General features: G+C 41.4%; 11 protein-coding genes, 3 long non-coding RNA genes and 1 other non-coding gene across 29 annotated transcripts; 7 read left to right on the top strand and 8 right to left on the bottom strand.

Moving 5' to 3' along the window:
* Positions 1-50,340: 50,340 nt before the first annotated feature.
* On the bottom strand, positions 50,341-56,773 carry RHBDD2 (rhomboid domain containing 2). The gene is made up of 4 exons (XM_034420929.3): positions 56,483-56,773; positions 54,072-54,473; positions 53,403-53,553; positions 50,341-51,565 (listed from the first exon to the last, which is right to left on the bottom strand). The coding sequence occupies exons 1-4, from the start codon at positions 56,634-56,636 to the stop codon at positions 51,223-51,225; spliced, it is 1,050 nt and encodes a 349-aa protein (XP_034276820.1). The 5' UTR covers positions 56,637-56,773; the 3' UTR covers positions 50,341-51,222.
* A 2,712-nt stretch (positions 56,774-59,485) lies between these two features.
* Positions 59,486-64,177, bottom strand: LOC117667745 (uncharacterized). Its single transcript, XR_004592126.3, has 2 exons — positions 63,449-64,177; positions 59,486-62,472 (listed from the first exon to the last, which is right to left on the bottom strand). It is a non-coding gene; the product is annotated as an uncharacterized LOC117667745 (long non-coding RNA).
* Positions 64,178-68,728: 4,551 nt separating this feature from the next.
* On the top strand, positions 68,729-98,385 carry TAF15 (TATA-box binding protein associated factor 15). Of its 2 annotated transcripts, XM_034420930.3 has the most exons (16): positions 68,729-69,054; positions 74,076-74,112; positions 75,393-75,444; positions 76,557-76,659; positions 76,745-76,856; positions 81,455-81,795; positions 82,436-82,544; positions 88,506-88,540; positions 89,149-89,181; positions 91,704-91,813; positions 93,328-93,457; positions 93,927-94,025; positions 94,283-94,370; positions 95,767-95,855; positions 95,943-96,033; positions 97,960-98,385. In XM_034420930.3, the coding sequence occupies exons 1-16, from the start codon at positions 69,045-69,047 to the stop codon at positions 97,997-97,999; spliced, it is 1,479 nt and encodes a 492-aa protein (XP_034276821.1). In that variant the 5' UTR covers positions 68,729-69,044; the 3' UTR covers positions 98,000-98,385. The 2 variants fall into 2 exon arrangements, with proteins under 2 accessions (XP_034276821.1, XP_087739541.1); XM_087883415.1 differs by lacking the exons at positions 68,729-69,054; positions 74,076-74,112 and having other exon boundaries at positions 75,404-75,444; positions 76,557-76,856.
* A 15,863-nt stretch (positions 98,386-114,248) lies between these two features.
* MMP28 (matrix metallopeptidase 28) lies at positions 114,249-150,371 on the top strand. Of its 3 annotated transcripts, none has more exons than XM_034420931.3 (8): positions 114,249-116,626; positions 126,486-126,562; positions 127,421-127,608; positions 136,209-136,430; positions 138,055-138,300; positions 141,461-141,613; positions 143,442-143,609; positions 148,018-150,371. In XM_034420931.3, the coding sequence occupies exons 1-8, from the start codon at positions 116,519-116,521 to the stop codon at positions 148,413-148,415; spliced, it is 1,560 nt and encodes a 519-aa protein (XP_034276822.1). In that variant the 5' UTR covers positions 114,249-116,518; the 3' UTR covers positions 148,416-150,371. The 3 variants fall into 3 exon arrangements, with proteins under 3 accessions (XP_034276822.1, XP_034276823.1, XP_034276825.1); XM_034420934.3 differs by lacking the exon at positions 114,249-116,626 and adding an exon at positions 122,322-122,530; XM_034420932.3 differs by lacking the exon at positions 138,055-138,300.
* An 11,383-nt stretch (positions 150,372-161,754) lies between these two features.
* Positions 161,755-164,920, top strand: LOC117667747 (uncharacterized). The gene is made up of 2 exons (XR_004592127.2): positions 161,755-162,028; positions 164,675-164,920. It is a non-coding gene; the product is annotated as an uncharacterized LOC117667747 (long non-coding RNA).
* A 9,158-nt stretch (positions 164,921-174,078) lies between these two features.
* GAS2L2 (growth arrest specific 2 like 2) lies at positions 174,079-196,142 on the top strand. Its single transcript, XM_034420936.3, has 6 exons — positions 174,079-174,907; positions 179,740-179,978; positions 181,853-181,960; positions 185,728-185,824; positions 189,940-190,240; positions 192,823-196,142. Exons 1-6 carry the CDS (start codon positions 174,550-174,552, stop codon positions 194,678-194,680), a joined length of 2,961 nt encoding a protein of 986 aa, XP_034276827.1. The 5' UTR covers positions 174,079-174,549; the 3' UTR covers positions 194,681-196,142.
* Positions 196,143-205,282: 9,140 nt separating this feature from the next.
* Positions 205,283-254,525, bottom strand: RASL10B (RAS like family 10 member B). Of its 6 annotated transcripts, none has more exons than XM_034420937.3 (5): positions 251,976-254,525; positions 251,732-251,829; positions 239,436-239,807; positions 211,101-211,225; positions 205,283-207,825 (listed from the first exon to the last, which is right to left on the bottom strand). In XM_034420937.3, exons 3-5 carry the CDS (start codon positions 239,649-239,651, stop codon positions 207,555-207,557), a joined length of 612 nt encoding a protein of 203 aa, XP_034276828.1. In that variant the 5' UTR covers positions 239,652-239,807; positions 251,732-251,829; positions 251,976-254,525; the 3' UTR covers positions 205,283-207,554. The 6 variants fall into 6 exon arrangements, with proteins under 6 accessions (XP_034276828.1, XP_034276830.1, XP_087739538.1 ...); XM_034420939.3 differs by having other exon boundaries at positions 251,997-254,525; XM_087883412.1 differs by having other exon boundaries at positions 251,732-254,525.
* Positions 254,526-265,863: 11,338 nt separating this feature from the next.
* On the bottom strand, positions 265,864-350,458 carry AP2B1 (adaptor related protein complex 2 subunit beta 1). Of its 2 annotated transcripts, XM_034420943.3 has the most exons (22): positions 350,125-350,458; positions 343,230-343,287; positions 339,672-339,777; positions 338,686-338,821; positions 337,394-337,639; positions 326,122-326,312; positions 322,919-323,140; positions 322,277-322,397; positions 321,618-321,713; positions 318,072-318,187; positions 311,568-311,733; positions 310,203-310,301; positions 306,522-306,781; positions 303,678-303,870; positions 293,918-293,959; positions 292,485-292,631; positions 291,702-291,847; positions 291,455-291,584; positions 280,774-280,858; positions 279,216-279,302; positions 267,719-267,873; positions 265,864-266,518 (listed from the first exon to the last, which is right to left on the bottom strand). In XM_034420943.3, exons 2-22 carry the CDS (start codon positions 343,264-343,266, stop codon positions 266,444-266,446), a joined length of 2,856 nt encoding a protein of 951 aa, XP_034276834.1. In that variant the 5' UTR covers positions 343,267-343,287; positions 350,125-350,458; the 3' UTR covers positions 265,864-266,443. The 2 variants fall into 2 exon arrangements, with proteins under 2 accessions (XP_034276834.1, XP_034276835.1); XM_034420944.3 differs by lacking the exon at positions 293,918-293,959.
* Positions 350,459-350,704: 246 nt separating this feature from the next.
* Positions 350,705-357,575, top strand: PEX12 (peroxisomal biogenesis factor 12). The gene is made up of 5 exons (XM_034420947.3): positions 350,705-350,834; positions 352,956-353,089; positions 353,842-354,398; positions 355,609-356,011; positions 356,813-357,575. The coding sequence occupies exons 2-4, from the start codon at positions 352,964-352,966 to the stop codon at positions 356,006-356,008; spliced, it is 1,083 nt and encodes a 360-aa protein (XP_034276838.1). The 5' UTR covers positions 350,705-350,834; positions 352,956-352,963; the 3' UTR covers positions 356,009-356,011; positions 356,813-357,575.
* LOC117667520 (uncharacterized) lies at positions 355,599-360,892 on the bottom strand. Its single transcript, XR_004592058.3, has 2 exons — positions 360,780-360,892; positions 355,599-358,529 (listed from the first exon to the last, which is right to left on the bottom strand). It is a non-coding gene; the product is annotated as an uncharacterized LOC117667520 (long non-coding RNA).
* Positions 359,840-359,936, bottom strand: LOC117667798 (Z30 small nucleolar RNA). Its single transcript, XR_004592151.1, has one exon. It is a non-coding gene; the product is annotated as a Z30 small nucleolar RNA (small nucleolar RNA).
* A 1,693-nt stretch (positions 360,893-362,585) lies between the features above and the next one.
* Positions 362,586-396,183, bottom strand: UNC45B (unc-45 myosin chaperone B). Of its 2 annotated transcripts, none has more exons than XM_060693156.2 (21): positions 396,124-396,183; positions 394,884-395,006; positions 388,905-389,066; positions 386,744-386,780; positions 385,316-385,491; positions 384,812-384,901; positions 383,600-383,767; positions 381,613-381,781; positions 379,849-380,019; positions 377,712-377,883; positions 374,933-375,233; positions 372,328-372,422; positions 370,871-371,012; positions 370,326-370,466; positions 370,096-370,223; positions 369,544-369,610; positions 367,719-367,832; positions 366,971-367,086; positions 364,651-364,768; positions 364,367-364,522; positions 362,586-363,008 (listed from the first exon to the last, which is right to left on the bottom strand). In XM_060693156.2, the coding sequence occupies exons 3-21, from the start codon at positions 389,064-389,066 to the stop codon at positions 362,742-362,744; spliced, it is 2,790 nt and encodes a 929-aa protein (XP_060549139.1). In that variant the 5' UTR covers positions 394,884-395,006; positions 396,124-396,183; the 3' UTR covers positions 362,586-362,741. The 2 variants fall into 2 exon arrangements, with proteins under 2 accessions (XP_060549139.1, XP_034276839.1); XM_034420948.2 differs by lacking the exon at positions 396,124-396,183 and adding an exon at positions 395,172-395,254.
* On the top strand, positions 394,414-417,730 carry RAD51D (RAD51 paralog D). 3 transcript variants are annotated; one of them, XM_087883411.1, is made up of 11 exons: positions 394,414-394,434; positions 397,945-398,036; positions 398,828-398,889; positions 400,571-400,689; positions 403,696-403,777; positions 406,322-406,456; positions 409,221-409,316; positions 412,355-412,445; positions 413,214-413,284; positions 413,578-413,736; positions 414,591-417,730. In XM_087883411.1, the coding sequence occupies exons 2-11, from the start codon at positions 397,958-397,960 to the stop codon at positions 414,696-414,698; spliced, it is 1,002 nt and encodes a 333-aa protein (XP_087739537.1). In that variant the 5' UTR covers positions 394,414-394,434; positions 397,945-397,957; the 3' UTR covers positions 414,699-417,730. The 3 variants fall into 3 exon arrangements, with proteins under 3 accessions (XP_087739537.1, XP_034276841.1, XP_034276840.1); XM_034420950.3 differs by lacking the exon at positions 394,414-394,434 and adding an exon at positions 396,202-396,292; XM_034420949.3 differs by lacking the exon at positions 394,414-394,434 and adding an exon at positions 396,238-396,360.
* A 12,756-nt stretch (positions 417,731-430,486) lies between these two features.
* On the top strand, positions 430,487-477,765 carry RFFL (ring finger and FYVE like domain containing E3 ubiquitin protein ligase). 2 transcript variants are annotated; one of them, XM_034420952.3, is made up of 8 exons: positions 430,591-430,677; positions 436,462-436,530; positions 457,091-457,275; positions 467,534-467,920; positions 469,828-469,911; positions 471,563-471,770; positions 472,442-472,465; positions 474,199-477,765. In XM_034420952.3, the coding sequence occupies exons 3-8, from the start codon at positions 457,096-457,098 to the stop codon at positions 474,387-474,389; spliced, it is 1,074 nt and encodes a 357-aa protein (XP_034276843.1). In that variant the 5' UTR covers positions 430,591-430,677; positions 436,462-436,530; positions 457,091-457,095; the 3' UTR covers positions 474,390-477,765. The 2 variants fall into 2 exon arrangements, with proteins under 2 accessions (XP_034276842.1, XP_034276843.1); XM_034420951.3 differs by lacking the exon at positions 436,462-436,530 and having other exon boundaries at positions 430,487-430,677.
* Positions 477,766-480,596: 2,831 nt separating this feature from the next.
* LIG3 (DNA ligase 3) lies at positions 480,597-512,418 on the bottom strand. 2 transcript variants are annotated; one of them, XM_034420953.3, is made up of 20 exons: positions 512,104-512,418; positions 510,477-511,021; positions 508,125-508,268; positions 505,645-505,845; positions 505,131-505,282; positions 503,845-504,011; positions 503,538-503,615; positions 501,962-502,124; positions 499,805-499,960; positions 498,755-498,886; positions 497,850-497,929; positions 497,174-497,261; positions 494,954-495,031; positions 492,861-492,984; positions 491,549-491,691; positions 489,390-489,464; positions 487,979-488,125; positions 486,205-486,379; positions 484,928-485,022; positions 480,597-481,225 (listed from the first exon to the last, which is right to left on the bottom strand). In XM_034420953.3, exons 2-20 carry the CDS (start codon positions 510,994-510,996, stop codon positions 480,989-480,991), a joined length of 2,955 nt encoding a protein of 984 aa, XP_034276844.1. In that variant the 5' UTR covers positions 510,997-511,021; positions 512,104-512,418; the 3' UTR covers positions 480,597-480,988. The 2 variants fall into 2 exon arrangements, with proteins under 2 accessions (XP_034276844.1, XP_034276845.1); XM_034420954.3 differs by having other exon boundaries at positions 480,597-481,222.
* Between the last annotated feature and the right edge of the window lie 1,295 nt (positions 512,419-513,713).

Raw genomic sequence — 513,713 nt, 5'->3', positions numbered from 1 at the left:
CCATACATTTTAGTAACTTTCTCATATTGAGATTGTATCTGCATTTGTGGCCATCATGCGATGTCCTTCCCTTGACTACTAAGTTCCTACTTGGTTTTTAATTCCCCTTTTCATTCAAAATATCTTTATATCTTACAATTTTTTCCATATTAATAACATTAGGATGTATCAATGCTTCCATTGTGGAAAGTGAGACTGGTATTTTCAAGTAGTGTTCTTTAATTTTAAGCCATACTGATAACAGTGCATTTCTAACATAATGAACCATTGCCTTTTCTGTAGACCAGAACTTCATTATAGATTATTATGGTTGATCTCAAAAAGTTGCAGCAATCAACCAAGTGCACGAGGAAGCCCACCAGTCTCCTGGCATAGGGGCTTCAGAGATAGTTGACACTGTCCCCAAAATTAATAGCCCTTGATTCCCATGACCTTCATAAGTTGGTCCAACTCTTTTTTGAAGCCACCCAAGGTGGTAACCATTACAACATCAAATGGTAATGAATTCAATAGAGATATTGTGTATTTTGTATATATTTGTCTGTTCTGATTTTTCCAGGATTCAATTTCTTTGGGACTTCTGGTTCTAGTATTTGGTGAAGGGTAAAGGATATTTCTAGTATTTGGTTCTAGTATTTGGTGAATGGATAAAGGATATTTCCTTTATCCATGGAAAAAACTAATTCCATTTATACTGATAGGCAGCAGATTACCCTAGTGGAATATCATCCAATGATAAGAAATAAAGGAATGTTATAAAATATAGAGGATTATTTCATTGGATGAGCGAAACAACACAAAGTTACAGTAATAAAGTCATTTGAGGTTGTTGTTTTCTTTTTTAAAAAATTATTTTTGATTTTTCTTTCCAAGAAAAAATGATTGGAGGGAAGTAAATACCCCACAATCTTAGCCATTTTTATTAGAACTGCTATCAAAACACCTAATTTGAATATCATTGGATATTAACAAGATGACTAAGGGGGGAGGGCCTGGGAGAAGGGAAAATTACTGGGTTTACATAGGTATATACAGATCTGGCTTTGCTTACGCTGTAACCACTTGGCTTAAAGTGGTTAAAATTTCATTACAAATGGAGTCGAGGGTCTTTCTTTCTTAAATGTCTAAGCCGAGACAAGCCTGACACCTACAGGGTTTCCTGAGGGAAAGGCTCTCCAGGAACAATGAGAATTCAGTGGGGAACCAAATGTTTTCTTGATCTAACTCAAGCTGCCCCTGAAGCTTTATCCTATGGATTCTAAAAGATGTTGTCCAGTTCTGATTTTTAATAGAATTGAAGGTGAAAATTCTTAAACATATGACTGGCAAATAGCTATATATTGATTAATGATGATTCACATTATTGAATCTTGTCTTGACTACACTCACTACCTTATTGAGTATGGCCCTAAGTACTCATTAAAAGTGAGCATGACACTCAGTTTGGATGCACATGTGAAATTTTTACCCCTCCCCAAGTTTTTGTTAGCTCTGACTTTCACCTTTTCTTTCACAATGACAGGAAAATCAGCATATTACCCCTAACAATCTGGGTCTTCATTTTATCAACCTTGGAAAGACAGAAGACTGAGTCAACCTTGACCCGGTGAGGATCGAACTCCTGGCAGTGGGCAGTGTTAGCCTGCAATATTGCATTCTAATCCTATACAAGTCATGTATTCATACAACATTGAAGCTTCTATAGACCAACTGTATTACGAGAGTGCATCATTTGAAACCTGTTAAAATAGGACACCATCACAGGTGTCCACAGCTAGTCATAGTGTTGGTAAAATAATAAAATGTGCAGTATGACACATTTTATGATACTTATGTCACAAACTATTTTATTTTATTTTATTATTTTATTATTTATTTTGTCGAGTACATATCAGATAATTCACGTTTAATGACCAAATATACGAACAAACCAAGGGCACACCGATGGGATCACCAATCTCGGGGGTGATTGCAGAGGCAGTCCTCCAGCAGTTAGAGCAGGAAGCGATGAAAATATACAAACCCAAGTTTTGGGCACGCTATGTCGATGACACTTTCGCCATCATTAAACAAAAGGATAGCACCAGGTTTATGGGAACCCTCAATTCCATATACCCGGATATCCAGTTCACGATGGAAGAAGAGGCCAATAATAAACTAGCCTTCCTGGATGTGCAAATCAGCCACAACCCAGATGGGAGCATCGACACAGAAGTATACCGAAAAACCACAAGCACAGATTGCATTTTACACAACGAGAGCAATCACCCTAATGCGCACAAAGTTAGCAGCATTTGGGCATTATTTAGCAGGATAGATACCCATTGCAGCACACGGGCAGCCAAAGCAAAAGAACGTGCACATCTTCACCAGGTCTGCACCCTCAATGGCTATTCGAGAGATTTTATCCATCGATGTATTACACCCAGGGCCCGGCAGCCCATGTAGGGCGCATGCGGAACATCAACGTGGAGGGTGCTCCCATACATACAAGGGGTGTCCGAAACTGCGGCACGCATCCTTGCACCACATGGGGTTAAAGTGGCACACAGACCTGACCAAACACTGAGGAAGAGAGTAATGCACCCGAAAGAAGCTTTGCCGAAGGAAGAGACTTCCTCAATAATCTATCGTATTAACTGCAGCAATTGCGCAGGTCATTACGTAGGAGAAACATCAAAATGACTGAAAACGAGGGTGCATGAGCACAAACTAGCGGTCAGACGTAAGGAACAGCGCTCCCAGATTTGAATGCATATGGAGGAGCATGGTCACGAGTTCAACTTCCAAGAGACCGAAGTTGTTGCCCACGATGAAACAAAAGGAGGGCGCCTCTTGAATAAGGTGACCAGATTTTAACATTGGTAAAGAGGGACATTGTGGGCGTGGCTTATTTTGTGGGCGTGGCTAGTTGGTCATGTGACTGGGTGGGCGTGGCTAGCTGGTCATGTGACCGGGTGGCCATGGCTATGTGTATAGGGTAAGGTGAACAGATTTTAACATTGGTAAGAAGGATGCCATTGTGGGCGTGGCTTATTGTGTGGGCGTGGCTTGGAGGCCATGTGACTGGGTGGGCGTGGCTAGCTGGTCATGTGACCGGGTGGCCATGGCTATGTGTATAGGGACTACTCAGAGGGCTGAAAAGTCATTTCTGACAGGTCCTCACACTTTTGACTGGTCCTCACACTTATGACCATCCTCACATTTATGCCCGTGCAGCATTCTTAACAACCATGTCACTCATTTCACAACTGCTTCTCTTCACCATGGTGACAAGATAGGGCAAAAACGTAAAATTTGAGGACAGTCGTAAGTTCGAGGAATGGTCAAAAGTGCGAGGACCAGTCAAAAATAACTTTTTCAGCCCTCCGAGTAGTCCATATGCACAAAAGGACTAACCAGAGGGCTGAAAAAAGTCATTTCTGACAGGTCCTCACACTTTTGACTGGTCCTCACACTTATGACCATCCTCATATTTATGCCTGTGCAGCATTCTTAACAACCATGTCACTCATTTCACAACTGCTTCTCTTCACCATGATGACAAGATAGGGCAAAAATGTAAAATATGAGGACAGTCGTAAGTTTGAGGACTGGTCAAAAGTACGAGGACCAGTCAAAAATAACTTTTTCAGCCCTCTGAGTAGTCCATATGCACAAAAGGACTAACCAGAGGGCTGAAAAAACTCATTTCTGACAGGTCCTCGCACTTTTGACTGGTCCTCACACTTATGACCATCCTCACATTTATGCCCGTGCAGCATTCTTAACAACCATGTCACTCATTTCACAACTGCTTCTCTTCACCATGATGACAAGATAGGGCAAAAATGTAAAATGTGAGGACAGTCGTAAGTTCGAGGACTGATCAAAAGTGTGAGGACCAGTCAAAAATAACTTTTTCAGCCCTCTGAGTAGTCCATATGCATTAAAGGATACAGCAATAGAGAGGGATGAAGGAAGGGAAATTAGAGTAGGAGTGAGGGTAAGAGAGGGAGGAAGAGAGGAGGAGGAGGAGGAGGAGAAAGGAAGAGGAAGTAGGGAGGAGAAAAAGAGGGTGGGGGGAAGAGAAAGTCAGAAGGAAAGAAAAGAGAGAGGTGGTAGGTTTGAGGAGAAAGATTGCTGTACAATAAAAAAGATGAAAGGGAAGAAAGCCAACCCCAAGCAAATATAAAGATATTAAGATAAAGAATGAATTGTTAAACTTTAAAGAATAAAAGAGAACAAATATGAATAAATAGCAGTAATTAGAAACACACATACAAACATACAATGTATTTTCTTTGAACAGAATATTTGGCTGGTTCACAAATTTAAACAGCGTTTAGTCATTTCAATTAAATTTACAATTTCTATATTTCCTTTTTGCCATATTTATTCCTCATCTATTTTTTAAAAAAACCAATATTACCCTTCATCCTCATCTCTAATCTTAATCAAATTCAATTTTTCCCTTCTATTCTATATTATACCCCTTCCCATTGTCATCTATTTTTATATCCATCCTTACATTGGTTAATTATGTAATTATGTAATACAGTTGTTTAATACAAATTCAACATTTTAATATAAATCAATTAGTTATATAACTATCTTTTTTGTATATTAATCAATATGAACATGAATATTCCAATTATTTCCATGCAATCCAATTTCTTACAAATCAATTAATTATATTTATCAATAATAATAAACCAAATAATTTCCCCCATATATACTTCCAAACCAGAACTTAATTGCTGGGTCGCTCGCCCCTCCTCCCATCCGCGCGGCGTCAGCCTACCCTAGCCCAGGGCTGGGCAATTGTGGCTCTTTTACAACGTTTGGACTTCAACTCCCGCCGAGCCCATTCTGGGGAATTGTGGAGAATTCTGGGAGTTGAAGTCCACAAGTCTTAAAGCTGCCAAGGTGAGAGACATCAAGCATGAAGCTGGCCAAGTATCCTCCTTGAGAGACAACAGTTGAACATCAGGAGAGCTGTAAGAGGGCAGGGCTACATTTGGAAATTTTCGCATTTTTGCAGGTGGTGCATTACGATCTGGTGTCTGCAATGGAGAGCAAAATCCGGCTTCTTCTCTCCGCTGTAAGGGCGGCATCAGGATTCCACCTTGGTATATTTGCAGCACAAGGCAGCCCTCCTCTCCTGTCGCTTGGGACTCGGAGCGGTAAACAGCGTCTGGTTCGGGGAGCAGCCGGATTTTGCTCTCCATTGCTCTCTCGGCCCCCTGCAAGCTCTCGTCTCTCGAGGAACGCTCCCTGAAATGGCGCGGGAAACTTTGGTTGGGCTTCTCGAGAGATGAGAGCTTGCAGGGGACCGAGAGAGCAATGGAGAGCAAAATCCGGCTGCTCCCTGAACCAGACGCTGTTTACCGCTCCGAGTCGGCAGGAAACGAGGGCTGCCTTGCGCCGCAAATATACCAAGGTGTTTTTTTTTTAACACTGATCAGCTGTAGGTCGGTCCTTTGAAGCCCCGCGGCAAGAGTTCAAACAGTTTTTTTTCCCTCTAGCCATCAGCGGGGACTCAGGAGGCAGAATGAAAAATCGGGACTTTTTTAAAACGCCACGGGACGCGGGACAAATTGCTCAAAAGCGGGACTGTCCCGCCAAAAGCGGGACGTCTGGTCACCTTACTCTTGAAAGAAGCCTGGTTCTCTAACAACAACTCCCTCAATAGACATATTGACATACCACCGGCATACCAGGCTTTACGGCACCAGGAAAGACTTAAGGAGGACCGATCACTAAGACTGAATGGAGATCGGGGACAAATCTCCTCCTCTAGGCATAGAGATTGGCCCAATGAAGGTGTGACAAATCCTGACAGAGGGCAGGAGAGTAGGTTAGGGAAACAGCAGAATGAGGGAGATAAGGGGGGTAAGGAAGAACAACGCAGACCCATCACAAGATCATGGGTAAAACAAATGGGTTTAGAGGAAGCAACATGTGCGCCTAAAAGGGAAAGGCATAACAATGAGGGAGAGGGAGCCGGGAGAAATACTTTCAAAGCAATGCCTGATAACCCTGCGTTACCCCCCAGGGAGAGAAAGAGGCAACACACAATGGGGCAGGAGGCAGGGGAAAGTGCATCGTCATCTGTCAGCATGACTAAGGCAGAAAATAAGATAATTACAGGGGGGAAGGCAAGGGTGTGGGCCTGTTACACGCGCAATGACCAAACTGATCAGCATTACATAAAAGCAAGCAGCTCTTCAATGGTGATTTTATACTCTGACGAAGTCGGTAGGGGCCGACGAAAGCTTAGCACAAGTTTTAAAATATTTTTTTTTTAAACTTTTAAACGTTCCGGAGATCATGATGTCTATCACTTCTTCTACAACTATACCTGGAACTCACATCTTTAGGACAATTCTTAATATCAGATAATATATATAAGTATAAGCATGAATTGAATACATAAAATGAATACAATTAAACTAAATACATTAGGACAGGGACAGTAGGCACGCTGGTGCTCTTATGCACGCCCCTTACAGACCTCTTAGGAATGAGGTGAGGTCAACAGTAGACGGTTTTAGGTTAAAGTTTTGGGGATTTTGGGATGAGACCACAGAGTCTGGTAGTGCATTCCACAGTCTACATAGTCACAGTCTACATAGAAGTATACAAGGGGCAGAATTTGTATCACAATGCACTTTCACATACCTCTTTAAGGATATTCATGGGTAGTATTAGTCCTACTATAGGCCTAATCACACAAAAACATTTCTTTAAACAACACACTAAGCCATGAATCCTAGTTCACCAGCCATTTATTTATTTATTTATTTTGTATCCCACTTTCATTATTTTTACAAATAATTCAAGGCAGTGATTACATTCCACGCACCTATCTCCTCCTATTTTCCCCACAACAACAACTTTGTGAGGTGGGTTGGGCTGACAGAGAATGACTGGCCCAAAATCGCCCAGCTGGCTTCCGTGGCTAAGGCGGGACTTTGACTCACAGTCTCCTGCTTTCTAGCCTGGTGCTTTAACCACTAGACCAAACTGGCCCTCAATAATAGCTAGATAATAATAGCTGGAGTTACACAATATACAAAATCAAAACAAACCATACTTTGATTTCTCAAAGTATGTGCAAGCCAAATCTTATTGTGCAAACCAAGTCTTATTCTCGGTAATTCTGAATGTTGCTGGAATTCCATGCATAGTAATAGCAATAGCAATAGTAATAGCACTTAGACTTATTTTCTGAGTTTACAGCAGGGAGGTCAAACTGGATTTCTTAGAGGGCCGAATCAGCATTGTAGTTCGTGGGCCGGGGGGGGGGACTGCGGAGTGAGCGCAGTGGTGGGTTTCAAAAATTTTTACTACCGGTTCTATGGGTGTGGCTTGGTGGGCATGGCATGGCTTGGTGGGCGTGGCTTGGTGGGCATGGCAGGGGAAGGATACTGTAAAATCTCCATTCCCACCCCACTCCAGGGGAAGGATACTGTAAAATCTCCATTCCTTCCCCAATTCAGGGGAAGGTTACTGCAAAATCTCCATTTTCTCCCAATCCGCTGGGAGTTGGGAAACAGAATAGATGGGGGTGGGGCCTGTCAGAATTTTTACTACCAGTTCTCCGAACTACTCAAAATTTTCACTACTGGTTCTCCAGAACTGGTCAGAACCTGCTGAAACCCACCTCTGGAGTGAGAAGAAGATGGGATGGACGCGTCCTGCAGCACCCTGCTGGCCAAAAGGGGCCATGGGGGGGGGCCGCACGCGGCCCGTTTTGGCCAGCAGATGTACCACAAGTCAATCCTTTGATATTTCCAGGCCAGCCCCGCAGGCCAGATTTAAGAACCCCGCAGGCCAAATCCAGGCTGCAGGCCTTGAGTTTGACAACCCTGGTTAACAGAGTCAGCATATTGCTCCAAACAACTTGGGTCTTCATTTTACTGACCTCAGAAGGATGGAAGGTTGAGTCAACCCTGAGCCTGGTGAGATTCGAATCCCTGGCAGTCAGCAGAATTAATCTGCAATACTGCATTCTATGTTCTGCAATACTGCATTCAATACTTCTGTGCTGGAGAAGACTCCTGCGAGTCCCTTGGAATGCAAGGCGATCAAACCGGTCAGCCCTAGAGGAGATCAACCCTGACTGCTCTTTAGAAGGCCAGATCCTGAAGAAGAAACTCAAATACTTTGACCATCTAATGAGAAGGAAGGACTCCCTGGAGAAGAGCCTAATGCTGGGAAAGACTGAGGGTAAAAGAAGAAGGGGACGACAGAGAACGAGGTGGCTGGATGGAGTCACTGAAGCAGTTGGTGTGACCTTAAATGGACTCCCGAGGATGGTAGAGGACAGGAAGGCCTGGAGGAATGTTGTCCATTCTAACCACTGCACCACTATGGCTCCTGTAGAGATAATATCAATCCATACCCGCTTAACGACAAATGAAAGATGCACGCTTACATAATTAACAGGTTTTTTCTCACTTATCTGTTCACATATGGGAGGAGAGGATCAAAAAGACTTTGTGCTGCTCATGCATGTTTTGAGTCACAGAAGAAAACTTCAGATGTCTGAAATCCCAGATTCAGATTTTTTAAAATTAACTTGCTAATGGGAGAAGCCTGCATAATCAGTCACTGCATCCTACATTTCTAATGTGATCGTAAAACAAGCGCCTTCTGATACCTTATTCAAGCAAGCGAACTAAGCTGTACTCTTTGGAGGATGTACGCTAAAGATGATATGCCTCATTTCCCTTTCCTGCGGGGAAAGTTGGTGATGCACTGAAAACAAGTTTGCCTTCACCTTTGAATCTGAGTGATATCAATCCCACCGATAGGAATCTTATGACTTGTAAACCTCACTCTCCCAGAATTGGCAGTCTGAGAACTGGGGATAGATGTATTGTTTGTTTTAATCATTTTGCATAGCCCAACTCACCAAGAAGACTCTAGGACAGTGATGGCAAACCTTTTAGACACTGAGTGCCCAAACTGCACATGCATGCATGCCCAAACTGAATGATGCGCAGACACACAGCAGAGACCCAAAGGCCAGTTGGTCGGTGTGAGGCGGGGCTTCCCAACATCAGCAGCACGCAAGAGATGAGATCTTTTTCTTTTGTGAGCTTCTGTTTCGTCGTTTGCAGGGAAACAGAAGTTCATGAAAGAAACACCATAGAGATCTGACTTGGGGCAATGGCGGGCAGGCCAGCAGAGAGGGCTCTGCGTGCCACCTCTGACACGTGTGCAGGGATGGGTCCTACCAGGGGTGGGTTCTAAATTTTTTTACTACTGGTTCTGTGGGTGTGGCTTATTTTGTGGGTGTGGCTCGGAGGTCATGTGACTAGGTGGGCGTGGCTAGCTGGTCAGAGTCATTTCTGGAAGGTCCTCGCACTTACGATCAGTCCTCGCACTTACGACCCGACTCATTTGTTTGCTTTTAACACTGATCAGCTGTAGGACGGCCCTTTGAAGCTCTGCGGCAAGAGTTTAAACATTTTTTTCCACTCTAGTAATCAGCTGGGACTCAGGAGGCAGCAATAGATTGGGGGTGGGACCAAATAAAAGGTAAGAATAACATGGGGGAGTGGGGGGGTGGGACGGCAGGGGGGTTCGTTGACGTCATATCGTCACCGCTACCGGCTCGGCCAAACCGGACCGAACCGGGAGGAACCCACCACTGGGTCCTACTTACCTTTACTATTGGTTTGCACGCGCAAAAAGTGACTTACAATTTGTAACAGGTAGTCCTCGACTTACAACCACAATTCAGCATAAAATTTCTGTTGTTAACTGAAACATTTGTTAAGTGAGTTTTGCCCCATTGTACGACCTTTCTTACCACGGTTGTTAGGTGAAGCACTGCAGTTGTTAAGTTAGTAACAACACGGTTGTTAAATGAATCTGGCTTCCCCATTGACTTTGCTTGTCAGATGGTCACAAAAGGTGATTGCATGATCCCGGCACACTGCAACCGTCATTCATATGAATAAGTTGCCAACCCTATGAATTTTGATCACGTGATCATGGGAATGATCCAATGGCCCTATGAAAAATGGTCATGGGTCACTTTTTTCAGTGCCATGATAACTTCAGCAGTAACTAAACAAATTGTTGTACATCAAGGACTACCTGTATATTACAAGAAAAATCACAAATGGCCTCTCTCTCCCCTTCCCCTCCCTTTCCTAACACACTTTCTGTATCTCAAGCCATTCGGTGATACATCCATCAAAATAAGACATTTATTACTAAACCCTATCCAGATAATGAGCTAACTGTGGCAGTCTGCTATCACCAAATTCATATCTGTCTGGACAAGGAAGTCTGAAGTAAGGCAAGGGCAGGAAGAGGCTGGCTATAAAGTTATTTTAAGCTGAAAATATCAGTCACCAGCACTGATGGAAGAAGGAAGTACTTATTCTCAGCCACAATTTACAGACCTTGATTCATTGACACTCTACATTGAGTCACTGCTCTTTTATGGTCTTATCACCCTGAGTAGGAGAAAGTGTTTGTGACAGGAAGTGATTCCTGGCTAATATCCATGAATGGTGCATAGGTTGGCAGGCTGCTGTACTTTGGGTGCCGACACTATATCTCAACTATATCATAATCATAAGTTTATTTGTCAAGCATATATAAGATAACAGGTAAAAGTACAAACATAATTTGATAACAATGCCGACTGGCGGCCCCCAGGGGGAGAGCCCTCTCTGTGGGGGCACCTACTATCTGGAACGAGCTCCCCCCAGAGATACGGAGGATCCCGGATCTGCGCACCTTCCGCCGCGCCTTAAAGACCTTACTATTTCACCAGGCCGGCCTGGCCTAATTTTCCCCCTCTTTTATAAAAGATTTTTAAAATTTTAAACATCTTTTAGTATTTATATATTCAATTTTAAATTGGTTTTAAAAGTTTGGGGTTTTAAATTTGTCGGGACCAAAATTATTTAATTTGATTTTATTCTATTTTTTAAATTTTGTATTGTATGTGTTTTTATTGTTTGGCTGTGCACCGCCCTGAGTCCTTCGGGAGTAGGGCGGTATAGAAATCTAATAAATGAAATGAAATGAAATGAAATGAATACATGAAAAGAGTAAGTAAAAAGGAATATTAGGATAGGAACGGTAGGCACACTGGTGTGCTTATGCACGCCCCTTACAGACCTCTTAGGAATGGGGTGAAGTCAACAGTAGACAGTCTAAGGTTGAAGTTTTGGGGGTTTGGGGAAGAAACTACAGAGTCAGGTAGTGCATTCCAGGCATTGACCACTCTTACTGAAGTCATATTTTCTGCAATCGAGTTTGGAATGGTTTACCTTGAGTGTATCTATTATTTGCTCATGTATTGTTGTGGTTGAAGCTGAAGTAGTCGTTGACAGGAAGGACATTGTGGCAGATAATTTTGGACAGACATATAACACATATATGGACAGACATATAACACAGAGCTTTGATGAATGCTTGGAGAGGACCAAAGGGGACAAAAGATGAAATGGGCATTGCAATATTGTGGCGCTGTCCACTTCAACGATGTCCTTGCATCTGACATCTGGATGCAAATGCAAAAGGCCATCGGCTGCAGCATGACATCTCACGTTCTAGCATCGTTTTATCTTTGTGATTTGTTTTAGACACTTACTAGCAGCCAGCCCTACTAAATGGCTCTTTGCTGTTATTTTGCCATTGGATTAAGGCCTGCCAGAAGGCCAGATGTCTTTAAATGCCAAATGGCTGTTCAAAAACTCAGGCCTATAAAGAGAAATTGTTGGATGAGTCCAGGAACAACAAAAAAAAAAACCATATACATAAAACTCCCCGGGAGTGAACTTCCTAATTATACCAACCTAGATCTGGGAGAGTGAATTCTATTGTCCTCATGTTAGATAGCAGATTTTTTTTAAAAAAAAAAAATTAAATGAGGGAGCAGGGGAAAGAAAGAAAAAGGACCAACTTCCTGCTCTGACCAATATGGCTTGCACTTAAAGCACTTAAACACAGTTGGTGAACTGAACTATAGTTAGCATTAAATTTTGGGGTTCGTCCAAAACATAAACCACTAATTAACCACACAGACTATTTGTGGGATTCAGGTGGATTGACAGTTCTATCCGACATTCCCTTGTGGGTTTGTTTGATCTATCAGAGTTTCTGACGCATCTGTGGGATGAGTGAGCAGGCAAGAGGTAGGTAATGAAAAATATACATTGTTAGAAACCCCATACCTTATATATTTTATTTTATTTATTTTATTTATTTATTTTTATATGCCGCCCTTCTCCGGAGACTCAGGGCGGCTTACAGTGTGTTAAGCAATAGCCTTCATACTTTTGTATATTTTATACAAAGTCAGCTTATTGCCCCTACAAACTGGGTCCTCATTTTACCCACCTTATATATATATTTGTGTCAGAGCTTGGATACAACAAGGAGGGATGCAATTTGCATCATGATAACATTATCAAAATATTTTGAAATAACCCCAACTTTGCTATGTTTTTTAAAAGCCTATGCTTTTAAAATACCAGAATTTGCTTCCATTACTACAACTATCTGTAATGAATTGTGTACTTTTTTTTAGTAATAAAAGTATTTCTTTCAGCCAATCCTATGTCTACCTGCATATCAATTTTTAAATTTATTTTTTATCCTATCTTTATTATTTTTAAATAACTCAAGACAACAAACATAACTAACTAATATAGATAAACTTCAACTTATGACCATTTGTTTAACAACAATTAAAAATGACAGTGGCTTCCGAAAAAGTGACTTATAATTTGTACAGGTAGTCCTTGGCTTACGACCACAATCGAGCCCAAAATTTCTGTTGTTAAGTGAAACATTTGTTAAGTGGGTTTTGCCCCATTTCATGACCTTTCTTGACATAGCTGTTAAATGAATTACTGCAGTTGATAAGTCACTAACCTGGTTGTTAAGTGAATCTGGCTTCCCCATTGACTTTGCTTGTCAGAAAGTCACAGAAGGTGATCACATGAATCTGGGACATAGCAACGGTTATAAATATGAATCAGTTGCCAAGCATCTGAATTTTGATCACATGCTCATGGGGATGCTGCAAAGGTCATAACTGTGAAAAATGGTCATTAGTCACGTTTTACAGTGCCATTGTAACTTTGAACAGTTACTAAATGAAGTGTTGTAAGTCGAGGGCTACCTGTATAGAGATTCTTTGTTATCATCTATTTGATTTCATTTTTGTATTGTATAATTTCAAATTTTTACTTTTTTCACCATTGAATTTCAACGATGCCCTTGAAGTGATGTCCCAGTGCCTGGAGGCCGTGCGGGCCTGGATGGGGAGAAACAGGCTCCGACTCAACCCCTCCAAGACCAAGTGGCTGTGGCTTCCGGCGTCCCGATATAGCCAGCTGACGCCATCGCTGGCTATTGGGGGCGAATCAGTCGCCCCCACGGAGAGGGCTCGTAACTTGGGCGTCCTCCTGGACACACGGCTGTTTTTAGAAGATCATTTGATGGCCGTGGCCAGGGGGGCTTTTTATCAGGTTCGCCTGATACGCCAGTTATGCCCCTTTCTAGATCGGGACTCCCTACACACAGTCACTCAGGCACTCGTCACTTCCCGCCTGGACTACTGCAATGCTCTCTACATGGGGCTCCCCCTGGGGTGCACCCGGAGGCTCCAGCTGGTCCAGAACGCGGCCACGCGGGGGATTATGGGGGCGACGAGGCGCTCCCATGTGATACCTCTCCTGCGCGAGCTGCACTGGCTCCCGGTGGTCTTCCGGGTGCGCTTCAAGGTGTTGGTGACCACCTTTAATGCGCTCCATGGCTTAGGGCCAGGGTATCTACAAGACCGCCTTCTGCCACCAATAGCCTCCCATCGGCCAGTACGCTCGCACAGAGTGGGCCTCCTCAGGGTGCCATCCGCCAGACAATGTCGGCTGGCGACCCCCAGGGGGAGAGCCTTCTCTGTGGCGGCGCCCACCCTCTGGAACAACCCCCCCCCAGAGATACGTACAATAACAGACCTCCAGATTTTTCGTCGGGCCCTGAAAACCTATTTATTTCAACTAGCTGGGCTGGCTTGAGTTAAATTTTAAATTGATTTTAAATTGGGTTGTTTTAATTTACGGCCAAAATATTTAATTATTTTAAACTGCTTTTAAATTTTGTATGTTCTGTTTTTTACTTTGGCTGTTCACCACCCTGAGTCCTATTGGAGAAGGGCGGTATAGAAATGGAAACAAATAAATAAATAAATAAATTTTGTTATTCATCTCCAAAGAAGCCTGTGGTCATTTTTACTAGAATAACCACATTTTAGAAGTCAAAAAGGCAGTTATGGCTGGCCTTTACATGGAGAGTTTAAAATGTGTCCTCAGTTCCTATTCAATTCTCCCCACACCATCACCATTGTAGGGTCACTTAGAATGAAATAAACTAACTAACTAAAATCACCCAATAAACTTTCAATGGGAAGTTAAACCTGTTCCAAGCCAGCCTTTTAAAAATTAGTGTGTTAAGCCTTTTGCAAGCAGAAAGTGCCTAGAGGGGAAAAAAGGCAAGAATATGGCTGAACGTCTCCATGCCGTTTCTTCCAGTTTCTTCTTCTAGCTGCCTTCTGGGATAAAATCATGTTTTTGTTTCTTTAAATACAGATCTCTCTTCCGAACAGGAAAGGACTGGGGAAAGAGCAGTTGAAACACTACAGATAGTCCTCAATTTACAACAATTCATTTATTGACTGTTCAAACTTACAATGTTTAAGTTTAAGTTTTAAGTTTTATTAAATTTCTATACCGCCCTTCTCCCGAGGGACTCAGGGCGGTGTACAGCCATATTAAAACACATGAATTTATAAAATTTAAAACCAATTAAAATCAGATATATAAAATTTGGCCCTCAATTTAAAACATACATACACCCATTTAAAATTCATATTAGGCCAGTCTGGCTTGCTGAAACAGAAGGGTCTTAAGGGCGCGGCGAAAAGTGCGCAGGTCAGAGCTAAGACGAAGCTCTAGGGACAGCTCATTCCAGAGGGCTGGTGCCCCCACAGAGAAGGCTCTCCCCCTGGGTGTCGCCAGTCGCCATTGTTTGGCCGACGGCACCCTGAGGAGCCCCTCTCTGTGGGAGCATATTGGCCGGTGGGAGGTTGTTGCTGGCAGAAGGCGGTCTCGTATATAACCCGGTCCTAAGCCATGGAGCGCTTCAATGGCACTGAAAAAAGTGACTTATGACCATTTTTCACACTTATGACCATTGCAGCATCCCCATGGACAACTGGTTCATATTTGCGACCATTGCAGTGTCTCTGGGTCACATGATCCCCTTTTGCGACCTTCTGACAAGCAAAGACAAGGGGGAATCCAGATTCACTTAACAACCGTGTTACTAATTTAAGAACTCCAGTGATTCACTTAACAAATATGGAAAAGTTGTAAAAGTCATAAAGTTATAATGATCTTGCTTAAAGATCTCATTATAATGATCTTGCGAGACCCGGCCACGAATAGGAGTGCATGTGTTTTAACGTTTTTAAAGTTTTTAATGTTTTTCTTTTTAACATTTTTTATGGGATTGTTCACATTGTTTTATTCTTTGTTGTAAGCCGCCCAGAGTCCCTTGGGAGTTGGGCGGCATAGAAATGCGACATAAATTTTGGGCTCAATTGTGATCGTAAATTGAGGACCTGTATTATGTACCTGTATTACAAAAGAAAACAAGCCAGCTAGGAATGACATTCATAAACAATTTTGAAATAAATAAATGGATAATAGGATTGTTTGGCTGTGCCATCAAGAGAGTAAATTTTCCATCAGGCTATATAAAGAGAGAGACGGTAGATACTAAATTTCTAATGAGAGACAATTCCAAAAGATGGGGATTCTGTCTGAAATGCTCTGTTCCCTTTGTAAACGGCTAGGATCGTATCAGAAATAAGGATTCGTGGCTTTGCCAATATACAAATAAAAGAAAAGACCATCTCCATTGGGTCCTTGAAGCTACGTTGGAAAGACTGTGCTGGACTTCCCTTCTGGTCTTGCATTATTTTGATTATATGTCATCACACTGTCAAGGTTCCTACTGATGAACCCAACCAAGCAAGCACTGTTGAGACGATCCAATCTCTTAATATTGAGTACATCATTTCAGTACAGAAAGAAAGCAAAACCAGCTCTGGCTAATTTCTGGGCGATTCAATATAGTTAAAGCAGGGGTGTCAAACTGGCGGCCCACGGGCCGGATGCGTCACAGAGGCCACGCCCACCCCAGGTCCACGAAAGGAAAAAACGTCACAATATGTCCCATGACGGCAACGTGACGCCACATGTTTGACACTCATGAGTTAAAGTATAGAATCCTCCCTTCCCCCATTAGTGCCGGTCACATTGTCCAATTCGGTGTCCAAGTATTGTTATGGGAAAATATCCATGACTCTGGCAAACACCTGCTGAAACGTCCTTGGTTCACACAGGACAGTTTCTTCTTGTTGTCTGGAACGAACATTCCAATCTCTCCTTCCTCTCCCCCCTTGTTCATTGGCAAGCTGAGATGCTGTAAAACTGAAATTAGCCTGAATATACTTTGAAGCTTGATATACACTTTCTATGACCATTAGAATCTGCCCAGAATTTGAAGTACCAAACAAAAAACAGTCTTTTTTTGGGAGGGGGGAGGCTTTAAGGTACTGATTTCACCCCTAAAATTCCCCCCACCCTGCAATCCACCAACAATATCAGGCTTACTTTAAAAGTTCCACCCCCAACATGCCGAGTAAAAACCTTGTGAGGTCCTTGAACTGACAGAAATTGTAAACTCTGATAACGAATAGGGTGATGCCGGAAAAAGAACTTAACAGCTCTTCCTCCCCCAGTTTTCATTGTCTGCTGATAGTGGTAAGGAAGTTCTTTAGTTCTTCTGTAGGAAGTTAGCACCCCCCCGCCCTCTCCTAGAAGAATGAAATATTCTGGGAAATATTAAAAAGGCACAATATTATATTTCCCTGAGAAAAGGAGAAACATATTTTTAAAGACAAAGCAGCTTCCTGCAGCTCCCTGCCCCCCACCCCCCTTCAGCTCCAGGGTGATGGGATTAAAACATGGCCCTCAGGACATGATAGGATTAGCCTTCTACCATCTCACCACATGGCACCTGGGAAGATTACATCACCCAGCAAGGCTCAACCAAGCCTGGGACACAGGCAGCCTACAAAGTTAGCTAAGACCCCTGCCCCCTGGGAGTCTGACAACCAATCAGAATACAAGCTCAAATTCAAAGCTGAACAGAGGGTATAAAATATAAATATATATCTCTCTCTATCAATTATATGCTTTTTGCCCAGGATCTCAAACCATGTGGTCCTGCCCATCATTAAAAAACATCTTTTCAAACAGCCACCATGTTTCCAGTGTCTTTCTCCCCATTTGGAACTGAACCCAGAAGGACATTTCTTCCAACACTTCTTTGGCAAAGTTTTCATGGAGTGGAGACCATTCTCAAGCGAGGAGTGTAATTAGTAGCCAAGCTGTCAAAACATTTCCATTTGGGCTTCGCAGGGAACACTTTTTAATTGAACAGTTCAAAGATCATCTTCACGGATTCTTTGATGAGTTGAATTTCTAATATCTTTTACAACAATAGAACTCTTTCCATTTTCAAGTTCTTTCAGTCTTGCAAGTGTTTTTTTAAAGATAGAATCGCCAAAATGACATATTTTCTAGTCTGAGCCCAGCTGTTATCAGCACCAGGAAGCACATTATTTCTTCTACTTTTCTTCACATCTCAAATTTAATAATATGGCAGTGATGACATAGTGTTCTTGATTAGCCTGTTTCCATACCTCCCACAATAGTTGGGTAATGGGGAAATGGCATGATATGATTTACCTTAGATTCACTGTTAGGTATTACAGGATGAAGAGGAAGTCTGTCCTTTTCCTCCTAAAAAAAAAAGAATTGGGACCAGGATATAGCCCCAACTACTATAAATAGTTGCTTTGCATATACAGTTAGTCCTCAGCTTAGGACCACAATTGTGACAAAAATCTCCGTTCCTAAGTGAGGAAGATTGTTATGTGAGTTGCCTCGATTGTACAACTTCTTTTGCCATAATTGTCAGGGCATTTATTAATCCCATGTTTGGCTCTGGGACTAATTACCCTGGTTTAGAGGAGATGGATCGTGGCTTATTCCAAGTTGCAATATTCTGAAAAGAAACGCGAGGAAAAGTTTCTAATAAAACTCATTTATTTGTTATAAAGAAAATAAAACACCTCACTAACTAAGAAAAGTAATTGCTACATTTTTGGAAGTAATTTGGGCCAGCTGCCTTTCAGCAACCAGCACCCGTGGCAAGAGAACAAAGGAAAGAGTGTGGGAAGCAAGTGAAAGAATGTGGGTGGATGGACATGCGTAGTAGCTTACTGATAAGAAGTTGGCAAGCTACAGAGAGTCTGACAGTCCAGAAATGATGAGTTCAGCTGGCAAATAAAATAACGCAGTGACATTGTTAAGCATATCACTGCAGTTGTTAAGTGAATCACACAGTTGTTAAGCAAACCCAGCTTGCCCTATTGCCTTTGCCAGGGGTGGGCTTCAAAAATTTTAGCAAGGGGTTCTTTGCCCGGTGCTGGGTGGGCGTGGCCATGGTGGGTGTGGCCTAGTCGGCCTCCTGCACCACAGCGGGGGAAGGGCGTTTTTGCCCTCCCCCAGCTCCAGAGGCTTTCCTCGAGCCTCCAAGAGGTCAAAAATGGCCTCCCCAGGCTCCAGAGGCCCTCTGGAGGCTGGAAATTAACTTCTGGTGGGCCTGTTTTTTACCCTGAGCATCCACATGCGCCTGCACTGATCTGCATCCAAAACAAGCCGTGTGGGGACTCCTGGGGGGGCAGGGGGGGCAGGGCCAGCCAGGAGTGGGATTTGGAGGTTCTCCAAACTGCACAGAATCTTACCTAGAGGTTCTCCCGAACCCCTGCAAACCCCCAGCAACCCACCCCTGGCCTTTGCTCATCAGAAGCCAGCAGGGAAGGGTACAAATGGTGACCACATGACTACAGGATGCTGCAACCATCAGAAATACAGACTGGTTACCAGCAACCAAATTTTAATAATGTGATTGTGGGGATGCTGAGACAGACGTAAGTGCGAGGATTGGTCGTAAGTCCCTTTTTTATATGCTATTGTAACTTTGAACAGTCGCTAAACAAATGATTGTAAATCCCAAATTTATTTAATCCCTGAGTGAGCAAATAGGAGGAGATAACTAGAGTCTGCTTGCAGAACCAGGAGGGATGAAAATATTTTCTAATATCTGGGAGAGAAGCAACTTAGAACTAAGGAGAAATTTCCTGACAGAACAATTAATCAGTGGAACAACTTGCCTCCAGAAGTTGTGAATGCTCCAACACTGGAAGTTTTTAAGAAGATATTGGATAACCCTTTGTCTGAAGTGGTGTAGGGTTTCCTGCTTAAGTAGAGGGTTGGACTTGAAGACCTCCAGGATTCCTTCCAACTCTGTTATTCTGTTTTCTGTACATATATATAATATCTCAGTATCATATTGAGGAAGACCCAGCTTAGTATAGTCACCTACATAGAAGTGATTGAAGACATGTTTTCGAGAAGATTAAATGTCATTTTTAATATTTTTTAAATAATTGCTTATATATATATATATATATATATATATATATATATATATATATATATATTGAAAAAGAGTCTTATACTAGATTAAAAACTACCAAACTGTAAAGAAAAAAATAGAAGAAAGAAAAGGATATGAAAAAGAGAGAAATAGTAAAAGTAAAAAAAAGAAAAAAAGAAAAATATCTAAAGAAGTGACTCCTTTGTAGTAGTTACAGAAAAAATTATTACCCTTTCTGCCCTCCCATGGTTTGCTTCTTCCCATAAAGAACCTTTTCGATCAGTAAATCCCAATATTTATTTATTTATTTATTTATTTATTTATTTATTTATTTATTTATTTATTTATTTATTGGTTCGATTTATATGCCGCCCTTCTCCGGAGACTCAGGGCGGCTTACAATGTGTTAAGCAATAGCCTTCATACTTTTGTATATACCTGCTTAGTAGGGCTTCCACCCCCCCCCAAGCGGTGTTCTTTTTTATACAAAGTCAGTTTATTTCCCCCACAATCCGGGTCCTCATTTTACCTACCTCGAAAGGATGGAAGGCTGAGTCAACCTTGAGCCTGGTGAGATTTGAACTTGCAGTAATTGCAGGCAGCTGGTGCTACTTTAACAGCACTTAGTCAGCTGCACCACCAAAGGCTCAAAGATCATCAATTTATTTTTGTCAATTTTCAGCAAAAATTCCATTTATGGTTTCCAGTGTTTTATAGTACAATACTTATTGCTTCTTCCCAACCAGATCAATTTAGCCATTTCAGCAAACACTGAATCAACTTCACAATCAACTCTTCCATTGTGGGTATTTCTGTACTTTTCCATTTTCGTGCATATAATAGCCTTGTTGAATTTACGCATATAAAACCAATAATCCAAGAGCTTTTTCTAGTTGATAATCCATAAATTCTATTTTTTTAAAAAAGCGATGGTTTTAACTGATAACACGCTGAGTTGGTGGGTTGAGTAAATACACGTACTCAGCTTATACAATTTCTTTGAGGAGCTAATTTATTTTTTTCAAACTCAGGCAATCTAAGAATATATGACCGAGAGAATCTGAATTAAATCAGACTATGTATGAAATTTCTTCTTTTAAGTCTCTTTCGCTTCAAAACTCTTAAGGAAATACATTTAGATTAGATTAACAGACTTGGAAGGGACCTTGTAGGTCATCTAGTCCAACCCCCTGCTCAAGCAGGAGATTCTACACCATTTCTGACAAATGGCAGTCCAATCTCTTCGTGAAAGCCTCCAGTGATGAAGGCCCCACAACCTCCAAAGGCAAGCTGTTCCATTGATTGATTGTTCTCACTTTCAGGAAATTTCTTCTTATTTCTAGGTTGAATCTCTCATTGATCAGTTTCCATCCATTATTCCTTGTCTGGGCTTCAGGTGCTTTGGAAAATAGCTTGACCCCCCTCCTCTCTGTGGCAGCCCCTCAAATATTGGAACACTGCTATCCTGTTTCTCCTGGTCCTTCTCTTCACTAGACTAGCCATGCCCAGTTCCTGTAACCGTTCTTCATAAGTTTTAGTCTCCAAGCCCCTAATCATCCTGGTTGCTCTTCTCTGCACTCTTTCTAGAGTCTCAACATCTTTTTTATAGTGTGGTGACCAAAACTGGATGCAGTACTCTAGGTGTGGTCTTACTAAGGCTTTATAGAGTGGTATTAGCATTTCCTACAATGCTTTCTGTGTGGCTCTGTTTACTAAACATGGCTGACCTAGTTAGTCTCTGCCCTATTTAATAGACTTGTCTACAAACCTTGGCAGCATGTAATAATCTCATGTAACTCAAGTCAATTGGGAGGCAACTGGTTTCTAAATTCAACCACTGCAAAGGAGTGTGGAAAGTTACCACAACTGCATTGCCTCTTGCCAGAGCAAAAAAGAACCCAAACAAACAAACACCAAAATACAGATAGTCCTTGACTTACAACCGCAATTGGGACCAGAATTTCCATTGCTAAGCAAGGCAGTTGTTAAGGAGTTGTGTTTGATTTTATGACCCTTTTTCCACGGTTGTTAAGTGAATCACTGAAGTTGTTAAGAGAATCATGTGGATGTTAAATGAATCTGGTTTCCCCCATTATCCTTGCTTGTCAGAAACAATCTGGGAAGGATGCAAATGGAAATCACATGACCCCAAATTGCTGCAACTGTCATAAATACATTGCCAAGCCCCAAATTCTGATCACTTGAGTGTGGGGATGCTGCAAAAGTTATAAATGCAAGGACGGTTGTAAATCCTTTTTTTCTGTGCCATTGTCACTTTGGTTGCTAAATGAATGGTGGTAAGTCAAGGACTCACTGGAGAAGAGCCGAATGCTGGAAAAGATTGAGGGCAAAAGAAGAAGGGGATGACAGAGAATGAGGTGGTTGGATGGAATCACTGAAGCAGACGGCGTGAGCTTAAATGGACTCCAGAGGATGGTAGAGGACAGGAACAGGAAGGCCTGGAGGAACATTGTCCATGCGGTTGCGATGGGTCGGACACGACTTCTCAACTAACAACAAGTCAAGAACTACCTGTATTATGGTAGCTCAAACAGGATTTCTACTATAAACCAAGATTCCACCCACCCCTTTCTAGTTCCACCTCACGGAGGGGGGGGCGGGATATATGCTGAAAATTAAGTAGGGCAGAGATACCATTGTTGAAAATTATTTTTTAAGGAACTTCTTAGGATATTTTGTCAAAAAGGAGATGGCACATATGTCCCTTCCTTGGTCATCTATTTCTACAACATGTCAACAGATGAGTTACTTTTTAGACCAATCTAGGATGAAATTTACCACTTTCAATTTAGATGTCTCAGAAAGAGTGTTTGCATAATCTATTTGATGATGTTGGGTAAAAAATAGTTTTGTACTTGAGCAGCAGCAGCAAAATCAATAGGAATGGAGGGAAAGGAAGGTCTAAGTTTTAGTCTCAGTTAAAATGTAAGAAATGGTTAGTATGGAAATGAAACAAACAAAATGTTAAAAAGTTGTGATATTTATGTAGTTACTTACCAAGCACATCTAAATTAAAGTAACCAAAATATTTTTACAATCTGCAAGGCATGTCACAGCTTTTGAGGCACCCCTACTGTTTGGAAATTGAAAGTTGAAAAATTTGACACACCCTAAATATCGTAATAAACAATTCCTATTTTAGGTGAGCATGCTAATCAAGTTTATAGTATTAGTGTTGGGCACTATTAAAAAGACAACAATGTCCTTATTTCCACCTATAAGGGGAAGGCACGATGGCTCAGCAGTTAAAGACAAGCCCAGGTTCGAGACTCAAGCACCGCACAACGGGGTGAGCTCCCGTTACTTGTCCCAGCTCCTGCCCACCTAACAGTTCAAAAGCATGCAAATGCGAGTAGATAAATAGGTACCACTTCAGTGGAAAGGTACCGTATTCTCCGACATATAAAATGACTTTTTAACACATGAAAATCTTCTCAAAAGTCGGGGGTTGTCTTATACGCCGGGTGTCGTTCTCCTGTAACCAGGCAGACCAGCCCGAAAGGCTCTGACGAGCCTTAAATGGCTCTGGCGATCCAAGCTCTGATGATCCCAGCTTTGCCTGCTAATCAGGCAACACAGCTGGGATCGCCAGAGCCATGAAAAAACTTTTTTTCTTTTACATGGCTCTGGCGATCCAAGCTCTGACGATCCCAGCTGAGTTGCCTGCTAATTAGGCAACGCAGCTGGGATCGCCAGAGCCATGTAAAAAGAAAAAAGTTTTCCCCTTCCAGCTTGCTTACCTTAGCTGCTAGTTGCAATGCTTGCCTTGCTTCGCTTGCCTGAATCCATTGCATCAGCAAGCCACTCCCTACCTGCAATCAAGCAGGCAGGGAGTTGTGGACTTCAACTCCCAGAATTCCTCAGCCAGCAAAACAAAGCTGGCTGAGGAATTCTGGGAGTTGAAGTCTACTAGTCTTAAAGTTGCCAAGGTTGGAGACACCTGTTCTACTGGGTAAGTTTTTTTCCCCTTTGGGAGCTTTAAAAAAAATAGTTAATTGGGTTTTTTTTTAGTTGTTCTTTTTTAGACCTAGCCATTTAAAGTTTAGGAAGTTTTAAATTTAGTTTTCATATAAAAATAAAATAATATTTGTGCAGCTTTCTGAGATTTAGTGTGTTTCTGTAGTGTTTCACTCTAACTACACAAACATACAAAATCTCACAAAGCTGTATGTGGAATTTTGTGTGTGTAAAGTGTGAAAGTTGTTTTTTTGGGCTTTTTGTGGCTGTGTGAGGTTCCTGCTTGTTGCAGGGGCCATTTTGGGTCTAGCACAGCTGCTTTTGCATTGTGGGTGAGCCAATTGATGTTTTTTTAATTTTTATTTGGTGTGCGTTGGAAAAGGGGTAGTCTTATACGGTGAGTATAGCCTAAACCCTATATTTTAACAGGAAAAGTCAGGGGTCATCTTATACGCCCAGTCGTCTTATACGCCGGAAAATACGGTAAGCACATTCCATGTGCCTCGGCATAAAGTCATGCATAGTCTCAAACACACCCTTTATCTTTACTTTTTTCTACCTGTAAAATATCAGAATGTATGGGACTACCCAGTTATCCCTTTTTAAAAGTTTCAAATTACATAATATCCAGCCTTAGCACAGCAAAGACTGAGATCAAAAGACTGTGATTAGGAAATCGATTGTTAAGAGTCCCCTACAATTAAGGTGAACTTGATGATATCGCTGGATTATGTTCATTGCTGAAAACAAGTCCGCCTAATAGATATCAATATCTCTTGTTTTTCCAGACCCGCCTTTTTGGTTTTGGAGCAGGATGATCCAAATTGGTATAATTATGTATTACACGCACACACGTGCTTTTCTGCTTGAATAAGTAGCTTTTTCATAACACTTTCATCCATATGAAATCAAAGGAGTGAGCAATTGAAGTTATTTCATGCTTGCAATTATGCCACAGAAAATAAATAAACAAGCTCTCCCTATTCATTTTGGCATATGAAAAAGCAGTCCTTTATTGTCTTCCTTCCAACCATGAAATGCAACTGAAAGTATTTTCTCGATCACAGGAAGTACTGACCCCCGTTCTCCATCAACATCTGGGATGTTGCCAAATAGCTAACTCTGCTGGACTAGGGAAATCCTACCTATTCCAACCATAAAGAAGCTTGCCACCATATTTTTGTTAAAATAACAATGGAAAACAAGTATTTGAGGTGAAGGAATACTGGGGGTAGGGGGGAGGCATTTTAAAGCCCAATTTTCACATGGAGTTTCTATGTGCTATGAAATTCATGCAGTGCCTCAATAATTTTGCACGAATGAATATGATCATCCTTATACCCTATTTTTTGAATTCTAATACACTGAGATGCACAGAGAGACAGATACTTTTAATGCTTGTAAGGAAAGAAGGAAAGTCAAGGTTCAGAATTGCTATTAATTATTAGTGCATTTAAAAATTACCAACTTACTACAACTGAATGCAAACTTTCTGTTGCCAAGCAAGACAGTTTGAATTTTGCCCCATTTTACAACCTTTCTTGACCCAGTTGTTAAGTGAATCACTGCAGTTGTTAAGTTAGTAACACGGTTATTAAGTGAATCTGGCTTCCCTATTGATTCTGTTAGAAGGTCGCAGAAGTTAATCACCTGACCCGGGACATTGGAACTTCATCATAAATACATGCCAGTCATCAATTTGTCTGAATTTTGATCAAATGACCGTGGGGATCAGTGGTGGGTTTCAAATTTTTTTACTACTGGTTCTGTGGGTGTGGCTTGGTGGGCATGGCTTGGTGGGTGTGGCAGGGGAAGGATACTGTAAAATCTCCATTCCCACCCCACTCCAGGGGAAGGATACGGTAAAATCTCTATTCCCTCCCCAATCCTGGGGAGTGTTACTGCAAAATTCTCATTTCCTCCCAATCAGCTGGGACTCGGGAGGCAGAGAATAGATGGGGGCGGGGCCAGTCAGAATTTCTCTGAACTACTCAAAATTTCCACTACCGGTTCTCTTGCCATAGTTGTTAAGTGAATCACTGCATTTTTTTAAATTAGTAACATGGTTATTAAGTGAATCAGAAGGTTGCAAAAAGTGATTACATGACCCTGGGATATTGCAACCATCATAAATATGAGTCAGTTGCCAAGCATCTGAATTTTGATCACATGACTATAGGGATGCTGCAATGGTCATATGTGTGAAAAACAGTCATAAGTCACTTTTTTTCAGTGCCATTCTAACTTTGAATGGTCACTAAATGAACTGTTGTAAATTGAGGACTACCTGTATAATCCCAAAATTATTTGATTTCTGAACTCTCAGGTACTTAGCTAGTAGGAATTTAAGGTCTATGATTAATGCTACATTAAGTACAATTTATATTATATTTACGTTAAGTACAATGTCATAAATGTCAGGACAATCTGGAGGTAAAATCAGGGTAACCAGTATAACGAGGTTTTATTTTACTGAATGAAATGACATTGATTTCCAAACATTACTATTACTCTTTTCAGCTCTTGTGGCCTCAGGCCTGACTTTCCATTGAAAATGTTACTGTTAATGTCAGAGCCTAATATGACACCAGCCCTAAAGGGATACAAATCCTAAAATTTGCTTCTAGTTTCCTTAGAACTGGTCATTCAAAAGAAGTCAAATATTACAAAATGGACCTGGCCCACAAGCAACAGAGATATGACAACAGGTAGCCCTCGATTTATAATTCAGCCCAAAGTTTCTGTTGCTAAGCAAGACAGTTGCTAAGTGAGTTTTGGCCCATTTTATGACCTTTCTTGTCACAGTGGTTAAGTGAATTTGGGTTCCCCATTGACTTATGTATAAAAAACAGTCATAAGTCCCTTTTTTCAGTGCTGTTGTAACTTCAAACAGTACTAAACAAATGGTTATAAGCAGTGGTGGGATTCAAATAATTTAACAACCGGTTCTCTTCCCTAATGATTTCTTCCAACAACCAGTTCACCAAATTCCTCATAAAGTTAACAACCAGTTCTCCCGAAGTGGTGAGAACTGGCTGAATCCCACCACTGGTTATAAGTCGAGGACTATTTATATTTTACAGCCATTCAGTTAGAATCTTCTCAATCACAAGAAAAATAGAAATAGAAATAGGAATAGGAATAGGAATAGGAATAGGAATAGGAATAGGAATAGGAATAGAAATAGAAATAGAAATAGAAATAGGAATAGGAATAGGAATAGGAATAGGAATAGGAATAGGAATAGGAATAGAATAGAATAGAATAGAATAGAATAGGGATAGGGATAGGGATAGGGATAGGGATAGAATAGAATAGAATAGAATAGAATAGAATAGAATAGAATAGAATAGAATAGAATAGAATAGAATAGAATAGAATAGAATAGGTTGGAAAGGACTTTGGAGATCTTCTAGTCCAACCCCTCGCTTAGTCAGGAAACTCCATACCATTTCAGACAAATGGTTGTCCAATCTCTTCTTACAAACTTCCAGTGTTGGAGAATTCACAACTTCTGGAGCAGTGGTGGGTTCCAACCGGTGTTATCACCAGTTCTCTTCACGCACACGTTTTGTGTGCAATCGCTGCACGCATGCTCATTTCGCTCACGCGCCAAACTTGCGCTCCGCATAAGCGCATTAAATTTCTGCCGAGCTGAGGCACAGCAATCCACTCTGCCATGCCTATCAGATAGGCTAAAAAACAACAAATAAAGGTAGGTATAACGCGGGGGCCGGCGGGAGGGGCCCAGCTCACAGTCGTAGAGAACCGGTTCGCTGATGTCACATCATCACCCACTACCGGGCTGAACCGGGAGCAACCCACCACTGTTCTGGAGGCAAGTTGTTCCATTGATTAATTGTTCTCACTGTCAGGAAGTTTCTCCTTAGTTCTAGGTTGCTTCTCTCCTTGATTAGTTTCCACCCATTCTTGTCCTGCCTTCAGGTGCTTTGGAGAATAGCCTGACTCCCTCTTCTTTGTGGCAGCCCCTGAGATATTGGAACACTGCTGTCATGTCACCCCTAGTCCTTCTTTTCATTAAACTAGACATAAAAGCTATCACGCTTGGGCCCAGAATATGGAAAGACATTATAATTAATTTATATATAAGAATTAATGTTGGTAACATATTGGCCAAAATGACTCAATGAAAACCTCTAAGTTCAGAAACGATACTGGAAATGTACATCCTATTGCCTTTGTACCTTTGACTACAAAGAATCACCAGGTTGCACTTGTTTGAAATTGGATGTTGAGTTGGAGGGATTTTCACCAGATTGACATTCTCATTAATAATACTGCCCAAGGGAATCGGAAAGGCAACCAACAGTTTCTGAACAAAAAACATGGGAATGGAATCTAAAATCCAGAATGATTCTACCTAGGAATGAGGAAGGAACCTGCATTTAATCTTCACAGCAGAGATTGCATTCAGAGCAGCTCCTGCTGCTTAATCCATAACTCCCAAAGCACAGCCTTTCTCTGAATGTGAGCAGCTCATGTAATTAAACTGGATCATTTTGTGTCTTGCTATGAAATGCCATACATGTGTGGTACATTACATAAAGACTAACAAAAGATGCTTTCATTCCATTATGAATGGAAAGAGACCTAAGAACAGTAAGAAAATAATGTGCCATTTTATTTCTAGGCTCTTGTTCCTAATTTGGGTCCAGAAGGGTAATTCAGTGGGTAAACACCTACTCTAACAGACGATCCCTGATTCTACCCTAACCATTTACTAGACTAGAGAGATTTGGTAGCATAAGAGAGTTATTGTCACACAAATATACCAAATCTCATTAGAAACGTGACAACTTCCAGATGTATGTAGACTTCAATTCCCACCACTCTCCAACAAGCATGACTATTGTTGAGAATTCTGATTAGTGAACTGTACATGTAGAGAACCACTTCATATGCAAAGGGAGAATCAGATCCCCATTGAGATTTGAAGTTCACAGAATGGTTTCTCTGCAGGAAGTTCCTTAGCGTCTCCTGTTAAGGATCTGCGCCATCAAAAACTCAGAGAATACCGGTAGCTACTGCAGGAGTTGAAATAAACAGCCATGGCTTGGAGCTTCATCAAGCCATCTTCATGTTTTCAGAGAAGCAGTCTTTGCATTCACAGTAACATTAAGCTTTGGTTTAGCCCTGGTTTGTGGCATAAATCACAGTGGCTGGGTTCACACATCAGGTGATTTACGGTGGCTTGTTTACCATGCTAACCAACAAGTCATATTAATAATTTAGTACTACATATGAAGCCAGCCACAGAACTGATTATGCTGAATAGGCCTGCTTGATCGATGAAAGAAATGGCTTACCTTAACACAGACTTTTGAATTATTTAATTCAAAACTCCTGATTATTATTTTTTTTCTTACAATTTTTACAAAGCATCCAGCTGATAAAAAGGTAAAGGTTCCCCTGCACATGCGTGCTAGTCATTTCCGGCTCTAGGGGTGGTGCTCATCTCCGTTTCAAAGCCAAAGAGCCAGCGCTGTCCGAAGACATCTCCGTGGTCGTGTGGCCAGCATGACTAAATGCCAAAGGCGCATGGAGTGCTGTTACCTTCCCACTAAAGGTGGTCCCTATTTTTCTACTTGCATTTTTTACGTGCTTTCAAACTGCTAGGTTGGCAGAAGCTGGAACAAGTAACTGGAGCTCACTCCGTTACGTGGCGCTAGGGATTCGAACCACTAAACTGCCAACCTTCTGATCAACAAGCTCAGTGTCTTAGCCACTGAGCCACCGCGTCCCTGAATCACCGCATCCCAGCTGATAGAGAGATCCAATTAATTCTCCTAACCCTATTTTTAAACATGAATCATTGTAAGTGCCACTCAGCTGGTCAACGAAAAAAATCTAATCTTTGCTGGCCCAAGTTCAAGATAATATTAAAGTTGTTTTGACTCTCTATTAATTAATGTATGATAAATAATAATACATTAATTATTCAAGTACAGGTTAAATTTGTATCTCAGCCTTCCTCAAAGGAGATGAGTATAGGATATCTTAATGGGCAGTACTCAATTCCCATTTTCCTTACACATCTTAAGAGACTGATGAAGTGAGTGAGAAGAACCAAGCAAGGGAATCTCTGAGTTTGATTTGGGTCATCTGAACAGATCTGAGACTTCAAAGAGCATCATGTAGTGTTTCCATTAGGCTGCCTAGAATTCATGGAAGAGGCAAAAACTAGAAGTTTCATTTTTTCCGTGATAGATATTAGGTGTAGTTCTCAACTTATGGCCTATGACCGACTATGGTGTAGGTGTAGTTCTCAACGTATGGCCTCAACTTATGACCTATGACCGACTATGCCATCTAGCCTGCAGTCCTGTGACCACAGGACTAAAAACATGTTCTTCAAAAGCTCCTTGTACTATTAGGAAAAAGATAGTCTTTGAAATGGTCATAATGGAGCCGATCCATTGTGGTCATAAGTTGAAACCGTTGTAAAAAAAGGTCACGTGACTAGCCTGGTTTTACAACCTTTTTTGGTGGCCATTAAGCAAACAAGTGACTTTATCTTTTTTCCTAATAGTACAAGGAGCTTTTGAAGAACATGTTTCTATTCCTGTGAATTTTTTACTTTGTCATACATGTCATAACCTGTTTCTTTCATTAGTGCCATCTCTTTCACAGTTGATCTTAGCCAAATTTCAGTATTTTTCCCTTTTACTTCCTTGATTAGAAGAGTGCTGATCAGCGCAAAAAGATTCTTTGCTGTTAAGTACAACAGGAGTACAGATCAGAGGTGGGTTTCAGCAGGTTCTGACCAGTTCTGGAGAACCAGTAGCAGAAATTTTGAGTAGTTTGGAGAACCAGTAGTAAAAATTCTGATTGGCCCTGCCCCCATCTATTCTCTGCCTCCTAAGTCCCAGCTGATCAGGAAGGAATGGCGATTTTACAGTATCCTTCCCCTGCCATGCCCACCAAGCCATGCCCACCAAGCCACACCCACAGAACCAGTACTAAAAAATTTTTGAAACCTACCACTGGTACAGATATGCAGCAATATAAGTCTGGTTTGGGAAGATGAAGCTAGAAGATCTATGCAAATATCCCTAAATTAGGAAAAGGAAGTTAGTGCCCATGCCACTCTGTGTTACACTTTCATAAAATCCTTATCTTTAAAATAAAAAGACCACAACTTCTTATTTCATCCATGATATATGTAATTTGATTCTTTGAAATGAAGTTACAGTGTAATAGCTCTAAAACAAGGCTATAATCAAATGAATATAATTTCCATAGTATCTCCTTGGCCTATATTAATAAGAACCTTTAGTTAATAATATTTTGACCTGTGGAGTGACTTTGTTAATATTATCTCGGCAGAACATCTGCAATCAAATGCTGCTATTTAAAATATGTGCTTGATGCAAGCACTCAATAGATATGATTGAGCAAGCAGTGGATAAGTGTAGGTGTTCTAGAACTTACATCAAGAGTGCTAAATAGGCAGTTGGGCTCAGGGCTTAAGAGAGTTCCACATTGGAAAATATCTAACGATCAGTTAAACATAAGGTGGTACCCTGATACTCAACTGCTTCAAGACTTGTCGAATTTGGTATTCGACGCATTTTGATGTGAAAAAGTTGTCCCAGTACTCGTTGTTTGTCTGGTTCTTGAAACATTGTGATAGGAAATGGGGGATGGCCACAGAGAACGGACAGGTATCAACCATGCCAGGAAGTTTGCTGCAAAAGGAAAAGGGGGACGGCTGCAGAAAGTGGACAGGAAGTTGGCTATGCTGGGAAGGTCACTAATATAGGAAAAGGGACAGATAGGAAGTCATTCCCGGCTGAAACAAGGTCACACGGTAAGTCACATGGTTTGTTTGCCACTTGTTTTTAATACTTATTTCACCTCCCGGAACCAATTAACGATGAGGTACCACTGTACAATATTTTGAAACAAAATTTATTGTACATTTGTAGATTCAGAGAAAATGAATAATAAAGTGAATAGGCTGAAATTATAGAATTTACATGAATATGGAATTAAAGGTTGTTTGCTGAATGCAACAATAGTAATAGACTAATATACTAATCTATAGTGCTTTATAGCATATTGCCCTCAACAATTTGGATCCTCATTTTACCAACCTTGGAAGGATGGAAGGCCAAGTCAACCTTGAGCTGGTCAGGACCGAACTCCTGGCTATAGGCAGAGTTAGCCTGCAATACTGCATTCTAACCACTGTGCCACCATAGCATTTAAGAGATGTATATGATAGAAGCAAAGGATGCATGAGACTATATGGAATGCTTAGTACATGGTTTAATGCTGAATAGGGAGTAGATAAAGAAATGTGATTCCTCCAGATCCCCTATTACTTAATAGATATCACTCATGCCTTCGTCATCTCTCAGATGGATTATTGCAATGTGCTTTACATGAGGCCCTTGAAGAATATTTGGAAGTTACAATTGATATGGAATGCAATGGCATGGACAGTTCTAGAGGCTCTTAGGGTGGCATATGTAAAACTGCTGCCAGTTTTAATGAAAGATGGTTTAATGAAGTAGAATTACATGGGTTCTGACCACATGGAGTTGAGAGTGAGGGGGTTTTATACCTTCTCTTGGACTTTGAACTTGAGCTTCCTGTTCCTGTGCAAGAACATGTATTCTATTGGCTGTTGTAGGGGTCATAGCTGGCTCTGTAGGTTATCTGAGCTAAATTTGGTTGAAGTTTGGAGGGTGATGCAATGTCCTTAGGAGATTGTTCAATGTGGTGAGCTCTGCTGCTAGATGGTAGTGGGCTAATCCTACCTTTGTTCAGACCTTGCTGCAGGCAGTAATGGATTACCAAATCTGCATTTCTAAAAGCTGGGCTCAGTTTAGTATCTGCTTGGGGGCAGGGAGAATTTCTGTCTCCCTTAGGATTTTTATTTCTTTTAGAGGAAATATTTTATCCTGCCTTTTTAAATATTTCTCAAAATATTTCATTCTTCTAGGAGGGGGGTGGATACCTTAATTAAATCTTACCTGTTTGGAGTTTCAAGATAAGGATTCTCTTTCACCCCCTCCTTTCCCTAAAAGAAACAGTTGTCAGTAATACGAGTTAGGCATTTTCTGGAAGGACCAAACCCCTTACAATTGTTATTTTATGCGTCTTATTTGGAAATACATCTACATCTTCTTCCTGGTGAGTGATAATAGACACCAACAACAGCACTGCTTTTATTTGTCCCTCTTCCACTTATTTTAACAATCTTTTCTCTACAGAATCACCATATCCAGTCATTTGGACTTCCAAGTAGATTTAAGTAATTTTAACTCACGGTGTAGCTTCTCCTTTTTTTACTGCTTCTATTGCCCTTAAATAAATGACACCTTTCAATCACTACATTTCAGCCATAAGGGAATTCTGCTATATCTGTTTGTGGGCTTCTGAGATACGTTTCTTGGGCCACTGAGGAAAATAATATAATCTGATTATATAGTAATCTGATCCAGGACTGGGAATGAAATCATAAAGTTTTTAAATTCAGTTAGGCCTGCCTTGGCATATACTTTTCCCCAATAGCCAGGGGCCTATGTGAACCCCTCAAACAAGACATGAAGGAAATTAAAGGCCATTTTTTTGTTATTACATAGTACAGGAGTGTCAAACTCGATTCCATTTGAGGGCCGCATCAGGGTTGTGTTTGACCTTCAAGGGCTGGGGAGGGCATGACACAGGACTCATGTCGGGGTCACCTGTGGTGGCCAAGTGCTAAGGCAGGACTTTTCTGAGACTCTCCCTCACTCTCTTTATAATCTCCTTCCTCCTTCTTTCCTTCTTTCTTTCTTTCCTTCCTTCCTTTTCTTCTTTTTCCTTCCCTCTTCATTCTCCTTTCTGTTCTCTTTCCCTCTTTCCTTATTTTTCCTTCCTTGCTCTCTGCCAATCTTCCCTTCTTTTGCTTTTCCTTTGTCTTTCCTCTTTCCGTTTCTCCTTTCCTGTCCCTTCTTGCATGCTCAAATGCAATAGGGGAAACATTATTCCTTTTGTTTTGTTTTAGTTTGTTTTGATAGCCCTCTGCCAGCGAAAACGGAGCTGGGGGGGATGCATGTGTCCCTCCAACCTGTTTTTGCTGGCAGAGGCACCGCGTGCCGGTCCTTTATTGTTTCCAGATCAGCCCTGCGGGCCAGATCTAAGCACCCCCAGGGCCGGATCTGGCATGTGGGCCTTAAGATTTGACACCCCTGACATAGTACATGCTAATCAATGTCATACTGACCCAGATTAGTATTTTGAATTCTGTACAGAACATAGAAGGCCAGTGTAACTATCTATATTACTAGCCATTAGCAATTTTATTCTCCCTTAACTTGTCAAAACCATCCTAGTCATTAGCACATTGTTTAACATCTCTTTGCCTTTTAGATGCAAAGTAGGTATACATAACTCTAGAAAATGAATAAAAATTACTTGGTTTTATTCACATGTCACGTTGTAGTGGACACACTGCATTATCTTTATATCTCTACCTCAAGTTGATATCTGAATTTCAAAGTCACATGAATCATCTTTAAGCTAACACATTAAAACTACAGGACATAATAATTGGATGTGAGAATAATTATGAAATCCCTTAATTAGTTAGCAAGGCATACCTGTGAGCAAGACATGTGTACGCCTTAGATGATCCAACATTCTTTAAATTACTCCATTGTTCAAAGTTGAGGAAACCATCTACTTCATTGAATTTTCAAGTAGCAACTTGTAAATTCGATAATTAACATGAAAATGACTCAGTTTTCTCAGAAGGGTATATTTGAACAGATGTATCCATGCATATATACTCTGTGTGTGTGTTTCTATGTGTGCATATGTATATGCATATGTGTATGTATATGTTTGTGTTTATGAGACAATGTAGACTCCTGCCAACCACCTAAATTAGTCCCTGCAATTTCCTTGGCAAAGTTTTTGGGAGTGGTTCGATAGATAGATAGATAGATAGATAGATAGATAGATAGATAGATAGATAGATAGACAGACAGACGTCTTTTAATTTGATTTCCAGTTTTGATGATGACTGGATTTAATGGCTGCATCTACCAGTGTTAATATTTATCTATTTGGATTGTGTTTACAGAACACACCTTAGTCTGGTTAAATATCTAGCAGTTGCATTTTCACAGGATGTTAAGCTTGGTTAGCTGCTTTATATTATAACACGTTGGATGAACCAACGTATAGATCAAAAGTATTGTGTAAACCAGGGGTGGGTTCTACTTACCTTTACTACTGGTTCGCAACGGGGCCGCGCACACATGCTTGCTTCGCTCGTGCATGCGTGTACTCTTCTCCCCATGTGCAGAAGCGTTCTGATGAAGTCGGGGTTGGTGAGCGGGGCCTCCTGCCGGTTTTACTACCGGTTCTATAGAACTGGTCCAAACTGGGGGCAACCCACCACTGGTGTAAACCCAGGAAATGTGTGAATTCAGTAAACCAGTTAAGTAAGTTTGTGTGAATTCAGCTATAATATAAACTGCCCAATGAGCATTTATTGAATAAATTAAAAAGAAATAAATCCCAAAGTTTTCTATTGGATCACAGAAACCTAATGCAGTAGAAACATGTACGTTATACAGTTTACATAAGTGAGGGAGAATAGACTTAATTTTCTTCCCAACTTTGCTAATGATTTGGCTTTATGGCCTCTCTGTTTATTATTCTTCAGTTAATCAACCATAATCTAATTTCAAAAACAAAAGAGTATTTATTTCAAAATAGTGGTAATATTTATGAAAAAGTCAGCTGGTTCCCACTTCCAGATCATGTCTTCCTTAGAAGACAGCTAGTTGCACCTTAGCAACGTTGGCTGATTTTGAAAATGTAGGAGGATTTTTTTAAAAATCATAATGGACTGAATTTGCCAAACACCATTAATAAATCATGCTTTATTAATTACAGCGGCTGGTTTCTTTTTTTTTTTTTTAATTTGATTTTTATTATAACATATAGTGATACATTCGGTACATTTTCGATTCATTGGTGCAATTATATACATATATACATCTACATGCATTATTACTTGTCTTTTATTTGATATTGTTTCTTAAAGCTAGATTTAATTTCAAAACACTTAAAGATAATAGTGCTCAACTCTCTAAGACTAAATATAATACTATTCATATAGATTTTGTTAATTAATTAATATTTAATCTCTATTTCCTTCTTTATTTCTTTTCCCCATCCATTCGTACCACATGTCCCACACGCTATAAAATTCCGAATCTTCTCTGTCATTAATTTCTGAAGTCAATTTGTTCATTTCGGCGCACTCCAATATTTTTCCAATAACATGTTCTTGAGGTGGTATTTGTTTTTCTTTCCAATACTGGGCAAAGGAAATTCTAGCAACTGTCAAAATATGTATAATTAAATACTTTTTCTTTTTTGCATATTCAGTTTTCAAAATTCCCAGGAGAAAGGCTTTTGGGTCGAAATCAAAATTTTCTTTTATTATTTCTCTAATCCACATCCATATCATCCTCCAGAATTTTTGTGCCTGATTACATGTCCACCAGCAATGATAAAAAGTACCCTGCTGATGGTCACATTTCCAACATTTAGGGCTCGAATTGGGGTAGATCTTCGCTATCCTAGCTGGGGCCATATGCCATCTATAAAACAGCTTGTATTGGTTTTCCTTGTAAGCCGTCGCCTTTGTCATTTTAAGATTATTATTCCATATTGAATCCCATTCGTTCAAATTTATATTCTGTCCTATATTTTTGGCCCATGCTAACATCGGTTCTTTAACCACTTCCTCTACCATATCGTACTCCAATAAGTAATTATATAATTTAGCTAGAATTTTGTCATCCGTACCCATCCATATCTTGTCAAATCCATACTCTGGTTTCTCTTCAGATCGTGTAAATCTTTCGCCTTTTACAGCGGCTGGTTTCATGCATTACTTACAGCCAAAGTTTGATTGGGAGTTGGTTAGAAGATGGGTAGCTATACAAATGTAACAAACAAACAAGGAAATGAAATGAAATAAACCAAATTAACCATTTTTCCATGAGCAAAAAGTCACCAGAATAAAAAGATCCTGGCCGTATTCCTAAGGAAGATTGTCACGCAAGAGAATCTTACAGTTGTTTCGTTAGGAAAAATGTGATTAATGCATCTCAACGTGTACAGAATGCTATTCTTTCAGAACTTTATATTAGAACCAGTCCCACCAATTCTTAATTGAGATTTGAATCCCAGCTTTGTTCTGCTCCTAAATCGAATGATGCAAGACAGAGAAGACCTTCTGAAAGTAACGGCTGTATAGTAAAAGTGTTTCCAAAATGCATCTTGTTAGAAGGATATGTAGGAAGGTAGCACCCTCCCCTCTCCTAGGAAAATAAGATATTTTAGGAAATATTAAAAGGGCAGGATATATCCCCTAAAAGAGAAGCAGAAACTCAGCCCTTACACCTTTGTCAATGGGCCATTAAGGCCTATGTCAGTCTATTCTACATAACAAAGATCTACCTGATTCAGGCAGAACCATGGTAGGAATTGCCCAAAGCCCTTTCATTACATCATCACCCAGCAAGGCTCAACCAAGCTTGGGACTCAAAATACAACCTACAAAGTTGCATGGCCCCATGGGAGTCTGACAACCAATCAGAATACAAGCTCAAATTCAAAAGCCCAAAGAAGGCATAAAATCCAGGCACTCTCAGCATCTCTTCCCTTTTTTCTTTGCCCAAGATCTTCAAGGCATGTGATCCTGTTCATTAATAAACCTTTCCAAGCAACTTCCATGAATCCAGTGTCTTTTTCTCCACTTGGAACTGAACCCAGATGGACATTTCTTCCAGCAGATAAAAAAAGCTCCATCTGTTGGGATTCCTTCATTCCCTCTCTAATCATTTTATCCTGCTGATTGTGGGCCTGCCCAGGTTAAACTAAGCCTTTTTAAATTTTTGGATTCCAGCCTACATATTCTTTTGCTTCTCTCCAACTGTGAAACCTCAGCCCCAAGGCTAAAGTAAAAACTCCTGTATTTTTCTCCCTAGTGTATTAACTCATTTGACATTTGCAGCAGAATTACATCAGTTGGGGATAAAGTTCTCTGTACAAAACAAGTTAGACAAGTGCATGCGTTTGTGCCAAAGGTTCATCGGAGTTTATAGGGCCCAGGAGCAAATTTATTGGAAACAAATTTATTTATTTATTTGTTTGAAAAATGTATATAGCTGCCTATGTTATGTAAAGCAGGCAACAAAATGCTTACAACAAACAGACAAATAATAAAAACACAAAATAAAAACTCGGCCACACCACCACTGTCCTTGGTTTACGACCACAATTGAGCCCAAAATTTCTGTTGCTAAGTGAAACAGTTGTTAAGTGAATTTTGCCCCTTTCTTGACAGTTGTTAAGCGAATCATTGCAGTGGTTAAGTTAGTAACACAGTTTTTAAGTACTGAACTATTGTAAATTGAGGACTACTTGTATTAGCTGGAAATGGTATTATCTCACCAAGTGCATGTGTTTGTGCTTTTGTAGGGCCCAACAAAAACTTCCTGGAAATCAATTTATTTGTTTATTTGTTTGTTTTTTTGAAAAATCTACCTACATTATGTAAAGCAAACAATAAAACCAGGGATAAAATGCACTTATCTTCGCCATCGGATTGGAAATGTGAGCAGGCGTGCTTGCTACGCACGCACACGCCACTTCTGCGCATGTGCAGAGGGTCAAAAACGGGATGTGATGATGTCCCGGTGAGTGGGTAGAGCCTCTTGCTGCCGGCCCTACCAGTTCACATGAGCCAGATAGATCTGGCCGGATTTCACATACATTTATGAACTATATATTGTACTGCAAACAAATCAAATCAATATTATTTTAAGACAATATTGCCTTACAGGACTCAACAAAATACAGAATAGAATAGAATAGAATAGAATAGAATAGAATAGAATAGAATAGAATAGAATAGAATAGAATAGAATAGAATAGAATAGAATAGAACAGAATTCTTTATTGGCCAAGTGTGATTGGACACACGAGGAATTTGTCTTTGGTGCATATGCTCTCAGTGTACATAAGAAGAATAAAATACATTCATCAAGAATAAAAATATACAACACTTGGTAATAGTCAAGGTTACTAATAAGCTATCAAATCGTACTAGGAAACAAATAAAAACAATATAATTGAAAGATATATCTTAGTAAATTATTTCACAGTGTTTTGGAAATTAGTAAGTAAAAACTGTCCTTGTGTCTAGTTGTTCTGGTGTGCAGTGCTCTATAGCATTGTTTTGAGGGTAGAAGTTGAAGCAATTTATGTCCAGGGTGTGAGGGGTCTGTAGATATTTTCTCAGCTCTCTTTTTGACTCGAGCAGTATACAGGTCCGCAATGGAAGGCAGGTTGGTAGCAATTGTTTTTCCTGCAGTTCTAATTATCCGTTGAAGTCTGTGTCTGTCTTGTTGGGTTGCAAAGCCAAACCAGACAGTTATGGAGGTGCAGATGACAGACTCAATAATTCCTCTGTAGAACTGAATCAGCAGCTCCTTGGGCTTTAATTTAACTACTTTAATTTAATTAATTAATTAAATTAAATTTATTATAAATTTATTACTACTGTAATGAGGATGCTTTTCCTTAACTTTGTTAGGACAAATATTATTCTAACTCTCTCATTCTTCATGGCTCTTCCTTGCAGTAATGAATATTATATTAACTTGGCATGTGGCAGGGAGCATTATGGTTATACATATACATTATATTTCCTTGAATTCAATGGGACTGATTTCCAGGTAGTGTTTATCATATTGCAACATGAACCAATAAAACATTTGTTAACCAAATTGCTACTGAATTTCTGTTCTTACGGCACAGTGTCTTTGCAAAAAGTGCCTTAAGACAGCAACATTATATTGTCACTTGGATAGGTATAGCAACCAACATTGAAAAAAGAAAAAGGAACTCTATATTTTCCCTTTCTCTCCTATTTACATTCCTTAGAATTTTTCCACTCCAGTCCATTAAAACATAATTGAATTACACTTATTTTTTAAAAAAATCATGATAAAGACACGGCATTCGCAATAGAGGAGATGCTGTAAGGTTTCCTTCCAGCCTAGCTTAATTACTGGCCATTTCATGGACTCATCCATGTAGTTTTTGGCCACAGAATCAGATGTGCTTAATCACTGTCTTTCTCTCTCTATTTTTTCTCTGCTTCCTAATCTGATCTACAGCCTTGGTATTTCTTGGAGCAATCTTATGTGGTTAGACTTGATGCTGTTCAGCTGCTCTGAGCAAACATACAGACAGCGAGATGTTGCCACCTGCTGTAAAATCACCAAGATAGACAGAAACAGAGAGAAACCCACAAACTGCATCGAAGGGAAGGCAAAACCAGAAGTCTATTGTAGGTAGCAAAAGTTCATTAGATGATTAAAAGAGTCACAACAGACATGGTCACGCAATCTATTCATCCTTGGTTAATTGTACTATATTTTACTCCATTGAACCAATTTTCTTGCTTCATGGAAATCAAATATTAACTGTGAAAGTTCAAGGTACTTCAAGGTAGTTCTAACTTTGTACCTACTGTATGCTTGGTGGAGGGATAGAGGACCCATGAAGCACTAGGGATGAGTGCATGCCAATCATTAAAGGTAGGACTAGGGCAGGGGTCAGCAACCTGTGGCTCTGGAGCCGAACGTGGCTCTTTCACCCCTCTGCTGCGGCTCCCTGTCACTCAAAATATGTGTCACAACCACCAAAGTGTGACACCCGCCGGCACGCAATTATTGAGTTTTTCAAACCCCAGTAGGCCAACCATGGATAAATCCAAGAAAAGAAAAGTTTCAGAAGAAAACAGAACATTTAATTCAACTTCATATGCTAGTTGAATCAGATCACTTGAGATTCAGATGCTTGACAACTGGATCATATTTATGACGGATTCAGTATCCCGGGGTCACGTGATCACCTTTTGCGACCTTCTGACAAGCAAAGTCAATGGGGAAGCCAGGTTCACTTAACCAGGTTACAGCTTATCAAGTACAGTGAGATTCACTTAACAATTGAGGCAAGAAAAGTTGCAAAATGGTGCAAAACTCACTGAACTGTTTCACTTAACAACAGAAATTTTGGGCTCAATTGTGGCCATAAGTCAATGACTGTATTGCGCGAACTCAGTCTTCTTGGTAATGGCAATATTTTATGTACCCATCAAATTTATATGGCCACCCATCTCCTGAAAAGTGAATGGTGTACAGCAATCAGATAAAACACATAAATACAACTATCATATAAAAATATAAGTATCAGTATTAAATATTATTAAAAGCAAAATATGCAAACCCCAGGCAAAGAGAGGATGGAAATATGCATCTCATTTGCGATCTTCTGCCAAGCAAAGTCAATGGGAAAACTAGATTTACTTTAACAACCGTGTTACTGATTTAAGAACTGCAGTGATTCATTTAACAAATGTGGCACAAAAAGTCGCAAAATGAGGCAAAACTCACTTCACAAATTTCTCACTTAGTAATATAAAATTTGGCCGTAAGTGGAGGACTACCTGTAGATGGAAAGTTGATAAAGAAAGAAACAAAGATAATGAAAGAAGTTTTTCAAGTTTGGTAAAAGTCAGAAATTCTAGTCAACTGTAAGCATTAATATTATGTCCTCGACTTTGAAATTTTTGAGGAGTTAGGATTATATCAGTTTTGGAGTGTTGCTACAAGAATTATTTTGAAAAGTTGGAAAAGTAGTATTATTCCTTATGTTAAGGAGTGGACTTAAAAGAAATGTAATTCCCATGTTCTGAAAAAGACAACTGAAAAGAACATTGAACAAAAAAACTTGACACAACATGTTTCCTTCTGGCACAGATTTAATGACTTTTGATAATAATTACCATGTATTATTCTCATATATTTAGACATGAAAACTTTCCTTTTTTTTTGTTCCTAGCACTTTCCCATAAGGGTGGAATCCACTTTTTTCAGATCAACTGAGTGTTGATCCATAGGTTGGGGCAGCAATTGATCAACCAGCTTGTCACATGAATATGATGTCATGAGCTGAGAGATAGCAACTGGCCCAAAGTCTCCCAGCCAGTTTCATACCTAAGGCAGGAGTAGAACTCAGTGTCCTGACACTGAGTCATGCCTAGCTTTCATGCCTAAAACAGGACTAGAACTCACTGTTTCTTGATAATTGGCACAAAGTCAATTTTCATGACTAGGGTGGGACTAGAACTCCTGGTCTCCTGGTTTCTAGCCTGTGTCTTAACCACTAAATCAAACCGGTTGTTTTGTTTAATATTTGATGAATATGTGATAAGGGCAGATAATTTACAATCCCATTTTGTTGGTTGCGTTCAGTTTGTTAATAATTTCTTTTCTTTTTTATATGTTTTCTTTCATTTTTTGTATTTTCTTTTATTTTGTTTCTTTATTTTATTTTATTTTTGGTTGTTTTTTCTTTAATTAAAGAGTTTTACAAAAAAAAATTTTTTTTACAAATATTTCCCCATCCCCCCCTCCCTTCCTTACCCCCCCTCCCCCCCGAACTTCCCAGAACAAAATACAGGGTATAACAATTGACAATCATATACTAAACTATCTATGGATTCCTATCCCCCCCTTCACACTTTAACCCCCCTTTTACTTAACTAAATATGAATACTCTTAATTTTTCTATTCATTCATAAGCTATTTGATACTTTTTAGTCCAATATTTGTTTTGAATATAATCGATCCATCTTCTCCATTCCGATATATATCTTTCTTGTGAATGATCTTTCAAATAAGCTGAAATTTTCGCCATTTCTGCTAAATTCGCTACTTTTAATGTCCATTCTTCAATAGTAGGCAAATCTTCCTTCTTCCAATATTGCGCCAAGTCTAGCTGCAGTTATTAAATTTAAGATCAATTTAGTCTCTAAAACCGTACAATCTGTGATTATACCCAACAGAAACAACTGTGGAGTAAACTTTATCTTCTTTTTAAGGATATTTTGGATAATCCACCATATTTTAATCCAGAATGCTTTAACTTTTTTACAAGTCCACCATATATGATAATAAGTGGCATCATCACAATCACATCTCCAACACTTAGATTGCAAATTCGGATACATATAAGCTAACTTTTTAGGATCTAAATGCCATCTATAAAACATTTTATAAAAATTTTCTCTTAAATTTTGTGCTTGCGTAAATTTCACATTTCTAACCCATATTTTTTCCCAAGTTTCCATCATTATTGGTTCCTGAATATTTTGTGCCCATTTTATCATGCAATCCTTAACTAATTCCGTTTCTGAATCTATTTCTATCAACATATTATATAATCTTTTTATATGCATTTGGCCTTGATCTCTAATTTGTTTTACCAAATTTTCCTCATTCTGCATGATACTGTATTTTCTTGTTAGGTGTTAAAATAAAGGTTAAAATAAATAAATGGGGAAAAACAGATGGTTGCAGAACAAATACCCATCCTTTCTACTCATGCTTTTACAGGCGTCATTTAATTGAGGACTTTTATGTCCTTGCTTCTCATTAGCAACTGCTTTCTAAATAAAAGCTCTTCTTTCCTAAAAAGCATAAATGGCATCTGATCATGCATTTCTTCCATGCTGGTAAAGGCAAAAGGATCTGTGAGTGAGATGGGTGGCCTCTAAATCTGAAATATAAATAAAATAAAACAAGGCTGGGCAGGAAGGCAGCCTAACTAAAGAAGAGATTTCAGAATTAAACACTAAAATAGACTGTAGTGAGTAATTGTTGTACTGTTGCCCTAAAACATATGCATATGAATAAATGTTTAGACAAGTGCCGAATGATAAGAACTCATAGATCAGAAGACATTCCAGAACATTCCACTTTCACAAAATGTTATTGCCAGGCTACTACCAATCCTGCCAGTACTAAAAGAAGAATTCCTTATTTTACAAGGACACATGCAACTGGAGAATGGAATGTAAAGAACGTGAATCACAGAGAAATTTATGCTGAATTTTGATTAGAAATAAAAATAGGAGTTGGAAGGGACCTTGGAGGTCTTCTAGTCCAACCCCCTGCTCAAGCAGGAAACTCTATACCATTTCAGACAAATGGTTGTCCAATCTCTTCTTAAAAACTTCGGGTTGGAGCATTCCCAACTTCTGGAGGCAAGTTGTTCCACTGGTTAATTGTTCTGTCAGGAAATTTCTTCTTAGTTCTAGGTTGCTTCTCTCCTTGATTAGTTTCCACCTTTTGCTTCGTTTTCCTGCTTTCAGGTGCTTTGGAGAATAGCTTGACTCCCTCTTCTTTGTGGCAGTCCCTGAGATATCGGAACACTGCTATCATTTTTATTACCCAAAAAATCAAAACAGAGCAATACATCCAACAACAGTACAATAAAAGCTTTCATTACAGGGATTTTACAGAAGGATGAAAAGAAACTCAAAAATGAGGGGGGAAAGGATACAATTAATATTGATATAAAAGTAACTTATACATTTATAATAGATAACATATTGAAAATAGGAAGATGTGTTAGATATGTTCACTGCCTTGAGTTATTTGTATAAATAATAAAGGCAGGATAACAAACAATAAATAAATTTGAAATGTAAAAGTATAGACAGAGACAAAGGTTGAAAGCCATGGCAAAAAAAAGGACATGATTTGATTTGATTCAAATGATTTAATCTAACAAGCAAGAATAAGGAAAAAGCCCAACAAACTGAGAAAACAAATGTTTTTAAGAGCAGAATGATCACAAGAAATTTTAACTGAGACAGGGATACTCAGCCAAGGGTACTTATAGTCACTTGGTGTCAAGATATTCTGATTTCTTTCAAACCCAAAACAAACGATCACGTTCTGGAACATCTGCTGAACAAGTTTGAATTGGCTGTGGCCCAACAGAAACAAAGCCAGAAACATTTTGGTTCCTCCAGATTTCTGATGAAATAAAGGTGTTTGATATAAAAGTGTAATTGATTTTATAGTCTGGTTTGCAAAACTTCTTCTCTACAACAACAACTCCTGGGATGCCCAGTCCCAGGAGATATTGATAAGAGGAAAAAGAGGTTTGTTGTGCGCCATCCAGTTTCACTTCTGGTGTGATGGGCCATTAAATCCATTTGATAAATAAATAAAATATCCCACCAGCTTAATATTTACCCCCCCACACCAAGCCACACCCACAGAACCGGTAGTAACAAAATTTACATTTCACCACTTCTAGAGACTATAAATATTTGCTTTCTTTCTTAAAGGAAGGCCTTTGATTATGTAGGTCATGCCATAATGCGAGTATATTAAGGTTAACGGGTGTGCCGAAACTTCTGATTTTGATCTTGAACCTGAAGAACTTTTCAGAAGGCATGACAAACTATTTAAAGACTTGGAGAACTGATATGGTTCAGAAGGGAGGAAGACACGTGGATGCATATTATTTCCCTGTTTAACTTATCTAGTAAATAAGGAGGTTGGTACGGAGTTCCCCCACCCCCCCAAATCATGTTGTTCTGGAAGAACCATGCTTTGCGTTCCATTTTCATTCCCAGTGCATTTGGTTGGGAATATCCTGGCCAGAAGGATACATTACTGTTGTAACTTCAAACACTCACTAAAAGAACTGTTTAGAAGGACTACCTGTACTTAAGGATTGGAGGGCACCTTATGTGGTCAACCCTCAGATCACATAGCTCTGTTTGGGATCACAAAATATTATTGGCCTCTACAGTATTGGCCAATGTCTGTGGAGATTCTCAATCATCCAGGTCATGGATGTCTCAAAGATGCTTTTCCTGGTTTTTTTCTTGGTTTTTACCTTGAAAACATTTCAATTCTCTTTTGAAAATGGAGATAAAAATGAAACCAAAATTTTTCCTTTCGAGACTAATGCAAAAAGAACTGGAGAAAAAATTTGGAACTTTGTCATTATATATGTTGATAGTAGCAAGACCATTGCATGCGCAAAAATGGAAGGACACTTCAATTCCTACTGTGGACGAATGGTTGCAGAAGTTGATGGAGTTGGCTGAAATGGCAAAATTGACTACTTTGATTAAAGAAAAGAACATAAGTACTTTTGTTTTCACATGGAGACCGATTCTGAACTTCATGCTTGAAGTGGAAAAGAATGAAACTTTGATTTTGGGTTTTACCGAGTAGATAGATAGATCTTTACAGAAATGGCTTGTTCATATTATTATGAAAAAGCAAAAAGTTGTGATTTGATGTTAATGATTATTTTATTGCAAGAGTTGGAAATCAATGCTTCTTTTTCTTTTCTTTTTTTCTTATCCTTCCTCACTTCTCTTCTCCCTTTTCCTCCCAACTGCTTTTCTATTTACTTTTCTATTTTGTATTTTACAATATTTTATAACTCAATAAAAATATTTAAACTGCAAAAACATTTTGCTTCTCATCCGAGAACTGAAGAAGCTTCTTGGATGAAAAGCAAAACATTTCAAGGAAAAAACAACAACAAAATTCAGTTGCCTTTTGGAAAAGAATTATATTTAAAACAATATTCAGGAGACAGTGGCCATTATCTGAAGAAAGAAATGGGCATTTCTAACTCTCTGGCTCCTACAAGTGGATTGTTAATGCAGTGTGCCTTTTTGTTTCAGAATGCACTTGTGGATAGCATTAAAAGAATTCTGTGGGGCTTGAAAGGAAATTATAGGTCAAAGAGCAGTGAAGGAGAAAGTAAGTCTAGTGTAAAACAGTAGAAAGTCCTTATGGTTTTGAGGAGGTGATTCCAAGCGTAAACCACCTGTGTGAAATTTTGTTAAGGTGCTGGATTAGAACAGGAAGTGTTAGGAAACCCAGATTTAAATCCACTGTCAGCCATAGAAACTCACTGAGTAATTTTGGGCCACTCTCAGCCCAACTATTTCACAGAACAGTTGCTGTTCATTTAAAAAAAAGATCTCCAAATCAGATCCTTTGAAGAAAAGCAAGATGTAGACTATAAAGCAGGGGACAAAACTGAAAGAATATTTTGGCAGGGGGTGGGTGGGATGGAGACCCTCAAGGGGAAATCTACAAGTAAAAATAGACCATTAAGGAGCTGATTTATAATCTGGGGTTCTTGGACTCACAGCTGCTGCTAGATCAGTAGGTAGAAGCAGGGACCGTTCTAGGAACAGGAAACATTGTGCATTGTGTTTATTTGTTTAAATCAATGTACAGAGTACCTAATCACCAAGATATTGTCATTTGTCCCTCTTTCGCTCTTTGGTTGAACTACTGCATCTTGCTCCATAAGGGACTACCCTTGAAGACCATTCAGAAATTTCAGTGAAAATTTAGCTGGGTGTGTGCTGCTCGGACTGCCTGATATTGTCATATAAATATCAGTATCACAAAAACAGCAGTGGCTGTCATTTTACTTTCAAGCACAGCTCAAGGTGCTAGTAATAAAAGTTTCACAAGACTTGGGACTTGGGTATCTATGAGATTGCGCATTCCAAGTCAAATCTACTGCCAAAAATGTTTTCGGAGAGTTCCTAATTACCAGATATTGTGGTAGAAAATCCAAAAGCAAACATTTCTGCTGGAGCAACCCTCCTGTGACATTTATTATCTAAGACAGGGCTGTCAAACTCACAGCCTGCGGCCCGAATGCATCACGTGCTGGCCACACCCACACCCGGTTTAGTGAAGGAGGGGGAAGTCGTGATACGTCATGTGATGATACCGTGACAACACAAGTTTGACACCCCTGATCTAAGAGATAAGAACAGCATACTTGTTAATATTCAGAAAGTTAAAGACATGGTTGTTTAAGTAGGTTTTCAGGAACTGAAGAATTAATGAATTGTTTTATCTAAGGATGTGTAATGAGTGATGATTGATTGGACTTATATTTCTACCTCACCACAATCAAGATTATAGTGTTTTACAGTCTATATACTTATTGCTATCATTGATGTTGAATCTGTTTGAGATAAAAGTAGAGAAAGATATATAATACACCTTTTGTAAAACATTTAGATCTGTTTGATTGAAGTAGCATAAAAGCTCTAGCACTAAATCAGAGTCACGGAAAGCACAAACTTTCTGGTAGCTGTGCAAACAATTTTTTATGGCAAACTTCGCTACAAAATTATTGGTAAGGTATTTCTTCTTAGCATCTAACCTCAAAATCAGGGGTGTCAAACTCGATTTCATTGAGGGTTGTTTTTGACCTTGGGGGGCTGGGGTGGGCGTGTCCCATGTGGGCATGGCCAGGTCAACATCATTCATGCTGGGGGCGCCTGTAGTGGTCCGAGGACTCTGCCAGCGAAAATGAGCTTCTGAGCTCCGTTTTCGGCTGTGACGGTCTCCTGCACCCCTCTGCCAGCGAAAAAGGAGCTTGCAAGGGCTGCCTCCCGAGCTTCATTTTCCCTGACAGAGGCACCGTGGGCCAATCCTTTGCTGTTTCCAGAGCAACCCCGCGGGTCGGATCTGGCCCCCAAGCCTTGAGTTTGACACCCCTGCTCAATATCCTTCAAAGGTATCATGCCTTATCTCTTCTTCTACATTACCCTGGGCTAGACATCTGACCTCCAAGAACTGATTGCTCGATTGAATAATTGACTGCCATCAAGTTGTACTCAACTCAAGGAAAATAGAGAAATTCATCTTCAGCAATTAATTCTTTTTGCTATTCTTTGCCATGGGCTTCCATAGCCATGCCTGGATATCCTTTTTAAAATCTCAGGTTAACAAAACAAAGCTATTTCAGTCTCCTGAAAAAAATACAGTTCTATTAATTTGCAGTGTATTTCCATAGTTGTAGAATGGATGGCTTTCTGGCTGTGCAGTGCACCATCTATGACTTGCCAGCACATACTTGCCAAGGAAGATGTAAGCAGGATCCAAAGCATCTCACTATGAAGAGGAAACAAATGTAGGTGAAACAGTTGCAATTTCAGCAGTGGTGGGATTCAAATAATTTAACCACCGGTTCTCTGCCCTAACGATTTCTTCCAACAACCAGTTCACCAAACTGTTCAGAAAGTTAACAACCAGTTCTCCTGAAGTGGTTCTAACTGGCTGAATCCCACCACTGAATTTCAGGGTATTTAGGGAAATATATTTCTAGATATATGTTTACAACACTGTTCATATTTTACGAGACTTCCTGGAGCCATCCAGAAATAGTATTACACTAGAAAAAGCAATGTTCTAAGACGGGGTCTCCAACCTTGGCAACTTTAAGGCTTGTGGACTTCAACTCCCAAAGCTGGCTGAGGAATTCTGGGAGTTGAAGTCCACAAGTCTTAAAGTTGCCAAGGTTGGAGACCCCTGTTCTAAGAGGAAGACTTTGGAAGAGAGAAACTAGGCTCTGTAGTTTGAGAAACAGGGACCTTTCTTCTTCCTAGGGGACAGCTGGTCGAAGTTGTTAAATGGGGCACTGACACTAAGGAGACCAGGTGCCTGCACTGCTATAAGTTTTTTTTTTTTAAATGAGCAAACCTGATGTGGAATTTTGAAATGGTAAAACGTATTTCAGAATTAAATTACAAATATGTGTTAGATGCCTCACATCATTATGAAGAGGAGGACAGTTCCTTTGAACTAAAGTCTCTGGACTTTAGAACTAAAGGAGCTCTGGTGGCTCAGCAGACTAAAGCACTGTTATTAACATCCACTTATATCTGCTGCCTGCAATTACTGCAAGTTCAAATCTCACCAGGCTCAAGGTTGACTCAGCCTTCCATCCTTTAAGGTAGGTAAAATGAGGACCCAGATTATGGAGGCAACAAGCTGATTTTGTATAAATATACAAAAGTATGAAGGCTATTGCTTAACATATTGTAAGCCCCCCTGAGTCTCTGGAGAAGGGTGGCATATAAATCAAATTTTAAAAAAAAAGTCCCAGAAAATTACACTTTGGGCCAAAGAGACTTCCCATCTGAGAATTAACTTTTAACTTTTAAAGATTGCACTGAAAGGTGACATTAGCAATTCAAAGTAGCAAAAATTAGCTATGGCTTCCCAAAAGGCAAACTGGAGAAAATGCAAAATCAAAACCAAGTCATTGAAACTGTTCCTCATAAACCACAAATGACAGAGATTTTGGGGTAATAATAGCCAGCTCTTTCAGTGCACACAATTATTAAATCACCTTCTGTAAGAAAAGAGATGACAGAACTTGGGGGTGGGGTTAAAAGAGGAATCAGCCTAGAATCTCTCTGGCGACACAAGAGAACTAAGTCCAACCCCCCTTGAGCGATGTTGACCCTTATCTAAGCAGGTCCCAAAGTTAGTTGAGAAAATTTCTGTACCTAAGCTTTTAGACATTAATGAAATTGACCACTTTCTTATGCACAATGACAAATGGATCCCCCTGTAACTTTCATAGTCAGCATTGCTTCTTTGTACAGTGGTACCTTGGTACTCAACTGCTTTGAAACTCATCAAATTACCATATTTTTTGGAATATAAGACACACATTAGTTTTGGAGAGGAAAACAAGAAAAAAAATCTGCCTCTGCCTACCAGCATGCATTGGTATTCATCTGGCTAGCGTCCTTGCAGCAAGCAGCAAACAGTCTGATCAGCTTCAGCACATTATTGCAGCCTGATTTAGCATGAACAGCTGGTTGGCGATTGGATCGGCCTCCCGGAATACCGCCAATCAGCTGTTCCAGGCTGCCAGGATTGCCAGAGCCCATTGCTGCTTCCACGCGTCATTTTTTAGCATCAATCTTAGTCAGTATTAATATGTTCTTCATTGCATTCTGCAGCATATCTCTCTCATTTCCATACAAATACAATGATACACTCCTCACAAAATTATTCTTTTATTCAAAATAGATTTTTTCTTATCACAGTTGCAGCTTATCCCACTTTCCTGTAATACCATACATTTGTCAAGTTTATGCTATTCAAGAGAACATGGTAGAAAGATGCCAGATCTGTTAAACAAAATAATACCCATGACCGTGACTGGGAGAAAATTCTCAAGGTTTCACAAGAAACCTTTCATAGTTCATGCTGTTTAGCTTTTTTTGAACTAGAAATATCATAGATTATAACTGGGATCTTCTGTATGTAGAGCACGACTTTCATGAATATAGTCCTTATCAGAACCAGCTGGTTACACTCCCTTATGTGTGATCTATATCAAATTTATCTAAAGTAGATTTTTAAAATTAATAAGTTATTTTATAAAATAACCAGAGGTTTAAGGCAAGGTGCTCAGCTGACAAGAAATATCTCAGTTGAATAGACACATCCCATCCATGGGTAATAATCTTTTCAAAAAATTATCCTAAACAGCTTTCCTGCCAGTAAAATATTAAGGAAACAACAGCTTTATCAGAAGCACAATAAAACCTGTCCACTGCCTCCATCAATCAATCAGTGGAAAATTTTCCATCACCTTTTATAAAATTAATCAAATGCAGAAAGGAAGCTGCAACCTGAAGCTGTGAAGGCCATACTGTCATCACCCAAAATTAACGCATAAATTAAGTTTCAGCATTAAACAGCCCAGATTGTTGTCACTTGATCCCACCAGGTTGCCACAAGAAAATGGTCCCTTTCTTCAATTAGATCCAAGCTTCTCAGGATCTCCAATTTTTTTTTATCACTTGGAAGAGACTCCCTTTTCAGGGAAACCACTGTTACTGTAGCATAGTCCAACATTTGCAGTTACCTACTAGACTCAATCTACATGAACTTGACAAACGTCTTCTGATTTTGGGGCAGCTCCCACAGTCAGAAATCCTGGTGCTTGGTGGGGACCCAAATCACCTGTCTTTTCAGGTACCCATGAATTGGCACCAACAAGATGAGAAGCAGATGGCAGTCCTGCTGATGAGTGGGAATGGTTCTGGATGCACAATTCTCCCATAGCACCAGCAGTGTGATGCAGTGTGGGACTCTGAAAGCATGGTGGTCCAGGTGCTGGAATTTGTACGTTAGGATGCTGCATGTGCATGGCAAGCAACGGAGGAGGGGGGCTGTGATAGTTCTGAGTGGGATAAGAACCTGGCACTGGATTTAACCTGAAAGAAACAGAAGAGAGATGTGTTAATAGACTAAATGCATGAGAAATACATGCAAAGTGACCCACTCAGCTAATTATTATGAAGGCAGAAATTACACAGATCCCATGGGAATTATATCTTTTTGTTATTTTTTATCCTGTCTTTTAATAAATAACTAAAGATGGCAAAGATATCTAATAATCCTACCTCTTATTTTCCCACCAACAATCCTGTGAGATTAATTTCAGCAATTTCACTCTTTCTAATATGTAAAGAACAAATGTTGCATTAACCAGGCTAAGTTCATGTGTTCCTATTCTGGGAACAAACTGAGAAGTGAATACTCATCTGGACCTGGAGACCTGAAGGAAAGTATATCTACTTTATTTATCCTCCAGGGAAAAGGAAATCATCAACTGCTCTTCACAGAAGAAAGCTATCAAAGTCCACCTAACTACTTAAGTGCCAATTTATGGTTTACATAATTCCTGTACTTGAAGACTTTGTCTCCTTCTTTGCCCCTAATAATATTAACAGGTATTAATAAATTAATGACATGATAGAAGCAGACAGGGAACAAGCCTCCATGATAAAGGCACAGGCATAAATCAAGCTACTTTCTGAAATTCAGATAACTTGTTACATAGCTTTTTTTTTCTTTCCAAAGCTTTTAACATTATTAGTGTGTTCTTGCATAGCAGTGCCTTTTATGATTTTACTTCATTTGGGCAAAAAAAGCTTGCTATTCAAAATAATACATCCTTGTAATCTTTGTAAATAATTCTACATTCCTGTTCTGTATCTTCACTATATAAAGCAATCACCCTAAACTAAAAGACTTATTATAGTTGACCTCTATTTTTCCTAGTCCCATATGTTATTGACTAAAGATAATCACAAATCACATTTCGTCAATAACATTCCTAGCCTGAATTTCCATAGGTAATATTTCCACTACAGGTAGTCCTCGACTTACAACAGTGACCATTTGAAGTTGTAACGACACTGAAAAAAGAGACTTATGACCAGTTTTCACACTTATGACCGTTGTAGCATCCCCATGGTCATATGATTTACATTTGGATGCTTGACAACTGGCTCACATTTATGATGGTTGTAGTGTCCCCGGGTCATGTGATCACCTTTTGCAACCTTCTGACAAGCAAAGTCAATGGAGAAACCAGATTCACTTAACAATCGTGTTACTAATTTAACAACTGCAGTGATTCACTTAATAAATGTGGCAAGAAAAGTCATAAAATGAGGCAAAATTCACTTAACAAATTTCTCACATAGCAACATAAAAGTTTGGGCTCAATTGTGGTTGTGAGTTGAGGACTACATGCATCTAGTTTAGCTACAGAAAAACTAAACTCAGAGCTACTACTAGCCTTGATACGTTTCCTTAAAGATGATTAACGTTCAATGGAGCTACGCCTTTTTTCCACCTTTCTGAAATTTTATGCACTATCTGGACCCATACCTTTAGTAGAACTTATTTCTTTGTAATTCTTAGACACATAACACAAATTTACAGAACAAAGCTTTATATCTAAGAGGAAAACATATGTCAAACTATGTGGTAAGATAATATTTAACATTAACACCTTCAACAGAATGTATCTTTAGTGCAGATATACATCTTTTAAATAATGAGGCTATAACTCTTATTTACAAGCTCGTATGAAAGATAATACTGATTTAAATGTAGGATTAAAAACAGAATTATTTTTGAGGTGCATCAATTAACCAAGTCATCAAATTTTGAATTCTGTGAAGATACGGAAACTTTGAGAAATACTATTATCAGCAGAAAATTAAACAACAAACATTATGAAGTGGCTAGCAGACTTACTTTCTGTACTGGAAAGCCCTTCTTTCTACCAGGGATCCTGGAACATATTTTACCCCAGGAATCCTTTTCAATAGCCGGAAAGGGAACTTCTGATCTAAACAAGAGGCTGTTGATTCAGAGAAATCCAAAGCAAAGCAGTAACCATAACCATCTAAAATTCAGAAGTTAAGGAGAGCCAGAAAAAGGATGTGAAAGAAAGCATTTTTAAGCCTGGTCTTCTGAATATATTTTTCCCAGATGTGTTCAGAAACCTCAATAGAAACTCTGAGAGTTCTAATAAGCACAGAACAACAATATTATATTTTCTTCGCTTCCCTGCATATTTTTGAACTGCACTAACAAGAAAGGAAAGACTCAAGAATGCAAAGTGGATGATTTCCCACTTACTCTTAATGTTAATTTGCTACCTTTGCAATTTTGGGTAGCGGGCAATCTATTTAGTCCATTCAAGCAATAATTAAAACAGTCTTGCTATATCTGGAAAACCCCAAAATGGAAAAGATTGTTGATGGGCTAATATAATAAATCATTAAAAAAAATAAGCTTCAAGTTTATCTGTAATGCAGACGCTAATCTAGCCTAAAACATGTTACAACTATTCTTTAGATATGGAAGATGCAACTTGATAAGTTAAAGGGCTAGGTTATGCAATTCATTATAAAAAGATACATATATTCCCAATTAAGAGACCACAGAGGTTTGCTAGGAAAGAGGAACTTGGGATAATCCAGGCCATGCAAAGCAACAACCAGGGCACAAATGTCATGTGGAAGGTCACTCCAAAGAGCACTGTTCTCCTCATCCGAGAGCGAGCAATTGATGCAGCCAGCATCGCAAAAGCCACAGGAGTGAATCCTTCAGCATCTGTCATCCTCAACAGGCCGGATGCCATAGTCCTGAGTACAAGGTAGAGTAGAGCTAAGGAAACTGCAAATGCCAGAGTGAGGAACGAGTGCTTCACAGTCCCCACCATCTTCTCAAAGCTGCCAGCAAAGTACCAGATGATAACAGCACTGCATACCAAGGAGATCACATCCTCATAAACAAAGATGTAGGTCACCAACCTATAAACTGTGCAAAAAGAGCCAAGTTGGCAAATAAATGACAGACAAGTATCTGACACTATGAAATCATTCCAAACCTATTCATCATTTTGGGAGAATGGGTGCCAACTCCAAAGACAAGCTGAATTGAAAGGCTGGGATAGGGTTAAAGCAGGGTGGAGAGCTGTATTAAATCAAAAGACCAGAATCAGAAGAGTGTTGGGCTTAGTAAGACATTTAAGTGAAGTATTTTTTTATCTAATTTACATAGCCACCTATCTCACCAAAAACTGTGGGCAGCTTACATCAAAAACTAAAACAGTTTATAAATAAATAAAACTATTTACCAGTTAATTATAAACACATTTTTAAAACTCTAAAAATAAACCAAACAAGAAATAACAGATCGAGGGATGTTAATAATAGAACTCTAATAATAATAAGAGTTCACTTAGCTCCTGGGGCCCCCAGGTTTTCTGACATTACCAGATTTTAAGGGATTCTCAGAAGCTCATAAGTCAGACCAAACTCACCTCAGGTGGGAGAAGATTCCACAGTGTGGGTGTCACCAGAAAAGGCCCATTACGTAGGATCTCCGTAGCACGTATAAAGTATACCTTACAAGGCTTGTGATCTGGCTGTTTTCTAACAAACTGAACATGCCTGGTTTTGCAAGATTGGAGAGGAGACGCAGGCAAATTAGTTTGGTCAGCCTGAAGAAACAGATACTTTTTTTTGTTCTTCTGGAATTTTTAATATTTCTCAAAATTAGCCATGATAGTCTTTTGAATTGGCTAGATAGAATAGATGGGGGGGGCAGTATTTACTCTGTGATATTTCTAATTCTTCCTAAAATTGTATATTCAGTAGTTTGCCTATTGCTTACAACAGCATTCCAATTTATTTAGCAAATGTATACACTGCCTATTCTTTTAACAATTTAAGGTGTTGCAAAGATGCATGCAGTTGTAATCTATAACTATAATAGAAAAAAGCAACAAAAATCAGTAAATGTGCTTTAATATTGTCTCTTGCATTTCAGCAGGTACGACAAATCACTGGGAAAAATAATCTGAAGTGTGTTTTCGTCCATCAATAACATGCAGCTTTATCTGGTAAGTTCCTTAGGTTTAAAACCAATGTACGAATAGGGGAGATAAGAGATAAAAAAACCCTGAAAACTTCTGTTCTGTTTCTGAATAGAAGAGATCCTGAAATTATTATGAAAATATTAAAGGACCTAGAAAAATGAGGTTTCAGCACTGCTTTTGGCAAATCTAAGCAAATATCAATAGCATGTTTTTTTGCATGGGTGGGTGGGGAAGCTTTCTGTCACATCCTTCAAAATATTGGGAGCCTAACAGATTGCCTTCAAATAATTCAGACCTGCCTTCCATTCGCTCCTGCTTTGCCAATCGTCAAGAAGCCTAAACTCAAAATGTAACAGAGAAGGAAGAACTCTGCTATGTAAGTTTCCTCAGGGAGGGAGCTGCCTAGATGCATTGTATCAGCCCCAGGAAGAAGCAAGAAATGACTGGAAATTAAAGATGAGGACAGTCTAGCAGGGGTTAAGAGAAAGGGCCAGATTGTCTTCTATTGGAAGCCTTGAAGAAATCAGTCTTTGCTAGGAAATAACTTTATTTTATTTATAAAACTTATAGGCCGCCTATCTTACCTCAAGGAAACTCTGGGCAGTTTAAATGCTTAAATTAAATAAGCACTGAAAAAACAATAGAATGAGTCCTGTAAGGGCCTTCAAGACCTCCTTAAGTCCTTCCAATAGAAACCAGCCAGATGTCCTCCATGAAGCATGAAGAACAGAGCTTTCTCATCTTTATCGTAACTGCTATGGTAGCCTGCTCCTTCCCATGGAAGATCCATTTCCATCTCTCTTGGCTTTTATCCTCCCCTTCGGTTTCTGAAAAGCAAAAGAGTCCAAGGGGAGGGAGGGAGGGAGGGAGGGAGGGAGGGAAGGAAGGAAGGAAGGAAGGAAGGAAGGAAGGAAGGAAAAAAAGAGGGATCATCCCTCGAGCTCACCTTGCCCTTCCCGCACTGCCGCCGGCCGCAGCAAAAACGCCGACAGAGAGTCATCGGGCAGGCCATTACTCCTGCTCCGCTGCAGCAGGCCTGGCCCGGAGACCAGCAACGAAAGCAAAATCGTGAGGCAAGTTGCCACCGGAAACTTTTCCATGCTTTCCCGCCTTCACTTTTACACACCCGACTTCCAGATCGCCCGGGTTACCAAGCTTCCCCGTATTCTACTTCCGGGTTAGGTCACAATATTTTTTATATATATATATATGTAATATAGCTAAGAACTCTGACAGACAGGAAGTCCCGCCTTCCCGCTGAAGGAACTCTTGCGGGGCTTGGGCGGGTGAGGTTGTATTCCCCCCTCCCTCCTGTCCCGAAAAGCAAAGCCGTCCTCCGTTGCCGTGGTAACCGAACACCATGGATTACCCCAGCCCTTGAAACGTGCTTTCAAATAACAACAGCTGCAGAAAGGAGGCGGAGCCAACTAAGGCTCCGAAGCACTGATAGGGCGGCTGCAGTGGTCCCGCCCATTTGTGCTGCCTTCAACCGGAGAGCGGGGTTCCTTACAGGGAGTCCTCGACTTACAACAGTTCATTTTGCCACAAGGAAGAGGGAGTCAAGTTATTTTTCCAAAGTACCTGAAGGCAGGATAAGAAGCAATGGATGGAAACTAATCAAGGAGAGAAGCAACCTAACACCAAGGAGAAATTTCCTGATAGAACAATTAATCAGTGGAACAGCTTGCCTCCAGAAATTGGGGGTGCTCCATTACTGGAGATTTTTAAGAAGAGATTGGATAACCATTTGTCTGAAGTGGTGTAGGGTTTCCTGCCTGAGCTGGGGGTTGGACTAGAAGACCTCCCTTCTAACTCTGTTATTATGTTATTCATTTAATGACTGTTCAAAGTTACAACGGCACTGAAAAAAGTGACATGATCATTTTTCACAGTTGCAACTGTGATCAAAATTCAGATGCTTGGCAAATGGTTCATACTTGTAACCACTGCTGTGCCCCAAGGTCACGTGATCACTTTTTGCAACCTTTTGATGAGCAAAGTCAATGAAGAAGCCAGATTCGCTTAACAACCGGGTTACTAACTTATCAACTGCAGTGATTCACTTAACAACTGTGGCAAGAAAGATTGTAAAATGGTGCAAATCTCGCATAACAAATGTCTCACTTAGCAACAGAAATTTTGGGGTCAATTGTCATAGATCAAGGACTACCTGTATTGTAGCATTGTAGTACGGGCAAATAGCTGACAATTTCAGAAGCTAAAGGGAAGAGGCAAGTTCCTTGAGAATGGCATGGCTATCTTACGCAATATGTACTGTATAAAAATAAAGTTTGTTAACTGTAGCCTTTTTTGTCATGACACCAATATGGAAACGGTTTTACTATTGACTTTTCTTGGATTTTGGTTTTTAATTTCTGAGATTGGTCTGAGATGTTCTGGATGTCTTCTGTTAAAGTGTTCACACACTACATCCAGAGTTGCTTAGATGGAAATTAGGCTAAAAGGCACAACTGCTTATATTCCTATATGTTGCTTTGAGATTATAACAATGATAATATTTTAAACCCGTTTCCATTGCTTAATTGAGATTTGTTTGCTTATGTGCCTTCAAGTCTTAATTCCAGGCAACTACTGAGGTCACTGCAATTTTATTGGCATGGTTTTTCAAAAGTTGTTTGCCATTCCTTCATTCCTGGGGCAGAGAGGTGGTGACTGGCCCAAGATCACTCAACTGGCTTTGGGCCTAAAGCAAGATTAGAACTCTGTCTCCTGGTTTCTAGTCTAGTGCCATAAGTACTACACCAGTGATGGCTAACCTTTTTTTCCTCGGGTGCCAAAAGCGTGTGCATGCCCACACCCAAAATGCAATGCCCCCCATGCATGCCCCCCTGCGCAGGCGCGTGCAATCCTCCCACGCTCCCCCACCCCCTGTGCATGCATGTGCGACACCCCCCACGCCCCATTTTGGGCCTAGAAGGGCTCCCTGAAGCCTCCGGGGGCCAGAAATGGCCCATTTTCGGACTTCTGGTAGGCCCATTTTTTACTCTCCACAGGCTCCGGAGGCTTTCCTGGAGCCTCCAGGAGGGCGAAAACGGTCTCCCCTGGCCCTTCGGAGGCTGGAAATAGCCTGTTCCAGACTTCTGGTAGGCCCATTTTTCGGTCCTCCCAGAGCCTCCGCACGAGCCCTGTACTTACCTGGCATCCAAAACGGGCTGCATGGAGACTCCTGGGAGGGGAGGGGCAGCATGGGCATGTGTGCGTGTCTCCCACATGCATGACAGAGACCCAAAAATCAGTTGGCCGGCAGAAGGCACACACACATGCGGTGGAGGTGATCTAGGGTGGCAGCTCATGTGCCTGCAGAAATGGCTCCGTGTGCCACCTGTGGCACGTGTACCATAGGTTCGCCATCATGGTACTACACCAAACTGGCTCTCTTAATCTGTTTGCCAAGTGTACTTTGAATCTGAAGCTTCTATTTGAGTGGCCCTTTTGAAAGACAGAAATTCTAACTGAATTAAAACTTTATAATTCTGTGATTCGTATTTTAGCTGGCTGGGCTTTTGAGAACTGACTGACCAGAGCTGAAAAGAAGTATCAGATACTGTAGATTCACAAACTGGTCAAGCCATGCTGAGATTTGCTTAACTCTGACTTAGTGTATTGGTGAATAAATCTGGTGTACAAATAATTAAATGTCATGATTTAATGTTATAAGTGAACAAATTATATCTCAAACCTTGGGCTGTTGCTTAAAATAATTGATTGGTTGTGTATAAGGCAGGCAGGTTGTAGCTGCATATACATCTAAGCAGAGCCAAAGCTTCCCAGTGATTTTCAGCTTTTCTAAGACCCATTGGATATAAAGATATGTTCTGTTTCTCCAGAAGTGGCATCAACTATGGCTATTCATTTTCTTGAACTGTGTCAAATATGTTGGAAATGTTAAATTTTTAAAAATGTTCAAGAACAGAAATAGACACAAAAATTGTTTAGAGAATGACATGTAGACATTTATATTGCTAAGCTGTGCAACAGTTATACTTACAAATTATGTTTTAACAATTTTCTACATGATATGAAAACTGCAACAATAGCTTTGATAGACTAAATATTGCAAATTAGGAAACGCATTCACAAAAGAAGACTTTAGGGAGCGGTGCTCATCTCCATTTCTTAGCGAGAGATCCAGTATTGTCCAAAGATATTTCCATGGTCATGTGGCCAGCATGATTATACGCCGAGGTGCACAGAACACTGTTACCAAAATGGTACCTATTTATCTACTCGCATTTGCGTGCACTCGAACTGTTAGGTGGTCAGCTGAGCAAAGATGGGAGCTCACTCCATTGTGCAGCACTTGGGTCTGAGTATAGAAACTGTGGGTTGATTTGCAAGGTAATTAGAAATGTCTAATTGGATTCTGCCCTTGCACAAGAATTAGTTTCAGACAGGGAACAAAACCAGCACAAACTCAGAGACTATCTGGGAAGCCATTTCATTTCCCCAAATTACTAGAATTACTAGAAAAGAATCATCCATGCAGTTGATTTATATTTCTCAGGTTCTCCTTCAGAGTGTTGAAGGACAATTTTACACTGTTGGAAGAAACATCCTTCTAGGTTCTGCTCCAAGTGGGGAAACAGACACTGGAAACATGGAGGCTGCTTGGAAAGATGGTTTAATGGTGGACAGGATCACATGGCTTGAGTTTCTGAACAGAAAAGGGCAGATACAGTAAATCCTCGGGTTTTTATGCTCTCTCTGGCTCTGCATTTCTTGGGACCCTGAAAGAGTATCCTGATTGGTTGTCAGACTTCCAGGGGGTGGGGGTCTTAGCTAGCTTTGCTGGCTGATGGTCACATGTGCTTCCCAGGTCACATGTGGTGAGTTTCTGCTGCTATTGTGTAGAGGGCTAATCCTATCTTTGTTGGATCTTTGGCAATTCCTACTATGGCTCTGCCTGAAGGAGGTAGATCTTTGTTATGTAGAATAGACTGGCCCAAGCCTTAATGGCCCATTGACAAAGGGTGGGGGCAGGAAGATGGGAGCTGCTTCAAAACATGCTTATCCCAGGGAAATATAATATTCTGCCTTTTTCATATTTCCTAAAATATTTCACTCTTCCAGCTAACTTCCTACAACACCCCAGCTGTTTATAAGGGATGGAGATCACTTCTATAGGACAGCAAAATAGGCCCTGGCCATATCTTTTTCAGCATCTGCTTCAGTGGTGGCATTCACTTACCTTCGCTATCAGTTTGCAAATGTGAGCGTGGGAGCGCACTCGCTTCATTTGCATGCACCACCTCCATGCATGTGCAAGACCTATGCATGTGCAGATCATCAAAAACAGGACATGATGATGTCTGGACGGGTGGGCGGAGCCTCCCGCTACCGGTATGCCGAACTGGTTAGAACCGGCAGAATACCACCACTGATCTGCTTGATATGTAGAATTTCAGAAAAAAAATCAACCTAGTTTTGTTGGAAGTTAAAACCCACCCCTCTCCTAGAAAAATGAAATATTTTAGGACAGTGGTGGCTAACCTTTTTGCCATTGTGTGCCAAAAGTGCAGGGGAGCTGGGGGTGTCGAGCGTGCGTGTGCCAATACCCATAATTGTGCCCTGCCCCCCATGCATGCACGTGTGAACCCCCCGCACTCCCCCTGCTTTTGGCACGCGATGGCACAGTGGGCCCGGTAGGCCTGTTTTTTGCCCTCCCCAGGCTCCAGAGGCTTGCTAGGAGCCTGGAGAGAGTGAAAATGGTCTTCCCCACCCGAGGCCAAAAACAGCCCGTTTCCCAATTTCTGGTGGGCCCAAAAGGCCCGAAAATCAGCTGGCTGGCGTACACATGCACACTGGATCTAAGCTAGGGCAACTCTTGCGTGCCCACAGATATGGCCACGCATGCCATCTGTGGCACGCGTGCCATAGGTTCGCCATCATGGTTTTAGGATACGCTAAAAAGGCAGAATATTTCCCGCAAAAAGGGAGGCAGAAACTCATTCCCCCCACCTTTGTCAATGGGCCATTAAGGCCTCAGCATCCCATCTGCAACACAAAGGATCAATCTAGCAACAGAAACTCCCCACATGGCACCTGGGAAGATTACATCAGCCAGCAAGGTTAGCTATGACCTCTGACAACCAATCAGGATACTTTTCCTGTGCCCCAAGAAGTTTAAAGTCCAGAGAGGGCATAAAACCCAGGAACTCTCAGCATCTCACCCCCACTTTTCTGTTCAGGAACTCAAGCCATGTGATTCCTGTCCACCATTAAACCATCTTTCCAAGCAGTCTCCATGTTTCCAGTGTCTTTTTCCCCACTTGGAACTGAACCCAGAAAGACATTTCTTCCAACACTTTCAAGGCACCAAAACTAAATCAGAGGGTTTAAAAAAGATATTGGCACAACAGAATAAGCTTTTCTCCCTAGAATCTACAGGGAAAAAAATGCATTACTGAACTCATAAAATAAAGCAACTACTTGAGAAACAAATTTGTTCATCTTCTTGCTTTACCAGGTAAGTATCCCTGCCAGATGGACTGGACGGTCATTTTGGTTGCACGAAACCACAATATATTTCCATCTGCTCTCTTCTGCCTTGTACTTGCAATCTTTTCCATATTCCTGAGAAAGTCTGCAACTTGTCACACGAAATTTCATGCTACTCTTCTTATATTCCAAATTTTGGATCACGTATGGTTTCCCTGACACACAGGTTTGGTCAATAAGCTTCTCAGGGGCATGGATGAATGTGTTGAGCCGTTTGCATCCACTTCTAGTCAAAGAAATCCTTCTATTTTGCATCTCACTGTTGCATCTGTTGTGGTCTATGTTATCCAGAAATGTCATATGTTTCCTTTGAAAGGCTTGTGGGTTTTGAGACTGAGAAATATTGATAACAGAGATGGAGATAAAGAACAGAAGCATCATAGATACTCCGTTTGAAGCCATTTTCTTTGGTTGGACCTAAAGTTTTAAAAAACACTGATTACCTATTTTCCTATTTTCCAGAGAGTTATCATTTAGAGTTCCATAAATTTGCAGGAAAAGTCACAGGAAGGAATTACATTTCATACTAAGCTTTACTGAAGTTCACACAATACATTAAATTACTATGATTACACACACCACATATAATTCTTTAACTTCAGAAGTGGCTCCTTAGTTCTGCATAAACTCTTGTTTAAATTTAGAACTTACCACTATTCAACATTTGAATTAATTTTACATTAAATTGAATTTACATTGAAAAAATAAGAATACACAAAAGAAATCTGAAAAAAGGACATCTAACTAAACATACTTTACACTACTTCCATTCATTATACTTCTTCATATCTTCAAACCTTGTTTCTGCCGTGCCTTATTCCAAGACTCAAACTTCTATCACTTACAGGTGGAATCCTGATCTTGTACTTTCTTGACCACCCTGAACGAACCAAGTGAATAATTTTGTCTTGGACAAAAGAATTTAATTATGCCCTCAAATAGCTAATTAGGGCAGCCTTAACTTTATAGTACAGTAGTATCATCAAAAGAATACAACAGTGTAGTATTGTAATTGTGCCTCCACCAATAAATAAAATCCTTCTAGCATTTGAAAGGGTTCAGTAGTCATGGCATGTTGAACATCAGAAAATAAAAACATATTGGCAAGAAGATCCAGATTGAGGTTGGGATACACATCAGCATTTGTATTGCAGGATCTTCTAGTTCTGATAGAATGTGTGTTGCCATAGCTTTCAGGACTTTATTTGAAGAAAAGAAAGAAGAAAATGCCACTCACAGAAAAAGAAAAACAGGTCCCACTGCATTTTGAGAAAACATTTTACTGTTTTATCCTTTGCTGATTGGTTGCTCTGTCTTGTAGATAAGATTAATTCATCCTATTTTGACTCTTATCAGCTTTTTGCCATTTAATTTTGAATAAAATTGTACTTACAATTTTACCTTCTCCGGTGGCTGATCCTGAGTTAGCACCAACTTTCACTGTCTCTTGGACTGCTGATCCAGAATAGTCTGCTGACAAAAGAGAGGATAGCTACGCCCTAGGTTAGATTTGTTTTTCTCCCAACTGGCATTTTTTCTTTGTTGGAACATGCCTTCTTTTCAAACTTGAACATTTTAGGCTGTTCTGTAATTTCTGGAGCACTCCTGATTGGACCTTCTTTAGAGAGACAGCAGCCATCCCCTTTGCTTTTGGGGAAATAAATCTCATGGATTAAAAAAGAAGTTTATTTCTGGGAAGCATGTGTGCCAAGAACATTAGATTGTTTTTGGCAGGGATGGATAGATTTTCAGGTTGATGGGATTTGATTCGTTTCTAAGATCCATCAAATCTGGGACTGTACAAAACATGTAAGCTTAAAACTGATCTCTGAATCAGAGGATTTGTTTCATCTTGGGGGGGGAAAGCACTTCTTAATAGAATAACATTTTTATTGAGTTATAAAGTATTGTAAAATACAAAAGTAAATAGAAAAGCAGTGGGGGAGGGGGAGAGGAAAGAGAAGTGAAGAAAGATTGCCTGACTAGGTGGCTCAGTGGCTAAGACACTGAGTTTGTCGATCAGAAAGGTCGGCAGTTTGCTGGTTCGAATCCCTAGTACAGGTCTCCTGCGTGAGCAGGGGGTTGGACTAGATGACCGCCAAGGTCCCTTCCAACTCTGTTACTGTTGGGGAAAAAAAGAAAAGAAAAAGAAGCATTAACTTCCGACTCTCTCTGTTACAGTAAAATAAGCCATTAACATCAAATCACAACTTTTTTGCTTTTCCATAATAGTATGAACAAGTCATTTCTATAAAGATCTATCAGTCTAATCTGTAAAACCCAAAGTCAGAGTTTCATTCTTTTCCACATCAAGCACAAAGTTCAGAAGTGGTCTTCGTGTGGAAACAAAAGTACTTATGTTCTTTTCTTTAATCAAAGTAGTCAATTTTGCTGCTAAACTGGCTAAAAAAAAGGAACTTCTTAAACTCTGATATCCCCAAGAAGAGGCATATTGGGAATCCTGGAAGTTTATTGTGACCTCTCTCACAAGAGGGAATAAAAAGAGTGCTGATTGGTAGCAGCAGAGGAGGGATCTCTTTGATTAGATCTGAGGTGGTGCAGTGGTTAGAGTGCAGGACTGCAGGCTACTTCAGATGACTGCTAGCTGCAGTTCAGCAGTTCAAATCTCACTGACTCAAGGTTGACTTAGCCTTCCATCCTTCCGAGGTGGGTAAAATGAGGACCCAGATTGTTGGGGGCTAAATGCTGACTCTGTAAACCGCTTAGAGAGGGCTGTGAGTAGACAGTAAGTCTAAGTGCTATTGCTATTGCTATTAATGGTTTCAGTTTTGATGTTTACGGCCCACAGTCCCAGTTCAGAAAATGGCTGCCACATGGGTATAGCCAATGTCAGGTGCAAAAAGTCAGGAGCCAGCATAGAGTTCAAAAGTACAGGTAATCCTCAATTTACAACAGTTCATTTAGTGACCATTCAAAGTTACAACAACACTGGAAAAAGTTACTTTTGACCATTTTTCATATTTATGACCGTTGCAGCATCCCCGTGGTCACGTGATCAAAATTCAGATTGTTGGCAACTGTCACACATTTATGACAGCTGCAGTGTCCCAAGGTCATGTGATCACATTTTGTGACCTTCTGACAAAGCAAAGTCAATGGATAAACCAGATTCACTTAACAGCCGTGTTATTACCTTAACAACTGCAGTGATTTGTTTAACAACTGTGGCAAGAAGGGTCGTAAAATGGGACAAAGCTCACTTAACAAATTATGTTGCTTATCGACATAAATTATGGGCTCAATTGGGGCCGTAAGTCGAGGATTACCTGTACTACAAGTTTATTTCATTCTATCTATACATAAAAATCTGAACTACTAATGATCAAGGCAAATTAGTGCCAGATAAGAGTCAACGGACTTCAAGGGGTGGGGTTGGTCTCTTACCGGGACGTAAATACTCCAAACTGATGTGTTTGACCCCGGCCTCGGGCTCCGCTTGTTCATCTACATTCAGTAACAAAATAATGATTTAAGATACCTAGTCAAATTCCCTTCCACAATTCTATTGATTACTGTTATTTTTTTCAGGGCATTATTTTTTTTTTATATTCTAAGATTGTCCATGGATCCCATATGATGCATTTTTATAAAAGTGGTAGAGGATGGGGGTTTCAATTATAATTTTGTATTATTGTATTGTATTGTATTTTAATATGACATGTTCCCCCCGCTCTCTCTTTCTTTCCCCCATATACCAACTAGTCCTCAATCTATGACTTAATGACCATTCAAAATTACAACGATCCCCCCCTAATTCTATTTACAACCTGTTTTTGAAGTTACAGTGGCTGCCCCCTCCATCCCATCATGTGAGTACATGTTGGGTGCTTGGTAACTAACCTTTATAGCCGTTTGTAGCATCTTGCAGTCTTGGGGTAGATTGCAGGAGTGACACCGAAATATAATTTTATCATATTTTATCTGTATCTTAAATTATTGTATTCTATTCCGATTTCATTTTAGACTGTATTCTATTCTGATTTCATTTTAAATCATATCTTATTCCAATTTCATTTTAAATTGCTTTTATCAAACTTTAGTAATAATTTGTTTCTGGAACTTTGTACTTTGATATGGCCCAAGGGCTAATCAATAAAATAAAGTAAAGTAAAGCATCTTGCAGTCAAAAGACTGTGATTTTTGCCTGTTTCTGTCATTTATTTTCCGTTTCCAGCAAAAAATGCTAATTGGAGGAAATTGATTTGCTTAATGACCGCAGAGGTCACTTAATGACCACCACAAAAAATGATGAAAAATCAGGTCTGGTTAGATGATGCTCCAACTTATGACCACAATAACTTAACAATTATAATTCTGGGCTCAGTTATGATTTTAAATTGAGAGCCACCTGTACTAGTGTTTAAATCTCTCATGTCGGAAAACCTTTTGTCCACTATGGATATAATCAATAAGCCTAATATCCTTTTTCTGATTACAGAATAAATTAGAGGTTACTGTCAACCATCGAGCCACAACTCTAAGCCATTTAAAGGTAAAAAATGCAAAACATAGGTTAATTGATTGGTATCCAAAACCAGACCATTTTTTAACTATCAGAAATGTTGGAAAGTTTTAATATGTGGGACTAATTGATTAAAATTAGCATTGAATTATAATTTGAAAGAAAAAAATTATAATGTCTCATAGGCATTGTCAAAAATATATAAAGGGGTTTTAAATGTATGTTGGAAATGCAACGGCAATTCCGAGGTTTTTTTTGGGTTTTTTTTAACATTTATCTCTGGTGGACTTATAATAAAGAAATACTGGGATGAGATATTTACTTTAATCAGAAGATTCTTAAAAGAAATACAAAATTGAAACCGAAAGTTTTTCTTTTAGATTTGAGGGACCAAAAATTTGAAAGAAATTTTAGGGCTTTGTTATCATATAGGTCAGGGGTGTCAAACTCGATTTCATTGATGGCTGCATCAGGGTTGTATTTGACCTTGGGGAGCATGGGGGGGCATGGATAGGGTGGGCATGGCCAGGTCGACGTCACTCCTGTCTGAGGCGCCTGTGGTGGTCTGAGCGCTCTGCCAGTGAAAACGGGCTGCCACGGCCTCCTGCAACAGGGTTGGGTACTACTTACCTTTACTACCAGTTCGCAGCGGGAGCGAACACAGAAGCTTCTGCGCATGCGCAGATCACCCATGATGATGTCATGGCGGGTGAGCGGAGCCTCCCGCTGGTTTTACTACTGGTTCTATAGAACTGGACCAAACCGGGAGCAACCCACCACTGTCCTGCAACCCCCTGCAAGTGAAAACGGAGCTTGGGAGGGCTGCGTGGGGCTGGTCCTTCGCTGTTTCCAGGGCAGTCCTGCAGGCCAGATCTAAGTACCCCATGGGTTGGATCCAGCCCCTGGGCCTTGAGTTTGACACCCCTGATATAGGTTGACAGTAGTGAGAATATTGTATGCACAAAGATGAAAAGACACACTGGAACAGTGGATGATAGAGATTGCGAAATTGTTTTAACCAAAGAGAATTATCTTTGTTTCTATTTGGAAATTGCAATTGAATTGGACTTTTTCCTCAAAACTCATGAAAATGAAACTTTGATTTTAGATTTTGTTAATTAGACTGGTTTTGTTATTATAGAAATAGCTTGAAATGTTGCAAAATGTAAAGGAAAAGATTGAGGTTGTAATTCTTTTGTACTTTACCGCACTGAAAAAAATTGGAAGTCATTACTTTTTTTCCTTTTCTTTGTACTTTTCTTTTTTTTCTTACTTCTCCACTTTTTTCTGTGTTTTCATTTCATAATTAAGGTTAATAAAATCTATATTAAAGAAATGTTGTAAAGTATGGCAAGAATCAAAGAGCTGTAATCACACTAGGCAACTTCTTATTGAACCCTGCCCTGGGCAGATACTCATATCATAATTCACCGTCTTTATTTCTTAATCTTTATCTGTCTTATTTATGGGTCCAGGCACTGATTCACAACCCACTACGTTTTCCTGAAATTGGATGAAAAGAAAAAAAAATACAATCTCATAACTAAATGTCTTATATTTTTATGGTGTTTTGCTGTGGTTAGATGCCCAGAATTACCAGGTGAAGTCATATAAATTGCATAAATTTATTGCATCAAAGCTTGCATCAAGCTTTCACCTTGAACCTTGAGTTCCTTACATACTAAAATCTTGGACTTTGTAACTAAAGTTTCTGGATAGGAATCCCATGAATTTCCCTGCAAAATCTAAAAAAGGATATCATCTCCACTTCTCCCCTGAAATTACTATTATTTATTAAATTATTTGCAACTCTGGGCGGCTTACAAAAGTTAAAACGGATAAAACGATACAACTATATATATAGCAATAAAATTATAAATTATGGTTAAAAGATGTGGAGGGGAGGGAACAAAGTGAGCCTGCTGCTAGGGAATTCTGGGATTTGAAGTCCACACATGTTAAGGCTCTGCGACTGAGCAGTGACCTAAGCGATCCCGTAGTTATTGTGAGGATCAATATTTGGCGGACAGAGCCTTGTTTATTATATTAAATTCCTTGGATGAAAGACATGATATAAATCTAATAAATAAATTCATCTTGCCTGAAAGCACATTATTCATTATTTAGGCTACGATGGGACATTCCTTCGTAACCTGTCGTCCTCCCCCTCCTTAATAGCCACGGTGGTACAGTCCATTTGGGAACAGAGTCTACTTATTATTTCTCTCTTCCCCCCCACATCCCGCAAATTAGTCGGATTATTCCAATTTCCTCCTTTAGCTTCCCCCCCCTTTTTTTTTTGCTGCAGGCGTCGTTCAAGTTGGTATCTTCCGCCTGCTCTGATTGGCTGCGTCGCCCCGCAGTCGAAGCGACGGCGGCGTCGACTACGTTACCGCCGCCAGAGTCACTCAGCCTGCTGGCGGAGGAGGCGGCAGATACAGTGTGTCTCTCGGGGGGCTTTTTGCTTTCCCCGCCGCTGGTTTGCCCGTTGGGGTTGGTGACCGGGATGGCGTCGGGTAGGTTTATTTCCTCCCCCTTCTCCCCTTGTTGGGCGAAAGAGGAAAAGTGAGGCCTGTCACTAGAGGGGCTGAAAAGAGGCGGGAGAGGGCGTGGTGTATGCAGGAGGCGGGAGAGCCCTTAGCGGGACCGTTCTGGCCGTCGCCATCTTAGAGGCTAGTGCGCCTGCGCTCTCGGTCCACCACTCGACCCTCCCTCAACCTCGAAATCTCCGCCCGGGATTTAATCGGTCTTAATTCAAATTAGGCTCGACCAGTCTGGGCGTGGCCGACTCTCTCTTTCTCTCTCTCTCTCTCTCTCTTTTTTTTTTTGGTATTATTCTTTCCCCCCACCCCCGAACTTGAACCCGTGCCCGTGTATTAAATTTACAAAAGAATGCTGTGTACTCTTTTATTTTTTCAAGTAAATTAACACAAGTAGTAAGATAACTTAGTTTTTAAGAATCCGAAAAAAGCTTCTTCTGGGCCAGACCAAAATCTTACCACCTCCAATAACCTGTTTCATACAGAGCCCTGTCTGACATGGCTGGGAAGCTCGGCAGGCAGGACATATGACTGAAATAAGTCTTCAGTTCTGTGTGTCTCTTCATCCTCACCGGACCTTGCAAATATACTGTTAATAACGAAGACTTTTATTTGTTTAGTGATTGTAACTTTCTCTTTAAAAAAAAAAGTGCTATAGTTAATGTAGGATGGAAGGAACTAATTCAATAAGTTTATTCAAGTCCTCAGGCATTCTTGGGCCAGTTATTTTCTTAGCTTAATATACCTTATTAGAGTTGATGTGAAGGTACTTCTCTAGATTCCTTTATTACATAGCTAATAAAAATGTAAGAACATTTTTATTAGCTATGTATATCTAATAAACAGCTATACATAGCTAACAGGTTCTGTAGAAAGTGTGAGTTTGTAGGATATGAATAATCATATTCATGATTATGGGGGGGGGGGAAATCTGTCCTTAACATAGTGTTTTGGGGGGTGGGTGGGCTGGTAAGAAAAACGGTGGAAGCAAGTAAAAAAATACTTTGATGTCAGGGTATAGTATGGGAAAATGCAGAGGGTGTAAGCATGTGAAGCTCAGAAATCACATTAAGTTTGCCAGGCTATTTTTTTATTTTTGTTTCTTTTTAATAAAAAAAATTATAAATGGGAAATAGATATAATTCCCAAAGAAATGCCGACATTTTAAATGAAAAGGGTAGTTCTCAGCCCAACATAGGCCCTATAAACATTTATAGAAAATGAATTATATACAAGTGCAGCATATTCTTTAAGATGACATCTATCCCCCATTCCCAGATACTTAAGCTAAAGTAGTAAGGAAAATTCTGAGGTTAGCAAGGGGTTGTTTTGTAACAAATAGCAGGCTTCCTGTGTTAGCTATTCTATAAGGTTATCCACAGTTTGCCAGTGACACAAAGAGATTGTAACAAATAGGGAGGAGATTACTTACTAGATCAATTTATTAGGGGGACTGTCTCATCTTCCCTCCTGCAACAAGTGTGAATATTACATCCTGCAGTTTTGTTCAATAACAGTCTTGCTCTTGTGGACTGACAGATAAAACGAGCTCCAAATTGTCCTGTGAGCTTTCATAACCCAGTGGAACTTGAACCTGAATCTCCTGTTCCCAGTTCAGTATGTTACGCACAACACTACTTGAATAAAAAGCTTTCCAATATTTGAGAATAAGGCCTGTTTCATCATATCTGAAAAATAGAGTCCTCAAAAAGGATTACTAGGCAGATTTTAATGACTGGAGGGCAAATTTTTAACAAGACAATTTTCATTGCAGTGTTTTAAAAAGCATAGTACTTTAATTGTTAGTATAAAGTTATTAAAAGAGACCCTTCCCTTCCATGTGTATTTTAAGGAATAGTATGAACCTCTTTCTGATAACAAAAGGATTAGCATAATAAAGATGAGAAGGCATGTTAACTAAAGTTTAAAGTTAAGTTTATCTGATAAAAGCTCCACTTTTATGGAGTTAAATGGATTAGGAAAAACCTCTGAGGCACCTTTTTTAAAGAAATTCTGCAATCAGGCTTTTTTTTTTTTTTTTTTGCCCATTCTTTTCTTTCTCTTTGCTTTGACTTCAGTTACATTTCATTTAAAGAATTCTTAGCTTACCTGTTTTTTTTTTAACTGTAATTGAGATCACCAGCTAAAGCTAAAGTGTCCTTCAAGTTTATCTCAGGTTTTGATGGCTAATGAACTACATTTCCCATAATGGCTGTGTTGCTCATTTTATGCTTTGTGAGCTTAAGTAGTGGCTTTCAAATGTGAGTAAAGCTACCATTGCAAATCTTACTGTTCTACAGTTATGTCAGTGCTCTGTGATTCGGGCACATTTAAAACTTATTACCGTATAAATTTATTATAAGAATGTACATAATGTTTTTAAAAATGCTTTCAATACTAGTTGCAGAAGAGGTTAAGGAATGAAAGGAAGCATCTGCAGCATGCATATGTGTATGTAGTAGAAAGCCGACCCCTTCCACATGATCATAGCATGTTTTATAGTCAGGCTTTGAAATGAAATAAATTTATCGTGGGAGGGAGGTAAAAACTAACATTGGTCTTAGAAACAAAGTACAGGTTTCCACATACCCAGATCCCATTACACAGGATTCACTAGTGTGATATATACGTTTGATTGTGTTGTTGGTGATGACTGACTAGTATTAAGTAACAAGTAGTATCTCAGACGAACTATTTATAGTAATAGAATGCAGCATATCTCATTCACTGTGTCTAAAAATCACACTTGATCCAAGCACCAATCCCATCTCCAGTTACTGACTGGAAAATAAAAACGTATTTTATCTTCAGTCAATGAATTATCAAATATTTTGAACTTTGGTCTTCTATCTGAATTGTTACGTTGTGTTCTTCCTGTCATTACTATAATGTGTTTGTATTTGATTACACTTAAATTCTTATGTGCATCGTGTTGGATTACCTGGATGTTAATCCAAATTGATTTTAGAGGAAGTCTTAAAGATCTTTAGAATATGTTCTAAAAAAAATCACATACAAAAATTATTTTTATTATATGAGAGCAACACCTTTGCATTGTCCCATTTCTTATGGTACAAAAATAGTTGCCTGCTCTCAAACCCCAGGATCATCTAGTTCAGCATTCTGTTCACACAATGGCCAACTAACTGCACAGGGAAGCTGACAAGTCTCCCAGCAGATTTTCTTCAGAGGCAGTTACATTGCCATCAAAGCTAATAGTCATTGATCCCCATTACTTTCATGAATTTTTCAATAATGTTAAGGACAAGCTGGTAGCTAGCACATCTCATGATAAAAGTTGAATTCTGTATTGTGTTAAAAATTATTTTTTAAAAATAATTCCTTTTATCCTGATTCTTCCAGGATTCAATTTTATTAGATAACCTTTGTTTAAAATATTTTGGTACAAGTTAAATAGCATTCCCTTATTCACTTTATTGATACCTGTGCATATATGTAGTCCTTGACTTACAACCGCAACGGGACCAGAATTTCCATCGTTAAGCAAGGTGGTTATTAAAGTGAGTCATGCCTGATTTTACAACATTTTTGCCACCCTTGTTAAGTGAATCATGAGTTAAGTGAATATGGTTTCCCCTATAGACTTCACTTGTAGGAAGCTATCTAGGAAGATGTCAGATGGCAATCGCATGACCCTGGGATGCTGCAACTTTGATAAATACATGCTGGTTGCCAAGAGCCCAAATTTGGGTCACGTGACCATGAGGATGCTATGGTGGTTAAAAGTGCAAGAACTGGATGTAAGTCCCTTTTTAATCAGTAATTTTCAATGGTTGTTAAATGAATGGTTGTAAGTCAAGGACTACCTATAATTTTATACATCTTAGTCTCCTCTCACTGATCTCCTTTCTAGACTAAAATACCCCAAATGTCACATGCTTTTCTCATAGGTAAACTGTTCCAGCCTCTTTATCATCTTAATTTGCCTCCATTGAACTTTCTCTAGCTCTGCTCTTTTTTTTTTTTTTTTTTTAGGCATGGCAACCAGGACTGCATACAATATTTCAGATGAGGTCGCACCATCGGTCATTATGATATTGGCACCTCTATTTTCAGTGCCATTTCTAATTATCCCTAATCTGCTCTAGGTCTTTTTTATAATGGATGCATACTTAGAAGTTTGTCTGTTAGTTTTCCATTTTATCTCAAACTCTTATTTCAAACCTCTAATTTATGTTTAACATCATTTAATAGTTTGCATAATAAAACAAATTTACATATACACTTCTTTCCCACAGTATAGAACCAGAAACTGATAAGATAAGTCTTGTGTTTTTAGTACTGATTATTGTAATGCTTGCCATGTTGAAACTATTAAACTTGTCAATTTTGGTGTACCAATGTCCCTGATTCTTGTCTTCGGGACCTTCAAACATCATTTGCTGTATTTATAATCAGCATATATCCTGGTTAATTTTAGCCAAGCGTATGCTGTATTTTCTTTGCTGTTCTTAACCAGTCTTATTTAATTATCAAACAAATGTATATGGTTGCCCAACTCACATACAGTACAACTCCGGGAGGGTTACAACATTACAAATCCACAACATAGAATCTGATCCCACCCCTGTTGCAGTAGCAACACAATCAAATCAACCACTTGATCAACTTCATCTCCATTTGTGATCCCCAGGCCTACTGACAAAGTTACATCTTCAAGGCTTTTGGGATAGTCCTCTGTACCCCTCTGTAGAAATGAAGATCTACTTTCCAAGCAAGATTAGCCTTTTCTATTTATTTTCATTTGCATAGATTTCAAGTAAAAGTCCCTTCTTGTAAAATGTTAACAGAAGAAATTGAACATAATATTCTGCACAACAGAATGTGGAAATTCGTCTGAATAAAGAGTTTCCTAAGAGATGCAGGGGCTTCATCACAACTTACAATTATAGTAGTTCAAAATTCTTAGATGTAAATTTGTTCTTTAACTACATGCTTGGTTGCAGTTTATTTACATATATTTATTTATTTTTAAGATTCTGGAAGTTTCAGCCAATCGGGGGATCAGCAAAGGTATGTGTCCTTACGTTGTATACAAAGATGTTATGATCAAATGGGAATGAGGTATGTTCAGTGTCCCCAGTCTATGATATATGTTCTTTTGGCTTTTTACTACAAAGTGCTTATTTCCTTTGACAACCTTTTTACTTTAGATCCCACATGTAAAACACTATGAACGGCACATGACATTCTAGTTTCTTTGCTTTGTCTTCTCTGATGCAATTCAAAGCACTTTCATACCATCACCAGCTTTACGTTCCAATTCTTTGAAGCAGTTTTGGTCTGTCTCTGAATGTTTTCAGTGATACCATTCCTCTGGGTAGCTACTGTGCCACAAGTTAATTGACTGAGCTGCCAAAATGCTCCCAAAGGCTGTGCTATCAGAATGTATGCCAATTGGCACAAATACCAATAGTGCCAATTCAGGATTGCCTCTTATGTGTAGAAGAGGACTCAAAATCTTCTACTTTTCCTAGAAGACAATTCTCCAAGGGGGAAGTACCTTTCTCTTGGATCTTTCCCAATGGAGGATATATTTTGGGGGGTGTATTTGGCCACAATGGCTAGGCAACTAGCAAAATTTTAAAAAATACTCTACAGATAGTCCTCGAGTTAACAACTGTAAGAGAGCCTGTCCATTATGGTCATAAGTCGTAATGGTGACATCCCAATTTTACAATACCTTTACGGCAGTCATTTAGTGGATGCAGGAGTCATAAATCAAATTCTATGGTCCTTAAGTAAACGCACGGTTGTTAAGTGAACCAATGGTTCACTATGGGTGCGGTTTTGTCAAAAAATGGAAGTAACTGCCGGTTTTTGGCAAATTTGCGGTAAAACATCACATGATTGTAGGACGCTGCAAAATGGCTGTAAATGTGGCTAAGTGTTCTAAGTGTGGTCATGTGACCCAGGGGCGACCATTGAAATTTTGGATATAGGTCATAACTTCAAATGGTCTCTAAGCAGTAGTCAGTATAAGTTATATACAGGTTATATATATAACCTGTATATAGCACCAGCAGGACCATGACATAGTAAAAAAATGACTGACATTCTGGGTTGAATTTTTTGGATACAGAATGGGTTCTGATCTTTTTTCATGTGTACATTCTCTTTGTCTCCTCTCTCTTTGTATTTATGTATGTGGGTGGGTATCAACCAACTGAAGATAATACTTATTTTGTTTTAAAGATGTCATATAAGGTTTTATTTTATCTAAATATTCATTTTGACCCAATAGTGGGTGATAATTGCACTTCTTTTAAACGTCCTAACCTTTTTTCCCCCAGCTATGCAGGGTATGGCAATCAAGGAAATCAAAATTATGCACATATGCCACAGGTAGGCTGAGCAGTTGCCTCGTTGCTTCTTTACATGCAAAATGTTTTTCTTTATGATCAAAATAAAAATTGCATCCCCCTCCCCAACTTGCTTCTGTGATTGTGGCATAGTAAATAATATCTTACTCTCCTGTAGAGGAGGAGTGAGACAACATTTGGGGAGAAAGGTTAAAAAAATTATCTCTGAGATGACAGAACATAGTCATACTAAAATTCCTGATCAGTAGATTCCTATTGCCTTGATTGTATGTATCTTAATTTGTTGAAGCCATTAATTTATAAAGTGAAAGCTGGCTATGATTTTGGGCCAGTCGCTTTCTCTCTGCCCAATTCATCTCACAGGATTGTTGTTGTGGGGAAAATAGGTAGCAGAAGAACAGGCTTTTAGTATAGGACCACCTCGTTGCTGATGTGCTAGTTGGGCTCTCACCTGACTGTTCATCCCAAATTTTATAAATTCCTCCCCTTCTTTTTACCTATTACTAGTGTCCCAACACAGCATCCCATCTTCCTCCACAACTTTCCCAACACATTCATTGATTCACAATGATCCATCCTTTCTCAGTATACGCAGAGATACATAGCTGGAGCACTTTATGTGTTTAGTGCACTCTCCCTTAACTTTCCATCCTCCAGTTATCTTGAGACAATATACCTGAGGTATACTGGGAGATCTAGTCCGTACATACCTGGAGTATGCCACATAGCAGAGGGCTAATTTTGTAGTATTCAAACCTTGAGTAAAAGAAACAAAGAAGTAGGCAGTTCAGAAAAATAAAGGTATTGGCTTCCTCAGTAATCTTCACAATAACCCTCTAAGGTGCAATTGTAATAAAATATCATTTAATGAACTGTTGTGTAAAACTTTGTGTATATACATGCGTATAATGAGAAGCTCTCACTTGTGTAATTTTGTTGATTTGCTTTTCTTTTTACAAAACAAAGATTAATTAAAGGCAAAAAAGAAAAACATTTTCCCAGAAACACATTGGACTAAGAGATGTCGGTTTATCTAATTGCCATTTACAACCTAAGTGTAATGCTTTTCGAATTTAAGTAACTAGATTCAATAAACGGAGCCTTATTTCTTTTTTACTTGCTTATTCATTGCAGGGATATCCCGGCTATGACCAGAGTGGAGACACTTCATCATATGGGCAAAGCTATGGAAGCTATCAAGGGAACTATCAAGGGAACTATGCACAGACCCCGACAGGTTTGGTTGAGCATGCTGACAATTTTGTACATATATACCGTTCAAGGGCACAGTTTACCTAAAGCATTCCCTATTGGATCTTCAGGTTATGGGCAAGGTAGCCAGCAAGGATATGGCGGATATGAAAATCAGAACCAGAGCCCGTATAACCAGGAATCTTACAGCAATCCTGGGCAACAGAAAGATTTGTCAGGCAGGTAAGCAATCTTGTTTTCCTCTTTTGCATTAATGAGGAAAAAGGAAGGAAAATGAGGGCATTACTGATGTTGCCATGTACATGAAGGCTATAAAACCAGTGCTTTGTAAAAGTTCTTTGTAAAACTTTTAATAAAAATGTAACAATTAATTGGTTTATGTGGGTTGGGTTGGAGATAATAGTGGCTAGAGCAGACATAATCCAATATATCTTTTACCTCTGGTTGGTATGACTGTTACATTTAATTTTTGTCTGGGAAATCAGTGGGGAAAACACTCAGGAAAATAAGAGCTCATAAATGATTCAGGACTTCAGTACCATGTTTCCACAAAAATAAACCCTAGCCTGATTTTTAAGCATGCACCTAATATAAGCCCTACCCCAAAAATAAGCCCTAGTGAAGGGGGTTGGGCGTGGCTAGCACAGGAGGTGGCGAGCATGGGCTGGCAGTGTCCGATAGAAGCCGCAGCCCATGCAGTACAGGTGAGTTGATTACCTGTCCAGCGGGCAGAGGCAGAGGGGAGGCAGGTAATCCGGAAGTACTGTACAGGCTGCAGGAAAGCTGAGAGTCGGGCTGGAGCAGGTGGCCGACTGCAGGAGCCTCATCTTTGTGTGGCAGCACCAGCAGCAGACGGAGGCAGAGGTGCGGGGTGGAAGGCAGGCGATCCAGACGTGCTGCGTGGGCTGCGGAAAGCCGAGAGTCAGGGCTGAGCAGGCGGCCGGCTGCGGGAGGCTCCTCTTTGTGTCTCTTGGTTTGTCTGTGGCCCATGCAGCACATCTGGATTGCCTGCCTTCCGCCCTGCTCCTCTGCCTGCGCGAAGATAAGCCTCTTGCAGCTGGCCGCCTACTCTGGCCCACTGACTCTTGGCTTTCCCCGCAGCCTGCGTGGCACATCCAGATCACCTGCCTCTCCACCCCCCCCAGACCTGCGCCTCTGCTGCTTGGACGGAATCAACCCACCTGCGCTGTGGGCTGCGCAGCCCCAGAGTGTGCCGACTAAGGGAGCGGCAGGCTGCAGCTGCTGCCGGATACCATCGGTCCCCCTGTGCTTGCCGCCTCTTATGTGTGTGCCCGGGCGGGGGGTACCCGAACGGGCTGATCACCTTGAATTTCCCCAAAATATTTCCGCCGAAAATAAACCCTAGTGATTATTTTGGAGCCCAAAAATATTTTGACTGGGTTTTATTTTTGGGGAAACACGGTAGCCTTTTATTTGATTTATTGTTAGCAGCTGTCCGGATTAGCTAGAAGACACTGTATATGATGCATGTTTAGTTGAGGTCATGAATCCATCTGGAAGAGTGATACAACATTTAATATAAATACTAGCTAAATCAGGATGGCAGTATATGTGTTTTAAAGAAACCACATACAGGTAATCCTCGGCCTTTCATCATTCTTTTAGTGATTGTTCAGTGTTATGATGGCACTGAATGAATGGTGATGCCAGGGTTCCAAGTAACACCCCCAACTAAATAAGACTCCAAGGCAAGCAATTCCTCAGCATTCCATTTTATTAGAGATGTCATATTGGTACATCTGGCAAAACCCGAATCTGAAAGCTTCCTGGTTTTCCCCACCCAGAAGAAAGTCCAAGCCCCAGCATTCACATGTCCATCACATGGTCCAATCAATCCACCATCCCAACTGGAGATGCCTCCCAGTCACGCCACTCCAGTTACAGGCTGGATGTCCTTGACTCTCAGAGAAATGTTGTTATGGCTAGATATCTGTACAACTCCATGCAATTCCCCCTCCCACTTTTCCACAGCACTAAATTTGGCAGCCCTGAAGATCCAAAGTAAAAGATGGCTTCCAGGACTGAAAGGTGGTTACAACCAATCCTCAGAGTTCTGGCTGTCCCTGCAACCCCCAGGGTCACACGATTACAATGTTGGTCCATAGCAGCTGGCTCACATTTATTAATGGTTTCAGTGCCCTGCAATCACATGGTTGCCATTTGCAACCTTCCCTGCCAGCTTCTCCAAGAAGTCAATGGGGAAGCTGGTAAGGAAACTGGCAAGTTGTTGGGATAAGTCTCCTCCATTTGTGCAAACTCCCAAACCCACTCCCCACCACCACCCCCACTCCTCCCACACACACTTGTGCCGTGCTTGGCATGTATCTATGCCATGCCTCACATGACTCTTCCCCAACCTACACTTCTTGCACACTTTCATGCACTCTCCCTGACCCACGCCACATCTGTCATGCAGCCTCCCACACCCAGCAGCAGCCACTTGCAAGAAAGCCAGCCAACTTGGGGCTTACAGCTTCCTGCTAGTTTCCCACTTGAACTGGCTGCAGGAAGTTGCCTTGCTTAATGATGGGATTTGGTTAATCACAACAATTAGAACTGCAGGGATTGCCATTGCTAAGTGAAATGGTCATGCTTTACAATCACATTGCTTAGCAACAGAAATTCTCATGTAAATTACCATCATAAATTGAGGACCTCTTGTAAAATTTAGCTTTTATCGTCTCATTATTGAATTTAATAATAGCCTTGCAACTGAGACTTGGCCTTTTCAATCTTCATGTTGACCAGAATTTGCTGATGATTCTGATTGAAAAACTAGACTTACTGAACTTTCTTTGTCAGTAGCTCATAATCATAGCTTTCTTAACACTGTATGAACAAACTGATTTGTCTGCAGTGAATTTTCTAGACCGTATGAATGAATATTTGATACATTCTCCTTCCTAAAACACTTTGACAAGGTAAGACTCTGTGTTCTCTTCTATTGGCACCCTGTGTTATCTGAACAACATGGGACCAGAATAGGTGATAAATTGCTTTCAATGTTACAAACATTTTTTATATTTTCTAAATTGGTTTTATATAGGAAGTAGTCTAAACCAGGGGTCCCCAACCTCTGGGCCGCGGCCTGTTGGGAACTGGGTTGTGCAAGCAGCGGGTGATCATGCAAAGCTTTATTTGTGCATTTGCAGTAAAGGAAGAATTGGGAAAATATATAGAATATTAACTGAATTAGAAGAGCAGGCAAAAGGTTTAAAATTAATTTGGGAATCAGATTTAGGAGAACTAAATGACAATGATTGGAAAAATATTTCGAATAGAAGAGTATATAAGTACATGGAGATGGTACTTAACACCATGTAAACTAAATCAAATAGATGGTAAATATACAAATATATGTTGGAGGTGCAAGAAAGAGGTCGGAACATATAAACATGTGGTGAGATTGTGATAGTGCACAAAAAATACGGGACATGGTGTTTAGAGAAATTAGAGCACTTTTGAATGTAAATTTAGATATGTCACCGAGAAATGCATTATTGTTGCTGAACAACGGAATATAAATGAAACAAAATAAGAAATGATTGTAAATTTGATAATGGCAGCTGGATTAGTGATGGCTAAATATTGGGGACGAAATTGTGTTATTCAAAGAAATGAATGGTATAATGAAATTTGAAGCATGGCAACAAACGATAAATTAACAAATTAAATTTTAAAAAGGGATGATTAAAAAAAACAATTATAATGAAATATGGGGGAATTTTATAAAATCAGTGTTGGTAGAAGGCAAAGAGAATAATCCTACTCAAGAATATACGCTGTTTTGGAGGTGATAAGGGCACAATTAGAATATATTGTATATTTTTTAGCTGTTACAGAAGAAGAAATATAAGGGGGGGGGGGAATGGTCTCCGGGGTGGGGGTGCACTGTATTATTTGTATTATTATTTTTTTTTTGTATTTAGATGTGTATGTATATGTTCGTATTGTTTGCATTACTTGTATTCAAAATAAATTAAAAAATTAAATATATTAAAAAATTGCGCATTTGCAGGATTATATTTCTTGCGTATAACCACCACCATTGCCGTTGCCAGTCGGCAGATCCAAAAAGGTTGGGAACCACTGGTCTAAACAAAAGAAATAGCATTTGTTTTGTTTTTATTTGAGCCTAATTGTATTAATTCTTCCTACTTCCTACTTGATTGGATTATCAGTTGTTACCATATATTCCTTTTGTCTTTAACCAATAATTTTCAAAACTTGATTAGGGAGGAGAGAAAATGTCTGGGGGAACTGTGTGCTCTCCCTTTGTTGTGTTTTCTATCCAAATTACAACCTCAGTATTTTGAAAGGGAACTTTGGTTAATCTAACTGAAAGGATGCAGTCATTCCTTCAAGGAACTTTGGAGGGAAGAAAAGGTAGACATGACTATAACTTCGTAGTTATAATCTTCACATTCTTAAGTCTGACTTAGTGCACAGATCCAGTTCACTGAATTTCATAGACATCAGCAACACATGTAAACTTAGTTATGAGCAAAGATTCTTACAAAGTCAGCTGTGAAATATTTACCTCCCCTTTGGCGGGTCTCCAAGCAGAAGTTGAACGTTGATTTGTTAAGGATGTTTTAGTTCAGGTTCCTGTACTGAGAAGAAAATTGGACTTGATGTCATACACTTTTTCTTTATTATTCTATTTGATTGTATCTGGAGGTTTTGACATTCTTTATTGCTTTGAATGGATAAGACCAGGAAAGTTGTCTCTGTATCTTTGTATGCACTTCTGAATAAAAAAGAGAGTGCAGTTAATTTCTTGTTTGCTTCAATATAAGGTCTTCCTATGACCAGAAACCCACCTATGGGCAACCAGGTTCATACAACCAGTCTTCAAGCTATAGCCAACAGCCAGGATCCTATGACCAACAACAAGGTTACAGTCAACCACAAAGATCATTTGATCAACAGTCAACTTATAACCAGCAGGGACAGCAAAGCTCATATGACCAGCCGTCAGGATACAGCCAAAATCAGCAACCTCAGCAGAGCTTTGGGCAGCAGCAACAAAGCTCATTCAACCAGAAGCCAAACTACAGCCCGCAACAAGGCTCATATGGTCAGAACCAGCAGTCATACCAGACACAACAGAAGGAAAGCTATGGACCCAACGTGCAAGGTAGGCACTGCATGGAGTCCAGACAGAAACATATTACAGAGCAAAGCATTGTGGTAAACTTTATAGAAACTGGAGGATTTTAGTACCCAAGAGGTTGCAAAGAGCTGAAATCGCTAAGAGTATAACCACAAATAGTTGTATGTCAACTGCATCTTGTCTGCATTTTTTCTCTGATTTGGGCATGACATGAAGAAATAATATTGGCAGTTCTACTGAGTTGCTTCCTTCCAATTGATTTTTAAAGCAGATAATAAACTGATAAGAGTTTATTTATTATATTAGTTCCTGTTCTTGCTGGATTATTTTTTTTTTATGTTAGAGGTACAGTAGCATGCCTTTTTATTCTCATGTAGGCCAAAATTCCTATTCTATGATCTCGCCTGCTGTGGCACATACATAACATCCAAAGCCAAATAAGTTTGCTTATTTATAAGCAACTATAAGTATTTCAGTATTTACCAATGTAATTGATTGAAAGACATTCATTTAAAGTATTAAGAAATTTTGACTGGGAGTTCTAATCTTTTTTCATCTTCAGGTCCTAATAGTGTGTATTAGTGTATTCAGTGTGTGTATAATTCTAAACTAATTAGTCACTTACTTTAATCTACTCAAGAATAATTGCTTTGAAATTACTTAGATGATCGCCGTGAAAAAAATAGATATGGAGACGATAACCGAGGCTATGGGGGCCCACGAGGTGGAAGCAGATTTGATTCTGACAACAGAAATACTATGTCTGGCATGAGGTAAAAGATTTAACCTAGAAGCTAGAGATGGATTATGATACCTGTTTAGTCCATTGTTTTCCTTGCTTGCTTGGATGAACGCTCTTAAAAACTACTTGAAGGAGTACTTTTTCTTCCTGAAATGCTAATATTAATAATCTGCATTAAAAATTCAAGTCCCCAAATACTAACCTAGATTACTTTCTGGCTGATTGATTCATGAACCTATTAAGCCATTCATGTTTTGTTTTGTTTAGTTTTGGCTTAACATGGTATCTAAAACTAATCATGACTAGAATTTATTCAATGGCATATAATGTTCAGGTATGGATCCAGACATTGTAACCTCTATTTAGTAAACTATTACCAAAAACTAAAAACTTACTACTTAAAAGTCATTGCTTAGTATAACATATAATCCAGCCTATACTTACCTCATACAAAGAACTGATCAGAAATGCAGAAAACACTAATTTTGTAACTTAACACTAAAATGTATTTTTATAAAAGATAAAAGATACTTGAGATTCTATTCTATGCCAGGCTTGGCCAATTTTATTCTTTTATGCCAATATCCATGATATATATGTAAGAGAGGCAACTGCTCTTCCTCATTAGCATCTGAGAAGTAGGATTGCTGAAGATTTTGTTGTCCACTATTCCTGAGCCTTTTACGATACTTTGATATAAAATTTGTTCATGCCATGAAAAATTTAATCTGACTTTTCCAGATTGTGCAGCTGTTACAGGCCAAGGAATAAGACAGACAAGAAATTATGACTCATTCACAGATCTTCTCCTGTTAAACTATAAGATTGGCTTTGTAATGATTGCTCTATTAGCAGGTACAGCTAACATATTTCTGAATCTTGATAAGACAAGTTAGATTCAGGCTTTGTCCACCTACAAGTAAACGAACAATATCATGTTTTACTTTTAACTTGGTTCTCTAAGTTTTTTTTCCATGTGGATGAAGCAGTCTCTTATTGGAATATCACACTAAGCTTAAATTATCAAGTTACACACTATTTGTCAGCTGCACTTAAGGATGAGGCAACAAGTGTGTACAGTTGTATTTACGCCTAAGTTTGGAAAGAGGTGTGAAGGCAGTGGATATGACTTACTTTGAATTTACAGCTCTGTTTCAGCATTGTTTTTAATAGATATCTGAAAATAGAATGTTTTCTATATTCTATTTGGGTAGCATCATTGCATTGTACTTGATTTTGTGTTGAAAGGGTAGATTCTCAGTGTGCAGTTACAGTTAATTGACATCTAAGGTGACTTAACTTGACTCATTGCTTTTGAACCTGATGGAACAAAGTTAGAAATGGAATGAGTTAGGAAGAGAGGTGTATATAGCCAAATGAGTTTAGAATTTTTTGCACTGACCAGGAGAAAGTCTGCTTTTATCAACTGCCCTGTTTTTTGCTCTCTGCTGTATGTTTGTGTTTGTTTGCAATGTTTGTAGCCTGCCCCAATCTGTAGCTTGGGTACTATATAACATAAAAAAGGAAATACAAATATAGAAAAAAAGGAAAACTAAAACTATGATAATAAAAAAGGAAGTATTCAGAGTATAAGATGCTCCAGACTATAAGATGCACCTACTTTTTTGGGGAGGAAAACAAGATATAGACTAGTGCATGGTTATGGGAAATAATATGAAATTTTACCAGTTTGGAACTCTTTTAAGTTTTTTTCTTTGCATAGATTGGTATTGTAATCAGAATCAGTAACTTATTCAGCACACAATCTGTTAGATGTAAAGCTCCCCCCCCCCTTTATCTTCCTGCAGGTAACTTTTTAATTTAAGTTAGTGAAATGCTTTTTAAATTCCAGCTAATTGTTGATTCTGGACAGAAATTTTACAACAAAAGGACACAAAGAAGAAAATAAACCATAAAACACTCACAATAACTCTGCCTCTGCCTCCTGGTTTGCCCCGGTGCAGCAAACAGCCTGCAGCGGAGGCCTACGTGGCAATAGGCAGTGGCAACCCCTGCAGCCTGAAACAGCTGAGGGTCAATCAACTGCTTGTGCTAATCAGGCTGTGCTGAAGCTGAAATGGGCTGTTTTGCTGTTTGTTGCTTGCTGCAAGGAAGTAAATTGCTGAGAGGCAGAGGCCAAAGGGTGGGGGCCGGTGGGTCGGCAGGGCTACATTCGGAGTATAAGATGCACCCAAATTTTCACCCTCTTATAGGGGGGAAAAGTGTGTCTTATAGTCTGAAAAATATGGTACTACTTAATATGTACAAAGCAAAACAAAACAAAAAAATATGTACAAAACAAAGCAGTCAACCCTCATCGATAGCATGCTGGAACTATTTTCTGAAATGCTGAAAGGAAAATACAAATCTCCAAGAATAAAGATGCCGTAGCACATGGGTCACTGCCAGAAAGGCCACGTCTCCCTAAACCACCTGTATGTGGAAGGAACCAGAGGAGGCCTTTATCAGACTTGAATTTAAGACTGCCGTCTCTATAAAGTAAAAAATAAATTATTTAATCTGAAACGGATGTTAATACCTATTCTAACCAATGTCTGATTTGATTTAAATTGTACCTCAGGGTTTTGGCTGGGGGATTTCAAAGCAGAACGTAGCATATGCAGCCTTGTTGTTTGGCATTCTGGGTATAACAGATCTCATCCAAGTTTTGAGAATGCCTCAGAAGTAAAACAATGGATATAAAAATGGTATGGAAAATTTGCATTTAAAAATGTTAGATCATCTGTATTGGCAAAGAGAAATGGATGAGAGCTGTTTCTCAAAATAAATTAGAAGATTGAACCTGGGCAGGCCATGCTCAACATACATGTTGATATAGAATAGATAAGTGCTGAATCAGTCTATTGATACCTCTGTATATGGAACGAACAAGGTGGCAGAAACTGAAGCACTTGTTCTGTATTTTGATGAGGTGTAAAGATAATACACTTGTTGGACCTACAATGGATGCAAAAACATATCTTTTTGATTGTTAACAAGTCCTTCTCACCCTCAATCTGTTGATCTCTTGCTTTTATCCAACCACTGATTACTCTTTACCAAAATAAAAACTAAAACTAAAAACGGCACATGTCTTACAGAATGTTGCAAAAAAGGAAACAACTCTTAATCTCTGATTTATTAAATTGGATTCGGGGAAACAGCATTATATCTAGATGGTTTTGGGAGGATGTTTAGTTCCTTCATCTATTTTTTTCCTCCCTTAAGTATTCTGCCATTCAAATTCTTTTCTTGACTGTTTAACTGGTTCGCTTAATATAGTTGACATTATGATGCCTCTTAAAATTAATGTGAGGTCATAGCTCAGTGATGAAAGTGCATGTTTTGTGTGCTGACACTCCCCAGCTTCTGGCACTGCTGTCTAAAGAAGTCAGGAGCTTCAACTAAACAGTACCAGCTGTATTAGGGATATAATTTTGATACAAGCCAGATGTTTTATATAGAAATGTCAAAAAAACCTACATTTTCTTTGCCTTGTCTTGTTACTTTGAACCAGAGAAACTTGAGCCACATTCACGTGCTTGATGGCAATTATTACTAATTTATTTTTTTAAGTTGCATTTTCCTCATCAGCAGTTTTTAAAATATCTTGACTAAATAATAATTAATGAGAGACCACCAAGTCTAGTGACTTGATATATTTTTTTTGGCTTGAAAATGTGCAAGCTTTATCTAAATGTGGGTGGTAATATCCTAGGGAACAAAATAAATCAAACTGAGAATCAGATAACAGAGGGCAAGAAGGTATAACCTGAGAATATGTAGAAACCAAAAGGGAATGCTAGCTTTGGTTTGCCATCAATATCAGCCAGTCATTGAAGCGCTAAATCATTAGTGTATAGTAATAGTAAATAAGACAGGAATCCCATGTTTCAAATTAAGCGACAAAAAACATTCTTGTATGTATATAACTAAAAAACACAGTTCACCTCCATTGTGAAACTTAATTTTATGTAATGAATATTTTAAAATAATAGAGACAATTAACATAGCATTTGGATGCTTGGTTCTTTAACTACTTTAACTGGCACTGTATTCTTACCCATCTCCAACTCTGGCCCAAAATGAGAATGAATAAGACTTCACAGAAATTATTTTACAGAAGGTACAAGCTACCCCTAAATATGCAGAATTAAATGTTTTAAAATTGGCAAAAGCAAATGGACTTGGACATGAAGAGGTAGCTAAAGCAGGAGTGAAATGGAGTATTATTTTTTTGGCCTAAAAGATATGCATCCTACAGTTGCTGTGGTTCTGGCTACTGATGCCATGATACCACTTGAAAGACAGAACTAATATTTTAAGATCTGGGGATAGGTGGAATGACAGGACCAAATGTTCCCAGAAATGTTGTAGAGTTAACTCATGCATTTTGCCCTTTAACTACCCCTATCTGGGGGTGGGGTGGGGTGGTGGTGTCTGAAATATTTAGCTTACCCAATCTTGAGGCTTCAAATTAAGTGCCTGCAGATTTGTCAGTTGCTCAATTCTCATGTAAAGGTTTCTGCTATATGAAAATCCACGTCCTTCTTGACATGATGTCATCTGTTCACATATGTGCTCTAAGCATATGCTAATATCCAGGATAAGCATCTTTCTCTAAACTATTTAAATGTGAAGTGTTTATGGCATTCATTTATTCAGCTATAGAATTAACACTTCTAAAACTGTTTGGTGGAGTTCCAGCAATGTCTTACCAGTACAAAGCACAGCTAAAGAAAAGGAATAGCTATTGTTTGAGATAAAGAAGAACATGTTGCCAGATCAGGAGGTGGAGAATAATAGCAGCCCAAGGGGAGAAGAACATTTAACTATAATTTGGATGCAAAGCAGAGGAGATAAGCAAATAGAGGGATAGAAACATAGTAGGCCATGAGTGTTAAAATAGCAGTTTATAACAGTATATAATTTTATGTTTTGTATCACTAACTAAATTGAACCATTCTGTAATATTGAATGAACAATACTGCCTTTTTAGAAACCTTATTTTGCCTTTGAGAATAGTTTTTATATATAAAATTTTATTTATATAAAAAATAATTGGAACTCATTGTATCCAGACTTACCTCCTTTTTTTTCTGACAGCCTTAATCCTATTCTTAATACTGTAGAACTTCATTGTATTCTTAATACCGCAGAACCAAAGATTCATGCCTAAAATTCCCAGACTAAAATAGCTTTACTGTACCCGATTCTGTCCATATTACTCAGTTTATTTGATGCAGCCATGCTATGTAATAGTACTGTAATGCAAGGATGCCAGATTTGACCTTGAGGTATTTTTGCCTTGTTCTCTGGGAATTTACTGTCAAGTAAGTAATGAAATAAATCGATTAGTGATTGCACATTATCTGATAATCTTTCACATGTTTTTATTAATACATAAAGATAATAAAGGGGCCTGGGTAGAATTTTTTTCTCCTTAAAATTTAGATATTTTTGCCTTTTTTACTGGCCTTCAAATAACTAAGGATGGCTTATCTCCTCCCCTTGCTTAAAGCAGTGCATATTGTTTTAAATCTAATCCTCTCAACAGATTTTTGAGATAGGTAAGGCTGAAAAAGAGCACTCTGGTTCTTAACTGAAGATAAGTGGGATTTGAATCCATGTATATAATTTCACTTAAAGCAAGCATTCAGTTTTTATTTTAATTGACTATTTGTTGTCTCACCACATTGTTGGGAAGCTTGACACTAAGAGGAATTCTGCAGTTAAATACTCAGTAGGATGTTGGGGTTTTTGTAAAAAAAAATATGAGCCATCTACAGTCGTGTCAAACTACAGTATAGTCATGAACAGAACGTTATTTTCCTTGTTTAATCTGTGTGGTGCAAAAAAGTATATACTACAAATTAGACTATTTTTATAGAACATGCAGTAAATAAACTTTCAGTAAGTGCAGCTTTTGAGCCTTGGGCTCAGCATGTCAAGACTTAAAGAAGAAATCATTTCTTCAATTTTTCCTCTGCAGTGGTGGTGACCGAGGTGGCTTCAAAAATTATGGTGGTAAGTGCTGAGCGTCAAAAAAATATTAAAGTGGAAACCTCTATATTAAAAGGTGCCAAAATATCCCAACCCCTAACGAGCCACCGAATACTTGTATTTTCATGTTTCTATCTATTAGAAGCATTTGATTTTTCTCCCCTGTTTGAGCTGAGGCTGGTGTGTGTGTGTGCTTAGCTTTTTTTTTTTTTTTAAGTTTCTATAATACGTTTTTTAAAATGAGATTCCTGGTTTCATTTCTTTATTTCCCAATTGCATGAAATGATTTTTTTTGGCAACTCATAGTTGGCTTCCGATGGCATCTACAAAAGAACCTTCTAAGCACATTGTCTTAGTGAGAACATTTTTGTGGCAAAGAGATTAGTTATGTGGACCAACAGCAACTACAAGACAACCAACCGCCAGCATAAACCTGTGTGGCACTCTTCATCTTAGAGACCATAATTGGTTTTCTTCTTGGGCAAAATCTTGTGTCATTCTTAATTGCAATTTCTTGGTTTCACATATCTTATTGCTAATATTAATTAAATCAAGACTGAATAGTTTATTCTCCTTTGTGTGCGGTGCTGCTTAGATGCCCATTGCTTTTTTTTTCTTCTCCCGTTTCACAGGTCAGAGGGATTTTGGGCCAAAGCCAGATACAGGTAAATGTAGAAGCCATATACCGGTATGATACACAGTTTTATGATTGTCTCTTTTAGTTTTATATAAGGTAGTTTTTCCCAGTCTGTTGCCATCAAGATGCCTTGGGCCAGTTCCCAAAAATTGTGGCAGAGTTGGGCAAGCTTGTTCATAGTATTTTGGAAAGGATAAAATTGCAGTTAACTCAGCCATCTCCTTCATGATGTCACTCTGTTTTCTTGGCACCATTAGTAATCCTTTAATTATACCGGAATAAAACTAGGGCAAATTGGAATAATCATTGAACATATGCTGCTAGGAATTCCTTTCCCAGCCCTATCAGGAAATGCCAGCAACGAAGCTTTCCTGAAATTCTGGAGGACTAATACTGGAGTATCTACCCTGTTTCCTCTAAAATAAGACATCCCCCGAAAATAAGCCCTCCCCGAAAATATTTAACTGCATGCACAGCCAGTCCCCGACATTTCCTCTGGTTGGGGTTTAGGGAGACAGAGCTAGAAATCAGGTAAGACGGCAAGAGGAGCCCTATCTTGCTCCACGTGCCCCAAAATAATAAGACCTCCCTGAAAATAAGGCCAAGCGCTTATTTCGGGGTTCAAAAAAATATAAGGATCTTATTTTAGGGAAAACATGGTAGATTCACTAAAGCAAATTCAAATAAACCTACTGTTTAAACTTGATAGTTGTAGTTTGTAAATCATGGTTTATTAAATCATTTCTTAGCACAGTCTGCAATCTCAGTCAACAAAGACAATTCTGAGTTAGTTGGACTGGTGGTTTCCTTTGGTACAAAACAACTTGTACTATTACTAAATATCCTGAATGATAGGAAGGGAATGGGTAAAAAAAATATTTGTTCCCTGTTGAATACTGTAGATAGGTAACAAAATCAGTTAAAATGAAAGAGATGAGTTTACGTTTGATAAAATGCATCTGCTTAGATGGCTTTAAGACAAAAAGAGGGCAGACTAGATTCAAGGTGCACACATAATGGCTGCTATGCTTTAGCCCTCCTTGCAACCTTTTTAGAGCCATTTGGTTTATCACTGTTGGAGAAAAGGGATGCTAGATTTTATGTAGCTCCTCAGCCCAGCAAGGGTGTTTTGGGGTTATTTGATGAGAGCAGGATGCCTTTTGTTTTCTAATCTTAATGAATATGATCTTTTGGTAAAATGTAGGTTTCCTAAATGCTGTACAGAATCCAAAGAAGTACATTACAATGGCCTTAGTTGGTCTTTTACTGTTGAGTAGCAGGATTACATACTAAACCATTTTTTAATTTTTTAATTCCAGTAAAGGGGGTTAAAGGGATGGGGTGGCTCAGTGGCTAAGTCTCTGAGCTTGTTGATTGAAAGGTTGGCAGTTCAATGGTTAGAATCCCTAGTGCCACGTAACCGGGTGAGCTCCCGTTACTTGTCCCAGCTTCTGCCAATCTAGCAGTTCGAAAGCATGTAAAAAAATGCAAGTAGAAAAATAGGGACCACCTTTGGTGGGAAGATAATAGTGGTTCCGTGCGCCTTTGGCATTTAGTCATGCCGGCCACATGACCACAGAGTGTCTTCGGACAGCACTGGCTCTTTGGCTTTGAGCACCGCCCCCTAGAGTCGGGAACGACTAACACATATCTGCGAGGGGAACCTTTACCTTTTACCTTAAAGGGGGTTATTTGGAAAGATCCCTTAGCCACATAATAGCAAATGATTCTTTGTTCAGGGTGAATGGTGACTTTTCATCTAACTATTTGTTTGGTATTTTAAACTAAACAGCAAAATGCTTAACAAGAAAAAGTCTCCAAAGCAGAATATATGTTAAAATTCATAAAAACAAACTACAAGTAAAGATCAAATATAGTGGCAAGAACATAAATAAATTAAAATTCTTTGCAAATGACTTGTCTAGCTGACTTCTGAATTAATAATCGCAATACAGTATATGCATGCTATAGTGGAAAGGAATTTTAGTGACAGGATGTTTTTCATGGTGGTGTTTTTCCAGAATTAATGTACATTGCCTCTGAAGTAGACAATTAATCAGGCTCATATAGGAGACGATAGCCTTTACATGCCTTGGTCCAAATTTAAAATTGTGATCAGAAACAAATTCTTGCAAAAAGCATTTATCCATTTAACAGTTAACAACTGTTAGTTGTTCACTGTCATTAGTAGCATTGGGTGAATAATACCTTTGTGTAATTGTACACCTTTTTAGCAAATGTTAATATTTCTGATTAAAAATTGCATTGAGAGTGGATTGTTCATAATGGTTTTCCTTAAGATAAACATGGGTAGTTCTTTCCTTTTGGTTTCTCTGCATCTATAGTGTATATGCATTTCCTCAACTTGATGGAGTTTAAACGTCTTGATTTAATTCCCTTGAGTGCACGGGGGGGGGGATTATAAACACTCCCTGGTTGACATAGGAAATGAAGTTTTTTGGATATTTTGCGAAAAAAGGCTGTGATATTTTGCACAGCTTCTACTACACACTTTGGCTAAAAAATAACCCCAGGCTCTTTTCAATGTAGATTCGGAGTCTGACAATTCTGATAACAACACCATCTTTGTACAAGGACTTGGAGAAGACGTTTCACCAGAACAAGTGGCTGATTATTTCAAACAAATAGGTGTAATTAAGGTATTTAAGGTGGTAAAAAAAGGGGGCATATCAGCTAAGAATATAAGCTAATAGAAGAACAAGGAGGAATACATGTTTAAAAAAAGAACGTATCAGCGCAGAACCAAAATATTTAAATAGATAAAAACAGTATTAAGATACATTCAAATTATCAGAATGTGAGCTTAAATTAAAAGGCAGTATTTCTAACAAAAGATGCTTAATTGGATTTAGGTTTGGCAGATCTCCAGTACTGTGAAGCAGCCATTATCCATGTTCTCCATCTTGATGAGTATAAAGTATAAGTGGTTTCTTCCGTTGGGTCTGGGTTAGTAAAAATATTCTGGTAGTCCTTGGCTTTTGAAACAATTGGGACCAGGATTTCCCATCACTGAGCAATATGATCATAAAGCACGATTGCATAGCTTAGCAGTGGCAATCCCTATAGTCCTAGTTGCCGTTGTTAACCTAATTCCTCCATCATTAGCTGAGGCAACCTCCAACTGGCTTTTGGCAACTAAAGTCTGGAGAAGATGGCAAGAAGTTGAAAGTCCTAAGCCAGCAGCCAGTTAAGTAGCTGCTTCCAGGTGGGGGAGGGAGCTATGGATGTGTGAGAGTGGAGAGAGGCATGAGTTAGGTGCTAAGGGGTGTGGAAGAGGTGTGTGGGTCAGGGAAAGTGTATGAGCAATATGGATCAGGGAAGGTTGCAAGGGAGTGCTAGAGGCCTGGTCAGAGAGGGTATGTAGGGTGCGCCAGTGTGGTATGAGCACAGAGGGACTGGGGAGGGTATATGGGGGAGATTTAGTGATAGATATTCCATTCCCAATGGCCGTTGTAACCGGAGGACTACCTATACATCACAATCCTTCCCAAATGGAGAACTGCAAAGTATATTGACTTATTGGATCTCTGCCATACTTTTATAAGCTATTTTCTAGGTTGTTTCCTTTCTGTATTGTTACAGTTGTTGATGACCCAGGAAATTTGAGGGCTGAGGCTTGAAAATAGGCCACAATGTTCTGTTTGTTTATACATTCCATCAGCACATCTGGAAGTAAGGATAGTGTCAGGTTTCGCTGTCGTCAGGTTTCGGTATCTGTCAGCACTGGAACGAATGTAGTTTGGAGTGCTGACATCTAGATCTTTACTTCAAGGAGCATGAAGTCTAAAATTGGTTATGAGCTACCACTGAATAAGGAGAATAAGGAGAGGCAAGTGGAGACAATGTAAAAAGGAAAGCTGTTTCATCTGAGCTACAGTGGGCATTCATGTTAACTTTCATAGGAAAGGTGGGCTTTGAGGAAAGATTTAAATGAAGGAAGAGATAGCATTGCATATGTGTTCTAGTAGGCTGTGCTAAGCAATACAGTTCAGCAGGAAAGAGGGGATGATCTTTTGAAGGAACAGATTTTGGACAGCAAAGGGTGGTGGAATTGGAGAAGTGATCTTCCTGTTCATGACAGAATTCACCATTATTAGGTTGTTAGGCCCTTACATGAATGGTAAAAATATTTTTTTCTCTCTGTTTTTCCCAGACAAACAAAAAGACAGGTAAACTTATGATAAATCTATATACAGACAAGGATACTGGCAAGCCAAAGGGAGAAGCAACAGTGTCTTTTGATGATCCTCCATCTGCTAAGGCCGCCATTGATTGGTTTGATGGTAAGGTTGTCCCATTAGGGCTTGCCAACCAATTAAATCATGAACACCGAAATGTCTCATTGTAGGCAAAGATCATAAAATTGTTAAGGCAAATTTATTTTTGCATTTATTTATCTGTCATCTTTGGAAATCGCTCATCTCTTTCACCAAGGGACTCTGGGTGGTGTACAAATAAAATGTTAAAAACATAATAATGAAGACTCTTGCTGCTACAGCAAGGGTGGATTCTATGGAAATGGAATGCATGGGTGGGAAAGTTTCCCTGGCCAGCACTGAAGTTCAATCGATTAGATGGACCAGCAGGTTAGGGAAGATCGCCTTATAAAATGTGACTTAAGCAGAAGCAAACTCTGCATTGTTATCAGTTTTGTATGAAGTGTAGTTTTGGGGATTTATTGTTTAAATATTGCATTTCCTTGTTGTGATTGGCCACTAGATTTATTCTTGATCGCTATTCTTCCCTCTACAGGAAAAGAATTCAATGGCAGTGTTATCAGGGTTTCCTTCGCAACCAGGCGGCCAGAATTCCTGCGAGGAGGTGGTGGTGGAAGTGGTGGTGGACGCCGAGGTAGTAACACATCCAGATCCGTTGTACCTGGTAGTCCAGTGGTACCGTTCCTTTTTGGGTTGTTCGTCTGAGTTTCTCCCTGAGAACGGGAGCGACACTTCAGCCCAGCCTGCTTTCATGATTACCCTGACCAAATAGCTGGTACATATTGGCCAGTTTTGATGTCAGAGGCTATTCATACTGCATATTGTGAGTCTTTGCCATAAGGGCCACATACCCATTTCCTTGCTTTAATTGTAATATCATTGTGCTTGCAGGTTCACGTGGAGGGGGCTTTGGAAGAGGAGGAGGTTTCCAGGGCCGAGGTGGAGAACCCAAAAGTGGTGATTGGGTTTGTCCTAACCCGTAAGTTATTTTCAGTCTTATATCGAGATAGCCTAGAACTGCCTAGTTTAGTCTAAAAGTAGATTATTTGGGGCAATAAGTAGAGCTGGAATTTTGGAAAAGTAGCATGGAAATTCCAGCAAAATGGCTGCCACAAAAGGCTTCTCAGTTCACAAAATGGCTGCTATGGGTATGGGGGTTGATCACCCATAAGAATATTAAGTAATGAGGTTGCTTAAACCATCTGGTTTATCTACATCTTTATTCCGTGCAAGATTTCAAACAAAGCACTTGGCTGCAACTACCCATCATTTTTATTTTCTAAGGATCTTTATTTCCAAGTTCATTCTTGGAAATAAAATGATGCTAGATGTTTTGCAGCATTCTAATTTTATTTTTCCAGTGAAAAGAATTTTTTAAATAATTTAAATGAAACAGGGAATCTGACAGTAGCCGAGGAAAGTGTTTGCACTACCAAAGGAACATCAAATTGCCATTTCATAGACAGTAGTTTTTCAGGATCTTTAACTAGAAGGGTTTGACCTTTCACTCGGAGGTTGCTAGTCTCTATCTGTTTGAGCTCCTCTCCTGCTGATCTCATGGACCAGTCCATGCCATTTTTGAGACAACACCATAGAAGTAGTTTGCCGTTGCCCTCTTTAAATATTTTTTCCCTCCAAATTTTCTGTTGTGCAGTCCTGCGGTTCCCTAGTGATTTTTCAATCAAGCATTAAACAGATCTGACCCTGGGCGAATCTTTCAATAATAGACTGGTTAGCAAGATTCTGCCAGATGTTGTAGATTTCACTCAAAGAACCATTTGGCAACTCAAATACCTTGCTATTGGGCAATGGCACTTCCCCCCCACCTTATTTTGTTTATGTTCATTATCAGGACTCAATAGTTATACCAATACTATTATAGCTTAATGAGAATTGGAGTCTAATAAGATGAGGCAAAAATCAATGTTTCTAAATAAGGGCTATACAGGTAGTCCTATAGAGTTAATTCAGTGACTGTTTGAAGTTATAGCGGCACTGAAAAAAGTGACTTATCACCATTTTTTACACTTACAACCATTGCAGCATCTCCATGGTCACGTGATCGAAATTCAAATGTTTGGCAACTGACATATTTATGATAGTTGCAGTGTTCACAACCTTCTGACTTTAGCAAGGTGAATGGAGAAGCCAGGTTCACTTATCAACCACATTACTAATTTATCTACTACAGTGATTTCTGCGGCAAGAAAGGTCATAAAATGGAGCAAAATTCACTTAACTGTATCACTTAGCAACAGAAATGTTGGGCTCAATGGTGGTCTTAAGTCGAGGACTACCTGTATAAAATGTATTGATTATATAGCCCTTACCTTCAATCTTAGCAATTACTGAGAGATGTTTCCTGTCTTTTTCAGGAGCTGTGGAAATATGAACTTTGCTCGCCGGAATTCCTGCAATCAGTGTAATGAGCCCAGACCGGATGATGGGCGTCCCTCTGGAGGAGGTGTGTGAAAACTCCACCATTCAAAAATGGAATGCTGTTGGCTGGAGTGACATTCGGAATTTCTTGTTTTATCTTCCTTCTTTGCAGATTTCCGTGGCAGAGGTGGTTTTGGAGGTGATCGGGGGTTCAGAGGCCGTGGTGGCCGGGGCGGTGGCTTTGGTGGCAAAATGGGAGGAAGGTTGGTACTGAATCTTTACTACAGAAGTGTGTTTTGTCTCCAAATGATGCAGAGAATTGGCAGATATATTAAAAGTTCAGTAATAAGAGAGAAAGTTTGGAGGCCTCCAGAGACCCACCCGCAGTGAAAGCTGCCTGGTCCATTCTAGAATGCCAAGCTACCTATCGGGAGACAGTCTCAAAAAAGTGATTGATAAGGAAACCAGGGCCCAGATTTTCTGGGAGAAGTTGATTGCATTTTTGGTTTTAGCCACACCAGAAACATTTGGGATAAAATATGCTTCTGTCATAAGACAGAATGGGGTAGTGGTAGAAGCGAGCTGGTTTCCCAAAATTCATTGGGCAGTTTGTTCACTTGGGATAATCTGCTGCATAGGATAGTCATGAGGATAAAAAGTGGGGATTTGTGTTGGCTGATTTAGCTTCTAGGAATAATGGATGAGTTTCTCCTGGACCATTAATGGCCAGTTGCACGTTTGTCTGAAGCCTTCAGTCCTCAAGGTAGATAAGCACTAGTTGTCTGGGTTTATTGTAAATTCCTCAAAGACTTATTTTTAGTTCATGGTTTTATTTTATTTACTTCCTGCTGTTCTTCAATATACGTTCCCATCCAGGCACAGCTAAGCTTTGACAAAGTGAAAGTATCAAGCCACATGGTCTATCCCATTAATAAACCATCTTTGCATTCTAACAAATCCAGCTGTTAGCAGTTTGTTAATGAAGTTCCATACCTTTCTATTTAGCTATTGCTAATGATTTCCTATTTGATTCAGCATTGTGCATTTTAGTCACTGTTCAAAGTTACAATGGCACCGAAAAAAGTGACTTAGGACCATTTTTCATACTTGTGACTGTTACAGCATCCCCATGGTCACATGATTTACACTTGGATGCTTGATAACTGGTTCATATTTATGACGGTTGCAGTGTCCCATGGTCACATGACATCTTTTGCGACCTTCTGGCAAGCAGTCAATGGGGATGTCACATTCACTTAACAACCATATTACTAAATTAACAACTGTAGAGAGTCACTTGAAAAATGTGGCAAGCAAAGTCGTAAAATGGGACAAAACTCACTTAACAAATGGCTCAGTAACATAAATTCTTGACTCAATTGTGGTCAGGACTACTTGTAAAACCTAATAAAACTCATAGCATCTAATCCTATCATTGAAGTAATCCGTATGGACATTATACCTGCTATACCACATCTCCATGCCTTTTGGCAAAACCATGTCTTTGGTCCTGGCAAAAAGCCAGCAGTTGGGGACAATCCGATTTTTAGGGATAATATTCCACAGGGTGGGTGCCACCACAGAAAAGACTCTCTTCCTAGGTCCTGCCACATGGCTGAAGGGTCCCACAATATGCCCCTCTGTATTGCTTAAGAAGTCATGACTATTAAGCTACATTGGAATTTGTTGGTGGAACAGATAGATGTAAGTGCAGCTCTGTTTACGGATCTTCCTTTGCAGATAATCCAAAACTTGAGAGAGCTTTTGAGATATGCTAAAGCATTTAATTAGGATGACATTCAGTTATGAAGCCTGGATCTGTTGGGTAATCCTAAAAAATTACAACAATGGCTGCTTTAAATAGGAGGGGAAGAATTAAGAGCCGATTTAAACTTCTGACAATATCTTATTGGCATTCCTGGTTGTTGTAATTCTTCCAGGTATGATATTCTGAGTTTATTTAAGGGCAAAGTTGAAAACCAGAAAGCTCTTTGGAAGAACAGGACTTTCAACTAGACCAGGTTTCTCTCTTCCCTTTATCTCTTGATGGTTTGACTCCATGTCTGGTTCCTTGTGACTGATACTGACATCCTTATTAGGAATCACTTGCAGCAACTAACTTTATGGACTTTGTATATGCTACAAGGAAGTTAAGGCTGAGAATTGAATATTGTTTTTCTCTTTTCCAGAAACGACTTCAGAAGTGATCAACGTAACAGACCCTACTAAAAAAAAAAAGCAGAGAATGTCCCCTTCCTCTTTCTGATGGCTTTTCACAGCAGCATTGCTGAGTTTCGCCTGCTGCTTTATCCCATGGTCTCTTGGATAGTGGAATTAAATGTAAAAACTGGATTTTTAATTTGGTGGGAGGGACTGGGATACTCTTTCCCCTGGGTTATTTTTCCCCTTTCCTTTCCTTTCCTTTTTTTTTTTTTTAGCAAGTCCATTAAAATTTCATCTTTCTATTTCCAACATTCCCCCATTTTCCCCCAGCTACCAACTACACTTGTTCACAGGCTCTTAAAATAAGGATGGAGTAAAATTGTAAAATATTTGCCAAAAATCTGACATGTTTTATAATACAAAAAAAATAAAAGCTGATTGTTTATTTGTGACATGCTTGACTGCTTTTAGCCACTGTTATTTCAAGAATTTATTTTTCTGTATTTCAGCTCGGAGGTACCCTTGTGTACAGAGTGCTTAAATGGTGATCTGGATTGTTCTAAAATGTGAACATTTTTGGAATGAAACCATTTGTGTTCTGTAGATCTAAATTATGCAAATTGGCATATACTAACAAATTTGTTAGCTGAGAAGAGGAATTCAGCTATGCATAGCCAAGATTTATTGGAAATCTTTTTGAGCTTGAGAATTTTAATCAGTATTGTCCACATCCACACAAACTAATCTTATCTGTCTGTTGGTCTAATCTTACGTTTTTTATATGGCCACCCATCTACCAAAAGGAATCTTGTGTATTTTTGTAGAAATAAATATATTTTTGAGAGAGAGAAAAAACTGCACTGAATTGCAAATTGAGATTATTGAGAAATAAACAGAAACACAATGCTTTGGTATTTTTAAAAACATGATTGTATACACTCATGGCAGTAATCATATAATTGGATTTTCGGTCTTATATTTTCATGTTGCTCTTAACACTAAAAATTGAAGGGAAAACAGTCTTGAAGGCTCCCAGGGTTTACAGTTTAGGTGTCTCCATCTATACCTGTGCAAGCAGAGAATTGATGCATTCAGCAGGTCTCCATCTGGATGAGATTGCAACATTAGTGGGTTTATTTTGGTTAAGGCTCAAATGGAGCACCATACGCTAATGAATGGAAGCAGCTCTCTGAGCATACTTCCCATCATTGAATACCCTTATCCACTTGCATCTAGAATGAAAAGTGGTGTGGCCATCGAACTTGAACTGATGCCATCCGCTATCAAACTGTTCATGCCACCCAATTGGCAGATTCTTCTAAATCTGTATTTGAAGGGGAGTCCTTGTTGGTATCTATTCCAATTGTTCGTAGTTTTTAATCCCATCCTGAGAGGCAATGCAAAGTTAACATTTTTTTTTCATTCTTTCACAAAAACGAAACTGCCGAGTTTTGAAAAGTCCTGATTTATGATCATTTGCAAGCTGCAGCATTCAGGATGCTGGAAATTGTCCATAGATTTCAACACCTATTGGATGTTCCATATGGGTGGTTCATGACAAGTAGTTGGGATTGCCCTGTAGGAAACTGAGCTGTAGGTGGTGCTCTTTGCTTCCATCAAAAAATCAAATGAATGAGGGTTGCTCATTTCTGTGAAGGATTCTCAATAACGTGGAATTGAGAAGGAAAAGGAGACGAATTGCAGATTTGGAATTGTGTAAAAGAGAGTGAGAATAAACCATTGTGCTACACCAGGGGTGTGAGACTGGCAGCATGTGGGCCGGATGCGGGCCACGCCCACCACAGCTCCATAAAGGGGGAAAATGTCACAAAATGTCACGTGATGGCATTGTGACGCCGTGAGTTTGATACCCGTGTGCTGCACAGATTAGGGTCTGATACCATATTTGAAACACTACCGTTATTTTAAAGAGGCTATATAGAAAAGACAGTTGAGATTATTGGAAAGGGGTACATAGGAAGGATCATATGCAGGGGTGAAATGCACCTGGTTCGGACCGGATCGGGCGATCTGGTAGCGATCGTGGTGGGTGGTTTGGTGATCCGGTAGCGATGGCAGAGCAAATCTCTGCCCACCCGCCTGGGTGTCGTTACTTCCTGGTTTTAACCAGGAAGTAATGTGTTCTTTACCTTCTGTGCATGCACAGAAGGCCGTGTGCATGTGACGCGCGTGCGCTTCCAAACCAGTAAGGAAGGTAAGTAGATTTCACCCCTGATCATATGTATAAGGAAAACCTGCATTAAGGGAATATTGGTTTACGAGAGGAATGATGGATGAATAAAATAAAAAGTTGTAAAATCATAGTAAGTGTGGAGTACTGGGAGAGACTGAAAATTTTCTTCTTTTAGGAGAATTTGATCATCCTTCAATAAAGGTTATTGGCAGTAGATTCAGGGCAAACTAAAGGTTTTTTTTAATAATGATTGATGCGTGGTCTCCTGGTTGGTTCCTTCAGAGTGTACATTTGGCCACTCAAGGCTGCCTTGTCTAGACAGTAGTGGTCATGATCAGGAAAATAGCTTGCCTCCTAATTGGAGTGATGGTCCATCCTTTTAAAAGCTTCACAGTGCCTTGTCAAGTGTGATTCATGCCTCTGGCTTGCTGAGTATGGCACTTTCATCTGGCTCCAGACAGTATATCAGCTGCTGTTGGGTGCTACTCAGTTGCCACTCCTCATTCTTTAAATAACTGATGCCAGAATCTGCATTCCTTGTATTTTTATGACCAGGAAGATTTTTTCTTCTTCTTTTCCCATTAGTCTAAACATTGTACCGAATGAAATTGATTGATAGCAGAAAAGACTAAAGAAAAAGCCTTGGTAGTACAGGGGTTTAAGGCACCCTGTTATTAAGCTGGTTATTAAGACCAGCTGCCTGCAATTACTGCAGGGTTCGAATCTCGCCAAGGCTCAAGGTTGACTCAGCCTTCCATCCTTTCTAAGGTAGGTAAATTGAGGACCCAGTTGTGGGGGCAATAAGCTGACTTTGTATAAATATACAAAAAGATGAAGGCTATTGCTGAGCACATTGTAAGCCGCCCTGAGTCTTCGGAGAAGGGTGGCATATAAATCAAATTAAAAAAAAAAAAAGACTACATCACTAACTACTCTCACTGATGTCTAGCCTCCGTTGCTGCCTAATAACGTAGACCAGTGATGGCTAACCTTTTTGCTGTCGCGTCCCAAAAGCGGGATGAGCATGAGAGGTTGTGCATGCCCACACCCATAATTCAATGTGCCCTGCCTCCCGCACTCCCCTCGCTTTTGGCACGTGATGGCATGCTGGGCCCGGTAGGCCTGTTTTTCGCCCTCCTCAGGCTCCAGAGGCTTTCTTGGAGCCTGGGAGGGCGAAAATGGCCTTCCCCACCACCCCGGAGGCCCTCCGGAGGCTAGAAACGGCCCATTTCCCCACTTCTGGTGAGCCCGGAAGGCCCAAAAATCAGCTGGTGCACGCATGCATACTGGAGCTGAGATAGGGCAACACTCGCATGCCCACAGATATGGCTCCACGTGTTGTGGCTCCGTTACCTGAGCCTGTGTCATCGGCAGGAGAGGACTCCGAGAGTAAAGGAGAGGAGTTGGCAAGGCCTCCCTCTCCAGGACCCTCCTCTCTGGCAATGCCTTCGGTGTCCGCCGAAGGGCAAGAGATAGGGCCGGGGCCAAGCACGTCCACGCAGCCACAGGTGGACAGTGATGAGGGTAATGAGTCTTGGCTGGATCCTCGGCAGCGTCGCAGAGATAACGTGCGCAACAGAAGAAAAGGCGTGCCAGAGATTAAGCTGAGTCACTGGACCACACCCCACAGGGTATAAAAGGGGGTGAGGTGGCTATTCAGACTCTGACGGACAAAACTAACTACTATCGAGTCACATTGCATCTTTGGAAACAACATTATCGGCCTTGGATTTTATTTTACGAACGACACTTCTTGACTGTGTATTTTGTTTATGAGTAAAGTTCTTGGCAAGCAACTACTGGGTTGCTGCCAAGCTTCTTATCGGAAGAATTGGTTGTCTGCCAGTTTATTTAACCCCCGGCTGTCTGTATGCGTGTGTGAGACAGGGACAGAACACCACGTGCCACCTGTGGCACGCGTGCCATAGGTTCGCCATCACAGACATAGACCATCCAGATGCTAAAAAATACTATGTATGTATCATGATGTGCCAATCGCAAGGACATCCAGTGTGCTTCAAAAGCTAATTCAAAGTGGACTTAATCTTTAAAAGCTCTGAACAGTTTTGAAATGCTCCCGGTTGGTAGCGTTGGAGGCGGGTGGTTCAGAGAACCGGTAGCAAAAATCCCTGCTCCCCCCCCATGCCCAGCTGAGCCGCACAATCATCAGAGGCTTTTTTTTTACTTTTAAAAGCATTTTTTCTACAACCTCTTCGGCCGAAAAAATGCTTTTAAAAGTAAAAAAAAAACCTCTAATGATCGCGCAGCTCAGCTGGGATCATCAAAGGCTTTTAAAAGAAAAATCCCTGCATATCTAAAAATCACTGTATTCCTTTGACAGGCAATGTGGTATAATATTTAAGGTGCTAGATATGTTCCTAGTCCTCAGGCAGTTAAGCCAACTGAGTGATCTTTAGCCTGTCCCTTCCCCTTGACCCCTAAAACAATAAGCTGTGCAGCAAGCCAGTTCAAGAGCGAGAGCAAGTACTTTGCCACACTGCATCCATGGCTTTGATGTGGGAATGCAGTGCAAACTAGTGGACCTTGCAACAAAGCAAGATAAACACTCAGACAAATTACTTCGATTTCTGCATCACAAATCTTGGTGATGTGATAAAATAGATAAGTTCTTTATTGGAAGCTCAAAGTTATGGAATGCCATCTACTTAAAATCGCAACCTTTAAACATACAGGTAGTCCTTGACTTACAACAGTTCACTTAATGGCTGCTTGAAGTTACAACGGCACTGAAAAATGTGACTACCATTTCTCACACAACCATCGCAGCTTCCCCATGGTCACGTGATTTACATTTGGATGCTCAATAACAGATTCACATTTACAATGGTTGCAGTGTCCCAGGATCATGTGATCCCCTTTTGCAACCCTTCTGACAAGCAAAGTCATCGGGTGTTGCGAGGAGGCTGGTGTGGTGCTGCGCCAGCAGCCTGTGCAGTTGGCATTCGAGTCAGACAATGTGGAGGCTGGAGAAGATGTGGTGCCAGAGGCAGGGATTCAGCCAGAGCCTTCAGAACCTCCAGAAGCTCCCATAAGTGAAGATGAAGAAGAGGAGGAGCCTCTTCTTGATGCACGAGCGCGCAGAGCTGCGAAAAGGCAGGAATGGCTTCTCAGGAGGAGGTCTCCTTGAGAGTAAGGCTTGGGGCTAATTGGCCACTCCCCTAGCCTATTTAAGGAAGGCCGCCGACTGATGCAATTTGCAGAAAACAACTTCGTTCACATTCCTTCGCATCTTTATTCAGCTCTTGTTTCTCTCTTATCAGTTTTCCTGCAAATTGCTTCTGGGCATTCTGCCAACCACAATAAGATTACAGTTATCTGAAATATTGTGCCTCAGAATTGATTTATTATTCTTTGGATTCTTGTCAGCTGTTAATAAAGTTAAATTAACAGCCTTTGTTCAGAAAAGACTGATTTAAATTAGTAAACTAAGGTTTGTACGGACTTTGTGTGTGCTGTGTTTTTTGGGATCCGTAGCTGGGGCAGAAACACCAGATTCACTTAACAACTGTGTTACTAATTTAAGAACTGTGTTGATTCACTTAACAAATGTGGCAAGAAAAATTGTAAAATGGGGCAAACTCACTTAACAAATGTTTCAGTTAGCAACATAAATTTTGGGCTCAGTTGTGGTCATAACTCTAGGACTAGCTGTAATGCAAGAAGTATAATGGATACCCATGAAACTTCATCAAAAAGGACCTGACCTGGGACACTCACATTGCAGCACTGGTCAAAAGGGCCCAGCAAAGATTATACTACCTGAGACTTCTCAGGAAATAACAACTGAATGAAAAAATGCTGGTGGCCTTTTACTGCTGCCCAACAGAGAGTATTTTAACTTGCTGCACCTGTGTATGGTTTTGCACAGTGGCAGATAGGACAGCACTCCAAAGGATCAACATCATTGCCGAGAGGATCATTGGTTGCCCTCTCCCCTCTTTGGAAGAGCTTTATAGCTCCCGCTGCCTTAAGAAAGTTCAAAACATTCTTAAAGATTCAGCTCATCCTGGGCACCCCTTTTTTTGAAACTATTATCATCTGGCATACGGTACAGGACAATAAAACCAAGGACAAATAGGCTGAAAAATAGTTTCTATCCCAGGGCAATAACCATATTGAATTCTATGGTATAGTGCAATATCGGGTTTTCAGTTTCAATTATATAGAATGTAAAGGATGTATGTTTGTGTTTTTATTTTTATACTTATAATGTACACTGAAGACGACCATTTAATGCCCTTGTACCATGTGCAATGACAATAAAGTAAACTAAACTAAACTAAAAGTGCCTGACTACTCAGCCCACTGCAGCATAGCCAACAAGAGCTATGAAAAGGATGACACTACCCTATTCAAAAATATTTCAGAAATAACCAGCAGACTATTACAGCTGCATGACATCAGTACAGCAAACCATCTAAAACAGAGGTGTCAAACTCAATTTACTTGAGGGCCGTATCAGGGTTGTGTTTGACAGCCAGGGGTGTGTGGCCAGAATGTGTGGCCAGGGGGTCGGGTGTGGCCAGTTTGACCTCACTCATTGAGGCTCTGTTTTCAGCCGTGATGGCTTCCTGCAGCCCTCTGCCAGCAAAAACGGAGCTCCCCAAGCTCCCTTGTTGCTGGCAGAGGGCTGCAGAAGACATTCCCAACTTAAAACGGAGCCTGGGAGGGCCACACACGGCCCTCCCAAGCTCTGTTTTTGATGGCAGAGGCACTCCGAGCCAGTCCTTCATTGTTTCCAGGGCAGCCCTGAGGGCCAGATCTAAGCACCCTGCAGGCCAAATCAGGCCCATGGGCCCTGAGTTTGACACCACTGATCTAAAACATCTTAAAATAAACCCAAGACACAGTAACCCAAAAAGCAAAAAACAGGAATCATCAACATACAGTGTAAGGATTGTAACAGCCATTGTGTAAGACAGACAAGCAGAAGACTAGCAAAACACATCCATGTATACCAACTAGCAATCGAGACAGATAAAATGTGTGTCTCAGAAATCTCACAACACGTGGACAGACTCTACCATAGTTTTTAACTGGAAACTGGGCATCCTAGACCAAGCTAAATTTAAAAAGGCTAGGGAATTCCTGGAAACTTGACATTCAGACAAGTCAGTCATCAATACCCTATAGAAATAAACCATATTTAAACACCATTCAAAAGTGACAATAAAAAAAGCTAAAAAGGAAACAAAATTCAGAACACATCCTCTCTAGCAGCCAATACCCAGATAAGTAGGAATTAACATTAAATAAACAATCAAACAGAAAACAATATCCTAATCAAAGTACTATTAACTAGAAAAATCACAGCCCTGTAAATTGGTGTGCAATTTACAGCAAATAAACAGTGAGCAAACCCCATCCTCCCTTGCATTAATGATGTTACCTAACATGGATAACAAAACCTCTATAAACAAATAACCAAACTCAGAAAACACCAAGAACTCCAGATTTTAAATATATTTTTGAGACCGTTCTACTAAACATGCTAGTAGCTGTGGCATGCTATAGGCAAGGCCTTCCTATGACTAGGCCTTTCCCTTGCTCTATCCCAAGGCTGTCAAACTCCCGGCCCGCGGGCCAAATGTGTCACACGATGGCCACGCCCACATCCGATTTAGCAAAAGGGAAAAAACTCCTAATACATCACGTGATTATTTATTCTTTCTTTATTTTTTTATTGGCCAAATGTGATTGGACACACAAGGAATTTGTCTTAGGTGTGTATCAGGGGTGGGTTCTACTTACCTTTACTACCGGTTCGCAGCGGGGCCGCGCACGCTCTTCCGCGCAAGCACAGAAGCATTTTGATGACGTCGGGGTCGGTGGGCGGAGCTTCCCGCTGGTTTTACTACCGGTTCTATAGAACCGGTGCAAACCGGGGGCAACCCACCACTGGTGTATATGCTCTCAGTGTACATAAGGAGAATAAAATACATTCATCAAGAATAAAAAGATACAACACTTAGTGATAGTCAAGGTTACTAATAAGCTATCAAATAGTACTAGGAAACAAACAAAAACAATATAATTGAAAGATACAAGCAACATGGTTATAGTAATAAGTGGGAAGAAATAGATACTAGTAAGGAAGAGAATAATAAGAGTAATACAATCTTGGTAAATTATTTGACAGTGTTGAGTGAATTAGTTGTTAAGCAGAATGATGGCAGTCCTTGTGTCTTTTTGAGGGTAGAAGTTGAAACAATTTATGTCCAGGATGTGGGGGGTCTGTAGATATTTTCACAGCCCTCTTTTTGATTCGTGCAGTATACAGGTCTTCAATGGAAGGCAGGTTGGTAGTAACTGTTTTCTTCTGCAGTTCTAATTATCCTTTGAAGTCTGTGTCTGTCTTGTTGGGTTGCAGAGCCAAACCAGACAGTTATGGAGGTGCAGATGACAGACACAATAATTCCTCTGCAGAACTGAATCAACACCTCTTTGGGCAGTTTGAGCTTTCTGACTTTGCGCAGAAAGAACATTCTTTTTTGAGCTTTTTTGATGATGTTTTTGATGTTAGGTGTCCATTTTAAGTCTTGAGATACGATACCCCTGCTCTACCCCCTTTCCCTAACTACTTTTTATCATCCCAGCTTAAACTGACTTTGCCCTGGGCAGGTAAGCATACTTTCAAACAAAGGACTGGGCTGCAAAAAGTGCTAAGGGACCCATTGATACTGATTACTGCTCATCTGAGCTTTGATCAATCAAGATTTTTACATAATACAGGTAGTCCTTGACTTTCAACAGTTTGTTTAGTGACCATTCAAACTTACAACGGCACTGAAAAATGTGACTTATGACTGTTTTTCACATTTACGACCGTTGCAGCATCCCCATGGTCATCTGTTCCAAATTCAGACACTTGGCAGCTGACTTATATTTATGATGGTTGCAGTGCCCCAGGGTCATGTAAATCACCTTTTACGACCTGACAAGCAAAGTCAATAAGGAAGCCAGGTTCACTTAACAACCATATTATTAACAATTGCAATGATTCACTTAACAACTGTGGCAAGGAAGGTTGTAAAATGAGATAAAATTCACTTAACAAATGTCTCACTTAGCGATAGAAATTTTGGGCTCAATTGTGGTCATAAGTTGAAGACTACCTGCACTCTTTGATAAGACAGGACTTTAAACTAGGTTACGAGCCTTTGTCACAACTTTGCTATGTGCAGAATTTTCTCCTGACAGGACAGTTCTTGGTCAGTCTGGGCATATTTTGGCTAGTGCAGCCAAAGTCCAAATCAATTTCAAACAGGGTCACACTGTTGTGTGTGCACTTAAGGTGTCTCATCTGGTGGTCACTTTGCAAACCAACTTACTGCTGTACACATCCTCTCCCACTCTAGCTAGCTGTGGATCTCAAAAGTGCCCAAAACCTAGAAAGAAACCATAAAATCGACATGATTCCTCTGGAGTCAGGGGTGAAATGCTCCCGGTTCGGACCGGATCGCCTGATCCAGTAGCGATGGAGGCAGGTGGTTCGGAGAACCGGTAGCAAAAATCCCTGCCTCCCCACCCCCATGTCCAGCTGAGCCCCGCGATCATCAGAGTTTTTTTTTATTTTTAAAAACATTTTTTCTACAACCTCTTCAGCCGAAAAAATGCTTTTAAAAGTAAAAAAAAAAAAGCCTCTGATGATTGCGTGGCTCAGCTGGGATCATCAGAGGCTTTTAAAAGCATTTTGTTTACAACCTCTTCACCGAAGAGGTTGTAGAAAAAATGGTTTTAAAAGTTAAAAAAAAAAGTTGGCCACACTCACCCAGTCACATTACCTCCCCCTACCAAGCCACGCCCACAGAACCAGTAGTAACAAATTTTAGATTTCACCACTGTCTGGAGTATATATATATATATTTAAACAATCAGAAATGGTAGGTGCCAGTCCTGGCCTGATTATTTACTTATACAGTCCGAATAATGAAAGACTGAGGTTTGGCCATAATCGTATCATTTTCAAGAAGGGAAAGGAAAATTTCCCTGAAAGTTTTCACCTACAATTACTAATTTACTTAGTACAGTAACGAAGATACACACAAAATATTTATGCTAGAAATTCCCAGACTGGATGGAGACAGAAAATGTTCTTTCTTTGGAACAGAAAGTTTTCATGAGAAACAAAAGTCTACATCACTGTTTCCCAAACTTGATAATATTATGTGGACTTCAACTTCCAGAATACCCCAGCCATGAATTCCCCAGCCAGTATTCCTCAGCCAGTCATGAATTCCCCAGCCAGCCATGAATTCCCCAGCGAGTCATTCTGGAAGCCATCCCAGGAGTTGAAGTCCACATATCTTAAAAGTTGTCATGGTTGACAAACTATATGACTATCTGAACTTCTTTAAGGAGTGGAATTGGGACGCCATCATTCCTGCCTGGGTGAGTCTATCTGATCCAGGTTTTTAAGGAAAATCAAGTGGTATCTTGTACTTAATACAGCATTCTCTCCAAGTCTGTTACCAGTCTGGGTGAGAATATGTAATGTCTCGCTAAGTAGAATTTCCTCCCACAAGACCTGGCCCCACTGATATTGGTGAACTCCTTCCATGCAGTCTGGAAAGATAAGGTAGGGCAGAAGATAATGTGCAATGGGACTTTCCCCCAGGATTTGGGGAATGCCAAATACATCCTGTATATATAGGGCCATGCCAAATACATCCTGGAATGGAGACTAAGAAATGGGCAGGTACAAAGATTAAGCAGAATTAAGTGTGTAGTTAGTCACTTTATATATATTCCATAAGCAACATAATGTCTTAACTCATTTCCCCAAAATATTGGAGAGTTTTCAACTTCCCTTGCTTTGATATTCTCCCATCATCAAATCTTGAAGGGAGATACATGTGAAGTTTCTTAGAATGTTGAATGCATTTTAATGTATTTTAAAGATTGGTATTATTCCCTTAAAATTTAGAGAGGGTTTTTTTGTAATGTTATTATCTCTGTTCTAAAAAAGTTGGAGATCATTTTGTTATAGATTTGTTTGATATATTTTTGTCATTTTTAAAATCTGTCCTGTTGCTTTTTATTTTAGTTTGTACTTTAATGTTTGATTTTGAAATTGAATACAGATATTTTGAAAAGAAAAAAAAGAAGAGCTGATGCCTCTTCCATCCTTGCATTTGAGCCTGTTACGATATTTTCAGGATCAGACTCAATAAATAAGTTGAGAGTTATAAATTCAAATAAATCACTATTTATTTACATAAGGCATTCTATATTCACTGAATATTCACAGATAGAAGCACAAAATGGACGTATGCGGCTCCTTATATATACAATGGGTGGAGCTAGATATGGGAGTGGTGAAATATGAATACATTAAGAGGTGAAGAATAAGTTAACCCCTGATACCCTGTTCATGTACTATTTACATAATGGAGAATAAGGCATTTACTTGTGACAAATCCCCCTCTAAATGCCGATTCGACATAATACAACAATTACAATCAGATTCAGAACAATATAAGACATGTAATTTAGAGGTCAAGTATTTATGTTGCTTAGACGGCAAAGGCTTTGTTAATATGTCAGCTATTTGCTCTGATGTTTCACAATGAACTGCTTTGATAAATCCATCTTGAGATAATTGTCTCACATGTTTAAACTTTATATCTATATGTCTGGACCTTTGTCCAATAGCATCAGATCTAGATATTTCGATAGCAGCTTTATTGTCTTCATGCATAATAAAAGGCAAAGTGGGTTTCTTCCAAATATCAGAAAGCAAATCATTAAACCATACAAGGTTATTTGCTGCCTTAGATAGACAAACATATTCTGCCTCTGTTGTTGAAGTGGCTACTAGATCTTGTTTGCCAGTATACCAGTAAACTGGACAACTGTTAAGGAAAAATAAATAACCAGATGTGCTTTTTCTACATGAGGTATCGCCAGCCCAATCCGCATCGGCATAACATGTGAGGATGGGCTCTTTGACAGTATTAGGTTCCAATAACAAACAGAAGTCTAAATTATTCTTCAAGTATCTTAATATCCTTTTGACAGCTTCCCAATGGTATAGCGATGGTTTGCTAACATGTCTGGACAATAAGTTGAGAGGCAAGGCAATATCAGGTCTAGTCCAATTGGAGATATAAAGAAGTGAACCTATGACTGACCTGTAAAATGTATTGTCTTTGAATTCAGGGGATGATTCATCTGTATTTTTCAAAAAATCAATTTGCATTGGAGTATCGCAAGGCTTAGCATTACTTAAATTACATTTATTCAACAGCTCTATGATTTTGTCCTTTTGAGAAAGCTTAAATCCTCTTCTGGTTTTACTGATTTGAACACCAAGATACTTATTTACTTTACCCAAAGATTTCAATGAAAAATGTTCATTCAGTTTTGTTACAAATGCTTCTCTCCTTTCATTATGTTTACCTATGTACAAAATATCATCCACATAGATCAATATAAATTCTAGTGAATCATCCTCTTTTTTGGCAAAGAAACAATTATCAGCAGTAGTGGCATTGAAATTCATAGTTTTGAGTACTTTTACTAAACAATCATACCATTGTTTACCAGATTGTTTCAACCCGTATAAACTATTATTTAGTAACCAAGTTTCATTTTTGTTTGTGTATTGACTGTGGGGTGCCCTCACATATATTTCTTTATCTAATTTTGCATGTAAATATGCAGTCTGTATGTCGTATTGGAATACATCGAGGTTGAGTGCTGATGCTATAACCAGAGCTGTTTTGACACTCTCTGTTCTTACTGTGGGGGAGTATGTATCTGTATAATCCTCGGGATATTTCTGTGCATAACCTTGTGCAACTAATCTAGCTTTGTATAGAGTATTGCCTCCCTCTAAATTTTTAATTTTATATATCCACCTAGTGCCAATGATGGTTTTGTCCTTTGGTGCAATTGTAGGTGTGAATACATTTAGCTCTCGTAAACTATCCATCTCTTTACTCATGGCTGATTCCCATTTTTTCTTTTCTTCAGAGGGAAGTTTTAACACTTCCTCATATGTGTTAGGTGTTGGTGATTCTCTATCCATATGCATTACATAATCTTTGTATTTGTTTGGCACTTGGTTTCTGCTACTTCTGATTGCTCTTTCTGGTTTAGTATCATTGTCATGCATATACCTTGCTTCCTTTTTTGTTAATGAATCTGTTCTTATTTTATATTGACTATTTGTCCATGTTTTGACTTTATTTTTATGCGTGTCGTTATTATGTTCTTCTCTATTCTCTCTTTCTTGGAGTTTAGTGCCTGAGTTGGTGTTTGGGAATATTTCGTTAAGATGTATTCTAGACCAGTTGGCCTGTTCATGGAACACAGCTGTTCTGGAAACTATAAATTTGTTATTACTATCGATAAATCTGTATCCTTTTGTACCTGTCTCGTATCCCATAAATCTAAGTCTTCTGGATACGTTTTCACCTTTGCGCCTCAATTGTTTAGGTATGTGTACATCTGCAGTGACTCCAAATATGTGCATGTGTGCTAGTTTTGGTTTTCTGTTATACATTGCTTCATATGGTGTCTTATTTATAATACTGGACCAGGTTCTGTTTTGTGTGTAATTAGAGTATTGTAGGGCTTCTGACCAGAATTGTTTACCTAAGCCAGCATCCTCTAATGTGCATCTAATCATGGTTTGTAATGTTGAGTTCTTTCTCTCTACCACTCCGTTTTGGAATGCAGAAAATGGGCTAGATGTGTAATGTAACATTCCTTTGTCTTTTAGCCATTGGGAGAATTCCTTAGACATGAATTCACATCCCCTATCTGTCATGATTTGTTTTATTTTAATATTGTGTTGTGTTTCTATACGTTTGTAAAACTCCTTAAATTTCTGAAAGGTTTCATCTTTATGTTTTAATGTGTAAACAAATCCATAACGACTATAATCATCCACAATGGTTAGAAAGTAACGTTTTTTATAAGTAATTGATGGTGTTAATGGACCAACTAGATCCATGTGTACCAAATCAAAAATTTTGTTAGTTGATCTTGTTGACTTCCTAGGTCTGGGACTAGTTTTGAGTTTTGTAGATTTACATACTGAGCATTCCAAATAGTTTTCACAATTTTTTATTTTAACACCTTCTGCATGTTCAGTCATCTTTTGCACCACAGGAAAACTGGCATGTCCTAGTTTCCTATGTAAAACATGAGCACACTCATCGTGAATTGGTTTACCTATTTTAGGTTTTTTTTTATTGTGTGTATCTTTATGGTTATGAGTTACTTCATGTTCCTCATTGTCACTGTTACTATTGTCTTCATTATCTATTTCATTGTCATCTTCCATATTTGAATCAATGTTGTTTAACCATTTCTCCTTTGTCATTAAATAAGGTAGACCTCCTTTGATTATTACTGTGCCTATGTTTGTTCTGTTTTTCTCTAATGTTGCCTTTCCTTTTGAGAACACAATGTTAATGTCAGAATCTCTGCTTAGTTTTATCGCACTAAGTATGTTATGAGGTATCTCAGGTATTAATAATACCCCCTCTACTTTTCCTAGACCTGGTAAGATTACATTCCCTCTACCTATTACTTGAACCTTTTCTTGATTAGCTACTTTGATTACAAATTTATCTTCTACAAAAGAAGATAATATATTTTTATTATTTGTAGTGTGATTGGTTGCTCCAGAATCAATAAGCCAATTGTTGTTCTCTGGTTGTTGTATGTTAATGTTGTCATGTTTGTCTAGTCCATTCAGTGAACCAGACTTTCTATCCTTTGAATTGTCTCTGCCCCCTCTACGTTCTCTATAGTTGGGTGGACTTCTATACCTATGTCTATCAATGGAAGATTGTCTGTTGTTGTACTTGTTTCTATATTCTGGCCTGTGTCTTTCTCTTAGAATTTTAGGACAATCCCTTCTATTATGTTCTCTGGACCCACAATCGTGGCATCTAAATGGTTCATAATATCTTTCTTGAAATGCTTCCTTTTTATGTTGTTTGTGTTCTATGTGGTTGTTATAACGACTCCTCCTTGAATTGTCTTCAGCTATTAACTTGTTAGATAGATTTTCTATGGATAAGTATCCTAGATTGATTGTGTCTAAATGTGACATATAATTATCCCATGATGGGTCAAGTGAGTTGATGATAACACTTTTCATTGTTTGATCTGAAATTACCTCCCCCCTTAAGTGCAGTTCTGCTCTAATTTTGTTTAAAGATATTAAATGTTCACTTATGGAAACCCCTGGCTTTATCCTAGAAGAGAAGAAATCTTTAGACATTCTTGTGGTAGTGGCTACACTTTCACTGTGGAATAAATTAAACATGCATTGAATAATTTCTGAGACAGTCAGATTTTGCTTAATACTGTGATACATGGCTGGGGATACACTGGAAATCAATAAGAAGAATGCTCTATGGTGTAGGCAATCTAACTTTAGAGTCCAAGGTCTTTTTGGGGGGTTAGTAATAAAGAAGAGTAAATTTTCTTTCATAAAGACAACTTGGAGCTGCTGATACCATTCTTGCAAATTAATGCCATCTATTCTCAGCTTTGGAAAGTCATTGGGTAAATTCCCAACATTGTTGGGTCCATTACTTACAACCGGAGGTAGTCCGTGGTCTTGCAAATGACGAAAGTTGCAAAACGGCGTGGGGATGCTTGTGACGAGTTTGCATGATTCTCTCCGCATCTCGTGTCTCCCGAAGTTGTCTGCGTAGTCTTGCGCATGCGCGTTGCTCATTTCGTTTCTGTAGTCAACGTGAGAGGTTCTCGCTGCAGCAGCTCTCTCGCTCTGTTCTTCTCCCGATGAATCAGTCTCCGGCTCGATTTTTGGAGTCCTGGTGATAGCGGGCGCTCGTTTTCTTTCGCTGAAGGTGCTGGTCCTTGGATTAGTCTGCGGCGAGGGGCAGTATCTGCAGGGCTCTCTGGGCTCAGGCGTCGGTGCTCTCGCCATCTGGATAGGAGCGGGTAGATTTTGAGGCGTTAGCTCGCTCGCTTGTTTTTTTGTTGATCTTTTAGTGATCTTCAGTTTCGGTCCAAATGCTGCAAAAAGCGTTTTCATTGCTGATTTTACTTGCATGTCTATTGAATCTTCTTCGTTTTCTGTGTCTGATTCTTCTGAGGTATATATTTTTTTCTCTTTCATTTTTGCATCGGGTAAGGCTTTTCGCGCCAGATATTTTGAATCCTGCTTTCCGATTGGCTCTGCTTCGCTCATCTTAGGGGTCTGTTGAAACCAAGATGGCTGCCATTCGAAAATTTGCGCGGGATTGTTGGTTTTCTTCTTCGTTGCGTTTTCATCTGCAATCATATTACTCACTATTTTTGAGTCTTTTGATTTTTCAGTAGCGATGTGCTTCTCTTTCGCTGCTCCGTTGTTTTTTAGTGTATCTTGGAGATTTGCGACGAGACTTTCATCGCTCTTTTGGCTTTTTAAAAGTTTCAGTATCTCTGACCTGAGTTCGTTGTTTTCTATTTCGTTTTCTTCTTGGTCATCATCTTCATTTATTATTTCTTCGTCGTCTGTGGTGTATTCTTCGGATTCTCTCGAAATTGCATTCGTGGACTCATCGATTATTTCTTGATCCGCTTCCATTTCTTTGCTGTATGCCCTGGTGTTGGGCCTATCTCTTTTAGACATGTTTAAGTTTTTTATTGAGTCAATTCAACCATCCTCTGCTACCAGATTGTTACGATATTTTCAGGATCAGACTCAATAAATAAGTTGAGAGTTATAAATTCAAATAAATCACTATTTATTTACATAAGGCATTCTATATTCACTGAATATTCACAGATAGAAGCACAAAATGGACGTATGCGGCTCCTTATATATACAATGGGTGGAGCTAGATATGGGAGTGGTGAAATATGAATACATTAAGAGGTGAAGAATAAGTTAACCCCTGATACCCTGTTCATGTACTATTTACATAATGGAGAATAAGGCATTTACTTGTGACAGAGCCTTTATCTTAAAACAATACATTAGTGCAATAAATGACAAATTTCAAATATCTGCCTCCAATATACATGACTAGTTTAGATTTGCAAAGCAGTCTCTGGATTAGAGGTCTTAGTTTGACTAGCTGGCACATTGTCAGCAAGAGAATGGTAAAATGGGGCTTTGGTGGCCTTTATAGCAAACCAGGGGTGAAATTCAGCAGGTTCTGACAGGTTCTGGAGAACCGGTAGCGGAAATTTTGAGTAGTTCAGAGAACCAGCAAACCGTCTGGCCCCAGAGTGGAGTGGGAATGGAGATTTTGCAATATCCTTCCCCCAGGAGTGGGGTGGGAATGGAGATTTTGCAGTATCCTTCCCCTGCCACGCCCACCACACCACGCCCACCACACCACGCCCACAGAACCGGTAGTAAAAAAAAATTGGATTTCACCACTGTAGCAAACTGCCCAAAATGTGCCAAAGCCGACTTTGCTGAGACTTTATCTTGCCAAAACCACTATTGAGAAAGTCTCAACTCAAACCAAAGCCATGTGGAATACCAGAAGCGCATTTCCATGGGCCGATCAGTGATAATTAACTACCGGTATTGGACAAATGCCCGTTCTATTTCCTTTGGTTTAGCATGCGTCTATTCTGGAGATGGGTAAGCCACGCACGATCTGAAATCCACGGGGAGCACTAGCTAAAATCTCCCTGGGATCCTGTTCGGGGGGAGGCGGGGCAAGAGCGCCGAATGACGTCATCGGCCAGCTCGATCGGGGAATCTTGTTTTTTGCTCTGGCACGTGAGCGGTTTACTATAACCGAGGCTGACTTTTCTGACTGCTGTTTGCAACACGTTAGTTTAGCGGATGCAACCCGTCAACCTGATCTAGTTACTAATTCCCCAGGCTTGCATTTCTTTCTTTCCTTCCTCGCAATTCCCATTTCCACGTAGCGTTTCTCCTTTCCTGCTGGAGAACACCGGCGGCTCCCATAGAAAGTATCAGGAAGGGGATCCTCCTGTTCGGAAGCAGCGGGGACTGCAAACTAAGGGTTGGGGGCGGGGGGGAACCCCCAAAAACCATCGCCAGTGCTGGCGTGCAAGTTTTCCCCCCAAGAAAAGAAGGGATCGGGACCTTCGGGAACCGGATCCAGCGATTCCCACGTTCAGAGGCGCTCAGGAGGTTCCGGGCGAGAAAATCCCTCCACTCCCTTCCCGAGGTTGTACTTTAGTTCTTTGCCTTCCCCGGTTGGGCTTCTGCCCACCCCGAAGCCCCAGGAGGCGCGGCCGAGTTACGCGGCGGGGCGAGGCGAAGCTACCTTCTCGATTGAGGGCGGGCGGGCGGAGGGCTTTTCAACCGGCGCCGTACCGGATGGGAGGAGAGACCGAAGGCGAAGGGGGCTGAGCGTGGCTAAGCTTCCCGGCTCCATCGATCGGCTCCTTCGGCGGGACGGGAGGCGATGGCCGCCGCGGCTGCTGCTGCTGCCCTGATCGCGGCGCTGCTCGGGCTCCTGCCCGCCCAGACGAGCACCGGCGCCGCAGGGAGAAGCCAACCCGGAGAGGCTCAGGTGAGGCAGGCAGGGATGCCGGAGTTCGGGACCTAGCAGAGTTTAGTCAGCCGGAAAGGAAGAGAGAGAGAAAGAGAGCGCTCTGTACATGCCCAGAGACACGATCCGCATTAGATCTCGGCCTACCGTCCCTTAAGGACTAGATGAAGAGGTAACTTTCATCATAAAAAGTGAAAGAAGTGACTTGAACGAGGCTGTGGTTCTAACCGCAACAATGCCCTTCATGCTATATTGAGGTTTTCCTGATGTGTGGGTCTAAAATTCCTTCCTAGAGAAAATGGAAATCAAGCTAGTTGGAGAGCCCCAGACTGGCTCCTGTGTTCCTGATCTCTGACAATGCTTCCTTTGTGTAGAGAGGCTCTATTAACTCTCTACCTTAATAACTGTTTTTTTTTGTTGTTGTTGTTAGTTGCGAAATTCCGCCAGGCTTTCCTGTCCTCTACCATCCTCTGGAGTCCATTTAAGCTCACACCAACTGCTTCGGTGACTCCATCCAGCCACCTCGTTCTCTGTCATCCCTTTCTTCTTTTGCCCTCAATCGTTCCCAGCATTGGGCTCTTCTCCAGTGAGTCCTTCCTTCTCATTAGGTGGCCAAAGTATTTGGGTTTCATCTTCAGGATCTGGCCTTCTAAAGAGCAGTCAGGGTTGATCTCCTCTAGGACTGACCGGTTTGATCACCTTGCAGTCCAAGGGACTGCAGGAGTCTTCTCCAGCACCATATTAACTGTTAGTAGAATTGAATGTCCATAGAGATTCTCAGTCATCCAGGTCATAGTTGTCCCAACTATGTGCTTTTTTTCAAGAGGCAACTGGACTTTCTGGTTTTTCTTTGAAGACATTTTGCTTCTTATCCAAGATGCTTCTTCAGCTCTGACTGTTAGTACTGTCCTTGGTCACTCCTTTCTTTTAAAGCCATTTAAACTGATACCCATGCTGCAAGCCACTTTGATTAACCAGGCTCCAGGCTAGAAAGTGGGAGACTGAGAGTTCTAGTCCCACCTTAAACACAGCTGGGTGACCTTGGGCCGATCACGCTCAGCCCTGGAAGAAGACAATGGCAAACCATTTCCAAAAAACCTGGCAGAGAAAACTGCTGGGTCTTGTCCAGCCAATTGCCAGGAGTCAATGCTGACTCAAAGGCACCCCCCTCTACTGTGGTCAAAGCCAGAACTGCAAAGAGACATCCCTGGAAAGGGGCGTGTCAAAAAAAATGAAGAAGGCAGCCACAACCATGCAACTGAAGCCCCATTCCCTTTTTATGTGGGCCACATGTGCGTTGTAGTCTCAGCACTCTTCCAGGGGAGAAGTTGCAGTTGGCTGCTCAACTCTCGCCATTTACACCTCAGCTATTTGTAAAAATAATAAAGGTGGGATACAAATAAAAAAACAGAAGAAATAAATAAAGACAGCATTGCTGGCTGAGAATGATGGGCATTGTAATAGAACACATTTGGAGAGCGCCAATTTAGAGAAGGCTGACTTAATATTGGCTTCCACTGACACGGATTCTATTTGTGTCATGTTGTTGCTATGTCATTTCAAGTATTCCCCCCTCCATGTCTATGTTCTATCATGGAACTTCGATAAAAATATACCCCTTTAAGATGTCTCACCTACAATAGTGGCCAAAATTGTGGAAACCTTTTGGGGAAAGTGTATTTTCTAAAACTAGCTAATAACACCACTTTTTTTGGGAGTAGTGCCATAAAATTATATATCAATGGAAAGATAATTTAATCAAGAATGTAATGCAATAACTTTTATGAAGGGTTTGCTATTAGAATAGCAGTTACAGTATAAAGAAGAAAAGTGAAACACGTAGAAAAAAACGAGATATACAATTTTTTTTAAAAAAAATCTTTATTTACAAAACATTAAAAACAAAAGAAGAACAACACATCATATAAATAACAAACAAGACAATACAATACCAACCAACAAACAAAAAAACAAAAAACAAAAAAGCAAGCATACCTATAAACAGTACCTTAATAAACTAGTATTCGGTACTGTATATCTATATTATAATCTGGAGAAGACAAAACCTTTATAAAACAATTAGGTCTATCCGACCTCACTTTACTTGTATAATATAAGTTTCTCAATAGATATAATTCCTCATCTAATCTGGGTTATATTTTCCTCTTCTCTAGCCACCTATAGAATTTTTCCCAAGATAAACATATTTGTGTTTGGTCTCTGTCTTTTAATTTTTTGGTCAATTTATCTGCTTCTGCACAATCTAAAATCTTCTTTATAATAGCTTCCTCTGATGGGATATTTCGATTTTTCCAAAGTTGAGCGTACGTCAATCTCGCTGCTGCGATGATGTGTAATGCAAGATACCATAAGTCTCTTTTAATACTTTCCGGCTTGGAGCCGAGCAGGCATGTCTCTGGATGCCATTCGATCTTTTGATTTAAAATCTCATTCAGCCATTTTTTTATTTTCCCCCAGAATTCTACTGCTTTTGGGCACGTCCACCACTGATGGTAATAGGTGCCACGCTCAAACCCACATTTCCAGCATTCCGCAGATTGTCCAGCGAACATTTTAGCTTTAGGGGGAAGATGCCACCTGGAGATATACAAAAATTATCCCCATGCCAGTTAATACTTAGTTGGGTAACCTTTAGCATGAATTATGGCCTTACAATATCTTCCAATGGAGTGAACCAAGTCTTTTAGTTCTGCAGCTGTTATAATGTGAAACCAGGATTGAATGATTGGTTCTATTAACTGGGTGTTTGCACTTGTGGCCATCACAGTGTCCCCATGGTCACGTGATAAAAATTGGGGCACTTGGCAACCAGCATACACGTTTCCAACCGTTGCAGTGTCCTGGGGTCCCTAATCACCATTTGTGACCTTCCCAGCTGACCTCCAACAAGCAAAGCCAATGGAGGAATCTGGGTTTGCTTAATGACTGTGAGATTTGCTTAATGACTGCAGCAAAAAAGATCATAAAAGTGGATGTGACTCCACTTAACAACTGCTTCACTCAGCAATAAAAGTTCCAATCCCAGTTGTGGTTGTAGGTTGAGAACAACTTATACTGGGTGGTCCACAACCCCCAGGTCGCAGCCCATTCCCCGTTCAAAACTGGGCCGTGTAAGTGGCGGGCGAGTGAAAATGTGCAGGTCCACTTGCATGAATGGCATGCAAGTGTGTGCAAAGCTCCATGTGGACAAGCAGTGGTATTCGCACACTCGAAGCTCCATTTGCACAATGGAACTTGTGCAAAGGGAGCTATGCACACTTGTGCACATGCCTGCCATTCACAGAGAACCATCCCCTCTTTCCCCCACTCTCGTCTGCCAATCCAGAAAGATTGGGGACAGCTGTGACAATTTATACAATTTTGTAAACAGGAACTGGCTCCTGAGATATTCCCCCAAGATACACTGTTGAAAGATTCATTCAGTCGGAACATGTACTCCAAAGAAGTCTGGGTCTTCATAAATAAAGATATGTGTCAGCCCAGACCATAAAATCGGTTCCACAGGAAGGCTAAAACTTCCTTTATTGAGTTTGGCTCTAATACCAAAATCTTGCAAGCCTAATTGTGCTAGATTTCCTCCCACTCCTTATAGTTCAGTAAATTAGGTGGCATCCAGCTGAGCTGATTCTGAATGTTATCTGGCTGCCCTGGATTTAAAAAAAAAATCAGCCCTTTTGCCTCCTATAAGGTAATCTTCCTTACTCTCTACACTACTGGTACATGAATTATGGACCCGAGAAAGGGCTTTGTGGCTAAATCCAGATTAAAATGAAGGCATTCATTGGGCAGAAGGTATAAGCATCTGGATTATGAGGTTAAGCATCAGCGCTGAAATCACTTGCCATATCTGTCTGGCTAGACCAGTCAGTGGCTATGAAAGTCATTGTATGGGCTAGCGCTAGCAAATAGGATTCAGCTAGAAAAGAACCTGGATAACCAGTGAAAATAGGACCGTTTAGGGCAGTGACGGCTAACCTTTTTTTCCTCGATGTGTGCTCACACCCATAATGTAATGCCCCTCACGCATGCTCCATCCCCCTGCACATGCGCACGCAACTCCCCCTGTGCTACCCTGCCCCCTGCACAGGCACATGTAACCCCCCCTGCACTCCCCCACCCCCTGCGTATGCACACATGACCCTCCTGCCCCCCATTTTGGGCCTAGCAGGCCTCCCTGAAGCCTCTGGAAGCTGAAAATGGCCCGTTTCCAGACTTCCGGTACTTCCGGTAGGCCCATTTTTTGCCCTCCCCAGGCTCTGGAGGCTTTCCTGGAGTCTCCCAGGAAGGCGAAAATGGCCTCCCCCGGCCCTCCGGAGGGCATCTGGAGGCCAGAAATGGCCTGTCTCCATGCTTCTGGTACTTCCGGGATGCCCGTTCTTCACCCTCCCAGAGCCTCTGCGCAAGCTCTGTACTTACCTGACATCTGAAACAGGCCATGTGTAGATTCCTGGGAGGGGCGGGGTGGGCCAGCATGGGCATGCGCGGCAGAGACCCGAAAATCAGCTGGCCGGCGGGAGGCACGCATGCATGCGTGGTGGAGCTGATCTAGAGTAACGGCTTGCGTGCCTGCAGAAATGGCTCCGCATGCCATTTGTGGCATGCGTGCCATAGGTTCACCATCACGGGTTTATGGGTTGCAAGATACGTTGTGTTACACAAACTGCTCCATGTTCCCACTTGTTGCCAGTCTTCTCTTCTGTTCAGCATCAGTGTCACACTGTATTCAGGGGTGTCAAACTCAAGTCATCACAGTGGTGTCACATGACGTATCGGGACTTCCCCCCCCCTTCACTAAACCCCCTTCGTTAAGCCAGCACATGACGCATCCGGCCTGAGGGCCGGGAGTTCGACAGCACTGCTGTAGTTGGTTCCCAGACTGATAAGGATTTAGAAGACCATTATATAAACAACCAGCTGCCAGATTTCCTGTTACCAGTGAAGACACCTGCTGTAGAAAAACTGTTTGAAAGAAAATCAGAAAGTCTCCAGCCTGTAACCACATGGGGAAGTACTGGCTGTAAAAGGCAGTTGCTGTCATTCTTGCAGCTCCATCCAAAAGAAACTCTGAGGAAATTGTGCTCGAAAAAGATGTGGCCCTTGGCTTTAAGACAGTTGCCAAAGAACCTGACAATCTGCCACTTGCAGCAGCTCATCTACCAGTGGGATAGATCCTGTGAAAGTGTCCGCAGGACCTGAGGCGTTTGTTGAAATGATAAAACTAGCAACGTGCCAGTACGATGCAGACTTCCTTTTTTCTGTGTATGTTTGCAACATTACTTATGCTTTCAAAGAGCTGTGGTGGCACAGTGGTTAGAATGCAGTACTGCAGGCTACTTCTGCCGCCTGCCTGCAATTTGGCAGTTCGAATCTCACCAGGCTCAAGGTTGACTCAGCCTTCCATCCTTCCGAGGTGGGTAAAATGAGAACCCAGATTGTTGGGGGCCATAGGCTGACTCTGTAAACCACTTAGAGAGAGCTGTAAAGCACTGTGAAGCGGTATATAAGTCTAAGTGCTATTGCTATTATGACACAGGTGAAAAAGGAGTGGACCTTGTATCATAATGGTGCAATGTTAGATTTGTCATTTGTCAACCCTTTGACCCCCTTTCCCACTTCTTAAAATCTCTGGAGCAACCTTCCTTAATTTGCAGAAATCATCTGCTTAGAAATGCATTTCCCAGCCTGTTTCTTTGGCATGACTACTTCATGTCCTAACAAGAACATGCAGTTTAATTTTTGCTTCTCAGCTGCCTTGTAGGAACAAAGAGCTTCTCTCCCACCCTCTCTAAAATTCTGGTCCTTGTGGAGCTACTTGTCATCCAAGCAGCAGTCAGTCTTGACAGGCCTTGATTTGTGGTTTCTGGGGGCAGCCTCTGGTCTTAAGCCCGGAGAGAAATTAATGAGGTGAGTGGGTTGTCTGCATCTGTGTGTCTTTCCTTTTTTCGCCTCCCCAGTTGCACAGAACAAATGGGAGAGAGATCTCTTCAGTTTAGGGCACGTTTTTTGCAGGGTGTTTTCCCATGATGCTCACTTCTTATTTCCTGCTGCTTCAGAATATCCTATAGAAAATGGAATTTCCTCCTTGTGGAAATTTGGACGGGGGGAAGAGACCCAGATTTACTTATGACTCCAGGGGTCAAGAATAGAGCTCAGGGGTGGGTTCTAACTGGCTTTACTACCGGTTCTCTTTGTGCGTGCACTTTGTGCGTGATCGCCTCTTCGGTCTTGCTTTGCGCAATCTTGCTTTGCGCAAGTGCATTGCGAATCTGCCTAACTGAGGTGCGGCAATCCGCTCTGCTCCCGAAGAAAGAGAACCGGTTCGGTGACGTAATAGCAATAGCAACGGGAGTAACCCACCACTGATAGAGCTGTTAAAAAGCTGTTTTGAAGGAGAGTTGATAGCCCTGATTTGAGTTGACTCATGAAGCCGCTTTTAATCCTGATGTGATCTGGCCAGTTTATAGCATTATGTTTTTTCTGCCAAGTGTCATGAATGTTCCAATTTGGAGCTGATGTGCAGAGAACTCAATGTTTATTTTTTATAAACACATTTTATCTCTTTCTCAGCCTTACAAAACTTACCAAATAAGACATTTCTCCCCAATTAAAACTGGGATCAATTTCACTCCTTGAAATGTTAACTGTACAGGCTAAATATCACACTTTTTAAAAAAAAATTTGATTTATATGCCGCCCTTCTCCGGAGACTCAGGGCGGCTTACAATGTGTTAAGCAATAGCCTTCATACTTTGTATATTTATACAAAGTCAGCTTATTGCCCCCACAATCTGGGTCCTCATTTTACCTACCTTAGAAAGGATGGAAGGCTGAGTCAACCTTGAGCCTGGTGAGATTTGAACTTGCAGTAATTGCAGGCAGCTGATTTAAATTCCTTTCATGATTGCTTTGAACTCCTCTGCTGACTTCTGTTAAATATGATTCCTTATAGGTTGTCTGAAGAGGAACAACACCACATTCTTTCTACTGTGACTTTGACATTTGTCTGTTGCTCAATTTCGGTCTAAACAGCTGAATTTCCTCCTGCCCCCAATTAAACTCATTACTGCGGCCACATATTGCAGTTATTTTATTTGTATTTCTGTCAAGATGCAGATATAGCCTTTCACCTCTGCTTCCAAGGCACTTAACAAAAAGTTACAATAACAGAAATTTTGTACTGTGGGAAAGTGAGGGAAGCGATAAAAATAAGAGAGTAATTAATATATAATACCATAGGTATATATAATTACATATTAGGGGTGGGCTTCAAAAATTTTACCAAGAGGTTCTCTGCCTGGTTGCTGGGTGGGCATGGCCATGGTGGGTGTGGCCTAATCGGCCTCCTGCACCATAGCGGAGGGCCATTTTTGCCCTCCCCAGGCTACAAAGGCTTTTCTCGAGCCTCTGGGAGGTTGAAATTGGCCTCCCCAGGCTCCAGAGGCCCTCTGGAGGCCAGAAACGGGCCTTCCTGAACTTCAGATAGGTCTGTTTTTTGCCCTCCCCGAGCCTCCGCGTGCACCCTGAACTTACTTGCATCCAAAACAGGCCACATGGGGACTCCTGGGAGGGGCGGGGTGGAGTGGGTGGGGCTAGCCAGGAGTGGGATTTGGGGGTTCTCTGAACTGCACAGAATCTTAGCTAGAGGTTCTCCCGAACCCCTGTGAACCCCTGTGAACCCCTGTCCACCCCTGCATATTATCCACACACATGCACAAATATATAAAAAAATAATCATCAGCCAAATCCATTGCATGGGTTTTTATGGAAAGATCTTACTAAGCTAGTCCAATGCAGTTGGCCTAATAGATCTTTTTTGACTATTAAGGCCAGAAGTCACCCAGTCAGTTTCTGTGTCTAAGGGAGGATTGGAATCAGTGTCTCCCTGTCAGCAATACTTTAACTATTACATTACATTGTCTCTTGCATATGTGTGCATGATTCCCAAAAAACAATACTTTGATTTTCTACAAGGTCTTTTCCTCCCAATTACAACTGAAGGTATGGAAGCCTGCTAATTACCGGTCAGGAAAATGGCTTCCTTGCACTGTTTATAGTTTCCCATAATGATACAAATCTGCTAGTGGTCACCCATTGTTATAAGGGCATTTCTCAACATCATTACAATTGTATCCATGGTGATCTTGTCACAGCAATTTCCTGAAATGCAGATGAATATGTATACGCAGTTTTCCTGGCAGAAGGTATTGTTTTCACATGGTAAAGGTTAAGGAACTCCTCTGGTTTATGCATTTGTTGTTGCACAACAATCTGAGTGATCCCCAGGGTCAGCATTAACTCAAAGGCACACATACCCGTCCACCCACAACTCCATACACAAACACAACTTTTGACAAACTGTACAAGCCTATATCAGTTGTCTGGCCTTTTATGATCCATCTGTCCCATCCATCCATCCATCCATCCATCCGCCAGTAAACCATCCATTTTGTCTCTTGTAACATGCCAGAAGGGAAACATAATTGTATGTGTGTTATTTGCCTCTGATCTCCTCCCATTGTCCAGGGATATAGACAAAGTGGTAAAAAGCCTTGTCAATTTCACTTTAAAACTGATAGGAATAAAGTGTCAGTAACACTAATTTGTCTCCCCATTTCAGGATTGATGAAAATGGCATCCCTTCCCCCCAGTGTTTTTCGGGCCCATACATTTTGCTATTGTTTCCATATGTTTTAGAAGTATTCGATGCTGGTTTTTATAGTTTTCGTTTTGTTTCTAAAAAAACCCACAACACCCTCTGAAAAAATATGGAACAAATGTTGCTTCCTTCCCAAACTTTCCATTTCTGCATCAGTAAAAATTCACCTTCATTCCACCTAAGAGAATTAAAAGAGAGTCTAATGGGGGAATCACCTGTAATTTGACACTTTCTGCTGCGCTAAAGCATAAACAAAAACAATTAAGGGTTTTTTTCCCCCTCTCTATTAATCTCTTTCAGATTTCCTCCTTTTTCAGGCTTATCCTTTATTTTTTCAAAGAAAACTGTAGTCATAGTACATATCCCAGATATTGCATTATCAGGTCTTCTGTTGTGGGGGATCTCTGTTGATTATCTGGTCTTTGGAAAAATAATAGGGCTGGAAAAGGAAGTTCTCTCCCTTTTGCTCTGCTCAGTCTGGAATGAATTTGTTTTAGGAATCAAAAGCTGATAAGGAAAGGGAGTGCTAGGAAAAAACAGAGCTGATAGAGACTTTAGAACGAAGAAGTTTCTCTGGCAGATACAATAACTGCAAGACAAATTGCAACTCAGAATTGAAACTGGATTCTCAGCAGGCACAAACTGTGTTTGAAGTGGGAGGCATGCAGCTACAAATGGATATTCTTTTGAGTTGGGCCCAGTTAGTATTTAAAAGAGGGAGCTAACTATAATTTCTAAAACCGTCCAAGAATATTCAGAATATGAAGTATGCAAAGCTTTTGCATACATTTCGCAACCTTTGCGTAGAAAGATTGTGGGTTTTGTTACAAGGAAATCAGTGGTGGGTTTCAAAAATTTTTATTACCGGTTCTGTGGATATGGCTTGGAGGGCGTGGCATGGCTTGGTGGGCGTGGCTTGGTGGGCATGGCAGGGGAAGGTTACTGCAAAATCCCCATTCCCTCCCGATCAACTGGGACTTGGGAGGTAGAGAATAGGTGGAGGTGGGGCCAGTCAGAGATGGTATTTACCGGTTCTCCGAACTACTCAAAATTTCCGCTACCGGTTCTCCAGAACTGGTCAGAACCTGCTGAAACCCACCTCTGAAGAAATAATAAAAGAATGCCAGGGGTTTGTTTGTTTGTTTGTTTTTCATATAAAGCCTAGTGTCTTATCTATTATTATTTATTTTGATTTGATTTTAGAGGTTTCTGGAGAAATATGGCTATTTTGAGTCTGTGCACCAAGTACCGGACTTAGCAGGATTCCCAGATGCCATAAAGTAAGCCTGTAATTCTCATTCTTCTCTTACTGGTTTTAGTTGTTCACTTCCGTCTCCATTTAATAACTAGCTAATCCCTAAATCCCATGCCTTCCTATACAGTCTGTTGCTAGCTTAGACCATGCAGCTGGCCAGCTTTCATTGACGATGGGTTCTGCTCAGTGGTTTCCCTTGTATGGGCTTAGTTTCTTTCGTACTATGACCAATGCAGCAGTTTTGACCCAGCTGGTAGATTCCTCAAATGCCAATGCTGCCTTCTGGATTCAGGCCATCTTCCACTACTCCCTCTGAGTTGCTTTCTTTCTTAAATCTTTTATTTCCTTTCCCTGCTACCAGCTTCAAGTTTTATAGGGTTATAAGTGGCAAATGCTTAAAAATGGTGCAGTGGCCTAGTGGTAAAGTCACTCGCCTCACATTTGGATGGTTGAGGGTTCAATTCTAGGTAGTGGCAGATGTTTCTTTCCTAGGATGCAAAGAAAAAATATCTGTTGTGAATTCTGCATAGGTGTCAGGAAGGGTATCCGACCGGTAAATGCTCAGCTCTATCCAGTTGTGACTCTATCCAAATAGGGACTATAGGGTCATAAAAAGGGGGATTTGTGTGTTTAAAAACCAAGGGCTAAATCATTATTTCTCAATTTATCTATTTAAAACATTTATATAGACACCCATCTTTCAACCAACTCTGGATGTCTCCAGATCAATGCTGTCAACTTTTAAGATGTGTGGACTTCAATTCCTAGAATTCCTCAGCCAGCCATGAAGTCCGCACACCTTCAAGTTGCTGAGGTTGAGAAATACTGGCTTAAATGAAGGGAGCGTCATGCAACTTCCATCCCACTTCATGTACACTTACAGGGAATTTCAATGGATTTCTCACCTGCCCCTCAGTGGCACCCTGGATGCCATCACTCTCCGTCACATGAGTCTCCCTCGCTGTGGTGTCAATGACGCAGAGAGCCACATGGCATGGAAGGAGCGCATGGATGCCCTGTTCTCAGAAGGGAAAGCCAGGAAGAGTCGCAGGAAACGATACTTGCATCAGAGTAAGTCTGCCTGAGTGTGGAAATATGTATCCTTCTTCTGGGCCAGGTTGTAATTTCCAACCATTGTTTTAAAATGGGAACTCAAAGACTCCAAGGAGATGTCCAGCAGCCCCATGGAGTTTCTGAACATCTACTCTCTGGCTAGTACATATCCGGGCACAAGAGAACTTTGGAAACTCTCCACTCAATTTCTGGAAAGAATAATTGGATGGTAATTTCTCCAAGGGAAGGTGACTTTCTCCGATCATCTTTCAAGGAGAGAGCTCTTCCTTAGCAGCATTATTCCTGAAGTCCAGTGTAAAGAGTTCCGTCCTGAGGTCTTCTCTTGATGTTGAGTGGGATGCCTGGGAGAGTTGCAAACCAAAGAAGAGTTGAGTGCAGCAATAGCAGTAACAATAGCATTATAGACTTAGATATCGTCCCAAAGTGCTTTACAGCACTCTGTGGGCAAGTTTACAATGTAGAAGCATTATTTGCTTATTGACCCCAACAATCTGGGTCCTCATTTTACCGATCTCGGAAGGATGGGAGGCTGAGTTAACCTTGAACCCCATCAGGATTGAACTCCAGGTTGTAGGCAGAATTTGCCCGCAATATTGCACTTAACCACTGCACCACATAAGTGCACAATGAGAGACAGTCATATGTGCTTGCATACATTCATAAACAATAGAGTTCTTGGCTGCATCCTAATTAAGTGTGCCATGCACTAGAAATTCTTTTCTTTATGAGCAAAAGTTTTTTCATTAATCTGTACAAGAATGAATAGAGGAAAATACAATATATGTTCTCTATCTGCACTTAGAAAAGTATGGAGGCCCATTTCCCAGACACCACCGTAATTCAGGAAGAGCATCGGCAAAAAACCCGGTTACCTAGCCTTCCAAAGCACAGTCACTTGGAGAAAAGACCATTAAGAGGGATAGTTAGGACAGCTTTCAGTTTCTTTTTCTTTTTCATTTATTCATTTACTAGCTGAATACCCGTGCTCTGCTAGGGCTTGATAAATTGACATTTACAGCTTGAAAATTAATGAGTAGTTACGGATCAGCCTCTCTTCTCCCCTTCTCTCCCTCAGCCTTGCCCCACAGAAGCCTCTCCTCTCCTCTCCCCCTTTTCTCCCTCAGGCTGGCCCCATTGATCCTCTCCTATCCCCTTGTCTCCCTCAGGCTTGACCCACAGAGGCCTCTCCTATCTTATCCCCTTCTCTCCCTTTCAGGTGGGGAGTAGAATGTCTAAACTCCCAGCCCACAGGCCGGATGACTCACACACTGGCCAGGCCCATGCCCAAGTGGCAGTTGGAACAGAGTTCTTTTCAGGTGGGGAGGGGGAGTAGAATGTCTAACTCCTTAGCATCAGAGCGTGTTAATAATAATAATATAAGAAATACTTACATTTCTTATAATATTATATTATAAGAAATGATCTGATGGTCATTTTGAAAAATCCTTTCTTAGCGAGCACCTAGAAGCCAAGAGGAACATATGTGCCAAATTTCAAGTTTGTAGGCTTTATAGTTCTGGAGATTTTGTGATGATGCGTGAGTGGTATTTTGCTTTTATATATATAGATTTGCTTATAAAAATTACGTAGCTGCTCATCTCGTGACAAGTGACTCCGGGTGGCATACAGCAAAAAAAAGTATAAAAACAATAAACATGTCAAGCACGTTTATATTAAAAAAGAAAAAAACCACACACGAGAGATTTAACCAGCAACGAATGTGTCCTCCACGCTGGACTCATTCCAGAAAATTAAAAAACAACAACAAAGTGCTGACTAAATAAGCTCTGAACCACTTATTCACGTGGGGATTTCAAGTGCCAGGCATTAGGCTCTTTGCCTACTTACCAGCTCGGTAGGCTTAATAGCTTTCCTAGACAGCAGAAGTCAGAGAAGCTGAGAGAGCAGCTGTTTTGAAGACAACCCCCCAGGAAACATTTGAGTGGAAGGATTAGGTAATTGCCTGTGCAGGCTTCAAATTGGGCCTGACAAGGCTGCATCTGGGTAGGAGGCCAGAAACACCGGGTTGCCGACCCCCCACCTGCAAAGTTTCCATGGTTGTCCTCTGTAGCATGAAGCAGGCCTGTTCTTTGTCACAAATGCATGGCCTTCTCCCCCACTCCTGCATTTGTGCCTGAGGAGACGTGCCTGGATTGATTCATTTATTTATTGAATTTGGAGGCTGCCCTGACTCTAAATGACTCGGAGAGGCTTATATTTTAAAAAAAACACGAAGGCCAGTGAAATAATAAGAAAAGATAATGCACATCTAGAAAAAGCAAAGTAATAACCAAAGAAGAACGAGAACCAGTTTGGTCTAGTAGTTTTGTCTAAAGTACCAGGTGAGAAACTGGGAGACTGTGAGTTCTAGTCCTGTCTTAAGCATAAAAGCTGGCTGGGTGACTTTGAGCCAGTTACTCTCTCTCTCTCTCTCTCAGCATAATCTACTTCACAGGGAGTGGTGGGTTCCTCATGGTTCGGCCCGGTTCTCCCGAGCCGGTAGCGGTGACGATATGATGTCATCGAACCGGTTCTGGCCCCCCGCCCCCTGCGCCCCCCCTACCCCCCGCATTATTCTTACCTTTTATTTGGCTCCACCCCCAATCTATTGCTGCCTCCTGAGTCCCAGCTGATGGCTAGAGGGAAAAAAAACTGTTTAAACTCTTGCCCGGGCTTCAAAGGGTCGCCCTACAGCTGATCAGTGTTAAAAGAAAACAAATGAGTAGAGCAGTGCCTGCAAAAATACATGAGTAGATCAGTGCCTGCAAAAATAAATGGGTAGACCAGTGCCTGCAAAAATACATGAGTAGATCAGTGCCTGCAAAAATACATGAGTAGATCAGTGCCTGCAAAAAATAAATGGGTAGATTGGTATAGCTCCGCAAGCAGTTAAAAACCTGGTAGACCAGTACCTCTGTTAAATCCTAAATAATTGTCACATGACCATCAAGCCATGCCCACAAAATAAGCCACGCCCACAGAACCGGTAGTAAAAAAAATTTAGAACCCACCCCTGTTCACAGGGCTGTTGTTATGGGAAAAATAGGAGGAAAGAACATTAGGTATGTTTACTGCCTTGAGTTATTTATAAAAATAATAAAGGTGGGATAAACACATTCTAAGATAAGCTAAAAGAAGAAAGTATGGGTTTCTTTCCCTGTCTGTGACCCCATGCGGGATCCTTTGGGGTAAGTCTATCCTATTTCTACTGCATCGTCTTGTCTCAAGTGAAATATCTCCCTCAACCTCTCTTCACAGGATTTAGCTTTCAGTCCTTCAATCATCCTCACTGCCTTCTCTTGCGTTTGTTGCAATTTGTGAAAAAGTGAAACCTTTGTAAAGTGTGGTAACATGAACTGGACACTGTACTTATTCTGGAGTCTAACCAATGCAGAACAGAATGAGATGAAATCCTAAGCCCTTGACTTAGGATCATTCACTTAGCAACCTTTTAAAGTTACAGTGGTGCGGGGAAAAAATCCAGTCCTCACACTTCTGACCGGTGCTTGCATTTACAACTATCCCCTTAGTGATGTGATCGCAGTTTACATGTGAGTTGGCTCACATTTACGACCGGTTGCAGTGAACCTGCATACAATCACATGACTACATTTGACAATAATTTTGCTGAAAACCGGCATTTACTTCAGATTATCAGCAAAACTGGCCTATAGAAAACCATTGGTTCACTTAACAACCAGGGCATTTGCTTAATGACCACTGCAATAAAGGCCACATAGGTGACCCCATTTATGAGTGTTGTGACTTAACAACCATTATGGTCGTAACTCAAGGACTACTTGTAAGCTACCTTTAGTATGACAGAAGACAGTGCAGTAAGGCTAAGAAGCACCAGATTGGTAGCAAACTACTGAATAATCATTTTTTTTAAATGATGTAGGAAGCTTTAGAAAGGTTTTACAAACAAATGGTGGCAGTTGGAATTGGGCCTTGTTCTAAGCAAGGGAAAAAACACCCCCACAGTGGCTGCTTTTTTTGCCATGAAAATACTGCAAGAAAACCTTTCCCCTTTGTAAATAATTTTTGCCTTCCTTCAAGGAACACACCTACAGTATACTTTAAGTCTGAGAACCCTGCGGCTCATTTTACAAGCTTTGAGTCATGGTTCCCCCCACCCCCCTTAAAAATCTTAATTGCAGCTGTCATTTGTTAGCTACCACTTTGTGGGGAAATAAACAGTTTGCACCCATCCCAAATGCAGGTGTGCTTCTTCGAGCCTGTTGAAACTGGGCCGTGTTTCACTTCTAGAAAATGAGCATCGGAAGTTAGGCTCTTATAAAATAGATGATCCTGTTATCAGTTGATGCCTGTTAGGACAGACTTTTGTTACGGTTTTTAAAACTTTTGTACTTGAGCCTCTGGAGATAGAAAGAGTAGCTCTATTCACAAATCATAAACTTGTCAGTCCCATTTTAGCCTAACATTTTGTCTAGAAACAGTCGGTGAGATTCGTTTGTGGATCATGAATTCTGTAGATCTAGAAAACTGGAATAAAGTAAACCAGGTTTCAATTAACCAAGCCTGAATTCCCACTCAACCCGATGACCAACATAATCCATTTCCTGCATTTGCACAATTCAAGTTTGATTTCAAAACACACTAAGCCACAAATAAGCTATCATGCTTAGCCTTAATCACATTTAGCCTGCTCTTGAATACACATTTTCTTCCAAGCCAGGTTCAGAAGGTTTTATGTGAACACAGCCTAAAAGTGCCATGGAAAACACAATTGGTGGGTGCCTCAAAGCATATCTGGCTGTCGGATTTTGGAGAGTGTTTGGCAAGTCTAGGTCCAGAATTAAACAGCAATGGCTGCGGGGCAGCTGTGTATCCCTATTTACAGAGAGTGATTCTCTGATAGAAGAGAATAATTGTAGGTTGAACTGTGGCTTTCTTGGTGCTGTCTGAACTTGGCTGTTCTCTTGCAGGCATTTCATCACCAAACTAGACAACACCATCAATGCTAGAAGAGAATGGCGTTTGCTCTCTTTTTGTATGCTAGTGGCTTGCCCTATAGGTATTAGTGGAGTACTGGTGGTGGTTCCTTGTTTAGTCTGTTGTTTATTGTTAGCTTGTTTGTCTGACTTGGTAGTTCCTTGATTGAGGTATTGTTTACTTCTTGATTATTTGTCTAGCACTAACCTTGGTGTTAGTGACACCAAGGATGTGGTGGCTGAGTGGCTAAGACGCTGAGCTTGTTGATCGAAAGGTCGGCAGTTCAGCAGTTCGAATCCCTAGTGCCGCGTAACGGAGTGAGCTCCCATTACTTGTCCCAGTTTCTGCCAACTTAGCAGTTCTAAAGCACGTAAAAAATGCAAGTAGAAAAATAGGGACCACCTTTGGTGGGAAGGTAACAGCGTTCCGTGCGCTTTTGGCGTTTAGGCATGCCGGCCACATGACCACGGAGACGTCTTTGGACAGCACTGGCCCTTCGGCTTTGAAACAGAGATGAGCACCGCCCCTTAGAGTTGGGAACGACTAGCACATATGTGTGAGGGGAACCTTTACCTTTACCTTTACCTTTGTGTTAACCCTTGCTCACCTTGGTGTTGATTGCTGGTGAGATGTTTTGGTCTTTTTGTTTCCTTTTTGGATTTTTTATTGTCTCTTTTGAATAGTATGTAGATGTTGTTTATCTCTATGTGCCTGTTGATGGCTGATTTGTCTGAGGGGCAATCTTCCTCTGTGATGTTTGAAGGCTTGTCAGAGTAGCCCTTTGACTGAGGGTATCTTCTAAGGGACGTCTTACTGGAGCACATCAAGTTCTTAAAATTAATTATAAGGAAGGAGAGTAGGAGTTTTGAAGTTATCCATCTATGGCAGAAGTGGGGAACTGTGACCCTTTAATGAATTAATGCTGGCTCAGGAATTCTGGGAGTTGAAGTTCACAAGTCATAAAAGGATTATAGTTCCCCACCCTTGATCTATGGTAAGCATGTGAACACAGGAGGAATCTCTCTCAAATCACTCCCCCCTCAAAAGTTGAAATAACCAAGTTTTAATTGCTTTCCTCAACTAGTTGGGTAGGAATCTCTCGGGGAGAGGGGGATGCCATTCCAGTGTCTGTGTGCACAATGGAGAAAGAGCCACTTCTGAGAACTCTGTAGATCAGGGGTCTCCAACCTTGGCAACTTTAAGACTTGTGGGCTTCAACTCCCACAAAGCTGGCTGAGGAATTCTGGGAGTTGAAGCCCACAAGTCTTAAAGTTGCCAAGGTTGGAGACCCCTGCCGTAGATGACATTCGTTAAGAGAGGGCACCCACAAGAAGTCTGCCGTTCTCAATTTAATCGGGTGGAAGTATATGATCCCCAAGAGGTATTAGTTGAACAAAATGGTTGAAGCTTGGTCTATATCTCCCATTACCCTGAATGCTAACAAGGGATAATAGGGGTTGTAGACCCAAGCCTCTAATCAGTGTACAATTTTGGAAGAGTGTTTTAATAGGCATACATAGGCAGACTCTTAAAACATTTGTTAACGATTTCTTACAACCAAGCTGTGCTTTTTTTTTTTTTTACCCCAATCAAAATTTATGCGCCAAGCCATTTTGCAGTTCATAGAGTCTTTAATCTTCTCTCCAGGGCTTGTTGTGTTTGGCAGATATAGGGCTGGAAGGATGATCTATTAGAGTAATTGGACGGAGGAAGATTGACATCTTGGCCCCCAAACGATGGTCTGTGAGGCTCCCTTGATCCCTCGGATGAGCTCACTCTTTTTCCTGTGCCCAAAGCAGGAAACAGCTCTTTGGGGAATGGAACTGTCTTTTTCTCTTAGAAAGGAAATGCTTTCAAGAATCCAATGTCTGAAAGAAGCAGTCCGTGTCCTTTCGTTTACCGTGAGAATCACAACAGGCTGCCGAATGTGGAGCCCTTTCTGTCCGAGACAGACTGTCAGTCTGATGTTGACTCAATCTCTCAGAGATCTAGAATCACACTAGATTCAAATTCCTGGGAACAAGCAAACTACTTCTATATTTTCACTTGCTCTAAACTGAGGAAATGTTGTTTTTTTTTAAGGGCTAGATACACTGGCATTTCTGGATGGGAGGTATGCCCAGGGGTGAAATGCTACCAGTTCGCTCCAGTTTGGGCGAATCGGTAGTGATAAAAACTACCGGTTCAGGTGAACCGGTATTAAAAATATGCAGCACAGCTGTGAACCTTTTTTTTTAACTTTTTTAAAGCATTTATTTTACTACCGTTTCAGGCGAATAGATAGTAAAAAATGCTTTAAATTTTTTTTTTAAAAGTTGACCACACCCACCCAGTCACATGATCTCCCCACCAAGCCACGCCCACAGAACTGGTAGCAACAAATTTCACATTTCACCACTGGGTATGCCCCCATTCCAGTAGTAGCCCATTGTGGGAATAATCACAGCTTATTTTGTAAGAGAATAAAACCCATTTCCACTGCCCCAAAGCCACCCATTAGCCAAAAAGGCAAGAAACAACCTAGCTAAAGATTGCTAAAAGTGCACTGGTCCAAAACAAAAAAACTGAGACAGATCAACATGGCAAGGGAAATTAAAAAGACAAAAACCCATGCCCATATTTCCCTTCACCCACAAAAGGGATAACTAGACACCATATACACAACAAAGAAAGAAGCACACAGTTATAGAAAAGAACAAATAGAATTGCCCGCTCTGGCTATAAAGCACCAGAAGGCAAGAAAAGAAACAATGGATGGAAACTAATCAAGGAGAGAAGCAACCTAGAACTAAGTAGAAATTTCCTGACAGTGAGAAAATTAATCAGTGGAACGACTTGCCTCCAGAAGTTGTGAATGCTCCAACACTGGAGGCTTTTAAGAAGATACTGGACAGGCATTCATCTGGCATGGTATAGGGTCTCCTACTTAAGCAGAAGGTCAGACTAGTAGACTTCCAAGGCCTATTCTATTATATCAGCATGGCTCAGGATTGGAGGAGGAAATTACCAAGCCCATTTTAGCCTGACATGTGGATTGTGTCATATGTGGTGAAAATGATGTTGTGCATCCTGCTAAAGAGAAGGAAGGGTTACTGATGTTAAGGAATGAATTTCTTCAGCTGTAGGGAATTGGGGTGGTAGGAATTTTATGAGGAAATTACAATTGGAGAGACAAAATTTGGATGTTGGTGTCCTTGACTTTTCAAATGGCACCTATGAACACCCCATTTAGTTTGAATAAGACCCTAAGCATAATTTATGCCCTTAGTCCCTTGTGACTTTATCTTCTTTGTAAATGAATGTGGGCTCTAATTAATAACGCTTTCATTTTCACTTGAATTTCATTTAGTGGTTTCCTGCAGAAAATCACAGGATTTCAGAATCAATACACACAGACACAAGATACTGTTGTGGAGGAATGAATTTTAGTTGTATTTCTTAAATTTCTGCTCTCCTCTAACTCCGGGACTGTTTACATATTTCTTTAAAACATTCGCTTTGAAGATGCTGAGAACATGCTCTTATTGTTATTATTGATGTGCCTTTAACGAGGATGCTGGAATTAATCACCTTATGTCTGATTCATTTTTTCTGATCTTCCCTCCACTAATTTCTCTCCCTCCTCCATCTCAACCTTGTAGGTGGTAAATGGTATAAACGACACTTGACTTACCGGCTAATCAACTGGCCTTGGTACCTGCCAGAGCAGCAGGTTCGTCTGGCAGTGAAAGCAGCTTTTGAGCTCTGGAGCAACGTCTCTTCCTTAGTTTTTTGGGAAGTAGCAGAAGAGCCTGCAGATATTCGCCTGACATTCTTCTATGGGGATCACAATGATGGAGTTGAGAATGCCTTTGATGGCCCAGGTGCTGATTTGTTATGTCTTACCTCATAAGCATCTTTTGGTTATAAAACCATATTGGTCCAGAGTTCTGATTTCATGCATCTTCTGTCGTGGGATTCATACCAGGGGTGAAATCCAGCAGGTTCCGACAGATTCTGGAGAACTGGTAGTGGAAAATTTGAGCAGTTTGGAGAACCGGTAGCGGAAATTTTGAGTAGTTCGGAGAATTGGCAAATATCACCTCTGGCTGGCCCCAGAGTGGGGTGGGAATTGAGACTTTGCAATATCCTTCCCCCTGGAGTGGGGAGGGAATGGGGATTTTGCAGTATCCTTCCCCTGCCATGCCTACCAAGCCACGCCCACCAAGCCACACCATGCCCACCAAGCCACGCCTGCAGAACCTGTAGTAAAAAAATTTGGATTTCACCACTGGTTCATACTATTTCTGAAGTCACTTCCAACAAGTCAGGACTTCAAAAAAAAATATGTGACCAAGAGCCCTGGATGTAGAGAGGGGCAGAGAGAAGGCTGGTAGGACAGAAATTAGCTTTACCCATCCTGATGTTCTTCAAATGTGTAGAAAACACCATTTCCCTGATACTGTAATCTGGTTTTGCTCTACACTGTCAAGACATGTTGTAAATAAAATAAATATTAGTAGTCAACCTGGCTGAAGACTTGAGATTCTGATCCTAAGTTTGAGGAGCCTCATAGTTTCTGAGATTCTTCTACATGGGATTTATGCAAACTTCAAAATGAGTTTTGCACCTGTATGCAGAATTCCTCCCTCTCCTCATCTTTGTCTGGCAACTAAGCAATTTATTTCTCAGAAATTATCTTAATTTTTTTTTAACATTTTCAGTGCTGAGGTCCTGCAGCAAGTATTCCCCTTGAAGAACAATTTTTGAAGAATCCCCTTTTCTTCCTGGCTTTCAATCATCCTAGCAGATCTTTTAAGGGGAAAGGTGGCTTGGTAGCTTTTCACTTTCCTCCCCATAGGAATCACTTAGATTTCCCCCCATACAATTAAAAAAAGCACACAGTATTAAGTAAGAATATGACAACAGGGGTGAAAGCAATTTATTTTATATATCTTTGGCCTGGAATTAGGATATGGGCTTTTTGTTTCTCCACTGCAGCAACTTCGAGTCAGGCATTTATTCTTCTGCTCCTAAAATTGGGAAGTTGGCAGCAATAAAGACGATTTCAAAGAGCCTTGGTGGTGCAGCGGACTAAGTGCTGTTATGTAGCACTTAGCTGCCAGCTGCCTGCAATTACTGCGAGTTCAAATCTCACCAGGCTCAAGGTTGACTCAGCCTTCCATCCTTCCGAGGTAGGTAAATTGAGGAGCCAGATTGTGGGGGCAATAAGCGGACTTTGTAGAAACACCACTTATGGGGGGCCAAAAGCCCTAATAAGCAGGTATATACAAAAGAATGAAGGCTATTGCTATAAGTACATTGTAAGCCGCCCTGAGTCTTCGGAGGAGGGCGGCATATAAATTGAACTAATAAATAAATAAATAAAATGATAATAGAAGAAGCATCAGCAGTATGGAATTCTCTGATGGATGGAGTTGACTGACTTTCATAGCTAAATATAAATAGTGTTCAAATTGATCTGGGATCTGATTTCTCTTTCCTTAGGGGGTGCTCTGGCACACGCCTTCTTCCCACGCCGTGGCGAGGCCCATTTTGACAATGATGAGAGATGGTCCCTGGACAGTGGGAAAGGCCGTAACCTCTTTGTGGTGATGGCACATGAAATTGGTCATACGCTGGGCCTGGAACACTCCCCTGTGTCCAATGCTCTTATGTCCCCCTACTACAAGAAGCTGGGCAAGGGATTTGTCTTGAACTGGGATGATGTTCTTGCCATTCAGAATTTATATGGTAAATAGAACTTAATTTCTCAAGAGTAAAACTTTCTCAAGGCACATGACCACATCTTCAAATATAGACTGCAGCTTTGGAACCAGTTGGAGTGAATGAGACTCTAGAAAGAGTGCAGACAAGAGTAAAAAGGATAATTAGGGAATTGGAAGCTAAAACAATGATGAATGGTAGCAGGAATTGGGTAGACTACAGTCTAACGAAGAGAAGGACTAGGGGTGAAATAACAAAATAACAGAGTTGGAAGGGACCTTGGAGGTCTTCTAGTCCAACCCCCTGCTCAGGCATGAAACCACTTTAGACAAATGATTATCCAATAGCTTCTTAAAAACTTCCAGTGTTGGAGCAGTCAAAACTTCTGGAGGCAAGTTGTTCCACTGATTAATTGTTCTAACTGTGAGGAAATTTCTCCTTAGTTCTAGGTTGCTTCTCTCCTTGATTAGTTTCCACCCATTGCTTCTTGTCCTGCCCTCAGGTGCTTTGGAGAATAGCTTGACTCCCTCTTCTTTGTGGCAGCCCCTGAGATATTGGAACACTGCTATCATGTCACCCCAGTCCTTCTTTTCATTAAACTAGACATACCCAGTTCCTGCAACCGTTCTTCATATGTTTTAGCCTCCAGTCCCCTAATCATCTTTGTTGCTCTTCTCTGCATTCTTTTTAGAGCCTCAACATCTTTTTTACATCGTGGCGAGTTGTATTAACACTTCACGTGATCTTGATTCTATCCCTCTGTTTATGCAGCCTAGAACTGTGTTGGCTTTTTTGGCAGCTGCTAGACACTACTGGCTCATATTTAAACGGTTGTCCACTAGGACTCCAAGATCCCTCTCACAGTTACTACTATTGAGCGAGGTACCACATATATTGTACTGTGCATTTTGTTTTTCTTGCCTAAATGTAGAACCTTACTTTTTTCAACATTGAATTTCATCTTGTTAGATAGCTCCCAATGTTCAAGTCTGTCAAGATCCTTCTGTATCTTGAGCCTATCTTCCAGAGTGTTGGCTATTCCTGCTAGCTTGGTGTCGTCTGCAAATTTGATGAGTTCGCCATCTATCCCCTTGTCCAAATCATTGATGAAGATGTCGAAGAATACTGGACCTAAAACAGAGCCTTGGGGTACCCCACTGCATACCTCCCTCCATGTAGATGCAGTTCCATTGAGGACTACATGTTGATAGAGTCTCCCTATATTTGAGGGGCTGTCATAGTGAAGATGGGGTCAACCTATTCTTCAAAAAACCTGAGGACAGGACAAGAAGTTACAGGTGGAAGTTTATCAAAGACAGATCCAACCTAAAATTAATTTCCTTTCAGTGAGAACAATTAATCAGTGGAATGGCTTGCCTATAGAAGATATGGGTGCTCCATCACTGAAAGTTTTTAAGAAGAGATTGGACAGCCATTTGTCCAGAATGGCATAGTGTCTTCTGCTCAAGCAGGGGGTTGGACTAGAAGACCTCCAAGGTCCCTTCTAACTCCATTATTCTCTAATTTTGGAATAGAGGAATTACTTAGCCCTTTCAGAATGGCTGCTGTTCTAGTTGAAATTGCTGTTGCAACTTCACTTTCTGCTTTACAAATGTTATCTTTCCATCCAACTACCCAATATTCAGAGATGTGTGATTCCTATATAAGGCATTATGTTTATGACACTGGGAATTTAGGAAATTTTTGGAATCAATTTTTTAAATTGCACCATGCAATTAAAATTAAAAGGGACGTGGTGGCTCAGTGGCTAAGATGCTGAGCTTGTTGATCGAAAGATCGGCAGTTCAGCGGTTCAAATCCCTAGTGATGCGTAACAGGGTGAGCTCCCCTTACTTGTCCCAGCTTCTGCCAACCTAACAGTTCGAAAACATGTAAAAAAGGCGCGTTCCGTGCGCCTTTGGCATTTAGTCATGCTGGTCACATGACCACGGAGACATCTTTGGACAACTCTGGCTCTTTGGCTTTGAAATGGAGATAAGCACTGTCCCCTAGAGTCAGGAACAACTAGCACATATGTGTGAGGGGAACCTTTACCTTATTCTTCAGAGAACCACAAAGAGCTTGTGATTTTTCCTTTTCCACCTGTGCCTCCTTTTATTTATGTAGTGAAAAAATGACTGGCCCAAAATTACTCTATTATCCTGTCTGCGGCTCTTGCTTATTCTCCTGAGATGATTCTCACATACTATACCGTATTACAACCATTGACTGATCTTATAGTAGAACTTTTGTCTTGCAAAAATTGTAATAACCACCAGATGGCAGCAAAAAGAGTCTTTCTCTTACTTCCCAGTTTGGGAGCTGCACATTGAAAGATCTGGTTGCTTGTCCTTCTAAGTGGAATGGTAATGTCAAGAGCTGTTTTGTTGGCAAAGCAGCTAGTAGGGATTTTTCAAAGTTTAAATTTATTTTTGGAAGGGTCTTTAAAGTAGAGAACAAACTTAAGTCAAAAAAAGAAAATCAATGTCAATATGTTTTATTTAAGGCATCCAAATAAGCCTACTTCCATATATGTTCAATATGCTCATAATATGTTCAAAGAGCTGTGGTGGCGCAGTGGTTATAATGCAGTATTGCAGCATAACTCACTACTCACTGCCAGGAGTTCGATTCAGACCCAGCTCAAGGTTGATGCAGCCTTCCATCCTGAGGTCAGTAAAACAAGGATCCAGATTGCTGGAGGCAATATGCTGACTTTGTAAACTGCTTAGAGAGAGCTGTAAAGCACTATAAAGAAGTATATAAGTCTAAGTGTTATTGCTATTGCTAAACTGCTGAATTAGGGTGTTGTTTTTTATGAGAGGCAAGATTTCACTGTTTTCCTGAAAATAAGATCCAACCAGAAAATAAGCCCTAGCATGATTTTTTTCAGGATGCTTGTAATTTAAGCCCTACCTCCAAAGTAAGTCCCAGTTAAGATAGTCAACCAGATGGATGCATTAATATCATATTTCCCCCAAAATAAGCCCTAATGCATCTTTTGGAGCAAAAATTAATATAAGACCTGGTCTTATTTTTTGGGGAAACATGGGTAGCTAAATTCTTCAGCATATATAGTCTGTGTAACTATATAAAGATGTTGATTGAACTCTCCTGCTCAGTTAACACCAACAATACATACAGATCTTGGTTTGAGCTTCTGATTGTTGTCTTTTCTTTTGAACAGGAAAACCATCCCGAGGCCCAATAGTCCAGCTTCCAGGAAAATCATTTGCGCGTTTCCAGGATGGGAAGCAGTACCTTGAAAACAGGGAGCAGAATCAAGAGACAACTTTCAGGTTCCATTACTGCATGTCATTTTTTGATGCCTTAACTGTAGGTAAGAATGAATGGACTTGGGTATTGTAGCACAGTTTCTCTAGAGAGATCTGCTGCGAACCCCACATAGGTGTCAGGAAGGGCATCCAACCAGTAAACGCTCAGCTATATTCAGTCACCCTGATGCAAAGGATTATAGGGTCATTAAAAGAAAAAAAAATTATAGCAATAGTTAAATGTCATGATCATTGTTTTGCTATGGACAGTTTTTGCAGAAAGCAGACGTATAGGCCAGTTTTGGGCTAAAACTTCATCAATTGCAATTATATGACCATGGGACACTGCAAATGGCTGTAAACGCAGACTGGATGCTGAGTGCCCAAAATACATGTGACCGCTAGGGGAGACTCAGCAGTTGGAACTTCAGGACCTGGTTGTAAATACCTTTCGGTGGGTCCGTTATAACTTCAATCAGTTGCTAAGTGACCGATCATAAGTCAAGGGCTTCTTGGGCACAGTCACATATGCTCTCATCATCTTGCAGCTGGACTACAGTAATTAGCTCTACAAAGGCCTATCCTTGAAGGCTATTTTGATGTTTCAGTTGGTACAGCGTGCAATTGCCCAAGTACTTATGGGGACATTGAAATTTGTCCATGTAACATCACTGTTTCAGATGCCGTGTTAGCTACCAGTCAGCTTCCGGGTGCCATTCAACTTGTAAGTTATCTAAAGCCAGAGTCTGTATAACTTGGGACTTATGGCTCTGCCTTTTGCAGACTGAATCTGATCATGAGATCCAGACAGAAAGCTTACGAAGGATTTCTTCTTCGAGAAATGCCACTTATAGGGACTCTGGGGAGGTAGGGGCTTTTCAGTGATAATCCCCCAGGTATGGGATTACTTATCCCTAGTTATCTGATCCCCTCTTCCACCTTTCTGGTTTTTGAAAGGACTTTATAAAAAATTTAAGCCCTTAGGAAAAATTTGGAGATATGGAGGCTGAGTGATTCTGTCACAGCAAGTTGCTAGAAGCATTTTACATGATTAGATGCAGTTAGCATTTTTGGTGTTTTATAAGCCTCTCAGAATCCACAGGAATGGAGCAACATAGAAGCACAGGGTTTTGTTTTTTTTTTTAAAGTGATTTTTACACTTCTCCTAAGCTGTTTTATAGTTTTTCCAGGTGAAAAGGCTGCAATACTCTTAATACTGTACTATTGAACACTAACATGGTTATTATAGAACAATGGTTCTTTAATAAAGTTTTAATGGATTTTATTCATTCAAACATTTGGTTTTATCTTTTTTCTCTCAGAAGCTCACAGTTGTTCCTTACCTTTTTTTTATCTTCATAATGGGGGGGGGGGTGAGATTAAATTGAAAACCTCCTATTATCTACTCAGCTGGAGGGAAATATAAACCTGAATTTCTTCAGCTATGGTTCAATGTTGATTAGGTTTTGCTATAATCTTGATTTCATTATAATTATAATTTTGTTGTGTCTTTATTATTATGTTATTGTAACCAAATAATGAAAGACTATAATTTAACATAAAAATGTGTATTATTATCAGAACTATATAAGCTTGTTAAATGTGACAAATGTGATCGATATTGTTCTATTTGTACCAAAATGTATAACACTCAGGTGCCACACTGTTCACGCTTTGAAATGTTTTTTAAAAATAAAAAACTTGGGGGGGATATGTTATTGTTACTTACCTTGAATGCTATTCTGGGGAGATATGGCAAGTTGTACATTTAAATAAATATATATATATATATAGCAGAATTCCAATCAATGCACATTTGTATCGATCAACAGATCAGTGATTATTATGTGTTTGATTAAAATATTCAAGGCATTTACATTTTATTTTATATAGATACGGAAGATAATCTGTACATCTTTAAAGGCAAGTATTACTGGATTGTATCCAAAGGAGAGTCTGCTGCTGGTCCATACCTTCTCCAAGCCAGATGGCCAGGTCTTCCTTCCGCCATTGATGCTACAGCCTTCTCAGAGAAAGACAGGAAATTCTACTTTTTTAAAGGTAGTTTCATTTGATTTGTGGATATCAAATCAGATCTTATTTCAGCTGCATCATTGTCCAGAGGCTATAGATAAAATATAATCTTTCATCCTCCACCTTTCCATTTACAATTTGGCTGTAAAAATTACAGCACACCTTTTCCAATTATTCTCAGAATTACTAGGATACACTGCTTGGAATATTTCAAAAGCCATTCTCTATCAATAGAAGATGGTGCTGATTTTTTAATGACATTGGAGAATTCCAAAGGGCAGTCTGGGTGAGCGATTGTGGGATTGCAAATCCTGCACAATTTTTTTAAAAATTAACAATGAACTCATAATCCCTTGCATCAGTGGTGAAATGTAAAATTTGTTACTACCGGTTCTGTGGACGTGGCTTGGTGGTGGAGTAATGTGACTGGGTGGGCGTGGCCAACTTTTTTTTTTTACTTTTAAAAGCATTTTTTCTACAACCTTAAGAGGTTGCAGAAAAAAATGCTTTTAAAAGCCTCTGACTACCAAGCAACTCAGCTGAGATCGTCAGAGGCTTTTAAAGGCATTTTCTTTTTACAACCTCTGACGATCCCAGCTGAGCTGTGCGATCATCGGAGGCTTTTTTTTTTACTTTTAAAAGCATTTTTTCTACAATCTCTTCGGCTGAAAAAATGCTTTTAAAAGTAAAAAAAAAGCCTCTGATGATCATGTGGCTCAGCTGGGCATTGGGGCGAGCAGGGATTTTTGCTACCGGTTCTCCGAACCACCTGCCACCATCGCTCCCGGATTGGGTGATCCAGTCCGAATTGGGAGGATTTCACCCCCGCCTTGCATCAGGCTGGAGTTGGGGCAACTGAAAGGAGCTGAGATGCCCTTCCCGGATGCCCTTCCTGTCACCAATGCAGACTTTGCAGCTGATATTTACTCATTGTGCCAGAGAGAGAAATATTTGCAGCTACCTAGGATCGAACTCACAGCCTCCTGATTGTGAAGCGAAAGCCCCACCTCTAGGCCACTGCACCACTCCCTGCGCATTAGATTCAAATTAAAGTCTTTTTAAACTGTGAGTTGGTTTTTTTTAAACTGATAAATTTAAACTGATTTCAAAGGGAGGTTCAATACAATACAGTATCCTCATATACTGATTAGATAGATCTGTTGTTATAGAAATGGCTAGTTTATACTACTACATAAAAGTAAAAAGTTGAAGTTGGATGTTAATACCTTATTATATTGCACCAAAGGGAGTCGGACGTCAATGCCTTTTCTTTCTTTTTCCCTTCTTTTCTGCACTCTTCCCTTCCCCTTCCTCTTCCCTATTTTTCCTGCTATTTGTTTTTGTATTTTTTATATTATAAACCAATTAAAAAGTGCAACAACAACAATAATACTGTAATAATAATAAACAGGCAGGGCCTTTTTTATAGATCTTTCTCCGTGTGACCTGCTTTTATTCTCCAGTTAGAAAAAAAAAAATCACCACATAAGCATTGGTGCCATCTGCTGGTTCTCTGTGAAAAATCATGCTTGCCTATTCTACTTTAATTCTGTCTCTGATTTAAATTAGTTCTCATCTTAGCTGTGATGACCCATTTTACAGGGTTGAAATGCTGCCAGGAATAATTATATTGTTTGAACAGTATTCCATTGTTGCATACAGAAAAAAATTGCTGTATTAATATCAAGATTTCCCCACATGTAGAATATGGGCCCTGCCACAGCTATCACTCAACCGTGAATAACACCCTTGCAGCCCATTTCAATAAAGGTAACGATTCCTCTGCGCTTAAAAAAATGAAGTTGGAAGAGATATTATGAACCCATGAAGAGTCTGGCCAGGCCTCTTTCGCTCAATCCAGCTTTCTGTGTAATCTCTTGGTTAGCCAGGTGCATTGAGGAAGGTGAGAATGCTCATGTTACAGGTGGTGCTCAGCTTATGAGCCGTCGCTTAGTGACAGCTCAAAGTTGTGATGGACCTCCCCAGAGCTACTTATGACCCAGTTTCAAAGTTCTGACAGTGGCCTCCCCTCATGGTCATTTAATCACATTTTGGGTGCTTGGCAACTGGCCGACATTTTCAACCGTTTGCAATGACCCATTTTCATGTGATTGTGATTTGGGCATTTTTTTTCTGAAAGCCAATTTTTACTTCTGGTTTCCTGCAAAAAAAAAAAAAAAAAGCCCATTGGCTAAAACAGGTCTGTTTAACGATCGTGGCATTTGCTTTAATGACGATTGCAAGTAAGGCAATAAAGCCGGGTGCAGTTACATGGTGACCCCCTTAATAACTGCCACAACTGATAGAATTACAGTCATAATTCCAGGCTCAGTTATAGATGTAAACCAAGGACTCTCTTTACTGGTTTTAAGCTATCTCTGGCTCACACGTCAGTGTATATCCATTAGCGCAGGTCATTGCTTTATTACTTGCAACAATTAGTACAATATCAGCATATCATCCCCAACAATCTGAGTCCTTGTTTTATTGAGCTCGGAAGGATGGAAAGATGAGTCAACCTTGAGCTGGTGAGACTCGGAACTGCCGAAATGCTGGCCGTTGGCAGTCAGCAGGATCGAACTACAGGCTGTGGGCAGAGTTAGCCTGCAACACGGCATTCTAACCACTGCGCCACCACCACTCCTCCTTGCAATTTAATGCAAGCAATAATGAAAATTCTCTATCAAATTATACAATAAAATACTCAGGCATCTCAGTCTGTAAACAATGTACTAGGCCTTATTGCACAGTAAATGAAAAGTGGGCCAGCCTTGCTTGCTATAATTGCAGATGCCAGAGGGATGGAACTGATTTAGGGTTTTTGAAGCTGGGCTGTGGAACAGCAAAAACAATAGCTATAGAATGCCATTCAAGCATTAGCTCTTCAGAGAAGGAGAAAGCAAGGCGCAGGCAGGAGATCTTTGTTCCTGCAACAGGGTTTAGATGGCAGTGGCTCTTGCTTGGGCTTGGCTCTCTCCCAGCTTAGAATAGAATAGAATAGAATAGAATAGAATAGAATAGAATAGAATAGAATAGAACAGAACAGAATTCTTTATTGGCCAAGTGTGATTGGACACACAAGGAATTTGTCTTTGGTGCATATGCTCTCAGTGTACATAAAAAGACAAGATACATTCGTCAAGAATCATAAGGTACAACACTTAATGATAGTCATAGCGGTACAAATAAGCAATCAAATCATACTAGGAAACAATCAATATCAATATAAATCATTAGGCCTTGAGAGTGAGAGAGTGACATCCAGGCAGGGCCCCCTGTAAAAAAAGCATTTGTTCCTGAAATCATGAATCCTGTTTTACAGTTCTGGATATTCTGAGCCTTTCTGTGGAAACAACAAAGGAACTGGGGATCTATCTGGATACTTTGCAGCTGCTGTTCTGGCTTATTCTCCTGACATATATCCCACAACAAATCTAACATACCAAGCAGGTTATATACCAGGCATGCTGTATAAAGTCTCTTTAATGTGCTATGTCCTTTAGGGTTTGGGTTTGTATTTGCTCTTGACTCTTTTTGTGTCCCAGCTGAGTCTCTTTGTGAAATTGAGAAAGAAGGAAGGAAGGAAGGAAGGAAGGAAGGAAGGAAGGAAGGAAGGAAGGAAGGAAGGAAGGAAGGAAAGTTATACAACATTCTTAACTGGTTAGTTACAGACCAAATGTCTTCATTCACACAATATGCTAAGCATAACAGGTTACAAAAATACATAAAAATCATTAATAAGACCAATGTAAAACAGAATAAAATTAAGAATATTCAGTATACTATAACTCACCTACCAATAGGCGTACTGACCTCCACCAATGTTCTGGCCCAATGCTGACGAAAAAGCCAGGTGTTTGTGGACTTCTGAAAAGCAAATAGGTTCAGGGCCATCTGGATCTTGAGGCTGTTCCTAAGTCCAGTCCTGTGACAAGGAAATCCTGTCTTGTGAAATAATGTGGATGACATTATTTTAGAGAAGGCATCTGGCACATGCCCAACCTCCACCATGATACAAGTATGAATGTATGTTTTCTTAACTTAAGTAACTGTGGTCTTCAACTACAGGTGTGGTTTTATGATTTAGGAGCCCTGGTGGCACAGTGGTTACAATGCAGTATTGTAACTGCATTGTAACTCTGCCCAGTGCCAGGAGTTTGGCTCAAGGTTGACTGGTTCAAGGTTGGCTCAAGGTTGACTGGCTCAAGGAGTTTGGCTCAAGGTTGACTGGCTCAAGGTTGACTCAGCTTTCCATCCTTTCAGGATTGGTAAAATGAGGATCCAGTTTGTTGGGGGTAATATGATGACATTGTAAATCACTCAGAGAGTGCTGTGAAACACAATGGAGCAGTATATAAGTCTAAATTCTATTGCTATTTAATGATTGACAGGCTTTGTTTCCTTACAGCATTCTTTCCTCTGTTGCTTTCTACAGGTGGCCGATGCTGGCGTTACAAAGGATCTTCTCTAGAAGTTGGTTTTCCCCAAAAGTGCAGCCTTACTGGTGATCTCCCGCGCCACCCTGACACTGCCCTGTTCTTCCAGCCACTCCATCAGCTGGTGCTTTTCAAAGGACCTAAGTATTATGTAGTCAATGAGGAGGTTCTCCAAGTGGAACCATATTATCCCCGAAGCTTGAAAGACTGGGGAGGGGTTCCAGCTCTGGCAAATGGAGCCGTCACACATCAGGATGGCTTTGTCTACTTCTTTCGAAACGACCAATTCTGGAAATTCAACCCAGAGAAGCTAGAAGTAGTAGAAACTGGAAAGTGGGCTGTTCAGCTGAGGTGGCTAGGCTGTCAGGATGTCAGTCTAAATCAAGCTGGGGCCTGATATTTCTGTTTAATCTCTGGATTTGTCACTCTTTTTCCTAGCAAAATCTCCAGAAGGCTAGAACTTGTTAATTTACTCCGTGTTCAGTAGCGTTTCCACGTTTGCTTTTAATCTGGTCCCACAAAGAGATTACAGAAAAACCAAAAGCAGTACACAAAGCCTGAGCCAAAAATTGCATTTTCTGGATGAAAAATGCAAACCCTCCGGAAGCAAAACAGTTTGATATGAGGAACCATCAATCAAGATTGGCACCATCAATGTTGAGTGTTAATTTATTGTGAAGCGGGTGAGACACACTGATTCTTGATTTGCAGTGATCATAAGACACTAAATTGATGTTTTGCCTTCTAGTCTAGTCAGTCAGGCATTCTAGAAAAGAAGTGTTATTCTCCGCTGGCAATTGGTTGCACCTTCATATAGAAACGGATCTTCTTCTTACAGCTATCAGCTTAACTTAGAGTCTTCTGTATTATTGTCCATCTTTATTATCCAGAAGTGACTACCATGGAGAATGCAAAACCAGGTCTTTCCAGCAGTAAATTTTCCTCTACAACTGAGCCTCAAATACCGGTGCCTAATCATGTACCGTCTGCCTAGGGAGTTCATTCCATTTGTTACTTCTTGAGTAACTTCTGGAGCTTTCCCCACCATCCAGCTAGAGGTGAAGAAGCTTCTTGGATGAGAAGCAAAACGTCTTCAAAGAAAAATCAGAAAGTCCAGTTGCCTCTTGAAAAGCATCTTTGGGACAAGCATGACCTGGATGACTGAGAATCTCCATAGACTTATGGAGCTAAGAGTGTTCCACATTACTACCTCTGTTTCCTCTTAGATACTGTAATGTAATTTCTGTATGGTGCTTTTAGTTTCTTTCTTACACAGGTAGCCATTTTGTAGGATCATGCTGTTATATTATAGCAGTCCTTTATTCTTTTTCCATGTATATAGTTTCATTGCAACAATTGTATAAAGAAAAAATATGGGACAATGGTACACTCAAGAAAGAACTCCACACCATCACAACAGATTGAGACATGAATCTGAGTCTTCCCTTTGGATACCCAGGTCTCCTTTGAATGCATTAAATTGCTACAAGATTTTTTCTTTACCTAATATCTCCTGGATCTTCTAACATATTGATATTATTTCTGTCAGTCATGAAAAATCAAGATCAGATATAAGTTCCAGTTCAAAAGATTTATTGCTCAAGCCTGTACATAAGAATCTAGTCAACTAATGGTCGACATCAGTGGTGAAATCCAAGTTTTTTTACTACTGGTTCTGTGGGCGTGGCTTGGTGGGCATGATGTGGCTTGGTGGGCATGGCTTGGGGAAGGATACTGCAAAATCTCCATTCCCACCTCACTCCAGGGGAAGGATACTGCAAAATCTCCATTCCCACCCCACTCCAGAGGAAGGATACTGCAAAATCTCCATTCCCACACCACTCCAGGGGAAGGATACTGCAAAATCTCCATTCCCTCTCCACTCCTGGGGGAAGGATATTACAAAATCTCCATTCTCACCCCACTCTGGGGCCAGCCGGTGGTATTTGCTGGTTCTCCAAACTACTCAAAATTTCTGCTGCTGGTTCTCCGAATTGCTCAAAATTTCCACTACCGGTTCTCTGGAACCTGTCAGAACCTGCTGGATTTCACCCCTGGTCGACACTAAATTGGTGCTAATGTAGAGAAGAATTAATGGAATTCAAGAGCAGCTGGACTTGGAGAGTTTATGGACACATAACGATTCTAGGCTGAGTCCTCTCTTGATTCTGTCCCCAGATTCTGCCTGCTCTTCTACAATTTTCAGTAGACATGCCGTTCTGAGGTAATTTTTCTCAAACGGATATATTGGAAAGATGGTGCTATTTTTAATAGATGTCTCTATTTAGAGGTTTGGAATATTCTTTTATCATTGTTCCCAAGAACATATAAAGAGACATTCTGATTCAACCGATATGAGATCGATTAGTATTTGATTTCCCACATCGAAGCCAATAGGCAGATGTTCCCAGCAATGGTGATTGAGATGGTTACGTTTCCAAGCTTTGGTGATATTAGTGTCATGTGAACTGTCTTCTATAATTCCTAGACAAGCTCCTCTGGCACTCAGAATTTGGTTGTTCTGGAGGACTGAGCTCAGATAGTATTATACTCTATCAAGCAACCATGCCAGCAGCCTTCGCCAAAGCACATGAAACAATTGGTCTTGTGCTAAATATACACTTGGATAATGGGTATAATAACCCTGTGTCTGGGCTGTATATATCTTAAATTGTAGGTCAGGGAGAGCACAACAGTTTGTTTCATTCCACATATGAAGGCATATATGTGTCAGAAGGAGTTCAGAATATTTTTTCTTACTTGTAAGACTAGCTTTTATGGGTTTCAGTGTGGATTGTATGTGTATGGAATCATGCATAGTTTTCAGCCACATGGGGATTTTTCTTAAATGACTGGTATTCAAGCATTTTCCTTTGTTCACACCCATTTACAATATAATGCCTTGGGGAAAGTAATTTGTTAGAACTTCATAGCAGGAAATGAGCTCCATCATTTTTCTCTCCTTCCAAGGCTTCTAGAGTAACATAGTGCCAAGTTTACGATTACTGAATTTTATCTTTCAGGAATTGAATATGACATATTATATGACAATTATATTTCATATCAGGGTATAGGGGATTATAGCCATATTCCGACTTTATGGTTTCTGTGTTCTTCCCCACTTTAGCTGTCAGGAAGTGACAGTGATCTATCCTGATACTTTTCTGCCAGGTTTCAGAGGGATAGATAACTGAATTGGTGTGTTCACTTGCAGCAATGTTAGAACATGCAGTGTAGTTTGTGATTTTTCAAATTTACTGGGGATAAGCATTCATAGGCTCACCGTGGAAAAAGATGGAGTTCCAGTTTTGACACCTAATTGATGCTTCCCACGCTGAGAAATTTCCAGTTAAGTATTGTAGCTATATTCATGGATTTACCAAAAAGGAATTGCTGAGCATCAAAGAAACCATGGCTTCAGTGCTAAAGATCCAGTTCCATCTCAGACATCTCTCAGGTAAGCCTTCAAAAGCTCTTCTTGCATCTTTAAAAAAATGGTGTTGAGTTAGAGTAGACAAGACTTAGTCCGTGAGCCATACCACCCCATCACTCATCAGGCTTAGAAGCTGTTGCAATGGAGGATAAATTCTTTAGAACGCGATTTATAAATTGCTTTCTGGAAATTCTTAGGACGTAAAGGGTGTAGCAGGAAGATAACCCTTAATCAACGTACAGGTAGTCCTCGCCTTACAACAGACTGTTGGAAGTTACAATGGCATTGAAAAAAGTGGGTTATGACCAGTAGTGGATTCCACTTACCTTCGCTACCGGTTCGGAACTGAGCGCGCTCGCTCATGCACGGTGCTTCTGCGCACGCGGAGAGCATCTGTGATGACGTCCAGGCAGGTGGATGAAGCCTCCTGCTGCCGCCACTACCGGTTCTCCCGAACTGGGGTGAACTGGTAGAAACTCACCACTGCTTATGACCAGGGGTGAAATTCAGCCGGTTCTATCTGGCTCAGGCGAACCGGTAGCGATGGCTGCGGGAGGCTCCGCCCACCCGCACGGACATCATGACGTCACTCTTGCGATGATTTTAAGCCTCCGCGCATGCAGTGTGCACACATTTGTGAACTGGTAGGGAAGGTAAGTGAATTTCACCCCTGCTTATGACCGTTATCACAATTATTGCAGCATCCCAACGGTCATGTGATCAAAATTCAGAAGCTTGGCAACTGGTTCATTTTTATGAGGGTTGCAATGTCCTGGGATCATATGATTAACATTTGGGACCTTTTGACAAGCAAAGTCAATGTGGAAGGCAGATTCACTTAACATGTTACTAATTTAACAACTGCAGTGATTCACTTAACAGCTGTGGCAAGAAAGATCATAAAATGGGCAAAACTCACTTACCGTCTCACTTACCAACAGAAATTTTGGGCTCAATTGTCATAAATCAAGTGCTACCTGTATTGTAATCCATGGATGTTTCCTAAGGAACAATTTAGAATGGGAACAAATTAGTGGTGAAATCCAATTTTTTTTACTACCGGCTCTGTGGGCGTGGCTTGGTGGGCGTGGTGTGGCTTGGTGGGTGTGGCTTGGTGGGCATGACAGGGGAAGGATACTGCAAAATCTTCATTCCCACCCCACTCCAGGGGAAGGATACTGCAAAATCCCCATTCCCTCCCCACTCCTGGGGGAAGGATATTGCAAAATCTCCATTTCCTCCCCACTCCTGGGGAAAGGATACTGCAAAATCCCCATTCCCTTCCCACTCCTGGGGAAAGGATACTGCAAAATCCCCATTCCCTTCCCACTCCTGGGGGCAGGATATTGCAAAATCCCCATTCCCTCCCCACTCTTGGGGGAAGGATACTGCAAAATCCCCATTCCCTTCCCACTCCTGGGGGAAGGATATTGCAAAATCCCCATTCCCTCCACACTCCTGGGGGAAGGATATTGCAAAATCCCCATTCCTTCCCCACTCCTGGGGCCAGCCAGAGGTGGTATTTGCCGGTTCTCCGAACTACTCAAAATTTCCGCTACCGGTTTCCAGAACCTGTCAGAACCTGCTGGATTTCACCCCTGAAACAAATGCTTCTAATCATGGCTTACTATGATAGCTAAGCTAGGACAAACTGCAGTTAAGGTAAGGAAAAACAAGCCGGCTTCAAACCCTTTCTTATAAAATGGATTTGCCTTCATTCACCAAATTTATAATAAACCATTCTTTAGGGGAGATTTGATTAATTCCTATGACTTTCTACACTATACCACTTGGGAAGACTGGTCTGGAAAGATTTTTAAGAAATACATTAATTAAATAATTCCAAATGAAAAGCTTTCAAGCTCTTTGTGGCTGTGAAATAGGAGAGGGGGAACTGCAAGAGATGCTGCAACTGGTTTTCATGTCGTGTGATTGAACATTATAGGTAAACCAGATACAATTTGGTAAGCTTGGCAAAACATTGAACTGGAGATTCATAGTCTCCAGGCTTTGCTCACCAAATTCTCTAGGTCATGGACTTCTAGGGTGCAGAACCTATTAGTTAAAAAAAAATATTATTAGACTCCCCTGGTCAAGGAACAAAACTTTTATGATAGAAAATTGGCTATTAAACAAAACTTCTGCGCATTGTAATTTATTTATTCAGATTTCTATTTTAAGGTTACTTAAATTTCACAAAAACAATTGGCCCAATAACCATCCCAGAAAGCTCATCCGCTTAGCGTAACTTTAAAAAGTAAAGAATTTATTGTAAGTGCAAGATTATCATTTCCAATGTAGAAAAATGAAAATTTTCACAATTACTTGGGAGATTAAAACCAACAATTTATTATATATCCCATTTTAGGATTCCATGGAACAGTTTGAAAAACTCTCAACTAGAGAAATAAACAATGCTTTGTAGTGGCTGCGTTATACAACTCACAACCAGGACTGGGCAGTTATAAAACATGTTTCCGAAATAATGATTGACACATCCAAACCACAGCTACTTCACAGCTACAAAATTAAACCTCACCAGTATTCTTCAGCTATGAAATCTTGGTGTTCCAGGCAGATCTGATTATTATGATAGTTACCAAACTGAGTGCTGTTGTGGTGGAATGTAGTCTGGATTCCCAAGAGGGAGGGGCTGCACTCCAGAAAGCAAAGATGCAGTAAAGCACAGGAGGTTTGGTAGGGAGAAAAATAGTTAAGAAGGCTCCTCCCTAGTGATTCCCAGACTATATCTATAGTGATGCAAATAGTTGCTTTAGTTTGACAAGATGTTTGTCTAGAAGTGAGGAAAAATAAAGTAAATTACTCAGAAGTAATTCCATATGTCTTTCTTGGGGCCTGATGGGTGAGGAATTATGTCTGATGCTTTGGAGATTGACTGGTGGCATTTTATGTGAACATGGTCATCGTGTTCTTATTTTTGCAATATTTTATCATAATGGCAACATAATAATTTTCTTCTGTTGATGATCAAGACTACTGAGGAATTGTTTTCACCTTTGATTTCTTGCTGCAATGTGCCATTTGGTCTCTTTTTCCTTGACTGAAGAATGCAAAAGGGAGTTGGTCATTCTTTGTCCTCCTTCATGTTGCAACATGCCAATGTTGACTTTTGTCAATCCCATATTGACAAACTGCTTAGAGGGCAGCAGCCTGTTTCCTAGGATTAGCCATTTGTTTACCAGTGAAAAAGCATGTGTGATGCATACATATACATTGAACAATTTTGCAATAGGTGGCAAAGCTGGAAGAGGACAGATAAGTCTTTTTTGGACAGCCAAAGTGGCAAAAGGGATACTTTGCAATGGATTCTCAATGGTAAAAATGGGCAACTAGAAGACTTAACATCTATCAATGTTGTTTCACCTGCTTCATCACTTACATTTCTTTGCTACCTTTCGCTGAGCAAAGAGCTCTTTTGTTAGAATTGTTAGAATTAATATTTCTTCTGATTCTCAGAAACCACGCATTTCAGAGTTAAGGACTTTACAACTATGTTTTCCCAACATGGTAAACCTCACTCTTGGGTTAACAAACTACTGGAGATGGGCAAAACACTATCTGTTTCTCACTGGAAACAGCCCGTCTATGTATTCCCACTGGCTGGTTCAGGTTTTTCCAGAAGTGGATTGTCCAGAACAGGAAGTAAAAGTCTTAAAATAATTTGTGTCAGGAATACCACAAACCATTTCCTGCTCCTCCACTTCCAGAAATGCATGAATTAGTCCTGGAACACCTGGGTTGTCCCATTGTGAGTGAAAATGGCCAATGATTCATATACTGAAGACACAGCTGCTATGAATAGAACACATGCACTGTCTAAACACATCTTATTGTTTAACATAATAATACAGTTCATATTATGCTGAGATGACACACTGAACCACTGTATCAGACCAGGAAAAGGAAATCCTCTAGGCCAGGGATCCCCCAGCACCAGACTGTAGCAGGTTAGAAACCGGGCCACGCAAAAAAACAAATCCATGGGATGTAGGCAGTATGTGAAATCACGTCGCCTCTGGTCTGTGGAAAAAACTGTCTCCATGGAACCAGACCCTGATGCCTAAAAGATTGGGGGCCACTACTCTAGGCAGTTTAGCAGACATGCAGATCTCGTGGAGGCCATTCACTACTTGTATAGGGCAGATGGAATGGCCTTGAAGAGCTGCCACCAAGGCGACAGTCAGATAAACGGGGCTTGAGCCCAGACCAATACAATAACCTGAGAAAATGTTTCTGATAGGCCGCTTCCTAGTTCACATAAAGTGAAGGAGGGGGAAGCACCTGGAAGATTCTGTTACTATAGCTGTTCAATAAAATCTCTATAGCATTAATTTCTTAGTCTGGTTTACCTTCTTGAGCTAACAGAGTTTCTGCCAAAGATGTTACTGTTTTGCTTTCAGTCATTCATTTCCTACCAATAATGGGATTTTAGGTTGACTTCCAGATGAACTTTTCATTCTAAATGACACAACTAAAATCATTGGCTAATGACAATAACTTTGGGAGAATTCCCTCACACTATAAACCACATATGATGGTCATAAGAGGTTCTGAAGGTATAAAGACATATTTCTAGACCAAACATGAAACATTGGTAGGAGAAGCTACCAACATGGAGGTAACAGGTTGGAGAACATTGATCCTTTCTGGATTGGGACTCGTTAAATACGGTCACTCATGCCCTCGTCACTTCCCGCCTGGACTACTGCAATGCTCTCTACATGGGGCTCCCCTTGAGGAGCACCCGGAGGCTCCAGCTGGTCCAGAATGCGGCCGCGCGGGTGGTTATGGGAGCGACGTGGCACTCCCATGTGACCCCCCCTCCTGCACGAGCTGCACTGGCTCCCGGTGGTCTTCCAGGTGCGCTTCAAGGTTTTGGTTACCACCTTTAGAGCGCTCCATGGCTTAGCACCGGGGTATCTACGAGACTGCCTTCTGCCACCAGTAGCCTCTCACCGACCAGTACACTCCCATAGAGAGGGACTTTTTAGGGTGCCGTCGGTCAAACAGTGTCGACTGGTGGCCACCAGGGGGAGAGCCTTCTCTGTGGGGGCACCCGCCATCTGGAACAAGCTCCCCCTGGAGATATGGAGGATCCCGGATATGCACGCTTTCCACCGTGCCCTCAAAACATTCCTATTCCAACAGGCCGGCCTGGCCTAACCTCTCTTTTAAACTGTTTTTAAATTTTTTAAATTTTAAATTTGTCTTGTAAATGTGGGGTGTTTTAAATTTTGTTCTCTGGACCAATTTATTTAATTGTATTTTAATGGTTTTTTAACATTTGTATTATATGTATTTTATCTTTTGGCTGTTCACCACCCTGAGTCCTTCGGGAGTAGGGCGGTATACAAATTCAATTAATAATAATAATAATAATAATAATAATAATAATAATAATAATAATGACAATGACAATAATGATAATAATGATGATGATGATGATGATGATGATGATGATGATAATAATAATAATAATAATAATAATAATAATAATAATAATAGTATGAAACAGACTAGGTCATAGTCAAAATCTATGAGCTGAGTAAACAGAGGTAGAAATTAAAACCATTTTAATCCTTAGGATGCTATAGTTAAGATTCTTCTGGTATCATTCCAACCTTGCTATAACTCTTATGTTTTTGGAAATCCTCAAAGCCAAATAGATTTTATTTACAACAAAACAATCCTATCTCCATACACATATAAGTAGTTATGGTGAATTTGGCCAAACTTCCATTCTTTTAGGTAAATAGATTAAGCAGACGGCTGGTGGTGTTGGTGGACCCTCAAGAAATAAATCCATTGTTCCCTCTTTATGGCCATTTTGTCTCTCTGCCTTCTGCTTCCACTGGAGCACCAACTAAATCTATGGAACCTGGAATAAAAACAGTTAAATCAGACCAAGGTTTATCCAGTCCAGCATTGTTTCCACTGGTGATAAGCTAAATACCTTTCCTCTTTAGCCTTTGCATTTGGCATGGTTACATTTATAACTAATAATGAGAGATGTTCCATTGAGACATGCTATGTGCTAAATTTTGTTTTCCATAAATGTGTGTTTTTTTAAAAAAAACATAATATCACACTTGCTACCTCAGACCAAAATGTCCTTCAAGTTCAATATCTGCTGTCCAATCATTGTAGCCAACTACTGGTAAATACTTCCTCCTAGAACAGTGTTTCTCAACCTGGACAACCTTAAAATGTGTGGACTTCAACTTCCAGAATTCTGAGAGTTGACGTCCACAGATCTTCAAGTTGCCAAGGTTGAGAAACATTGTTCTAGGAGGAAGTATTTAGTTGACTACAATGATCGGAGGTTGAGAAACACTGACCTAGAACATCCAGATAGTCCCTGAAGGGATATCTTCTCCCAGTGGGTTGTCTCCATATGTTGAATGCTGAGAGGCAGGTGGTTTTTGAATACCAAGTCCAATACAATTTCTGCAGAACTCTGAGATAAAACCGGTGCAGAATTGTAGTTAAGAAGTTATGGTAGGATTTGGAAAATCCACATTCAAACTCACATTCATCTTCAGCAAGGATGAGTTCTACTTACCTTTACTACTGGTTCGCAATGGGATCGTGCACGCTTCACTCACACATGTGCCTTGCTTCACTCGCTTGCGTGTCTTGCTTCTGCGCATGCGCAGATCGCCGATGATGACATCTGGGGTGGTGGGTGGGGCTTCCTGCCGATTTTACTACCGGTTCTTGCGAACCGGTCCAAACCGGGGGCAACTCACCACTGATCTTCAGCCATGGAAACACATTGACTGTAGGCTAAGCTGAGCCTACTCACAAATTTGAAGTGCTATAACAAACTTTGAGTTCTCAATTGAGAGTCTGGGGAAAGGGTGAGATATGAAGCTGACAAACAGGAGACAAACATATTTATTAGATGTTTATCCCTTGTTTATTTTTAGTCAGCACAAAGCATCCATAGAACAGGAACTCAGTGGGATGGATTGGGTTGAGAGACAGCAGCTTGATCAAAGTCATCCAGCTGGCTTTCACGCCTAAGGCAGGACTAGAACTCTCAGTCTCCTGATTTCTAGGCCAGCACCCTAGCCATTAAGATTAAGGTAACCAAAAGTGCTTAAATTATCCCTTTTTGGGGCTATTTCAGGTTCTGTTCTCTCCAGGGAGCGAATCAGATGCTGCTGGGAATTTCATAAGCAATTTTACATTTACCATCACCAGAAAAGAAATGAAGCAGCCTCTCTTTCCATATCATTAGCACCATTCCTGGTCTCGGAAAATTTTCTCAGCTTTACCAACTTGCTAAATAAATAAACCCAGTCACCAAATTCTACAATGTAGAAACCCAGAAATGTGACTTGCCTGTGCTCACTGCGGGACTCAGAGCCTCTGGCAAGCTCTCTGTGCTGTGACCCAGGAGCCCATGTTCAATGAAGACCCGGCTGTAATGTAACGTCTCACATTTTTTGCAGAACATAATCTCACACGCCGGGCACATATTACTGGATGTTTTTTTTCTCTGGATTTGGCAGCAAACGGGCTCCTGAATAGGCTTGTTTCTGCATCAAAGAAAGAATTAAGACACTTAAAATGACCCAGACAGTGGTGGATCTGTGGGCGTGGCTTGGTGGGCGTGGCAGTGGAAGGATACTGTAAAATCTCCATTCCCTCCCAATCCAGGAGAAGGTTATTGCAATATCCCCATTTCCTCTCGATCAGCTGGGACTCGAGAGGCATAGAATAGATGGTGGTGGGGTCAGTCAGAATTTTTACTACCAGTTCTCCAAACTACTCAAAATTTCCGCTACCGGTTCTCCAAAACTGGTCAGAACCTGCTGAAACCCACCTCTGGACCCAGAGTAAAAACCCAGAGCAGATGATGATTTTTGAACTCTGCTGCTTAAGGTTGTAATTACAGGTAGTCCTCGACCATTTATTTATTTAGTGCCTGTTCAAAGTTACAACATCACTGAAAAAAGTGATTTATGACCATTTTGCGCACTTATGACCGTTGCAGCATTCCCGTGGTCGTGAGATCAAGATTCAGATGCTAGGCAATTGACTCAGATTTATTTATGACAGTTTCAGTGTCCTGGGATCATTCATGTGATAATCTTGCGACCTTCTGACAATCAAAGTCAATGGGTAAAGCAGACTGACTGACTTAAATTAATTTAACAATTGCAATGATTCACTTAACACGTGACGACAAAAGTTTGAAAAATGGAGTAGAACTCACTAAATAAATGTCTCGCTTAGCAATATACTTTTTGGACTCAATTGTGATCGTAGGTTGAGGACTACCTTGTATTTGCAAATAATCAAACAAGCAGATAGCGCCAGATGTTCATTTTTACAAATGGTTAATGGGTTTTTTTCCCCCCTGGGGGAAGATGCAAAACAAAATTGTTCTTTCTAACTGCAGTGGAAACTTTCAAAGCTGATTCTTCCTCTGAACTCAACCACAGAGCTAGGGTATCAAACTCAAGGCCTGTGTGCCAGATCTGGCCCACAGGGTGCTTAGATTTGGCCCATGGGGCCGCCCTGGAAACAGCAAAGGGCTGGCCTGTGGTACCTCTGCCAGCGCGGTCCTCCCGAGCTCCATTTTCTCTGGCAGAGGATTGCAGGAGGCTGTTGCAGCCAGAAATGGAGCTTGGGAGCCCATTTTCGCTGGCAAAGCACTTGGGCCATTACAGACGCCCCCGACACGAGTGACGTCAGGCTGGCTTCACCCACCCTGGCCACGCCCACCCCAGCTCCTCGAGGTCAAACAGAACCCAGATGCAGCCCTCAATGAAATAGAGTTTGATACCCCTGTCCTATTGTATTCATCAATGATGATGGAAGGTGGGAGTAGCAAAAATGCTGATATGATTGCCTTTGAATATAGCCATTCAGCAATTTATGACTTTCTCTAAAACACGGATGGTATAATTCTGTTCAGTTCATTGACTGTGAGCTTGATTTATTTATTTATTTATTTGTTTAAATTTCTATACCGCCCTTCTCCAATGTAGGACTCAGGGCGGTGAACAGCCAAAGTAAAAACAAGACATACATACAAAACATACAATTGAACCCAGTAAGACTTAAAGTCGCAAGTAAACATTTTAAGACAGTAGGGCGAGAGAGGGAGAATCTGTTTAATAAAATGAACAGTCTAGCACTCTTTGGATAACGTAGACAAAAGAAAATTATATTTTTTCCTCGGATGATGTGAAATTTAGGGCTGTCCTTTGAAAATAAACACGGGAAGATTCAGGGCTTAGAAACAGAAGGATTTCTTTACAAATTATGTTTTTCGTTGCTATGAGATACAGGACTTGTTCACATGGCCACTGGTTTTGCTCCCTGCCAAAGAGGATTTTAATGTGAAAAATACTTAATTGCATGGTGTCCAGCTGGGAAAAAGAGGCAGGACTTATCATAATATGAGAGTTTCAATTGATGAGTAGAAGACTCATAGTTTAAAGACCTGGGCTCTTTCTTGCATCAAGAACCATCTTTTCAACTGTCCCTAACATGGTGCTCAACACCTTAGTTGAACTTCAGCCCCCCCACCCCATCATGGGGAATCCAGAGATTAAAGACTCATCATGACACCATCAGGGAAGCTGCAGATCTGTAGCACTGAGTACAGAGATGGAGTAGATGGCCTCCAAGGATCTCCCCAATGTTAGGATTCCACATTTCTACCCTCTGGATAGCCTTAAATGGAGCCTTTCAAGTCTGACCACCATGAAGGAGAAGACGCCTGGTTTAAAGCATTGGCTAGTACCTGTCTCCCAACCAGGTCAGCCCAGAGAGAAGGGGGAAGGGAAACCACCCCCAAAGCCAACTCTCAGGCTTCAGTGTTTGTTCCGCGGTTGAAGTCTGAGGACCTTCTAGCAGGCTAAAATCGGTTATGTCTGCATTGGCTTCCAACTCCTTTTCCGCTGCTTCTAACTCTTGGTGGCATTTTTCATCTGACTGGTTGTCTTCCTGTTCTTGTCTGTTTTGGGACATTGGAAATCATTTAAAACCTGCCCCGCGAGAAAGAAGAGAAGACAAACGATAACAGTATGTAGCAATAGCAATAGCACTTAGACTTATATACTGCTTCACAGTGCTTTACAGCCCTCTCTAAGCAGTTTACAGAGTCAACCTATTGCCCCCAACAATCTGGGTCCTCATTTCACTGACCTCGGAAGGACGGAAAGCTGAGTCAACCTTGAGCTGGTGGCTCAAACTGCTGAAATGCTGGCAGTTGGCAGTCAGCAGAACTAGCCTGCAATACTGCATTCTAACCACTGTGCCACCACAGCTCTTAGTAGTAAAGAATAGGTCAATGAAGACTCAACCAGGCCAAAGACGTCTAAAGGTCAAATCACGGCAACTGGACCAAGTTTTGTTAATCTGAGACATTTCTCTGCTCATCCAAGCAACTTCATCAGTCAGAAAAAAATTAGGCAGGGAGTCAAAAAGTCATTGGAATGTACCAACTCTTGACACGCCAACTTCAGGGATTTCTCCACAAATGTATTGCAATATGTCAATGAAGACTCAATCATGCAGATCAAAGGTGTTTAAAGGTGAAGAATAGTAAATAGTAAAGAACAGGAGACACAGACCCTAGCTTCTTTGAGAATATGTTTTGGGTGTTCAAGGACACTGGTTGTCATGGGGAGGGGGTCTTGCCCATTTATGGTGCAAAATAGCTGCAGCAGTGGTTGCCTCTAGCTGCTCTCAAAACACCCCAGAAGATTGCTCCTTCCTGTCCTCTGTAGCCACCCTTCCCATCCAAAACATTTGTTGACAGTTCCCAATTTATTACTCTCTTGTGTCTGAGCAGTTGAGTACTTTTTACAAGCAAAGCAATGGGTTTGCCTTTATTCTTTTCTTTCTTTCTTCCTAGCAAGTGCAGGATTGGCTTTTTTGGATCAACCCAGTATTCATCCACTGATTGCAACAGGAATTGGCTAACTGACTTGTTGTCTAAGCCTGACATCATAGGCTGAAAGCAAGGGTGGGCTGCTGGGGGTTCGCAGGGGTTTGGGAGAACCTCTAGCTAAGATTCTGTGCAGAATCCCATTCCCCCACCCACCCCACCCCTCCCAGGAGTCCCCAGGCGGCCCGTTTTGGATACAGGTAAGTGCAGGGTGTGTGCGGAGGCTCGGGGAGGGGGAAAAACAGGCCTACCGGAAGTTCAGAAATGCCTTTCAGAGGGCCTCCGGAGCCTTGGGAGGCCGTTTTCGCCCTCCCAGAGGTTCAAGAAAAGCCTCCAGAGCCTGGGGAGGGCAAAAACACTCCCCTGCTGTGATGCAAGAGGCCGACTAGGCCATGCCCACCATGGCCACACCCACCCAGCAACCAGGCAGAGAACCTCTTGCTAAAATTTTTGAAGCCCACCCTTGCTGAGAGAGCGTGACTGGCCCAAAGTCACCCAGTTGGCTTTCATGCCCAGGGCAGGACTAGAACTCACAGGTCCTGGTGATCATCTCAAAGTCACTTAATCAGCTTTCATGCCTAGGGTAGGACTAGAACTCACAGTCTCCTGGTTTCTAGCCAGGTGCCTTAACCACTAACCAAGCTGGTTACCAAATGGATTTGCCATCATTCTGGTGTTTTATTTATTAAGAATGGGCCTTTATGGAATTCAAGTTTTTTTCAGAACTTGTATTGAGCTTTGCAGTAAACCAGAACCATTGTCACTCGTGTTTAAGATTAATCTTTAATTTAAAATAAATGACTCAAAGACCTTCCAATATTTACATTTCAAAAAAACAAACAGTCTCATTATGAATACCATCATAAAACGTAGAAACTCCAAATCAAGCAACATATCATTCTTTAAAATCTCACAAGGAAGTTTATGGAGTGTGACTACAAACATACAGGCCGCTGACAGATCTGCCAGCTGGACTGTATTTTATTAGCTTTGATTAGGAAAAGAAAGCAAAGTTGTGAAGAATCATTGCTAACACAAATCAGGACCTTTCATCAAAGAAAGATTCAACTCTTACTGGATTTTCTTTTAATTCTCCCGTTTTACTAATTTGCCAAAACAATAATAATAGTAATTCCTGAAAGGCCCTTAAGGATTCTGATATTCCAACAGATGTTGTCATAATTTCTATGTTAATCATTGCCAGCAATTAAAAAAAAATTCTGCATTTATTTTACTTTCCATTACTGTGAATGGAAAAGAAAACTATTTTTTTTCCAGGCAGCCAAAATGCCTCATTTCCCACAATTTGGAGTCTATTGAAGTTCCACGGAGATATCACTATAAAGGTCAATGCTGGACAAACACATGCATTGAGCCCATGGGCTACAAATGGCATGTAAACCACATAGGCATTAAATCATGCACTGCAGACATCATGATTTATAATATATTTGCATTTCACATTTGCAAATATGAAAGGGCTGGGTCTACCTCTAGATGTCAGGACGTACATTTTGTTATTTTCTTAGTCACTGAAGTTAGCAATGGATGCCTATGTGGTTTACATGCCATTGGGCTACAATTTCCTCGACGTGGCCAACTCGTCATGGCCAACTTGACGTAGGACAAAAGTTACACTCAGTGGTGGGATTCAACTAATTTAACAACCGGTTCTCTGCCCTAATGGTTTCTTCCAACAACCAGTTCACCAAACTGCTCAGAAAATTAACAACCGGTTCTCCCAAAGTGGTGCGACCTGGCTGAATCTCACCACTGGTTACACTAATATCAAAGAAATGGTGGAGTAGAATCATTAAAGAAAGGATGCCAAAGGAGAGACAAAATGAAATACAAATGACAAACATTAAAAATATTTTAATAATTATTTTAAATAATTAAATTGAAGTGTTGAATTGTCCCGTGGCAAGTTGTCCCTCGGCAAGTTGGCCAGGGCAAGTTGTCCCATTCTGATTTACTACTAGTTTAAAATCTTTTATCCTTGCAACCGGCTTCTTCGTTTTATAATCCTTAGCAGGACCACAGGAGCCAAATGGAAACAAATGGAAACAAGGCAGGGGTGAAATCCAGCAGGTTCTGACAGGTTCTGCAGAACTGGTAGCGGAAATTTTGAGCAGTTCGGAGAACTGGCAAATACCACCTCTGGCCATGCCCACAGAACCAGTAGTAAAAAAATTGGATTTCACCACTGAAATGAGGTCTATGATTTCTCAGGGTTTCAAACAACCCATTCTCTTTCCAGTATTAAGGCATAACATCTCTTTTTTTCCAGCCCAAAAGAAAAAGGAAATAGTACCTTCTATCTCATCAGATGATGACCTCTCCCATCAGGATGTCACACTGTACCTAACTAAACGAAAACAAAATTGGCTTCAGCCATTGTGAAGTCATGTGGAATTTCATATACGGTAGTAAGTTCTGGTGAAACAGCACAGGATCAGCAAGGAACATTCTCTCTATTCAGTTCCTGGTAGGCTACCCATCGAAGTGAATAAAGCTTTTTCTAACCCCAAACCAATTTCATTTAAATGTTTTAATTGGTTTGTGATTTTTAATTTTTGGGCCAAATTTATATATATTTTAATTGTTTTTTAATATTTGTATTTCATGTTCTTAATTCTGGCTGTACACTGCCCTGAGTCCTTAGGGAGAAGGGCGGTATATAAATTGGAAATAAATAAATAAATAAAAATAAATTCCCATCTAGCTTTTTTTGGAAATCCGCATGAGCACCGAATAAGGACAGTCTTTGCCCAGCATTCATTCAAAGTCAGTTGGATCTTTCCCTGAGAAAAATGAATCTGGCCACAGCAATATATGATTTCATTATGTTTAATCTAGACAGTTGTAACCTATGTAACTGACCTTCACATATGTTGGTAACTTCAAATAATATAAAGGAGCAAAACAGATGGTTGATATCATGTACTTTTCGACAGGGGTCTCCAACCTTGGCCACTTTAAGACTTGTGGACTCCCAGAGTCTTAAAGTCGTCAAAGTCTTAAAGTGGCCAAGGTTGGAGACCCCTGCATTACAATGTATCTCTGATCTTGAAATAGCTATTCCAGCTTTCTATTTATGTTTCGAAACACAGTTCTAAGTGCTTGACCTCTAAAGCCTTAGATAGTTCTGGATTCTTGAGCATTCTTCTCCCTTAATCTACTCTGCTGAATTTTAGATATGTTATCAGTGTTTCTCTGAAACCACAGCAATGTTAAGGAACAGTTTGGGGTATTCTGGGAGTTGAAGTCCACGCATCTTAAAGTTGCTGAGGTTGAGAAACCTACACCTGACCTACACCTTAAACTGACCTGGCAATCATTTCAACTCTAGTAGAACAAGGTAACATGCAAGCATCTTCTGAGCCACAACATGCTGCTCCAGCTGTGAACTCCATACCTTCTTCGAGGACTGTCCAACAGATAATGCACAGTAGTCAGACGTGCCTCCGTTCAAAACCCAAGAAAGAAAAACTCCCAACTCAATGTTTGTAGAGAAGAGGTACTTTTACTGAGCTTGAAATGATAGCAATGAAAGAAAAGCAAGATCTGAGCCAAAAGATGTGAAAGTTACATACTGAAAGTTTCCCCAAATCCCTCCCACCAGGGACCCAGGCTAAATGTCCAATCCCCATCCCATATGTGGGGCACATCTTCAGGTGTTTTCATCCATCTGGTATTCCGGGACGGTTGACCTTGACTGGGTATAAACAAGTCCATTCAGCTGCGCAGTAGCTCATGAGAGCATCTTTCCCTTTTTGTTCTTCACTCCAACTCACTTCCTCACCCAAAAACCAATCTTCCCCCCTTCCCCGTTACTATGGCAGCCGATAGCAAGCAAGCATCAAAGAAGCTGACACATTACAATAACTCAGTTGAGGGTTTAGTAGCACTACTGAGATCAGGTTATCTCCATCCAGAAATGGATGAAGATGACTCACTAGACAAAGTGATGCCTAGATCACCAAGCTTACATACATCTCCAGCTGTAATTTTGCATCCAAGAGCACACAAGGAAGAAAGTCAATTTATTCTCCATAGCGCCTGAGGGCAGGACAAGAAGCAATAGAGGAAGATCTTCAGAGGGAGATCCTACCTGGAACGAAGGAGAACTTTTTTGATAGTAAGAGCAATTAATCAGTGGAAGAGCTTGCCTCCCAGAGTTGTGGTTGCTCCATCACTGGAGGTTTTCAAGAAAAGGTTGAACAACCTTCTGTGTGGGATGGAATATGGACTCCTTCCTTAGGCATGGGTTTGGACTAGAAAACCTCCAATGTCTCTTCCAGCCCTATGATTCTATGATTTCCTTAATTCTCAAACCTGAGGTTGTGAAAGAAGTACCATCTTATTCAGCACTGAGGTTCAGGACAGTTCCTGGATTTGAGAACTGTTGAGCCAGAATTTTTGTCAGCATCACTCCCTTTCTTCAAGAAGCATTTGTCTACCTTCTACTGAAGGATGAAGATCTAGTGAGAAAATACTTCAGCAAATACTTGGGCTTAAGAATAGATGCCTATGGATCTATGTCTACTTCCTCAGGTCTCAGGAGCTGAAACTGATCCTGCATTAATTAATTAGATGGTACATTGACAGCTACTGCCAAATCTGCTTCAACTTTTGGCAGCCGTATGTGGAGCTGATGTCATTTGGTATGCAGTCTTTTTTAGCCTAGTAACCATGGTTCTGGGACTGCTACTTTTAGAGTGACTTGAGAATCTGAACAATGGGGAAGAGACAGGGGTGAAATGCTACCGGTTCGCACTGGTTGGGCGAATCAGTAGCGGTGGCAGTGTGTGGTTCGGCGAACTGGTAGCAACAGCAGCACGAGGCTCCGCCTGCCCATCCAGACATCATTACTTCCTGGTTTTAACAGGAAGTAACCTGTTTTTGACTGTCTGTACATGCACAGAAGCTTTGTGCATGCGCAGAGGGTCCAAAATCACATGTGATGCGCATGCATGCGTTGAGCACACTTCCGAACGGGTAGGGAAGGTAAGAGATAAGTAGATTTCACCCCTGGGTACAGAGTTCCTCCCTCCCTCCCTTCCTTCCTTTTCTTCTATATAAAATCAGAAGTTTCCATGCATATGGATGGCAAATGAGTTAGGAATTGGGAATTATGAAAATAGCTATCATGAACGGCTTTGTTTGAGTTCAATACTTTATACTTGGAGCACTTATACAACTATTACTGTATTAACCCATTTGCTGGATGCGCACAATATCTTGATCCATAAGCTAATCAGATGGGCCAAGTTCATACAAAACAAATAGTGTTGTTGTTATGTTAATGTTTAATGAACATTAACTAAGCTTAATGGTTTGTGTGAATGTACCTTCCCTGGAAAATAGAATATACAGTAGCCATTATCTATTCTGAGTGAAATAGTATTTATTTATTTAGATTTCATATTTTTTAACCACCCATCTCCCTCTTTCTAAGGCCGAGGTGGCGCAGTGGTTAGACTGCAGTATTACAGCTACTTCAGCTGACTGCTAGTTCAGCAGATCAGCGGATCAAATCTCACCGGCTCAAGGTTGATTCAGCCTTCCATCCTTCCGAGGTGGGTAAAATGAGGACCCAGATTGTTGGGGGCAATATGCTATTTAGTATACTGTCTTTGGTGTAAGCCGCCCAGAGTCCTTGGAGAGTGGGCGGCATAGAAATATGAATAATAATAATAATAATAATAATAAAGGCTTTCAGAAGGCATGCCAGGAATTGAAGTGGGGCTGTCTACATAAAAAGCATGCAGTTTCCTTGGGTCTATGACAATTGGGTTGCCAATACATGGAGAACCACTTCTTCTTGTGCCATATCCGTCATTGGATATTGGCAATCATGTTAGCGATCCTATTTTTTATCAACAGCCGCATGAAAAAGTGCTGCTGAGTTTTGTCCAAACCAGTCCAGATTTTGAAAACTACTAGATACCAGCAAAGGACTTCCTGTAGCTCTTTGCTGCCATCTGATGGTCATGCATATTTTTGCAGAATGGATATGGTAATCCTAACTGAGCTATGACCCTCCTTCTGTTCAGTGGGGGCAGATAGCAGAGACAAGCTGATTTCCTCGCTCCTTCCAAGAAGACTGCACTCTGAAAATGTTAATTTAAATTACCAAGGATTTTTCACTTGGGTGACAGCTCAGATAAAACATGCAGATTGTTCAGTTCTATTAACTGGAGGTGCCAACTTGAAGCTAGGATTTTTGTGGGCCAAGTTGAAAAACAACTCCTGAAGAATACACAAGTTCATCTAACTGATAACTCCAATTAACAGCATGGCTCTAATACCCACAATAAGCAAAGATTTCTACAGAAGATTCTTTAATTAATTAGAGTGCAACTTTGATAACTTTGCATGCAATTTATTATTGAATTATGGTCCTTTGTTGTGAAGCAAATTTAGGAGGAAACCTTATGTAGATTTTTTTTTTAGCTCTGCCAGTCCATAATCTTTCTTATCACCTCCTTAGGATACTGATAACTTGCATATTTTACTTCTTGAACCTGTTACACAGTGGACTAATCTGGTCTCCCAGTGATACCGTATACATAAAAATGAAGATGTAAAATAAAAAATATTAAAAGCAATTCTAAAACAATATATTGTTAAATGCTTTTTTCAAAATATACCTTTCAGGACCCTTTTTAAAGGATGAGAAAAGGATGAGAAAGAGCTACAGTAGACATTCTCAATTCAGTAGGAAGTATGTTCCAGTATCCCAGAGAAGCATCTAAAGCAAATACTCAGCTCAAGATAAACTGCCTTGAATGGGGTGTGTGTGTCTGAAAGGATTAAATAGCAGGAAATAAATTGGATCCAAATCATGGAGGTCTTTACAGGAAATAAACACCTTATGTCACTGTGATACACATTTCTAACTAGGGAGATGCTTTCCACACAAAAAACTGATATTTATTTGCAAGGCTTATAGAGCATACCATTCATGCCAAGAACAATTCCCCGATATGTAATTGTAATCAAGAAAACATACAATCGGTTTAAAAAACAGCCACTAGAATATGGGAATCACCAATAAAAAATATTATCAATAATGAAAAGAAAGCTAATCTCACCAGAAGACAATTACCTCAAACAAACCAAGAGGCCTGGTGTCAGGGTTCCAGGTAACACCCCCAATGAAATCAAACTCTGAGGCTTGAAGTTCCTCAAAGCTAACTTTTATTAGAGATGTCATATTGGCACATCTGGGAAAACCCGAATCTGAGAGCTTCCGGGTTTTCCACACCCAAAAGAAAGTTCAGGACCTTGCCCTTCTCCCACATATCCACCACACATCCAATCAGGTACCATCCGGAACAGAAGATACCTCCTCATGCTTCTCAACACAGCTGCAGGGCACCATGGCCTTGACTTCCTATAAAGAATTTTATTGTGACTACGTATCTTCTTCCCTCTAGCAATCCCCCCTCCCAATTTCCCACAGTAGGATTTGTGGCAGGCCTGAAGCCTGAAAGCACAAAGGTAGAAAGATGGCTTCCAGGTCTGACACCTGGTGGAACAAGGTTTTCATCAGCTTCCTAAAACACCAGAAGGGAAAGAAGTAACCACTCTTCAAGAGGAGCTCTATTGGTGACTAAAAGCATTCTTATGCGGCCCTTGAAGGTTACAATATCTAATTGAGGGGATATCTAGTTAGTCTACCCTACTGGTCTTTATCAGCTAGGCAGATGCTGCTGGGAGAAGGTAGTATTCAAAAACGCAGGCCCTGAAACATGAAGGACTTTTAAAAAGTGGCAATCAGCATCTTGAATGTCCCCAGAAGCCAACTCTGAGTAGAGGTGTTATGTTAGTACCTTGAGGTGTGTCCATCACCGCTTGCATTCTGTAGCTTCCAAACATTCTTCAAGGACAGCTCCATGTACGGTATATTGCAATGATCCCGTTGAGAAATGACTTAAAGCATGACTTGACAGTGAGTAATACTAGCTGTTCTGGGAAAGCTTACAATTGGAACACAAGATGGAATTGCACAAAGGTTGTCTTAGCCACAACTGCCCCCTGCTCTTTGAACAAAACCTGCGAGTCCAAGCAGTTCCCTAGATTGTGACTCAGTTCTACCTGGAGGAAGGTTGCCCATTCAGAATTAACAATGGAATCTCATTGGGTTGAATCTTGCTGGTTTTGCCTCAGTCTATTTGTCTGCATCCAGATCTGGAAAACCTCCAAGCACCTTGATGGCACTTTGGCAGCATCACTTCTTTTCCAGGGATTAAGATGCACAGTTGGGTATCCTCAGTATACCGATAAAACCTCACCCTATGCTGCTGACAATGCTATACCCAGCAGTTTCATGTAGATATTGAATACGAACGGGGAGAGCATCAAATCCTGCACTACCTCCCTCCCATTAATGGGCCTAGGATTCAATGTTCCCCTCCAAAATTGTTCCATTGGGAAGGAGAACCAGTATACTACTGACCACACTCTTATCCTTGAAGACAACTCAGAAGGCTACCATGATCAAAGGTATTGAAAATGGCTGAAAGACCAAGGGACACCAAAACTGTCACACTATTCCTATCCTGATCTCACTAGAGCAGGGGTCTCTAACCTTGGCAACTTTAAGACTTGTGGACTTCAACTCCACAAGTCTTAAACTTGCCAAGGTTGGAGACCCCTGCAGATCACCAATAAGCATCGTAATGCTGTCTCCATAGCGTTTGCCAGAAACCAAGCTTGAACCCAGTTTGAAATGACTCCAGACCATCTGTTTTCTCCAGGGCCTTCTGCAACTGCAGCTCAACCAAAGGTGTTTTTTCAGCAGGCAACTGAACTTTTTTTTTTCTTTGCAGACGTTTCGCTTCTCATCCAAGAAGCTTCTTCAGCTCTGACAGAATAGTGAGGAACGGAAGGGTTTATATTCCTTGCAGACAGGTGGCCATTTGCATCCTTTGAGAGGGTTGTTGAAGCACTTGGAGGTTTATCTGTGTCCTCAGGCTTCTTCGATGAGAAGCTAGACGTCTTCAAAGAAAAAAAAAACAAGGAAGTCCAGTTGCCTCCTGAAAAAGCACCTTTATTTATTTATTTATTGGTCCGATTTATATGTCACCCTTCTCCGGAGACTCAGGGCGGCTTACAATGCGTTAAGCAATAGCCTTCATACTTTTGTATATACCTGCTTAGTAGGGCTTTCGGCCCTCCCCAAGCGGTGTTCTTTTTTATACAAAGTCAGCTTATTGCCCCCACAATCCGGGTCCTCATTTTACCTACCTCGAAAGGATGGAAGGCTGAGTCAACCTTGAGCCTGGTGAGATTTGAACTTGCAGTAATTGCAGGCAGCTGGTGCTACTTAACAGCACTTTAGTCTGCTGTGCCACCAAGGCTCTTTTGGGACAACGATGACCTGGATGACTGAGAATCTCTACAGACTTGTAGTTCAACCACTCTCTCCGCAACCTTCCCCCAAGTATTACTAAGTCAAGGGATGGTTTCATTCCCTCTCTCAAAGACACATTTACCACCCCATGAACCAGCTCATCCTTCACTCCTCCTTGCAGAATGTCACCCACCAGAACGGGCAGAGGTCCAGACTGCAAGTGACTGAGCTGATACTGCAGGAGATCCTGCCCACTTCCTCAGGATTCACAGGATCATAAAACCCATGCAGCAAGATAGACCTCAACCATCTCCTGTACATCCCTCTAACTGGCTTCAGACTTTGAGTTCACTCCAAGAAGTCTTTGAATTCTTCCAAAGAACTGACTTGGCTGCTGCATTTGATAATAATTGATGTTTCCAGACCAGGCACATAAACAGTTTTGTGCGAGTTATTGTCACATACTGCACTCTGTTTTTAAAACCATTTTCTTCAAGGAAGGGCATGGTCATCACATCAAATATAGTTGATAAAAGGTGCTCCGTTTCAGAAGTCAAAACTTCCTCAAACTATGTATTTCCTCTTTATGGGACAGCATAAAAATTAATCACTGTATTTTTCAGAGTATAAGACGCACCTTAGTTTTTGGGGAGGAAAATAAGAAAAAAGCTGATTGGCAGGTGGATCGGCCTCCTGGAAAACCCCCAATCAGCTGTTTCCAGAGGTGAATTTTAGTGACAGGTTCCTTGGTTGTGAGCTCTGTGTCTTGCTTTTTTTTTGCTTTTTTTTCCTGCCTCTGAAACTTCTGGAACTCCATTTCAGAAAAAACTCTTTTTTCCTTCCTCTGAAAGCCTCCGAAACAGAGCTTCAGAAAAAAAGCCTCTGAAGCTGTGTTTGGGGGCTTCTTTTCTAAAGCTCTGTTTGGGGCCTTTTTTTCTGAAGCTTCGTTTCTGATGCTTTTTTTCAGCCTCTGAAACCTCTGTTTGAGAAGCTGGGTAGGGCTACATTTGGAGTATAAGACGCACCCAGATTTTCACCCTCTTTTTGTTCTGCTCCAGCTACAGACCCCCCCACACAAAGTCCGTTCAAACCTTGGTTTACTAAATAAATCAGTCTTTTACAACAACGGCTGTTAATTAACTGTATTGACAGCCACCAAGAATTCAAAGAATAATAACTGAAAGCTTACCGTGGTTGGCAGAATGCCCAGAAGCAATTTGCAGGAAGCTGATAAGCAAGATAAGACACGAAGGTATGTGAATGAAGTTGTTCCCTGCAAAGTGCTTCAGTCGGTGTTCCTCCTTAAATAGGCTAAGGGAGTGGCCAATTAGCCCCAAGCCTTACTCTCAAGGAGACCTCCTCTTGAGGAGCCACTCCTGCCTTTTGGTAGCTCTGCGTGCCCGTGCATCGAGAAGAGGCTCCTCCTCTTCGTCCTCTTCGTCCTCTTCACTTAAGGGAGCTTCTGGAGGTTCTGAAGACCCTGGCTGAATCCCCGCTTCTGGCACCACATCTTCTCCAGCCTCCTCATTGTCCGATTCGAGTGCCAGCTGCACAGGCTGCTGGCGCAGCACCACACCAGCCTCCTCGCTGTCTGAATCACCTACTAGCTGCACAGGCCACATACGGGCCACAACACTTTTTTGGGGGGAAAAGATGCTTCTTATACTCCGAAAAATACTTAATTACTCCTCAATCAACACTAGATCTATTGCAAGAGACATTCCACAAGCCACATGTACGGTAGCCTCCGCATATACATAGCTAATTGTGGGAACCTTGCAAAAGCTGGCAAAAAGAATATCCAGTTCTTTTCTTTGCCTCCCTCTCCAGCTCAATTGCAGGCTAGATTGAATCTCATCCATAATTTACCTGACTCTTTTGCTCTGGCTTGCTGGCATTCACAGCTAGAAACATTTGGATACAAAATTTTCTATCCCAACCCTACAAATGGGATGTATGTTGGAAACCAAGCAGGTCTTAGATGTTTGCCACCCTTCCAAGTATGCCATTGCCATGCTATTGCTTGGAAAATGTCAAGAAGAAAACAATAGATGTCACCTGTACTGTTTTTTGCAAACACAATAATGCTGGGTCGGTTGAGGTGTAAATGTGTGCCTGTCTCTTATGAATCAGTCAGAAAGCAAGAATGTCAATCAACTGATAACTCCTTTTACTTGTGTTTCCAAGAGTCATTTTCCCCCTCCTCCCCACGTTCATAGAGAGTGTTTGTTCCAGCTGAAGCAAAGCGACATTTGATCTATCAGGGTTAACAGGGAGTGTTTTGTAGAGAGCTGCTGTCACCAAGGAGAAGAGATCTTCAAAGTGGAAACACAGGAAAACACTGATCATGGCACGCTAGGAGATTCTTCCTTTTCTGGATCCTGCTCCCAAAATTCTAAAAAATCCCCTTATGTGCTTAAAATTGTAGAATAGCTGAGACGTCTGGTTTAAGAGGAAAGCAAGGGTTCAAGCAAGTAGCCTCCTTCTAAAGTCGCTGATCGCCTGAAGACACCAAAATGCTGAGATGGAGATAATCTTGAGAAGATCTCTCAGAAGAGCATAAGGAGGATCTACCTACCTGGGTCTTTCCTGATTCTGTGAAATCCTGTGAAGGACAGGATAGGAGTGGGAGATGGGTATGTAAACCTCGTCTTTAAAAAGATTAATGAGGTGGGTCCTTAAATGCTATAAATGGTTGGACATACTTCTAGTGATGGGTTGAACAAGAAGAAAACGGCTAGAACTCTAAAAACAGCTCAGCGGATTACAGACAAAGCTCCATCAGAGATTCTGCCAGGAAGATGTCAGGGATTCAGGAAGCCAGTGTGCGAAGCATTCGCCCTTACAAGACTAGCGAACAATACTTGTATGCCATGAAGGAGGACTTGGCAGAATGGCTTAAGGAACTCTATGATGTCAGCATTGATGTGCGATCTTTTCTGGATGTCCTGGAAACAGGCGTCCTTCTCTGTCATCACGCTAACAACATCACCCAGGTAGCCAGAGACCTCAACCAGGAATATCCAAGTTTGGGCAAAAAACTCCAACTTCCTATATATGGTGTAACCTGTAATGATTTTGCTCAGCCGGGCACCTTCCAAGCTCGAGACAATGTGTCCAACTTTATTCAGTGGTGCCGAAAAGAGATGGATATTAAAGGTACACAGATTTGAATTGATATATTGTGCAGTGCTATAAGACAGCATTGCTAAAAGCAAATTGTTTGAATGATTAAAATGTGGATACTTTTTGCTTTCCTTTCTTGACTTTCCTTTTTCATTCCTTGTGTTTTGTCTTTTCTATCGATTTGTTGATCATCCATTCAATTGTTAGCCATATCTTTCTAAAATCCAAACTCAATTTATTTAGAACATTGCTTGACATGCACGTATCTCTCATTCTGTTAGAAAAGAAACGCAGAAGATGATTGAATTCCTAGTGTTCCTCTGTCCTCAGATTTGTTCTGCAAATTTGGCTACACTTACTCAAATTAATGAAAAGAGAAATAACATCCTCACAGTCTAATTCCCTTCCTTGGCCTTTCACCCTTATAATGCACTTCCATTGTTGGTTCCTTATTAAATTGGTTGTTGCCATCAGAAAGAGCAGTGTTTGCAGTTCAGGATAACACCTGTGGATGTTTTAATCAGAAATTAACCCTCCTTAAGTTGTAGATATAATGTAAATCTTCAAGAATGGAGATTTAGAAAGTCAGTTCACACATAGTTTAAGTGCAGGTAGAAGCTAGAAGAGCTGAAAGGGTAAATTTGAAAGGAAGCAATGTTTAAATTGTGTGGAATTTTTACCTGTATTGTGTTTTAGCTGTCTCTGCTTCCTCTGTTGCATTTTTTCCCTTTGACAAAGTAGAGGGGATGAAATGTTTGGTACCTTGCTCCCCCCATTTTAATAGAATGATATATTTATAATGTATATTGTTTTGGTGTCAAACTGTTGATTTCTTCTGTTTCTCACCATACTTTATATGGTGGTTTCAGTTGGTTTTTTTTAAAAGACATTTTAAAAAATGTTTTTCATGCCAAGCAGTGAACAATTGTGTGAGTTGCAATCCCGAAGGAGAAAGAGTCAAGATGTTGGCCACCATCATGTGACGGAAGCCCTGATCTCTTTCTTATTTGTGTCACATACATTTCCTGTTAGGAAGAAATAATGAGAAAAGCGGAGCATTCTAAGGCATTTAAAGGCTGGATCCTAAGATCTTCACTTTCCATCGTATATACACCTGAATAGGAAAGCAATTTGCCTTTTTTTGCAACTGTTCTTTCATTTTGTCGTTGTTTGGCATGAATATATATATATATATGTATGTATAAATATCAAATCATTGTGTGAACAGTGTGGCACCTGGGTGTCATACATTCTAATACAAATAAAACTAATCAAATTAATCATAATCCTTATATTCAATCCGCTTATATATTTCTAATAATAATACATACTTATATTAAGTTATAGACTATCATTGTTCAATTATTCCACATTTTCTCTTGTTATTTATGATATAAAAATGTATAAACTAATATCCCCCTTTTCTTATTTCTATCACTTATTTTAGCTTTTAATCATATCACCCTTTGTTAAAAGACTTTTTCTTTCTTTCTTATCTAACTTCTAATCATGTCACCTACTTAAAAAAAAGAAAAAAGAAAAAGGAGAGAAGAGAGAGAGAGAGAAGGAAAAACAACTCAGAACAACAACAGAAAAGAAAAATCATCCATCTATCATCTCTTTCCCGCTTCAACACTTTAATTGCTATGCTTTAGAAGAAAAATAGGAAAAAAACCACTTCCATTGGCTCTCTCTCACTAGTCTACTGGACAGATTTGTCCAGGACTTAGAACAATTCATGGAGGACAATACAGGAGTCAAAGCTATAGCAGTCATAGTTATGTGGAGCCCCCAGATTCAGAATCTGTGAATAATACAGATAGCCCTCAACTTATGACCACAACGCGGTTCAAAATTTATGTTGCTAAGTTAGAAATTTGTTAAGTGAATTTTGCCCCATTTTATGAATTTTCTTGCCACATTGGTTAAGTGAATCACTGCCGTGGTTAAATTAGTAACATGGATGTTAAGTGAATCTGGTTTCCCCGTTGACTTTGCTTATCAGAAGGTTGCAAAAAAGTGATCACATGACCCCGGCAAACATCATAAAAGTGAGTCAATTGTCCACCATCCGAGTGTAAAACATGTGACCCTGGGGAGGCTGCAACGGTCATAAGTGTGAAAAATTGTCATAAGTCACTTTTTTCAGTGTCGCTGTAACTTTAAACAGTCATTAAGTGAACTGTTGTTAAGTTGAGGACTACCTGTACCAAATGGTTGAAAACTACCATGAGGAAAGCCTGCTGAGTTGTCAAAAACCGCTTGGCCATCAGAGGTGTCAGAGTTAATTAGGGCATTCATCAGGGCCCTGTCAACAGGAGGCAAATAGATCTCAACTAGAATCATAAACATTTTGTTTGTTTGTTTGCTTGCTTGCTTGCTTGCTTGCTTGCTTGCTTACTTACTTATTTGCTTGCTTATTTATTTATTTATTTGCTTGCTTGTTTGCTTATTTATTTATTTACTTATTTGCTTGCTTGCTTACTTACTTATTTGCTTGCTTGCTTGCTTACTTACTTATTTATTTATTTGCTTGCTTGTTTGCTTATTTATTTATTTGCTTGCTTGCTTACTTATTTGCTTGCTTGCTTACTTATTTATTTATTTATTTGCTTGCTTGCTTACTTATTTGCTTGCTTGCTTGCTTATTTATTTATTTATTTATTTGCTTGTTTGCTTACTTATTTATTTATTTGCTTGCTTGTTTGCTTATTTATTTATTTGCTTGCTTGCTTACTTATTTGCTTGCTTGCTTGCTTATTTATTTATTTATTTATTTGCTTGCTTGCTTACTTATTTATTTATTTGCTTGCTTGCTTACTTATTTATTTATTTGCTTGCTTGCTTACTTATTTGCTTGCTTGCTTGCTTATTTATTTATTTATTTATTTGCTTGTTTGCTTACTTATTTATTTATTTGCTTGCTTGTTTGCTTATTTATTTATTTGCTTGCTTGCTTACTTATTTGCTTGCTTGCTTGCTTATTTATTTATTTATTTATTTGCTTGCTTGCTTACTTATTTATTTATTTATTTATTTGCTTGCTTGCTTACTTATTTGCTTGCTTGCTTGCTTATTTATTTATTTATTTATTTGCTTGCTTGCTTGCTTACTTATTTGCTTGCTTGCTTGCTTATTTATTTATTTATTTATTTATTTGCTTGCTTGTTTGCTTATTTATTTATTTATTTATTTGCTTGCTTGCTTGCTTACTTACTTACTTATTTATTTATTTATTTATTTATTTATTTATTTATTTATTTATTTATTTATTTATTTTCTATGGCTGCCTATCTCAACCAGACTCAGGTCAGCTTACCACCCCAAAAGTTAAATCAATTTTTATTTTTTAAAAAACAGTAAAACAATAAAAAAAAACCATTAAAAATATATATATATATATAAATGCACACATAATCTTCCTTGGACTTTGTATCCATCGGATGATCTGGGCAGCAACATCTATGATTCATAAAAGTGGGGAAAACATGCTGGCTGCAAAGGATGGTAGCTGTTATCCAATCAATGTATTGTAGATAATAGCTGAAGGGGAAAAGCTACATTAGCAGCCAGAACACAACATTCAAAGTGGGTAGGTCATGTATGGCTTTCTCTTTGGTTCAGCTCCAGAAGAGCCTTTTTTTTAATCTGCTTGCCATTTATATCAGATTTTATTATATATATATTTTTAAAAGGGGGCTTCATACGCAGAGCAACATCTGCAATAGCCTGTTAGATGGAAGACATGATGTGGATTTTGTTAATATTTAATTCAGAAGAATGGTAAAGAGCCTCATTCTTCTTCAGCAGAAGAATGGCTTGCAAGCAGACAGTTTAGGTTAATAAGTTATTATTATTATTTTTAATTCTATGCATGCCTCCCTGAGCATTTTTTTGGGTACATCCAGTGGTGGGATTCAAATAATTTAACAACCGGTTCTCTGGCCTAATGACCACTGGGTGGCGGTGGCAATGGTGGGCGTGGCCAGGGGTATGACAGGCAGTACTCAGCCTCCTGCACCCACTGGGAGCAAAAACGGGTCGTGGGGGGGTGCGCCCCCATGCCCCATTTTGGGCCTAGTAAGCCTCCCTGCAGCCTCCTGGGAACAAAAATGGCCTGTGGGGGGCCCACACTGCACTCCCCACGCCCTGTTTTGGGCCTAGTAGGCCTCCCTGCACTTACCTGGGAGCCAAAACGGGGCACGTGGGGACTCCGGGAAGGGGCAGGGCGGGGAGGGGAGAGGAGGGGCAATCAGCAATTTAACAACCAATTCACCTGAACCAGCCTGAACCAGCTGAATCCCACCACTAGGTACATCCCATGTATTTTTACCATACACTTATTGTAAAATTAATCTTTTGCTCCAATTCAATGAAACCAAATAATTCTAATATGATACACAATAAATAAATGAATAATTCTAAGAATCAGTACATTGGGGTTGGATTCTAGAAAAGGTGTTTGGGGCAGAGTAACATACAGGTTAGTCCTTGACTTATGACCACCGTTGGGACCGGAATTTCCATCGCTAAACTAGGCAGTTGTTAAAGCAAGTTGTGCCTGATTTTACAATCTTATTCTGCCATGGTTGTTAAGCAAATCACTGCGGTTGTTAAGTGAATCATGCAGTCATTAAGCAAATCCAGCTTCCTCCATTGACTTTGGTTGCTGTGAGCCGGTTGGGAAGGTGGCAAAGATTGATCACAAGAACGCCCCCACCCAAGGCCCTGCAACCAAAGCAAATCCATTGAGTCGTTTTGTTTCTCACTCAACTTTCCTGGGTTTCCATCTCTGCTCTGAGAGCATCTTATAGCAATTCTCCTTTCTTCTTCTCGCTGAGTTCGGCCTCTCTGTTGTCTTTCAGAGGTCCTGATGTTTGAGACGGAGGACCTAGTCTTGCGCAAGAACGAGAAGAACTTTGTCTTGTGTCTTCTGGAAGTAGCCCGGCGAGCTTCTCGTTTTGGCATGAGCGCTCCTGTCCTCATCCAAATGGAGGAAGCCATTGAGGACGAGATCCGTGAAGACATGAACCTGCCACCAGATGAAACGCTTCTTCCCCGGCCCAAGAGGGAACCTCCTAACTTCAAGAATCTGGATCAGATGGTACGAGCAGTTCGAAAACACGTAAAAAATGCAAGTAGAAAAATAGGGACCACCTTTGGTGGGAAGGTAACAGCGTTCCATGGGCTTTTGCCATTTAGTCATGCCGGCCACATGACCACAGAGATGCCTTTGGACAGCGCTGGCTCTTTGGCTTTGAAACGGAGATGAACACCATCCCCTAGAGTCAGGAACAACTAGCACATATGTGCGAGGAGAACCTTTAACTTTAGACACATGTTATATGTGAAAGCCAGGATGTTTAAACTTAAAGGCAAACTCCAGAGGATCAAGGGCAGAAGGTTTATTAGTGCCACTAAACACTTTCTCCACACTGTCTCCAACGTCAGTATCCTTTGGGTTCATAGGTTTTTTTTTTTATCCCTCAAAATCCTCAACCTACGAAATTGGAATTTGTGGAGAAGTCTGGTAATAACTCCTAGGATTCTATTTTAATTGATCATTTCACTGTCTCCCATAGAAGGCATGGATCCAGCTGACATTTTCAAATGGGGGCTAGTGACGAGCTCCCTATTTAAAAGTCCGTTTAACAAGGAGTAGTAAGGCTAGATGGCCTTGGCTGTTCCTTATGCAGAGTCAGACCTCATTGGCTGGTGAATGAGAGACCACAAGGATTTACTGGGAGTCAGGTGGCATATAATTATTATTAATCACTTAAAACATTTGGGTCAACTGCAAATTGTTAACTGCTAATAGTTAACTGAGCAGATTTTTCCCCAAAAAACATTTCAGTGCAAACCCATTACCCTGTTTTCCCCAAAATAAGACCTCCCCTGATAATAAGGCCAATCGGGCTTTTGAGTGCATGGCAATAAGGCCAAGCGCTTATTTCAGGGTTCAAAAAAATATAACACAGGGTCTTATTTTCGGGGAAACACAGTATATTATTATTTGCACTGCTATTATTTTAAATATTCTGCAACACCTTTGGCTTATTTTGGTTTCAATAATACAGACATAATTGCCCTTTCTCAGTTACACTGTGGCAATCTAAACACACCAAGGCTGGATTTATATAGATAGTCATTGACTTATGACCACAATAAAGACAATTTCTTTTGTATGTCACAACACTCGTAATTGAGGATTGTCCATCTCCAGAAGTAACTGCCCATCCAGAAAGCTCCCACAGGGTTACATGCTTAGGTGATGTTGCCTGATAGGATTCAGATTCGTTTTGTTCATTCATTCATTCATTCATCACATTTCTATACTACCCATCTCAAATAAGTGGCTCTTGATTCTGCTTAGTTCCCACTCTGCCTTAGAGATACATTAAGGACTCATTTTTTCCTTCTGGCATTACATCTGAATAAGCACAAGCTGCTGGGTGAGATTTTTTTTTATTCCCAGTGCTTAGGCATTTACATGATGTTGTGAATGGTGTTTCAGTGCAGAGCACACACAGAGGTTTGGGGCGGGGGGGGGGGGAACAGGCATACTGGAATTTCAGGAAGGCTGGAAACGGACCCGTTTCTGGCCTCCAGAGGGCTTCTGGAGCCTGGGGAGGCCATTTTTGCCCTCCTGGAGGCTTGAGGAAAGCCTCTGGAACCCGGGGAGGGCAAAAATGCTAGGCCACGCCCACCATGGCAACACCCACCCAGCAACCAGGCAGAGAACCCCTTGCTAAAATTTTTGAAGCCCACCCCTGGTAAGGACTACCTGTACACTCATAATTTGACTTAATTGGGTAATAGGGTTCAGTGGGTAATTATGTAAACAACGCAAAGTCTTTTTTTTTTCCTTTAAAATTATAGTTCTGGTGGGGTTTTCCAACTTCAAGGCAGGTTTACCTGATGTCTTTCATTATTAAGATCTTTATGATTTTTTTCCCCTTTCTTCTGCTTTCCCTGAAGGTCCAGCACCTTGTAAGCCGGTGCACCTGTCCAGTTCAGTTCTCTATGGTCAAAGTCTCGGAGGGAAAGTATCGCATCGGTGATTCCAACACTCTCATATTTGTTAGGGTGAGTCAAGCTTAAACATTACCTTTCAGGAAGCAAGAATTTTACAGAACATCACATGTTGAGCTCTTAGGAGTAAAGATCTGCCTGGTGCCAATAGCAACCTCCTTTCATGAACAAACAAATCTTGAGACTCCAGTCTGTCCATTGTGCTGAGAAAAAAACAACTAGCATTTCCAAAATGAAAGCAACCTAGACGTATCCTTCAATACAGAGGTGTTCACAGGGTAGGGTCAAAAAAGTCAAGATGGTGACCAAGATGCTTTTTTCAAAAGGCACTTGGACTTTTTTGTTTTTTCCTTGAAGATGTTTTGCCTCTCATCCAAGAAGCTTCTTCAGTTCTGACTGACTGGAACTTTCAGCAGTTTCAAGGACATTCCATACCCATTTGCACCCTGATTTAAGTGATCCTGAAAGCACAGATAAATCCCCAAATGGCCTCAATGATTCTCAGAGAGAGCATTTCAGTGGTGGGTTGTTCCTGGTTCAGTCCGGTTCTTGCAAACTGGTAGTAACGGCGGTGGGAGGCTCTGCCCACCCACCCGGACGTCATCATGAACGATCACCACAAGTGCAGAAGCTCAGGTGCTTCCGTTGCGAACCAGTAGTGGAGGTAAGTAGAGCCCACCCCGGAGCACTTACGACCAGATGACTGCAAGGAACATAAATACTTTCATTCCTACCATTCAGTCAGAACTGAAAAAGCTTCTTGGATGGAGAAAACAAACAAACAAACAAAGAAAATCCAATTGCCTTTTGGATAAAGCACCTTCGTGACAACCATCACCTGGATGACTGAGAATCTCCATAGACATTCAAGATGGTGACATCGGTGGTCAAAGCTTTGCCTTCAATCTACGAGATACATTTTAAAAGATGCGGCTTCAATCATGACTGCCCTCTTGACTTTTTTGACCGAGGTCTGAGGACAGCTCTGCTTCACTTGCTCTCATCCACATCCACACCCAACACATGATTTCTTTTCAAAGCATGCATCGGTTTTGTAGATCACTGAAAAGAATTAGCAAACCAAGGAAATGAAAGGCACGAAATAAGAAAAGGAAATATAACTAAATCTATTGTATCTCTCCATTTGTACTTTTATTCTCACAAATGTTTTGCTTTCACCTTACACCACCATCTTAATGCACTCAGCAGTCTTCTTCTACTGCAAATGCAAAACCTCTTGGCAGCATAAAACCCCACTTGCCTTCCTAAATTTTCCTTATTGTCACTTCTCATAACCTGCCCAGCGGAATTATGCCAAGTGCTTTCCCAATATGCTTAGCAAACTGTTCTTCTGTTGTTTTTACATTCATCCTTTCTACCTTTTTCCCAATGAGCCCTCTGCTTGCTGTCAACCTGCAAAACAACTTCAGCTGAAGCCATGCTTACCAGTAGTGGGTTCCACTTACTTTTGCTACCGGTTTGGAACTGTGAGTGCGTGTGTGGCACTTCTGTACATGCGCAGAACCTTCTGTGCACGCGCAGAGTGTCCGTGATGACATCTGGGCGGGTGGGCGGTGTTGTGACCAAGGCCCAAGTAGTGATTACCAAACACAATTCAACAAACTTATTTTATTAAAACAGCTGAGAATTAATTCATTCTCAGCTTAGTCCAAAACAAAAGGCATTACTTACTCTTTTCATGTATTCAAATTATGTTCATACTTCTACCTGTTACCTTATATATGCTTGACAAATAAACTTATAATTATGATTATGAAAGAACCCAACGGCTCATTGCTGCTCTTTTAAGCCTTATGGGAGGGGCCAATCATCTTCTGGCCTTACTCCTGAGTTGTCCTTTTTTCTTCAGCAGCTCTTGCCTTCTGGCAGCTGTTCGCATGCGTACACTAGGAACAGGCTCCACCTGTTGTGGTCCGCCAGCATAAGGTATTTTATTGCGGTTAGAGGAATGGAGGACCCTTCTCGTAAAATATCTCTGGACTCTCTCAATTGTACTTATGTCCGATATCAGTGCGGGTTCCAGACAGATGAGCTGTATTCAAGAATTGGTCTAGCAAATGTTTTGTATGCTCTAGTTAGTAGTACAACATTACCAGAGAAGAAGCTACGCAAGATTAGGTTAACAACTCTTAATGCCTCTTCAGCCAAAGCAGTTTTTTTAAATCTCCATCAAAGTCATTCTGCCTTTCCTCTATCTCTTATCTGTTGGTTTCATTCCTTACAATTATCTTTTTCCTCCTCTACTGCTATTATATAGTGTGTTCCTCTTATCCTTATTCTTTGCAGCATCACCGAACAACAAAGAGTAGGCTCGAAAGGTAATTATGTTTTAGACGTTCAACTGTACTACTCTTGAGTTAGTAAATGTATTAATTCATGTATAAATCACATTTCCACATCAAAGAGTTCCAGTCATATTGGTAGAGGTCAAAGGATCAACTAGCTCAGCACCCTGTTTTCATAGCACTCAATTAAACATCTTTAGGAAACAGGGCAGGATCAAGAAAATCTTCCTCTGGTTACTGGTATTCAGAGATAAATTTACTTCTGAACTTGAGAGTTCCACTACAAATGTAGCAAGCAGATGAATTTATCTCACTTTTAAGGCCACAATAGACAACCGGTGACTCCTTGGCTCATCATTTCAGAGATATTTCTTTACCGGATTTCTCAGTGCCTTCAACGGTCAAAGAGCTTCTGATGCACTTGAAAAATAATTAAAAATGAGGGAGATATTCAGAGATGCATCTGCTTTGAAAGTTGAATGTTGAAACTTGAATGTTGAGCTGTATAGGTTGTCCTTGTCTTATAACCAAAATTGGTGCCTGGAATTTCTGTCATAAGTGGTTGCAATCATGAGTTTCACTCAATTTTTACAGCGATTATTAAATCACCATGGTTGTTAAATGATTCATATGGTCTTTAAGCAAACCCAGTTTCTCCAATGGACGTTTTTTTTTGCTTTTTGGTGATTTGGCTTGTCCAAAGTTTGCATAAGGTGATCACGTGACCTTGGGACACAGTAACAGTCATAAGTATGAACCAGTTGCCAAGCATCTGAATTTTGGTCACATGATCACGGGGTTGCTACACAGGTCATAACTGTGAAAAATAGTCATGAGTCACATTTTTGAATGCCATAGAAACTTTGAAGTTTCGCTAAATGAACTGTTGTAAATCGAGGACTACCTGTAGTCTCTACATTTGAGGTGTTTTGGAAATTATCCTTCTGTGGATTCAAAGAACGTGACTGAATAGGATATCCATTTGCATGCAAGTCTCTCAGGAGGCTATTTTGGGCTCAGTGCTACATTGTGCCATGTGCAATTAGATGGCAGCTAAGACTAATTTGAAATTTCTAATTCACTAATGGTGACTTGGATGTTTGCAGCTCAAATATGGACGCTCCCTTCCCAACCATGGAGAAAGAACTTCCACCAAGGGATTGTGATGTCAGCCAATCCTATCAATTAATTCATTGGCGGTGGGGCGGGGGTGGCTGGAATTCAAGTCTATTCCCACTCCCTCCAGTAATCCTGTTTAATCAATTAACAGTGTGTTATTAACCAAAGGACTCAGCTGTTTGCTTAGTCAATTATTTGGGTAATGGAAAGTAGAAAACCAGGGCTTCCAGGAAGAATGTGCAAAGGGAGGTTCCAATCCAAGGGGGGTGGGTGAGCCTTTGTTTTAAAGAATAATAGATGGGTGTGGCACTCTTCAAAAAGCTGAGGATGGCTAAACTGGCGTCTGATATCACGGAAGAGGTGATTTTTGCTCACACATGTTTTTGGTTGGTCTAGATCCTGCGGAATCATGTGATGGTCCGAGTAGGTGGTGGCTGGGACACCTTGGAACATTACTTGGATAAGCATGACCCATGCCGATGTACTTCACTCTGTGAGTCCATTTCTATTCCTTTTTAGTGTAAAGTATGACTTTGCTTGCCATTCTAAGTTTAGACTCTAAGAATGGCATCCATCAATCATATCTGAGTCTTTTTTTTAAAATCCATAAATAGTATCTCTGCTCTGCAAAAAAGATAGGATGCCTCCTCTTATGACATTTCTCTATTTTAAAAGTGCATCCGTGTACTGCAGATATCTCCTATCGTGTTTTCCCGAAAATAAGACCCTGTCTTATATTTTTTTGAACCCCGAAATAAGTGCTTGGCCTTATTTTCGGGGAGGTCTTATTATTTTGGGGCATGTGGAGCAAGAAGGGGCTCCTCTTGTCATCTTACTTGATTTCCAGCTCTGTCTCCCTAACCCTAACCAGAGGAAATGGCGGGGACCGGCTGTGTATGTGTTTAAACATTTTTGGGGAGGGCTTATTTTCAGGGGAGGGCTTATTTTAGCACATGCACTCAAAAGCCCGATTGGGCTTATTATCAGGGGATGTCTTATTTTAGGGGAAACAGGGTAGCTGGCATGAGGCAAGACAATCTCTAGATTTAGAGATCCTACTTGCATAGAATCACATGAGTATTCTTGGGTTATAACTCTAGTTTAGTGGTGAAATGCTACAGGTTTGTACCAGTTCGGGCAAACCAGTAGTGAACCAGGGGGGATTTCACCACTACTCTGGTTGCAGTTATGGCATCAGATAATCCTTGAGTTACTAAAAGTCTGTACAGATTCTCAGTCATCCAGGTCATGGTTGTCCCAAAGGTGCTTTTTTAGGAGGCAACTGGACTTGTTTTTTCTTTTGAAGACGTTTCACTTCTCATCCAAGAAGCTTCTTCAGTTCTGACAGGATGGTGGGGAATGGAAGGATTTATATTTCTTGCAGACAGTTGGTAGACATATGGAATATAAATTATATAAATTATAAGGAATATAAATCCTCCCATTCCCCACTATCCTGTCAGAGCTGAAGAAGCTTCTTGGATGAGAAGCAAAACATCTTCAAAGAAAAAGGCAAGGAAGTCCAGTTGCCTCCTAAAAAAGGATCTTTGGGACATCTTGAGTTACTACTGTAATGGAGCCTGCCCATTATGGTTATAACCAGGGGTGGAATCCAGCAGGTTCTGACAGGTTTTGTGGAACTGGTAGCGGAAATTTTGAATAGTTTGGAGAACTGGCAAATACCACCTCTGGCTGGCCACAGAGTGGGTGGGAATGGGGATTTTGCAGTATCCTTCCTCTGCCATGCCCACCAAGCCACGCCCACCAAGCCACACCACGCCCACCATGCCACGCCCACAGAACCGGTAGTAAAAAAAATTGGATTTCACCACTGGTTATAACTCATGATGGTTGTAAAATATGACCGATCCAATTTCATGATTTTTTTTTTTTGGGTGGCATCCTGTAAGCAAATCTGTCGTCACTAAGTGAACTCCAGAGTTGTTAAAGGAACCAATGGATCACTATGGGCATGGTTTTGCCAAAAACGAGAGTGCTGGTTTTCAACAGAACTTCATAAAATACGATCATATGACAACAGGATACTACGAATAATGGCCACAGGTGTTCCTAATTGCCAAGCACCTGAAGTGCAGTCCTGTGACTGCAGGGAGCCCTAATACTGTAGCTGGAACTTGGAATCTGGGTCATAAGTACCCTCCAAGTAAGACTGTTGGAAATTGAAATGGTTGCTAAGCTACCAGTTGTAAGTTGTGGCTGTTAAAAATGGCCAAATTGACTAGTGTTTTCCTTAACAAAAGGTTAGTGACCTAGTTCATGCCTTTTCAATTATACTAAAAGCATGATGAGAAAGTCTCAATTGACTAACATCATGGTGAGCTTTGGAGGTCGATATCTATGGGCCCATCCTAATTTTGACATACAGTACAACTTGGCATGTAAAAGGAATAAATGGTAAAAAGCCTGAATGAAATGAAAGAAGAACAAAAAGATGTGTTGTATGTCTATGAAACTGGAAGCCATTCTGGCTAATGTATGATCTCACGGAGTTGATAATAGGCAGTGACTGAAAATGAGGCTTATTGAGACAGAAAAGGCTAAGTTGTATGTCAGAAAGCATACAGTCATGTTCATTTAGATTACTGTGCAATTTATGAAAATAGGATTTTTAAAAATTAATATCGTGATGAGTTTGGAGAAAAGCCATTCTGAATGAATGTAATGTAATCCCAAGGGAAACACAATCTTGTTAGTTGATATGAGAGGAAAGACTGCAGAAAAAAAATAATGATTGGGCCTTTGGAAGTCCCAGGAACGAATGAGAATCGTGACCGGAGAATGCCTGCTTAGAAACAGGGGCTTTCAAATAGGGGATTGAAGCAAAGTCTCTTAATAAAGATTAAGAGAATTGGTGAAGGATGTAAGGCAATGAGAAATTCTGAATTAGAGGGTCCATTATTTGCTTGGTGTCAAAATTCAAGAAAAAATGAACATGGAAGAAAAGAAAAACAGTTCAAAGAAACTGGAATGAAATTAGAACGTCTGCTGGAAGAGAAAGTATGAAGATGTATTAGAAATATAGATTAATTTCCCAAGAGAATGAACGGAAAGGGAATCTACAGAAAGAGAAAGTGGAAGCTGCTTTGAACCGAGTGGAAATAACTGAAGCAGGAGGAGTTACTCTATCAGAGATGGTATTCAGCTGGTTCGGACTGGTTCACCCGAACCGGTAGCGGAAATCACGGGTGGACCCGCCAACCCGCCCCGGCTCTATGCCTTCCTATTTAGGCACATTTTTGAGGCCGGGTGCATGTGTGGGAAGCCCAGCACATGCGTGGACGCAGGGGTGAAATGCTACCGGTTCGGCTCCCATTCTTTGTCCCTGCTTCTGACAACCTAGCAGTTCGAAAGCATGTAAAAAATGCAAGTAGAAAAATAGGGACTACCTTTGGTGGGAAGGTAGCAGAATTCCCTGCGTCTTTGGCATTTAGTCATGCCAGCCACATGACCATGGAGACATCTTTGGACAGCGCTGGCTCTTCGGCTTTGAAATGGAGATGAGCATCGCCCCCTAGAGTCGGGAAGGACTAGCACATATGTGCGAGGGGAACCTTTACCTTTACTGTATTTGTACTGTAACTAATGTCATGACCACTAGGTGGCAGCAAAGATACAGAAAACTATTTTGCTATCTAGTGGTTATCCAGATTTTCACAGTCCATAGCCTTACTTTGAGTAGAAATAAGCCAGTTTAAACCCCTATCCCGTCCCACCCAGCAATTCTGCATTGCAAATATCTTTAACTTTCCATCCTGATCCCTTTTACTTTAAATAGGTTCCTTTGAAAACATCTACAGGCTACATTTGCACAATGCTTAATCTGTACAAATCCATTTATTTATTTATTTATTAGTCCAATTTATATGCCGCCCTTCTCTGTAGGCTCAGGGCGGCTTACAATGCATTATAGCAATAGCCTGAATACTTTTTTGTATATACCTGCTTATTAGGGCTTTTGGCCCCCACCCCCCAAGCGGTGTTGTTCTATACAAAGTTGGCTTATTGCCCCCACAATCTGGGTCCTCAATTTACCTACCTCGAAAGAATGGAAGGCTGAGTCAACCTTGAGCCTGGTGAGATTCGAACTTGCACTATTTGCAGGCAGCTGGCAGCTAAATGCTAGCACTTAACAGCACTTCAGTCCGCTGCACCACTGAGGCCATTGTCTAAATCTGTATGGTACCCAACACATTAATTCAGTGGGTTGTTAAAATACAATGAGAGTGAGAATTCAAAATGGCTTCTCTCTTGCTTTCCAGCCTCCATCCTTCTACAAAAGTAAAGGTCGTTATATCCCAACAGTATAGTTTCTGACTGTTGCTTTGAAACCAAAAAATGACCAAAAATAGTCATATTTCCTACCCATTGCTTTGGTAATAGAGTCTTTGTGGAATTAAAATGGGACTATGTGCCACCGTGTTTATGAGTTTCCTGAAAGCTGGCAACATCAGGGAAGAGATAACTGGGTTAATTAACTCCTTGGCCTGACATAGGACCCTAGAATCCCAGAAATTGTAGTGCCAAAAGTTCTACACGGCTCCAGGCGTTGATATGCTAAAGACTTTGTTGTTACTGCTTTTTCCGCAGCTCACAAGCAGGCCTTGAAGATGGCCAGTCCTCAGAAGATGCAGGCTACTCAGGTTCAGCATGAGATCACAGCCCGTTTAACACCCAGGAAAGACAGCTGTAATAAGTCTCAGCCTGCCTTAATTGTGAGCAGATGCCAAAGTCCATTGCCCCCAGTAGAGTGGAGCTCCTATCAGCCTCACAGTTTAGGTTCTGGATGTAAGAAAGTTCAAGCATCCTCAAATAATGGTGGCACCAAGAAAAATGAAGGACCACAGACATCCCGGGATCATTCAGAACCCAGGAAAGCCCCGTCAATAAGGTAATAGAAGATATCCACAGAATTTGTTTCCAAAATGGTTTTTTAGTTCTGAGCAAAATTTCTAAAATTGACTAGAGGTATTGGAGTAATGCAGTGGTGGGTTTCAAATTTTTTTACTACCGGTTTGTGGGTGTGGCTTGGTGGGCGTGACATGGCTTGGTGGGCGTGGCTTAGTGGGCGTGGCAGGGGAAGGGTCCTGTAAAATCTCCATTCCCTCCCCACTCCAGTGGAAGGTTACTGCAAAATCCCCATTTCCTCCTGATCAGCTGGTACTCAGGAGGCAGAGAATAGATTGGGGTGGTCAGAATTTTTACTACTGGTTCTCCGAACTACTCAAGATTTCTGCTACCAGTTCTCCAGAACTGGTCAGAACCTGCTGAAACCCAACTCTGGAGCAATGGGATGGTTGACAAGGCACCTTTTCTATATTTTCACCATAACACTCTAGGTTAGCCTAAGAGCTATTGATGTGTCCAAGTGTTTGACTGTGTAGACCTTCTGTCTCAATCATCATGACTTTTGTAATAACTTTACCCTTTGAAAAATCTTGGCAATAGATGCTGCCTTTTGTCTCTTGCATATCAACGATTGATTATCTGAATCCTCCTGCAAAAATCATCTTGCAGAGAAAGGAGCTTCCGCTGTTAAGGGGAGCGGGTTTTAATATTAGAAAAGTTGCAAATACAAGGATTGAAATCTGAGCAGCAAGTGATGGAGAAGTCTCTTGCGTAAGACCTGAAGTACTGCTGCCAGCTGAAACGTTAAGTGATGTCAGCCTTTGCTGATGGACTAAAAGTCTCACATTGTCAAAGAATGATGAAAACTGTGATCAAAATCTTTTCTAGGGTACACAGTTGGCATAACTGATTTGACAGACCAATGTTCTGTTGCAGTACACAGAAAGCAATGCACTCCTTGTTGGCTGTAAATAACAACAAGATAGCAATAGCATTTAGACTTGTATACCGCTTTACAGTGCTTTACAGCCCTCTCTAAGTGGTTTACAGAATCAGCATATTGCCCCCAACAATTTGGGTCCTCATTTTACCCACCTTGGAAGGATGGAAGGATGAGTCAACCTTGAGCCTGGTGAGCTTTGAACTGCCAAACTGCAGGCAGTCAGCAGAAGTAGCCTGCAGTACTGCACTCTAACCACTGCGCCACCCCAGGTCATATTCAAGATTCATTAGCCTGGTGTGCCTTTTTGCCCGAGTCAAAAAGGTAGATTAATACCTCTTTATTTATGCATAAGTAAGGAGAGGCCTCCATAAATACAAGGTGAGGAGTCCCTTAAGAAGGCAGAAAATCACTTTATATACAGTTCAAGATTTGGAATGTGTTCTTTCATTGGTTAGCATCATTTGACTCATCTACCATCTAGCAAGCCTGCTCAGTAGCTTTATATGTAATGTAACATTTCATAGCATCCCATAATATTCTTAGCGTGATCCTATTAATGCTCATTGTCATATTCAGGAGGTGTGTTTTCCACATTATAATGAGGCATAATGAGTTACAGATCCTAAAGTTCAAATCTTTGTGATGGCCTTGCCTCCAGCCAGTTTGAACGGCGCACATCACCAGGGAAAAAAGTTGAAGTCAAAGCACTAAAAGGTTTATTACATGCAACCTATGCACAAGAATCTGATCTACTAGCAGTCAAGCCAAATTGGCACTAGATAAGAGAATAGACTAGACTAGAATTCTTTATTGGCCAAGTGTGATTGGACACACAAGGAATTTGTCTTTGGTGCATATGTTCTCAGTGAAAAAATAAAATATATTCGTCAAGAATCATAAGATACAACACTTAATGATAGTCATAGGATACTAATAAGCAATCAAATCATACTAGGAAATAATAAAAACAATGTAAGTTGTAAGGCTACTATCCAACATGGATATAGCCATAAGTGGAAAGAGATAGGTACTAATAAGGATGAGAAGAAGAATAGTAATACAGTCTTATTAGTTAATTTGACAGTGTTGTGGGAATTAGTTGTTTAGCAGAGTGATGGCATTTGGGGGAAAACTGTCCTTGTGTTTTGTTGTTCTGGTGTGCAGAGCCCTTGTGTTGAGGGTAGAAGTTGAAACAATTTATGTCCAGGGTTAGGGTTAAGGGTAAATGGGTAAATGGAATAAGGGTAAATGGAATTCACAGGGGGCTGGACTTTTGTAGGTGTGTAGCAATTCCAAACCTATGATGCATTTGATTCTGCCCTGCTCATCTTCTACAGATCAGTTCTTATCAGAATCCACATGCCACATGGATCAGGGGTCTCCAACCTTGGCAACTTTAAGACTTGTGGACTTCAATTTAGCTAAGCTGGCTGAGGAACTCTGAGAGTTGAAGTCCACAAGTCTTAAAGTTGCCAAGGTTGGAGACCCCTGACATGGATAATGTTCTGTTACTTCAAAGAACTAGAAACATTAATTAAAGACATTCCTAGTTATTGAAAACGTTCCTCAAAGAGGCCTCCCTCTTCTTCTGCTATCATCATAGCGTACAATATGTAATATCAGTATACACATGCAATACTTATTCCCCAGTTTCATAGCTGTGGACCATTTTTCTTTTTCAGAGCGAGGGAACGATCCGCAACTCCATCCCAGAAATTTCTAGGTACAGGAGAGAGGTTTGGATCCAAGCAGACGGTTTCTACACGGAGTGGGAGAGAGACATTCCGTGTCTCGTTGTCTTCTCAGCAAAATGGGAGCATGGAGAACATCTCACACGGTTTGAAATATTTCTCTGGTCCGAGGTCCAAAAGAGAACCTGGTAGGATTGAGACAGCAGCAGGAAATCTGAAAACAGAAATGAAGAAACCAGGACCACTGGGAACAACGATACGAAGGGATGAGGCATTTCAGCCAGCAGGAAATAGCCAGCGAGTAGGGAATAATTGTTCACAGATATGTTCTACCAGCCCAGATAAACACTTTAAAACCTCCTACCAACAAACTGTTAAGGTCCCAATGGAAAACTTACAGAGACAGCAGAAAGGGACTCTTGTACATCATTGGAGGAAAGATTCAGTAGCTCAGCTCTCTTCATCCCCAACGAAACACCCAGCCCAGGTTCAAAGAGAGGATAGTTGTTTAAGGACCTCAGGAAATGTTGGCTCACTTTTCTGCAGGCCTCCGACTCCTAGAAGGAATGAGGTTTATCAAGGACTATTTAGGAATAGTGATCCTGATCCTGCCTTGGCCAAAAAATATCTTCAGTTGAACAGCAAAAGAATACCCAGGGATGAGATGGGTCCTAAAGAGGAACAGAATAAGATGGGCAGCATGGAAGCTTTGGGTTCATTACCTTCTCACTTAGGGATTGGAGCCCATCCCTCGGACTTGGAAGAGAAAACAAAAGAGAGTCAGGCATTGCAGGGGCAAAAAAATATCCTGAGAACTTCTTGTCAGTTGAGCCCAGGAGATACAAAAGAAGAGCCCTCTGTGGAAAGGGAACGTGTCTACACACCGTTACCTATTAACATGGCTGAAGAACAAGCTTTGTATAGAACTTTGGAAGAGGAGATTTTGTCCAATATCAAGGAGTTGGAAGCAGATTCAGAGGACAACCATCTTCCTGGAGAGAACCAGTTGGAAGAGTTTAGAAAGGACAATGACCCAGAGACAAACTCCACAATGGTAGGTTGTAACCTTCCCAAAGTATCCGTTCCTTCTTTGTCCCTTTTGCAAAGAACCAAGAAGATCTTGACTTGTAATGGAGGCGTTCCACGTAGTGGCGTTTATGTGCCAGAAAGAGACACAAGGTTGCATCCAGCAGGCCTCCATTATGACAGTGTGATCGAAGAACTTTCCATGGCCCTCCATCTGGAGCACATGGGAACTGACCTCTCTTCTTCCTTTCCAATCAATTCATATTTGCTGAATGGAAGCCAGGACAAACAAATATTTGGGGAAAGAGAAATTCCACATGAAACCCCTTTAGTGCCTGAAGCGAAGGAGGATAAGCCACCCCATGCAAATAATGGAGGATGGACAGAGGTTAGTGAGAACGGTGATACCCCTCAAACATTGCTGAGTGAAGAAACTCCCAAACCTTCAGAAAGTTCTGTTATTGCAGAGACTGTGCAAAGTAAACCAAGGAGAACTCTGAAAAAACCAGAGCGTGTGCCGTCCTTTTACAAGCTCAAGCTACGCCCCAAGATCCGTCCACGCAGAGACCACCGGCCTGAGAAGAAGCCTTCAAAGATCCCCACACCAGTGGCATACAGATACGCCCGAAAAGCAGCTAGCACCCAAGGCCAGAGAAAAGCCCACAGGGCCAAATGTCAAACTAAGAATGGCCCAGCTACGGTGAAACAAGAGAGCACTGGAAACACAAAATGTGAGCACAGCTTGTCCTCCACACAACATGTGCAACTGAGTCTGACAGAACAGATAATGGGCGCTTTGGATGACAAGGAAACCTGGCTGTGATTACAACTGAATATACAGTTGTAATCTTTTGATATGCTTAAATCCCATCGTTCTTCAAAATTTGCAACCAGCAACCTCCATCTCTGTGAGAAGGGTACACTTCAAAGATATATAGGTAGTCCTTGACCTAGGACTGCAATGGAGCCTGCCCATTGCAGTCGTTAGTCATAATGGTTGTAAAACGAGTCAGATTTGATGACCCTTTTTGCCGCAAACACTGCTGTCATTAAATGAATCAATGGGTCACAATGAGCACAGTTTTGCTGAAAATTGGAAGTAAGTGCCAGTTGCCAGCAAAACCGTAATAAAACATGGTCGTGGGATCATGGGATGCTGCAGATGACCATAAATGTGGCCATGTCGTCCAAGCGCCTGAAGTTTAGTCACGTGACTGTGGAGGGGGCCTAACCAACAAAACTTTGAATCTGGGTTCTAAGTAGCCCAAAGGGGGTAGGTCCATTGTAACATTGAATGGTCACTAAACAACTGGTTATAAGTCAAGGATTACCTGTATACCTGGACGTCAGTCAAGGACTACCTGCAGAACTATATGCTAGGTATATGATATGTTGAATCACAAGGGAAGGACACCCTAGCTTCTACTTTTTTTGTTTCCTGAACACTTTCTGAAACTTGATTACAGATACTTCACTTGTACTACTGAGGACTAGAAACCTTTCATATTCTTAGGGTTCCACATCGCTGGATATTTGCGCAAAGAAAAAAAGACTGCTAGAGAAATCTATGCCTGTTGATTGTTGCGTTTTCTGCCAGCTGAATAACTACTATTGATCTGGTTTGATTTGATCAGATTCATGATGACTCTTGGGGTCATTTTGTCCCTCTTTCCACAACATATTATCAAATCTATTCCTGGTTGACCTGCTGGATCAGCCCTATATTCCTAGTTGTCAACCCTTTGAGGCAGACCAGTCTTGAACACCAACATTATGAAAACTAAGACTACTTTTATGATAGGGTTATAGTAATCGAATCTTGCAATTCTGATTGTGCCTCCCCCCCCCCATCTTTATCCTAACGAGACCTAAGGAGGGTTAAGTCTGAGGCATTTTTTTCAAATTACATTTTTGCTTTGGATTCAGATTTCTTTTATCTAATTGTTACTTTGACTGTGGGTCTTCTTCCCACCCCTTCCTCAAGGTTATTCTCACAGCACATTACATTGTCCCACTTAAAATAGCCTATGCATGTGTGAATCTTCCAGATAATTTGGAAAAGGATATGTTGGTTTGGAAAACTGGAATTTGCACATCTGGAAGATGTCTAGTTTTTAAAAGGGTGGCTTGAAGCAGAAATGTGTAACCTTTACTGGACCAAATGTTTTATTCGTCCTTTTAATGGCATAAGGGGAATTGCATTCCAAAAACAGGGCAGGGCCAGGAAAATATATATTTGATTGTAATTAAAATGATATTAAATCTCATTAAGACATTTAATAGAATGCATATATTTCATGATTTATTCTTTGTGGATTCTCAGCACCTCGAGCACCCCAATGTATCCCAGTCCCTAAAGCATCCTGACAGTGTTTATTTTCAGGTACTTGTCAAGCCTACAGATGATCAGCACTAACTCATCCTAAAAAACCCCAAAACAGGGGTGTCAAACTTGATTTCATTGTGTGTGTGTGTGTGTGTGTGTCCAGAAGGGCGTGGCCAGCTCAACATCACTTGTGTCGGGGCAACTGTGGTACCCAAGTGCTAAGGTAGGACTTCTACACACTTTTTGTCTGTTTTCCGTTTCTATTCAGCACAGGATGACTGGGTGAGCAAAGTTGCAGGCTATTCATTCATGTTTCTTTCCCTTTTTACCTTTTTTGTGTGGAATGAGGGGGGGAAGCTGTTTTTGACTGATTTGTTTAACTGGGTTCCCTTTATCTAGTTTGAGCACTTGTGTGGAGAATTGAAAAGGGTTCACACATTTTTAAGCATGACAATATGATGGCATAAGTAGTGGGAAAGATAACATTTGTATAATCTACTCTTTTCATTGATAAGCTTGACAACTGTCTGAAAGCATCCCATATCTCCCTGAAATTGAGGGGTAGTTTATACTGAAGCCAAAATGTATTGAAAAAAGACATTTGGTTGCCTTCACAGCCTGGCTAGGTGGCTCAGTGGCTAAGATGCTTTAGTTTGTCAATCAGAAAGGTCGGCAGTTTGGCGGTTTGAATCCCTAGCATAGGCTCCTGCATGAGCAGGGGGTTGGACTAGATGACCTCCAAGGTCCCTTCCAATTAAGAACCTTGGTGGCGCAGCAGACTAAAGCACTGTTAAGTAACACCAGCTGCCTGCAATTACTGCAAGTTCAAATCTCACCAGACTCAAGGTTGACTCAGCCTTCCATCCTTTCGAGGTAGGTAAAATGAGGACCCAGTTTGTGGGGGCAATAAGCTGACTTTGTATAAAAAAGAACACCGCTTAGGGGGCCCCCGAAAGCCCTACTAAGTAGGTATATACAAAAGTATGAAGGCTATTGCTTAACGCATTGTAAGCTGCCCTGAGTCTCCGGAGAAGGGCGGCATATAAATCGAATCAATCAATCAATCAATCAATCAATCAATCAATCAATCAATAATTAGGGCTGGGGTACTTATGAGACCGCCTTCTGCCACCAATAGCCTCCCACCGGCCAGTACGCTCGCACAGAGTGGGCCTCCTCAGGGTGCCGTCCGCCAGACAATGTCGGGTGGCGACCCCCAGGGGGAGAGCCTTCTCTGTGACGGCGCCCACCCTCTGGAACAACCTCCCCCCAGAGTTACGTACAATAACAGACCTCCGGATTTTTCGTCGGGCCCTGAAAACCTATTTATTTCAACTAGCTGGGCTGGCTTGAGTTTAATTTTAAATTGATTTTAAATTGGGTTGTTTTAATTTACGGCCAGAATATTTAATTATTTTAATTATTGTTTTTAAATTTTGTATGCTCTGTTTTTACTTTGGCTGTGCAACGCCCTGAGTCCTTTTTGGAGAAGGGCGGTATAGAAATTTAATTAATAAATAAATAAATAAATAAATAAATAAATAAATAAATAAATAAATAAATAAATAAATAAATAAATAAATAAATAAACAAACTCTGTTACTGTTTGAATCACAGGTAACTCAGGCTTTGCCATTGATTTTTTGTAAGCCTGGGGTGTCCAACCTTGGCAACTATTAAGACTTGTGGGACCAATTGTTTTTATTGGGTATAGTTAAGGGTTTTACACGGGGTGAAATAAAACTAATATTGTATATGATAACAGCAGCAAGATTGTTGATAGGTAAATATTGGAAGAAAGAAGTTTTGCCTACTATCGAGGAATGGACTTTGAAGATGGCAAGTTTTGCAGAGATGGCGAAGATCTCAGCATATTTAAAAGATTGTTCACAAGAGACTTCTGAATGGGAATGGAAAAGGTGGATAGAATATGTTCAGAACAAATACCAAACTAGAAAGTATCAAATAGCTTTTATTTGAAAATAATGTATTAGAAATATCTTAATGTAAAGAGACAAAGAGGAAAAATTATATAGGGGGAGGGATGGGTTCAGGTTTATATATCAGTGTTATTAGTTATGAGTACATAATAGGGAAGTCTGGGGGGGGGAGGGTTAGGGAGGGTTAGGGAGGACGGGAAGTTTGGGGAGGGAGGTGGGGGGGTGAAAAAAAAAGGGGTGAAAATGTAATTGTAAAACTTTTGCAATAAAAAAAAAAAAGACTTGTGGGACTTCGACTCCCTGATTTTCTCAGCCAGCAGAGTTGAAGTCCACAGGTCTTAAAGTTGCTAAGGTTGGACACTTGTGCTGTAAGCAAAGGATAGTATTTCGCATTTTGTTTGGGCACACGGTGGATAACATCAAGACAAAAGATAGATTCAAATTGATTTGATTTACATTACTGGTATGTTAAAATTAAGCCTAGTTATTGTTTACTTACTTCCCAGTCAGGGGTGGGTTCTACTTACCTTTACTACCGGTAAATCGGCCATTGGGGAGTAATGTACGGACTTCGGAGCCTCCAGAGGCTGACAATAGAGAGGCAGAGGAACAGGAAGAGCCTGTTCCTAGTGCACATATGAGAAGAGCTGCCAGAAAGCAGGAGCAGCTAAAGCAGAGAAGACAACTCGGGAGTAGGGCCAAGAGATGATTGGACCCTCCCATAAGGCTTAAAAGACCAGCAACGGCTCTTGGCCTCTTTGCCCGTTGAGAGATTTGCTTCGTGTTTGGATGTATTTCTTTCTTGTCAGCGTCTTCTGTTCCTGAACTGTTGCCAAGGAAAGCCTTTGGCAGTTTACCTAATTATCCCAAGGTCAGAGATAAACTAAAGACTGGTGTTTTAAGGACTTTGCTTTCATTTCATTTAGAATACGCTGAGAATGAGTTAATTCTCAGCTGTTTTAATAGAATCTGTTTGTTTTTTGGAACTGTTTTGCATTTAATATCAACTATGTGTTCCTGGGTCACAACAGGTTCTATAGAACCGGACAGAACCAGGAGCAACCCACCACTGTTTCCAGTCATGTCATCATAAGCTAAGACTGAGTTCATACAATATGTGTAAGCTAATTATTGAATCAACCCCATTGTTTGGGTTTGTACCATACCCTGAACCATTAACTAACCAAATTGGCTGGATTTTCCATATCCGATTAGCAAAAAAACAACATATAAATAAAGATTGAAACTAGTTTGCACAAACTTTGACTGACCTGGTGCCATAGGTTATTGTGTGAAACCTACCAGCCTGAATCAGGTGCCAAATAATACTGGAAACCTATGCTTTCAATCAAACAACATGTTCACTTTAACCCTTGATTTGTATCAGAACCAACTCACGAATCAAATCTACATATGCAAAATCTTATTCTTAGTTCGCTTACGGTAGTTCTTCTTTTAGCTACCCTGTTTAAGAGGAGGAGACAATTTTTTGAAAATGGTTATTAGTATTAACAGAATGGAGAGCTCAAAACACTTCCTGTGTGCCGCAAATTGTGCAGAGATCTAAAGAATGTAACTTTCCATCTTCTCTAACTTTGATGTGGCATCTCCAGAGTTCCAGAAACATGAAGCAACAAAGGAGAAATGGTACTATTTTATTTTATCTGCAAGACTAAAGATTTCTGCTCCAGGCAATGGACCAGTTTGTCATTTCCACAGTCTGATCTGATTTCTATGCCGTGGTCTCTAAGCTCTGCTAAAACGCATCTCCAAAGGGGCAACTTTAAAACCAGTAATTCTCCTGGATGAGTCATCACTGATCCCTCTTCTGCCCAGCCTCCTTTCCTCTGCTCTTCCTCCTCCCTAAAGCATAGTTCAACCTCTCTCTGTGGGGTGTACACAGAAGCAATAATTTAGCGATTGCTCCCAATAGAAAGGGACACAGCAGCGGCTTTTAATAGTGGGGATAAGAAGAAGAGAATGGCTGGAGGCAGTGAAGGATAAACCTTTGCAGTGGGGATCTGCCATTCTAAATAAGAAGTGAGAACTGACGACAGCATGTAGGTTTTTGAGGCTACCGTATGGTAAAATCATAGAATGCAGAATCATAAGCAGGGGTGCTACTCAGCAAGTTCTAACAGGTTCTGGAGAACCAGCAGCGGAAATTTTGAGTAGTTTGGAGAACTGGCAAATGCCACCTCTGGCTGGTCCCAGAGTGGAGTAGGAATGGAGAGTTTGCAGTATCTTCCCACAGGCATGGAGTGGGAATGGAGATTTTGCAGTATCTTCCCCCAGAAGTGGGGAGGGAATGGGGATTTTGCAGTATCCTTTCCCCCAGGACTGGGGAGGGAATGGGGATTTGCAGTATCCTTCCTCCAGGAGTGGGGAGGGAATGGGGATTTTGCAGCATCCTTCCCTCAGGAATGGGGAGGGAATGGGGATTTTGCAGTATCCTTCCCCCAGGAGTGGAGTGGGAATGGAGATTTTGCAGTATCTTCCCCCAGGAGTGGGGAGGGAATGGGGATTTTGCAGTATCCTTCCCCCAGGAGTGGGGAAGGAATGGAGATTTTGCAGTATCCTTCCCTCAGGAGTGGGGTGGGAATGGAGATTTTGCAATATCCTTCCCCCAGGACTGGGGAGGGAATGGGGATTTGCAGTTATCCTTCTCCCAAGAGTGGAGTGGGAATGGAGATTTTGCAGTATCTTTCTCCTGCCACGCCCACCAAGCCACGCCCACCAAGCCACACCCACAGAACTGGTAGTAAAAAAATGTGAATTCCACCACTGGTGGAAAGTACCTTGGAGGTCTTCTAATCCAGGCCACTGCCCAAGGCAGGAAAGTTTATATCATCCCGGACAAATGGTTGTCCAATCTTTTCTTGAAACCATCCAGTGACGGAGCACTCACAATTGGGGGGGGGGGGGAAAGATGTTCCATTGATTAATTGTTTCACTGTCAGGAAATTTCTCCTTATTTCCAGGTAGGGTCTCTCTTTAACAAGATTCCACCCATTGCTTCTTGTCTTACACTTACTTTCTTTGGAGAATAAGTTGACTCCCTCTTCTCTGTGAGAGCAGCCCCTGAAGTGCTGGAAGACAGCTATCATATCACCACGGTCCTTCTCTTCGTTAGGCTAGGCATATCTAGTTCTCAGAGACACAGTGGCTCAGTGGCTAAGATGCTGAGTTTGTCAATTCGAACAGTTCAGCGGTTCGAATCCCTAGTGCTGCGTAATGTGGTGAGCTCCCATTACTTGTCCCAGCTTCTGCCAACCTAGCAATTCAAAAGCATGTAAAAAAATGCAAGTAGAAAAATAGGGACCACCTTTAGTGGGAAGGTAACAGCGTTCCATGCGCCTTTGGTGTTTAGTCATGCCGGCCACATGACCACGGAGACGTCTTCGGACAGCACTGGCTTTGAAAAGGAGATGAGCACCGCCCCCTAGAGTCGGGAACGACTAGCACATATGTGTGAGGGGAATCTTTTTATTTAGTTCTCAAAATGGCTTCAAGCAATAGTTAAAACCGAGGGGCAACTTTTCCTGTTGGAAGGAGGACAGAGTACAGATAGTTCTCAATTTACACCAGGTTACTTGGTGACCATTCAAAATTAGGACCTACTTGAAAAAAGAGACTTATGACCCAGATCTAACATTCTGAGGGTCGCTCCCATTCCAGTCCCATAACTGCACATCAAGTACTCAACAATATAGCCATATTTATAGTCCTTTGCAGTATCCTCAGGTCACATGACCTCATTTTATTGTGGTGTTCATTGAATGACTGCTACCAAAAAAAAAAGTCATAAAATCAGATTGATCGCTGACATTATGGGTAGAGTTTGGGACTGTTTCATTATCACCTTGGCCATCTATTTCTCCATTTCTGCATTATTGAAGTGTACATCTGTGATGAAAAAAACCCTGTCAAAAACTGTGATGTAGTGGCAGAATTTCTGCTTTGCTTGGCATTTATCCAGGAGTTAGCTCAATCAATATACCAGAATAGAAGCACAAGGCATCTCAGAAAAAAGGAAGTTGGTGCAGTCGTACACATGTGCCTTGCTCACGTAGGCACGGATAATATAAAGACAAATAGAGAATCGTAGGAAAAAGCTCATGTTTCAATTGTGGAACGAGTTTTAGTCACTCATACCTGAATTGAGGAAGAACTGAACACAAGGCCTCCTGGCTGGAGACTTCTGGGAGTTGAAGTCCACACATCTTCAACTGCCAAGGTTGAGAAACACTGTAATACTTGCACACATGAGATTTTTTTCAGTGGCTGATGCTTACAGGGACAACTGTGTGCCCAAATGCTGCTCAGTTTTGTATCATCTGTCCCAAACTGACCGTCTCTAGATCAGTTGTGACTACAATTCCAAGAGTTGCAATCTCGATGTATTTGGAAGACATCTCTAGCCTGTAATGGAAGGGTCTTCAAACTTGGCAGCTTTAAGACTTGTGAACTTCAACTCCCAGAATTCTCCAGCCAGCATAGCTGTAGACCTCGGCTGTAATGTATCTGAGCCTATTGGCTATGTTCACACAATGACCTTATCAGATACAGACCAAGCAGGCACAGTCATGCAACAGTCTCAGCTTGCTTAGTCTCAACCTCATTTAGCCATTTTTCAACTCAATTATTGTGCAAACTCAGCCCTTTTGATTATTAGAATAGAATAGAGCTGGAAGGGACCTTGGAGGTCTTCTAGTCCAGCCCCCTGCTCAAGCAGGAGAACCTACACGATTTCAGATAAGTGACTGTCTAGTCCACGGGTGTCAAATTCGCCACATCAAAATGCTGTCATGTGACATTTCGTGACATTTCCCCCATTTGTGGAGCTGGGGTGGGCGTGGCCTACGTGTGACGCATCGGGCCCGTGGGCCACCAGTTTGACAACCCCTGGTCTAGTCTCTTCTTAAAAACCTCCAGTGATGGAGCGCCCACAATTTCTGGAGGCAAGCTGTTCCACTGGTTAATTGTCCTGTGTCATAGAGAGGAGAGAGATAATTTCTGAACTTTTGCCTGCTAAATCCCTTTGAAGTCGGGTTGTCGTGGAAATGAGGAGGGGGAGACATTCCTGGGAAATGACATGACAAGAAGTCTGGAGAATGACTTGGAAGATAGCCAATGAGAAGCAGAGAATTGGGGATCGGAAAGGGAGGGATTGGGGGGCAAAAGTTCAGTCTTGTCCGCACTGAGTCATGATCCGGTGGCTGTGCTTAATTAAAGAAAAGATTTCCTTAAAGATTGGCAGTTTGGAAATTCATTTATTTTGAGATAGCATCGAAGTCTGACATCCTAACTATTAGGAAATTTCTCCTTAATTCCAGGTTGCTTCTCTCTTTGGTTAGTTTTCAACCATTGTTTCTTGTCCTGCCCTCTGGTGCTTTGGAGAATAATTTGACTCCCCTCTTCTTTGTGGCAGCCCCTCAAATACTGGAATACTGCTAATTCTTCGTTTCTTTAGACTAGCCAGACCCAAAACCTGCAGCAGTTCTTCATATGGTTTAGTCTCCAGGCCTTTGATCATCTTAGTTGCTCTTCTCTGAACTTTTTCCGGAGTTTCAACATCTTTTTTGTAGGATGATAGCCAAAATTGGTTACGGTATTCCAGGTGTGGCCTAAGGTTTTATAAAGCGGCACTAATATTGGAGGGTTTAATATACTATGCGAATCCAGCAGATGAATTAGTTTAGGAACCATGTCTCACAGTCGCTGCATATTTCCATTCTTGGAATTTTCTGGAGAATTCAAACAGCTTCTGTTTGCAAGCTTCCCCTCTTTTTTTTCATAGCTTTCCAGTCTATTTCTCCTCCCTTCCCCCCCCCCATTTTTTTAAACAGGAAACTCTTTATTGAGTGTGAGAAGTCTTTGGAAATGCCAAGTCAGACACTTTTGAAAGCATGTTTTGTTTCTCATTCCAGAGTGTCGCAACTCTGACGTAAAACTCGGAATTACTTTAAAAAAATGACGCTGAAATTTAAGAGGGGAAATTGTCACTGCCTGGAGATTAAAAATATCTTTTCCTTGGTAACTTCAGGCCCGAGGTCTCCAAATGTATCTTATTATAAAAAATGTAATATGGGTAGTCCGCGACTTATGACAATTGTGCCCAAAATTTCTGTTGCTAAGAGAGACAGTTGTTAAGTGAGTTTTGCCTAACCCTAACCCTAACTTTTCCTGCCACTGTTGTTAGGTAAATCACTGCAGTTGTTATGTTAGTAACACGGTTGTTAAATGAATCCAGCTTCCACATTTTTTTTTTAATTTGATTTATATGCCGCCCTTCTCCGGAGACTCAGGGCGGCTTACAATGCGCTAAGCAATAGCCTTCATTCTTTTGTATATTTATACAAAGTCAGCTTATTGCCCCTACAAACTGGGTCCTCAATTTACCTACCTTAGAAAGGATGGAAGGCTGAGTCAACCTTGAGCCTGGCGAGATTCGAACCTGCAGTAATTGCAGGCAGCTGGTCTTAATAACAGGGTGCTTTAGACCACTGTACTACCAAGGCTTTGACTTTGCTTGTCAGAAGGTCGCAAAAGGGAACCATGTGGCCCCGGGACACTCCAACCATCATAAATAGGAACCAGCTGCCAAGTATCAGAATTTGGTCATGTGACCATGGGGATGCTACAATGGTTGTAAGCGTGAAAAACAGTCATAAGTCAGTGTTGTAGCTTTGAGCGGTCACTAAACGAATGGTTATTGTATGTCGAGAACTACCTATATTTTAAAGTTATTGTTGAAAGCTATTGTATTCCAGAGATTGAAGCAGGGCCCCTGAATCAGGGGTGAAATCCAGCAGGTTCTGACAGGTTCTGGAGAACCGGTAGCGGAAATTTTGAACAGTTCAGAGAACCGGTAGTGGAAATTTTGAGTACTGGTTATTCGGAGAATCGGCAAATACCACCTCTGGCTAGCCTCAGAGTGGGGTGGGAATGGAGATTTTGCAGTATCCTTCCCCTGCCACGCCCTCCAAGTCACACCATGCCCACCAAGCCACGTCCACAGAACCGGTAGTAAAAAAAAATTGGATTTCACCACTGCCCTGAATGGTTTAGATTTTGTTCTTCTCAAGGGAGATTGTAGAAGATAACCCTGGAAGGAAGATGCTCTTAGATCAGAATGCAAAGAAACAGGGAGCCAATGGCAAAACCAGTCAGCCTCTTTATTTGTAATTATCAGAAAACAAACCATCTATAAATTAGCATGAAGACCAAACAGATCGTTCTAAAGCTGATTTCTTTAAAGAGGTATCTGCCGGGAAAAACTGTATTGGTCAAAGCCTCTGTGGGCAAACCTGTCAGCCAGGACTATGCCACGTATGGCAGAATGATTTGCTGTTGTGTGTGTGTGTGTGTGTGTGTGTGTGTGTGTGTTTTAATGCACGTAGAAAGTAGCATCTTGAGGAGGCTTGCCTAGGACCTTCTCTTCCATGCACGTACAAGAACTCTTCTCTCTTAGGAGAATATCTCCCCATGAAGTCTGAAGGTGTCAAGACAGCCAGCCTGAAGATGACACTTCCATACTGGCGGTTCTATAAGGAATTTTCTCCTAGGTCTGTCTCAACTAAGAGTCTCAAGTGTGTTTGGAGGGAGATCCTTCTTGGCTGTGCTCCAATGTCTGGGATTTTCTCCACTTCCCTGGTGTTTTTCTATTATTTGGAAGATATGTGGGTAAGCTACGCTCTCAATGATCATGGACAGGGGAAATGTGAACAAGTTGGCATTTAAACAGAATGGGTTGGAGGGTTCTACAGTTAATGGCCATTAAGCTAAGAGTAGGGGGAGGAGATCTTCCTCTCCCCCAAATGAGCAGCCCTTCCCCCAAGTCTCAATTTCTAACTAACTCTTTGTGCACCGTGTCTATGGAGATTCTCAGTCATCCAGGTTATGGTTATCCCAAAGGTGCTTTTTCAAAAGACAGCTGGCTTCTTGGATGAGGAACGAAACACCTTCAAGGAAAAACAAAGTCCAGTTGCTTTTGGAAAAAGCACCTTTGGGACTTGTGCACCATGGTTGTTATCAAGTGTAATCAAAATAACAAGGCTACATCATTTTTTATGACAAAGGTTGACACCTGTGACCATGTGGCTGAACCTTATTGCCCATTAGCCTCTGCTACCGTGGCCAATGATAGAAGCCTTAACAAGGGCAGGAATACATAGTTGATCTACATCTTCCGGTCAGCGTGGACAATAGTGAGGCATGTGGGAGTTGTAGTTCAGCAACACCAGAGGAGCCAGAAGTGTATAGTCGGATTTTTAAGTGTACATAGATGGTTTGTGTGCACCTGGAAAAAGGTGTAAATATAAGCAAATTAGATCTCACGGACTCATGTTATCACATCATCAGAACTTCTGAAGTTTGGTGGCAAATCCAGTTTACTTTATGCCCAGGCTGAAATGCTTCTCCTCTCTCTATAAACATGTACTGTAAAATACATCAAGCGGATCTACAATCTCAACGTACATATGACCTGAGAGATGCCATTCTTTCAGTTCAGTTACCCTTACTAATCCTTACCAGTCCTATCTATGCTGGCTTTTCTTGGCTCACTTGTTCAACTCTTTTTACCCACTCATTCTCTATTCCAGGGGTCCCCAATCTTGACAACTTTAAGACTTTTGGACTTCAACTCTCAGAGTTCCTCAGCCAGCTTTGCTGGGAGTTGAAGTCCACAAGTCTTAAAGTTGGCAAGATTGGAGACCCCTGCTCTACTCTTTCCTCCTGAAATATCCCATCGTGGTTCTGAGCCAGGATGCACGTGATCTTGCATTACATGGTCCTGGTATAAGAATGGGTGCTCTGTGGGCCTCTAGATGTTGCCGAATTAGAACAGCCAGCATTATGCTCTTCTTGCATTACCACTTAAGACTGCTAAATTGCAGTTTAGCAACATCTGGAGGGCCAAAGATTGCCCATCCCCATTGGGCTGGTTGCCTAGTTCTGTATCAAGGGGCCATTTGCTCCTCTTAATTTGCATTGCATTATTCACACAATATTCACTGATCCCACATTTGGTAGATTAATATACTGGCTGCAAGAGAGTGAACTAGATGCATTCCCCTTCTTCAGGTTGACCTTCTGCATTTTTGCTCCATCTGTAGACTTCAGCACCTCCTGGCCTATGATCCAAACCAGAAGGACTCCTCTATGTATCAAGAAGCAAACCTCCTCAACACATCCATTGCTTCAAGGATCAGCAAGAAAAAATAAAATAAAATCAAAAACCAGCTGGCCTCAATGAGGCTAAGGGCTGTGGCTTCCTTTGAGGATAGAGCTGCTTGTTAAGAACTTCTACCCCATCTGAATCCGGATTAAAAAAAAGAAGAAGAAGAAGGGTTCCCATGCACATGGCAGGCGAGTGGGGGAGAAGCTGCCCTCAGAGATGGTGGTGGGGTTAGCAGGTCCTTAAGGTTTCACATAATGGTGCATCGGTTCCTCCGTAGGGCCCCCTGGAAGCGGATGGCAGTGTGAACGTGCTTACATCGTGCACAGCCCACACTCTTCAGAAGTTCGCTGAAGAGCAAGAGGATATGCCAGTTGTATTTGGCTGAGCACTCAATGTAACCGCACTTCCATGTCTTCTTCACAAGGTTGGAGACATTCCAGCGGGGGATGACCCGGCCTTTCTGGAGGTCCCGCTTGTTCCCAACAATGATGATGGGAGTATCTGAGGTTCCAATGACTCTGGCGACAAAGAAAGGAAAAAGGTCTTGTGAAGAGTTTGACAACCCAAGCCAAGGTGGTAGAATAAAGGGAACAATTAGGAAAGGTAGGTGTCCCTCTGGCCACAAAGTATGGGAATTATGAAAACTGTAATTCCCAACCAACTACTTCCTAAATTTCTGAAAGACCCAGGTAGAAAATATCACAACCCAAGAAACCAACCTTTGTTTCCATAGTATCGGCCAACGTAATTTTTTCAATTATTTTATCCACGAAAGTCAATAAACTGGGAATGTGTTGGGAAAAGTAACATGAAGTCTCTTTTGAGATGATCATTGCAGGGAGATCTCCCTAAAACAGGGGTCTCCAAACTTGGGACCTTTAAGACTTGTGGATTCCAATTCCCAGAATTCCCCAGCCAGGTGGCTGGGGAATTCTGGGAGTTGGAGTCCACAAGTCTTAAAGGTCCCAAGTTTGGAGACCCCTGCCCTAAAAGATGGCCATCCCTGGAACTATAGGTTAAGTGGCTGCATGGCATGTGGGTCAGTCATATGCCTTGGGGACAGTGAAATGGCTACAGTTCGGGAGGCAGAAGGTATTGACTTGACCCAATTTACATTCCCACCAGTCCCACAGGTCTTGGTATAAGCAAGGCAAGGGCTCTGCTACTGGAAAAAAAAGTTAATAACAGAATAATAACGGAATAACAGAGTTGGAAGTGATCTTGGAGGTCTTCTAGTCCAATCCACTAATCAGGCAGGAAACCCTATATCATTTCAGATAAATGATTGTCCAGTCTGTTCTTTAAATCTTCCAGTGTTGGAGCATTCACAACTTCTGGGGGCAAGTTCTTCCATCGATTGATTGTTTAACTGTCAGAGGAAATTTCTCCTTAGTTCTAAGTTGCTTCTTTCCTTGATTAGTTTCCACCCATTGCTTCTTGTTCTACCCTCAGGTGCTTTGGAGAATAGCTTGACTCCCTCCTCTTTGTGGCAGCCCCTGAGATATTGGAATACTGCTACCATGTCAGCCCTGGTTCTTCTTTTCATTAAACTAGACATATCCACTTCCAGCCACCGTTCTTTATATGTTTTAGCCTCCAGTCCCCTAATCTACTTGGACTTCAGTAAGGCATTTGATAAAGTAGACCATAACCTACTACTTGATAAAATAGAAAAATGTGGGTTAGACAGCATCACCATCAGATGGATTTGTAACTGGCTGACCAACCGCACTCAGCGTGTAGTCCTCAATGGAACTGCATCTACATGGAGGGAAGTATGCAGTTGGGTACCCCAAGGCTCTGTCTTAGACCCAATACTCTTCAACATCTTCATAAATTATTTGGATGAGGGGATAGATAGGGAACTCATTAAATTTGCAGATGACACCACTAGCAGGAATAGCCATCACTCCAGAAGATAGGCTTAAGATACAGAAGGATCTTGTCAGACTTGAACATTGGGCGCTATCTAACAAAACGAAATTCAATGGTGAAAAATGCACAGGTACAGTATATGTGCTACCTTGCTCAATAGTAGTAACTGTGAGAGGAATCTTGGAGTCCTAGTGGATAATTATTTAAATATGAGCCAGCAGCTGCAGCTGCCAAAATAGCCAACACAGTTCTAGGCTGCATAAACAGAGGGATAGACTCAAGATCATGTGAAGTGTTAATACCACTTTATAATGCCTTGGTAAGGCCACACTTGGAGTACTGCATCCAGTTTTGGTCGTCACAATGTAAAAAGATGTTAAGACTCTAGAAAGAGTGCAGAGAAGAGCAACAAAAATAATTAGGGAACTAGAGGCTAAAACATATGAAGAACGGTTGCAGGAACTGGGTATGTCTAGTCTGATGAAAATAAGGACTAGGGGTGACATGATAGCGGTCTTCCAACATCTCAGGGGCTGCCACAAAGACGAGGAAGTCAAGCTATTCTTCAAAGCACCTGAGGGTAGGACAAGAAGCAATGGGTGGAAACTAATCAAGGAGAGAAGCAACCAAGAACTAAGGAGAAATTTCCTGACAGTTAGAACAATTAATCAGTGGAACAACTTGCCTGCAGAAGTTGTGAAGGCTCCAACACTGGAAATTTTTAAGAAGATGTTGGATAACCATTTATCTGAAGTGGTGTAGGGTTTCCTGCCTAAGCGGGGGGTTGGACTAGAAGACCTCCAAGGTCCCTTCCAACTCGGTTATTCTATTCTATTCTATTCTATTCTATTCTATTCTATTCTATTCTATTCTATTCTATTCTAGTCTAGTCTAGTCTAGTCTAGTCTAGTCTAGTCTAGTCTAGTCTAGTCTAGTCTAATTGTCTTTGTTGCTCTTGACTGCACTCTTTCTAGAGTCTCATCTTTTTACATTGTGATGACCAAAATTGGATGCAGTACTCCAAATGTGGTCTTACCAAGGCATTATAAAGTAGTATTAACACTTCACGTGATCTTGAGTCTATCCCTATGTTAAGGCAGCCTAGGACTCTTGGCTTTTTGGGCAGCTGCAGCACACGGCTGGCTCATATTTAAGTGATTGTCCACTAGGACTCCTGAGTCTTTGGAGAGGGGCGGCATATAAATTAAATTAATTAAATTAAATTAAATTAAATTAAATTAAATTAAATTAAATTAAATTAAATTAAATTAAATTAAATTAAATTAAATTAAATTAAATTAAATTAAATTAAATTAAATTAAATTAAATTAAATTAAATTAAATTAAATTAAATTAAATTAAATTAAATTAAATTAAATTAAATTAAATTAAATTAAATTAAATCCCACTCGCAGTTACTACTATTGAGCCAGGTATCACCTATACTATATCTGTACATTTGATTTTTCTTGCCTAAATGTAGAACCTTACTTTTTTCACCGCTGAATTTCATTTTGTTAGATAGGGCCCAATGTTCAAGTTGTACAATCCTTCTCTCTGTCCTTGCCCATCCAACAAACAAAATTGAGCCCAAAGAGCTCCTTGGAAGCAGTGGACAGCCAACTATTTACAGCACCTCTAGGGATATCAGTGATTTTTTAAAGAGCCCTTGTATCATACTCTACTTGCTTCCATTCACTTTGTTAAATGAGGATTCCTGCTTTTTATAGGATCCATATCCTAATCCTGTTAACTACCAGCCCTGAAGTTACTCCAAGCAGAAAGAGGTTGACAAGGACTGCACATTCGCTATCTGGGAATTTGTGCTGGTTTCTAAAATTCCTGGCATTAACATCTGGGTCCCCTCCCTTCTCTGATCTCAAGTCCAGGGTGGGATGAAGCAGAGGCATATTTTTACCTTGTTTCTAGGATCTGCTGCCTAATGGTTTTGACATACTCAAAGCTGTCAAAACAACAGATGTCATAGACCAAGATGTAGGCATGAACACTCCGGAGGCCTCGGCAGCACACGTCCGCCCACTCCTGCAACACAGACACAGAGAGGGACAGATCAGGGAACACACAGCACACAGCTCCCCAATGGTACCACCCAGCCCACCCACATACCCACAGCTTGCATCAAGGGTGGGGAAAGTTTGCTCCCATTGGGTATCCAAATGCTCTGATCAATTCTTAACTAGCAAGAAATACTGGGGGTGGGACAGCGAGAAAGAATCAGAAAAGGAAGCCCACCAAATTCAGTTCAAAAATGGAACTAAAATTAAATAGAAAGAAAACCAAAAAAAAATAGAGCAACTAGTCTTAGAACTGTCAACGGTGATATTGAAGCGATAGGTAGTGTTTGATTTTTAGAACGGACAGTCAAGAATAAATAATCAAGAAATACATCACTGACTAGCACTTGGTAGGAAACCTGTGAAGGACATGGAAAAGATATTCAGATGCTGGGATGTTTCTATACCTACAAAGATCGGAATTATCTAAGCAATGTTTTTTTGGTGACACTTCATAAAAGAAAAAAAAAAAGAACATTGAAGTTAGAGTTTTGGACCGCAAGAGTTTTCATGTATTTTGAAATTTGACAGAATGTTGAAGATGATTAAGAATACCATAGATAGTCAAGAAAAAGAAATACATCCTAGAACAAATTAATTCAAAGTTCTAACTTGAGGCAAAATGTCCAAGTTTAAATTATCATGAATGAAGGTGAATATACATGTCCCAGGATAACATTGCAAGATCCAATCTCAGTCGGTCACCAGGATCAGAGATTTTGTCTTCTGAGCTTCCAGACTCGTGCTGGAGCCCATCCTCAAGGAACTTCTCTCTAGCAGAGCTTTAGATTATCATATTTTGGGCACACAATGTGAAGTCATATCAGTATAGAGAAGTTCATAATGCTGGGAAAAGTAGAAGAAAAGGACAACCAGCAGGAAGGTGGCTGGATTTAATCACAGTAGTGATGGGTGCACCATTGGAAGAACTGAAAAGCCAGGTTGGGAACAGATCTTCCTGGAGAAGACCTCAGTATGTCACAGAAGTGAGTACACCCCCTCACATATTGTAAATAAGTGTATCTTTTCATGTGACAACACTGAAGAAATGACACTTGGCAATGAGAGCGATAACACCAAATTTAACACGCCTGCTCCCCCTTCACACCTGAGACCTTGTACCACTAATGCGTCACATGACACCAGGGAGGGAAAATGGCTACTTGGGCCCCATTTGGACATTATCACTTAGGGGTGTACTCACTTTTGTTGCCAGCAGTTTAGATATTAATGGTTGTTGTTTGGCGTTATTTTGAGGGGACAGCACATTTACACTGTTATATAAGCTGTATGCTCACTACTTTACATTGTAGCCAAGTGTCATTTCTTCAGTGTTGTCACATGAAAAGATATACTTAAATATTTACAAAATGTGAGGGGGTATACTCACTTCTGTGACATACTGTATCTACCCTAACCCTAAGAATCAACACTGACCTGATGGCAAATAATCAGTCAATCATTTAATGGTAGGGCTGGTGTTGCCTTCAAGTATACAGTGACCTCTCTCAAAAATCCTCAGTCCCACATAATAAAAACAACAGTACAACGGAGACCTCAGTATTAAGCTTAAGACTATGACTAATCCCTTGATGTGAATTGCAGTATTTCTCTTTAATGCTATACTTAACTTTGGAAGAAAAGTCAAGCAATCTTATGTTCGTAATACTGACATCATGAATTACAATTCATACTGATAGTATTTTTACTCTTCTCTTTTTATTTTCCCCACTTTAAGCTTTCTAAATAATAGAATGTTCATAATTTTAATCATATTACATAAACAGTACTGCATTGGAATCTGCATTGGAATGATACAATGTCTCAAGATTTATAACATTACAATAAAAGAGAGAAAAAATTAAAAGAAGGCTATAGAATACAGGATTGACATTAATTGACATTATAATTTTAAAACACCCTAGTGTATGTCAGCCTGTTAGTATTCAGGTTTGAGTTTGATTCTTGTATTCAATTCACAAGTGTGAACCATGTTGCTTTCGTTTTATGGTAGAGAATTACCTGTTGTTCAAAAATCCAATAGACACACAACTTCTTAGTTTTGAGATTATTCAGTTTAATGAATTTAAGGTTAAAAAAAAATACTCTTCCATTTTTTAAAAATTAGTTTGCATTTATTTCCTGGGTAAGATTTCTATTCATGTACTACAGAGCTCATTTGTACTAATAACTGGTGAAAATCTTTTCAACTCTCCATTTTTTTCTCCATTATTTTCAACGGTTAAAAAAAAACACACCAGGATTATTATATTGGGTAGGATGAGTTGGATACTTTTAGAAGATTTTTTTCCTCCATGCAGGAAATGAGTACATTATATATCCATTAAGATTTTATAGCTTACTATTCAACCAGGAATGACCAAGGATAGACAAAAGAAGCAGTGGGAATAGGAGCAAATTTCAATTTCCTGATTGTTTCCCTGTTGAGTTTCCTTATGGAAATCTGGCAGGGAACATGGGAAATCTTTCCTTCCTTCCTTCCTTCCTTCCTCCCCACCCCTCCCCTCCCCTCCCCTCCCACATTGAAAATACAGTTGACATAGTCACAACAGCAGTCTAGCAACATCCAGGAGCATCTAAACTTCCCCAAATATCATTCCCTTGGGAATCATAGGTCCCAGTTTTGGACACATTCTTTAAATTAGCCCATTTGAGATACCTTAGTTCAAAAATTCTTGCCCTATGATGCACCATTTTGCCCAATTAAAGGCCATGACAACTTTTAGTTATTTTAGTAGTATGTGTGTGTGTATCTCTGTCTGTCTCTATCTCTAGATCTGTAGTTCTTAAACCAAAAATAGAGGGAAATCGAAGAACTTTTTACCAAAGGAAAAATCATTTTAAAAAAATAATGATAATAAAGAAAAACAGTAAATAGTGAAAAGATAAATAGAAAAGGAAAAGGAAAATATAAAGAAGCAGCTTTCAATCTTCTTGAGATAGATTATACATACATTTATGTTTTCACCTCTCTCTCTTAAGTTACATCATAATTTCTTTCTTTCCATAAACTACCCTTTCTAATCATCAAACCCATAACTCATAAGTTCATCAATTCCTTTTTTCAGCAAAGGAGTTTCCAGTCACTCATAAATGTAACGGTTGATCTTTCTTTAATCAAATTTTGCCATCTTATGTTTGTAATACTGATATCCTTGTTATTCTTTCATTTTCACTAACCAATTTTCTCAACTTTAGTCACTTTAAGATGTGTGGACTTCAATTCCCAGAATTCCATAGATCTGCCATCTATGGTTGCCAAGGAATTCTGGATGTTGAAGTCCACACATCTTAAAACTGCTGAGGTTGCTCTAGACAATTTTTCTGGAGTCTATGCCAATGGTATAGCATGTTATAAAAGTTATCTTTTAGGTTGCAGGTAGTTCTTCAGTTTATGAACAGTCACTTAACAGTTTGAAGTTATAATGGACCTCCTAAGAGCTACTTATGACTTCTTTTTGAAGTTGTGACAACTGCACCCCACCTCTACCATCACATGATCACATTTTGGGTGCTTGGCAATTGGCTCACCTTTAGGGCTGTTTGTTTCATCCCACAGACACAGGACAAAAAATTGTTATGGGTTTTTGCTGATTTCCAGGGCTTGCTTCTGGTTTCCAGCAAAAACAATGCCCATTGGGAAAATGGATTTTCTTAATGACTATGGTGTTCATTTAACAACTCCTGTAAAATTGACAAAAGAATTGGGTCCAGTCGCATGATGCCTCATTGCCTCAACTTATGATTGCAATGGCTTATAAGCGTAATTTTGGACTCGGTTTCCTGTTTCCTAGGCAGCATGTCTTCCCCTCGTCCCTCAAAGTCATCCATCCATTGTATTACAGTTCCATCATTATATTGTGTCCAAAGTTCTTATAGCATTTTATCATACAATCTTTCACTTATTCTTCTTCCAACTAAAAATATATTGTTTTTGATCCGCAAGAATTGTACAGTATAGCCACTTGCCTAGTAGCACTCGGCAGCCTGTTCACAAACCCTCCAAGTTCTTAATTATCATTTTATCGTGGCTATTGTTTCTATTACAATATGATTCATCAACTTCTCATACATTTTATCACCGGGTCGACTGCGTTACAGCAAGCAGCTGATAATGTTTTGCATTGCCCTATTGCAGTGATGGCTAACCTTTTTCCCCTCGCGTGCGCACATGACAGCGCAAGCGTGCGTGCCCACACCCATAATGCAATGTCCCTCCCGCACATGCGTGCGCAACCCCGCACATGTGACCCCCACTTCCCCCCCACGCATGCACATGCGACCCCCCTTTTGGTCTTACATCCCAAAACTGCACTGGGGGGGGAGCCTTGCCCCCCAAAATGGCTGGGAGAGGAAAAAAAGCCTCACCTCCCAAAACAGCGCTGGGAGGGGAATCTCGGGAGATCTGGGAAGGCTGGGCAGCAGAAAGTGAGGAGAAAGGTAGACCCCCCCCACATGCACGCTTGTCTCCTGCTTGCAGGGCAGAGACCTGAAAATCAGCTGGGTGGGAAGCGCTGGAGCATGCACAATAGAGCTGAGCTGGGTAACAGCTCACATGCCCACAGGGAGGGGTCCGCGTGCCACCTGTGGCACGCATGCCAAAGGTTCACCATCACGGCCCTATTGTTTTACAATGTATTTTTTCTCCTAACAAGGCTCCCAATACATTGTAAAGCTGTACATTGTCCTGAGCCTAATATTTTTGTGGGCTTGTCTTTTTACAAGCTCCATTTCAATTTTTTTTTTAATTTGCTAAAACATTTGGTAAACAGCTGGGCATTCCTCTCAATTCCATATGTGACATACAGAAGGATAATAGATGGCATTATTCACCTGCAAGATTAGCAAACATGTACAAAAGCAGGTCTGTTAAATGTTGGAAGTGCAATCAGACACTAGACTCATATAGCCATATGTGGTGGACCTGTCCCAAAGCAGAAAAATACTGGAAGAAAATACGCACATGGCTGGAAAATATCACAAGACAACACATAGATTTGAAACCTGAGACATTTTTGTTGGGCATGCTTCCAGGAAACTATAATAAGGGTAACACATATTTGGTTTTACATATCCTAACAGCAGCTAGGATTGTACATGCACAATGTTGGAAAAACCCAGAAACCCCTGCAGATGACATTATCAAAATAAATAAATAAAATAAATCTGGAGTGTGCAGAGATGGACAGGTTAACCCTAAAAATTAAAGGAAGAGAAGATTTGGATTATTTTATAACATGGGAATCAGTGGTGGGTTGCTACCGGTTCTCTCCGGTTCTTGCGAACCAGTAGTGGAAAATTGAGTAGTTCGGAGAACCGGTAAATACGACCTCTGTCTGGTCCCACCCCCAATCTATTTGCTGCCTCCCGAGTCCCAGCTGATCGGCTAGAAGGAAAAAAAATCAGGGCTCACTTTACAAAGAAGAGGAAAAAAAAGAACAAGACACCGTCGTTTTAAATTGAGAAGCCAAGAAGCCTCCCAACTGATCGGCTAGAACCGACCTGCTTCTTGTAAACCGGTTGTTGGTGGTAGATTGGTAATTGAGGCCAAGCTGCCTGAAAGCGGTTTCTGATGCACTCAGTGGTGGCAGAGCAGCAAAAAACTGTTTAAACTCTTGCCACAGCACTTCAAAGGGCCGCCCTACAGCTGATCAGTGGTAAAAGGCAGTGTGGTGGTAGAACAGTGCACTCCAAAAACAAATGGGTAGACCGGTATGGCTCTGCAACCAGTTAAAAGCCTGGTAGATCAGTACCTCTGCTAAATCCTAAAGAATTGTTTGTCACATGACCATCAAACCACGCCCACAAAATAAGCCACACCCAGAGAACCGGTAGCAAAAAAATTTAGAACCCACCCCTGATGGGAATCATTTTACAAATGGTTAAATGTCAGATATTGAGGTTAGAGGAGTGGAATTGGATGAAATGTGGTCTACACGAGAAAGAAAAACAGACCAGCTATTATTTTGATGGTTGTATAATCGATACCTTGATGGAAGATAGTATATGTTGTAAAGATAATTGATATTATTGCATATTTGTTTATACATTACATACATTGGGACTCCTGCGAGTCCCTTGGACTGCAAGGCAATCAAATCGGTCAGTCCTAGAGGAGATCAACCCTGACTGCTCTTTAGAAAGCCAGATCCTGAAGATGAAACTCAAATACTTTGGCCGCCTAATGAGAAGGAAGGACTCACTGGAGAAGAGCCTAAAGTTGGGAAAAATTAAGGGCAAAAGAAGAAGAGGACGACAGAGAATGAGGTGACTGGATGGAGTCACTGAAGCAGTAGGTGTGAGCTTAAATGGACTCCAGAGGATGGTAGAGGACAGGAAAGCCTGGAGGAACGTTGTCCATAGGATCGCAATGGGTCGGACATGACTTCGCAACTAACAACGACATATTGGTTTATTTATTTATTATATTTCTATACCGCCTTTCTCCCGTAGGACTCAAGGCGGTGTACAGTCAAGAAAAATATAGATACACAAACATCATAAAATTGCTAATTAAAATTATATAAAATTATATATATATGTATATGTGTATATATATATATATATATATATATATATATATATATATATATATATATATATATATATATGATTATAGTGATGATGATGTTGTTTGTATGTTAACACTATGGACACCTAGAGAAGGCACTGCTCAACATAGAAAAGGAATGTATGATATAAAACAATAAAAAATATTTAAAAAAACATACAGAAGGATGGCCTTTCTTTCTTCCCCAATAGTTTGGCTCATCAGTTTCACAGGATGTTTATTGTTAGAATTCCTTACGCTCAGTCTCATTGGTTGTTAAAGTTATCTATAATCTCCCTAGCTGCTCCCATCTTTAACACCAAAGAAGCAAACTTCCCCTGCAAACATAGGAGTTTGCGAGAAAACAGCAATCCCCACAGGGATTTTGAAGAAGGATTTTAGGATTGTATTGGCAGCAATTGCTACAGAAGAATGGTAGTCACCAAAATGATTCACTGAAACATTCGTAAAAATCACCCTGTGCCAGTAGTAAAAAATTGGTGGAAATACAGAGTTGAAAAAAATAGTTCAAACTGAGCAGGTTAAAATATTATGGGATTTTACTCAGGTAGTCTTAGCTCATAACTCACTAGATTTAACTGGTTGAAAAGAAGAAAGTGGGTATAATTTATGTAGCAATACCAGGAGATAGTGGAATAGAAGACAAAGAAGTGGACAAGATCACATGATATCAAGATTTGGAAGCCACAACTGAAAGATTATGGCATAAATAAGATTTGGGTGGCCCAGTGGTTATTGACTCACTGGGTGCCATATAAAAAGCTGAATAGCATTTGGAATATCTGTGCAGTGACAAATTTCCATCTGGCAATTATAAGAGGTTACAAAATCCATACAGTATATTATACCAATAAATTATGATATCCTAGATTCTTGGGAAGGATTTGATGTGAATGAAGGCCAACACCAGCTAAGGAACTGGCAGCTGGAATTTTTGTGCATATCATCATCATCATCATCACCATCACAATAACAACAACAACATATTGCCAAGGAGAAAAATGCACACATGTTTTTTGTAACCCAGATTCTGAAATTAAACAAATTGGTCTTGAGAATTATGATGATATGTGTTGGCTTGATAAAGGGTTACTCTGCCTCAAGTGATAAAATATGTTTTGGGACTTGCTCCCTCACCTACTAGGTTTAATATAATATAGTTTAAGCCATGATAGTTTAGTTTAGTTTTTAAAATAAATTATTTGTAATGTTTATTATTTTTGTCCAATTCATGTATTACAATGTTTTTTGTAAATCATCCTGACTAACTACCTCATATGAGTTTTGTTTAATCATCTTTTAGCTTAGAATAACAGAGTTGAAAGGGACTCTGGAGATCATCTACCCCAACCCCCTGCTCAAGCAGGAGACCCTATACCATTTCTGACAAGTGACTGTCAAGTCTCTTCTTGAAAGCCTCCAGTGATGAACCATCCACAACTTCTGAAGGCAAGTTGTTTCATTGGTTGATTGTTCTGTCAGAAAATTTCTCTTATTTCTAGGTTAAACCTCTCCTTGATCAGTTTCCATCTATTGTTCTTTGTCTGGCCTTCAGGTGCTTTGGAAATAGGTTGACCTCCTCCTCTCTGTGATAGCCCCTCAAAATATTGGAACACTGCTATTATGTCACCCCTGGTCCTTCTCTTCACTAGACTAGCTATGCCCAGTTCTTTTAACCATTCTTCATATGTTTTAGCCTCCAGGCCCCTAATCATCTTTGTTGCTCTTCTCTGCACTCTTTCTAGGATCTCAACATCTTTTTTATAGAATGGTGACCAAAATGGATATAGTAATCTAGGTGTGGCCTTATTAAGGCTTTAGAGCAGTACTAGTACCTCACATGATCTTGATTCAGTCCCTCTGTTAGTGCAATTTAGGGTTGCATTGGCTTTTTTGGGTGCCACCACACACTGCTGGCTCATATTTAATGGATTGTCCACTAGGACTCCAAGATCCCTCTTATAGTTACCGCTATTAAACCAAGTTTCACATAATCTGTACGTGTACTTTTGGTTTTTGTTGTCTAAGTGTAAGATTTTACTTTTCTCTACATTCAATTTCATTTTGTTAGATAGGACCCAATGTTCAAGTCTGTCGAGATCCATCCTTGAGTCTATCATCTAGGGTGTTAGCTATTCCTGCCAGAGTCTCATCTGAAAATTTGATGAGTTCCTCTTCTATTCCCTCATCTAAATCATTTATGAAGATATTGAAGAGTATTGGGCCTAAGACAGAACCTCTAAAGCCTGTAACCATTATTAGAATAGAATAGAATTTTTTATTGGCCAAGTGTGATTGGACACACAAGGAATTTGTCTTGGTGCATACGCTCTCAGTGTACATAAAAGAAAAGATACATTCATCAAGAATCATAAGGTACAACTTAATGATAGTCATAGGGAACAAATAAGTTAATTATTCTTTTTCTTGCATATGCATCACTTCGAGAAAGGCCTGGAAACCAAGTTCTTCAAATTATGGGAGTTGAAGTTCATACATGTTAAAGTTTCTAAAGTTATATAGCATGTCATTCAAAGGCCAAGGTGACTGAGACATCCTGATTTTATCAGCTTTTGAGATTCTAAGCAGAGCCCTCCTCTGAATTCATTTTCCTGGCCCCAGCCAGAGCAGGTAGGTATTCTTCCTATCTGCTAAAGGCATGGCCAGCCTTTGATGGAATGCAAAGACCTTAAGCCACATCATCAAAAAGAATGAAATACAATGCAGCGAATATGAATTGTATCATTTTTATCCATTTATATAATAACTTTACTGTTCCAATTTCAAACACATAAGCTTATAGTGATCCACCTCCCTTCAGATCAGATGAGCCCTTGGTTTAAAACAGGAGGAGGGAGAGAGAGAGGTGGCGTCTTGAAAGGAAAAGAAGATGGAAAGAAGTGGCATCATGGTGACCAGAGAAGATGGAAGAAGGATGAAGGGTGGTTACAATGACAAAGTAGATGTGAGTTTTAACCTAAATGACTTTACAAAAAAGATGTTGAGATTTTGGAAAAAGTGCAAAGAAGAGCAACTGAGATGATTAAAGGCCTGGAGACTAAAAATTATGAAGGAAGGTTGCAGGAATTGGGTATGGCTAGTCTAGAGAAAAGAAGGGGTGACATGATAGCAGTATTCCAATATTTGAAGGGCTGCCACAAAGATTATTTTCTAAAATACCAGAAGGCAAGACAAGAAACAATGGATGGAAACTAATCAAGGAGAAAAGCAACCTGTAATTAAGGAGAAACTTCCTAACAGTGAGAACAATTAACCAGTGGAGCAGCTTGCCTTCAGAAGTTGTGGGCGCTTCATCACTGGAGATTATTAAGAAAAGACTGGACAGCCACTAGTCTGAAATGAAATAGGGTCTCCTGCTTGAGCAGGGTGTTGGACTAGAAGACCTCCAAGGTCCCTTCCAACTCTATTCTGATTGATTGACTTCTGGTGTTGCACCTAAATGTTGGACTAGAATACAAAGAACATAAGCTCTTCCCTGTTGGATCACACTTAGGGACCATCTAATCCAGCAGTCTGTTCTCAGAGTGCTAACCAGCTGCACAAGGAAGCTGATTAGTCACCCAGGAGATGACAATTAAAACTAATAACAAAGGTTAACCAACGCTAATAGCCATCAATCCCCAGAAACATGAGTTGGGTCTGTACAACTTCCTAGACTTTGTTACAATAGGATTTGTAGTCCAACCAATCACTGTCTCTACTTAAACCATATTATGATTTGGGGCAGGGGTGAAATCTATTTACCTTCCCTATTGGTTTGGAAGAGCACCTGCGCGCCATCGTCACATCCAATTTTTGACTTTCTGCGCATGCGCAGAGGGTCAAAAACAGGCTACTTCCTGGTTAAACCAGGAAGTAATGATGTCCGGGCAGGCGGGCGGAGCCTCGTGCTGCTGCTGCTTTGTCGAATCACACACCACCGCCACTACCGGTTTGCGTGAGCCGGACAGAACCAGCAGGATTTCACCACTGATTTGAGGAGGGTATATCAATGCTATTTGAACAAACTATTGTACTTCCTTGAGTCAGAATTGGGTTTTATTGCACTATGGAAATCCAGCCAGGAATTGACATTTATGCCTACATAGATGGCAGGGAATTAGGTTTGCTGAATTCCACTATTCTCAGGCCCCTGTTGGTTTTCTGTACTTTTCGAAGCCTTGTTAAAGCACATTTGGTTTGGAGCCCCTGGAACTCTGTGATTCAATATTCCTGTTTCATATCTGATCTGCTGTCATTTTTCTACTTCTAATTCAGTTCTGAAACTGTGGGATTAAAATACTTTTTTAAAAAAATGTTGGGGTAGGTGTTCAATATTGTTCAGCTACAATTTTGTGTTTTAGCGTGTGAGGGGGTTGATGTTGAAATGTCAACTGCACTGGATTATATTTTTTAAAAATGGGGTCCGTGTTTTTAAATTATAAACATAGAGATGGTATGATTTCTGCACTACATCGTTTCCCAGCCTCTCACTGAAAGCACGGAATTTGGGTCTGGTGTTGAACCCATGATAGTGGAAAATCACACGAGTTTTCTGTACCTAAAAGGTAGTACAGGATAGTTTGTATTGATTCTTGCTAAACAGGGATACCCTGATCTATTCTGATCATCAATTACTGGTGGATTGCACCTATGTGAGCACATTAACAAGCTCTTCTTAGATTGATTTTGGCCTCAGTGGGCCAGGCAGAATTGTGCTAGAATATCTGCCAAACAGCTCTAAATTACCGTTGACAAAAAATGATTTAAAAAGGCAATTTTCAATCAGAACTCGAAAATGTTAAATTTATGTTCATTTAAGCTCATTTAACCAAGACAAATTCCTTGAGTGTCCAATCACACTTGGCCAATAAAGAATTTTATTTTATCTATTCTATTCTCTTGCTGACTGCAGCAACCATCTTCTTAACCTGAAAAGTCCTGGATCAAAATCTGTAAACATCAGCTCAAAGTACTGAGTAGATTTAATTATTATTTCTTGAAATATGGTGACATTGTTTCATAAACTTTTTGTCCTTGGTATCCCGTCCCATTTTCAAAAATTATAGAAGACTCTTTTGTTTGTATGGGTTACATTTGTCAACAATTACTGTATTAAAATTTAAACTAATGCATTCATTTTTTATTTTTGAATCATGTAAAAGGAACAATATTAAGCCCATTAGATATTAACATAAATTATTTTTCATGCAAACAATATCTTTTAACAAATAAAAGATAGTAATAAGAAGAGTGACTGTGTTTAAATTGTTGCAAACATCTTCAATATTTGGCAAATAATTTTGATTTTGCAGACCTATGAGAAGGTGTAAAAGGAACCTCAGGGGACCTTGGATACTAGCACAGGCAGTACCAGGAAGAGATGGGATATATCGTCCACCTCTCTTACTATGTAATATCTTCATTCCTTCCTGAATAAAATTAATTTTTCATATTAAAATGTAACATGGTAATATTTGCTCTATGGCACTGCAGAGAATTTACAGACAGATGGCTTTTGAAAATATTTCCAGGAAAAGTCTAAATTCTGAAATAGTTTCTCAAGGACAGATCTCTTCCTTAATATTGAAAGTAGACCTTTGATTAGAAAGCACACATGAATTTACACACTAGAAATTCCTTTGAAATGTGTTCCTTTGAAATTTAACCATGAAACCACGAAGGATGCAGATAGCTGATAAGTCAGAAAATTCACATATAGACATAGGAAATGGCTGCCTTTCAGTTCTTTAAATAAAACCATGAAATTCTACAGCCAACTAATTGGAACATGAGACAAAAAGCAAGGAATTCTGCAGCCTGTGAAATGAGAGCAGTTGGTGTGAGAATGCTTAAGCATTCACACCATCTAATTTTGCATCATTTCTTCCGGTTCTGGTGAGGCTTTCTGCAGATAAGTGGGAGAGCATTTGCACATTAAAGTTTAAAACAGGAGTAGGTGGGGTTTTTTCCTTCTGTGGCCAATGACTGTAAGTATTTTAAAATTATCATTATTATTATTATTAATAATAATTGATCATCGCAGAGTCAACCAGATGTTCAGACTGGGTTTTACATTTTTGTCTACCTATTGAGTCCTTTCCAAGGCCCTGGGATGATGATGATGATATTATATATTATTATCTCTTTTATTCATTAAACATGAAACTCAGTCAACTGATCATTTAAAAACGTATCATAGATACCATTGACTGGGGCCAATGGTTGATACAGGTTGCTGCCAGCGTCCTAGGTATCAACCAAGTATCTTCTTAAAATATACAATGTTCCGAGTAGCACAATTTTTTGCAGTTCCGCTGGTGTTATTGCAGGAAGCTGCAATTTCTTGATGTGTTTTGTAAAATTCTTGGACATGGTACCAACTGCCCCGATGGCAATGGGTATCACTGTTACATGTTTCATCCATAACAGTGCAGTTTCGATGGCCATGTTGCAATATTTCGTTATTTTTTCCAGATTTTTTCTTCAACTCTGGCATCTCCTGGGACCGCGATGTCAATAAATTGTATGTTTCGATTTTTGACAACTGTGATATCTGGCGTGTTGTGTTCCAAGTGACGATCTGTCTGTATTCGAAAGTCCCACAAGATCTTCACCTTCTCATTTTCTATAACTTTTTCCATTTTTTGTTCCCATGACTTTTTGGATACAGGTAAGTCGTATTTTTTACATAATGATCAGTGGATTAATTTAGCAACTCAGTTGTGTCTAGTTTTATAATCAGTTTGTGCAATTTTGCTGCATTCACATATTAAATATGAAACAGTTTCGACTTTGTTGCTGTAAAGTCGGCAGTTTGGATTGTCGGTGGATTTTTGTATCTTTGCTTTCATGGCATTAGTTTGTAGTGCTTGTTCTTGAGCAGTGAGTATTAAACCTTCTTATTATTATTATTATTATTATTTATTATTATTATTATTATTCAGCAAGGGCTGTAGTGGATGGAAAATAACATCTGGGATTCACTGAAGGGGCAACATCAGGATTTGAGACCTATGTTTTTAGAGTGTGTGTGGATTTTTACAGTTTATTATAAATTTTTTAGAGTCAACTCAGTCTAGTAGTTATGGCAATGGATAGGAGTAGGGAGACTTGAGTTCTAGTCCTGCTTTAGGGATGGCTTTGGGCGAGTCCCTCTCTTTCAATCCTAGGAAGAAAAGATAAACCACTTCCAAAAATGTTGCCTAGAAAATTGCAAGGATTTGGTGGCAGCGCGGGTAGGTGGGTTACCAGGAATGAAGGCAAATGACTTGAAGGCAAGTGAAAAAAAATAGTAGTTTCAGATTTAGATTTTGTTTCATTTTCTACAAAAATGGCATCTTTGTTCAATGGATTCAAACTGGATGTCATTGACTTAATCTTTGAGAAATCAGGATGAAAACGGTCTGGCTGCAGACCGTTGTTCACCTATGAAAGAAGATTACATTGCATCTGTTTTGTTTTGCTTTTTGAAAATCAGGATATGGAACTATCTTTGCCTAAAGCTCCAAATTAATCAGATGAGGACAGGCCAGATCAATAGATTGACCAGATTTAGGCAGTTCCTATATCTCTTCGCAGCCCCCCTTCCATACCAACAAAGATATAGGCTGAACAACCCAACCCGCAATATGGTTACTGAATTAATCTTGTTTCCAGGTATTCATAATATACTGAAATGTAAGCTAAGGGATCTGGGTTTGCCCAACATTGAGTTAGATTTAGTTTTCCAAGGTTTCGGACTTGTGCTGGAGCCCATCCTCAGGGGACTTCTCTCTCTCCAGAATGTGTGCACCTGGTTGTTTTATGTGTTGTATTTATATGGTGCCTTATTGTGTGTGACTTTTTAGTTGTTGATTGGGGTGTTGATGGCCAGCTATTAAATTGTTGGCTGTTATTTCCTTGTGCCGCCAAATCCTTGGCTCTACCGGATAAGCTGATGGTAAATCAGCACTCCTGTTGACTGACATGGGGCCACTTCCCAGGCTTCAATCATTGATTGATTCATTCAATTATTGATTGAGTGCTGATTTACCAGGCATCACATAAATACTACACATAGAATAGCCCAAAGCAAACATTCTGGTGAGAGAGTAGTTCCCTGAGGATGGGCTCCAGCAAGAGTCTGAAAACTCAGAAGACTAAACCTCTGGTCCTGGTGACCGACCGCATTGGATCCTGCAACATTATCCAGTGGTGGGATTCAGTCAGTTTTGTCCGGTTCGGGTGAATTGGTAGCGCCGACTGCAGTAGGCTCGGCCCACCCACCCGGATATAATATCGTCCTATTTAGCCACATTTTGGAGGACGTGTGCATGCACAGGTATGCGTGCAAGCAAAAAGCATGTGCGGAAGACCGAGTATACGCAGAAGGTAGCACATTTGAGCGAACTGGTAGGGAAGGTAAGTGAATCCCACCTCTGCCTAGGACATGTATATTTGCCTTCATTCGTACAAAAATGCTAACCAAGGTTAATGCTCATTAACTTTAGTATACTGTACAAATGAAGTCACTATCTTTCATTGAAGTATGTTGTGCAAATAGCCTTTTCCTACCTGTAGAATTTGCTTCCAGAAAATGCTGAGATAGCCGTTTATATTGAGGGATACATCTAAAAAACAGTTCCCTCTCCTATTAGGTACACATATGAAATACACTATCGGTAGGGTTTTTTCAGTATTATTCCCTACAGACATGAGAGTAAAGAGATTTAATTCTTCTGGTTTTCTTCAGGGCATCTGGGTTCACCACTGTGGAAGCAAAATGTTAAATTAAATAGTGTTTGATCTAATTCAGCACAGGAATACTCAAAAAAAAAAAAATTACAAAGAGCCTAAGCAATGTCAAGATATAAACATATTATTTAGCTGTTGTGTTTGGTTAGCTGATCTTCAGGATGTCCTGGAAGACAATAGAACCATCTCTTTTTTTCATAGTACTTGAGATGAGAAGAGTCAAAGAGTTTCCCCAACTTTCAAGCTTGAATTAATTAGGGGTAAGCAGGTCATGAGAAAACAGTCTGAGTTTCAAATGAAGAATAAAAAAAGCACTTTTTTTTTGCTCAACTCAGTGTCTCTGATTATGAAGATCCTTCCCAATTATCTCAGCATCTCTGGGGAAGCTCCTGCCTTTCTCAAGAGCTTCCCATCTGCTCTACCCTACTTGCATTTTAAAGCAGAAGACCAACTAAAGGTGTCATTCAAATCTGCCCTTGTTGATCAGTTATACTCTCATCTACTTCGTTCAGTGATCTTCCTTTTGCACATGTAAAGCTTCCCTCTTATCCTCTTCCAAAGTGAGAGACTATACAGCAATCTTTTCTTTCCCGTGCTCTACGTGAGTAGCACAAAAAATCCTCCTCCCTGCCTTTTCACCCCTTGAACCACAAAGGGCTAAATTACAAAGATATGAGCCAGCCGTGTGCTGCAGCTGCCAAAACAGCCAACACAGTTCTAGGCTGCATAAACAGAGGGATAGAATCAAGACCACATGAAGTGTTAATACCACTTTATAATGCCTTGGTAAGGCCACACTTGGAATACTGCATCCAGTTTTGGTCGCCATGATGTAAAAAAGATGTGGTCACCACTTCTCACTGGCCAGTACGCGCACATAGAGAGGGGCTCCTCAGGGTGCCGTCGGCCAGGCAGTGTCGACTGGCGGCCCCCAGGGGGAGAGCCTTCTCTGTGGGGGCACCTGCTATCTGGAATGAGCTCCCCCCGGAGATACAGAGGATCACGGATTTACGCTCCTTCCGTGCCTTCAAGACCTATTTATTTCAACAGGCTGGCCTGGCCTAACTTCCCTTTTAACTGTAACTTTCAAAATTGGTTTTAAAACATTAGGGGTGTTTTAAATTGTTTGGGGCCAAATTATTTAATGGGTTTTTATATTGTCTTTTAAATTTTGTAGTTTGTGTGTTTTATCTTTCCGGCTGTTCACCGCCCTGAGTCCTTCGGGAGTAGGGCAGTATATAAATCTAATAAAATGAAATGAAATGAAAAAATGAAATTTACCCTCCTATCATAGGGAAGGAGATATAGAAGTATAGCCAGCTGCACAAACAGGCAGAAGTTTTTATCCGTGGGCTGTCAGATTCCTGAATGAGAAATAACATCATAAGTATGTAGTATGATGGACTGCAGGGCCGGTGCAATGTGTAACATGTTCACACTGGTGCAATAGGACTGGGCGTTTTGTTAATATGATTTATTGGGTTAGGGATTTTCTGTCTTCACTGTGAGTTGTATTGTGCTGGGTGGGTGGGTGCACTGAGGGAGCTCAACCAATCTCATTGTACGTATGTTGTGCACTGACAATAAAGATTTGAATTGAACTGGTGACTCTAGAAAGAGTGCAGAGAAGAGCAACAAAGATGATTAGGGGACTGGAGGCTGAAACATATGAAGAATGGTTGCAGGAACTGGGTATGTCTAGTTTGATGAGCAGAAGGACTAGGGGGAGACATGATAGCACTGTTCCAATATCTCAGGAGCTGCTACAAAGAAGAGGGAGTCAAGCTATTCTCCAAAGCACCTGAGGGTAGAACAAGAAGCAATGGGTGCAAACTAATCAAGGAGAGAAGCAACTTAGAACTAAGGAGAATTTTCCTGACAGTTAGAACTATTAATCAGTGGAACAACTTGCCTCCAGAGGTTGTGAATGCTCCAGCACTGGAAGTTTTTAAGAAGAGATTGGATAACCATTTGTCTGAAGTGGTGTAGGGTTTCCTGCCTAAGCAGGGGGTTGGACTAGAAGACCTCCAAGGCCCCTTCCAACTCTGTTATTCTATCTATATCTGCTACTCTACCACTTGAATTTAATCATCATGCCTGGACAGTCATGGCTATTCACTTTATTTGTTACTGCTGAATATTTCAATAATAATAAATAATACCAATAGTAATACAGGTAGTCCTCGACTTACTACAGTTCATTTAGTGACCGTTCAAAATTACAACGGCACTGAAAAAAGTGACTTATGACCGTTTTTCATACTTATGACCGTTGCAGCATCCAAAAAGGGTCACATGATCAAAATTCAGAGGCTTGGCAACTGCCTCATATTTATGCCGGTTGCAGTGCCCTGGAGTTATGTGATCAGCTTCTGCGACCTTCTGACGAGCAAAGTCAATGGGGAAGCCAGATTCACTTAACAACCATGTTACTAACTTAACAACTGCAATGATTCACTTAACAACTTAGCAAAAAAGGTCATAAAATGGGGCAAAACTCACTTAACAACTATTTCATCTAGTAACATAAAGTTTGGGCTCAATTGTGTTTGTAACCCGAGGACTATCTGTTAGGTGTCTAGGATGTAATCCTAAAACAACTGGAGCACCACTTGAACTTCATTACAACTGACAAAATCACCATCAGTCAATTGCAAAAGGCAGCTTTATTTCAAACAGCTTACATCTTGCAATAACACCATCAAAGGATCTTATCTAACTATCCTAGAAAAGGATACTAAATCCAGACTAAATATCTGGAAGACAATGCAACCAATAATAAAAACCAACCATAATAACTGGCAGCGGTGGACTCAGTGGTTATTGGCATACTGAGTGCCATACCAAAAGACCTTGAATAGCACTTAGAACATCTATGCATTGACAAAATTTCCACCTGTCAATTATAAAAGACCACACTGCTTGGATCCATATATATACTACGCTGATACATTAGGACTCCCTAGGTTCTTGGGAATCATTTGATGCAAATGAAGGCCAACACCAGCTAAAAAATTGGCAGCTGGAATTTCACATTTTTGTGATTTCACATTATTATGATAATAATATATAGCCAAGGAGAAAAATCCACACATATGATTTTTGTATCTTAGGTTCTGAAATAAACATAACTGTTTTTGACAATTATGATTACTGTATATGTGTTGGCTTGAGAAAGGACTATTTTTGCCTCAAGGGATAATGTACCTTAAGATTTTGCTTCCTCACTTAGTCAGGTCATTGGTTAAGCCATGATGGTTTTGTAGTTTATTCATTTTTTAACAAATTAATTGTAATGCTTATTAACCTTGCCAATTTATACAGCACAATGTTTTCTTATAGGTCATCCTGACTGCATGGAAACCTCCTAAGGGCAGACTAACCACCTCACAGTGAATTTTATCTAATCAACTTTTAAAGCCACCTAACAAGTCGTTATCTAACCATTATCTCTCCTGTTAGTAGAAGACATCATAGTTCATTATTTTTTTTTCCTCCCCTATGCACTGAATCTTCAGAAGGCCTGGTAATCAAGTCCAATGCGGAACAGTTGACAGTCTGAGTATGTTTGGTATTCAGAAAAGGCGAACTCAGCAATCTTCAAATATCAGAAGGGTTGCCATCCAGAAAAGGGACAAGATTTACTTCTCTTTCCCTCAGAGGGGAGGGCCAGAAGCAGGGACTTAAGGTTACAAGCAAAGACATTCAAAAAGGACATCAGAAGGGACTTTCTGACTGTATAAGGCTAGTAGAACAGTCTGCCACCTGAAATGGTGGGTTCTTCTTCACTAGATGTCTTCAAACAGGGGCTATCAGAGGTGCCCCAATGGATCCTACACTGAGCAAGAGGTTGGTCTAGATCAGGGGTCTCTAAACCTTGGCGACTTTAAGACTTGTGGACTTCAACTCCCAGAATTCCTCAGCCAGCAAAGAATTCTGGGAGTTGAAGTCCACAAGTCTTAACGTTGTCATGATTGGAGACCTCTGGTCTAGATTACCTTCGTGGTGTCTTCCAACTCTTATTTGGTGTACAATTCATATGAATTACGATTCAGCAAATTGAAATAAATAAAATGTCTTAAGCAAAGCAGTATTCTCTGCCCTGTGTGCACTTCCGTGTGTCGCTTTAGTGCCAGGGCAGATTGGCACCGTCCCCCAATTATTTCATGCTGTTCCTGCTAATACGCACCTGTACCAATTCATTTCTGTGGATCAGAACATATGGCAAAATGTCTCTTTTGAAAGTGATGAAGTTGGATATGAAAAAAAAAAACCTGCATATGTTTCTATTGGTAGCAATTCTTGCTTCCCAGCTCCTTTACCCTCCATGCCCTAGTACCCTGGAGTTATTAGGAGACAGACAGGAGCCAAATTCAATTAAATAATAATCTCATAATGGGATTCATAATGACCAGGTTTGTGTTGCTAAAACAAATGCAGTGAGACGTGAGTAATACTATCCCATGGGATAGTTATGGGAGGAAAATGCTCTTGGCTCATCCAGTTCTCTACCACTGAGTGAGAACACTTATGGACACTAGAAAAATGATTAATAACACTGTTGGTGCAATAGCCAAATTATGATTGAGCTCATATATCTGATTGAGCATTATGATGGTGTTCTTCTGTTGCTTAGTTATTTGTTTGATTTATAGGCTCCCCTAATGTGTTGCACATCTGTGAGAAGGGAAATCTAACAAAGACAATACTTAAATCAACTTCTTCCAACCCCAGATAAAATCCATCTTCCTGGAAAAAACAAGAGTTAGGATGTTTGTGATTCATTTTTGGTGGGATGGGACTCAAACTTCGTGGAATACTTGGGGGTGGAGGAAATGTGGAAGAAACCCAAGGAAAGCTTAAGGAAAGAGGAAAAAAACCTAAGGCTCTTCGATATAATTGGGGTTCTTTCCTCCAGGAAACGGGGGTCAAAAGTATCCCCCCATACTTTGCATGGCCTTTATTCAGCCCACTCATAAGGCTAAAGAATAGTACCATTCTTACCCCTTTAAACTAGAATAATTTAAGGAAGAAGCACGGTGGCTCACATGGTTAAGGATGCTGGGTTGGAGGTTAATAATAATAATAATAATAATTTTATTTCTATACCGCCCCTCTCCCGAAGGACTCGGGGCGGTGTACAGCCTATTGAAACAAAAAATATACAAATATCAAAATTTAAAATTATTAAAAATATTAGACAATTTCGGCCCGGATTAAAACCCCCAATTTAAAAGTCCCAAATTAAAATAATTACTTAGTTAGCCCTGCCTGGCGAAACAGTAGGGTCTTAAGGGCACAGCGAAACACACGGAGGTTGGAGATCTTGCGTATTTCCGGGGGCAGTTCGTTCCAAAGGGCAGGAGTTCCCACAGAGAAGGCTCTCCCCCTGGGTGTCGCCAGCCGAAATTGCTTGGCCGATGGCACCCTGAGGAGTCCCTCTCTGTGTGAGTGGACTGGCCGGTGGGAGACTATTGGTGGCAGAAGTCGGTCTCGCAAGTACCCGGGTCCTAAGCCATGGAGCGCTTTAAAGGTGGTAACCAACACCTTGAATCGCACCCGGAAGACCACTGGGAGCCAGTGCAGCTCGCGCAGGAGAGGTGTCACATGGGCGCAACGAGTCGCGCCCATAACCACCCACGCGACCGCATTCTGGACCAGTTGGAGCCTCCGAGTGCTCTTCAAGGGGAGCCCCAAGTAGAGAGTGTTGCAGTAGTCCAGACGGGACGTGACAAGGGCATGAGTGACCATGTGCAAGGCGTCCTGATCCAGAAAGGGCCACAACTGGCGTACCAGGCGAACCTGATAAAAAGCCCCCCTGGCCACGGCCGTCATATGCTCTTCTAAAGACAGCCGTGCATCCAGGAGGACACCCAGATTCACCCCCAATAGTCAGCGATGGCACCAGCTGACTATACCGGGATGCCGGGAGCCACAGCCACTCGGTCTTGGAAGGGTTGAGCCTGAACCTATTTCTCCCCATCCAGACCCGCACAGCCTCCAGGCAGCAGGATATCACATCAAGGGCATCATTGGGGTGGTCTGGGGTGGAGATGTACAGCTGGGTGTCATCAGCATACTGATGGACTCTCACCCCAAAACCATGGATGATCTCATCCAGCGGCTTCACATAAATGTTGAACAGAAGGGGCGAGAGGACCAACCCTTGCGGCACTCCCCAAGCGAGGCGCCTCGAGGTCGACCTTTGCCCCCCTGCCAACACAAACTGCGAACGGTCAGAGAGGAAGGAGGAGAACCACCGCAGCATGGTGCCTCCTATTCCTAACCCCCTCAACCGCTGCAGCATGATAGCATGGTTGATGGTATAAAAAGCCGCTGAGAGATCTAATAGGACTAGGACAGAGGAGCAACCTCTGTCCCGAGCCCTCCAGAGATCATCCACCAATGCAACCAATGCCGTTTCTGTGCTGTACCCCTGCCTGTTTGCTAGTACAGCCGGATCCAGGGAGGACTTCTTGAGGAGGGGCCTCACCACCGCCTCTTTCGAGGCAGCAGGAAACTCAAAGAAGCATTTATAATACCCTGGAGCCAGCCTCGTGTAACCTCCCGGGAGGCCAGTACCAACCAGGAGGGACACGGGTCCAATAAACATGTGGCAGCACTAAGCCTAGCCAGAATCCTGTCCACGTCCTCAGGAGCCACAGGGTCAAACTCTTCCCAGGTAATATTCTCAAGACCTACCCCCGTCTCCCCCCCCCTGGACTCACCCAGTCGGAGTCCAAGCCTTCCCGAATCTGAGCGACTTTATCATGCAGGAATTGCACAAAATCCTCAGCTCAACCCTGCAAGGGATCTTCCCGCACTCCGCCCCGAAGAAGGGAGTGGGTCACCCTAAACAGAGCGGCTGGGTGGTTCTCTGCAGATGGGATAAGAGCGGAAAAATGGTTAGATTTCACCGCTTTTATCGCCACTAGGTAGGTCTTGATATAAGTTGTCACCAGTGTCCAGTCAGAATCGGATTGACTAGTCCTCCAAATGCTCTCTAGGTGTCTTTTCCGACACTTCATCTCTCTCAGCTCCTCGGAGAACCAAGGAGCCAATTGAGATTGGCATCGGGTCAGAGGCCGCAAAGGCATAACGCGGTCCAAAGCTCCGGCAGCCGCACTCTCCCAGGCGACCACCAGGTCTTCAGTCAAGTCATGTGCCAGGGTCTCAGAAAATGGCCCAAGCTCCATCAGGAGCTTTCGGGGTCCATCAGGTGCCTGGGACGGAACCATCTGGTCGGTTCCGTCTCCCTATGGTGGGGGGAAGCGGCTTGGAAGTCTAAGTGAAGGAGAGAATGATCTGTCCATGACAAGGGTTTGATGACTAAATCCCCTCTGCCAAGATCATTCAACCACTGACCAGAGATGAAAATCAAGTCCAGAGTGTGTCCCCCGGTGTGAGTGGGGCCTTGAACTAATTGGGCCAGGTCCATGGCCGTCATGGAAGCCATGAACTCCCGAGCCACCTCTGACGCCTCAACGATGGATGCAAGTTGAAATCCCCCTGGGGCTTTTCCACCGCCACTCCGGCGATAATGTCGAGTAGCTCGGGCAGGGTTGCCACCATGTGGCAGGGAGCCAGGTACGTGGTCAGCAAACCCATCTGTACCCCACGACCCCACTTCACAAAAAGGGACTCACATCCGGCTATCTGAGGAACAGTGGCCTCCCTCGGACAAAGACTTAGGTTAGCAAGCTTGTGTTCGAGACCTGTGTGCTGCCATGGGGCAGGGGGGAGGTGGGTTTTTTTGCCATACTGTGAAAGTAAATGGCATTTTCCAGCAAAAACATCGTAAATTTTGGTCACATGACTGAAGGACACTGTCAGGGTTCCATGATATGCCAATATGACATTTTCAATAAAATGGAACTTTGAGGAAATTCAAGCCTCGGAGTTTTCTTTTGTTGGGGGTGTTACTTGGCACCCTGACATTAACCCGAATCTCTATTCAATCCTCCCTCCCATTTTCCCACAGAATAATATGTGGCAGGCCTGAAGGCCCAAATGTAAAAGATGGCTTCCAGGTCTGACAGACACCACAAACAGCCATAAATGCAGAACAAATGCCAAACCCACAAAATGCCACATGACTGGGAAGGGCTGCAGACTTTGGAACGTCGAATCCAGGTTGTAAGCCCCTTTTATGGACTTTTGAAGTCTGTTGTAACTTGATAAGTCAAGGACTACCTGCATTTATAAAGCAGCAGATGATGGAGGTAATTTGGAGTGCAGGTATAATCTTGAAAGAAAGGAAGCATTTATTCAAGATTACTTTTTGTGTAAGTGAATTTGGATTTAATTGAATTAAGTTCCATTAATTATCTGATAAGTGACAGTCCTCATGATTACTGATTGCATTAATAAAGGATGACAAAGATTTGGAGACAGAGAGCAATGACAGCTAAAAAGCCAGGGGTGTGGAGGGGAGGGGAATTTCTAAAATTTGCATTTTACACTGGATCAACCAGTTAACAATTTCATGCAATTTGGCAAACATTTGTGTTAGTCAGCTAAATCGAGACGCAAGGAGCTATATATATAGAAAGCTTCTCTCCCAAAGTCTGTAGAGATTCTCAGTCATCCAGGTCATGGTTGTCCCAAAGGTGCTTTTTCAGGAGGCAACTGAACTTTCTTTTTTCTTTTGAAAACATTTTGCTTCTCATCCAAGAAGCTTCTTCAACTCTGACAGGACAGTGGGGAATGAAAGGATTTATATTTATAATGAGCTGAAGAAGCTTCTTGGATGAGAAGCAAAACGTCTTCAAAAGAAAAAACAAAGTCCAGTTGCCTCATGAAAAGGCACCTTTGGGGCAACCTGGATGACTGAGAATCTCTACATGCATTTAGCTATACAATTTGGGATGGACCCCCTTTGAATGGTGTGGGAGTAGGAATGGATTTCCAGAGGAAAAATTGCAGACAGGACCAGGAGCACTACTCAGGTGACCCTGAAGACACAGATAAACCTCCAAGGGCTTCAACGACCCTCTAAAAGGATGCAGATTACCAGCTGTCTGCAAGGAATATAAATCCTTCCATTCCTCACTATCCTGTCAGAGCTGAAGAAGCTTCTTGGATGAGAAGTGAAACATCTTCAAAAGAAAAAACAAGAAAGTCCAGTTGCCTCCTGAAAAAGGCATCTTTAGGACTTCTCTACCAAAAACCCCCAGTCGTTCTTCCTCTTTGCATGTCATAGCACAAGCTTCTGAGATTTTTGAAACATGCCCACAAGCTTCCCTCTGAAAATGTGTTTATATATACCATATAAGAACTATACATTTGTTTTTCATTTTAATAAGGAAGACAAAATAAACTAATGTCAAGGCAAACTCTGTCCCTGTTTCTTCTGAGATTGCTTTTCCCACCCTTTTAAAATTGCACAAGACAAAACTTTTCACATCTGCATTTTCACCTATTGCTATATTGTCATGCTGAGATATCTAATATCTCCATCTGTTGCATTTCTAATTATTGTGGCTTGATAAATGGCAAGCACAAAGGGAACAAGATTGTCCTTAAAAAAGTGGGACAGCATTTAATGAGGGGTGATGGTAGAGCTAGAAACAGGTGCATCTTCTTAAAATTATAAAGGCAGGCAACTGCTAGAAGACCATGAGACTAAAACTTAAAACACTTGCCATTAAATAACCACGACCATAATAATAATAACAGCAATAACAACAACAACAACAACAACAATAATAATAATGATAATAATTTGTATTGTACTGTGGACCTTTCTAGAGCATTCCACATCTCTGAGCAGGTAGAGTAAATGTTAAAATGCAATGGGAAATATCTTCCCACTTATTACTATAACCATGTGCTTGTATCTTCCAATTCATATTGTTTTTACTTGTTTCCTAGTACGATTTGATAGCTTTTTAGTAACCTTATCACTAAGGGTTGTATCTTTTTATTCTTAATGAATGTATTTTATTCTCCTTATGTACACTGAGAGCATATACACCAAAGACAAATTCCTTGTATGTCCAATCACACTTAACCAATAAAGAATTCTATTTTATTCTATATTGTTCCTTGTGGCTTCATGAGCTTGGCTTCATGTAAGATGCTCAGCCTGTTTAATGTGCATAATACAATGAATAATCCAGTTCCTTTATCATGCAAAGCCACAATAAAACAATAAAAAGTTAGGCTATCAAACTTAGTGTTTTATGATAATGAAGCTGCTGCTGGACTTGTTAAGCTTGCTGCACACAACACTATAGATTAAACTATGAATGTACGAAAAGAGCCTTATTATAACCTACAGCGCTGCATCCACTTTTTCAAAGAGCAGGAGTCACTGAAACTACTGAATAAGTATGCGAAGGATTCTGCTAAGGCGACTCAACTATAACTCACAAAGATGCTAAAATGGATCACTGTATATCCTGCAAAGTTTATATCCTGCAAAGGATTGAACGAAAATGATCAATGTTGATTTTATTGGTTAAATTATTATTTGAGTATGTGCCATCAAATCGCTTTTGACTCCAAGCAACCACATAGATTTTCTCCATGACAATCTGTCCCTAACCTGGTTTTGCAGATTTTCCAACTATGCATTCATAGACATTGTGACTTAGTCCATCTACCTTGCTGCTGCTTGTCCATCAGCCATATAAAAGACTATAGGCAGTTTTTTCTTGAGAGATGATTAACCTAATATTTCCTATCAAATTAATTAAAAGTCCTTCAAGTTTGTCTATAACCAATAGAAAACCAAGTAGCCATACAAAGTATGGCTGATAGAAGATAAAATTTATAGGGCAGGGTTGAACTGTGAGGTCCTTTGTGCTCTATGAGCTTGGTGGTTTTCTTTCAGACATTTCATTACCCAACTAGGTAACATCATCAGTACAAGGTAACTAGGTATCAGTGCAAGGTAATTAGGCTAATCAATGATGTTACCTAGCATGGTAATGAAATGACTGCAAGAAAACTATCAGACAGGGGTGGGTTCTAAATTTTTTTACTACTGGTTCTGTGGGCGTGGCTTATTTTGTGGGTCATGTGACAATTCTTTAGGATTTTGATGGTCTTGATGGTCATGTGACAATTCTTTAGGATTTTGCAGAGGTACTGGTCTACCAAACTTTTAACTGCTTGCAGAGCTGTACCGGTCTACCCATTTATTTTTGCAGACACTGGTCTACCCATTTATTTTTGCAGGCACCGATCTACTCATTTGTTTTTGGAGGCACCGGTCTACCACCCAACTGCCTTTTACCACTGATCAGCTGTAGGGCGGCCCTTTGAAGCCCCGGGGCAAGTTTTTAAACAGGTTTTTTCCTTATAGCCCATCATCTGGGACTCAGGAGGCAGCAATAGATTGGGGGTGGGGCCAAATAAAAGGTAAGAATAATGTGGGGGCGGGGGGGCAGAACCGGTTCGGTGACGTCATATCGTCACCGCTACTGGCTCAGCGAAACTGGGCCAAACCGGGAGGAACCCACCACTGAGCTCAGAGAGCATCAAGGTCCCCACAAAGTATGGCTGATTGAAAGAATGTTGCTCAGATACAATACCCAGGACCTTTAGCCAGCTTGATTGATGGTAAATGCTGTGAATATAGATCAGGATCATGTGATCCATCATTTGCTTTGATGTAAAGCAAAATATGCCAGCTGAAAAACAATACACTGGATACTCTGTTACCAAACCCAGATAAATGATCCATCCTGGACAGTGGTAGCTAAGAACATTGATCTGGATGACCCTCACTGAAATCCATGCTTAATTGTGAACTCACTGCTTCTCTCCACCCTTTCCTACCTCTCCTGGATTAGAGAATGACCATAATGGCCTTTATTATGCAGCTATCAACTGATGGATTATGCGCTGTCAAGTTGATGTCAACTTTTAGCAACAAACCTAGACAGATCCTCTCAGAGAGAAGTACATTTTTATAAGGATTTACTAAATGGCTATGTTCAGATAACATGCTTAACCTTGTCACCAGCATTCCCACAATTTGCTAAATTTGGATAGTTTTAATATTGGATCAACCAAGATTGCTATTGAAATTGCAGGTATGATATCTTCTGGAGGTCACTAGGCAGACAAACAGATGACAGCTGAGTGGTCAAACATCTGTTTAGAATATCCTGAGTTATTCCCCAGTTTTAACAGTTTTTTGCTGAAGTTTTTCTTGCTCTCATGAAAAGAGACAATGGAATTATTTGCACCAATGGTATTACTCAGTGGCCTGGTCTTCACAAAATAGTAAACTGGATCATTAGAGGGATTTTATAATTTGTGAAAAATTATAAAAGAGTCTATGATCCAGATGTTAGATTTAGATGTTAGAATTAATCCAGATCTGGCACAGCACAGATCATGTACAGGGTTAAAGTAACTGCACTCAATCAGTTGTGAAAACCTGATTATCCACTTCAGCTTGAGTTTATCAGCCTTAATTTTCCGATTAAACAAGCCCAAAGAAAAGCCAAAGAATTAATGCAAAGATAAAAAATTTAGAACTCAATCTGCTAAACACATTTTTGTGCAGCCCTATTTATTTTCCTAGCATACATAGCCAAGGATATGTTCTAAGAGGAGGTGTAAGAGTAGATGGAGGATTTTCCTCCCCCCGACAGCATGTATACCTCATGAGCTACTCCCTCTAATCTTTTCTCCATGGAAATGCAGAGTATGGCCACGGATCTTTCAATCTACTTCGGGAAGACTGGGCATAGTCTTCTTCTGAACTCTCCACTTACAGGAGCAGCCACCTGGAAGACCTCGGATGCTGACACTGCCCACCTCATTCAGAGCAACCTATAGCTGGCAGTGAGAGTATCCTTTATGAAGTCTGACAGGTGGGATGTACACCTACCTGCAGGGTATTTACAGGGAAAGAGGCGATAGGCGGGAAGTCCATGATCTGAAGGTCGTGAACATGGCCATTCATGACCACGGCAGGTAGGTAGACACGGCGGGCCTTGGTGGGGACACAGACCTCGCTGAACTCGTTGTACAGGAACTGGTGGACAATGGCACTCTTCCCGACCCCTTGAGCACCCAGCACGGCAATCTTGAAAGTTGTCACCATGCCTCCCGGCCACAACCCCCGTGCACAACGTGGTGATCAGCTCCTTGGCGCAGTCCGCTGCCTTTGCACTGCCAGGAAGGCCCCTGGGCTGCATATTCTGGCAGCTGTGGATTCAGCCACAGTCAGCAACCATTTCCTCACTGGCTTGGCCTGTCACTGGAAGAGCAAAAGAAATCTCGTCAACCTAGAGAAACTGAGAGAAGTCCTGCTAGAGCAGAGCAAGGGTCCCTCAAGTCCAGTTTCACAACAGTCAATCAGATACCTACATAGAAAATATGAAGGCAGCATCTCTTCCCTATCATTTCCCCCAGCAACTGCAATCTAGTGGTTGATCGCTCCTAGTTATGGAGGCTTCAAATTCCTTTGGAACTAGTAGATAATAATGGATCTCTTTTTCTCCTTAAGTTTGTTAACCCCTTTAATACTAATACTTCAGTGCCAGAAGCACCAAAGTGCTTCTGTGAGGAAAGGATTTGCTGACAACAGCATTGTTGCCCAGGGGGACACCCAGCTGGGGGCTCCTTTCATGTCTCCGTGAAGTTGCCCATTGAAGTGGTACCCATTTATCTACTCATGGTCACTGCTTTTGAACCACTGGGTTGGCAGGAGCTGGAGCGTGTGACAGGAGCTCATCCCACCCCATAGCAGCAATAGGTCTCAAACACAAGCCTGCCAATCGCCAACCCAGTGTTCTAACCTCGTGAGCACCGCGCTCCTTCATTAAACTTTTAAGCTGAAAACTCACACCACACGGTGGCGTAAACTTACATGAATATTTTCAAGCTTCTGACAAATAGCAGCCTATCGGGTTTTGAAAGAAATAAACAGAACATGACTCTGTATTCTTCTTTCTTGATAAACTCAAAAGTCCTTAGCCATTTCAGATGTCTATATGGTTCTTCTAGGATTCCCACCAGCTTCACATATTGCATGACACTTTGGATGGCTAACCATGGTTTATGGAATAAAATTCCATTTGGTTAGATTTGCACAACATCCCAATCCTTATCCATGCCTGACAGATCCTTGTGGCTGCACTCACACAACATGCTAATCCATATACTGTACAGATAGATCATGTGGGTTAGCACAAGAGTGAGCAACTGGAGCCTCTGTCCAAAACAGCCCTTGATTTCTGCTTTTGTATTGTCAGAAACCTGATTATAATTAATGAAAAGTGGCAGATTTCCTGGCTAGTTTGAATTGAGGACCACAAGGAAACTGTAGTGTATGCCCTGAAATAGCTGTAACAAAGTTAGGAAACGACCCCATCCCCAAGACCGTACTGCCCATCTGTAAGATTCAAACTTTTTGCCTTTTGTAGCCTTCACTCCCCCACAAAGTTACAAGCAGCCTTTGGTTACTACTAAAATATTGACTATTCCTGCTTCCTTCATAATATTTGAACATTGTGTGTTGATTCTGATCGTTATTTTTAGTTGATATTTTAATCCAGTTGTGTAAGCCACCTACAGTTAGTTCCCAAGTTATGACCATAATGGAGCCTGTCCATCATGGTCATAACATGTGACGGTCGTAACTCAGGTCATCCATATGATGACCTGATTTTATGACCTTTTTTTGTGGCAGCCATTAAGCAAATGCCTTGGTCACTAAACAGATCCATGGTTCGCTATGACACAGTTTTGCCAAAAAAGAGAAATGAATGCCAGTTTTCAGCAAAAACTCGGTAAAGCTCGGTCATGTGATGGCAGGACATTGTAAACGGTTTTAACTGTGGCCTAGCAGTCACATGACTACAAGGGAAAGTGACCATCAGCACTTCAAATCTGGATCATAACTACCCTCAGGGAGGTCTGTTGTAACTTAGAACAGTCACTAAGTGACTTGCCGTAAGTCAAGGACTACCTGTACCTCTATGGTGGTGCAGTGGTTAGAGTGCAGTACTGCAGGCTACTTCTGCTGACTGCTGGCTGACTGCAATTTGGCAGTTCAAATCTCACCAGGCTCAAGGTTGACTCACCCTTCCATTCTTCTGAGATGAGTAAAATGAAGACTCAAATTGTTGGGGGCAATATGCTGACTCTGTAAACCTCTTAGAGAGGGCTGTAAAGCAGTATAGAAGTCTAAGTGCTACTGCTATTGTTAAAGTCATTTTGTGATTGAAATGGCTACCAGCCCTGGATGACATCTTCAAATCTCACCGTTTGAGAAAGTTGCATAACATTCTCAGAGACTCTTCCCATCCTGCTTACAATCTTTTTGGACTGTTGCCTTCTGGCAGAAGATACAGAACAATTAAACTCGGACCACACGTTTTCTGAATAATTTTTATGCCAGAGCTATAATTGCACTCAACAATGAACTAAAGGGCCAACTTCAGTGAGCTGTTGGACGGCATTACTTGGTCTGTTTTATGGATGTTGGGTGGTTTAGGGGTGGAGAATTTGTGGTGGGTGGGGGTGTGTTTGGGGATTGTTATTGTATTGGACCTAGTCTTTGGGTGTTAAGTGAATTTCTTTGTATGGGTATACTGTGTATACATGTACAATGGCAATAAAGTTATTATTATTATTATTTACTTTATTCATTAAACATGAAACTCAGTCAACTGAACATTCAAAAATGCATCACAAAATTATTATTATTATTATTATTATTATTATTATTATTATTATTATTATTATTATTATTTTGATAAATAAGCAAATATATCCGAGAAAGGAAACATGCTCTATTGCATTCAGCCTGAGCAATTGTTAGGTAGTTTATCTTAGGAAAAAAAAACATTGGAGTTAGTCCCTCCCCATTTTTTCCTCAGAAAAATTCCACACCTTTAAAAAGCAAAAACCAGGTAGAAATCACACCATTGATACTTTCTCTTCCTGTATTTTGAAGATAAATTTTATCAGGAGAAGATACGTTTCCCTTGCTCTTCCTCCTTTATATCTAGCGCTGGTTGATATTTCGTCAATAAATACAAGTCAAGATGAAGTTAATTAAACTGTTATGTCACTGCTGTGTGTGTCTAATGTAATCACCTAATGTAATGTACTAATCATTTCAACATAATTAAGCCATGTGGTGTGTTATTTGAGGAAGCCTCTAGAACAATGCCTCTCAATCTTGGCAGCTTGAAGTCATGCGGACTTCAACTCCCAGAATTCCCCAGACAGCATAATTATATGAGAAATTATAGCATAATTTCTTCCTTCTCCCCATCATTCCAGTATAAATTCAGCATTCTTAATTCCTCAGCAGTCAAGCAGTCCTCGATTTACAACAGTAAAGCAACTCACAGCCGTTTTTCACATTTATGAAATCAGTTGCACAGATTAAATATGTCCTTTTGCATCCTGAATGGCCAGTGCCTTATTTGATTTTTCTTTTTCTGAACTCAGCAACCCCAATATTGTCTCACAAATCTTATCCTTTTCTTTTGTTTTTACAGAAAAGGGAAGACTAATAAATAGCACTTTTTAAAAGAATTAGAATAAACTGCATCGTAGAGCAGGATTTCGGTACTTGATGTTTTCCAGGTATTTTAGCCTATGTCCCATAATTCCCTGTATTTGGGTTGTGCTGGCTGGATCTGACTTTATATTTCGTTTTGGTTCACAAGGTTAAAAAAAAAATCAAGATTGGTAAAACCCAGGCCCCTTTTTATACAAGCATTGCATGCATCACACACATAAAAGGGGACAGGATTTCAATTACACTATCATGGCTGCCATCTTGATATTTTAAACACACACGCACGCACGTACCAGTTTGGTCTAGTAGTTAAGGTACCAGTATTTAAACTACGAGGTTGTAAGTTCTAGTCTTGCCTTAGGCATGAAAGCCAGCTGGATGATCTTGGGCCAGTCACTCTCTCTTAGCCCAACCCACCTCACAAGATTGTTGTGGGGAAAATAGGAGGAAGAAGGTATCTTTGCTGCCATGAGTTATTGATAAAAATAGTAAAGGCAGGATATAGACAGATAGACGGATGGATGGATGGATGGATGGATGGATAATAAAGCTCTTGCTTTCAGCCATTTTTTCTCAAGGCCAAAAGCTCTGTTCTTTCCATTTGTCCTCTCAGGCAATTTTCAGTGGTTCCACCAGCTGCTTTACCATTCTTCATATCAGAGGTGGGTTTCAGCAGGTTCTGACCAGTTCTGGAGAACCGATAGCAGAAATTTTGAGTAGTTCGGAGAACTGGTAAATACCACCTCTGACTGGCCCCGCCCCCATCTATTCTCTGCCTCCTGAGTCCCAGCTGATTGGGACGAAATGGGGATTTTGCAGTAACCCTCCCCTGGAGTGGGGAGGGAATGGAGATTTTACAGTATCCTTCCCCTGGAGTGGGGTGGGAATGGAGATTTAATAGTATCCTTCCCCTGCCACGCCCACCAAGCCATGCCATGCCACGCCACGCCACACCCACCAAGCCACGCCCATAGAACCAGTAGTAAAAAAATATGAAACCCACCACTGCTTCATATGTGTCCTACCTTGACTCAGTCTTTCATAAACAGTGGCACAAAGAATTGGACCAATACATAAAATGGGGTTTGATGCAAAAATCATATTTCCAACTATTATCATTCTTAATTTTCTAAAAGAGACCATACTGGCCTTCAAAACTTCTGAGTTGTATTGGAGGGGCTGGAATCAAAATAGAATGTATACAGAATTACCATATTTAATAGTCTACTTGGTTATCCATTTTTGCTGAATTGTTTTAAGATATTCTGCCACAACTCTTAGTAATTAATTCTAGCGTGGCTTTCTTTGAAATATTCCCCAAGATCTGTCTTAACTTTGCAACATAATAAATTAATTCACTTGTTTTTATTAGGTGCCAGTTTTACAAATAGCAAAATAAAAAGGACATTTTTACTTAGTGTGGTTTAGCAAATCCTGCATCGAGCAGATTTGAAAAATTCTGTGGTTCCTCTTAATCTTGTTATTTTATTTACTCTCCTTGAATCGATGGCATTAAGAAGTAGAGTTAATAGCATTGTGCTAATTGTGAAAAATTAACACAACAGCACAGAGTCTTGACGAATGAGACTGAGGGAACATTTTTTTTCATCTTTAGTGGAGATGTGAAAAAGTTAGAATATTGGGATCAAGTATGTACTTTGATGCAGTAGATTTTAAAAATATATGTACAATTGAAATCAGTGGTGTTTCATTTTGGCTTAATGGACAAGCAAACGGAGACATTTTATGGAACTTTGCTATTATATATGATAACTGCAGCAAATGGAAAGATTTACAAATATGTACAATAGGAAGAATGGAGAGTGAAGTTGGTGGAATTGATGGAAATGGTGAAATTGACAGACTTGATGAAAGAAAATACTTTGACAAATTTTATTTCTACTTGGAAACTGTTTTCGGATTTTTTGCAAGAAACTGAATGAAATGAAAAGTTGTTTTGGAGATTTGATGATTAGAACTATATGGCATTATGGAAACAATGTAGACAAATGTTAATCTTAGAGTAAAAGTCTAGCACATTTTTTTATTTATATGGGTACCAAAGAAAATAAGAAGTCATTGTTTTTCTATTTTGCTTTCTTTCTTGCACTTTTTCTGAGCTTTTTTTGTTTCAAATCAATAAATGGGGAGAGCCTTCTCTGTGGGGGCATCTGCCCTCTAGAATGAATTGCCCCCGGAGAGTCGTATGATCCCTGACCTACGTACCTTTCGCCGTGCCCTTAAGACTTTACTGTTTCAACAGGCTGGGCTGGCTTAATAACGAATTTTAATGGGTGCTTTAGTTTTTAATCTGGGCCAAATTATTTAATATGTTTTAAATTGTTTTTAAATTTTATGGATATATGTATTTTATTGTGGCTGTGCACTGCCCTGAGTCCCTCGGGAGAAGGGCAGTATAAAAATTTAAATAATAAATAATAAATAAATAAAATAAATATAAGAAGAAAAGATTTTTTTAACTGAGGATTGTTTTGTTCAAATCTGATCTCAGTTTTTCAACCAAACCAGTAAAATAGTTTGTAATAGATTGGGTCATCTTTTTGAGCAGAAATAAGTGAACACAGATATTTACAACTTCATATCCATCTAAAGATTTCAAACACATTTCCTCATGCTAAATTGTATTTCTTTCCCCCACCACACCTTTCAAACTTCATTATTATACTGTTTTGAACACTGTCACTGGTTGATATACTGTGAGTCTTTTTAAAAATAAAAACAGCAGACAAAGAAGAAGAGCCTTCAAATAGGATATTAATATCGCTTCTAGTAAAATGAGAGATCCTATGGATTTGCAGATAGAAATTACCTTCTCTCTTCCCAGCTAGAGTGACCAAGTATGGAAAGACAGTCCTTTACTAGAAGGGATATTAATCAACTCAGCAAAATGCTGAGAATAAAAAACAAAGCCTTGTTAAAGAAATAAAATGAGGTCCATGAGGGCAGGTGATGGAATTGTCATATGAAAAGCCTTTTCCATCAGCAGCTAATCAGGAAGCCTACAAGTAGAGTGATCAACATCAACCCTTCCTAGATGTTTTCCCTTAGCAACTGATATTCAGGAATGACCTGCCCCTGTAAATGCGATTCCTACACTAAAAAAGTATCAGACTTAGATTTCCCTCAGCCTCTATTAAAGCCACTTTTCTATTTAGCTCAATACAGGTAGTCCTCGACTTACAACAGTTCATTTAGCAGCCGTTCAAAGTTACAACAGCACCGAAAAAAGTGACTTATGACTGTTATCATAGTTACAACCTTTGCAGCATTCTCATGATGATATGATCAGAATTCAGATGCTTAGCAACTGGTTCATACTTATGATGGCTGCAGTGTCCCAAGGTCATATGATCACCTTTTATGACCTTCTGACAAACAAAATCAATGTCAGATTCACTGAACAACCGGATTACTAATTTACCAACTGCATGATTCACTTAACAACTGAAAGAAAGGTTGTGAAACAGGGCAAAACTCACTTTATAAATGTCTCACTTAACAACAGAAAACTTACGTTCAGTTGTGGTCATAAGTTGACCATAACGTATATAGGTATTTTTGTTACTTTGTTTCATTTTCATACTGCCCTCCCTAAATAGTTCAGGTTAGTTTATATTAATTTTTAAACCATTTAAAAATAAAACCAAATAGAATAAAATTAATGTAAACACCATATTAAAAGGACTGAAGGTGACAAAATCCAGAAAAAATGATGTGTGTCTGCAGATCTCTTGAAGGCATCTAAAGAAGACAGACATTTGCTATCTGTCAGGCATGCCTTCTGCAAACCAGGGTCTGAGAAGTCCTCATCCCAAGGGAGGGATGGGACTTGGTCACACTTGAAGAATTTCTTTTGGCAATGTTCATGTGCATGGGGATCATGTAAACTAAAGCATTTTCTTAGATAAGTTACGCCTAACTACCTAGGGTTTTAAAAGTAATAACTAGCAACTAGCCGAAGAACGGGAATTATAATATAGCTTCCCCAAGTTTCTCTAAAAATCAATCATGTTTTCAATTGAATTTTCTGTACCACATGGAAAGACTTCTATAGGATATGTGGTGGCAATACCTGCTGCTGCAGCATACAATAAAACATATCTGAACATATGTGTTATACCTCGCCCGAGGTAATTCTCTTCATGGAATTGACACAACTGAGGTTGTGACAGAGTCATGATTGGTGATAAAGTCTTAGTCTCATCTCAACTTGAAAAGCAGGATGAGACCAGTATCCAAAAGCATTCTCAAACTGCATACCTATTTTTTTCTGGGGAATATAATCTATCCAGAAAAAGAGAACCCGTCCCAGCCACCAGATCATGATCCTTCATAATGAGCATCTTTATCTTTCTTGGATTCAGTTTCAACTATTATCTTTCATTAATCCTATTATTGTTAGAAGATGGACATTTACTAATACCTAAGTTAATACCTAAGACAGGCGACATAGGGAAATAAAGAAGGTCATTCAGATAAAAATTATTGATGACCTCTCCCAATGTCAAAAAGCATTGGAAATGCAATGGAGCCTTGAGATATTCCATATAAGTGCCACCATTTTGAGGAGCAACTGGCACCAAGCGGTACCACATGAGATCTCTGTGAAAGAAGAAAATGGAACCATTGCAATGTACTGTATTCCCACTTCTCTCAAGTAATCCAGAAAACTATTATGGCTAAGCTTATTGAAAGTTACTAAGGAATCCAAGACAAGTCACGCTGTTTCTATCAATCATTTGTTGAAGGTCATCTATAAGGTCAGAGAATGTCTTCTGTCTCCTAACTCCACTGTAAAACTGGTCTGAAGTAAATCCTAGCGTTTCTCAACCATGGCAAGTTTAAGATGTGTGGACTTCTACTTCCAGAATTCCCCAGTCAGGGGAATTCTGGGAGTCAAAGTCTAGACATTTTAAAGTCACCAAGATTGAGAAACGCCGGTCTAGATATTTCCTGCAAGAACTCTTGAAGTTGATTAGCCATTATCGTCCCTAACCCCTTTCCCTCTTCAGATATGTATAACCGTTATTTCCTTTAAACAAGGAAATACTCTCCTCTCTCTGTGATGCATTATTGTTGTCTCCTAAGTCAATTCTCACTACTCCTTACATAACAAGGTCACCCTTATCAGGCATGGATCTATAGAATGGTTGGCAAGCTAGTCCACCCCAAGCAATGCCATATCCTCAGGTACAACATACTGAAAATAATCCAATTTATGAGAATCATTGGAGCCTCTCTTAGCTGACTCCTGCAAAGATACTTGTCAACTCATGTGCAAAAGATTTTATCAGATAACAGCTAATTTGAAAATCACATTAAGACTGATGGATAAGAGACTGTACACTTAAATATGTTTATGAGAAATAAAAATAAAAAAAATATGCAAAAAAAAAGAAAGAAAGAAAAGAAAATCACATTAAGACATTGTTTCTGGGAGCCAAGGGGCTTGAATGAAACTGCTAATTTCCTAGCAAGGCTCTGCTAGAAGCAAATCTGCGTATCGATAGGTGCATAATAAACTTGAAGTCCCAGGGCAGTCTCCTCCAACAACTGACGTTTGTCCCTCAAGTCACCTCTAATCATAACTGCTGACAATTGGAGCAGCTCTCACCCCTTCCAAATTGCTAAACAAAGGGTCATCTATCCTTGCAATATGGCTTCCAAATTCATAGAAAGAGTTTGGAGACATTATACGATCTAGAGAAATAGGAATTAAGAAATAAGAATTTCTTATAAATTCTTCCCTTCCATCAGGCCAACCAGTGATGTGTTGCTGAAATTGCACTTTGTTTAAACACTACTGTTCATTGTTTTCTTTTCTTTTCTCTTCTTTTCCTTTTTTTTTTTTTTTTTTTTTGTGGTGGGATCCTGAAGTTCCAGTCTGCACATCATGATAAATCTTTATTGCAGGGATGCACAGTTTTTCCCAATTCCTCCAAAAATCATGGTTCAAGAGAACATAAATATTTTTTTGTTTCATTCACCTTTAGGTTTAATTTTAATTTCGCAGAGTTATAATCACCTTAGAGTTATGTTTTACATGCTCCTACATATTATAGGTATCTTAGGAGCCAAATCCGAAGAATTTGGAGGCTGCATACAGCTTTAAGACTTCAGATCTTACAAATCTGTTTCATGCTACAAATAAGATGCAAATGCTCTTGCTTTATCATATATATTTGGGGGAGGATTTTGGTGTTTTTTTTACATGGGGAAAATGCTCTAATAAAAAAAATCTCTCTTCCTTTCCAAACTCTGGGAAAGCTTATCTGGTTGGACAGGAGGGGGAGGGGTGTTAAAATAAAAACTAAACAGAGTTAGACCTCATTAGCAATTGACATGGCACCACCAGGAAATCCAAGGCTGTAGGCCAGACCAGGAACTTGACAAAAATACCCTGAAGGAAGGCAAGGGCAACCAATTTTTAAATAGCTGCCAGGAAAACTTCATGGACATATCCATCAAATTGCTAAGAGCTGAGTTTGACTAGAAGGATCCATAATTCTTTTCTACTAAGTTAAAATTGTAACTGGGTAACAAGTAAAGATACCTAAAAGCCATCCCCAAACTTCAGGTGGTGGGGGCTGCACAGGGCTTCCAAAACTTTAGATTGCACACTTCTGCTCTAAAGCACACTCTTTCCTCTTGCCAGGTGCATCTTGAGTATTTTTTTCTTAGGGAAACGGTGTTCCAGTGCCCTTTCTATGCCCTGCAAAAGGCCACATGTCTCAAACGCCAGAAGCATGTTTAATATTGGGAGAAAGTGTATCCCCCTGCTTTATGTCCTGCCTTTGATGCTCAGAAGCACTCTGCTTTGCAGCACAGTTCTAGCTGAAACAGACTGGTCTCCTGACCTTACCGTGGGACGTGTGAAATAGCCAAAGTTTTTCACAGTTTGTCTTAGCATGGCAGGAACGTGACATCTGTGGGAAGCGTATGCCAGGATCACAAGGCAAGCACATGCTGAGCAGCCGAGAGCAATGACACATCCATGCACCCAAGAAGCAGATGTGCTCCCACAAAGGGAGACAGCAACATCCATCAGCTGTACTGGAGCACCGGTATTATGTGCTAGTAGCATGCAGAGACTGTAAATGCGGATGTTAAACTGGAGCACATGGTCATTATGGATTCATGAAGTTGGGCTGTTGCACAGTGGAATTTTGCTTCAAAATGTGCATTTCCACTTTGCCTTATTTTTTTCCCCTCCCAAAAGGCCTGGGGAACTGCAATCAAAAGGTTTTGGGATGCAACACTGTGCCCAAAGCAACCATGTTAACAGAGGTCTGGAAATGGGTTCATATAGAAGAATAATTCATCCATCTGACCCAGGCCATGAACAAGAGAGCAAGTGCCTCCTAATAACTCCAGTAACTGAGTTAAACTGCATGCAGTTGAAAGTCTTCCCAATGTTCATATCCCAAGATGTTACAATGGTGCTAAATTGACACTCCCACCGCCTGATCTTTGCCACAGAGCCAAATGTTCAGCCATTCTCAAAAAGATGCACAAGAAAATGAGGAGGGGAAGGGATTAGGAAGAAATTTATATAAACACACAAGAGACACTTGTGGGATGCATTACCCAGAAGGAAGGACATACTGGGTCTAACTGGAAGAGCCCACTAGTATTTTAGTAATTTAACCATAGCACCTGTGGTGTGAAAAATCAGGGGGAAGCAAGTAGACACCCAGTGCAGTGTTTCTTAACTTCAGAAACTTTAAGATGTGTGGACTGCAACCTGTCTGGCTGGGGAATTCTGGGGATTGAAGTCCACACAAGTTCCTGAGGTTGAAAAACATTGGCCTAGTACAAGAACCTCCTCCCCCCTCCCACCAGCAGTCCTGACTCTGCAGCCAAGCATTTTTCTAAAGATCCTTAAGGATCTTACGTTTCCTCCCCTTGCTTGATTTAATGTACCCTCTTCCTAAAGTGATCTGCTGAAGGCTGAATTCCTCCTTGGCTGGCCCAAGCTCTCCCCCCACCTCCCCCGTCTCTCTGATTTCAGCATCTCCTTTGATGGCAAAGTATGCTTTTTTTCTAACACTACAGAAGAACCCACAATTTTGCCCACAATCCATTTTGGGAGATTTGGGAGGGGAGAAACAGCAGCAGCAGAAGAAAATGACAGCGAGAGTTTTCTTGTGGTGGCATTTCAGAGTCACTGTCACGGGATCCGTCCACTGCCTGCCTTCCTTCCTTCCTTCCTTCCTTCCTTCCTTCCTTCCTTTCCCCCCTCCCGCCACCAGGCGACTCAATCAGCAATTGCTGAGCCCTCATCCCTGGCTTCTCTAGGGCTCTTCCCCACAAACCCCCGTGGAGGCTGGGAGAATGTTGGGAGGGAGACAAGGAAGAGCCCACGGGACCCTTGCCTGCCACCCACCCCCCAAAACCTCATCCTACCAGGTGTGCAATTGTTAACTTGGCCCTTTCCATTGGCATTTCAACATCCCCTTCACCTACAGCAGGTACCTGGTTCACCTGGGCTGCTCCTTTCTCTCCTTGCACACCCATTGTTGTAAGGTGAGAGGGTCCCTTTTCTTTCTCAACACCTTTTTTCTCTCCTCTCCTCTCCCCTCCCCCACCTCCCCCCCCCAAAAAAAACCCCGGACATCCCTTACCTTGCAGTGATGATCACGCCAAGGACACTCTTCCCCCACTGTGCAATGTCTCTGGTGACGGATCCTAAATCCTTGAAATCCGTGGGGGGGCCGGCTGGCTGTAGAGAAGGGGAAATATTCCATTCAGTAGTCCCACCCTGATCTTGGAAGATATGGGGTGGGGGGCTGGAGGAGACAACTGCGATCGCGGACGCGGGTGGGGGGGAGTGGGGGTGGGGGTGGGTGGGAAGAGAGAGAAGCCTACGGCTACTTGTAGGCAAGAGACCAGAAGGGACTCTGGGTGGAGGCAGATCGGCTGCTTCTGCGATTCAAGGGACGGCGCTTCCTCCCGTCGGTTTCGGGCTGTAAAACCATCAACGGGATGCGCTCTTCTTCTTCTCGCTTCATTGGGTAATGCAGGGAAGTGTGTTCGGGAAGAGCGCCCTGTGTGTGTGTGTGTGTGTGCGTGTAAGGAAGGAAAGGTGGGGGGGGGGAGAGAGTAGGAAATCTCCTGCTACTGCCTGCTGGAGATCCACTGGGTCACAAAGCCTGACGTGTTCCGGCTAACTTTGAAAGAGAGGAGTTTGGAGAAATCCTCAGCGGCAGAGAAGAACGTGTCACGCGGATGGGGATGGGCAGGGCCTCTCCTGACCCAATTGCCGGAGGACTTCATCGTGTCCTCCTTAGATTTAAATCCTGCCTTTTCTCAAGGGGTTTTCCAGGTAGCTTCCATAACGACCTTTTTTTTTAAAAAAAAAAAAACCTTATCAGCACAACAACCTTGAGAGGTAGGTTGTTACCAAGAGAAGTTTGGGACTCTTGTGCCATCCTTTAACTGCTACCTCAGTTAGCAGTTGTAACTACGTCCTCACTTAGTCTCGCTGCTGGGTCGTGAGAGAGTTGATGGCAGGAATGGTGAGAAAGGATAAGGGCGTCACAGAAAGGATAGGATAGAATAGAATAGAATAATAGAATAGAATAGAATAGAATAGAATAGAATAGAATAATAGAACAGAACAGAACAGAACAGAACAGAATAGAATAGAACAGATACTCCTGGGATTTCTGCTACACCAGGGAATTGAAAATTGTGCTGATTTTAGGGGTTTAAAAATTGCCTCTCTTTTTAAAGGCAACTGGCTGCATAAGGAATGAAAGTGGCGGCATCTATGCAAATAATAAAACATGGCACGCTTACTTACCTGTAGTTGGCTAATTAAATCACAACTGATGTAGTGAATCTTAGAATCATGGAATTCGAAGGGAGACGGCCGTTACACCTTTCGGCTCTGTCCAAGAAAACCAATTAAACAATCTATGAGAGAGGACTGAAGAGCCTCTACTTAAAAATCCCCAGAGATGAAGAAGAAGAGAACCCTTCATTTCAGTTGATAAAACACTTTGCTGTTGTGTAGATCTGACAATAAGGAAGTTCCCCTTTAGATTAAGTGAACTACAGATAACTGTAGCTTGTGCACATTATTTCTGGTCCTATTTCTTTTCCTGTTTCCAACCACCTTTCCCAGGCATTTTATTTACTTGAACAGATCATCCTAAATTCCTTCAACCATGAACATGTCCCAGGATAATGTTGCAGGAGCCATAATCATATAATCATAAGTTTATTTGTCAAGGATATATAAGATAAGAGGTAAAAGTATAAACATAATTTGAATACATGAAAAGAGTAAGTAAAAAAGGAATATTAGACAGGGATGGTAGGCACGCTGGTGTGCTTATGCATGCCTCTTACAGACCTCTTAGGAATGGGGTGAGGTCAACAGTAGACAGTTTAAGGTTAAAGTTTTGGGGGTTTGGGGAAGAAACTACAGAGTCAGGTAGTGCATTCCAGGCATTGACTACTCTGTTACTGAAGTCATATTTTCTGCAATTGAGTTTGGAGCAGTTTACCTTGAGTTTGTATCTATTATTTGCTCGTGTATTGTTGTGGTTGAAGCTGAAGTAGTTGTTGACAGGAAGGACATTGTGGCAGACTGGGACCAGAAGTTTTAGTCTTTTGAGCTTTGGGACTTGTGCTGGAGCCCATCCTCAGGGAACTTCTCTCTAGCAGAGTGTGGACTTTTGGCTATTCTGTGTGTGGTGGTAGACCTTGATTTACAACCATAACCGGGACCAGAATTTCCGTTGCTAAGCAAGACAGTTATGTGAGTTAAACCCGATTCTATGGCCTTTTATGCCATGGTTGTTAAGTGAGTCATTGCAGTTAAGTAAATCCAGATCCCCCCCCCCTTGACTTTGCTTGTCAGAAGCCAGCTGGGAAGGTTGCAAAGGCTAGTCATGAGACTCTGGGATGCTGCAACCATAGTAAATCCATGCTGGTTGCCAAGCGCCCAAATTTTGATCATGTGCTAGTAGGGATGCTGTAATGATGGTAAGTACAAGGATCTGTTATAAGCCACTTTTTTCAGTGTCATAATGTTGAATGGTCGCTAAATGAATGTCAGTTGAGGATTACCTGTAGTTATAGTCTCATCAAAGTGCAATAGGAATAAGGAATTGTGTATCTTTGATCAAGTACTTCTGATGCAACTTTTCTTAACCTTGGCAACTTTAAGATGTGTGGTCTTCAATTTGCTGGCTGAGGAATTCTGGAAGTTGAAGTCCACACATCTTCAACTTGCCAAGTTTGAAAAACACTGCACTAAAGCTAGCATGGACATCCAAAAATGCTGCCCCTGGTCCTGTGGGAAGAGCTCTTCTGGCTTCCTAAAAATCTTCAATGATGAGGCAGAAGCAAGAAACGAAGTTCAAATCCAACCTGACCCTATTTCCACCCAGCAGCTATTTTGCTTTGAGCCCCACCTGCCCCCTAGGCATCTTTCCCTTCAAATTATGACAACCAATAGGAAATTGCTCAGTGTTGCTTTGTAATCAGAAATGTAAGAAACTCTGCCCTCCTTAGGGATGAGAAATTTGTAATCTTCCAGTTATGGCAGAACTACAGTTTACATCGTTGTGGATGAAGAATGCTGGAATTGCAGATCAGCTGAGCTGGAGGATCATGATTTCCTAATCCTTAAGATTTTTCATCCCTCAGTCCAAATTTGTCTTCTTTTTATGTATTTAGCAGAACAGTAGCAAATGTTTGGAATAGCCTCAACTGATTAAACAATTGCAAACCATACCTTAAGTGGGCCTCAGTGCATCCATTTTTAATCAAAGACTGCACTATTAATTTCACATGCCGATGCTGAATTCAAACAATATTTTGTAAAATAAGGCATTTTTTTCTTCGTTGTTCATTTTTATCTCCCCAGATGTCCAAGAAATTTTAGATTGGTGTATTGGCACATTACATTTAACCATTTTCTGGATCATCCAATACATATGTATGGCCATAAATAATCAAATGGACTGGGATCACATTATAAATCAAGCATGTATAAAAATAAACAAGGTTAACAAGAACCACAGTTAATGTGTTTAAATGTATTCTCTTTCATTAATCTGGGTAAATGCACGCGGTGTACATATATGTAGTCCAGTAGTCGGCTTCAATTTAGTTTGCTACTGGTTTGCTCGTGCACGCGTGCTTGCACATTCACAGAAGCGTCCGGGTGGGTGGGCGGAGCCTCCTGCCGCTGCCGCTACTGGTTCGCCTGAACCGGGGCGAACCGGTAGCAACCCACCACTGATGTAGACCTTTTCTTATAACCACAATTGGGACCAGAATTTCCATTGCTAAACAAGACAATTGTTATATGGATTTGCATCCATTTTATGATCCTTTTCGCCAGAGTTACTAAGCAAACCACTGCAGTGGTTAAATGAATCATACAGGGGTTAAATGTAGATTTCCCATTGACTTTGCTTGTCAGAAGCTGTCTGGGAAGGTCGCATACAGTGATCACATGACTCCAGAACACTGCAACTGCATAAATACACACCAGTTGCCATGTGCCCAAATTTTGGATCACATAAGTGTGGAGATGCTGCGACTGTTGTTAAGTGCGCAGATTGGTGTAAGTCATTTTTTTTCCAGTGCCATTGTGATGGTTAAATGAGTAGTTGTAAGGACTATCTATAGCCCTAGTAAGTTTTCTTGAACTGGCAAGGAATGTCTTCCTGTTATTATACGTACATTAATCACACGATATACTGTAAACGAACAATAGATTGTGGCATTCATGGCCCTGGAACCTACACGTGTGTCTGAGCAGTTGTTTATTTAATTCAATTCTACTTTGTCTATTGAAGAGCACCCCAATACATCGTTCTGAAGCCCATGTCATATGGGTTTCAGGGAAAGAGGAGGTTGGAAATTAACAATAATTGTCTCTGGCTTTTGTGATTCCTGCAGACTTTGTTCCTTTCCCAAAACCAATATGTCTCTGCTGACCTCCAGGATTCGTTTCAACACCATAAACTTACTGCAAGTCGCTTCCTTCATTTCAAGAGCTGCCCATCGGTCCACCAATGCCCTAGATGAGATCTACATTCCCCTGGTTGCTTTCTTCCATGTTAGCATCGCTGTTATCTCTTGGGATGGCCAAAGATTATCCAAAGAGATATCGCTTCTCAGTGTGGTCCAAAGTATGTCCCTCAAGAGACAGTTTCAGACAAATTTTCATCTAAGGGTGAACACTTGGATCTCGGCACTTTTTGCAGATGCATGCCTATCCACCCAAACTGCACCATTAAAATTCGACATAAAAATGCCAGAAATTGGTGCTTTGTGCTGGTCCTCCCCCAAATGCTCTGATACTCTTAAAAAGGCATTTAAGTCAAGCTCAACACCTGTGACATGAGAGCATGCAGTTTTCCAGGCCACAATATGGATGTTTTGTTATTTTTGCTTGTATGCTGCCCTTCTCGCCTAGGTATCTTGCTTGCCATTGCTTTCTCTCAGGATATTTTAGTCTCCAGCCACATACTTATTTGTCCTGAGCCTCCTTAGCTGAATCCTGTCAGCCAAGTGCAACTGCACCAACGAGAAAAACTCTTTAGCATTCCCCTCTCTCACCATGAACGTCTTTATAATATGCCACTCTATATATAATAGTACTGCATATACTGTAGAACCACTGTATATAACAGTAGGAGGATTATAACAAAGAGTGCAGAGAAGAGCAACCAGGATGATTAGGAGACTGGAAACTAAAACATGAAGAACGGTTACAGGAACTGGGCATGGTGAAGAGACGGACCAGAGGAGACATGATAGCAGTGTTCCAATATTTGAGGGGCTGCCACAGAGAGGAAGGGGTCAAGCTATTTTCGAAAGCACTGAAGGCCAGACAAGGAATAATGGGTGGAAACTGATCAAAGAGAGATTCAATCTAGAAATTAGGAGAAATTTTCCGACAGAACAATCAACCAATGCAAAAGCTTACCTTCAGAAGTTGTGGGAGCTTCATCACTGGAGGCTTTTAAGAAGAGATTGGACTGCCATTTGTCAGAAATGGTGTAGGGTCTTCTACTTGGGTGGTTGGTTGGACTAGATGACTTACAAGGTCCCTTCCAACTCTGTTAATCTGTAATCTGTAAAATCCACAGAGCTCTCAGAAATGGAAAAATGGTGTATGTGTGTGATTGAAAATTCCTACCTGCCTATCATAGCAGAATAGTCAAAAAGACAAGAAATTGATGGAGTTAGCAGAGATAGTTAAAGGTAGTGAACTTTGCCTTATGCAAAAGTGAACGAAACAATTGGGGCTTAAAGAGACCCACAAATGAGGGTTTATCGGGTGGCAAATCCTCGTCATCAGAGAGATTCTGCTTTGATTACAGAAAAATAAACACTTTTCTTTCTCCTTGGAATTTACTTCTGGACTTTGTGCTTGAGGTGGAAAAAAAATGAAACTTTTGGGTTTTGCCAATTAGATAAGTTTGTTGTTATAGAAATGGCTAGTTTGTATTACTAGGTAAAAATAAAAGTTGAGGTTTGATACTATTATCTTTTTCTACTGCACTAAAGGGAAGTCAATGCCTTTTTTCCTCTTCCTTCCTTTTGCCGTACACTTTTCCCTTCCCTTTCCCCTCCTTTAGTTTCCCACTATTTTCCTTTGTATTTTATATTATAAACTAATCAAAAACAAATTATAAAAAAGACAAGATATTGAATAAAATGTCAATCATTTGTCTAGAAACATGATGTTTTTTAAAAAAACAAATGGGAGCTGTGTTGGTTAGGAAAAAAGCAAGTCATTTGTAGATGATCACACTGTATATATGCCTTTATGTGGATGCCTCTGTGAGTGGGAGAGAGAGAGAGATTTCTTCCCGCCCATACAGTTTTCCCACTGGAACCATAAAGGGGAAAATGTCTACTTTTTCAACAACCTTCAGTGACTGCATAGATACAGCTGCTGATTTGAAGTCAACGGCACAAGACGGTAAGCCAGAAGGCTGCGATCACAAGATGATCTGAGACAAGGAAGGGAGAAATGTCAGGTTCTTGAATGAAAGCCTTTAGGGGAGCCAGATAAGGGTGGGGGGGAATCACAAAGCAACTGTTGGAAGCCAGGCACTTCAACTGTATTGCACAAAGCTGAAAAGCAGAGACAGTGCCACAGGGGAATCCTTTGTAGCAACAGCTGCTGCCTGCATTTTTCTTTCTTCTGGCAAGATCTTCCACCTACCAGGGCAGGAGGTGACAGAAGCCTGGGGCATCCGACAGGCCATTTCCAAAGCATGTTGTGTCACATAAAATCAGTCGTGATTACTTCGTGTCAATAGGACCTAGTCACAGAGACAGCACCCTGTCTGGCCTTGCCTTTCTTTAAATGGTTTGTTGGTTGTTGAACAACCCAAAAGTCAAGACAAAAACTAAAAATACAGAATTAGAAACAAGAAAATGAACTAAAAACAAGGCCAGCAACAACATTGGGAATGAATTTATGCACACATATGTAAATCTTCAGCAAAAAGTTTTAAACCTTCAGTGACTATATAGCTTTACCACAAATGTTTGTATAGAAAAAAGCTAAACTATTAGGAAAGATTTGGTTAATATAGCCAAGAAATGGTGGATCTGAATAAATGTCTGTTTAATTTTAGGTTTCAAAGACATAATCCAGAGGTTCCAGAATATAGGGATTTATCACGTTGACTTTTGTCGTGGGCACGATTTAAGTGTGTTAAGCCTATCCAAAGCACTTTTTGTTCAAGTTTGGCAGGAAATTGTATTGGGTAATGATTTAGAATAACAGAGTTGGAAGGGACCTTGGAGGTCTTCTAGTCCAACCCCCTGCTTAGGCAGGAAACCCTACACCACTTCAGACAAATAGTTATCCAACATCATCTTAAAAACTTCCAGTGTTGGAGCATTCACAACTTCTGGAGGCAAGTTGTTCCACTGATTAATTGTTCTGTCAAGAAATTTCTCCTTAGTTCTAGGTTGCTTCCCTCCTTGATTAGTTTCCACCCATTGCTTCTTGTCCTGCCTTCAGGTGGTTTGGAGAATAGCTTGACTCCCTCTTCTTTGTGGTAGCCCCTGAGATATTGGGAACACTACTATCATGTCTCCCCATATCCTTCTTTTCATTAAACTAGACCTACCCAGTTCCTGCAACCGTTCTTCATATGTTTTAGCCTCCAGTCCCCTAATCATCTTTGTTGCTCTTCTCTGCACTCTTTCTAGAGTCTCAACATCTTTTTTACATTGTGGCGACCAAAACTGAATGCAATATTCCAAGTGTGGCCTTACCACACTTTAAGAGCTGACCAACTGCTACGATGATGTAATACTGGGAATGAGCCAGCAAAATTTCTGTTGTTAAGTGAGACATTTGTTAAATGAGGTATGCCCCATTTTACGACTTTTCTTGCCATAGTTGTTAAGTTAATAACTGCAGTATATAAGTTAATAAGATGGTTGTTAAGTGAATCTGGCCTCCCCACTGACTTTCCTTGTCAGGAGGTTGCAAAAGGGATCACATGACCTTGGGAAAACAGCAACGGTCATAAATATGAACCAGTTGCCAAGTATCTGAATTTTGATTATGTGATCATGGGGATGCTGCAAATGTCATAAGTGTGAAAAATGCTCATGTCACTTTTTTCATTGCCATTAATTTTGAACGGTTACTGCTGTAAATCGAGGACTACCTGTATCAAGGAGCTCCAATTTAATTGGAATTTAAATTCCAGCAAAAAATAAATAAAAATGTTGCTGTTTGTAATTGGCTGATTTGACTCATTCTTAATTCCAATTCCGGTTGTCTCTAGATATGATGGCATTTCCCCTGAAAGAACAAATTCCAGGTTTTGGAGGAGATGAGTTGGAGCTCCTCCTGGTGCAATCATCACTCAAACAGGTCAAAACCGTGGTCGGACATGCTGAATTTTGGCTAGCATGCCAGTTGTGGAACTTTGGGAAATCAGTATGCCCTTTCAACACGTGAGTCCCGCCCTTGCCATCTCATGGTTAGACGACTGCAGTGGGCTTTTCGTAGGACTGCCCTTGGAGATGATTTGGAAGCTGTAGTTGGTTCAAAATGCAAAGGCTCAACTGCTGACAGGAAGAATCGGGTTAGTAGCACGATACCTGTGCTGTGAGGTTACTTCATGATTACCTATAGATTTCTGAGTCCAATTCAAGGGTGGTTCAACCTTTAAAAATCCTACATGGTTCAGCATCCATGAATTGTTTAGCTGTCTCTCCCAACAAGAATAAACCTTGATTTGTCTTTGGTATGTGTCTCTGGTATCACCCCTCAGCATTTCTGGTTATTGTGTTCTACAATTGCCTTCCCTAATCTGATGCTTATCAGCTATGTTGGGCTCAGCTCCCAGAATTCCCAGTTGGCTTTCAAACACAAAGCAGTTTTGCTCACTCTGAACTACCCTTTTGGATGCAGGAAACTCATTCATATTACAGCAGGGGTGTCAAACTCGATTTCATTGACGGCTGCATCAGGATTGTGTTTGACCTCGGGGGCCCAGGGTGGATGTGGCCAGGGAAGGCGTGGCCAACTTGACATCACTCGTGTCGGGGGCACCTGTGGTGGCCTGAGCGCTCTGCCAGAGAAAACGGGCTCCCAATCTTTGTTTTCGGTTGGGATGGCCTCCTGCAACCCTCTTCCAGCGAAAACTGAGATCGGGAGGGCTGCTGACAGAGGCACCTTCACTGTCTCCAGGCCAGTGGTGGGTTGCCCCTGGTTCAGACTGGTTCGCAAGAACTGGTAGTAAAACCGGCAGGAGGCTCCGCCCACTGACCTGGACTTCATCATAGGTGAACTGCGCATGTGCGGGCATGATGCAAACTGGTAGTAAAGATAAATAGAACCCACCCCTGCTCCAGGCCAGCCCCATGGGCCAGATCTAAGCACCCTGCGGGCCGAATCTAGCCCGTGGGCCTTGAGTTTGACACCCCTGCATTACAGGCTTAAGCCATTTTGGTTATTCCATGTCTGCAAGGGAGAAAACAAACAAACAGAAATCTCATTCATCAAACTACAATACCAGGATTTATTGGGAGTAGCCATGACCGGTAGGTACAAAACCAATCGTATATTTGTTGTGTGGAGATACTTAAGATTTTGTAGAGAACATACACCATCCATTTGTAATAGACTGTACCCAATTTATCCTATTTGTCCTACCTTTATACAGTGTATTTAATAAATTGGCTACATCATCACCTGCCTCCCTTACACCTTACATAATTAGTTAACTAGGGCAGCACGTTAATCACACATGTAATTTTCCCAATGTTCTGTCTCCTGAGATCCAATATTTTGCATAAAATGTTTCTATTGCAGTAATCATATATTAAAGAACTATGCAATATTTTCTCAAGTTACAGTACTACAAACATCGTAACACCATAACATCTAAACTCACTGTAACATCTATTTCTGCATAACCAAAGCAAGCCAACATAACAAAGCAAAGCCACCAGAAAGCAGAATCCCTACACCATTCTAATGACAAAAATCAAGTACTGAACTTTACTTTGCCTCACCCCCTGCCCCTGTCACCAGCCAGTTTGGGGGGAATGAGCATCCCATTGAAACTTTACAGTACAGATATATACTGTATGATGAGCACAACATCGGATCACACGTTGAAGAGATTAGCTGTAGAAAGAAGGCCTCTGTGTTAGATGGAACATCCATGGTGCCAGTAAAATATTATATCCCTTCGTTAACCATGGGTTATTATAGATGGAGAGCAAGCACACCACATAGGTAAGACACATGAACGGGAAAGCTGATCAGAAAAAAAAAAGTATTACTGATTTAAACTTTCCCCTAAAGAAGTACTGCATTGCTCAAGGATTTGTTCAGAAGAGAGGTCATTGCCTTTGAATGGGTTTAAACTTCGGTATTTAACTTTTATAGTCTTTGGTTTTCATCTCACTCTTTATTGTTTTGTGTTATATGCAAACCTGTCTCCAGGAGGGTTTCTCAGGTTCCTACCCTGAAGGATGGATCGGAAATAAACAAAATAAGAATCTGATCTCTCCCAGTAACTAAGAAGCTCCAGCTGTACTGGAAGACTTAACAGCAGTTTGGCTTGTATTACAGCCTAAAAGTAGGAATCCCACTAAATGTCTTGCCTCCCACTTCCTTAGTTCTTTCCCGTTGCCATTCCTGACAGAACACGGCCAATTGTGTAAATTACATTTATTGCTGATACAAAGCAAAGCTCAGATCCATCATCCAATTCCGCCCTCCTCCCAGGGGTCGAATGGTTCTGAATAGATGGGGGGGGAATCGTCTTCTACTCCCCTCTGGACACATCTCATGGCATCCTGTCAATAGAATAACAGCACCAGGTCCACCAGGAAAAAAAATATATGGATGCAGTAGCAGTTTCAAACAGGTCTGGGCCTTGCCTGCTACTTTTATTTCATTTTGGTCTTTGGCCACCAGCTTTATTGATGTTGGGCATGTGGCTTCACCTCACTGATCTGGAGGTGGAAGAGCTCCAAAGCATTTATTCTTGTAAAACAGCTTCCATTTGTCTCATTGCAAGAGACACATCTTGAAAATGCTATGGTTCTAAGTTTCTAGGTCATCCTTTTTACTATCTAAATGTTGACAAAAAGATAACTACTGTATGTGCCTTCCTCCATCCCACCCTGCCGATGGGAATTGGCATTGAGCTCTGGCAGGAAGTCCTTTAAAACTAGGAGAAGCAGGAGTCTTCTATGACTTCACTTAGTCTTAGTACATCCAGAAGTAATTGGTAAGTCAGAGTAAATGGAGCTCTGCATGGAAGAGTCAGAGGATCTCTGCCTGGGACAACTTCCTTGAGGGCCAGGCACAAATCTTCATGACTTGGGATCCTGCAGCTTCAGAGTGTCACTGGCCTCTTTGCTATGAAACTAACAATCTTGAGCTAGCACTGCAACTTCGAATCCCTGAGTTACACAATGCCATCATGCCTTCTGGATCGTCTAATAGCAATAGCCCTTAAGACTTATATACTGCTTCACAGTGCTTTACAGCCCTCTCTAAGCAGTTTACAGAGTCAGCCTATTGCCCCCAACAATCTGGGTCCTCATTTTACCCACCTCGGAGGAAGGATGGAAGGCTGAGTCAACCTTGAGCCGCTCAGAATCGAACTCCTGGAGTGAGCAGTGAGTTAGCCCTGCAGTACTGCATTCTAACTGCTGCGCCATCACGGCTCTTGCCCAGCATATGGCAGTTGTACAATGACAACACAAACATATCTGTGGTTATTTTATTACAGGAATTAGGCTAAGCTGAAAGCAGGATGCTCAAGAACTCCCAGTTATTAAGAGGCAGATGACAAAGTGGTTATTATGGTTCTACTGATCTGTCAGCTAGGGGTATTGAATTTGGCTTGCCTATGCAGGTCACTGAAATCACAGCCTTTAGACTTTCCAAAGGAGATTCAAGATGCAGGCAAAGAGCCAATGAAGACATTTACGACCCAGTGGGACTTCTTGATTAAGCCATGAACCCCAAGATGTTCATGAAGGAACTAAGAGTTTGGAAATGCAGTCTGAGATATCTGACCGAAAAGAGCCAAGGTCTCGTGTGGTTATGAAGCAAGCATGATGGAATTGCAGGTAGTCCTTGATATACGACTGTAATTAAGCCCAGTAAGTCATTACACCGTAAGTCGAGGCAATGGCACTCATGTGACTGGAAAAATTATTTTCTGGCCTTTTTTTACAGTAGTCATTAAGTAAATGTGGTTGTTAATTTGAATGGGACTTTTGCTAGAAACTGGCAAAAAGCATCATGAATCATGGTCATTAAGCAAGGACTCCCTATAGGATCATAAGGACTTGCCCAGTGAAATATATATTTCTGATTTTGACAGGCATAGTTTGACCAGAATTTAAGAGTAAATTCTACTGAGTTGCCTATTATGTTCACAGATGAGTGATTCTTTAAATTCCAAATAAGAAAAGGACCAAAAGGTGCTTTTTCAAGAGGCAACTGGACTTTCTGGTTTTTCTTTGAAGATGTTTTGTTTCTCATCCAAGAAGCTTCTTCAGCTCTGACTGGATGGTGGGGAATGGAAGATTTATACTCATTGCAGATGGCTGGTCATTGTACATTGGGGAAACAAAACAACCACTTCATAAAAACATGGCACAACATAGGAGAATAAACCCATCAGGACAAGATTCAGCAGTCCACCTGCATTTAAAAGACAAAGGCCACTCTTTTGAAGACAGCAAAGTCCATGTTTTGGACAGAGAAGACCGCTGGTTTGAAAGAGGTGTCAAAGAGGCCATCTGTGTCAAAACAGCCCTCTCTCAACAGAGGGGGAGGGATAAGGCATCATCTCTTTCCAGTCTACAGTCCTTTCAACAGTTCCAAGAAGGCTCCACATCCATTTGCACTACACAGGTGACTCTGACAACACAGATAAACCTCCAGGTGGCCTCAAAGACTCTCTAAAAGAATGCAAATGACTAGCTGGCTGCAAGGAATATAAATCCTTCCATTCCCCACCATCCAGTCAGAGCTGAAGAAGTTTCTTGGGTGAGAAGTGAAATGTCTTCAAAGAAAAACAAGAAAGTCCAGTTGCCTCTTGAAAAAGCACCTTTGGGACAACCATGACCTGGATGATTGAGATTCTCCATCGACAAATAAGAAGAGGCTTTTCCACCAAACCCACAATGTTATCTTGGCCTAGTTCTATATACAAGTTTCAAAGGCAATGCAGCAGCCCACTGGAAAGTTTATGCATGCTCCTTGTGCGGGGGTAGGTGGATGGAGGAAACCGAAGTCTCCCGGGAATAGCCTGCACAATTGCAATGCAGGATTTACTCAGAGGATCTCCTAGACACCACATCTCCCAGATTGGGTGGGAAATAAAACAGCTACCAGAAAGAGGACAATGGAGATGGGGGCATAGGAGAAAAAAGGCAGACAAGCCAGGAGGCAGCTGACATGGAGGGAAAAGACCATCTTATCTTTCCTTAGACAGAACATGTTAGGGGGCTAACGGTGAGACCTGAATTCCACATAACGTGTTTCACAAACTTTAAGTTTGAAGGGCATAGATCCTTGCTAAAAGTTATACTGTGGTGAAATGAAGATGGTTGGAGTGGAGAGCCCATTTCAGCCACACTGGGGTATGGCTTGAATCTGGCACATTTATGTGGTGGCAGAAAAATATCACTGTTTCAAGTTTCCAGAGAGATTCCATTACAGAGATGGCAAAGAAGGGCACTGTAGGAGTTTGCCCAGTGAGATTGACATCCAGGTCAAGAGGAAACTGTAACTGGATTAAACTGCCAGGATAACCAAACTGCCTTTTCTGCTGCCTTTTTTCTTTTCCCAGTCTTGCTACCTACTATTCTTCTTTACTTCTAAAGCCACTGTCTTGGCTGCCATGTTTTCTTTTCAAAGAGACCACATATACACAAAGCTATCAGAACCCGCTGTTTAATCGGCAGCACAGGAAAAGAGAATATGGAGCTGTGGTGCTGACTGATGCATGCAGGGGCAGCAGTGCCTCTCAATTTTCATCCCTGGGAGCTCGAAGAGCAATAGATTGTCTCTTCAGCTACAAACCCTCAGGTGTCCACAGGATTAGGTTTAGTGAATGGGGGATTTTCAGTCTATAAGGAAGGGCAGGCAAGGAGAGGCCTTAAATAATAATAATAAACTAGAATTCGTACCAGGTAATCGAATTTCCCAAGGTTAAATCAATAAACCAGCATTGGTTTCCTTGCAAAAGTTGTACAACTAGTCTTGTTTCAATGCCCCTCCTTTATTCCTGCTTATTGTAGACAGCTGGTTCATTACAAAAATTAATCAGCAGTACGCAAATACAAAAGAATAATAAAGTGCAGTGTGTGTGTTTTCTCTCAGATGCCTCTGGCTAGGCAGAGTGTATGTGTGTGTGTGTGCATGTGCATTTATTAAAACGAAGAAGCATATTACAAAATATTAACCAGAGGCCGACAGTGGTTTAGAAAATGCAAAGCATTGGCACGAGATGAAGAAGCCACAGGAACAAACGAGACGGACATGGCACACAGGACTGCAAAAACAGCTGATGCGGAGTGGTTACAAAATTCTCACAGATGCTAAAAGTATCAAATGCAACATCCCCTACTGTTACCGGCACGTGGACACTACTTGCTACCTTGGTTTAACCTCAGCATCTGGAGCTGAGATCTCGGACACAACACAGAGCTGCTTTTCCCAGATCGAGGGAAGGAATGTTCTTGACCTACACCAACACACGGGCGATGGCAGTAGATGTGGAGTTTGCCCCCGCTCCGTTTCCCATGTGGTGAGGTGCTGGCAGTGGTGGTGGTTTGACAGATCAGTTTTTCAAAATGGCATCGTAGACTTGGTAGACGTACTGGGAGACTTCAGGGGCTCGGCACTTCAGAGACAGCTGTTGGAGAAAAGAGGGAAGGGGAATTATTTCAGGAGCCCCTGAGCAATACAACAATGGTGGACTGTTGTGGGGCAGAGCTAAAAACTTCATGAAGATAGCAAAAGTCCCTTCAATTCAACACCATGTCTGGCATTACTAATCAGAATTTAGATTTTCTTTGTGTAAAAAAAAAAAAAACTGGCCAGGAAAGCTTGCCCAACATGCTAAACCTCTGTGTGCTGCGTGGTTGATGTATTCTAATCAGACCATCACATTCAACAATAAAATCGCATATTTATCTGATTGCAGCATGTTCTGCCAGCACAACTGCCCTTCATTAACCTGGCTTGAGGATTGAGGGTGAAACCAGCCAATTTTCCTCTTATGTATAAGGGTTCAATCATTTCATGGAATAAATGAGAGGAAAGGGACTTGGTGCCTACCAGATGGAGTGAATTCCAAGCCTAATCAATTATTGCCAACCTGACCATGATAACAAAGACAAATAAATGTTGGAGACGTGCTCACTGGACAGGCCCAAAATTTGTCAGTCAGTGGATTCATTAAAGATGATTTTCTTTAATCAGGCAACAGCTTTAGTATTTTCATCTGTCCTCCAGATTTTCCAAAGGGATAATTTGAAATGCGGTTATGATATTTAACTGAACTTCTTGAAAAGAAGTAAGTCAGAACTTACGGCAGTTTGTTTAGCGACCGTTCAAAGTTAACCATGGCATTGAAAAAAAGTGACTGGTGACCATGTTTCACACTTATGACCATTGCAGCCTCCCCATGGTTAGGTGATCAAGATTCAGATGCTGGGCAACTGGCTTGTGCTTATGACAGCTTCAGTGTCCCAGGGCCATGTGATCATCTTCTGCGACCATCTGATGAGCAACGTCAATGGGGAAGCCAGATTCACTTAAGATCTGTGTTACTAACCTAACAACTGCAGTGATTCACTTAAAAGAACTGTGACAAGAAAGATTGTAAAATGGGACAAAACTCACGTAACAAATGCTTCACTTAGCAACCGAAATTTTGTGCTCAACTGTGATTGTAAATTGAGGACTACCTGTACTTCCTTTTAAGTTGTGAGCACCAGCTCAGTGATAGTTTCCCCAAGGAAATAGCAAGTTAAGACAGAAAGAAGAAAGGTGAGATTGAAACAAGAGCCTAGAAGTTCAGGGCATTGTTGCCTCAGCAACAGGACCTTACCGTATAGTTGGGATTGCCAGGCTGAATGCGTAGTTCGGCCAGTATCCAGATGCCATTGGTAAGCTTCAGTGACTGGTACAGCATGTCCTGGCCTTCCACATTTCTCTTGGCAATGGTATATATGTTGTTGTTCTGGAGCTTACTGGAAACAGTATCTAACAGAAGAAAGCAAGCCCCGTTAGATTTTGGAAACCTTCCAAGCATATCACCTGTCTTGAGATCATACCAAGCATATCACCTGTCTTGAGATCATACCAAGAGACAATCTAGAAAATTGTAACAGTATAAATTGCTATCACTGGAACATGCTTCCTTGCTTGCTGTGCCAGCGTTCTCTTCGTGCCAACTATTCGGGCCCACAATTCAACATTAGGGATAAGAATCCACTTGACAATCTACTTCCATTCTGTTTCTGACCCTTTGTCTCCCTCTGCCTGATAGATGAGCTGAACATGCAGTACCATGCAAGATGGCAGGGCTCTGGGGCTGGAACAATCTCCTAAGAAGAGACCCACTCGGGTTACAAAGGGCCCAGTTCTAAAGAGACTATCCCAGATTTGGGGCAAAAGATGAGCGGCCATTTTAATACTCCTTCCTTCTCTCTTTGTACGTGTGTTCATGGATAATTCAGCAATTGCATATTTATTAGCTGTTAGGGGCCAACAGCAGAAGAGAAGGTTGCCAGTGCCTGCTCTTTCAAAGCCTCTGTGGGAATCAGAGTACTGAGTAGGTGGGTCTCTGGTTTGCCTTCCTACCTTCTAAATTGTTCTGCTTTTGACCGGGTAACTAAGAAAAGGTGGGGGAGAGAGAGACACAAGTCCCTACTTATGAGGAGCTTAGAGTCAAGATCTTCAGGAGTTAACACTTGTCATCCTCACTTTCCAGGGCTTCCTTTCCATTCATATTTCTTCCTTAATTGCCAGAAGATTCCATACTGCGCAATATCCTCCCCAAATGCTGTATCATTAATGTAGAGCAAAGCTGGGAAATGCAGCAAATGTATCCATAAACCAACAGATGCCTTTGAACGAAACGCTTTCATTTTCTGTGTTCTCCTAATGTAAACAATTCAGAAGAAGCCTCCAAGTGGATCAGGTTAGTGCTGGATCCATTTGAGATCCTAGAATGGTTGACTTAAGGGGTCATGCTGAAGGGGTCATTACTCGCTCCCTCCCCCCCTCACACATATAGAAACATAAACATTCGATCTCTCTTTAACTGCATTCACAATTCAATGGGCTTGCTTTGCCTTTTTCTTGGTTGCTGTGGAAACTGAGACACCCAGGCAACTCATCTTTTCCAGGGATTGTGTCCTCTCTACCCCAATTTTTTTCTCTGAGAAATTCACCGTACAGAACAATCATCCCCTTTCCATGTAGCATTAACAGCTGCTCACCACCATGGAGATTTGAAAGCATGACTTCCCCTTGAGAATCCTGGGACAAAAACAGCCTATTTTATTCTATAAGTTTTTGGGGTGTGTTCATGTATCTTAAGCCACTCTGGATTCTTAGCAATTGCCTGACGAGTCCCTGCTGAGCCTATCTGGTGGAGCAGTTAAGGTAGCAAGCTGCAACATGGGAGACCAAAGATTCTAGTCCCCCGAGCCTCATAGCCAGTTGGGTGACCTTGGGCCAGTCACTCTCTCAGCCCGAGGAAAAAGGCAATGGCAAACCACTTCTGAAATCTTGCCAAGAAAACTGCAAGGACAGTCCAGCAAGACAAAAAGCTGACTTGAAGACACCAAAATAAATACATAAATAATTTTTTTAAAAAAAACTCTGTAATCACTTACATACTGTCCTTACAAATATTAATTCTCCAAACTTATTTTAAAAAATCATATATTTTATAAACTAAGATCTGGTTTGCATTCTGAAGGATTCCAAAACAGCACAATACAATTGGGTTAATTTCCATGGTCACAAACAACTTGGAGCCCAAATACAAATTTTGATTCAGAATCCAAATGTCCATGTAATCCTTCTGACTGTCCCTGGAAATTAACTATAGTCTAGATTCTCTTTGACAGAACTGGGTGAAAAGTGCAGGAAAAGTAGTCCCATCTGAGGGGATAAGGAATGCCAAATTTCAAATAAATAGGTTCAGGGACTTTAAGACACACAAACACAAAACACCTTCAACTTTTATGTTTATTTTCAGACTTTTTCTTCAGACTCAGGAATTTCCAGCAAAATAGCTGCCTCTGCAATGATCAAACCTGCTGTTTCAGAGGAGGATATACATGAGGGCTGTCCAAGAGAGGCTTTGATAATTTGAGCATGTTCCCTTTTTTGTGGCAATTAATATTAAAATGACATGGAGATTAGAAGTGGCTCTAGTTAAGAAGCCGGCAAGGTTTCAGGAGAGTTAATGAGCTGGGTTTGGGGGAACAACGGATATAGATATGGGAAGAGAGGAGAGTAAATCTTTTTAACAGGAGAATCATGACTGAAGCCAGTCAAGTTGGATGCACATTGACCTAAGAGTAATTGTAAGCTCTTTGGCGCAGGGGATGCATTCTCTTTACCCCCACATTGTGCATTTAATACATTAATTAGTTTCTTTTTTTAAAAAAAACTGGTAAGGGTCTCCTTTGCGGAACATAATCATTCCCTTTCCTTCAAAGGTGTCAATGTCAGTCAGCCAGCCTTTCCTCCCTTTCCCTCCCAGTCCTCCCATGCCAAGGCTGATGTCAGCTTCTCAGGGAATGAGCCAGGTTGCTAGGCAACATTGCCCAGCAGTGCCTGACACGTGAGGTAGACCGGCATGGGCATGTGACGGGCTTGCCTTTATAAATGGGACCCTGTGCAGAGTGGCAGCACAACCTTAGCACCAAATGGGGCAAATCATTTGGCAAAGATTCCTGGAGAGGCACGGAACTTGAAAGGAACACCCCTCCCCATTTGCTATTGGTTTACCCCAAGAAAGCTTGGTTGCTGTTAAAAATACTTTGGATTCCATCAGAGCATCCCTTTATGATGATCTTTTGGAGGAGGAAACAAAAACCTGCAGTCAAAAGTTAGCCCAGGCAGTGGCAGTCCCTCCAGAAATAACACTCTCCAAAACTTTTTTTCCTTTTTAAAGAAGTGTTAAGCATCTGAATTGATGCACCTCCATTTCAGATGGTTCAGTTGATGCCAGAAGACAGAAATTTATCTTGCATTGAATATATTGAGCATACATTTCAGGGGATTATACTGAACCTAAGTGAACTGCCGTTAGAGCCAAAGACTTGGATAGATGGTTCTAATCTAGGCTGACTAATAGGGAACTCATTTGACCTCAAAAAACCATGGTACTGCTACAGGTAATACCATACCTTATACCAGGGGTGTCCAGCCTTGGCAAGACCACAAAAGATGATTGGGGAGGAGACAGCATGAGGGGCCCCAACATTTTCCTTAAATTTGATCACGGAACATGAACTGCTGCCGTACAAGCCTATCCATTATTCCACACTGGCTTTGTGGTGGGATGTAGTCTGGATTCCCATGAGGGAGGGGCTGAATCCCAGAGGACAAAGAAATCGCTGACTTCAGATGGTTTGATTGGCGGGAAGAGAGTTAAGACGGCTCCTCCCTAGCAATTCTCAGGGTTTATCTTTAGCGATGCAAGTTGTTGCCTTAGTCTGGCAAGAATTCTGTCCAGAGGGGAGGAACAATAAAGGAAACTGTTCAAAAGTAATTCTACGTGTTTTTCTTGGTTCTTGGGGCCTGACAGGCATTAATCATATACAGTTTACGACATTATACCTAGGAGGCCTAGGTACATTGCGACTGTTTGTGTTTGTTCCACTCGCAAGGGGGGCTGCCAACCTTTTTCAGGCTCTTCCAAACAACATAATAAGAACAGCCCTAACAAAGCTTTCTCTAAACCCATCCCTTCCCTCTTGCAGCTCTCATTATGATGGCATTTAAATACAGCCTTGACTACCCTAATTCCTGCTCAGCAGAATTATTCTGACATGTGCGAGAGAACACCCCCAGCCTGCTATCATCGGAAAGGCACTGGCTTTGTGATCAGAGACTTAATTGCTACGCTTATGCCTTTCTGACACTCTGAACTTAAGTTACTGCAGGAGGGTGACCTTGCAACTAAGGATGGGGGTGGCAGCAGATTAGGAGAGAAGGCAAGCCCCAAGCACACAAGGAATCTGACATCGAGAGTGTACCTTGGCTTAGTCGGACACAAGCCTGCGATTGTGCGAAACACCTACTTTAGAAACGGCATGCCTGCTTTTCTTTTGTAGTGATAATTGGGCGTTGGAACATTTTAGAAAGGGGGCAAGGAAAGTGGTTGGTGATGTGTATTTGTGTGGGGGGAGAGGGGGCAATGGCTGTTAGAAATAGCAACACTGCAACAGCAAGCTGAGAAACAAATGGAATTTTATTCCACGGAAACCAGATTCCACCCTTGTAACTCGTTGCCTGAAGGAAACCTCAATGCGCTGACTTACTTTGATTTGAAGACATTTTGAGCACAAGCAAACTTTCTGCCATCCTGAAAAGCTTACCGTATATCAAATTGATTTTCTTCCTCTAAAATATTTTTGATTATAAAAGATTGTACAACTTAGTTGAGGCCATAGTAGACATTTTGTGGAAACACTGCAATATAGTAACTAAACATAGACTCTGAGCTACTGAGCCTTATGGATAAAATTAGTATTGTTGCTAATTAAATCCTTGTCTTCTGCTGAAAATAAGCTCAGCTAACTGAATCATCAACTGAACTAGTATCTTTCTCCTACTTTCCTTATCGTCCTAATATTGGTTTTCCAATTTTAAGATTTAGATTACAACAGCCTACCTATTTCTATGGACTTTGTCAAATAGGTCAGGCCAATTTCTAGCAATATTGCACAAGGAACATGACCAATGCTAAGGAATGAAGGAATGTTTAGTTCAATAGCTGGATAGATACAGTATTATCACACCAGATGTAAAGTACCACCCACATGGTTTAAGATAGCAATCCCCTAGCAGGAAATAAATCTATAGTATAGAGATTTATTTCATACCAGCAGATTGCTACCTTAATGCTACAGGCGGATTTAGTAGCTTCGGTGACTCTTGATGCAAGAGACTGATGTAAATTGGAATATAAGCTCCACGTAAAGTCATCTTTGCCAACAAAATCAAAAGGGGAGAGGTGACTTTAAGAGTAATATACAGCAGAGGTTGAGGCAGATGTGCTCTGCAGGTATGAGTGTAAGGAATTAAGAAAATGCATGGGCATGGTTGCAGCAAATAAACATGTGTAGGCACAATACCAGATAATGAGCATCCTATATTGGAAGGCATTCCTCTAGTTACTAGGAAAGAAATGCAGGTTTGTAAAATAGTGAAGCCTGAGTGCATTAATACTTTATTACATAGTATTACTTTTTACACTCAGCTGCCAGTTTGTTTTGAATTTTATCTTTAGTGTTGTATATTTTAAGGTTTGATATTGTGGTTTAAATTGTTTTCACCATCCATATGAAACAAAATAAATAGGACTTCCAAGGAAGGTATGGTGAATTGAAGATGACTCTGCGAAAGCAGAACTAACAACTGTGGCAAAGACCAAGGAACCAGTGAATACACCGGCTCTTGGAACCTCTCTGGGTAAGAAGATGACGGGAGATTGCACACATGCACTCCAGGTGGCTGTTCCTGTTGATGGTTTTCTGTGGGTTTGAACACCTGGAGGCAATGGGATTAGGCATATTGCTCACTGAAGGACACTAAGTTTGCAAACTTCACATTTTAATCACTTGGAAATTACCCTTTAATTACTTCTAAACTATTAGAGACCTTTGAAACAACTACTCTGAAAACACTGGGTGAGCCTGCCAATTCTGAATGAAAGAAAACATTAATTCTAAGAATTTAAAGAATCTGAATTAAACAGCAACAAGCTAAATACAATGTTGATCTTAGAAACGAACTGGAAGATTTCAATTTGTTTTTCAATTGAATTGTACAGATTATATGTTATACTAAAGGTGGGGGAAAATCTGAAGTGATTTATTTTGGTCTGATTCTTTTTTTTTTACATCTCAAAAAACTGGCATTTTAACAGGGGTGTGTAGATTTTTTAATATTCACTGTACATTACCTCTGGTAACCCTTTAAAGACTTTCTGCTGATACCAAGACTGAAAAGATGTTTTATGGATTTGTTTAAAGATAACTGATGCTAAATGTGATTAGGAGATAAATGGCTGTAACTTTAGAGGGGGTGAAGAGTCACCAAAATTGTTTATACAGTTGGAAAGTTGGAAGTCACCTGTTTATATATTTATTCTTTTATTATATTCCTACTTTTCTCCTTCTCTTTTATCTGGCACTTTTTATTCCTTCTTTCTATTCTCTTGTCCTTAAGTTTAGTTTGCATTAGATTTTACTATTATAATAAAAATTCTTAAACATTCACCCACAAATAAATGTGGCCAGTCTCTCTTTCTCTTGATTTCATAGAAACAGTCAGGAGGACGATAAGTAGGGCATAGTTTATTGCCAACATTTGCAGGCAACATAAACTGAAAGTCTACACTAGAGCACCACTGAATGCATAACTTTGGAATCAAATTGACTATATAGTAGGAAACAGAATATGAATAAACGTAATTCAGTCAGTCAGGATTTTTCAGATGCAGACTGTGCAACAGACCATGAATTGATGATGTCAAGTACATAGATTAAACTTCAAAAATTAGTCAAGTGAATATGTTAGCCATATTTTATCTTGAAGTCATACAATCAGATACAAAGATTAATGTAAGGAACGTATTCAATTACACTTTCATGTGGGGAAAAAAACTTGAGAAGTTAGATAAGAAAACAAAAATGATACACAAACAGATGGTGTATCCCTAGTTGGCTGGGGAATTCAGAGCTGAAGTCCACACATCTTGAAAGTTGCCACGTTTGAAAAGACATGATCTTGATCTAGAACAGAGCTGTCAAACTTGCATCGTCACGTGACATATCGGGACTTTTCCCCCCTTTGCTAAACTGGGTGTGGGCAGGACCAGCGCATGACGCATCTGGCTTGTGGGCCGCGAGTTTGACAGCCCTGATCTAGAACCTGCATTTGCACAGTTCCTCATCTGAATCTTGATTTGACTAGATCAGTTTGGGTAATTCCAATCTTGTTGTAGGACAACTTTTGGATCCTGTGATTGAAAACTTTCCAGCGTTTCAAAGGCTGTACACAGCCACGTTCCCCGATAATGAGCTTCCTCGCCCATAACAAAAAAAGTGGTGGGAAGTGAAGCCTTTCAAAAGTGAGCTATCATTGGGGAAGTGACAGCGTGTGTGGGAATCTGCCAGTCTCACTCGGTTTGTGACGAACGTGAAAAATGGGTCATGTGTAATAAGCAAGATTTTATTTCATTAGATTGGCTTCCCCCATCTCCCGAGCTGATGTTTTGCTCTCACAGCAATTAGAGAGGTTTTCTGGGCTGCCTTTCCCTCCTGCGCCCCCCCCCCCCAACTTGCTGGAGTCTGAAGATTGGGGCTGCCAAGATTTGCAGGAGAAAGACAGAGGCAGCAATATTGCCAGCTAGATGTGTACTACTCTGCTGGGAGCAATGAGGTTGGCAAGAAAATCTACAGAAGCTCAGCTGATGATTTCCTAAGAAAAGGAACTTGTAATGAAGAGGTGGGCAACAGGAGGCTCCTCGGAGGTGTGCAAGATTCTGAATCCCCTAATATCCTTCCCCTCCCCTCCCAATTGGTATTGTAGATAAATGCCATTTTAAAGCAGAAAATATTTGAAAACTACCACAAAAGGGTATTTTTTTATAGTTAAAAGAATTCACCAAAACATTGCACAAAAACCCAGGAAGAAAAAATAGAACTCAAGGCCTGCTCAGTATGGGACATACTCTCACCTGTTATGCATTATTGGCACCAAATGGCTGCTCGCATCTGTTATAACAATGGGGAACATTCTCTCTCTCTTTTCCTGTAAGGGTTTCAAGCATGCATTGCCTGGAGTGGAATCTCTCTGGCATTCTAATTCTCTGAGTTCCAATAATAATGTAGCCCCATGCAAGCAGAGGAAGATGCTTGGAGGAGGCCTCAAGGCTGTTGATGCATGATTGTTTTAAAGATTAAAAATGTCTTGACAATACTACCTATTTCCACATAAAACATAGGTTTGCTTTGTGAGGGCCAAGCCCACTCATTGCCCCAGATTACACAGAATTTCAGGCAAACTTTCCTATCAGCAATATAACATAATTTAAATACATTTGTGTTACCCAAAAGTCTGACAGATAAAATAACCTCATTCCTTTATTAATATGCACTTTATATTAGTGGCTTTTGGTCAAGCACATTTGATGTTTTGAAAATATGATGGGGGAGCTCTAGCAAAGGGGTCCCTCATTCACAATTTTTTTTTACTACAGGGACATAACTGGTTGCAAAGCCCAATTTATGGAAATAGCACTTGTCTCCTCATAAAACCTTCTATTTCCAGAAGATATTGTGTATTCTGCTTATTCTTTCTCCTTCTGTCTAGTCAGATGGATGTACTTACAAATAAAGTGCTGTGCTATAGCTCCATTTTTTATTTTCTGAAAAAGTGTTCCTATCTTATTCTCTCATAAATTGCATCTCCACTGCATGCCTTTCTCTGCCCTTCCACTCCCACTCAAACCCAGGGTGGCTTAGCAGTAGAGAATAGACAACAGAGGCTCAGTGTGAACAGAAATCATTCCACAGGGCTGGTGCTGCAATGGTACAACCGCCATTCCTGCCATCAGCTCCCCTCATTTCCCTGGAGTAGGGAACAATTAACAGCTTTTTCTGAAAACAGCTGATCAGTTGAGCTAATTTTCGTTGAAAGAGGTGGACCAATAAGCAACTACATGCCAGGAGATATAGATCAATATCAACAGATTGAATTGCATATCAAAACCTACATAAAGCCAATGGAGGACATGCAACGCTGATGTTATACGTTCTGATAGCTACAATGTGTCAGTCAATGATCAGCTGCATTTTGTATTAATTGCACGTTTCTCAGCTATTTTAGAATGCATTACGATTTAGGCAGGTAGCAATGGGGACATGTATTACTGAGTGTAGTAAGATCATTATGGTCCAAATAAAAATGCAATTGATGAAGAAACTAGGTGAAGATTCTCTTGGCCACTGCCTTCAATTACTCATTCTACTCCTACAGTGCCTAGGATGTTATCCAAGTCACATACCTGCTCTCAGGGGTGGTGCCTTCCTTTTGAGAGACAAGAGGAATCATGATGGATCAAGAGTGACTCCATCTTGTTAATATTTAACTTCAGTTTATTACTCCCCATCCAGACCCTCTCATTCTCCTGACACCAAGACAAGACCAGCACTGCATCACTGAATCAGCATGGGGTGGTTAATGTATAATTGAGCATATTAATGTTACTGAATCCTGAACAGAAGGATGATCTCTCCCAGTGGCTTCATTTAAGATCAGGGATATTAAACTTGCGTCGTCACATTGTCGTCACGTGACATATTGTGACTTTCCTCCCCTTCGCTAAAATGGGGGTGGGGTGGCCATCGCCTGATGCATCTGGCCCGTGGGCCATGAGTTTGACACTCCTGATTTAGATCATAAATAATAGGGAAGTAAACTTGAACGTTGTGACACACATTAGGTGTGTGGCCACTGAACTGAACCACAACTGCCACTGACTGGAACCATTCACTCAGGAAGGAATTGAGCCATTGAAAAACTACCTTCATCTCTAACCTAAGCAAGTGGTCCAGTAGGATACCATAATACTGAAAGCCACTGAGAAGTTTAATAGGACCACAAGAGATGCTTTCCCCCACCCAGGTGTTGTGGCCTGCCAGCTGCCAGCAGAGCTGGTGGCAGACTTGGACGATGAGGATGTTGGGGAGGAACTTGGGCCAGTCTTGGAATCTGGGGAAGGCTCTGATGGATGCTGTGCGTTGGAAGCAGAGATAGAGTCAAGGCCGTCGGACATTTCCCAGCTGCCTTCGGAGTCAGAGATAAGTGGGGAAGAAGAACAGCTGGGGCCTGTTCCAGATGCACGTATGTGCAGAGCTGTCAGGAGAGGAGAACAACTGAGGAACAGGGGCCGACTTGGAAAGAAAGGGACATGTGGACACTGAATGGCCCTTCCCTGGCTGGGGAATAAATAGAAGCAAAAGGGGAATGGTTGTTGCAGGAGACAACAGTTCATATTTTTTTGCTTATAGTGGTGGTTCGTGCCTCAGAGACTTATTGCCAGGAATTAATTTTCAGCTTTGTGACTGGAAGCTCTCGGCCTGGCAATTATCCAAGGACTGATAAGGTCTGTTATTGCAATTCACCCTTGGAAGGATTATTGCCTGGACTTTTCTGTGTGTGAATGCCTTTATTTCACAGTAGTTAAATAAAGAGGGTTTTTTTCGCAAGTCTGTTTCTTGGTTCTGCTAAGGCTGGGTCAGAACACCAGGTTTCAACAAGTCATTTACCAGTGTAACCAATGCCATTTCAATCACATGCCCCATGGCTGAAACTGGACTGAAATGATTCAGATAATCCACTTTCTCTAGAGTCCTTTGCAGCTGACTTTCCAGGGAAAGGCTAACAGGTTTACAGTTGTCCAATATGGCTGAATCCACGGAAGGCCTCTTGAGGAGCAGGAGTATCACAGTCTCTTTCAAGGCTGCAACCTTGACACCTTCCCTTGCCCACTAAACAACCAGGAAAGACATGGACTTACAGCACAGATGGCAGGAGTTATATTAACTCTGGCCACCGATTGGAACACGAAGGCCAAAAAGAAACTCAGTTAATGACGAAGATAGTTGTCATTACATAGTCGTCATAGTCTAGTCACTACATTAGACTCCAAGGCTCTGGCAAATCTGAGTGACTTTATTGAAGTGTTGTGCACAATAATCACAACAGCCCAGCAGGAGACCTTCCTGCTCAACTATCTCCAACAGGAAGTTTTCAATCCTAAATAGGCTGCTGAATTGCACCCGAATGAAGCAATTAAGGGAGAAGAAATATGTATACCTCATTTCCCTTACTGATCTGATATAGGTTCAAACTTGAGTTTGTACCATTTTTAAAATCATTTTTCTCTACCTGCTCTTTGGGTATAACTTCTGGTGCTGTACCTCTTGAAGCTCCTTGATAAACTGAGGAGCTACTCATGATTGAGGAACAAAAGAAGTCTGGCTGAGCATGATCTTGTCAGGAACCTGGATCACCTCTTGTTGCCAGTGGCCAACTAGAGAACTAAAGAATGCACCCCACCCCCATCCCGATCACTAGGAAACTCCTTAAGCTCCCACTGGAGTCCATCCATATCCATGGGACACAACGTGTCATAAAAGTCATATTGAATACGAGACACAGGAGGTGTTACACCAAATCCAAAGAGCAGCTATTTTCAAGCCAAATCATGAGTCACAAATCAAAACTGGCAGTTTTAGGCAAAGCTAGAGAGATGATATTTTTTGGGGGGGGGGAATTCAACTTACCGGCATTCAGATGACATTCTTTAATTTGGAATTGAAGTTCATTTTCATTTGGGATGTCTTTCCACGTGGCGAGGAAAACTTGGCGTTCTACAGGATCAGAAACCGTAAAACTGAGTTTTCCATATTTCTATATGGCTTTCCATATTTCTATAGAGAGATGTTTGAGACTCCCCTCCCTCCCCCACACTTTAAGGGCTAAGTGATGTAACAGCCCAAATATTAACAACAGCACTCTCTTCCAGCATATTTTTTGTAGAGCTTCAGAGATTGCATTGGGGAAGGGGAGCAGACTGTTCCACCCCTCAGTATCCCTTCAGGGGGCCATTTTTGAAGCGGCCACAATTTATCAGATGGCACCATGCAACCTAGGGATGTTGAGGGGTAGAGCAGCTTGCTTCCTTTCTCCAACAGAAGCTCTGGAGCTCCAGAGTTCTACAAAAGGAAAGTGAGTGATTGATGACAGGGATGGGGGGTTGAGGAGGAAAATATAGATTGGGAAAGGCCTGTGGGGACGTGGCAGGATGAGAAATGGCCGGTCATAGGGTGAATCTACCCATATGTTGTACTTGTGACCAGGGAGATGCTGCAGCACCTGTAATTCTGAAACTGGGCCATAATTAGCTTTGCTGGGGGGGGGGGGCAATCTATAGTAACTTTGAACAATTGCTAAGTTGACCACTTTGTGTATGTGATTGTTATTTGGCTTTCCTCCAGAGACACATTGTTCTTTTAGTTTAATGAGAGCCTTTTTGGTCTAGTACTTAAGGCAGGAAACTTGTGAGTTCTAATTCCACTTTAGGCATGAAAGCCAGCTGGGTAATCTTGGGCCGGACACCCTTTCTCAGCCCAACTCATCTCCCAGGGTTGTTGTGGGGATAATAGAAGGAAGAAGGTGTGTTGAATATATGCTTGCCATCTTATTTATAAGAATAATAAAGGCAGGAAACAAAATAATTTGTTTTTAACATTTGTTATGTTTCTTATGGATTCCTACCATCAGGACTCACAGATCAATTGAGCACCATGTAAATATATGTAACATAAATAAAGTCTTCCGTGTCTTCCTTTGCTGAATTATAATTTGAAGATGGAATCTGGGATTACAGATTCCTCTCATCCTAACCCTGATCCTCGAACATTGGGCAGGAGTGAAAATAAAGTTTTTCAGATCCAAAACTCCTACCTCCACTTGGCCCAATTATTGTAGGAGTAAAAGGGCAGACTGATTTGCAGTATGTAGTAGAACAACTTTAAAGAGTAATTTAAAAGGTATATGATGAAATAGCTGTCAGAAATCAGCATCCTCATTGTGGGCAAGCAGTGTAGGACTTCAATGGCCAATGGCCATATTGATGGGGGAATTTTGGGAGATGAAGGCCATATTTCCTTGACTGGAGAAAACCAGTTTGGACTCTGTAGGTCCACATAGCAAATGCTGCAGTACTTCATTTATTGTTTGTCCTTTACCTAAGAGAGTGACCGTCCTTCCATGGTACACATCCCATCCCTCCCTTTAATTTCCTCAGGGCCTATTAATAACCAGATATACCACACTCACCCATTTTGCCATCTTCTACGAAAAGCACATTGAGGGGAATAAGACAGCTGAAGTAAAAAACATCAATGTTGTTCTTTACAGCCACCTGCCCCAAAAGAGAAAAATTAATTTGCTATTTTTAAAAGAAAAAAAAGGCAATTTCTCCACCCTGATTCCTAAAAGGTTTTTTAAAAACGTCAGTATGGCATAAATAAATAAATAAAGAATACAAAACCCCTTCCTGGTGGGGAAGGCAAGACCCTCAAACAATAGCACCGCTATTATCTCGTCCAAATAATTCAGAGCCATTAAACCGCAAGCTTGCTTGCTTGCTGCAGAAACCCTTCCATACATATAGGTCTTGTGTGAGGATCCATTTCCTGAGATACTCTTTAAGTACATTTATATTATTTGTATGGATATACACAAGTATACATTCTTTAAAATGCCAAAGTGAGGAAAAAATGTCTGGAATCTGGGCAAGCATTTTGGAGCTAAAGAATTTTAAACTAACTTAAAAAAAACAACAGACTTAGCTTTCCCACTTCTCAGTTGTAAATCAAGGAATGTGGCCAAATCACATTTAGGTGACTTGTTGACATTTACTATATAGCCTGTATCAGAATTAACTTAAAGTAATTCTGACCTGAGGAAAGCACATTTGCACATGGGCGCATTTTAGAAGATCATCCTGAACTGGGCAGAGGTTCTGAGGAACATTAGCATACTCAGCATTATCATACACATACAGCAATGGCTGCATAATTAAATCTGAGATCTCCAGCTTGGAAGAGGATTGGGAACAAACATTCAGAATGCCAACCCGGATTTTGTAAGGACTGAATCTGGAAGTGCTGAGAGAAAGCCCGTCTATATCTTTTCCAACCTCTTTGACAGGGAATGTCTAAATTGGCATCGGAAGTTTTCTGTCCCTTGCCACTGATGAGTGTTCTGGGCACCCAGCAGGAATAGAAAGAGTAGAAGCTGGCATTCAGATATGATTGGAAGACAAGCAGAAGAAAAACAGCGTTTATTTTTCAAATAATCCTAAATCAGTATGTGAGGATTTATTTGGAATCAATTAGCACAGCCTGCTAATTAATTCCTTCATGGAGACTGCAAGTTGGGTCATTTCTGGCTGCTTCTCATTTTCTCCGAGTCTCGGCTAAGAGACAGGGCAAAAATATTCTCCTGCAGACCAAAGAAAAGCTGGTAAACCTGAACCACAAAGTAGCGCCACTGTTCTCTTTAAGGTAGGGCCATGTAGGTTTTCCCTTCAAGATGTGTTTTAATTAATTATTTAGGCTTCCGGCAGCAATAGAAAAAATGATATGGTGACAACATTGGAATAGGGAGATCAAGATTTTCAGCTCAACCAAATTTGGTAATTGTGGTGCACAAAATATACATTTATGCTCATTTTGAGCTTTACATCTAGAAACCTGAAAAATTATACTGCCAAAAAAAAGCCATTATACCATCATTAAGCCATCAACTTGGTATATACTAGGGATTTAATAGCTCTGCCAACATCAGTACTGCCAATGATTTCACCATGATTTTAGGGAACCTGCCTCAAATCAGGTTTATGCTGTCCTGCTTTTGATTGCAACTGCTATATCATTCTCAATGGGAAGCCAGGCAGTAAGGGGGCTTGAAAATATCTGTAAGTAGTCTAGAGCAGCGTTTCTCAATCTCAGCAACTTTAACATGTGGCTGTGGTGGTGCAGTGGTTAGAATGCAGTATTGCAGGCTAACTCTGGATCTGGATCCGTATCTGGATCCGTTCCAGTCGGGCTTCAGGCCCGGGTACAGCACGGAAACGGCATTGGTCGCGTTGGTTGATGATCTCTGGAGGGCTCGGGACAGGGGGTGCTCCTCTGTCCTGGTCCTGTTAGATCTCTCAGCGGCTTTTGATACCATCGACCATGGTATCATGCTGCACCGGTTGGAAGAGTTAGGGGTGGGAGGCACTGTGTTGCGGTGGTTCTCCTCCTTTCTCTCTGACCGGTCGCAGTCTGTGTTGACAGGGGGACAGAGGTCGACCCCGAGGCCCCTCATATGTGGGATGCCGCAAGGGTCGGTCCTCTCACCTCTCCTGTTCAACATTTATGTGAAGCCGCTGGGCGAGATCATCCGTGGTTTCGGGGTGGAGTACCATCAGTACGCTGACGACACCCAGCTGTACATCTCCACCCCGGATCACCCCAACGATGCCCTTGAAGTGATGTCCCAGTGTCTGGAGGCCGTACGGATCTGGATGGGGAGGAACAGGTTCAGTCTCAACCCATCCAAGACCGAGTGGCTGTGGTTTCCGACGTCCCGATATAGTCAGTTGATGCCATCACTGACTATTGGGGGCGAATCATTGGCCCCCACGGAGAGGGCTTGCAACTTGGGCGTCCTCCTGGATTCACGGCTGTCTTTAGAAGAGCACTTGACGGCCGTGACCGGGAGGATTTTTCATCAGGTTCGCCAGATTCGCCAGTTGCGTCCCTTTCTGGATCGGGACTCGTTACGCACGGTCACTCATGCCCTCATCACCTCCTGCCTGGACTATTGCAACGCTCTCTACATGGGGTTCCCCTTGAGGAGCACCCGGAGGCTCCAATTGGCGCAGAGTGCAGCCGCGCGGGTGGTAATGGGAGCGACATGGCGCTCCCATGTAACACCTCTCCTGTGCGAGCTGCACTGGCTCCTGGTGGTCTTCCGGGTGCGCTTCAAGGTTTTGGTTACCACCTTTAAAGCGCTCCATGGCTTAGGACTTGGTTATCTACGGGACCACCTACTACCACCAATAGCCTCCCACCGGCCAGTACGCTCTCATAGAGAGGGACTCCTCCAGGTGCCGTCAGCCAAACAGTGTCGACTGGCGGCCCCTAGGGGGAGAGCCTTCTCTGTGGGGGCACCTACTATCTGGAATGAGCTCCCCCCGGAGATACGGAGGATCCCGGATCTGCGCACCTTCTGCCGTGCTATGAAGACCTTTTTATTCCATCAGGCAGGCTTGGCCTAACCTCTTCCCTTCTTTAAATATCTAAATTTTAATCTGTTTTTAAATTATTGGGGTGTTTTAATCTGTCTGGGCCAAAATGATTTAATTTGATTTTATCTGGTTTTTAAATTTTTTGTATCTATGTATTTTACTGTTGGCTGTTCACCGCCCTGAGTCCTTCGGGAGTAGGGCAGTATACAAATCAAATAAACTAAACTAAACTAACTCTGCCGACTGCCAGTAGTTCGATCCTGACCAGCTCAAGGTCAACTCAGCCTTCCATCCTTGTGCGGACCCAGATTATTGGGGGCAATATGCTGACGCTGGTAAACTGCTTAGAGAGGGCAGTAAAGTACTATGAAATGGTGCATAAGTCTAAGTGTTCTTGCTATGTGTGGACTTCATCTCCCTGTCAACTCTGAAGCTGACCTGGCGGTGGCCGTTTTCCTTTCTGTAGTTTTTTTTTCTATCGGGATTTCTTTTCACATGGCTTTAGGCTTGACACAGCCTGGACCTGAGGGGGGAGTAGTGATAGCTGGGGTTTTGTAGCCAAAACAAAATAGTTCTCTTATTTTGGACATTGCAACTGTTGGCTGGCCAGAGGAGGAAGAGAGAAGTAACCAGGCAACCAGCCAGCACCCAGATTGGACAATGTGACTTATTGTTTGGGAGAACAGGAAACTTTTTCACTTTTTAATGAGGTGGAAAGCGCGGGAACTCTCAGAGTTGGCTTTCCACCAGTTTGTATCAAGATGATATCTCCTAATAAAACTGTTCTCTGCCTCAGAGTTCTGTTTGCAATGGGTGTATTACTTGGAACCTCGACACTCCCAGAATTCCCAAGCCATCCATGGTATTGAGGGAATTCTGGGAGTTGAAGTCTACACATCTTCAAGCTGCTGAAATTGAGAAACACTAGTCTAGAAAAAGCATTGTGGAATAGGCAGAATTATGCATGAAAATCAATGCAGAAGACATACTGAGTCAAGAGGTTTAAAACCCAAGATAGAGAGTTTCATTCCCCATGCAACTCTTTGTTAAGTAAATGTAACTAAGTGACAAGGTAGATTTGCACATCCAGCCTTACATGCTACAATCAGCTCTGAGCCACTCTCCCTAAGAGACCTTTTGCTGCCCCATGAGCTCACGTTCAAATTGCCAAGTGCTCCACAAGAGCTTTCAAGGACATATTTTTATCCCCTTTGACTGCTTTAATCAAACATGTTTCAGTAGTTTTCAAAGTGTCTGCCATCCAGAAGCTTTTCCTGCCTAAAGGCAATTGCCAAGGAAATCTTGAACTACCCTGCCACAAAATCTAGGCATGCTCCAATGTTTTATTAAGGCAAGATCTTCAGGATCTTATTATTTTTGGGACTCAATCCTAGTATCCTTAGACAACAGATTTGCAAGATGAATTCTAAAATACGAAGGGTAAAGCATTAGAAAGCAACAGTGCTACATCTTTAAAATCAGAGTAAGATTACTATAGATATTTTTAATATTGATCTTAAAATGTCACTATTAAATGTTTTTACAACGTTAAGTGTTTGGGATCAATATATATGTTTTATTTAAAATTGCCAAATGCATTTTTTAATGTCAGACTTCTGATTACATTACTTTTCTGGATTTTAGTTTCACTTAATTTTGGGTAAAGAGATAATGCACTCATTCATTATGAGTAAAAAACAACAACTGTCCTTTCTTTGCTACTGAATTTGGGATGGCGTTATTTTCTACTTTCCAATTATGACTTTGCTTTCTTCAACTTTATTAACAAGTCACTAAGAAAACTTACTACTATACTTTGAAAAACAGAAAGCAAGGAGCCAGGAAATTTCCACAGGGAAGGAATTCAACTACCATGCTGTCATCAACAAGAGTAACTTGTAAGTATTGGATATTTTATTTTATTTTATTTATTTTATTTTATTTATTTGTCGAGTATGTATTAGATAATATATATAAGTATAAGCATGAATTGAATACATAAAATGAATACAATTAAAGGGAACATTAGGACAGGGACGGTAGGCACGCTGGTGCTCTTATGCACGCCCCTTACAGACCTCTTAGGAATGGGGTGAGGTCAACAGTAGACAGTCTTAGGTTAAAATTTTGGGGGTTTTGGGATGGAACTACAGAGTCAGGTAGTGCATTCCAGGCATTGACCACTCTGTTGCTGGAGTCATATTTTCTGCAATCGAGTTTGGAGGGGTTCACTTTAAGTTTGCATCTATTGTGTGCTCGTGTATTATTGTGGTTGAAGCTGAAGTAGTCATTGACAGGTAGGACATTGTAGCAGATGATTTTACGTGCTACGCTTAGGTCATACCAAAGGCGGCGTAGTTCTAAATTTTCTAAGCCCAAAATTTCAAGTCTGGTGGCATAAAGTATTTTGTTGCGAGCAGAGGAGCAGAGGACTCTTCTTGTGAAATATTTCTGGACACGATCAATTGTATTAATGTCCGATATGCAGTGCGGATTCCAGACAGATGAGCTATATTCGAGAATTGGTCTAGCAAATGTTTTGTATGCACTGGTTAGTAGTACAATATTACCGGAGAAAAAGCTACGCAAGATTAGGTTTACAACCCTTAATGCCTTTTTGGCGATGTTGTTAGGGTGGGCAGTTTGTGTTTTGAGTAGTCCACAGCCATAATAATGCTAAAAAAAGTAAAATAGACTAGTTTCCAAGGAATTCTTATATGTTCTGAGAATAGTATGAAAATCCCTTATCTATCTAGTACTTTTTTTTCCAGAGAAAGAAACTACGACAATACTGAACTAACCCTTGTTATCTTCCAATGGGATGACACAGCAATCTACGTGCATCTCTCTGTGATGACAACTGCATGAAAACATTGCATTTCCTGCTCCTCTCTTTTAAGCACCAACTGGAAGGATTCAGTTACACTTGTGATGGGAACATCATTGGAAGATCCGAAAGACTATTACGAAGAATATCTATCCACATTATTGCTAGAATTTAAAATGACTTCGCAGCACATTATTAAAAAAAAAATCAAATAAAATAAAAACACCAAACCTCTGTCTCTGGAGAGCAAATGAATGAGCCTTGAACAAGATTGGAACAAAGATTCTGTCTCCTGCCCCTGCCCGAAAGGGGGGGATGGATGGACATAGAAGAAATAACATGCCACATTAATTCAATCTGGCTCTAATGCAGAACATGTGAACGATGGCAAGGAAATAATGAAGGGCAATACAAATTTTGTGGTGTCGCTTTCCTATCCCAGTTCTGCAGGGGTGATATCCAGCAGGTTTTGACAGGTTCTGGAGAACCGATAGCGGAAATTTTGAATAGTTCGGAGAACCGGCAAATATCACCTCTGGCTGGCCCCAGGGTGGGGTGGGAATGGAGATTTTGCAATATCCTTCCCCCAGGAGTGGGGAGGGAATGGGGATTTTGCAATATCCTTCCCCTGCCACGCCCACCAAGCCACACCCTGCCCACCAAGCCATGCCCACAGAACTGGTAGTAAAAAAATTCGGATTTCACCACTGCCAGATCTGCCCAGTGATAATAAAGAAGGGCAAGAAAATAAGTAGGAAGGAAGAGAGTAGAAAAAAGGGCAAAAGGGACAAAATATTTAAATATCTACATTCCTTTCTCCAGAATTGCTTCCGCACACATTAATTCCCTTGAAGCTGAATCAGCTACATGCACAAGCTGCTTTTTCAGAGGGGATTAAAAAAAAAAAGAAAGAAAGATAAATGGGAACAGAAAATTCTTCTATCATTAACAGATTCTTGGGTAACAATGACATTTCTAAGTCCTTCTGCTTGACAGCAACTAATTCCATCCAAAACACAGGATTCCTGAACAAGGACCTCCTGGAGTGACACAGTCAGCTAAGCCAGCATGTGGCTTGGTTTTAACTTCTGTATCTGCTTGTGGGGTTGCCCGTTGCAACATCTTCAGATAAACAGTGTAACACCTAAGAAAACAAATCACTATAATGGATATATTTGGGGTCTTTTCTCCATCCAAATTCATACTAAAAAACGTTCCCTGCTTTCATATCACTCCAGTAAGGAAGACAGCTCTGTCACATTTATTTCTATTTATATCCTGGGATCGAATGGAGGGGGAAACAAGGTTGGAATAAAACCTTGTTGTTGCTGTTTCGGCATAAGCAGCTGATCTATCTATCTCTTTTTAAGAAGAGAATGGACAACCATCTGTCTGATACGGTATAGGCTTTCCTGCTTGAGCAGGGGGCTGGACTAGAAGACCTCCAAGGTCCTTTCCAACTGATTCCTATTCCTATCCAGTGGTGGGTTGCTACCGGTTCTCCCCAGTTCAGGCGATTTTGCGCAAAGCAACCCACCACTGTCCCTATCCCTATCCCTATCCTATAAGCCACGGTGGCACAGTGATTAGAGTGCAGTATTGCAGGCTACTTCTGCTGACTGCCAGCTGACTGCAATTTGGCAGTTCAAATCTCACCAGATTTAAGGTTGATTCAGCCTTCCATCCTTCCGAGGTGGGTAAAATGAGGACCCAGATTGTTGGGGAAAATATGCTGACTCTGTAAACCACTTAGAGAGGAGGCTGTAAAGCACTGTGAAGCGGTATATAAGTCTAAGTGCTATTGCTATTGCTATTGCTATTGCTATTGCTATTGCTATTGCTATTGCTATTCTATTCTATTCTATTCTATTCTATTCTATTCTATTCTATTCTATTCTATTCTATTCTATTCTATTCTCTGGGAACATCTCCCATGTGGGCAATCTTGATGGAGTCAAGCACTGATTTATGAATGGGCAATGGAAGCTGTAGCCAGGGAAATATTTGTGTGTAGCTGTGGCTGATATGCCAGTTATGGTCATCCCTAGATCAAGAAGCCCTGATTGCTCTATTTAAATTAGACTGCTTGTGCAGGGCCGTCTTTGAAAATGAACTGGAAGCTGCAGCTTGTAGGACATACAGTGGCCAGATTTTCAGTTGGAGAAACTGGATACTGTAGAATTACTCCCAATAGATAGTCCTTGATTTGTGGCTATTAGTTTAGTGACCTTTCAATGTCACAGTGATAATGAAAAAAGTGACTTACAACAGGCCCTGACACTTACGACCATTCTAGCATCCCTGCAGGTCACATGATCGCAAGTTGGGCGCTTGGTGCATTTATGACGGTTGCAGCACCTAAAGCCACATGATTGCCATTTATTTTTTATTTATTTTATTTTATTTTGAATTTGTATACCGCCCTTCTCCCTGAGGACTCAGGGCGGTGAACAGCCAAGTAAAAACACCAAATACAAATATTAAAATACAGTTAAAAGATATATATAAATTTGGCCCCATTAATTAAAAACGATAAACAAAACAATTAAAAACACTTAAAAAATTAGGCCAGCCCGGCTTGCTGGAAAAAAGTTTGCAACCTTCCCAACTGGCTTCCGATAAGCAAATGGGGAAAGCCGGATTCGCTTAACGGATGTGATAAAAAGGGTTGTAAAATTGGATATTTTACATATGTGATTACTCACTTTAACAACCATATTGCTTAGGGATGGAAAGTTCCAGCCGCAGTTGCGGTTGTAAGTCAAGGATTTCCTGAATTTGACGTCGCTGCACTGACAGTAAGATCCAGCCTCAATTCAACCTACAGTTGATCATCTCTTAAGCCCAATATTGCGTAGTAGGGATACATCATAAGCTGTCCTGCCAAGCATGAATCCTAATATAGTCTCAAAAGCTGTGAAGTGCAGGGGGTATCCACTAAAGTTGGGGTGGGAAACTCAAGGCCCGTGGGGTGCTTAAATCCGACCCGTGGGGCCAGCTTGGAAATATCAAAGGATCTCCCCCCGCCCCCCCCGTGCCTCGTTTTCACCCTCCATGGCCTTCTGCAGCACTCTGCCTACCAAAAACGGGCCGAAAAAGGCTGGCAGAGTGCTGCAGGAGGCAATGGACTGCAGGGTGAAAACGAGGCTGGGGGGGGGGGCGTGGACTCCCATGCCTCGTTTTGGCTGGCAGGGTGTTGCAGGAGGCATCCATCCCACCCACCGCCTGCGGAGAACTACAATGCTGATCCAGCCCTCAAAAAAATCCAGTTTGATAGCCCTGCACTAAAGAGTCGGTACTTTTCAGTGATAGCCCCACACTTTGGAATATGCTCTGCCTGGAAGTCTTCCTGGCTTTGACCAAAAGCCCCAAATATTATTTTATTACAAGGAGTTTTCACCCCTTAGCATCTCTGAGGGAACCCACTATGTTAAGTGTTTAGTTACATTTATAAATATTCAGATTTTATGTGGCAAAATAAAACACAAATCTAAGCGTTCATTTACGGGCTCAGACTGGAGGCTCTGCAGCCCACCATCCAGTTCCTTCCTTGTTAGAAACTTTTATTAAATCTACATAGCCTTTAAAAAGAACACCCACCCACCCCGCTATCTTCTCCTCCAACAACAACTGCAGATAGACTGCTTCTGAATATGGAGGATATGTAGATAATATTTAATCTGTTGGCTTTCTAAAAATAAAACCAGAAGAGCACTGGTGTTAAATGAGTAAAAAATATTCACTTAGTCTGAATATACAGAGGTAAACAGGCTGAAACTGGAGCCTGTTTTATGTTTTTTACTTTCCCAGTTAAGAAGGGGTTTTTTTGGGGGGGGGGGTTGGCTCACAAACTCCCTGCCTCTGTAAAAGCAGCTACACAGCTGCATCTCCTCTTGTTCTCAATCCCAACCAGGAGCTTCCACATTAAGGCAACACTATTTCTAGCTGCCTGTCAGTAGGCTCATTCATAACACATAGGACAGAAGTGCTGAAGAAAACGGTCCTTTTTATGGTTAATAAGCTTCCCTGTGGGAGATGCCATAGAAAGATTATTAGAGGAGGGCTGGGAGGGGGGAGAGAAGTGAAGGAGTCACAGCTTGCCTGTATACTGGAATAGAAACCATTGTGTAGAAGGGTATTATTTATTACAGTACCAGAATCAACTCAGGAGCCTGATGCTTAGTTAAGGCACAGATGTGGAATGGGCAGAGCAAATTGGAATGTTTGTTTTTTAATTTCTTTTAAGATCATTTGCTGCCGAGAGTCACTGAGACGGGCAGCCATACAAACTGAATACATACATACATACATACATACATACATACATACATACATACATACATACAAATTAGTTTTCAGAAACGTTGCACAGGAGGATATGCAATCCTTATCTGCCCATAAAATTCAGTCATCTCAGAAGCTCAGCCACAACACAATCTGTTTTTGGTTTAGATGATATGTAGACCCAATCGTTATATCATAGCATCAGGCATGGAACGGGCCCACCAACAAATTACATATGTTAAGAAAATTCTAACTTCAACTTAGGTAAATTAGCCAGAATATCTTATTTTTAAAAGCCTTTTCATATACAGATCATTGCTACAATGAAGTCCAGAAAGTATTTATATGTGATACACCAAATTCTGTTATTTTTATTTGCCTGAACTGAATAGTTTGCCTGAAGCTAAATTGTTTTGTTCCAAGAACAGCTTCTTGTTTTATAAGAAAAAAAAAAGCAACCCTCCACTACCACATCACTTGAAAAGGATCTGACGGTTTCTTGACTATTCAGCCACTTTTCCTTCCATGCCCAACTCTTAATTTTAATTTGTATTAAAATGCAAATCTACTTTCTCCTCCATCTCCCCAAACTCAAGTGTTCCTACCTGAAGATTGTTCAGAGGTTCCATTTTCATGACTGGCCCCAAAGTGTTGAGCGGAAGAGAAACGTCAATGCTTTGATTTGGCATCAGAGGAGTGTGAATGGCCAGTGGGGTGCTGGGGATGACTCCAAAGCTGGATGGTTGGGGAGGAGAGAGAGAGAGAGAGGAAAGAAGGTGTAATATTCAACAGAGAAGCCAAGAAAGAGAAAGTGTGCAACAAAAAGGGCGTTTAGTTGACTCCAAGGCTAACCTGTTCTTGTTGAACTGAATGGCAAAGTCACTCATGTGTTGAAGAGCCTTGTTGGTGAAACTCATATCCATGTAGATATGTCCTTGCCGATGGCCAAAAGTTCCAGAAATTTCCAGGCCTTTGGCTTTCACAGCCGGCAACCAGACCTATAAAGACATGAGCACAAGCAGTTAGAGCAAGCAAAACTGGGGTCATAAAGCATCAGAATAATTCCAGTGAGATTTCTTTATCATGATAGACAGTAATTTTGAGTGGGTGTGTTCAGCCTATCCACTTCAAGCCCATTTTATGTATTGGTATATAATGATGATTGAATCTCAAATGGTAGCATAGATTCTTTCCAGCTGATTTAGAAAAGCTGGAGAGGAAATGTCTCAAAATCCATTTACAGCACTCTGAACAGAGTTCACAATAGTTTGGCAGTAAAATAAGGGGATTTAAAAGAAGAAATAGCATGCTCTAATTGGCAACTTGAAGACGTGTGGACTTCAGCTTCCAGAATTCCCTAACCAGCATGCTGCATGCCATAACAAACAAACAAACAAACAAACCCAGAACCACCATCCTGGTTTCACTTAAATCTTTTTACTGTAGTACTAAATGAATTTGTAATGGATGCAGAAGCTCATTGGGCAAACAGAGCAAAAGGCAGAGTTATTTACTCAGAAACAATATAATTGTGAAACAAAAGAGAGGGATGCCCCCCCCCAAAAATAACAACAACTGATGAAGAGACAACCTTGGCAAAAAAAGACAGCTCTGTCCATGTTTCCTCACACATACCGATTTGGGAGCCACATATCCACCAGGTGCCATGCCGATGCCAGAAGAGAGTTCAAAGAGGTCATTCAGTCCACTGCTGACTGCAGCTGGGGTAGGGGAAGGAGCAAATGTTGCGGGGACTGACGATGGGATGAAGGTCTGTCCCACCTGCAAGCAATCAAGGAAGATATTTAAACATCTGGTACATAATAGACACCTCTATTAAATAAACCATAAAGTTGGACACTATTCTGAATATTTTAGAACTTGTTCCTGGCATTTTGCTGAATGATCAAGGGTACTAAATTGGCATGTTAGTGTGCTCTCTGCTTTAAATCCCATCTCTACTACCCATCACTATGTGATTGAAGCAGCCATTAATAGCTAGCCTACCTTCTCCAAAAGACTGTGAAGAGTGGAGAGCAAGGACATTCAACTTCCAACAGTTAAAAGATGAGGAATTGTATCAGACGAAGGTGAATGAACTCTCCATAAGGAATTCTCAGTTATAACCAAGCACTCAACAACCATGTAGTGAAATGGACTCAAAGCTAGTGCTTTCAAAATAGACCTGTTGATCATCCAGGAAGTCCCATGGCCCTCAAATCCATTTTAATAGAATTGGAAGAGGAATGCTTTGCTCCAAGGACAACAGCAATCCACAGCTATTGATGACCCTTGGAAATTAGGAATATGAGTCAACCAGTTCAAGTTCATTCAATGACTTTTAAGTTGTTTGGAATTTCTCATCAATGGTACCAAGGGCTCTGGATGCCTTATGTTTCCCATTTATAGGTTTATGGAGCTTGGGGACCAAGCCAAACCTGAAAGTAGGTTTTTTTCAATGACTCTGGTGTCTTGCACAAACCCTGGGAATCCTTCAGCTTGTTTTCCTTGGTTCTCCATTTTTTTCTTCTTGACCAAGCAGTGATACATCTACTTCACATGGAAAAATATACTGTGATCTCAGATCTCCCCAGTAACAGAACTCCAAATTTCTTGACTATTCTACAAGTCAAGCTTGCTACCAAATTCTCTTTTCTTTTCCTTCCAGTATTTCAGTGTTTTAGATGGTTCTCTGCTTTAATCCAGAGAACATGTTGAGAATGTCTAACATAGGGCTATCTCTGCTGCACAGATTTTAGAAGAATGGATGGGAAAAGAAGACCACAGAATGAACGCCTGCACATTTGAGTAGTTGAGGTTGGGAGGATGGGAGATCCTGTTTTCAAATCCCCAGTTGATTCTGAAATATATTGGCCAACTTAAAGCCTGGTTACAAAGTCTCAGCTCAGCCTATTGTAAGGTCTGTTGTAAGAATAAAATTGGAGGAGAAAATACTATGTGTGCCAACATGAACTCTTTCTGAAGGAAAGATGGGGTGTAAATTCAACAAATAATAATTTTTCAATTAGAACTGAAAAGGAAAAAAAAAATGAATGGAGGGCACTTACTGCTGGGCTGCCTCCAATTCCCCCGCCAAGGTCACTGCCAAGCTGCAAGGAAGAAAAGAATAGAAAAAGGAAGAGAGAGAGAGAAAGAGAGAGAGAGAGAGAGAGGCAAAAAAGGAAGAGAAAAGGCAGGGGAAAGAGAAAGAGTTCATTACAGCCAAGTTATCAGGTGCCAAGAAATAAAGATCATGTGGTTCCCAAAAAGGCCTAGCACACCACCTGTCCCCCATCTGTTTGCCCAGAGAGAATATTGACCCAGCAAGGACAGAGAAATCCACAGATTTGAAACCCCCAAATTCCACAGGAAGGGAAGTGAGATTTGGTTGAAAGCACAAGAATATGCATCGAGGTCCTGTGGGCAGCAGCAGAAGGTGGCAGTTCAGACCTAGATAGACGTGAACTTGGGTTCATCTCCAAGCTGCAATTTTCAAAAGCCAAACGGCCCTCAGCCTTGTCCCCACTGTTCCTAGAGAAGGGCACCTCACAAACAGTCATGGTGACTTCTCTCAGACCTAGCATGAACCAGCACTCACAGCACTCCAGAAGCAGTTGATCTTTTTTGCTTTGCCTTTGTAGACCTATTCATGCTATTCATTCAGGCAATATGGCGGTGAGGGAATGTGGTGGGTAAGGGCAGCTCTTCTGAACATGCCATTCTTGCTAACTACCATTCCTGTGTGGGCCAGTTTCAGCAGCAGCCTCTTGCCATTCCCTGCCTGCTCACCCAATGTTCCTGGGCTCCAACGTCAGCAGCCCATTGATGTTCTGAGAGCAAAGAATCCACAAAAAGCAAAAAGCTGGGCCAAAAATAAACTGACATATATGCGCAGCATTGTCACCCTAAAGTGGAGGTTGCTTGAATGGGTATCATGTGATTTTTCTATTTCTGGCAGCTCTCTGAACAATTACCCAACAGAACAAATCCAAGCACTCAGATATGGAACATGCATTTAGCTTTGCTCATAGATGCTTGGCTGAAAGTTACACCCACCCACCCACCCTAATACACTTTATATCTCTCCCCTCCCCCACAAAGGGTGAAACATTAACATCTTTTTCCTTCTAAAGGAGGTGGGCGGGGAAAATGTAACCAAGTAGAAATGAGAACTGCTGGGATGTGAAAAGGAATCTTACAACTCACAATGTATCGGTTTGATGCTAAACAGTAAAAAAAAGATGATAGTGGCATCAGATTGTTCCATTTTGAGTTTGTAATTTTTATAACAAAATCAAGGAGGCAGCATTTTCACATTTTAAGGAATAAGCAACTTCTGCATTGCCTTTAAATAAACAACTGGTGATTTCTTTAAGATGTCAGTGGCCATGGTTAAAAAACACTGATTTAGAATATTATTAAAAGTCCCAAAGATTGATTAAATTTGTTATTTGGCATATGGGTTTGGCATACTTCCCTGCCAGTGTTATGATAGAGCCATTTTCTAGCCTAACATCAGCTATTTGTGATTTTTATGCTTAAAGCTACAAAATGGAAAATAGGTCGAAGGCAGAAAAATGTGACAATTTACTGTAGTTGGCTGTTCTTTTTCGAAGATGGTGGCCTCAGAAAACAAAAAGATAAAGAATCAAAAGACTGCATATACTTTCGCCGAGCCTCGGCTGTCCTCTGAAATACTAGCAAACATGGACCATTCTGATATGTCATGGTGGCACAATTTATTTCCTTTGAACAGGACTCGATTTGCCCCAGACATGGGCAGGAATTGGTAATGTGGCATCTGTGAATGCCATAGCACCTGCAGAACAATAGACTGTATCCATCCACCTGCAAAAACTTTATACATAAAATTTCTTTTTAAGTGAACTGACTAAAGTATTAAAACACTGTCATTGGAGATTCTCAGTCATCCAGATCATGGTTGTCTCAAAGGTGCTTTTTCAAGAGGCAACTGAACTTTCTTGTTTTTTTTTGAATACGTTTCGTTTCTCATCCAAGAAGCTTCTTCAGCTCTGACTGGATGGTGGAGAATGGAAGGATTTATATTCCATTTATATTTATATTCCATTCCCCACCATCCAGTCAGAGCTGATGAAGCTTCTTGGATGAGAAGCAAAACGTCTTCAAAGAAAAACCAGAAAGTCCAGTTGCCTCTTGAAAAAGCACCTTTGGCAAATATTTCAAGGTAAGTGTTTCTTCCAAATAAGACCTAATAAAACTTGGAGCATCTTACATTTTTAAATTGATTTTCTAAAAGTTTTTAAAAATGTTTTACGATTAACTTCTGGCACCTACCCCACCATATAAGATTACGTAACAGTGCCCACTAACAGGAAAAGGCTATTGCCTCCTGGTAAAAACAGCTGCAATAGGGAAGAAAAGGACAGTGTCTTAGAAACAGATTTGTGCTCTTAGACCCCATTTCAAAAAAATGACAGCAATCTGTACCAGTATCAGACTCATGCAACGACGGTTATGGCTTGATGGAAAACAGATGATCTCTCACTCTTTCAATCTGAGCGCAACAGTTTATGGAGCGGGATAATAGCCGGAATACTCATCCATTATGACTTCCTCTTGCAGAAGTGATCATGGGTGATTATTATCCTCTTTCGAGTTACAGCTATGTTATAGCCAGGAAAAGCATGGCTTGTATAGCAAAGGTAAGGAAAGCAAAAAAAGGCCCTGTCAGATTCACTTTGAAGAAGGTGAGGCAGAAAGGTTCTGGTACTCTGGGAAATGTTTCCCAGTCAAGTGGGAAGGGGGAGAAGCAGTCTCCCCATCAGCTGGCAAGTGAGCTTCTTACATAAAGCAGCATCAAAACAACTTGTGAATAATTCTACATAATAGAGCCAGATGTTTTTATCTGCTTTCATCAGCTTCTGTGCCAAGTTTATCTCATTAAAAGAGCCACAGGCTGGGAAGCCAACCTTGAAAGATACAAATCAAGGTTTCTTGGCTCTTACAATCCTATACTTCCTTGCTCCTTCTCTTTTAAACACACACACACAGACACACACACACACACACACACTGCTCCCCCAGGAATTGCACAATGATGTAATGGGGAGGAGAGAAATTCAATGTCTCCTGTTAGCAAGTTTGTGATCTAGAACAGGGGTCTGCAACCTTAAATATTCAAACAACCATTTGGACTCATTTCCCACAGAAAACACTGGGAGCCACAAAACCTGGGTGGGCGTGGCCAACTCGATGTCACTCACTTCCACTAGTCACATGATCCCCTGGCCACACCTACCCAGCCAGTCATTAAGGCGGAGAACCAGTTGTTAAAAAACACTGGGAACCACAAAATCCTTTTGACGTATCTCGCTCTCCCCTCCCTCCCTCTCTCCTTCCCTCCCTCCCTCCCTCTCTCTATGTCTCTCTGTCTCCCCTTCTCTCTGTATCTGTCTCTGCCCTGGCCGCTTCTCCATCCCCCACCGTCGCCCTTACCTTCTCGGGCCAGGCGAGGAGTGACTGGGAGGGGAGGGCAAGGGACGGGGCCAGCCAATGGTGGGATCACCTGACAGGGAGCCACAGCAGAGGGCCCAAAGAGCCACATGCGGCTCCGGAGCCACAGGTTGCTGACCCCTGGTCTAGAACCTAAACCGGGACTTTTGCAACTAGAGACCAGGACTTAATCAAGTAAGAATCTGTGGCTATTTATGATTTATAGGTAGTCCTCGACTTACAACAGTTCACTTAGTGACCATTCAAAGTTACAACGGCACTGAAAAAAGTTACTTATGACTATTGCAGCATCCCCATGGTCATGGGATTTACATTCGGATGCTTGACAACTGACTCACATTTATGACGGTTGCAGTGTTCCGGGGTCATTGGATTCCCTTTTATGACCTTCTGACAAACAAAGTCGATGGGGACACCAGATTCACTTAACAACCGTGTTACTAATTTAACAACAGCAGTGATTCACTTAACAAATGTGGCAAGACAAGTCGTAAAACAGGGCAAAACTCACTTAACAAATTTCTCACTTAGTAACATAAATTTTGGGCTCAATTGTGGTCGTAAATCGAGGACTACCTGTACATACTTTTTAGATCAATAAAATAAAAAATAGGTTTGTGTGTGTGTGTGTGTGTGTGTGTGTGTGTGTGTGTGTGTGTATATAAATTTTGGTGTCACTTTTGTATAACTTGGTATTTTTGGATTATGCTGCTGTTGCCCTTGGGATTTATGACATTGTTTGGTGGGTAGCATTCCTTCTTTCAAGAGCAGTGCTTCGGAATTTCATCTTAATGTGTGCCATTGTGTATGTATACAGGAAAAAGACAATAAAAGTTATCTTAATCTTAACTGAAGATGCTGACTGGCTATATGATCCTAATACTTACAGCTGGCCTTAGAGGATAATCTTAATTCATCATACAATTCTGGTTTCCAAATTTGCTTCTTATAACTGGTCTCCTTGGTGAGGACTGACAGCAATAATTCCTGACGTCCTAGGGCAGGGGTGTCAAACTCAAGGCCTGCGGGCCGCTTCCGGCCATGGGGTGCTTACATCTGCCCTGAGTGGCTGACCTGGAAGCTACAAAGGACTGGCCTGTACTGCCTCTGCCAGCGAAAACGAAGCTCGGGAGGGCCATTTGTGGCCCTCCCGAGTTCCGTTTTCGCTGGCAGAGGGTTGCAGGAAACTGTCACAGCCAAAACCGGAGCTCTGAAGCCCGTTTTCACTGGCAGAGCGCTTGGGCCACCACAGGCGCCCCCTACACGAGTGATGTCGAGCCCGCCCCCCATCCCACCCGAGGTCAAACACAATCCCAATGAGGCCCTCAATGAAATCGAGTTTGACATCCCTGTCCTAGGGCCTCACAGATTCCTGACTCTCCACTGTTGCTTAGGATCTTGGCTCCTGGCTTAGATTACGCTTCTGGTTTAACTAGCTCGAAAACCGCTCTTCTCACAGACTTCTTTCTCAATCCCATCAACATGGAATTTAAAACTCACTAAAGTTTCTTCCTCTGATCAATACAGCAGCACCAGTTTTTGGCTCCCACTAACCTTAGAGGCCTTGTGATGCTCACCATATACTCAAAGTCAAAAAACTCTCACTCCAATCATATTTTAAAATATGATTGTTCACCATCCATATCCAGTCTTGATTCCTGAAAGAACCATCTTCTTCTTCTTTTTCTTAAGCCTCCACAGTGTATGATTTTGTTGTCCCTCAGTCTATAACATTTATAAAATGCTTCAATTGTGCATGGCATCTTTATCAGTACCTCCACTGATTAAAAGGTACATGTACCTGTGGAGGCTTCTATGGGAAGCTCCATGGGTAGCCAATATGTAGGGAATGAGAAGCCTTAAGTAAGGCTCCAAAGTTTTCAGAAAGCTAGAGGAAGTGATGTGGTATCATCATCAGAAGGAGCTGGGTTGAATTTTTCAGCCCTTTATATATGTTTTGTGGGATGATAGGATGAGAATGGGAGTTCTTCCTCAAAAAGACCTTGAAAACTGGCCTGAAATCACCATTTTAGGCCCGATTTCAAGACTGGAAGTTAAAAGTTCTTTGAATCTCCAAAGTCTTATGCTCCCAATTTCAACCTTAAAGCTCATCTCTTCCCCACAAAAAACAAAAACAAAACCAGGCTGAAATCAACCCTCCCTTCCCCAATGATGATTAGTGGTGGCAGGAGAGATAAGAGATACAAAAAGAAATGTCTTCCTGCTTAAATCCAAAAAGCAGAATTAAAAAAATGCCCAAATGTTCAAATTCTCAGGCCGGGGGCCAGAAATATGTTACAGGGGCTGCTGCTACTGTTTTAGTTGAACAGAAAATGGAAGCAAATCTCAACCTGCCCTCCACATCCAGGTCATCCTCAGCCCTTTGGATCTGAATTCCTGGTTTTAAATTTTAATTATTTCAGAAGAATTATTTCTATTTTACTAGGCAAAGAGAAGAGGCACAAAATGCCAATATTTTCTTTTTAGTGATCTAAGTCAACAGCTTTCTTTTTAGCATGGAGATTTCACCCAGCAGCTTTCCAAACAGATCACTGCAGCTGCTTCATACTAAAAACTGACATTTTGACATCTTTAATATTATTTTCAGCAGTGCATCTCCACAGAACCACAGTATTGTCCCTGTGGTTACACAAATGACCTTCTACTCCTTGCAGTTTGGAATGGCTCCGGACTAAATTAAATTGAGATTATCTAAAACTCCAGTACTCAAATAAGGTAAACATAGAAAAAAATCCTGAGACAAAGTGAAAGGTGACAAGAAGTAGTTTTATTTGAAGTCTGCCAAATATATTGGGAATCCCAGATTTCTGGTCCTTTTAGTGTATTGTTCTTTGGATGGGAATGATTGGCAGAGAAGGCTGAATCTTTTATGAGCAAGGTTTTGCTTTGCTCCACTCCACAAGTATCAGGGCGAACTGGACTGCGATCAAAATGGTACACAGACGGCTGGTTAGATAAATTAGAAGTGATGAAATATGCAGCCCCTCCAGGAAGTGCTGAACGACGACTCCTACAACCCCTATTAACTGTGCTGACTGAAGCTGCTAGGGGCTTTGAATCTGTCACATCTAGTGGGCTGCAAATTCTACTTTTGACTCTAAGACTAAGCTCCTTCTTTTGTAGAGTATTCAGATCCTTTTCAGCTTAAACTGCTCTTAAGCTACTTCCAGTTGCTGAAACACCTTCTCACAAAAGCCAGACAGGTTGGCCAGCTTTGATTAGAATTTTATCCACTTCAAACTGCAAGTAGAAACCCGTCTGACTGGATCTTTCTCCTGAAGAAAACCAATTATAGCCCAAATATGAAAGCTATCACCTTAAGAATTCAGGCTGGAATGAAATGCTTGTCCTGGTACCTACTGTATAGGCAAATTATAGAAGAACTTTAAATCTGCTATCTGAGGCATTCGAGTCCGCATGCAAAATTTAGTTTTTGTCAGCAATGAAAGAACAGAGGCCTCAAAAATCCTCACGGTGGATGTGGTGGCAGCTTCTAGATAGGACATCAGGAAGACTGCAGATACCTTGACAAATAACGAAGTTGCAAACTCTGCCTAGCTTTCCTCTTCCTTTGTTCTTTCGCTTGACATTTTTTGATTTGGCTGCCACCTAAAGAACCGCTGAGGTAGAGGATCTGCTACTCTGAGAGTTCACTTGACAAGAAGAGATTCTTTCCATATTATAAGGCTTAATTCCAGAAATCTGCTAAAACCTTATGGGCCTGGTTTCCACTGAAAACCCACATCAAAGTGAGCCAATCATTGCCATGATGTTGCCAACATCTTGCAATAATACGTGAAACATGTAAGTCCTGAAGGGGTGGGTTCTACTTACCTTTACTACAACGGGATCTTCATGCGCAGATCGCCGATGACAACATCCAGGGCGGTGGGTGGGGCCTCCCACCGGTTTTACTACTGTCCGAACCGGGGGCAACCCACCACTGAAGTCCTATCATTGAGGAGCCAAATCTCAGGTACCCCTGAGGTTGTGTTCAAAGTCTTAAGCATCTCAGGAGCACGGGGCCTCCAAGCAGTTGAAAGCTGTTTGAGAAGCCTTAATATACTTTCTAAGAAACAGTTGGATTTTATCAGAGAGCTAAAGGTTACCCAGAAATGCCTTGCTGCAGAGTGCGAGACAAGCGTCTGGACAGCGCACAGGCAATTCTATACATATGCACTGGACATGAGACTGAAGCTTGCTTGCTAAATATGGGGATCTAAGCATCAACGTGAACTGCTACACCTCTGCAGGAAGGTCCAGATCATAAAACTAGGTAATAGATATCAGCTTGCTGGAAATATCATATTGTGCTAAACATGCAAATAAATTCCTAGGGTGTTGCAAAAAAAAAAAAAAAAAGTTTGGAAATGCAATAAACTAGCTGTGGTTGCCTAGCGGTGGTGGAAGGGGGTTCCTCATCATTTGTTGCAATGAGGAGGAGGGTTGGGAATTGAAAGTCATTAGGTTGTTTGTCCAATTCTGTGAAACACAAATCATCCATCCTGTATCCAGGCCACAGCTAACTGATGGGATAGTAGGTTTAACTATAGAGGTAGTCCTCGACTTACAACAGTTTGTTTAGTGACCTTTCAAAGTTACAACGGCACTGAAAATAGTGACTTAAAACCATTTTTCACACTTATGACCGTTGCAGCATTCCTATGGTCACATGATTTACATTCTGATGCTTGACAACTGACTCACATTTATTATCTATCTTTCCATCCATCCATCCATCCATCCATCCATCCATCCATCCATCCATCCATTCATCCATCCATCTATCTATAGCAGGGGTGTCAAACTCAAGGCCTGAGGCCTGGATCCAGCCCACGGGGTGCTTAGATCTGGCCTGCAGGACTGCCCTGGAAACAGTGAAGGCTCTCCCGAGCTCCATTTTTGCTGGCAGAAGGTTGCAGAAGGCAGTTGTGGCCAAAAACAGAGCTTGGGAGCCCGTTTCCGCTGGCAGAGCGCTCGGGCTGCCACAGGCGGCTCCGACACGAGTGATGTCGAATTGGCCACTCCCACCCTGGCCATGCCCACCTGGACTCCCAAGGTCAAATACAACCCTGATGTGGCCCTCAATGAAATCGAGATTGACACCCCTGAGCTACGGTATCTGTCTGTCTGTCCATCTGCCATCCGCCCAGCCACACTGTCAAATTGTCACTTTTTAGAATTAGCATGGTAACTCCATTTACTTACCACAGTTATTATAGTTAAAGCATTTTATAGAAGATTCTAATATATGCAAAAGCTAATGGAGGGTCAAAAATTACAAATATATATATATTATATGTCACATCCAGAGTCTGCCCCCACAATAATGGTTTCTAGTGTCATTCAACCATCATTGTTGAATATACCAGTAGCAAGGACAAACCATATATTGCTAAAAGCAAGGCTGAGCAATGTTACAAAAAGAAAAGGCGGTTATGGTAGGACTGTGAGATTTTTGTTCCAAACTTAGCATTACGGGCTAATTGATCAACTTTGGTTCATAAACTATGGTCTCTTCCTTACAACTGGTTCACCCACAAACTAATGCACAATAAACAGCTCATGATATGGTTTCACGTAATGGGTCTACACTGTGTCCTAGCTTTGTTCTTATGGATCCCATGCCTGCTCTTCCCTGCTGTTATGCAAAATAACAGCCTCTGTTACAATACATTATTATAAGGCACTGACACAACGAACCAAAGTTGCCAGGGGTGATGCTAATATTGTATGAAACATGTACCTAATGCTAAAAACCAGGAGCATTTTTTCCTCTCTTCTCTGCTAGCATCTAGCCAGGAACACAAACACAACACAGCCATGCTCCTTGTTTCTGCTGGGATCAGACCACGAATCTCTTAAAAATGCACTACCAACATTTTCCACAACGTCGCTTAATTTTTCCTTACCTTCTCTGTGTATTTGGGAAGATAGTAAAGGCAGGATATAAACAAACAAACAAACAAATCAACAAAGCCACCCAGCAGTACCCCAAATAAGCAAGTAAAGGAAGCAGTAAACTTGATAACTTGTAATCTGCAAAACTGAAAAGGAGCAGAAAGAAGGCAAACATCTTCGCCTCCTCCAAGTGGTACTTGGATCTAAGATCCCAGCAATTCTTTAACATAGAGGAAAAGAAGATTGCCAGCAGCCTAGGTTTTTGGTACTATAGAGCTAAACCATTCATTCATTCATTCATTCATTCATTCATTCATTCATTCATTCACTCATTCACTCACTCACTCATTCACACTCACACTCATCACTAAGAATGTTAGCCCATGTTCAGCAAAAACCATGCTTACTCACCAGGCTATCAAGTCCACCTCCTAGAAGGTCCACAGCACCCATCTGCATGGAAGACACTTGGGGAACATTCACTGGAGGCCCCAGGTCAAGGTTCAAGAGGTCACCCAAGAGATCTCCTTGGGATGGAATCACCTGAGGTTGCTCCAGGTTTGTAGCACTCATGGTTCCCACAGGGCTGTCGCCTGCATCAGTACTAAAGGCGTTTTGGAGGGGGGGGGGAGAAAACAGAGTTACTTGGTTTCACTGTCAAAGAAGAGAGCAACACAAAAGACTTTCTCAGGCAAGCTGCTCTAGACAGATTTTGCAGTGCAAGTATTCTTGTAAAAATAACCCTTGCAAGAGGGGTGTGAACTGTAAAATAATTTGATGGCAAACAACTGCTATTTCTTTAAAAGAAATATTGAATTCCATAAATATCTACCCAATATACAAAGCCATTGAAACACAGAATAAAACACTGGGCAAATAAACTCCAATATTAAAATAATGAACTGAAAATTTTAAACAGGGCCATTTGGTCATTGTAAAAGAACAGGGGCAGCTGTGGAATTAATAACCTGCCAAATAGCTTGGGAAGAACATTCACCCAAAGCAAGCAAGGGAAACTTGTGGGCTTCCAGGTGTTGCTAAACAACAACTCCCAGGTTTCCTCACCATTACTTAGGCCATAGGGAATTGGAGGGCAACATTATCTTCTGCATCACAAGTTCCTCAGCCCTGATTCAGCCAACATGTCCAGGCACATTCTCACATTTTTTTGGCAAGCTGCCCAGAGCTGCTTTGTAGGGTGAGATGGGCAGCATACCGATTCAATGAATAAATTACAGATACTCCTCGACTTAGGACCAGTCGCTTAGCAATTGTTTGAAGTTCTGATAGCCCTACCCGGGGGTACTTACAACCTGGATTCAAAATTCTGACAGTCGCTCTCCCCCTGCTCCCCACCGCTGGGTCATGTGACTGCATTTTGGATGCTCTGCATTTAATACTGTTTGAGGCATCCTGCAGTCGCTGGACCACGTTTTATGACAGTTTTGCCAAAAGTCAACATTAACGTCTGCTTTTTGGCAAAACTGTAAACCATCAGTTTGCTTAACAACCGACTGACAACCCTGAAGCTGACCTGGCTGAAGCCATCTTGGAGCTTCAGTGCTGCCACACTGGAGCAAGGGATAGGGTGGTATTCAGCCGGTTCACCCGAACTGATAGCGGAAATTGCCCGCCCTGGTTCTATGCCACCCTATTTAGGCACGGTTTTTTTATGATGGGCGCATGCACGGAAGGCTGGGCGCATGCACGGAAGGCTGGGCGCATGTGCGGAAAGCATGCACCTGTGCAAACTGGGCGCATGTGTGCAGGGCAAACCAGTAGTAACATAATCTGAAACGCACCGCTGGATAGGGAGGAGGGATTAGAGATAGCTGGGCTTGTGTAGTCAAAATACTTTCTCTTGGGAGGATGTTCTCACACCTGGCCAGAGGAAGGAGGAATGATGTCATGCTGCAGTGGATGCTGCTTTGATTGGGTCATGTGACTGATTGTTCGGGATGGGGGGGGAAACTTTTCCTTTTAATTAGGTGAAAACCAAGGGGCCCCTCAGAGTTAGTTTTCACCAGATATGTGTCAACATGATATTTCCAACAAAGCTATTCTTTGAGGAATCCACCTGCCTTGGAGTTTTTGCTTGCAATAGATCTATTACTTGGAACCCTGACATTGGCTCCATTATGGTCTTAAGAGAAGGACTACTTGGATGTGACTGTTTATGACCTATCCTGATTACTGCAATGTTTCCTGTATGTCTCACATTTTCTGGTAAGATATTAATTATGTGACTGCTTATGAACTTTCTTCCCATGTGTAATACGGATAGTCCTCGATTTACAACCATTCATTTAGTGATCGTTCGAAGTTAACAATGGCACAATGACTGTTTTTCACACTTACAAATATTGTCACGTGATCAACATTCAGAGGCTTGGCAACTGGCATGTTATTTTATGACGGATGCAGTGTCCCAAAGTCACTTTTGCAACCTTCTGACGAGCAGTCAATGGGCAAGCCAGATTCACTTAACAGCCATGCTACTAAGTTAACAACTGCAGTGTTTGCTAAAAGTCTGTAGAGATTCTCAGTCATGCAGATTATAGTTGTCTCAAAGGTGCTTTTTTAGGAGGCAATGGGACTTTCTCATTTTTTTCTCTTGAAGACGTTTCCTTTGGGACAGCCATAACCTGGATGACTGAGAATCTCTACAGACTTTTAGCAATACAATTTTGGATGAACACCCTTTGAATGGTGTGGGAGTAGGAATGGATTTCCAGAGGAAAAATTGCAGACTACAGGAACCAGGAGCACTACTCAGGTGACCCTGAGGATACAGATAAATCTCCAAGTGCTTCAACGACCCACCAAAAGGTTACCAGCTGTCTGCAAGGAATATAAATCCTTCCATTCCCCACTATCCTGTTAGAGCTGAAGAAGCTTCTTGGATGAGAAGGGAAATGTCTTCAAAAGAAAAAACAAGAACGTCCAGTTGCCTCCTGAAAAAGCACATTTGGGACAACTGCAATGATTCATTTAACAACTGTAACAAGAAAGTCAAAAAATGGGGCAAAATTCACATCAATTGATTTACTTAGCAACAGACATTTTGGGCTCAACTGTGGTCATAAGTAGAGGACTACCTGTATTGTTTCCATGTTCATGTGAATGGTGAGTTTGTTTTTAAATTTTGTTATAACAAACCGGCCACATAAAATTGTAAGGGCATCAGGACAGAGTAATTATATATGGACTTTTAAAAAGCAAATAACTCACAAAGTCATTCTGTCTCTCTCTTACCTTCCGTGATGGATAGGCAGGTGTTTGCGGTGGATTCCGTGGCTGCCTTCCACAAAGGCATTGGGTGGTTTGTGATATACTGATGCCAACGAACCAATGTGGCAAATGAGCTCATCCAGCAAAGTGGGCTCGATCAAATCGGTCTCTTCAGAGATCAGGGGCTTCTCTGACAAAACTACCTCCTTGGCAGTGACAGGGTCTGTGGAGAGGAGTCGCCAGTAAATGTAGCCACGGTCACGTAGATCTGGGTTATCAGAATCCTGAGGCAGAAAAAGGTTGTCTGTTAATGGATACCGATTTGGAACAACCTTTGACAGAGGAATACCGAGAGTGAAGTGGAAAAGAATGCACAGGAATCTAAGGTCAAAAGTAAGTTTTGGGGACATTTAATATTCTCTACAGAAAAATCACAAACATTCCTCACATACCTGAGGCTTAATAAGATTACACAAGACTGAGCACCCCAGAATGGGACTTTTCAGTGATAAAAAGTTCTGTCTGTAAAAGTTTATATCTGTGTTCCATGGGACAAAGGCTCCATGAGAAACTAAAGGGAAAAAAGTTTACTCAAATGCAGCCGTTGTTTTTAATCACTAAAGCTTGATCAAAGATTCTGGCTTTTTTAAAAAAAAAAAAACTCGCAAGTTCTTTAACCTGAAACTGTTTGAAACCCTTGGCTTAAAGAAGAACAGTTTGTAAAGCCTCTTTTCACTTCTAAATAAACTTTTAAAAGTTACTTTTTAGCAGGCTTAGAGTTCTTTTTAAAAAATGTACCCTGTTTCCCCGAAAATAAGACATCCCCTGATAATAAGCCCAATCGGGCTTTTGAGCACATGTGCTAAAATAAGCCCATCTGAAAGTAAGCCCTCCCCAAAAATATTTAAATGCATGTGCAACCGGTCCCTGCCATTTCCTCTGGTTAGGGTTAGGGAGACAGAGCTGGGAATCAGGTAAGACGGCTAGAGGAGCTCTGTCTTGCTCCACGCACCCCAAAATAATAAGACCTCCTCGAAAATAAGGCCAAGCACTTATTTCAGGGTTTAAAAAAATATAAGACAGGGTCTTATTTTTGGGGAAACACAGTAGTGTTTTACAAATTTCAACAATGTTGTCCAAAGTGAGAGTATTACCCTTTATGGTTTTGTTTGCACAATTGTGTTTAAATGGATTAAGTGCAGAGGGCATGGTTAGTTGCGATGTTAACAGTTGGCACAAGAATGGAGGTGTAGAAGTGGTGTAAAGGGAGCCGGTTCCAGCTCCTTCCCTGTCCCTCTGTTGTATGATTTAAATAGGGATGAGAAGTTGACAGATTCCTGCTCCAGACTGTGGGAGCACTGGACCTATAGATTTTATTTAATGTTCTGGGAAGGAAAAAACAAGAAAGATGATAGGCTCAAGATCCAGATGGATCTTGACAGACTTGAACACTGGGCTCTATCTAACAAAATGAAACTCAATGTAGAGAAAAGTAAAGTCTTACAGTTAGGTAAGAAAAACCAAAAGTACACATATAGACTGGGTGAAACCAGGCTTAATAGCAGTAACTGTGAGAGGGATCGTGGAGTCTTAGTGGGCAACTAATTAAATCTGAGCCAACAGTGTGCAGAGGCAGCCAAAAAAGCCAATGCAATCCTAAATTGCAGTAACAGAGGGATACAATCAAGATCAAGGGAGGTACTAATGTTACTCTATAAAGCCTTAGTACACATCTAGAATACTGCATCCAGTTTTGGCCACACTATAAAAAAGATGTTGAGACTCTAGAAAGAGTGCAGAGAAGAGCAACCAAGATGATTAGGGGACTGGAGGCTAAAACATACAATGAACGGTTGCACGAACTGGGCATGGCTAGTCTAGTGAAGAGAAGGACCAGGGGAGACATGATAGCAGTGTTCCAATATTTGAGGAGGAGGTCAAGCTATTTTCCAAAGCACCCGAAGGCCAGACAAGGAATAATGGATGGAAACTTAACGAGAGATTCAACCTGGAAATAAGGAGAAATTTTCTGACAGTGAAAACAATCTACGAGAACAGCTTGCCTTCAGAAGTTGTGAGAGCTTCATCACTGGAAGTTTTCAAGAAGAGATTGGACTGCCATCTGTCAGAAATGGTGTAGGGTCTCCTGCTTGGGCGGGGGGGGGGGTTGGACTAGATGACCTACAAGGTCCCTTCCAACTCTGTTAATCTGTTAATCTTTACAGACTCTTTGGGAGCAGCTATAAGGACAGTGAAAATGGCTACTCCCTATTAGATAAGGCACTGGCACAGTCTCTTCTTGGACTGAAGTGGTACAGTTATTAAAGAAACAAAGAAAGAAAGCTGCTGGAACACAAAGTTAAGTTTTGTTCGCTGAGTATACACTGACTCATCAGTCAAGCTATGCCAACTCATGTAAACTTAATTGCAAAATGTTGGTTTTGGTCATCATGTTCTGTTCTGGTCCTTCTTTATTTCTGGAAATTTGTGCTCTTTAATGGAGTTTTAAAAACCATACCATTCATCATATGAATGCCCAATAACAGGAAAGTACAGATGCCCCCTTGGGGTTGTGATTTTAGGAGCTATCAGTGAGAAGCTATTACGATGTCAATATTTAGAAGTATATTTTATACTATCAAGTATAAAATACTATAGTATAAACTATACTATTTAGTTGGTTCCTGAAACTTGTGGAGGTATATTCTATTTTCTATTTTGGATTCTTCACATATAAATTATGGTCTCCCTAATAGGTTCTGGAGCAGTGTAACTTTTAAACTCATGGTTTCTATAATATGGTTTAACAGTCATAGAAGGTTTCTGTTCCCTTGGATGTCATTAAATTATGACTCACAGCACTTCTTACCATTAGCTGGACTACTGGAGACTAATATACAGCAGCATATGAAGGGCCGCAGGTTCTCTCTTCCACAAACTTATCACCATAACCATCTCATGGCTTTGCCTCATATTCCAACCCTCGTGCCCAGTGCCCACAGGAACATTTTCAAGGCCAATTGGGTCAGGCTACTTTAATCTATGGAGAGATGATGTTCCAAAGAACAGATGCCATAACAAAAAAAGGCTCTCCTCCTAAATCCTGCCAGATGGCACCTTTTAATGGGTCATGTAGCATGCCTCTCCTGCTGGATTTAATAGAATTAGGAAAGGCAGTCTCTCAAATAACCTTGCGTCATGCCACTAAGGGCTTTATAAGAAACTACCAGCACTCAAAGGTGCCTTTTTCAAGGGGCAACTGTCCTTTCTGGTTTTTCTTTGAAGATGTTTCACTTCTCATCTAAGAAGCTTGCTCAGGTCTGACTGGATGGTGGGGAATGGAAGGATTTATGTTCCTTGCAGACAGCTGGTCATTTGCATTCTTTTAGTGAGTCCTTGAGGCTACTTGGAGGTTTATCTGTGTCCTCAAGGTCACCTGAGTAGTGCAAATGGGTGTGGAGCGTTCTTGGAACTGCTGAAAGGACTGTGTTGTACAGATAATGGCATGGAAATGAGCCACACATTCCATGTTGATATTATTCAAATGTTACCAGCAACCCAATGGAAAGGGAAGATGCAATATGGTTCCAATGTTACTGCAGACAATATAAGTAACCAAGCATTGGGAGGACATTTTGATGGTATAACACTGATGCTAACACTTTTCAGCGTAGGAAGTATAGGTGAACAGGGTCTGTGCCTTACCTGAGTAGCAAGACTCAGCACTTGCTGGACCAGTTCCTGTGTTTCAGACGGCTTCTTCAAAAATAGCTTTACAATGGCAGTCAACAAAGTGAGCTGCACCTGGAGGAAAAGCAAGAACAAAGAAATGGGAAAGGTTTCTGATGGACAAATTACATTTCCAGTACCAGCTGATCTTGGGGAATATTGCCTTCAATGGGATATAAGGTTTAAAGAAAGACAGAAAGGTTAAGCATCTGTGTGATGCAGCTCTTCCTGCAATTAACAAAGAAAAGAAGCCTTATGGGATCAGCTCTAAATTTAACCTAGCATCCTGCTTGCCCCAATTGCCAACCAATCTAATGTCTCCAGGTAGCAATAAGCAAGTCTGGGAGGAAAAAAAACCAGATCTTCCATATTTACCCCTGAGCAGCTGGTACTTAGGCCATATTGTTCTAAACCAGGATGTCCCATTATACACTACTGAGGCTTCTGCATAAGCTACACAACCACACAAAAGTAAGAGAGATGGGCAGACTCAAAGGAACCTGAGTTATAGATTAATGCAAAGAACTTTGCAGGGGGAAAGTAATGCTGAGGCATGAAAAAAAAATGGGGGGGGGGAGAGATGTTCTGATCAGTTGCTGAGAAGCAAGAACAAAGCTGAGTCAGTAAATACAATTAACCAAGGCAGACCGTTCTCTGTCGAGATAATATCCTGATTACATTGCAAAGCTATTTTTAAATACCTTGAGGGATGACGTGACAGCTGTCTGCTGAAGTCAAAGATATGAACGTACTTGGAATTTGGCAGATATGTTGCCACAAAGATGAAATCCCAGTTCTGTCTTTTCATTAAAACAGTTAATGAAAAGCAAACACTTCCCCGGATGCTGAGAATTAGGGACAGTTGGACATGTCCAGAAGGCAAATAGGAAAAAGTTGCACCAGCAGAGGTTTAGGAGCACATACTGTGTTTCCCCGAAAATAAGACCCTGTCTTATATTTTTTTGAACCCCGAATAAGCGCTTGGCCTTATTTTCGGGGAGGTCTTATTATTTTGGGCCACGTGAAGCAAGATAGGGCTCCTCTTGCCGTCTTACCTGATTTCCAGCTCTGCGTTTAAATATTTTCAGGGAGGGCTTATTTTCGGGGGGGGGGGGAGGTTTATTTTAGTGCATGCGCTCAAGAGCCCGATTGGGCTTATTATCAGGGGATGTATTATTTTCAGGGAAACAGGGTAGTAGAGAAGCAGCACAGTGGAGAAGCAACAGCTTGGGGAAAGAGAAACATGGGCAAGCTTTTGGCCAGAATCAAGCTGCTGAAATCAAGGGCCCAGATTCTTCCTTCAAAAGAACTGAGACAGGAATAAGGAGAGATCAGTATTACCTGGGTGCTTTCGTCATGGAAGCCCTCCAGGAAGCTCTCCAAGAGCTCGTCTGCATTGTCAATTCTCTCTGCATATTCGCCCACAATCCAGATCATAGCTGCTCGGGCATCTGGCTCATCCAGAGAATCAAGGTTTTCACAAAGTGTGGCAATGATACTCTCGTACCTAATTTAACCAAGGCAGAATTGGATAGGGTTATTATTATCAAACCTTCTTATGTTCTCCGTTTTTTGTCTCCCAAAACAAACCTTGCACTCACCCTCCTTTTGCTCCAAGGTCTTCAGATCCTGGTTTTAACAATTGTTACATCCGCTTTAATAATCCCCTACCCTCTGTTTATCAAGTAGCTTCCTTTGTCTGCTTCAAGCCTCTGCAAAGCACCCCATCCCAGTGTGTCCCATGCTTGCTTTCCAGTTCTCAACTAATTATTAGTATTTCAGGTCATCTATTACTAGTGTAGATGAGACATGTAGATGAGTTGAGCAAATACAGATTAGGTTTTAGCAGTGGTACATGTCAGAGGAAACTAGTTATCTTTGTTGACCAGCTCTGTAATTCAGATGCTAAAAAGGCAAATTAAAAATAATTTTTCCAATCTATTTTGCCCTGGCCAGATATAACCTGTAGTATTGTGTCCAATTCTGGATACTCTAGTCCTGTGATGGCAAACCTATGGCACGCATGCCACAGATGGCACGCATAGCCATATCAGTGGGCATGCCAGCTCAACTCTTTATCTTTTTTATCTTTTATTAGATTTGTATACCGTCCTTCTCCTTTCGGACTCAGGGCGGTGAACAGCCAAAATAAAAACATTTGGACACAAAAGTTAAAATAATTTTTAAAAATAATTAAATGAAATTTGGCCCATAATTTAAAACATTTCAATTAAAAATCAGTATCAAACGTTTAAACCAACATGGAATCAGGCCAGCCTGGCTAACTGGAAAAAGTAGGTTTTTAGGGCCCGACGAAAAGTCCAGAGGTCTGGGATCACTCATATCACAGGTTCCTGATGGAGCTTGGGCCATTTTCTGAGACTCTGGCTCACGACTCGACTGAGGACCTGGTGGTCGCCTGCAACAGGGCAGCTACTGGGGCCTTGGACCGCGTCGTGCCTTTGCGGCCTCTGACCCGATGCCGATCTCGTCTAGCTCCTTGGTTTTCCGAGGAGCTGAGAGAGATGAAGCATCGGAAAAGACACCTGGAGAGCGACTGGAGGACAAGCCGATCTGAATCTGACCGAACACAGGTGAGATCTTATATTAAGACCTACCTAGTGGTGATAAGAGCGGCGAAGTCTAGCTACTTCTCCGCTCTTATTGCATCTGCAGAGAACCGCCCAGCCGCACTGTTTAGGGTGACCCGCTTCCTACTTCAGGTGGGGGTACAGGAAGATCCCTTAAAAGGTCAAGCTGAGGATTTTGTGCAATTCCTGCATGATAAAGTCGCTCAGATTCGGGAAGGCCTGGACTCCGATTGGGTAGATCCAGGGGAGGAGATGGGGGCAGGTCTTGAGAGCGTTATCTGGGAAGAGTTTGACTCTGTGGCTCCTGAGGATGTGGACAGGATTCTGGGCAAGCTTAACGCTGCCACATGTTTATTGGACCCGTGTCCCTCCTGGTTGGTACTGGCCTCCCGGGAGGTTACACGAGGCTGGCTCCAGGGGATTATAAATGCTTCTCTGAGTGAGGGTGTCTTTCCCGCAGCCTTGAAAGAAGCCCTTCCCTCCTCAAGAAGCCTTCCCTGGACCCGGCTATATTATCAAATTATCGTCCAGTCTCCAATCTTCGCTTTGTTGCAAAGGTTGTTGAGAGTGTGGTGGCGCGACAACTATCCCGATACCTGGATGAAGTTGTCTATCTGGACCCATACCAGTCGGGCTTCAGGCAGGGGTACAGCACAGAAACGGCATTGGTTGCGTTGGTGGATGATCTCTGGAGGGCTCGGGACAGAGGTTGCTCCTCTATCCTGGTCCTATTAGATCTCTCAGCGGCTTTTGATACCATCGACCATGGTATCTTACTGCACCGGCTGGAGGAGTTAGGAATAGGGGGCACCGTGCTTCGGTGGTTCTCCTCCTTCCTCTCTGACCGTTCGCAGTTTGTGTTGGCAGGGGGACAGAGGTCGACCTCAAGGCACCTTATTTGTGGGGTCAGTCCTCTCACCCCTTTTGTTCAACATTTATGTAAAACCGCTAGGCGAGATCATCCGTGGTTTCGGGGTGAGTGTTCATCAGTATGCTGATGACACACAGCTATACATCTCCACCCCAGACCACCCCAATAATGCCCTTGCTGTGATGTCCCGTTGCCTGGAGGCCGTGCGGATCTGGATGGGGAGAAACAAGCTCAGACTCAACCCCTCCAAGACCAAGTGGCTGTGGCTTCCGGCGTCCCGGTATAGTCAGCTGGTACCATCACTGACAATAGGGGATGAGATCTTGCTCCCCACAGAGAGGGCTCGCAACTTGGGTGTCCTCCTGGATTCACGGCTATCTTTAGAAGATCATTTGACGGTCATGGCCAGGGGTGCCTTTTATCAGGTTTGCCTGATCCGCCAGTTGCGTCCCTTTCTGGATCGGGACGCCTTGCGCACGGTCACTCATGCCCTAATTACCTCCCATATGGACTACTGTAATGCTCTCTACATGGGGCTCCCCTTGAAAAGCACCCAGAGGCTCCAATTGGTCCAGAATGTAGCCGCGCGGGTGATTATGGACGCAGCTCGTAACGCCCATGTAACACCTCTCCTACGCGAGCTGCACTGGCTCCCGGTGGTCTTCCGGGTGCGATTCAAGGTGTTAGTTATCACCTTTAAAGCGCTCCATGGCTTAGGACCTGGGTACCTACGAGACCGTCTTTTGCCACCAATAGCCTCCCACCGATCAGTTCGTTCTCACAGGGAGGGACTACTCAGAGTACCGTCAGTCAAATTATACCGACTGGCGACTCCCAGGGGAAGGGCCTTCTCTGTGAGGGCTCCAACCCTTTGGAATGAACTGCCCCCGGAGATAAGCAATATCCCTATCTCCGTGCTTTCCGCCGTGCCCTCAAGACCCTGATGTTTCAACAGGCGGGGCTAAACATATGAACATGTGAATGATTTTTTTTTTTTAATGTTATCTAATTCTGGGTTTTATTTAATTGACCAAACTAAGTAATAATTTTAATTAGCAATTTTATGATGTTTGTGTGTCTATATTTTTCTTGACTGTACACCGCCTTGAGTCCTACGGGAGAAAGGGGGTATAGAAATATAATAAATAAATAAATAAATAAATATCTCTGGGGGTAGATTGTTCCAGAGGGTAGGTGCTACCACAGAGAAGGCTCTCCCCCTGGGGATCGCCAACTGAGATTGTCTGGCCGATGGCACCCTGAGGAGGCCCTCTCTGTGGGAGCGAAGTGGCCGGTGGGAGGCAATTGGTGACAGAAGGTGGTCCCATAAGTACCCCGGCCTTAAGCCATGGAGTGCTTTAAAGGCGGTCACCAACACCTTGAAGCGTACCCGGAAGTCCACCGGAAGCCAATGCAGCTCGCACAAGAGAGGTGTCACATGGGAGCGCCCCATCGCTCCCATAATCCCCCGCGCGGCCGCATTTTGCACCAGTTGGAGCCTCTGGGTGCACCCCAAAGGGAGCCCCATGTAGAGAGGGTTACAATAGTCCAGACAAGAAGTGACGAATGCTTGAGTGACCGTGCGTAAGGAGTCCCGATCCAGAAAGGGGCGCAACTGGTGTATCAGGTGAACCTGATAGAAAGGCCCCCTGGCCACGCCGTCGTATGCTCTTCTAAAGACAGCCGTGCATCCAGGAGGATGCCCAAGTTGCGGGCCCTTTCCGTGGGGGCCAGTGATTCGCCCCCAATAATCAACGATGGCACCAGCTGGCTATACCAGGATGCCGGCAGCCACAGCCACTCGGTCTTGGAAGGGTTGAGTCGAAGCCTGTTGAAGCCTATTTCTCCCCATCCAGACCCGCACGGCCTCCAAGCACTGGGACATCACTTCCAAGGCATCGTTGGGATGGTCTGGGGTGGAGATGTATAGCTGAGTGTCATCAACGTACTGATGGAACTCCATCCCAAAACTACGGATGATCTCACCCAGCGGCTTCACATAAATGTTGAACAGGAGGGGCGAGAGGACCGACCCCTGTGGCACCCCACAAACAAGGCGCCTCGGGGTCGACCGATGCCCCCCTGTCAACACAGATTGCGACCGGTCGGAGAGATAGGAGGAGAACCACCGCAAAACAGTGCCCCCCACCCCCAATCCCTCCAACCAGCGCAACATGATACCATGGTCGATGGTATCAAAAGCCGCTGAGAGATCTAACAGGACCAGGATAGAGGAATAATCCCTACCCTGAGCCCTCCAGAGATCATCCACCAACGCGACCAATGCTGTTTCCGTGATGTACCCAGGCCTGAAACCGGACTGGAGCGGGTTCAAATAGACAGCTTCATCCAGGTACTGGGGAAGCTGCCGCGCCACCATACTCTCAACAACCTTTGCAATAAAATGAAGGTTGGAGACTGGACGATAGTTAGCCAAAACAGCCAGATCCAGAGAGGGCTTCTTGAGGAGGGGCCTCACCACCGCCTCTTTCAAGGTGGCCGGCAGGACACCCTCACTCAAAGAAGCATTAATAATCCCCTGGAGCCAGCCCCGTGTAACCTCCCGGGAAGCCAGCATCAACCAGGAGGGACACGGGTCCAATAAACATGTGGTCGCGTTCAGCCGTCCCAAGATCCTGTCCATGTCCTTGGGAGCCACAGGATCAAACTCCTCCCAGATAACACTCTCAAGACCTGCCTCAGTCATCTCGTCTGAACTAACCCAGTTAGCGGCCATGTCTTCCCGAATCTGAGTTATTTTATCATACAGATATTGTACAAAATCCTCAGCTCGACCCTGCAAGGGGTCATCCCGCACTCCCAGATGGAGGAGGGAGCGGGTCACCCTAAACAGGGCGGCTGGGCGATTATCTGATGACGCGATAAGAGTGGCAAAATAGCTAGATTTTATCATATGAGACCTTACCAGTGTCAAGTCAGATTCGGACCGGCTGGCCTTCCAACCGCTCTCTAGCTCTGGGGCGCATGAGTGTGCTGGCCAGCTGATTTTCAGGCCTTCTGGGCCCACCAGGAGTAGGGAAACAGGCTGTTTCCTGCCTCCGGAGGGGCGGCGGGGGGGGGAGGCCTGTTTTTCTTTTTTACCTGGCTCCAGATCCTCTCTATTCATCTGCGGAGGGCGAAAACAGCCTTTCCCACTCCCTCAGAGGCCCTCCAAAGGCCTGAAACGGCCCATTTCCCAACTCCCAGTGGGACAAGAAGTGACATTTTTTTGCTGTCCCAAGCCTCCAGAGACTCCTAGAGAGGCTCTGGAGGCTGGGGACAGTAAAAAATGTCACTTCCTGTCCCACCAGGAGTTGGGAAATGGGCCGTTTCGGGCCTCTGAGGGAGTGGGAAAGGCTCTTTTCACCCTTCCCAGATGCATAGAGAGGATCTGAGCCAGGTAAGAAAAAAAAACGGGCCTACTTGGCCATCACGTGCCAGGAGCGGGAGGGGGGTTGCACACGCATGTGCAGGGCAGGGCGCATAGAATTATGGGTGTGGGCACCCGCGCATGTGAACCTCCCCCGCCCCCCCATCTCCTGGCACGCAATGGCAAAAAGGTTAGCCATCACTGCTCTAGTCTAAAAAGGATATTGACCAATTGGAACAAGTTCAAAAGAGAGCTACCGAAATGGTAAGACGTCTGGGTATACCAAGCTCTTTGAAGAACATTTAATGTATCTAAGTGCATTTTGTATACAGAAGAGATGACCAAGAGCAAATATGATGAAGACTCTAAAAAGCTATTAAATGCAAGTGAGATTATTCTCTACTGCCCCAGAGGGAAGGACCAGAACCAATGGGTTAAAACCATAAAGTTCAGCCTAGACGTCATGACGAACTTCCTGATTGTATAAGCTGTCGATTTGTAGTACAGGTTGCCACATGAAGCATTGAGTTCTTTTGTACAGGATGTATGACTGGTCATCTGTCAGAAATGCTCTAATGCAGGGGTTCCCAACCTTTTCTATACCCCACACCCCTACAATGCTTCTGAAATACTCTTGCACCCCTTACAAAAGTAAATAATTACATGCATATAATTATAGATATACGCTATAATTTAGAAACTTCTAAACCCAAATTTTCACACCCCTTGGAATATCGTCTCACACCCCCAGGGGGTGCGAGCACCCCTGGTTGTGAACCCCTGCTCTAATGGAACTGGTGTTGGACTAAACAAATTCTGCTCCCCCCTTTGTGATTCTGAATATTTAATCAATGCCACCTGATTTTTCTCAAATTAAGTTGTCCTGTCCCTACTTGTTCAGGTGTTCATCCACTAGGTTGCCTGAAGGCCATACAAATTGGCACCCCTTAGGCCAGCCACAATTAGTATCGGCAAGGTTGCTGCTGCACACTTCATTCGGTAGCTGTACTTACTTGTTGGGATACTTGCGGAAGATGTCTCGGATGACCACGATGGCTTCCTGCACCACATAGTTGACCTTGGTCTGGATGAGATCCAGAAGGGTGCTCACGCAGCGCTCAGCAGATTGCTGTCAAAAAGGATAGAAGCAGAACAGATCTTCAAGTAGAAAGTCAGCTCGAGTACAAATTGTAAGGATATGCCTTACAATTCTATAACTTCACCTACATGTATCGCATCCATTCCCTGTTTGGATTTATTTATTTATTTAGTGCAGGGGTATCAAACTCAAGGCCCGGGGATTGGATCCGACCCACAGGGTGCTTAGATCTGGCCCACAGGGCCGCCTTGGAAACAGCAAAGGACCGGCCCGTGGTGCCTCTGCCAGTGAAAATGGGTTTCCAAGCTCCATTTTTGGCTGTGACGGCCACCTGCAACCCTCCGCCAGCAAAAACAGAGCTCTGTTTTTGCTGGCAGAGGGTTGCAGGAGGCCGTCGTAGCCAAAAACGGAGCTCGAACTCCCATTTTCACTGGCAGAGCGCTTGGGCCACCACAGGCACCCCCGACACAAATGATGTTGAGTTGGCCATGCCCACCCCAGCCACGCTCACCTCGGCCCCCTAAGGTCAAACACAACCCTGATGTGGCCCTCAATGAAATCAAGTTTGGCACCCTTGATTTAGTACATGGCAAAAATGTTAAAAAGCACATCATGATTACGTTCTCAAGGAGCAAATATGAAACTATTTACTGTATTCATAAATTCAAAAGTAAGACTGTACTATATAGTCAATACATGACGGGGCTGCATACAGAAAATCTCTGGGGTTTCCCCGATAAGCACTCAGAGGGCACTGTTCCACAATATGTCACCCTGTCTGCTTTGGAAGAGTGTAGGAATCCTAAACTCGGGCGTCCCCTGGGCAACGACACAGAGTTGGCTGATTCTTCCACAACGGCGGCAGCAGCCAGGCAATCCTTGTGATTTCCTGGCTTAAAAACACATCACTATGAAAAAAACCTCCCTTTTTAGAAATCAGAAAGCAGAGATCATGGTCCAGCCATTCACAAGAAATTATCCTTGCATGGCAAACTGTGGCATGACATTCGGTCTATATTTGATTAATGGACATTGCATACTATACTCGAAATACTTTTGTTGCTAACACCATTCATATTCTTTTAAAGTTATGGAAATTGTCTTTGGCACATTATCCGTCTATGAACGAATGACTGTGCATCTTTGCGTCGTGCCACTTTCCAATCATATGGACAGAGAGGACTACCTTTCCTCACCTGTCACTATACATATACACTATACACATACATTATACATATTGATAACTAACTAAACATATGAAGAATGGTTGCAGGAACTGGGTATGTCTAGTTTAATGAAAGGAAGGATTAGGGGAGATATAATAGCAGTGTTCCAAAATCTCAGGGGCTGCCACAAAGAAGAGGGAGTCAAGCTATTCTCCAAAGCACCTGAGGGTAGAACAAGAAGCAATGGGTGGAAACTAATCAAGGAGAGAAGCAACTTAGAACTAAGGAGAAATTTCCTGACCGCTAGAATAATTAAACAGTGGAACAACTTGCCTCCAGAGGTTGTGAATGCTCCAACACTGGAAGTTTTTAAGAAGATGTTGGATAACCATCTGTCTGAAGTGGTGTAGGTTTTCCTGCCTAAGCAGGGGGTTGGACTAGAAGATCTCCAAGGTCCCTTCCAACTCTGTTATTCTATTCTATTCTATTCTATTCTATTCTATTCTATTCTATTCTATTCTATTCTATTCTATATTCTATTCTATTCTATTCTATTCTATTCTATTCTATTCTATTCTATTCTATTCTATTCTATTCTATTCTATTCTAATCAGCTTTTCCTGACAAGCATTTTTCCCATGGTTGTCATACATTTCAATATTCCGGTTTAGTAGAAACCATTGTTGATACAAGAGTCTGTCCAACACGAATCACTGCCCTAGGAAATGCAGTGAGAACTAGTCATCAGCCTCTCTGATAAGGAGACCCCCCCCAAAGAAGCCGTGCCTGTCTCAACCAATTATCTAACCCTAAACTACAGCCTGATGGCAAATAAAGTATTTCCCTTATTTTGAATGCTACAATATTTAGGTGGGTTTCCATGTCTAAGAAGAAAAAAAAACCCTACAGCTTAGCCCTCAATTTACAATCATTAATTTAGTGACTGTTCAATGTTACGAGGGCACCAGAAAAGTGAATTATGACAGTTTTTTAAATTTATGACTGTGATCACGGTCACTTGATCAAAATCCAACCACTGGGCAACTGGCATGTATTTCTGGCTAGCTCTCAGCAAGCAAAGTCAATGGAGGAAGCCAGATTTGCTCAATAACTGTATGATTCACTGAACAACTGCAGTGATTCACTTAATAACTGTGGCAAAAAGGTCGTAACATGGGACAAAACTCACTTAAGAACTATCTCATTTAGCAACAGCCAAATTGGGCTCAACTGTGGTCGTAAGTCAGGAACTACCTGCATAGCCTAATAGCAGAGTACCCATTTCCCACAGAAAAGCCAGGCATTCCCTTATTTGTCTTAGAAACTACTGTGTTTCCCCGAAAATAAGACCCTGTCTTATATTTTTTTTGAACCCTGGAATAAGCACTTATTGCCTTATTGCCGTGCGCTCAAAAGCCCGATTGGGCTTATTATCAGGGGATGTCTTATTATGGGGGAAACAGGGTAGAAATTCGTCATCTAAGTAGTAATCCTTTTGAAATTGCTATCTGCTGAATTAACCGAACATGAGATCTTCCTGATTCACCCCCAAATATTTGCCCTTTTTCTAAGAAAAAGCATTTCCCAGTATTGGCTCCTATGCCGGTTAAGCTCAATAAACATCAAATAATGTTTACTGTTAGAAAAACAGCTAGGGGGTTGGGGGAGGGGGTTTGTTTGGTAATGGTAGAAGAGGTCAGTCTGTTCCAGAGATAAATGCATTTTAAATTATAACAGTTCCCCACTGACTGAACGGTGTTGTCTAAATCAAGGGCCCTGAAAGCAGAGAGAACAACAAAAGACAGGATTTCCCAAAGGACTGAAAGCTGACGTATATGTTTTTTAGTGTGAAGCGAAGATCAAAATGCTGAAAATGTTCTCTTTTAGGATGAGTAAGAAAAAGAATTTACTACACTCAGATACTCTATTTCCCAACCATATTTTTGGTGCAGGGATGCCCCACAAGGTGGTGTGACAAAGGAAAACAACAACAACAACCTCAAAGCATGTGAAAAAGGGGCAGAGATTTGATCCCACAATTGCAGCTACCTCATCTCCTGTTTTTGACTTTATCTTCCGACACCTGACATCATGAATCCACCAGAATTGACTGCGGTGCTTGTGTGTCACACCAAGTGATCTACATCTGGGCCTCATAGAAGATGTCAGCTTTGTTTTTAACATTATTGGTTTTCAAAGAATAACCCTTACAGTTCATCTCCTGAACTGAAGTTCAGCCGGCTGTAGCAATTAAAACACAAAAGCAAAACCAGGGAAGAAAAAAAGCTTCTCACTTCAACTTTGATGGCACATCGTCCAATGGCACGGACGGCTTTGCGTACAAAGTCCACATCCACTTCTGTGGCATACTCCTTCAGTTCTGCTAAAACCTGTTGGAAATACATTAAAAAAAAGAATAACTCAGATCAAATCTGAGTGCGGTACTATTTCTTGTTGCCCTTGTCCCCTATTGGCTTGCTGCCATGGATATGATCCAATAAAAGGGAAACATCTTAGTTACATGTTTCTAAACCTCCTGTTACAAAGAAATAGAAACACACTGCAAATGTATTACAGCAGGAGATTGTAATCATTTTAAGCTGGTGGGAAGATTTGGAATACTGGGACCAAATAGTGGGCATTCTCATCAAAGAATTCCCAGAGTAGGAATGGCCATAGCCCAAGCAGTGGGCTGTAACCATACTCTTATTATTGTCTAAGAATGTTTAGGTTGGGTTCAAGTCATGCAACATACAGACTTGTCAGAGGGAAGAATTAAGGAAGGCAGGGAGCTGGACACAGTCAAGAAACCTGTTATTTGTCACAATGTCACCCCAAGGCACCAAGCTTGGGGCTCAGGGATTACAAGTAACTGCAAAGCTACTAGCAAAGCAATAGAAAAGACATTTTTCTAGATAAATGTGAAATGAGATCCAGTGGGTCCCAGACTGACCTGAGCAATGTTGGCCTGGGATGCTAAGCGAATCATGATATCGAGTTTCTCCAGTTTCACGTAGATGGGGTCGTTGTATTTCACAAAAAACACCTTGATCTCCTGCTTCAGGATTTCAGGCCTGGAAAAGGAATGAGCATGCATGCTAAAATGATCGCCAAGCTGCACTTTTGTTCATTCCTGACAAAAGGCAGATTTGCATTTGTTTTCCAGTTAAAGGACTGCCATGCCGCCTGACAGGAGATTTGAAAGCAAGTCAAGTCAGCTTCCCATCAGCTACTTCCACCTCTGAATATGTTGCATTATATTATCTTAATTAGCACAGACATTGTATTGGCTGGGAATGATGGGAGATATAATCCAAACTACCAGGAAATCTGGCAGGTGAGAAAAGCTGTATCAAGTCATCTGCAAATAGAATAATACTAGTGCTCCAAATTTGTCTGATTCCCCCTTTAATGGCATTTCAAGCTATTTATCAGGAGTGCACTCTTTGTTAGTCAATTTGTGCCATTAAATAATGCTGTATTAACATATCCCTGAAGTTGCAGAATACCAGGATCCGTCCAGGTTGGACAAACAAAACTGTCTTCTATGCAGTTATTCAATCAGAACCTTTGAAACAAGGTTCCTGCACCTGACCTTTTCTGCACAATCAAGTTGATGTTCCTCAAAGCAACGTATTGGACTTCAGGCTCGCCAGACAGCAAGGTGACCAATGGAGGGGCCAGTTTCTTCAGCAACATGTTGTAATAGTCGGAATCCTTGGGAAGGAGCTCTAGGAACTTCATCAGCACTTTGACAGCCGAAAGCACAACCGCGGAGTTGGCATGAGAGAGGCGAGGCGTCACCCGTTCGCATATGCTGCCAAAGAAGAGAAACAAGAATAAGAGAACAGCTACGGCTGTTCTTTCCTCCTGGAAAACCCTGGCTAGGCTGGAGAGACACATTTCGATAACTTCAAATTAGCGAGCAACAGAGTGGGGTTTTTTTTGAAAGGCTTTTGCTGTGTGGAATCAAATATCCCATTAAGTACCGTATTTTTTGGACTGTAAGATGCACCGGTGAATAAGACAAACAAAGAGGTAAGTAAGAAAAAAAAGGTTTTTGCCCTCCGTGGCTCCCAGGAGCACTCTGCAGGCCTCCCAAACCCTCTGCGCACCCTGTTTTTGCGAAAAACAGGCCCATTTTTTGCAAAAATGGGACGAGTGGGAAGGGGCTTCAGGAGACCAAAAATGGCTGTATTCGGTGTGTAAGGCTCACCAACATTTCCACCCTCTTTTAGGGGGGGAAAGTGCATCTTATACTCCGAAAAATACGGTAGATCCTTGAGAGTCTTGACTACAATATTTTCTGTTGATAGTCATAGGTGCTAATAGAGAAGCAGACAAGTGACACATATTGGGAGATAGCTAAATTACTGCAGATAGTTCCCAACATCTGGAAACAAAACTGGTTCAGATGTAATCTGAAATACTTGGATTAATCAATTGCAGATTGATTTCCTATGTTCGCTTATTCTCAGCCATTAAACAATAGCTCAAAAAGAGATATTTTACCGTTCTCCTTAAAGTGCATTGAGAATCAGCACTAAAGGGGGAAGGAAGTTTCACTAAAGACAACCAACAAAAGTGTCCCAATAGCTGTCATTTATCTGGCCCTTAGAAAACAAGCTCAGAGGCCAAAATTAAGTCTCCTTCAAGTCAAGCTTGACTCCTCATGACATGGAGATGCCTGAACAATTTTCTTGCCGACAGTACAGAAGTAACCCTCTGTTATTTCCAAGACAGTTTCTCAACTTCACAATCTCTGTTGCTATGCTCCTGGGATTCCCTGGTAGCCTCAGATCAAGGTACTAATTGGGCCTGATACTGCTTAGCTTTGAATGCTAGATAAGAGGGCCCAGGTATTGCCACCTATTGGGATAATACGGCTGGCAGTTCTCAGTTCATGGGAGAGCAGAAAGAAGACTGTATCATCTGACTTCTGCTTCACATCGCAGTCTTCCTACACCCCTTCAAAATCTGCTCTGTAAGATCTGAGAAGTCTGCAGAGCAGATTTTAAGAGTGGGAAGTGGAAAGGGGAAATCACACCCCTCCTGCTCCAGTTAAAGAAACCTACCTTTGGATAATACCCAAAGAAAGTTTTGAAGGTCTGCATGACAACTCTGTTAGTGGTTTAATATCAACACTGGGTTTTCTCAATATCTGGTTTTAATGAGAATGTAGCCCTAGTCACAGAAGCTTCCTAGACAACTTGAAGCCAGTTGCTTTGCCCCAACACAACCTATTTCACAGAGTTGATGTTCTGGGGGGAAAATAGAGAACGTTCCACAATGCTATAATGTATACAGTACATAAAAATAATACAAGTCTTCTTGAACATGCCACTATTCTCAAATTGTATATAGCTCAAAGAGTTATTGAAGAATAACCAAAGTTAACAACTGTCTATCTAGGATTTAATTCTACTCAAAGCAATTTTTATACTGACAGAGGTAAAGAAGATCAGAGCAGATGAACATCAGCAATTATCCTCATCTGAGAATTCACTGTCAAAAAGAGCTAATAATAAGCCACTTTCTAACTCCCAAAGTTGGGTAAGGTGACTGACAATATGGTAGCTTCTCAACTGCAGGCAATTTTGGAGTGGGGAATAGAGTTGTCGGGATTTGTAATCAAAACAAAATACTTTCTCGTGGGAACCAAGGACATTCCTGCAAGTGCTTGGAAGGAAGGGATTGGAGTCACCTAGCAACTGGATAATATTCTCATTGGACCATGTGACTGATTATTTTGAGAAAGTGAAAAACTTTTACTTTTAATTAGATGAAAACCGCAGGAATAGTCAGAGTCGGTTTCCACCAGCCCATGCCAATATGACATACAGTATCCAATCAACTTATTCTTTGAGGAATCTACCTGCCTCAGAGTTTTGTTTGCTATGGGTATGTCACTTGGAACCCTAACAGGGTGACTCATTCTTGATTTCTCAGTGACTTTAGATGCCATTAAACATAATATCCCTCTGGATTATCAAATAGATTTAGGAATAGGACACATGGCTTTGCAATGGTTCTCCAGAAGAGTCCTTGCATCATGATCACAATGGAGCATGGCATTTTGGTTGTAAGTTGTTGCAGTCATAAATTGAGACATCACATGGCTGAACTTAATTTTATGACCATTTTTACAATAATTGTAAAGTAAGTCAATGCAGTTCTAAAGCGAATCATGAGGCCATTAAGCCAGGGGTGGGCAACTATGGCCCTTTTATGACTTGTGGACTTCAACTCCCAGAATTCCTGAGCCAGTCATGTTAGCTCAGGAATTCTGGGAATTGAAGTCCACAAGTCATAAAAGGGCCAGAGTTGCCCACCTCTGCATTAAGCGAATCCAGCATATCCAATGAGTGTTGTTGGTTTTTTTCTGGAAAATGGCAAAAATGACACAAATTATGATCCCATGGCTGTGGCATGCTACAATCAGTCATAAACCGGTTTTAACTGCCAATCTAATCTTTCATTATACTTGCTCATTTTATTTGCTTTTTTACTTGCTGTTTAATTACTTTGAATGTCTCCATTTTACATTTTCTCTTTATAACTGGTGACCAAGAGACTTTGGCAGTTGGTTGTATAACCAAGTTAAACAAATGTAAGTAAGCTGGGATTAACTTAGCATGATCTGGGACTGAGTATTAGAAAACTTACGGGGAGGGTCTTCCATAGGTCAGAAGGCATTATACACCCTGCCACAGTGAAGCAGTCACAGAACTTGATCAAGCTCTCAGTAAAAGGAACAGAGAATTCCCATTCAAGTAGGGCAGTCACAGATCAGCCTACCTTTGAGCTTCACGGTCATCCTTTGGGTTGTAGTTGGAAAGGCAGTCTAGGATGAATATCTGCCCCCACTCTGTGCATTCATTTAAAGCAGTGAGTAGCTTGTTGATGTTCTGAGGGTTCAGATCTAGCAGATTGCTATTGGGGTGAGATTCGCTGATTTCAGACAAGGCAGCAACAGCATTGGCCACAACCTGGCAGAAAGAGAGAGAGAGGGGAAAAAAGCTGGATACTCAGCAGCAGAGCAGAAATTTTGAAATGCTGCTTATTACCTTCCACAAACTTCTGGAGTCAGTCTGCAGGGCGGATTGAGAATTTTTTTTGAAATGATTAAATTGGGCTACAGCCCACTTCCTTTTTAAAAAAATCAGATTAACTGAGTAGTTAGTTAGTTAGCTTTATTGATTAGCCTATAGGCCCGTGATGGCGAACCTATGGCACGCGTACCAAGTGGCATGTGGAGCCATCTCTGCGGGCCCACGAGCTAACGCCCAGGTCAGCTCCACTGCGCATGCCCGTGCGTCTGCCAGCCAGCATGCCAAAGACGCGCATGCATGCATAGGGGGTGGGATGGGGGTCATATGTGCATGTGTGGGAGTGGGGATCACATGTGCATGCGTGTGGGGGGTGGGGTGCAGTGCCCCCCCCGTGCCCTGTTTTTGGTTCCCGGAGGCTTCAGGGAGGCCTGCTAGCACAAAAATAGGGTGTGGGGGGTGTGGTGCCCCCCCCCCCCGTTTTTGGTCCCAGGAGGCTTCAGGGAGGCCTGCTAGCACCAAAATGGGGGTTGTGCGCACATGTGTGGGGGGCGGGGGAAGGTCACACATGCATGCGCTGGGGCTGCAGGGGGGCATTGCATTATGGGTGTCAGCACCCGCACATGCGCTATCGTGCGCACATGCTTTCAGCACCTGAGGGAAAAAAGGTTCGCCATCACTGCTATAGGCCATATCAAAGCACAAGGTGCAAACACATATCACTATTAAAATCTTATACAGTTTAAAATGAATAAATAAATAAATAAATAAAATTTAACTGATTGAAATAGAACTTCTGATCAATGGATCAATTCAGCCACATTTTTTAATATTCATATATTACTTTTCCATATAGACTGACAGGAGTTACAAAATCCCTGTTTTGTATTCAACCAATAAAAAAAAACATAATACTGTACACATATTTATATACTTCTTCTCCACATGGGCTGATGTTTACAAAATCCCTTCAATCAATAAAAATAAATACATAAAATGATCTGTAATATAAAATTGATATTTATCCATAACACACGTGTGTGTGTGTGTGTGTGTGTGTGTGTGTGTGTGTGTGTGTGTGTGTGTGTGTATATATATATATATATATATATATATACTGGGAGATATCACCCTTTTTTTTCTTACATGCACAGAGACAATGGTTCCTCTGAGATTACACATGCCACTGTGTCTACATTTGGCATTTTGAATCATGATTAAAGAAGATATAACTAGTGGGATTCACACACTGCACTGTCATAAGTCATGGCCTATAAACTACAATACGGTAGCCAGATTTACATCATTATTTCTTATTATTTCTTGGATTTCACTGTTGCCCATCTCACTCATACAGTGACTCTGGGCATTTTACAATATAATAAAAGTTTAAAAGTGCAAAAAATCAATTAAAATAAAATAAAAAGATAATTAAACTTAAAGTTATACAGCTAAAGTGGATCATTTATGTATACGAAAAACTGTCAGTTGCTTAAGATATTCAAGGACTAGACTCTGGATGCATGGAAAGGCTCCAGAGTTAAGTTTCTGGTTCAATGTTTTTCTCCAACCCAAGAAGTCTCTTTTTCTGGGTGGCTGGGGAATTCTGGGAGTTGAAGTCCACACAGCTTCAAGTGACTAAGGTTGAGAAACACTGCTCCGTAAAGTTCGACCTATCTGATCATAGCAGATTCTTATCTACCATACTATCTGAATGTACTGACCAACAATGAGAATTCTCCTACGCTGGCTCAAAATTCACAGCAATACAATTTTAAACAGAGCCTTGGTACTACAGTGGTTTAAACCACTACAGTGGTTTAAAGCACCCTGTTATTAACACAGCTGCCTGCAATTTACTGCTGGTTCGAATCTCTCCAAGGCTCAAGGTTGACTCAGCCTTCCATCCTTTCTAAGGTAGGTTAAATGAGGACCCAGTTTGTGGGGGCAATAAGCTGACTTTGTATAAATATACAAAAGTATGAAGGCTATTGCTTAACGCACTGTAAGCCGCCCTGAGTCTCCGGAGAAGGGCGGCATATAAATCAAATTAAAAAAAAAAGAGGAAAGTAAAATAAGGGATGTCTTTCCAGAAAAAGGGCATCAAATGTGAATCTATGAAAGAGAGATGATCAAGTATTTAAATACATTGGGGTGCAGTGATTTTATTATTAGGACTCAAAAGCAGGGCACTATACTTAATGTAATTAATTCCTGTCCCTATGCTATACAGTATTATATAAAAGAATTTTTAAAATTCAGTTTTTTTTTTTTAAAAAAAGCCTGTTTTTCTTTTACAGCAGAAGAAAAGAGGGAGAAAAATGGATTTCAACACTTTATATCTAGCAACCAATGAAGAATGCCAGTTATTGGAGAAAAAAACTTCTGAGAATGGAAAATCACAGCTGGCTTTCACAGTGGCTGGGAAGATGAAAGAGGCTAGAACCACAGGGGTCTTTCCAAAGCTGCCCCCTTCCCACGTTCAGAATAAAAGCATATGGGGAGGAGTGGAACATTAGGGATGTGCTGCTTGAGTGAAAAGGAATATACCATTATGTGCAAATCTGCCTGCTGGGAAAGACTCGGGGCAGTTTCAACTCTTTGGGTCTTGCCTAAACCCTCCCTCTATGCCATTTAGAGGTGTGAAAAGATGGTGATCTACAATCTTTGGGCATGCAGTGAAGGGATACGTTCCCCTTTTCTAGATTTCTGACACTGTGTAGGCAAAGATCAACAAAGCAAGAACTGCATGCCAACAAAGGACTTATGTAAACAGGGACTTAGAAAGTAGGCAAGATTATATCCCATTGACATCCCCCTTAACCCCAAACAAACATCCCAGATCCCTGTCACCAGCTAAGACTGTCTGGGCACAGTATTATGCTACATGGACACTAGTCCCTGCAGTTTTCTCAACAACATTTTGGCTTAGCAAGTTAAAGCACCACCTATTGGCTAGAAACCAGAAGACTGAATTCTACTCCTGCCTTGGGCATAAAAACTGGCTGGTGGCCTTGGGCCAGTCTCTCTCAACCCAATTTATGCCACAGGGTGGTTGTTGTTGTGGGGAAAATAGGAGGAGAAAAGTGTTTTCAACCTTGAATTATTTATGCAAATAATAATGGTGGGGGTAAAAAATTACCATATTTTTCGGAGTATAAGACGCACCTTTTTCCCCCCAAAAAGAGGATGAAAATCTGGGTGCGTCTTATACTCCGAATGTAGCCCTGCCCAGCTTCTAAAACGGAGGTTTCAGAGGCTGAAAAAAGCATCAGAAATGAAGCTTCAGAAAAAAAGCCCCCAAACAGAGCTTCAGAGGCTTTTTTTCTGAAGCTCTGTTTCGGAGGCTTTCAGAGGCAGGAAAACAAACTTTTTTCTGAAACAGAGTTTCAGAAGTTTCAGAGGCAGAAAAAAAAAAGCAAAAAAAAAGCAAGGCGCAGAGCTCACAACCAAGGAACCTGTTGCTAAAATTCACCTCTGGGAACAGCTGATTGGGGGTATTCTGGGAGGCCAATCCACCTGCCAATCAGCTTTTTTCTTATTTTCCTCCCCAAAAACTAAGGTGAGTCTTATACTCCAGTGCATCTTATACTCCGAAAAATACAGTAGTTTGCCATTGTCTCTCCCTAAGGCTGAGTGTGAGAGGCTCACCCTAGTGATTTTGCGCTTAAAGCAGAATTAGAATTCATGATCTCTCGAATTCCAGCCAAATTCCTTAACCACTACAGCAAAGTGTAGTGATTAAGGCTCTTATATAAACATCGCCAAATGTATTTTGTTATCTTGGATTTAGGGCTTGTCACTGGGTATAACCTGGACAGTGACTGAAGCACAAGAAGACACAACCTCAGTTTTCTACCAGAAAGTTTTAAAGCAGTGTTTCCCAAATTTGGCACTTATCAGAAAATCTTTTTACCCAATGTAAGTAAAATACTTTACGTCCATTTAAATGTCCTTGCTGTGATTGGGTAGTTATCCAAAGAAGCTGAGTCAACTTTGAGCCAGTCAGGATCGAACTCCTGACCGTGGAAGAGTTAGTCTGCAATACTGCAGTCTAATCACTGTGCCACCATGGCTCCTTAAACATTTAGTCTAAATGTATTTATCAAAACTTGTATGCCACCCATCTCGCCAAGGCGACCCTAGGCAGCTTACAGGCATTGAATAAAATGCCGTGTAAAATAATTAAAACAGTAAATACAGATCTTAAATTTAAATAAAGCTGAGCAGGGAGGGAGGTGTGGTGCCTTCTAGTTCCTCAGCCACCTCCAGCAGGTAGAACCCCATTAGGGCCCCAGACTAGTTGGGGTAGCCATGTCTTCAAGGCAGGGGTGAAATCAGTGGTGGGTTCCTCCTGGTTCGGTCCGGTTCGGCCGAGCCGGTAGCGGTGATGATATGACGTCACCGAATCGGTTCTCCCCACCCCCCACGTTATTCTTACCTTTTATTTGGTCCCACTCCCAATCTATTGCTGCCTCCTGAGTCCCAGCTGATGACTAGAGGGAAAAAACTGTTTAAACCCTTGCAGCGGGGCTTCAAAGGGCCGTCCTATAGCTGATCAGTGTTAAAAGCAAACAAATGAGTCGGGTCGTAAGTGCGAGGACTGGTCGTAAGTGCGAGGACCTTCCAGAAATGACTCTGACCAGCTAGCCATGCCCACCTAGTCACATGACCTCCAAGCCACACCCACAAAATAAGCCACGCCCACAGAACCGGTAGTAAAAAAAATTAGAACCCACCCCTGGGTGAAATCCAGCAGATTCTGACAGGTTCTGGAGAACCGGTAGCGGAAATTTTGAGTAGTTCGGAGAACCGGCAAATATCACCTCTGGCTGGCCCCAGAGTGGGGCAGGAATGGAGATTTTGCAATATCCTTTCCCCAGGAGTGGGGAGGGAATGGGGATTTTGCAGTATCCTTCCCCTGCCACGCCCACCAAGCCACACCCATCAAGCCACACCATGCCCACAGAACCGGTAGTAAAAAAATTTCACCACTGCTTCAAGGCCTTTAGGGTATAACCTAGACACTGACTGAAGCACAATAAGACACTACCTCAGTTTTCTACCTGACAGCTTTAAAGCAGTGTTTCCCAAACTCGGTCCTTCCTTATCAGAAAATCCTTTCTACCCAATGTAAGTAAAATACTTTACTTCAATTTAAATGTCCTTGTAGTGATTGGGTAATGGGTTCATGCGTAGTTACCCAAAGAAACCTCACTTTTACCCAACTTACCCAGATTTGGGAAGCACGGCTTTAAAGCAGACTATACTGCCTTCAATATCCACACCAACTCAACTATTTGGCCTAGAGCGTCCATAGTCCTTAACCACTAACCATGCTAACTGGACTGATGGGAGCTGTAGTTGAAAACATCCAGGTTGTTTAAAGGATAAATTACTGGAGGATGGGAAGAGAGATGCTTTTCCCCAGATCAGTCTCTGAGGAAAAAAAGCTTTATTTATTATTCTTTTAAGCCAAACAAAGACAAAGGTTGCATGGGGATGGATTACAATGTTAAAACAAAATTCCTGAAAACACTTAAAAGCAAGGTAATACATAGAGCAAGGCACTGTAAAATAAAAACATGACACAAGGAAACAAATTAAAAAGAAATCCCTACATTATAGATCAACCTCTAACTTTCCTTCAAGCTGAGTATAATATTTTCCTTATAACTTGGGGAATCACTGACCGTAAAAGAATTTCATGCTGCCCTCTAATGGCTCGTTGTTAATTACAACAGAATTGGTCTAAAAGTGCTTCAGATTTCCTAAAATATGGAAGGCTTAGGTCAAATTCTGATCCAACCCTGTCCTGCAGCCAGTTGCTCTGTCAGGTCCAGCACTGCAGGTCAGGGTACAGCATCACTGGACATTTACAGAGGGCCAAAGCTATAGCAGAAGGCTAATGTCTATTGGTCTCTTTTTGCTTTTGTTGCTTATTCACTTGTCTCTCGGAGTGTCTGATGCGGAACAGCAACCTCAACGGTCAGGCTTCAAAAACCAAGGAAGATATATGTGATTCCTCCAAGCAGACTTCTTTATGGTTCCTCACCCATAGAAAGAATCTTGCCAAACTAAAGTATGCTGTCACCTGCCATAAAGCATATACTCTGGGAACTACCATGTTTCCCCGAAAATAAGACCCTGTCTTATATTTTTTGAACCCCGAAATAAGCGCTTGGCCTTATTTTCAAGGAGGTCTTATTATTTTGGGGGGCGTGGAGCAAGACGGGGTTCCTCTTGCCGTCTTTCCTGATTTCCAGCTCTATCTCCCTAACCCTAATCAGAGGAAATGGAGGGGACCGGCTGTGCATGCATTTAAATATTTTTGGTGAGGGCTTATTTTTGGGGAGGACTTATTTTCGGGCTGGGGCTTATTTTAGCACATACACTCAAAAGCCTGATTGGGCTTATTATCCGCAGAGGTCTTATTTTCGGGGAAACAGGGTATTAGGTATTCAAAATGGTTTCTCTACAAAAATAATAATCTAACTGTTCTTGAAAAAGAGTTCTAAATTAGCATCCTGGGCAGATGCTCTCCAGCTATTCCGTCCACATTATTTTTTCCTACCAGCAGCATGTCGCCTTTCTTCTCTCAGCATTTTGTCTCCACCTGGTGTCCCTTCCCTTGGGATGCTGCTTCCTCAGATTCTCTTCTGTTCGTACATCCATTCCTGTTACAATCTCCTCCTAGCAATCTCCCTGTCTTTCTCAATCATCCAAAATATCTAGGATAGCACAGTAGTACAACAATGGGCATAACTAGCTCAGCAATTCATGAGTTTAACAGTCCATCTGCGCTTTAATCTATTTGTGGGTTGTTTCATTGGCCAAAATCATTCATTTCTTTTAAAAGGAACGTATCCCTTTTGTTCCTTCGCTCCTCTGTTCCTTTCCACCTGCAGTCTGGATGATGGGCAAATTTTTTTTAAAAAAAGAAGTCAAGTTGGCTTTTGGCCAACACTCACAAAGCTTATTGCGGTGGCGAGAAGATAACGTTGCTGAGAAGTCATCAATATTCACTCAGGCAAAGAATGGAAGCATCTTAGACAGATGCCTTCTGAAAGCCAGAAAGGTGTATGGTTTTCTATAAGGGGGGGGAACAGTCAGGGAAGAACCAGGAAAAAGCAGACTTCAGTGCTACCATCTCAGGAAAACCACAAGGCAATCAATAACTACTCTTTTCCCTCCCTGCAAATCATAGTCTGGGAAATTTTGTGGCATCTTGCCAACACTTACATCACTATTAAGAAGGTTTGGGCTACTGAGACAGAATTCTGGTCAGCTTCATCTGCTCCAGAATTGAAAGGAAAAGGCAGCGAGAGCATCAAATTTAACACTGAGCAACCCATGGCTTAAAAGCTGCATGATGCTCCAGAACCCTTTGGAGATTCTTAGTATTGTAAGAAATAAGGGAATTCAAAAATAAAATAGTAATGAAGGGAATAGTAATAAATGAATAGAAACTGGTTATTCTATTGTACAATATATGTTATGCTGCTACAAAAGTATTTTCCATTTAAGCATTAATTTGTTAAGCATTTATAATACATGGAGCTCTGTAAAAACATATGTATGAAATGAATTGTATCCTTCCTGCATTAAGATCTAAATATGACTGAATTTTGCAATATAGTTAGATTATATGCTTTGTGGAACTTTTCTCCCATGTCTATGGTGCATATGCTTGGAGAAGGACATGTGGGCATTATCTTGTTTTTTGGCATAGGAGAGGGGCCCTGCTGAGGGTGCACAGAGACATTCCTTAACGCTAGAGAGCTGAGAGATGTTATGTAATAACGTATTAACAGAGAGGTACGGATAGGTACCGGAGATACTGAAGAAAAAGTAATCTGAGAGAACAAAGAGAGAGATAATATATTCCTTTGAGGCATCTTGGATTAGCTAAAACCCCAAGAGGGCCTGTCCAATAAGTCCAAAGGAGGAGGGAAATGGGCTCCCTGCTTTGACATGATAGAACTGTATATAATTAATGTTTTTGAAATCTAAGGGTGTGGCTTCCTGGCTCAAACTTCTTGTTGAGGTCTATGCTGGGATACCCCACCACATTTTGCAAAATTGCTTTCTTGCTTATTTTGAAATAAAATCTCTCTGTTTTCACCGACCCAAGTTTGTTTGTTGAAGTCATTTCCAACAGTATCTGCCTCTGCCCTGAGAATGGATGAGGTGAAATGGGTGCTATAAGCCTTGTGGAGATTGAAGGTACGCTCCACTGCCAAATTCCTCCAACCCCCCTGCAAATACTCATTTGTGGAGGTATCAGGATCATAACAGGTGTCCCAAGTCTCTGCAACACCTAAGGCAAGGGTGTCAAACTCAAGGCCCAAGGGCCAGATCTGGCCCACAGGGTGCTTAGATCTAGCCTGCAGGGCTGCCCTGGAAACAGCGAAGGACTGGTCCACAGTGCTTCTGCCAGCGAAAACGGGCTCCCAAACTCCGTTTTGGGCTGCGACAGCCTCCTGCAATCCTCTGCCAGTGAAAACAAACCTCGGGAGGGCTGTCACAGTCCAAAACAGAGCTTGGGAGCCCATTTTCACTGGCAGAGTGCTTGGGCCACCCACCCCCCCGATACAAGTGACATCGAGTTGGCCATGCCCACCTGTCACACCCACCCCGGCCCCCCAAGGTCAAACACAACCCTGATGCGGATCTCAATGAAATCGAGTTTGAAACCCCTGACCTAAGGCATCGATTTTGAAACCTTCTCAAAATGGAAAAACAGGAAAGCTTGAAGGTCTCCTATACGACCCTAAGCGAAACACAGAGAAAGTGCTGTTCCAGAGTACAAGTTTGTCAATTCATCCTCAATCTCCACAGTCCCCTCTCTTTTCCATCAGCTACTTTTCTTCCATAAACCTTTTGACCAACAAATCCTATTCTTGCTACTCCCAAACACCTTTGAACAGCAATGACCAAAAATCCTGGAAACTGGAAATGTGTGAAATTGTGATAGTCCTTAAATTGGCATAACCCATTATTTAAAAAAACAAAAACTAAAGATCCCAAATCCAGAAAAAGAGAACATTCTACCCCTACTCACACATGGCATGATTCTGACAAATCATCTCCCTTGCCCAATGCAAATGTTACCTGCAGCCCAGTCACCAAAGTTTCTGGGCGTAGCATGGACACATATGAATAATGTACCTTAATGTTTCAAGTTGTCTTAAATATGAAGCTTTTGGGGGGGACGGGGACAGACAAAATGCCTACTCAGAAAGCAGATGACACAAAACGACCATGGGTGAGAATTTAATAAAACAAAAACATAATCATTTCTCAGAAAGCTGAATTTTTGTTTAGTGCCACATTCCATTCAGAACACCCAACTAATAGCTCACATGACAGCCCATTTTTTCCAAAGTGTCTTGTCCAAGATGAATTAAAAGCTTCTTTTATATTAATCCTTAATCAGTTAGCATCTTTCAGTTCCAATAAACGGATCAGTGTAAGCGGGCTCACCTTTGCCTTAATAGCAACGGCAATAGCACTTAAGATTTATATACTGCATTCTCTGTGCAGTGTCGGCATACTGTCCCCAACAATCTGAGTCCTCATTTTACCAACCTTGGAAGAATGGAAGGCTGAGTCAACCTCGAGCCGCTCAGGATTGAACTCCAGGCTGTGGCAGAGTTAGCCTGCAATACTGCATTCTAAACACTGAACCACCACAGCTCCTTAAACGTTTAGTTCAAATTTATTTTTCAAAACTTGTATGCCACCCATCTCACAAAGGTGACTCTAGGCGGCTTATAGACATCAAATGAAATGTCGTATAAAATAATTAAAATAATAAATACAGATCTTATATTTAAATTACAATAAAACTGAGCAGGATGAAGAAGGAGGCAGCAAAGTGCAGACACGCCCATCAGCCACCTCCAACATGTCACATCCCCATTAGGGCCCCAGACTAGTTGACATAGCCATGTCTTCAAGGCCTTTTGGAAGCCCAGAAAGTTGGAGGCAGCTCTGACCTCTGGGGGCAAGAGCTTCCTTGGCTGATGGGGAATACAGCTTGGCCCTTCTTCCAGTATGGATGAAGCAGACTAATTCCATTGGAATGAGCCAGTTTCTCAGATAGTCTGGACCCATGCCATGCTGCATTTGAAACTGGAAGATCAACAGGTCAGAGGCAAGTACCAAGTGAAGGTAAAAAACAAAATGCATATAATTTCCTTTTTAGTATAAGAAAGGGATTAAAACTGTTTGCTCAGATTGGAAGGTTCTAAGCCTGTGATGGTGAACCTGTGGCATGCGTGGCACAGGTGGCACACGGAGCCATATCTTCTGTGGACACGTGAGCATTGCCCTAGCTCAGCTCCAGTGTGCATGTGCATGCCAACCAGCTGATTTTTGGGTCTTCTGGGGCCACTGGAAGTCAGGAAATGGGCTGTTTCCGGCCTCTGGAGGGCCTCCGGAGACTGGAAACGGCCCGTTTCTCGACTTCCAGTGGGCCCAGAAGGCCCGTTTTTCTAGAGGCTTTCTAGGAGCCTGGGGAGGGTGAAAAACGGGCCTTCTGGGCCCACTGGAAGTCAGGAAATGGGCTGTTTCAGGCCTCTGGAGGGGCTCCGGGGGGTGGGGAAGGCCGTTTTCTCCTTCCCCAGGCTCCTAGAAAGCCTCTGGAGCCTGGGAAGGGAGAAAAATGGGCCTACCGGGCCATCACATGCCAAAAGTGGGGAACCACAGGGGGAGTTGCGCGTGCATGCACAGGGCGCACTGAATTATGGGTGTGGGCACACCCATGCACGACCCTCCCCCATGCTCCCCATGTTTTTGGCACGCGATGGCAAAAGGTTAGCCATCACTGCCTTAAGATAAACATTAGCAACTCAATGTTCCTTTTTTTGCAAAAACTGGAAAAGAACTACATCTAATCTAGGGTCTCCTGTCTGCAAAGCATGAGATCTACCACTAAGTTCCTGTTTCTCCCAGAACCAAGCAGTATATCACCTGTTATTTGAAGGAAGCCAATTTCAATGGGATTAATACCTTACCATGGGATTGGAGTCTGCAATAAGATCACGCAACGAATCCAGAAAGCCCTGATCTTCCACCATTTGGGCATTGATGTCATGCAGTTTGGCCACACAGACAGCAGCGGTCTTGCGCACATACGGGTCTTCATCCTTCAGACACTTCCGGAGAGGTTCACACAAGTATTCAGTGATCTTGTCCACGCGGATACATCCCATAGTACGCACTGCTAGAGCACGGATGAGAGGGTTGGGATCTTCACAGTCCTGGGATAAGGAAATTAATAAATATAGAAATGGGCTCTATGCAACGAACATTAGGAATTTTATCCAGCTTTTCCTATTCTGGGTCAAACTAAATCTGGAACATCACAAACCACTCCCATGTTCTGGAGGATTTATATTTGGAAAACTGCAGAACTCTCTTAGAACAGGTGGACTGCCAGGATCCTGAGAAACCATCTAACAAACAATGTAACAGGAGATCTCTGGAACATTTTGCACATACCTAATAGCAGCAGTTCTAAGAAAATGCTTGTCCTATCTGCCTCTAAAAGGACAAAAAAAAATTGTCCCTTTAAAGTGTCAATGAGTTCCTACTTACCCAACTTACCATGACATTACAAAAGGATCAGAGAAGTGTTACTACTGTGCAGGAAAAGGATAACCATTAATGCAGATAAGTGGAAAGTTGATTTAAGGAGAACCTCCCCCCCCTATAAACCTTTGTCCTGGGGTACATTGGGGAGAGAAGAAAAATGATCTTGACCAGGAGCAAGGACTGAATTAGGTATATTAATCAGAAATGCATTCAGCCCTTAAACAGAATCCTTACATTTTGTTTTCTAGTTCCTGAAAAAAATGATAACAGATTTCCAGATGGAACGAATGCTCAAAAGTGGTTTTTTCCATCTATGTCTGACAATAAAGAAAGGAATCTCTCAATTTAATTTCTGCTGTCAAGTAAAATTACATCAGCAGCTGGGAAATCAATGGCTTGGCAATTAACTATCCCGGACTCACTTAGCATCAGATAGGACATAGCAGCTCCATTGCAGTTTGGAAACGTCTTCAAAGTAGACAGAGATGAAAATGAGGTGTTATTTTGGGTAAAAAATATTGTATATCTATATAAAAAAGAGCCCTTACTGAGATTCATGCATATCTCTGTCATCACGCTGTCCATATACTTATATACTACCCAGGTCATATGGCTCTGGGTGATTTACAGTTTTAACATATGCAGAAATTTCACACCAAATTATTATTTTGCTATTGAAGTACAGCAAAGACACATAAATATTGCAACTTACTTTCACAAAACTGTTCACAGCCATGATGGCCATATCTGGCTGACTTTTGGCATAGTTCATCAAGTAGAGATACACTAACTTCTTTAGCTCCAAGTTATCAGTCTGCATGCAATTCACTACATCAGGGAAAAGGGAACTGGACAAAAAGGATAGGCAGGTTAAAGCAGTAATTCCTAGACCGATGGCAGTGGTTAATACGCTGAAGTTAGCTAGAGAAATGGGGTCAAATTTAAGGCCCCATTTCCTTAAAGAACTCCTGGTGACTTTGGGTCTAAGACTCTCTCAGCCCAACCTAATGCATAGTATTACTGTAGAGCAGTGTTCCTCAATCTCAGCATTGCTGGCTGGGGAATTCTGGGAATTGAAGTCCACATAGCTTAAAATTTCTGAGGTTGAGAAAACACTGCTATAGAGATAAAATAAAGGGAAATCTATACTGCCTTAATCTCCCTAAGAAAACTCATCATCATCTGACAGCATCTCTCTAAGTTTTCGGATAAAGTCATGTTTCATTTGCAGAACACATACTGTATCATAGGCCTTAGAATCTAAGGCAAACATTTTGGGGGCCATGTTTGATCTTTGTAGACGGCCCATGGCATGCCATTTAAACACTGGGCAAAGCAAACACGGAGACATTTAGCAATAGCAATAGCACTTATACTTATATGCCTCTTCATAGTGCTTTTATAGCCCCCTCTAAGTGGTTTACAGAGTCAGCATATTGCCCCCAACAATCTGGGTCCTCATTTTACCCACCTCGGAAGGATGGAAGGCTGAGTCAACCTTGAGCCAGTGAGATTCGATCTGCTGAACTGCAGCTAGCAGTCAGCTGAAGTAGTCTGCAGTTCTGCACTCTAACCACTACGCCACCTCGGCTCTATTTCCTAAGCATTTAATCATTTCCCCCTTCTGCCTCATTAAAACTTATACTTGGGTGAAGAAGTGGGAAAAACGGCACAGGAAAGCCATTAGAGAGATGTTACCTGACATCCTTCCCCACTGTCATGGCAGCAATGACTTTCTTCACTGCTTCCTTCCTCTTCTCTTTTTTTTCATTGTTGAGTTCAGCTTTCAGTTCAAAAATTTCCCCTGCAGGCAAACATACGAGGACCACAGTCAAAAGAGTTTGGCAAGAGCAAACTAATCCACCCCCTCCAACTACGAATATTGCTTTCAGCAGTGGACAACAGAGGCATCCTGGAAATCCTCACCCTTAGAATCGGGAACTCTGTCTAAGGTGGTCCTCAGAATCTACCAAGATCCAAACATTTAATTATTATGACAGATACAGGCACTTCTTATTCAGCAACCACAATTTGGACTGACCACTTGGTGGTTGCCACTAAACAGAAACATCAAGATTTTTACGCTTTTCCTTCAGCTTGCCTTTGCTTTACAGACTTGCAAGGATTGTAAATGGAAGGAATAGCAATAGCACTTAGACTTATACACCGCTTCCCAGTGCTTTTACAGCCCTCTCTAAGCGATTTACAGAGTCAGCCTATGGCCCCCAATAATCTGGGTCCTCATTTTATCCACCTCGGAAGGATGGAAGGTTGAGTCAACATTGAGCCTGGTGAGATTCGATCTGCCAAGTTGCAGGCAGCTGGCAGTCAGCAGAAGTAGCCTGCAGTACTGCATTTTAACCACTGCGCCACTACGGCTCTAGTCATAAAGGTTTTGTGTTTTTTTTTCATAAAGTTTTATAGTCATAAAGTTACTTTTTCACCACCATCGTAACTGCGAAGTCATTAAAGGAATCATTCACTAAACGACTACTTCTATAGCAAATCCATTGCTTTTAAAGTGAACTAGGTTACTTTAACCATAGGCTACAAGAATGACCTTCAAACGTTAATTGCATAGTGTGAAGGAAGCCTTCCTCTTCAGCCTTATGCAGTGGATAACTGCTGTTAAAAGAATGAATTTTCCACTTGGAGGGGAAAAAAGCCCAGGAAGCCCAGGGCTCAGTTTCTTTCAGAAGCTATTTGGTGCAATCATTCCAGCTCCTCTTTGGATAAATGGCTCTGGAATTAGGCACATTCACCAGACTGTTGTTTTGTGAACATACAGGTCCAGCACGGTAGCAATTTTTTTTGTGAGAGTTCTCACTAAATGCTTTCACAAGTTAAGTATATAGAACAAGACTATGCTCAAAAATGCCACAACCTGAAATATTAGAAACAGGGCTAAAGGCATTAAGGATTTTTAAGTGTCACTGCTTTGGCAACCTGGAGACAGCACTTACGGTTTGGCACGAAAGTATTCGCTCCTGTTTTAAAAATATCTTTGCCACTGCATGCTATCAGAGCTTAGTGGGAGCTATGCAGACTTCTGATACTGTTTGGGAGCAAAGATATGCCAAAATTCAGAATAACTGAAAGGGGAACAAATACTTTTTCATAGAACAGGCTGTTCCAGAAGCGGTTTGGAAGCCATCTGTGGTGTTTTGATTGTCTAAAATAGTTTGATTTGGGAACACCGCATTTAATTTTGGCTTTGATTAATTTCACACATCCCTGCTACAAACCTGTATCCAGTTTGAACCAGAGAGAAGGGGAGAACACAATTGTCAAAGGAGCTTCTGACACATTGGTAACCTACACGAATATCTCATGTTATCTGGCTTCTCAAAAACCCGAGAGACCAGCTCATTTGAGTGTAAACAAAACACACAAACTGGATTGAAGCATGCAGTGTTTTTCAACCTCAGTGACTTAAGGTGTGTGGATTTCAATTTCTGAATTCTGGAAGCTGAAACCCATGTATCTTAAAGTCACTGAAGTTGAGAAACCCTGGAAACGGGGATGATTTCTGATATTTTACTACTACGGGCACTGTCGAATCATTCTAGCATTTATAAATTATGATACTGAAGAGAGGGGAAATTAAACGCCCTTTTAAGCAAAAAGGCAGAATTAGGAAAGGCCCTGTGAATCAGGAGAGCAGAAGAGGGTGGTGGGGGGAGGGAGGAATCATCAGCTTGTTTAATGACTGCGTGACTCCCGGGAGTTGTCAGCTATGAAGATCAATAGCTTAGCTGGAAGCCAGGAATCTCTATTACCTAAGAGGGGGAAGAAAGAGAAGTGGCAATGCAAGAATAGGCAGGCTCTGCAAACCTCTGATAGTCAGGGATGATCAGAACAGCAGGTGAATATATGGTCTTATCCAATCTCACCACCTCAGCAGGAGATCTACTAGCTGAGGCGCAAGATGTAATCCCAACCTCAGCAATGAAGTGCTAAGTCAAAAAGTCCCTTAGAGGTAAAACACAGCCTACCTTATTAATTGCCTGAAGGGCTCCACATGGAGCAGGAATCAAAAATCTGCCCTCCTTTTTTTTGTAACAAGGAAATCCAGCAGAGCCTTTTCTCATTACTTTGAAATTGAAAAACTGAAATTCAGACTTATTATTTTTTTTAAAGAAACACTCACCCAGCCTGCAAAAATAAAAAGTGGAAAAAGAAAAATTCCAACCATATGAGATAGGATTAAACCTATTTTGTGTCTCCATTCCAACTTTACCGTGTTTCCCCAAAAATAAGACCCTGTCTTATATTTTTTTGAACCCCGAAATAAGCACTTGGCCTTATTTTCAGGGAAGTCTTATTATTTTGGGAGCAAGATGGGGCTCCTCTTGCTGTCTTACCTGATTTTCAGCTCTGCGTTTAAATATTTTCGGGGAGGACTTATTTTCAGAGGGAGGCTTATTTTAGCGCATGCGCTCAAAAGCCTGATTGGGCTTATTATCAGGGAAGATCTTATTTTCGGAGAAACAGGGTAGATGGGGTTTGGTTCTATGGTTTTATGGTTCTGGGATTTTATTGTTGTTGTGAGCAGCCCAATGTTATGTTTTAAGATGAGCAGCCATATAAATCTTATAAATGGCTTTGGTTTTGAAATATGCAAAATAGTTTTGCATATTTTAAGAATCCAATTGCTATGATTTGTAGATTACATGTCAACATGTTGTATAAACCCAACCAGTTCTTATTTATTCCAAAACATTTGGTTCAATAAAGAATAACTTGTGTTACTGCAGCCATATCAAAGAGACTAGCTGGAAGATCAATATGGAGATCCATGTAGCATTGTTTCTTCTTGTTGCAGCCTATGTCAGATTAATTTTCTTTCCACTATGAGTGTGGAAAAAGCTGAAATTGTGGAAATAACGTTTCATTATATTTCCACTGATTAAAAACCAACTTCTTAAAAAAAAATACCCTCAGAGCTAAGCTTAATTTGGTGGTCTTGGCTAGATTGTTAGATGAACCATGCCATCCCAGCTTATTAATAAAGCCATTTTAGAAATGGCTTAGCAACATAGCTGAACTAACCCAATCTCTTCATGGACCAACTCAGTCTCTACAGCAGGGATGAAGAATCAGACTTCTGACATCTATTCTTTCATTTCCTAATTTTTTATCTTAATTCTCGTATCAGCTTGCCCTCTCATGTAACCCAGCAAGAGGTATTGGGAGGTAGACTGTATCTATTGTAGAGAGTTAAGAACCAATATCGCATCACAGATCAAATCTAACCTTTTTTATTGGTGGTGAAGTATTTGGAGTCTGTCATGATTTCAGTTTCCTATTGCACCTGAGGGGGAAAAGCACAAAATTTAAGTTGTTGTTTTGTTATCTGCTTCAAACTGTAAATCTATTAGTTCCACAGAATAGTAGTATTCAAGACGTTAAAAAAACACCAATATTTTTCATAACCTTCTGTATGACAATCATTCCAAAGAAAATTAATAGGTCAAATAATATTAATAATCAACTATAGGGTTTTTTTTTTTTTACTGTGAGGCTTCAGGCTGAGTTAAACTAATGACACTTTCTAATATCTGATGGTCCCAAGTTGCAAATTGACAAATATTTATGATAATATAAAGTCTTCAATCAGTGTCCTGCTACATTTTATCTATAATATTAAGTAATCATTAATATCAAAGAGTATGTACCAGGAAAAACAACGCAAAAAGGGGGAAATGATTCTCTTAAAGATATGAAACAGTTTTAATGCTCAGAATTATATATAGAAATACATTTCACTTCTTTAAGTATAGAAGGTGATAAAGTCAACCTTTGACCTGTGTCTCAAGTAATTGAGGATTGTTGCTATGAAGCCTCTCTGTGCACTGATTCCGAAGTGTACCTCAATTCTGAGCTGCTCCAGGAGATGAAGTGCAAGAAGAGATGCCTAGAGCAGAGGTCTCCAACCTTGGCCACTTTACGACTTGTGGATTTCAACTCCCAGAATTCCTCAGCCAGCCCTGCTGGCTGAGGAATTCTGGGATCGAAGTCCACAAGTCGTAAAGTGGCCAAGGTTGGAGACTCCTGTTCTAGAGCACTATTACAGGAAGACAAAGAGTGACTTAGACAGGGAAGGCTTGGAACATTTCCAGGGCCATAGCAAAGGGTATTCATGCTATCTGGTGGATACAAATGTCTTGGATTTGCACTTTTTCTGAGCAGGACCAAGTGAGCTACCTGGAGCCCAGTCTTGTGATGCACCACATCATTGCATTTTGAACCAGTTGTAGCACCTGATCTTCAAGAGTAGCCCAGTATTCAATTGTGAGGTGACTAAAGCATGGGTGGCACCTGAGTGGTCAAGGAAAGGATGCAACTGGGGCACAAGATGAATCTTGTGGTTATACACAAAATTAAGCCCCTCTTGGTTATAAGTGCCACCTATTTTAGGTGCAAAGGGACCCGGAGGCTCAGTGGCTAAGATGCTGAACTTGTCAATCAAAAGGTCGGCAGTTCAGTAGTTCGAATCCCTAGTGCCGCGTAACGGGGTGAGCTCCTGTTACTTGCCCCAGCTTCTGTCAGCCTAGCAGTTTGAAAGCACGTAAAAAATGCAAGTAGAAAAATAGGGACCACCTTTGGTGGGAAGGTAACAGCATTCTGTGCACCTCTGGCATTTAGTCATGCCGGCCACCTAACCACGGAGATGTCTTCGGACAGCGCTGACTCTTCGGCTTGGAAACGGAGATAAGCACCGCCCCCTAGAGTCGGGAACAACTAGCACATATGTGCGAGTGGACCCTTTACCTATTCTAGGTGCAGTACAGTAGCTGTAAGTCTAGGAAGTCTTGAATGGGAAAGTGCAACCTATCAACATTTTTTTGTTCCACGAAAGTAGCTCCTCCAAAGGGAGCAGGGAATACATACATACACTTATGACTGCATGACTGTAACTTTGTTGCTTGTATCCTTACGATTTATATTGATATTGTTTCCTAGTATGATTTGATTGCTTATTTGTACCCTATGACTATCGCTAAGTGTTGTACCTTATGATTCTTAACGAATGTATCTTGTCTTTTTATGTACACTGAGAGCATATGCACCAAAGACAAATTCCTTGTGTGTCCAATCACACTTGGCCAATAAAGAATTCTGTTCCGTTCCGTTCCATTCTATTCTAATCTAATGTAGGATATAGCACCTTTTGCCATGTGCTATTGCTGCTTTATGAGCTGCACTGGTTACCAGCCTTCTAGTCACCAATAAAGCCCTTCATGGAATAGGAACTGGTTATTTAAGGGATTGCCTTTCTCCAATTTCTGCCAATCTGGTATGATAGAACAAAGTGGATGCACTCCTGTTTCCTTCAATTAAACATTGTCATCTTATGGGACGGGAGGAAGCGTGCCATCTCTGTTCCATCCCTGCTCTCTGGAACCAGCACCCCCAGAAACACATACGGCTCTCACACTTTAAATGTTCCAGATGTCTCTTCAAGATCTGGCTGTGTTCCCAGGCCTGGGGTCAGGATGTTTGTGGAAGCCCTCTCAATTTATTTCCCTGGATTTTGTTTGTGTAATTTTATCTGGGTATCCTATTTCTTTTAAATTATGTATTCTTTGAAATGTGGTAAGTATCTTTTTTGGAGTCAGGAAGCTTTGCAATCCAATCAATAAATAATGACAATCATAAAGGTAGTTTTTCTCCAAAGCTAAAGTCCACCCATCTAATTCAAGAAGCCAGGAAGGAATAAATGAACACACAGAAGATGCTTCTTTCAGCTAAGCAGCACTCGTGACTAAAGGCTGTTTCATCACAGCAGTTCCTGCCCTCCCCCCCGCCACTCCACAACCTCAGAGGAAGAAAGACACAAACTATATTGTTTCTAATCTGAGAATCATCTCTCCCTAACAGCTTGAAGAGTCTAATCAGAGGAGGTGCTTCACTGGTGCCAGCAAGAGCCAGCATTTCAAAGTAATGGGTCCTTCTTTGCACAGGAAACTGGTAGATTAGCTCACCTTCATATTGTGGCAGGGAATTAACCCCTGATTAATGACAGGGCAGGAACATATTTGTGCCTGTCTGGTGGAGAGTAGAACATACTAAACTATATCAGATTGAAGGAAGGAAAAAAAAATCTGCCCTATTCAGTTCAAAGAAATTAAATTTGATACTGGCTTCTATTGCTAACCATAATGCTGGGAGCCAAAATGTCTTCATCCCTGGAATTTGTCACTAGAACATAGGAATTAATTTTTTTTATGTATTTAGGATATGAATCAATCTACAAATGCAAGAAGTCTTCAAGTGCAAGAAACAGAAATATTCAGTTAAGAGTGCAAAATGATTCCCAGATCTTTAACTGAACAGTTTTTTTTTCTTAAAACATGCATGAAACAACATTGGCCTCCCTAAGCAAGCAGTTGTTCCTAATATAAATACCTCATTTCTAGATAAGATAATGAGTACCAGGTCTCTGCAAAGAACCAAAAGCCTCTACCAAGTTTTTAGTACATTCTTCCCTTCTGTGCAATCTGACTGTGTTCAGAGTGCTATAATCCACAGTTAAACTAACTATGATTTGAGGGGGTGAGGGAATCCCTCAATTTTCAGGATTGGAATTCCACAAGACATGATAAAGTAACCAGATAGGTTAGTTCATACATAGTAGGGAAAAATGTGGCTAATCAAGATTCCAATTTAGTGTGTTGTGTGAACCAAGACTAACACAAGGCTCCTCTGCCTGTTTAGATCAGAAACATTTCCATAAGAACTGCACCAATCTTAATCCTACCTCCCTTGAACTTAAAATATTCCAGGGCATGCTGATAGCCCAGACACCGCATGGGGCTGAAATCTGGGGATGGGATGAGGAGGTTATTTTTCAACTGGAAGTAGTCTAAAACATCCTCATAAGGAAGATCTTGGGGCTCCCCAAGACACCCCCATAGCTAATCTAAGAATGGATGTAGTGTTACTTTCCATTGCTGTCCGAATACATCTTGCATTGCTGGGGCATTATAAGAAACCAGAAAGTCTTCAGGAATCTATATTGCCAAACTTTGGTTTCTCCATTACACAACTGAGAATCAATGGACTGCACTGTCACCATTCCTAATTCAGAAAACAGAAAATAGTAAGCTGTTTGATATTTGGTGTAGTTGTTAAGGTGCTGGCCTAGAAACCAGGAAACTGTGTGAATTCTAGTCCCACTTTAGGCATGAAAACCATTTGGGTGACTTTGGGACAGTCAGTCTCTTTCAGCTCAGCCCACGTCACAGGGTTGTTTTGTGGGGGAAAGAGGAGGAGGAAGGAGTATTATGCATATATGTATGCCACCTTTATTTACTTATACAGTGACCTTTAGTTATGCCATGTTTAGCTATTTATAAGGCAATAAAAGCAGGATAAAAATCCAATAAATAAATATGCTACTATAGCACAGATTCTAATCACTATTGAAAACATAGAAGCATCTACTAGTACAGGGGTGTCAAACTCACGTTGTCATGGAAGCATCATGTGACATATTGGGACTTTTTTCCCCTTCGCTAAACCGGGAGCGGGCAGTACGTGATGCATCCAGCCCGCAGGCCAGGAGTTTGACAGCCCTGTCTTAGTGCCTGGTTAATTACCAACATCTCAATCAGAAAGTTTTTAATATTCATTTGCAGACTATGCGTTCAGATATCTTGAGAGGAGATTTTGTAAACATTTTATTGAACAACATTTCTGTCCCCAAGATGTCAGTCAAGTGAAGGGCATTATTTTACTCTGTCTTCCGCTGCCCTATTTACAATCAGATTTTGACCACATTATTAATGGTAAGTGAATTCAAGAGCTTGGACTCAAATGGCTAAATTATTATGTAGCAGATATGTTTCTAACTTTAGTAGCCAGATTGCTACTTTTGCTCTGTCGTCATTTAAACTCAAGTTCTTAATCATAGCCCCGATTGTATCTAGCTTTGACCTCTTTGTATCTAACATTCTTTTATTTTGTTATATTGTATTTCATGCCATGTTTCAATGCTATGACCCATAGTCACAACAAGAAATCTTATTCATTCTCAGCACTTTGGGGATAGTCACACACTGTCTCAGCCCAGCCTACTGTACCTAAAAGCCTTATTATGAAGAAAAATGGGAGAAGGGGGCACTATATACCTGCCTATAAATAATATATAAATAGCGGCACTATAAATCTAATAAATACAAAACGTTCATTTTGTTCTTTTACTAATTTACTTTATAAGTGGTGACTGACCGTATCCATCTCTACTACATGGGCCCACTGCAAAGACAACTCTTAACTTTTTCCCTTACAGAACTTGAGATCTCCATCCCATCTCAAGAACAGCAGATTCCTTTTCCAGCTACTCCCATCTATGTTTTCTAACCTGCAGATGTCCTCCCCCCTCCAACCAAAGCAGAGAAATAACTTGCAAATGTGATTTTTTTTTTTGCACACTCCCATCTCACAATCTTTCCCTGTTCCTGAAAGCCCTTCCTACTCCTCTACCTGACCCCAAATTCCCTGAAAAGGTATCTACCAAAGGGACCCCAGCTTCTCTCTCTGCACATACCCTCTAAGCCTGACTAGGTGTCTCAGTAGCTAAGACACTGAGCTTGTCAATCAGAAAGGTCAGCGGTTCAAATCCCTAGTACAGGTCTCCTGTGTGAGCAGGGGTTTGGACTAGATGACCTCCAAGGTGCCTTCCAACTCTACTGTTACTGTTACCTGCTATTAATCTAACCCAGTGGTTCCCAACATGGGGCCCACAGGGGGGCAATTTGATTTTTAACGGGGGCAATCTGAACCCTGTTTAAACCAAGTTAATGGCGTTTTAGGCTTCCTCCGCTGAGTAGAGTTCACCTTTTGAGTAAAGTAAAAATTATATGTGGGTGCGCATGGAGGGAGGCAATCAGGATTTTAGAGATGCTTAGGTGATGTGTGGCCAAAAAAAGGTTGGGAACCACTGATCTAACCAATCCAAAACTTTCTCCTCTAGTTATTCTTTCTGACTTTTCCTCACCACAGCACCTTGATGGTGCAGCGGACTAAGTGCTGTTATGTAGCACTTAGCTGCCAGCTGCCTGCAATTAGTGCGAGTTCAAATCTCACCAGGCTCAAGGTTGACTCAGCCTTCCATCCTTCCGAGGTAGGTAAACTGAGGACCCGGATTGTGGGGGCAATAAGCTGACTTTGTAGAAACACCGCTTATGGGAGGCCAAAAGCCCTAATAAGCAGGTATAAACAAAAGAATGAAGGCTATTGATATAAGTGCATTGTAAGCCGCCCTGAGTCTTCAGAGAAGGGCGGCATATAAATTGAACTAATAAATAAATAATAAATAATAAATAAATCCCCCCCCCATGCGTCCATTGCAGCTTGTAAATTCCTCATGGCAGATGACTTTTGCTTTTTTTTATTTATTTATTTATATGCCGCCTTCTCCGGAGACTCAGGGCGGCTTACAATGCGTTAAGCAATAGCCTTCATACTTTTGTATATTTTATACAAAGTCAGCTTATTGCCCCCACAATCCGGGTCCTCAATTTACCTACCTTAGAAAGGATGGAAGGCTGAGTCAACCTTGAGCCTGGGGAGATTTGAACTTGCAGTAATTGCAAGCAGCTGATGTTAATAACAGTGCTTTAGTCCACTGTACTACAGGCTCTTGTCTGTAGGCTTGTGGGCTTTAGATTTTTGCTTACAAAATAGGAGCTATTAATAGGAGCTGCAGATTCAGCGAGGGGCAATTATGACCATCTCCCCCAAAATATATAATTATCCTTGCTGGTCGATGACCGTAATAAAGTTATATTCTATTCTATTCTATATAATTATCCACCCCACTCCACCCACCCACCCCCCTCCCCATCACCTTTCTACGTCCTTCCCCAAGCAACGATGTCACACTTCTCTTCCCGAGAACAGCAACCTGCAAGCCCCACCCGGGAAAGGAGCCATTCTACCTGGGGAGAAATCAGGCTATTCACCTTTCCAACACCCACCTACCCACCCGGTAAGGTACCCCCCCACATAATGCCGGGGGGGGGAGAAACCGACCCCCGCCCTCATATCAAGCCCATGCCCTATCTAAGGGAGGAGCCATTCATCCTCCAACCCCCCCCCCAGTAATTCCTCAATGGGCGGAACCACCTGTCCCTCAACTAACCTACTACGAAGAGGGGAGTCCTCGAGAAGACTTGACACTGAAGAAAAGGCGACAACGGAGGAGGAGGAAGAGGATGGAGCAGTAACGGTCAGAAGGAACCGTAAAACTGCCTCGCTTGGGAGGGGACCGGAAACCCGGCTGTCTGGGAGGACCAACCAACGATATGCGCCACGCCTTCCTTCTTACACCGTCCGCAGCCACAGAGCTTCAGCGGTCTAGATGGGCACGCTCGTTTCCTTCCGGTAAAAACACGCCTATCCCTGTTTAAAAAAAAAAAAAAAAAACGTCGCTCCGTAAAAGGTTAGATGCGACGGCTTTGTCAAGTGATATCTTCCGGGGTCACGTGCGCCGGCCCATCCTTCCCCAAATAGCTTTTCGTTTTTGAAGTTTTCCAGAACGGAGGTTTGGAAAGCTAGAGAGGGTTTCCTCATAGAAATTGATGGGGGCGTTTGCTTCAACATTCAGGGCTTCAACTCTTCTCCCCACCGGGAGACTACTCCCGACGGGGCCGCCGCGCCTGTTTGCCTTCTCTGCAACTCTATGGTGCGATTAGAAACCAACGAAAAGGAAATTCTAGAGCGGCCTGAATTTCGACAGCACCGAATTGCAAAGCGGTAGCAGCGGCGGCACCAACGAGGAGGCGGCCGTTGGACGGTCGAGGTGGGGAGAAATCCTGACCTGTCACTCTCCGGCACGCGGGGCGCAGAAGTGTAAGAGCACCCTTGTAATTTTCCCGCCCGCTTTTTCCTGCCAGAATGTGGGGTCTCTATAGCCCCTGCCATGAACACAATGCCATTTAATGCAGGGGTCTCCAACCTTGACTTTAAGACTTGGGGACTTCAACTCCCAGAATCCCTCAGCCCCCAACTCTTAAAATTGCCAAGGTTGGAGACCCCTGCATTAAATGGCCAAAGTCATTCCTGCCATCAGGTGGCTTCCTTTATTGGTTTCATTCAGTCTTTAATTCGGTTGGTGCCATTGGACTGCAGCGTCCTCTCATTTTGCATCTTCACCAAAGTTACTTTGTTTACAGATAGTCCTCGACTTACAACAGTTCCGTTTAGTGACCGTTCTCAATGTTACAACTGGCACTGAAAACGGTGACTTGTGACTGTTTTTCACACTTTTATGACCGTGGAAGCATCACTCACGTGATTTACATTCGGAGGCTTGGACAGCTGACTCCCATTTATGACGGTTGCAGTGTCCCAGGGTTATGGGATCGCCTTTTGCGACCTTCTGGACGGGCAAAGTCAATGGGGAAAGCCGGATTCACTTTAACTGTGTGACTAATTTAACAACTGCAGTGATTTGCTTAACGAAGGTGGCGAGAAGTGGTGTAAAATGAGGCAAAACTCACTTGACAAATTTCTCACTTAACAATGTAAATTTTGGGCTCGGTTGTGGTTGTAAGTTGAGGACTACCTGTATTTGAGCAAGGATTTGAATCCAGCTCTCTTTCTAACCATACCTGCGACACATGGATCTACATCTTTCAGAGAGACGGAGCAGCCTTGAATTGCCTCAGATTTCTTGCAGCCTTGTTTCCTGGAGAGAAAGTCTTGGCATGGAGCAAGGCTGTTGGTGAAGAAAAATTATGAAGCAGCAGGCAAGACTGGGAGTCAAATTCAGTTTGGTGGAATGGTTAAGGTTCTAAGGAAACCAGGAGACTGTGAGTTCTAGGCCTCCCCAAGGCATAAAAACTGTCTGGGAAACTTTGGGCCATTCATTCTTCCCCAGCCCAACCCACTTCACACAACTGTTGTGGGGAGGTATTAGATATGTTTGCCACCTTAAAATATATATTAAAAAGATAGAGAAGAAAATGGGAAGAAAATGGTAGATATAAGATGCCTTTGTGCGAAGTTCTTACTCATGGTTAAACTTGGTTGACTCGATGTAGCCTCGTTTGCATGGCAAGGTGAACTATGTGCTAATCATGGGCTTTGAGTTCACACAACATATTAGGCTAAAATGTGTATGATATGTGGCTTGTGCATCCAGCAACTACGGAGATGCCATGTGGGTCTATATGCGTCTTTATCGTCCTTGAGAGAAATAATTTACTGTATTAAATAACTTGACATTTTTCAATCAAATTGGAAATGAAAAGGTCAATAATTTAAATATATCCATATATCATTCTAGACAGAAAGATTGAGGGCTTTTGTAATAATGTGTTGTGGTCCACCAGCAGCCTGCAGAGCTGGCAGCGGAGTCGGACAGTGAGGAGGCTGGGGAGGAACATGGGCCAGTCCTGGAGTCTGGGGAAGGCTCGGACAAGGACTCTGCATCAGACGCAGAGATGGGGCCAGGGCTATCTGGGAGTGATGCGTGGACTCCGGAGCCTCCAGAGTCGGACATCAGAGAGGCAGAGGAACAGGAAGAGCCTGTTCCTAGTGCGCACATGCGCAGAGCTGCCGGAAGGCAAGAATAGTTAAAACAAAAGGGACGACTTGGGAGTAAGGCCTGGAGATGATTGGCCCCTCCTATAAGGCTTAAAAGAGGAACAAAGGCACGTGGGCCCTTTGCATCTCTGTTTGATTCTGGACTCCGTGTGTGGCTTTGCCAAGTAGGTCTTTGGCAGCGTGTCAAGGGAGATAAAGGTTGATTATCCCAAAGGACTTCTCCCAAAGGACTTTTTGCAACTAATTGGGACTCAGCTGTCAATGAACGTAATTCACAGCTGTTGCAATAAAAGAGGTTTTTGGGACTACTCGTGTGTTTTAATGACTCAGGAAGCCTAGATCACAACATAATGTCTTCTGAAACTCAATTCTGTTTTGTTTCATTTATGAATTATTTTGGAAAGTTTATTTTTTTCATTTTAGAAGAGACCATGGCAGAACATGGGGCTCATCTCACTGCCACCTCCACATATGAGGACAGGCCTTCTATATTTGAAGTTGTTGCCCAAGACAGTTTGATGACTGCTGTAAGGCCAGCATTTCAGCATGTGATCAAGGTAAGAAGAATTGTTGGTAAGCAAATATTGAGGGAAGGATAACCATTACTTTTCTGTGCTTATCTAAGGTTGAATAATGGTCAGAACAATGAAGGAAATATATGAAAGCATGGAAGGACAAGAAAAAAAATTGTGTACATATGTGACATCCATCTTTTTTACAATTGGAAGATTTATTTCAGGTTTCAGATACAGAAAGAGAATCCTTCCTCAGATCTTGTTAAGCTCTGTAGTCAGACCGGGATGATCAAATCAGTGACTTTCCACTAAGCCTACAACAGAAATCTAGATAATCTATAAATTATAATTCATTTTTCTGCTGAAAATCATTAACAAAGCAAATGCAGTTTAAAATAATAAGAACATCAACGTGGATTCCAATTTATGAGTATGGCCATGAAACTTTCAAACAATTTTGAAATTTTGAAACTGAGCAAATTATGAAATATTGTGATGCTATTAACTGCATTATTATTCTATTATTAGATCTATTTTTGTCTTTGTGTGTGTGCTAGTTACCGTACATCCTTTTTTCAGTTCCTGGTCCTGATCCAGTAATGGGACACAACTTCTAGCATGTCATTCAAAGGCCACATAGCCCTCATTTTGAAAAAGGCTGTGTTATCTTGCAACAATCTCAAAGCAAACAAATCCACAAAGTAGCCCAAACAAAAATGTTTCAAAGATTGATAAAAAAATGTCTTGACACATCCAGGTTTATTACTCTTACCCTTGATTGTTTTTTGTACTAGGTTTTGGCTGAATCCAACCCTTCATATTATGGTTTCCTGTGGCGCTGGTTTGACGAAATCTACACCATCCTGGATCTTCTACTCCAGCAGCACTACCTCTTCCGGTGCAGTGCTTCTTTTTCTGAAAACTTCTACGGCTTGAAGAGAGTTGCACTGAAAAGCAAAAGGAATCAGCAGAGATCCCTGGCCACTGCTGGACTTCCCCAAAAGCATCATTGGAAATCTCTCTGCTTGTTGGTTCTTGTTCCGTATCTGAGAACCAAACTGGAAAAGTTGATCTCCCGCCTCCAGGAAGAGGACGATTATTCTATCCACCCTCCGTCATCCTGCTGGAAGCGGTTTTACAAGGCCTTCCTGGCTGCCTATCCCTTTGTGAACATGGCTTGGGAGGGCTGGTTTCTGGTGCAGCAGCTATGTTACATTCTGGGGAAGGCTCGGCACCACTCCCCGCTGCTGAGACTGGCTGGTGTGTATTTGGCTAGGCTGACAGCAGAAGATCTGCGGGCTTTGGAAAACATACATGTAGCTGCTGGTGACGTCCTGCGGTCATCAAACAGGTGAATAGAAATGAAAACCCTATAAACAAGGCCCCACTTGCTGTTTTTGCTTCCTTCCTTCAATGGTTGGGTATATTTATATATTCACAATGTTTGTATATCATCTAAAAAGTAATACTCGCCAGGCAGTTAATTATAAAAAATGTAGAACGTAAAGACGAAAATGTAAGAAAATGATCTTATGATTACTACACCTTTAAGAAACAAGAAAAGCATCTTCAGCAAGCCCCACAAAGATTGAAATAGGTCAAGACTCTAAAATCTTTTACGCAGGAGGTCCTTGACTTACAACCATGATTGGGACCAAAATTTCCATTGCTAAGCAAGGCATTTTAAGAGAGTCGCACCTGATTTTATGATCTTTTTTGCCATAGTTGTTAAGCAAATCACTACAGTTGTTGAGTGAATCATGTGGTTGTTAAGCAAATCTAGCAAATTGAGCAAATCTAAGCAAATCAATGGGTGAACATTAGCTGATCTATCACTATTGGTGTATGTACACTGAGAGCTTATACACCAGAGACAAATTCCTTGAGTGTCTAATCACACTTGGCCAATAAAGAATTCTATTCTTTCTATTCTAACTGTTGTTGTTGTAAACCAGCTGGGAAGATCACAAATGGCGATCGCATGACCCTTCGATATCGTAAATACCTGCCAGTCGCCAAGTGCCCAAATTTTGATCATGTGACTCTGGATGTTGTATCAGTCATAAGTGTAAGGACTGATCATTCTTTTTTTTCAGTGTCATTGTAACTTTGAACAGTTGCTAAATGAATGGCTGTAATTCAAGGATTACCTGTTAGCCCATTTAGCAAGTACACCTGGAGAGTAAAGTCATGGCTAAGATTTTTCTTATTTTTGAGGATCAGTTTCTCTAAGAGTCATTCGAGAGCCATCTGTTGAGTGGGAATGCCAATTTTCTATTTATAACTATTTATACTCTCCTGGTTTTCCCCCCTCAAACTAATCTTACAAAAATTTGGGGTGTTATACCTCCAGTTGTTAAATGCTGGAAACCAGGTGTTTGGATGAATAGCTATGGTAATCATAGTTGTATCTCGGGAATTTATGGCTTTTCTGTCTTAGAGGAAAATTCAAGAGATTGCATTTTACTGTATCCCTGGATTTGCATTTTAATGCTTTCCGTGTTTTTTAACATTAGTGTGAATTGTTAATTTCTTTTTTATATCTTACCCCTTTTCTGCAGCATGAAAGAGCAAATGCAGTCAGCTGGGAAAAAAATCTTGGGAGCCCTGGCTTTCTCCCTCTCCACAGGCCTCTCTGTGGGCATCTTCTTCCTCCAGTTCTTGGAGTGGTGGTATTCAGCTGAGAATCAGGAGGCCATCAAATCACTGACTGCTATGCCAGTTCCACCACCACCTGTGCACCTGGACTACGAGACTGATTCACCTCTTTTGCCAAAGCTCAAGACAATATGTCCTCTGTGTCGTAAAATACGTGCCAACGATACAGCCCTCTCCACCTCTGGCTTTGTTTTCTGCTATCGCTGTGTCTACTCTTACGTGAAGCATCACCAGCGGTGTCCCATCACTGGCTATGCCACTGAACTTCAGCACCTTGTCAAATTGTACACACCTGAAAACTAACAGGTCCATCCTCCAACCTTTATATAAAAACTGGAACGCTACATTGCAGAATTGGGTGCTTTTTTCTGCTTATACTAAGCATGGTTTTTACTGGCAGAGGAAGTGGCTTTTAAGCGTGTAGCTATGGGTTATACTTGCTGTTTGGAGAATCAACAGAAGTCAACTGTTGTCTTTGGACTGCCTCACCTGATTTTTCCCTATATCTATTAAGTGAAAACAGATTAGCTGAGAAAGATTATTAGATAGAAAATCTGTTTTTCATCAGTATGACTTCAGGCACATTTCTAAGGGTAAATGTTTCCTAGAAACAATTGGTCATTAACTGGCCAGCTCAGGGTTACAGACCAAGTTGTGAGAAGGTTTCAGAAAAAATAGCTTTAATAGAAGCAGCCTAGAACTAAGAAGAAATTTCCTGATTGAACAATTAATCAGTAGAATAACTTGCTTCCAGAAGTTGTGAATGCTCCAACACTGGAAGTTTTCAAAAAGACTTTGGAAAACCATTTGTCTAAAATGATACAGGGTTTCCTGCCTGAGCAGGAAATTGGACTAGAAGACCTCCAAGGTCTCTTCCAACTCTGTTATTCTAAGTTCATCATAAATTATACGTTGATAACTTTCAGTTGAACACTGCTATAAATGACCATGAAAAGACAGAAAAGCTGCTGAGAGGAACCTGAGCGGCTAACAGTCAAACGTTTTCTAGCAGCAGCAAGATAGTAGTTGTCACCTATAAAGCATTCACAGCAAGGGGCTGGATTATTTACAAAACCTCATCTTGCCTCTTTTCTGTCTGTCCCACAGGCCCAACTGGAGATGCACACTCTGGGTCCTCTCAATTGAAGAAGTGGGCCGTAGGTCTACTGTGACATATAGGAAGCAGGCCTTTTTTGTCATAGCACCTGCCCCCTGGAACACCAGATCCCCAAGGTTATATTGGCCCTTCATGCTACTGATATTTTGCAAAACACTGGATATTCTCCAGAATATTGGGACTGGAAAGGATAGCCTATGAAATGAAATGAGATTGTATTGTTCAGGTTTTATTGGGTTTTTACCTATAGGTTCTTCATATTTTCTTGATCATTGTTTTTGCATTGTTTTTATGTTAGCCATCCAAAGTCATAGCTGCAAGCCATGTAAGTCAAACGATACATTCCTCAAAATAGACGCACAAGAAACTGCTTAACAAAGATTGCATTTGGACATCATGATAAATATTAACATTAACATTTTATTACAAATGTTTTTATGTTGCTTCAATCAGTTTTTACTTTAAGAGACTCTATAGGAAGCACAAGCCTAGATCACCCTGGGATTTGAATTCTAACTCTTCTGGAGCAAGTGCAAGATGATAAACTTCTGTTTGATAAAATGAAAGTTGGCTTTGGTAAACAAGTTTACAAATACAAATCCAGCATCCATTTTGGGGACTCAACAAGATATTTGAACTGTTAAATCCCGGGTCCTTTTGATGCATTACATAACAAGGAGTACTAGGGGATAGAAAACTGGTATCTTTTCTCCCATGCTACTTGAAACTTCTAAATAAAATGCAAGGAATTGATTCTGGATTTTTCTGTTTTGGGGGGTGGGGGGGTTGGTTCCTTAATGTTTTAACATGAGTGAGCTTGGTAGGGTGGCAGATCAATCAATGGTTCTGTTTACAAAGTAGGCTGTATCAGAATCTTCTAGATATATCCAATGCATAAAACATTGCTTACAAATATAGATTGCTCAGAATAGATCAACATATTGTACGAATCCATTCCATCTGTCTTCCATCAACCTAAACTGTCTCCCTCTCCTTTGAGGGAGGAACAACTATTTTTCCACAAGCAGCACTGAAATACAGCTGGCAGACTATAGATATGTCACTTCCATCTGTCCTCCATAGTTGATTTAGTAGTAAGTATATCAGATAACTTACTTATTCATAAAAGCTCTCTGTGGATTCGTCTCCAGCAGCGTTACAAAATCTCTGGATTTCAGCAAGATCCCTCAGCTTAAACTTGGGTTTTTTGTTTACCTTCCCCCTTCTGTCTCATGGGCCTTTTGTTTCAAGACAAATTTTTCCACCCTTCCCAAAAGACAGTCATCTATACGCAAAATCCACCATGGAAGGCCTCTTCTGTACAATATCATGGCAACACAGATCTACTGATCTCTCATGCTAGTCATTTTATTTATATCAGTAACACAGACTTACAGTGTTGAATTTATGTTTACCGACAAAGAAATAAAGGGAGACTAGTATAGATCTATTTCAAGCTATTTAGCTCTCATCAGCTAGCCATACCCTTCTGGGATTCAAACCCTGTCTACTTGAATATTAGATAAATGTACAAACTTACAGTGTTTACATAATTGTCCTTTGTATGCAAATCTTGCAACAATGTCCTCTGCTACATGAGTCTTTTTTTAAATAGAATGTTGCTAGGAAGAATTCTTTTCAGAAATACCTCGTATAAGCAGAAAATTCTTGTTACTGCCTCTGGTCTTGTCAACAGTAAGCCATCACCTGTACAAAACAAAATCCAGTTGTTACTGTCTTCATAGAATCAATGTTGGAAGGAACCATTTGGGCCTTCAGTCTAATTGCTTGTGCAAGAATCCAAATCAAAGCATTAACTACTCTCTATCACATACAGTGAAGGGGAGTCCACCGCTTCCTATTATGCCCTTTTACTGTTAGAAGATTTTTTAAACCAGCATTATCAAAAGTTTATAACATAATGGAAACAGTGCCCAAATAATCACATCATAGAATCAGAGTTGGAATGGACCTGGATGATCTTCCCTTCCAACATCCTCAAGCATAATTGTACTTACATTGGAACAAAATCTCAATCTGCCATCCACATATCCAATTTTATACAGGTCTTGTTTTAAAGTAGCATTATTTTCCATTTCTTTTACTTTGAAAATTCATATAACCACTCAACTGCCATGTGACTTGGGGTGAACACACACAAAAATAGTATTAAAAATAATTAAAAGTTGCACCCAGGGCAACTTTACGAAAAACAATCCCAAGAATAATCAAGTTGGGTACAAACTAGTTAACCCAGTACCCAGGAGAAAAAACAGGTCTTAAGAGACTTCTACATAGGGCGATCCAAATAAGTAGGGCGATCCAAATCTCTCTGGTCCATCGGGCAGGTCTGGATCCTATCATCTGAGTGATGAGATTAAGAGAAGGTTCACCCTATCAGATTTTATTGGAGGACAGAAGTAATCAGAAACAGCTTGTGCTGCAAATAACCAGGCCCTATACTACAAAGTTTTAATTAACTGTGTCTTAGGATTTCAAGTTTCAACTGTTTATTTGCCCTGTGAAAAATGTATCATTTTTTCCTATTGAACTCAAGCAGGCGCATTCTAAATTTTGTATTGATCCTAATGGTCCTTTCCTACAATGAAAAGAAGTACAAATCTTTCTCTGGTGGGAAAATGGCTTTGCTGTGAGAAAGAGCTAGCTTCCCTTGCATTTTTAATTCCATCTGATTTTTTTCCTCTAGGAGTTTTCTTTGACACATCACTTATCAATCCTTGTAACTGGAAGGAAGTGGTGCTCTCCATGCTAAAAATTGTAGCAAATTTTCTATTTCCGCTTCCCAGAGAAAGTGGGAAGAATAACTCATCCACCAATCACTGAAGAAAAAGATTTTTTCCACGTACAATGGTCTGCTTAAACCACTTTAAATGCGATAGATTGAACTCCTCCATCCCATGAAATCTATTTCTGCCCCAAACATGTCCAGCAATAGGCCACAGATCCAGAGACAAATTCAAACAGAGAATTCCCAGGGGACCCAGACTTGCCAAAACCTGCTCAGAGAGAAGATTACGTGATCACGCCCTGGTCAGAGTCAAAACTAAAGTTCTGACAATACCAGTTCAGACTAGACTTCACTCATCATTGCCTTTGGCACATCTAGCAGGAACCTCTTTGTCAGACCCTGCATAGTATTTCGATACTGTAATCATTCTCTAGTGGCCGTTATTTTTGCAATTCAATATCACAAAATTATCTTTCTAGGAAGATCATTTTAGATTGAATCATTTTTAGATTGAATCATTTTAGATTGTGGGCATAATAAGCCAGGGAGAGCACCACTAGTATCCTAAGCAGCCACTTTCATTCAAGCTTCTCTGTTGGTCCTGCTCAGCCTCTGGGACTGGCCTTCTGCTGTACTTGTCACGTGTCTCTTATGTTGCCTGTCCTACAATCTGCTAAACCAGCATTTCTCACCCTTGGTAGGTTTAAGACAGGGGTCTCCAACCTTGGTAACTTTAAGACTTGTGGACTTCAACTCCCAGAATTCCTCAGCCAGCAAAGCAGTCCACAAGTCTTAAAGTTTAAAGTTTAAGTTTAAAGTCTTAAAGCAAAGTCCACAAGTCTTAAAGTTGCCAAGGTTGGAAATCCCTGGTTTAAGATGTGTGGACTTCAATTCCCAGATTTCTGGCTGGGGGATTCTGGGAGTTGAAATCCACACGTCTTAAAGTGGCCAAAGTAACAGTAACAGAGTTGGAAGGGACCATGGAGGTCATCTAGTCCAACCCTCTATTCACACAGGAAACCTATCCTAGGGATTCGAACCGCCGACCTTTCTGATCGACAAGCTCAGCGTCTTAGCCACTGAACCACCTAGTGAGCCATGGTTTTCTTAACTGTGGTTTCTTGAAAACCCTCTCCATGACTACGTTCCGTTTACCGCATAAGAAACGATAAAGCTTCAACATATATAAGCCAAATTCATACGCCTACCACGTATTCAGCAGGATCCGCGTTGCTCCGACATTTTAAAATCCCGCGTCAAAGGACTTCCGGACGAAGCTGCCAGCCCTACAAGCAGTCTGGATCACACTTCCTGTTTCCGGTCGCTCACAGGATCCTTTTTAACTTCAACTCCCAACAATCATTGCGCCAAGGGAAATAGCAAATTTTCTCACGAGACTTTCCTCTCCCCCCCCCCCTTAACGCTTCATCTGGGATGGGGGAGGTGTGTTCTGTTTCAGCTCGTGTCTGTTTTTACTAGTAAATTGTGTAACCACAAAAATATCTCTGAATGCATTCTATATCTGCCTCTATTTCCTTCGATTTATCTGCCAGCCAAACTTTGGACGTGAAATTGTTGGGCAAAACGAGCCTAGGTTTCGATAGCTTTTTAACGTACATCTATTGTAATAATATTTAATTTATCTATAATGCCACGTGCTACTAAGATTTTAAAATCAGTCCATTGTGATGTTTTAAGTTTAGTAAAATATTTAAAATATTTTTTAAAAAAATAATGATCTGCCTTTTTAACATTTCCTAAAATATTTCATTCTTCTAGGAAAGGGGTGGGTGCTAACTTCCTACACTGCTTTACCAAACTTTTTTCATGATAAATCTATTAGTCTTTAAGATGCTGCAGGTGTTTTATGAGTGGGAAGGACACTTTTGGTTTGCTTGATAAATGAAGAATGTCTAGGCTGGGACTAAAATAGTAAAGAACACAACCTCTAAAAATGTGGGGTGGGTGGGGCGAGGGGATTACCCTTACTTGGTCTCCTACCAGTGGAATCTATAATCAATGCGGCAGAGGTCTCATATCATCATCACAATTTTTTCTCCTTAACCAGGAATTTAGGGGAAAGAACAAAAAAAGGAAAATGTCATCCCCTTTATGTTTGATTGAATGTTATCACCAGGGAGATGGGGGGTTATTGCTTTTTTATTGTTTTTAATATTGGGTTTTTATCTTTGTAAGCCACCAGAAGCCACTGAGTTGGGTGTTATACATTTTTTTCAATAAATAAATATTAACTGGGAAAGAAAAGCCCAGTACAGGTAGTCAGTCCTTGACTTAAAACAGTTAGTTTAGTGACTGTTTAAAAAATAATATTTATTTCATGGAAGAAAACACAGAAAAGAGAAAAACAGAAGAGGCTTAGCCAAAAAAAAAAAAAAGATTGGATTGAGAGAGCAAGTGTCATCAAAGGAACAAAAGATAAGATTAATTAAAATGGAGAGAGCGCCTTACTGGAAAACTGGTTGTAAAAGGAACTGGTGAGGCTTTAAGCAGACATGAAATAAAAATAACCACATTAATACAATCTTGATCCCAAGAGTTTGTGTGTGTTTTTTTCCTGGTCTTGGAAAACTCTGTTATTCTACCAGCCTTTTGAACCTTTCTGCTTGGGCACAGTTTCCCACTCCCAATCTCCAGGATTTTTTTCTTCCTTCATTTTTTTTTTCTTTTCTGGTTTTTCTCAAACAAAATACTGGGGGCTGCTGTTCCCTATCGTTTTTATTTTCTAAGCAAGTCCCTAGAAACTGCAAGAGGTTCAGGATATTTTTGGAAATAAAGATAGTGACTTGAGATGGATATTTAACTTTCACTGTAGATTCAGTCAGACCAGGAGTGGTATCCATCAACTGCGATGGATACCAAGCACATTGCATACCTGACTGACATACAGGGTATTCTGATTTTAGGGATTTCCTATCGTCAAAGAATTTGGCTAGGCAGGCACTTCAAAGAATAATTTTCTTAGCCAGGACAAAATTTAGGGACCCTCCAAGCAATTAATTAGGAATTATTTGGATGTTTATTTCTGAAGGCAAAAGTATAAGTAACAACTTTGAAGACAATGCTTTAATTTTCTGATCATTTTCCCATACACATTCATTCCAATTTCTCCTTTATTTCTGATTTGTGTCATTTTATTTTTCCTTGCTTCTTTATGGCTGAGCCAGGGGTTTGATCAACCCATAGTCCATGAACTTCACAAGGCATTCTCGAGCCACATTGATAATGTGTTGTCTTTTAGGATCATCCGCTTCTTTACCAATGATGGTCAGGATTTCCAACATCTCAGACTCCACCAATTTCTTTGCCAGTTCTTGGTCTGCGTGGATTAAATTGTAAACAATCACCACTCCACGGTGCTGGACATCCTGCTTTTCGTGAAGGCAGAGTCTCTGCAAAATCTCCAGCCATTGGGTTGTCTAAACAAATCAGAGTTATTAGTCTGAAGAAATCAGAATGATTACCATGCAGTTTTGTTCTTGGGGCCCTATTAGAAAAGCGTGAAAAGGATCATAATTCAGGATATTATTCATATTAAAAAGATCGTGAGTGTGGCAAGCATTGTTTTTCAGAAAACTAAGTAAAATAGTATTGCAATAGCCACCAATGGAATTTTCTATAGTCATAATGCATCCAGAATATTTGCTGAAAAAAGGAACAAACATTGCATGCAATTTTAATTAAAAGATTCTATTTGAAATGGATAGTGTCTGATTCTAAATGTATTCAGTTCAGGGTAACTTCATGGTGAATTATTGATTAATTACTATGTTCTTATTCCCCGTTTGTGGGGGAGAAAAAAAAAAGCTTTACTTACTAATTTACTTTCTTAATTGTCCTGTAATTCAGTTTTATCCTTAAAGAAATGAAAACCCCATCCCACCACCTTTTTGTGAGGAAACAGGAACTAATGAAGGATAGATTCATATCACCATATAGAACAGGAATCCATAAAAGATTACTGAGCCAGTTTGGTGTAATAAAACCAGGAGATTGTGAATTCTAGTTCCACTTTAGCCATGAAAACTTTTTGGGTGACTTTGAGCCAGTCGCTCTCTCTTGGCCCAACACATTCGTTGTCATGGGGAAAATAAGAGGAAGAAGTATAATATATGTTTGCTGCCTTGGGTTACTTACAAAGTAATACAGATGGGACAAAATCAAATATAATAAGGGACAAAATATTAAAAGTTGTGATATTCCTAAAATCTTGATTCCTGGGCCTTTTTAAAAAAATTTGATTTATATGCCGCCCTTCTCCGGAGACTCAGGGCGGCTTACAATGTGCTAAGCAATAGCCTTCATCCTTTTGTATATTTATACAAAGTCAGCTTATTGCCCCCACAACTGGGTCCTCAAATTACCTACCTTAGAAAGGATGGAAGGCTGAGTCAACCTTGAGCCTGGTGAGTTTCGAACCTGCAGTAATTGCAGGCAGCTGGTCTTAATAACAGGGTGCTTTAGACCACTGTACTACCAAGGAATTTTGGGCCATTCCAACAGAGCGATAGCATTTTAAGCAGGGGACAATTTGCAGATCTTATGAGGTGATGGATAAAAGTGAAAAAAAAATGGAAGAACAGCAGAATGATGCCTCCTCTCATTCAAGGAGCATAGATACACATTGTGTTCATATATGTTCTTGAAATCCTACAGTACATGAAAAGATAACTAGCAGGAACCACAGAATTACATGAAGCAAATCAGAATTTTGAAAACAACTTTAACCTCCCATCTTTACCTACACACTGAGGTTGAAAAGCAAGAAGAGACTTACCACTTGGGTTAATTTATGACAGAGTGTCTTATGAGCTGCAGTGAGCATCGCAAGGGCTCCCGCGGCTGCATTCTGGACTTTGTCATCATCTTCGCCACATAACAGGACAATCAACTTGAGTCTGTCATTTCCTTCAGCAATGAATCTATCTTGAACCTGGGGGGAAATTGGAGAGGGAAATGAATTAAATGGATACTCCATAAAATACAGTAATATTGAACATTCCTCGATGAAGAAGCTGTAGACTGGAGATCCCTTCATTTTCAGGAAATAGAAATGCTTACCTCTTTATTAACTACAAGGTTGCACATACATTCTGTGGCTGCTTGTCGGAGCTGATCATGGTTTTCAAACATATAGTTTTCAATGTCTGGTAGAGCTTTCTCTTTGATGATCTTTTGTCTGAAAGAAGCATGTGGATTTTAATTACTGTATCAGGGTGCTGAAAATGAAAAGTATGAAACTGTCAGGGACTCTGAGAATAGGCCAATCTCCACTTTGCAAAACTTGGCTCAAAGACAAGTCTCCTTTTTAATCATAGTTTACTGCAATGAAAAGATCTTTTGGCATCACCAGTACTGTATTAACTCCTCTGATGCTGCAGCTGTTTTTTTTTTTTTTTTAATTTGATTTATATGCCACCCTTCTCCGGAGACTCAGGGCAGCTTACAATGCGTTAAGCAATAGCTTTCATACTTTTGTATATTTTATACAGTCAGCTTATTGCCCCCACAATCTGGGTCCTCATTTTACCTACCTTAGAAAGGATGGAAGGCTGAGTCAACCTTGAGCCTGGTGAGATTTGAACTTGCAGTAATTGCAAGCAGCTGATGTTAATAACAGTGCTTTAGTCTGCTGTACCACCAGGCTCTATTTGCTGTTGCTATGGTGATGCAAATGGTTTTTTTTGTATAAGTCCGTCTGTTAGAACCCTGGTTCAGGGCTTCTTGAACACAACCAATGTAACATGAATTTGATGACTTTGAAAACCCGTACTTTATTTCATCTGCTTCCTTGGAATAGAGGAAGGATTTACACAGGGCATTGGCATCTAGCTGTGCCTATCATCCATTCATTCCAGTTTTCTCTGATTATAACAATAGCAATAACACTTAGACTTATATACCACTTCATAGTGCTTTTACAGACCTCTCTAAGCGGTTTACAGAGTCAGCCTATTGCCCCCAACAATCTGGGTCCTCATTTTACCCACCTCAGAAGGACAGAAAACTGAATCAACCTTGAGTTGGTGAGATTTGAACTGCCAAACTGCAGCCAGCAGTCAGCTGAAGTAGTCTGCAGTACTGCACTCTAACTACTGCGCCTCCTCGGTTCTTTTATGTTAGATATTTCTTACATATTTAAGTCAGAAATTATGGGAAAATCTTGATTTTCCTTGATCTGAATATTGAATTAATTTCTCTGCTGCTATAACGGAATCAGGAAAGTTGAGGAGCTCTAATTCATAATCATGTTTCTGCTGTTCCTGATTAAATCATTTGTTATTAAGTGACTAAAAATACAGTGATATGCATCATGTAAGAGTTAGCAATAAAGCTTCTATGGAGATTTATAATCCAAGTCAGTATTTCTCTTTTAGATGTGTGGGCTTCAACTCCTAAATTCTCCAACCCATTGCTGGGGAATTCTAGGAGTTGAGTCTTCATGTCTTAAAGTTGCCTACACTGAGAAACACTGATATAAGTAAAAGAACATCATCCCATCAGATCTTAGATTAGCCCCACATTCCTGGCCTTTAGTAAGGCCCAGAAGACATGGCTCTCCCACCACGCTTGGGGAAGGGAGTGGTTTTCATCAATGATGAAGAGCTCTTATAATGGCTGTGTTGGGTTTGACACAATGAATTTTGCTACTGATCATGTTTATTTTTATCCAAGTGGTTACTGATCATTTTTTATATATATATATTGGTTTTTAACCTGTTTTCTTATTAGAATAGAATAGAATAATAGAGTTGGAAGGGACCTTGGAGGTCTTCTAGTCCAACCCCCTGCTCAGGCAGGAAACCCTATACCACTTCAGACAAATGGTTATCCAACATCTTCTTAAAAACTTCCAGTGTTGGAGCATTCACAACTTTTGGAGGCAAGTTGTTCCACTGATTAATTGTTCTAACTGTCAGGAAATTTCTCCTTAGTTCTAGGTTGCTTCTCTCCTTGATTAGTTTCCATCCGTTGCTTCTTGTCCTGTCTTCAGATGCTTTGGAGAATAGCTGGACTCCCTCTTCTTTGTGGCAGCCCCTGAGATATTGGAAGACTGCTATCATGTCTCTCCTAGTCCTTCTTTTCATTAAACTAGACCTACCCAGTTCCTGCAACCGTTCTTCATATGTTTTAGCCTCCAGTCCAGTCCCCTATTGGATTATTTTTTTAACTGATGTGAGCTACCCAGATGAGCTGCCCTACAGAGCAAGCAAATACATAAACAGAAGTAGAGCTGGTATGATAAAATATAGCGAAGGAAAAAAGATCACAAAAAGTCTGGTTAATATTAAACATTGTGAAGATATGGATAGACATGGTAAGGTTTTTCTTAATAGGATTAGGCTGTTAAAAATAATCTAAACCCAATTAGTTGTCTCACCTGAGTTTGTCACTTCTTCCAGAAAAGTTGGTGAGTCCTAACAATGCCTCATAATTTTGTAGCCCATCGCGCTCAGTATTCAACAAACTGACCAGTGGCCGCACAACTTCATACACCTAGGATGAAAGCAATAGTGTAGAACATAATGGTAAGGGATCTGGCATAATGAGAAGAAGGAATAACCTTGAGGAACAGAAGGAAGAGCTGCAACCAAGGCAACTTTTAGAAAAAAGGAAATAGGAGCGTTTGGCTAAAACTGTAAGCTTAGACAAGACCTTCCTTGGTCCTTACAAAGATAATGAGAAGGTGGGGAAAAACACAATTCAGACCTGCAAGATTCTGTGGCTTTATAATAAAAATAGCATTTGAGTTCACAATTTTGCTTTCCTGTCTACTTGAAGAGTTGACACTAGAAGGAAAAACTTACGAGGAATGGTTGGAAGTGTTGAGTATGTTTACCCTGAGACTGTAGAGGACATGATAGTTGTCTTCAAATACTTAAAAGACTGTCATAGGAGATGGAGAATTATTCAAATATGTTTCAGAAGACGGGACAAGAAATGATTCAAATTACAAGAAAGTAAATTTTGTTTGGATATTACGAACAACTTCCTAACAGGAAAAGCTGTTCAGTAGAGCGAGGCAGCTTCATATATTTATATCCCTCTCCAGTTACTGAAATGCAGCTTGTTTCCACAATTGCTTTACTGTTTTATAAAGATGTTGCAGGACATATGAATTTACTCACTCTCTCCCCAGGGAATGCTATGTCAGGGTTGGAAACGGCAGCAATCTTGGCCAGGGCATGGGATGCTTTTATTTTGCCAACATCTGTGCCTTCCAAGGCCAGTGGTATAAGGGCCTAAAGATGAAGAGAAAGAAATTATAAGATAAGCACTTAATGTACTGATACAATTTATATCTGCTCTAGCGTATCAGCTCTTGCAAAAAGACATAGTATAAAAGCAAAACGTATGCACAGGGAAAAGGAAAAAGGTAGAAATGAAGCAAAATAGTTTGCATATATCCTAATTATTGCAGGAATGGAGGAAATAAAGGCAGAGGGAAGGGAAGGGAAGGGAAGGGAAGGGAAGGGAAGGAAAGGAAAGGGAAGGAAAGGAAAGGAAAGGAAAGGAAAGGAAAGGAAAGGAAAGGAAAGGAAAGGAAAGGAAAGGAAAGGAAAGGAAAGGAAAGGAAGGACCATTAAATTGTAAGGCTTTTATAATTAATATACCATTTACAATCAAATTATATCTATGAGGGAGACACAGGTTGCTTTTCTGGGATTTGATTCAATCCTTGAGAGTACAATTAACCTTCATTTAAAGACCATTCATTTATTGAGTGGTTTGAAAAAAATGACTTAGGACCAGTCCTGCACGTATAACTGTCAGATCATCTCTATGGTCACATGATCATGATTTGAGTGATTAGCAACTGTTGTGCAAGTCAGTCACAGCATCCTATGGTCATGGGATTGTCATTTGCAACATTCCCTGCCAGTTTACAAGCAAAGCCAACTGGAAAACTGGCAAGTTAATGGTAGCCAGTCAGGGTCACATGATGTCTTACTTAACAACTGTATGTGATTCAGTTAACAGCCATTGGAGATTGCTGGAACTGCCATTGCTAAGTGGAGCAGTCACTTAAGTCGCTTGCACTTAATGACTGCTTCCTGTTGAGGTGGAGTTGCCACTCCCAATTAGGGTTGTGTATATCGATAATAACGTACAAGTGGGTATTGTATAGACTGGGCCACTAGCTCGATCCAAGTTTAAAAAGGACATCAAATGATCCCAAATACAGATCCCAAAATTGGACCACTACTACAAAGACAAATAGTCAAACTAAATTACAGTCTAAGACAGGGGTGTCAAACTTGATTTCATTGAGGGCCGCATCACGATTATGTTTGACCTCAGGGGTGGGGTGGGCAAGGCCAGTTTGATATCATTTGTGTCAGGGGCTTCTGTGGTGGCCCGAGTGCTCTGCTAGCGAAAATGGGCTCCGGAGCTCATTTTCAGCTGCGACAGCCTCTTGCCGCACTCTGCCAGTGAAAACGGAGCTCAGAGGTAGCCTATTGCGCCCCCGCGCCCCCCACAAGCTCCGTTTTCACTGGCAGAGAGTGGCAGAAGGCTGTCACAGCTGAAAATGGAGCCTGGGAGGGCCACACGCCCGTTTTTGCTGGCAGAGGCACCACGGGCCGATCCTTTGCTGTTTCTAGGGCAGCCTCACAGGCCAGATCTAAGCACCCCATGGGCCGAATCCGGCCCCCGGGCCTTGAGTTTGACATCCTTGGTCTAAAGACAACTCAGGCTCAGATGGAACTGGGATGCTGTTCAAGAAGAGGGAGTAAAAAAACAATTACAAAAAAAGAGATTTTGGCAGGGTCTCAGAAAAAATGTCCTCATGATAAGAACTGTGCGTAGGAACTTGGCCATTGTCTTTGCACTTTGTGTGAAGCACAATGGCAAGCAATAATATGGTAGCCACTAGATCTTTGACCTGGTTATATACACATGCAAACCTAGCCCATCTATATCGCAAATGAAGAAACTGTAGGAATGAGTTACCTTTCCACCCCCTTGAGCAACAATGGTACCACGATCCTTGGCGTCATCAGACAAAGCGAGAAAAACTCTGCCAGGAAGGAACAGACATGAGAGAACCATTACAATTCTTGCTCATATTCTTGGTTTATATTTCAGTGTATACTGTTTTTTTTAAAGGAATACTGTAATAAACAAGGGGACATAACAATCTGGCTTACAATTCAATCAGGAAGGATCGCAAAGAATGAGAGAATAACAGAATAACAGAGTTGGAAAGGAACTTGGAGATCTTCTAGTCCAATCCCCTGCTCAAGCAGGAAACCCTATACCATTTTAGACAAAAGGTTGTCCAATCTCTTCTTAAAAACTTCCAGTGTTGGATCACCCACCACTTCTGGAGGCAAGTCATCCCACTGATTAATTGTTATCGCTGTCAGGAAACTTCTCCTTAGTTCTAGGTTGCTTCTCTCCTTGATTAGATTCCATCCATTGCTTCTTGTCCTGCCTTCAGGTGCTTTTGAGAACAGGTTTACACCCCGCCCTTCTTTGTGGCAGCCCCTTAGATCGAATTACCTAGCTAAAAGTTCTTTGGTCTGATCTGTCAAAATAGCAGTGTCTGCCTTCACCATGCAGACCAAGGCAGAGGTGACTCCGGCTTTGATAAGACGCTTCACTCGGTTTGTAATGAAGTCTTTTTTGTCCTACGGGGAGAAAAGAGAAATGTGATTTGCCTGTTGATAATGATACAGTCATCTGAAGTATCAAAACAAATTTGTGATTCTTAGAAGAGTGACGATGCCTACCTTGGGATGTTCCTCAGGTACATGCTGCTTAGAAAACTTGGCCAGCTGTACAAGTTCAGGGACAAGTTCTTTGACATCATAGCTGTTGGTGCAGTTCACCAAGACGCTGGCCACGGAGTACAAGATAGTCTTGTCGCTTGTCTGCATGCAACCAAATGAAGGAATTTCAAGTTACTATATACCACCAGGACAGGCGTGAAATCTACTTACCTTTCCTACCGGTTCGAGTGCATGCTGACTCTCTGTGCATGCGCAAACCCTTCTACACATGCACAGAGGGTAAAAAACAGGCAACTTCCTGGTTAAAACCGGGTGGGTGGGCGGAGTCTCGCACTGCCATCGCTATTGGTTCTCTGAACCACCTGCCGCCATCGCTGCCGGTTCAAGTGAACCGGTCCGAACCGATAGCCTTTCACCCCTGCACCAGGCATTTCAAATGTGAGTGCTCTCTCCATGTGATTGCCTGGCATGTGAGAATAGACCCCCCCTCCCCCCCAGGCCTAGGAAACAGGGATTTAGAGCAAACCAGGCTGTAGATTTCCTACCTTGGCTAATTCGAACATGGCTTGCATGGCTGGCTCGTCTTGTACAAAATCATCCTTCACGTCGGCATCCAAAGTCAAGTAAGCAAGGCCTTCCACTGCCCACTTTCGGGTACGGGTGTCAATGGTGGGATTGCACAGCCACCTGAATGAACAAGACGGTTATAATGCGTCTTGCAGTACAGATGTTTTGGTGAGAAAGAAACTGCTTGCCCAAGAATTAGGATTTCCTTCCAGTCTGTCTTTCCCTTCACTATAAAAACTTAAGAAGAATCCTATGTTATCAGCATAATGCTTATTTTATTTAGCATTATATGAAGTGGCTGGAAAAAAGAATGGAAGGGGAAGAGGAGAGATAAACAATCAAGAAACTGCTTCTCCCTAAGGGCATTTGCCTGTCCTATCAGATTAGATAAGTGGTCCCTTTTCTTAAATGTTGCCATTTTATGGGACTTGAGAAGCATGCCTTTTCCATGGTAGCTCCTGCCCTATGGAACATCCTTCCCTTTCCCTTTCAAGTTTGGTACAAGATTGGAGAGGAGAGGAGAGGAGAGGAGAGGAGAGGAGAGGAGAGGAGAGGAGAGGAGAGGAGAGAAAAAGTCTCTTTGCAGCATATCTCATAAAAAATAATTCAGGCCAGATGGGAAAAACTACAGAAAAAGTATTTTAATCATTCAAAGGCACTCTACCATAAGGGGTATTGTAAATAAGAGTGGAAAACTTCTCTTACTATTTCCAAGAGTCTGTATTTACCCCACAGTAGCACTAAAGATACAGTATTTTATTGAAATCTGTATATAGGTAGTCCTCAATTTATGACTACAATTAAGCCCAAACTTTCCAATGTTAAACAAGAGAGTTGTTAAATGAGTTTTACCCCATTTTACAACCATTTCTTGCTACAGATGTTAAGTGAATGACTGCAACCATCATAAACACATGCCAGTTGACAAGGGTCCAAATTTGGGAATCCTCCAACGGTCATAAGTGTGGGGAAATGGCCATAAGTCACTTTTTTTTCAGTGCTATTTTAACTTGGTCGCTAAACAAATGGTTGTAAGCCGAAGACTGCTGTAGTTTTTGCTTCTTTGATTTTGATTGGTCATTCTGTGACCAATCAAGGGCATTCTGGAAGCTCACAAGTATGGACAGAAGGATGCACTGACACCAGAATGGACACTGGTGTCCCTAAGAGCTAGGTATTAAATCATGCTTCCTGTAGATAAGGAGTAAACATGGTCACCAAGGTTAATCACTGCAGCCATAGATGGCTACGGTATGTCCTCTCTTTTTAAATAGCAAGCTGATAGTTACTGCAAGATAAATGAGATGTTTCCCTACCAGACCTTACAAGGCAGGAGGCTGTGGCTGAAAAGATAGGGAAGAAAAAGAGGCAGGGGAGTTCATCTATTCCACTATCTCCTTATGACCCCAGCTCCCAAAGCAGACCTTCCACTCACTTGCGGCATTGTTTTGCTAGCTTTTCAGTGGACCCTTCTGCAAATTGTCTCAGGCCATAGTCGGTTCCTCCAGCAGAACCCAGCTTGCAAAGCCCCTGGCAAAAACAAAGAAAAAAAATATATTGAAAAGAAAGCTGGAATATCCATTTATCAGACTCCAGTGAGAAATTTATTTTAGTCACAGGGTTGTAGGCTAGTCTGGGAAGTTGGAAAAAAAAAATATCCTGACACAAGGCAGTGGCAATTGGCTTTCTTGCTGATAAGAAAAGCTTCAGAGGTGTGTCCACCGTAATCAGCTCAACTGAAGACTGTCTTTGTTTTTTGAATGACAGAAGGGAAACCCACAACTTTAGAGCTACTTGGGCTGAAAGATTTAGGCTTGGATGTAAGTCTTTAGCTGAGATAAGCTTATTATCTTTTAAATCCCAAAATATATTTATTCTGCTTCTGCACCAACTCTGGGTGAATTCCATTACAGTTCCTGCTTATCTAGAAGATTAAAAGGATCAACATGCTAAAAGAGCAAGAGCAATTCTAAAACTCTGAAAGAAGAAAAATTAAGGAGATACTGTTGGGTGAGATCCTAAAAGTCTCTTTTATTTAACAGATTAACAGAGTTGGAAGGGACCTTGTAGGTCATCTAGTCCAACCCCCTCACCCAAGCAGGTGACCCTACACCAGTGATGGCAAACCTATGGCACAGCTGATCTTCGGGTCTCTGCCGCGCATGCGTGGGGGTCGGGGAGCATGTGGAGGGCCACCCCCACATGTGCAGGGGAGAGGGGCCATGCAGTGGGGCACACCCACATGCGGAGGGCGCATGTGGGGGGCACGCATGCGTGGGGGCACGTGTGCATTGCATTTGGAGGGTTTGCGTGCACGCTTTGGGCCCTCGGTCTGGAAAAGGTTAGCTATCACTGCCCTACACCATTTCTAACAAATGGCAGTCCAGTCTCTTCCTGAAAGCCTCCAGTGATGAAGCTCCCACAACTTCTGAAGGCAACTTCTGTTCCATTGGTTGATTGTTCTCACTGTCAGAAAGTTCCTCCTCATTTCGAGGTTGAATCTCTCTTTGATCAGTTTCCATCCATTATTCCTTGTCTGGCCTTCAGGTGCCCTGGAAAATAGCTTGAGCCTTTCCTCTCTGTGGCAGCCCCTCAAATATTGGAAGACTGCTATCAGGTCTCCCCTGGTCCTTCTCTTCACTAGACTAGCCATGCCCAGTTCCTGTAACTGTTCTTCATATGTTTTAGCCTCCAGCCCCCTAATCATCCTGGTTGCTCTTCTCTGCACTTTTTCTAGAGTTTCAACATATTTTTTATAGTGTGGTGACCAAAACTGGGCGCAGTACTCTAAGTGTGGTCTTACTAAGGCTTTATAGAGTGGTATTAGTACCTCTCTTGATTTTGATTGTATCCCTCTGTTAAGACAGTTTAGGATTGCATTGGCTTTTTTGGCTGCTGCTACACGCTGCTGGCTCATATTTAGCTGGTTGTCCACTAAGACTCCAAGATCCCTCTCACAGTCACTGCTATTAAACCTGGTTTCACCCAATTTATATGTGTACTTTTGGTTTTTCTTGCTAAGTGTAAGACTTTACTTTTCTCTACATTGAATTTCATTTTGTTAGTTAGGGCCCAGTGTTCAAGTCTGTCAAGATCCATCTGGATCTTGAGCTTATCATCTAGGGCAGGGGTGTCAAATGTGCGGCCTGTGGGCTGGATGTGGCACGTGCTGGTCCCGCTCCTGTCCAGTTTAGCAAAGGGGGAAAAGTCCCGATACATCACGTGACGCCATCGTGATGTGAGTCTGACACCCCTGATCTAGGATGTTGGCTATTCCTGCCAGTTTAGTATCATCTGCAAATTTGGTAAGTTCCCCTTCTATTCTCTCATCTAAATTGTTTATGAGGATACTGAAAAGTATTGGGCCTAAGACGGAACCTTGTGATACACCATTGCTTACTTCCCTCCATGTAGATGTAGACCCATTAAGGACTACTCGTTGGGTATGGTTTGTCAGCCAGTAATGAATCCATCTGGTGGTGATGCTATCTATCCCACTTTTTTCTAGCTTACCAAGAAGTAAGTTGTGGTCTACTTTATCAAATGCTTTGCTGAAGTCTAAGTATATTACGTCCATAGTATTTCGCTGATCTACTATTTAACATCATTCTTCTGTAAGCAAACAACCAAGAAGTGTCTGCAGGCAAACAAATAAGCTCACACTCTACAGTTCTGTCTTTGGCAATGCAAATGCCACAACTCTGAGGTAATAAGTCTGACAAATATTTCTCCCTAAAGAAATTTGGGGAACTACTATCACCTAATGCAATTGATTCAAGACTACAATTCTGTCTAGTCTAACGCAGGTTGATAAATTAATCTGGCCTTGTTTTAAGGATGGGAACTGTGAAGGAGCAGATTTTTGTTTGGGACTTGCAACAATTGCTCTCTGCTTGTCCTTAGGGCGACGAGTTAGAAACATCAATTTTACCGTAATTAGAAGTTCATTATGAAGTTTCCATAAATAAATGAGCAGAGTTCTTTGCTGATTCAGAGGACTATCATCAAACAGATTGGGATAAAGATCTAAGAGAACTAACCACTAAAGCTCTGATCTTGATCTTCTCATTCAGAGTCTTTTTGTAAATTTCCTTCAGCAGGGTGATTCCGTTGGTGATGATGAATGTGGCCCGACTAAGTTTGGTTGAAGCGTGGATGAGAGCTTCCACAGCTATTAGCTGATCAATCTCTCTCTCTGAGCCACACAGTGCTACCATCATCTCCATGACACCGTTCATGCTCAGGAGTTGGTTCCCCAAATCATAAGGTCCTTGTAGAACTCCAGACACTGTCTGGATGGCATGTAAAGTCTTGTCCATATCCTTGGGGTCAATTTTACTCCTGGAGGCAGGGAAAAGAAAGAGAATAATAGTTAAGGTTAGCTGATGACAGGCATAATATTTGTCCTTTGATTTGGCAGAGTAGAAGATGTGACACCACATTGTTACCAAGCATATTCCTTTTCTTTTCTCAGAATTATCCCTAGCACTACCTATTCATTGTTCCTCTACTGTAAACTACAGTAAATTAGGGTTTTGTTTGTTTTCCTTTACTTTCCAGGAATCTAGAGCGGGTTTGTCAACTCGCAAAGCATCCCGGGCCTGCTCTTGAGTTGCCATAGGCAAGGGGGGAATGGGAAACTGATGAATCAACAGGGCAGCCACAGGAGCACATTCCAGACATATCTTTCTCAAGGCTGTCTCCCAGGGTTACCAACAGCAGCCGGAGGGGAGTGGTCTCTACAACCCGCGAAATTGCTCCGTTGGTGAATGTGATTGATGACACTCCCTGGGGGTAGGGAGGAAACAGGGTCATGATTAAGGCCGTAAATTGCATGAGGAGAGAGTTGGCTTCATTTGGGTAGTGCTGATATGGAGCTCCTAATAAATAACTGAATTTCTTTTGAAGCTTGGCTCCAAGGCTCATGATTTAATTAGGGCATCCGTCGGAACCCTGACAGGGTTCTTTCTAAGATACTTTCCCTATCCCCCATTCCTTCTGTGATAAGAGACTGAGATGTCTCTTATCTGACAATGGCACCAGCTACGTCTTTCTCCTCTTGTCTCTTAAGGATATTCCATAGATCATTAGAATTCTCCAGAAACGAACCCACAACTTTTTTTTTTGAGGTAAAAAAGAAAAAAAAAGACTTAAGGATTAGGAAATACAATACAGGTAGCCCTTGCTTAGTGACTAGTTGCATTTTGGGCACTTGGCAACTGGCTCGAATTTACAGCCATTTATAGCATCCCATGGCCATGTGAGGGCAATTTTTTGGCATTTTTTGGGGAGGGGGGTCAGTTTTCAGCATTTATTACCAGTCTCTGACAAAAACTTTGGGGAAAATAGCTTTGTTTAACAACTGCTGCAAAAAAGGTCATAACATTGGAAATGGTAATGAGGTGACTTGCTTAACCGCTGCCATGACTTACAACAATAATTCCAGGCTCAATTACAGAAAAAAAATGTCCTTCTCATTTGACTTATTGGAAAGGCTCCACCATGGCAGTTTCATCAGTAGTGCCTCAGACCTAAAGTGAAAATGCATTGATTCTTAATCAGAGATTGAAATTCTTAATTGATTACATTTATTTATTATTGGAGCCATGGTTGCGCAGTGGTTAGAATGAAGTATTGCAGGAATACTCTGCCCATAGCCAGGAGTTTGATTCTGACGGGGCTCAAGCTTGACTCAACCTTTCATCCTTCCAAGGTTGGTAAAACGAGGACCCAAATTGTTAGGGGCAATATGCTGACATTATAAACCACCCAGAGAGCACTGTAAAGCACTATGGGGTAGTATATAAGTCAAAGTGCTACGTGCTGCCTATCTCATCAGAGATGGCTCTGGATGACTTACAAATGCATAATCTACCAGTGACAATATAAGAAAACCTGCGGTTGAGACATGAAAAAGAGTATTTTAAAACACCATTAAGAGATGACTAGGCCAAGTGTCAGGCGTGGAAGCCATGTTTTTCGTTGAATCTTCAGGCCTGCCACATTTAGTACTGTGGGAAACTGGATGGGGGGATTATATGGAGCAAGGGTGATATATAGTCGTAATAATATTCCTTTCTCAGAAAGTCAAGGACATCTTGCCCTGCACCTGGACGGCTGGAACTGGGAGGCATCTCCAGTTGGGACGGTGCTTGGATTGGACCATGTGATGGACATGTGGGTGCAGGGGGAAGGGACCTGGACTTTCCTTTGGGTGGGGAAAACCTGGAAGCTTTCAGATTTGGGTTTTCCCAGATGTGCCAATATGACATCTCTAATAAAATGAAACTTTGAGGAAATTCAAGCCTCAGAGTTTTCTTTCGTTAGGGGTGTTACTTGGAACCCTTACACCGAGCCATGACCAGGGAGGGATCAAAACATCATCAGTCTCAAGTCTCTTTGCACCCACAAGAGATCTAAGTCCAGCCCACCTTAAATTCTGTTGACTTATATCTACTGCCAATTTGTTTGAATTGTTAGTAGTTCAAATTCTTGTAGAGAAAATCAGCATACAATAAAACTAGTTATTTGAACCGCCTGGGCTCCCGATTTCCTGCGCTTGACACACCAGTAGCAAAAAGCAGATGGGTGTTGCAGATGGGTTTATTTTGGAAATGGACAATTAGCCCTTTAGTTCTGTGCAATCTGGGAGAAAGAAGTTCAAAAAAACTCACAGAGGCAATTTAGGTTGCACTGAGATCAATCAACAGGACATATCCCACTACTGATGTACCTCCGTGAAGTTTTTGATACTTCCATTGGATTCTGTTTCTCTTGTTTTCTGTAAAAGTTTCAAGGACTATGATCTGTTGGACTCACCTTATGTACTCTTCACAGATCAGTCTGAAGTTTTCTCTTTCCGGGTCACATCTCAAGTCATCATACAATTTGTTCAGAAGAACTGAAGCTGTGAGCTGTGTATTATCTGTTAGAGGGAGACAATCGGACATCTCTGGAATCTGGCCAGCAACTTTCAAAATCTTTTTTAGACCTGGAGAAACGAAGTGGTGGTGGAGAAGTAGAGGAAGATAGAAAGGACACAGAATCAGTTTAAGTTACAATGCAAAAAGACAGTCTGCTAGATTTGTAGCCTGAAATAAGTTGGGGGCAAATTGAAAGCTGGGCTCATCCTGGATACAAAATTGAAGTTCAAATTTGTATCAAGCAACACAACAAAACTTTTTTTTATGGATAAATCATTTCTGAGAAAAGTATTGTGAAATATGGATTTTCTTTTTTAAAAAAGTGAGTCGTAAAGCTATTTAGACAGCCATCAAACTCTATTTGGATGGAAAATCTATAATGACTGATAGTGGAGCTTCCAATTTTAGAGGTAATATACTATTTGTTGGGGAACAATAACGAAAAAGGATTTTGCCTTTCTGCCCTGTTTAATATCTTTTTATAAACATCCATTTTGTTTTCTGTCTGAAACAGGATGATGGAGTAGAAGCTATTCCAAGAACCCTTGTCTTACATGATATCTCATAAACCTTAGTGTTCCACTTTAAAATTTATTTTAAGAGGTTTTCTTTTCACCAATATATGTTAGAATATTGGAGACCCCAGTCCTATACGGAATTGCATCCTAACTCAATCTTTTTCATTGTTGAATCTCCAGTAGGGTTGACCAATTATTCCCACTGTTCTTCATGACTGGCTTGGCTGATGGAAGATCATGAGAGTTACTCTGCATCATTGAAAGTTGAAAAAAGTTAACAGGATGAATTACTCAATTTGCTAGGATCCTAATGTTTGTAAAATTCTGGATTTAGGATTATACTTTGGGCAAGACTGTAGAAAGCTGTAGAAAGACTATAGAAAGCAGCTGGGTGACATTGGGCCAGTCACTCACTCTTAGACTAATTCACCTTACAGGGCTGTTGTTGTTTGGGAGAAGGAAGGAATATTAAGTAAGTTCACGGCCTTGAGTTGTTTATAAAAAATAATAGGTGGATAATAGATAAATTAAATAAAGTAAACCATAGACAGGACATCTTTTAATGCCTTTGTCTCTGATCTGCGAATAGCATCAGAAGGATTGGCCTTTACTAGAATAGCAATAGCAATAGTAATTAGACTTATATACCACTTCATAGTGCTTTACAGCCCTCTCTAAGCAGTTTATAGAGTCAGTAGATTGCCCCCAACAATCTGGGTCTGCATTTTACCAACTTCGGAAGGCTGGAACGCTGAGTCAACTTTGAGCTTGTCAGGATCGAACTCCTGGCTGTGGCAGAATCAGCCTGCAGTACTGCATTCTAATCAGAGGTGGTATTCAGCCGGTTTGGACCAGTTTACCTGAACTGGAAGCAGAAATCGCAGATGGGCCCACCCACCCGCTCCGGCTCTATGCCATCCTATTTAGGCATATTTTTGAGGCTGGGCACATGCGCTCACATTTGCAAACAGGTAGGGAAAGTAAGGGAATACTACCCCTGATTCTAACCACTACACCAGTACGGATCATGGAATGCTGGGCAATTGGCAAATGAAAGTAGACAGCTAAGGGGTGTAAATGCAGAGTGACCTCCTTTGAGAAACAAGTGGCTCTATCTTCAGCCAAGTGTAGGGAAAATCAAGCAAATTCAAGTTCAGGTTTCATTTAGGCTAGGGATGCACAATCTCTTCTGGGCTGAAGGCCACACTGGATCTCTGGGACCAGGTGGAACCAGGGCAAAAGCTAAATCTGATTTCATTTCATTTTCATTTCAGAATGAATCAATACAGTGAATTTCCAGTTATGCATTTAATAATGTTCTTTCTTTCATATTAAAAATTAGCTTGGCAAAATGGTTTGAAGGTCTGTGGTCTTCAAGAGCCATATCAACTGAACTGACAATTGACTGAAGTGGCTGATAGTACACAGATTCTGTCTGGTGTCTTTCAAATCTTGATTCAAAGGATAAAGCCATAACTCTACCCTGGAGAAAGGTTGCATGTAGGCATTGCTTACCATTATCAATTACAAATATACTGCGACTATTGTCATGGATTTTCAGGTCTTGCCTTGGCACATTTTTGTTGAGTAAATTGAGAGCCCTGTCCCGGCCATGACCAGATACCTTTTTACTGGGAAGCATATCTAGAAGATGAGCAATGATTGCCTTTATATCTTTTTTTGTGTCTGTAAAAAAGAAGAAATCAGCATCAGGCAAACTTATTTAAATTAGAACTTCTACGGTAGTAACCATTTACTGGTGCTACCTTGTTTATTTTAGATAAATGATTTTCCCCAGTTTTCAAATATCCATTTGCATAATCATTAATGGTGAAGCTCGGGGGTGGCCCATACATGAGGCGTGAGTTTGGCATTTCACCTTCCTGCCTTTTGCGAACTTTTGGCTACACACAACGAAAGTAGCAGAAGCAGCAGAAGTCTTTTTTTTTCTTCCCCAAACTTCGCCAGAAATGAGTCTTTGTGAGACTCATCGCACTGCTGCAGCCTCTTGGAGCAGGACGCTGCAAGGCTTGTTGTGCACCAGTATGTCGAACCTCGCGGCAGTGCCATGGCTCACACGCGCAATGGCACGAGCCTTGCAGTGCGAGGTTTGACATACCGGTGGAAGGTGTGGCAGGCCCAGGTGTGGTGGGCGGGCAGGTGGGTGGAGCGGAGAAGAGAAGCAGCGGAGAGGAAACCCTTTCAAACAGCATTGCCTGCATTTTTTGTTATTCCCCTCTGTCATTTCTCTTTCTCTCTCTCATTCTCTCTCACACACAGAGATATTTGATCGCTTGAAAGGCACAGGTTGGGTTTTGCTTCTATCGTAAGCATGCGCTTCCCACAATCTTCCACAATTTCACAATCAAGCAGCAGCAGCAGCGTAGAGGCAGGGGGCGGGGGAGCCGATTCAGATGGGCCGCATGGCTTTTTGCCTCATCGTAGCAGCAGCCTAAACAACACCCGAGCTCCAGACCTGGCGGAGCACAAACTGTGCTCACTGCCTGCTCCATAGCCATATGGTGAGCTGTGGAACAGAGGGGCCCTCGGCTGCAAGGTTGCCTGATGCTGTGGGCAGGGCTGCGGCTAGCAAGAGTGAGCTGGAAATATCTCCAGGCACCCGGAGATGCAGAACTCCCGGCCCCCCGCTGGATCAGCTGATCCGTGAGCCATGGTTAAGGGGTCCAGCAGCCATGAGGTGACCAGGGAAGGGAAGGGCTGCCTCCTGTGCTGGCCACACCCAACCTCTTCACTATTATTTTTGGAATAGGGCGCATATTAGGCCCACCCCAAAAAGATCAGGCTAGGACTTATTTTCGGGATAGGTCATTATTTTCGGGGAAACACGGTAGATAGATAGATAGATAGATACAGATAGATAGATAATAGATAGATAATAGATAGATAGATAGATAGATAGATAGATAGATAGATAGATAATAGTTAGATAGATAATAGTTAGATAATAGATAGATAAATTAGATAGATAGATAGATAGATACAGATAGACAGATAGGTATGTATGTAGGTAGGTAGGTAGGTAGGTAGATAGATAGATAGATAGATAGATAGATAGATAGATAGATAGATAGACAGACAGACAGACAGACAGACAGACAGACAGACAGACAGATCAGTACAGATCATTGTTATCCTGGCCCTGACCACAACAGGCTTTAGCCCCCAAGTCTGCTTCCATGCTAAACAAGGGGTTTTAAAATCACCTATGAAGGACCATCACTCTTAGCAAAGCTGGTAGGCCTCTCCAATGATAGTTACCCAGCACCAGGGCATCCTCCTTCCCATGTTCTTCCTTCTTGCCTTCTCCAGTTAAAGAGTCGATTATGGCCTGCAACATGTTGGAGACCGCCAATGAGATCTCTTCATGATCTATGGACATCCATAAGCAGATTTTGTTGATCCCCAGCATGTGGAGTATTGCAGTGGCCTATCCAAGTAAGGAACACAACATTTGTCTGATTATGTCTCCTTGGGCTATTGTGCATATGCCACATTAAATTGGATGAGTTTTGCAACACAGAGATATACACACATACACTCATTATGGAATCTCTTCTACAATGTGTCAGTTTATGCTGGCAAAAAAATCAGAAGGATCATGGTAGCTAATAACACATATCTGTTGTGGTCCATCAGCGGCCTGTGGAGCTGGCAGCAGAGTCAGACAGTGAGGCGGTTAGGGAGGAACATGGGCCACTTCTGGAGTCTGGGGAAGGCTCGGATGAGGGTTCTGTGTTGGTGGCAGAGAGGGGGCCAGGGCCATCTGGTAGTTATGTGCTGCCTCCGGAGCCTCCGGAATCTGACATTAGCGAGGCAGAAGAACAGTGTGAGCCTGTTCCCAGTGCGTGCATGCGCAGAGCTGCCAGAAGGCAAGAACAATTAAGGGAAAAAAAGGGTGACTCGGGAGTAAGGCTTGGAATTGATTGGCCCCTCCCATAAGACATAAAAGAGGAGCAAATGGATGTGAGCCTTTGCAGGAAGCAATTAGTTCATATAGTCCCGTGATGGCAAACCTATGGCACGCGTGCCACAGGTGGCACACAGAGCCATATTAGTGGGCACGCCAGCTCAGCTCTGGGGCGCATGCACGCGCCGGCCAGCTGATTTTCGGGCCTTCTGGGCCCACCAGAAGTAGAGAAACAGGTTGTTTCCTGCCTCTGGAGGGCCTGGGGGCGGGGTGGGGAAGGCCCGTTTTTCTTTCTTACCTGGCTCCAGATCCTCTCTGTGTATCTGGGAAGGGTGAAAACAGCCTTTCCCACTCCCTTGGAGGCCATACGGAGGCTGAAAGGGCCCATTTCCCGACTCCCGGTGGGACAGGAAGTGACATTTTTTGCTGTCCCCAACCTCCAGAGACTCCTAGAGAGGCTCCTAGAGACTCCTAGAGAGGCTCCTAGAGACTCCTAGAGAGGTTCTGGAGGCTGGGGACAGCAAAAAATGTCACTTCCTGTCCCACCGAGAGTTGGGAAATGGGCCCTTTCAGCCTCCGTAGGGCCTCCAAGGGTGTTTTCGCCCTTCCCAGATACACAGAGAGGATCTGGAACCAGGTAAGAAAGAAAAATGGGCCTACCAGGCCATCATGTGCCAGGAGCGGGGGGGAGGGGGTTGCACATGCACGCACGTGGGCACGTGCGTGCGCGACCCTCCCCCGCCCCCCCTCTCCTGGCATGCGATGGCAAAAAGGTTAGCCATCACTGATATAGTCAATTCAAGCTCTGAGAAGTCCGTTTGACTCTGTGCTCCGTTTGGCCTTGCAGAACTAATTGACAATTAGGTCTCTGGCAGCATTTCAAGGGAGATAAAGGTGGGTGCTTATCAACATTACCCTGAAAGACTGTGTCAACTCAAGCAGACATCTGTCGGAATCTTCACAGACTGTTTGTGAATCATTATGGCCTGTGAATAATTCACAGCCGTCTCAATAAAAGAGTTTTTTTGGGACTAAACTTGTGATTTATGCTTTCTCAGGAAGCCTAGGTCAGAACAATATCAATAAAAGGCAAATCATGAAAAGGTGCTGTCTGACCTGATATTTTTGCCCACATATTATGCAGTGGGAGCAAATTTTATTTGTAGATACATTCTTTATAATGCTTCTAGGAGACTCAGGCATCCATAAGGGTTAAAAAAAAGTCAAGATGGTGGGCATAACACCATGGGTGCTCTGCAACATTTTTTTTTTGTCTTCTTCCTGCTGACCTGAAGCCATTCATGCAACAGCAGATTTCAAGACATGTTCCTCTCTTACCCGTGCCATGTGTCTTGTGCACATCCCTGAAAAGGTCCTTGTTGCTGCCAGGATCAGCTCAGGATTTTTAGTTTCTATTAGCTTCAAAAGCAAATTCAAGCCATTATTCTGGAATATCCTCTCTGCTCCTGCTTCTTCTCGGCCAAGAACAATGAGGTTGTTTGCAGCCTGATTTTAAAAAGACAGCCAAAGAAACAGCAGGACCATAAATGCAGATGACTTATCACTATTTCATATTATTGAATGAATGCTTAGTTTGGAGCTCAAGTGGGTATAACACTTCCTCCAATTTGAAGCCCATAATAATCATATAAGGTATGTGAGGTTGAAAAAGACTTATATGCCCAAGTCATCCAATGTTTCTACATGATCTGAATTTCCCTGCTCCCGTTCCTCAGTTTCTGTAAACTATTTTGAAGCGGCCTACGAACAGTGTAGACAAGATTAAGAAATCAACGTCACCAGAAAATTAAAATACTTTTTATTAGTAACAGAATCTTGCAAGTCTGACAATACTTTAGCTCTGCCATATAGGTAAAGATAAAGGTTCCCCTCGCACATATGTGCTAGTCGTTCCCGACTCTAGGGGGTGGTGCTCATCTCCGTTTCAAAGCCAAAGAGCCAGCGCTGTCCAAAGATGTCTCCGTGGTCATGTGGCCGTCATGACTAAACACCAAAGATGCATGGAATGCTGTTACCTTCCCACCAAAGGTGGTCCCTATTTTTCTACTTGCATTTTTTATGTGCTTTCGAACTGCTAGGTTGACAGAAGCTGGGACAAGTAACAGGAGCTCACCCTGTTATGTGGCACTAGGGATTCGAACCACTAAACTGCCAACCTTTTGATTGACAAGCTCAGTGTCTTAGCCACTGAGCCAGTGCATCCCTAGCTCTGCCTTATACTTTTTTGAATTAGAGAGGTATCTGTCTGAATGTTTTCCATGCCTTCTGGATGACTTAGGCTAAGCCATGTTTTGTGCCTTATTGTTTTGGTAATGGATCTTAATTACTTCTGTCTAGGTCACCCTCTTTATTGTGTACACTATGTGATTTTGTTCACTCTGGTTGCCTTAGATTTCTGACTAGAGGCAGAGAGCAATGCATGTCAACTAGGGCTTCCCCTCTAGCCAATTAGCAGAAGAATGGGGGGGGGGGAATGCAATTTCTTAGTCAAATGAAGACAAAGAAACAGTTCACGTTAAGGAATCTCACCTTCTCTCGCTTCTCTTTCTCACTCTTTTCATCCAGGAGGATTTCAAACATTTGCTGCACTCTGGCATCAGTGGAGAATTGAAAACGTAACTATGTCAAAAATGAAGAAAAGGACAGAGATTATTATTTAATTTTTGTTGGGTTCTTGGTGATCTCCGAGTTAGCTTTTTCTCTTGCAGACTTTTCATCATGGGCTCAGTAACATCACCAGTGGATGTGATAAGGAAGTTGCTAACTGTTTACATATGATAGTTTGCTCTATTAACCCTGACTGGGATATACAATAGTTGGTCCTCATTTAATGAACACTTGTTCAGCAACCATTCCAACTTGCAATAGTGCTGAATGAATGGTCCTTACAACTTGAATTTCCAGCGGTCGCAGTGCTTTGCAATCATGATCCAAGAGCTCACATCCACATACAGAACACATCCACCTCCAACGCAAGAGAGAAATGGTCTGATCAGTTGGCTGATCAGTGTGTCAAGCCTGCCGTTCATTTACCTTCTCTTGGATAGTAATGCCCAGACGTCGAAGGGTCTCTTGAAAACTTTGGTTCCGAGGTTCAATGGTGGCACACCTCTGGACATCTTTGAAGGCCTGATCCAGCTTTCCAAGTTTCTCCAGGGCCTGACTACGTCGGTATAAAGCCTTAATATCAGAAGGGTTGATGTCAATAGCTAGAAGGAAAATAATGAAAACATTGAAATGATACCTGACAGCATCCACTTTGACCCAGAGAAGAGTTGCATCTGTCTTTTCTTCTTGTTCCATCTATTTCTATCTCATTTGTTACTTTTTTTCTATTCAAGTACAGTACAATATTTCTATAGGGTGCAGAAATGTATGTAACAAATGGGAAGAACAGAACCAACTGGTTTTCTTTTCTTACTTTAAGATAAATATCAGCAAATATTAATTATTAAGTTCATAGCAAGACAGGTGACCTCTTAGATCAAGAGGATACAGGTCCCAAGCCTACATTTGACTCACAAATGAAGGCCAATATACCTGTCCCAGGATAATGTTGGAGGATCCAATCTGGGTTGGTCACCGAAACCAGATGTTTTGTCTTCCGAGCTTTCAGACTCATGCTGGCGCCTGCTAGAGAGAAGTTCCCTGAAGATGGGCTCCACCACAAGTCCGAAAGCTCAGAAGACAAAACCTCTGGTCCCGGTGGCTGACCCAGATTGGATCCTGCTACATGTGACTCTCAAAGCTTTGGGTGTGTTCCCAGGAGTCCTTCCAAAATTGCCACCAAATTATAGTGTTAAGTGACAGTAAATTATGAAATAAACAGCAACCATATTAATTGTATTTAAAGGTATATAATATGAATTATATTTCCCTGCTTGGCTTCCCAGCCCATGTGTTGCCAGCTTTTGAGACCAAATATACTGTAAGCCAAATTTAAGTTATATTATTTCTTCAACCTGGCCCCTATTTTGGGCATGATAAGCAAAGTCCCAGTGCAAAGCAAAACAAAAGAAATTTGTGCATTTGAGTACGAAATAGTCTACTACCGGTGGACATTAAGTTTTTGTATTTATTTATATTTCATATTTTTAAACTACCCATCTGCCTCAAAGAGGGACCCTGGGCAGTGTACCATCTATTACAATTGATTAAAAAAAAACATATAAAATTAACATTAAAAGTAAATTAGGACTAAACATTTTAAAATTATAGACTAATGATAAATTAAAAATCAAAGGAGTAAACATCCTAAGATGGCCATTTAATGTTGATTATATAAGGCGGGGCTCTCTTAAATTGCACTATAAATTATTGTATTATACAGTGTAGACACTTATCTTTTCACTTGGATTCATGAAGCCCCAGCAGGAGCTTCAAAGGATTGATTAAAACGCTACTGGATATATCCAAATCCTAATGAAGCATCTAGAATATTTTAGCCATAGTTTAAGTTACCTTTAGTTGCATCTGTAGTCACTTGGGCATATTTCTCCTATATTTTTCAAAGAAAAAGGAATTTTTATTAGTGATTAAGAAGGTTGCTCATGGGATGTTCATTTTAGTTTGATATGAACCAAATTCTTTCCCCCTCTCCAGTCTTCGCATTTCATCAATTTTATTTCTTGAAAGTCAACTGCCTAACAGATCAATCATTTTCAGTATCTATATAAGAGAATCCTTTTTATGTTTATTCATTTTTTAAACAGACCAGCTAACCAGCTTTCTGTTAGTTTCCAAAATGATTAAATGGATGATTGATATCAAGAGATAAAAACAAATGAAATGGTCATAGAATGGAATGAGAAGAAAATTTGGTGAAGAGCTCAGATAGATAATTCTGTAGCTGCTCCTTGAAGTCAAATAAATTAGTACAGAATGTAGCAACTTAGAAACAAATCTCCTGATTTAGAGTACCTGTGTAAGCACCTTCACTCAGCATTAAATATTCTTTTACAGGGTTTATTCACGGCTAAATAAAGTATATAATTTACATTAAAAAAATCTTCACAGAATTATGCTGCAACTGTTTTAGTCAGCTGATTAATTCAGTGGTTAAACATATATTAAAAAGATGAATTGTGTTAAAATCATTAGCCAGCTTTTGTTCTGTTTTGAGATGATGCCTGAGTCCCAGAAGGGATCTGGTTGTAAGGAGGAATTTCTCCAATGCATAGGATGGTGAACGCTGCTTTTAAAAGTAATTACCATCTTTAATTTTTATAGGTGATGATTTTTATAAACAAAGTTTAATATGTAAATGTAGAGGGAAGATGGAATGGCCTTGAGGGTTAGAAGAAACAGCCATTGCCAAGGCAATCAGATAAAAGAAATGGGAATACAGGTCAGAAATCTAACATAAATAGTTCACCCCAAAACAAAGAGAAGATGTGGAAGAAATGCATTCAGACTTGCAAGATTCTGTTCCTGAAGCTTTACAATAAAAGTAGTTTCGGCTTGCATGTCTTTGGTTTTGCTAGTCTGCTGTTTATTTATTTAGAAAATTTATATGGCTACCCAACTCACTCACAGTGACTTCGGGTGGCTTACAAAAATAAAACCCCAATACAAAAATCAATAAACCTCCACCCTCCTGATGACAACAATCAAACCTATTACTTGATGGGCTCCATATCGACCTGGGGTCCCCCGGTCCATCAGCAGAACCATGTTTTCAGGGCTTTTTGAAAGAGTAGCAAAGTGGGGGGCAATCTTATTTCCACAGGGATGATGTTCCATAGGGAGGAGCCACCACAGAGAAGACTTCTGGACCTCTTTAAGAGAAGGGACCTGTAACATTTCTTGCCTCCCCACTCTGATGGCTTGGGTAGGTATAATTGGGAAAAGATGGCTTTTCAAATAATCCTGAAGAGCTGACATAAAAATATAATACAATAGGACATGGTCTAGATGGCATCTAAGATACCTTCCAGTTGGATGGTTCTGTTTTTCAAATATATTGCCAAATAACTGTCACAACCCTAACCCTCTAGATGTGTTGGACTTCAACTGTCTGAATCCCTAGTGAGCACTGCTGTTTTTTATATAATTGCATGGATTTATGGAGATTCTCAATCATCCAGGTCATGGTTGTCCCAAAGGTGCTTTTTCAAGAGACAATTGGACTTTCTGGTTTTTCTTTGAAGACGTTTTGCTTCTCATCCATTCAGCTCAGAGCTGAAGAAGCTTCTTGGATGAGAAGCGAAACGTCTTCAAAGAAAAACCAGAAAGTCCAGTTGCCTCTTAAAAAAGCACCTTTGGGACAATTGCATGGATTATGTGTATATGTTTATTTATCTTCTGTCAGGTTCTCATCATAAGCTAAATAATAAACTGCCATTGTGACATCCAATATCAAGTGGAAAAAGAACTCTTGAATCTCACGAATTCTCATGAGAAGTTGTCAAAAATCTCACGAGATCTTGGCAAACCACTAAAAGTTTGTGCAGCCTTTGGATTCTCTTGGGAGATAATGACACTAGGAGGATAGATAGATGTACCATTTTGATATCATATGGCTTGTCTCCTAGAGGCGAGACATTGTGGATAGTTGACTTTTCTGACACTCTTTATCTGCATTTCAAGAGTCTTCCCTCACCTCCCCATAACATTTCCTTACCTTTTTCAGAAAGCATGCTGCTCGGTTTCGATATAACACAGCCTGGAGTGATGGATCTTTAGTAAGTTTAAGTGCTTTGGAGTAGCTTTTAATAGCATTCTCGTAATCATTGCCTTGAAAGAACTTATTCCCTTCTTCCTTCAGCTGCACAGGGTCCTCCATCTAGAAAAGAAACAAATAGGCCTTTTTAAGGGATGTCTCTAGTCACATGGCCCTGTCACCACTAAGGAAAAGACCAAAAAAAGAAGCTATTCTGTCTTTTTTTTCTTAAGATTTTCTGTGGGGTGGAGGAAGGGAAAACATGCGAGGAATAGCTAGAAGGTGAAGTGATTCTAAGTAGAAGACCAAAACCGCCTGTAAAAATCGGTTGAACACATTGGTGAAATCCAATTTTTTTTACCAGCAGTTCTGTGGGCATGGCTTGGTGGGTGTGGTGTGGCTTGGTGGGCGTGGCTTGGAGGGCATGGCAGGGGAAGGATACTGCAAAATCTCCATTCCCTCCCCACTCCTGAGGGAAGGATATTGCAAAATCTCTATTCTCATCCCACTCTGAGGCCAGTCAGAAGTTTTATTTGCCGGCTTAGAAAGGAGCAGGAACAACGGAGAATAGAAGGGCTGAAAGATGTAATTGGGAATTTCCATTGTACTAAGGAAGGCAAGAGAATGGTAGCTCAGGATTTTTTCACACAGCTTTATCAGAAAGAAGAGGAAAATATCTGTGAAATTCGGAAATATTTGGAAAAGACAGACCTGCCTAAAGTCTCGGAAACAATGAAGGAAATTCTTAATGCAGAATTTACGATGGAGGAAGTAGAAACAGTTATGAAAGCACAGGCGAATGGCAAAACCCCGGGTAGAGATGGCCTTCCAGTTGAATTATACAAAATAGTGTTTGACGTGATAGGAAGACACATGACGGATTTATTCAATGCGGTTATGAAAGAGGCTCAGGTTCCAGTATCTTGGACTGAGGCTTATATTTCTATTATCCCAAAAGAAGGAACTGATCTATCTCTTATTAAGAACTATAGGCCAATATCATTACTAAACTCCGATTATAAGATATTTGCGGGGGTTCTTGCAGCTAGGCTTAGCTGCTTCCTTAACCAATTCATTCACTCAGACCAAAACGGCTTCCTTCCTAATAGATATCTACGAGATAATCTTAGAATTATCATGAATACATTAGAATTTTTCGAAAATCGCCCGGATAAACAATTAGCCCTAATTTTTGTTGACGCCCAAAAGGCATTTGACAGAATCAGTTGGGAATTTATGATTTCTCAATTGGAATATATGGAGTTTGGTGGGAATTTTATTCGGGCAATTCGAGCTATCTACCGGGAGCAGACTGCAAGAGTTCTCATAGATGGAGAGGAGACGGAGAGAATTCAAATTCGTAGAGGTACAAGACAGGGATGTCCCCTTTCCCCATTGCTATTTGTATTAACTTTAGAGCCCCTGCTTAGAGAAGTGAGAGGAAACACGGAAGTAAGAGGAATGAAGATTAGGCAGGAGGAAGTTAAAGTTCAGGCTTATGCAGACGATCTTGTATTTATCTTGGATCAACCACTGGACTCGGGCCTGAAATTATTATGCTTGATTAGAGAGTATGGGAAGGTAGCGGGGTTAAAGATGAATGAAGAAAAAACTAAAATCCTAGTGAAAAATATGACTCAGATGCAAAGGCAACATCTGGAGCAGTTAATGGGCTTAAGAATAACAAATAAAATTAAGTATCTGGGTATATGGTTGACCGCCAGATGTTCCTCCATAAAGGAGGATAACTATCTTCCTCTTTACAGCCAGATGCTCAGAGACTTAGAAAGATGGAAAAATCTCCAGCTATCAATTTTGGGAAGGGTGGCAACCATTAAGATGTGCGTGTTACCCAAATGGTTATTTCTATTCCAAACAGCCCCGGTAAGGTTGAATAAAGAGTTTTTTACAAATTTGGATAGGAGTATATCTAAATTTATCTGGCAGGGAAAGAGGCCGCGGATTAGACTTAAAATGTTACAAGAACCCAAAAATAGAGGAGGATTTGGACTCCCAAATTGGGAGCTCTATCACCAAGCAGCGAACTTGATTTGGGTGAAGGAATGGATGGTCCTACAAAAGAGACGACTTTTGACATTTGAGGGAGCCGGTCTTCAACATGGCTGGCACTATTTTCTATGGCCGGGAGCATCCGGCCGTCCTAGACACTTTGATGATCACTATTTACGTAGGACGCTTGGGTACACTTGGGAAAAGGTTAGAAGAAGAGTATATACAAAAGTTCCATGTTGGATTTCGGCGCAGGAAGCTCAGGTTTACCCGACATTGTATAAAGGGGAGAAAACCTTGACGTATGAAGGATTCTTGGATGTTCAGGGTAATCCAAAGTCACGAGAATTATTAACTCTTCAAGGATATAAGATAGACTGGTGGTCTTATTCGCAAGTGTACTCCAGGTATAAAAAAGATTTACATAGTGAAGGAATCTACAGTAAAAGACAAGAATTGGATAAGATCTTATTAGAAGGAGGGAAAGGGATATTATCTAAATGTTATGCATATTTATTGTCTCTGCAGATAGGACAGGATGTAGTGAAGGATTGTATGATAGCATGGGGGCGAAATTTTGGATATCCCCTTGACTTCCAGCAATGGGAACAGATTTGGTTGAAAAATATGAAATTAACCATGGCCTCCTCATATAAAGAAAACATATATAAAATGATCTACCGGTGGCATCTACCCCCGGCGAGATTAGCTAAAATGTTTCCCGGGACATCTGCCTGCTGTTGGAAGTGTGGTTACAGCAATGGAACCTATTTTCACCAATGGTGGACCTGCCCGCAGGCGGTTAAATATTGGAAAAAAATACGGCAATGGATTTTGGAAATTACACAGATTAATTTGGAATTAAGACCTGAGATTTTCCTATTGGGGGCAAAACCTTTGAATGTTAAGTCAGATATATGGTTCTTGTTGATTCACATTATCACTGCAGCAAGATTAGCGTATGCGCAGGAGTGGAAAAATCAATACTTACCGATAGATTTGAAAATAATATATAAAATTAATGAGTGTGCGGAATCAGATAGACTAACTAGATTGATCAATGGTAAAAAAGATTCAGAATTTTATAACAGTTGGAAAGTATGGTACGATTGGGTCCAGAAAAGGTGGGATAGAATAGACATATGATGATGTATATATATGATGGCAAATATGTATGTATAAAGGAATGATTTTATACTTATGGACAATGTAATCATATTATACCATGGTGGCAGGATTGTATATTTTATTTGTGTATTAGTGTATAGAATATATTAATAAAAATTATATATATAAAAAAAAGAAGTTGTATTTGCCAATTCTCCAAACTACTCAAAATTTCTGCTGCCAGTTCTCTGAACTGCTCAAAATTTCCGCTACCAGTTCTCCAGAACCTGTCAGAACCTGCTGGATTTCACTCCTGGTTGAACACCATTAGGACTTTTAGAGAAAATCAGACCAGGTTTCTCAGTTCTAGATTATCTCTGGATAAAATTCAAGTAATAAACATGTATATAAAGAAGCAATCTCAGATTGGAATATAATCAGCCATAAGGACCAAAGTCCTAAATTTGGCAATGCAATCTCTGTCAGATTGAGGGCTACACCAAGAATTTTATTAAGTTTATTGATATAAAATACAAATGAAAAGAAAAATAATAGGAAAATGGGGAAGGGAAAGAAAAGGGAAAAAGAGTTGTAGGATAAAAGGGGAAATTTAAAAAAAGCATTGACTTCCAACTTTTTTTTCAGCAAAGTACAAAATAGAATTGCCAGTCTCTACTTTTTATTTTACTAATTTAACAAGTATTAGTCAATTCTATCAGAACTAAATTAATCAGCAAAACCCAAAGTCAATATTTTGTTTTGTTTTTTTCGGTCTCAAGTACAAAGTCCAATAGAAATAAAACTGGATTTCTTCTGTCTAATTAAAACAGTCTATTTCCCATCTCTGCTAGTTCTATCACTTTTTTCATCCATTCTTCTGTTGTGGGGATTTATAAAAAAGTGCCTCATGATTTGCGTGGAATGTTCTTCAAAATGGACAGGGCCAAATTTCATGGTGGGAGTATTTTGAGGGTGGTGTCAATCTGGCGGCCTGTGGGCCGGATGCATCATGTGCAGGCCACGCCCACCCTGGCTCCGCAAAGGCAAAAAATGCTGTGATATATCACATGTCGCGATTGAGTGACACCCGTGAGACTGTGGCTCCATAATTGAATTACTTGATCTGGACTGCACTAATCCAGATGGCTACTAGTTGGCAGCAACAAGCTATATAATTATCTGTTGCCATCTTGTGATGGTCTGGATTTTTTTAAAAAGTAGTTTTACCTTAATTTCTCAATTTCAAACAAATTGCAGAAAAAGAGCCAAAACTACCCAACATCTCAATTTCCCATACAGTTCACATCAGAATATCTTGAGTTAATTTGGTTTGCCAGATTCATAGCCTGGACAGCCTTCCTTTCTCTTGGCTGAGAAGACAGTGGCTGCACTTTGAAACATCTGGGAAGTCCCAGTTGGGAAGCAATCAATTTACCCCTTATTTGTTTTGTTGTACCGTGGGCAACAACACTCACTAGTAGGCTTTCATTCTAAGAATTCCTAATAACTTCATCATTCACAACAACATTGTTTGGCATTTTTTGTTACAGGTAGTCCTTGACTTACAACCATTCATTTAGTGACTGTTTGAAGTTACAACACTGAAAAAAGTTACTTATGACCATTTTTCACACTTATGATCGTTGCAGAATCCTCATGGTCATGTGATCAAAATTAGGATGCTTGGCAACTGGCTCATATTTATGACGGTTGCAGTATCCGGAGTCATATGATCACCTTTTGCGAGTCAACAGGGAAGCCAGATTTACTTAACAACCGTGTTACTAATTTAACAACTGTAGTGACTCACTTAACAACTGTTGCAAGAAAGGTCATAAAATGGGACAAAACCCACTTAACAACTGCCTCACTTAGCAACAGAAATTTTGGGTGCAATTCTGGTTGTAAGTCAAAGACTACCTGTACTTTACCCATATCACTTTGTAAAATAAACCTAACTTTGCATCTCTTTCATACTTCTCATCCATCTTCATCAATAAATTCTTAATTATGTTTGGACATCATTTATATATAATTATATATAATTCATGTATCTAAAGTAGTAGATTTTAATTTGAAGACAGCCTATGGTATATCTTCATATATTTATGAGGACCATTTATTGATAAAAATTTATGAATCCTATAAATCAACATTTTTTTCATGCTTGATTTCTGGTCCCTGAAGTTTTTTGGCAACATTTTCCAGAAGTGGTTCATCTTTGCTTTGTTTCTTTTTAGGGATGAAAGAGAAGGACTGAACCAAGTAACCCAGCTGACTTTGTGGTTAAGGTGGGAATAGATCTCACAGTCTCCTGGTTGTTAACTCAGTACCTTTAGCTGCTATTATCAGGCTGGCTCTCATTAAATAAACAGTAAGTGTTATTTTCAGAAATGGATTATCATATTCAAATAATCTTCTTTTACCTTATGTTCACCAGAATCCTGTGAAGTTACTACGTAACACTGATTGACCCAAAGAATCAAACTGGTTAAACTGAATTTCTCTGATCCCATTCCAGTACCAATAAATCCACTGCTTTATTGGTTTCAATCTTCATATTTCTGGCCACACATTGATAATCTTTATTGTCTTAGTTGCAAACCAAAAATATCTACACACCCTCTATATTTTTTAGATGCCTTTGGGAATTGTCCCAATCATCTGATGAGAAGGAAAAAAGTCCAATCACAGTACATACACACAAATGCACATTTGTAATAATCCGTGGCATTCAAGCAAAATATTCCCTTGGGTTTTGCTATTGGATATTTCGCCATCCTGTTTGCTATTAAATCCCCATTTATGCTTCCCTTTCCTTACCTTGCACAGTTTCCCGATTCTTGAAATAATCACCAACTTGGATTTTTTTTCTTGTGGATCACTTAACCGCGCTCTCTCTCTCTCGCTCTCTCACTCTTGGAGCAAGTTGGTAAGTGTGGCTGCCTGGAGTTTAGACAGAGGTATATATATAGCTCAATGAAATAGTTGAGAGACAAGGACAAAGCACAGTGAGCAAGAACCTCAGGGGTGAGAGGCTAATTTCCAGATAAATCGGACGGTTTGCAATTGGGCATAAACAACGCAATTAAAAAATTCACAAAACCTCACCTCCAAATTTTGCATCAGCCTTTGGCAAAGTTCAACACTGGAGCTTTTCAAGGCAATAATGCAATAGCTATGGTGCTTTGCCCACCCTGCCAAAATGTACAAGCCCCTCTTCCCTTTCTATTTAAGGAAGAATGAGACATTTGAAACTCTGGAACAAATGGCTTCACTCCAGAATCCTTGGAGAGATCCAGCAGCAGCTGTGACAGACAGGGCATCTCTAGTAACTTCCAGAACTCACCACCCCTATCAGAAATTATATTCAGAAATGACATTCCAAAAAACAAAACAAGCAACAAAAACACCTCAGCAAAAAATAAACCCTTTTGTCTTAAATTCAAGCTATATACTATGAGAAAGTAAAGGAATAAATTAGTCTGACTGATGGGAAATTGATCAGCTTTTATTAACAGTGTTAATAACCATTGAATGATGATATGGACAATATATACTGTAGACTAGACTAGACTAGATTAGAGTTGGAAGGGGCCTTAGAGGTCTTCTAGTCCAGCCCCCTGCTCAAGCAGGAGAACCTATACCATCTCAGACAAGTGACTCTCCAGTTTCTTCTTAAAAACCTCCAGTGATGGAGCACCCACGATTTCTGAAGGCAAGCTGTTCCACTGGTTAATTGTCCTTACTCTTAGGAAGTTTCTCCTTAATTCCAGGTTGCTTCTCTCTTTGATCAGTTTCTGGTGCTTTGGAAAATAATTTGATCCTCTCTTCTTTGTGGCAAGCCCCTCCCCCCCAATACTGAAACACTGCTATCATGTCACCCCTAATTCTTCTTTTCTTTAGACTAAGCCAGACCCAAAATCTGCAGCCGTTCTTCATATACGAAGATATCCATCCAGCCATATACACACACCTGCTCAAACATTATATTTAAATATGATATTGTAAAGTATTAAATATAATTATATAATTATATACGTATATCAAAAACCAGACGCACTTCCAAGGAAATCTGGAGATCTAAATGAGTTCGTTGTAGAGTTAAGTGGAATTGGAAGCGTAAGTTCAGGGTCCAGCCAGTAGGTGGAGCTAAACAGGACGTGGAGCAGTGATCGCTCTAGGAAGGAATCAAAATAAAGAAAACGGCGGGGAAAGTGAAGCGTTGATAAGTGAGTTGGGAGCTGCGGGGAAGGAAAAAAAAAGGGTTGGGGCTTATTTGCCTCTGAAGTCAAGTTAGGTAAATATTTCCTTTGACTTAATGTTGCTGCGTGCTTTTTCTCTTTCATGCAGCTCTTGCATAAAGTGGTAATGGGGGGGGGGCGGGGGAGGAATTAGTTAGCTACCATTAAATGTTTCATGCTGTTTCTATGCGATGCTGCTGCAATTGTGCTAGCAAGTGGTTCAAAGGAATTAAGGAAGCGAGACCCGGAAAATAGAATAGAATAGAATAGAATTCTTTATTGGCCAAATGTGATTAGACATACAAGGAATTTGTCTCTGGTGCATATGCTCTCAGTGTACATAAAAAGACAAGATACATTCATCAAAAATCATAAGGGTACAACACTTAATGATAGTCATAGGGAAACAGTCAATATAAATCTTAAGGATACCAGCAACAGTCATACAGTCATAAGTGGGAGGAGATGGGTGATAGGAACGATGAGAAGATTAATAGTAATGCAGACGTAGTGAATAGTTTGACAGTGTTGAGGGAATTATTTGTTTAGCAGAGTGATGGCGTTCGGGAAAAAACTCTTCTTGTATCTAGTTGTTCTGGTGTGCAATGCTCTATAGCGTCGTTTTGAGGGTAGGAGTTGAAACAGTTTATGTCCAGAATATGAGGGGTCTGTAGATATTTTCACAGCCCTCTTTTTGACTCGTGCAGTATACAGGTCCTCAATGGAAGGCAGGTTGGTAGCCATTGTTTTTCCTGCAGTTCTAATTATCCTTTGAAGTTTCTGTCTGTCTTGTTGGGTTGCAGAACCAAACCAGACAGATGACAGACTCAATAATTCCTCTGTAGAACGGGATCAGCAGCTCAGTAATATAAATGATCCTAACCAAGCCAATTCTGCTTTAATGTGACAGTCTCGTTAGCATCTTTTGCTAAGGAAATGACTGGGTTCCAACAATAAGCTGAGCAAACCCCATCACTTTTAATTAAGACAGGTCCATTTTGTGAACCTAGCTATATCTTAAGATTTGTGTGTTAGTTTTTTTTATCAAGAGGCTTTATTAATTGGAAGAATAAAATTCATATTTAAAAGCATATCTCATGTTTAATTTACTATAAGCTCCCCCTCACCAATAAGAAACTGAACAATTATTCTGACTTTTTGATAACATATATTCATCTTGATCCTTCATGTTCTCATCAAACTTAATACTTATTACAGTTGGTCATGTGAAGAAAGAGAATTATAGGTCAAAGCAGGCTTCCATAATGTTTTCTTAATCAGAAACTGAACATAAAATAAATATATCTAGACATACCAATTCAATTGATAATGCATAATAGTTTTGTTTCTCATAAGTGCTACAAGCTCTGGAATGCAAATAATTTCAAAGATCGTTGTCCACCTATTTGGACACTCTCCTCCAACTTTAATTCACTTCTTTAGATGTCTGCATAAAGTTTTATACAGTAATGCATTGTTGGGTAAAGTACTGTTTCTGTGTTGTGTGTATCAAAGCAAAGCAAAGCCCTTATGTCATTCCTACAAGACAAGGGATGTGATTCTGGGGACATAGGTGAAATAAACTAGCAGATCTCACTAATGTGTTGGAAATGATCCAACTGTCTGCCTTTTCTATCTAGGCTCATTCCAGGGATGATCCTTCGTGTGGGGCTGTGTCCTGGCCTCTCGGATGAAATGGTGCAGGTGCTAAAAGCCAATGGCATCAAAACAGGTAGCTGATTCCCACAATTTAGGGGTTACATTGGTTATAGTGAGCAGAGCAGATCCTTCAGAGAATCCAGTAATCTCTTCCCAATGTATTTTTTTGTGTTGCTAGCAAGTGTAATGTGGTTGGAAGAATGATCAGGGTGAGGTTAAGGGAAGAGATAAGGACTCAGAGCTGTGATGGGATAGGTTGATCAAGGAGGGAACAAAATGACTTTTATAAATGGAAAGTGTGGATGACCTTGGGGAAAGAGAGGAGATGCAGCCTAGGAAACAACCAGATGAGAGGCAGGAGCCCATAGTCGTTTCAGTGATGATGATGAGCCCTTCATCAGAGGGGGGGGGGACTTAGGAAAGATCTGCTCTAATGAATCAAGAAGTTAAAAGTGGAGGCTGGTTAATGTAGCTTTACAATAAAGTAGAATTACCGGTAGTTTATCTTGTCATGTCTCCTGTCTAGTGTACAACAGGAGGGCTTTTTGCTGAAAATAGATAAAAATAAATTGGGGATTTATTGATTCAAAAGCATTGAAGAAGGAAGAAGGAAACTACAATATGTAATTTGGGAAGTTGAAGATTGCAGTTACTATGTTTCTAACTTTTGTAAAGACGATCAGAAGTTGCTTCTTTTATTGCTTACATTTTCTTTCATTATTTCATATTTACTTATTGTTTTTCTATTTTTATGTTTCTGAAGTTTTTAAAGTTTATATAAATTTTTTTATTAAAATTACATTGCAGCTGAAGCTTTTTCCTATTTTTCATCTCCTTTTCTCTATCTTCCCAAATGTTTTGTAGTGGTTGATCTTGTCTCATCGGATCTGGAGGACATTGCCCAGAAGAATTCCTTATCATACAAGGCGAGTACAAGGAGTCCCTAGAGATTATTATTACATATTTCACCACACAAAATGTTGCTTAGTTCTGACTAATCAAGTCCTAATAAAACAAGAAACAAAGAAATATCCCCTGAGATTTCATTGTGATTGGAGGAATATTTATATTTGTTTTGTAGAACTTGAAAAAAAAATGAGAAAACTCCTGAAATCATTTCTGTGATTGGTTTTATATAGACTGATCTATGAGTTGATATTTAAGGGGTTTCCATCTTTAGGGCTGTGAACATGTTAGAGACTCAAAAAAGTAACCTGGGTTTATAAAAACTATTAACTTTTGTACTGTACAGCTATCCATTTTATAATCAACTCTCTCAGACCTAAGCTTCATGAAGAGGTTTAAGGGGGCCAATGATGATGCAATCAGCAAGTGTGGTCAATTGTGGCAGATAAATACCATGTTTCCTCGAAAATAAGACCCTGTCTTATATTTTTTGAACCCTGAAATAAGCGTTTGGCCTTATTTTCAAGGAGGTCTTATTATTTTGGGGTGCGTGGAGCAAGACGGGGCTCCTCTTGCCATCGTACCTGATTTCCAGCTCTGTCTTCCTAACCCTAATCAGCAGAAATGGTGGGGACCAGCTGTGCATGTGTTTAAATATTTTTGGGGAGGGCTTATTTTCAGGGAGGGCTTATATTCGGGGGCGGCTTATTTTAGCACATGCTTAAAAGCGTGATTGGGCTTTTTATCAGGGGCTGTCTTATTTTCAGGGAAACGGTATCACTCTCCATGTACTCTCTTTTGGTGTCATTACAGTTTGCAGCTAATGCTTCTTGGCTAATCAGAAATTACTTGGGGATCTCTTTTCCCCTTCTGTATAATTTTAAATGCATAGTGCTGATTTTTTCCCCCTCTTCTTCATTATACTGTAGTTTAGTAGTCCCCAACCTTGGCAGCCTGGCTGGGGAAGAGAGGGAAAGCGGGCTGGGGCACATGCACAAGTATGCCAGCCTGCCACTTGCTCAAGTCGAGCTGTATGTGTGTGCACCGGCCTGCCACTTGAGTGAGTCAAGCTGACACACACGCATATGCGCCGGCCTGCCTCTCATGCGGCCCAGTTGCAAATAGGCCAAGGCCTAGTAATAAGCCACAGCCCTGAGGTTGGGGACTCCTGCATTAGTTGACATTCTGTCACCCCTTTGACTCCCTTCCTCCCTTCTTCCCTTTTTAGCCTCTAAGATGCCCCTTAATTTTTTCTTTCTTTCAGGATCAGCTGGCTGTTGAGCAGTACAATGCTGACTTGTAGCTGTTTGAGTTGTAGGCCTGAGGCCTGTTTTATCTAGAGTAAACGGGGGGAAATAAATATTTAAAATGTTTGCTTTAATTAGGTGGGTAAGAAGCTTTGGTGGGCACAGTGAAGAACAGTATCCCTTATACTAATTGATATGCTAATTTATTGGCCTGTATATTGGCCTAGAAGGCCTTTTGTTCATCAAGCTGTTTCCCGATTCTGACGACTTTCAGATGTGTGGACTTTAACTCCCAGAATTTTCAATAATGGCCATGCTGGCTGGAGAATTCTGGATTCCATACATCAGGAAGTTGCCACAGTTGACAAACACTGCTCCAGCCACTGGTTGTTTTGTCCCTTGTTGTTAATGCTAAAGCTGCAGATGGTAAAGGATTGATAATCTTCTGTTACAGACCTTAGTTGCGGTACGACGTGTGTTGCTGGCACAGTTTTCCTCCTTCCCAATCAATGGGGCAGATCTCTATGAAGAGTTGAAGCACACCACAGCCATCTTGTCCACTGGAATTGAAAGGCAAGGGGTGATTAATCAGAACACCGTGTTATGCTGAGGGGAACCTTTTATCTAAAACATACCTGCTCCATTAATTTTTAAGCTCACATATATAAGGGTTACACCACAGAGATGCAGGGGGCATTGTTCCACATCCTTGCAGAGTTAATGTACAAGAGCAGTTTTCCATTGCTTTTTTTTTAAAAGCAGAATATAGCTAGTGGCTGCACTTTCACCATCCATTTAACTCCAGTTAACTAGACCAAGGTTTTACTTCACTCCATTGCTTACAAATCATACTAGGTTAAAATGTAGTTCACTAACTTGTGGCTCAGTTTGTGTATGGACCCCAAATGGTCTGTACACCCACCTTCTGTATAGCTCCAATTAGGCTTATTCCTAATGGAATTAGCCATGATGCAGTTGATTCTGGATAAGCAGTTCATGCCATCTCAATCACGGTGTCAACTGTTACGATAGCACTGCTGTTAACTGAGGAGGGGAGTAGGAATGAGCTGAGACACGGGCCATGTTCCTTAGGCTTCTTTCTCATAGTGTATTGTGAGAACAAAGGCAGGGAAAAGGGACCACTTATACTAATAAAAGATTAATGAAAATGTATTGAATTTTAACTGAAAGTTAATTATGTGATCTTTATTCTTTTAATGTTTTATATGCTATTTTTAATGAGTGAGTAAGCTGCCTAGAATTGCCTTGGCAGGATAGGTGGTATAGAGGTTCAATAAATAAATAGAAATTTAATAGCAATAGCAATAGCATTTAGTCTTATATATATAGCTTCACAAAGGGACACGGTGGCTTAGCGGCTAAGATGCTGAGCTTGTCAATCAAAAGGTCGGCAGTTCAGCCGTTCGAATCCCTAGCACCGTGTAACAGGGTGAGCTCCCGTTACTTGTCCCTAGCAGTTCGAAACCATGTAAAAAATGCAAGTAGAAAAATAGGACCACCTTTGGTGGGAAGGGAACAGTGTTCTGTGCGCCTTTGGCATTTAGTCATGCCGGCCACATGACCACAGAGACATCTTTGGACAGCACTGACTCTTCGACTTTGAAACGGAGATGAGCACTGCCCCCTAGAGTCGGGAATGACTAACACATATGTGCAAGGGAAACCTTTACCTTTACCTTTTTACAGCTTCACAGTGCTTTACAGCCCCTTCTAAGCAGTTTACAGAGTCAGCCTATTGCCTCCAACAAACTGGGTCCTCGTTTTACTGACCTTGAACCTGTGAGAACTGAACTCTGACAATTGGCAGAATCCGCTTGCATTCTAACCACTTGCACTACTACAGCTCTTTCAAAGGAAGTGCAAGAATAAAAGTAATAGAATAAAATAAAAGTAATCATTTGCTGTTTTACAGGTATATATTCCATAATGGGTGTTTGACAAATAATAGTTTATCAAATTTATATGCCACCTGAGCAGCGGTGGGTTTCACATTTTGTTATCACCGGTTTGCGCCCCCGTGCTCCTTCCGCCCATGTGCTTTGCTTGCATGCGTGCCTTATGCACATGCGCCCAATCTCAAAAACTTGCCTAAATAGGACGGCATAGAGCCGAGGTAGGTGGGCTACCTACTTGTGATTTCCGCTACTGGTTCGCGTGAACCGGTCCAAATCGGCTGAATAGCACCTCTGCAGCTGAGTCTCTACAACTCTGGACATATCGAGTTTAACCCATTTAATTAGACGCAGGAGCTCAATTTAGTGAGCAGAAAATGAGAATTAACAATCCCATGAATATAAGCATGTGCTTTAATAGAAGAGAAGAGAATTTTTTATTGGCCAAGTGTGACTGGACACACAAGGAATTTGTCTTGGTGCATACGCTCTCTTTACATAAAAGAAAAGATACGTTCGTCAAGAATCATAAGGTACAACACTTAATGATAGTTATAGGATACAAATAAGCAATCAGGAAACAATATCAATATAAATCGTAAGGATACAAGCAACAAGGTTACAGTCATACAGTCATAAGTGGAAGGAGATGGGTAGTGGGAATGATGAGAAGATTAATAGTAGTGCAGACTCAGTAAATAGTTTGACAGTGTTGAGGGAATTATTTGTTTAGCAGAGTGATGGGAAAAAACTGTTCTTGTGTCTTGTTGTTCTGGTGTGCAGTGCCCTGTAGCGTTCTTTTGAGGGTAGGAGTTGAAACAGTTTATGTCCAGGACACGAGGGGTCTGTAAATATTTTCACAGCCCTCTTTTTGACTCATACAGTATACAGGTCCACAATGGAAAGCAGGTTGGTAGCAATTGTTAGCAATACTTTATTAACTGGCAATACTTGGTTTTTCTATTAGATGCCTATCTCACCTTTCCTCCAGAAATTCAAGATGGTTCTAGGAAAGGCAGGTTATAAATGTAATGAATAAATAAATAACCATAGAACAACCAGGTGAGGGAAGTGAACTGAGAGATAACGACTGACCTTAAATTGCCCAATTAATTTTCTGTGGTTGAGGAATCTTTGAATATGGATCCAAGTACATTAAACAGTATCTTGCCTGTTATGGATCAGTTCTCTATCCAGATCAACCATCCATTCAGTTTGCTGTAAGTTCAGTTTCCCCCCCTCTTAATATGGCAGAGGACAGTCTTCCCCTTCCCAATTGCTTGTAGAAAGATTGGCCTACAATGAATAGTCAGGACATCCATGGTCGTTGGGCATGACAAGAGCTGTAGCCTGACGTGTTTGAAAGCTTCTGGATTGAGCAAGATTGAGTGGGCAGATGAGCTGCTGTGAAAACTGTGACTTGCCAGAGATGAAACTGGCAGTGTAATCACTCTTTGGTTTACTTTACCCTCTCTTTATTTTGGGCAAGCAGAAAATTGAATTCCTGAGCCTAAATAGAGACTCTACTCTGCCTGCTCTTTTGTCCTTCAGGAGAGAAGACACTTGAGAGGGAGATATATGTGAAAAAATGCAAGATGAAAACTGGGATGTACATGTCCTGAAATTCTCATTCCCCCCCACCTCTTTTTTTTTTTTTTTGTTATAGCTTGGACAAACTTCTCGACTCGGGTATATACACGGGGGAAGTGACAGAACTTGTTGGAGCACCCAGTGCTGGAAAAACTCAGGTTGGCTGTTCTTGACCTATTTGGTTATTTGTCTGTTACCTTTTCATTGGACTTTTAGGTAGAGTACAGTCTCATAAACATGCAATATGAATTTCTAAAATCATGAAGAAAATTCTGTTTTACTCAACCACTGTCAACTTTGGTGGATTTTCCTTTTCAAAGACCCTACAGGAAATAACTTTTCTGTTTTTGACGTTTGTTCTGCTTTATGGTAGCAATAGAATAGGGTAGGGTAGGGTAGGGTAGGGTAGGGTAGGGTAGGGTAGGGTAGGGTAGAATAGAAATAGAATAGAATAGAATAGAATAGAATAGAATAGAATAGAATAGAATAGAATAGAATAGAATAGAATAGAATAGAATAGAATAGAATTCTTTATTGGCCAAGTATGATTGGACACACAAGAAATTTGTCTTTGGTGCATATGCTCTCAGTGTACATAAAAGAAAAGATACATTTGTCAAGAATCATAAGGTACATCACTTAGTGATAGTCATAGGGAACAAATAAGCAATAAACCATATTAGGGAACAGTCAATATAAATTGTAAGAATACCAGCAACAAGGTTACAGTCATACAGTCATAAGTGGGAGGAGATGGGTGATAGGAACGATGAGAAGATGTAATGTATATCTGTGGAGAGCTTGTACATTGCAACAAGCAAGGTTATGTGGGAGATGGTTCCAACATTGCTACAAGTTGTCAAAGTTAGGCTCTCCCTGTAGGAGTTTTGACAAGGGATATTGGTTTACCTTACATGAAAGTGGGAGGGCAGGATTTGAACCAATGTGTCCTATTCTTAAAGGGACAAATCCAGAGATGGGGTTGCCAGAAGATTGACCTGTATGGCATTTTGAGCCTCAGGACAAGATAATACCTTCCTTTTCCTTGTAGGGAAGTTGATCAGACTGCCAGTGGCATTTTTATCACTAGTATTGAGGAAATTTTGTCTACTGCACTTGAAGGCAGCAAGACCTCTATCAAATTGAAGAATGTACTGCAATGGAAGTCAGCTAAAGAAGGAGCTTTGTATATTTTAATAGTTTCTGATTATGCCTGATTATTTTCTCCCTCCTGAGACATAGATCAAAGAATTTTTCTCTGTGCCTGATTATTTAGCCAAGTTTTTCTGCAAGTGGCAAATAACTTTGATGTGTTGGGTGTAGAGGAAGGCATTGGTGGGTCATTGCACCCTCAGCTTGGTACATTCCCAAACTGAGCTTGCCCACAAACACAAATTCATTGTAACAATCCATTCCTCCCTCTTTAAAACTTGTCTGTTTTCTGGAGCCTTCTGACTGTGGAAGCAGGACCTTGTAGTAAAATCCTTGATAATAAAAACCGTGATTAAAAATAGCAAAATCCTTGATTTGGCAGGCATCTTTAGGCACAGTTCCCAAAATCATAGTAACTTGGTTTTTTTTTTCTATATAAATGCATTAGAACATCTGGGGTTGTTTTTTTAGTCTCAAAGTCTCTTGGAGTAGCTTTTGTGAATGACTTTTATCACAAGGGGCACAGTCTCTACCTCTGAGCTTATAACATCAGTTATCCCTGACCTGCTGTCTGTAGATATGTTGGATTTGGTTTCCCGAAACTCTGTCCAGAGAATCTTTAGACATCAGATATGAAGGGTGAAGATGAAACACAAAAGAATGGAAAAGAAAGAGAGGAAAGCAGCAAAGCTAGGTGGTTGCCTTTTAAAATTAGACTTTGCTCACATATCATGCTAAGCAATCCATAGTTTTATGGGTTTCTATATCTATATCATCATAAGCCTAAACCAAAACAAACCACATTATGTTGTTCCTATAGTAACTGGCTACAGTGGGATATATTCAGGAAGGGAAAAGCACAGTGATTGCTTTTTCTTTTTTGGTGTGTGTGTGTAAATTGTGTGGGGTGTGAGTAACTTCCAACCGAAAGTTGTTTTTCCTTGACTCTTAGCAGCCTGTCCAAGTATTAGTCCAAGTGCAGTAAAAAATTAACTGTGTGGTTTTACTTGTAAGGAGGAGAACAATGGTTTTCCTTTTAAGAAATCAAATTGCTTATGAGGAAAAAAAATTTTTTTTTTTGCTGTGTACTACATGCAGCAAAAAAACCTATTATATCTTTACTTAATGATGCGTGTCTGTGTGCTAGCAAGCTTTGCCTTCGAAAAACTTTCTTTCTGCTTGAGAATTTGAAGGAAGTAGGTATTTTCTAAGTAGATGCTCACCCTGGGGGAATTTTTGCATGACTCATTCAGCTAAATATATTGGATAATGTGTTTGGATGCAGTCTCATTTTGTTTCCATTTGTATGCAACTCTGTATTCTAACTTTGTGGTTTATCTTGCTATCTGAATTCCAAAATGACTGGCATTTCATGCTCCTCGAATTCAAGTTTCATAATCTGTGACAAATCTTGGGAGTTGAAGTCCCAGTTTGTGATTTGCTGGCCTTTTTCAAACTTTTGGAAGGGTAGGCTATGAAAGGCTGCTTTTGTGCATCCTAATTTCAGAAAACACACTAATCTTAAACTCTGCCTCTTATTGTGTCTTTAGTTGTGCCTCATTGTCGCTGCAAATGTATCCCATAATCTCAAGCAGACTGTCCTGTACATTGACTCAACTGGGGGCTTCACCAGTGCCCGTCTACTGGAGCTACTGAACTGCTTAACTGCGGATGAGGAAGAGCAGGTCAGCTGAGCAGAAAGTACTGGTTCGGTGTTGGTGTTGGTACCTAGAAGAGTATCTAGGTGGCTGTGGTGGTTAGAATGCAGTACTGCAGGTTAATTCTGCTGATTGCTGCAGTGGATTTGCATTTGCAATCTTGGAAGTCCATCCAGTTACAGCCATAGGGACACACCATCTCTCCCCCATCTTAGCCACTCATTTTTCCTACCTGTGCACAGAAAAGTTGCTGGAGCCCAGAGGCCTAGGCCTGTTCCCCATCCCACCAGGCCCAGGGGGCCTTGACCAGTTACAGGGCCCACCACCATGCACAAAGCACTCCACTTACCTTTGTGGATATTTTGCAGCTGCTGACAGGCCTGCCCAGGCTATACACCAGGGATGTCAAAATCAAGGCCTGGGGGCTGAATCCAGCCCGCAGGGTGCTTAGATCTGCCCTGGAAACAGCAAAGGACCGGCCCACAGTGCTTCTGCCAGTGAAAACGGAACGAAACGAGCTCCATTTTGCTGGCAAAGGTATTGCTGGAAGCCATTGCAGCTGAAAACAGAGCTCAGGATCCTGTTTTCGCTGGCAGAGTGCTTGGGCCGCCACATGCGTCCCTGACACGAATGATGTCCCTGCCCCCCCAAGGTCAAACACAACCCTGATGCGGTCCTCAATAAAATCGAGTTTGACACCCCTTTCCTATTGAGGTTGTCTTGTGCCATTCTGCAAACAAGCACCATTCTTGCGATCATTCGGAAGCTTTGATCTCAAAAAAATCAGATGATTTGGCGAAGGAGGCTTCCAAACTATTACCAGAATGGAGCTTATCTCACAGTGTTTCGGAAGCCTCCTTCTGCCGGCACTGAAATGCTGAGTGTCGGAATGGCATAATGGTTAAAGGACTATGTTGTGAAGCAAACACTACAGTTCTGAGTTTGAATTTCATCTCTGCCAAGAAGAAGCCTTTTCCAACCTAGTGCTCTTTGAATGCTTTGAACCGCAATTCCATTCAACAAAAATGTATTGAATCAGTGAGGATTATAAGAATTGTACTCCAGTCAGTTTAGAATATTCGAGAGGAAAGTCATAGGTTAATAAATGCCCCATAGGCTTCAAAGTCCTCTCCCACCCCTAAACCACGCTGTTTTTTTTAGTTTTTAATCCCAATAGAGTTTTAGATGGGCAAGTCTAACCTAAACATTTACTGATACTAGGTGCTTGATAGGTATTTTATTTATTTATTTATTTATTTATAATTAAATTTATATACTGCCCTACTCCCGAAGGACTCAGGGCGGTGAACAGCCAAAAAAGTAAAATATACATAATACAAACATTAAAAACCATTTAAAATACATTAAATACTTAGGCCAGATTTAAAACACCCCAATTATAAAACCAATTTAAAAGCAATTAAAAAGGGAGGTTAGGCCAGACCGGCCTGCTAGAATAGGAATGTTTTGAGGGCGCGGCGGAAAGTGCGCAGATCCGGGATCCTCCGTATCTCCGGGGGGAGCTCGTTCCAGATGGCAGGTGCCCCCACAGAGATGGCTTTTCCCCTGGGGGCCGCCAGTTGACATTGTTTGACCGACGGCACTCTGAGAAGACCCTCTCTATGGGAGTGTACTGGTCGGTGAGAGGCTATTGATGGCAGAAGGCGGTCTCGTAGATACCCCGATCCTAAGCCATGGAGCGCTCTAAAGGTGGTAACCAGAACCTTGAAGCGCACCCAGAGTTCTCAAAAGCAACATTAAATAAATGGATAGCATTAAGATGGATCTTCTACTGAGGAGAGTTGAGTCTCTGGACATCTCCAGAAGGATATTAGAAAATACAAGATGTAGGAAAATTAGTAAGAAAATACATGGTCACTTCATGCTATAATTTAACATGGAATTGAATGATTTATTTATTTGTTTTATCTCACCTTTATTTTTTTTTAATAAATAAGTCAAGTTAGCAAACATATCTATTACTTCTTTCTCTTCCAATTTTCCCCACAACCACCCTGTGAAATGGGTTGGATTGAGAAAGAATGACTGACCCAAAGTCACCCAGCCAGCTTTCATGCCTAAAGCAGGATTAGAACTCCTCCTAGGCCAGGGGTGTCAAACTCGATTTCATTGAGGGCCACATCAGAGTTGTGTTTGACCTAGCGGCAGGGTGGGTGAGGCCAAGGTGGGTATGGCCAGCTTGATGTCACTTGTGTTAGGGGCATCTGGTGGCCTGAGCACTGCCAGCGAAAATGGGCTCATGAACTCGGTTTTCAGTGGTGACGGCCTCCTGCTGCCCTCTTCAAGAGAAAATGGAACTCCGGTTTCACTGGCAGAGGGCAGCAGGAGGTCACTGCAGCCATAAATGGAGCCTAGGAGGACAGCAGGAGGTCGTCGCAGCCAAAAACGCAGCCTGGGAGGGCTGGTCCTTTGCTGTTTCTAGGGTGGCCCTGCAGGGCCAGATCTAAACACCCTACGGGCCAGATCCGGCCCCTGGGCCTTGAGTTTGACACCCCTGTTCTAGGCTGATACCATAATCACTAGACCAAAATGGCTCCTCAAATTAGTTCGTTTAAAAACAATATTCTGAGATAAACTCTGAACACAAAACACAACAATCTAATTTGCTGCTGTTGGCTCCAAGATGTGGGGGGGGGGGGAGTGATGTTTAGGTCACATGACTGTGGCTACCCTCTTGATTTTTTTTGACCCTCATCCTGGTGAGCATGAAAACTTGACGGGCATCCAGGATCTGTTACCTTACCCTGTTCCTTACCCCATTTCCCTGTAGGCTGAAGCACTGCGGAGGATCCAGGTTTTTCGTACATTTGATGCCTACAAAATGCTTGATGTGCTGCAGGAAGTCCGCAGTTATATGGCCCAGCAGGTGGGTGCTTACTGGCCAGTGCTTGTTGTTTGCGGGCTTATCAGAATACATGAGTGCTAGAAGGGTGAGGAGGGCTGGATGGGTAACCTTTTTTTAGATCAAGGGCCAGCCTGGCTTTTGAGTGGTATGTTGGGGGTTTGTACACCAAAAATGATAGGGCCAAAATCAGATTTAAAATTAATCAAGTTTCAGTTTCAGTTTGATTTATTAAACTGAATCAGTGAAATACAGTTCATATGCATACTTCTACCTGCTTAATATTTTTCTTCTTGTGAGATAGGCAGCTATATAAATTGGATTAATAAATTCTGCCTTTTTTTAACCTTAAAAATGAAATTTTCAGAAGATACCACAAGTTGTGTTCCCTGTTTAGAAAGGCTGGATTGTCATACTGGCCATTATCCCGCAGTATTTGCTACCATGACTGGCCCATTGCTTAATGTTTGACCAGGGAGATCTGAAGGGAAGTGAACGGACTATGTGACTATGGTCTTAACTTTATCACACTTTATGACTGCACAATGAGAGTCACCAGCAGGTGAGCTGGCCTTTAGATCTTCCTGGACAGGCAAGAGATTTGAGGCTGAAGGAAGGCAATAAAGATAATACACAAGAGAGAAAAACCAGTATTGGTATCGGAGTTCGTTGCAGCACACACAATCAGACAATTCAGCAGGATTCAAAACTTCTTTATATACATAACAACACATAAGGCATATACAATACCCTTGTAGGTTTTTTCACGTTGTAGAGAAGAGAAATAGCAAGTAGAAACACAGCACAAAATGGAGGCCAGCAAAAGGAGGCAAGCAAATGAAAACAGCAAAACCAAGAAGGCAAAAATGGAGGAGAGAGAAGCTAGTCAAGCTTATATACAGAACAGTTAAGCCACGCCCAGGCTCCAAATTGTCTCCAGTGGCCCCATACAACAAATATTATGTTTCAGTTACTAAACAGTCTTCCATTGGCTGACCTGTTGCTATACCTATTCCAGTTCATGAATATACTGACACATGATCCCTGCTTTTTAATGCTTTTCACCATTAAAAGTAACTGGGAAGACTAGAATCACTGAGTCTGCTCTAACTTTTTCAATTCCAGCAGATATGCATGGGGGTTTTTTTTCTCTTTATGTCTGTTGCCAACACTAGCCATTTAAGTTTGGACTCCCATATTTTCTAAGTCGATGCAAACTTTCCAGTGATTTCTTGGACTACTTTATCAGATGGTGAAAAAAAATCCTGCACAGTATCCTGCCTTCAACCAACGTTCATGCTTTTTCTAAAGTCCTCCTACTCAGGTTGAGAGGACTTGTCATGTCTTGGATGAATGGATCAGAATTCTGCACTTTCATAAGTGCCTTTCTCATTCTCAGCAACTAGAACTAAAAACTCCGTATATGCTTGGTTGCTCCTTGTTCTTAGGCAGAGACCTCATATTTCTTCCTTGATACCTTGTAAATCAAAGGAGAAAATGTACTTCAATTCAATTGAATTGAATTGAATTCAAACCTTTATTGTCAGAGTACAACATGTGTACTATGAGATTAGCTGAGCCTCCCTTCATACACCCCCCCAACACAATACAACTCACAGTGAAAGACAAAAAAAATCCCAATCCCAGTGAATCCTACTAACAACCACTCAGTCCTCAATCATAAATAAAAGCCAATGTTATTTAATGGACTCTGCATTGTCTTCTCGTGGTTATAACTTGACTGGTACTACCACATATTAAATTGACTCTTAGTCAGAAGTCATTTCTCATCCTTTTGGCACCTTTCAGTCTTTTTCCTAGACAATTTAAAGATACTCTCCTGGTGTAACAAATCTTTTACCTTTGATGGGTATATTGCTATCACCTTAGCAGTTAGAATAAGAGGAGGGAGAAACGGGAGATCATTTTGTTTCTTCAAGTTTGCTATCACATTTGAAATAATTAGAGAAACCTGATGGTAGACTGAAGGATCTAGCATTGAATAAGCCTTGCAGCTGGAGTGGGCTGCTGGGGGTTCGGGAGAACCTCTAGCTAAGATTCTGTGCAGTTCAGAGAACCCCCAAATCCACTCCTGGCTGGCCCCGCCCACCCTCCCCTCCCTTCCCAGGAGTCCCCACGCGGCCCGTTTTGGATGCAGGTAAATGCAGGGCGTGTGCAGAGGCTTGGGGAGGGCGAAAAACAGGCCTACTGGAAGTTTGGGAAGGCCGGAAATGGGCCTGTTTCCGGCTTTCAGAGGGCCTCGGGAGCCTGGGGAGGCTGCTTTCGCCCTCCCGGAGGCTCAAACCTCCGGAGCCCGGGGAGGGCAAAAAGTCATTCCCCGTTGTGGTGCAGGAGGCTGACTAGGCCACGCCCACCACAGCCATGCCCACCCAGCAACTGGGCAGAGAACCCCTGCTAAAATTTTTGAATCCTACCCCTGCCTTGCAGTCAAGTGTGCCAATAGATTTTTAAGTGGGCAGCTGAGTCTTGAAGAGTCTTGAACATGCAGGAATAATAACAATAACAACACCAACAATAATAATAATACATTTTTAAATATTGACTGATTTTCATGTTTAATGAATAAAACAACAACAACAATAATAACAACAACAACAATAATATTTTAATAGTGACTGCCTAATCATTCCCTTCTCCATCTTACCAGCCAACCCCACTTTCTCCTTTCCTTTCCTAACCCATTATGGTGAATTTCTACCAGAACCTCACCATTCCATTTAGCTTATTCTGCTCTCCCGCATTCCTGAAGAGAGCTATGATTGCAGATCTACTCAATGTAATTAAAATAGGCAAACTCCCAGCCTATTCAGATGATCTAAGACTAATATTTCCTGGTGCAGAATTTAGGCATAGATAACATGTAGGACGTGTGAACCTTTGGCTTTAAACTATAAGCAAAGTTGAGTTTTTGGATGCTTCATCTTCCTCATCTACTCCCCTATTCCAAGGAAAGGTACCCATTGGCTTTTTGTAATTTCTGATTTGTATTTGTAATTTTATTTCATTTGCCCTTTGCTTTTATTATTGTTTTTTTTTTAAAGATACTTAGCACCTCTGGACCAGTGAAGCTGCTTATTGTGGATTCCATTTCTGCTGTAATTTGCCCTTTCTTGGGACTTCGACAGCCCGATGGTCAGTTATGTACACCTATCATCACCGAGAATGTTTCTTAATATGCTTCATTAATGGTCCTATTGTTTTACAGAATCATATCCTACATGGTCCATAGTTTAAAGCAGTGGTGTCCAATCTTGGCAACTTTAAGACCTGTGGACTTCAACTCCCAGAATTCCCTTCTGGGACTTGAAGTCCACAAGTCTTAAAGTTGCCAAAGTCAGTCACCCTGCCTTAAAGAGTTAAAAATATAACATGGAAGACAATAGAAAATAAAACATGTTTTAATGTAAAGTGATAACTTGGTTCCCAAATGTGCTATCCACCCCCAAACCAAGGTGACAAAATACTTCAATTGTTGACTCAAGCAGAAGCTTACAAGAACTCAGAGAAGCAATTATTAACAGATGGTTCCTCTATCAAACGATGTCCTTCAAATTATGAAAAAAAGAAAGTTTGGTGCCTTGAAGGGGTGTTGCATCATAACTGTATTCTAAATAAGCATTCTTAGGTTCATACTTCTTCCAGGTGATTAAACAACTTTTTACTTTTTTTCCTGAAGTAATAAAAGAGCAAGGCCCTTTTTAATTAGATAGCTAGGTGTTCCTAGCTCATACAATTTTGAAAGGCTTCTCCAGCATGGATATGATACAGAAAGTTTTTCTTGTTTCCCTTCTGCTAGATAGGTGTATATTTTGAGGCAACCCCCAGAGTCTAGGGGAAATGCAATGAATAAAGAGAATTGTATAGCTTTAAATGCGGTGATCTCGCCTTCTCCCTTCGTAGGCATGGCCCTCATGATGCATTTGGCTAGGGAGATGAAAACCCTTGCCAAAGAATTTGGGATTGCCATATTGGTAAGTATGTGGACCAAGCTTTTACTTATGCTTGCTTTTGACTTTATGTGTGCTTAAGTGCTATAGTTTTGCTCTTCCAGTGTGAGCTAGGTCAGCTAATACGTTAGGTCTGCTGCAAGTTCCTTGCTTTTTATTCTCCTCCCCAAAAACTAAGGTGCATCTTATACTCTGAAAAATACAGTACCTTTTCTTCTAAGACTGTTTTTTTCAAATGGGCCTCATAAACCTTTTAGAATACGGGTGGTACTCAGCTTATGACTGTAGTGATGCTAAAACTATCTGTTATCTTTTAGTTGACAAATCATGTGACCAGAGATGCTGGTGGTGGTTTTAAACCAGCACTGGGTCGCTCGTGGAGTTACATACCTAACACTCGGCTGCTGCTGGAGAAGAAAAAAGTCAATTCTGAGAAAGCAGGTCGAGTCGCATCTTTGATGAAATCTCCTCGACAGGTGAGTGATGCACGATGCACATGCGCGATGTGAGCCGGTGGTAAAACTGATTAGAATTCACTACTGAGCTGCAGGTATTGCTTATTTGAATTTGGAGTGTTCCAAGATAAGATTGCCTTTAGAACACATGTAATGGCTTGTTCTGGGAAGAGAATTTTTTGTCATAAAACATTTTATCCATCTTTATCAGCTATGGTAATACAAATCCTAAAAAGGATTAGCCTGTATGACTGGTTTTTTCCCCCCTCTAAATTTAGACCATACATCTGCAGCCCTGGACAGTATTCTGGTAACATACTGATTGGAAAACAAACTTCCAAAGTGTGCTTCTCTCAAACCACTGCTGAACACTTAGCTCATTGCTTATCAGTGAGAAGCAGTATAGAAATTAAATAATGACTGTTATTGTAACTTCTACTACTGGAGACTTGAAGTTACAGGTAGTCCTTGACTTACAAGCACAATTGTTGGGGACTGGAACTTCCATCGTTAAGTGATGTGGCTATTCAGTGAGTTGTGTCTGATTTTATTATCTTTTTTTGCTCTGGTCATTAAGCAAATGGCTGCTGCAGTTAAGTGAATCCGGCTTCCCCCATTGACTTTGATTGTCTGGGAAGGTGATCCCGGGGTGCTGCAGCATCATAAATACATGTTAGATGCAATCCCCTGAATTTTGATCTCATGACTGCAAGGACACTGTGATGGTCATAAGAGCGAGGTCGTGTCACTTTTTTCAGTGCCGTTATAACTTCGAACAGTTGCTAAATGAATGGTTGTAAATCACGACTTCCTGTAATAGTCTTTTCTGCTAGGTACTTGTATTGGGATTCTTACATTGTTCTTCTCTTTTACAGCCTTTTGGAGTTCAGGCAGAATTAGACCTGAGGAACTGGGAAGTGAAAAAAGAAAGTTCAGTCACATCAGGAGAAGGACTAGAAGAGGGCATGGGTTTGTCTTCCTGATTCACTATTGGCTTTCCTGAACATTGCAGAAGGCTTGAAAATGGAAAGAACACTCTGGTTTTTAGAGGAATGGAGAATAAAAACTAGTATCAGCCTTCTCCTAATAGAATCTGCTCCTTGGTTCATTGGATTTCAGCTCCCAGAATCCCGAAAGAACACGGTCTACAATCGGATATGATCTGAAGTCAAAAACTTTTGGAGGACACAGTTTCTTTGGTTGGGACATCATATTGTGTTGGTTAATTGTGGAAATGTGCATTGGATTGACTAAAGTCAGGGGGTCACTCTTCAGCAATTGCAATTTTTGTAGATAAATGTACAGTTTGTAATTACTAAAGAGATATCGGATAGAATTGTTTATCCAAAGGAACATCCATGTTGTTCCTTGTATTGCTTACACTGTACTGCCATCCTGATTTTTGCTATGTGAAATGGATGGGAAACGTAGGCACTGTATTGATCTTGCTTAACAAATCAAGCAAGCTTGTCATTCTATAAGCCATCACAAAGGTAGAAATATATATCAAATGAGGGCTCTTGTAGATGCTTCGTATAACAGGTTATTTGATGAACCAGAACTCTACCACTAAAAGCTGTTTGTATCAGTGATGAATGTCATGCCTTTTAGATATTTGAGACTTCAGTTGGTATTGGCCCCAATCCACATGGCCCATGGCAAGGGATTGTGCAGGTTGTTGTGCAGGACGCCTTATTCTTGGTTTATACAGTGGAATGATATTCATATAAAAATATTAATCACACATAGGGGAGTGTGACTAGCCACTGACGAGAATGCTGTGCTCAGTTCTCTGTTCTTCCCTCCATCTAGCTATTTTTATTAATATATAACCAGTTTGTCTTTCTAAATATCTTGAAATAAAATAGAATAGAATAACAAGAGTTGGAAGGGACCTTGGAGGTCTTCTAGTCCAACCCCCTGCTCAGGCAGGAAACCCAATACCATTTCAGATAAATGGTTATCCGATCTCTTCTTAAAAACTTCGAGTGTTGAAGCATTCACAACCTCTGGAAGCAAGTTGTTCCACTTATTAATTGTTCTAAGTGTCAGGAAATTTCTCCTTAGTTCTAAGTTGCTTCTCTTTGATTAGTTTCCATCCATTGCTTCTTGATCTGCCCTCAGGTGCTTTGGAGAATAGATTGACCCCCTCCTCTCTGTGGCAACCCCTGAGATATTGGAACACTGCTATCATGTCTCTCCTAGTCCTTCTTTTCATTAAACTAGACCTACCTAGTTCCTGCAACCATTCTTCATATGTTTTAGCCTCCAGTCCCCTAATCATCTTTGTTGCTCTTCTCTGCACTCTTTCTAGAGTCTCAACATCTTTTTTACATTGTGCCCACAGTATTCCAAGTGTGGCCTTACTAAGGCATTATAAAGTGATATTAACACTTCACATGTTCTTGATTCAATCTCTCTGTTTATGCAGCCTAAAACTGTGTTGGCTTTTTTGGCAGCTGCTGCACACTGCTGGCTCATATTTAAGTGATTGTCCACTAGGACTCCAGGATCCCTCTCACAGTTACTACTATTGAGCGAGGTACCACATATACTGTGCGTATGCATTTTCTTTTTCTTGACTAAACCTTACTTTTTTCACCATTGAATTTCATTTTGTTAGAGAGTTCTCTATGTTCAAGTCTGTTCAAGTCTCTAACGTTCAAGTCTGTCAAGATCCTTCTGTATCTTAAGCCTATCTTCTGGTGTGTTGGCTATTCCTGCTAGCTTGGTGTCATCTGCAAATTTGATGAGTTCCCCATCTATCCCCTCGTCCAAATCGTTGATGAAGATGTTGAAGAGTATTGGGTCTAAGACAGAGCCTTGGGGTACCCAACTGCATACTTCCCTCCATGTAGATGCAGTTCCATTGAGGACCACACGCTGAGTGCAGTTGGTCAGCCAGTTACAAATCCATCTGTTGGTGATGCTGTCTAACCCACATTTTTCTCTTCTCATCAAATAGAAAGATAATTTAAACAGAATGTCAAGGAAGAGGATTCTGTGCAAAGGGAAGGGGTTTAAATCTTATTTGAAAGAACCCAAAGAAGGTTGAGGAAGTACCTCTTCCCAGCAGTGAAGAAGCTGAAGTTCTTCATATTCTTCATTCACTGGGTTGAAGGAGATTAAACTGAACAGTAAAAGAATATTCTTCTTCCAAGATGGCAGTGTAGCTACATTGCCTGAAGAAAATAATTCAGACCACTGACAGATAAACATGCAGAATGAAATTCAATACAAGTGGGGATTCCCTTTCAAATCAATTGTTTTTAATACTACAAGGACAAAATGTTATTTCTACAGAGCTCTTAACAAGGACTGAAGGAAGCAATTTGATTTGTCCTTGGAATTGTGGAAAGCTGGCTCAACCACAAACTGAAGATTAGATAAGCACATTGCACTGAGTACAGAATGCAAGAAATTTTACAGACTCTAAAACTCTGAGTTTTTTATTTTAGAGATAGAAGAAAAATAGTTTAAAAAGGGTAAAATATTAAAGTTAAAAATAATACAGGTAGTCCTCAATTTATGATCATAATTGAGACAATTTGTTGCTAAGGAGGCAGTTAAGTGAGTTATGCCTTATTTTATGACCTGTTTGCCCTGGTTGTTAAGAGAACCACTACAATTGTTAAGTGAATCATGTGGTTGTTAAGCAAATCTGGCTTCCCCCATTGAGTGTGTCAGGCTTGGAAGCCATCTTTTACAGTGGGCCTCAAGCCTACCACATATTCTACTGTGGGAAACTGGGAGGGGGGATTGTATGGAGCATGGGAGATTTGTAGTCAAAATAACATTCTTTCTCAGAGAGTCAAGGTCATCTTACCCTGGCACTTGGAGGGGTCTCACTGGGAGGAATCTTCTTTTGGGACAGTGACAGATTGGACCATGTGATGGACATGTGGGTGCTGGGTTTTGAACTTTCAACTGGGTGGGGAAAACCTGGAAGCTTTCATATTCAGGTTTTCCCAGATGTACCAACATGGCTCTTCTAATAAATTGGAACTTTGAGGAATCTCTAGCCTCGGACTCTTATTTAATTGAGGATGCTATTTGGAACCCTGACATTCACCCGAATCTGATATTCTGTTCGCCATAAGTTCCCTAGGAAGGTTGCAAATGACAATCCCAGGACCCTGGGATGGTGCTGCAACCATTGTAAATACATATTAGTTGCCAAGTTTGATCATGTGTCTGTGGGGAATGCTGCAACAGTCGTAAGTGTGAGAACTGGTCACAAGTCACCTTTTTCAGTGCTGTTGTAACTGTCAACCCTAAAGTGAATCTGGATGAGGCCATCTTGGAGGCTTCAGGGTTGCCACACAATAGAGGGAGGGGGAAAATAAGTTAGATGGGGTTTTGTAGCCAAAACAATAAATGTTTTCCTGTGGGAACCAAGGACATTCTCACAGGTGGCTGGCCAGAGGAGGAGTAAAGTAACCAAGCAACTGGATTGAACAGCGTGACCAGTGACTTGGGGGAAAGGGGAAACTTTTATTTTTTAATTAGGTGAAAGCCATGGGAACTTTCAGAGTCGGCTTTCACCAGTTGTGCCAAAATTATGTATCCAATAAACTGTTCTTTGAGGAATTTGCCTGCTTTGGAGTTCTGTTTTCTCTGGGTGCATTACTTGGAATGCTGGCAGTAACGTTGAACAATCATTAAATGACTGATTGTAAGTCGAGGACTACCTGTATACAGATAACCCTCAAATTACAATTAGTCACTTAGCAACCATTCAGAGACACCATGGACATATTTTGAAGGTACTTAGATTCAAAGTTCTGCGGGTTGCGCCCCCCCTCACCCCCCCCCCCATATCACTTAACAGTACTTTGGGCATTGAGCAACCAGGTCAACTTTACAGCTGTTTGCAGTATTCCATGGTCATGTGATTGCACAATATTTTTGCCAACACACTTTTTCGGAAAAACTGGTTCCTAGCAAGCCTATTGTTCAATGATCATTGTGGTCATAGTGATGACCACAAAAAAAGATAACAAAATTGGGTCCATCGTGTGGGTGACCTGATTTATGACAAGCAGGACTTATGATCATGATGGGCAGGCTCTATGGTAGTTGTGCATCGTGGAATACTTATAAGTAAAAACAGTGTTAAGGAACTGTGTTAATTAAATGTGGGAGTTCGTTGACTAGTGAAGGGAGGACTCTCAGTTGGGCATCTCTTTGTAGACTGTGAAGAGGATCCTTTGAGAGTCCTCTGCATTTTATTATTATTATTTTTTTGCTATTTAAGTGGGATCAAAAACAGAGACATTACCCTGCCAACAAAAGTGCATATAGTCAAGGCTATGGTTTTCCCAGTTGCAATGTATGGCTATGAAAGTTGGACCATAACAAAGGCTGAGCGCCAAAGAATTGAGGCCTTTGAACTCTGGTGCTGGAGAAGACTCCGGCGAGTCCCTTGGACTGCAAGGCAATCAAACCGGTCAGTTCTAGTGGAGATCAACTCTGACAGCTCTTTAGAAGGCCAGATCCTGAAGATGAAACTCAAGTACTTTGGCCACCTAATGAGAAGGAAGGACTCACTGGAGAAGAGCCTAATGCTGGGAAAGATTGAGGGCAAAAGAAGAACGGAACAAAAGAGAACGAGGTGGCTGGATGGAGTCACCGAAGCAGTAGGTGTGAGCTTAAATGGACTCCAGAGGGTGGAAGAGGACAGGAAGGCCTGGAAGAACGTTGTCCATGGGGTCATGATGGGTCGGACATGACTTCGCAACTAACAACAACAAAGGATGTGTAGGTATGACATAGCATCAGAAGTGAGTTTCAGCAGGTTCTGACCAGTTCTGGAGAACCAGTAGCGGAAATTTTGAGTAGTTTGGGGAACCGGTAGTAAAAATTCTGACTGGCCCCGCCCCCATCTATTCTCTGCCTCCCAAGTCCCAGCTGATCGGGAGGAAATGGGGATTTTGCAGTATCCTTCCCCTGGAGTGGATTGAGAATGGAGATTTTACAGTATCCTTCCCTTGCCCAAACCACACCCACCAAGCCATGCCAGGCCCACCAAGTCACTCCCACAGAACTGGTAGTAAAAAAATTTGAAACCCACCACTGCATTGCATGCAGGATGGGATGGAGGGAGGGATAAGGATGAAGAGTAATTTTCCAAGAGGGGAGGGAGAAGGGGGAAAGGATATGAATGCAGAGGAAAGAATGCTAATAGGAATACGCTTTCCATAATATCAAGCAACTTTTTTGATGTGCGATGATCTGTTTCCTTTTTCAGGGTTGTTGCTGAAGGGTATTTGTGTTTGCCTAAATAGAGTTCTTCACAGCTTTGCTTGTGGGAGGTTGGGTTATTTGGTAGTGGAGCACTTGATTAATGTGGGTGTTTTGTTTTTTTTGGTACACTTGTGTTTCTAGTTTGCCATCATAGTCTCTGCTGATCAGGATATCCAGGAAGAGTAGTGAGTTGTTTTCTTCTTCCCTGGTGAATTGGAATCCTTTGAAGATGTTGATGGTTTTGTGGGTGTTCTCTAATTCAGCGACTCCCAACCTCTTGGGCTCCAGGGACTGATTCTGCGGAAAGTGTTTTTTTCGTGGACTGGGTTGCGTGGTTTCATACACTGTCTGGATCTCGCACGTGTGCAGATGAGGCTTTGCTTGCTTGCGTGGCCCAGTTCCTGCTCTTCCATGGCCCGGGGATTGGGGACCTCTGCTCTAATTGGTCCTTTAAAAAATATTATTATTTAAATGATTAGAACTATACAAATTAATGAAATTAATAAATATTAGCTATACGTTATTTAGAATATTTACAGCTTTTGACTCACTCAAACTACATTTTTAAAAAACAAATACAAGTAGTCATTGGGGGCAATAGGCTGACTCTGTAAACTGCTTGGAGAGGGCTGTAAAAAGCACCGTGAAGCGGTATATAAGTTAAGTGCTATTGCTATTGCTAGTCCTCAATATTAAAGACCACAATTGAACCGAGAATTTATGTTGCTAAGTGAGACATTTGTTAAGTGAGTTTTGCTCCATTTTTCGACCTTTCTTGCCACAATTGTTAAGTGAATCACTGCAGTTGTTAAATTAGTCACACGGTTGTTAAGTGAATCTGGCTTCTCCATTGACTTTGCTTGACAGAAGGTTGCAAAAGTTGATCACATGACTCAGTGGTGAAATCTAAAATTTCTTACTACCGGTTCTGTAGGCGTGGCTTGGTGGGGGGGGTAATGTGACTGAGTGGGCGTGGCCAATTTTTTTTTTTAACTTTTAAAACCATTTTTTCTACAAGAGGTTGTAAAAAAATGCTTTTAAATGCCTCTGACGATCCAAGCTGAGCTGCCTGATCAGGCAACTCAGATTGGATCGTCAGAGGCATTTAAAAGAAAAAAACCCTTCTTTTCTTTTAAAAGCCTTTGACAATCCCAGCTGAGCCGCGTGATCATCAGAGGCTTTTTTTTTTTACTTTTAAAAGCATTTTTTCCATCGAAGAGGTTGTAGAAAAAACGCTTTTAAAAGTAAAAAAATAAGCCTCTGATGATTGTGCGGCTCAGCTGGGCATGGGGGGGTTGGGCAGGGATTTTTGCTACCGGTTCTCCCAACCACCCGCCTCCATCGCTATCGGATTGGGTGATCTGGTCCGAACTGGGAGCATTTCACCCCTGACATGACTCCAGAACACTGCAAGCATCATAAATATGAACCAGTGGTCAAGCATCCGAATTTTGATCACGTGATCATGGGGGTGCTGCAACAGTCATAAGTGTGAAAAATGGTTATCACTCACTTTTTTCAGTGCTGCTGTAACTTTGAATGGTCACTAAACAAACTGTTGTAAGGCGAGGACCACCTGTATTGAACTTAAATTTGGTGCTGGGTAAAATGATTGAACATATCAACAGATCAACCAAAGCCCCATAAAACATAATGGTTATGATTCAGATTCCCATTACAATTTTAAGAGATAATAAGCAAAGTTGTCTTTTATCACCATTGCTATTCAGCCTAACTATAGAAGTGCTGGCAATTGCATTTAGATCTAATTATCAAATTAATGGGATAAAAATAGGAAAGAAGATATATCTTTTAAATCTATTTGCAGATTATATGGTCTTGACTCTCAGCTAATTATATTAAGAAGGAGTTAGAGGAATTTGCAGAGGTGTCTGAACAATCAATTAATTTTCATAAATTATGTGGTTTTTTTCACATACGCCCAAAAACCCAAATGGAAACTTACAGAGTTTTAGGATTTTCCAATAATACATAAATCTTTAAAATAGTTAGGCATCATTATATCTAAAATGTTGATGAAATTTTTACAAATAATTATGTATCAGCATAGAAGAAATTAAAGAAATGAAAAACTGGACCTCAAAAATTTTAATATTTTAGGGCAAATTGCAGTGGCTGAAATAAAAATTCTTGCCTGGTTAACTTTTTATTTCAATGCCTCCCAGTGCTAATTGCAGAACAGGCTGAAAGACAATGGCGAAGTAAAATATAAAGCTTTTGATTCCATGTAGAAAAACTAAATAAATAAAAGGTTAGGTCTCAGAAACAGGAAGACTGTCATGCCCAATTTGTTACTATATTACCAAGCAGTACGGTTAGGGTAGTTGATTTCATTTATTACGGGAGATGTTTTTGAACTGTGGAATTGATAAAAAGATAAATGAATTGATGTAACCGCTCCTCTCCAAAAATGATTTTATTGGATTTGAGCAAAAAAATCCCAAATATGCAACTGCTTATAAGCTAATTTTCATAATGTTTTCTTAATGTAGGCTTCCTTTTATCAGCATTATTAGCAGGTTGGTCAACTTTTGATAGTTTTGATTGCAACGTTTCCATTTTAAAACGAATGGATAAAATAAAAGATAAACATGAGTTTCGCTAACACATTTTATACTGACACTCAAAAAACTACAAATAGTATTACACAACATGTGACAAATTACCAGCCAGTACAAAATTGTCAAATCATCTTGACAGGTAGGTAGACTGACAGGTTTAGCCATATCTCAAAAATTGCTCCTAGTAGGTAAGTTTTGACATTGTTCCCACTCTGCTTGTGCACACCTGTTCAGCTTTAAATAAATTTGTGAACTTCCTTGACACTTCTAGGAATCGCTACTTTGAGATTTCTTGTCTTAAGCCTCTTATGATGTCTGCAAAAGATGGGAGATGTAGTCCCAACCTTAACTGAATCAGGAAGTGCCTTTTAGCTCATGTTTTTTCTTTCTCTTTTCTGGTGTGAAAAACCAAAGAACCCAGTCACAGAATGTCAAGGTTGGGGAGGGGAACCAAGATTAACTAGTTGACCCTTCTGCCATATGAACTAATCCACTTTGCAATTGTGTGTTTTTAATTCTAGTTTCCTCATTTTCCTTCATTACATTTCCTAGCCCTTCATTTTGTGGAGAGTTACTGTTATTTCCCCTCTTTTCCAGACCAGGTTTTTCTCATTTCTTTCAAGTTCTAGATTTGCCCTTTTGTTAGCTTCCAAATGTAACAAGGAAATCAAAATAAAATAGAAAAGGGGAAGCAAAAATTTCAAAACAGCGTCGGAAGAAATATCTTTCTGGGTTCAGTTCCAATGGGGAAAAAGACACTGGATTCATGAAAGTTGCTTGGAAAGAAGGTTTAGAGATGAACAGGATCACATGGCTTGAGTTCCTGAACAGGATCACATGGCTTGAGTTCCTGAGCAGAAAAGGGCCAAGATGCCTTGATTTTATGCCCTCTTGGGCCCCACCCCAGAGTTTCCTGTTCCTGTACAAAAAATGTATCCCATTGGCTGTCAGACTCCTAGGGGGTGGGGGTCTCAGCTAACCTTGTAGGTTTGCTGGGTGATGTAATCTTTCCAAGTGCCATGTGGTGAGTTTTTGTTGTTAGATACCGTATTTTTCAGAGTATAAGACGCACCAGATTATAAGACACACCTACCTTTTTTGGTGAGGAAAAGAAAAAGAAATTTCCCTCTGCCTCTGAACAATTTTGCCTCGTTGCAGCAAACAGCCTGCTTTACTTTCATTTTCGTTTTCAGCATAGCTTGACTAGCACAAGGGAAAAAAAAGTCTGCACCAGCAATTTACGTCCTTGCACCAAACAGCAGAGCCCTGAGCAAAACAACTGAGAGCAAAACAGCTGAGAGTCGGAGGCCGATCCAATCAACTTGTGCTAATTAGGCTGTGCTGCCTAAAAAACCCCGGGTTTTTTGCTGTTTGCTGCAAGGAGGTAACTGCTGGGAGGCAGAGACCAAAGGGTGAGGGCCAGTGGGTGGGCGGGGCTACATTCGGTGTATAAGACGCACCTAAATTTTCACTCCCTTTTAGGGGGGGAAAAGGTGCGTCTTATTTATTTATTTATTATTTATTATTGCGATTTATATGCCGCCTTTCTCCCTAGGGACTCAAGGCGGCTTACAATATGACAAATTCCAATACAAATCACAATGAAATAAAATTAAAATCAGCAACCCTATTAAAAACAGTTTAAAATTATGACAATGTATCCCCAAACGGATCAGTTGTGTTGACGAAAGAGCCACGTCTTCAGCTCACGACGGAAGGAAAGAAGGTCGGGGGCTGTCCTGAGCTTGGTGGGCAAACCATTCCAGAGGGTCGGGGCTCCCACAGAGAACGCCCTCCTCCTGGGGGCCGTCAGCCGACATTATTTGGCCGACGGCACCCTGAGGAGGCTGACTCTGTGAGAGCGCACAGGACGGTGGGAGAGCGGCTGGAGATGGTCCTGCAAGTATCCCGGGCCTAAGCCATGAAGGGCTTTATAGGTGAGCACCAGCACCTTGAAATGTATCTGGAGCGCCACCGGCAGCCAGTGCAGCTCACGCAGGAGAGGTGTTACATGGGAGTATCTAGATGCCCCCGTAACTACCCACGCGGCTGTGTTCTGGACTAGCTGGAGCCTCTGGACGCATCCCAAGGGCAGCCCCATGTAGAGGGTATTACAGTAGTCCAACCTAGAGGTAACGAGGGCATGAGTGACCGTGGCGAGGGCATCCCGGTCTAGAAAAGGGCACAACTGGCGCACAAGACGCACCTGTGCGAAGGCCCCCCTGGTTACGGCCGTCAGATGGTCCTCTAAGGACAGCTGAGAATCCAGGAGGACAGCCAAGTTGCGGACCCTATCAGAGGGAGCAAGAGTTTCTCCCCCGATCGTTAAAGATGGAACCTCCAGATCCCGGGATGCCGGCATCCACAGCCACTCAGTCTTGGAAGGGTTGAGTCTAAGTCTGTTCCTCCCCATCCAAACCCACACCGCCTCCAGGCAGTGGGACATCACGGAAAGGGCATCCCTAGGGTGGTCAGGGGTGGAGATGTAAAGCTGGGTATCATCAGCATATTGATGATACCTCACCCCAAAACCACGAATGATCTCACCCAGCAGCTTCATATAGATGTTAAAGAGCAGAGGGGAGAGAACCGATCCCTGAGGCACCCCACAAGTGAGAGGCCTCTGGGAGGATCCCTGACCCCCCACTCAGACAAACTGCAGACGACCAGAGAGATAGGAGGAGAACCACTGTAAAACAGTGCCTCCTAACCCCATCTCCCCGAGCCGCTGCAGCAGGATACCATGGTCAATGGTATCGAAAGCCGCTGAGAGGTCAAGAAGGACCAGGATGGAGGAACAACCCCCATCCCTGGCCCGCCAGAGATCATTTACTAGGGCGACCAATGCCGTTTCCGTGCTGTGACCACGCCTGAAACCAGATTGGTAAGGATCAAGGTAGTCAGTTTCCTCCAGGAATTGAGGGAATTGCTGCGCCACCACAGACTCAACAACCTTCGCTAAAAAGCAAAGGTTGGAGACTGGACGGTAGTTGTTAAGAACGTCAGGATCCAGGTTAGGCTTCTTAAGGAGGGGTCGAACCACCGCCTCTTTGAGTGCAGCGGGGAAGACCCCCTCCTTTAATGAAGCGTTGACAACAGCCTGGATCCAGTCTCCAGTCACCTCTCTGGCTGCCGAAACTAGCCAGGAGGGACAAGGGTCCAATAAACACATGGAGGACCCCAGCCTACCCATAATCCTGTCCATGTCATCCAGCGAAACAGGCTCAAACTCAACCCAGATGTTTCCACCAAGACTAGCCTGTCACCTCAATGGACTCTGTCCAGCCGGAGTCCAACCCGGTCCGAATCTGAGTGATTTTATCTTGCAGAAACTGTGGAAAATCCTCAGCACGGCCCTGCAACGGGTCCTCCCTCACTCCCTGATTAAGGAGGGAGCGGGTCACTCTAAACAGGGCTGCTGGGCGGTTTTCTGCAGATGCAATGAGAGTGGCGAAATAGTTACGTTTCGCCACTTCCATCGCTACAAGATAAGACCTAATATGGGTTCTTAGTTGTGTTCGGTCAGACTCGGATCGGGAGGATCTCCAACCACCCTCCAGGTGTCTTTTCCGACGCTTCATTTCCCTGAGCTCCACGGTGAACCAAGGAGCCGCCCAGGATCTGCCTTGGTTCAGAGGCCGCAAAGGCGCAATTCAATCCAGGGCCCCCACCGCAGCCCGTTCCCAGGCTGCAACAAGAGCCTCAGATGAATCGTGAGCTAAGGAGGCGGGAAATGACCCAAGCTCCATCAGGAACCTTTCGGGTTCCATCAGGCGCCTGGGGCAGAACCATCTTACCAGCCCCGCACCCCTGCGATGGGGGATAGCAGTGGGAAAGTCAAGCCTAAGGAGGGAATGATTGGTCCATGACAGAGGTCGATCGATAAAGTCCCCTCCCCACGATCATTTATCCACCGTCCAGAGAGAAAAATCAGGTTGAGTGTGTGTCCTCCAATGTGAGTTGGGCCCTATACAATCTGAGTTAGGTCCATGGCCGTCATGGAGGTCATCAACTCCACACCAACTCAGATGTCTCACCAGCCAACGGCAGGTTGAAATCTCCCACAACCAAAAGGTTGGGTAGTTCCACCGCCAATTCGGCTAAGACATCTAGTAGTGCGGGCAGGGCTGAGGCCACGCAGCTGGGGGAGAGGTACGTGATCAACAGCCCTGACTGAACTCCAGGGTCCCATTTCAAAAGAAGGGATTTACACCCGCCTATCTGAGGAACGGTGACCTCCCTAGGACTGAGACTTTCCTTTATAATTACCGCCACTCCTCCGCACCTCCCCTGGAGTCGCGGCTGGTGAAGTATCCGGAAACCTGGGGGACATAAATTCACGAGAGGGACACCACCCTCCGGTCCCAGCCAGGTCTCAGTGATACAAGCCAGGTCCGCGTCCTCCTTGTCAATTAGATCTCGAATGAGGAGGGCCTTGTTCACCACAGACCTGGCATTCAAATATACCAGCCGGAGTCCAGGGCTCCACACTCCGTCGCCGTCGGGGGAGCAGGATGAGCTGAGGGGGCAGGAGAGCGCCACCGCTTGAACAACCTCCGCCTCTCCCAACCATCACAGGGATTGGAAGACCCTCTCTCCACCGAGCCTCATCGTTCCCTCCCCCTCCCCCCTCCCCCCACAACCATCCAACGGGCCCAATTGCTGAACCGTAGGAGCCGCCCCCGGCTCATCCCTCACACCCACCTCTCGGGTCCCCTTAAAATTTGGTTAAAAGTCTTAATTAAAAAACCCCTCAGACCACGCTTAGAAGCATGCCACCACTCGGGGTTCCAAAACCCGTCCTTGAGGTAGGCCTTCGATAAATCTGAAGGCCATGTCTGCGAGAGGGGGGCATCTCGCAGAACGAGGAGGGTCACCGAAGTGTAAACCAGAATAAATACGAGAAGTGGGTGGGAAGACAGCGACAGGGAACCGAGATGGTAAACAAGAGAGGAAGAATAACAAGATAGGAGTAAACCAGGCCGGCAAACCAGGCCGGCATGTCCACCACTCTCTCACAGCGGTGGGGGAGTCCAGAAGCTGCAGCGAATGAATCCAGCGGAACCAGCCGCAACCACCTTCTCACGGTGGTTAGGTGGGGAGCAACCACCAGCGGAGTAATGGAACAGTTCCTAGGGACATGATGCAGCAGCAATCCACCAGGACTCACAGCTCTTCAGCCTGTAACTCCATGTCTCTGTCCAATACATCGAGTCCAATGAAGGCAGTAATAGGGGGTAAAAAGATGAGGTGTAACACATCGCGATGAGAGAGAAGCCAGGGATCAGATGGCAGTTCAAAAAGGAGGAGGATGACAAGGTCCCAATAAACAACTGAAGATGAATAAGCAGGCGGGCCAAACCAAGGCAGGCAACAGTCCAGGGGGGGCATCAAAAACGGGGGAGGGAGAGGCCCCAGGGAAGAGCAAGATGGATAATTACCACTTCCCCTCCGGCCAACTCCCAATCCCCAGATCTTCTTCAGGTCCACCAACCCCACAGTCATAGTCTGTCCACGCTGGGATATTACAACCCAGATCCAGATCTTCCCGGCCTCACGCCCTTCAGGGGCTATTAGATGTAATCCCAGCAGAATAATCTGCTGGGCCATAGTCCCTTCATCTCCGGTGTGGCATTCACCACCATCGACAAGGCCTCCACAATGCTCGCTGACCTAATCCCAGCAGATTCATCAGGGGGGCTAACGATCTTACAGCAACCACAGCGCCTGTAGCACCCCCCGATGTAGAATTGCTGAGTGTATACAACATCTAAAGCGCCGATCCGGCCAATGAAGCTCTGATGGCCGCGGCGCTGTTGCAGAGGCCGACGCCGCCCTCCTAGCGGCGCCCAGCTGATGCAATCCTCTCATCGCCATCGCCCTCCCCAGGTTGTCTGAGAGCCATCTTCTGCCGGAGACGGCTCATTTAAACTGCCGGAGGCTCAGCATATCGGGCAGGGGGCCGAAGAATGGAAAAACGGCCGCCCCATGGTTTCCCGTTGCTTGTTCTTACATCCCCGATCTCAGCCGGCACTTCGGGGAACCGCCATCTTGCGCATATATTATAGATAGAAAAATATAGTAGGTCCTATTATGCCCTGGAGGCCATGTCTTGTGTTGCAGATGAGCTAGCTCAGGCCTTAATGGCCCATTGACAAAGGGGGTGGGGGGGGGCTGAGTTTTTGCCTCCCTTTTAGGGGGAAATATTCTGCCCTTTTAATATTTCCTAAAATATCTCATTTTCCTAGGAGAGGGGGGGGTGCTAACTTCCTACAACAGCAAGGATAGGAAAAAGGCTTCTTTATTGCTATTCCAAAAAGAGTACAGGGGGCAGCCGACCACAAACTGGCACATCAGTAAGATTTTTTATTCTTACTATTAATAATATTATATTATAATATTATATATTATAAGTCTATTTATCTGCACTACTATTAATCTTCTCATCGTTCCCACCATCCATCTCCTTCCACTTATGACTGTATGACTGTAATTTTGTTGCTTGTATCCTTATGATTTAATTGATATTGTTTCCTGATTGCTAATTTGTACCCTATGACTATCATTAAGTGTTGTACCTTATGATTCTTGATGAATGTATCTTTTCTTTTATGTAGACTGAGAGCGTATGCACCAAGACAAATTCCTTATGTGTCGAATCATACTTGGCCAATAAAGAATTCAATTCTATTCTATTTTACATATCATATTGAGCCCTTTGTGTAAGGCATGAGATCACAAGAATGTGATAAATGAGTTTATGGCCACAGGTAAACAGGAACCACCGGTGTGATATACTTTTATGGTCAGAGGAACTTAGAAAATATTTTGTCTGTTATGTCCCTCATCAGGAAAGATCTTCCTGATCTTTCAGGAAGAGGTGCTAAATTCCCAAGACTTTTAAATGCTGACTGGCTCCAGCGCTAGATTCCTGCCTGTCAAGTGATTTATTGCCTTTAAGAAAACATTGTATTTTATGAGTGGAGACAAGTTTCTCTGACTCCAGATCAGAAGGCTGTTAAGGGGGGGGGGCAGATCAAAAGCTTTAAAAACTTATCAGTCTTTTTCAGCCTTGCCCCTTTTCCAGGAATTGTCCCTTTATTTTTCCCAAGAAAATATGGTCACTGTATCTACTACAACCCGCATTGCAACCTCTGGAATTTCAAATGTACAGGAATGTGCACAGCCACGTCCATCGTTTTTCCAATATTCAACAATTTAGAACACAATGGGGTTTTCTTGTTTTTATCCCTCAAAGCAATATTGGAATTCAACATTGAACTGAATATTCGTTTGTCAACATTTTCCTCCACGCTGAGGTCAACGATCATTTCCATCGCCCAGGCCAGGGGTCTCCAACCTTGGCCACTTTAAGACTTGTGGACTTCAACTCTGTAGTACAGTGGACTACAATGAGCCTGTAGTACAGTGGACTAAAGCACTGTTATTAACATCTGCTGCTTGCAATTACTGCAAGTTCAAATCTCACCAGGCTCAAGGTTGACTCAGCCTTCCATCCTTTCAAAGGTAGGTAAAATGAGGACCCAGATTGTGGGGGCAATAAGCTGACTTTGTATAAATATACAAAAAGTATGAAGGCTATTGCTTAACGCATTGTAAGCCGCCCTGAGTCTCGGGAGAAGGGCGGCATATAAATTAAAGCAAAAAAAACCAAAAAAAACCCTCCCAGAGTCCCTCAGCCAGCAAAGCAAAGCTGGCTGAGGAACTCTGGGAGTTGAAGTCCACAAGTCTTAAAGTGGCCAAGGTTGGAGACCCCCTGTCCAAGGCGGCCTCTCTAGCCTTAATCTTGTTTCCTTCTCTATGGCATGAGGCGCTCAGTTTCGCTACCCTCCTTTGCAAAAAACTCAACCGTCGATTCAATCCCAACGCAGCTTCGCTCTTTAGCTCCACCCCACGTGGCCCCGCCTCCTAGTTGCCAAAGCAGCCAGACAGCAGCCAAAGGCTAGGCGGCCGTCGGCCAGGGGGGCGGGCGCGCGGCCGAGGGGCGGTTCCTCCTTCTAGCCCCGCCCACTCAATCCATTCTAGCCGAGGCAGTTGGAGCCTGGCCTTCGCGGGAGGAGGAGGCGCCGCCGTGTCGCGGAGGTCGGGAGTGGAGCGTTCTCGGTGGTGAAACGTAAGAGGGGGAGAGAGAGAGAGAGAGAGTAGAAAGCCGGTCAGGAAACGGTAGAGAAATGAGAAGAAAAAAAAATGTACCTTTTCGGTTGCTGCTTTTAGAAGGAGGCTGCGCTTTTTTTTTGGGTGGTTTGGTATCTAAGGAATGGAGTGTGGAGGAAGATGTGGGAAGCTGAGTGTGATCGAAGCTACAGGCTAGTGTTGAAAGTCCTGTTGAACTCGGAGGAATATACTTCAGAGTAAATGTATTTCGAAGGAGGATGATATGACACTTCCTTGAGGTTTGGCTTGGCTTTTCCCGCAGCCCCAGCTAATTCCCCCCCCATCTGTTGCTCTCCAGGTGTGTTGAGTTATAGTCCAGCTGCTGCAGCCATGCCTTTCCAGACGGAGGAGAGTTGTAGTTTACCTCCCCAGGAAGGCTGAGGAAGTTTATTCTCTTGCAAATGTTTCTCCTCTTCTTAGAAAACAAAACGCACTTCTTGACGGTGAGAGAGAGAGAGAGACTGGGTCAATAGCAAAGGCTGGGAAAGCCCAGCAAGCAAAGGCATGATAAGGCAACGTGGTGATAAAGATGATTATTATTATTTTTATGAAAGCTGAAATGTTAAAAAAACATGATGCTTTTGTGTACAAACAGGGCTTGCAAGTACATTTATTTATACTTCCAGCCTTAACATTGTTCCGCCAGATGGGCTGGGGTCTATCCGACAGCCTAGCTGGCTGGGAAAGCTTGTGGCAGCTGGAGAACACCAGGCTGGGAAGGGTTGGTTGGTATGCACTGCCTTCCAGCTGATGTCATCTCTGGTAACCGACAGGAAGGTCCCTAAGATCCCGTGCGAGGCTAGCTTCTGTTTACTGTGTTGGTGATCGAGTTGAGACAGTTTTTTTTTTGTTTTGCAAACCCTGTTCGTTTGCGTGATGCTTCCTAGTACAGTGAAAAACAAACAAACAAACACCTTTTGAAAGTATTTTCTGGATTGACGATTAGTTGGGTGGTAGGTAAAATTGTATCATATTTTATGTTAGGATTAATAGTAAAAACAGCAGTGACCACATGCTAGCTTTCTTAAATCCCTCAACTGCTTTCTTATCTGCTCCTGCATCCAGCCTAAGCTCCTTCTTGATTTCAAAATCTTTATGGCTCTAAGCCCATCTTACCTTGTTCATTTCTTCTGCAGTTCAAAGGTTTCCCTTCTCTCCTCAGGAGATTTGCCTTTTCCAGCATTACTGCCACTGGGCTTGGAATTGTCCCTACAAAGAGTTGTATCGTACTACTGCTCTCATTGTTTTCAAAAGGAATGTTTTCTGTGATGTTTTTAACATGATATGCATCTTATTTCCAATGTAAACCTGTAATTAACCCCCACCCCCACCCCCACTCCCACTATACATAGATGAAATAAATTGTTGTGGGTAGGGACCAAGGAAAACTGAGGTTCAGAGTCCATCCTTAGTCATGGAAACGTATTGGGTGACTCTGAGCTAATCATATTCCTGCAGCCCAACCTACCCCACAATCACAGGATTGTGAAGATAAAATGAAGAGAGAGATTGGTATAAGCCCCCTAGAGCTTTTGGATGAAATGTGGGATATAAATCTAAAAAATAAACGTTTTTTTAAATTTATGTAACCTTACTTTCCTTTGTTTTTATATAGGCCAAACATTTTGGGGACTTTGGATTTTGAGGGGCAAATTTGGCTCCATGAATTACCCCCCCCCCAGCAAAATTAAGTGACCCAAAGAGTTTCCTTGTGAATGAAATGATGGACTAACATTTTTGCAACGCTTCTTCATTTTGCCATTTAAAATTCTCATTCCTCAAAAATCAAAACAAAACAAAACCCTGAAACCCAGATCAAATGGCTTGCTCTTTTTGGAGGGAGCTTTTTAGGGCCTCAAAATAGCTAGTGGAACCTGAAGTTATCAATTAAATAGTATTGCTACATGATTGCTCTACCTTAATTATAATGTATAGATTAATACTTGGTGACCGCAGCAGACTAAAGTGCTATTAAGTAGCACCAGCTGCCTGCAATTATTGCAAGTTCAAATCTTACCAGGCTCAAGGTTGACTCAGCCTTCCATCCTTTCGAGGTAGGTAAAATGAGGATCCGGATTGTGGGGGCAATAAGCTGACTTTGTATAAAAAAGAACACTGCTTAGGGGGGCCCGAAAGCCCTACTAAGCAGGTATATACAAAAGTATGAAGGCTATTGCTTAACGCATTGTAAGCCGCCCTGAGTCTCCGGAGAAAGGGCGGCATATAAATTGAACCAATAAATTAATTAAATAAATAAATAAATAAACAAACTGCGTTCTCCAGATTGCCCTAAATCCATTGTCATTATATGATTGATCACATCTCATGTCAGCTCTAGGCACTTTGACCAATTGGTGCATGGTGGACATTCATATCCAAAATACATGGAAAATAATATGTTGGGAGAGATACGCTCACCTATGTCGTCCTTAGTTTCTTAGAACAATATAAACTGATTTGTATAGTTTTTTTCTGGGATATCACCAGTTTGCAGCGCAGAGCTGTTTTTCTTGGAGTTGAATACTATACATTTCAAACAGATATGTATTAAATAGCACGCGGTGTAATTTAATATGTAGGTTGCTCTCAGACTTGTGAAGTAACACAAGCCTTTTCTTCCCCATTTTCTATGTGACATAAATAAGGAACAAGAGGAAATTGCTTAAATTTCAGCATTCTCCCAAACTGTGCTGTTGCTTAGAAATATAACAGAATAACAGAGATGAAAGGGACCTTGGAGGTCTTCCAGTCCAACCCCTGCTCAAGCAGGAAACCCTATACCATTTCATACAAATGGTTGTCCAATATCTTCTTAAAAATCTCCAGTGTTGGAGCATTCATAACTTCTGGAGGCAATTTGTTCCATTAATCAACAATTTGATTAATTGTTCTGTCAAAATTTCTCCTTAGTACTAGGTTGCTTCTCTCCTTGAGTAGATTCCATTCATTGCTTTTTGTCCTGCCTTCAGGTGCTTTGGAGAATAAGTTGATCCCCTCTTCTTTGTGGCAACCCCTGAGATATCAGAACACTGCTATCATGTAACCACTAGACCTTCTTTTCATTAAACTAGACATACCCAGTTCCTGCAACCATTCTTCATATGTTTTAGTCTCCAATTCCCTAATCTTCTTTGTTGCTGTTCTCTGCACTCCCTCTAGAGTCTAAAAATCGTTTCCATATTGTGGCGACCAAAACTGGATGCATTATTCCAAGTGTGATTTTACTAAAGCATTATAAAGTAGTACTAACACTTCACCTGATTTTGATTCTATCCCTCTCTTAATGCTTGATTCTATTCCTGTAAGAATGCATTGGCTTTTTTTGGGCAGCTGCAGCATACTGCTGGCTCATGTTTAAGTGATTGTCCACTAAGACTCCAAGTTCCCTTTCATAGTTACTACTATTTAGCCAGGTACCACTTATTCTGTAACTGTGTATTAGTTTTTCTTGCCTAAGTGTAGAACCATATTTTTCTCACCATTGACTTTCATTTTGTTAGATATGACCCAGTGTTCCAGAGATTCTTCTGTATCTTGATCCTATCTTCTGAAGTGCTGGCTATTCTTGCCAGCTTTGTATTGCCTGCAAATTTGATGAGTTCCCCTTCTAAATCATTAATGAAGATATTGAAGTGTACTGGGCCTAAGACAGAACCTTGGGATACCCCACTGCATACTTCCTTCCATGTAAATGCAGTTCCATTGAGGACTACACGTTGAGTGTGGTTGGTCAACCAGTTATGAATCCATCTGGTGGTGGTGCTGTCTAACTCATACTTTTCTATGTTATCAAATAGTAGGTTGTGATCTACTTTATCAAATGCCTTACTGAGGTTCAAGTAAATTATATCCACAGCATTTTGCTTGTCTGCTAATTTTGTCACTTTGTCAAAAGTTTTGTCTGGCATGATCCGTTTTTGACAAACCCATGTTGGCTTCTAGTTATGACTTTGTTTGCCTCTAGGAGTTTGCAGATTCGTTGCTTAATTATCTTTTCCAGAATCTTCCCAGGTATTACTGTCAGGCTGATAGGTCTGTAGTTTCCTCGATCTATTCTCCCCCCACCTTTTTTTTAAAGATGGGATCTATATCAGCCTTTTTCCAATCCTCTGGTAGTTCCCTTGTGCTCCAGGATCAGATATAGTTCAGTGGTTCTGAGGTCATGTCTGCCAGTTCCTTCAGAACCTTGGGGTGTGTAATCTATCTGTCCTAGTGATTTGAACTCATCTAGAGTGGATGGATGTTTCGGTGTTTTCTTGTTTATCCCAAGTAATATGTTTAGAAAACAATATTATATTAGCTCCAGTTGAGATCCAAATTGATCTTTGAGATAATCTCAACTGGTTTTGGGATGATTTTGTTGGAAGAAGTTGCATGGGTAACAGGAAATGTACACATTCCATGAATCAACTTGACTTGTACATTCTTCTTGGATGTAATGAGATCTTAATAAAAATGTAGCCAGTATTGCATGGTGACTTATGATAATCAGTAATGTAATTGCCCAGAAGAAACAATCCACAGAGATGGTTATATGGTAAATGTATGTTGTTTCTCAAGGCTCTACAGTGGTGGGTTGCTCCCGGTTCAATCCGGTTCTATAGAACTGGTAGTAAAACTGAAGGGAAGCTCCGCCTACCCGCCATGACATCATCATGGGTGTTTTGCGCATGCGCAGAAGCGCGAGAGCAAAGCAAGCACGTATGCGCGGTCCCATTGCGAATCAGTAGTAAAGGTAAGTAGAACCCACCCCTGAGGTTCTAGAATATTGTGATGTCATACAACTTAATAGACTTGGTGCAAACAGAACATTGAAGCATCAAAGATCTTAATTGTTGAGAATGTTTTTTTTTTAAAAAAATGCAGCATTTTTAAAGGTCTGATTTAGGTAGCTGGATTCTCAAACTTATGGAAATTATCCATTTTTAAAGTGACACAATCTTTCAGACATGGGAGAGTTATGTTAATTTGTGATATTTTTTCAAATTTTATTAAAAGGAATAAACTTTCATAACTGTAGGTCACATCATTGAATGAAAACTTAACATCGTTTAATAAAATTTGTAACTGGAAAACACTACGTCTTTTGATTTATGACATTTTAGAGTAATCAAGGTATTAAATGAGCTTTTTCCAGTTTTCTGTCTCCAAATGCATTGGGGCTGCAACCATCTTCTTAAAATAGCCAGGGCTCTCCAAGGATAATGGTAGTTGTAATACATCACATTTATAGGATGCTCAGTTGGGGAAAGAAATATGACTCCCTAGAGAACTTGGCTTGTTAGTCTCACAACAAAAACAACAAATAACTTATTGCTCTTGCATGACTAGCACAATTATTTTTGTAGAAACTTTCATGCATCATAATCTATGATGCGTGAACATTTATGCTACCAGTTTGCCACACAGGGACAACACAAGTTTCAAGGCACCCATGATATTCTACATAATATATTACCCGTAGAACCCCCAATTTTTGTTTTAATATTTCTTTTTAAAATTAGATGAGCAAAATTTGGGCATCAAATCTTTGAGGTAAAACAGCTGGAATCCCACTTTACCATTTGTATTTTTTGTATTAGAATACAAATACCCCCCCCCCCTTTTAAAAACTGGCATTCCTGTTCTTGTATACAGTCATATACAGCACAGCATTTGCCTCTTGTTGACCCTTGGGTTATGCAGTAAGAAATTTGTTATCTGTTAAGGTGTGAAAACTTTGTTTTTGTTTTTTAACTTCCAGAGTTCCAGTTCTCATCCAAAGGCCAGTGATTATGGATATCTGGAGCTGTAGTTCAACAGTATCCGAATGGTAGTACAGTTCCTGCCCTCCCTTATATTGGGTGCAATGATGAATGAGTTAAGCAGTTTTAGATGCCTATGGTTAAAAAATAGCTTGGGTTTTAAATTTCCTCTCTTTGTTAAAAGTTACGTGGAAGTTTGAAAAGAATTGGCAGCTTGTTTGCTTGACTAGATCAAATTAACAAGTAGCTGGATTTTCCTAGCAAACCAGGCCATAAACCATGATTTTCAAGCAATAGTTGCTATGTCAGCCTTTTTGCCTGAAGGTCCTCCATGTATATAACCTTCATATCCCATCCAGCCTAGCCTTTGCATAAATTTCTAGGAGGCAGTCCATATATCTGGAGAGTGTCTGTAGGTTGGGGAACATTGGAGTAAGTTCACAAAATACATTAAGCCCAAACCAACAATGACATTATTGCTTGGTGAATTATGGGCAATAACTTCTGTGTAACCAGTAGTGAAAGGGATTTGGATGGGTGCAGGAGCAGGATAGGTGAATTTTAAACATACTAAAGTAGGCTCAACAACATCTAGTGCACAGATCCTTCCCACCTTAAAGCTATTTTTAATATGTTATTTTTGCTGCTAGACAATTTCTTCCACTTTTGTTTGTGATATTTTGGTTGAAATGTTAAGGAATAAATGGTAACAAAATCTTACAATATGGAATACATATGGTCAGAATGCTAAGTAACTATTTCATTATTTAGGTGACTCCAGGTCATATATTAACCCCCTCTTCTGATGTTCTGGTTTTTCTTTTTTTAGCAAAATTACAATATTCTTTAGACCAACATGTTCCTTCCTCATTTTACTAGGTTTTTTTTTTTTTGCTACCTTAAATATTTAAAAAAGATACTTTATGATCCCACCTAAGCCTTTCATTATTTCTATCTGTTTACTACTAAACCTTTCCTGGTTGTTGAAAAGTTGTATCATAGAGCACCATTTTTTGAATCAACATACTTCAGTGGATTAATGTAAAGAATGCATCCAAATTTTAATTACTCCTATGGGATTGAACTTTAGCAAAGTTGTGGCTACTTCAGTGCTGCTGCACTGCCGTGATTATGTGATTGCCATTTCTGGCATTCCCAGTTTCCCACAAGAAAGATTAATGGGGAAGCCTGCAGGAAGTCAGAAGTCATTCTGACACCCACTGCTTTTTTACCTGTTTGTGGTCATTCTGTTTCTCTGTTTAGGTAAGGAAATATTTCTAAAATTATGACCCAGTGGGTCACAGATTGTCTAATGTCTTCTAATTTGATTATCTCTCATCTCCTCCTTTAGTTATTTTTGTTTGTAAAAGTTATATAGGTATAATTTATATAGCTGAATATTTTCTATATGTCTTTTTCTTTCTTTGTGCCTTTTCCCATTCCCCACAAAAGAACACACATGTACTTGTGGAAGTCCTTTGGTTCACTAGAGCACCTACAGACTTTCTTCTTGAGTATAAATATGTTTACACTAGTTAACCATCATGGTAGGCTCCTGAGTTTTGTTACCGATAATATACCACATACCTCACTTTCCTTAAGGATTCTGAAGCGCTCCAGTGCAGTGGTTACTAGACTAGGTTTTCTTTAGAAGAAGATATTGGAAGATATTACAGAGTCCTGAAATATTTGGTGTACTTAAGAACTTATGGGTAACAGGTACAGACCAGCACATTCAGTTCTTTGTATCTCATTCTCTGATGCAGCTATTAAACAAGCCCAAGGCTCTGGACAGCTATTACCTCAAGGCAACTTGCACATACGTAGAGAGGACACCCCTAACAATGGGAATGTTGATACTGCATAATGTAATGGGAGATGAATGGTACATCTGCTCCATATACACCAGTTAAATGAGTAAACTATTGAAGATTGTAAGTGAGGTAAACAGTTTTGGACAAAGTTGTATGCAGTCTCAAAGATCTGTGTAATTTTGACACCTGAAATGTTATATTTTTAATTGCTTGGTGGTACTGACATGAAATGTAAGTTAGAGGAGAATTACTTAGCTCATGAAATTTATCATATAAAGTTCCTAAGGGTTTCTGTTAGATAGATAATTAACCAGACATGTTTTGGAGTCCTAAATACCTTTAAGCTCTGATTTTTGCTTTACAAGTTAAAGGAATACAGAATAAATCTTAGTTTAAGGCAGGTTTCCTTGAATTCACATTGAATTTAATAGAATTTACTTTCTAGTGAACTGAAGGGTAGAATTTTATTCCAATTGTGAGTTTAAAAAGTTACAAAGGGCCTTAAATGATTCTCCTGATTACCTATTAGAGAGCACAGTGGTTACAATGGTTTTTTTTGGGGGGGGAAAGGAAAAAATACTTGTGGTTATGTGTAATTGACGCTACCAATTGATCAGAGAAAGAGGTGCTGTACGTATATATGTGATAGTTAAAAATAATCCGAGGTTTCTTTTCCAGTGAAATCACATTGTCTTGATGTAACAGTTTTAACAACCAAAACATTGGATAATGTAAATAAGGAAAAAGCTGCTTATCTTACAGTTTCATCAGCATTTCATAGCCTTCAATTACTGTCTTGATTGATACCTTTGGCTTGGCTATGAGGTGAGAATAGGGCATTACCACCTTTATGCTTTGGAAAAGGTGTGTAATGTTGTGCCAATGAAGATTACAATGTTTGTTCTCCCAATCTGATAAAGTGTTTTGTGGATAATTCAAGGGGGAAAATCATAGGCTGATCCAGTCTTAACTAGTAAGAAAGCAGATACCAATCTGAATTGCTACTGGATTCTAAGACAGCTCCTGCTTTCAAACAGTTTAGGCAGCAGATATAGTTATTGCATCTGGCTTATGCCTATCAGGTGTTTTGGAAGAGAATTGTCTTTCCTATCCTGCTGCAGTTTGTAAGAATATCAGTGATAACCGCACAGTTTTCATTATTTGACTTGAGGCTGCTGGGAGTAAGCAGCATCGGAGAGCCACAAGTTCTGATGAAGCTGTTGTTCCGGCTAGCCCGGTATTATTTGCTTTAAATGCAGGACCAGCTAGCCCAGTATTCTCTGCTTATTTATCAATTGGCTTTTGACAAGTGTCATTAGAATTGGTCTAATTGAAGTACAAATAAATTTCCCTTCCATATTGAGACATTGTAAATCGTTCATCAATTCTTACTGCAGTTTCCATCTTTTATGATAACATAATTTATGATCTTGCATAATGTAGTCCATGTACGCTCATATCCTCTGGAGCCTCAGCTCTATGAGGAACAAGAAAGCTCCAGAGGATATGGGTATACATGGAGTGTATTATATCGAGTGTTCACATTCCTAGGGTGGAGGACTTGATTGTCAATGCTGGCTGGGGAATTCTGGGAATTGAAGTCTACCCATCTTAAAGTTGTCAAAGATATATTAGTTCATTCAGTCATATTTCTGTTAAATGTGGAATATGATTGAAATCCTCAAAGAACAGGTTTAGCTAAGTTGCCTTATATTGGAAAAGTTCGCGAGGCAAAGCAAGCATAATAGTCTTGGCAATGAATAAACAGTATGCTGGTACATGATGCAGTGGTTATATCCATGTAAGTTGTAAATCTCAGATGTGATTTTTTAACATTTTAGCTCTGTGTAATATTTTCACTAATTTGGCTGTGGAGAATCAAAGTTTAGACAAGTGTCTTTTGCCCCGCTACCTGGAGTGATGGATTTATAAGGCCATTTTTTAAAATACTACAAGTATTAGTTTTGGTTTTTGAGAATTAGGAATATTGTGCCGAATATCTGACATTGCTGATTAGCATTTCTCAATAGCAGAAAGCATCCATATTTTGAAAGCCTATTTCTATATGGCAGAAATAATGTATGATCATTTAGTTTAGTAGTTAATACAACATTTGTGGGTTACTCTTCCAGGACGAGGCAGCCTTTTACATTGCCTATATATTGCTTTTCTCACTTCCTTAAAAACATTTATGGGATTTGTTGGATTTATTTAAAATTGTCTTTCTAACATCTTGTAAACCACTTTGGGCTCCTTGGGAGAAGAACAATATAGAAATAATTATATATAGATGGTTAGTGTCTAGAAAATGCCAGTGTCTATGTATAGGCAGGGCATTAAGAGTTTCTGAGTAATTTCAGGTCACAGCATATTCTTAAAGGAGCTTTTGTAAACACTAGAGCAGGTGTTTAGATGATCACTATAGCAGCGGTCCTCAACCTTTCCGACTTGGCGGACCAGCACGGGAAAGGGGATGGTTGCGTGTGAGCTGCAGGTGTGTGCAAATGGAACTGCATGTGTGTACACTGTGGCCTGGTTCCGGACAGGCTGCAGCCTGATAGTGGGCGGCAGCCCGGGGATTGGGGACCCCTGCACTATAGTAATCAGAATCTGATTAGACTTAGTTTATGCCAGTGTGAATTTTTGAATTGTGTGCATGTTTTCCAACTAGGGTCTTGCTGGTGGGAAACCTGTATCTTGCTAATGTTGTTTTTGGAGCATTTGCAAAGTACTGGCATGTGGATCCATGTTAGATAGACAGAAATGTGCTTTATACTTTATCTGCTTTCAACTGTTCACTAACCTTCTGCTTCATAAGAGAAGGCAGGGTAAAATGTTTGAGTCCTGTGATCTCTTCTATGTAGTAGTGGCTTGAGGCTGCCTAGAACTCACTAGTAGCACTTGAAAGAACATCCTGTCTAGCCATGTTAGCCACTATATTTAGAGGTAGGTGTTTCAAATGAACTGAGCATTCCTGACTGCCCAAAATACAGTAGCTGTTTTCAAATATCACATGAAGCCTTAATGTAGTATGCTTGGGTTTTGGCTTAGCACAAACTGTGGACCAAATTCTTTTTTTTTAAACCATCATTTATAATTTGATATGGGTATCAAATCATAACTTACTGTTATGAATGAACCGAAGCAAGATGACACTGTTCGATAGAAGAGACCCAAGTGTGCCTTCTTAGTAGATCTGGCAAGGCAAGCAGGAACAATAGGAGAGAGGCAGTCCTGCAAATAGCCTGGCCCTGTGCCATCTAGGATTTAATAGGTAAGAACCAAAACCTTGAGGCACACCTGGAAGCCCCCTGGGAGCCAGTGCAGCTTGTGAAGCAGCACTTTATGAGTGTAATAAGGAACACCAAATACCGATCATGTTGCTGCAGTCTGAACCAGCTGCAGCCACGCTCTTCAAGGGCAGCCTGATATAGAGTATGTTATACAGTACTCCAAACAGGACATGAGCAAGGCATGAGTCATCATGTGCAATGCCTCTTGGTTCAGGAATAGGCACAGTTGGTGTAGAAAAAGAATTTGTGCAAGGATCCTTCTTGCCATGGTTGCCACCTGCTGTTTTGAATGGAAGCCATGAATTCAGGAAGACCCCCCAAACTACACACCAATTTTGACTGGGGAAGTACAGTCAAAATCCCCAGAAGAGGTAAAGATGGAATATCTTTGGAGCCTGGGGATCTAGGATTGAACAGAAACCTGTCCCCCCTTCCCTCCCCAGAGCCTCACAGCCTCCAGGAATTCAGAAAGTACTTCTACAGCATCCCTTGGTCAACCCAGGGTGGAGATGTACAAATGGGTATCATCTGCATAGTGTTGATATCACACCCCATGCTGACCTCACCAAGCGGCTTCATCTAGATGCTAAATAGGAGTGATGAGATGGTAGAGCTTTGAGGTATCCCCACAAAGCTGTGGTAAACCAGCTATTAAATTTATTTATTTATTTATTTATTTGTTCCTATTTCTATACCGCCCTTCTCCAAATAGGACTCAGGGCGGTGAACAGCATAAATAGCATAATTTGTGAAGTTGGTCGTTACTTTAGACTATAGTGTGGTTTGCACTTTACATAATACCGACAGTCCTCAGTTAATGACCACTTAGCACAATGATTTGAGATTAACAATGGTACTTATGCTGAGTCCTGAAAAGTTGAGGCTTGTCTCAGTAGCCCTGTGGTCGTGCGATTGTGATTTGGGTGCTTGGCAATCTGTTTGCCCTTCCAATGATTGCAACGTTCCACAATTTTAAGCAAAGTCAACGGAGAAGCTAGTAAGAAAGGTCAAAAGTTGCTCCCCCTCTCATTGCCTTTTCTCTCAGAGAGCTCTGCTATGGTGTATGAGATCCCAGGAATCTTGTAATCTGTAGCGCATGCCCGCAGCACCTGCCCAGTCATGTTTGCACCAGGCTGCAGCACTCACCTGTGCTTTGTGGCACTCATCTTCCCATTCCCCTGCACTTATGTTGTAGCACCTATCTGCTGCCCAGCCTGCATTCTGTAGCACTCACTCATCTGCTGGCCTGCTTGTGAATCTCCTAAGGAAAAGCTTGTCTTGACCGGGACTTGCAATTTCCTGCTGGTTTCCCCATTGACTTTGCTTGTTAAAAGCTGGCAAGAAGTATCAAGTTGTGGTCATGTGAAGTCCTCGCTTAATGACCTGTGATCCTTGTTTAACATCAATGAGGACTGCTAGGATTGCTGTCACTAAGCAGTGTTGTCACGTGATGTGCTTAACAATGGAATGAAAATTTTGGTCCCAATTACCATTGTTAAGTGAGAACTACCTGTACATTGCATTTTGTTAACTGGGATTTAAGGTTAAGGATTTAATAAGTTTTCTTTGGCACGGAGGCCTCAAAGTCAGTTAATAAACCTAGCTTTTGTAATTTTGGAAGAAACCAGGAGAATTAATATCCCTTTTTTCTCCATGCATCTTTTTTTTGCAAGCTGTTAACCTCCTGATTCATGGTGCCATTTTGTACTTTCATACATACTCTGAAGAATTCTTACTGAGAAAAATAGGAGAAATTGCTGCAGGCATTTATGTATGCTAGCAAAAGATTTGTGCAAAGATTTGTAACTGCAACTAATGAGTTGGATTTGGTCTGTTTAAATTAGCATTGTTTCCTGTATATTTCAGGAGGTTTGGGAAGATTTTTCTAGTGCTGTATTTAATGATTTTCCTAAGAGGACATTCTGGAGATTAACTTCGTGACTGTGCTTGCCACGAGACATATTTTTTTGTTTGATATTAGTAGTCTTGCTTCTTTTATGGAAATGCATTCTTCTAGGTACATGGAGAAACTGTTATGATAAATACCAGCAGGCCCTTCTAGCTGAAATGTTTTGAAGCAGCCATAGAGAAGGAGATTGCTTAATGCATTGACAAGAAGTATTAAAACTTACATTGAGTTGGATTTACATGGAACAGTTTTTATTCTACTGCTGCTAATTTAGAGTTGTTTGTAACTGTTTAAAAAATATGTCGGCGTAACTAATGTTCCAATCAAACAGCATGCCTATAAAGGCTCTGGTTGGGGCATAAAGTTGATAGGCTTGCAAGAGCCTTATTCAATTCTGTCCACTAAAAAACTCCTTTGATTAAGGCCCATAAAAGGGCTTAAAAATAAATGAGCATGAAGTAGAAGGGTCTTGAAAAGCCATGTTTATGTTTGTGGGAGCACTTTGCCCAAAACAGTGAGATGTTTGGACATCATTGCTGCCTTGTCACATATGAGCTCTTAATTTCTTCTGAGTGGAGGAGGGGATGTTTGGTATATATTTATTATATTTTATTTTAGTTAATTTTGAGGTTACTCAACTCCATAATGGCTCTGGGCCCCTTCACAGTTAAAAATGTAAAAGCTCATTCAGCCATTCCTTATTTAATGACTACGTTGGTTAGTGACTGTTCACAAATATAACAGTAATATATGGTAGTAAATGGTAGTAATTGTGTGTGTATTGGTGAACGGTCACTAACCAACATAGTCATTAAATAAGAAATGGCTGAATGAGCTTTTTTTTTTCAACCAATATGTGCACTGTCCTGTGCCTGACAGTTTTCTTTTTAGACAAATTTACATGGATAAAATGAGGGGAAGCATCTTCAGACTTACAAGATGCTATGACTGTAGCTGTTACAATAAAAGTAATCCTATATGGCATTAATTTCTTAGTTTGCTCTACTGGCTGATTTGACAGCCTCCCAGTCCAGAAATGGATATAACTGGCACAGCAGATGAACCTGTGCAAAGGCCCTCTTGGCCACAGCTGTCTTAATCTTTAAGCAGGAGCTGTGAATCCAAGAGGACCCTAGATTGTACATTAGTCTTGCACAGAGAAATGCAACCCCATTAAAGACTAAAGATGGAATATTTGTCCCCATAACCAGGGGAACCAAGCATCTGAGTCTTGTGAGGTTTGACCCACAGTGGCGCAGTGGTTTGAGTACAGTACTGCAGGCTACTTCTGCTGCCTGCTGGCTGCCTGCAAATTGGCAGTTCAAATCTCACCAGGCTCAAGGTTGACTCAGCCTTCCATCCTTCCAAGGTCGGTAAAATGAGGACCAAATTGTTGGGGGCAATAGGCTGACTCTGTAAACCGCTTAGAGAGGGCTGTAAAGCACTGTAAAGCGGTATATAAGTCTAAGTGCTATTGCTATTGAGGCTGAGTGTTTCTCTCCCCATTCATTTCAGCAGCGTCGCTTGGTTAGCTGGAGTTAAGAATTGTAGTTGAGTATCATCAGCATACTGATGATACCTGATCCCAAACTGATGGCTGTCACCCAGTGGTTTTATGTAGATGTTAAACAAAAGGGGAGAGAGAGAGTTGAGTTTTGCGCTATCCCACAAGTGAGAGGCTCTCACTCATCAACACTGATTGAAACTGGCCATAGAGAAGGGAAGTTAACCACCGCAAAACAGTAAAACCACTGCTAACCCCTGAAACATGTCCAATTGGATACTGTGGTCAATGGTTCTGAAGACTTGTTACCTCAATGATGCACTTCTTCCATTCTGACTTGATCATCAACAATGTTGCCTCTGTACTCAACCTGTCCTGAACCCCGAGTCCATTGGGTATGGATAGACAGTCTAATCCCTCTATATCCTACATTCCTCCATAATGAAACCAGAACAATGTATGTTGTGATGCAGTTTATTTTTCCACCCAGAGCTGGTCAGATCCAGGTCACCTTATCTTCAATAAGATGGCTTCATTTTCATGCATCGTTGTGCCGACATTCCTCAGTTATGGGAACCTTCACTCCTTTGATTTGTTCTACTGAGTGCTTGTCAAATATTTATCTCCCTCTGCAGTATGGTTCCGCCCCTTCCTTCTGCGCAACTTCAGATCAGATATATTACAATAGGATGGTGTTAAAAAGAAAGGAACTGCAAAGGAGTTTCTTCATTCAGCTCTATTCTTTTTAATGCTTTGCCCAGAAGGCCCATAGAGTTTTAAATCCTGATGCAACAACTTTGTACTTAATGTTGTTATATGTCCCTGGACATACAATACATAATCTAAATGCTTCAGGCAAAAAAATTTGTATATAGGAAATGGCTTGCCCATAGCTGTGGCTTTTTGTGGGAGTGTATGTGCTTTGCTTAAGTGTTTAAGGAAGAAGAGTGCTATTAGAAACAGGACCCAAACTTAATCTTTATTTTTGCTTAATGTGGTAGGTGACTCCCATCCGTTGAGCTCACATGTTTGCTTGCTATTGTTGATAATAAAATTTGTTAATTTATGTATATAATTCACAAACTGCCAACTTCCCAAAAGAATCAAGTTTACACTGCAAAGAAAAACAACAATTAAATTCATCATCAACTAACATAGCCCACACTCAGCAGAATAAAAAAAATCTGTCAGCTCAACCATCTTTTTTGACTTTGTGAGAATGATGCTGTTGTTCAGTGCTCTTCCATTGATCTCTGAGCTATTCTTCATTGGCAGCGGCAGCTGTACAGACTCCCTCCCCCACTTCAGTGACCACAAAGCGAGTGCCATTAAATTCTTTTGGTAGATGCTCTTTGTTTGCTGGGACTGTACAAAACACTGCTCCTGCACTGTTGTTGATTCTGTCATTACCATCCAGATTAGAATAGAATAGAATAGAATTTTTTTTATTGACCAAGTGTGGTTGGACACACAAGGAATTTGTCTTGGTGCATATGCTCTCAGTGTACATAAAAGAAAAGATACGTTCATCAAGAATCATAAGGTACAACACTTAATGATAGTCATCGGTTACAAATAAGCAGTCAGGAAACAAGATCAATATAAATCGTAAGGATACAAGCAACAAAGTTACAGTCATAGGTGGAAGGAGATGGATGGTGGGAACGATGAGAAGATTAATAGTAGTGCAGACTTAGTAAGTAGTTTGACAGTGTTGAGGGAATTATTTGTTTAGCAGAGTGATGCCGTTCGGGAAAAAACTGTTCTTTTGTCTAGTTGTTCTGGTGTGCAATGCTCTATAGCATTGTTTTAAGGGTAGGAGTTGAAACAGTTTTATGTCCAGGATGCGAGGGGTCTGTAAATATTTTCACAGCCCTCTTTTTGACTCATGCAGTATACAGATCCTCAATGGAAGGCAGGTTGGTAGCAATGGTTTTTTCTGAAGTTCTAATTATCCTTTGAAGTCTGTGTCTGTCTTGTTGGGTTGCAAGGCCAAACCAGACAGTTATAGAGGTGCAGATGACAGACTCAATAATTCCTCTGTAGAACTGTATCAGCAACTCCTTGGGCAGTTTGAGCTTTCTGAGTTGGCGCAGAAAGAACATTCTTCATTGTGCTTTTTTGATGACGTTTTTGATGTTAGCTGTCCATTTTAGATTTTGCGATATGGTAGAACCTAGAAATTTGAAGGTCTCTATTGTTGATACTGTGTTGTCTAGTATTGTGAGAGGTGGAAGTATGGAAGGTTTTCTCCTAAAGTCTACCACCATTTCTAAGGTTTTGAGTGTGTTCAATTTCACATTGTTCCGGTTGTACCATGTGGTTTCTGCTAGGTTCTAGCAGAAACCACATGGTAATAATCTTCAGATCTTCCACTTTCTTTTTGATGTTTTTTTTCTTGTATCTACTACATGCTTCCATCTGCATTGTTCTTCAATTGTGATAAGGCACATTTCTCCACTTTTATCATCTTAAATACAATTACATAGAAGCAAATGGAAAAGGATCTGCAATTTGAGAATGACACATTGGTACATTTTCAGGTGCCAGAATTAACAATCCAGGATGGCTGGATTGGCTAGCCAGTGGCCATTTAGTTTTGTCCAAACCATAGTTTATGGCATGGTTCATATGTGTGAACCAGATCACTTATCCAAAAGTTATAGCTAAGGTAAACTTGTTTGCATTATATTGAGTACAGTCACGGTATTGAGGTATGTGAAAACTGAGCTGATTTTAACTCTTTGATCTAGTTCCTACATTTTGTTAAACTATGGTTTGCTTAAACATTCATCAAGTAAACACAATTGGCTGGGTGCATACATTACACTTTAAATTTATTCGTAGAATTAACATAACACGCTAAGCCAGTATCAAACAAAATGCATTATAGATTAATAATGTGCTATGTGAAGCTGATCTATGATTGCATAACCATGTGATGTTAAATCAAGATTTAACGTTACATGTATGACTTCTGGAAGTAAAGCCCTGAGATTGTAAATCACGTGGTCTCCATTCCTCTTACTGCAGAGTTAGGAAGAAAATTCTTGCTGTGTTCTTGATTTAACACTGGTCATGGTTTAACACAAAGTCTTGATTGTTAACTAAGCCATTTATTTTTGGCTTTGTTAGCAAGTGACTAAGAGAGCCAGTTTGATGTAGTGGTTAAGGCAGGGGTGTCAAACTGGTGGCCCATGCGCCAGATGCGTCACGCGCAGGCCACACCCACCTCAGCTCCACGAAGGGGAAAAATGTCGTGAAACGTCATGTAGCGGCAGTGTGACACTGCGAATTTGACACCTGTGGGTTAAGGCATCAAGCTAGAAACTGGGAGACCATGAGTTCCTGTGCGTGTTAAATGTCACCTTCTCTCACACAGAGAAAGTCTGCTTTCATATTTTTTTAAATCAAACATGCCCCTTCTTTCTAGTACTTGGTATCAAGATCGGCGTTATTTTATGACTTGTGTGGACTACAAAATCTGTGCTGTCCAATTATGGCTCCCTTGTGTATGTGAATCTTTCTATACATTAGGAAGAGTATTAAAGGCTGTACTCTGCTGGACAATAGATGATGGACATGCCTTTCTCCTTGTAGTAGTTACATGGTAGCCTTGCTTCCTACTGGAATCTCACAGGTATTAAGTATTGCTCTTCTCCATTGTGCTGGTCAGAGAATCCAAGGCATAGGCATGGGTTTCTCTGCTCTTCTTCGGTACTGATTCTGTTTACTCCTGGACTCAAGACCGGACGGTTGCCAGGGTGGGGTTGGATTCTCTTCCCAGCACAACGAGAAGTGTATCAGGTAAGACAAATGCCCCTTCTGTGTTGTATTGGTCAGAGAATCCAGGGCATGGGACATACCAAAGCTGGCAGTCCTAAGGGAGGTAGCAGTTCGGTCCTGAGTCTCCCCCCCCCCCGTGCATATGCACCTTCTGGAGCACTCTCCTGCCGAAGGCTGCTTCTGCCGAGATGAAGGTGTCCAGCTAGTAGTGTCTTATGAATGGAGACGGAGAGGACCAAGTCACTGCCCTACATATTTCCTCGATAGTGGCTTGTATATTACATGTCACTGTCATGGCTGCGCTTCTGGTTGAATGGGCTGTCACTCGCTTGGGTGGCGGTAGGGCTTGGTTCTTGTAAGTCTTGGGGATATATGCCCTAAGCCAGGGGTGGGCAAATGTGGCCCTTTTACAACCTGTGGACTTCAACTCCCAAAATTCCTGAGACAGCTTGGCTGGCTCAGGAATTCTGGGAGTTGAAGTCCACAGGTTGTAAAAGGGCCACATTTGCCCACCCCTGCCCTAAGCCATTGCCCTATGGTAGATGGTGTCACCCTGTTACCCAGCATGGATGGTTGGAATGGTACAAACAAGGATTCTGTCCTTCTAATCGAGGTAGTTCTCTTGATGTAGATATGGAGAGCCCGCCTTATGTCCAAGGTGTGCCCTTTCTTTTTCAGTGTGTGCGTCGGGCTTGGGCAGAAGTCCGGCAAAATTAATTCTTGCATCCTGTGGAACGACGAATTCACCTTGGGGAGGAAGGAGTGGTCCAACCGCAGGACTACCCTCTTTGGGTGGAATATGCAAAGGCCCTCTCTTACGGAGAGGGCCGCCAGTTTGGATATTCGTTCTGGCCGAAGTGATGGCCACTAAGGCCACCTTGAGGGTGAGAAACCTTAGGATGCTCGACTTCAGTGGCTCGAATGGTTCTGAAGTGAGTTTTTAGCTCTAATGTTTATTTTTGTGACTTGTATATGATCGATTGATAGGATTCTGTGTGTTTTAGTGGGTGGGTCTCCTTAGTGGAAAAAATTAAGACTCCTTTGCATTGAGTTCAGAATGGTATCCTGTTCTCTCTGTATTTAGAGGGATGTATAGAGAGGGAATATATAACTGGCCTCGCATGTTTCTGAGCTATGGTTTGTATAACAATAGTTTATTAAATAAATCACAGTTGGCTGACTGTTCATAACCCATTAAAACCAAACCAAACAAATCATATTTTGGCTTCAGCAGTATGTGTGCCCAGACAATTTGTCTTTATGAATGACAGCGATACTGTTTTTGGTCTTATTCTATCTAACATTCAACTACAACGCAGTACCTACATTCAGTAGAAACAGGACAACTTCCTGCTTTCTAGTCTGCATTAATGAGCTTCTACCAAACTAAATGTTTATTCTGACAAGCCAAACAATAAGACGCCAGGGAACACAGTTAGGTCACTATGTGAAAATAGGGGTTAACCCCTTTCTCACCAAAATCTGAAATACTGCACCATATGGATTTAACATTGGTCTACCTCACAGAGCTTCCTATAAGGACTGGTAAAAGTTCCACTAGTGGGTATAGTATTTCACATAGACACTTGTTTTAGCTTTAAAAAAGATTCCTGCCAGGACAAATGTAACATTTTAAATCATAATACAATTTGCATTCTGAAAAATGACATTTTCTACCATTTGAAAGCTATGATAATGATATGCAGGGCAGAGCTAAAGCAGCATTTTATAGTATCTTAAATTCAACCACTAGGTTTCTTTTCCTTGCCCAATTAAAAAACAGGTTTTCCCTGTTAATTTTTTATTTAGACTACCTTCCTCTCTGTGTCACTAATTAGAATACAAAAGATTGTTTTGATCAAGTTCCAGCTGCATACAACAAATGCTCATGAATAAAAGGAAGTGGAACAATTTTCATTTCACTTAGTAGACGAAAACTGAAGTAACTCAAAATATACTAGTTTGTTGATATTGAATTTAAACACGTAAAATCCACATTACTGCCAGTTATCTGCAACTTCCCGTTATCTCAGCAGAATACCATCTTTCCTGTATTTTGATAGCTGCTTAAGTGTTTTGTATTGATTTTGTGTTTTGCTTTGAGCAATCCAAACCCATCCCTGGGGAGTTGGTGAACCTGGTTATGCACTCCGGATCAGTGGTGCATCAAGGTTTGCTAGCTTAGCGAGCTTTGATTCAGGGCAAAGACTTTAACCAGGGCTAGGTGAAGTATCCTAGTTCACAGATAATGTTAAACAGGTAGTGGGTCCATGCATCACACCAACCTTAAAATACCAACCACTGTGATAGTTTTGTTGCTTTTGAAAAAAAAAACCCATGATACCGAAGATGAATCACATGTATCAGGATATGTATGTGGGGGTATATAGGAGAACATGCACTGGGTAAAACAATGGGATGATTTATTTATAGGTACATATAGACATTTCGATTGACACTGATGGCTTTTCAGAAGGGTATGTGTGTCCTCCTTTCATTAGTTTCAATTATTCTGCCTGTGCAGTTATTTTGACCTCATGAAATATATGACACTCTTTCAGTCAATCAATAGTTTCATGAGTTACATATATATACTATATTTCTGTAACTTTTTAATATCCAACCTGTAAAAGAAGAAAATTATTTTGTCTGTTATAAAGATCAGCCGAACTTCTGTGAGGTAATGTATGCCTTAAAACATGTAAGTTGTATTGGTGATGAATTGCTGAGTATTGGGTTTAACTAATCACTTGCTTGGAAGGAGCTACTTTCCTTGAGTGAGAGGCTGTCTGGTTTAATTATAGAATAACTGGAATTTGACTAAAGTAAGTCAAGTGGACCTTTTGGGGCTCCTGAACTGAGCTGAGTAAAATTTTGTTTTCTTGCAAACGTTTCATTATCCTAACTAGGCAACATCATCAGTGCTAGTAAGGAGTGCTGTTCCCTGTCAAGTTTATATTCTGGTGTTTTGCCTGTCTCTGTGGGAAGGGATGGTTTTAGAGATTCTTTTGCTGGGCTGTTTACTGATGGCTCTTTGGCAGCTTCTTGATTGTGGTATTGTGTACTTGATTGTTGGTCTGAATCTATGCTGATCTGGATGCTGATTACTGGTGGAGAGGTGCTGGAGTCTTTTTTTCTTTTGGGCTGGTGGATTATCTATTTTGCATATTCTATAGATCAGGGATCACCAACGTTTCAGACCTCAGGGACCACTAAGTTCATAATTTTAAACCCTGCAGACCACTTATATGATCTGCCTAATGACCGGCTGGATGGGCATGGCTAGGTGGTCATGTGACTGGGTGGCCAACTCGATGTTACTCACGTGGAGGGGTACCTCACCATCCTCTACTCGCCCCTCCCCTCCCAGCCACTCCTCACCTTCCCAGGCTCCTTAGGGCCCCAACAGGAAACAGTTGTTGGAGCTAAGTAGCCACCATGAGAAACAGTTGGCAAAACAGCTGGCTCAGTTCAAATTAGATCTGGCCGAGAAGGAGGCTCAGCAGAAGCACCTCACTGAGGACTACAAGCATAGGCTTTCCAAGCAGAGGGAAGACCTGCGAGAGTGCAAGGCCAGGTACCGGTGTCTGGAGGCTCAGCAGGCTGAGATGGTCAGCCAGTTCCAGGCCATGATGGAGTCTCACTGGAACAAGGCCCTCTGGCTCTTTGCCACCAGCAGCACTTCCTTCCAGCCTTCGCCCAAAGCCCCACATCAGGAAGCTGAAGAAGACCCCCAGTTGGAATTTCTGACCCCCTCTGACCCGCACAAAAAGACCGCAAATGGGGAGACACTCTGCAGCAACACAAACGTTCATTGCACGTATCTGTCCCAGGGGCCATAGTTTGAGGGTCTCTGATTTAATGCAATATAAAAAAATGCAAATAATTTTTCTGCAGACCACCAAAATTTTCTTGCGGACCACCAGTGGTCCACGGACCACCAGTTGGTGACCACTGCTATAGATGGTTAATGTGTATGTGTCTCTTGAGTGCTGATTTGTCAGAGTGCCAGGCTTTTAGAAATTCCCTGGCAATTTTTCCTGCTAGTCATATGTGTGCATTGTGAGATGAATCATCTGACCTTTCATATAGTTTTTCCCCATTGCAATTACTTCCTTAATTAAATGTAGCAACAGCTGTCTTAACTTTCACTTCTTTCTTCCTGATGATTTGGCGCCATGTCACTATGAAATCTTTATCGTAACAATTGTCAAAAACTGGTCCAGAGCATTTGAGGTTTAGGAAATAATAGGCTAAAACTCTATAGTTGATAGTAATTGCTACTACCATAATTTTACTGGGCATTTTACTTATTATGCCCTCTTAATATGTTCACAATTTATTATCTAGGATGCAGAATTTCCCTTTGCTCTTGTCTTTTGCCTTTGATTTAAATTCAGATAGTATGTCAATGGGTACAAGAACTTAGGCCCGAAATATAATAGCTGTCGGCCTCCTTCCAAAGCTGCTTGTTGCTATTATACAAAGGGATTGGGTGTATTTATGTCATCAAAGTCTTGTTGAGAGCGATTTAAACTTATTTATTTTACGCCAATTATGGGTGATGCAATCAAAGAGATTTTATCTACAAAGTTATGAGACCTACTCAAAGTTATGAGTCCTCGAATAACAATCGTATAGGAGCTTGCCATTACGTAGTGTTCGTAAAACAGGTTGGCCCTGTGATCTATTCAACTGTACAAGTTTTTTGCAGCGATTGTTAAGCAGACCCATTGTTCACTGAGGCGCAGTTTTGCCAAAAATTAGAAGTAAGCGTGCAAGTAAGATGCGAGACCATGGGATGCTGCAGAAGACTGTAAATGTAAATGTGGCCACGTTGCTGCACAGCACCCAGAATATCACATGACCATGGGGGGGGGGTGAGATAGTTGGAACTTTGAAAGTCGTCTTTTCTCAGGCAGGTCATAATATTTTGAATGGTCGCTAAGTTGTAACTTGAAGACTACCTGTACTTCAATGCCATTTTCTTGCATTTGAAATTGTTTCTAAACTCTTTGTGGGGTGCATGGAACAGGTGTGCTATTGCTGTTGTATTAGCACCAGGAGAGCTAAGGAAGCAACTATTGCTTTGCTATTGCCATATTGCTTGGCAGCTGTTCTTCATAGGCAATGTTTGGCCAATGATCCAGTGACACAATTCTACTGGAAACCTGTTTAAAGGGGCAGCATGAAATGGGATAAGAAGGAAAGGAGGTAAACCTATGGGCAGCAGTTGAGATAATCCTACCCTTCTTTGTCTAAAATGAGAGAAATACGCTCAAATCTTAGGTGATTTGTGAAGTAGACAACTGGACTATTGTCAGCCCTGGAGGCCATCTTTTTCTTTGGATCTTCAGGGCTGCCACACTTAGTGCTGTGGAAAAATGGGAGGGGGGATTGCATAGAGTGGCGGAGATATTTAGCCATAGTAACATTCCTTTCTCTGAGAGTCAAGGACATTCGGCCCTGCACCTGGAGTGGTGTGACTGGGAGGCATCACCAGTTGGGACGGTGCAATGATTGGACCATGTGATGGACATGTGGGTGCAGGGGAAGGGACTTGGACTTTCCTATGGGTGGGGAAAACCTGGAAGCTTTCAGATTCGGGTTTTCCCAGATGTGCCAATATGACATCTCTAATAAAATGGAACTTTGAGGAATTTCTAGCCTTGGAGTCTTCTTTCGTTGGGGATGTTGCTTGGAACCCTGACAACTATATTTTTAAAAATATCACACAGGTATCTCTTATGAAAAGTTGGCAATGTTATCATGGTATTGTTATATGAGGCAGGCTAGTATAGTCCTTGACTTACAACCACGATTGAGCCCAAAATTTCTGTTTCTAAGCGAGACAGTTGTTAAGTGAATTTTGCCCCATTTTACGACCTTTCTTGCCACAGTTGTTAAGTGAACCACTGCAGTTATTAAGTTAGTAACACGGTTGTTAAGTGAATCTGGTTTCCCCATTGACGTTGCGTGTCAGAAGGTCACAAAGGGTGAGTTTACGTGACCCTGGGACACTGCAACCGTCATAAATCTGAATCAGTTGCCAAGAATTTGAATTTCGATCATGTGACCATGGGGATGCTGCAACATCATAAGTGTGGAAAAACAAGGTCATAAGTCACTTTTTCCAATCCCATTGTAACTTCAAACAGTCACTAAACAAACTCTTGTAAGTCAAGGACTACCTTTATTTCCAATTTGCTCAGATTTGTAGCCAGTCTGATGAATAGATAGGTTTGGGGAGACTTGAACAAGGGATTTGTGAATTTGTAGCTCAGACTCTGATCCTTTGCATTATAAACTAGTGAACACTTTGCTTCCTACTAATTTATGAGATTTGCATTGTCCTTGCTTCCAGAAAATAGCATTTGCATACTATCAATGCTTCTTTGAGGGATGGGGCCTTCCCCACCGTACTTAAGGAGGCGGTGATTCGGCCCTTCCTCAAGAAGCCTGTCCTGGATCCAGCCTCCCTGAACAACTTTCGTCCCGTCTCCAACCTTCGCTTTATAGCGAAGGTTGTTGAGTCTGTGGTGGCCTATCAACTTCCACAATTCCTGGAGGAAGCGGATTACCTGGACCTGGACCAGTCGGGTTTCACGCACGGACACAGCACGGAAACGGCATGGTCGCCCTGGTGAATGGTCTCTGGCGGGCCCGGGATGTTGGTTATTCCTCCATCCTGGTGCTACTTCACCTCTCAGCAGCTTTTGATACCATCGACCATGGTATCCTACTGCGTCAGCTTCGGGCGTTGGGGGTGGGAGGCACTGTCCTAGAGTGGTTCTCCTCCTACCTCTCAGGCCGTACGCAGTTTGTTTGGGCGGGGGGGGGGGAAGAGATCCTCCCCGAGGCCCCTCACTTGTGGGGTGCCGCAGGGGTCGGTTCTCTCCCCCCTGCTCTTTAACATCTATATGAAGCTGCTGGGTGAGATCATTTGGAGTTTCGGGGTGGGATATCATCAGTATGCTGATGATACTCAGCTTTACATCTCTACCCCGAACCAATCCAGGGATGCCCTTTCTGTGATGTCCCAGTGCCTGGAGATGGTACGGGTCTGGATGGGTCGGAACAGGCTCAGACTCAACCCCTCCAAGACTGAGTGGCTATGGATGCCGGCATCACCTGATCTAGTATCCCCATCTCTGCAGATGGGAGGGGAGTTGCTGACTCCCTCTGAAGGGGTTCGCAATCTTGGCGTCCTCCTTGATTCCCGGCTGTCCTTGGTAGATCATCTGATGGCTGTGACAAGGGGGGCTTTTGCACAGGTTCGCCTGGTGCGCCAGTTGCGCCCTTTCCTAGACAGGGATGCCCTCCATACAGTCACTCAAGCTCTCATTATCTCTTGTTTGGATTACTGTAATGCCCTCTACATGGGGCTGCCCTTGGGGTGCATTCGGAGGCTCCAGCTGGTCCAGAATGCAGCTGCGCAGGTTGTTACGGGAGCCTCTTGTTACTCCCGTGTAACACCTCTCCTGCACGAGCTGCACTGGCTGCCAGTAGCCTTTCGGATCCGCTTCAAGATGCTGGCTCTTGCCTATAAAGCCCTACATGGCACGGGCCCGGGGTACTTGCGGGACCAGCTCCTACCGGCCTCCACCGCCCAGTGCGGTCACATAGGGCTGCCCTCCTCCAGGTGCCATCGGCCAGACAATGTCAGCTGGTGGCCCCCAGATTGAGGGCATTCTCGGTGGCTGCGCCGACCCTCTGGAATGAATTACCCACCGAGCTCTGGACAGCCCCTGACTTCCGTTCCTTCCGCAAAGATCTTAAGACCTGGCTTTTTACTCAAATGATCTGGTTGGGTTTTTTAGTTAACTGTGGGATTTTAAATTATATTGTTTTTATTGTCATTTTATACTGGTGAGCTGCCCGAGTCCTTCGGGAGAAGGGCGGCATATAAATTTTAATAAAATAAAATAAATAAATAAAATAAATTGTTGTGTTTTGGGATTTAAAATTAATATGTTTTAACTGAGAAAAATATATTTCCCCCCCATATATATTCCCCATATATTCCCCCATTACTTGAAAACAGCTGAGCTTTAGATCCCATGGGTGTGTGTGTCTGTATGATAATAAGGAGGTGTAGTACCTCTCTGCTCCTAATGAGTCTGACCCATTTTTGTCATGCTGTGAAATGAGATCGTTTACCAGATTCACCTGTGTAAAAGGAAAATTAGTCTCTCTAAATCCCAGAAAAAAAATATTCTGTGCCTTGGTTGTCTAACTTCTTGCTTTCTAAGGTCTTATTTCAAGCCAAGAAAACTGGCTTCTTTCATCCTATTGACTGACTTTTGTTTGAAAAATTCACAGCTATCATGTGGGCTGCATGTTGCAACTGGTTTTGCCTGAATGGACAGCCTGAAGACATGCCACACTGCCCGCAGCCAGGAACTCGAGCATACTCCAATGCTGGCTACAGCTCCTTCCCATCTCCCACAGCTTCAGAGCAGAGTTGCAAAGCCTGCGGGGTGCATTTCAGCAGCTCCTTCCTTAAGGTGAGTGATGAGATCCTTCGGGACTAGTTATTAAAAGAAGGCCGCTTTTTAACTTTATTTTAGTATATGTAGCACTCAGCACTCCTATGATTTACAACCCTTACATCAGACGGTGGAACAGATCAAGCTGCAAAGTAGAAAAGTCGGGAGCTTCTTTTAAAAGAAAAGTTTGAGCTGCATCTAATAAGATTTAAAGATTAAATCAGAGATTTGGGCAAGGGTGGGTTGCAAAAATTTTAGTAAGGGGTTCTCTGCCCGATTGCTGGGTGGGTGTGGCCATGGTGGGCATGGCCTAGTCGGCCTCCTGCACCAGGCCGGGGCAGGGAGGGTTGCCCTCCCCGGGCTCCGGAGGCTTTCATCAAGCCTTCAGGAGGGCGAAAACGGCCTCCTCTGGAGGGCCTCTACTTCCGGTAGGCCCATTTTTCGCCCTCCCAAACACCCGTGCATGCCCTGCACTTACCTTCATCCAAAACGGGCCACGTGGGGACTCCTGGGAGGGGCGGGGTGGAGTGGGCGGGGCCAGCCAGGAGTGGGATTTGGGGGTTCTCCGAACTGCACAGAATCTTAGCTAGAGATTATTCCGAACCCCTGCAAACCTCCAGTGGCCCACCTCTGGATTTGAGACTCCCGAATTGTAATCTGAGTTGATCATGCTGATTGGCACTGATGGGAATAGTTCACAGGGGTAGAAGACCCAATTCCTACTGTTGTTTTTAATGTTGGTATCTGTAGCTTTATGGAAGTTAAAAGCATAAAATCCTAGAGTTGAAAAACACTGCGGAGAACATCTAGTCCAAGATCCTGCCCAGGGCAGATCTGCCAAAATATTTTGGGCAGATGCCTACCTAGCTTCTGTTTGAAGGCTTCCAGGAAATTCTTCCTACTTTAAAATCTACTTTAAGAGCCGAGGTGGCGCAGTGGTTAGAGTGCAGTACTGCAGCTACTTCAGCTGACTGCTAGTTCAGCAGATCAGCGGATCAGATCTCAACGGCTCAAGGTTGAATCAGCCTTCCATCCTTCCGAGGTGGGTAAAATGAGGATCCAGATTGTTGGGGGCAATATGCTATTTAGTATACTGTCTTTGGTGTAAGCCACCCAGAGTCCTCAGAGAGTGGGCGGCATAGAAATATGAAAAATAAATAAATAAATAAATACTTTATGCACTTTGCAGGGACATACCACCCTTGTTAGACCAATAGCCATGCTTAGCCACTGCGTAGTGTAGGCAGGCAAGAGGGAAGACTAGATTTGACTTAATTTATATTGAACACTAAATTAAATATTGCCAATACTTTGATTGATTGATAATTCATTTTGACTCCTAACAACCACACAGATAGATCTTCTCCATAACCTGTTATTTCAAGTCTCCCAGTGGTGCACTCCTCGTCACGTAACTGAGTCCATCCACCTTCTTGCTGCTAATCCTCTTCTTCTCTTCCTTCCACCTTTCATATGTTTAATAACTTTCCCTCCTGTCACAGTAATAATTAAACCGGTGGCAACTTTTGAAGTGGTTTTGAGGCTTGACATGCTGGCCTGAAGTCCCAAGATTAGGCGCTCCTACTTTGTTTATATGGTGTGGCAGCTTTCATTATGCCAGAAGAGAAAGCTGTGGGTCTAGAAAAAGCTCCTTAGATATACTAATCTCCTCACTTTGGAATTCTAGTCCATCTTCACAGACCCTCCTTTTATCCTGCTCTAGGAAAAAAATAAAGCAAAAAAAAAGAGAGTTCTAGATATATGGCTTCAAACATATAGAACAGACTTCAACTGTTCTATATGATTTCAAAATACCCCAACTAAAAAAATAGCCATTACAGCTCTTAAAATGGAAAAGGTTTTAGAGGGAAGAATTACTTTTAAGGCCATGCTGCCAAGTGCCCAGCTACAAAATTAGAGACAAAACTAGGGAATACAATCATTACACACTGGATTCCAAACAAATTCCAGCACGTTCAGTTCAAGTTGATCCTGCAGATTTATTTTTTTCTCTACTTGAAAACAATCCTGAATTTCAGATTTATCTGCAGAATGAGGGATCCTTGGTGTTCTCTCAGCTTGTCTGTTTTCTTGTAGACGTTTCATTATCTAGCACTGATGGTGTTGCCTAGTTTGGGTAATGAACATCTGCAAGAAAACAGTCAAGCTCAGAGAGCGCCAAGGACCCCTCACTTAATAAATAAATAAAACTTTATTGTCATTGTATGTGTATACACAGTATACACATACAGCGAAATTTACGTAACACCCAAAGACCAGGTCCAACACACATAATCCCCAAACGCACTCCCACCCACCACAATTCCCCACCCCTAAACCATCCAAACATCCACACAACAGACCAAGTAATACTGTCCAAAAGCTCACTGATGGTGGCCCTTTAGTTCATTGTTGAGTGCAATTATAGCTCTGGGATAAAAACTATTCAGAAAATGTGTGGTCCAAGTTTTAATTGTTCTATATCTTCTGCCAGAAGGCAACAGTCCAAAAAGATTGTAAGCAGGATGGGAAGAGTCTCTGAGAATGTTATGCCACTTCCTCAAACAGAGAGATTCACTTCACTTCAACCCTGAGTACAAATATTCTCCTTTATTGATATTTGTAGAATGCCATGTAGTAAGAAGGACCGGAGAGAGAGTGCATGATTGGATTCTTAATTAGTTGCTTCATGTAAAAATTATTTGGGATGAACTGCTGTCAGTGGTATAGCCAACCAGTTGACTATACCACCATTTCAGCACCTTCTGGATTTACTGAGACTGTAATTCCCAAAATTCTTCCACCTTTCCTCCAAGGATACTTGGAGTTGCAGTCCTAATTTCTCTGAAGAGTGCAAAGTTTTGTGAAGAGGTTATGTGGAACTAAAGCAACCTTTCCCTTGTTGAAAGAGTTACTGATTCCAATTGGAACAAAAGTAAGATGTGATGTATGTTACTGAATTCCCTGTGATATTGTAGGGATGGTCAGGCAGCTGCTATCCTAAAGTTTTAGATTACAGCTATCATCTTCTGGCTGTACACCGCCCTGAGTCCTATATAAATTGGAAATAAAATAAAATAAAAAAATAAAAAATAAAATCTTACTTTATCTCTAAGAAAACAGGCAGTGTTGATAAAAATTGAAATGCAAACAACAAAGAGGGCTCTTAGGTTGCCTATTCCATCTTAATCTATATTACAGTAGAGGCGTATATCACAGTAAATAAGCACTGATATTTCAAAACCCAAATAAGATGTATTGTGGTCTTCTTCCAAAAGGAACCAAACCCTAATAATAATAATAATAATAATAATAATAATAATAATAATAATAATAATAATAATAATAATAATAATAATTTTATTTATATACCGCCCTTCTCCCGAAGGACTCGGGGCGGTGTACAGCCAAGATTAAAAACATAAATATATAATATCATAGTTAAAATTAATTAAAATCATTAAATAGTTTTGGCCAAATTTTAAAACCCAATATTAAAACCCAATTTAAAATCATTCAGTTAGACAGCCCCGCCTGTCGGAACAGTAGGGTCTTGAGGGCACAGCGAAAGACCCGGAGGTCAGAGATGTTACGAATATCCAGGGGCAATTCATTCCGAAGGGCAGGAGCTCCGACAGAGAAGGCTCTCCTCCTGGGTATCGCCAGCCGACATAACTTGGCCAACGGTACCCTGAGGAGTCCCTCTCTGTGGGAATGGACTGGTCGGTGGGAGGCTATTGGTGGCAGAAAGTGGTCCCGTAAATATCCTTGTCCTATGCCATGGAGCGCTTTAAAGGTGGTGACCAACACCTTGAATTGCACCCGGAAGACCACTGGGAGCCAGTGCAGCTCGCGCAGGAGGGGTGTCACATGGGTATAACGAGGTGTGCCCATAACCACCCGCGTGGCCGCATTCTGGACCAGTTGGAGCCTCCGAGTGCTCTTCAAGGGGAGCCCCATGTAGAGAGCATTACAATAGTCCAGATGGGAGGTGACGAGGGCGTGACTGACCGTGCGCAAGGCTTCCTGTGCGCAAGATAAATCCTGCAAACCTCACATTCTATCTATTTATGCACCCTTTCTTCCAAGCTATAACAAACATTTTGTCATACTGGCTATTAAATTTATTTGCTGTCCGACTCATGATATGAGCCGAGTCTGAGCTGAGCTACAACTGAGACAAACTATTGTGTCTGAAAAGAGAAGCATGAGGGCTCCCCTGTTGCTGTTGTGAGATTAGGCCTACAGCAGCAGTCGTTCTCAGACATTTTGTCTTGGGGCCCCTTAACATTCAATTATAAAAATAATTAAGGACCCCAAAGAACTTTATATGGTTTTATCTATCAGTATCTAGTGCTTTAGAAAGCAAAACTGAGAAATGTTAAAAACATTTATTTGAGTTCATAGACTTCTGAAAGGGTCTTGGGGTCTTCCAAGTATCCCCTACATTTTGAGAACTACTGGTTTCCAGAAGTGTTTCTCAGATTTGGCAACTTTAAAATGCACAGCTGGGGAATTCTGGGATTTGAAATCTTAAAAGTTGCTAAGATTGAGAAATATTAGTCCACAGGGTGAATTAGAAGCCCAGCTGATACTTTATCCTCACTTCTGCAGGCTTTTGTAGCAAAATGTTCTTAGTGACTTATGCTTTGCTGATCAAATTTGTCTTCTTTGTGAACTTCTGGGCAGACAGCCCTTTCTTTGGAAAATCAACACTAATCTAGAGCTCAAATGATGGTGGGAGATTGCTCCGAATGGGTGAAAGAGACGTAGTCCCATCTCCTTAGGTAAGAAGTATTCACTTAGCAAGAGTGTTGTCCATAAAAATACATCCAGAAGTTGAGAAATAGAATAACCTCAGGCACTTATACTTTTATTGCCTTGATGTCCCTAAAGGCAGAAGCAGAAGCTGGATTTTCTAGCTATCCTTGACTTGTTTACTAAATTCTTATGCATCTGACCTCTCCAGAACCACCAGAGTCCTGTGGAACAAGACTTAATCCACATTCTTCTCCCAAGAGATATGTATGTATTTCAACAAGGAGTTTTCCCAACTGTTTTCTCCCCTTTTCTGGGAAATCCTTCCAAGAAGTGGCAGGAATCCAACTTTTTAGTTTCTCAGCAAAAGTTTCTGACCTGCTCCATGTTCCCAGACAAAATGTGGTGAGGAAAAGGGGGAGATGAATGTCTGAATGGGCATGTGGCCTTTTGATCCCCCCCCCCCCCAAACACACACAAAGAATTGGGACTGACTTCAGCAACTGCCAGCATTGGGCAACTGCCAGGAGTGCTAGTCCCAGTGCCTTATTACAGCCTCTTGTTTGTTTCTTGGATTTATGGCCTGCTATTTGTTCAGGACCTCAAGGTTGTGCACATAGCATTCCTTTCTCCATTTTCTTCACCGCAACCCTACATAGATTGGTATGAGAGACAGTGATTGCCCCATGGTCACCCAGGGAACCTCTGTAACTATGAACTTCTGGGCTTCCCTGAAGCTAGGACAAGGAGTCCTCAACTTATGACAATTGAACTCAAAATTTATGTTGGTGAGACATTTGTGAAATGAGTTTTGCCCCATTTTACGACTTTTCTTGCCACAGTTGTTAAGTGAATCATTGCAGTTGTTAAATTAAGTAACACGGCTGTTTATGTGAATCTGGTTTCCCCGTTGACTTTGCTTGTCAGAAGGTCACAAAAGGGGATCACATGACCCTGGGACACTGCAACTATCATAAATGTGAGTCTGTAAATCACATGACCATGGAGATATTGCAATGGCTGTAAGTGTGAAAAATGTTCATAAGTCATTTTTTTCAATGCCATTGTAACTTCGAACGGTCACTAAGCAAGCTGTTGTAAATTGAGGACTACCTATACAATATCTTAATACTATACCCCATAGCTTTTCTTGCCTACTTTCTAGTCGGCATTAGGCCAGCTAGATCTTGATGCTGCCACCCAGATTAGAAGCCTCCCATAAATGGATTACTTGGACTAAATAAGCCCTTGGTATAATCCAGTTGGGCTCCTACAGTCATCATTTAAGTTTCCTGCAGCTATATGTTTACATGTTACATTTGTCAGTGACATTAACGATCGGTTTTTTATGCATGACTCATATCCTGAAGTAGTCAGTAACTCCAAGAGTGCTATGAACTTAAATTTAGATTTGGTCTGCTTTAATGAACAGAAGAAGCTTGGACCTATTGAAAAGGATGGGGAGTGGAACAACTCTGGAGGAGGTAAACTTGCGAAAGGCAAGACTGAATTACGTTGTAAGTGTACTGTAGTTTGCAACTGACTTGCTTATTTCCTTATATTAACTGGGTCAAGCCAAGATCTGTAATGGAATCTTCCCTCTCAGCAGTTTGCCTTTTCAAAATTGGTTTCAATTTGCAAAGGTTAAAAGGAAGGAGAATCTTTTTCCTTCTGGATGTGAGCTTTTAATTTTTAAAAGCTTCCCTGGGAGAGAAGTTTTAAGTCTTCACTGCATTTAATTCAAAAGCCACATATTTACCCTAAGGAGTGCCTACTCTACACTCTTAAGTTTGAATAGGTTTAAAGTAGTTTTTTCAAGCTTGGCAACATCATGTTGGCAAGGGAATTCTGGGAGATCAAGTCCAGTTCAGCCCAGAAGACTCTGATCTGGGGTTATTGTCTCATTGGGGGCATATAAGCATATATTATCAATAGGATACTATAGTTAAATTGGATGAAGACTGCCCATGGCATATATATCTTGAGTGGAGGAATGGGCTTTGAAATGTATTATTTATTTATTTATTTATTTATTTATTTATTTATTTATTTATTTATTTATTTATACATGTACAAGATAACAAGTATAGGTATGAACATAAATATAAACAAAGGAAGTAAATACAGATAAATGGGGACAGTAAGACAGGGACGGTAGGCACGCTGGTGCGCTTATGCACGCCCCCTTTACGGACCTCTTAGGAATGGGGTGAGGTCCATGGTAGACAGTTTGAGATTGAAGCTGTGAGGGTTTGAGGCTGTAACAACAGAGTCGGGTAGAGCATTCCAGGCATTGACCACTCTGTTGCTGAAGTTGTATTTTCTGCAGTCGAGTTTGAAGCGGTTTACCTTGAATTTGTTTGCCCATGTATTATTGTGGTTGAAGCTGAAGAAGTTGTTGACCGGCAAGACGTTGTAGCAGATAATTTTGTATACCACAATTTTGGAATGGCATATAGAATACAAAGTCCGCACATCTTAAAAGTTGCCAAGTTTAAAAAAGACTGCTTTAAAGCATTACTTTTAGCTCTAAAATATGGATTATTTAAGGTGAGTTCAATGTAAAAGTGTAATAAGTCATGCCATTAGTCATTAGTTGTGGCATAGCTATAATTTAACATACGATGGGTTAGCACGATAATAAAGTCTGTGTACTTTCGGTATCTTGGGGTTTAATCTTAAATTAGGAACTCATAACAGGTTCCAGTTGATCTATTTTAATTTTGTAGTTTTCATGTGTGACAGAAAGCAAAAATAAAGGAGAGGTATAATTCCTTCCTGCTTTTAGACAAGTCCGGATGTGCTGCAAACCTCCAGAGGAGGTGTTTCCCCTTTGTTTATCTACCACTTTTGTTGATGCATCTACATAGCAGGTCTTGGACATAATGATAGCAGATGCCAGAAGGGAAATCATTCCTTCTGATGACAGGATTTATCTTTATTTATCAGCTCTAATTTCTTCATAAGAGATGATAACAAGGATTGGTATGACTGTGAATATAATTTAATTAGATTAAATTAGCTTGGACTCCTCTGGAGCAAAGATTTTGCATGACATGAATCCTGTTTGAACTGACAAGGAAGATAATTTTCTCATTTGCATGAGAAGAGGTTCAAGCAGAAAGATTGTGCTTTGCTTGTTCTTTAGTCAAAGCAATGATGCCCTGATGAGTTGCTCAAGAAAACCTGTGGGATAACAACACTTCCTTTGGTTAATTTCCCATGTACTTAAATTGGGAAACACTTGACCCAAAGTGACCAGAACTTTCTGAGATGGGAAAGACATAATTACCATACGTTTTTCAGGCTATGTTTGTTTTGGAAGCATTTTTAAAATTATTTATTTATTTGTTAAATTTATTTACCCCCTGTCTCGCTGTGGAGCTACTCTGGCAGCTTACAACAGTAAAAACGGAGAAATGAAAAGGAGTGTGGCCATAACAATAGCAAAGCAATGGAACAATAGAATAAACAATAAAAAGAAAATGATGAGAACACCGCTAAGTGAGAATAAAAGATGGGCGGGAAAGAAGCTGGGAACGAAGGGGGCAGGTGGGTTTTGCTATCAATGTAGTAGCCATCTTCAGTGTGGTATTCCCCCATTTGGGTCCCAATTGGGGAATTTTTTTTATTGGGAAATGCTTTTATGGATGTAAGGAAACAAAACTTTTTGATTGCTTTGTGCTCCCGATGAATCAAGTGCTTAATTTTGTTTCAGGAGGAACACAGTGACTTATACCCATTGCCTTGCACTAGAAATAAAGCCCACACTTTGGCAGTTGAAAAATGTACAAGTGTTCAAATTTGGCAAAGAGTTCTAGACTGCATGAGACTTTTGCGTATTTGTTATGCCTATGACCCTTGAAACTTTGTATGTGAGGCACCGAGTGGGAAGTTGTAATAGGCATGTGCCCCAGTGGTGGGTTGACCCCGGTTTGCACCGGTTTGCAAGAACCGGTAATAAAAATTTGCAGTCGTTCAACGAACCGGTAATAACATTGGCTGGCCACGCCCCTGAACCGGTCCCCAGCCCGGTCGCCACTCGCTTACCCCACCCACCTCATCAGAGGGGTTTTTTTTTTACTTTTAAAAGCATTTTATCTACAACCTCTTCGGTCGAAAAAATGCTTTTAAAAGTAAAAAAAAAAAAAGCTTCTGATGATCGCTTGGCTCAGTTGGGATCGTCAGAGGCTTTTAAAAGCATTTTTTCTACAACCTCTTAAGGTTGTAGAAAAAATGCTTTTAAAAGAAAAAAAAAAGTTGGCCACGCCTACCCCATCACATTACCCCCACCAAGCTACGCCCATAAAATAAGCCACGCCCACAGAACCGGTAGTAAAAATTTTTAGAACCCACCCCTGATGTGCCCTGTACATTATGTGAGGTAGAGCAGGGTGTCTCCAAACTTGGCAACTTGGCTGGGTAGGAATTCTGGGAATTGAAGTCCACAAGTCTTAAAGTTGCCAAGTTTGGCGACCCCTGAGGCGGAGGATGGGCCAATGGTAGAATCAGCGCCTAAGGAAAGAATTTGATGGAAGGCAGGCAGCAAGATACCAGAATGAGAAGCTGGAGAGAGTTTATGCAAAATAGCAGGAATGCGAATAATGAATTTAATGAGTTATAATAATTAAATAAAAATAGCGTAATGTAAAATAACAAAAGTAAGAGAGGTTAAGTAATATTGCCAGGCTCCGAAAGTATTCTTGAGAAGACAAAGGGGCATCATGGCAGTAAATGTGGATACTTTTATGGACACTGCAAGTTTGTTTGCTGCTGTTAAAAAAAAACACCAGTAATGGAATCCCAGGCACTAACTGAATTCCAACCCATATATAGTGATAAATAAGTTTCAGTCAATAGAGGCTGCCAGTTAGTTTTTTCAGTGTAAGTGTTCCATTGCTGTTTCTGCCTCAGCATGGGTCTTTTGTCCATTGCCCTGCTGTGCTGACCCCTGCCTCATCCTTTTGGTTTTTCTCTATGTTCTCTCTCCTCATTCCTCTGCTTGCCCTTCAAGCTACGCATAATCAAAACAGCTTTGAGAGCTACAGTTTGAATAGAGCTTACTCCACTTTTGATTGAGTTGTGCATTTCTGCAGTTGGATCTAATATTGGTGTTTTCTTGTGAAGTGCTAAATGTTCCATCAGGATATATTTTCAGAGAGCAGCAGCAACCAACCGATGTTTACCGACTAACAGAGTAGCTAGACTAGAAAATTGAGCAGGCCTCCCCGCACCCTTCTTGCCTCACAGAAGGTGGTGCTGTGAAACTGGCTTCTCATGACTTAAATCATGCCAAACCAGAATGTGGGAATCTGATGGGTTTTTTTCTCTTTCTGGGGATTGATGGGAAGATGGTTAGCATGCCTGCGTCTTTCTGATGATTCACAGGCCTGCGTGCTCTCGATATTCATAAGGACGGTGTCACGAGAGAATGCAGACATGTATTCTGTGCTGTGGTTTCTCTGCTCAAAGGTTTTCCCCCTGACGTTCTTTCTCCTCTTCTTCCCCTCCTGAGCAGCGCGTCTGCCTGGATTGCAAAAAAAACTTCTGCCCTTCCTGTTCGCACCAGCCCGAGAGTGGTCCCTGCCTCTGCCACCTCTGTGAGCGATTCCGAGCTACAGCTTTTCAGCGGGAAGAACTCATCAAAATGAAAGTGAAGGACTTGCGAGATTATCTGGAGCTCCGGGAGATCTCCACGGAGATGTGCCGTGAAAAAGATGAGCTGGTCTGCTTGATCATCAGTCAGCAGCCCTTGGATCCCCAAAGGGAGAGGGTCACCCGGGTTCCTCACCCAGCACCAGTTTCCGTTGCCCCAGAGGAGTGTACAATGACACCAGTTTCACTGGATTACTCTCCCGAGCAAATTTCCACCAATCCTGCCTTACAGAGTGAGGAGCATCCACAGGTACGGGATACCTTTGCTACCCTGGTACCAGGATACATTTACGTGTCTTAGCTCAAGGTCCTGTTGGCTGCTGTTGTCCGATGTGATAATGTTGCTTGAGTGTGGAATTTGAAAAAAAGGGCTTATATAATGTAGTGGGAGTGGAAAATAGGCAGCAATAGGATTTAGACTTACTGTATATACCACTTTACAGTGCTTTTACAGCCCTCTCTAAGCGGTTTTGCAGAGTCAACATATTGCCTCCAACAATTTGGGTCCTCCTTTTACCCAGCTTGGAAGGATGGAAGGCTGAGTCAACCTTGAGCCTTGTGAGATTTGAACTGCCAAATTGCAGGCAGCCAGCAGTCACCAGAAGTAGCCTGCAGTACTGCACTCTAACCACCATGCCACCGTGGCTCAACATAGATAGTTGGAATGTGTACTTTTTTGTGCAGAATTCCCAGGTTCACTCTCGCCATCTTCAATTAAAAGAAGGCTAATTTATAAGAGGCATTTGCTGTAATCCTGGAATACTTTAGATCAGGGGTGTCAAACTGGCAGCCCACAGGCTGGATGGTTCACGTGCAGGCCACGCCCACTCCACTCCACGAAGGAGGAAAAGTCACAAAATGTCCCATGATGACAACATGTTTGACACCCGTGCTTTAGATAGTTATCTTAATTTTGAAATGCTTTTAAAATTGGTCTTCAATTTAGCTAGGTTTCTCTGATCCCTGTTGGCTTAGCCATTACCTCTCTCCTGTTTTTAGAGCTGAGGGACTGGGAAAGGCTCTGCTGTGTCTACTTTTCATTTTAAAAGAATTAGTAATGGCAGAGATATGGGAAGTCTAGCAATTCAGTATTGGGTGGATTCTGCCTCCCCCACCCCATCCTGCTCTTAATTATACCTCCTAAGATTTTTTTTTTTTACACTTCTAAGAGAAAATAATGCAAAATCATCTCCCATCCTGGGAATGAGATGTAAGCAGGTTTTGAGAATCTTATGAAGAAATTATTTTTCCAGCCAGTGTTTAGTCTTAACAGAGTATATTTGTGTTTGTATCATCTGCACAAAATTGCTTCCCCCTCCATGAAATACCTGTCCAGTTTTTATGGGTTTATTACTATGAAGGCCTATTGCCAACAGAAGGGGAGAGGCTTGCATTGAGCTTAGAGCTTCCCTACAGAAGACTTTTAACCTTTTACTTTTCCAGAGAGTAGATTACATAAAAGTTTATCTTCCCGGGCTGAATGCATGAAGGGAATTACAACCTTTATGATTAAAAATGTCCTCTTCCATTTGCCCAGGTCATGTCAAAGTTTTTCCACATTCTGCAACTCCTCCCATCCTCCCAATTTTGGTTAAAACGAGTTTCTTCTGTTCTAACCTTGTTTGACTTCACGGTGGCTGGATGCTCTTAGTCAAGGGAATCCTAAATTGGCAGGTCTTCATTCTTTTCAGACCTTGGTGTGGGAAATGCATGGCTAACCTTCCAGAGAGAGAGGGCATTTGTGGGGCTGTGGTATTGTGTCATAAAAAATGCCTTGCATTCTCCATGATGTCACGTGGTGTCACAATGGAAGGTAGCAGAGCAGAGCCAGGCCTTCATAGCACGTCTCTTGCTAGCTCCCTACAGCTCCATCATGACTGTCCTGGCTCTGCTTCCTTGGAGATACCACCCAAGGGCTTTCCTACGTGAGCCAAGGCAGTCCTAACAGGGCTTAGCCAACAACAAGGTGAGGATCTTAACCTAAAGCAAAATTCCTTGCCCGGTTTTGAAGTACTGAGGATTGTCTGCCTTCTCACTATTGCCTAAGCATTTTCTTGGGCTCTCGATGATCCCTTGAGTGAGCCAAGTGAAGGCCAGCTGAAGGAAAGCCTCCTCCCCAAATTTTCTGAACAGTTCAGTTACACTTTTTCTTCTTAGGCAAATGGGCATGTGCTGCCGAGCCAGGACGATATGGCAGAAGTTGAGAGCGCAGTGCAAAACCTGCCTGAGGAAGAGACGCAGGTAAGGGAAGGTCACGGCCTACTTTTCAGGGATGAGAGGCCGAAAGGGGGAAGGCTGTATCTTGCAATGGGTGTCAACATTCTAGTGCTAACCGTGGTATCAGAAATGGATGAAGTCCCTTACGTGCAGAGAATGCTATGGAAATAATTACATGCTTTGAAATGAAAAGAAGTGCAATTCTGTAATAGATTTGGACCTGGAAGACCGATAAAAAAATATTTGTAACTCAGGGTTGAACTGTGGGGGTCCTTGGTGCTCTCTGAGCTTGGTTGCTTTCTTGCAGTCATTTCATTACCAAACTAGGTAACAACATCAGTGCCAGCATGGAGCTGGAAGAGGTAGGATCTGCTCCTGATTCTTTTATGTGGCTTAAAAAAAAACCCCCCTCAGCAGCTTAATTCCATCAGCAGCATCAGCTACGCAACACTTAAACTGCCCTCTTCAGACATGGTAATCCCAGTACTCCCCTGCATTCTTGCTTCCCATTTGCTGAACCCCAACAATGGAGCATGTTCTGTGCTGCTCTGATTTCAAAATGCCAGGCGAGATGTATGTCCGTTTACAGACACAGCCTTTTGTAAAAATCATACTTTTTAAAGCCAGTATTGACCCTCAAAAGCAGGTCAAATTTTACCATGTGATAGAATAACATGGGTTTTTGTTTTTCTTGATTTATTTATCAATTTCTAGACCACTCGACTCCAAAACAACTTGCGGGGAGACTTCACAAAGTTAAAAGAAACAATATTACATAAAATAACATCCATACATAAAACATTAACCATCTGAGGGAACAACAACACATCCTTGCAGTCCACTCCCCCACCCCAACCCCTGATTAAAGGCAACCACCCCCTCTCCGCCCAAATCATCTGAACCAAAGGCCTGGGGGAAAAGTCTTTTTTTTTTTTTTTTAAAGGAAGTTGGGAAAGGTATTGGCACATGCAAATCTTCAGAGGGATGCTGTTCTAAATGGCAGGAGCAGTGACAAAAAAGTCCTGGGTCCCATTAGATGATGTGGAACTATCTACAGGCAGCCCTCGACCTACGGCCACAATTGAGCCCAACATTTATGTTGCTAAGTGAAACATTTGTTAAGTGACTTTTATGACCTTTCTTGCCACAGTTGTTATGTGAATCATTGCAGTTGTTAAGTTAGTAACATGGTTGTTAAGTGAATCTCTCTTCCCCCATTGACTTTGCTTGTCAGAAAGTTGCAAAAGGATCACATGACCCAGGGACACTGCAGCCGTCATAAATATACGAGTCAGTTACCAAGCATCTGAATTTTGATTATGGGGATGCTGCAATGGTCGTGTGAAAAATGGCCCTAAGTCCCTTTTGTTCAGTGCCATTGTAACTTTGAGCAGTCACTAAATGAACTGTTATAAGTTGAGGACTACCTGTATTGGAGTTGTTAATGTTGTTGGGACACGCAGGATGGGACGTCCTTATGGAAGATGGCCAAGCCCTCATTTGTGGGTATTGAGCCCAACGAAGAGATTGTTGTTATGGCTTACTGTTGTGGCTTTATTATTATTTTTCTGTTGTAGCTTTTATTTATTTTTTTTATTCAAAAAGTTGTGTTTAACTTTGGTCTTGGTTGCTTGACTTCATTCCTGTGGTGAATGTTTCATTTGTTCTATTTCAGTCCACTGATTCAGAAGATAACCTAGTTACGGGACGGAGGGCATCTCTCTCTGACCTAACAAGCGTGAGAGATATCGATGCCCTCTCGGTAAGGCAGTTGAAAGAGATCCTGGCTCGCAACTTTGTTAACTACAAGGGCTGTTGTGAGAAATGGGAGCTAATGGAGAGAGTGACCCGCCTTTACAAAGAGAAGGACCTCCAGCAGCTGGGTATGAAATTCCTTCCTTCATTGCTTTTGATTTGTGTATATTAATGACGGTTAGGTGGGATTATGTGGAGTTTAAAATTGCAGCGGGCCTATAGAGAAAGCAGTTCCTTTGGTTGGTTTATGTTCATTGACATGGAGAGAACATTGGCACCGTAACACCTCAATAGCTGTGTTTATACAACACGCTTAACCAGGTCAAGCAATCTGGCGGATACTTTTGTACGTATGCTAGACTGATTTAAATCTGATAAGCTTGGTTAATATTAACCTTCAGTAGATTTTCATGCCGTAAAACCTCTGCTTTTGTAATTTAACTTAATAATTTAAATATAGTGGAAAGTCAGAAGAAGAATTCATTGTTCAGGTTCAGGCTGTGGCCTGAATGCAACCAGGGCTTCTTTGGGCTCTTGCAATATTTCACTCCGTTGCCTCTTAACCAAACAAAATGGTAAAGGTTTGTTTCTCCTTCGACGGTCACAAATACAATAATAACCGGGGTTCTCCTTCTCCCAAGTAACATTTTCCACTTTTTATCCGATCCCTTAAAAAGTGGGAAGTGGAAAGGTAGAAAGTAGGGTGATGGTTGGAGTGTAAAACGGCAGCCCATTAATTTTCCTTGCATCCTGTGGCAAATATCTCAAACTCATGCTTTTTTTTTCTTTTCTCATTCAGTTTCAGATGCTGATGATCAAACTGGTAAGCATGTTCTTTTTCATCTTCTCAACATTGTAGGCTGAAACTATTTAAACAGGAACACTTATTGTCTTCCAGGAAAGTTGGTAGTCTTAAATCAATGTAATTTGGTTTTTTTATTTGAGCCAATAAATGTATGTATGCTTTAGTGTTTATGCTGCTAACACACACACACACACACACACACACACACACACTCATGTGTAAATGCATTTTATATACATTAATATTGTATATTAGGAGAATGGAAAACTATAGACAAAGTATTTCATGAAATCTCCAGAAATTACTTTAGATGGGCCACCTTTTCTCTGCCTATGGAGCAGTTCAAAATTATAGGACAAATGCACATGAATTAGTATAATAGCATTTTAGACAGAAGAAAAAAAATGCATGGTGCTCTTAGCATTACTGAATTAATTCATTTTCTAAGTTCACACGGTGCATTGAATCATAGATTAACAGGCTGGTTTTCCATAACATAGCTAGGTCTCCAAAAAAATCAAACTGTATGAACTGTAGATCAATGGAATGGGTTGCCATAGGAAGTAATGAGTTCTAGAGGTCATTAAACAGAGGCTGAAAGATCATCTGTCAGGAATGCAGAGATGGATCTTATACTAGGCCGAGGATTGAAGTAAACTTCCATAGTACATGAATTTATGAACTTTATCAAAATCAACTCTAATGGAGCTTAGTATGCTGCATGAATTCATCTACAGTAGGCATGGTTAAGCATGCCTTATATAAGCCCATGTGCTTCTCAGTTTCCTGGATATATGGCCTTGTTCAAGAACCATGCCATATAGTCTTGAAACTTGCAGAATGTGGAGATAGCAATAGCAAATAGACTTATATACCGCTTCACAATGCTTTACAGTCCTCTCTAAGCGGTTTACAGGGTCAGCCTATTGCCCCCAACAATCTGGATCCTCATTTTACCGACCTTGGAAGGATGGAAAGCTGAGTCAACCTTGAGCCTGGTGAGATTCGAACTGCCAAATTGCAGGCAGCTGGCAGTCAGCAGAAGTAGCATGCAGTACTGCATTTTAATCACTGTGCCGCCATGGAGATAGTCACAAAAGAGAAATACATGGAAAAGGAGAGGCATTGTGTATCTGTGTGTCATGCTTATTCCTACCCACCTTTGTTCTGAAGGGGAAAATACATGCTGAGGAGCTGGGGTGCACCTAGGAGAAAATATCTGGAAAATAAAGAAAGCAGGCAGAAATGTCTGAGTTGGTAGCATGCAATCTTTCCTAAAGCAGTAGGTAGAGACAGAGGATCGGCATCACAAGCAGGGTACACTTTATTACCTTGTTTTTGATGTTCTAAGCCAGGGGTGTTAAATTCAGTTTCATTGAGGGCTACATCGGGGCTGTGGTTGCCCTTGGGTGGGGGGGGCAGGTGGGCATGGCCAGCTGGGTGGGCATGGTCAGTTTGACGCCACTCTGCAAACTGCTGGCCCAATGTTTCCTCTTTGCACTGGGTAGACTGGGCCAGAGCGACATGGGTAGACAGGGCCAAAGAGATGCGGGACGGCCCCTTACATTTTCCAGGACGGTCCTGCGAACCAGATCTGACCACATCTTGGGCCAGATCCAACCCGCAGGCCTTGAGTTTGACACCCCTGTTCTAAGTGAATCACACCCAGTCACTCCTTATTTCTTTTGCTTACTGCCAGAAATTTTAGTCTCCCATGCTAAAAAAACCGTCTTCTCTTCTTGTCGTTCTAGCTCCATCTGGTAATGCCACCCTCCCTGGTTCTGAAGAAAATCTCTGCAAAATCTGTATGGACTCCGTCATTGACTGTGTCCTATTGGAGTGTGGCCACATGGTGACTTGCACAAAGTGTGGGAAACGTATGAATGAGTGTCCCATCTGCCGGCAATACGTGATAAGAGCTGTCCATGTTTTCAGGACTTAAGAGCACAGGAAGCAGGACTAACGTTCTTCCATTGTGACAGTGAGCACCAGTCCCAGAGCTACCCAGTCCCCATTCTTAAGAAGCCCACAGAGGATAGGTGAGATGAAGGATGGAGGGCTGCGAAGACTTGAGCTGTGATTGGCTGCCTACCCCGACTAATACTGTGCATTATACCACAGTGCCTGGAGAGCTGGACATCCTCAGTAGATCTAGAAAGCAACATGCCTTTTCTTTCTTTGTCTGCTTTTGACAGGGCATAAAGAAACTCTTGATGTTTCCAAGACATTGAGGCTCTTCCCCTCTGGAGTAAATAAACAAGGTGATCTAAAGAGGAAGAGAGATTTGCTTCTCTCAATTCTCCTTTCTCTTTGACTAAATCCTTGAAGGGGAGAGTACTGTATATATTCCCTTTTTTTTTTGGATATGTATTTTTTTTAAAGAAAAAAACTTAGTTTATTAGCTAGCCTTGCGGGTCAGGCTGAAAGTTGTCTCTTCTATTGCCTTGGATTCTTGTACAGAGTAAACCTGTGTCCTACCTTAGTGGCCATGGTGACATGATGAAGAGGGGCTGTAAGTGAGGAGAGGATTTACAATGATGGAGACGAAATTTTGCCAGATTTGTAGCGAATGAGTATCTCAGGGATACTTTCTATGTTTTTTGTTTGTTCATAATTTTTGTCACGATCAAAATGTGGTGGCCTTTAAGACAATTAAGTTGCATTATAATTGATTTGTTTTGTATTACCATTGGGGAAAACTCGTACATTTGTTCTGGATTTTGCTTATGGAATTAGCATTTGGGACAATAAGGAGGAACCAGTTGTGTTTTTAAAGGCCACTGTCAGATCATAAACTACATTAGGGCCTATCCTTGACAAAGGATCCTCTTTTATTTCACTCTTTCGTTAGCATTTGTTGCCTTTCTGCTATAGTATTTCACACCGAGATGAGCAGATGTCCAGATTGCTTTCTGTAGAAGTTCAACTACTTGATTTTTTTGAAGTATGTATTTTGCCTTTAAATGCCAAGCGTTGGCATTTCATTTGCTTTTGTTGTAAAAAAACAAAAAAAATACTCTGTTCTTTATAATCACTCTTCAGTGAAGTGCGGAAGTGAAGAAATTGGAGACACGGGGTCAGAATGGGTCTTTTCATTAGTAAAGGGAGGCTGCTGAAGATAGAGGGTCTTTTGCTGTGTTCGTCTCAAACCATTTTTTGGGTGACTACGCAAATATGTTTAGCTATCGGACTGCAGTTCATGAATCCCCATGAATCTTGGACTGAATCCTACTTTTACAACTGACGGAGAGGACTGTTTTAGGAAGAACCATGGAAAAAAGGTAATCAGTAATTCTAAAAAAAATGGTTTGGAAGAAATCCAGGAGAACCATTTAGTTGTTTACATACTATCTTCTTCCAAGGGCATTTCAGAAAGACAGTTTTTCTCCCCATGTTGTATAAAAGCCTTAAGAAACGTGACACTTTCATATCAGCTGCTTCCTTCACTGTTGTGTCTTAATTCCAAGTCAGCCCAAGTGCTTTCTTAAATTTTGGCTGTTTCCCAAATGGTTAAATGCCTTGCAGGTTGAAGATGCCTTAGTTTGCCTTAAGCCAACAGTACACAATCTGTATCTTCCAGATGTTTTGTACTGCAGTTCTTTTTAGCCTTAGCAGCAAGGGAATTGTATTTCAGAACATAGGAAGCGCCCTATCCCTGCCTTAAGTCCTGAAATGTGTGTAAATAAGAGTAACAGTCAATTTGTGTATAGGTTGCATCGACGGGTAGGTAAGTTTTATTGTGGAAAGGTTGCTTTACAAATCTTTCCTCCTCTTCTCCTATTGAATTTCACAGGTGTTCAAAAGAAAGGTTTTTTTTTTAAGAAATCAATTTGCACATGCAACATATATTACCTTCTCCTTTATTATGGTTTCCAAAGATTTAGCCTCAAAATTGCACTATTGGGCATGGCAATATCCCAAATGCCTGGCACATTAGCCCTGGTCCTTGTTAACCTCTGTTCCACCTGCTTTTTTGTAACCGCTTTTGATAACAATTTGCGAGATATAATCCTTACATGTATATCTGTAACCTCTGCAACCAATATTGTAGTTTGTGGATAGTAAAAAAAAGCTTTTTTTGGAGGGGGTGGGCCTTTGGTGCGTTTCTAAACAACATGGATTGACTGTGTATAAAGCCAATGTGGGAAACAATTTGTAACCCATTTCTTTGGGATGGTGGGTGACAGAGTGGGAAATTTTTTTTTTCCCATGTAGGAAATCTTAAAACTTCAGTTAATGTTAGAAATCTTATTTGAGTCACTGCTGTTTGGCTCTTAAATTTCCTTTTGCCCCTCTTAGGAAGGACTTTTTAAAAAAACTTTACATTCCAATAGGGGGCCCATTAATGAATAAAGGGGCATATATATACTGAACATCAGATGTTGATCATGCATAAAAGAAAATTTCTGGTACGGGTAGTAGTGGGGGGAGAAGAGGTAAGAACCTAAAGAAGGAAAATACCCAAATTTCTTGTAAAGTTCAATGTGAACAGGGGTGGGGACTTAACAAGCCCTTCCCAAAGTGTTGGGCTATTCCAGGGGTGTCAAACTCGATTACATTGAGGGCCGCATCAGCGTTGTTTTTGAACTTGGGGGGCCAGGGTGGGTGTGGTCAGGTCGATATCACTCCTGTCGGGGGCACCTGTGGTGGCCCGAGCGCTCTGCCAGCGAAAACGGGCTCCCGGGCTCCGTTTTCGGCTTCCAGGGCCTCCTGCAACCCGCATGCGGCCCTCACAAGCTCAGTTTTCATTGGCAGAGGGTTGCAGGAGACCCTGGAAGCCGAAAACTGAGCCCAGGAGCCCGTTTTCGCTGGTGGAATGACCACAGGACAGTCCTTTGCTGTTTCCAAGGTGGCTCCGTGGGCCAGATCTAAGGAGCCCCCGGGCCTTGAGTTTGACATCCTTGGGCTATTCTGATCTTCTCCACTGATGGAAAAAAATAAATAAGAGTTGGGATGGCAATAATGTGTAAAACAAGTAGCTTGTTCCTTTCTTTCTTGGTATCACTTGTATAATGAAGTTCCCACTGCCACCCTATTTTGATTCAAAATTTGGTATTTTCCATGACTGTGATTTGAATTTTGTTGAAGCGAAACCTTCTCCATAGTGATGCTGCTTTGTGACTGATAAAGACTGCTGCTGCTGCACTAAGCTATGGAGAATTTCTGTTGTTCTGCCAGAAAAATTTAATATAGCAATGTATGCTTGTCTGAACAGTGGGAAAGTTAATTTTGACTGTGAGAAACTCTGTTTCAACAGGTCTCACTAGCACAGAGTCCTGCTTTATAATTTTATAATAAAATGGAAACGTGTTATTAAATTATGCTCCTCTTTTCTTTTTAAACAAAGAATATGTTTCAGGTGTAACATGAGTTACTTGATACTTGGCAAAATATTGTTTAGACTAATAATGAAAACTGGAAACCAATCCTTTTTTTTTGATCATGTCTTGATGGCATAACAGTTTGAACAAGAGCCTGTTGTGTCTGCAGTGTACATGAAACTCCAAGGAGCATCCAACAATCCACCTACCTGTTCCTTCCACTATTTGCAAAGAGCAGTTTAAAATTCCCTTTGGCCATTTTTCCTGCAGGTCGGTTATTGTAACACCTCACTCTTGTGGCCCTCAGTTGAAAAACTAAAGCTTATTTATTTATTTATTTATTTGTTCAATTTATATGCCGCCCTTCTCCGGAGACTCAGGGCAGCTTACAATGTGTTAAGCAATAGCCTTCATACTTTTGTATATACCTGCTTAGTAGGGCTTTTGGCCCCCCCTAAGCGGAGTTCTTTTTTATACAAAGTCACCTTATTGCCCCCACAATCTGGGTCCTCATTTTACCTACCTCGAAAGGATGGAAGGCTGAGTCAACCTTGAGCCTGGTGAGATTTGAACTTGCAGTAATTGCAGGCAGCTGGTGTTACTTAACAGCACTTAGTCTGCTGCGCCACCAAGGCTCTTATTTTGAACTTGTTTTGAGTTCCATTCTGACAGAATGCTCAAAACGCTATGGAATGAAATGCTCCATTTTGTCCTAAATTTTGTGGGGTGGGTGGGTGGAATCACCAGTGTTTAGTTTTCAGTTCAGAAAATGTCACAACTCCTGCAAAAAAATTCCATTTTAATTATCAGTATGTAGGACTGGCGAATGTGAATTTCCATGAAACATGGGCTGTTAAAGTAATCTGTTCCACTGCTTAAGGGCTCTCAAGTCAGGAAATTCTTCCTTATTTTGAGTTTGGATTTTCCTCTGAAATCTTCCATTCATTGATTTTTGTGGTACCCATGGGAGTTCCGGAGAACAAACCCACAGCTTTCCCTGAGACAACATTGGAAGATTGGTATCGTGTCTCCCTTTAGTCTTTGCCTCTTTAGGTTGAACATACCCTGTAAACATTCTTCATTCTCCAGACCATTATCTCAGTTGCTTTTCTCTGCACCATTTCACTTTCTCTGCGTCCTTCTTAGATCGTGACAGAACTCAGTGCAATATTTCATGTGTGGTCTCACCAATGCAGCATCGAATAGAGCACTCATTTCCAGTGATCTTGACATTGTACCTCTGAGGATGCAGCCCAAGTTTGCACTAGTGCTTTCAGCAGCAAAACATACATTGCTGTTGGCTCATGTTTAACCTGTAGTCTACCACAGGGGTCTCCAACCTTGGCAACTTTAAAGACTTGTGGACTTCAACTTCAGAATTCCTCAGCCAGCTGCAAAGCCAGCAAAGCTGGCTGAGGAATTCTGAGAATTGAAGTCCACAAGTCTTAAAGTTGCCAAGGTTGGAGACCTCTGGTCTACCAGGACTCTGGGATCCTTCTCACAAGTACTACTGCTGAACCAGGTACCAGCTATTTTGTATATAAGCACATGGTTTTTCCTAAGTCTAGAATCCTACAAAGATAGCCCTCACTTAACCAGTCGTTTAGTGACCATTGGGGCAAACAAATTACCATTCAAACGACCAACTAGTCCTTCAAATTAAGACCAATAGAGTGTCTCTGGAATGATGTGATCAAAATTCAGCCTCTTGGCAGCCCAGCTGCACTTATGATGGCAACATATGCTTTAACTCCTTCCATCCACTTCATCTCTGCCCTTTTGGGCACCCTGCACTCTGCTAACCACCACGAGGTGCCACAAAAAGGCCAGCAGCTGTCTCTGCCAAGCCTGCCACATTAACAGAGGAAGAAAGAAGACAGTGAAGGTCAGCCGGGGATGGTGAGGATAGGTAGCAGCAGAGTGCAGAATGGCCAAACGCAGAGATGGCAGAGTGAGGTGGGGAGTTGAAGGAGAGGTGAACTTGGTAGGGCAGCAGAGACTCATCTGCAGAACAGAGCTCACTGAACCCAGCTGGGGAAGAAGCTGAGGGATGGAGCCTGCAGTTTGCACATGGCAAGAGAAGTGTGAGGTTCTTGCCTAACAAACACAACTGGAACTGCCAGAACTACCATCGCCAAGCGGTGTAGTCACATGCTATTTCACCCAACAGCAGCTTTGCTCAGTGATGGAAATTCTGATTAGGTTCATTAACCAGGGTCGATCTCAGAGGTGTCAAACTTGCGACGTAACGTGTTGTATCACAACTTTTTTTCCTTCGCTAAACCAGGGGTGGGTGTGACCAGCACATGACACATTCGGCCCACGAGTTTGACACCCCTGGTCAGTCTATATATCTTGGCACTGAACTGCACTTCATTGTATAGGGTCCTACGTTCAAGTCTATCAGTATCCTTATGAATTTTGAAGCTGTCTTCTGAGATTTAGAAATCTCTTCCAGCTTTGTGTCACCTCAAATTTGGTAAGCATCCCTTCTGTCATTTTATCCAATTCATTTATGGAAATACTGAGCATTAGACCCAGGACAGAATCCTGAGGTACCCCACTGGATACCATATTCCAGATTGACATAGAGTACTATGTTAAGGATCATGTGGCAGGTATGGTCGTTCAACCCTGAAAATCCGTCTGGTAATGAGACCATCTATCCATTAAACATTCTGTCAAAAATAATCAGCTTTTCACTTCAAACAAAACATAAGAGATAAATGCAGGCTAGTAACGTCTCTAAAAACATCCAGACACAAAGGATAAAATAAATTACCAAGTAGTGAAGGGCTGAGAAATAGAAACGAAATAGAAACACGTGGTTATGTAGTGCCAAATTGATCTTTAAAAAGTTACATACAAAATTTCTGCACAACATATTATGATTTATGGCACATGATATGTGGAGTCCTTGGTGTTCTCTAAGCTTGATTGTTTTCTTGCAGATGTTTCATTACCCAACTAGATAACATCAGTGGTATCACTGAGTGAAAATTAGGGAAGGGAGCTTCCAGATAAGGTTTTATTCCTATTCTTCATTAAAAAAAAAAACCTACACATTAAAAACCAGTGGAAATATTTTAAATTGATTGCTATTCAGTCATTTTTTCATTAGGTACTTGATTCATTCCAGATGGTGCTCATTTAATGGTTAAGGAGTCTCTTAAATTTAATCATTTTTTCCCATTGGAGCCATTTGCTTACATCAGATAATCTAGCATGGAGTCACCAGTCTTCTCTTTCGGATGCATTCCCAAATCCACTCAGGGGAGACGTACTTAGCAGCTGGGTTGTCTTCCATCCTCTCCATCACATGCGTTGCTGAAGTGGCATCATACTCTTGAACCAGGTCTCCATCATAGGCTACAAAATAACGCTTGAGTTTCCTGAAACCCTCCACAGAAGGGGGAAGATAAAGCTTAACCCCAGTGAATACGTCCAGTAGCATCTGCTGTTTTGAGGTAGGAAACACACGAGAAAGATGATGAACAGTCAGTGAGAATTATGTTTTTAAAAGATTCTAATTCAGAAGGAAACAGAGCTGTGGCAATATATGGTAACAGCTTTCATTAAGAGAAACATACTTCAGCATTTAGGGGCTATTAAGAATGCTTAACCAGGTCTGTGGAAGATTCTGGAACAACTACATTTCCTGAAAATGCTAAGCTTGGTTAGAATTAACCTAGGGCTTTATTCTTGCTTTGCATGCTGTGGGAATGCAGACTATAAGGTACACCTTGACTTACGACCACAATTGAGCCCAAAATTTCTGTGGCTAAGCAAGACCAGTTAAGTGAGTTTTGTCCCATTTTATGACTTTATTTCCCACAGTTGTTAAGCAAATCACTGCAGTTGTTAATAACAGTTAAATGACTCTTGACTTTGCTTCGGGGTGGTGGTGGTGGTGTGTGTGTGTGTGTCACAAAAAGTGGTCACATGACTGCAGGGCATTGCAACCATCACAAATAAATGCCAGTAGCCAAGCAACTGAATTTTGATCATATGACTGAGGGAATGCTACAGTGGTCCAGTGAAAAACAGTTATAATTCACTTTTTTTTTCACTGCCACTGTAACTTCAAATGGTCACTAAACGAATGGTTGTAAATTGAGGATTTGGTTAAATGTGCTGCGTGCACCCGAAAATAGATTATTTTAATGAGATGATGAAGTTTATGTGTAAATGCAATTAGTGACAAAATGTAGTTCTGTAGCTACTTAGGATTTTAAAAAGCGGAATAATTCAAGAACCATGCTTTACTTCAAGAGGAAGGAAATTCAAGGAAATGGTAAGCGGGAACCCAATTTGTAATGCATTAGTGACCTGTGACAGCCACTAGGGAAAAAATAAACAGCCCCCAACCCCCATCAGATGGAGAAATCACCTTTCTGGCAATTATACTCAATGTTGCAAATTATACTCAATGCTTGTTAAAATGTGAAATGGTTGCATCCAGTGTCTTTTCTTCCTCTCTTCCACATCCCAGAGAATTTTTCTATACACAGGGGTGAGAGGATGCACTCATACCAGAGTGCAAAGCTACCAAAATTCAAATTAATTGACCAACTGGGTTTTTTGTGCTGTTTTTTTTTAAGTGAAAAGTGTTTAAAATTTGTGAATAAGAGTAGAACAGTCTGGTTTACTGCAGTCATTTAATGGCTAAATCTGAGATGGTGTTTTGAGAGTATGTTACGAGGTCTCAAATAGGGCCTGGTGTCCTCACTGCCTTCCATTGAACAAGAGAGAAGTGCTCTCCGCTAGCTCTCCAATTCAGCTTCTCTGTAAGAAAAACAATAGTTGTGCTGAAGAACTCATAGTTTTGTAATAGGCACAGGATCCTTGAAAAATCCAACCATCTCCTTGCCAAGATAGTATGTAGTTCAATATTGTTTCTAACGAGGAAGGAGAAGTAGCCAAAAAGATGCTTCTGGAAACTTTCAGCTCTGTTCTCAGCATATCCTGAATGGGTGATTGGCAACAGATTATCTTTTAATGGAGAAATGCAATTCTTTTATATTAGTCAAATGTTGGCGATCAAACCGATCCTCTAGGAGATCAACTCTGACTGCTCTTTAGAAGGCCAGATCCTGAAGATGAAACTCAAATACTTTGGCCACCTAATGAGAAGGAAGGACTCACTGGAGAAGAGCCTAATGCTGGGAAAGATTGAGGGCAAAAGAAGAAAGGGACGACAGAGAATGAGGTGGCTGGATGGAGTAACCGAAGCAGTAGACGTGAGCTTAAACGGACTCCAGAGGATGGTAGAGGACAGGAAGGCCTGGAGGAATATTGTCCATGGGGTTGTGATGGGTTGGACACGACTTTGCAACTGACAACAACAAGAAGCCAAATGTTGATCAGACAATACTGTCCGGCTCCCCTCTAGAACAATTCCAATTTCTGCAGTGCAGATTATATTTCTTCAAGAAATAGCTGAAGCTAAAGAGAACTTTCAAAATGCAGACTGGCTACTATACGGAAGTCCTCAATTTACAACCATTTGTTCAGCAACCATTTGAAATTACAAGGACACTGAATGAAGGGACTTGTACCCAAAGTTACATCTGTTGCAGCTCCCCCATGATAAAAATCCAGATGCTTGGCTGTCTGCGCACCCACACTATGACTGCAAGGATGCTGCAACCCTCCTCACCCATCTATCTCTTTCCCCATCTCACCCGCCCACCCATGCATGCAAAGGTGCTGCAATCCTGAAGGCCTGCTCTCCACCTCATCACACCCAGGAGGCCCAAGCTTGCTCCCCACCCACCGGGTCTAGGAGGCCTTGATTGGTTACAATTCCACAGCGTGTGCAAATTGTCCCACTTAGCTTTGCAGTTTTTCTACAGCTGCGGATAGGCGCACCCAGCCTATGCGAGGCAGGGCCACCTTCCCACCAAGGTGGCCCTGCCCCAGTCTTTAAGCAGGCACTATTTTTGCAGTTATAGTTAACCTATAAAGCCCTTCATGGCTTTATAGGGCCTGGTGGCTCAGCAGACTGATAGCATTGTGATTAATACCAGCTGTCTGCAATTACTGTAAGTTCGAATCTCACCAGACTCAAGGTTGATTCAGCCTTCCATCCTTTCTAAGGTAGGTAAATTGAGGACCCAGTATGTGGGGGAAATAAGCTGGCTTTGTATAAATATACAGAAGTATGAAGGCTATTGCTTAACGCATTGTAAGCCGCCCTGAGTCTCTGGAGAAGGGTGGCATATAAATCAAATTAAAAAAAAGAATAAAAATGGCTTAGGCCCAGGTTATTTGTCGACTACCTGCAACCAGCGTCAACTTCCCATCGCCTGGTGCGCTCTCACAGAGAGGGCCTACTCAGGGTGCCGTCGGCTAGACAATGTCGGCTGGCGATTCCCAGGGGTAGAGCCTTCTCTGTGAGCGCCCCCACCCTTTGGAATCAACTTCCCTTGGGGCTCCGGTTGGCCCCTGACCTTCACACCTTCCGCCGTGAATTGAAAACCTGGCTATTTATGTCCCCCGGCCTGGACTGATGGGGTAGTATATTTTAATTTTTTTTAAAAAAAACTTTCTTGATTTTTATGTATATTCGTTGTTTTTAACAGTCGCTTGGTCGACTGTCGTTGTGAGCCGCCCTGCGTCCTTGGAGATAGGACGGCATACAAATTTTATAAAATAAATAATAAATAAATAAATAAATATTTGGAAGGCTGTTTCTTAAAATTGCATAATGGGCACCCTGGGCCTGGTGGGGAGCAGCCACGGAAGGTTTCCACATGCTGGTGAACCCTGAAGTCTCTGTGTGCCAGGCTCCCAGTGCCTACTCCAATCCCCTCAGACACCAACATGCTCCTTACCTCAGACTCTCTATTTACCGACCTGAGAGACTGCTTATGACCACGGCTGGGACTACCAAAATTGTGGTTGTTGAGCAAAATGGTCACATGACAACTCACTTAATGACTGTTTTGCTCAACAACTTGAGATTCTGATCCCAATTGTGGCAGCAAGTTGAAGACTACCTGTAATATGAAATGCTTGAGAACTGGAACAGACTCGAGTAACATTGACTTGGGGCGTGTAATTCAGTTCTCCATCCTTATAAAAAGCTTAGAATGTAAAGTATAGATGACAAGGAGGTTCACAGAATTTTCTAATTTGTTTACATTGAGATTCTTACCTTTCTTTTGTCCTCCTCCATCTCGGGTGCTTTTCTTTTTTCTCCTCGCTTTCCCTCAGTTTTCTTCAGTGGAGATTTATCTACCAGTTTGCTGGCTAATGAGGGGGAAAACATTTCTACATCAATTCTAAGGAGATGGCAAAAAACAATGGATTCATATAAGAAAAACTATCCTGCCTATGCAAATATAGATAGAGGACACCTTCAGACAGGCTCTACAGCCATTCCTGCTGACTGATGTTATACCGTATTTTTGGGAGTATAAGACACACTCCCCCCCCCCAAAAGAGGCTGAAAATTTGGGTGCATCTTACATTCTGAATGTAGCTTTTTCAAAGCTTTTTTTCAGCCCCAACAAGGCGCTAGCGAGTGAAGCAATCTCAGTGCTTTGCCTGCTTTTCTCATTGCTGCTCCCTCTCAGCTGTGCTTTAGAAGCTGTTTTTTATCTCCAAGCAGGGGATAAAAAACCCCAGCAAACTAATGTGCTGAAGCTGACCAGACTAAGAATACTAGCCAGATGAATACCTAGTAGGCAGATTTTTTTTCCTTTCCTCCCCAAAAACTAAGCTGCATCTTATACTCTGGTGCGTCTTATACTCCGAAAAATATGATAATTGAAAATAACAAAGCTTTTCATCCTGATTTTATAGCTTGCTTCATCATAAGATTCAAAGTTGGTAATAGGTAATTGTTTCTGCAATGACTAAAATGATGTATGTACCTTCTCACACCGACCACCAAAAGCAACCTGAGGAAAACCTAATCTTTATATTATACCCGAGAACATTTTGAACATTGGTAGCACAAATCAAAACAGAACTTGATTCAGTTTCTAATGGATCAAAGTTGCCCATGAGAAGTGAATTTTCATTGCTGAAGACAGGGAATGGCCCAAAAACATTTTAAAGCTTCCAAAATATATAACGGTAATTAGCCCCACATATCTACCAAATAAGTACTAAAACAATACTTTTATATTGTTATAAAATATAACTGATTTAATAGATTAGCTAAGCACCTGGCAATGTAAATAGGATCCATTAAAAACATGTTTAAATTGGAAAGAAGGTGTTGCAGTGTTTAAATCACAGTGGAGGAAATCACTGTGCACATGGGGTACACAGCAATTATTCCAAAAATTCTGGTCCTCACAACCATGATCCTCTCTGAAAACTCTCCAGAACAAAATCTTACTAGAAGAAATTAACTGGGGGGGGGGAGAGGAGAGTAAAAATGGATCCCTGGAGACTCTTTAATACCTTTTCTTCACTGCTCACCTTCAGGCTTCTTGGCTTTCGCAGGGGACTTCCTGGAATGCTGTTTTGCAGCCTTCAGAGGAGAAGACAACTTGGGCTGGCCCTCAGTTTCTCCACTGCTGCCCGCTGTGGAGTTGTCCTCTTCTGCTGCCACTACCAAGAAGTCCGATTTTTCTTTAGATAATTGGTACAGCTCCTGCACAAAAGCCAGAAAGTTCCATGAAGAGGGTAGGGGGGGAAACACTTTGTAGCAAGTCCTTCTATAACTTCCCACTTCTGCCTGCAAAATACAATTCAGATTCTTTTGGAACAAACAGGACAATAGGCAACTGATTTCCAATGAAACATCTGGGCAACAAATGGCACAGATTCCAGCTTCATGTTGATGAGAGAATTCTGGGGTTATCAAAAGCTTCAATTTATTGTCTTTTTCTCAGTGTGTACATACTAACTTTTTAATTATTGTTGACTATTTTCTCTTGAAGTAGAATTTACATGCTTTCACTCAAGCCAGCCTCTTCCAGATAGATGGGTTTGAATTTTCCTGACTGAAGGTTGGACAAAAACTGATCTACAAGGCCAGATGTGAATCAGATTGATCCACCAACTCTGGATCCCATTACCCCACAATGTCACCCATATGCTTTTCAAAGAATTCACCAGTGCAACGTAGAGAGCAAAGGTCTGTCCAATATGAGGAACCCAGAAACCTACCGAGAGACCCATTCCTACATTTCATGGCTAAGAACACTAAACAATGCTTCCTTTCCCATTCCTATATTATTGCTTATACCTATTGCTATTCTTAGCGTGGCCACTGAAAAATGAAGATATCTTATGGTTATCTTGACCAAGTAAGCGATTCAGGAGATGGGGATTCTTTTTCAAAAGGGACTCTGAGATAATGGATTGGAGAAGTTCTCAATGACAAGATGTAAGTGACAGAGGAAAGATGAAGTGTGCGGGTACCGTATTTCCCCAAAAATAAGACCTCTCCGGATAATAAGCCCTCCCTGAAAATATTTAAACGCATGCACAGCCGGTCCCCACCATTTCCTCTGGTTAGGGAGACAGTGCTGAAAATCAGGTAAGACAGCAAGAGGAGCCCTGTCTAGCTCCACGCGCCCCAAAATAATAAGACCTCCCTGAAAATAAGGCCAAGCGCTTATTTCAGGGTTCAAAAAATGTAAGACAGGGTCTTATTTTCAGGGAAACACGATATGTATGTATGTATGTATGTATGTATGTATGTATGTATGTATGTGTATATATGTATATGTATATATATGTATCGGGTGAAATGTTCCCGGTTCAGACCAGATCGGGTGATCCAATAGCGACTGTGGCAAGTGGTTTGGAGAACCTGTAGCGATGGCGGCATGAGGCTCCGCTCACCTGCCCGGGTGTCATTACTTCCTGCTTTTAAAACATAAAACGTAGACGATCGCGCGGCACAGCTAGGATTGTCAGAGCTTTTTTTTTTTTTTACTTTTTAAAGCATTTTTTTTTACAACTTATTTGGCCAAATAGGTTATAAAAAAAATGCTTTTAAAAGGTAAAAAAAAAAAAGTTGGCCACGCCCACCCAGTCACATTCCCACCACCAAGCCACGCCCACAGAACTGGTAGTAACAAATTTTACATTTCACCACTGATATATATGTATGTATACACACACACACACACACACACACAAAATGCAGAAATGCTGAGAATGATATTCACATAGATACAGATCTCAGTATAGTATGTTCAGAATATATAGGGTGGCTATATCTGTAAAACAAGTGACTCACCCTGAGTTGTGGGAGGGTGGTCGAGGTAGTCCAATCTTTGTCATCCCGGATACGAGTACACCGGGGGAAGCGGATTGAGATCCCGTCAGCTGTGTGGGCCTCTGCTTTAGAGAATTCAGCGCCTGTGATCTCCCACACTGGTGCTGCCTAAGACAAATGGTAACGACTGAGAAAAAAATCCTCCTCGCCAATGAACCAAGAGATGGAGTTCTGTGTGGAGCACCATGAGTGATGTGGCGTCCTTGGTGTTCTCTGAGCTTGTTTACTTGCAGATGTTTCATTACCCACCTAGATAACATCACTGATATCACCTAGTTGGATAATGAGATGTTTGCAAGCAAATAACCAAGCTCAGAAAGCATCAAGGACTCAACAGTTTAACAATGATCTACATATATATTTTCTTCTACAAGAACCATGAGTAAACCATCAATTCTATACATGCTTCTATGTTTTTCATTAATTTTAAGAGGCAGGCCCAAAATTGAGCGTTTTGGATTGTGTGATATCAATTTGAGCTATTGTGTTAGATAATCTAGCCAATCAGAAGAATCCATGCAGAGTCCCGAATTAATAACCAAATTAACACAAGTTATTGATTTGTTTGGCAAAAAAACCTTTTTATGCCATTAAAATATTGGATCAATTTGGAAACATCCAATTTGGCTTTAATCAGTTCAGAAAGGTTTTTTCATTAGGACAGTCAACTGAATCACCTTTGGACTAATACCCTAAATGTACCAAAAGGACATTTATGGTATTAAGTCCAAAGTAAAATACTCTTAACAGAAGGTTATCTGTCTCTTCTTGACTATCTCAAGGCAACAATCTAGTATATAAAAGCAAGACTTTAGTGCAATTTTTGCCTAGAGTGAATCTGGTTCAGAATACCACAGTGTGAGACTTGCTCAATTTCAGTCTATTTTGTTTTTAATTTCTAATCCCTATGGCTGAATAAGCTATATGAATGTACAATACATCAATGTATAATAACTTCTACAAGGTCCAGTTTCCTATCCCCACTTTTCCTGACTTTTCATAAATGGATTGGTTTGTATCTGCTACTAGCATTCTTCCATGATTTTTCTGCCTACACATTCAGAAATCTGGAGAAGTGTATTGGTTACACAGTGCTCTCTAAATGTCCTCCATAATTTGGATAAAAGATGAACTTTGTAAATAAAATGAAATAATGGGAAAAATGTGAAAGAACAAAGGTCCTTTCCTGGACTGCAGTGGATTTCTAGTGGATTTCCTTCCATGGGATTGATAACATCCATGCTGATTTCATTTCAGCAATTCAGCTGCATCAAATGCCTGCAAAATGCTTAAAAGTGCCTCTCCCAGGAAGGATTTGTGGCAGGGAACCAACTTTTGCATGGGAAACACCCACTCCCATGAGACATTTTACCTTTGGGTCTGGAACAATGAAATCTGGATAATAGTTCTTATTAATCTTTAACCAGTCTGGAATTTTACTGGGATCCTAGACAATGGAAGAAAAAGAGGCATCCATCAATTTAGCCCATTATTATGGGATGGGAAATACTTTAATAATGATTAAAGGAATAAATGGTTCCACAACATCTAAGAAAATTACATTGCACTGCAGTTTTCAAAGCTTTGACATAGAAGCTGTCCACAAGCGAACATTTAATACCTGAATAATTCCAAAGAGATTAAAAACCTAGTATAGAGCAAGGTAGACTGAATACGGCTGCCATCCTCCAGAGAGACTGAACCAAGAGTCTGTATTCAAGCATCCCAGAAACTTGGCTGATTAGCAAATTCCTGAAGTTATTTCAGATTAGAATAAAGTAGTCCTCGATTTACAGCCATTCATGTAGTGACTGTTTGAAGTTACAACAGCAATTAAAAAAAAGCAACTTACATCCAGTTCTTACACTTACAACTGTAGCACCATCCCCTCAGTCATGTGATCAAAATTTAGGTGCTTGGCAACCAGCATATATTTACAATGGTTGAACATCCCGGGGTCATGTGATCACCATTTGCAAACTTCCCAGCCAGCTTTTGACAAGCACCATCAATGGGAAAAGCCGGATTCACTTTAACAACTGCAGTGATTTATTTTGTGGTGGCAAAATCAGGTGTGGCACATTTAAGAACTGCCTTGCTTAGTAACAGAAAGTTGGTCCCAATTGTGATTTTAAGTCTGTAAAAAAGATTATTCTAGCTTTCTTCCAAATTAGCTACTAATATCTGGCTTTCATGAGGCAGTAACAATGAAGCAGTAAAATTTGAGACTGAGATATTTTGGGATGTTCAGTAGTCTAGAAGGTAGGACCAATAAAATAATAGTTTCAAGCTTTCTAACACAATCAAGATTTTGATTAACTGGGTTCACACACTGTGCTGGAACTGGGCCCACTGATAATGGTCTAATAATCATGGTTTGCTAGTGTCACAATAATAGAACTTTTTATTGTCTACGCTGGCTGGGGCATGTCGTGAGAATGACTGATGGTCGGATTCCGAAAGATCGCCTGTATGGAGAATATAAGGATATCTGCAAGAGGGACCTAAAGGCCCTGGGAATGGACATTAACAACTGGGAAACCTCCGATCGTTCAGCTTGGAGGCTAAAGACGCAGCATGGCCTTCTCCAATTCGAAGAGACACTTGTTCGGCAGGTTGAGGCAAAGAGGCAGTCCCGGAACCAGCAAAATCTGGGGGCTGGGTAGGGGACAGAATGTATCTGCCCTCAGTGTGGAAGGGATTGCCACTCTCGAATTGGCCTTTTTAGTCACACTAGATGCTGTTTTAGGACCTCTTTCCAGAGCACGATACCATAGTCTCTTGAGACTGAAGGATGCCAATGAAAATGATTGTCAGAGACCATGATTTACAAATTGCTATACCTGGACAACATACTAAACAAAAAACAAATAATAGAAGATTATTTCAACAGGACTTTGGTGGTAGTTGTGATTGTGGGAGACAATTATTTCATAATTTCAATTGCTTTATGGTGCATGGAGTTCTATAATAGGGACAATATACAAACATTGCAAGTAGGTTTTAACTTAGTATAGGTAAGTACATTATCATAGGCCAGGCCCTATCTTAACCCAGCGTTATTCTGAGATACTAGAGAAAGAGATGAAATGATTGGAAGAATAATTCAATTTCAATATAACAACAAATAGGAATGAGAAGGAGCAACCCTCAGTCTTCTGCACCTCTTCCTTATTCTTTCCGCTTTGCACAAACCTGAGTTATCAATTAGGACCAGGTTATAGTAAAACGGCATTTAATATTCCTTTAAATGCAGCGATATAGAGAAAAACAGCATGGTCCCTCTGTGAACTTTAAAAACCCAGATCTGGATGATCATCTGAATGTACTATCTGTGTACATGGGCAAATAAGGAAAAGAAACTGGATCTCGATCTTTAGCATTAAACTCAATCGGAGAGAAATTTAATGCTAAAAAAGTTAGTTTTAGCTTCAGTGTTTCAAGTTGCAGCAAAAACGTTGTTTCCTTGCAAGGCAAGAATCACAGGGGGCTTTTTCATCTGGTGAGCCACAAGGCCTTTTACACACAAACCTTGCTGATTTTCACCATGTCCAATTCCTTCTGCAGCCGGGCAAGTGTGGCATCATCATGTCCACCAGCACATTTGGTCACCGTGCACCACTTCTGGCTGTCGGGATCATAGCAACCCATGAGAAAGATGGACATCATCCCACCTAAAGCAGTGAGAAGAGACAAAAATGGCAATCTGGTGGAGAAGGGGAATAAATCTAATTTTATCTTCTAGAATCTCTTCTCATGACAACAGTCAGAGACTGAAACTAACACAATTTTGTTGCGGGTATTTCTTGAGCCTTGGTTAAAATGTTGAGAAAGGCTGCCTGAGCCGCTGAAAAGCCACAGCAGAGCAACACACACAGGATTACCTTATTTTTCAGAGTATAAGATGCACCTTTCCCCCCTCAAAAAGAGGGTGAAAATCTGGGTGCATCTTATACTCAGAATGTAGCCCCACCCAGCTTCTCAAACGGAGGTTTCAGAGGCTGAAAAAAGCATCAGAAAAGAAGCTTCAGAAAAGAAGCCCCCAAACAGAGCTTCAGAGGCTTTTTTTTCTGAAGCTCTGTTTTGGAGGCTTTCAGAGGCAGGAAAACAACTTTTTTCTGAAACAGAGTTTCAGAAGTTTCAGAGGCAGAAAAAAAAGCAAGACACAGAGCTCACAATCAAGGAACCTGCTGCTAAAATTCATCTCTGGGAACAGCTGATTGGGGATATTCTGGAAGGCCGATCCACCTGCCAATCAGTTTTTTTCTTATTTTCCTCCCCAGAAACTAAGGTGCGTCTTATACTCCGAAAAATACAGTAAGTTAGAAGTAGGCTTATAATAACACAGATTCCTAATCAAATCAGTTCTTTATGTAGTGAGGACCAGACTCTTACTATTTGTTATGAAACATCCCATAGTTTAATAATCATGTGCTCTGCGTGTAAAACTTCCCATGTTCCACTCCCAATCAACTTCAATAGGCTACAGCAGTGTTTTTCAACTTTGGCAACTTTAAGATGTGGGGACTTTAATTCCTCACTTGGATGGCTGGAAAATTCTGGGAATTAAAGTCCTCACATCTTAAAGTTTGCCAGGGTTGAGAAACACTGGGATAGAGATTCCAATCTGAAATTCTGGAGCACTATAGTTAGTGACTCAATTACTACACCGCCTCAGTATAAATACGGGTAGTTCTGCTCTTTATTGATCTGGATGCAGAACTTTCCAAGTTCAAACATCTTGGGAAGCATCTCAAAGCTCCCATCTAACACCTCGGAGAACTACAGCAGGTCCGTGCGAACTAGAAAGAATAAGAGTTTGGATTTTTTAAGAAATACCCACCTTTGCTCCCCTGGCCATAGAAGGCACCCAAAACCACCAGGTCTGCTGTGTCTGCCATTGCTCCCTCATTCAGATAGTCCTTCTTCACTTTGAGCCAATGGCGTTTTCCTGGTTCATAAATACTCTATCCAAGACAAAGGCAGAATGGGAATGATACCGATTCCAGGGAGAGTGAAACCAGTCTCACTCTCTTTAAGTGCAGATCCCACCTTTGGAGATAAAGGGCCGCAAGTGGCCTTTAATTGGTATGGACTTCACTCCAAAAGGTAAAGGGGAGGGCAGATCAGAGGGCAACTCTTGATTTCCACTAAATTACACTCAACACGGACCTCATAATTACAATTAGACTGATTCCCTCATCCGCCACAACAAAAATTTACAATTCAGCAGCAACTTTTACAGGAACTCTGGGAGGGTTTTTGAGAGCGTTCCTGCAATCCCGGCGTCTCAAACTGCACAATTCTTCTCTAATTCTCATGACAATATAAGTTCCCACCCATTTTATATTCTTCCTAATCTAATAATTCTTATGGTTAATATATTGAGAGATATGCATAAGCAGCTACCGTATTTTTCGGAGTATAAGATGCACCTTTTTCCCAACTAAAAAGGGGGTGAAAATTTAGGTGCGTCTTATACACCAAAGGTAGCCCCGCCCACCCACTGGCCTCCACCCTTTGGCCTCTGCCTCCCAGCAGTTTACCTCTTTGCAGAAAGCAGAAACAGCTCATTTCAGCTTCAGCGCAGCCTAATTAGCACAAGTCGATTGGATCGGCCTCCTGACTCTCAGCTGTTTTGCTCTTAGCTGTTTAGCACTGGCCTCTGCTGCTTGCTGCAAGGAGGTAAATTGCTGGGAGCAGTTTTTTTTTTCTTGTGCTAATCAAGCTAGGCTGAAAATGAAAATGAAAGTAAAGCAGGCTGTTTGCTGCAACGAGGCAAAATTGCTGGGAGGCAGAGGCAGATTTCTTTTTCTTGTTTTCCTCACCAAAAAAGGTAGGTGCGTCTTATAGTCTGGAGTGTCTTATACTCCGAAAAATACGGTAATTCATTTTTTTTAAAAAGAAAATTTTTGTCAATGTATTTTTTTCCCCCAAAGATAGCTTTAAAATCATAATACCATGACTTCAACATCTTTCCTACTCAATTCTAGAGGTCTGCTTATCTGCAATAAGGAATTGGTGACATAACACCATTCATTTTACAACCTTTTCTGGCTCCGAGTTCCATAGAAACAGCCTTCATAGAGTCAAGGTAAAGAATGAAAGTTCCATCTCCAGAATCGATTCTTTTAATCATTCTGGGATTAAATGCTTTTTATATTTGGAGATTTGGAAGGAATGCTGAAGAGGACCAGTCAAGATTAGGAGTGTCAAACTCGATTTTATTGAGGGCTGCATCAGGGTTCTGTTTGATCTCAGGGGTGGGCATGGCCAGGGTGAGTGTAGCCAGCTCAATGTTGTGTCGGGGGCACCTGTGGTGGCCCAAGCGCTCTGCCAGCAAAAATGGGCTCTTAAGCTCTGTTTTCAGCTGTGACGGCTTCCTGCAACCCTCTGCCAGCGAAAACAGAGCTCGGGAGGGCTGCCTGTGGGCCTTGTAAGTTCCGTTTTTGGCTGCGACAGTCTCCAGCAGCCATCTGCCAGCGAGAACAGAGCTTGGGAGGGCTGCGGGAGACGGATCTATCAAGGCTTTATAGTCTTTAATACTTTTTTTTATATCTTTTTTTTTGGTGTGTGAGGATATTTCTGAAGTCAAAACTGCTTTCCAGTTACGGTTTTTTGAGCTGGGGTGGCGCAGTGGTTAGAGTGCAGTACTGCAGGCTACTTCTGCTGACTGCTGGCTATCCGCAATTTGGCAGTTCAAATCTCATCAGGCTCAAGGTTGACTCAGCCTTCCATTCTTCTGAGGTCAGTAAAATGAGGATCCAGATTGTTGGGCTGATTGTTGGGTTGACACTGTAAACCGCTTAGAGAGGACTTGTAAAGCACTGTAAAGCTGTATACAAGTCTAAGTACTAGTGCTAGTGCTATTTTCAGTTTGATAGACTTTGTAGCCTGCTGGCATAAATGGGTGGGCAAAAACAGCATCTTGTATACCTTCACATCTTTCAGCACCAATCCCTCCAGCCCTTCCCGGATGACTCGGTTGATCATGTCGGCGAGGTCTGAAGCTTTCTGGAAAAGAAGGAAAAGAGAAAGTTGCAAAGGCAGGACTGAGATTAGCAACCCCACTGGATATTTAAACATTTCCGAAGGTCTTATCCAGATGATTTAATTGGCCTGTTGTCCACATTTATTTCAGATAATAAGCCAACTCACTTATTTCATTTTGCTTGAAAATTCCTGGCCTCCTAAGGCATTTCACCTCTTATGACCTATGTTTGGCACACATACCTTTCATAAATTGTAAAGTTAGAAGGGTTAGCATCTCATTAAAGCCTATTTATCTTAATTCTGCTCCATTTTTTCAGGCCAGATCAGAAAATCAATTCAATAGAAACATTAGAACTATACCTGATTGAAATTGGCTGTAACAGAATCTTGCAACCTTGATTGTTCTGTACTTCTCCTCCTTCTCAGACCCCAGTGAATCAGGGAAGATTGCCTGTTTAAGTCACTTCTGAATATGATTTTGCTTCTTGGGACTGCAAAATTGTTTCATCTCTTTGCTTAGGGGATGGTTCTTGAATGTTTGTCAAGTTTGCTTTCTTACATTTGACACTATTATCTATTAATCCAGATGGATTGGAAGATGAAAGCAGTTATATGTAACATAGGGTCCCAGGATGGGGAATCTAGAAAGAACACTTCATAGCTGGACTAGCCCTGGGGGTGGGGGGGGGTGGGGGAATGGTTGCTGTTTTTATTGCTTTTGTGTGTGTGATCTATTTATTATTTATTTATTTATTTATTAATCAAATTTCTATACCGCCCTACTCCCGAAGGACTCAGGGCGGTGAACAGCCAAGATAAAATACAGATAATACAAATATTAAAAATCCCTTAAAATTATTAAATATTTTGGCCGAAACACAGATTAAAACACCCAATTTATAAAATCACGAATTAAAAAATTTAAAAGAGGAGAGTTAGGCCAGGCCAGCCTGCTGAAATAGAAAAGTTTTGAGAGCACGGCGAAACGTGTGCAGGTCCGGGATCCTCCGTATCTCTGGGGGGAGCTCGTTCCAGATGGTAGGTGCCCCCACAGAGAAGGCTCTCCCCCTGGGGGCCGCCAGTCGACACTGTTTGGCCGATGGCACCCTGAGGAGCCCCTCTCTATGGGAGCGTACTGGTCGGTGAGAGGCTATTGGTAGCAGAAGGCGGTCTCGTAAATACCCCGGTCCGATGCCATGGATGCCATACATGATCTAGAATCATTGTATGAGATGGGCAGCCATATACATAGCAATAGCACTTAGACTTATATACCACATCATAGTGCTTTTACAGCCCTCTCTAAGCGGTTTACAGAGTCAGCATATTGCCCCCAACAATCTGGGTCCTCATTTTACCCACCTCAGAAGGATGGAAGGCTGAGTCAACCTTGAGCCTGGTGAGATTCGATCTGCCAAATTGCAGGCAGCCGGCAGTCAGCAGAAGTAGCCTGCAGTGCTGCACTCTAACCACTGCGCCACCACGGCTCAAAAGCCATAACTGGAAAGCAGTTTTGACTTCAGAAATAATCCCTCCCCCAAAAAATGATATAAAAAAAAGTATTAAAGACTATAAAGGAGCTTTGGTGGAGCAGTGGACTAAACCACTGTTAAATAGCACTTAGCTGCCAGCTGCCTGCAATTACTACAAGTTCAAATCTCACCAGGCTCAAGGTTGACTCAGCCTTCCATCCTTCCGAGGTAGGTAAAATGAGGACCCAGATTATGGGGGCAATAAACTGACTTTGTATAAAAAAGAACACCGCTTAGGAGGGGCCAAAAGCCCTACTAAGCAGGTATATACAAAAGTATGAAGGCTATTGCTTAACGCATTGTAAGCCGTCCTGAGTCTCCGGAGAAGGGCAGCATATAAATTGAACCAATAAGTAAATAAATAAATAAATAAATAAATCCTTGATAGATCCAGTACTGCACTCTAACCACTGCGCCTACATGTATATGTAACTTTTATGAATGAATGAATGGATGGATGGATGGATGGATGGCTGGCATCAGGATAGGGAAGAGGACACAAACTTTTTTTTTGAGACACAGAAAGTTAAGTACCCAATGGCTCACCCATGTATGGAAGATTCAAGAACTTCCCGCTGAACATTTTTAAGCTTCTCCAAGTCTCATTCTTGCCATCCAAAATGGTACCTACCGTGACATGCTTCATCTCTGAAAAGAGAATTCGATTGGGAATTTCCACCATGTTATCATGGAGAAATTTGCGACGCTCGCGCAGAGGCCTAAAGGAAACAGAAAATGGGCAAATCACCAGAAGAAAAATGTGGCTGAGACAAAGTTCCTTTAATGATTCTAATGTCAAACAGATCCTGCACATATTTTGTTGAGCACTGTTCTACTTTGTGGAGAATCAGTTTAAACATAAGAGGGTGCGCGTAATCCAGCATAGATTTTCACAGAGCAGAGACCCACTTTCGGCAACCAAAAAGTGTAGACCACTTCTTTGCTCAGATCCAGGCCGATACAAGAAACAATGCTAGCTACAGAGGGCCCTTCTGGGCCCATTTTACTGGAGAGGAGGATTAGCACTCATTATGCACCCACCTCAGTGGTGAAATCCAATTTTTTTTACTACCGGTTCTGTGGGTGTGCCTTGGTGGGCGTAGCTTGGTGGGCATGGCAGGGGAAGGATACTGCAAAATCTCCATTTTCACCCCATTCCAGGGGGAAGGATGTTGCAAAATCTCCATTCCCACCCCACTCTGGGGCCAGCCAGAGGTGATATGTGCTAGTTCTCCGAACTACTCAAAATTTCCGCTACCGGTTCTCCAGAACCTGTCAGAACCTGCTGGATTTCACCCCTGACCCACCTGTCCATCAAACTGACGTCATTGAAGTAGATGCAGTCAAAGACAAAAAGGCAAACATTGGCATCCTGGAAAGCAGCTTTCTGCAAAAGGGATAGCAAAAAAAGAAAAGAAAAAAAAAAGAAAAGAAAAAAAAAGCTGGAATTGACTGCATGATATCATTTTGTGAGCAGCAACAACCAAGGATACTTCGCTAAGTCTAAACTAGGGATAGATAACTTGTAGCCCTCCTGTGCACCCCTTTGCAGGTCATTTTTGTTTGCATTTTTATAAAAACAGTCACTGAATTGGGAAGAGAGAAAAACGATTTTCTCCCTTTAAAATATACCGCACCCCTACTCCCTGTGCTTTGAAACTATGATGCTGAAATCTGGCCTTTTTACCAGTTAGAAATCCCTAACTTTTAACCAAATAACTCCAGTTCTAGTATTACAAGGGGAAAAAAACCCCTCTCTGTCTACTTACTCTATACAATATTTTCTAAAATAAATCTATAGTCTTTGCTAATTTGGGATAAGGAATTTTCTCTGAAGAAATATGTTGGAGAAATCTGGGCTCCATTCCCTCCCCATCAGCTAAAAAGGGCTGTTACCTTTTCATTATTGCATTATTTCTGTTAAATACAGGCTGTTCACTCCCTGCTCTATAAAAGAAGTCTGCTATAAATTGTACCAATGGTTCTCAACCTGTGGCCCGTGGACCCCTAGGGAGGCCGCAATGCGGTCACATGGGGTCTGCAAAGGTGGAAGGAATATTATGATTTAAATTTTGGGTTAAGTCCTGGTGACCCGTGGCCATGGTCCGTGGCCACAAAAGGTATTTAAAGGGGGTCCATGGTGAAGAAAAGGTTAAGAACCACTGAATTACACCATCTCTTTGGCAATGGAAGAGACCTTCTTCTGAAGTACCTTATGCACTCCCAGCGTCCCAAAAGGCAGAGGCTTCCCTATCTTGGTGTCAATCAGAAGAACCTCAGCGTCCAAGATCATACTGTGTCCTCCTGGAAAGGCCTTGGGGATAAAGTCCTTGAAATGAGCCACCTGATGAAATGCAAGCAAGCAAATACGTTCTGTGAACTTTTCAGCCCATCTGCTGGCCCAAGAACTATCAACTGGCATTAAAAGCAGACAGAAAGATTTAGCTTGCCCAGTGCTTCTCAACCTCAGAGCTTAAAATGTGTGGACTTCAACTCCCAGAAGGACTAGATCAAACAGGACAAACCCGTTGGTCGAGCAGTGGTTAAATGCAGTATTGTAGGCAGCTTCTGCCCACAGCCTGGAGTTCAATCCTGACAAAGCTCAGCTTCTATCCTTCTGAGGTCAGTAAAATGAGGACCCAGATTATTGCAGGCAAGATGCAAATAATGCTTTCATTGTGCCCAGAGTGTGCTGTAAAGCGCCAGGGGGCTGGTATATAGATCTTCATGCTATTGCTATAAAAATGCAGCTTTCCTTCCTTTTATCCCCACACTCTTTTTTTCTTTCTTTTGCAATCCTTGTTTTTATTTTATTATATTTTATTCGTCAGATTTTGATACTGCCCATCTTGCTCGTGGAGACGGTTTTTATTTTTGTTGCAAAAATAAAAAGGCCATATGGGAGACGACTGTAGTCTAAAAAGCAAGGTGAAACCAATGGTTAAAAAAAAAAAAAGGTTATGCACATTTATGTTAAGGGGAAAAACATTACTGCCCACAATTAAACACAAAAGTGCCAAGGAAACTGTGAAGTCAACATTTCATTGGCAATACAATCAAATATACACTTAGAACTATTAGAACTCCTTGTTTTCCCTGACCAAACTACAAAGCACGCCGCCTCAAACTACAGTTCCGGTACTACCGGATTTCACTGTGGCTGAGATTAAGATTAAACCAAACACATGGATTAGCCTTGATGTCCACACAAGAGCTAGGAACCCACACTTTCCCCCAGAGGCAGCCCATCCACTCCACTAACCTTGTGAGGGAGAACAGGCTTCAGACTGCGGCTGAAATAGCAGAAATGATCTCCCTTTTTGTGCACTTGGACACGTTCTCCATCATACTTAATTTCTGCATACATGCCATTGGGACACTTTTTCATGGCATACTCAATCGATTTACAAGCTTCAGCCTTACAGAATAGGAAAGAGAAAGGAAAAAAAAATCCAGTTAGCTTATTAACAACGAGCTGCCTTCTGGCAAATTAGACATGATTCCATTCACAACAACATTTCAAAGTAAACATCTCTCAGATGTCCTGGACTAGAATTCCCTGACCAGCATGGTCATGGACTGGTGCATAAACAGGTTCTTGCTTGCATGGAAACCAGGCATATACTAATGTTTCATAGCCTTGGCAACTTTTAAGACATGTGTCCTTCAACCCCTAGCATGCTGGCTGGGGAATTCTGGGAGGTTTTTTTTTTGGTGCTTTAATTTATATGCCGCCCTTCTCCGGAGACTCAGGGCGGCCTACAAGGCGCTAAGCAATAGCCTTCATACTTTTGTATATTTATACAAAGTCAGCTTATTGCCCCCACAATCTGGGTCCTCATTTTACCTACCTTTGAAAGGATGGAAGGCTGAGTCAACCTTGAGCCTGGTGAGATTTGAACTTGCAGTAATTGCAAGCAGCAGATGTTAATAATAGTGCTTTAGTCCACTGTACTACAGGCTCTTAGTTCTAACTACTACTTAGTTGAAGTCTACATGTCTTAAACTTTCCAAGCTTGGAGGATAACCATGGCTCGAGTGGTTGGAATGCTAGGCAGGAGGTTAGCAAGCCCGTGTTTGAGACCAGAGAGCTGTCATGTGGTGAGGTTAAGCTCTCATTCTTCACTTTAGCTCCTCTCGGGGACATGAAAGGCACCCCAAACTGGATGTCCCCAGAGCAATGGTGATGTCACTGGCTAATCCTTTCAATCTTTATACCATTGCATGCATGAAAGTCCCTCTAGAGAACTTTGAATTGATGTCTGAGAGGAGAATCAGATGCCAAAAAGGACAAAACAGTTCACATATGCAAACAAGGTCTTTTGGAGAATGCCAGGCTAAGACTACAGATAACTTAAGAGTAAGCAGTGCTAGGTAGACTGAATGACAAAGCAATACAAATGTTCAACAAGACTTTTGCTTTCTAGGAAACACATTCTGAGGAGCATCCACACTTTCCTATTTTTAGAACAGCAAGAAAATTAGCTTTGGTTTGACCATGGCCTAGAGCTGTATTATCAACAACGACAAACTCTTGAACATATATAGTTAAAGGACTATACTTCAATAGGGCAGACAAGCTGACAAAAAAACCCATTGGAACTCTTGATTTTTTCCTTGTTTTGTTTTTTTCATACTGCAGATTTCATTGCATTCCATAGCTGCTTCATAAGTGCTGAGTGATGGATACAATTCAAGTAAATAAAAGAATAACACAAACATTAAGATATTCAGCTTGGACAATTGAGACTTAGGTTAAGTAATCAAAAACTACATTGCATACTGGCAAATTTGACCTATCCCTCTCTCTCAGCCCAACTTAATTTACAAGGCGGATGTTGGGATAAAATCAGAGGACCTCTTATAGCTCCCCTGTGCCCCCCATTCTGCTCTCAGGAAAAAAAGGAAGACTATAAATAAATAAACAAATGCTTAAATTAAATGTATATTTTTCTAACAATAAAGACTGAACGTAACAGGATGACACAGACAGACAAAGAGGTTGTTCCATTGGAAAGCAGAGAAAATACCTTTGGAAGGAGAAATAATTAAAAAAAAATTAGATTGTGCAGAAATGAATAGATTGACTATGATGATTAAAGAAAGAGAAGATTCAGAATACTTTAAGATATGGAATCAACTCTAACCAACTATTGGTTAGAAAAGAGATACAAATAAGTAAATTAATAGTTATGTATAAAAATGCTATAATCAGAATTGTTGTAATTGATTGGATGAGAATGAAGACAGAAGAAATAACAAAAAGAAGAACGACTGGAGACAACACCAAGATGTCACATGGAAGGAATGTTTGTTTAAAAAATAAAAAACTTTTAATTAAAAAAAAAAGAGGTTGTTCCAGAGCCTGCGGCTGCAACTGAGAAAAACCACATCTCTGCAGACCGCAGCTGTTCCTTACCAGCATGGGCTGAACTGGGGTCATCAGGGCTGCCTGGACACTAAGAATTTTCTTCATGCCTGGCTGAGATTCTTGCTGGTTCTTCAGCACTCGCTCCACCACATCATGGAGGTTACGGGATGCTTTGAAAGCATCATAAGCATTGGGGTCCAATGCATCAAGTCTGGGTAGGAAAAGAGCAGGATGATGATTATTTTTAGAAAGGGGTGAGTGTGGGTATAGCTCAGTGGTGAAATTCTACCGGTTCGCACTGGTTTGGGTGAACTGATAGTAAAAAAAGCTACCGGTATTTCCGACAACCAGCTGTACTGCGCAATTTATATTTGTTAGAAAGCAGGAAAGCCTTGGTGGCGCAGCGGACTAAAGCGCTGTTAAATAGCACTTAGCTGCCATCAGCCTGCAATTACTGCAAGTTTAAATCTCACCAGGCTCAAGGTTGACTCAGCCTTCCATCCTTTTGAGGTAGGTAAAATGAGGACCCGGATTGTGGGGGCAATAAGCTGACTTTGTATAAAAAGAACACCGCTTGGGGGGGCCAAAAGCCCTACTAAGCAGGTATATACAAAAGTATGAAGGCTACTGCTTAACGCATTGCAAGCCGCCCTGAGTCTCCGGAGAAGGGCGGCATATAAATCGAACCAATAAATGAATAAATAAATAAATAAATAACGCGGCACAGCTGTTCCCCCCCTTGCTGTTCTATTTACCTTCAAACAGCTTTTTCCGTGCAAAGCGCGCGTTTGATGAGCACTGCATATGCACGCAGAATGCATCTGGCACACACCACACGTCTGGCACGCACTGCGCATGCGCGGGCAACAAACCGGTGGCGACAGGCGGAGGAGTTCACCACTGGTATAGCTGGAAAAGGATTGGGGAACCTCAAGGTCAAGTCCATCCCCGCCCATGGAAACTCATAAGGTGACTTTGGGCCAGTAATTTTCTTCCTATCCCAAAGGGATGCTATTGTGGGGAGAAAAAATAGGAGGACTTGCTGTATGGGCTTAGGAGGAAGGGCAGGATCTGAATCTAAAGAACAGCTATACCAACAAACTTAAAAGACAATGACTGCTTCTAGTTTCAATCAGTTTGGTGAAGACAAATTTCTCCAAGTTGCATCTCTCTAAATATATTGAATTTACTTTCCAGTTATTAGCGATGTTGACAAGGGCTGATGGGGAGTTTAGTTGAACAGCCTCTGGAAATGTTATTAAGGTGAATGTTTAGTTGGAGTGACAGTTTATGGTAGAGCAACGGAATCTTTATGAGAGGGACTACTTGAGTGAGAGCCATCCCCTCAAGGCACCTTCAAGTCACCCCGTTTTAGTACCTTTGCCCTTTAAGGAAAAGTAATAATCACTCTTTTAATAACAAAAGCTTTGCATGGTCACCATGGAGTCTGGGAAGTCGCTGGACCATACCTGAAAGGAACTTTTCTTCCATAGTGACTGACAATTGGAGTTCAAGGGGTCTTGGAACTAATTAGTAGATCTAATTATCTCATCTCCTTACTAATACCGCTAACGTGTTCTGCTTTTAGATTTCTGACATTCTCCTCAACATGATCTCAGCTTACACGTGCTTTGCGCCAGCATTCATTTTCAAGTCGTGTTTAATCAGTCGAATGATGCACTTCAGGTCATTAGCGGTGCACCTGAAAATAAAGAGGGATACAAATGCAAAAATGAGTGAAAACACCTAAGTGAACACACAGCTAAGAAGCTGGGCCTCTAGTTTTCTGTATCTTTTGTGTATCTTTATGCTACCACCCCAAATAGGACTTCCCTGCAGGGAATAGGAGCAGAACCTGCTAGGCTTTGGAAGCATTAAGCAATCTGGCCCCCAACCCCACTTCAAAATTCATAAACATTTCTTTTTTCTACCTCGATGCAACTTCTTGCAGTAGATTCTGCTGCTCCTCTTCTTTGGAAAGTTTGGATAGCTGCGTCAGGAACTCATCTACTTCCTGGATTGTCAAAAGGCTCTTGGCAGCCGGAGGGCAAGACCTGCTTGGCTCAAAGAAGATCCGCACCGTTTCCGAAACGTCACCCTGATTTAAGATACAAAAGGAAACAGCTACTAAGGGCAGAGGAGTGTTTGGCTTGTACCTGTAATCAATTGCAATTATAAATGACAATACTAAGTTAACTGCAATCAGGAAAGCCTTAGAAATCTTTTGACATCAGCCCATCAAAGTGCAAACTAATAGGGAAGTTCAACCTGTGATCTGCAACCAGTGATCTACATAAATTGCCAGTAAATTGTACTTATAGGTAGTTCTTGACTTACTATTTTGCCGAAAACCATGTTTTCTTCTGGTTTCTGGCAAAAACTGTCCCATAGGAAATATTGGGTTTGCGTAACAACTACAGCATTTCCCTAACGATTATTGCAAAAAAAGGTGGTAAACTTGGATCTGGTCAGGTGACTCACTTCTTGACCGTCAAGACTTATGAACTTATGTTTAAAGATAAATCAGCCAAATGTTGGAAATGTCACCAGTTACCAGGCTCATATTACCATATGTGGTGGACATGCCCTAAAGCAAAGAACTATTGGAATAAAATTAAGCTATGGTTGGAGGAAATGATACAACAACATATGGATTTTAAACCAGAACTGTTCCGATTTGGTATCTTACCAAAGAAAATCAGTAAAGAAAATATATACCTGATTGTATATGTAATAACAGCGGCAAGGATTGTTTATGCACAAAACTGGAAAGCAGAGAATATACCATCGGAGGGAGAAGTAATTAAAATAAAATTAGATTGTGCAGAAATGAATAGATTAACTATGATTATAAAAGAAAGAGAAAACTCAGAATATTTTAAGAAATGGAATCAATTTTATTACTGGTTAGAAAAAAGATATAAATAAGTTTTAAAAGAGTTTGAAAAAAAATGTTGTAACTAGAATATTATATTAGCTAAAATTTCTGTAATGGATTAGGTGAGTACAAAGATAGAGGAGATAAGAGTAGAAAAGAGGTTTTTTGGAGATAACACCAAAATGTCACATGGAAGGAATGATGTGTTAAATGTTTGTTCGCCTTAAAATTTTTTTTTTTAAAAAGATTTATGAACATGTGGTGCTCAACCTCTTAGGGAAAGAGGTATGCTGTGTAGAGGGATACTGTCCACCAAAAATCTGACTCCTTTTTGCTCACCTTTTCAAGGTCTCGGACCATGTCTTCCTGGCTGCAGCTGAATATCCTACTGAAGAGCTTCACGATCTGCTTGTCATTCAAGTTGTAAACACTTTTAATGACTCCAGGCAAGAGTAGCTTAATGGTTAGGTAGAGATCACCTCGAAAGCCATCTGGAAGAGGTACAGATGTTTGCAATAGATCAGCAAAAACAGGGTTACTGTTTTTCAGACCGGCAGCTGACTTAGCCTCCACCACCTCTGCTCTAGGTTGCATTAGATGAGAAGAATAACGCTAACCATTAGGGATAATGGACACCTCCCTCCCCAAGTCACCGTCTGCTTAGGTGCTCTTGTGCCTTTTTTAGCATTGTGCTATTTCAGTGCTTTTATCAATGAGATGCTGCCACTCTTGTCCTAATTATAATTATACGTACACACAATAAATTGGCATTAAATTATAATAAATATTATGTTTATCCCAGATTTGTTCCTACCCAGACCCACCAGTGAAAACAAAGAGAAAGAAATTGTACCTCCACTGGTTCCCTTCTGTAAGAAGTTCTGAATTATCTGAGTTTTTACATTATAACTGGATTCGTCAGCCACCATTGCGCACAGCTTTCTGAATTCCCGCAGCAAACAGTCTTTGTGTTTTGGATCACTCTTCTCGGTGGACAGACTGGGCTTGTGAGAAGAGCCAGAGCTGGCTGTTTCTTCAGAAGTGCCCGACTTTGCTGAACAGACAAAGAGTTTGAGGGCAAACAGAAATGTCCTAATTTTATTCATCTACTATTTCCATATGTTTATTTTATACTTGCTGCTTAACTCAAGGCAGCAAAACATACCTAATTTTCTTCCTCTTATTTTTCCCACAATAACAACAACCTGTCAGGTGAGTTAAAGGTAAAGCTAAAGGTTCCCCCACACGTGCATGCTAGTCATGTCTGGCTCTAGGGGCCAGTGCTCATCTCTGTTTCTAAACTGAAGAGCTAGAGCTGTCCAAAGACGTTTCTGTGGTCATGTGGCCAGCATGACTAAATGCCAAAGGTGTACGGAGCGCTGTTACCTTCCCACCAAAATGGTCCCTATTTTTCTACTTGCATTTTTTACATGCTTTCGAACTGCTAGGTTGGCAGAAGGTCGGCAGTTCAGTGGTTTGAAGCCCTAGTGCCATGTAATGGAGTGAGCTCCCGTTACTTGTCCCAGCTTCTGCCAACCTAGCAGTTCGAAAGCACATCAGGTGAGTTAGGCTGACAGAAATCGACTCACTTCAAATGACTCTGTTGGGTTTCATATTTAACGGAGGCCTAGAATTCACAATCTCCTGATTTCTAGGCCAACATCTTAACTGCTGCACCCAATTGGCTCTCTTAATGCTTGTAGGATGACACTCCTATATGCCACACATCTGATAAAATAATTAGATGAACAAGAATAGAAGTAAGGTTTATCAAAACTATGTGCTAGAAGGAAAGATGGAACGGCAGAGATTGACTGTTGCATTTCATCCAGAAGAGAAAATTCATTTGATTTTAACTTTCTCTTTGGCAGAGAGCATAGAATAGGAAGCTAAACTTTTTGGAGGAAAAAGAGAAGAGGCTGTTGCTTTCATCTCAAAGGGCTGATTCTAATTTTATACATATCTGCAAACATATTTGTTGACAATGAAGACCCACATTCTTACCAGTTCAAAGACCCATTAGAAATTACAAAAGGCTCCACCCTAATCTTTAAAGAGATGAATGCATTTTCAGCGGTAACAGTTCAGTTGCTGAAATTCTGGTAAATCTATCCAGTTCAATAGATGTTGCTAAAAAAAACACATCCTCTGGTGCTGGAAAAAGGATTTATTTTCAGTTTGAGGCAGCTTCCGAGAATCTGACTCTGGCTCTTTGCCCTCCTGCTGCATTCAAGCAAAGTCAAATTGTGCGTATGCTAATGGAGGCTCCCACTTTTTTTAAACAGAAGTCAAGAGGGAGCAGCTAGCTGGCCACAATAAAATTGGCTGGGATGCTGTCAAGGATGGCCACTCTTTAGCAAACTGAAATAGCCCTCAGTCTGCAGACCAAACAGTCACTAGATCGCTAGGGAAGCAAGGATCTGTGGTTAGTGCAAGCATGGTTGAGCATTTCATGAGAGCATAACACAGGTGGTCCTTGACTTACAACAGTTCATTTAGTGACCGTTCAAAGTTACAACGGCACTGAAAAAAGTGACTTATGACCATTTTTCACACTTATGACCATTGCAGCATCCCCATGGTCAAGTGATTTACATTCAGATGCTTAACAATTGGCTCCTATTTATGACAATTGCAGTGTCCCATGGTCATGCGGTCCCCTTTTGCGACCTTCTGTCAAGCAGAGTGAATGGGGAAGCCACATTGACTTAACAACCGTGTTACTCATTTAACAACTGCAGTGATTCATTGAACAAAAATGGCAAGAAAAGCCATAAAAAGAGGGCAAAACTCACTTAATAAATTCCTCACTTAGCAACATAAATTCTGGGCTCAATTGTGGTCGTGTAGTTTTTTTAAAAAAAACTTCTGAGAGCAGAGATACATTTTGCCTTTTGATTACAATTCTAAACACAGAATTGTAACACCTTAATTTTCACTCTCCAATCTCATCCTGAACTTTGGGACAAGAACGGCCTTTACTTTCCCCAACTTCATAAAGTTTGTATGTTTGCAGGACACACTGTGCCTAGTTATCATGAGCAGGTACCATTTGTTTTATCTTGCCCAGTAGTTTTTCAACCAGAGCCAGTGGCTTTCTTAATACCAAACATGCCTCTGAATTTCAATTAGATATCATTTCTAGTTAGCATTAATTGAAATTTGAAACAGTTGTGCTTCATCTACTTCCTTCTTCAGAAATTAAAAACTGGTAATAGGTTGCTGAACCTAGCAGGGACATAGCTTATTATTATTATTTTTGCTTGCACTGTTACCTTAAGTCAAAATGAAACGTCAGCAATATGCTGCAAGAAAGTAAAAGTTCTCACCAACCTGTAAAACCTGAAAATTTCCTTGGTGAAGGATTTGAAGAAACCGGAGGCATTTTCTTGGGTGATGTTATTTGTCCACTAGGAGAAATCTTTGCCTGGACAACAGCTTTTTTCTTTGGAGTGTTTGCAGGTTTGGAAGAAAGGTCTGTGAACAGAGAGGGGATTATTCGTTATTCTGTGTCCTGAACAATACAGATCCGTGATGGCGAACCTATGGCACATGTGCCACAGCTGGAACGCAGAGCCCTCTCTGCGGGCACACGAGCTGTTGCCCAGCTCAGCTCCACCAGGCATGCGCCTCCTGCTGGCCACCTGATTTTTGGGATGCATGCGTGGGGGGCGCATGTGGGAGGTGTGCGCACATGCATGGGGGCCAGGGGGGAGCGTGCGGGGTGGTGGTGTGGCTCCCCCCGGCCCGTTTTTGGGCACAGGAGGCTGCAGGGAGGCTTACTAGGCCCAAAATGGGGGGTCTGCTGGTGGTGTCACGCGTGCATGCATGGGGGGGTGCACGGGGGAGTGTGTGTGCGGGTCACTGCACATACATGGGGGGGCACATTGCATTATGGGTGTTGGCACACTCACGTGCTGTCTCGCATGCGCGTGCTTTCAGCACACGATGAGAAAAAGGTTAGCCATCACTGATATAGATGTTTGAAAAGTTCTACCAGTTACCCACTTCTTTTTTCAAGGCTAAAGATGCTCTTTTATCAGGCAGTTTTCAAACTTCTGATAATTCACATTGCCCTTTTCCAAAACTGTCCTATTGTGTAGTTTAACAGAATTAGTCATACAATTTGACTCAAAATGTCCAGAATTTATTCTATATCTCCACTGAGATCATGCAAGTAGATACTCAGGAAACTTCACTTTATTTGGAACTATCCGACCTTCAATATGTTTAGTCTTAGGACATTAATAAAAGTTTACAGCAGGGGTGTCAAACTCGTGGCCAACGGGCCGGATGCGTCACACACTGGCCACCCCCACCCCCAATTTAATGGGGAGAAAAAGTCACAATATGTCACGTGATGATGTGACGCCACGAGTTTGACACCCCTGGTCTACAGTACTACAAGATAAATTTGAGACAAATTTGTTACTTAGCAGCAAGTGTCTATTGGCAAAAGTAATAGAAGATCAGTTCATATTTTTGGAATCAAACTTTGGGATACTGTTATATTGATTGAATGTAAATATACACCCAATTTAACAAAACATTTACTAAGAATGGTGATCACAATTGCACCCCCTTCCTAATTTAATCCGGTGAAATATTTATATGCTATCCTTTGGCAAAACTGTTTTAGGATAGCGTGTATTTATTTTTAAAAAAACTCCAAATGCATATTTCCCTCTCAATAACTTTTCAGTAATTTATCCTAACCCTAGTTATCATTTAACTATCTCGTTTTATAATCTTGCTTTGACAGAGACAATTAAACTTGGTATAAACAATGTCCTACCAGGTAGAAATGTTGTGAGAGCAATACAATGTTTGAAATACTATCCATCTTCCATATACTACTTATACTACTCTCGTGTCTGTAACCTTTAACTGGGCAAAACAGTGCATCTTAGAGCAAAACTTTTTCAGCCAAGGTACTTCAAATGGGTTAATTTACAAAATACATCCAAAATCTGGGACCTGTGAGTCCTGGGGAATTGAAATTTGGCAAATTTTATAAAATAATGACACACAATTTACTATAAAACATTTTATAATATAAAATGTCATAAAGCATTTTCTGTGGTGAACTGCTGATGTTTGACTGTGGTATACAGTTCAACATGGGCTACTTTCAAGGCAAATACATCTCTGAATATCCCTGAATTTTAAAGAACTTTTCTAGCACATTAACAGGGGTCTCCAACCTTGGCAACTTTACGACTTGTGGAATTCTGGGAGTTTACCACAAATCGTAAAGTTGTCAAGGTTGGAGACCCTTCCATTAGAAGATCTGCCACTATTGAACACATTGAAGAATCTGATAATGAAATATTTTTGAAACGATGATCCAATAGGTTATCTAGTAATTTTCACAAATGTCACCAACACTCCTGACAGTACCTTGTCAGTCTTTGATCTCAAAAATAAATGCATAATAAAGAGGCCAGATCAAATTAGTATTTGCTTGGGAAATCAATAGAAAATTCCAGACTTTTCCTAGACTGGAAAGTAAAAAAAATAAAATAAAAATCACGCATGAAAGCAAAGAAAAATCACTTCCATATTATTACTACAATAAATAAAAAGCAATATGGATTTCATTCAATCACCAGGAAGGGAGGTCAACTCAAAGAGATTTTTTTATAATTGCAACTACCGCTACAATTTCCGTGATACCCATCTCACCTGAGATGTGCTGATTAATCATTTCCTTTTCAGCCTCCTGCAGTTCCTCCCAGCCTTCCAGGTCTGTGATATCTTCGATCTTCTTCGTCGTGGCCCGAGCTCTTTCCAGTTTCTCAAATATGCACTTGACATGATACCACTCCTTCATGTCCCCACCGGATTCAGTGAAGGGATTGGGCACCACTTTCCCAATGCGCACCATCCCTTTGAGAATCTTCTCTTTGCACTTTTTGCAGCCAGCAGTGCCTCGCTTGGCGTAGTCCACACAGTACCGCTGTTCTGCCATCTCAGAGGCAGCGCAGAAGGATGTCAGACGGCAAACATGCAAAGCTGCTGGAAGGGGAAAGCTGGAGATGCCAGATTGGTGGTACCGGAGGCCAGTCGAAGGCAAGGCGCCCTTATTCAGGAAGCTGAGAACACCGGTCTGATGGTGAGGTGTCTTCTTCGGCAGCCAGGCCAATTTTTCACTTCTGCTATGGCTCCTGGCTGCTTTCAGAAAAGCTCTGAGAGAAAGAAGCATGTAATTCCCTTTGTTGAATCTGATGCTGTGAAAAAGAAATTATTATTATTATTATGCTTTGGCCGCAAAGTCAGCCAAATGTTTAGACTGTATTTGGCATTTTATCCATTTATCAATTCCTTCTCAAGAACCCGGGATAGCGAGGTGTTGTTTGAATTATTATTAGGGGGAGACAATGGTTACTGCAACTCAACCAGAGAGAGAAGAGCTGCACTGGTCAGTTGCAAGAGGACTAAAGGGCCCCCAACCCCTAAGACCATGTGTTCAAGGAGAGGGGACAGGTAAATAACCCAAATAGACACCCCCTTAAACATTAGGGGATTAAAGTCCTTGGAGGGTAACCATCCATCTTAGAGGAGGAGAGCCAGGAGCTGCCCCTAGGAATAGGTCACCTGCGACTTACAACAATTTGTTTAGTGACTGTTCACCTGACTAGGTGGCTCAGTGGCTAAGACACTGAGCTTATCGATCAAAAAGGTCGGAAGTTCGAATCCCTAGTACAGGTCTCCTGCATGAGCAGGGGGTTGGACTAGATGACCTCCAAGGTCCCTTCCAACTCTGTTACTGTTACAACAGCGCTGAAAAACGTGGCTTATGACTGCTTTTCACGATTATGACCTTTGCCGTATCCCCGCGATCAAAATTCAGACTCCTAGCAACCGGTTGCATATTTACGACGGTTGCAGCATCCTGGGGTCACATCTTGCGACCTTCTGACAAACGAAGTCAACGGGGAAGCCAGATTCACTTAACAACCGGGTTACTAACTTATCCAACTGCAGCGACTCACTTAACAACCGGGGCAAGGAAGGACGTAAAACGGGGCAAAGCTCACTTAACCCATGTCTCACTTAGCAACAGAAATCTGGGGCTCCATTGTGGTCGCAAGTCGAGGACTACCTCTATTGGCAATATTATTACAGTATTAAAGGGGGCGTCGCAGACCATCCTTGTGCGCCCATCAATCATTTTTTCCCCTGATTCCCCCCCCCGGCACGTCTGTTCTCCCCACTCTAGATCTGGGTTCGCCTCTCACCAGGGTCTCGCAGCTCGCTGGGAGAAGGCAAAAAGGAAAAGGGAGACGAGGGAGAAAAGCAGCCGCCTTACCCGAAGAGAGAGCCAACATGAACGGGAACAAAAGCCGCTCGGCTTCCCCAATTCCGCCCGCGGCAGCTTTGATTCTCACGTGGCCTGGGCCTGAAAGGAGAAGGAAGGGGCGGAGCAAACGATTAAGAGGCGTGTCGACCGGACGCCGCGCCTCCCTCCGAAGCGTGAGAGGGACGTAGCCACGCCCCCATCGTGTTCGCCTTTCCCCCCGCCCACCTTTTTCTTGGACCATTCAGCGGAGGTGGCGACGGCGGCGGCCTCTTTCGATCTAGGCCACGCCTTCCGCGTGCGAATAAAAAAAACCCAAAAACGCTCGGCGGTATGACGTCACCACCCTTCTCGCGCGCCTGCTCAGTGATCTCAGACTGTTGTCATCTATTTAGTAAACTGTTGTTAAGCGAGTCGTAGCTTAGTGTAACCATGTGTCAAATGAGCCAGTTTATTTCAGTTCGGCTTCTTCTTAGTACGTATGGTTAGCAATGTAGTCTTCATTTACTTTACGCTCCGCATTATTTATTAATCAATCAATCGATCATGCGGTTAATGGTATTTTAACTTGTTTTAAATAAATACGAGGTTTTGTTTTCAGCTGTGTTTCAGTCCATGCGAAGAACTACTCTTTACAACAAGAATAAAGGCACCCATTTGCACGTATTGGAGAATGCATCATTTCTTTGCAGCCATGAGCCAATTTTTGACAGAGCAAATGAAGGAAGATGTGGAGAAGTTTTTTTCATCTGGGTCTGTATCTCACCAGGCATGTTATTAATAGAACGAATCTCTGGCAATAAAATTTTCCTCTCTCTCTCTCTCCCTCCAAGAAATAGCTTGGGAAAAAGAGAGGCTTTTCTGTTCCATGTATTTCTTTAAAAAATTAAATATAATGAACATCTGTTAGCATTCACCGATAACTAACTGAATATTTGCAGTCAAGACCATTACAGTACGAATATTTTTCTTTTTAATGGAAACTTCTGCCACTTAATTACATTGCACAGTACTCTTTTAGCACTCTGTGTATGCTCAAGAGCATATCCTGTAACAAGTGTACCCTGTAACAATTTCCAAGAGGAGGAGAGCATGTTGAGGAGACATTGTTCTGAATAAATACCCAGAGTTCATCTTCAGTCAGAGATAGAAATGACACATATTTTGGAATAAATATGGTATTGATACCATATTTATACCCTGGTATAAACTTATACCCTGGTATAAATAATGGTATTTCTTGAGATTCAGCTGCAGCTTGGTAAGGAAAGTTGGATATTTACATTTTTTACATGTACACATACCCACAACACCTTAAAAAGCATTGTGAGTTTTAAATTATATATTAAAAGAGAATGCATTGTCATAATTATGTCCCAACCATCCACATGTACACTATGTTAATGAAGAACATTGCTTTTGTGAGTTACAGGTAGTCCTTGACTTAACGACTATTTGTTTAGTGACCATTCGAACTTACAGTGGCACTGAAAAAAGTGGCATATGATCAGCTTTCACACATACGACTGTTACAGCATCCCCATGGTGACATCAGAGGTGGGTTTCAGCAGGTTCTGACCAGTTCTGGAGAACCGGTAGTGGAAATTTTGAGTAGTTCGGAG

Source organism: Pantherophis guttatus, chromosome 1 (genome assembly GCF_059756535.1).
Source record: "Pantherophis guttatus breed Tessera chromosome 1, ASM5975653v1, whole genome shotgun sequence".
NCBI lineage: Eukaryota > Metazoa > Chordata > Lepidosauria > Squamata > Colubridae > Pantherophis > Pantherophis guttatus.
Note: the sequence above shows the minus strand (reverse complement) of the source record. Positions and strands in the feature narration are given on the sequence as shown.

What these genes read in the sequence shown, in the direction of transcription:
- RASL10B (XM_087883412.1), bottom strand. Translation starts at nt 239,651, where the DNA reads ATGGTGACAACTTTCAAGATTGCCGTGCTGGGTGCTCAAGGGGTCGGG. An exon ending in TCCCTGTAAATACCCTGCAG is followed by an intron (nt 211,226 to 239,435) that starts GTAGGTGTACAT and finishes TCTGTGTTGCAG; the next exon opens with GAGTGGGCGGACGTGTGCTG. An exon ending in CAGCAGATCCTAGAAACAAG is followed by an intron (nt 207,826 to 211,100) that starts GTAAAAATATGC and finishes CTTTGTCGCCAG; the next exon opens with AGTCATTGGAACCTCAGATA.
- LIG3 (XM_034420953.3), bottom strand. Translation starts at nt 510,996, where the DNA reads ATGCTTCTTTCTCTCAGAGCTTTTCTGAAAGCAGCCAGGAGCCATAGC. An exon ending in GATTAATCAGCACATCTCAG is followed by an intron (nt 508,269 to 510,476) that starts GTGAGATGGGTA and finishes CTCTGTTCACAG; the next exon opens with ACCTTTCTTCCAAACCTGCA. An exon ending in GAAAGCCAAGAAGCCTGAAG is followed by an intron (nt 485,023 to 486,204) that starts GTGAGCAGTGAA and finishes CCCCCTCATTAG; the next exon opens with CCAGCAAACTGGTAGATAAA.
- MMP28 (XM_034420931.3), top strand. Translation starts at nt 116,519, where the DNA reads ATGGCCGCCGCGGCTGCTGCTGCTGCCCTGATCGCGGCGCTGCTCGGG. An exon ending in TTTTGATGCCTTAACTGTAG is followed by an intron (nt 141,614 to 143,441) that starts GTAAGAATGAAT and finishes TATTTTATATAG; the next exon opens with ATACGGAAGATAATCTGTAC. An exon ending in GAAATTCTACTTTTTTAAAG is followed by an intron (nt 143,610 to 148,017) that starts GTAGTTTCATTT and finishes TGCTTTCTACAG; the next exon opens with GTGGCCGATGCTGGCGTTAC.
- TAF15 (XM_087883415.1), top strand. Translation starts at nt 75,404, where the DNA reads ATGGCAATCAAGGAAATCAAAATTATGCACATATGCCACAG. An exon ending in CAGAAAGATTTGTCAGGCAG is followed by an intron (nt 76,857 to 81,454) that starts GTAAGCAATCTT and finishes CTTCAATATAAG; the next exon opens with GTCTTCCTATGACCAGAAAC. An exon ending in AACAAATAGGTGTAATTAAG is followed by an intron (nt 91,814 to 93,327) that starts GTATTTAAGGTG and finishes TGTTTTTCCCAG; the next exon opens with ACAAACAAAAAGACAGGTAA.
- RFFL (XM_034420951.3), top strand. Translation starts at nt 457,096, where the DNA reads ATGTGGGCTGCATGTTGCAACTGGTTTTGCCTGAATGGACAGCCTGAA. An exon ending in TCAGCAGCTCCTTCCTTAAG is followed by an intron (nt 457,276 to 467,533) that starts GTGAGTGATGAG and finishes CCTCCTGAGCAG; the next exon opens with CGCGTCTGCCTGGATTGCAA. An exon ending in AGAGTGAGGAGCATCCACAG is followed by an intron (nt 467,921 to 469,827) that starts GTACGGGATACC and finishes TTTTCTTCTTAG; the next exon opens with GCAAATGGGCATGTGCTGCC.
- UNC45B (XM_060693156.2), bottom strand. Translation starts at nt 389,066, where the DNA reads ATGGAGGACCCTGTGCAGCTGAAGGAAGAAGGGAATAAGTTCTTTCAA. An exon ending in GGAGGATGCCCTGGTGCTGG is followed by an intron (nt 380,020 to 381,612) that starts GTAACTATCATT and finishes TCTTTTTTACAG; the next exon opens with ACACAAAAAAAGATATAAAG. An exon ending in TAGCATTCCCTGGGGAGAGA is followed by an intron (nt 367,087 to 367,718) that starts GTGAGTAAATTC and finishes CTTTCATCCTAG; the next exon opens with GTGTATGAAGTTGTGCGGCC.
- RAD51D (XM_087883411.1), top strand. Translation starts at nt 397,958, where the DNA reads ATGATCCTTCGTGTGGGGCTGTGTCCTGGCCTCTCGGATGAAATGGTG. An exon ending in GCAGTTATATGGCCCAGCAG is followed by an intron (nt 409,317 to 412,354) that starts GTGGGTGCTTAC and finishes TTTTTTTTAAAG; the next exon opens with ATACTTAGCACCTCTGGACC. An exon ending in GGGACTTCGACAGCCCGATG is followed by an intron (nt 412,446 to 413,213) that starts GTCAGTTATGTA and finishes CTCCCTTCGTAG; the next exon opens with GCATGGCCCTCATGATGCAT.
- AP2B1 (XM_034420943.3), bottom strand. Translation starts at nt 343,266, where the DNA reads ATGACAGACTCCAAATACTTCACCACCAATAAAAAAG. An exon ending in CTTCACCACCAATAAAAAAG is followed by an intron (nt 339,778 to 343,229) that starts GTTAGATTTGAT and finishes GTTTGCCTGCAG; the next exon opens with GGGAAATTTTTGAACTGAAA. An exon ending in CTGTGAACAGTTTTGTGAAA is followed by an intron (nt 337,640 to 338,685) that starts GTAAGTTGCAAT and finishes TCCTTATCCCAG; the next exon opens with GACTGTGAAGATCCCAACCC.
- PEX12 (XM_034420947.3), top strand. Translation starts at nt 352,964, where the DNA reads ATGGCAGAACATGGGGCTCATCTCACTGCCACCTCCACATATGAGGAC. An exon ending in CATTTCAGCATGTGATCAAG is followed by an intron (nt 353,090 to 353,841) that starts GTAAGAAGAATT and finishes TTTTTGTACTAG; the next exon opens with GTTTTGGCTGAATCCAACCC. An exon ending in GTCCTGCGGTCATCAAACAG is followed by an intron (nt 354,399 to 355,608) that starts GTGAATAGAAAT and finishes CCTTTTCTGCAG; the next exon opens with CATGAAAGAGCAAATGCAGT.
- RHBDD2 (XM_034420929.3), bottom strand. Translation starts at nt 56,636, where the DNA reads ATGGAAAAGTTTCCGGTGGCAACTTGCCTCACGATTTTGCTTTCGTTG. An exon ending in GGCAGTGCGGGAAGGGCAAG is followed by an intron (nt 54,474 to 56,482) that starts GTGAGCTCGAGG and finishes CTTTTTGCACAG; the next exon opens with TTTATAGGTTGGTGACCTAC. An exon ending in TCTCTTAATTGGGAATATAT is followed by an intron (nt 53,554 to 54,071) that starts GTATCTTTTTAT and finishes TCTGAATTTTAG; the next exon opens with ATGGTTATGGTTACTGCTTT.
- GAS2L2 (XM_034420936.3), top strand. Translation starts at nt 174,550, where the DNA reads ATGTCAGGGATTCAGGAAGCCAGTGTGCGAAGCATTCGCCCTTACAAG. An exon ending in AAAAGAGATGGATATTAAAG is followed by an intron (nt 174,908 to 179,739) that starts GTACACAGATTT and finishes GTTGTCTTTCAG; the next exon opens with AGGTCCTGATGTTTGAGACG. An exon ending in ATGCCGATGTACTTCACTCT is followed by an intron (nt 185,825 to 189,939) that starts GTGAGTCCATTT and finishes CTTTTTCCGCAG; the next exon opens with CTCACAAGCAGGCCTTGAAG.